Below are 576,716 nucleotides of genomic sequence, written 5' to 3'. Positions count from 1 at the left end.
GATTGCAAATTCGGGGTTCAGACCAGTGGGAAGAAGAATGTACACCACCAAAAAGAGAAGGAGGCAGAGAGGTTGACCAGTACAAAAGAACCAAATGTTACAGCTGAAGAAATGTAGCTGGAAAGGGGGGAATGGGAATGCAAAGCTTATTTACAACTTCTAGCATTTTCCTGTTGTAAATTTGTGTAAACAACAGGCTGCCTAAATGTAATCATTATGTTACATAGCCTTACTGGCTTTCAGAACTCCTTCCTGGAGGGTTACTGTGGTTGCAATGGGTAAATTAACCCCCAGCCTCCCCCCAAAATTCCTAATTTTAAGAGGAGAGAACATAGGGATTGAACTTGGAGGCTCACATCTAGTAAATGAAAATAAAACTCAGCAGCTCTCTGCGACAGTGGTTGACACTGTCCCTGGATTTGCTGCTTTTTAAAAAATCCGGTTCCTCTATTTTAGGCCTGTCTCTTTGGCTTGCAAAAATTAATGAAATTGCAGAAATATGATTTGCCTAATACCAGGGCTTATGACACACCTGGCCCTCTTAAGAGCTTTTCAGCTCAATCCATTAAATCGGCAATGACTATATACCTTAAACTAAGGAATTTAACGTAAGCTGCCTCAAACTTTTTGCTCTCTGAATCACAACGAGTCCGATATTATTTAAATCTGGATGTGAAGTTACCTGCCAAAACGGGATCTTTACTACCTCAGGCTACAGAGATGCTTGCTTGTATGCATGATCTGTTCTGTTGTGAATTCGGTTCAATTCACTATTTTTTCTCTACACGATGATGTGTATTTTTATCAGTGCTTTTTCAGAACATATCTTGATCATGGTGACTAGTGATTTAACCCGAACAACCCCCCTCGCCTTTTAATGGGTCCATAAACACGACTGTGCAATTACACCGAATCTAGCTATGCAATAAATGAATCAATTAATTTCTAATTCTGCACATACTCCTTACTTTCTGAATGGCTTTTGCTTTGTTTTAACCCGCGGAGCCCGTCATGAGCTAGGCAGACCAGTGTGAGGATGAAGCTAATTGATAGGATGCTGTCTTATATTTTGGTGCCTTTAGCGAATACCTTCCTCCTGTTTGGCAAAGCGGTGCTAATCCCCCGTGCCCCACAATTACCAGTTTATAAAGGTCTAATTCTCTCCTCCCCCCCATAAAAATAGATTGAATTTCTTCAATGAATGAGGAGTTTTCTTCCAAAACGGTGGAGATTTTAATAGGAACCCCCCCCCTGCCCCCAGTTTATTTCTGAGTTTAAATAGACCCACCCAGACAGGCGGGCTGGGGAAGGCAGGTTGGGAGGGGGTGTGTGATAAAGGGAGGTTGCAGGGGTTTGGGCAGCACCGCACCGGGGGTGTTTGTGGCGGCAGAAGGCCGGGGGCGGGGGGTGTTGATTCCCGTTGGCCCCCAGCTGTGCGAGCCCCCCCGGCGCACGGAAGGGGCCCGAGTTTCACAGTCCCCCCCCTCCCCGCCCCCTTCCTTGCAGAGGAGAAATCCTGCCCGGAGAGCGACCCGGAGCTGGAGAAGCTGCCCGAGGAGCGGCCGGCTCGCGGGGCCAGCCCCGGCCCGGAGGAGGCCAGCCCGCGGAGCAGCCCGCGGCTGCCGGAGGAGCGCGGCCGGGAGAGACCCAGCCCGGAGAAGCCCAAGGGGCCGGAGAAGGACAAGCCCGAGGGGCGGCGGAAAGAGCCGGACGCGCCCAAGAAGGAGGCGGAGGGCGGCGGGCTGAGCAGAGAGCCCTTCGCCCCGCTGATGGTGCAGACGGACAGCCCCCCGCACCTGAGCCCCGGCCACCTGCAGAGCCTGGCGCTCTCCGGCCTGCACGGGCAGCAGTTCTTCAACCCGCTGGGCGCCGGCCAGCCCCTCTTCATCCACCCGGGGCAGTTCGCCATGGCCCCCGGGGCCTTCTCCGCCGTGGGCATGGGACACTTGCTGGCCTCGGTGGCCGGCGGGGGCCTGGAGAACGGGGCCCTGGCTTCGACCCAGGGGGCAGCCGGGACCGCCACCCCCTTCCCCTTCCACCTCTCCCAGCACATGCTGGCCTCTCAGGTAAGCGGGGCTCCCTGGAAGGGGCTGGGACAAGCCGCGGTACCCCCCCTTCCTTACCCCCCACTACTCAACCCGGACCCCGATTTACTCCCCTCCCAAGAATGTATCTCACCCCCCCATTTCACCCCCCTTATCCCGCATGTGCCTCCGTGTTTAATTTCCCTCTTCATTGCACTAGTTAACCCCCGCTTCCTTCTCTCCCCCCCCCCCGCGATCTTTTGGGTCGCCTGCTTAGAAATGGGCGGGGGAAGGGGTCTGGAGCTTGGCAGCCCCTTCTGCCGGCACGGCTTCATTTGCAGAGCCCCAGCACCTCTGGGCTGGCCGCATCAGCTCGCAATGGAAAACCAGGCCTGGAGCCGGGGCAGCTCTTTCATTGCAAGGTCGGCGCTGTCCCCAGGCCATCCCCTCACCCTCCTGGCTCCCCGGGCAGCGGTGGCTTGTTACCCGTCAGTATCCCACCCCCCTTTGCTGATTGAATCGGAAACCAGGTTGCTTGCTTGCTCCCCTCCCCCTTCAAATACCTCCGGGCTGTTTCGCTGTCCGGAGAAATGCGGCCGGGGGTCCCATGGAAGTAGGGTAATATTTCGGATCCTGCTATCCGGAGAGCGATTCTGTGCGGTTCCTGGCCAGAATGGGACTTTTGAAAACAAAATATAAATCAATCCAGCCGGGAGACAGGGGAGACGGAGCGCCTGAGAGCGGCATTATCACTTGCTTTCTTCTGCAGGAGCAATGCTCGTCAGCGGTCCCCCCGAGGGTCCCTTGAGTTCTATCAGGGACATTTGTCTCCGGCCAATAATTGCTCCTATCATCCTCCCTTTGGTACTGGAACACTTTAATCCGTTTAGACGGAGCCAGATCTGAAGGGTAACAAATCAGCCAGCGGACAGGGACCCCATTTTGAAACCCCCCGTTACAGTGGAATTGAATTGACACAGAATTAAACGAGTCTAGCTCCAGTTTCTCCTCCAGTGTGAGCCTGTCAAAACCTCTAACGTGCAGGAGCCAGGACGGGGGGCTGAGCTTTCCTACCCGGTGTAGTTATTACTTTCCAGCTGCTTGCTTGTTGCTGATGCAAACAGGAGATAAAGGGGAATGGTGCACGTGCCCATCCACTTCTGTGCCTTTCCCAGGCTTTGAACAGGGGGGATCCTGAGTCAAACCCAGCAGGCTTGCACTGCTGAAGACTAAGGATCAGGGCTTGAGGGTGTATAGGTGGTAGCTGCCTTCAAGGCCCCCATTAGAGGGGGGCATAAGGAGCATGTCTGAAAAGTGGAAAGGGCCCGATTCTGCCCACTGACTTCAATGGGAGAAAGATCCAGCCTATTTCTATTGGCCAAAACTAGGGTTTCAAAATGGCTTCTTCTGTTGCATCCTGAGTTTGTGGGTGTGTGTTTTGCCCAACCCAAATACACCAAGGTGTGATTTAAACCATCTAATTTATTGATCCTACTTTACTATGTGGCTTAATGTGATTAAACTCGTGAGAGGATGCACAGACTGGGAGACAGGCGAACGCAGAGAGGGAACATGCTGCCGGTGGAGACCTGGTAAAGGCAGAAGCTTATTGTGGGGTCCAGCTCTAGCTTTTTAACAGGCCTTTCTCTGGTAGAGGGTTCAGGCTGCGGAGCAGATGGGCTGGTGAATTTTATTTCTATTTATCAGGTCTAATCCTCCTCCTCTCCCCATTTATTACAAGATCCTTTAAGAATTCAACAGGTTCTCCTCATCACTACCTGTTCCTTGAGCATGTCCCAGCCTAGTTAAGAGGGCATTGTTTCGGTGTCCAGGTCTGTTTCAGCAGGTTGGTTCCTTTCACTGCTCCCTGATGTTTAAATCTCTTTTGCCCCGTACGGGGTGTATTGTTGCAGTGGGAAATTCAGAATGAAGCAGTGCAGGATCTGATAGGTGGCATATATTTATTAGCAGAGAGGAGGCACACATTGGTGGCATCTTTCCTGCCCCAGAGGGATGGAAAGTGCTGAGCTGGTTGGGTGAGAGTGTTGGAGGAAAATATTCCATTTGTTAATGAGTTTGACTTGATTTCGCGCTGCTGGTGGAAGGTCATTTGTGCTCCCAGAGGACAGAGGGGAGACAATTGACAGACAAGCAAGCCTCTGTCTCCTGGGCTCTGCGTTTGAAGAGATGCACAGGAGCTTGGCGAGGTCGACTTCCTCCTGGGTCCCAAGGATGAAATGCCCTGGTCCCAGGCCTGCTGTCCTTTCTGTGGGGCACTGGTTGGTTCCCCATCCCTGCTCCCCCCCCTTCCTTCCAATGAACTGGATGCAGGTGCCAACCCCTTTCACCTGGAGTCTGCTCTCCTGGCCTCTTACCTTGGCAGTAGATTCTCTCCTAATCCCTTGATTTCAAAGGTCTCAGGGGGCTCACCTGGATTTTCTGGCTGCCTGGGATTCTGCCCCCTGCCCCCCAGCTTGCGATGTTTCCAGTTCCCACCGCCAGGCGCTCTTCAACCTCTCCTCCTTTGTCTCTCTCTTGCAGGGAATTCCGATGCCCACCTTTGGCGGACTCTTCCCTTATCCGTACACCTACATGGCTGCAGCTGCGGCCGCCGCCTCAGCCCTGCCAGCGACCAGTGCGGCTGCGGCCAGCTCCCTGTCCCGGAATCCCTTCCTGAGCAGCACCCGCCCTCGCCTGCGCTTCAGCCCATACCAGATCCCCGTCACCATCCCCCCCAGCACCAACCTCCTCACCACCGGTCTGCCCGCCAGCCTGAACCCAGGCTCGGAAGGCTCCAAACCCAGCAGCAGCAGGGAATCCAGCCCCCTCCCAGAGCTTCCTTTGCACAAATCCAGCAGCCAGAGGGGCTCCCTCTCTCCCAAAAGCTCCCTGAAAGATTCCATTAATGAACTGCAGAATATTCAGAGACTGGTCAGTTGCTTGGAGAGCCAAAGGGAGGTGTCACCCGGCAGAGAGTCCCCAAAGTGACTGGCTGAGCTGCCAACACGCCAGCCTGGAGGGCTGAGAAGCACTGGGATTTTGTACAGCACAGTATAAATATTTATTTAAATAATAATAATAAAAAAAAACCAAGGGAAAAAAAGGGGAGGGGGTCAGGCAGTTAAAGACAGGGATACAAGTCAGACACCCAGACAAAGCAGAGGCCAAGTGAACGATCCACAAGCAAAATATCCCATAGCCAGGAGAAATTATGGGAGACTATTCCTCCCCCCCCCTCCACTCAGACCCAGGAGAATATAATGGATAGGATCTCCCCTCCCTAAACCCAGTTCAGAAAATACAGAGAGTCTCCTTCTCCTTCCTCAGTCCCGCTGGTTTGGACTCAAAATACATCTGGAAAAGCAAAAGGACTCCAATCGGCCGTGTAACTTTCTTGATCAATGGATTACCCAGAACACACACGATTTCCGGGATGGTGAAAGAACGAACCAGTCATTCCTTTAAAGAGACTGTGGGAAAGGTGACTGGTGCTTTCTATAGGGACTGATTTCTGAAGGGTGGAAGATGCTTTCAACCCCACCCCCTCACCTAAAACAGACAATTTTAAGAGGAAAATAATAACTCTGGGCGAGCCAAGTGACTACGAACATGTGTGTAACCGGATTTGTCAGGGGGGAAATGGAAATAAACTGTTGTCAGCTCTATTGAATCCACCACTGATTTCAAAGGCCACCAACACTCAGAGCTGGTACAGGCAGTTTGACATGGCAGGTTTGGAATCTACCTGTGTACCAGAAAAAAATATTTATGAAATAAATGAAAATTTGTGTAAATAAGCTGTAAGGATCCCAGAATATGCAAATTGGTATTAATTTATTCAGTTGTACATTGGTGTGTACATAATATGTAGAGTTTAACTCATCGCATTTAATTTTTTTTCATTTTACATGAGCATATATATTGTAAATGAAAAAAATATTTAGCTCTTTGTGATTGAAGGAGATATTGGTTTCTTTATCTGTGTTTTAAAATGTTGTTTATCCCGCCTGTTCTTTAGGACAATCATGTGCCATCAGTGTATACTTTTCAGTCATTAAAACCAGAGTTCAATTCGTTAAGGAACTCTTTCAAGGAAAAAAAAATCCAAAATGGTAATGAAAATATCTTTGCAGTGCGGGGTATAGGAAATGCAGGAATAAACCTCAGGTTTTTATTTTTCACTCCAGAACAAAAAAAAAAAAAAAAAGAAATATAATAAATTTAAATATCACATGGACTGTGCGCTATATTTGTTTTAAAATAAAAATATACAGGATTTGAAATGTGCTGGTTATTCGGGTATCTATCTGTTCATTTTTTGATGAATTCTCTCACATCTTTCAATAAAAAATATTCTAAGAAGCTTTGCCAGTTTGGCGTTTTTCATCTCTCCTTGCATTTCAGAATGATTCGATGGGGGTTATTTACTTTATTCTAACTTCTGGGAGTAGGGAATTCCAACCCTCCAGCGAAACTTGAATAGCCCTACATGCATATCGATTTTTGAGGGGAGCTTCTGATCACCCTAAGAAATTAAAATCACTAACAATTTTTGGGGGGGTTTTATGTCAGGACTAAATATAACTGGGATGGCATCATTCTTACCAAGAGTAAGCGTGAGAGCCTTCAGTTAACTACAGTAGGGCAGGTCCCTGCACTGAGCTTGCAGGTAGGCACGAGCTTAACTTTAGCACGTGAACAGTGCTGACAAGTCACCTGCTAAACTCTAAGCACCTGCGTAACTGGTTGCAGGGCCAGGTGGCTTTATTTTGCTTTAATTAACCCAAAGGGTGGGGGAGGGGCGGGGGAGTTGATTCTATATCACCCTCATTCTCTGCACCTTTGACTTCAGATGCGTTTGTGTGCGTTTTTAAGTAAATGATTAGCTCAGGAGAAGGAATGAACTAATGGGGTAAACGTGTGTGTTTTGTGTAGTCCTCGATTCTCTGCAGGTCTACGATGAAGCACCAGTTGCATTTAAGTCCCGACATATGAAAATCCTGGCATGCCTATTAACTTACTGTACTTGTCCCAGATTCGTGGATCCAACAGCTCCTGGAGAAGACGTGAGAGAGTTCAATTACCGTCTGAAGACTTGGATTCTTAAACGTGGAGACTTTATTAGGTTCGGCGGATTTTTTTTATATGTTCGTTATTATTTTCAATTAGAGGATGCGTAGAAAGTCTGTTCTAAATCCTGCGAGCCTGTGTTTAATTTCGACCAGGAAAGATTAAAATGCTGCAATGCATATAAACATCCGTTTTGTATTATTGGGATATAAACGAAAAGAAACAGAGTTTGATTTAAAACGACAGCAGCCGATACAGTTTCCAGCGACAGGGTTGCAACATTTTGCTGCATGGTTTTTTGTTTTTGTTTTTTTAAGCTTAAAACACACACAATTTAAATTGGTTAGTCTCTAAGGTGCCACAAGTCCTCCTTTTCTTTTTGCGAATACAGACTAACACGGCTGCTACTCTGAAACACATAACATAAAATCGGATTCCCCCCTTATTGCCCATGTAAACGGTTGCTCTTTGAAAATCATCTTGGCTGAGAAAAGAAAGCCTTTTATTTTAACTTGGCTTTATGACGTTGGATTTTTCTGTCTTATCTGTCAGTGGCTTGTTGGAATTCCCCTGCCGCCCCCAGAATAAGTCCCAAGGGCCAGATCTTATTATCTAAACGTTCCTGCTGCGAAATCTGTGGCTACCACGTTTTGAGAACAAGGTAAAAAAGGGGGGTGGTTTTGTGCGAGTCTGCATCAAACCAAGGTTCCTAGGGGATAACCAAAGCCCCCTCTGCTACTCTTGCAGCCAGGACCCCCATAAAGCAGCAGGCTCTGCGCGCATTTAATCACACGAGTAGCGAAAGTCTGCTCACCTGAGCAAGGAAGGCCAGCGAACCTCCTCAGGTGCATCCAGTGAAGGATGGCAGAGTGGGGCCCCTGAAGCGTTCCGGACGTGACTTCTCACCCCCCCCCCCGTTCCAGAACCCTTCCAACAGCTGCGAACAAGCTCCGTTCTAGTAATCCTCCAGCCAATTCGCGTTTTTCGGTCAAAAGATGCCTCCTTAGAATTGTTTTAACGTGGGTTGCGACTTCTATTTTAGGCAGGAAGAGCGACGGGTAGCGCCCCCCGTCCCCTGCAGTAAATAGGACTCGTTCTTACACTTTGTCTTAATAGGCTAATTTTAGCTAGTTTGCTAACAGGTGTGAAGGACCAGGGGACTAGAGAGAGGCGGTTGGTGCAGCTTGGACGCCGCTAGTCGAGGTCTCCTTGTTTGGCAAGACGCTGGAAAAACCAGAGACGCTTCCAACTGCTACCAGGTAAAGAGGCCCACCAGCATTTTCTCTTTTCTGGTAATTTCTGAGGTTTTATGATCTAGGATCATTGGAGATCTCACGATTGGCTTTCAAATAATTCCCCTCTCTCTTTCGGTCAAGGATCTAGTCTCCCTCGGGCATTAGGCACACGCCCTCTCCCCCCCCCCCCAGCTTCATCCTCCAGAAGCGTGGTCTCCCCTATGCAATCTGTTTAAATCGACCCTGGTCCTTACATCTCCAAAGAGGTCGGGAGGTCCTAATGTCTCTCTGGCTTGAGGAGAACGTCCCGGCTTTATGGTAAAGCAATCAAGGATGACATAAACAACCCTTTTCTCCACCAATTACCCTTTTCTCATTCTTTGGAAGATTTATTAGCCAAATTGTTTGTGCTCGGGGAAACTTCGGAGTTTACGGGGTCACTCGCAGAGCGGCGTCGGGTGTCGGGGGCCCTCTGCTGGCGAAATGAGTTAACAAACACGCATGAGGTCAGTCTTGCACAAGGGTGAACTTTCTGCTTGGAAACGGGACGTGTTTCTAGGTAATTGTTAGTTAAATTTGTTTCATTTATATAATTGGTGCTTTTTCCTTAAAAGTAGCTATTTCCCCCTCCCCATTTATTTCAATTTAACTTGTGCATTATGGTTAAAATATTCTCTCATTAACTATCACAAACAGAACGTGCTGGCCATCGCTGGTGTATTGTCATGTTTAACTGTTTAAATTTGGGATAATCTTAAATTCTCATTTAAAACAAATATAAGTTGCTTAACTGATAAAATATTTAAAACGGTGAAGCTGGATGTTGTGACTATTTGGGGTCTAAGATAATAGCTTGGTGAAGTTACTGGTGCAATGGTGTTAACATAAATCTAATGTGGATAATATCTAAAACTGAGTAATGGATCCCCCAGTTTGGAAACTACTTTCATATGGGGAGGGAAACGAAATTACTGAAACAGGCTCTCAGAATTATTTCTGAATATCTTGAGTCTGTTTTTTAGGAAGTATAAGGAAAAACATTTCACAAATACCTAGCAAGAAAGCAATCTTTACATTGATGTTTCATTAGAGGAGGGCTGGCTTGAGGGAGAGAGGAGGAAGTTAGGTTTAAAATAAATATCTATAGGGAAATCTCTCCTATTCACAGCCCCAGATTCAAGAATAGAGCCATCAGACCTATTCTGAGGCTATGGCTGGTAAATGTTTAAATGTTTGCTTCCTTCTTGCAGTGAGTTGTTGTTGAGATGTTGGGGTATGAAGCTCCAGGGCTAGGCACAGACTATTTCTAGACTGCCTGTGTATATCAGGAAGTTCCTCTATATCCTTCAGCTAGGAAAGGACTAGGGTGTCTTTTACACTTTCCTTGTAAGAAACCATTCCACTGGAGCCAAGCTAAAGGAAACCGTGCTCTTTCACTGCCTGAGAGACATTACTGTTAAAGGCCTCAAGAAAAGCCCCACTGAAACCAATGGGCTCCGTATAGGCCCAGGTGTTTGTCTGCCCATGTCACTGCAGAATGGGGGCCAGATCTATGCTGGTGTAGGGTCTGGTGGTGTCAGCATCCAAACGCCTAGCGTCTTCCTCCTGCTGAAATCCGTGCCCGGGCTCTCAGTGACCACAACGAAAGGAGGATCTGTCCTTTCACGCTGGTGTCGCGGAAGGCAGACTCGGACACCAGGTGCGTAAGAGCTCAGTAGTTCCGCAGTACTCGGCCAAAACTCCCGTGGAAGCCGAGCATGCAGGGATTGAAAGCGGGACCTCCCAGAGCAGCCTGACGCTCCCTGCTTACCAAAGGGGGTGCGGGTTTTAGCAAGAACAATTCTGCCTCCCTCACAGCCAGACAGACATTGAAGCCATCGATAGAGCCTATAGTTAAGCAATTTAACTAACAACATAAGTAACCGTTGGCCACATGCTGCCTTTTTTGTTATAAATGGATACATTACATTACTCTGGCCTGACCCACCCTGTGGGTGTAATCTTGGGATGAAGTGACATTGGAGACGCATGTAATTCTGCACATCACAATGCCCATGGCAAAACTCTGCTTGTCTTAACTCTGCTGTTCCATTGCTCCTGGAAATGAAGCATTGTATGTTCCACTGATCATCCCCTCTTCCTCAAAAAACCAAACCAAACCGAGGAGTCCTTGTGGCACCTTAGAGACTAACCAATTTAGGTATTTGTAAGACACATTGGTGGTAGTTAATACTGTGTCTGATGCTTACTATACATCACGCTATACGGTCGAAAAATTCCAAAGTTACTTTGGATGTGTCAATTTTTTGGGGTGCTCAACCCTGAAAAATGTTAAAGGGGCTGATTTTTCTCCCCTTCCCCCACCCCCTCCAGAGGGTGACTGCTCACCACTTGCTGAAAATCAAGCTCATTTAATGTGTGTCAAATGAGGCACCTAAAATTACTGACCTCTCTTGAAAGTGGTGGACTCGACTGTGCACAGGACTCTACTAGAGAGATGTAACTAGAATCCTGCCCTGAAGGTCTCGCTGTCTAATCCTCCTGCATCCCTGTAGAGCCCCATCATCAGAGCACTTTGACACTGCAAATGCTTATGCACCGGTACATGCAACTCTGTCCTAGGCCTGTTGAACTCAATAGAGCTATTCATCATGGGACTAAAGTTACACATGCAGGTTGGTAGACTCAGGGCCTGTATTCTGGCAAAAACCTGGAGGAGGAGCTGCCAACCCAGGGATGGGCTGTGTGGGGGAGAGGACAATGTTATGTGACTGGGGTGGTTAGTAAATGCAATCTACTAGCATTATAACTTCAGTGACCTAATGTAAGACTGCACTTATATGTGGTATTAGAACAAAGGGTGCAGGCATACATAACCGAGACTGTAAACTGGTTTTAGACAGGCCATAATAGGTAGTGTTGCCAGAGGTCCCCTTCATAAAATAGTAGAATCAGAAGTTTTGTTGCAACTGAATAATATGTATATTTTTGCCGGGGGGGAGAGCTAGACTTTTCCGCTCAGGGCCTAGTCTAACAGAAAATGAACAATCCTCTCTCAATTTGAAAGATGGCACAGATCTGTCCATACCTGCTTGAAAACCTAATTTCATTTTTTTGAAGCTGTTTAGTTATTCACAAGAACTGGGTAAAAGCTGCAAAAATATTTTTGTGAATATTTATTCAAATGTTAGAACAAATCCAAGGCACTCGGTTTACACCCCTTTCTCTATTCCCTTTCCACAAACGCTTATGTAATCAAGTTTTATTACTGCACCTGCTTATGGAAAGTGAGTTTTAAAGGCTTTTCACCTGGAGTATTCATCCCAGAAATCTAACGGACACACTCATCCCAACAGACCCTAGAACATGACTTATAACCCATGGCAAGAAAGCAAAAAGCTCAAATGTTGAACACAAGCCCATGGAGTCAAGGAAATGCCCCCAGATACACTAAGTAATCTGGAATGATAAAGAATGAAAGGAAAATCATACCTGCTTTGTGATTGTGAACACAAGGGACAAACCCAGGAGAGTAAGTTACAAGTGATTAACCTGGTTCTAATAACCTCTCCGGTAAAGTTACCCACTTGAAAATTATAATCCTGCAGAAGGCAGCGGGGGTCTGGAAGAAGGAGCTTGGGGGGGCGTCAGGTGGTACTGAGTTCTAATTCTGCCTCTGTCACTGACTCACTGTAGGGCCTTGGCCAAGTTACTTTGCCTTTGTGGCCATGACTTGTGGGAGGTTTTCTGGCAAGCCTGCTGCTGCTACTTACCCATCTGCCTCCCAGGGGTGCTGGGTGGGTGAACTAGGCAGCGTCCTGCAGCGCCCTCCGCTCTGAATGCATGAGCGGGGCAGGTTATCGGGGCACAGTCGCCGGCATATTGTTAGCATTGCAGCGATTCTGTGGCTACCCTGGGCTCGGCTGTATTTTTAGCCCTGGAGAATAAACTTCCGTGTGAAGCCTATGGGAAGCTGGGGCGGGATAGGAAAGGGGGTTTGGCTGCCACGAAGGGCCGATCACAAACCTGTTGGGGGGGGGCAGTTGCTTCCCACACCCTCACCCCGCTCTGAAGGGGACCAAGCCCCTCACCGCTGGCTCTGGGCGGATCAAGAGGCGAGTGCGGGGGGGGGTGCCTGCCCCCCCCTGCAGAGGGTCCCAGCGGACTGAGTCTCCCCATTGTTCGCCGCCGGGGGCCGAAGGGGTTAAGGTTTGCTGGGAAGCCGGCCGGGTGGGAGCTGGCAGCAGACAGCTCTTTGTCCTGGGGCTGGCGCCTGACGCCTGCCTGCCGGGCACACCGCCTCCCCGGGCCCGGGACAAAGGCAGCGCGGGGCGATCCCTCCAGCGGCAGCCCCCAATTAGGAAGCCTCTCTTCCCCCGGGCCCTCCTCACACCGGTCTGCTGGAGTCGCCCGGCCATTGTCCCAGCCCCGGCTCTCTCCCAATTAGCGAGGCGGGCCGCCGGGGCTCGCACGCCGGGAGAGAAGAGCCCTTTGTCTGCCGCGATCAATCGCTGATCAATAGACAACCAGGGCTGGGCCGGGGAGACCGCGGATAAAAGGGCAAGTCAACTGACTTTAACCCTTCAGGGGCGGGTGGGAGCCCGGCCTGCTGGGCCAGGCAAAGCCCTGGTTACAGCCCAGTCGGACGGGGTTTCTTTGGGATGAGCGCCCCCCTAGATTATAGGGTACCTGGGCCATCAGCCCCCTAAACACAGCCCTATGTGACACACGGGGTGACGCTGTAGGGCTGATGACACAGTTAGATGTTACCTGTATAACTCCTTGCTTTGCAGAGGGGTAGACCCCCACCTCTAGACAGACAGACACCTCCCTGCGTATGCATGAAAATGGGATCCGTGGGATAGGGGCGGTATGGAGGTGTAATGCAAAGAGGTGTACAGAAGGCTGCGAGGCCAAGTCGGTGCATGTGAGAGGGCCCCCCAGGGTGTGTGTACACCAGGGGATGCAGGGCAAATTATGGCCTGAAAACTTCCGATTCACACACACGCGCGCTGGAGTGAATCAGAAGTTTTCTGCATCTAGGTGCAATCTCTAGTGCTCACGCAGTATGTATTGCACACGCGTGCCTCGCCAAGGTCAGGCTGCAGATGGACACACACAAAAAGGGTTTTGGATCCACTTCCTCCTGTCTGTGAAAATTTGCACTTCACACAGCATAGCGGCGTGCACATGCATTTGCTCACACGAGTCCCCATGACCCGGCCTATAAACATCACAGCTCATGGGGGATGGGAGGGGAGTCGAGTGAAGATCACCAATAACACACGCACTAAACAGTGCCCTGGCTTAGAGACCGCTCCGTTTTCTTTCCCTTCGCTCCGGCACCGCTTCAAGAGAGCGGCATGAACAGTAACTCGTGTGCGATCCGGAGTAAAGGGAAACAGAGAGAGATTGGGATTCTTTTTTTTTGTAAAGGCTGCTAGAATAAAAGGGAAGCCCAGAAGAGGCCGGTGTTTCGGTGGCTATTTCCGGTGCCACAAGTAAGCCTGTTCTTTCCTCCTGGAGCGAAACTGATCAATAATCACCTCTGCAGGCCAGCTAGTTATAAACTGCCTTAACTCCAATTCATGACAGGCACTCCAGGTACCCACCGGTCATAATTCTCCTTCCTCCTGCTGGCAAGTTCATGGCCTGCTGGTGTATCAGGGATCTCCCCTTTATTTTTATTTCCCTGGGGGGGGGGGGGGGTTCTGCGGGGACAGCAATCCTTTCAAACCCCTACAATAATAAACTGGATTGAAGGAGAGAATTCACTTGAAAGCTATTTACACCAGTGGGCACATTAGCCGGATTGAGACGCTTTGCCGGGCTGTTTCTTTTACTCATAAACCCGCTGTTCCAGGGATCCAGAGCGCCCCCAACCCCAGCACTTGTTTTCACCGTGGCCTCCCCTGGCTAAAGCAGAGTCTCCCTCCCCTTTTGTTCCCCAATTACTAATCCAGGGACAAGGTCAGTAGGTCGAGACGCTTTAAGGTTCCTTTGGTCTCCTTTTAAAAAACCATGGTCGTTAGCAGGACAACAATGGCCATTTTAATTGACTAGAGATGAATCTGCCGCGGAGCTGCTACCTCAGACGCCAGCCGAGAAAGGGGATTGCCAAAAGGTTACACAAATTTAGGGCAGTTAGAGAGCTGGCCGGGCCCAAGTCAGTAAAAGGGGCAGATATTGCTCCCCAGTGGCAGAGCAGAGCAAAAGGGGACAGGAGTTTTTTGCAAAACAGATTAAAACTGACGGGGGAGGGCAGGGGGGTACATTGAAATGGGATTAGTCAATTGCAATGAGCACAGATTCCCTCAGTTGCCTGTTGGTAAATGCCACAGTGATTCCCCCAGTCCTGCCCCTGTCGCCCACCTTTGCCACTGTGTGCCCACAGGAATAGTTATGCCCCCCCGAACGGGTTTGTACTGGTGGTGGCTGAAAACCCAGGTTAAATGGCTTTTGCCATGTTCAGAAACTGACTGGCCCAGGAGGTTGCTGTTGGGCCAGGGAGATTTTGTGCGGCCTGGTCCCTTTATTTCGATTTCTCTGTGGAAGGGCCTTGGGGAAACCTGCATAGGCTTGGAAGGTGTTTGGCTTTTTTTTTTTTTTTTTTTTTTTGCTGCCCAATTCGGTTTATTCCCTGCCCCTAGGGAAACTTTGTTGACTTCAGACCCCAGTCGCCTTCAGAACCCTGCTGGTAATCCCTACCTTGGCCGATTGTTGTGGGAGGTTTTAGGCCTCAACGGGCCAACGCATAACAAAGGTGATCCAGAGCACTGAAGTCTTGCACTGGTCAATATCGAGCCCTTTTATAAGGAAAACCTAAGGACACTGTCCAGCTTTGGCTGGCGAGCAGCAGTGAACTGAAATCTGCCTGAAGCACCGCGGAGACCATGCTTCGAACCGGACCTGTTCTTGCCTCCCTGGGCTCCAGGCGGGTGGGACGCTCACAGCCCCTAACCCCCGTTTGCTTTTCGCTGGCAAGAGCCCCTGTTTGGGGTCTCGAAGCACCTGGCTTTCCAACCAGCTCAGCACCCAAAGCTCCCGCTGTAGTCGATGGGAGCTTAATCCTCTGGACATAGGCTTTTAGCATGTAAACCACGGGGCAGGAAAACAACGGTAATCCTATGCAGGCTGGTAGCCCATTACCCGGTGTCCGGGTCTTTGAATAACACAGCGACGTCTGTTTGCAGATCGAAGAGGACTCGAGGCCCCAGTGTAAGTGGCTGAATCTACTGTGTGGCAAAACCTAAGTTTCCAGTCCCAGTTTGTAAGTAGGGTCTGGGCTACAGTAGAGGTAGCATGAATCTAAGCTTTGATCTTGTGCTAATGACTTGGGTGGGGGGGACGGGGGACACTGTTTACTTAAACGTAAAGCTTATTCTTAGCAAAAAGCAACATTTGCTCTAAGAACAGGATGTTTGAGGGGAAAGGGGAGTCTCTCAGTTTATTTAAATGATTTATAAATGCTGGTGGCAGTGAATGAGATCTGTATCTTTTTAGGTCTCAACTTATATATACTGTATATCTCCAAATTAAACAGGAATTCCTATGAACTTTCCCAGGGAGAGACGCTGCTGGGACATGTTATTTAGAAAACTAAGACTTCATGTTCCAACATGATGAGCGAATATGCCCCAAGAGGGGTTTTTTTCACACACACACCCACCCACCCCCCGACTGACGTCTGTCGGGATGAACCCTAAGCTTCTAACTGCAAAGGTCTTTAGTGCACCCCCCCCCCCAGACGTGAAACAAGAATCAGGGAACAGACCTTTTCAGCTCCAGACGGGACAGGCTGATTCCGATTCAGAAAAGGGGGCGATAATTTAGTCTTGACATTAAGATCTAGCCTTTAGATCCTAAAACCCGGGATCTACCCTTCTTTCACAAGAAAGACACTTGCAGAAACTAGATCCCTCTCTCCATTCTGCCTTGAACCATCTGCTTTTAAACCGGTACTGTTTAGACCCCACACCTAATCCACAACGAGTCGCTTTCTTCCTAGCAGTCCTCCCTGTGGAAACTGAACCCGCTCTGGGTTGACGGGGAAGAAACCGGTTTTGCAGCCCTCCCTGGTGTACGAAGCAGAATTTTACACATCCAATCTCGGTTTTGAGTATTTAGCCCCTTTACCCATATGGTCTTAACCACTGATAGTAACAACAGACATCATCCTGGCTTGACAGCAACAGGTACCACTGGAAGTCAAATCTGCGCAGGGAACCTCGTTGTCATTAAGCATTTTTAGCTTGGTGGGGGCGGGGGGGTTCGGCCCCTTGTACCGCTGCAGATGATCTATAGATAGCCCCAGAAGGAAATTTTCTGCAGAAAACAATTCCACATTTCCCCAGCAGATGTCACCCGACGTCAAAGTCCGAAATGGCAGGACTGTCTTTTGGAACACCTGCAATTTATTGTTCACTGGCTGCACAGAAACCTGTTTAGTTCACTGAAGGTACAACAGGATACTCTCTCTGTGTGTGTGCCCGCCTTTTTACAGCTGTTATCAATCAATAGTTTTAACACTTGACTGCCTTAGACTTGTTTAATTACATTTAAAGAGCCCTAGCCCTGAAACCCTAAGCCAGATTCTTCAGCATCTTGATACCAAACCAGTGAAGCCAGAGGGATTCTTGAGAACTGGTCTATTCTGTATCCCAATGAAGAGCCGGGTTATGTGAACACTTCCTAAAAAGAGACCTCATCAGGTAGGGAAGAGAGAAATGCAGCAAACACACTGGACTTCCTTCAAACAATAGTCACCCCCCTGTCTGTACACATACACCGTCACCCTCCAACACCAACACACACAATGAGATTAAAACAATAATCGGCAACTCCGTTCCTAAATCCTGATTTAGGCTCCTAAGTCAGCAGGCAAATTTTCCAAAGGTCTGTGCACTCTGCTGATGTAAGGGGAGCTGTTGGGAGAAAGGCATTTTTAAAAATCAGCCCACTTTTATTTAGGAGCTGATCTGAGGCTCTGTCTTTCAGAATCTTGGCCTAAACCCCCTCCTGTCTATACACCCTTATTTTCTCGATACGCGTGTTCTCAAGGCCGCACATGCTGGCTGACACGCAATCTGCTCGCTACACTCAGGAGCCAGACCTCTCCTACTTCTATTGTAATAATCTAATTACATGATTTAATCTCCGATTTACTCCACCCTGGACAAGTTAGCAGCAGAATCAAGTGCCTGCTATGCGGCATTATCCCGGTCTCTGACTCAGCCCAATGCTAATGGGTTTGGTTGTAGAATTTCACTATGATTAATGCACAGCTCACTCTGTCTTCGTGTTTTCTCCTGCTATAGTCAAGAACTGCACCTTCTAACAATGATCACATCAACCCAAAACTGAAATATTGTCTCAAGACCAAATATTTGCTAAGGATGCGTGAAGAAACAGAGCGATAACTAAATAGGCTTGCTACATGTTGGATTGTAGATAATTTTAGAACACGATTACGTTATTAAATGATCAAGACCTTGAGTTAAAAACATTAGCTTTCATTCCTGGTCTGACTGGCATGTTATATAATGTTTATTTTGTTTGAGAGTTACTCTCAGAGCTTTTTTTTATAAAAGCAAAAGGTATTCCTGTCATCCGAGTACTCGGCCTTTGTGAACTGAGTTTGTTGGGTCTCAGCCCAGTTCCACATATCAAAAGCCCACCTTCACAACTCGGCCCTCTGGTTGGCAGGCTCAGCAGAGAGTTCAACTGCATGTCTCAGGAAAACAGACCTTGGATATTGTCCCTCCAGTTCAGGGAGGGACATGGTGGCTAGGGGACAGCATTTGAGGGTTTTGAAATGCTGTTGTCCTTGCTGTATCTCTTCTATGGAAGAATAGGGAGCTTTAGTTTCCATCGCTATCAATCCAGCACCGTTCAGGAACAGGAGAGTCACTATGAAATGACTTCAGGAATAATGAGAGACAAATCGTGTCTGTAATGCAGTTCAGCCAAGGTAATAACCCTATGTATCCAAACCCAAGTGGTTTTATTCAGTGAATAAGATTAAAGTGAATAAATTGGTGGTGTAGGCATTTAATTATGATGCCGTGATGAGTTGGAATATCACACTTGCGACCCACTCTGTATAACCCTGAAAGCGCTATTGAGGTGCATGTGGAATTGGGTGGACCATTGAAAAGCTTCCACCTTTCGGGTGGAATGTGATGAGCTGCTTGATTATTATCAGTGCATGACGATAAAACTATGCAATGGCTTAAGATGGGAAATAAGTAATTGTTTCATAAATCAAAAGTACGAGCAGAGTTTAAAGCTAAGGCTGGAATCCCATTCTGAAAGACCCCCGCATTGTCCCTACTGTTTCTGCCCAGGATGCAGAGATAGGGTCTGTGGCTTTTTGACCATGGGTTTTTAACTATTCTAAACTCTGTTTAACTACACTTGTAACAGAACTTTCTGGAGATGTTTTCTCCGTCCTCCAGTTCCTCATCTGTCTCACGTCTTCCCAGGTGTGGGCTCCTCGACTCATTTACTTGCAAACAAAGAATGAGATCCATCAGGATCCATCCACCAGAGCAAAACCGATCATCCTTGTTTCGTGCTTACACTCCACACTCAGGAATGTTCACGATTCTAGAGTTCACCCACCACAATGGTGCGAAAGTAGCTCGGTAGTACGGGCTAACTGAGGGCCACACTGTATGCCATTGTAAAACTTTCAGAGATTGGGAACTAACTCTAGGATCCCCTTGCTTTCCAAAACTCTGTGACCATGTGACTGTCTAATGCCCATCTAATTTCCGTAAGTCTTCCTATATACCGGGTAGCGAAACCTAGCATTGCCACTGTTTTTCTATTTTTGCCTGTCTGGAAGGGCAATCAGGCCAAACCTGAGCAGTGCTGTGCACTGGGCTGTAATGGCCACAGTGAGGAGCTGGGCCCAGCCCTGTGATACAGGGAATTGCCACTGCATGATGAATGCAGGGACGGGCTCACTCTCTACCCCTGCGGCTCGGACTTCCCCTGTGCACCAGGTCTATGACCCGTCTACAACCTTCTTGCAACCCAGCATTTGGAAAACAATATTTTAAGCAAGGGTCCTCTACCCTATTGCAGTGTCCTGGCTGGGTTATCTGGTATTGACGCTTCTGAATTACCTGGCAGTCCATTTCTTTCTCTCTCTCTCTAGCTTGTCATACTTTAAACTAAAAATAAAGGGCAAAGAGAGAGATCCACTAGATTTTTTTTTTTTAAAGTACTGTTTAGTTAAATATGGATTCCCTCCGCTCAACCTTCCAGATGCCCTCCCCCCCTTTTTTTATATATATTTAACTTCTACAGACAGGAAGTGTTTCAGAGTCGCGTTCAGTGCCTTGAATTACAGCTGAGGAATTCCGTTGATTTCAACGAGGTTTCTCGGATGAGGCTTGCGGCAGGATTTGATCCCATGGAATAGAAGTACAATAAGCCGTCAAAAGCCTCTGTTAGATTGAGCAAATGCGACCACTAGATGGAGCATATGTAGGCACATTTCTTGCAAATTTGTGTTTTTCTCCATTATTTTCTGGTAGAGAAATATACCTCCCAGTTGGTAGCCAAATGTGCAAGCACACGGTGGCCTAAATATATCTGAAAAGAGAACCTTTCTGTTTGCACAGGATCCCAATGCAATGAAGCAGATAGTTAGTAACAGACCCACCTGAGTTTAGAAGGTGTGTTTGTATGAAAATAAGTTACTCTTTCCATTTGCCTGGGAAGGAGGATGAATTGTACAGAAATCCAACATGCATGAAAGATCACTGGAATAACCTCTTATTTTTTCCATGATTTACCACTTGAAAATAGTGCCAGATCACCTGACCTGCCCCTGGCCTTTTCTACAAGTCAGGTACCATACAGGGACACTTGCTGCGTTCCTGTCATGACCTGAACAGCCCATCTCTAAGCAGCAGAAGGTAGTTTAGTCTTTCTGGCCTACTCACCCCTCTTATTCCTTCTGAGCTACAGCAAGGGGATGACGATTGTCATGGTACTTTTGTATTATGGATGCATTTCTACGAGAAAAACAAGGAGTCGTCCTTGCGGCACCTTAGAGACTAACACATTTATTTGGGCATCAGCTTTTGTGGGCTAGAATCCACTTCATCAGATGCATGCAGTGGAAAATACAGTAGGCAGGTATAAATATACAGCCCATGAAAAGATGGGAGCTGCCTTGCCAAGTGGGGGGGTCAGTGCCAATGAGGCCAATTCAATCAGGGTGGATGTGGCCTATTCTCAACAGTTGACAGGAGGGTGTGAGTTTCAACAGAGGGGAAATTGTTGAATGTTTGGGACTGGCAATACTGCAAACTGCAGAGCTACCCGTCCCCTCCTGAGGATGTATTCACATAATAACTAAAGCGGAGCGTGAATTTGGGATGGCGGAGGAAATAGTGGTACCCTCCTGAGCTCCGCTTGCAAACGGCTGTCTGCCTATAGGAGAGAGATGCCAGCTGGGCCTGGCTCTTTCTCGGTGGGCCTCTGGCTGGCTGCCTGTGCGTTCGCTTCTCTCGTGCCGGTGGCGGCATTAGCACTGTTGGGGCTCCCCTCAGAGACAGAAGAAAATGGTTAGTGCTGTGTTGCTAAGCAACCAGCAATGACTGGCAGCAGCAAATGGACCCCCCCCCCCCGAAGGGGCTGCAAGCTGTGGCTGGTGGTGGGTCCTGTCAAAGGGAGGCAGTGCCCCCTGCCTTCTCCTCAGACACCCTTTTTGGGGTGACCTCAGCTGACAACATCAAATGGCCTGCCATGTGGCTCAAGAGCGAAATCAAAATGCCTGTAGCCTCCCCCCCCTCCAAAAAAAAAAAAAAAGTCCAGTTCAGCAAGACATTGAGAGTGGCCCAGTTCAAGCCCTGGTGTGAAACTGCAGAGATGTCTCGAAGGTGACAGGCCAGACCCCAGCTCTGCTGCTATGCAAGGGTTGGCTGGAATAAACTGAAGGTTACAGGTGCTGTTGCAGGGGGAATATAGCAAACTGCAGCTGGTATCATGTGCATTTTGGGGACCTTTCTATGTGGAAGGGGAGAGAATGGGAAGGAAATGGAGGGACTGCTCTCAGCGTGACTGAGAAATAGCCTAGAAGGCCCTGAGTGAGGCTATTAACTGCCTTCCATTTTCAGAGACATTGCTCTTCTCGATCAGGACGAAGGGAATGGGCGTTCCTTGTTCTGGCACATGGGAATCATTTTGATAATCCTAGCAAAGTAGATCTCCTATGCTTGTATTTTTAAATGACCCTCAGGAGGGACACGTCTGAAATCATCAATTTATTTGCACTTCTGCCTAAATACCAGTTTGCAGACCCCGTATCTCCAGTGCTCGCTGTCACTTTGTCTGATGGCCTGGGGGGAACCACACTTGCAAATGTTGCATTTAGTTCTGGAATCCATGTCCCCAGAACTATGGGAGAGCTTAGAGATGAGGAGAATGAAGAGTCCGGACTCTCTAGAAGAGAGTGAAAGAATAGAGAAGCTTGTACTTGGAGCTTGGCTAGGAGGTGATTGAGAGGGAAGGGACGTGGAGCATGATAAGCCAATGGGTATCTCCAGGATGCAAACACCAAGGAGGGAGAGGAATTATTTAATCTGGTACAAAAGGCTGTACAACTAGGAGCAATGGAATAAGACTGAGAGGCCAAATACCTGGAAAGCCTTCCTGACCATGAGATGCCTTAGTCTCTGAAATTGTCCCTAAGGGAAGTGGTGGGAGCATCACCACTTGGGATATTTTAAAACTAGACTGGACAAAACCTCCATAAACATGCATTAGGAACAATCTTGCCCTTGCTCCTGGGGGATGGACTCCAGGAACTAATAAAACCCTGGGAGTGAAAGATGGTTTAGAGACAGGTGCGTGTTTTGTAACCTTTAGGAATGCTTGAGCACAGGCTCTTACCTACCCAAATCCTCCTCCATCTGAATTTGGACTGTAGCCGGGAGGTCATGAGAGGCCGGTCTGTAAGTAAAGCATGCTCTACGTTCGGTGAAGTATTCTGCAAACCGCTGAAATGGAAACAACCTGCTTTGAATCCTTAAATCAAGGGAAATGTATTGAGAATGGATATCTGTGGTAGCGAATCACCAATAGTTCAACCCCCCAGTCAAAATCCATGTGTTTATGTTGCCCTGCGCCGTGTCAGGTTTGTACTGTCCTTGGAGACACTAGTTCTCAGTGTTGGGTTTTTGACTGTATTGGCATGGGATTCCCACCTTGCTGCCCCCTTGCTCTGAACGGACTGGGGTCAGTAGTGTGCCACTTTCATTCAGGCCCTGGCTCCATTGCAGAGAATACCGGCAATGGCTCAATGAGGATCCATGGGGATGGTGAACTTTGCGATGCGGATGCTTGTTGTTGCTGATGGCAGATCTGCACATCCGCTCGTTTCACATGGGTCACGGGACGCCTTCCCATGTAACGTACGCTGAATAGGGCAGATAACAATTGCTGAATAGAAATCAGCTCCTTGTAGTAATCGAAAGCTACTCCGGGTCACAAATAGCTTCACCTTCGCGCTTCGTCATCTGAAGCCTATTACATGAGCGAGGTCAGGGTTATGTCCTGTAGTACCCCCCAAGCTCCATCAACTTCACCAGGGGAGCAGGAGAGAGCAGAATCTGGCCTATTGATTGATAGGTCTGAAACATCTCTTGTGAGGAAGAATGTATCAAATGAAGCAGGGAGGTAGGGGACTCTGCTTGGGTCTCGAAGCAGCTCAGGCATCAGGTTTTCCAGGCATTGATCCTGTGCGCTTGCCACCGCACAAACTTCTTCAGTGGGCTTATCAGTGATCACTCCAAACAATCCAATGACTGTCAAGGAAATATCTAGACTGTGTCTAGAGGTCTGAGAGCAAAGACTGCATGTGATCTAATCCCAGTTCTGTCACTGATTTGTGATCTAGGGGGAGTCCCATTCCTCCTCTCCCTCAGTTTCCCCATCTGTGAAACGAGGATATTTACTCACATACCTTCCAGGGACGTTATGAGGATTGTAAAGCTCTTTGAAGATGAAAAGGACTGTTTGTAATTGCCAGCTAAGATCCTGATCCTGTCCCGACTGAAGTAGATGGAAAGCTTCCATCAGCTTCTATGGGAGCGAGATTGGGCCCTAAACCATAGTCCTAAAAGGTAGAAGAAATGCCACATTGTAAATTATTTACAGTGACTTTACACAGAGGTGGTGTGAGTTCTTCAGCGGGGCTGGGAAGGAGCTTTTCTCTTCCCTGCCCTACCGCTGCCCTCCCCACCCCCATCCCTCCAAGGAGCTCCTCTGGAGCCTAGGAGTGCGCTATCTGCAAACTGGTGCAGATTATCAGCAAGCACTTTCAAGATTAGAGACCCATATTTATGTCTGTTTCTCCTGGAGAGAGAGAGAGTTCTGAGTTGAATTTGATGCAGACTCCTTGGCACCAAGTGCTGATTACTTGGGTAACCTTTTCCCTTTCTGGTAGCTGGTTGAGGAGGTTTTGGAAGGCTTTCTGTGTGCTTTTAAAAAATACACACACACGCTTTTCCTCATCAAGGCTGCAGGGGGAAAATTGAGGCGCAACTCTGAACTCTAGGCCGACTGCTGCCACAATGAAAGAGTAACCGATTCTGCCCGACACACTGGGGGCCGTGCAGTAATAATAGGTCAATGTAGTATTTTGTCAATGTCTCTGTATTTCGGAGAGGAAAAAATGTAAATAGCAACCAATTCCTGAAGAACGTAATCTCCCAGTGTAATGAACTGCATATGTACACACACCACGTGTTGTCAGTGGGATTTGGATGTTGGGTCTTCAGCCGCCCTACCCCCCTGCTACTTGAACTGTGGAAGTCACTTTTTGGTGTTGTGGATCCTGTGTTCAAATCCCAGTGAGGACGATAGAAGCTGTAGGTTTGCAGCTATGGTTCATTACAAAATGCCCCCTCGTCCCCAGATGAGACATTGATCTTAGATTGATCGTGAACTGTAAATATTCAGGATGAGCTTACCTAATAGAGCATATAATTATTATATATAGTACCTCATGGCCCCAGTTAGTGATCAAGACCCCATTATGCTAGGGGCTGTAGACACATGTCATGCAAATACACTACCTAGCTTAGTGTGCGGGACTGTCTCCCTCTAATGCTACCCCAGGGGAGAAGAACAGATCACAGGGTTACTGTTTGGCTCACTGTTAGGAACTTGTGATTTGGGGGGAGGGGAGGGCTTGAGGGTCCCTATTTTTATCCTTGCTGTTGGCCAGGGTATCTGTCTGCATGGTTCATGACACTCGTTCATACAGCACATAGAATTAACATGTTCGTGCCATAGACAGCTCTCTTCATCTGTGGACCTCAAAGCACTTGTCGGTGTGGAGCGAAATGACCCCTGTATAAACCTGACAGGGACACAATTGTTAGTCGAGTGCGTTGAGCTCCTGGCATGGAAGATCTATCGAAGGACCATGTATTTTATCACCGTACATGGTTTTCTCCTGGATAAAATATGTGGCAGGCCTCCCCTGAGCATCTTTCAGAGCATCTCAGCTGGTCTGTACTTCTGCAGCTTCACCCTGCTCAGAGGCAGCAGATCGCACTGACAAGCTTTAGGGGCTTTACCAGGCTTAGTGCAGAGTGGTTCTTATAAGTGATAACGTGAATTAGTACAAATCTCATTAGGTGAGGGTTTCTTCTGGACTCTGCTTCTGATAAAGTAAGCACCTCCAAATAGGAGGTGGAGACATGATGAGGGGGACCCATACATTCTTCATCTTTGGTAAAGAAGTCTCTCCAAACATAATTTGTATTATTGGAGAACAAATATTGAACCTTTATCACCCGAGCCTTCTCCACAAACCCACTAATTCTGTCTGAGTTGCTCCTTTATGCTTACAGGAGGAAGGACAGAAATCCACTATAATTAAAAAATAGATCCACAGCAAGAGGTTCAACTCTCACACTGTGGAGGCCAGGTCCTGAGCTGGTATAAATGATCCTTGCTCTGTTGAAGTCAGTTGGGCTACACCCATTTACAGCAGCAAAGGAGTTGTCCCTTCACCGGCATTCTGTATAGGTTCTTATACTGCCCTCCTCACAATAGTATCTGAGGGTTTTCAAGGGTGTGTTAAGTGACCTGACTACTGTCTGCCACAGGCGGTTCATTCTTTCTCTTGTTGTTTTCCTGGGGAGGAAATTGGTTTGGGAAGATCAACGCACAAGGCTGAGTTGCGGGAAGGAAAGAAAGAAATGACGGTTGCCATCCTTGCTGAAGGTGATACTTCTCCTGCTTGAAAAAAGGCAGGATAGACCAGGCAATTTGTTTGCGGGCAGCAGTCAGGCCACTTAACCTGGTTCTGAGATTTCCATGTTGTGCAAACTGTATGCTGATTTAGGATGAACTGGGGAACATCAGCTGTAAACCTTGCAAGGTTGCTGAGATTAAGACCACAAGATGCTGCTGAGTCTAATCCTTGGCCCTGGATCTCAGCTTCTTCTATGTGAAGTTCCTATACTTCAGTTCTTTCCTCTTCTGTACCGTGCCGTGCATAGTGACAGCTGTCAGATAGTGTTGTTGTCCAGATGGACATTAATCTTTTACATTCAGAGCACTTCTCAATCCATAGTCCTTATAGGAATGGCTTCCCCCATCACTGAAATGCAGCCACTTCTGTGGTGGAACACTGCCCATGACTGTTTAGGAATATCCTGGAGAAGAACAGCCTATCCATTTCCAATGACAATGAGGATTTTAGGTAGGCAGACTGTAATTACTCAAGGTGGAATTTTGCCAGGCCACTTGGGTTATCATCCTCACATTTTGGGCATGGGAGGGAAACATCCTGGATCGTTAATGACAAAAAGTGCTCAGGTCCTTGGTTATACATCTCCACTGAAAGCTTGTCACAGCTTTTATCAAGAGCAGCAGAGGAATAGTGTATGAAGAAGAGATTGAGAAAGCTGGTCCCCTGGGAATCTGGCTCTGGTGAAGAAGCCCAGCATGAACACACATGAGACAAGCAGGCTTCGCCCTCAGTCACCTGTTCGATGTGTTTCCAGCTTCTTTTCATCCTGCTTGGGCTACAAAAGCCATTCCAGCTTCAAAGCAGGAACTTCCCCAAGCAGTTACCGAAGGGAGAGTCAGCAGGCAGGAGGAGTCGTCTTGTGTCTAAGCAGAACCAGGAAGTTCCCAGTGAAACTGAATCCGGTCCTAGACGCTCACCTCCCTGGCCAGTCTTTTTCCTCCAGAAATTATCCCAGGGTCCCACACATGCTCTCGGGAATAGCAAAGCTGATGGAGCGTTGGAGTGGAAGCCTCACTGGGGACAAAGTGTCGGAATGGGAGGTGGCATAGCTTAAAGGAGCTCTGAATAACCCAGCTCTCCTCTCGTGGAAGCAGCCTGTAGGGTGTGTGTGACTCTCATGGTATGTTGGGTGTTGTCTTTACTAGATGGGTATTTTTTTCCTAACTCTTTCTGTGGCTCTGGTGCCGATCTAACCTCTGACATTGACGGGAGTAGTCGTGAAATCCACCTTTTTTGCCCCCACCAGCCAGTGGATTTTAAGTATACAGTTATTTGGGTTTTGTCAGCTCCGTGGTAGAACTTCAGAACATTGCCAGGAGCAAATGTCTGTGGGCTGTCCAGGCTAGCACGTCTGAAGATGACAGTTAACTCCTGTTAGCTACCAATTGATTCAACCTAGATTAAAAACTCTAGACAGGTTCCAGAAGTATTAGGCAGGACCAGGCAGCAATGCCTGTGCATGATGGAAGTACAGATCACCAGGACCCATCATGCAAGGCTACTAATAATGAAAAATACCAGTAGTGCAATGACTTTGCAGCCACACAGAACAGCTGTTACAAACCCAGTAGCTCCTACTTCAGCAGTGGAGTCTAGAACCATTTCTATTGAGAAGGGGAATATTGTCCAAGATACTAGGGTTGTCCCGTAGTCTTTATGTAAAATGCCATGGGATCTTTTTCTTATAATGGGATATCCACGAGTGACTTCAGTCTAACATGCCTTCCAGAGGATAGCCCTTCTCCACGCATTGCTTTTGTAGTGTGAGCCCAAGGATTTGAGTCTTCTAGCCTGGAGGCAAGAGTGAGTTACATTGACAGTGGGTTTTGGATCAGGATGTTAATGATCTGGTCCAAGTGAGGAGTACCAGATGCCTAGGCCCACTTATGACCAAAGTGCCATCGTCTTCCTGCTGGGAAGAACTTCCCACTCCACGAGCCTGATCATAGTAGACAAATACCCTCCAAATCTTCAAATGCCCTTGAAATCTATGGGACCAAACCTGTTGGGATTTAAGCCCCAGAAGTCAATGGGGGTTGAGAGTCCTGGTCACCTCGTTGGATTGGTCCCCAGGTGAAGCATACAAAGCATTAGTATTGAAGATCAAAGACTTAGAAATTGGACATATATTTGTCCAGAGCCTGAAGTTTGGCACCTAGACTCTCTTCGTGATTTGGTTTTGTTTAATGGACAAATGTGACTGCTATTATTTCAAGAGCTATTGCTTCAGAAATTAATGGTAAGCGTGCTTATTAGTCAATGATAGAAAGCACCTGGAGATGGAAAAAGCTCTCTTCACGGTAAACATGATACTTCACTGGAAAAGGAACTTTGCGTAACATTTCTAATTTTAACGGTATGGCTTGGAATGTTTCCATAGATGTGGAAATCCGAGCTGAATCATCTGCCCTGCAGGTTTAACTACCTTCTTGCAATTTCAAATTAACTAGACAATATCATTCTGCCTTGGTGGATTTTGCCTAGATCGGGTACAGGGCATGCGCCTCTTCCCTTCTTTTCCCCCCTTCAGTGGGCCATAAACATCTTGATCATAGGAATTTTACAAACCCCAGCACGTAATACATGGGTTCTGAATTAATTAATGTACATTTCGTTTTTTGCATCTGTTAGTTCTCTTCATACACACGCTTCCAATTGATGCGATATCTATCTTTGCTCCCAAAGTAGGTCCATGCATCATTTGTAGAATCATTTCCTACTGTTAATTTAATCTGTTTTTACATTTGTCAGGTACGGGTGTGTTTTCTTCCCACTTCCTCCTGCATTTTCAGTATTTCCATCCAGGGCACTCTGATGTCAATCACATTAAAGCATCCCCAGCTGGAGACAAGTCTGTTGCTCAGCCTGTAGGGGGAGCACAAGGTGGTGGTGTGTTTTTGGTTTTCTTTTTGTTTTAAACAATACCTTTCCTTTGGGAACAGGGGGTGGGTAATGTGGCTACTGGATTTTATTATTTCCTCAGCAGCAGGGTGACGGATTACGCACATGAGACAGAGAGAGAGACGCTGGAGAGCATGTTCTAACCCTCTTAAAGATTAACTGTAAAGCTTTTACCTGCCATGACCTGGGTTTGGGGTTCTGTTTCTCTCCTGCGGGAGTCGATGCTGTCACTAACGCCCGCAGCAGAGCGGAGAGCTGCAGTCCTTAAACTGCTTGAGGTGTTGGTGATGACATCCACTGCAGCAGGGGAAACAGAACCCCCATTTCTCTCCTGTCAGGTAAGGGAAGGAGGAAATGACTTTAAAATACTGTGCTTTCGAACGAAGTGGGGCCAACTCTTTGTGGTGTGGCTCATTTATATACATAGAATCTCCCCACTATATTCTCCACTGCATGCATCCAATGAAGTGATCTGTAGCTCACAAAAGCTTATGCTCAAATAAATTTGTTAGTCTCTAAGGTGCCACAAGTCCTCCTTTTCTTTTTGTGGATACAGACTAACACGGCTGCTACTCTGTTACCTAGGTAAAACTTTGTCCCTTAAAGATTTGAGATCTTGGGCTTGATTCTCTTTCCGCTTACACCAGTAGGAATTGGGAGGAAATCCATGGATTTCAGGTGTTACACCAATCAGTGTAAAGGTGAGGAAAGTCACACCCCTGATTGGTTAAGCTCACTTCTCTCAGGTCAAACTTGGGGCATGTTAATGGGCAGAGCTCTTTTAACCTCTTTAAGGTGAGTGTGCAATGGGCCAGATCCTGCTGGAGTAACTCCCATTCCAGCCAGCGGTGAACTTGCATTGGGAGTAGCTTGAACAGTGGTAGAACGTGGCCCTGTGTGCCTGTGGCTTGATATCTATTTCCAGCATTTTATATCCAATGTCCCTTAAACATCTCTTGGTCCAGAACAATGGGATCCCATTATTATTTGTATTACAGTAGCACCCAGAGGCCCCACCAGAGATCAGAACCCCATTGTGCAAGGTGCTGGATGGACATATGTAAAAGAGTTTTTGCATCTAAATAGAAAAAATGGTGTGTGAGAAAGAAAGCATTATTATCCCAGCTGCAGATGAAGAACTGGGGCACAGAGAGATTAACTGACTTGCCCACGGTCACACAGGATGGCTGTGGCAAAGATGGAAACTGAATCTAGTCCCAGTCCAGAACCTTGATCATAAAAACCAACCTTCCTGTCTAATCCAGCAAAGCATCTAACAGAAAATGGTGTTTACTTTTTTTTTAAAGGGGTGGGTAGAGGAATATATATATATATATATAAAGTAGGCTGGCAGTATGATTTTGGTATGCATGGTCCATTGAGGTGCAAAGAAACCATGTGTGTGGAACAAGGCTCTCCCCTTAACAGATGTAACTGGGCTCTGCTGTCAAATAACGTATTTTAACAAACCTTTTTCTGGCAAATTAAACCAGTGCCACCATGTGTATAATTACTATAAACAATCTTCTCTCATATGAATGTGGCCAGCTTAGTTAGAAAGAAATTAAATATGTAAATGTCGTGCAAATTAAATGTTTAGCTGAGGAAGGACTCTGTTACATTGTTAAAGAAGAGCGTTTGTGTGACCGGGGAAAATACTCTGCCTTTGTAGTGTGCCTTCCAGCCGAGGATCGAAAAGCTCAGGACAAACATTCGTGAGTGTACTGTGGAAGGATTATCCCTGTTTCACAGGTGGGGCCTGCAGTGAGTAGAGTCACACAGGGAGTTGTGGCAGAATTGGAAATTGAACCTAGATCCCTGGGCTCCCAGTCCTGTGCTTTAACCTGCAAACTATTTTTCCTTCCCCCTTTGTATCGTTTCCATGAGTGAAGTGAAACCTGTATTGGAGGCATGCTGGGGACCCCTCTCTGCGGATGGACCAGAGCAGAACTGGTGCAATCCCCATGTGGATGGGGAGGAGAGGACTGGATTTCAGGAGCCTGTGCACAGGGGACTGTGTGTGTTCCTCTCCTCTGGGGGCGGGGGGTGGCTTCCTGCCTGTGCTGAAGCAGAGATTGGCAGGGGCAGGCTAGGTGGTTCCAGTACCTACATCCAGTGTATCCACAGCCCATCCCTGGATTCACTCGCAATTCCTCTTTCCCCTCCTTACCACAGCCACCCTCGGGTGGAGGGGGCCTATATCAGCCGTGCAGCCTGGAATGGGAGGTTTCTCTCCCCTCGCTCCATTCTCAGCGGTGTTCCCCAGCACCCAGCCCAATTGCCTGGCCTGGGGGAAGGCTTCTGAGTCCAACAGTGTATTTTATACCTGCCTCCCCAAGAAACTCCCTGGCTGCAGTTCGCCTCTTCTCTTCATCATCATTCCCAGGTGACCATGGCTTTGATGGGGTGTACCCCACCGCAATATGTGGTATGGGCTGGATCCTCCCAATCACAACCATGGAAAGCCTCCCCAGGGCCCAACGTAGACGCTCTTTCTGTTCCAGTCAGGAAGGATAATCCAGGAGAGCCCTTTTACATGAGTCACTTTCTCTTATGCCCTAGACGATTTCTCTCTCCCACCCGACTAACCAAGCCTGGGCCAGGACTGACCCAACCCCCTTCTGCGTATTCAATTTTCCAGCCTTCTTCCAACGTTGACCATCGTTGCTGGCTAGAGCAGCAGCAGTAGAAGCACTGTGCTGGGAAGGGAGCTGTCGGCATAACTCTTGCTGCTTTTGTTACCCTCCTTGCTGAGCAGGTTTAGGTTGTCCACTCGTCCGGGCAGGGACCGTCTCTTCCTTTCTTAGAGCACCCAGATGCTGCTTCATCCAAGGGGCCTGATTTAACCACTAGCACTCCAGGATTGGAGGACATTTTTCGGTGCTGCATGGTGTCGCATCATTGAATTAAGCAGGGGGATGACAACTCTGTGCTCCAGACACTAGATTATGCAAAGGGGGTGATTTCCTGACTCCGGGGAGGGCCGGGAGCTCTTTTTTTTTTCCTGGAGGAGAGGGTAAGCCGCAGGTCAGTCCCATGCTGGTGTTGCTTTGTGGATCTGCCAGCAGGGGGAGAGCTCAGAGCAGTGTCAACCCATCTCCAGTGACTCTGGCTTGGCTAGGAGAGAAGAGTTTTAAAAACCTACACAAGCTTTTTCTAAAGAACGTAAAAAAAAAAAAGAAAAAAGTGATTGTTTTTGTAGCTCCCAAATGCTATCAGTACCCCAAACACCCTGAAATCTGGGCTGCTGCTTGCGTGAGTGATGTAATGCGTTCACTCTACACTTTCTTTGTTTGTAGAAGTAACTGCTTGGAGGACTTTTTGCAAGAGGTTTTGAAAGGTTTGCTAGGTACAGCTCCCCAGTCTCAGTGAATAAACACATGCGATTTTTCCGCCCCCCTTCTCTTTTCCCCCCACCCCCAGATAGGAGGTTAGCATCTCAATGTCTTATATTCTTCTGTATCAAGTTTGCATGTTACTTTGAAGTTTGAGATTCTATTAGCTTTCAATGTCCTCTTTTTGGAATTAATAGTAATAGGCATTTCCCTCTGGGGATCGCTTCCTGGCCAGGAAGCAGAGGACTCTTTGCCAAATTCTGCTCTTAACTCTGGTTTCCAGAGAGTTGAGAACTGTTTGTGATTTAAAACTATATGGTATTTCAGGCTGCGCCGGCTTCTTTGCCAAGTAATTTGGATGCCTTCCTTTGATCACCCAGATTATTGAGTCCCACTGTAAAAGATGTACATGATTTTAATGAGGACAAACTGTCCAGCTCATAAAAGATAGCCATGGTGAGTGAAATATCTTCTGCCTGTGACAACTCTAAAGTCTGCACAAGAGGGAACATTAAGCCTGTGCCATTTGGATGCGGTGATGAAATTGTACCATTTGCCTCTCGAAGCCAGTAAGGTATGGACTCTTGGATAGAGAAACAAATCATGTTTCTCTTATGCAAAGCCCCCAGTCTAAACAATGCAGCCTTGTTCTAGCTCAGTGTATTAGTGAATTAATGCAATTATCCTGGCTCAAGTTTTTGTTGAGGACTGTTGAACCATAGACTTTTATGCAAACTAATAATCTTGAGTTGGGCCCTCTTTATACTGTGGGGCTCAAAAAGAATGTCATCTTTCTTCTTTGAAAGGAATTAATATTTTCTTTATATAGCACCTAAATGTGTGCTAGGTGCCTTAGAGAACAAGGACCAAGACACTGTCCCTGTCTTGAAGAATTTACTATCTAAGGCCCCAATCTTGCAGTTTTATCCAAGTAGACACGTTCCAGCACCTGTTGGGAGCCCCCCTGACTTCAGTAGGCGTGTGTATGCAGACCCTTATGTCTCACTGATGTCATGGCTGCATGATCAGGGCTTAAGTTTAGAGATGAGACAATGAGCAATTGAAGCAAACAATGGGAAGAGTGGGGACTGGGCTGGGGAAGGATAATGGCTACAGCATTGGGTCCTTGGTTGGTTACAGTAAACGCACATTTTGATGATGAATCCCTGCATATACCGTTGCATGAAATAGGCGACATGGAAGAAGTGTTTTTGTAAGCGGGATGACCAGCTCTTGCTTTCAACAGATGTTCAAGCAGGGAATGTGAACGTCATCTTCTGTCTCATTCTTGGGCTGCGTAAGGTAGGAAACACCTTGAAAACCAAAGGATCAGAGAAAATGTACTGCTATCTGGTAATAAGAGAGCTGCAGTTGAACACATGTATTACCAGAAATGCTGAATTGAATGGTGGTTCACAACCAAATGTACTCTTCTATGATCTTGTACTTTATAAGGCCCCATGAATAACATAATTAATTACCTCCGGCAAAACTCCCATTGAATCTGACAAGAGTTTTATCACAGTGAGTACTGCAGAATCAAGGCCTGAGTCTTACAATGAAATAAAATAATAAAATTTCACTTCACAGTTAAACATGTATATACAATAATATAGTGTGAAGAATTTCTCCACTATGTTGTAACAGTTATGTGCTGAGCAAGGCAGACATTAGACAATGGAAGAGATGCAAATGTCTATTCTAAATGTTACCTTGTGTATATAGAGAAACAACGCACATCGTATTTACGCTTTGGTCCAGATCCAAATTCCATTGAAGTCAATCACTAGGATCTAAACCACTAAATCTGGCCCTTTAACACTGTAATGAACTCCAGATAAGCAGAAACTCTTAAGCTTTTTGACTCTGTTATGGTGCTGCAGAAGATGGAACCCTTGTGTCTAGGTTAGAATTCCAATAGAAAGCAACATAATTGTGGACAAAATGAACTTGTCCTATCCAACAAAGGTTGGGGTAGTTGTGAGTGAATAGGCCACGACACTGGGACTGCCCACAGAGCCTAAGATTTTTGGTCACATATACATAACATTTTACAGAAAACCTTTGAGAGCCATTTTTGTTAAAATCCCAGTCTGGTCTATCTGGGTGACCAATCTGCAAAACTGTGTTTATTCCGAATATTAACAATAGCCACAAGGAAATGCATCACCGTGCTATGCTCAAAAGAGAAAATCCTATAATTCTGTGGCTAAACAAAACATGAGATATGGAACAGCTCAGAGCTCCGTGGCTTTTTACCAATGATCTGCCAAAGCCAGAGCTGTAATCCCACAACTCTCAATGGACACAATGCTGCATGTAGATTCAATACAATGTCTTTAAAGAACTTGCATTGAGAACTTTAAACAAGCCTTCTTGATAGAAGTGGGGCCATAAAATGACATAATACATTTGTACAGAACTATGTGGATCTCCCATTTACAAAATCTCTCTAAAATGTATATTAAAAAGGAAAATGATTTTATACTCCGCTCCAAAGTAAAAAGCCTGAAATTTCAATGTCTCAAAGGTGTGCATGGAAGCCATATATTCTTTTCACTTAGGAATTTCAGTGGTATTTTCAGCATTATTTTTAATGAGTTACTGTGTTCCCAAAGATTACTTTTGGTGGATAATACACTTACTATTTATGGAGAAATACACAGCCAAATCTGATGGTCATTGAAGTTGCTTATAGGGATCTTATAATCTATGCATGTGCTTATAAACACATGCATAGATACTGATCAAAACCGTGATCTGAAAATATATTGAAAGCATTTTTTTCAATTTATTGATCATATAAAACTTTGATATTTGTCTCATGAAGAAGGAAGATGTGGAAGCTAAAATCTACAGTATTGTTGATCCAAATTTCAGTGTCTGTTCAGAGATCAAGTAGCGTTCACTGTTCGATAGACTTTAAAACCACAGAAAGAGTCTGGTTATAATATGCTAAGAAGTTGATCCATGGTATATGGTGCTCAGACAGGACCTCATTCAAAGCCCACTGGAATCAGTGGGGGTATTTCAGTGGGGTCTGAACCACTGTTAACCTCCGTAATCTACGCTGAAGAGAGACTGTTCCATGAGAACCGTGTTTACTTTTGTCTTGCATAGATCTAGTTTTACTTTATTAATTTTGTAAATTATTGGCAAACAAGCTTCTGAAGAACATGAAATTGTGGAGAATGTGTGTGTCCCCCATAGAAATTGACTCCAGATCATATTGCATGTCTTATCTTGGTTCTATGTCTTCAAAGACGTGTCTAAACTTGAGAATGCTGCGGGAAATTCCTCCCTGTGCAGATGGATTTATGTGTGAACCCTCTTAAACCCTGCTTCAATCTTAAGTGATGCTTGGGTCTTGTACAGGTCCTCTGGATGCTGGATCTGCAAGTTGCACTGTAATTAGCTTTAGTCATTAGAATTAAGTGTGACAAAGGGTATCACTTAGGTTCAAAAGAAGCATCCTGGGTCCGTTTGGATGATTTACATGTACTCCCCTTGAAAAGTGAATACCCCTATCTTAACCACTAATGATTGCTTTCACTGAAATAATCTGAACAGAGGTTTTTATCTGTATAATTTAGGGTGACCAGACAGCAAGTGTGAAAAATCAGGACGGGGGTGGGGGAGTAATAGGAGACTATATAAGAAAAAGACCCCAAAATCGGGACTGTCCCTATAAAATTAGGACATCTGGTCACCCCAGTATAACTCCAGTTAAAGTCAATGATACTAACATCTTGTATGACACTAACCAAAAATTCTCTCCGCTTTGGCCTTGGTTTAATTTGGCGTGAGCTAGTCTCTTTATTCTCCTCAATCTCGATGGTATTGAAGAGACAGAATTAAGCTTTTTTTTAATCGTTTTTTTTTCTTGGAGCAATATCTGGAATCTTCTTGTTGTCCTTGTGTTCTCACCAGCAGTTTGTAAACCTGCCCAGTGTACTGGGAACTGCTAGGTCTAAGTGAACCTGTTTTTTTTAAAGATGTAAACAGGTTCCAATTTGCAGTTCTCCTTACTCCAATCCTTCTGAGGTTCCCCCATGACTAGTACCTAGCCTTCCTTAAGATTTAACTCACTGACAGCACCAGTGTTCATAGTTTAGTATGTTGCATCCTGCTTGAAAGCTTTGTGCTATACAGAGGGATGTTTCTAATGCCCCTTCTCAAAATCTGTTCTGCCATTGTCCATTCCTTTCGTGACACCACTGCTTTCCCTCTGTTTTCTTCCCAGCATTCCTTCTGCCCCACATCTTGGCTTGTCCAATTATTTGAATTGTCTTGAACTCAGTTCTTTTCTCCTCTTTTTAATCACCCTGCACGCTTTCATAAGACTAAGCCGAAATCAAAAGTATGATTTTCCTGGTGGTGGCAGAATCCAAAGATCCGAGTAGGGGAAGTCAGGAAGACTGACTCTCTGGCACTGACTGCAACACGTGATATTGGACAGGTTCCTTAACCACGCTTTAGCTCCGTTTTTTTCTCTCTCATCCAGCACAATAAAGTGCTCTGAGATCCTCTCAGAACAGGTGCTGCATACTGTACTTTATTCATATTCTTACTTTACCATGGCTGTAGGTCAATACTTTTTTTTAAAAAAAAAGCAGATAAGGGTTTCAACAAAACTGATTTATCCAGCAATTTAAAAGTAAAATTGGAACAGACTGTCAAGCCTTCCCCATATCTATCTTACTTGGGTACCTTATTCCCATCATATTTGAGTGCTTTGAAACACCTATATGGAATAGGACAGTATTATTATCCCCATTTTACAAATAGGAACCTGAGGTAAAGAGAGACAAGGTGACTTGTCTAAAGGATCCCAAAGTCTGTTGCAGGTCCAGTCTAGCAGCCTAATCAATGCACTATTCTTCCTTTTATATACTTGGTGTCTCACAAAGGAAAGCAAGGTCACCCTGGGTGAAAGTAGGAGTCACGCAGCAAGAACTCCTGAAAGATATCCAAATCTGGCAAGCATTCCCAGAGCTGATGGTTTTACAAGTGGTTTCAGAAAAAGACACTAACCTTCCTCTGCTGGCTCCATATGCTATGCCAACTTACTTCCCGAGCCCGGACTGCAGGATGTAACACTCTTCGAGGGTTAACCCAAGTAACTGTCAGATGAGTGTAAAAATAGTCATAAGGCTGCTGCAGTTTTTTCTAAAATTAGAATTTTTGTGGTAATCGCAGCTAATGTGTTGGATCACGGCAACATCCCTTTTCAGAATGAAAAAATAAATTGCACAGACTGTCATAAAGAGTGTACGTAACTGAGTCAATCATATTTATTGCATTTAATCAAAACTTGATTCAGTTAAATTTCTTCCATATGATAGCCATGCAGTTCCCATGATCAATTCCTAGTTCAAGCCAGTGGGGAGGCTCAGTAAATATTTGGCTTTTAAGCAGAGGGGAAGGTTCAAATTTTGTGGTGTTACACATTAACCAGATGAGTGGTGCTAATTTGCATATACTGTTATGAGCACAGTGTGTACGTCCTAGGGGATATTTACTGTTTAGGGATGATGTATGGTTAATACATAATCTAGACCATCCGCCACTCTGCATGGATTTTATTTGGTGTTTTGCATTGAAAGTGAAATTCTCTGTGCAGAAAAGCAGCACAGCACTCAGGCACCGGTTTCAGTCCCACGGGAAGTCCTGTTTTGAGGGCTTAAGTAGGATTTAAAGCGGGGCAGAGGCTTCTTGCTTGGCTGTCTGCACAGGGGAGAATTTCACCCTGAGCCCTTCACCCAGTAATCAGCTTCCCATGAACAGCCCAGATTGCCAGAAATCAACAGGTCCAGGGCTCTCGTTGAGTGGGTCCAGTTGTAAGACAGAGGTTTAAAATTGTAAATCCTTTTGGGGATCTGTTTACACAGTGCATACCTTTGCTCATAGTCCAGACTCTTGGCTTCATTGCAATATGGATTTTATGCTCGAACAATAGCAAGATCATATAAATTTCAGCCTGAACTTTCTCCCGCAAGCCTGATGGTTCCGACAGAATCCTTCTGACCCAGGCCTCAATTACCATTGCCCTCAGAAAGGCCTCTATGCAACTTGTGTGCTTGTCTGTGCTAATTGAATCTTGGGCTCAAGTGCCTCCCAGGAGTCCCTGCATCCCCTAGGCAAGCTCCTCGAGTCTCCCATGGTCTTACACCGGACTCGCAGCATTGCAGAGTCAGAGAAGAACAGAGTCTGATGTCCTGAGTGTATTCTAGCACCTTCTTGACATTGAGGTGGGCCTAAGACATACGTTTGGCTCTGGGTCCGAAGTTCAGAGGTGGGAAGAAGGGGAGAATATGTTCAGAACTGGGGTGCTTGGTTGGACCCACTGCACAGAAAGGAGCCAGTCTAGACCCAAAGTCTGGCGGTGGTTGGCTGCAGAGCTTTGATCCAGGTCTGTCTCAGGATGCATGTTCTGTGCCTTCCCCTGTTTCTTCTCTTGGTACATCCTGAAGTAATGTATTGCTAGGGTTACCATACGTCCGTATTTTCCCGGACATGTCCGGCTTTTTGGTTTTTAAATCGTCGTTGGGGAGGAATTTTTAAATATCTAAAAGCGTCCGGGATTTTGCCATTATCATTTTTCCCCAAAGAAGAGTTGATCATTCAAGAAAGAGAGTGAATGTTGATCATTTGAGAAAGAAAGTAAATGTTGATCACTCGAGAGAGTGCCCGCTTTCCCCCCTAGCGCTTGCGCTGTGAAACAGCTGTTTTGTGTGGCTGCGAGGGAGGGGGAGAAGGGGGAACGTGGGACACTCGGGGAGGAGGCGGGGCTGGGGTGGGGATTTGGGGAAGGAGTCCAATGGGGCAGGGATGGGGCAGAGTTGGGGTGGGGACTTTGGGGAATGGGGGCAGGGAAGGGGTGGAGTTGGGGCAGGGCTAGGGGGGCACAAGCAAATTCCCCCCCCCCGTCCCCCCATGGAGTGTCCTCTTTTTTTGAATGTTCAAATAGGGTAACCCTATGTACTGCATTCTCTCTCCTTATGCGCTCTTTGTTGGCTCTGTGATGAGAAGCTATTTCTTCCTATATAAAGAGGTGGCTTTTCCGTTGTTTCCTCGGTCTCATGACGAACGGAGTCGGGAATACACGGCTGTCGGAACCCACCTGTAATTCTTAGTTAATTAAGTCCTGTTAGGATACAGGGCAATAGCTAATTGTGTGAGATTCTTGTCCTGTTTTGCTGGAAGAAAGTCCTGACAAGTCGTGGGGCAGGGGCTGCCTGCCCCTTCCATGTCTTGGGCAGCACTGAGGATGCTGCTGGTGTTTAATAATAAAAGTTTAATAATAAAATAATTAAAGTTCTGCTCTGAAAAGAAGTTTCAAGCAACACAAACATTTCTCCTCCTCCTGCAGGTTAAGTGTTAGAATTCTTCCTCCCTGCATGTGTAATTCACTCCATTAATCTTCCCTTAAAACCTGCTCCCTCCATAAAGCCTCTCTGTATTGAGACAACAAAGACAATTCTATACGTGGGGGGGGGGGGGAAGAGCTGAAATGTTTTGAGGCTGGGCCTTCTGCTGGATTTATGGTGTGTCTGACTTATATTGTCTACTTTTTTTTTTTTTTTAAATTCTACGCCCCTATGACAGGGGTCATGTCTTCCTCTTCTATATACCGTACACTGCTGAGCGTGCAGATGGGGCTATATTAAATACTAAAAATGATTGATAGCAATGGATAAATAAGTACGCGTTGCCGTTTTGATTAGAGAGCTATAAAACAGGTACAACCATACATCCTTAGGGCTCGATCCTGCTTCTATTGAAACCAATGATGTAAGTAGGTGGGATCCCAATCAAAACACCGCATGCTCACACAGTCAAAAAGTCACCTTCTCTCCAGGCTAAGCTGCATTTAAGATTCCTTCCTTCAGGGCCTATCTGTCACAGGACTTAGCTTCCCTCTTTAGAAAGCTACTTTCACCCCCCTTAGATTGCGGGTGCAGTCTAATGAATCCCACCTACTCCAGCAAGCCTGTGGATCCTACCTCTCTGTTACAAATGGCAAAACTCCCATCAATTTCAGCGTAAGCTGCATTAGGCCCTTATTCCGTGTAACGCCCTTCAGACCCACCACATTCCAAAAGGCTTTGGAGTTACTGCTTCAAAAAAAAAAAATCAAATTGCAGAGTTCAATAATGAAACCCACTCCAGAGGGCTAGGAGGGAAAGAACTTTTCAGCTGGTGTCTGGAACACAGCTAGCTGGCAAATGGGTGTTGGATTCAATCTGGTTTTTCCCCACTGAAAAATTTTGATTGAAACAAACAAACAAAAAAAATTGTCTTGACAAAATTAACCCAAACTTTCTTTCAGTTCTTCAATCGGAAATCGGGAAAGAAAATTTTGCACAACCGACCCCCACTCTCCCTTTTCCACTGAAAACTGTCTTGAGGGCCATTTTTCAGCAAACCCTAGCTGGAAATGCAACAGGTTGCTGCAGGAGAGGGACACACACAGGAGTCTCTTTCAGATGATGGGTACCGCAACTGGGAAGGCTCTTGTGCCAAGGGGCAGTGAGCGCATGCGGAGGGACGGAGAGCGAGCCATTGCGAGCCAAGCAGAGGGAGTAAGGAGAGCCTAGGGAGAAAGTGGGTCAGTAAGTGAGGTTGGAAAGGTTTAAAAACCAGTCAGCTGTGGCCTGGATCCTGGGTGAGTGAATGAAAGACTTTTAAAGTGCAGCTTGATTGTACACTTTACTTGATTGCACAGGTATTTTATGGGAAACTGGCTCACGCTTTCTATTAAGGATCCATTTATAAAGGGTTAATAAGTGATGTTTTAATAAATGGTAAATCAATTAGAGTCCAATAACTCAATAGCGTGCTTATAGGCTCATAACCATCAATGGCACCACTACCCGTGGCTGTATCATGCTTCTAACGTGTTTCTAAAGGAAACCTCCGTATAAATGGGGGGTGGGAAATGTAAACATTTGATATTTCATATGAGGCAAAAAATGTCATCAGTGAACATTAGAACCGTGTTTGAGCCCAGTGATCTGACTTTGCTTCACTCCGAACAGAGTCCTTGCCTCCTGTCTGGTGACCCGAGGTTTTAATGTTCTGTGGTACAGTCTGCAAGGCCTGGGATCAGTTTCCAGATCCATTCTCACATTTGCCCCTCCCAGCAGACTGCAGCAACGTGTGTCCGACTGTGCTCCACGCAGCTAGCCTCTGGAGGGAGCTCCCTCCAGCCTGCCTTCGCTGAAGGAAGGCCGGTTCAAGACCTTGAAATGAGATGCAGGGTACAAGTCAAAAGGCTGTTTCTGCAAACTCTCATTGACTTCCCTGAAGAAGTCTTGAGGACCCAAGGATCAGGCCCCAAGGGAAGAAATTAGCAGCGGTAGTAGCAGTCCCCATAGTAGACCCCCTGTAAACAGCCGGGAAAGGAGGATCTGATGCTGATGAGATGTTCTGTGTCCAAAATATGAATTTGTACAGTAAAAAGCCAGGCCAGCTAAGCTAGGAGAGTTTGCAGAGCCCAACTGGAAGAAAAATGAGAAAATAATGAATTACCTGGATTGACTATTTCTAAACATGCCCTAGATTAATGTGCAAAGTCTTCTCCATAATGCAGAAGGCATGAAATAAATCCTGCCCTACTAGAATAATGAGGGAATCAATAGGATTATGAGGTTAGGGCTGGAGTAAACCTGAATGACAGCTGCAAAATAAATTTTATTTGGAGGACACGGCTGAGGTTAAATGAAACATCATAAATAATGTAAAGTATTTGGAGGGGGCAGGGAACAGTCCAGAGATGTAAGGCCTAACAGCAGCCTCCATGATCACTAAATCTGTCCAGTTTATACCAATTGCCTGCTTTTTTGAACAGCAGGATATATGTAGTACCCCAGACTTAGTTCTAGGCTTTTTTATGATTTGTTAGGCCTCTCCTCTGCCTGCCCAGCATCAGCTTGGAGTTGGAAGAGCTGGTACTAGGAGTGAGGATATCTGAACAGGGTAGTAGCCCCTCGCAAGCCTTCTAATAGTGCTTGTGGGCCGCAGAGTCTGCAGAGGGATTGTTTAAAGTCCAAAACAAAAGCCCACAACTCCACCTGTTTTTGCTCAACTTTTGGAAAATACACAAAGATTCTAGCATAGTCATTGTTTGTTTTGTGTTACTGGGTTACCGTGTAAAATTATCGCTCCTGCAATTGAAAACCTTAAATTTGGTTAGATTAGAAGAGAAGACAGTTCCATGACTCACTAATGGGGCACTAGATGGCACTTACTGGAAATGGGATATCTAGAGCCCTTGAGGGGGCCATTTAGGGATCAGGGGCAAAAATTGGGGATTGGTCCTGCTTTGAGCAGGGGGTTGGACTAGATGACCTCCTGAGGTCCCTTCCAACCCTGATATTTTAAATTCTGTGATATCTAACTTGTTGGCATGAATCTAGCCCAGGTCAGCAATGACCAAAATCTGATACCATCTGGTAGGTGTTTGGCCTCTGTGAAATGGGTTCAGCTGTTCACATTGCAGTTGGTGTGAACTGGCCTCCTGATTTGCAACCTCCACAGAGAGGCTAAAGACTGAATGGGCCGTGGTGAATGAAGCGATCTCTGATCCACTGAGCTCTTGCGTAGTCAGAATGAAGGCCTGTGTGAGGAAACCTGGCACTGCCTATGTGCTACTTGTTCTGTGGATTAATAGAAGGCCTCCCTGTGCAAGTTTGTCAATCCGGCAATTTTTCATAAGCCAATGACAGGCGCACACAACAGCTCATGGTGCTAAATATGACAGGCAAGTCAGAAACGTGAACCATGACACAATTAACATAGGCAGGTTCAAACTCCCTTCCCTTCCTTGGATCCTTTCTTGTCCCCCTTAAGTTAAATTGATTGCTGTCCTCTAGTAGCCACACAACAATATTTTATGCTGCATAATCCTGGTCTCCAATCTGCCTCTCTAGGCTGCCTCTCTATGACTGAGTGGTCTTCTGCGAGCCCTGGTAGTAGATGTTTGTGCGCGTCATAGGACCAGCACTCATTCTGGCACAATTCATCATGATTAGCAGCCTCCGCTGGGAGAGGCCCCTAATGGGAATAACAGGAGGTATTCCAGGTCAGACTGAGGTGCATTACCAGAGCTGTGTGGGGAAGCACCTGCATGGAGCAGCATCTGCCCCCAACCAGAGCTGGCTTTATCCAGTTGTATTAGTCCCTCACTTTCACGAGCACCAGATCCACATGGCATGGGAAACAAATACACAGCCTCCTTCTGTATTCCTGAACCAGCTCCCCAGCTTTGGCATCGTCTGCAACACACCAGCTGTTTGGAGAAAACCAAATAGATCTGACATAATGGAAAACAAATTAAAAGGGCCTAGGGGACTAACACAAACCCGGAGACTGCTGGGCAATAATGAGTTGAGCTGTGCGGTGAGTCCATGTTTTCCACCTCATGCAGCCACGTTGAGTATTCCAGACTTGGGATCTGCTCCAGCCTATATCTAGGCTAGCAGTGCATTGTTTAATTAAGATTCTTGGGGATTGATCTTTCACAAAAAAGGCATTTCCCAACATCTCACGTGAACATCCATGGGTATTTCCTTCCTCCCCTCCTCCTGTGTTGAATACCCTCTTTACCTTTGGGACGCTAAAGTGGTACATGGGAAGGGTCACCATTTTTTGGCCTGACTCCCAGAAGTGTGTAGCCAGTTCCAAGAAGAAGGGAAACTGCCCTGCTATGCTCTTAGGGGAGAGATTTCTTAGACAGCTTCAAGCTCTCCGTGCTCATCTGAGACTGATCCAGCTCCCATTGAAGTCAATGAGTTTTACCACTGACTTCAGTGGGGGTGGCTTTGGACACATGCTGCCCCTAAGATACAGAGCCCTTTCCTACTCTAATTGTGTTTATTTGTATGCTGCTTTTACTAGAAAAGATACTTTTCTTTGACTTACCAGTGTGTCCCAACATTAGCAGCCAGTTTCTTGGCATTTTGGCCTTTGTGTGGGACTTAGTGTTTGGGCTCTTTCACTCCATCTAATGTAAGTGACCAATTCTTGGTCAAATAGCAGAAGGGGCTGCACAGCTGTGAAGAGATTTCGGCAGGGTCAAAGATCCAATAGCTGCAATGCTGGTTATTTCTACTCTGAGAAAATGTCATCTTAGGGCCAAGCCTGATCCTACTGAATCGAATGAGTGTTTTTTGCCATTAAATGTGGTGGGATCAGGCCCTGGACTTTAGGGTTTGTCTTAGCACACCGTGTTGCCCTGGTTGAACTAAACTTTATTTGGTTAAGTTGGAGCAAACTCCTGGGTGAGTTGGACCAAAATATATGGAAGCCAGGTTTAAATTGAATTCAGAGTGTCCACACATGGCTTTGTCAAAGTGGTGTAACTCTGTGTGTAGACTGGCCCTTAGCGGAGGAAGCCTTGTTCCATTTCCTATTCTGAACACAGTGTAAGTGTTAGGCAATAGGAAAGAGATTTTTGCCAATGTACTTGATCCGTGTGCATCCATGTGCTCACTTAGTCTGGTTACTAGTGCTAGTTTTTAGTTTTAACGCTGGTTCCTTGTGGGGTTTTTTTTTTTTGTAGCCCTCCCTCACAAACATGTAAACTTGTACCTGTGTATACCAGGCAAACCTACACATGCTTGTATAGAACACGCAGCCATGCGCCTACATTCTCATGCCACCCACATGCACATGTTCCTATGTTACGAACACCCACAGACATGCAAGTTAATCCAAGCATGTGAACACTCACGTGAGAGTTTTGTAAGGGAAAACGTAGAAAATCCCTTGTTTTTTACTCTTGACGTAAACGGCTCCTGTAAAGCTGAGAGTTAGTCATATTTTATGTTAAAGCCTAAGAAATATGAAATATTTACAGGTGATAGGATACATTGCTTGACAAAATTCTTAGAAGAGTCCACATTGGTGAGCCACATCACAGTCTAGTTCCACTCCCAGGGCCTAATTCTGCATGCAGTCCCATTTGTGAGTAATTTAACTCTCAAATGACCAGTCTCACCGATTTACCTGGGACTATCTGCAGGATGTAAAGCCATCAGGGGCATGGGGTTTTTCAGGCTTGGGTCATCGGTGATTCCCATTATACACTGTGATATATTCAGTTCTGAACAAGTGTTTGCAGAAAACCACTAGTGCAATTAGTTAAAGTAATTTCCTCAGCTTTTTTTTTTTTTTTTTTGGTTCTTGAAAAAAATGCAATCTGATACAAAGAACAAGGAGTCTAATGGCAGATGGACAGTGCATGATGGTAGCTCCTTTCTGTGCCACTCCTGCTCTGGGAGCAAGACAGCAACTTCAGACAACATGGGATCTACTTCAGGCAGTAAAATGGGGGCTGCTAATATAGAGTTAGATTCTGCAGTCCTTAACGGAGCAAATCACCCATTGTTGTCCATGAACCGCCTTCCCCATTCTCTGCTCTAGGGAACTGCCAAGTAACTCTCAGGATTTGTGTGGGGGACTTCATTTGAGTAAGGACTCTGGGACCCAGATCTTGAAGTCTTTACTCAGTGGTTCCATGACCATCTTACCTGAGATCCTTGTTTAGTCTATCTGGGGCCATACGATTGCTCTTTGTAAGAGGAGAACTTGCATCAGAGCGTAAATGCAAGTGCTGCAGGCCGCACCTCCTCTGCTTGATAAACCTTGCCCGCTACTCTACGTGTTCTTGGAGACACTGCATGTTTTGCTGGGGTGGGTTGTTTACATCTCGCATGTAAACTCTCTCCCAAATCCCACCTCTGAGGTCAAGGGAGAACTGGTCAACACCTGCATTCTGAAATCAATTCTGCCTAGCGCACGAGACTTCGTGCTGTGTCACTAACTGAAAAGTTTGGGTTTGCTTTTTAGAGACTGTGCTTTTAAGAGTGAGCGAATAGTGGAGGCTTCATACAGTAGACAGATAATCTCGGCTATTCCGTTTTTTTATCTGGGTCTGTTTTCCACTGTGCAGAATATTAACTTATTTTGCAATGCCTCCTGTGGCGGCTTCGGGGTTAAAATGTAGACATCCTACATGAGGCTGGGCTAAATACTGGCAGGGAAACACATTTGGTGTTTTAATTGGAAAAACATACTCCTTGCTTTTATCACCCTGGGGCCTGGATTCCGTAGCACAACAATGTAGTGCATTCCAGGAAGTAAAGCGTGCTCGATGCTCTGGTTCGAACACCAGTAAGGGTTTGATGTAAACACACAAGTGAGTGGGTTCAGAGTTGAAGGGTGGAAGCCGTGCCATGCCCTCCGTTAGCATTTTCTGTGCTTACCCCTTGGAGTGAATCTGACGGAGCACCCAGGCCTATGTTCCATGGGGGGGGGGGGGGCTTTGTCGAGTAATATGTGCAGGGAGCCACTTGGCTCCCCGCTAGTGTCTGAGACTGGGGACATCGGCCTCTGCAGGCCCACAGCGCTCCCTTTAAGCAGCCACCTTCAAACCCTCCCTTCCCAAACAGAGGGGTAGCCATGTGAGAAAAGCTGGGGGAACCCAGGGGGACAATGCAGTTTTCTTGTGAGAAATGTCAACAACACAGCAAAAGGCAGCGGGGGAGAGATAATTTCCCCCTCACTCTTCTGGCGGCTGCAGCTCTGGTCCCTTGTCTGTTTTGGTCCAGCTGCCCTTCGCCCATGTCTGGAACAGAAATCCAGGATGGAGCCAAAGGGCAGCTTTCCGGAAGAGAACTAGGGAGGGACGGTCCTGAAGTCCGACGGGAAATGGGGATGGCACTCCGGCTGGGGAGGTCAAGTGTGTGTCTGTGGTGTGGGGTTCCTTGGGCATCAGGACCCTCTGCAGCTAAATAGATCGCACAGGCCTCGGAGTGCTCTGCCACTTGTGGCTTTGTCAGGCTCGCAGCTGCTGACGTGACCGGGCCTAGATCATGAACTTCCTAACTGTCACGGTCTTGCACATCCCCAGCCACAATGTGACCACAGGGGAAGAACTCGTATCTTCCTGTTCTAAAGTCCCAGGGTCCAAACAGCTGAGCAGGAGAATCCATTTTAGCAAGTAAGCGGAAAGGTCCTATGACACACAGCTGAACAGTTCTGCTCCCATGTAGTAGAGGATAGTGTGTGTCTACGTACAGGTGTGTGTGTGTAACACTAGCTGATTAATGGACGTATAATTTTTGTATACATATAAAATTCAGTTAAATAGGGTGGAAGAAGATTACTAATAACACCATCTGAAAGGTACTTATCTAGCTCTTGACCTCTTTAAAATGCTTTCTAAGGGGTAACCTCCCGAATCCAGGAAGGAGGAGGACATAGCTGGTAGTTCTCTTTTGCAGATGAAGAAACTGAGACCCAGACAGGTCAAACGACTTTCCCCAGGCCACAGAGGGAAGTCGGTGTCAGAGATGGGCTAGGAGCTCAGTGGTTCCCACTTTGCAGTCCTGTGGTCAGACCCATAGACCATACATTGCTCTCAGGCCAGTTGAGTAATGCACATGGCTAGAGCTGAGGTAGGAAGCCGTGCTGAGAAGGTACAGGCTGAGGTTTAGAAATCATGATGTGTGAAATGAAATGGGAAGCAATGGATCTAAAGAATCACCACAACTGCTACAAGGTGTTCCTGAAGCTGTCATCAAGCCATCTGCCTGCTTGCCATAGGTAAATAGCCGCGTAATAGGATGCAATGACTGACACTCGTTAGAAATACATAAAGGGGCCTTGGCTGAGGTGAGAGGAGCCCACACGGCCAAACGGGCCCCAAGCCACACTTGTCAAGGTGAGCTCTGGAGTACACGACGCAATGCCCTGTGACAACTGCAGACACAGCCGCCGAGGCTGGGCAACCACTAATGGACAAAAAGAGGAGAGAGAAGCAGCTGGACGGGGAAAGCTTTGCGCAGTGTTTGCGGGGGAGAGACAGCCTTCTTTCTTGTTGTTGCAGTTGAGTGAACCTCCCTATTCTAGTGCCGAGCTCCTCATAACTCATCCGCGGGACACTCCAAGTGAAGGGAAACGTGCAGTGAGCCGAGCGAGAGACGCTGCTGGTTCCCGCACACAATTTATGGCTCTTGGTCTCAAAGAGAGAGCATTTCAGAGCAGCGCCTGCCCAGGGCAGGCATGTTTCCCATTTTATCTCCCTGCAAAGCTCATTACCCAAGCAGTCGCTTTGCACCATAGTAACCCCATCAACAAGCAAGACCCATTCGCCGCTGCCTCCGAGGAGCAGGGCAAGCTGCCGTCCGCTCTTTCAATCCTTCGTTTTCTGGAAGGACCGTGCAGGGTTCACACCATGGGCAGTGTTTCAAGGGGGCGGGGGACAACCTACGGCGTTCTGGCCCTGACCCCTTGCATTCATTAAAGATCCCATGGCAATCTCTGAATGACTCAGGAAGTGAACTCCACCGTCCTAGGCAAGTTCCCACTTGGGTTGGGATTCCCTTCTGCCTGCCTGGGGTGGGCTCAAGTTCCCAGCCAATCCTCGTGTGTCACTGTGCCGTGTTAAATACGGGCTGAATCCCGTCCCAGAGGAGGCTGCACCACAGGGGTGGATGAAGCCATGGCTGGGTATGTAACTTATACTGTGATTTGGGAACTTGGAGGATGACTGGCTTTATGTGATTGTAAGATATCATGGGCCAGATCTTATCACCCCACCCTGCACCCTACCAGCTGCTTTGCGTTGCTCCTGGAGGCAAACCAGGGACTTGTGGTTTCTCTAGTGCGGGGGGAGTGTGACCAAGAGACAGGTGGCCCCTGGGGGACCATTGCTGTTGGGATGTAGTTCAGAGCCGCCCTGAGGGCCCAGCCAGCCTCTGGACAGCACCAAGATCAGGGAGAAGAATGGAAAGGTGTCACACACGCGCCCTTGCACTAGAGGATCAGGCCAGGACAAGAACACACTGCTCTTGTTCTGCACCAGAGCATCCTAGTGATGTTCCCGCCGCATGGTCTAAGGATGACCCGGGGGCTATGGCTGGGGGAAGCCCGTGTTTATGATGCACAAAATCCTATACACACAACACATTTTATGTAGATACTTCCATTGTGTTGTATAAGGCAACATGTTAAAGGCCAAAGACATTCCTGGTCTAACTCACTTAGCTTCATTGTTTGGATGGTTCCATTGATGCTGATCTGTTCTAATGCTCACAGCAGCCAGGCGTGTCCCCACTCAGGGTCAGAATTTCTTTCTTTCTGCAGCCTCCGCAGAGAAATGCGATCAGACGCTTCGTGAAATAGTCAGCAAAGATGAGGGCAGCAAACCCAAGAATTCCTCACAAGCCCTTGTCCTCGCTTCCCAGAGCTGACTGGGAGGAGAGACAGCTTTGCGCGGTTGCTGACTGTGGTAAAAGGCAATCGAATCGAGTAAATACATTTATTTGTTTGAGGTTTGGGTGCCTTGGCCTAGTCCTTAGTGAACGGAGAGGAAGCCTGATCTGGTGTTAGGGTGCTGTCCTGGGGCTTGAGTCCTAGCTTCCATTCCTGCTCTGTCTTGGCTTTCCTGCATGAGTTGGGCTAGTCACCCTGTTGGTTTGTACCCACACAAGTGTCGTCAGTGGCAGCTAGCAAGGCTGCTCGCCTAGCCGTTCCTTCTGCTTTTCTCATTGTGGAGTTTATTTGGTTTCCAGTCCCAGGCAGAAAAGCCATTGTGGCCGCTGATGCTTTATCTCAATGGAGGTTAGAGAACCGTTCCCTGCAGAGCTCCGGCCTAAGGAATAGTCAGCTTGTTTCTATTCTGAACTGAAATCTCCAGCCCCCTTTCCAGGTACCCCTCTTCCATTTATCTCATCCACCTTTTCTTCTCTTGTTAAAACCAAGTGCAGGTGTGAGAGAGGAAGAACCCTCTGTTCCAGCACTTACCTCACTCCCCTTCCTCTGTTTTTCCCATTCCTTCCCCTCCTGTTACTGACAGGGAGTTTTGGATCCCAACACAAAACAAAGTGCTCTATGGCTGGGAGAAAATTCCCAGCCTGTGGGTCTGATCCTACCATTTGATAAGCATCCCAGGCTTCCGCTGGCATAAAACAGGAATTTGGAGTGGCAACACCTGTGTCTTGCCTTTCCCAAGAGAGACAATCGTCGGAAACTTGGTCCCAAAAATTAGCATTCGCTCTCTAGTCTCTGATCTGCAGCAGCTATGACTGGGGAGGAAGACATTCAAGATGGAGAATAGCTCTTCTTTCCAAGATCCAGCCCTGCACCACTGAAATCAATAGGGATTTAAATTACTGTTGACTTCGCTGGGACAGGATGGGAGGCTGTGGGTGTTCCATAAATAAGGGGAAAGGGCTGGAACCTGTACAAATAAGGGTCCAGCTCCATGACAGCACCAGCCTTGGTTCAGCTCTGGAATAGCTCGAGATCCGGGCTCGTTTCCTTTTGGACTTGCGTTTCAGCCCTGGTGAAAACTGCTTATATCTGGCTGGATTTGCACCTCGCCTCTCTTTGTACTTGGCTTTGGGGGGGCGGAGAGGGGGACCTTCATCCTGAGAACCCGTGGATGTGGAACCAGAAAAGGCCTTGTTGATAGAGCATGCAATACAACTGGAAATGTCAACTCCTGCCCGTGAGCGTCCACATGGAGTCCCGAATTATACTGGGACTCGAGGCGCTAACAGAGCGAGGGAGAGAGATCCTAAAGGGGAAGTGAAGGAAGTGTGAAGTCCTCAGAAAGCCCACCCAAAACACAGTGACGCTTGCTTTCGTCCTGACATCTGGAAAATCAACACCATATCGAATGTGACTTGATTTGATCAAGCAACCCGGATGGGATTTTAGCTCAACCACCTTTAACTTCAGAAGAGATTACTGGCAGGGTGGCTTGGCAGAGTGAACTGCATTTCAGACCCCCTGAGGCAGGTATTGTCATCCATGCCCCTTATCGTCTCACATCTTACTTACTGCCCCATCCGTCTCTGTACGGCTCCTGTGTGTACCGAAAGCTGCTTCCTGCTTTGTCAGATGAACAAAGAAACATGATGGCATCGCCCCATCTTCAGACAACTCTCTTGGACTTCATTCATTTCAGGGTCCCTTCAAAATTGCCCTTGCTTCTAAACCTCTCCAGGGATTTCTGTTTCTCTGCCTGTTCCTCCCACCAATCAACCTCTGGCCTCTTCTCTATCCCTTCACTGAACTTGGCCACTGAGGGTGTGAGGACCAACTCCGCTGTAGCTCTTGGTATCTGGAAGAGGCTTTGTACCTCCCTCTCCATCTTCAAGAGCGGGAAGGCATGTCTGAGGTCAGCAACTGGAGCAGTTTTCATTACACAACTGCACCTGTTCCTCTCTCTCCCTCCTTCCTTTTAAAATCCAACTCATTTTAGATTATCCTTGAGTCCATAAGACCCATGCTATGAAAGTTTTTTGACATCAAATGTTTATTTTGTACTTGGAGATTTGTGAGCAATAACTGAAGGCCGGACAGGGCTTTCCTCTTTATGTTCCATATAACGATGTTACGTGTCCATTCTGGGCAGCATCTATTGTTTTAAATCCAGTGCACCTGGATGATGCTTCCTATTTGTTTACAGTCTTCCCCCTTCCCTCCTGTTTGCACCTCCAGAATGAAGTGAAGAATCTATCCTAATGCTGGCAAACAGGGGACGAGAATACATGCCAGGGTAACTGGTAGAAAGGACAATATTTTTGTCTGTCATGTGCTGCTCATCACTAAGTTGGAGTGAGACCCTCCAGCCTTTCTTTGGGATGAGACTGAGACCAGCTCTGTCAGCCTGCAGTGTGCAAGGAGATTGGTCCTGTCAAAAAGGATAAGTTGAGGTCTCTGTCTGGCTCACCAGTTGGGAGAAGGAGGCCATTTCTCTGTAGAGTGGTCAAAGCTGGAGAGCAAAGAATCTGGAAAGAGCCCACGAGCTGCAGATTAACAAACCCATGTCACTGGCAAGAGGCTACTTTTGGGAGATGTTTCTCTTTGAGTAGGTCTGAAGGCTGGGCACTTGTTCAAATGGCAAGAGCCTGAGCGAGGGTGGGATACCAGAGCACATGGTGGGACATCCAGAAGTGTCTGTCCTGAAGGCGTGGGAGCAAACAATAGCAAGAGCAGGGATTTTTTTAACTGTACTTTTGATTAACATAAAATAGTGACTCTAAAGCCTGTCTGGCTTTCACGTTTGGCCAGAGCATTACCTTTAGGCCATTGGCTGAAATTCAGGGCTGAATTCTGCGCTGGGTTACACAATGCAACTCTCCTGAGACTGGGGTGGAACTGAGACAATGTCGTCCAGTAAAATAAGACCCTGGACTGGGACTCTGACTCTGGGTCTATTCCTCCTTCTGCTACTGATCTGCTGTGTGACCTTGGGCGCGTCACTTCGTCTCACTGTGTCTGTGTTTCCCCTCCCACCCTATAGCCTGTCTTGTGTATTTAGATTGTAAATTCTTCAGGGCAGGGACGGTCTCTTACTCAGTTAGGGGCCTCTAGGTGCTATTGTAACACATCATAAAGTAATAAGTGAGGTTATAAACTGGCCCATAGTCAAAAAGACCAACTATTGTTGGTTGTTATCTTGCATTGTTGGCGCCTCATTGTTGTGCAAAAGTAGTAAGGTTACAATACTGTAAAATGTGCATTTTCTTCCAGGCAGCGAAGCTTAGAATAACCTCGGTTCTGTTTCTCCAAAGCTTGAAACAGATTTCTTGAGTGGGGTGAACAGCACAAAGTTTGGAAGCTTCTTGTTTTGTTTTGTTATAGAGGCTGGCGACACTCCTGTGTCTTGTCAGGCCAGTGGAGTTGCTGACCCGGAATGGCCCAGTTTGTGAGATATCTGCATTGTGGAAGTGGTGTTCCAAAGGACTGTTTCTGGAACCAATGCAAAAATTATGCGGTTTGAGGAGTGACTTGCAAGTTGTCACTCGTTGGGTGTACGCAATTCCTGTGTCTTCCCATTTCCCCCCACACCCAGGAGAAGCTTAACCTAAAGGTTTTCTGAGTCTTCCTCCTGTCATATGATGGCCTCTATAAGCCACTCCACTACCCTGGAGTTGAGTGATTTGCTATATCCACTCCCCTTTTCCTCCATGTGCAGCAATCAACCTTGTTGAGCGTCAAGCTTTTTCTTCTTAATGACTCCGGAAGTCCCTGCACTAGCTGTAGATCCCTTAAGGGCTGCTCCATTCAGGAACCGCTAACTCCACAATGCTTGAGCCTACAGCGTTCCTCAGCCTATGATTCCTCCCCTGCCCAGGGAAGAGGGAGCTGTAACATTGACCCATTGACCTGCCTTAAGCTGTAGCAGCATCAGAGGATGCTGACCGTGAGTTGCATCAATGTCAGGGTCTGGGTGTGATGTTTCTGGACAGCACCATCATTTTGATTTCGTTTCAGGAGTGTTGCGAATCTGTGGTCATTTAATGTTTGTGGATAAGTCACATGAAGATTATCAAGTGCCTAGAGGGTTTTTTAAGGCTACTAAAAGACATTCCCAGTGTTTGTCTATTTCCATCGGTCCAGTCTCGCATCCCAATAAACTGCAGTTTTCAGTTTATTTGCACTGTAAAAATGCAATTGTAAATATCTGGCAGATTACAAGATTTTTCTGGTGCATATTTTAGTGAATCAGGCCTATGGCTAATAATAATGATTACATATTTCTAATATTCACCAGTGTAGTGACTGCTTGGCTTTTCCTTCCTGAATAAATTGTTTCAAAATTCTCCCTGAGCTCTTTTATTTTGAAAATACCCAGTTTACTCACAATATTTAATGTAAATGTTTTCTCACCAGTGATTTAAAAATCATAATTCAGTGAGGACCAGAATATAACTCCAGAGTGGTCAGGGGGAAACTATTGTTCATTTCAAAAATTAAAATAAATTCTGATGTAAATCATTATTATTTGCCAAACCTTGGATTCATCTTTTAATATCTAGACCGGTTAATTTTCATGCATATTTTTATGAGAAATATTTGCTAAGCTACAAAAATTAACACCCTCAAATAAGGAGCTAAATAATTATACTTGAAGAAAGTGGTACATTTAATATGTATGGATCAGATTATAAAATATCCTCAAGATCATACAATAGCAATTAGAAACATCCTTGTTAATTTGATTATCCTTGTATAGTGCACACTGTTACAAGGCTGCAATTGTTGCATGGAATAACATGTCAGTATATAATCGGTCTAAGTCATTTATTTAAATATTCCCTTAGCTGTGTACAAAAAAGGCTCCGATCCTGCAAAGATTTGCTCCCATGTGAAACTTTTACACGTGTAAATAGTTCCATTGTGCACAAAGTTACTCATATAAGTGTTTGCAGGGTCACAGCCGTAGGGAGTATATTTTATATACACATGAATGCTCCCTAGAAATTAAAAAGAGCTGCTTATCGGATATGATTTATCTATGCTTCCGGTTGTTCTTTCTTTCTGATTTGTTTTTGTGTTTTTTTGTTTGTTTGTTTTTTTTCATTTCAGCCTGGAAATGTCTGGTACCTACTGCTGGCAAAACTAGCTGAGGAACAGACGAGTAAAGAAATATGCCCCAGCTGCAATGCACAGCGAGGTATGGAAGCCCTTGTAGGTATAAATAAGCATGTTACAAAGTTATTAGTAATTTGGCACTGTCCCTGATTGGAATCTCAAATTAAATCCCTTGTTATTCACGCTGAATAAATGAATAATCCTGCACCCCCACTCTGTTTTTGGCTCTCTGCTACCAACCAAAATCTGCAGCCTTTGTTCAATTCTTACCCATTCCAAACTCCCACTGGGCCAGAATCTCAGTGGTATAAATTGGTGAAGTTCCATTAAGGCCAATGATGCTAATTTACACCACTGGAGGCTCTGGTCCCTTTATTTCAGTTGGGATTATAGAGCCCCCAGTAAACCCTGATCCTCTTCTCACTGACAGGGGTGTAGATTGGAAGTCAATGGAGTTACACTCATGTAAAACTGGTGTGAGATGAGGGGAGACTGGAGAGTTTTGTCTGAGTAAAAATGGCAGGATTTTACCCAAATATTCCCGTTACTTTAGACAATGGACCAAATCCTGGTTTTTCTGATGACAAGGGTGACCCCAGGGTTGTGGTGGATTCTCCCTCACTGACAATTTTTCAACTAAGATTGGATGTTTTCTACAAGCTTTGCTCTAGTTCAAACCGGAATTATTTCGGGGGGTGGGGAAGAAGTGGATAAACTAACCTGTACTAAACTCCATATTTCCCCAAAGGATACGTGAGTAAACTCTGTTTACCTGTGTGCACCTTCAGTGATTTCAGGGTAGATTTGCCCCAGTGATTTCAGGGCAGTTCGCTGGCATGTGGTTTGGTTTGCAGAGGTCCGACTGAATGAGCAGTGGTCCCTTGTGGCTTTAGAGTCTGTGAACAATGGGAGTTTTGCCACTGAGTTTAGCCAGGGCAGGATTTGATCCAGCGTGGGCAGCAGCTATTGAGAGATACTGTCTCACTTTAGAAACCAGTGAGATCTTTAAGCAGGAATTTCTGTTGCATACAGTGCTTTGTAGCTCCATAATCTGGAGGGAATTTGTAGAGGATTGTAGGGGGAAAGACGCAAGCAAGGGGGGCTGTGTGTCACAGTTCTCAATGCAAATTCCAAATGCCACATCTTGAAAAATATTAAAACCCTCACAGCAGGTAACTGGCAGACTTGATCCTATTTATTTTTCCATTCCCGAAGACTAAGTCTAAATGTAGCTATTAAAGAAAGGGAATACTACGCTTTTTATTAATCGCCAGTTTTTAGGGCCAAAGATGAATAAGATCAGGAAGAGTGATGAGTGATTTTGAATGTCTGTCCCTGGAAGAATGACTTACCCTCCACCTTCTCTGCTCCTTTAACTCCGTGATGATGAGCAATGAAAGATCCACGCTAGCTTTGTGTATCTAACACTTTATCTAACGAGCGATGACAGTCCGGGTGTTTCAGAATCTCAGAATAAATTGCTGGACCCTTCTAAAACCTACCGAGGTTCTGTTAACACTTCAGACATGATAGGGGGTGTGTGTGTGTGTTTGAAAACAATTAAATCCTAATGTGTTTCACAATCCCTTGCGCTGTTTTAACCCGCGATTCAAAAGCATAATGAAGAGTAACTTTCCCTTGACTGAATAATTTGACAAAGATCAGATCATGTACACGGTGTAGCTGCGGGGTACGTTAGGTACTTGACTAGCTTTGTCATTTCAAAGAGCTAGTCTGTGTTTTCGGATCGATAGGCAGCAGCGAAATGGAGTTGTGTGTCTGGAATATAAAATGTCAACAAACCCCATCATGTGAAATTAGGGATTTGTTCCATTTCCCATCCCTCGTAATTATTACAAAAATGTCCTGGAAACTCTTTTAAAGAGGCCCCCACCCTCTAGGAATACCGAGTTTTCTATCTATAACTTAAGTATCACTTAATCAAATGTATTTTGAAGCCTAAATAAAATTCCCATAGGGAAGTTCATTAATACCCCGGCTATAACTGCAACCGTTTTTTTTTGTTTTTGTTTTTTTTAAAGAACCGACATCTCTTTTGGGTCATTTCTCTTTACCAATTAAAATAACTAGATGCCAGAGTTTAGTTACAATGGGAAGGTCTGCTTTCCTGCGGCTGAGAGCACGCAAAGGCACAAGTCAATTTCTTTCCAGATGCCGTATTGACCAGTCCAAAGATTTTCAGCCAAATCCTTGAACTCGTGTACGCTGCTGTGAACCCCATCTCCTTAACTGGAGTCACTCCGGATTGGGTGTAGCGAAGATCAAAACGGGACGCTAAAATTAAGGATCACGTTCTGATCTTTTCCCCCCCCTTCCACCAGTCTTTACAAGAGAGAGTCTGGGGGTGGAGGGAGAGAAATCACTGACCAACATGGTATCGATAACTCTGAGCCCCATATCGGCAATGGTTCTTTGGCAGGCCTCTCAAAGAATTATTTTCAGCTAATTTTCCAAATCCTTCCCTCGAAATCTGAAGCGGAAAGTTCAAAGGGGTGACGGCTGACAGTTTTTGTACGCGCTCACTTTCTGTGTTTACATAGCATGCATGGTTTCACTTTTTAAAAATACTTTTTTTTAAAAAAAAAGCCCTTAGGCTAGTATTTTAACTGCTTGAAGCCCGTCTGCTCCTGCCGGAGCCTAAAACAAAGGAGAAAGGAGGAATTCCAGTCCGATTAATCAATATGAAGATATTTTGTAGCCATGTATTACTATAAAAATAAAATCAAAATTTAAATATCCTGTTAAAAATAGAAGAGAAAATACAATAAATCAACCAGCATGAAATTAGAGACGAATGTGTCTCCCTTCTTTTAAATGATTTGATTTTATTAGGATCAGACGGAGAGGCAGTTAGCGGATCTAGAGGGAGATGTCGGGGCATCTTTGCTCGGGGGTCATTAGATTTTTCTAAATCAAGGGCGATTCGAAGGGTCGAAGTGTTTTCACCCTCCGTGTCAGTTGCAGGCGGGAAGGTTTCCCCCAGGTTGTGAGACCCTCTCACACGTGCTCCAAGGAGCGCGCTCAGATTTATTGTAAAGCCAAGATTTATACCGTACAAAATCACTGTACAGCAGAGTTCAGAGTCATGACAATGCCTTCCTAATGCTAAATGATGTTAATTGCTCCAAGATGATTGTATATCTTCCTGCTGCCTTAGAGGTGCCCTTAGCGGACCATCAAAGAAATCCAGAAGGAATTCTATTGCATTGCAAAATGTAAACGCGTGGATTGCAGAGTTTAGTCTCTTCTGATGTCTCCCGGCTCCAGAAGAGGCTTACGGCACCTCGATTTTTGTTCCCTCGGGTGTGCAGGGGGGATCCCTGATTTGAATGTTGGTGTTGCCCTAATTTGTAACTTTAGCAGCAGTCTTGCACTCGGTTTGCAGACTACAGGTGAAGATGCAATAGGAAAACGGGCTCTAACACCGAAAAGTAAAACGCCCCCTCGGTAAACCCCGGCTCGCTGCAGCCGTGGGAACCGGAGCGGGGCAGGAGCGGGTACCGTTCTTCTCTGGCCGAGGTCAGCTTTGCAAAGTGTTACTTAAATGCGCCCAGGGAACGAAGCCAACAGGCAGGAAACAGCCCCGTTCGTATTCAAGTAATTTCCCCCCCTCCATGAGCAATGGGGCTAATTATTGAAAGGGGGGTGTGCGAAGAGAAGACAAAACGTTGCTTCTTACCGACCCCCCCCCCCCTTGGGTACATTGACTAGCGGTGAGGACGGGGCCGCGAGCACCAGATCTGCTCTGAATTCTGCAAACTCTTTTGCCGTCAAATGTACGTTGACACACACATAAAAATCGCGTTAAGCGGACGGGGCTGGGTCCTTTGGGCTTTTCCTTCCCGCGGCCTGGAGCCGGAGTCCTTTGCTTTCCCTTTCCTAGAACCGGGTGCGGTGGGTCGGTTGGATGTTTGTTCCCCCCTTTCCCCCCCCCCCAGTGTCTCCCGTTTGATTCGGATCCTTTCCAAAATACAGTTAATGACCTGTCCGGAGAGCAGAGAAAATATGAGCTGCCCCATTGCGGTCTCTCTAGCGCTGGCAACAACCACAAACAAAAGGGGCCCCAAATTCGGTGAAGCCTTTTATTTAAAAAAAGAAAAGAAAAGCAATGGTCGAGTCACCTTGACGTTGAGTCCTGCGTCTCCAGCCCTCAGCCCTAGCCCCGTTCCGCCGGCGGGGTCTCGCCCTGGCCCGGCCCGGCCCGGCCCGGCCCGCGGGAGAAGCTGGTAACCTCAGCCTTGGAGGGTGTGAAGTCTGGAAAGGGGACAAAAATGCGCAAGTGGAAGTTGGGGGAATTCTTCCTTCGTGGTGAAAGCAGAGCAGAGCCGCAGAGGTGCTGGTGGGTTTTGCCCTCCTTGATCCCAGAACTTTCCAGACACAATCCACAGGTCTGGGCCAGGTTATTTCCCCGCCCCCCCCCCGCCCAATCGGCTTGAATAAGGGTTATAGAAACGGTTTGGGCCCATAAGGGACGTGCCGTGTCTCTCTCCGGCAGGTAAATCGAATCCTGCCCGTTCCTACAGTGTAAGGAGGCAAAATGCTAAAACGCAGCAGCCAGCCGCTGTCTCACCCACGGCGAGAAGCCAGGATACGTGTGCATTGTGTGTGTCAAAGCAATACACGTACACACACGTGTGTGCGCGCCCACAGCAGCCCGGAGTAAATAACCGGCCGCGAGTAAAAGCATGGAGCGTTAACAAAGCGAAGTCAGTTCTCCTTTCGGAGATCTCGGGCTTGGCCCCTTCGGAGAGGGGATTGTAACGGGGTCTGCGTTAGCCTAGCGGTTTCTGGTGTGAAGACCCCACTTTCAGCCACGGCATCAAGGCGCGCACAAATATAAACAGATAGCTCGGGGGCTGGGGGGGGGGAGTCCATCTCGGCCCATCCAAAATCCAACGTTATCGACACAAGTCTGATCGCTGGCCCAAAAAAAAAAAAAAAAATACCCAGGACAGCTCCCAAAAGCAAACATTAAACTCTAGACTGGCAGGGTTTTGCACACTATTCCTTTGTTCTTTAATCGCGAGGAGACCCCCAGCAACAAAACACGCAGGTTCCCCCTCTCTTCTAGCTAGACTTTAGAACCGAATATTTCCAAAATACTCATCTAAAAATCAAAATCCTTTATTCAACTAATAAAAACGGAGCAAAACGTTAATCGACACCCTTTGGGGGGGAGAAGGGGCACCTTAAACTGACATCTACAGTCTTCCTTCTTCCCAAAATATCTGCAACTTGCCCGATTGAGAGATCTAAGTGGTGGGGAACGATTGTGTTGCCGTAAAGTTCGTGTGTAAATTACAGAAAGCAGCCCACGTGTTCGCACGGCTTCAGGGAGCTGGGTCTCTGTGGTTTTTGCTTTTTTTTTTAAATTTTTGCGTCTCTGTGATACCAAATAGGCCACAACCCCTTCGCTTGAGCTGCAGAACGATCACCTGTTCGCGCCCAGATTCCTAGGTCAGCCTGATCCTCTCCTGCATTTCGCCCCCTCTCTCGGACATTAACAGGTAATAAAGCAGAGAAGGTCTCTCGAGCTTCCATTCCGGTTGGTTTTCTGCATTTGTCTCCCGGGGATTCTTACCAGACATGGGAAAGCTTCTTCTTATGCCTGGTTTACCATCACACTGGCCTGCCCTGGCCTTTTTTTTTTTTTTTTTTTAGGAGTGGGAAAATGGTTCATTAAGAGGTTGACTCCTGTTCCCAATTCCTGCACCACGTGACGGTGGGAGTGAGTTTGGGTTTAAATTCACTTTCAAGAAAACCCTGATAAAAATCTTGCCCCATAAAGAATCAGTAGTTTTATGACACTGTCTTTTTAAAACCCTGAGTACTCGGGCATAGAGTCCATTTTGCAAATTAAGATTTTTTGTGGGGGGGAGGAAGGAAAAAAAGGGAGAACTTGGAGTCCAGCTAGGACAAGCAAAGGCGGCTGGTAAGAGAGTTCTTATTCTTTATTCTGCAGTAATTGACTTTATTGATGAACGAACAGGCGCTGAGAAGATGAGGAGGGGTGTGTGTGTGTGTTTTACCAAATAATTCAATAACTGCATGAAATCTGCTCTCTTTACTTTTCAGAGCAGCAGCCCTGTTAGTCTGTATCCGCAAAAAGAAAAGGAGGACTTGTGGCACCTTAGAGACTAACCAATTTATTTGAGCATAAGCTTTGGTGAGCTACAGCTCACTTCGCATGATAAATGCATCGGTTTTGTGGCGAATTTAATACGAATTTACGCCGTCGTTGTGTGACTTCTCTATGTCCCTACAACTCTAGAATTTGATCTCAGTTGTGTATAATAGGGTCTGTGGTGGGGTTGTGTGTATGTTATATACAGACAGACACAAGGAGCTATCTAGACCTATTTATATAAATATATTACCTGTGCCCATAGAGTTATAATATACACATGGTTTTGTGTGTATATATCCTGTATATCGCGTGTGGGGGGAAATATGCATCTGTCTATTGCACTTTATATATATTCCGTTAACCGAACAATTTATAAATGGGGGTGGGGGTCGTTTTGTTTTACAAATTCAGAAGACGGATTTATTTTAATTAAACCGCAAACCCCAGCTATCTAAAAACCAAGCCAGGATCAAAGTGGCTATCTCTAACTACACAGCAGTTGATTCTCCTGAAGTCTCTCTTCTCCGCTGGATTTAATTTGTGATGGAAAATAAAGAGCAAACTGTGCCAGGGTGTTTTTTGGGAAGGAAAGGAAAAAACAAGCCAGGTGAGGTGTTAGTTGTCAGAAAATAAAAACAAACAATTAAGAAGCCCTTTGCCAGAGAAAATTCATAGTGATTTTTTTTTAACCACCCAGCAGCGCCGTGCAAGCCGGAGTCTGAGATTTGACGGTCCATGTGTCTTAATTCGAATACACAGCACGTCCCCGCTTAACCCGCAGCCTGGGCTCTCCGTCACAGACAAGGCGTTAGAAAACTCTTTAAACACAGTGGGTTTTATTATGATAAGCCAACTGCCGTTCGGATAAAGCCCCAACGCTTATTTTTCTCTTCCCCCCCCCCTTCTAAAATTGTAACATACTCCGCTGATTGCATGAAAGGGGGGGTGGTATATATTTTTTTTCTTTCAAAACAAATAACCGCTCCTCTAACTGCCACTAGATCTGTATTTGCCCCTTTTCTTAAGTCCCAGTGTCCAGCCTCCCCACCACACACGCACGCTTGCAAGGCAAGGGTTTGGGGCTTGGAGTCCGGCATTTTTACCTTTTAAATGATCTGTTCTCTTTTATAAACTCTGCTGGGAAGGGAGAGGAAGGGTCGAAAGGCAGATGGATGCGGGGTGGGTGTAAATGGTCTCTATAAGGACCCTTGTTGAATTTCCCCTTCGCTTGAGAGACATGCGGGATTTTTTTAGCTCATTATCCTGCTCATCTGATAAAACTAGAACAGGATTTTTTTGCACGAGAATGTATTAAACATGAATTTATTTTTCTCATCTAAGTGCTTCCCCTTCCTTTCTGGGATATCCGGGGCCCGATGCACAACTGTGGACCATGCCCTGTTAAAAGTAATCACTCAAATAAACAGACTGAATTATTATAACACAGTCTGGCGAGATTGAGGGAGTGAAGGAAATACGAATTTGGATGAAAAATCAAGGATTGTCCAGATTACCATGCTTTAAAATGTTTTAATCTCTCCTTTCACTCTATAGACGTCAGAAATTTGACTCAATGAGTTCAAATAAGCAAATTCTCATGCTCTATAGCGAATATGGGGGGGGGGGCTTACTGTGCCACCGATTTGTAGGCACAAACAGGATTTCTGCTTCAATATTGCTCCTAAGGTCTGATCGCTTGAGGGTCAATGAAGAGTTCAGGGCTCCGTGTTTTAATTTTTAGGCAGAGGGCAGCTCCCGGGAGCTGGGCTTGTCTGTACCTTGGGGTGGAAGCGGTTTGTAGCCGAGTTCTTGGGCGTACAATCTGAGCACTGAACTCTTTGGAAAGCCCAATCTAGGCTGCAAGGAAGGAACCTGGCGTGTAAATCTCGCTGCAACTATCTCCCCCCCCGGGTCGGGTTTAAAGGGAAAGACCCTTTTGTCCCTGCAGCAGTTAGAGCTAAACTCCGCGGGGTCACCAGAGCTGTCAGTCGCATGCCTGGGTCCCCAGGGGGGGAATCCACCGTTCCTGGCACCCTGGGTCCTTTGAAGTTGCCAATATTGGCCCCGGGGCAGAATCCATCCTCGGAGGGCATTCTGCCGTCTTTCCCCCATATGTATTTATTGCAGGCTCGATGCTGGGCCGTTTAATGACGTTTGGCACGAACTGAATAGTTTTCTTTGTGTCCTGATATATGGCCTCTTGGCACTCAAGAACCCCGCCATTGTTCAGACTTGAATCGCAAACCGTATTTCCAATATTTTTTTAATGTTGGCATTAACCCTCGTCCCCCCTCAATTTATAGATGGGGGGAATCGAAAATACCTCCTTGGGCCTGTTTGTCACTCTTGTTTCAAGGGTCGCCGCCGTTAAACGATTGTAAACTTGGAGTGCAGCCCACGAGGTCTGCTGTTGCTTCTTACAACCTGTCTAGGCCCATTTTGGATATTTAAATACTACGCATCAACCTGCAACCGTGTTTGTTAATAGCAGAAAACCGCCATTTTATTGCAAAGGCGGAGGGGGGGGGGGAGAGGAGATTAATTTTGTGAGCTTGCCAGCACGTGCAGTAAATCACAGGGTTCCCTTAACCACTGTAATTTTCAGATTGACCCTTTAATCCCAGATTGAATCGATTCCTAACCCTCTCAGTCGACCGTTATATTAAAATAAACCTAAACCCACACCGCTCGCTAACCACCCATATTTCACGTTTTTGCAAGGTGGGGAGGGCTCTCCTGCTCTTCACCAGAGCTGCGTCCCATTCCTGCGTGGGATTTTGAAAACCAGCGCTCAGTCAAGGGATCCCAGATCCCCCGCAAGCAAGCCCCAGTAACTAGGGGAACACAGACTGGGCTAAGGGGAAAGAAATCTCTGCACTAATGCTAGGGAGCGCATTGATCCAGGGAGCGGAGGCCGGCCTGACTTTGGTTTGGTTTTATTTTGAATTGTCTAGGAAATCAACCCAGTCCTCGAGAAACAGCTCGGAGACAGGGACGATCAGATTCAAAGGGTCGATTTTACTTTTTGCAGCCCGGCCTAGTTAAAAAGGGTACTTTAAAAACAATTAAAATCCCCCCTCTAGCCTTGTGTGTTATCCATCCCCACCATGCGCCAACGACCCATCCCCAGCCCTCTAGGCGCCCCCCTGGGTTTGGGCTCCCTGTCAGCCTGGCCTCTGCCCGGGGGCGGGCTGGGTGTCTTTAGAAAGTTGCCCACTGAGGCAGGCTCGGCGCTGCCTGGTTTCCTGACGCTTCCGCTGGCTCGGCGTTGAAAGGCCATGAAGCCAGAGTCCCTTTGCAGGGGAGCGCTCCGCCCTGGACAATGCGAGGAAGTGAGGGACCGGTGGAGAGCGGCATGAATCTCCCAGCCCCCCTCTCCCCCCCGGTCTGTACCTGGACAATGTGAGTGAAAAGTCCACAGAGCTCAGGATCAAGGCAATGGGGCCCTTTTGGGGTCAGACTGGAATGGGGGGGAGGGGGAAATTCATAAGAAAGAAAAGTGTAGCCTGTTCTAGGAGTGATCTGCAGCAGAGAGCTGGAAATACACTTGGATTTAAACCCCAGGGCCAACTCCTGTGAGGGATGGAGGAGGGAGGGGTTGTTGGGGAGCAGGTCGGGATGTTTCAGGGGTTGCTGGACTTGTGACTGGAAGGGGGCGAGAGGCTCAGCTCGCCCCCGTTTAAACTCGCCCTGTTCCTCCCGCCCCTGTGCGTGCGGGCCGAAGGCCCATCGGTCTGCTCAGCCGCCTGCAGCGTGTGCTGGTGGGGCCCCCCCCCCCCGCTCTTTGCATCGCGGCCCGGGGCTTTCCCAGAGGCGCTGATCTAAAACGGGAGGCGCCCCGAGAGCCGGGGAGCAGGCTGCGAGCCGGGGCGGCAGGGGCCCTGTCCCAGCTGGCTTCCGAGGGGCCCCGGACAGGGCGGGGGAGGCGAGGAAGGGGCTGGGTGGGGGGCAGCGGTTTGGGATTTTCCCCCCGCAGGAACTGGCTGGAGCTGATCTCTTCAGGGCTGATTGACAGCAGCAACGTCAGCACCGCAGGGGAAGGGGAAGCGGGGGGGGGGGAGGGAGGCGAAAGGCCCCAAACTGGATCTTGATGGAACATTTTTTTCCGAGAAGATCAAGGGCAAGTGAATCCGCGGAATGGGGACTGTCCCGCCGGCCCCGGCCAGCGAGCCCGAGCGCCCCTGAGCCGCCGAAGCGGAGCGGAGCCCGAACCGAGCCCCGGGGCCGGGGGGGGGCTGCAGGATGCGCACCCCCTTTGGATGCTTTTAAGGCAGCAGCAGCCAAATTCAGGCGAAGTGTGAAGATTTCCCCCCCTCCCGCCCCCAGCCGCAGCCTGAGCCGCAGCCTCCTGCCCCGCGGCGATCAGTGTAAGTGCCCCGGACTCTCCCTGCAGAGATCCCAGCTGGGCCGGGGCCAGGGAGCAGCGGGACACGCGGGAGGTGTTCAAATCCCCCGCCCCCAGCAGCTGCTCCAGGCCCTTCCGCGCCGCAGGGAGAGAGGCGGTCGCCTAAGCCCTGGGGCGGGGGTGGTAGAAAGGGCCTTAGGCGCAGGTTGCTTGTAAGCCACCCTAGGGCACCCCGGCCAGGGGGACCCTGCTCAAACCACGAACGGATCCGCACTGCGCGACACCGCCTTGGCCAGCCCGGGGGGAAGGGGGGGGCGTCTTTAGTCTTGTCCTCTTGGGTCTCCTTTAAACACCGAGCTCCCCTTTGCACCCCTTCGGGTCCGGCTGGATACGCCCCCCTCCCCCAGTCCACCGAGGGGCTCCCCTGAGCTGCGAGGCGAGGGCCCCTTGCAGCCAGGGCTGGGAGGCCGGTTTCTGCGCCGCTTTCCCTGCTGCGCGCTGGCCTGAGCGTGGCCCTTGTACCGATAGATCTTGGCCCTGGCTACAGAGGAGCAGAGCTCGCTGGACCCTTCCCAGGCGGCCCCTGGGTTGATTTTTCTCTGCGGAAGGGAACAAAAGTGGCTGGACAGGTTAATTGGGGCGCGGGGGGGGGGCTGTTTGTTTGGCCGGCGTGATAAAAGAGCGAGCGAGCAGGGTTTCTCTAGGGCCGCCTGGGGCCATGGGGTCTCCGTTGCTGCGGGGTTTGGGGCTAGAATTGCCCCCCCCCCCAACCCCTCTCCAGCTGTACGTGTCCATCGATGGCTGGCAAGAGCAAAGCCCCCAGCGGCGATCCAGCCCCGAGGATTGTTGTCGGCGCAGATGCTGGTCCTCAGGGAGGGCTGAGGGCTGGTGTTTCTTGGACCTGCCGTGAGGCGTGTGCGCTTTTCTAATGCGTAGTAATCGGGTGATTATTTACCTCTAATCATCTCCGCACAGAAAAAAATAATTACACCGAGAAGGAGAGTTGTGGTGGGGAATACAGTCCCGGCACCAGCAGGCGTCTGATGACCGCCGACTTCCCCCCGAGGCTTGCAACGCGCCCCTAACTCAACCCTACAGCTGCTCGTGAAGAGGCATTTTCATAGCGGTGGGGGCTTTTGCCTGGCCCCCTGGCCAGGGGACGGGGCTCGCTGGCACGGGTACAAAGCGCTGTATTTGCGTGTGTGCCCGCAGGATCCGCAATCTGGCGCAGTCGTTGGGCCAGCGTGGTGTAAACTCAGTCAGTGCGGGGGTGGGGTGCCCGAAACAGGTACAAGTCCCCCGCGGCAAGACAAGCGGGGCAGGCATGTGGCTGGCAGGACGCACAAGTAGGGTTTGTTGCCAGCCTGCGCTCCTGCTGAGTTGAGAGCTTTAAAGTATCCCCAGGTGATTTGCTGGAGGGAGATAGAGGGACTGGTACTTTTGCCCACCGGGCGGGGGTGGAGGGGGGTCAGACTGGAATTTGGGAAACTGCCCCAGCCCTATTGGAATAGAAAAACGAGCCTGTGTCATTTTAATACAAACGTTGCACAACTCGATGGAGACAAATCCCAGCATTTAGAATTAATAGCTGCTTAGAAGCTGGTTCTGGGGTGAGAAAATGTCCTTTCCCCCTCCCAATATACGTCCTTGGGGATCTTCTTATTGACAGACGCGCAAGAAGTAACTTGGTAGCCGGTAGTCTGGTAGGCGCGTTTGGCTCTGGAGTGCGCATTGATTTAACTTGGCCTGGGTGCCCCGCAATTGTCTCGACTCAACTCTTCTCCTTTAGCGGAATCCCCAGTTTCACGGAGCGCTGCTTCCATTCGTGTCTTGCTCTCCAAAAAGCTATAAACCGGTTGTCGACAACGCGCTAATTTTCGCCGTTAAAAATCGCAGGATTTCTTGCCTACGAAAATAGCCGCTGTTTCGCTGTAATTCGTACAAGTTCCACATTTAAAATGCTTCGGGGCACGAGGAATATAATCCCCACCCCACTCCTCTCCATCCCTAGGTTTTGTGTATAGGGGAGATATATTTACTTATGAAGCTACAAGGGTGCATTGATTCCTCTCCCCTCCCCCGATGTTTGAAGGGAGTTCATAACCCCCAACTCGCTGGATTCTCTAATTCGGAGAGTAGCACAAATGCCTACTAGGATCCCTCCTGCTTCTGAGTCCCTCGGCTGGGAATTTCTACTTTTTGATACAAGTTTGTGTCTCAGCAGCACTTGAAATCGATGGGACGGTGTTAAACGTTTGCAGATTGGTGAGGCGTAAAACGGAGCAGATGAGGACTAGCTTGATGCCGTGACTGGCAATAATAAAGGAATGGATCAGATTGATTTCCCACCGGGCAAAACCGAGACCCAAGACAGCAATGGGAAATAAAGCGTTCAGCTGGGGGAAAGTTTCAATGATCAATGCAAGGACTAGATTGGCTTATGGAATGGGTTTGCTTTGCTTGCTTTCTGAAGTCGAGACCAAACTATGTTTAAAATGCGAGCTCGCATCTTACGTATTTAATTACAGACATTAGGTTTAAAGAACTGGCTTGTTCCAAGTGTTGCCTGATCTATAAATTGTGTATTGGCTATTTTAATTAATCATATTAACCTGTACTTATAGGCTACACAAGATAAATTTTAAATACACCCTTTGGCTGGATCGACGGAAATCTTACCCACAAAAACTTCTGACGATCTGTTCTATGCCTGCTGGATCTGCATGGACCCCTGCTCTCCGTTCAATTGTAACTGCAAATCCTAACAGGATAAAACTCTACTGTTCAAAACACTCACTCACCAGGCCGCTGGAGTTATTGGGGTTTGAGAGTCCTACAACCGCTCGAAAGAGGCAAACAGCAGAAATCTTTAAAGCTTTCTACTGTGAGTAAATTCTCATCCCCTAGTAAAACATCTCATCCCAAAGAGCTAATGTTACTCCCCCGCAGGATTCATTTACAAATCAGGTACCGGCTCAGGCAACCATCGGTGCTTATGTCCCTGCGGCACCGTATGGACAAGACCGAGGTGTAAACACGCTCTTTGCTCGCTGTGCTTAGTGCAGTACTGTAAATGAAAAGGACATTTGCACAGTGAAAGTCCGGCTTGATGCGCCGCAGCCTCGGTGGAGCTGTCAGGTCTTATCTTTATTGGCTTTTCCCAGCCTCTGTCCGAGTTGAAAAGAGGTCTCCTTTTATCTTAGCGAGCTTGCACGGAGAATGTTTACACAGGGCAACTTTTTGTTTTAGCATTATTACCAAGGTTAAAAACCTGACTTGAGCCCGGAGATAAGTGGGTAATATTGCTCTCAGGACGGGACCCGGTGCAGCAGCTGCCCGGATCACGGAGCAAAATAAAACCAAAATAAAATAAAACCAACCCTCTTAGAGGTGTTCTCCAAACCAACTGAAAATGAAGGCGAATTCCCCGGCAGATATGGCGAATAATTTCCCTGTAACAGATCCCTGCATCCATCCGATAAGAATGAAGTGTAAAGCTTGAAAAATGTTTTTTGGAAGGTACATAAAACTAGAAGAGAACTGAAAGACAATAACGCAATACGTTCACTCTAGCTAAGTGAAAGCGTTTGTCAAGCTCTAATGGACTTGTTAAGAGAGAGAGAAAATATCTAGGCTCAAGTCCTGATCCCATGTACTCAGCTGGGACCAAGATTTAGCCTCGATACTTTCCTACAAAGTAAATGCAACTGACCAGTGACTTCTTGATGTGGTGGAGAAAAGCGAATGCAATTGTTTGGGGTGGTGGGTTTTTTTGTTGAAAGGACACGTGAGAACTAACTAAGTTCTTTGGTATGTAAAGCTTTGGATCAACAGCTAAAACATCGCTATTTGTACCGATCGGACGGGGAAACGTTTGCTTTTGGGATCCCTCAGTTTAGTAGCAAGCTGTTGCCCTGCTTAAAGTTAGAAATAAAAAGCGAAGGGAAAACGAGCGTTCTCCCTGGTAAACAACAACCCAGAACAAACAGACGGGAGCGCAGCTGCCATTGTAGGCCCTGGGCCGATTGTGCCGTCTTTACTCGGGCAAAACTCCGCCATATTTCAAAGGTGGGCGAGGGGCGGACTATAGAGCCCCTCGCTTTGCAACCGCTCAGCTGATTTTTGAATCCCAAGGACGGTTCGTTCGTGGCGAAGTGGAAGAGTCCGTCCGAGCGCTGCTGTTTTGTCACCCGCCCATGCGTAGACATATAATTCCTTCCAGATTTCTGCTGAGTTATGCTGTGTTACCAGACTGGGAAACCCCGGGCCCTGATCCCTTATAATCCAGATCAGGAAACGAATTAACAGAATGGGGCTCAAACCCAGGGACCCGTTCCAGTGGCAATGGAAATCACAGGGGAGTTCAGCGTTGCGGGCTGGGGGGTTGTTTCTTCAAGTCGTACCTGGGCTGAAGGGAACAGTAACGTTTTCCCGGGGTGGGAAACCAAAGGGCAGGTTTAGAAAATGCCCCCTCCGCAGTCACCGAGCAGAACCACAGCTGAGCCAGCGGTAGAAAGCAGCGACCGGCCGCTCTGGGCTCCCGCGGCTCGATGGGGTTGTTTGTGGGACTGGGCCAAAGCTCTGGCCTGGGCCAGCTGCGGATACTCGTGATTTCCCAGCTGCAAATTAGCGCTGCCCTTGACTCGGCCCCCGGCTTCTCAGGCGATTTCAATTTGGCACCTGGGCGCACCAGGGCCCAGCGTTTCGGGCAAGGAAGGGGGCTGGGGGGCGCAGGCGGGAGTCGTGCTAGGCAGGGCCGCTCAGGTTAAGCCGAAGCAAAGCCGCGCGTTCAGACAGCGAGGTTGGGGCCGGGGCCGGGGCCGGGGCCGGGGCCGATCGCTGGGTTGCGAGGAACCGAGCGCTCCAGCCGGGACAGGCTGCAGGGCCGGTAGGAAATCCGCTGCAGTCGCGCTTTGAGCCAGGGCATGTCGGGGGTAGGCCCGATTCCGTGCTCGGGCAACCCCCCCTTCCCCCCAGTTTAAATCAACGGGAGCTTGGTCCCGATACACGCTGGTGGGACCGGTCTGTGTGTCCACGTGCTTGAAGGGCCGGATCCCGCAGGCAGAGTGGACGGGAACACAGTCTTTGAGCAATGTAGGCATCGGTCATGCGGGCTGGTCCGCTGAGACCCAGCGCTGCCCGCCCCGTCTGTTTACACTGAGCCCGTTCGCTTTTCTCCCACGCAAGCCGGCTTGGCACTAACCATGTGTGTCCCTGTCGAAAAGGAAATGCTCCAGGAGAAAGGCCTGTCTGAAACGGAAGAAGGGTTTCCAGCAGCCCAGACAGCTGGTCATGCAGAATCCGCAGCGGGCTCCCCGGTTCTTGGCGTGGCAGGAGTCAGCAGCACGCCGCTGAGCAGCCCGCAGGGCCAGGATCCGGAGCAGGTACGCACCCCCGTTTACACAACAGCCGGTATCTTCCTGTCTGTCCGCGCTGTGAATTGCATCCCGCCCCTGCTTGCCGGGCTTCCTTCCCACTCCCTTAACATCTGCAGATAGCACCAGCATCCCGAGCAGCTCGTCATCCCCAAGGGAATAAATTCCCTGTTCGCCCGAAATCTTCTTGCACCCAGGGATTGAGGGTTTTTATGAAATTCTTTGCTCTAAACTTCTAGGGCTGTTACCCGAGTACTCTACACGCGCTTTATGTGAAAGAAGCCATAACAGACAGAATTTACGGTCTCTGCCACAGATGCCAGGGTTTAAAAATGTTTTTCTCCGTTTTTTTTTAAATATTATTATTTTCTCCCCTTTTAACTTGCAAGCTCTCCCCGCCTGCTCTGGTTTTCTTGGAAGGACGTGTTTAAAGACGGCCACTCTGAAGAGTCCGTCTTTGCACAATCTACCCAAGCCTGCAGTTGCTATTTGCAATCAAAAATCAAGGTCAAGAGCGAATCAGAACCACCCCGGTTATCCAGAGTTCTCAGCAACAGGGTTTCCTTTGGAAAGGCTTTAATTTTTGTCTAGCTTTAGCTCCTACCTTTTTGACCCGTGCCCCTTATCCATCTGCATTGCTACAGAACCATAATTACGACCACGCTGATTTCAAATGCCAGATTATTGGGTGCCCGGGTACCTTTTTGTAACGCCACTCCAAAACCGTTATGCGGCTTGAGATTTTTGTACAATAATTAAATACAATTAAGCTCCTCCTGCCAAAAAGGCCTGACTGTAAATTAGATGGCATTCAATCATGCCTTCTGATTGACTCGGGGTATTTAGTGTGCTTTTTATAAAGTGTTGACAACTTTCCCATATCAGAATTATAACCTGTCAAGGGGGCGAGGAGGAAGCAGAAATGTAAAACGATTTCGTTTTAGCTACATGTTTAAGCTAGTTAAAAAAAAAACAACCCACCCCTTTGCTATATAATCATAAATGCATCAAGTAATAGTAATTATGCCTCGGGGCTTTTTAGCTCAATTTACCTCTGGTTTTCCTTCCAATCTCTGATCTCCAGCCAGGTGTTCAAAAGGGAAAATAGGCCCGTGAAAAGAAAGGGAATGTTGGCAATTAGTGATAGGTTCGAGAATACTCTCATTTGTAACAGGAAAAATCTGAACCTCTCAAGATGCTCGGCGTCTCCTTCGCAACACGAGCCAAGCACAGACGTGGGTTTGCTAAGAGCTGAAAAAGTGAGCGTGTGTCAGATGCACCGTTGATTCCATCCTAGGTTCCTCGCCTTTAGGTTTCACCCACCAAGGATGAAGCTTAGCGGGGTTAGCAAATAACCAGGGGATTCCAAGGAAGAATATGAACATCTAGGGCTTGATCCTGCACCCGTCCAAATCAAGGGGTGAAAGCTCCCACTGACCTAATGTTGAGTTCCTGCTACTTCAACCGGCTATCAAAAGATTTCCATTAACTCTCTTAAACAGGGAACAAACACCCAGCCCTATCTTGTATATAGTCCACATATGTAGGTATACAGCTTTCCAAACTTCCTAAATAGGCAGCTGAATAAACACGAGACCGGAGTTTCCTGCTGAGAAATTATGTCCACTAAAAGTGCGTGTGTCTATATAATATAATAAAAATAAGGGTTTTCATCTACTGCCCCACCTGACATCAGTGGGGGTTTTGCTATTGATTGCATTAGGAGCAGGCTGGGTCCCCCTATTTGTAACCGAACAGCACAAAACGTTTTCCAGTCCAGGCGGTTTTACTTTCAATTTTTCTTGCTGTTTACAAGGCTTTGACTAACCTGAATAGCACATACCCTACCTTAATTTTTTCTCAAAAAGAAAAGGAGGACTTGTGGCACCTTAGAGACTAACCAATTTATTAGAGCATAAGCTTTCGTGAGCTACAGCTCACTCTCTAATAAATTGGTTAGTCTCTAAGGTGCCACAAGTCCTCCTTTTCTTTTTGCGAATACAGACTAACACGGCTGTTACTCTGAAACCTGTCATTAATTTTTTCTTGCATTCTGGGCCTGATCCTGCTTCCACTGAAGTCAATGGCAAAACAAAATAAAGTTATAATATTTGGTTTGCAGCTGGTTTGAAGTGCACGGTTTTTACTATATTGGGATAATTTTTTGAGTCAGTGTTTAGGAGAAAAACATTAACTTTTAAAAAATTGAAATAAAAATGAATATAAATATGATACTGGAAATATGTTTCAGCAACACAATTATTCTATTCTTACATTTTATATTATTCTTTTTCTGGTGGATGCATTTATCTTTAGTTGTATTAGAACCTCCTTTTACAGTTCATTACTCGGATAATTCATATTTGTAAAATACTTTTTTATCGGTCATTCTGTAATCTCTACTTTCAAGGAAATACTGAATGAAGCCATGTAGGAGTAATGTAAAATAACCTAACCCCTGATAAAACTGTATTATCCAAAGTGTTTTTACATGGGACTGATCATATGAGAGTTTGTCTACATGGGGAGTTATTCCAGAATCGCTAATTCCTGATTGTATTTGGGAAGAAGAGCGTCTACAGGTGGAGTTAGTCCCTTATTCCAAATTCTCAGTCCACTTTGGAAATGGATTCTGCACATGGAGTTAATCTGGAATAATTCATCTGTTTTCCGTTCACACTTTCCTTTGTTATGGATTAATTTTCATGTATAGACAAGCCCTGAGTATTGTTAATTGTGTAAGTATTTGCAGGATCAGGCTGAGGCCCATAGCATGCAATGAGAAAGCCAAGGACATTGCAGGAGGATAATATATTATGTATAGCCATCATGTCATTTATTATTGATCTTGTTATAAAAATCGTGATCTATTAAATAACTTGCCACTAGGCTAGTAGAGCAGTGGCGTAAAGGACAATCCATTTAACTGTTTCTACTAATTTTAAAACTGTCTATTCTGAATAACTCTGGGGAGGAGGAATTGATTCCTTTTGACCTGAAAGTTATGCGTTCTGCTCATCTAAAAGTGAGTTGCCACCCTGGCAATTGCTGGCTTTTTATCAGCTAATTTAAAATATGCACTTAACAGATTAACATTTTCCGACAGAATTCTACCCTTTGGTGCTGCTTCCACACACACCCACCACGTTGCCGAAACATCCTATAGCAAAGTATGGTTCTGCATTTCATTTTATTTTTTGAGGACAAATATCTTTCTCACCTTGAACCGAGCGGACCGATAAAAGGTTGGATTTTTTGTTTTGTTTTGACCTGTCCCTCATCTGAAAAGGTTGAGCTTTACCTACTGATATACAGTTCTATTTGATAATATCAACAACTCTTAGACCCGGTACTCAGAAGTCTTTGGTTTTTGTTTTTTTTAATCTACTTGGCTGCAGTATCCTCGCTGGATGTGAAGCATTCTGCAATTCAGTTTGTTCCTCTTACTTTTTGGAAATAGGCAGTGGAATCTTTAGGGCCTACTCCTGCGCCTTTGCCTTTCCTTTCCAAAGATCATCAGCTCGCAGCTTTGCTCTGAGGGGAGGAATCCTAGACTGAGAATACTTTTGATGATGGTGGTTTTGTTTTTGTTGTTTTGATTCTTTTTAGACAATAGAAAACATCAAAGTCTATCTCCACGAGAAGGAACTATGGAAGAAGTTTCATGAAGCTGGCACCGAAATGATAATAACCAAAGCAGGCAGGTTGGTGAAAATGCATTTCACACCCTTAAAGTCTCTCTTCTGTATTGAATGTCACAATTTGCCCACAGCAGAATCTTTCTAAGGGGGGAGACCTACTGCAAATGATTGAATTTTCAGAAAGTAGGCCTTGATTTAAGACTTCTGTAGAATTACTCACATACTCAAAGTTATGCACCCATGTTGGTACTTTGCTGAATACGGTCAGAAGTGAGCACGCAATTTAAGAAAAGCGAGTATATTGTCTTAGACTATATACTCTGGTCCTCTGATAAGTCTAGGTTAGTTTTAATTCTCTATGCTAATATTTCTTTTGATTATTCGTGTTTCTAAGACCTTCAGGACCATAGTGATGCCAGTTCTAGACGTGACAGTAATTCTTTCCTGAGCAAGAGATTACCTACTCTGTATAGAATAGTAGTAATGCTCTGTGGTACACTTGTGGAAGTAATAAAGCCTTTGCAAACTGAGACCTTGTTATAAACCACTGGTATCAAACCTTGGTTGAGTGGAGGGTTGAAGCTGCCATTTTGTGTGTATGGGCAGAGCCGTCCCTTGGGTAGGGCGAATTGGGGCCACTGCTCCTGGCCCCGTAGGCTGAAGCGATTGGCAAGCACGGTCAGTCCTGGAAGAGATGAATCTGTCACTTCCCTCCCTGGGCCCTGCACCCCCCTAGGGATGGCCCTGTGTGTGGGGATTGGCCAGGTGTGAGTAAGTATGGGTCTGCTTTAGATTGCCTGCCATTCCTTTGCATGAAATGCTATTCATGTGTCAGTAAGCTTGATTCCTGTTTTATTTTTGCTACCATCATCGTCATAATGGTGAGAGAGGGCTTAGTCCTGTGGAGTGCTTTCAACTCTCAGTGAAATCAGTGGGATTTGAGGAAGGTGGTTCCCATTGTGGTGTCATAATGGAATCTCACAGCCGTGAATGTGAGACTGGGGCCTTGCAGCCCATCAAACAAACTGTTCCACTAAAGTGAGATGCCCCGTGAAGTCAATGGAAAGGTTCTGGGGAATTGGATCAGGTTCTTGTGAAGGATTACCATCAAGATGTTTTTAAAACCCCTTTAATTTTCTTTAGTGCCACCCTTCTGTAGCAACTGGTGATTTCATATGACCGCACATTAGAGAATCATAAAGGTGTAAAGAAGAGCAACGGAAATAGTGTGAAATCACCAGGAAAAATGCCTTTCTAGTGGTAATGTTTCTTCTATGAAGCCTGATCTATAGCCCACTGAATTCAGTGGGAGGCTTTCTCTTGACTTCAGTGGATGCTAGATCAGGTCCATGGTTCACTCGGGCTAAATCTGGCTGTGAGATCCAGACTCCAGAGCTCTGCAGGGTACTAGTGTTCTGCTCTCAGCCCCTCCGGAAACGTGCACTGAATACGTCCTTATAGGCAGCCTTTCTGCCTTACTGCTCTCGAAGCACTTAAAGGGTTGCCCACTCTTCCTCATATCTCCCCCCCCCCCCCCAAAAAAAAAAAAAAGTGCTGCGCTCTCTCTATTGGCAGTGTTGCAAGATACACTAGACTCTATCCTTGGGGTAACAGAACCTATCCCACCAGGAAGACAAGGTGAAATTGGGTTTGTAAATCACTTCAAAGAAGCTGACTCATATAGAGTGGGTCAGCTCTATGACTCGGTCCTGCAGTTCTTATGTAGATAAGATTTCCCCCCCCCCCCCCGGGGATTGTAATTTGCTATATAAAGTCTTAGGGCTGGATCTTGAAGCCTTTATTCACATTCATACTTCTATTAATTTCAATGGGGTTGCTACTCGCATTAGAAACGGCTGAAGGATCAGGACTGCAAATACTGGGCCTGTAAATGGAGAGAGAAATTTTACCAAATTCTAGAAACTAAACATCCCAAATGTGTAGGTTATCTCTGTGTCAGTCTTAACTTAGATTGTTTAAACAAATCCATATGTCCAGGACCAAGTCTTGCATTCTTTGGGTGCTTAAAACTCCCAGTGAAATGATATTCATGCTTCACAGCTGCTCAGAGGGGACAGGGTGGCTCTGGTAATTGTCCCAGGGATGTGGAGCCTTTTCACTTATAGAAGACCAAGGCCAAATTCTCTGCTGGTGGAAAATCAGTGCAACTCCATCAAAGTCAATGGAACACTGCCAATTTATGCCAGCAGAGAATTTGGCCCTCAGCCTGAACCAGGACCTGTGTCAGTAGTGACTGATGATTCATTAACAAACCACATGAAATTCTGTTCTGAGTGGACAGTTACAATCAACTTCAGCCCAAATGGCAACTTTAATTCTCAGCAGTGAGGCCAAGGACTGAATAGGCCTTATTACTTGACTTCTGTCGAATACACCGAAGAATAATGCACCCATTGAGGCACTGACTTCAAAAGGTGATCCCTCCATGTCAAGGACGAGGCATGTTAGTTGGGAGATAGGGGTGAGTGTGTGTGTGTGTGGGGGGAGGGATTGCGTGTGTGTGTGAGCTTCCCCTACCAGCGCGTGTGACTCTTCTGCAGTAAGAGTGGCCATCAGTATCCTCTAGGCCTGTTACTCCGACAGCTCTCACCAGCGCTGAAAATAAAAATACCTGTAACGGTTCACAGAATAACTCGTCTTACAACAACTAAACATGCATGAAGTTAAGCCATGTGACGATCAGTCTGATTTAGTTGCACAGTTCACAACTGATCAGTGTCCAAAACCTTCTAGAAACAGAACCGCCCAGCAGCACAAGAGTAGACTTCAGTTCAATTCTTATTGAAAATCGTACTTCACCCAAACCATTTAAATACATAGTGATAATAAACCCACCCACTCTCCCCCAATGCCCCACTTTCAACATCAGAGTCTGTATCATCTTTTAAAAGAGGCCTTATACCAGGCTCTCTGTCTGTCTGCAAAAAATATAGGGCCAGTTGAGTGCAGACACAAATTATGGTCCTGATCCTGCAACAGACTGTGTGTGCGTGAAGGGAGGTGGGGTTCTACGCAGGCCCAGGGATGCACCCATGTGCACTCAACTGAAGGATCAGGTCTCTTAAATGTCTAACTATTTAATTTCAAAAGGAAAAAAAGGAGTCTGTTTTTTAAATTCTAAATTGCAAATGTAACTTTAATGACCAGTTATTTCAAAAGCGGGTAAAAAATAAGATCAAAGGGAGATCTTGTTCTAGGGTGATGGTGTAAAATAGGCATTCTCTAATTATAATCCAGACCCCGATAACTCAAGAGGAGTGTGTTTATTTCATTTGTTGTCAATCTGTATAACTCCACAGGCCAAGTCAACTATAAATTACCAGGAATTCAGGACTAAGAATTACTTTGGGGGATTATTACTCCCTCTTAGGACGTAGGAGACACTTGGAGGACACAGCGAGCTCAGTACTGAAATAGGAATGATGATGTTGCCAAGAAAGCTTGATTTATAAAGTGTAAACATCTTTAAAATGCACTCACTATCTTTTTAATGTTTGACTCTTTTATTGTGAGGGGGGGGAAGGAGATTCCTTTATATTAAAAGGATCATCAAAAGATAAAAAGTTTGTGAGCAAAGTTCCCTGAACTTTGTGCAAAACCATTCGCCTCCTTTGTACATAAAATAGCACAACTTTTCATGTTTCGTGTTTTGCGGGGTATGCAAATCAATACCTTTTGTCATGAAAGGTTTGTTCTTCTACGTAATTTGTATTGTCTTAAAGGAACACATTAAACATAACACAACAATTAAGAAGCCTGCCCTGCATTCCTTGCACACTTGCAATTCCCAGGCATTTTGGGTGTGTACAAATTCATGATTAGGCCTAAAGAAATGACAGAAATTTAAAGTAAAATTCATTGTCCTTTTTTTAATGTAAAAAATTCAAGATTTGCATTTTATTCAATGTAAAATTAGTATGTTTGACTGCACAGTGGGTCAAATGCTGCCCTTACATACACACAAGCCCACTGCCTTCAATGGCTTTCACCACAGTCCTGATCCTGCAAAGAGGAGCACTGAAGTGGAACACTGTACTTGCACGGAGACCCAGGGAACGCAAAGGGGATGTGGAGCAATCTGCCAAGGTGGTTCTTTTTGCAGCATTATGGCCTATTATTGTGCGTGAAATGATTTAAACCGGGTATTCAACTCTAAATGATAGCTTTAGATGTTCAGATGTATTGATACAATACAATTTTTCAGAAAGATAAAAGCACTTTTCCCAACAGAAAGATAATCCCAAACATTGTTGCCTTGAAAATAAGTGTGTGTGTGTTCCTCTTTCTTATATACACTTGGTCTACAGTATGTATCACCGTATGTACATTTTTAAAGGGTGCTGCAGATTAATACACTCATCTCTTAAGGCACTTACATTCTCTTTGTTTGTATTTAAGGCATGTAATAGTCACAAATTTAATATGAGGGAGCAATTTATACCCAAAGCAAATTGTACAACTTAATTATAAGTTGCTTTTCTTTTCTTTTCTGTCCCCAGGCTCTGTCCTGAATTAGGCTAGTCCTGTAGTTGTAGCTATCTTTGTGGCTCAAATCGGTTTCTGTCTCAATTCTCCAATGGGTTTGACCCTCCAAACCCTCATTCGTTCAAGTAGTCTTTATTCATGTGAGTAGTCCCATTGGTTTCAGGATTTCTTCTCCCCTTTCACCCTTTTCCAGATCTGTCTGTCCTCTAATTTTAGGGGTTTTTATCCCCCTGAGGCACTGATCTTTACAGTTCTTCCCGGTACCATTCCATGGCCCAAGTGAATGGGCACACCATCACTCCATAGGCAGTGTTAAGACAGGTTTATTACTAATCAGCAGGGAATGCCAATCCGCAGAGCATCTGACCCCCTTCCTGTGGAGACCTAACTCTAAATTAATATGTCAATTTCTCTACAGTGACGAACATCCAAATGATTATGATGGGTTTGTAACCATGGGGTGGGGTTCAGACCACAACACCTTGTATAAATGGATACAGAGCCAGCCTCAATCTTTACTGTAACATCTCTTAAAAACTGCATGTGGATTGAGGGACATTTGTTTTAAGGTCCTCTAAGAACCTTCTTACAACATACTGCACAGAACAACTTTCACCCCAGTGTACGTGGAAAACTTGCAAACCTCTGTGTGATTTTTTTTTTTTTTTTTAGATTTTGGTTTGAGTGGCTTATTTCAGTTTAGCTTAAACGTGTTCACAATCGATTTAAGGTAAACTGAAATACCCCTGGTTTAAGGTTTGCACCAGTTTAACTAAATTGGTTTAAATTCACACTTTAGATTAAGCTGGTGAATTTTTGTTAAGATTTTCAGCTAGGAGATATGGATGCCCAGTTCCCATTAAAATGAAAGGGAATTGTGTGTCCAGAATCACTTCAGGCACTTTTGAAAAGTTCAGCCCAAAGCTTTATGTTTAAAAAAGCAAACCAGATCAGGTATGGAACGGGAACCATCCATTTAGAACTTGGAAATAAATTAGTAATTCAAAGAATGTTTGACCTACCGAGCCGTAAATTCAGAGTTCTGCAAATACCCTTTGTAGGTAAGATCTTGCTCCCAGTGAAATCAGTGGGAACGAAAGCAGGATCCAATCGCTTTTGGCTCTGTTGCTAGAGATGTCAACAACTCCAACAGGGAACATAGAGTTTCTTGAACTTGGAACAAGTCAGGGAAGTGAGGGACTAATATATTTGAGTCTCCCTTCTATTTTCTCTTAATGATTTGGGATGTTAATAGTTAAATATGTTTCCAAAGCATTTTCCGTTCACTTTTAGATCATTCTCATGTTAATAATCCCTGGCAGGGCCGGTCTCTAGTACCTGGACTGCGTGGTTGCCTTTGCCTTGAATGGCACAGAAGCTACAGATCCTCTCATGCTGGACCCATTAGGATCCAATCCATGTTGAGGAACTAAATCAAATACTGTAAGCCATCAGAGTAGTCAACATTATGGACCAGATCCATTTTTCCTCCTCCTAATGGCTCCTACAGAGGGTGTAACGCTAATGGAGTTCTACCAAGGAGAAAGTTGGCTTTCTTTAGAAGAACAGTTAAAATCATTAGGAACCAGCACAGAGTTGTTAACTGCCCTCATTCTTGTGCAATTTCTTTGAGTTACCTTTGTACTTTGCTCTTTATGCTTCAGAAAACTTAATCTAATTTTAGCTCATCCATCCTCCATTATGGTTTGGACCTTTATAAAGGAATGCTGGAAGCGTTTAAGCTTTCATGGGGGAAAATCAAACTGGAGGTAAAGCATCTTCTTGCAAGAAGTTTGTCTCCGTTTTAATTTGCTATGGGGCAAGAAGAGGAAATGATACTAGATCATTAAAGCAACTGCATAGTTAACCAAGTTCTCAGGAGTGTGAGAAACAATGTTTTATTTAAAACTTAGATGAGTTAGCCAGAAAAATTTAAATATAACCTCCCTTTGCCAAACTAGAAAAATTCCCTAACTGTCTGACCCCCTCGTCGTTGGGTCATGGTCCTGCCACCAGATAAATCTCTCCTATCTGTCCATAGACTGTGAGTTCAATGTTGCTTGTGTTAGTGACAGTGAATTTGGGGCTGAAAAATGAACTACTGATGAGAACTCCTGTTGAACCTGTATTGTTTGTTATTCTGAGGCAAGGATCTGGCATGGGCTAATCCAGCACTTCAAAGCTAACTGCTCTTACTTTGTATACAGAGCGTCATTGCGGAGTGGCGTGGGTGATAAGAGAAATAAGGGACTGGAGGGTTAGGATTCACTGGGAAAATGGGACCCTGTTGAAAAACTCTTTGATCTCTTCAAAGTATTTTCTGAAAGCAAGAATCTATCAAAAAGGAAATGCCATATAAAAAAAAAACCTTAAAGAAATAGTTGACATGACCAAATTTGTATTAATTTACCCCTGGAAAACATTTTTAAAGATGCTTTATGTTGATATGGGAAATATTTGTCACAAAGGAGGGGAAAATAGAAGAATAAGGAAAGATTATTAAAAGATCTTCTTTTAAAGAAGAATTTGGTTCTTGAAGTATCTACCCACCATTAGTTTGTCTTCTGGACAATAAAGACTAAGTGTAAAATTTTCACAAGTGTCTAAGTCCTATTTTTTCAAAAGGCATGTGGGGCCAGATTTTCCCATCAATTGGAGTTAGGTGCTTTTCCCGCATGGGTGCTTTTGAAGACCCCACTAAGTACCCATCTGGCCTAAATACATTTGAAAATCCGGCACTTTAGACTCCTAAATCTTAGTGAGAATCCTTTTGAAAATGGCACTTAGGTGCTTTTGAACATTTTACCCAAATGCAAAGACTGATTTAAATGTTTAATGGCAACTGGGCTGTCTTGTGAACCAGCCTCTAATGGTGGTAGGGCCTAATCCTAACCCCACTGGAGTCAATGGTGTAAACTCCCATTAACGTCAGTGGGCTTTGGATCAGGCCTTTGGCAAACAAATTAGTTCCTTGCAAAACTGCAAAATAAAAATTGGTGCTACCAGAACATCACGCAGTCAGGGTTAGACTTCATCTGCAGGCTTCAGGTCTCTTGCTTCCATTCCATCTTCTCAGCGGGGGTGAGAGGTGACGGCACTCCCTAATTGTACTACAACTTCCTGTTCACCAGGTCCCTGCAGGAGGTTAGAAAAGGAGGACATCTTTGCTCAAGAGCAGGCGAGCAGCGTCACTGAGGTGACACTCTGCCCTGAAAAGGAAGGTTAGATCAAGCCTCTTAGTGAGTAAAAAGGTCATTAAGAAGGGAGGGTGGCATAGAAGCCACTTCATGAGCCGGTCCAGCCCAAACCATCATCTGAAGTCCCTGGCTGAGAGACACATGCAGCTTCTTGGTATGTCCAGCCTCGGGAGCGAGTGTGCAAAGGACAGCCAGGCCTCGCATCAGTGTTTCCAGACGACTAGTTCTTGTAGCAGGACTGCTGCTTTAGGCCTGTGTGACTGGCACGCGAGGTTCCTCTTTTCTACCTCACCAGTAAGATACTGGTCCGCTGCAACTGTGCCCCTCCCATTTTAACGTACATACGCTCCAGTCCCCAAAGCCCCATCTTCCAAACACGTATCCTTTTGGGATAGGGCCCGCACAGCTGAATAGATGCCGGGGTCACTGTTTGGTCCCACCGAACTTTTAAACTAGTACAGCTGCCTTAAAGGCTGGGACGTCCTGCCTTAGAGGAATGAGTTTGTCTCTGTCTCTCTCATCATTCTGCTGCATAACCAACCAACCAACCACACAATTAAACACCAATTAAAGTTTTGTATGAACTTCAGAAGTTTTGGCTTCACGTCAGTAACTGCTGCCTAGTAAAAGGGATTGGACTGTAAAAGAATAAATAAATAAACAAAGGACGCTTATTCTAACAGCTCATTTTAAAACAATTTGTGAGTATCATGTAGAGATAAAACGTGCATAGCACAAACTTAGCTAAGCAAAGGCTGCTTCGTTATCAGAGCACATAATTCACTAGCACGTCAGCTCTAAAGCTTGCGCGGGCTACAGAATTGTGCTGCTTGCTTATTTTTCTTGCTCTTACTGTTTTTGTTACATTTCATCTGTAGAGTGGCACAGGGAAGAATTTAGCTGGGGCCGTACTATTGCCCTGCCAACCTTTTCATGTGGGTTTTGCGCCCCCGCCAGCCCCCCACCCCATATTTAACTCCCCAAAGCAATGCACACTCTATTTTTGCTGTCTGCAGGCCTCTCCAAAGAACATCCATCTGCAGATTACTTGATGGCAATTAAGATAAAAAAAAGACAGTATTTTAACATAAGGTGCTGGACTCCCCCAGGGATAAGGCAGAAGATTATCTTTCTTCATCTTTCTTCATCTTTTCCGTGGAGGATGCCTATCTTATGTGAACATAAAAACAACTTTAATTCTTCATCACCAAGCTCTAATGACAGCGACAGTCCTTTCAAAGCAGGCACTTCTGCACATCTTGCCACTACTGCAAAATTTGTGGAGGGAAATAGGAATGTGCCTTTAAAATCCATTCCTAGAGCTGGGGAGAGTTTTGGAGGGATAGAGAGGAAGAACAATCACTACTGCACCAGGAAGACTAGACTGTCCCTTCTCAATGCGTATGGGGTAAGAATGCACCTGAGACACAAACAGGGTGTGAACATTCCCGAAGCCTGGAGCTGTTGGGATCTGGGACTTTATTCTGCCAATATAGAGAAGGAGGGCGGCAGTAGGGAGGTAGCTGAGATCCCAAAGTTCAGAGGTGTTGGCTCTGGGGTTTCGGTTCAGGGCCGTGGGTAGATCCCTTAGGCCCGAATGTGCTTTTGTGTTGGTTGTCATTCTGGCTGACACAGCAGGACTTGAACTGGGGACGTCTACAGCTAAACATGTGAGTCTTTACAGCTTGAACTAAAAAGCCATGTTTTGTAGCTCGGGGCTGTAACAGATCATGTCCTCTGGGGATCCTAAACAAAGGGAGATGCATAGTAAACACTGACCAGGGGGTTACACCCATTGCATGTTTTGCTTTCTTTAAAAAGTATAAAGGGGAACAAATCAGGTCAAGAAATCCAGGACTCCTATAACACACAGCCTTGGGGTAGGGGCTTGGCTTTCTCTACTGCTCTTCCTTCTCCTACCCAGCAGACAGGAGGGGATGCGGTGTGGGAAGGGAGCAGAGCTAAGAAAAAGTAACAGACCCATGAGAAAGCCGGAAGCCATCCCTAGGGAGCTAGATGCGTGGAAGGAGTCTCCTCCTTCGTCCCTGTAGCCCCACCACTGGCTTCCCAGACTACAGTTAGACTGTGACCCCTCCTAGGGCGGTCAGGGAGTCCACAGCTAGGGCAAAGCTGCTTAAAGCAGCACTAACTTTCTGCTATGTTTCTTGCCTGGGCTCTGTGGTTTCTACGGTGGTACATGCTATTTATCATGGCCAATCCCTGACACATTGCTGGCCCCACCTTGTTGCCTATGTGGATACTGTGCAGAGGACCATTTGGTGGCTGTGTGGAAAAGGGTCGGTAGATTTCTAAGTGACGGTGCGGTCCCAGCAGTCATCTCTGAGGGTAGTAAATGAGGTATTCTCACAGCAAGAGCAACCTCTTGAATCACGCAAGGTGAATGAGACTCTCAAGCCCTTGCAGTGTCCATTCCACTTTACCTGTTTTGCAACATACACGGTATTTGGTGTCTGCTTCCCTTCCTTACCCATCTCACTCCGAACTTTTCTGTATCTCTTTCTCTCCCTCGTATTTGGAGACAAGAGCAGTGGAAAGTTGGGGCTTTTTGAGGCCCAGGAGCATGGTGAAAGCCGGGGCAGCTGGAAAGCTTCGGATGTGACCATTCTCTCTATGCCAACTTTTCAAGGAGCTGCTTCGTAACAGCAGCAAACCGGCATGCGCTCTCTTCCTACGCCAGTGAAGAAGGGTCTTGGGCTCTGGAAGTCGCGGGGGGGGGGGCCCACGTGCGACACGGTGCAAGATGCCTGACGTTTGGGACGGGCTTGGGAGGTAGCCCTGCAGTTGCTTCTGTTTCTGGAGCAATGATATTGACAACTGCCCTGGCCCTGGTCATGCAATGCCCTGGGATCTCCCTTTTAACGGGGCGCCTGTTCGAGGAAGCACTAGCTTAAACCAAAGTAATTAGCCTTGTACTGAACAGGCAGCCTGCAACAATGGCTGGAAGCTGTTTGGTTAATAGCTTTTAAAAAGGACATGAAGGCTCACAGGCGGAAAGAGACATTTGAACTGCACTTCCTTCAATGCACTGGGGCTGAGGCTCCTGCCCAGATCTTTGTGAAGTGCAGCAGCTAGGCAGTTCTGCCCATCCGGCTTCCTTTGGTGATTCCCTCCACCGCTTCCCAGCTACAGACTGTCGTATGGAGCAAAAATCATCTGTGTTTAGGGCAGATAGGCGTGATTGAGTTGGTCTGTGCACAAGACGGTGAGGACAGGGACTACTAATCCCGAGTCTGATGCTGATTCATTCTGTGGCCTCAGGCGAATTATAAATAGCCAGTTTATACAGTGCTGTAAATTCACAAAGCATTTCACCTCTCTCTCTCAGGTCCCCCATCTGTACGCTGTGTGGGGCAGAAACCGACCTTTTGTTCTGTGTTTGCTCAGCACAGAGTACAATGCGTTCCTGGCCCACAGGGCTTCAGTAATATGCATAATAAGCAGGAATAGAACTACTTAATAAGTAACTACTTAATAACTACATAATGAGCAGGAATAGAACTCCCTTCTTCAAGGAAGGTGTTCCTGAGGATTAATTACTGCATCTCATCTGCAGACTGAGCTAGGAAGGAGTCCCAATGAAGACAAGGATCCTGTATATGCATTGCCCATTGGGCTCCTGTTTGTAAATGGTTTTCAAACTCTGAAGCACTTCCGAAGTGCGAAATACAGTATGATTGAGGGGTCCAGTATGGGTTAAAATAATAATCTGTCTGTATCTTCATCCAGATCTCAAACCAAATCCAGCCTGAGCCTTTTTCAGCAGTTGGGAAAAGTGTGATCAACGTTGTGTGTGTATCTGTGTGTGTGTGTGGCTGTCGAGCAGCTCCTGGTTTCAGATGGGACAGGAGCTGAAAGTAACGTACAGCGAGCGATTCCTCGCCCAGGCAAAATGGAAGAGTTCCAGAAAAGAATCTCTCGACAACGCCAGACTTGCTACACGTCAACGGAGCTACTCTCAGTCATAAGCTCAGTGTTCAGCCATAACTGTTTGCAGGATCAAGCCCTCAACCAAATCTCGCCGGGCAGAAATCTCGGCGATGCATGCAAACTTTTGGATGCTTACCAAGACTTGCTAGTGGACTACATAGCCTCACTGTGAGAGCGTGTGCTCTGCACACAGGCCTCTCGATGTGCTTCCCCTTCGTTTTCGCTCAAATTGACCATCCAGGTAAGAGCCTGGGCAACACTACACAACACGGACACACTCTCTCTTTAACTCCGGAACCAAAAGACGATTGCAGTTTCGGGCCCAGCTCCCCCATTTGTCGGGTATCCTCACCAGAAACACATGACCCATGCTTGTATCCTATTGCACAGAGACGTTTACTAGCTGGACTTTGCCAAGGGGTTGAGAGAGTTTTCATTAAGAAAATTAAAGTGACACGTCCCTGGACAGCATGTTAGTTGCATATTTTTTTAATGCCAAAATGCAGCAGCTAATAATGAGGATGAAATGCCCATGCAGGGCCAGAACTAAGCACTGAGCCTCAATGCTTTCCCTGGAAACAAACGCTGAGAGTTGGCAGATGCCACCGTGGCTCAATCTGTTGACTTGCCAAGTGTAATGCTACCACTGCTAGATACTGAACGGTTTGCAAGTTAAGCAACACCTTCAATCAGATGTGCGTTCCCATTTGTTATCCTTCAGGAATTTCAGCTGTGTATATTATAGTAGTACTTCGCCTCTTTGTATTTATTTTAGAGGGCTATACTAAAGAACATTATAAACTCCGGCATGTCTACGCTATATGAACTCCATATGCTGAAGCTTAATTTTAAATGCCATTAAAAAAGCACTTAACATTTACAGTAGATCAGTCTGGCTACTTTAGCAGCTTGGCTGTAGTACAGTATGTGAAATGATTGGGGAAGAAAGAACTTCAGAAGCTACAGGTTATTTAAAAAAAAACAACCACCCCGACTTCTACAGAATCCTTTACTGGTACATCTCAATAACTGTCCAAAATCCTATTTTCTAATTTTTCTTAATGTCCATTTTTTCTTTCATTTCCTTTTTAAATGCAATTTTAAGACCTAATTTAAAAAAAAAAATCTTGGCATTCGGCTTGGATTCCTTGTGTAATTTTTTTACGGTGTGAATTGGGCTGTGTTCACAACCTGAAACGTCCTACTGTATTTATACAGGTGCTTACCTGTGTGAGGACAAAGTTAAGAGGAGTGCAGAGTTTATGAATGAAAATCAAATATGGACATTGGTAAACCACCCCTGTTTAGTCCCAGCTAAATACATCATAAATATCTGGAATTTATGCAGGGTGTTAAAAGAGTCAATTCAAATGAATCCTAACAGGGTCCATTTTGTTGCCTTCTCCTGGAGCAGTTACAAAATGGTGGCAAAGACAGTAACTACCGCTCATCTGACAGGCCCAGATTGTTCAGCGGTCCCTAGCACTCGTCACTTTCCTTGGCCACACATACAGCGATCCCTTTTAGTGGCGGGAAGAAACGTGTTCATTAAAAAGAGAAAAGGGGGAGAAAAGAGTTTAAAATCTCGGGTCTATCCGAGTGTGGGGGAGGGCTCTTTCTGCCAGGCCAAGCTATTAATCCAGATTAAACTCTCATTTAAATTGCTAGACATTTTGACAGAGTAATGATGTCAGGATTTGCCCCGTTGTTGCTAACGATGGTTGTGACAATGCTGCCTCAGGATATAGATATTTTCATCTGCTTTGCCCGTTTTTTTCCTAGTACAAATGAGCCGTCCCGGCATGTTGATGTATTGGATTGTTCCGTCTTCTTGCTTAAAGACCGTGATGAGCCAGTTTGCGCAAGTAACTTGTTTTTATTGGCTGGGGAGAGGCTTGGTAATATGGAGCCAACAGAAAAGCTACTCATAAGATTGAAGATGCATGGTCCTGCAAACCCGTACTGCTTACTTGGTGTTTAGTCCCCTGGAAACCAGTGGAAGTACTCGCATGGATCAAAGCTACCCACACCAGCAAGGGTTGCAAGCGCTTACACTGTGACTGTATGAAGTAATTTCCCTGTCACATCTAGCTGTTGTTTGTTTTCACACTGTAAATACTGCTCAGTAATGTAACGTCTTCGGGAGAGAGTTTTCTGCTTGTGTAAACTGGCACAACTCCACTGGCTACAACGGTGCTGCGCCAACTGACCCTAGCAGAGAATTTGAGTCAGACGCTCCATTCTTGAACAGTATTTGCCGTATTCAGTTAATGCACAGTAAAGTCAATGGAGCTGCATCTGTTTACATCAGCATAGACTTTGACCCTTAATCTGCTCCTCTCCGTTGGAGAGAGGAAACCTGGGGTCTCTGAGGCAGGGCTCTATATTGGGTCAATATCGATTAGTAACACTTTTTTCCCCCCCTGCCATCTCAGGTAAGTTTTTCACCATAGTCGTCGTATTTATTATTTGTATTACCATCACACCTAGGAGCCCTGTCATGGAACATGACCCCATTGTATTAGGTGCTGCACAAACATACTCTCGCTGTCTAATGGCTGGATGTTCATAATTTCTGATCAAAGTTCAGAACTGGGTGTGTAGGAGTTTTCCCAAGAGAACTTGTCTCCTTTACGTTGTTAACCTGACCGTGGGAGGCAGAGATTCCTTCACTGGGGGAGTGTAGTGTGCAGTGTAAGATAGTTCCTTTACCTCTTTCAGACCCATAGTCACCAGCACTCATGCTTTGTGTTCCCTCTGGAAGGCACTAGGCCAACCAGAGTCATTCCCAGATGATCCTGAGTAGCTTTTAAAATCAAATCAGTGAATACCCCAGTTTTTTAGGATGAAAATCACCTTCAGGCAGAGGGTCTGTACAAGGCCCAATGCACCGATGAATAAAGGCCCACTCACTGCCCTGAGCATGCATGAGGGATTAAATTCTGAAAAATGGTCAATGCAAGGCCTGCACCCCATGTAAGTCCCCCTTTTGCTCTGTTATGAGGAAGGGGAACGTAAGTGGCGCACAGACCTCATGTTCGCTCTCCACAGGGATGAATGTCATTCAAATGCCTTAAGTGACACTTAAGTGGTACGTAGTCTTTAGGGTGAATTTCACTTTAGACTTTCACTGGAACCTCCTTTTGGGGCTCCTCTCTGCTGTTCCGTTATTTTGTACTATGTGTTAAGTTACGCACTAACGTATTAACCCTTTGCTTTTCATAAGGAGGATGTTTCCTAGCTACAAAATTAAGGTAACCGGGATGAACCCCAAGACCAAGTACATCCTGCTGATTGACATTGTCCCAGCTGATGATCACCGGTACAAATTTTGTGACAACAAATGGTAAGAGACTATTTGGTTTTTTTTCCTTGGGTTACCAAAAGAGAAGTATTCATATCTGTGTCAACTGTTTGCAATAAGCACTGAGGAGATGGTCGATAAGGACCTTCATGGGGACAAAATACCAGATACCAAAGTGCTATTTAACCTAGCCAGGAAAGGCAGAACAAGAATCAATGGCTGGAACTTAAAGCCAGACAAATTCAAATTAGAAACAAGGTACAAGTTTTTTAATAGCGAGGGCAATTAACCAGCGAACAAGCTACTAAGGGAAATGGTGGAGTCTCCATCACTTAATATTTTCATATTAAGCCTGGATGCTTTTCTAGAGGATATGCTTTAGTCGGACACAATGGGGCCAATCCAGGGGTAACGGCATGAAAGTCTACAGCCTGTCATATACAGTTTAGACTAGACGATGTAGTGGTCCTTCTGGCCTTAAAAAATTATGTATCTATGAGGCCTTAGATTTGCAGTGGGTTGAGTGTTGACCATTTCTTCTCTAATTATATTTCTTCTGTGGGAAAGAGCCACAAAGCCACCAGGTGAAGATCTGTGGGCAGACCAGATGAATCTCTCTCATTTATCCAAACTGGTGCGACTTTTCTTGACCTCACCTACTAGTCCCAATAGGTTGATGCTGGCGGTTGATGGTGGCCATCTTGGATTTATGTCTTTTGAGCAAAAATACTTCTTGTCACTCTCGAGATGTCATTGTCTGTTGGAAATATCATATGTGTTTTAAAATAAATAAATTGATAACAAACCCACCACCACCAGAGTGTTCTTGAAGTGCCCGCTCTCCTTTCCTGTTGCCATTTTTGAAACACAGGAGCAGTAGGGATCTTGCAGTTCTTGTGGTGGTAAGGTCCCGTGGGAATTGAGGCCTACCCCAGGTTGGAAGTCACAGCCCCTAGAGGTTGGATAGTTAAAATATGGGACGACTTTGTGGTCTCAGAAAGAGAGAGGACAAGCGGAATTGGTCATCCAGTGTAGCCCAGTTCTGGAGCTATTTTTATTCCCCCCTCCTCCCTCCTTTTTTGCTTTCTCTCTCTCCTCTCACCCTCTCTCAATGAGAGCAAGATTACTCAGCAGGAAAGGCAGGTTTAATATCGACTTTCCTGCCCATGGGAATCTCGTGCATCTTGTCACCTGAAAATCTCTCCTTGCTGAAAATATGCTGTGCCCTTCCCAGGACCCTCCTGCTTTCTCTGTGTGGAACTTCATCTGTTCCACTAAGTGTCAGCATTGCTTCTAAGTCAATGGCAAAACTCCCATTGACTTTGAAGGGAACGGAATTGACCTCTTCATAGTGATATCCCATACAAATGTAATCTACATGCACATTTTAGGGCATTGTTCTAGTTTTTTTAATTGTCTTTGAGCTAATGCTGGTTTCTGGAGTCCTTGTAGGATGGGAGCGGTATTCACCGGGAACCTTACGCAACCCAGGGCAAATTCTTTGCTTTAGCCATTAAGTCCTAGATGATGTTAACTCTCTTAATTTAACTTTGGCCGTCACTAGAACTGTTTTCCCTTTCCATTTGTTATTGCTGTTGGAAAGGCTCTGCTGTTTTTGGTAATACTCCTCTTACTGGTGTTTTATAGCATAAGAACAATACACAGCAAGGGGAGAGTTGCTGTGACATGCTGTATTAGAGCATTAAATCCATGAAAACTAATGGAACTTTTGATGTGTGAACAAAGGTGGCTGGCGGGGGGGGGATGGGAGGACAAATCTGCGTCCCAGCCGCAGCCTGAGAACTGGGCTTCCACAGGGGCTGGAGGGGAAGGAGTCACTTCCCAAGAGCTTCTACCAAGCTGGCATTCCAGCCTTAGGAGCTACAGTAGCCTCTGCACTTGTTGTAGCCCTGCTACCTGGATCCAGCCTTGGATTTGCCCCCTTCACTCTTTCCCCAAATGCCTTCCACCCCAGAGTGATGCTGGATCCTGCCTCTCTGCACAGTGGAGCCATGCGGAGACCTCTGAGTGGCAAAGACAGGACTTGCCCGTAGCCAGTTCTCATACGGCTGCCGTGTAGTATCACTCCTACAATACTATGTGTCCAGGTAAAACCCTGGCCAGGCAATGAGAACTGCAAAAATGAGAAAAGAGGTCTGTGTTCCTTGCCCCACTTTTTGCTTCATCCTTCCCAGACCCACGAAACAGCAACAGCATCCTAAATTTCTTGCGTTTCTCCAGCTGGCCACCCGGTCTGGTCCAAATCCATCTTAGAATACAAAGCTCAGGATTTGTAAGAGGGTTACCATGTTCAGTTAGGTAATGAATTGCTCTGAAGTGCTAATTGGCCAGGAAGACGTAACCCATGAGTGCCTTGTTCACAGGATGGTGGCCGGGAAAGCGGAGCCCGCAATGCCCGGGCGGTTATACGTTCATCCGGACTCGCCTGCCACGGGAGCTCACTGGATGCGGCAGCTGGTGTCATTTCAGAAGCTAAAGCTCACTAACAATCACCTCGATCCGTTCGGACACGTAAGTTCTGGAAATGTTATTGCCAGAGGTGGGCGCAAGCCCTAGTTTGCATGAGAGTCTGAACTTCCTCAGATTTCAAGCTGGCTTGGCTCTGGGGCTCCACTTAGGAGTGGCCTCTAATTCATTAATTTTTTTATAATTATTAGTAGCATTTCCTTTATTCTATTAGGTAACTGAGAATGAGGATGTTGTAATGATACCAGATCAAGCACTCCCCACTAACTGCTTTAGTGCCTTGCACTGGCCTCTTGAAGTGCCGTGTGTGACTTGTTCAGTTATTCATCTGCGTAGCGCTATTGGGCTTCTACTCTCCGCTATGGAATTTTCAAGTCAGTGGTTTCAGATGTTTCAGCCAAAGCCTTTGATGCGTACGGTATGCAGAGTACTCAGAAACAGGTTACATAAGATCGTCATTTTCCAAGCTGGCTTCGGCACTCCTATAAAAGATGGAGTGGTTTATTTGGAAACTCTTAATTCCTGTGTATTGCAGATGTCGGACTGGGAAGTATACTGTTATCGACCACAATACATTTAATAGCTTAGAACACTGGCCTTTCCAGACTGCCAGCCATGTGTGCGCCCGCGTAGGTAAATACAACATACTGACTAGTCTAGTTTTCACTTTGCAAGTTGAAGGACACGTACAAATAAACAACATTGACTCGAACTAGTAAGGTTAGATTTTTAGGATTTGTAGAATTCTTTTAATTTCAGTGGTCTCAGGCACTTAGCAATGCAGGTCCGAGCATTTGCTTTGCATAATAACACATGATTTTTACCTGCTGCTCCTTGAAATGCTGGTGGTGTTGGGAGGGGCAGTGTGGGGGATGCCGATAGGCTTGCAAAGTGAAGGGGAAGTGGACCTGTCTTGATCAAACTGAGCATTTAGCCATATGCTAAACGGCAGAGCTTCAGCTGGGGTAAACGGTCATAGCGTCACAATCATAAGCTATGCACAATGTTAATTGTATAAACTACATCACACAAGGATCTGCCCCGAAGGGTTAAATCCTGGCCCCAAGGCGTAACTCTGTTCCCATTTAAGTCAATAAGAGTTTTGCCATTAACTTCAATGGGTGCAGAGACTAATGCTAATGCTTTGCATTTCAGAGCATCCTATGGTGAGGAAAAAAACCAAACAGCCTGCCCCCACCCCAAAATCAAGTTCTCTTATTAATATAGTTGTCCTGAAATATACAAAAGTTACAACTCACTTGGAGAGAGAAATGACTTTTAAACATACTGATCTGGGGGTCTTTCCCAAAGCCCGTTGAAGTCAACAGCAGCCTTTCCAATGACTTCAGTGCATTTGGATCAGATCTATGGCATGCAAGATTTCAACAGAACCTAACGAAGCTCTTTGTGCAGTCAAATTTTGCACATTTCCCTGAGTGGCTGGAGCAGAAATAAGGGTTGCTGATGGGACACTCTGCATAGGGAGATTGTATAAGTCAAATAGTAACACAATAAAATTCTAAAACAAAACAAAACCCTGAATAAGCAAATCCACTTTGCATTAACATAGGGAAAGCAGAATGCTGTAAGTCCCCAAAATAGTGCAGATCCAGTAATTTTAGGGTCTGTCCAGAATTTTTGATGCCTTTTATGACTTTATGCAAATTCGAACTATCTTCCCATTTCTAAATTTCAATGCTGCAAAGATCCCAGCCATCACAATGTGATGCCTTGATAACCCAGCTTTACAGAAAACAGTCAAGCAAAGTTGGGAACTTGACCCCCTTCTCCAACCTATTGACCCCAATGAAATGTGTGTGAACTTCAAAGACTAATCAGGACCATTTAAATGCTTACATTATTAAGCGCAGGCTTTCTCCCCCCCCACTCTTTTTTTTTTTTTAGGGAAAAAAACACCATGGAAATTAAATGCAAGCAACTATGCTAAAGATTGCATGGCTAAAAATGTCATCTTTGGAAAATGCCAAAATTAAGATCTCAGTGGCAGCAGTAACTTGACAGCTTTGCACACATCACATTTTTTATCCCGCCCCCTGGTTAACTGTGTATTTTAATGTATTACTGTTTATGTTGTAAAATGCATACTGTCAAACTTACAGGACGTTCACTGTGGTCATAAAAAAAACCCCCAGGATATCTAGTGTTACTGTTGGAACGTTCAGCATCTGTTTTTCCTGACCTTTTTTTTTTTTTTTGGTCATTTTTAACTGTGCAATTTATTTAACAGACTGAGTTGGTGATTTTTTTTTAAATTTTTTCACCCATTTATTAAACGTTTTGTTTGTCACTCTGAGCACACGTTCATAATAGGAAGGGGACTCTGTTTAGATTCTCTGGGTCAGATCCTCAGCTAGTGTATGTTGTCGTAGTGCCATTGACTACAATCACGATCAACACCAGCTCAGGATTTGGCCCTCTCGCCTCATGTAATCTGTCCTCTAAGACTGCCCTTTTATCTATGATTTTAGTACAGTGTACGCTCAAGAAAAATGCCAGGAGTAAAATTTTCAAAGGTGCCTAGGTCCCATTTTCAAAAGCCTCTAAATCCCAGTGGGACTTAGGCACTTAAGAACTTTAAATCACTTTTGAAAATAGGATTTAGGTGCTTTAGAGATTTTTAATTGTTTTTTATATGCATATGAAGGAAGGCAGGACCATGTACTGGGCTAGTCAGACTTTTCCTAGCAATGCAGGATATTTCATTGCATTTGTTACACCATCACTGACACTTCACAGGGCTTGTCTACACCAGGAGCTATTCTGAAATAGTGATTCCTGATTAACTCCAGGTGCGCGCGCTCCTATTCCAGAATAAAAGTGCTGTATTCCAAATTAACGTACTCGGGTTAATCTGCTTTGAATTCACAGCCTATTTTATCCCAGCTTAATTGGTACCGTTACAGACCAACCTTTAGAGTATAAGCTCTTCAGGGCAGAGGCAGTGACTTTGTGTGTGTTTGTACAGTCCCTAGCACAACATAGGCACCAGTTTTGACTGGGGTCAAGGGATACTACTGCTATGTATAAATTAATAATAATCACTTTTAATTTCTAGGAGTTTGTCTCTAAGTATTCGCAAACTCTCTCTTTATGCTCCCTAAAAACAGGTCATAAAACCCACACTGCTTGTTTGCCTTCTATTCCTGCTCTATAAGGCTAGCTGCCATTTCCTTTTGATTTTCCGAAAACCTCAAAACCACTGCGGGCCTTTTTCCTCATGCTGCAGTTACTTTCCTTTTTGGTGCACAGAGAGTGACCCAGGAAGAGGCCTCAACAGCAGCCCACTTTGGCACTGTTAGTTCAAGGGAAACGGCTAGTGCCAACCAGGTGTGTAAACATAGGGTTTCTTACCGTCCCACCAAATCTCCGCACATGGAGAGTGAACTGTTAAGTGAGCAATCCTAAAGGCCCTGCACGGTTTGCTGCAGAATCTCTGTTACAGGGCTATTGTACCCCGCTCTAAACTGCAGCTTTTTTTTGTGTGTAAGTAATCCCTTTATAACATGCTTTGACATGCAGAACTTTTCTAGACTCCTTGCAGACAACGACGGCTGTCTGAGGGGGAGGCAGGAAGTTACTGCAAAATAGCTCTGCTTTTAACTACTCCATTTCTGCATTCACCTTTTTTTGGCAAACGCATCCTTTGGAAAAAATGTCTTTACAACTCCCCTGTCTATGCACGTCACAGCTAAGTTTTGGGGGGTGTTTTTTTTTTTTTCAGGCTTAGATCACGTATACCAGTGTATGGCTCTCACAAGCACATAGTGTTGCCAACCCTCCATGATTGTCCTGGAGTCTCCAGGAATTAAAGATTAACCTTTCATGAAAGATTATGTCATGTGATGAAACCTCCAGGATTACGTCCAACCAAAACTGGCAACCCTACAAGACTGTTCTAGGAGTGCTTATCACAGACACTTGTGAAGCACAAAAAATTGTTGAAAGAAAAGGAGGACTTGTGGCACCTTAGAGACTAACAGATTTGTTTGAGCATAAGCTTTCGTGAGCTACAGCTCACTTCATCGGATGCCTTCCAAAATAGTTGGGCTCCCTGCTCCCATCTGCAGCCTCCATCAGAGACTTCCATCATTGGGAGTTTGGCGTGCAGTGCATATCTGATCATTTACTTTGAGCACGGCTAGGCCTTGGCAGCCACACATCTGCTATCTTTATAAATAAATGAATGAGTAGGCAAATCCTTTACAGTCCCCTCAATGAATTCCTTAGGAAGTAAATCCAGGCCCTGATTCTCTGCACTCCAGTAACTGATTAAGACTTTGATCTTGCAAATAACTTATGCCAGGAGTAGTCCCACTGAGTTCATAAAGCGAAGAGTGTGCAGGCCTGAGGCCTAATTAGGTAAACTGATTAATTGTAATAAAAAGACTTGGAGCCTTTGCAGAATTGAGCTCGCTCACTGAACTCAGTGAAGTATGACTGAGGATTGCTTGCGGTAGTCAGGGTTTGTGGGATCAGGCCCTTAGAGTATGCTCTGAAAATGCTCAGATTCTGACCATGAGCTATTAACGGATTGAACAACTTATCACCTAAAACATTCACTGCTGTCACTAGGGGGGGAAGACTCATAATCAAGTCCCTAAATTTTTCACTGGTAAATTATCTGCTGTTGTCAAGTCTTTGGATTATGAACAGCGGCCGCAGTATACTGTCCAGGCATAACAAGGGGCAGTGCCTGTCTGAAAGAATTCACAGTCTAAGGGCTTGTCTGAATGAGAAAGTTGCGCTGATATAACTTAAACTGCTGAAAACCCCTGTGTGGGGAGACTTATTTAATTTTGAGTGGTTTACTTCAGTTTAGTTTAAACTGACTCCTAATCTAAACCAAAAATAAGCCTGGTTTGAGTCGAAATAGGTATCCGCACAGGAGTTTGCACCAGTTCGAAGCAATTTAAAATTGCACCTTTAGTTAAGTCAGCATGCCTCTCTCATGTGGATGAGCCCTGAGATATCTGTGGGGAAGGGGCGGGGGAGAGAGAGTGAGTTAATTAAATATGTTTTAACTATCCCCTTTAGCCTCCTACCTGTGTTTTGCCTCTCTGGACACTGAAATCTTTATTCAACGACCAGGGGAGGTCTCGGGTTGAGGTGCTTGTCAGAAGGCGCTGCCGAGACCCTTGTTCAGGAGCTTTGCAGATGGGTGAGGAAGGAGTGTGCTGCACTTGGGCATTTGCAAATGTTTATTTTGGATGGGAACCAGCGTGCAGATAAGCACGCCGCTCTGCAGCTCTTCACTGAGGTGACTGAGGATGTGCGAGTTCAGCCTTGCCAGTTTAGAGCAAACAATTAGGAAGATTCATACTTTTAGTTTATTTAGTCAAGAACCAGGGTAGGTAGGTAGGAAGGTCTTGTGGCTGAGGCATAGGGCTAGGAGTCTGGAGAGCTGGGTTCTGTCGCAAGCTCTGCCACGGATTTCTTGAGTGACCTTGGGTGAACTGCTTCCCTGCCCCGTGCTTCAGCGTAGACTTCAGTCAATTCACAAGTTGTGGATCTTGTCTGTATCGGGGACTTTTGTGGTGGTGCAGCTACACCAGTGTAAAGCCCCTTGTATTGATACACACTGCACAAGTATAAAAAGTGACTTGCACAGGATAAACTGCACCGGTGCAAGTGACCTTGTACATCAGTGCAGCAGGTCTACACTAGGTGTCTGCATTGGTACAGAAGTCCCCAGTGCAGGGAAGCCCTTAATGCTATGCTTTTTTCTCTCTGAGCAATTTTTAATCAGGAAATGCCTGTGTTTTACATCAGGCTTTTCAACTGAAAAATACTCTTGTTGAATATGGATTCAGAGGACTTCAGTAGCTTAGCCAGAGATTAGGGGTCTATTATGGGCGTGGGGGTGGGTCAGGTTCTGGGGCCTGCAACGTGCAGGAGGTCAGACTAGATGATCATGATGGTTCCTTCTGACCTTAAAGTCTGTGAGTCTATGAGAAGTGAGCAAGTGCCTGTGATATTCCCCTACAGAGTTGATCAGATCCTAAAGAAATCATTTTAAGCCACTTATGTTGAAAGGTAAAAGCCCTCCTCGTAGAGTGAGACCTTTAATTTATGTATTTCAAAACTTTACATGCAGAGATAATCAGCCCAACAGAACCTCTGATTTATGTGTCCTGAGGCTGGTGTGTGATATAACAAGCTCATTATTTTGACAGATTTGGGGCTTTCCTTCCTAATGCCATGTAAATGATTGGTAGCAACGTACACTTTCTTTGAAAGTGGAAAATATTTTCTAAACTTGAGAGTCAGAATGCTGACACAACAGTTATGTATCCACTAAAATTACTGATTTATTCAGGCTACAATACCCATCCAGCTACTGGTTCCAGATGAAAAATGAGAATTACTCCTTCAGAACACTAACCACAAGCTTTAGTGGATCTGTTAATTCGTTTAGTGACTATTATCTGTAGTCTCCTGGTAACTCTACAAAAATGTCTTTATTAAAAAGGATTACATATTAATATTTCTTGAAGAAGGTTAGTACAGAGCATTAAAGGAGACCTGACAAATATTTCTATTAGTTTAGATCCTTATGAATGGAACTCCATTGTCTTTTAAAGGTTTAAAGTATGTATATGAGTTCTCTGTGTCCAGGTCTGGGTGAGAGAGTGCTTACAGATTGTTACAAAGGAATTCTCCTACAGGTTCTCATTCTCATTGATTTCACTGGGTTTTGGATCAGGCCCACAGTGAATTATTTTTTCCCTGAGAGACCAGTTTATTTCTAAGCTGAGGATTCACTCCAACCAGAACTGAAATTTGCAGGGCACTGACTTTCATTCTACTTGGGTGTTTCCCCACGTCACAGTCCACAATGATATTTAGATTGCGAGGTCTTTGGGCCCGGGACCATCTGTCTGGTCTGTGTTTATACAGCACTTAGCCTAGTAGGGGTCCTGGTCCGTGACTGGGGATCCTAGCTGCTACCACATACATAATCATAATACCAGCTCACAAAGCCCAACCCCAGAAGACGGGCTGTGAAACTGAGTCTGGTCCCGAGTCCAAAGGCCGCTGAAATCCATGCAAGTCTCTTCATTTACTTTAATAGGCTTTGGATGAGGCCCTAGGGGGAAACAAATCCTCCCCCTAGGCTATCAAGCCACCATTTCCACCCATATCCTTTTATGGCAGGGTGATAATGTCTCCATAACTGCCCTGCACAGTTATGTTGGCAGAACTAGTCTGCAGTGCTCTCACCACGTGTGCAACCCACGTTTAGGCTCTGCAAATCATCCCCATGTCCAGGCAGTAGAACTGCTCTACTGCAGGCAGGTCCATTTCTGCCTGCTGAGGTGCGGCTTGGATCTACCCTCTGAAAGTGGCTTCTGTTGAAGCTATTAATCTATGGAGAGGGGCAATAACAAATAACAGAACTGGGAGCCTGGATCTCCTGAGTTCTAATCCTAGCTCCGGCTTCCTCTAAGACTTGGGAAAGTCACCTGACCTCAAGCTTCAGTTTACCCATCTGTAAAATGGGTGGATGGTAATGCCATAGTACTCCTCCAGGGTGTTGGCAGGACTAAGTGTTAACGTTTGGATAGCACTTTGCAGAGGCTTGCTAAGCATTTTTCTCAGGGTGAGGGTCAGTTTAAATACAAGACACTGAGAGTATTCATTCAACCACAATGTGCCTATTATTATTATTTTATTTTAATCTGTGCAATTAGCCTTTTGATACATGGGGGGTGGAGTGGGCAGAATCGCTTCCATACAGTAGGGATATTCACATTCTTAAAGGGACATCCTACTCTTTTAAACTACTTCTTTTCTTGGTGGTTTTTGACCTATCAAGGGTTCATTTTCCTTGATCTCAGTGGAATACTTATCTCCAGGAAAAGCCAGAGTGAACTCAGGTGATTATCCTGGTTTATTGTGGAGTGTTTTCTGCCCGTGCCTCTCAGCACACAGGAACTAGAGTGATGAGCCCTTTAAGAAGTGGTTGTGTTAATAAGAAGACTTCTACTGAAACCAGACCGTTCTGGGGGAACTGCCACATTAAACAGGCTTTGCTACAGAGACACACTGAGGTTAGCTTGGATGCAAAGGCACAGAATATCTCAGGCTTTCTCAGAGTTTTTCACCAACCTCAAACTGGTGCTGAACAAACAGCATCATGGCGGGCTCTCTTTCATAGGATGTAGTGACATCTGAAAACGGGAAGGGGGCAAATGCATCACAACAGAGTGGGCTGTTGTTTTTTAAATAAAAAGTGCCCCTGAAATTAAATAATTGGAGATGTATCTTAACCCCCTGGAAGCTCAGCGTTTTGGAGGTGCATTTATTCTTCACACTGTTTGGAATTTAGTTTCTTTACTGTATTTTTCTCTCCTGTCTCTTCTGACTGCAAGGATCTTTGTACATACCTCTGTTGTTCATTTCATTGCTGGTGGTTTATTGCTCTTCAATTCTCTTGACTTTGTCTTATTTTAAATGCATTTTATTTTGTGAGAAGAGGACTGCTGCAGCTTGATGTTATGGGACATTCTAGATGGGTTATCAGTTGCAGTGTTGCTTTTGGTTTTCTTGATCTGCATCTTCTTGGACCTCTTTAACTTGCTTTGCTGTTTGGTTCTGGTCAGGTCTGTCATTTCTCCCCACACTTATTTCTCACCACCTGTTTTTATTGGACTCTTTCATTGCTTTTTCTTACCTTTGGGGCGCTTCTCTCATTTTTCTATTAAATTGATTTTTGCATTTTCTGTCTCTTTGTTGTCCGGTGCACTCAGCACATTTAACCATGTCAACATCCTGTTAATTTCATAAAAGTCTGACTCTTATAAAGTTAGATAGTTAATTTTTGCAGTTCTATGTTGACTTGTGGGACAAGAAATGCTTCCTGTCTGGGACCTAGTATGGAAATTTAGGTGCGTGCTTTACCAACAACATTCATATGCCCCTTTATGGAGAAATTTTGCAGGTGCACCATTCAGCATTTATTTTGGGCTCAGTGATAAACCTGTGAAAACTTTGGGCCAAGTTCACTGCTTGCATAAAAGGGCAGAGCTCCATAGATTTGTTGTACCCACTTACACCAATGCTGAATGTGTCCTGACATCCTTAGCAATAGACTCGCTCGATGTCCTTGTTCTCTGGTAGTTTATTCTTCACTTAGATTCGCTTTTCCATGATCTGTTGTTTCTGATGTGAATATATTTCTGTCTAGCACTGTGTTTGGCTGCCCAGTTCAGTCTTTTGGGTTGCTTATTAGGTTGGTTCTGCCAGTAGAAATACCTATGTGATGGATTTTATTTTGAATCTCGTTTTTTTGTATTAAAACTGACCTGACCCCAGGGATGCATAGAGATTGAATTATAAAGGCCAAGTTGAACTTTTATATGGTCTTTTATAGGCTTTGTGCCTATGAAAAAGAACCAGGCCTTGTACTGCTAGATTGTCTGTCTGGGACCGATCGGGATGAGTAGATGATAACGTGACATTTATTTACATGGATTAGAAATGGCTGGTGTGATTCCTGGTTGAGTTTAAATTATATAGCCTGGGATGAGAATTTATATGTGATGTATTAGGTGTTTTTGTGGTCACACTGTTGGTTTAAATCAATCTAAGGAAGTTCAGATTTTTTTTCTTAACATAGAATCAAAGCCTGAAGCCTTCATTCACTCTTCAGTGGGAAGTTTGCCTAAATAAGCAATCAGTGAAAGATGTCAAGATTTGCATAGTACCTTTGTTCCTTTTGGTGACATAAGGCCAAATTCTAGTCATGTACTGTACTTTAATGGGAATTTTGCCTGCATATGGTCCGCAGCATTTGCTCTGTTTGTTACTGTTCCGAAAAAAAAGACTTGAGTTGTTGTAAAAGTTAAAGACCTGTCTCCTCCCACAGACGCCACCACCAAGGCCACGACTTGTGGTTTTCATTCAGTTTTTACTCATGCAAAATTCCCGGGGACTGCAATGGAAGTTAGATGGAATTAGGACTGAATGAGGATCTCTGGCTTTGGCCCTCCAGAAGGAACAATATGTTTGCTTTCCTGTTGAATCTTTTCTCAAGGTTCTCCACTTTCTGTTTCTCTCTCTGTAAATTGTCAGGTCACGTATATCATTTGCGGCTGACTCCTCCTTTTCTGCTTGCTTCAGTGGTAGTGTGCAAGGAAACAGCCCAGAAGGATTCAGGGCTTGGGCCATGTGGAATAGAGAGAATGCTCATGATTTAGCCCTTGCATTAGGGCTCTACTCTCTGAGCATATGGTGCCCATAAGACACTTGCTTTTTATTCTGGAGTTTATTTTATCCCAGCTCACCTTTCAGGGACATTTAAAAATAACTGTGAGGTCTACAGCAGGCCAGGGAAGCAAAGAGGCCTTTGAAAGAGCTGAACAAAAGAAAAAGAGTTGTTGGGGGCACACACATGTTTAAGAAGTAAAGCAGGCAATAGGTGATGGGTTTTTTTGTAGCACTTAAGTATGGACTATAAAAACCTTGAGTGGAAACGTGTAGTTTATGTGCAATGGCAACAACGCCCTGTGCTGTTATTTTGGGGCATGAGGGTTCAGATCAGGGTGAATTCACTGAAACTAGAACCTTCACAAAAATCATAGACTCATAGAAATGTAGAGCTGAAAGGGACCTCGAGAGGTCATTCAGTCCAGAGCCTTGTGCTGAAGGCAGGACCAAATAAACCTAGCTCATCAAACATAGCTCATCCCTAGAAACCAGCATTTGTCCAACGTGTTCTTAAAAACCTCCAATGACAGGGATTCCATAACCTCCCTTGGAAAACTATTTCAGAGCTTAACGACCCTTATACTTAGAAAGCTTTTCCTGATAATTAACCTAAATCTCCCTTGTTGCAAATTAAGCCCATTACTTCTTGTTCTACCTTCAGTGGACATGGAAAACAACTGATCACTGTCCTTTTTATAACAGCCTTTAACATGTTTGAAGACTGTTATCAAGTTCTTCCTCAGTCATCTTTTCCCAAGATTAAATGTGCTGATTTTTTTTAACCTTTCCTCAGAGGTCAGCTTTCCTACACCTTTTATTATTTTTTGTTGCTCTCCTCTGGACTCTCTCCAATTTGTCCACATCTCTCCTAAAGTGTGGTGCACGCAATTGGACCAGATATTTCAGCTGAGGGCTCATCAGTGCCAAGAAGAGTGGGACAATGATCTCCTGTGTCTTGTACAACACTCCTGCTAATACACCCCAGAATCATATTAGGCTTTTTTGCAACTGCATCACGTTGTTGACTCGTATTCAATTTGTGATCTGCTATAATCCCCAGATCCTTTTCAGTAGTACTACCCCCTAGCCAGTTATTCCCCATTTAGTATTTGTGCATTGATTTTTTTCCCTTTCTAAATGAAGTACTTTGCACTTATTTTTATTGAATTTCATCTTGTTGATTTCAGACCAATTCTCTATTTTCTCAAGGTCTTTTTGAATTCTAATCCTGTCCTCTTAAGTGTTTGCAACCCCTCTCAGTTTGGTGTCATCTGCACATTTCATAAGTGTATTCTCCACTCCAGTATCTGTCATTAATGAAAATATTGAATAGTACCAGACTCAGGACTGACCCCTATATGATCCCACTAGATACACCCTCCTATTTTGACTCATAGACAGTAAGGTCAGAAAGGACCATTATGATCATTTGTCTGACCTCCTGCACAATGCAGGCCACAGAATCTCACCCACCCACTCCTGCAAGAAACCTCTCACCTATGTCTGAGCCACTGAAGTCCTCAAATCATGGTTTAAAGACTTCAAGGTGCAGAGATCTATTTGAGTACGTTCTTTCAACCACTTGAGCATCCACCTATAAAGATATAAAGAAATGCTTCCACTCTATGCATTAGACGTGAAACTTTGTCAAAGAAGAAAATTTGGTATGGCATGAGTTCTTTTTGACAAATATATGCTGGCTATTCCTTATAGCACTATAATCCTCTAGGTGCTTACAAACTGATTGTTTAATAATTTGTTCCAGTATCTTTCCCGGTATCAAAATTAGGCTGAGTGGTGCATAATTCCTAGGGTCCTCTTTGTTCCCCCTTTTAAAGATGGATGCTACGTTTGCCCTTCTGCAGGCCTCTGGGACCACACCCATCCTTCATGAGTTCTCAAAGATAATTGCTAACACTTTCAAGATTGTTTCAGCTAGTTCCTTAGGTACCCCAGGATGAATTTCATCAGGCCCTACCGACTTAACTACATATAACATCTCTAAATATTCTTTAACCTGTTCTTCCCCTACTTTAGCGTGCATTCCTTCTCCATTGTGGTTAATATTAATTGTGCTGAGTATCCGTCTCCATTATCTTTTTTAGCGAAGACTGAAGCAAAATAAGCATTAAGTGCCTCAGCCTTATTGATGTAATCAATTATTAGCTCTCCTTCCTAGCTAAGTAGAGGACTTACACTTTCCTTCATCTTCTTCTTGCTCCTAATATGTTTAAAGAACCTCTTCTTTATTGCCTTTTATGTCCCTTGCTAGGTGTACCTCAGTTTGTGCCTTTGCCTTTCTGATTTTGTCCCTACATGCTTGTGCTATTTTTTTAAACTTAGCAATTTGTCCATGGTTTCCCCTTTGAAGAATTCGGTTTTGATTTTTCATGTAATTAAAAAGCTCCTTTAATGAGTAGAATTGAGAGCTGGTTTAGTTTGTTTTAGGGATGTTTTTATTGATTTATGTTAAAATCTGAACAGAGAGTTTTCTGTAAACACTTTGCTTCGGCATATTTCAGGTCTGCAGGCTCAAGATCAGTAGAGACTGCACCTATCCCAAGGTGAATGGTATTTAATTTCCAGTTGGTTATGTGGGGGGTTGAAGTAGATTGCTTTTACAGTAACTGCATCTGGCTCATATTCTGAGTGGCGTACCTGGGTATCTTGGGGGAACCAAGATTCGCAATGGGCTGGATGCTAGGAGGAGTGAGATGAGCCCATTAATAGCTAGCAAATCAGCATTTCTCAAGATGCTCTTGACACCCTGCGGAATCAGATGTTGTAAAAGCTGCACTAGTAGCTGAGAGGTAACATTAGGACTTGAGAAGGCAGCCCCAGGAGACACCAAGCACAGCTTGATATTTCGGTGATTAGTTTTCTTTGTTCGTTTTTTCAATAAATGCTGGTAAGCTCACTTAAATGAGCAGCTCCCCAAAGTGACCAACTTCACTTTCCTGCACCATAAATATTCATAAATGACTTGCATTGAGTGATTAAAAAAAGCAGGAAAGCCATTCTCAAGTGCGCCACGCTCTGTGCAGCAAAAGTAATTCAGCAGAGGATGACAAACACCCTGTTTGTCCAGCAAATATGTAGGCGAAAGATGGCCTAAGTTGAAGTTTATCACCTGGAGAGCTTCCCATAGACCAGCCCCGGTTACTTCCAAACCTGGGGGCCACCAACTTTTGATCACTCCTGGGAGGCACTCAGGTTAGGAAAAGAGAGAGAGGCATAAATACTGACTTTCTCTTGGGATATGCTAAGTTTGGTGCAGAGCTGTGGCCCGTTTTTTGTGGTCTGTGCTGGACCCTCTCTGATTTGTTTAGACACCGTTTTGCTTTATGCACAAACGAAAAGGGTCATTTTTATTACATACCTATTATAGGCCCAACTTAATTGGACAAACATTGAAGAACATGGTCCCTCCTTTGCTCTAATGCTCAAAGAGAATAGAAGGAAGAAAGAAACAAAAACTACATTAAAATGAAAGACGACATTAATTGCATGATCCCCAGGGACCAACCATAAAATTATGTGGTTTTTACGTAGCTATTTACTATTCAATATAAAAAGGGCAATTGCCATGACGACCCCTGCATCACATGATACCTGATACCTTGGAGAAACAGCAGGCTCTGTTAAATCAACTCCCAAAATGTCATGTGAAAGTTAAATACATTTTACAATGAGTTGAGGGAAAGTTTGCGTTACAGCGAGCAGGCCCCATGTATACCCAAGCTCTCACTCTACGGGCCCAACCCTACAAAGTGCCAAACGCCGTCAAGTCTTGGTGCTGATGCGACTTAGCATCTTGCAGGGTTAGGCCCCAAAGCGGTGTTTTTTCTAGACAAAATAAACTGAATGGAGCAAATGATGCCATTTGGTTTTTGCCATTTGTTGCTTTTGATTAGAGAATGCAAGAAAAAGATTATTTAATTAAGCCACATTAAAGTTTAAATTCCAGCTGCCAACCATGTGATCAGTGCATGGGAGAGGGGAAAAAAAAGACATTGGCTTAAGCTCCTATTGTTTTCAGAAATCGAAATAAGTCTTTGTCATGAAAGGCTCACTGAATGCCAGGCTGGGAGACTATAAAATTGATATGACTCTTGATACATGTGTGTGTAAAATGTCCACTTTAAGCACTGGAACAGAGGGAGTATGACTCAACAGCATTACTTATGTGTGTAAAAAGAAAAAAAAAAGACTGTCTTTGAAGAAAATGGCTGTAAAATATTGCCGAAATGATAGAAAGGTTATTGGGATTGTGACCAACTTTGCGCATGAGTCCACAATTCAGGAAAGTTTTTCTGTTGCCAATGGTAATATTTCTCATACTGAAGAACACAAGTCATTGTACACCATGTTCACCCCTCATGGCAGTGGACTTATACCAGGGAGGTAATTGTCCCTATATGCTTTATTAAAAGATATGAATGTGATTATATGTACCTGTAAAACTCTCTGAATAAGAGGGCCTGCCCCTGGTCTCACTAATACCCTAGCATGTGCATTCTGAGTCAGCCATTTTGTTTTCTGAAAGTCTGGTGTATCTGAGACTGTGCATCAATCTGCCTTTTCCTGATTTTCCAAGCAACCATGGATGTTTGTTGTAGTGATGGGGACCACACAAGTCCCTAAATAAATAGACAGTATATTATATTGGTACGATATATACAGTATTGTACAGTATATTATATTGTACAAATTGACAGCTTGATGTTTAGAATTTAAGTGGCTAAAGTTCAGCAACTGTAAGTAGGATTTTCAAGATCACCTATGTGACTCTTTCTTAATAGGTCAAAAAAAGCACCTATTCACTTAAATCTTTTTGAAAATCCCACCCAAAATTTTCTAGATTTAGGCACCCAAATAAAAATGACTTGATTTTTCACAGATGCTGAGCAAATGAGGCTCCCGTTAACCTCACTGTGGATACATAATCAAGCTAATATCAGATATCCAAATATGGCTTTAGTGATCTCACTTTAGCTAACCTGAGTTTGAATTTTTTTAAATAAGATAATAGTACAATAAATACAGCATAGCTCTGAACCTTCTAAGTGTGACTATGTACCATGTAAGCTGGATTGTGCTTCCTTGTGGACAAATGGGTGAGACAAGATCAACGGCACGTTTAATTCAAATTAATTGATAGCAACCAATCTAATCGATATAAGAGTAAAATCCAGTATTTGTATAGCAAGACATTTACAGTTAGTAGCATAGCATGTTGGAATGCTAGTTAAGAAGTGCTGTTTTTCAACTTGTTGGACTAATGGTTTATTCATATAGACTTATAAATATTTCTCTCTCACCAGTGTATTTTTAACAATTCCAGACAGTAATGTAAACACACTTTTTTTTTTTGGTTGGGAACTAACTAATATTTCAGTTAACGATATAATGTGTAATGATCTGCAAAGATAATTTTCAAAAATATACATTATAATGTTTTACATTTTGCAAACATTTAATCTCACAACCTACTTACAAAATAGTAAGAGATCATTTCAGTATTATCATCCCCTGTTGGGAAAACTAAGGCAAAAAGCTCTTAAGAGAATTGCCCAGGCTCATCCAGTGAGTTGGAATTCCGCCTGTAAAAGTCCTGACTCTGTCTAATGCTGAAAACTTAGACAATGCTTCCGATATGCATCCTCCATAATATGTTATCTGCTCTATCTTATCAATTCAATTATTCCTTATTCGTGATAGGACTCTTTAGATTAGTATTTCTACTGATATTGGGCATAGGAGTAGCATTTTCTTACATTTGTTTTGAGCATTTTTAGACAATGACACAAGACTGTATTTTCAACAGCAGCTGCTAATATCATGGTCTGAGTTTTCGGTACCTAAGGGACTGTCCATACAAACAGTTAGATTTACTCCCTAGTTTGTCATGAACTATCTCGCACTAGCCTGCTGTGCACCAACTGTCTGTGTGGACTCTGCTACGCTGCACTAAAAGTGCCTTAGTGTGCTTTGATCTGCCAAGCTTTGAAATGGGAACAGATCAAAGCACGTTACATCATTTTTAGTGCACAGTAGCGGAGTCCATACAGACAGTAGGCGCACAGCAGGCTAGTGCGAGGTAGGTTTATACCCAGCTTGCCACGTGCTAACTGCTTATAGAGGCAGGCCCTAAGTTCTCAGGTGTACAGTTTTTCATGCTTAAGTTTTTTCTGGGGGTGAGGCATATACAAGTAAGGAATATTTGTGTGTTTGCACATACGACCTGCATGCACAACTCCATGCTTTTGTACACGCAAAACTTTTTGATGAGGAAAAAAAATGATGCATACAAACCTCATGCATGCACAGCTTCAGAGAAGCGGGTGAGGCCCTGGAAATGTTGGCAGTGTCAGAAGTGTAATGATGATTTTCCTTTTTTTGGTCTCTAATTTGAACTGCTGACTATTCTACCTCGCTGTGTCATATCCGGTTTGTGGTTGTCTTCCTGTAACCACAAGAGGCATCAGTTGGTAATTTGGCATGTCGGAACAAAATCTCAGGCTTTAAAACATTTGACTGACAGGGATACCATGAGTGTTATAAGGGGCATAAAGCCAAATCAGACCTCTCAACTGGCTGAGCATTCAGCACCTTGTAAATTCTTGTTAGATTCTAGCATCATGTAGATACGGAGGAATGGTAAAGATGTAATAGGCTGGTTTAAAATATGTTTTCAAGGGGGAGGGTTCACTGAATTCACATTCTGGTGAGACAATCATTCACTTAAACTTCTGCTTCTCTACCAGTACCTTTATAATTCAATGTGAAGCACCTCTGTAATCACATATTATGCAGCAAGGTATCCTAACATATGAGATGGTATTTAATAAATGTGTTTACAGCTAGAGTTATGAGTGAATGTATTTTTTCAGTGGTGCCATAATCATAAAAAAAGAGAGTGTGAGCGGAAAAAAGAGAATGAAAAGGCATTTCTTTTTAGCCTCAGATTTTTGGCAAACACAAATGGCCATTTTTGTAGGTGTAATTTGTCCTTTGGCCATGAAAAACTGCTTTTAAAAAAAAAAATTTGTAAACTTTTTTTTTTTAATCAAGAAAATGGCAAATTTCCCTTCTGTGCTGTTGGATTTTGTGCTTTTGTGCTGTCTGCTGAAAGCTGCTCCTCATTCATGTCCTGGGAGACTGACTAAATCAAGTTAACCTCCACCCTCTGCATTTCTCATGTATATTCAGCACACTTTATGTTAAGGGATCACCATTCTGCTTTGAGCTGGCAAATCTAAAGCTGTTTCCTTTCCTGGTCTGCGCACTATAAGGTCTCTGCATTTTCCTGAGCAGTGGTAGATTTTCAGATTGGTGCAGCAAGGGACAAAAATGCAAAACCTCGTAAGTGAGATGGGGCAGTTTAAGCAATAATGGAGTTTGTGTTTGGAAGCGAACCTCTAGACAGGATTACGGATACAACAGTATCCTTCAGAGTCTCTCTAAAATATTTGAGACTCTGAATGCTTCAACAGAGTAATGCTGGCTTTAGACGTTGCCTTGGCTTTGTTCTAGTTGGGTTGAAGTATGGCATTGAAACATGCCTCATAAGGGAGATAGCGTGGATAAGGCACTGGAGTGGGAGTCAGGAGCTTTAGGCTTGGCTTTTCAAAGGAGCCCCAAATGTAATGTGAGTTGGGTCCCTAGTTTTTCCCCTTTGAAAAATCCCAGTTTCAAGTTCTATTCCTGGTTCTGCCACTGACGTACTGTGGGATATGGGCAAGTCACTTCGCCTCTCTGTGCCGTCAGAAACAGGAATTGTTTCACAGACGTTCTATGGCCTGTGTTAGCCAGGAGGTTGGACCAGATGATCATAATGGTCCCTTCAGGCCTTGGGCTCTATGGAGCTGTAAAATGAGGATAATGAAGCTTGAGCTGAACTGACCCTTTGAATTAGAACACTCTGGATTTGGGGAAAGTTCAGATTTAAACTGGATTTTGCAGCTTGGGCTCATCTCTGATGACTAATAATAAAAACCTTCTCTTCATAAAAGTCTCCGCTCTCTGCCCACGCTTCTCTATGAATTTGTGCTTCCAGTGGTTGATTCCTGAAGGGACAGCAAAGATGACAAACCAAGCAATAAACTGAGCTTCTCACTTCTAAGCCCTGCAACATAGCAGCAAAACGGTTAAGAGAAATGACGCAAAGCTGATAAAATGCCAAAAATTCCTCATTCTTCTGCGACGGGGGAGAGGGAAGGTTGTCTGGAAAATGTCAACAATAAAAATTACATTTAAATGGTATATGATGCAGCCAGCTACTGTGGGCAGAGTTATGTGCAACCAGATGAGGAGACTTTAAAGCCCCATGTGGTACCTGCTGCTTTGTCTGAAATTTGCTTCTGGTTTTTTTGCTGCTCGTGTCAGTACTGAAGGGCACAAAGTCTGAAAGTTTTGCGAACCAAACCAGCAGATCCCAAAGGGAGTGGAACCAGCATCTTTTGCTTCTCCATATAGAACAGGCCAGCTCCTTGCCATTCACAGGCAGCTTGGGGCAGCAGTGTTTGTGGCAAGGAATAAGGATTTTGAAAAGATGGGTGGGGGTAGGGACTCACTCTCCCATTAGAGATGAATGGGCCCCCTGGGACAATGATAGAGAATAAGCCTTGCACCAAGATGACAGGCGGGGGGTGGGGGTAATGTTTTGGCACTAAAGGCAGCACCCAATATAGGCACTTATTTGTAACATGAGTAAATATAGTGCTTGTGAAGGGCTGCTGGACTGAGACAAGCATAAAGGCGAGCTGCTGAGTTAGCTTCCCCAGACAGGTTTGTCAATACAGCTCAATCCCAATCTGCAGAAAATCTTGACACTCCAGGGATTCCCCATACAGCTCTGTAAATACACCTTGGTCCTGATCTGTAGCCCCCATGTTTCCCTGCTCCTTAGCTCCACAGGCAGATCCACTGATGCACCACAGTCCTGGGTGTTATTAAGTACAGTAATGTATTTCTAAAGCCTGTTTCTGGATTGCACACCAATCTGTTATATTTATTTCTCTCTGAAAGCAAAGCACACAGCTGGAGCTGTTTGTGTAATATTTTACTGCATTCACTTATTCCATTATTGATGCCAACTGAATGGTTATGACTATTTTAACAAACTTTTTTATTTGTTTTTCAGATTATTCTTAATTCGATGCATAAATACCAGCCGAGACTGCACATTGTGAAAGCAGATGAAAACAACGCCTTTGGGTCTAAGAACACAGCGTTCTGCACACATGTGTTTCCAGAGACATCCTTTATATCGGTTACCTCCTATCAGAATCACAAGGTACGGTGCTTTGCAGCAAAAGGTGCTTTAGCTTTGAGTAATTTTTGCAGACCTGCACTGAAGACTGAAACGAACTGATGGGAACAAGCACAGTGTTACCGTTATGGGCACTGAGGAACAGTGTTTAATGATGCAGTTGTGCAGCAGGAAATGGCCAAGCACAGCGATTGGTTAGCAAGACTGGTGAAGCACAGGATGCATGAAAAATGTATTGGGTAAAAATATCTTGGCAATCTCCACCAGTATCGTAACTAATGAATCTGAAAGCTCATAAATGCTCAAATGTCATTCACAACAGCAAGCAAATCTAAGAGTGACCAGTAAAGCTGGCTCATAAATCTCCAGTGAAAAGTAATTACAGTATATATATTTAGTGAGACATATAAGGAATGTGACCATAAAAATGCAGCTCAGAGCCTGACTTGTGGTTAGGACATGAGGGAAGGTGGGTTGGTGTGTGCATGTTTTGTTTTTCGGGGAATATAAAACTCGAAGGGCTCACTTCAGCTGCACGTAATGGATTATCATATAGTGGAGGGGTTGGAGCAGGAGAGGAGTGACTAAATTTGGTGTGGTCCCATCTGAAATGGGGAGAAGTGGAAGGTGCCCAACAACATATGAAGAGAAGAGGAGTGAGCTGATTGGAGAAGAGAGAGAGGAATGTGACCAATTACTTAATACACATTCTTTTACTCTATTCCCCCCCCCCCCCGCCGCCTTATTTAGCCCTTGGAGACCATGTCAGTGTAAGCTGAAGCTGTCCAGAGATGGAGCAGGGGGATCATATTCTTACACAAACGGCCCTGTCATTCCTAGCACATTCGTTCAAACAGGTTTTCCTGCAGCACCAGGAATGCACGTCCAGGGGGCCTTGTTGCGTTTGTAACCTGGGCAGAGGCAGTGCTAATGGGGAAAGAACGCTGGGGCAGACGCGTGATTGGTTATCTGAGGCGGTCTCCTCTCCCGACAAGGCCACCAAAACAAAGGGGGAGGAGGCAACAGATTTTGAGACTTTGTAATCACCAGGCCGGCTAGACAACGGCGCAGCCAGTCAGCTGCCACCTTCCCACGGCTCTCAGCAGTGCGTGCAGGAGCAAGAGCGGGGGCTGGGAATTCGGCCTCCTAGGTTCTATTCCGAGCTCTGCTAGCGATTTGCTGCTTTTATGCTATAATTTTCCTATCTGTAAAATAGAGATGAGGATACTTGTCTCCCTCCAGAGGGATGTATTAGGCTGAACTGAGTTTTGTTAAAGGCCTGCCTGTGTCAGTGAATGTAAAATCTGCACTGTACATCAAGATATAGACTCCTCCTACAGAAGGAGATTGCCCCAACCATGCCTCCTCCCCTTTGGTCTGTTTAAATCTTTTCCTCATAGGAGTAGGAGTCAGTTTTATTTTGCATTTGAAGGCCGGACTCCTATGCAGTTACTGAGCCAGGGCAAAGAATCACAATGGAAACATGGCTGTGTGTGTCAAAGTAAAACGGGCAAAAGAGAGCCTTAGCTGAACGCTAATATGGATCCTAGCTACCAACCTGTGACTGTAAATGTGAAATGACCAGTAGCCCAAACACGGTTAACCAGAAACACACTGAAGAGCTTGTTTAATAGCTACTCGTAATATTTTACATCAGTAGCGCCTTTCCTCCTGAAGGAGCCCTATGTGCTTCATAAATGTGATACTTACAATATAACTGACATGCAGCCACTTCTGAGGGGGAAGGCTGGTAGCTAACGGCTGTACAGCACACAACATAGTGATGTGGCTGGAGGTAAATTCACCAGGACCAACTGTTAGGAGCCAAGGGATCTTTGTGGCCAGATTTTCAAAAGAACTCAGCCTGTAGCAGTTATATGGAGAACTAGCACAGCTGCGGAGAGCTGAGCTCTTTTGAAAATCTGACCTTCTCCGCCCATGCCAGTGACCGTCATGACAGAGTAAAACAAATAGAACTCCATGTGCCTTCCAACAAGGATAAAGGGCTACCTGGCACTGCCTGGATTTTAACCTGACGACCCCCAGAGCCTAGGTAGTGCAGACCTGCTGCACAGCAGCATGAGAGGACTAGGAGCCAGCGACTTCTGGGATCTAATCTCTGCTCTGCCATGGACTCAGTGTGTGGCCTTGAGCAAAACCCCACCGTGCTAACTAAATAATACATTCTTCATTAGAAAAGCAACCTTTCTGGTATAGATCATGAAACCCCCGGAACCACAGGAATTGCACATCCTCTTTTTAAAAGTCTGTTTTCCAGATTTCAGCCAATTGCCAACCTCCTTGGCTTAAGAAATATTCAGCTAGCCTGAGGTGCACTTATTAATAACGGCAGCTTCTCTGAAAGAGAATCAAGAACTTGATTTCACAGTTGAATATGAAGTTGAAATGAGCATAACAACACTGAGTAAAATCCCCAGCTCCACGCCGCCCACACACAGGTCTAGGCAGTAGAGCTTTCTTGGTATATTTACCCCAAACTTCCCTTTTGAGGCAGCTGCAGGCAGGGGTGAAAGCCTGGTTCTGTTGAAGTCAGTGGCAATACTCCCGTCCACTTCAGTGGGGCCAGGATTTCACCCTACGTGCCAAAGGTTTTGCACTGAAGTGGGGGGAACTTTCAACCCCAAAGCATTAATATGTGAGCTCCCATGTGTCTCTACCTAACAGTAGTCTCAAATGACTTTGAAGAAAAAGAATAACAGGAACACAATGGAAAATATTATTTCTGCTGCCAAAAGGGGCTTGTTTAAAAATGTGTTGTGACGGAAGCAGAACCAAGTCAGGCTGCATGTTACAGCAGCAAAGAAATTAAATTAAGCCTTACGTGGCTTCATGTTGGTCTGTTGAGGGGGAAGGCAGGCAAGGCCCTAAGCGTCTTGTGGTTCCTCAGATGGCTGTTAGGCTACTAAAGAATCTACTAGTGAATCAAAGCAGGGAAAAAGAGAGCACTGACTCCATCCAAAATGGAGCCAATAATATCATGCTAGGCTCAGTTTACAGTCTGCATAGAGCAGATCCTGACAGCTATTGAAAGTGGCATCCGATGCTGGCTACTTTCATGGACTGACATATCCCTTCTTTGATTACAAATACCAGCCAATCCATTATGCTGGGGGAGAGAAGCTCTTTTATAATCTTCGTTCTGTTTGGTAAGGGATAATTTTTAAACCGTTATTGAAAGTACAGGTGCTAATTAGCGTAACGTTTTTGGCAATTATTTGAAAGAGCCAAATGCTGGATGGTCTTGCCAGAAAACCCTTAGCCAGCCAACAGCAGGGTGGGAGCTGGCTACCTGGATTCTGCCTCATGGCAGAGAGAGAGCGAGTACATGGTAGGACTGGCTGGAGTTCGGGGCTGCGGTATATGTGTACGCTCCCTTCACACCAGCAATAGCCTTTGCACATTGTCACTCCCTCCACCTGGAAATTATTCATATGTTCATTTCCAATCAAATGCATGGGGACAAGAGGTTGAGTGTTGGTCTTGTGTTACCATAACAGCAAATTAACTCAGGCCCATCTGTCTGTCTAGGGTATTTCTTAGAGTTGTATAAAGTTGGCATCAAAGAGGGGGTAATGTGTGTGCTGGGGGTGCCTGCACATACCCTTTGGGAAGAGATGCATTATGCCCACTTCCAGAGCCCCTGCGTCAGTATTCTGATAAATAATCTGGTGGTAGTTATTTTAAATATCAGTTTTCAGTGGGTGGGAAGAAGAGGACGAGAATACAGTTGTTACTATGTGTTTGGAGGAGCTGAGGGGAAGGGCCTGGAAGAGATGAGGCTAGGCAGGCTGCGTCAGAGAAAGCAACCCGTGAGAATAGTTATTTTCCAAAGGTTGGTGCCTTTCACCTGAGCATGTGGCAAAGATTCCACCACGGTGGCCCATTGTTGCCATAACATTTGAGATGTACATTGGGTTTGATAAAGACAATAGCAGTAAACAGGGTCTCTTCCCCAGGGAGCTGACAACGTTAACCAGCAGAAGGCAAAAACTGAAGGACCAGGCACAAGAACAGTGTGGCTTAAGGAGGGACTTGGAAGGCCACCCCTATGAGCTTCAGGGTGACTAGCAGGAAGAAACAAAGCGTGCACAAAAGCAAGAGAATTGAGAGAGCAGGGGCGGGGAGAGTAAATGAATGTAGAGATTTGTAGGGAAACTTGATGAGGAGACTGAACTTTATTACAAGAGGGAAAAGTTAGGAGACAGCCAGAGAATCCAAGAACATAGATGACGGGAGCAGAAAAATTAAAGGAGGGTGGGAAAAACCCTGATAAGATTCAAGTGTTCTGTGTGGGCGCAGGCAAGAGGAGGAAATATAGAAAGACCAACTAGCAGGTGTGAACTGCAAGCCCTAATGCGAGTGAGGACATCACTGACGAAAGCTTTATAGCCTTGTAATTCACAGTTGTTTAGCATTCAGTCTCTATTGCTTAAATATTTTTATTTCCTTGGTATCATGTTACATGTGATCCACAAGAGAGGAGCTCCTGAGGCCGGGGATGGTGCAGTAAACCTGGAGATGAGCTCTACCTTACTCCTGCTGAAGTCACTGGGAGTTGCGCCATTGACGCAGCAGCAGGCCCAGGCCCTTTACCATTGTTTTATAGGGATGGGTTTCAGTTTTTAAAACACACATTTCTTTGACATGTTTGCTGCCCCCACGTCTTCAGAGCCACTTAAAGTTGGTATTAACCAAAGTGGTTTGAGTGTCATTGCTCCAGGGGCTGCTTCAAATCAGTAGGAAAGTTATTAAAAGCTCTTTCCCATGCAAAGCATCCTTCTTCGCATGACCCGCTAGATGCGGGCGTGCGCACACAAGGCTGCTAGCTGTGTGTTGTATAAGGAGTTTTATTGTTCCTTGAGGAAACATTTAAGGTACTGGCATGAAAGTTACTGCCAGATGACTTTGGGGCAAACTCCTCTCTGCTCAGACTACGGGTAAAATTTTCAAACCCCCGCCCCCCTCCGTGGCAGGTCAACTGATTCACCCTTGCAACAGCAGTATAGGTGTTGGGGCTTGACCTAGAGCCAAGGCTCTGAGCCCTTCCCTGCTCACTGGGTCTCCGAAATCAGTCCAAACATCTACACTACTATTTTTAGCTCTGCACCATAAGGCTAAGGGGTTTTTTTTGTGTGTTCCCCACATTACAATGGTGTAAACCCAGGGAAGGCAATAGCATCATTCCGGGTTTAACAGCTCCAAGGCTGGCTGAGTTTTTTTCATCAAAGCCTTGTTTTCACGAATATCTTCGGCAAATCCAGGTTATGATCATTTTTAATTAAGTTGAAATACAGGGGGGCAGAAGCATGCCTTCATGAACTGAAAAGCCTCCATCTACTTGCGCATGGTTATAGCAACCGGAGCAAAAAACAGCTTGTGTAGAATTTGTAGTGCTCCTGCCTGAAAAAGCTGAACGATGTGGATTGTGGTGGTTTTCTAAAAGTCCATGCAATCACTGTAACTCATAGAGGCGCTGAGCCAAACAACTACCATCAGACACAAGACTGCACAGTGCAACTGCTTCGGTGTACAAGGTTGGCTGTATCACCCGGAGTTTATCATCATCAAGTGTGAGTTTAAGCCTGAATGGGGCCCTGAGGGGTCACCAAGGAAAACGCCAGGTGCTGTAAGAATTAGGTTTGGTGACGCCATAGCTACTGAAACACCATTAGAACAAATTACGTGGGAAGACAGAGCTGGTGGAAGTGCAATCCCTTGAAGTCTTTCACTCAGCTGTCTGGCTTAAAGATAGACTCTAGTGCAGCTACACTCTGCTTGATGCAGAAATTACCAAGTGAACGTTTAAGGCCTGTGTGACGGCAGCGGAGATGACCCTAATGGTCCCTTCTGACCTTCATCTGTGGATGTCTGTGTGCCTTTCCCCAGAGGTGGGCTTGGCCCGGCCCTGTGCTGGGGGAGATGCCCTCTTTCTTCAGCAGTAAAACTGAGTGCCTGATCATTTCTGAGCCTTAAAGATTCCATAGCACTGTTTGCAAAGATAGAGGGAAAGAGTGAGCACCTTTGGTAGCTCTAGTCTGTCTCCATAAACTCTTCCTGATGTAGCTCTTCGTCACTCAGCGGTTGGGTAGCGGTGCTGTGCACTTGTTAGATAGCAGGGTATGTTGCTGCGTATTTGCATAACATGTTGGGTGAAGTGATTTCTGTGTACATACCGTTTATAAAGGAGACACATTAAATAAAGTGATTACTAAGGGCTTAAGGGGATTTAATGGATTTGCTCTGAGTGTTAATGTGAAATTTCCCAGCGTCTGAAGCCCTTCCCGCCATCTCTTCATAAAAAACGTGTTAAAAGAGACTGTAGTTTAGAGACGACCCTGCAGCACAACACTCTTTCCTATGACTTTGCTTGGGTGCGGTTTTAATTTCATGTGTGTGTTTGCGGAGGGTGGGGGGGATGAGAGATGTGGCTTGTTTACTTGTGTTTTTATTGGAGTGGAATATTTTTAAATGAAATTTTACACCAGGCCCCATAACTTCCTCTAGTTTGTGTTTTTTATTTTTTGCAAAATTTTCATGAAGTTATAGAAATGGATCTCAGGCTGAGGGGTTTGGATCACTGTGGTGGACTTAGTCTCTGGAGAAGGCTAGCCTATTTCTGGATAACAGCCACTATAAAGCAGTAGTAATTCTTCTCAGCCATAAGGGAAGTGGCTAGAACAGAGGGGGGCAAACTACGACCTGCGGGCCACATCCAGCCCACAGGACCCTTCCCTCTGGCCCCCAAGCTCCTGCCAGGGAGCGGGGTCAGGACAGGCTTGCAGAGGAGCCAGCCCAACTCCCCGGCACCATGGTGGAGACTAGCCCCTCGCAGTCACAGTTCCCTGAGTACCTGGGCAGCGTGGCTGCAGCTCCGGCCGGGCAGCACGGTTATAGCGCGGCCAGACTGGGTGCCCAGGGCAGCAAGGTCAGGGGGAGGTCGGGGACGGTCAAGAGGCCTGGGCCCTGCTGCCGGGGACAGGGGCAGAGCAAGCCAGGGCCCCCGTCCACCTCCAGCATGCTTGGTCTCTGTCCCCAGCAGCCAAACCCAGACAGGGAGCGAGCCCTGCCCGACTGCCAGGGAGAGCAGCCAAACGAGCAGGGAAAGGACTGAGCCCTCCTTTCCCCCACCCCACAGGTAATGTGGGGTGGGGAGAGCAGGGAGGGTTGGATAGTCAGGGGGTGTGGAACAGGGGAGATTGGATAGGGGTGGGAGTCCTGGGGGTGGTCAGGGAGTGGGGAGCAGGGGGGATGGTCACTGAATAAAAACAGTCAGTCCTAACTGAGGTCAGGTGCTAACTGTGCCCTAATCTCAAGCCCAAACTATCTGCCTTCAACCCTGGGGAAGGGGGGTGGGGAGAAAGGCCTTTGGGGAAAGTTCAGCTCCAGAACCAAACTTTGCAGCTCAGGCCCCTCTAACTTTCAACTAATCCAGCCTCTTCTGCCATAGCATCTTTAGGTGACTGAAGCGGTGCAGGAAATAGCCACTGAACGCCACTGGATGCTGCTTTTTTACACGTATCTTTTCAGATCTACAAACCTAGTCCCACAACCATACATGTGGTTCTGATACACTATTAACTGACTCCTTTTTTGTTTCATTCTTTTAAAGATAACCCAGCTGAAAATTGAAAACAACCCATTTGCCAAGGGATTCCGGGGAAGTGATGACAGTGATTTGCGTGTGGCCCGGCTACAAAGGTGTGGATAAAAAGAGCAATGAGATGGCAGCTGTTTAGAATACAGTATATGGTTCTAACAGCTGCAGCCAGAGAGCTTTGATGCAATGTGTCTGTATGTATTCAATGCAGTATGTGTTTGCATTCAGTGGGATTTGTGTGTGTGTTCCAATCCAATAATATATGGTAACAGGACTTTGGGAGAGCAAATGTGGGCTTATGATTAGGAGCAAGGGGCTCCAGGGTTCTAAGCCTAACTCAGCCGCCCATTTGCACAATTCTCAACTTTTCTGTGGCTCAAGCTGTGATACAGTTGTTATAATACTCACCTACCACCACAGAGTGGTTGTGAAACTCAGTTAATTCTTTTTTTTAAGTAAAGTGCCTTGAAATCCTTGGCTGCAAGGTGCTATCGGAATGCTAAAGTAGTAGCGTTTTGTCCTGCAAGGGCTGACTGCTGTCTAACTAGTAAATAACTTTTCTCTCCTGCAGCAAAGAATATCCAGTGATTTCCAAAAGCATCATGAGGCAGAGGTTGGTTTCCACTCATGGCCAGCTTTCAACAAAAACAGATGTCAACCCACTCCATGGGAATCACCAGACCCTTCAGCATTATCAATATGAGAATGGTGCTCACATGCCGTTTGCTGCTTCGGATACTCAAGATCTACCACTCAACACCTTCACAGCACAGAGAGATTCAGGGCTCTTTTATCACTGCCTGAAAAGAAGAGGTAACAGACCTTTACAGATCTTCCTCCATATACTTGGCACCTTTTCCTGTCTCTCCAGGGCCAGGAGAGCTGTGCTGGTCTATTGCAAAGCACTTCTGATTGGATAGTATTTTGAGCACAATCCTTCAAGGTGCGCTGCACCTGCTGCCTTCATTGCAAGTTATGAATGCTCAGTGGTTTGCCAGAATATTCAGGCCCTGAAAACAATGTTAAGATGCTAAGGGAAGTGATATTTTGGAAGTCTACATTCATGATGCAATTTTTTAATGTAGGAAATTCAAGTACTAAATTATCGGAGCTCAAAATATAGCCTACAAGCAAATCCATTTATACTCTAAATCTGTGCCATTTGTCTATGCACTTTAAATGTGTTCAATGAAGTGCACCAATTTTATAAGAAAGGAGACTCTAGAAACAACTCTTATGACACACTAGAGGCTCAACTCTACCACCTTTACTCACACTGAGTAGTACGTGTGAATAGTCTCACTGAAACAAACCCAGTACTCCTCATGGAATAAAGTTCAGGTCATCAGAAAGGTGACAGGATTTTGCCATCAGTGATTTATTATGTATCATGTCTATAGTGCCACAGTGGTTATGGTGCTTTACAAACTCACATTTGCCACCTTGAAGAGCAGGTGAAGGGCCTGATCCAAAGCCCACTGGAATCAGTGCAAGTCTTTCTGCTGATTCCAGAGGGCTGGAGATTAGCTCTAAGTCCTGATCCTGCAAACGCTATTGAGAGTAGTGCTTATTACTCTACTTACTGTAGTCCAAAAAAAAAAAAAAAGACAGACTCAGGCCCTAAAATAGAGCAAGCAAGCAAAGCGGATCATCATGGCATGTGTCTAAAGGACTGAGAGTATGTTGGTAAATTAAACAACAGTTACATATGTCTATTTATATTCTTAATCAGAAAGTTTATTCAACTGAGGCCTGATCCTGAAATGGGCTGAGCTCCTCCAACTGCCATTGAGATTACTGGGAGTTAGTTGTAAGTGCTCGGCACTTTTCAGAATCAAGCCTTTAGTAAGTTTGTTAATGGTGGTCTATTTTTGATTACAGGAGCTAGCTGTAGACATTTTCTTTGCCTGCTGAGCCAGCTTTTAAATGTAACCAGCCTTTAAGTACACACTGCTCCCTTCAGACCAGTATCAGATGGGATCATGTCAGATTCTTTTGTTTTTAAGCTAAATGGAAGGGCTTTGCAGAGAAAAATCCTTATACTACCATGTCTCATTTGCTGCTAATTAATCTCAGCCTTGGTGAAAAGTTAAAGACACAGGTAATAAGAACTGCAATGCAAAACTTTAATATCTGCTGGGAGAGTTGCTGCTTCTCCTACAGTAAATAATAGTTCCTAATGATAGAATGCTGGTAAACCACATACGCAGCACTCAAAGTCCATTGAAAGGAGACAGCTTCTCCAGCACATAGCAGAAATCCTTACCAGAGCACTCTCCCTTGGTTTTATCTTGAAATATTTCTGCAGCCCTTGTCATGAATACCTGGTAAATGTATAGTAATTTTTGTGAGGACAGGAAGAAAGGTTGCGATAAGACATTTTAAAAGACTTCTTGAATTTGTCAGAAGAGTCGTGGTCCTCAGTTATCTGGATGAATGAAAAGTAATCTCTAGCTGTAAAAGTAGTAGCCCAGGTCATTTATTTAAGCTGATAAACGTAGCCAAAAAATGCTTTAAGGCTGATTGGATTAGACTAAATTAACAGTGTAATGCCTTTTTAATATTAAATATTGTTTTTCAAAATGAAGTAGCTTAACTGGATTAGCCTGAATAACAATGCAAGTAACCCAGTAAAATGATTGTAAGATTCACATACTTTTAAGGAGAATCCATAAGCTTTCCGAGGGCTTGACAATGTAATGTTAAATGCTGTTACACAGGCACCCTTTCCCTAAATGCTTATTTCTTTGTTCACAGAAAGTGCTCGGCATTTAGACCTGCCCTGCAAACGCTCCTATCTGGAAGCCTCCTCTTCTGTAGGAGAAGATCATTATTTTCGTTCGCCACCTCCATATGACCAGCAAATGTTAAGCCCTTCCTATTGCAGTGAGGTGACACCTAGGGAAGCTTGTATGTACTCAGGTTCTGGGGCTGAAATTGCAGGTGTCTCAACAGTCGATGACTTGCCACCTCCTCCCCCTCCCCCTTTGAGCTGCAATATGTGGACTTCTGTTGCACCTTACACCAGCTACAGTGTTCAGACAATGGAAACTGTGCCTTATCAGCCTTTCCCTGCTCATTTTACTACCACCACCATGATGCCAAGACTCCCCTCTATCACAAGTCAAAGCTCACAACCACCAGGTAATAGTCCCTTCAGTGTCTACAATCAACTGTCACAGTCTCAGGTTCGGGAGCGAGTTCCTCCCTCATCCTTCCCGAGGGAAAGAGTGCACCCATCTGTTTGCGAGAGGAAGCCCCCATCTCCGCACTTAAACACAGCAAACGAATTTCTGTACTCACAAAGCTTTTCACTCTCGAGGGAATCTTCATTACCATACCATTCAGGAATGGGGACTGTGGAAAACTGGACTGATGGATGATTCTAAGGAACAAAACAGCTAGTTTTACTGCTCCTGAACAATGTTACTTCAGTGTTAATTCCTGTGGGTAACTTGCACTTCAGTGAAACCTACACACATGTACATTTCCAAAGGGGGTGTGTGTGTGTGTGTGTGAGAGTGTGTGTGTATGAGGCATTTGTATCTTTACACACATACAATTCAATGGAAATAACAATTCTGTACAAAGTAACTCTCGGATCAATGGCCTGGATTCACCAATCTTTTCTAAATTAATTCAGTCCTACTGGCCCCTAAGAACCATCCGAATGACTAAAATGTGATGGCTGGTCCTTTTTCTTTGTTTAAAACAGCAGATTTTGGGGGAAATTATTACCCTTTAATTGTTATGGCTCTATGACTTCATGAGCCACAAAAACTAAGACAAAAGAGCATATAGTCCAACGTCTGTAAGTCAGAGCTCTTTTCATCTAGGATTGTTTCTTTTTCTATCCTCAGCAGTGGATAAGCATTATCAGCCAGTTTATAGCCAGGCAAGCAGAATCTCAGTGAAGTGACTTGCCCATGTCATCTGATGCCTGGTTCCGTTTCTCCCAGACACTGCACCATACTGATTCCTTGCAGTATAATGGCTTGAGATTTGTCCTGTCTAGTTTTAAATGGCTCTAGAAATGGGGGATACTATTTCACAGTGTAATAGGCCCTAAATACACATTTTCTTTGCACTGAACTGAAGGGAGTTGTTTCAAGGATGATGGAGACAGTGGACCAATTTTTTTTTCCCAACACTTAGTGTCTTTTTTAATTAAAGTTGTCAGATTTTGCAATGGACAAAAGTATCAGTGGAGGTGTGAAAAGCTGTGACCAATATATTTGTTGCTAATATTTTTACGGTGGAATTATTTCCAGATGACAAATAGAAGGATACCGCCTTCAATGATCAAAGGCCTGCAAGAATTCATCCATCCATTCATCTAAACGAACAAAAACCCAGCCATTATGAGAAATGGACACTTAGGGGGGAAATTCTGCATTCTTTATTAAACAAAACTCCCACTAATTGCAATTGAATAGTTTTGTTGGGAAGGAATTGCATCTTCCTCTATGTATATAGAAAGAAAAGGAGTACTTGTGGCACCTTAGAGACCAACTCTGAAACCTGTCATTATGCAAGGCACTGAATTTAGCCGTATGGAGTAGAAATCTATCAACTTCATGAAAAAACTCGTTAAATTTGTTCGTCTCTAAGGTGCCACAAGTACTCCTTTTCTTTTTGCGAATACGGATTAACACGGCTGCTACTCTGAAACCTATGTACATAGAGCACATTAATTCTCCAGTCCAATGCAGGACCACCAGCTGTTACTGTAGAACAAATAGAAGGATACATAGAAATAATAGTGGGAGTTTGGTTCAATTAAACAGTACAGAATTTGGCCTTTAGCCATTAATAATTTTGTCCTGTTTGCCAAGCAGTCAATGAATAGGTGGAGGGCAAAAAAATATATATATAAAAAATTGAAGTCATTTCTGCTCTTTGCTGAATCCATTCCAATGAGGAGAGATTGATGAAGATGATGTTTAAGCTAGACAAGCCCAAGGGCACTGAAGTGAAGGTTATTTTTAGCCAGGACATTCATATCCCATTCAAGAGACAGTATGTGTGGACTTTGTAATCAGATTTGGGAAATCACTACAATTTTTGCATGCTGAATAGCTATTTATATATATATATATATATATATTAAAAAAATATATATCACAAATGCAGGCCACCTGTCCAATTCAGCTTTGCTTTTTACAAATGAAATACTTAATAAAAATGAATGTTGCGAGGGGTTTTTTTTTTTTTTGAAAGACATCTATTTAAGATTTTTTTAATTACACACTTGCTGTAAAAACTAAGAATTCGTTAGACAAAAGACATATATAACACAGATGAAACCACATTAGATACAGGTGGTGTGGAATTTTTAAATGTTTTGTTACATAGCATGGACATTTAATTTTACATATCAGAACATAAAGCCATTTTATTACTATAAACTGTCTCTGGGTGCATTTCAATAATTGGTATAAAATGTGCTGTGGTAAGTCATTGGACATCTGATCTTTCCCTCTGTCGTAATATAAATCTTACTCTTTCCCAGGCTGCATACTTGACCTTTACCAGCTCTCAGCCTCTCAGTAATATTTTAAATGCCTATTTCAAGGTTTTTTGTCATTTTTTTTTAAATTGAGACACTCAAGCTCTAGAAACAAAGAGTTGACAGTGATAGACCATGCTGCAAAGCACTCATGTTGAGGAGGAGAAGAATCCTTACCCTACATGCAAAATGAAAGCACCAAAATGGTGTATCTTTACATGTCTGAAGGGCATTTATAATTAAAAGCAACATCCCAAGACTTAAGGGGGAAAACGGTAACGGAGGTGTCACTGGACAGAGGCTGAAGTGTACATTTTCATTTGTCATAGTGACACTGAGTCAACACTAGAAGAGACTGGTGCTGCAACCACTTCCTAAAATTTATGGGGCCCAGGAGCCTACAGTCCCGGTGACCAGCTACTCTGGATTCTTTTGCCTGTTTTACAAATATATTATATATATATAAATATATAAATAATCCCCTTTTCTTTTGGTAGGAATAGTACCCCTTCCCCTGAACAGTTGTCCTTTCCATTTTAAAACCAGTTACATTCAATGCACTGTGGCTTGTTTCAAGGGATTTGCATACATAGCCCTATCAGTGTGCTACTCTGCTGGGGAATGGGGTACAAGATTAACCTAAGGTTGAAAAGTCCTGCAATATTTGAAAGATGAGCACAATGTGGAAGTAATGCTTTCAGACTTCTTGTGTAGGGGCTTCCATTAAAGCAAACATTGAGAGGGGTTGGGAAAAAGCTGGATATGTCTGTTTTCCATTGAGACATTAAGAACCTATGCATAACTCCCATTACCATCAGTGGAAGTACATTTTTGTAAAGGTTGGGGTCCAAATGTGACACTGAAGCAAGTTGGGCTGAGCTCCGCTGCCTTGAATAGTACTTATGCCAACTCTGAATTTGGCCCTCACTCTAAATACATTAGTCTTACTTACTTAGTCTACAGATTAATACAAACACCAGAAATTAAACAAGCTAAAATTAATTCATGCCAAAAAAACCACTAGTCTGGGATCACTGGCAGCTCACATACTTGACAGAGGCCTGAAGCTGGAATAACTGGGTGTTTTTGGCATATACACACAATGTTTTTTTCCAGGCTCAAATGCCTCTCTACAGTTTGGAATATTTGGGCCTCTCTGTCTTAATTTATGATGTCATTAAATAATTCTTTTTGCAGCTTGTATAGGAAAAAATATTTCTTTTGAAGACGAAAACTCCCCTGGTGGGATGGTTAGAGTGGAACATTCCATTAGGAGAAAAAGTCATCTCTTCATTAGCCAGTCGAGATTCCCCACTGGTCTTTGAACAGCTTGAGATGACAATTTTAGAAAATAAGGGCCTGATCCAGGGAAGTGCTCAGTACCTCCTATAACATGCTGAATTAGTTTGAATGCCCAGTGGGAAGAAAGTACTCAGACTTTGCTGGATGGAGCTCTAAGAGTGCTTGAAGATTTCAGGGAAATCGCAACCTGGCCAACTTGCTGGTGAAGAAAGTAAGGATTTAAAATTTATCTCCCCTCAACAAGCTACAGTGTCACTTTATTAAAAAGGGGGAACATTGGGAACCCTAAGACAAAGGGTCCCATTCAATAAAGAATGTATATTAATCTTAGTAACAGGTTTCAGAGTAACAGCCATGTTAGTCTGTATTCGCAAAAAGAAAAGGAGTACTTGTGGCACCTTAGAGACTAACCAATTTATTAGTCTCTAAGGTGCCACAAGTACTCCTTTTCTTTAATCTTAGTAAGACACTCTCATGAATGAGTCAGGAGCCATTGTCTCTCTCTTAGAAAGAACAATTTTAGAATCAAGATGTGGAGTCAGATAAGAATTAAATGGGAGTCTAAAACCCACCTTTCTGACTGCTTTAGGGATCGCCTCTCATGCTTAGTGGTGGATTTTGCATCCTAGTTCTGCTTTTTGTTTTAAGATTGTAAGCAAATAGCCAGCTATAAGAGGAGTACTAGGTAAGTGGAAAGGGACTGAAGTGACTAAGAAGTGGGAACTATAAAGGGTCAGCATAATCTGGTTGCCATTTATCTTCAGCCTCAGGGATTGTATACCTAGAGAATTGCACTCATTTAACTTGAAGTGTGATTTTTAAACTGTTTTATTTAGTTAAATTAATGCAAAAGCCTGACACTATTATTGTGATTTAAACCAGGCTTATTTTGGTTTAGTTTAAGTCAATTAGGAAGCCGTTTAAGATAAACCAAATAACCCACTCAAATCAAAACAAGTATCCACTAGAGCTGATAGTGACAAAAGTTGACAACAATGAAATCTTTTTTCTAAAAATCGATCTACAAAAACAGCATTTTAAAAAACTGTTCAGCAATGACAATATTTCAATTTTTAGCTAAAAACTGATTTGGCAAAAAGCCTGAAACATTTAATCAAAAAATAGACATTTCCCCCAAAAATTTCCATTTTGAAAAAAAAAGTATTTTTTGTCAAAACATTTTGAATGAAAGAATTTGACCAGCTGTAGTGACCATATAGGAGTATGCACTGTCTTAACTAAACTGGTTTAATTAAACCAATCCAAGATTGTGTGTAGACAAAGCCTTAGACACTGCTCTTGTGGAGTTAAAGAAGCCTTGGACAAAACTCTTCATAGAGAACAACAGGCAAAGAACAACAAGTTTTTTGGTGTATATGATATTCCAAACAAAAATAAATTCTACTTACATTAATGGAGTCCATTGCCAGAAGGGACCACTGTGATCATCCTATCTGTCTTCCAGTTCAAGACTGGCCATAGTTCCTTTTGAACGAGAGCGTATCTGAAAGAAAAAAAAGTTTAAAAGTTCATTTAAAAGTTGCCATTGACACAGAATCTACCTTGTCCCTTAGTTAATTGTTCCAAGGTTTAGTCGCTTAAAAATGTACATCTTATTTCCAGTCTGAATGTGTCTAGCTTCAACTTGCAGCCAGAGAGTATCCCGCCTTTAAGCGCTTGGCAGATATAAAAGCCTTAGGGCCCAGTCTTTCTTCCATTGAAGTCAATGGGAAAGCTCCCATAGACTTCATTTTTATGTTCATGCCATACTGGAGAGCCTGATCAACAAGTCCAAGCCTATATCTTTCATGGAGGCAGTAGCCCTTGGATGCGCAGTAGGACATTGACATGCAAGGCACAGGGTATAAGGCCTTGGATGAACGGCAAAACCACACATTGTAATGTATAATTACAGGTAACTCATTTTCATTGCATCTGTCTTTTTGCTAATGGGGTTTACACACACAGCAAAACCCTGAACTTAACTCATTTTACTGCATATAAATAAAAATAATAGAAGTGCACAAGGCACAAAAAAGAGTAGTCTCAAGCCTTGATAAAAATATTACAACTCATGGAGAACACCTAGAATAAATCTGAGAACATCTCAAGCAACTTATTTCAGCCTGAAAATATAGAGCAGATCTCCACAAGACATAAGGAATCAATCAGGAGACATCCTGGAAAGGTGATGAACTTGCACTGTGTATCTAAAGTAATGTGAACCAGTCAGCATGGAATGGTAAAGGTGACAGCTACTAAGCAACTAGATACAGAGGAAAATGGAAGTGGGGATTGGTAATCAATTCAATTTAAACAGGAGACCAACGTACCACAGTGTCTGTCTTAGCTGATTAGACATCTTTGTCCAAGGCTTCCTCACCAGAGCTATCAAAGGTCAGGAAGTTAAAAAGTATCAGTGCCGCAGCCCAGAGATTCTGTTTTATATGCATCACCATTCTTCCTTCCTGTCCTTTTAAAAAGCAACCAGTTTGAAGAGTAGATAGATTCCCCCTCCCCACCTGCCCAACCATTTATCATTATGAAAGAAAGTAGACCAGTTAGAAGCAGGAAAAACGTCCACTGAGATTTCTGTACAGTATCACTAAAGAGGACCAGATTTACATTTTACAGTTAAAACAAAGCACATGATAGTTACAAAAAACCTTTGAGTGAGTTGTAGTTTTTCTACGTTTCTCCCTTTGTAATGTGAAGGGGGGGGGGATTAACCATAGACATTTCCTAAGCATTTTAAGAGTCAGAAGCAGTCAGTGAAAGCAGAGTACGCAATTGTATGTGTTTAAAAAAAAGGGGGGGGGGGACGGGGCAAACCCTAGTTATCCTGTATCTGTACCTATTATGCCAGAGTCTCTGTAAGGCAGTGGAACCAATGTGTTTCCACTGCTCAGGAAAGGGGAGAGAATTCCCAACCACTGCACAGAGGATCCACACACCATGGATCTGTGCTCTGGAGTATTTAGGGGAGGGGCAGGTGAGGATAACTGGCTGTTCTCCCCAGCTGTGGAGTGGAGACACAGAAGCAGCAGAGGCTGCTGCAATGTGGCCCTGGAGTGGCTCTGCAATCTGGGAAACAGAGGGAGCTTTTCCCCCCGCCTCCTTGCACCAGGGGAGCTATCCTAAGCATGGTCAGTTGTGTAGGTTGTAGAGTGGGGCTAGGATTTGACTTAAATCTGTTTAGAAAAAACAGAGATGTTTGGTGCACACAACAAATGGTAAGGAACGTTTAATGATCATGGAAGAGTGTACTGTACTGTCTCTTTAAGTGGGAAAAATTTGAATCTTCTGCAGCTCCATGTACTAGAGAGGAAGCTGGAAGTGTGAAATAAAGAACCTAGAGATGGCTGCCAGCATGAGTGCTATGCAGTACATGAATATCCTCGAGTCCAAAGATTCCCTGTGGGATGAGCATTCACTTAAGAGTGTAGTTATCCTACATATCGTATCCCATCCCTCTGTGGTCCTGTGTAGACTAGGATTTAAAGGTGTGATCTTGGCCCATGTTAACCAATACATCTAGTCCAGCAGAGACAAGACACACCGACTTTTTAACATGTACTAAACTGACTGAGTTAAAGCCTATGGGGAGCTCTCTTTAAATCATAGTTTAGACCAGGCCTGTAAGGAAACAAGTAATGTGTACCCGGCTGTTTGTGTGCATCTGACCTGTGGCTTCAGAGAGAGCGAGTGGGATGATCCAGCAGTCTAAGCAGAAGACTGGGATTCAGGAACTTCTGAGCACTGACCTAACAGGGATCCCTTCTGTGGCCTTCAGGAAGTCATTTAAGGTCTGCCGTATGTTCCTCATCTGTGAAACGGAAATCATACCGTCATGCCTGCTTCAGAGATGTGAGTGAGGATTGTTTGAAGACGAAAAGTGATATCAGGACCACTGGCAGGAGAGTCATCTGTTTAAAACAAAATCAAGGAAAATATAGGCAATGAATTAGGAGGAAAATGACAGGGAACAAGCTAGAATGGAAAAGAAAAAACTTGTCAAGCATCAAATGGAACTATACACAGTAAGTAAAGTGAAAAGCGTGTGCTTAAGTCTTTGCAGGATCAGGGACCTAGTTTGCTCTGTTGTGTTCACACATTGCAAGGGTCTTCAAGCACCAGGTGGTCTTATGAACCCCATTCTACATGAGACAATACCTACTGTGGGTCCAGCACTGACAGTTCCGGGCTGCCCTCCAAATTTCCTTCTTTTAACCCTTAGTGGTCTTTTAACATGTAATGAACTATGGATGACATATCTTACAAAGCACAGAAGTTAACTACAGGCCCAATCATTGCTACTGGATCATTTAAAAGCATAGGCCTCTGAAAATGTGAAGTAACTGTAATCCTAGTTGAAAACACAACTTTCCTCCTGGTCTCCTTTGTTACCCGATTAGCCAATTCTCAGTTGCTATTTTAAAGATAAACAGCCAAACCCTAGTCCCACTGAAGTTAATGAAAAACTCCAACTGGTTTCAAAGGGAACAGGACTTGGTCCACAATGTATTTTCCATGTCTCTTTCCTGCAAGACTAATATTATAATGGTTTCATTTTGCTATTACATGTTGGGCATATGTTCCATTTGGGGGTTATATCATCCCTACTGCTGCCTTTTACTGCAGTTTGAGATTCCTTTTGTTTTGAAATGTTGCCTTGTATTGTTTTTTTCCACAGTAAAACAGTTGGAGTTCGTGTCTTGTTCAGTTTCCTTACTGATAGATGCTGGAATTGCAGAACTCAAATTAACCAAGATTTTTACTAACAAACTCTAGCTGAATTGCATGTCAGCGGACAGAGTTCTATACATGAGACTTGGATAATCATTAGGATTATGGAAAAATGGTTTTTGTTGTCCTATGACTATCTCCATCTCTGACTGATCCTTTTCCTGTGTCTGGCCTAACTAACAGCTAATGCCAGCCAGTTGTACTATCATTGATACTCATGTATTATAGATATTTTCAATAAATGTTTAGAAGTGCAGGCAACTATGGTAAAATACTAAGAAAGATTTGGGGAGATGTTCCTTAATTTATTCTCTTGTTCAAATGCCTTGGTAATGTTTAATTGCTATAAAAAGTTGTAGCCCTCTTGCCTTTATACCAAAATATAACCTTGTTTTATTTGCTAGACCAGCCCTGACACTAGCAAGATGGTATCATGGCATATCATTTTACAGACAAAGATATTTCACTTCCATATCTTTCATTTAGTAGGCAGCATATTTAATTATATAAGAAAGGTGACAGCAAGGATGGGCCATTCTGACTGACTACAGTTGACCGACACCAGGGATGGATTGGGCTCAAGACATAAAAACGCAAGTTTAGCAATTAAAAAGAAATGGTTGGGTTTCTTTTTTATAGTATTCAATCATCTTGCCTTCAGAATACACATGCCTGGTCAGTAAAATCCCAAAATAAAGGTCTAAAGTGTTGAACGTTTCATATGCAGAATAACCAGTGGTGGTTAATTACAAGTGTAAGTGATGCCATGTATTTCTTACCTGGAGAAGGAACCCATTCTCTTTAGAGAAGCTGATTTATTCAAGACATGCTGAGTATTTGCCTGCTGGCTGTAACTTCTAATACCATTAATTGTGCTGCTTCTTGTGTAATCTAAACAGTTGAATATTGTTAATTTTTGTTTTAAACTCCTTGTTTCGGTCACAGCATTTGTTTGTTTTCCTTCCAGTAATGGTTTTGAATGTTATAAGCTCTTCATTCCTGATAGATTCCTTTTTTAATTTACTTGCTCTCTTCTTTTCTGAAACGAAGGTTTGCGGTTTCTTCTACGCACTATGGGCTTCTCACTCTCCCAACTTTTTGTGCTTCACCAGCATGCCAGATGCCAACTTTCAAACAGATATTTTGAAACCCAAACTTGGATTGGTGCATTTCTCTTTTTGTGAGTCTTTCTAGCTCCCCTGGAAAAGCTTCAGCCTTACTCAAGGCCCAAAGACAGCCAGATTCATGCTATCTGAATTTACTCAAAACATTCAAGTGAATACCCTGCCTGATTCCAAGATACAAGCCCCAGTAGATCTTGTTCACGCACACAGCTGCCAGCAGGATTTTGGAAAGAACAGCATAATCTAAAAATCTTCATTTTTTTTTAAATTAGCACAAAGTTCTGTCTAAGTGGTGCCTTTTTGGAGAAAATGAACCATCATTATTCATTAATCTCTATTGAGTTTAAACTCTCATTTATGTGGAGCTTTTGCTAATTTATAAAGGATGAGATTCAACCTTTCTGTAGGAAACATGCTTTTTAGAAATGTGTGGGGGCGGAAACCCTACACAATTTTGTGATGTTGAGACATGATTTAGAATCATCACCTTCCTTATCGTTCTCATCCTTATGCCTGAATCCTCAGTTTTGGATTAAGTCAATTTCCTGAGTGCACGTGAAAGCCTGTGGCTGTAGCCTGGAACAATCCTACCTCAGTGCTTCTCTTATGTTGTTGATCCTTTAATTTCCTCCAGCCGACTCCTGCAGGGGACTAGTTCTAAGTTTTATGCTAGTCTTTTGGACTAATCATTTACAACGGACTCAGAAAAAACTGCCCTATACATACTGCGACTGCTTTGGATATAAGGGTTACTAATTGGGATGTACTCCTAGCCAAATAGCAACACTTTAACAGCAAATTCATTGGACCCTAAAAATTCTGCCCAAATCTTTACAACCAGAGCAATTATTGATAAACTTAGAATCTTATCCAGAAATTAAGGTTTCCATCTATGAAATTCTTCCTTAGCGTAATTGTTCACACCTTTAAAAAAAAGTGTGCCAGAAGCATATCATACCATGTCATTTAATAAAAGACACTGTAACTTAAAAGACCAAGTTTCATCTTCTATTTTGACTGGTTACTAAATTACACATGGACTTCGATCACCTGACCCAATTCTATATGTTAAATATAAGAGAACCTGAATGTAATATGGCTTTTAGTTATTAAAAAAGTAGGAAGCACACTGAACCGGAAGTTTAAAACATTTATTTTGTTGCTGATTATTAAATACTGACAAACACAAAGTAAGAATTACAACATGAAAGTTATGTTAATTAATTTCTTCAAGAGTCTTAAAGTTAATAAGTCGGAAAATGGACACACGAACTGCAAGGTTACTACATAACAAAAACAATGTTTATGCAACACTACATTTGTGATAAAAGCTGATAAAACCTATGAAATTCAAAGTGAAAGCTGATAATCCAAGGCTCTTTCCTTAAAGCACTTTTGCATTACCTTCTTCCACAGCCTTAACATACTTAAATGTACTTTTTTGGGTTCAACTTTCTTATTACTATTATTTATAAAAATACTTATTTGGAGGCAATAAACAAAATACAGCTTTACAGAATATTCTTGCATCATAGTCATTATCTAAACATAAATATTGTGGTCATTTTTTATATATTGAAAAATTTAAATATTATGGATTCATTGTTTTCCAGATCTTTTTCTTTTTAAATAGCAGAGACTTTTTGAACTGTGCCAACTGGGGTTATATTTACAACAATAACTGTGGCACGAATGGGAAGTTATAGCCATACTTCCATATTTGCAAGCATTAATAGTTGCTGAAAATTGCTCCTAGAAAGCTTTGTTATACTGAATGGGTGGATTTGTACAAATGAATGATCTATTTTTCACAGCAGCTTGTTTGCAGACTATTGTTAAAACTTAAAATCAATGTTTGTACATGGCTTTGAGGGAAAGTAAAGTCACACTACGCTTGCTGGAACAGAAATAGGCTCTGCTCCTATTCCTGGCTGCGCCTGCTGGACTGACTGTTATCCTCACGCATTCACTGGAAGTAAAAGCTAGTGATTTAACTGTTTCACATAGTCATGATAAAAATCTGGGATTCAATTAACAATGTTTTTTGGGCATAATAAACCAAAAGTCTTTTAAAACACCATAACAAACAGGGAGAGGGAGATAGTCTAAAATGATCATTTACATGAACGGTCATGTACAGCGGAAACAGAACTAAAAATCTCAAGGAGCAGACGATTTACACACTAATTCCTTCCTTACACAATCAGACTTAGATTGGTCTGATTTCAGCAGGAAAATCTTTGCACACAGATCAATGCTAGTCTCAGGCATAAGATCCTAATTATTTGAAAGGCATTTATTTTCTTAGCTTTTTTTTTTAAATGTGTCCACGTCGATGGCATTTTAATGCCTTATTAAATGGTTGTTTTACAGCAGTCCATCTGTTCAGTCTCTGTACCCACGCCTGTACATTGTGGTGCAAGATTTTACTTTTCATGCTAGCCAAAAATATTTTCCAAATTCCCAATAAAAGTTTGATATTTCCTAAGACAAATAGCTTGGGTTTTTTTAAAAAAAACATACTCTAAAATGAAATTGATATGTGTCTGTCATTTCTACTATATCCATTTACGGTATGTTTGCAAAAAGGACTGGAGGTTTGCTTTCATTAAAGGGACATTCTCAGGTAGTTTGGGCCAAATATAGGATTTTTTTAAAAAACATCAAAGTTACTTAAACAGATGTTAATGTTTTCATAATTTTTGTTTTAAAAAAAAATTCAAACATTTTGCATTGTGGGGATTTAAATATTCCCTTAAAATCTTTGGAGTCCAAATACTGCAGTGCAGGGGCTGCAAATTCATGAAAACCAGAAAAAGTGAAGCCAACTTGACACTGACTAGAAAACTGAAATTGAGGAGGCTGCTTTATACTCAGCCAGAAAATGAAAATGAAATCAGATTTTTTTAAAAATTCTTTACCTGCTTTTCTAACACCTCCAGCTAATACCAGTTAAAGATTTCTTTTTAAATATGGGGTGGAATCCTGGCTCTGTTGATATCCAGGGTGTAACTTCCATTGATTTCAATAGGGCCAGGACTCACCCATGATTTTTAACCCGATAATTCTTTCCAATCATTGTACATGTGTACAAAGATAGTACTGCTTCTGCAACTGCACTGAAAAATAGCTCTGAGTTGACATAAAAGAATAAAACCCTTTACTTATCTGTCTTATTAGTCCTGGTAACTGTGTGGCATATGTCAGCAACATTTTTCAAGATAGCTTATTCTCCAAATAGCCTGTTTTCAGTTCTTGAGGGATCTGTAGCAGTAAGCAATAACGAACAGATGATGGAAGGAGCCAGACCTACAAAAGAAAGTATAGTAAAATTACTGCACTTAGGGGGGAAAAAAACTTGCCTTTGTACATAAATGGCTCTATTCATCAAAAGACGTTTTTACAAGTGTGGTAATTTCGAATAGTCAAAAAAGTGTGAAATACACTTAAAATGAGTAAAATGGGTGGGTTTTCCTGTGGGTTAAATGTGTCATGCAATAAAGCTCTCCATACGCCTCCTCCTAACTCTCAATCATAGACCTCATCCTGCAAGGTGCTGTGTACCCTCCACTCCTATTGAAGTAAATAGGAGTTCAGGGTGCTCAGCATTTTGGACCCATAGGCAGTAAGTCCTTAGTCCTGCAAAGATTAATACATTCCTAGATTTTAAGGGGTCCAGAAGAGATCAGCTAAGGTCTGGTCTACACTGGGAACTTACACTGGCATAGCTACATCTCTCTGAGGCATCCACACCTCTGAGAGATGTAGCTATCCCAACCTAACCCCGGGTGTAGACAGCACTAGGTCGATGGAAGAATTCCCCCGCTCAGAGAATTGGATTAACTACAACCCCGTCGCTGTAGTGAGAGTCTACAGTGCAGCCCTGCAGCTGTGCCGCTGCAGTGTTTTAAGTGTAGACATACCCTAAGTTTGGCTCTTCTGCATAATGTTGGCCGTAGAATTTTACCAATAATTCCCGTAAGGTATTTGGCAGACTCACATGCTCGCACAAGTCCTATTGAATTTAACACTTGAGAAGCCCAGTGTAGCCCTCCAGGAGTAGTTGCCCTACTGACTATCTGGGCAGGCACACTGAAGGTGAAAGAGAGGGTAGGGAATAATTGTGAGTTCATGCCTAGCAAAAAGAAAAGGAGGACTTGTGGCACCTTAGAGATGATGAAAGCTTATGCTCAAATAAATGGGTTAGTCTCTAAGGTGCCACAAGTCCTCCTTTTCTTTTTGCGAACACAGACGAACACGCCTGTGACTCTGATACCTATCAAAGGAACCCAAACCAATCAATAGGAGATACAGTTTCTTGTCCAAAGTCTCAGAATCCACAGGTACCGATTCTGTACCGCTCACCATTTTGAATTCTCTCTAGGTATCTGTATGGTTCCTATTGAGGACAATACTAATAATATCCTAAACACCTTCATGAGGGTAGGGAAGTATCTTCAGTTTACAGATGGAGAACTGATGCAGAATGAGATTCACTTGACCAAAGTCACAGGGCAAGTCTCTGCAAGTAATTGGGACTGAATCCAGATTTCCTGAGTCCCAGTCCAGTCTCTTAATGATATGACTGTCCTTCCTAGCTACCTTACATATTTTATTCTCCCATCTCATTGTCTTTTACTAATTTTCCCTTTTTCAGTTTAAAACAATGTTGAATCCATTAATTTACAGGCAAATGCACCTTGGGATGATGGCATTAAAGACACCAAATGTCAGGCACAATTACTTTTCACCGGAATCGATGAATTATCGGCAATGCACAAGCCTGTGGTGGAATGGTCTTTCAGGTTCAAAGGCAGTATTGCATCGTGGCAGTTGTTTTTAAAAGAACTGTTTCTTTGTTTACAGCACTGTTATGGTCAATACAATAATTACATCAACAGTTTATATCCTGCAAAACCTGTTTTATATTTTATGTATGAAATATTGAGTCTAAGCTGACACAAATAAATGCTGCTGGATACTTCAGATACTGGCTCTGGAAATAACAGTGCTTGTCACTACAACCCAGATAGTCCTTTCTCTGGTATCTATGATCTCATGGTTTTGCTGTAGATGTTAATGTGACATTGGAAATTTAGCATGATGATTCTACTGGCTGGTCAAGTAGGAAGATGCAAGAAACATTTTGGAAAACACGGATTTATGTTTTAAATTTGATATCTTTAAAAGCCGGCTCCTTGTCTGCAATAGGCATCAAGCAAAATCTGTGATTTTCACAGCATTTTCTCTAGCTATTGTAGTACAGTATCAAAATCAATTAAAAGAAATGTAAAATATCTGCTAAGCTTCAGTTGCTTGCGCTCTCCAGCAAGTGGTTAGTCAGCCAGGCCCTCAGCTCATGGGTGTAACGCCAAACGGCCTCTTTCCTCTACACATTTCAGCTTCTTGGTATTGAATTAATTCTTCACCAAGGCAACTACTACAATTGTGTGGGCCAAACATCCTGGTCAGTTTGCGCTACCGGAAGTTCTCGTATGCACACACGGGCTGTTTTTCTAAATGAAATAATGTGCACATCTGAAATATTCCACACCACACTTCACATGGATCCTTGGCCTCCAATAGACGAAGGGTCTTAAAAAAGCCTGTCTTTAAAGGAGGAGGAAAAAGCAGCAACATTTTTTAGACATTGCTGTTACAAAAGCACCAAGATGTTCTGAGTTAATATTGTGTTAGAAACAGCTAACAGGCTGTATGCCAAAATTCAGTCTGAGGTCTATTTTTATGGCTTCAGCTGTAACCCCATGAAATTAGTGGTTTATAATGGAAATTTTGACACTATTTTAAGCATCAGTACTACTCAGAGGCAAATGAGTTTTTGACAGTTGTGGCACTCACTTGTGTCAGCTGGATTACATGGACAAATGTCTTTTGATGGTGGGGTCCCCCTCTTATCCCACACTGCTCCAGCTCACTGGTCCTGCAGCAGTTTGATGTTTTAGCCATCCACTTGAGTTTCTTTTGGAGCTTGCTAATACTAACTCCTGGTTATCCAGCATCAATGGCTTGGAAGCGACACAAGGTACCAATCGGGGTTCACCATACGGTGTCTTTTGCAATACTCCCAACCCAGAGCACAGACTCATGTCATCCCAATGGGCAGCTCAGCCTATGGGACAATTTTTTCCCTTCACTCACAGGTCAGAAGATGGGGTGTTTCTTCAGCATTTCTTTCCTATTCCATCCTTGTAGTGCTCGCCCTTCTCATGTGGTGATCAGGCAGTGGGGCTGAGGAGAGCCAGAGGTTAAGAGCACTTTCTTCAGTAGCTGAGTGTGTCCAAAGTGCTCACAACCTTGAACTCAAACTTGGAAACCTTCCTTGAAATCATCTTGACACTAAACCTGTGGGCCAGCTCAGATACGGCTTTCTCAAAGAAACATATCAGAAACAAATGCATATAAGGAACCATTCTTGTTATCTACTAATATTAATTTAGAGGCATAGCATCACTGTCATTTCTTATATCCATATAGAAATCTTACTCAAGAATAAAAGAGCATAAATCTACAAAATCCCTTTAGAGGTTAAATGGTAAGTGGTAACTATTCATCTGCATAATTCACTGGATTTACAAGTAGATCCTTAAATAAGTTCATGATTAAGTGAATATCTCATTAATCTTAACCATATCAATCTGAGGACCCTTATAAAGCTGAACACAATAGGCTGCTATCACAGTGGACATGACATGTTTCAGGCAAGAACGCACTCACTACATAGAGAGACATTTTATTAATAATAAAAACAAGAACAACTTGCATTAATCTAAAAGGGTTTTACAACTTTGAAGTCTCTCTCACACACGGTTCATTTCACCCATCAATGAAATGGAACCATCTCTGGGGTGGAACACAGCAGCTATTTACCAGGGCATCACAACAGTTTAGCTTCAGAAGGGCAGAAGAACGCTGTATCAACTTGTACCTGTATATGGATCGTTGACAATGAGAATTACATGAATTAGCCAAGACAAAATAATTAATAAAATAAAATTAGGGATGTTAAGTGCCACGTGATCTCTAATGACCACAAGTAGGCAGGATGTCCATTTTCCATCTCACCCAAAACCTTTGGCAGCACATTGCCCCCTACAGCAATGGTAGACCATAGGTTCAATGACGACTCAGAGCGAAGAATGCCACCTATTGAACCAACAATACCATATCTCATATCAGAGTGTTGAAGATTTCCCCTCCAAAAAATTATCAAGCCAAACTTTATCAGCTTATGAAGTCTGATGGGATGTCAGCACAAAGTGGTTTAGTTCTACAGAAGATTTAAGAAAGATGCATTAGGAAGACCGTCTGGAAAAACAGAACAGCCTAGAAAAGAACATTTACCAGCAAAGGCACAAACGTTACCTGCCTGCCACTATTGTTTTTAATGCTGAAAAAATAAATGGTGGTGTACTTACCTTTGAAAGCAAATTAATTGTCCCTAGGCAAGTGGGTGAAAATAATTGAGCAAAGAATGGACATTTCTACAAACACATCCAGTATTGTGTACTTATAATTGTGCGAAGAGTCTGATGGGCAGATTTAACGTGCCATCACCAGAGAATCTGCCACATAGCTGTCCATGTCTGGAGTTAAAAAGGCAGAAGACAATTTTTTGTTAACATATCAAAGATATGGGAAAGAGGGAGGGTTTACAACAGTGACAGGCTAGCTAATCCATAGGGATCACTTCTATGCCTTATCTGTCTGCATTTGCACACATTAGGACTGGTGTCTCCAAAGGGGTAAATAGGAGAGTTAGGCACGCAACTCCCATTGACTTTCACTGATCTAACGGCCCCTGTGAAAGATAACAGCCTTGATTTGTAGTCAATGTTGTGGAAGAAAAGTAGTGGAGCAGGAAGGCAAATGGTCATTAGTAACACGAGTGAATAATATGGGTGTAGAGGATGACCACCAGGGTTTCAAGTATTATTTATATGGCACTGAAAAACATGCTAGGCACTTTGCAGACAAATGAAAGAACGTGGTTCTTGTCCCAAAGCGTTTAAAATCTGATCAGATGAGAAATAGATAAAAGATTGTTCTTTCCAAGTGGCATGTTAATCTACTCTGTTGCAAAATTAAGCTCTCTCTCTTCTTAATGTGCAGAAGAATTAGAGGCACAATTAGATTAGCTACAACAGCAGATTACAGTGCAGCAGGCTTATTTTATGCAAAATGTGCACTGAATAAAGACAGGAACAAAGGCAATAAAATTGTAGAAGACTTTAAACTATATGTCTGGAGAGGAAGTCAAATAACCATGTCTATTAATTAAGATCCATACCTTGACTTCCAAGACCTTCTTCCATTGACACCTCTCATTTAGCACGATTAAATTAGTGTTTGGAAGGCTGTGATGATGGAGAGAAGGCAGAGCCTGGAGCACACTAATTGGCTGCACTTTAAGAGCACCGAACATTTTAAAGATACATGTAATTTTACTTGTATCATGAGGATATTAATGATAAATTTACATACTTTGTATGATAATTGCTAAGGAACCCAGGGCTCATTTATAAGATGAGCCATTAGATGGTAAATTCCACATTTAAGATGCCTAAAAAATCATGATAATGTGTCACTTGCTAGGCCACCTGTGATTTCTCTGAACATTGAGAATACTGCAAACATACCCTTTGCTACTGTAACCCATCCTCAGTCTATCCCGTCTGCATTTGAAACCACCTGTTTCATATGGTCATAAACCTAGATTGTGAGCTCTCTGGGTTAGGGATTACCTTTGGTTTACTCTTGTATAACAGCTAGCACTGTGGGGTCCTGATCTCTGGATGGGGCATCTAGATGCTATTGTAACAGAAATAAATAAATAGTAATGGTAGCTTGATCATTGCTTCAACATATAATTTGCTGTTACTAATGTTCCTCCTTCTGGTTATTTTACTAATGTTTCCTCTACAGGTCTCCAAAGTCCTAGAGATGGTTCTTTGCCTTGTGCCCAGCTGTGATTTCAATCATGGCCCTAGTGAGGTAAATACATTTGTTTATTTCCCCCTCTTGGTTTGCATAAGAGGGGCAAATTGTAGGTGCTCAGCACATTTTCAGGATCAGACCCTTGGTACGTAAGAGTTTTACAAGCATTTCAGGTGCTCAAACTAGTACTGGGTTTACCCAAACTCTCTAGGACAAAAGGACCTTTAGAGCAATACCGTCAGATGAGGGAGGGAGTTTTTTGAGACTGTCAGAGAAACAAGAAATCTGTAAAATGGTGAACAGGATACTTCCAGTTCCCTGACATCATCCCATTCACGGAAAGCAGCTGTCAAGAAATCACTGAAAATACAGAATTTAAATAGAGAGGAGCAATGAAGTTGCCATTTGTTCCCTACTGAAGCCTCACGTGTCATTTCAGGAAATGAGGGAACAGCAAGAAATCTGCTGCAAAAAGTGGAATTTGGAGCCTGTGTGAAAAAACCAGCCTGTGAAAAACAAGTGAATGAAATGAGGTCAAGCTTGACTGTTAATGAAGAACTTTTATGTTACCAATCCTTGAGATAACAAGATAGTTCAGTATAGGGCAGTGCACAGCAAATGATGATGAATACTGGCAAAATTGCTCCAGAATGTGTTTACATGTGGCCTCAAGATATGCTATCATCAGTTCTCAATCAGTGCTGAGAGACTGACATCATACATGTTAATCATTATTTTCATATAGATTTTAAGGCCATATGGGACCGACAGATCATCTAGTCAGACCTCCTGTATCTCACAGGCCACCCACCCCATCCAGCACCCGCACACTAAACCCAACAAGCAAAACTGGACCAAAGTATTGTGACTCACAGGAGACTAGCCTATGATGTGCCACAGGCAAAGAATAACAGGGAGCAACGTGCACCAATGCCCAAAGTCCCTGCAATGTCTGTTGAAGAAAAGAGATGGGAGGTGGAGGATCCTGTGTTCTTAGTATTTTGGAATTTGCCCTTCCCCCTGTTAAAAAGAGACTGAGTTTAAGTAGCCCTTTGCCACCTAAATTATTCCAGATTTCAGAGATCCACAAGGCAAAAATTCTCCTCTCGCAACCTCACTGCGGACCCTTTATCCATAGTGTGGGTCCCTGCTATGTCGAGTCATTTCGATGGGAGTTCTGGGTGTTCAAGGGATGCATGATCAGGTCCATGCAAAAAGAGGTTCTGATGGGAAAGGTCAATGATGGGTTGGAGGGAAATACATCAGTGACTATGGGGGAGCACCTTATGCCGGGTGGCTATATCAGTGGAGAGCAGAAACGGAGGTCATTAGTTTTGCATGTTTCTTTTTGTTTACTAAGGGTAACTTTTTAAAACAGAAATTAACATTTCTATTTTAATGACCATTTGGATTATGGTTGGAACAGGCTCCCCAATCTGGGTAAGTCCCCAGCTTGCAAAGTAACTCAATCCAATTAATACACATTGCAAACCACTACAATAAGGAAGTATTAACATACTAATGATTTCCATATAAGGAAATCTGACTAAAAGTCAAGAGCAGAACTAAACATTGCACACCAATTTCCTCTAACAGTCAATGTAAAGTTAATGTAGCATATATTTAGAATTTGTGGGGACATATAGTTGTATCATCAAAACCTACAGCAGGAATATTACAACCTTTATGAGGAAAAGATATACTTGGAAGCCAGTCTGGGTTAGTGGGTTACAGCAAGAAGGAAGTCAGGAGAACTGACTTCTGTTCCCAAGTTTGCCACTGACCTACTGCATGTCTTAGGATAAGTCACAGTCTCTCTCAGTTTCCCCACCGGTAAAACATCAAACATTGTTACTTCTCTTTGGAGCGTACACCCTATGCTATATACGTATAAAGTATTGTTACACATAAACCCCAATTTGGCTCAATGTCTAGGCAACATGTCTTACACCTTTAAAGTTCTGAAAATACAGCCTTTCAAGTGTGTTTCTACCATGGAAAGCTGCTCTATAAAAATGCCATCATGTGGTTACATTTTTATTATGTCTAAATGATTTACAGACCAATTTACTAGTATAAACTGCCAGCACTACAAATCTCACCTGGGATCAGAGAGTCAAGCTGGGTTCCTTCTTAGTAGTACATCCTCCCATCTGAAAGATTCTGTGGCTCAAATTCTACTGTCAGCTACCCCTGTACAAGTCCATTGAGTTCTATGGGGCTGCACGGGTGTGGCAGAGGGCAGAATTTAGTTATGCAACTGGATCTTAGTTAACAGTTCTGTTGGTTAGGCACAAGCCAGAAAAATATTCTGCTCACTATGCTCACACTGCTAGCAGAAGTGAATAAAAAAAATCCTTAATTTTGTCACTGAGTCAGCTGATATGGCTGAATACATGCTAGGAGAAGAAATGTTAAGCGAGACGCTAACAATTTTACATAGTCTCTTTGCAGAGTAGAACTATACTTAAAAATGTAAGTCAGCAAAAGTAACATGAAGGCCAAATCTGCGATATTTGATGGCATCTCTCCCTCTCCCCTCCCACCGCTGTATAGCACTTGACATCAGATGGTAAACTCATTGATGCAGGGGCCTTATCTGGGATTTTCCCTCCCTTTATGCTGCAGCCTGGATCTAGCTGGGGGAGAATTCCTATGGTGCAAGAACTGAATAAAAGTCCCCTTTGCAAGGCCTGCTGTAGGGGGCATGCTGGGACCCTGGAGTGAGCAGAGACATACTAGATGGTTCTACAGAAATTTTGGATGATACAGGGCTTCCTAAGTTTAGCCAGGGGCCCTTTTGTCCTCTGCAGAATCAGAAGGATGCTAAGGTGGCTTAAAGTCACCTTCACTCCCAGGTCCCCCTTTGATGAGAGTTATGGGCTGCACCTCTTAGAAACAGCACAAAACCTCTCGCCTAGTCTTCTTGTGTGTTTGTATGGCACCCAGCACTCTTGATTGGCGTTTCCAAACACCACTGCAATATAAACATTCAATATTAGTATTTTTATTCTGAACAGGCAAGAGTGAAATTGCTTCTGCTGAAAGGGTAGCATTAGCAGTATCCCCTTAATCTAACTTTCACCTCTTCCCCTTTTACAGAATAACTCCTCTTCACCGAAGACAAGTATGGTGAAATAAGTATACAACCAGAAAAGACAGACATTTACAACACCTGCCGAATAAAAATCAGAATAAAGTTGGGTTTTGGTCAGTGTGATTTTACTCATATTTTAGGGTAATTTAGACTCATGGCTACCAATGAAAAGATCTGTATACACACACAAATGCACACGATGCAATTTCATATTACCATGCAGTCTATTTGGACGTGAAAAAATAAATACCTTCTACACTTTTGACAAACTCCTTTCTCTGAAAATGTTACCATGACTTGAGAGTTTCACTATTAGTCAAATATAACAAAATTTTGTCCTGTATCAATGCTAACACTGCATTATATCATTGTTTTCTAATAAAACTTATATGATCCTGAAACATGCTGGAGATTCACATCAGAGATCTGTGGTATGATTGTTAAGAAAAGGAACTATTGCATGTTTGCAGTAGTGATTCTTCAAATCCAAATCACAGACTTTTTAAAGCTCATTTTACCCAAAATATCAAAAGGTACCAGTCCATAAGATTGTCTACCTGCTTGCAAAATTACAATATATTAATTGTTTAAAACACTGCTAAAGAGAGTTCTATGAAACAAACAAAACCCCCAAATTTTCTGATCTGCTCTTCAAATGATATCTGCTTCCTAAAGGAAAAAAAAGATCTCTGAAATGCCTTAACTATTTATCGGATCATCATGGCATCTGAGCACTTCTGGGGACATCTCCTCCAGATTCTGATCAGGATATTTGAATAGCCAAGGAGATTGCCTCCAAGGCACTGAGTCGAGTATTTCCTGGCGCAGGGCTTAATAGATGCTGGGTGGACACTAATGAAGTGCAGATATAGGTTGAGATTTTCAAAGCCAACTGGGGGACTTAAATGCACAATTTTCATTAAAACTAACGGGGTCGAAATCCCTTAGTCAAGTTTGAAAATCTTAACCATGATCAATAAAGCTCACAATTAAATTCTTCACTATGAAGTCCCAAGGTGGGATTTTCAAAAGTATTTAAGTGACTAAGGAGCACAAGTCTCACTGGCACTTGTGCTTCTAAGTCTCTTAGGCAGTTCAGAAAACTCCACCCCAAATGCTTTGTTTTAAGGAAGCTTCAATCTGAACACAGCATGAGGGATAGCTCAGTGGTTTGATCATTGGCCTGCTAAACCCAGGGTTGTGAGTTCAATCCTTGAGGGGGCCATTTAGGGATCTGGGGCAAAAACTGGGGATTGGTCCTGCTTTGAGCAGGGGGTTGGATTAGATGACCTCCTGAGGTCCCTTCCAACCCTGATATTCTATGATTCTATGAGCCCAATTTCAAAAATTCATCTGAATAGACAGCTTGAATACTAAGTACACACGGGGTGTCCATTGATTCTTGCGGTTTACAGCAGTCAAGCTATAAATCCATGAAAACAAATGTTTATATGGACGGAAACCTTAACTGGAGCAGCCCATGGTGTGTTATTTAGAAATAATACAAATCGTGGGTTTGATTCTGCGAGCACTTACTCATGTGGTTAGTCTCATTGAAGACAATGAATAAGGACTACTGACATGGACTAAGGGGTTCAAGATTGGGCACACTGAATAACATTCAGTTGAATGCTAAAAGTGACTATAATACTTCTACAGCCTCAGTCTTATGATGTTGTCTTTGCCCATTCTATTTCACTTGCACCAAAAGTCAAGAGCATTGTTTTTGGAGTACACTTTTATGTACACATTCCACAAGAAAGTGTGTAGTCCCTAGGTAACAAAATGGGACGTTTTTCCTGATTCAACCAATCTTTTTTTGCAATAGCGTTTATCTTGCCTGATCCAATTTTCCCCTACAAATCAGAAATAAACATCGAAGCAATCTAATCCACAAAACACAGAATGAAGAAAAAAAGTCACTTACGTGCCATGAGAAGGAATTATTATGAACTGAAACACATATTTTTTCCCAACACACCAACAAAATAGAAAGACAATAGATGGCAAAGATAACAAAATTAATTAAATGCTTATAAAAACTAACATGCACTATCTCTATAACTTCCCAACAGACACCCCCATCTGGAATTTATTTTTTTAGGATGCTCACTGCTTCTCACAGTTTCAATGTTACCCATTTCACATCATTTAACTATTGAAAGCTCTTGAAATTCCGGATCATAGAAGCCAGAGCCAGTGTATTTCACAGTGATGCAGCTAATGTGTCAGACTTGTAAAATAGCTCTTAGTGGTAGACCTCCATTTAGAAAAAGACAGAAACTAGCTTTAAATACTTAAGGCTTTAATATCTAGTCCATTACGCTGCAACAAGGTCTTGTAAAGAGTCAATTATGGGATACTTCTGATTTGATCCACATGCAAGGGAAATCCGCTTCTTTGCCTTTAAATCCCTGTAGTAAGTGTCCTGTTTAAATAATTAGTGACACTTTTTCTTTGATCAAATTGATTCACATTGTTATTCTTTTATGTTAATTTAAAACCTAATCCACATAAAATGCAAGACAGCTCTTAATCCATCCTTCAGAGAGCTTTCTGCAAAAGGGACTGTCATGAGATTGTCCAGAAAACACTACAGGTTAAAACCATCAACTAATTAATTTGAAATGAAGTGTTACTTTGTGCCCTTTGTGAATCACAAATCAAAATGATATTGGTAGCATGGTTAGGTAGTGCAGCAGTTTAAAAAATGCTACTGAGTTGAAATGCAAAGTTAGCTACCATTATCATATGAACACAGCTCGGAGATTTAAAGAATGAAGCCAGAATTTGTGGGTTTCCTGTGCAATACAAATAAATCAGGGTTAATTTTGGAAAATTTTAATAAATTGCAGCTCTAATGAGTAATGTTATGGCTAACATTTTTGTTCTCTAGTCAAAGTCCAACTGTTTGAGTTATTTGGAAGTTTAAGCAATGGCAAGGCAATCTTGTTTCAAGCTTAGGGGCAAATCATATACACAAACACAATCATCCCTGTGGGTGCAGGGATGCTTAGGTCAGGGCAGACCAATTAAGGAGCAGGGGCCAGGCCGATGAATCCATGATTACTAGAAATCCACCCATCATTTCTCCACTTCTGGATAGGGGAGGGGGTGTGAAGGCTGTGGAAGCTCTTACAACTGCAGAAGTGGTCATGGATGAAGTAGGAAAATTCCTTCCGCCTTTGTTCCCATTAACCTCTCCAGTGCAGAGTCCAGTTACTTATGAAGCCCAGCACCCTTTCATATGACCTAGACTAGGAAAAAAAAAAATCTTTATCATGTGCATGTCTTTGTACTGGTTAACAAATTTCTGTGAATCTATGCATGAGCAGTTGGCAATATAGTTAGAAGAGTTACACTTAGATTATTGCATAGATATGAAATTCATGTACTGCTCCGTAAATTCAGACAAATCCATGAATTCAATAAATTATACCAGTTCTGTACTTGCTGTACACATTCAAGCAATGTGTACGTTAAAATAAAAGATCAGAGGTGACAAGGTAGACCAAGAATTACATGGAAATGCACAATAGAAGCAGAATTGAAAGCTATCAAAATAAATGACATGGGAAGAAGCTAAGACATCAGCAGGCGACCAGCAAAGATGGCAGACAGTGGTCTGCCTTATGTTCCTCAGGGAACAGAGAGGCCTTATGTTCCTCAGGGAACAGAGAGGCATAAGAGAGAAAGTAAAAGATTAGTTACACACTGAATAGAACACAAACTGATAGTTTCTAGATAGTTGAGTTAAATTTTGCCCTCATATGAGGCTGCACGGATGCAAGCGAGGGCAGAATTTTGTCCTAAGACAGCAGCATTTCTACCTAATATCAAGAGACAACAATGGAACATTGCTCTCCTAAAATGCTTATAATTTTTCTTCAAAAGGTTTCAAAGAATAGCTTTTAAATCCTATCGGATCTTCCATGGTTATGTCTTTTCTATAGCATTATTTCATCTGTTAAAAAAGAAAATAAAAATATGGTATGTTCTAACTATTGTGAAACATTTAAAGAAAAAATCAGATGATTTCGTGTTTAATTGCATGGCAAAATCTCTGAGCAATTGTTCTATAAAATGATGTATGTGAACATAACCACTCTAAAAAATTAAGTTTGAGACTAAAGACATGCTCAGCATCCTTGCTAAAAAGCTAGGGCTTGAGGACCTCTACTGTTCACACAATGTACTGTAGTGATGACATGTTTAGAACGTTCTCTTTTCCCAACAGATTTTTTCCAACAATACATTTATTTTACCAAATGATTTTAAACTTTCCAAACCCACAAATTGTTAGTTAATGAAAAGGCAAATAAAAATCACTGCATAGAAGCTGGTTAAATATTTAGCTGCCTGGTGTCAGTAATATCAGTTACTCTGTTCCCTTACTCTTTCATGGGGAATGGACTAAACCCAAAGGAAAACACTCCCATAACTTCTCAAATAAATGTGTCTTCTGAGCCTGATGTTATTCTATCATGCCAAATTCTTTTTCCTTCAAGCCCCTACGTCACTTTGTCCCTACCTACATATCTAACCTCTACCCCCTATACCCTCATCTCTGCCAGTGATGCCAGCTTTTTGTGTGTGTGTATATATATATATGGAGATTCTTAATTTATGAATCTGAAGTTTGCATGGCATTGTTTCCAGATTCATTGTTTCAAAAAAACCCTCTGCTAATAATTACAAATGAAATAACACTGAGTGAAATTCTGGCCCCTGTGAGAAAAGCAGCATAACCTGTGTGTGTGTGTGTGTGTGTGTGTGTAGAGGAGGAGGTGGTTATTTCATTTGTAATTATTAGCAGAGGTTTTTTTTTTGAAACAATGAATTTGGAAACAATGCCATGCAAACTTCAGAATCATAAATTAAGAATCTCCATTCGAAGGTCAATATTTCAATTCAACTTTAAAGTAGATCACATACTTATTTATTCCCTACAATTAAATTTTTGGCTTTGCATCTAATGCAACAAATTGTTTACTTTCTACCTGTTCAGGGAATGGGATAGGGAAAAGAAAGAAAAACAGATGAACATGCTAGGATGGGTCGAGGTGCCCAGTTTCTGAGAGATCAGATACGGCGTGCTCTGCAGTCTGATGCACTATATATTGGTAAACCCAAACAGAAAATAGATTAATTTATGAATTGACAAGATTCTCTCTCAAAACTCTAAAAGGTGTTTAGGAACAAATCAGACGTACATAAATGACACATCCTGAAGAGAAAGTCTGCTTGGTAAATTGGTACCTTCTTACTCACGTTTGTGGCAAACAAGTGAACCTGCTGTCATTAAAATCGAAGACTGGGCCGAAGAATTGGCTGATTTCTCTAACTGATGTAAATCCTGGCTGACACTTTCAGTTACTACTTAGTTCTTGCCTGGCTCACTCTCGCTATTTTTCTTCTCTGCTAACTCTGTGTGTAACCCAAAAGACCTAACTGGGGAATATCTAATTGAAAACATTGAGACCAACTCAAAACTGGGGCAGAAGACATTCCTAAACATTTCATGGTGCAAATCATCATTGGTTACATGTCTGCAGTATCTGAGTAGACTCAATAATCACATTTAATAATTTTGTTAAAAGTGTAAAAACACTAATCAAAAGTGTTCTCATCTTCAAAACGATTGTGTGTAGCTAATGCTGCTGGTAGAAACCCTCAAAGAAAGTTTGGGCGTATTCACTCTTGTAACAATTTAAGAAATTTGTTAACTCATGATTTAGCCAGACTGATCATTGCCCAGTAAATCAAAGTGTCTTGAAGACAAAGATTGGTTCATAGACTTTAAGGTCAGAAGGGACCATCATGATCATCTGGTCTGACCTCCTGCACATTGCAGGCCACAGAACCTCACCCACCCACTCCTATAATAGAGCCCTAACCTCTGGCTGAGTTACAGAAGTCCTCAAATCATGATTTAAAGGCTTCAAGTTACAGAGAATTCATCCACCAATTACACTAGTTTAAATCTGCAATTGACCTGTGCCCTATGCTGCAGAGGAAGGGCAAGGGCCTCTGCCAATCTGACCCAGAGGAAAATTCCTTCCTGACCCCAAATATGGTGATCAGTTAGACAAATCTTATCATTTTCTTTGGAGGCTGCCCCATTGAGTCCTTGGTACTGCAAATAATACTGAGAACCTCAAACCTTTTAACATGATCTTGAGCTACCAATTTATTGTGCACATTTTCTCTTTACAATGGAGTCATTTATATACATCTGATCTGCTTTTATGTACCATTTAGAGCTTTGAGAAAAAATGTTTAGTAATTCCATACTGATAGATATAAATACATTTTCTTCTTCTATTATGCAATTCTATATTTGCTGGTTTTATATTTCCAACCTTAATAGGTATGATTTTGCAGTAAAGACTAATTCCAAGATAGAAATGACCTTCCTGTCCCCCACCTCCAATGCATTAACAAAATGCCACCCAAAGCAGGCCCTTAGATGCTTTACAGGATTTCCATTTCCCTGGAATTAAAATGTATATGGAGCGCAATAGCTGACAGCCACATCCTTGAGCACTCCTTATTACAAAAGCTAAAATAATCATCTCTGAAGTAGACAGTCCATTGGTCATGAGCATCAGTTGCTAAAAGCATCTGCCTGCTGGAATAGCAATGCATTTACAAATGGACTGTCTCTGTCACAGTAAAGATGTCAAAATGTGAAGGCTAGTCATAGCCTGGAATTAATAATCTGTCTATCTAGGTACTTCTGGCCTCCAATACAATAATATTTGAGCATCACAAACATTCATGAAGTTATCCTCTCCACATCCTGTGAGGTTGGGAAACAGCGCCACAGTTCTCAGACAAAGTTATTTGCCAAAGGTCAGAGAGTACTCTTTGTGGCAGAGCTGAGAACTGAACTCAAACATCTAAGTCCAAGTCCAGAGCCTTAACCACCAGACTATTACTCCTGCAGGAAATCTAAATTAATCCAACACTATATGCAGACTAAGCATTAAGAAAAGCTTGGCTAACTACTTATGTAGTTTAATACAATGCAAAGGCTAAATGCTGCAAAGAAAAGAAAAAAGGCCGCTCTTAGAAAAGGCTGTCTTCAAGGCATAGAGCAGCAAATACAGGTTCTGTGCCCACTTTTGTGGAAAAAGGCATGTTTTAGCAGCACATACAACACCCCCAAGACAAGCAACACCTGCCTGGTGTGAAGCTTTCCAGAAAGTTACAAAAGTGCTAGTCAGCTCTCAGGGACTCAAACATGCATGTCCAGGAGAAAGAGTGGATACAGCAGAGAATACTTATCAGTATCCGTGCATAGTCTGGAACACTCACCTCCACGCATAGGTGGGAAACAATAAGGATGATACAAATCAAGACATAGTTACAGGGAATAAACGTGTAATGGTATAAAAGCAGGGAAGCAGTTGGGTGAAGCGTGAGTAGTATAAGCACTCTCTGTCTTAGGTTTTCTGAAAGTCCCCATCACTGTAATACCTGTGTACTGTATACAGAGGGTGCTTGTCTAACCCACTGGTGTGTGTGTTAAATATGTACAGCTGCTGCCAGGCGATATCATGATCTGCATTAGGCTAGTAATTGCTCTTCGCTCCCAAATGGTTCCGTTATTTTGCCAGGTGAGAGGTGAATGGTACAATTTTGCCATAGGAGTGTTACTTTCCTTTTGAGGTTTTTTTAATATCTGTTCAATCACAAATTAAATTCATTGTCCTAGCCACAGCCTAGATATCCTGCCCTTGACCAGTATGCTCCTTTTGGAGGTATTAAATCTTGGCAACATCCATTGCAGTTCCCACTTAAACTGAAGTAAGTACATCTGCAGAAGGGCTCTGTCAACATATCTGAGTGGAAAGATGTTTGGATTAGCTAAGAAAACCAATTCAAATCTCAGATAATAAAATGTCCTCCTAAATCCTAATTGCAACTTTCATCTTGCGTCTTAGACCTTGCCACCAGCTGATGTGCCGATATGGATCAAGTGTTTAATTTGATAAATGCGGCTTACTAGGCTCTTGGTATTGCTGACTGACAGAGTAGCTGAATAGGATCCAGGCTTCTAAAGGTGATTATCTGCCTAAAGAAGGAAGAAGATGAGCACAGGACAACCTTGTTTGTCATTTTGCTCACTTAATCAGACAAAGCTCATAATACTAAGAGCTTCTCTGTCCTATCAAAAATAAAACAAAAGCAGCTTTCAAACAAATTACACTACCATTTTACAGGGGGGAAAAAAAATCTATGAGCATGCATCCTTTGGTTGCTATTTTCCTGAAAAAGTAATTACAGTCTGAACACTAAATCAAACTCACAAAGGCTCATTTCCTTGGAGTGGTTGAATTTGGAGTTTATTACAGCTAGAGTTCACTGTATAATGCACATAAAGTGGCAGTCTTATTATAAACAATGTGTAGTCAGATAGAAAGTCAATAGATAGAAGGCCAGTCCTTTTAGTGCAAATTATTACATAGCATAGAAACAAATATAATGCCTCTTTGGGAAGATACAAGCCTGTCAAAGCCACATCACCAATGCCCCCGAACTACATTAAGATAATACCAAGGGTATATGTTAGTTACTTTCTCTTTGTCTCGGTACAGAGGGTGCATAATGTGATTCTAATGCAATATGATCAAGTTTATTTCCCACCTTATGAATTTAATTTATGAAGCATTATTTTTAAACAAAGTCTCTGAGCAATGTCCCATTCCATATTCCGTTCAGTTTTATTCATTGCGGAATACAAAAGAAGGTAAGAATTATTTATTTTCACAAAGTTATCTTTAGTTCCAAAAGAGGGAAGAGGGAAACAAGTTTAAATCAAGAAAACCTGTTTTTTTTCTTGGATCCTTCTTTGGAGTTTGTAACATGAAGGTAGATGATATACTATCTATTTTCTAAATATTCTGTGATGTTTAATTTGTGTTTCTTGAGATCAGAGTTTGTTAAACTGATTTAATCCCATCGTAAACATAAATTGAGCATCAATAGCTGACATAATAATGAAAATAAACATTTTCAGAGGGTCCTCTCTTTAAATCAAAAAAACAAACACCTTCTTTCCCTGGCATTTGAAAAACAACAGGCTGGGATTATAACTGAATCTTAAGATTCAAAAGCCATTCTAATACTTTGATGTAGTTGGGTGAATCCCCCTTGTACCACCACTGTAAAGAAACACTGAAAGACAGTAATAAAAGTACCCGAGTGATACTGCTCTAATAGTGGGGCTTCAAAAAGAATGAGAAAAAAAATTAGTTAAGCAAAATGCATCATATCCAGAGACATTTCAGAGTAACAGCCGTGTTAGTCTGTATTTGCAAAAAGAAAAGGAGTACTTGTGGCACCTTAGAGACTAACCAATTTATTTGAGCATAAGCTTTCGTGAGCTACAGCTCACTTCATCATATCCAGAGAAAATCTAGAGTCGGACCCTCTACTTTATACACATGCAAAACTCCCAAAAATTAGTTATTGCTGTTGAGTCTTAACTTGGCAAATGTGTTTTTCACAATGTGAAGTCCCAGTCTTCACTTGTACATTACACATGTCAAACCACTTAAGTAGACAGACAACATAACACAGGGATAAAACTAATGTTCAAAATATGGGCCCTTTCCTGCAAACCCTTAACCACGTGAGTAGACTTTACTCACACAAGCAGTCTCATGGACATGAGCAGCACTACTAACATGAGTAAGGTTTGCAAGATCTAATCCTAAGGCTGGAAAGCAGCACTTAATGGCCATGGACTGGAGTCACAACTCAAGTATTTCAATTCACAGAAAGTCCAAAACATTTGATCAGCAAAATCGCCAGAAGGAAGCATTGCAAAATGGGATCATATGGAATTCTAAATTGGTAACAGGATTTTCTATTAGAAAGGCTTAATCTATATCCTGACCGATACAAAGATTCCTGTTTTCTTAAATAAACTTGGTTTCTTTCAGAATAGGCATCAAGCACAAAGAAATCATTCTCATGCATTTCATAGCTAAAGCATTTTGTCAATTCTAAACTTCAAACCAAACAACCTCCCAGTGTTTTGTAATCACACCTAATTTTGCATTTAAATCATTAGAAGGATAAAGCTGTTATACTTGTAATGGTATTTGTCCTACTTTGAACATTACCAAACTGTTTTGTCTAATCCTTTAGGAAACACCATAATGAGGCTCATCTAGTGGCTTCAGCTAGTTAGGAAGGCAAACTAAAAGATTTAGCTCCTCAGTCTGTCTCTAAATCTTCTAAGTGAAAGATGATTTACAGTTAAGCTAAGAAAAATGTGACCACTCTTGAGTCTGGAAAGTCTCAATCTGATTTTAGCAATCTTAAATTACAACAAGAGATTGTGTCTCACTAACTATAGATTTGCTTACCGAAGGAATCAGCATCTGTTGCAAAACATTCATCTAGTTATAACGGTTCTTAGTTTTCTAGCGCTTCAAACATGGGAAGATTTTCAGTGTTAGCACTAGAAATAATTTTTAGAACGGGCAGGGACAAACTACATGTAGAAACATATTAGCCTGAACCTTGGAATAACATTGTCAGCTAGATAAGAATTATGTCTCATCCCCTCCTCCAATATGGTATAAATCAGCCAAACTATCTGTTATTTTCAGAAGGAGAAAAAATGGTGTGTTCAAATATTTTAATGGGTATATTAATAAAAGTAGAGACAGAATACGTACTAGTAAGATACAGCATGAAACATAATTGAGAATGGTCTGTCCCTTAAAGTATTTGGTGAAAAAAGAAAACTGTTGAAACATTACAATATAAACCCTGAATGCTGCAAGGCATTTCCAGGTAGTTAGAGTGCATTTTCCTTTAAAAAAAAAAAATGTTTAAACATGAGATTTTAGATGGGGTAAGATCCAAGTTACCCGGGAAAGAATTTTCTGTAGTATCTGGCTGATGAATCTTGCCCATATGCTCAGGGTTTAGCTGATCGCCATATTTGGGGTCAGGAAGGAATTTTCCTCCAGGGCAGATTGGAAGGCCCTGGAGGTTTTTCGCCTTCCTCTGTAGCATGGGGCACGGGTCACTTGCTGGAGGATTCTCTGCTCCTTGAGGTCTTCAAACTACAATTTGAGGACTTCAATAGCACAGATATAGGTGTGAGGTCTTTTTTAGGAGTGGTGGGTGAAATTCTGTGGCCTGCATTGTGCAGGAGGTCAGACTAGATGATCATAATGGTCCCTTCTGACCTAAATATCTATGAATCTATGAATCTATGATTTAAAAATAAAGCAAAACAAAACTTCAAACCAAATTTGGAGACAAGACAGGGAGTGGGATAATGTGAAGCATTCATTCACTTTGTACCTCAGACTCAGTTGCACTGAGCCTTGCGTCTGATGCTTCTCTTTCCCTCAGTGGGGGATCCTTGTTCTACCGTGGCCCAGCAGTTGCACCTTTCCCCAGTAAGTCCTGTGAATCAGCACTGAAGCCATTGATAGCTAGATCTGGTCACTTTTTAAAGTACCTAAATGGAAGTTGTTGGGTACAGATCCCTTGAAAATCCAGCTGCCAAGGTATAAAAGTAGGGGTCCTGGGGCTTGGAGGGGCAGTAGCTGGCAGTTCATAGAAGGGTAGCATCTACGTTTGGACAGTGAGGGATGAGGGGTGTTTCCTTGGGAGGTTTGGGTTAAGAACACGCAAATCTCCAGATGAAGATGCAGAGGTTGGCTTGCTGAAGTGAACTGCAGGGATCAGTTCATAACCAAACCCTGCACGGTTCACAAGACCTGAAAAAGACAGAAGTTGGAGCCACCACCTGTGGCAGCTTGTGCAGGTGGGCGTGGAGCCGTGTTCAACAAATTGTTAAGGTAAAAAAAATATTCTCAAGGTCTAGCTACCAAATAAATAATGGGCTTGATTCTCCTAATTGGTTTTGCACTGGTGTTAGCTTTGTCTTTTCTTCACTCCTCATCTACACTGGGGCAAGCGAGAGGACAATGAGGCTCAATATTTAAAAATGAACATCAATATACATAGTGCTGATTCTATGTTGACAGATACCTTTCAAAGCCATCTCTAGGAAGGGGCAAAAGTAATAACGACTCCTGATCCCACTATCATAAGCTTTTGGGGGCCCTGCAGTCAGCACATACCTGCTTCTGTATAGCAATTCCCCTCAGCCTCAGAGCTCCCCACTGTCTACAAGACATCCTGAAACCTTGAAACCCCAGGGACTCCTGATGGTGAGTAGCTTTGGATTACTACTGATGTAGAATTGGTGGAGATGGGCCCCAAGCCATCAGAACAGGCCACCATAGGAGGAAAAAGATTGGGATGTTATTTCACAAACAGCTCTGCAACAAGTAGAACATGGTGCCTTTGAAGTTCTGAAAATTAGTTAAAATGATCCTGCTACACTGACATTTGCAAATGGCTAGTGTGTGTGTATGTATAAAACATACGATGCAGTTTCACTGCATCATGTGTTTCACTGGGCATTGGTAAACCCCAATTTGAAGGGTTTAATACAGGGCTCTCCAAAAGCATGATCCTGCACTGTGCCTTCTGAGATGTGTTGAGCTCCCTCAACTCCCACTAGGAGCCCCCCTAATTTCAATGTTTTTTGCAGTACTCGGGCCTTTAATCATACCAGGCTCCAAACTGGTGAATGGGTTACCAATTCCAGTCTTCTCATCTCTCCTCCCCTCCCATGGTTTGAATCTGTTAAGTGCTGTGGATTTATAAAGCCACAAAAATGTAAATTTCTCAGGATTTCAGATGCTTCTCTCATCAGACTGCACAAGGTTTAGGGCCTAACTGTACTCCGAAGATCCAGAGGGGAGACTCTGTGAATGCATATTATCCTTTGCTCACAGAAGTGGTGAGAAAGCTTCATCCACCCTCAGCACTTCCCAACCCTCCCTGGAGAATCGTCTGTGTGGTTGAGAATTCACAGCTGAAGAAAGGGTTATGATGAGCCTGCAGGGGGGCAGTCGGATTGATTGATGGGACATGTCTCATCCCTTCAAAAGCCCAGAGGGGAATCTGTATAAAAGTCAATGCAGATTGTGGCAGCATCCACTTCCTGGTGGTTCCCCCTCTTCATTTTATTAAAATTATTTATATTATGGTAGCACCCAGAGGCCTCAGCTGACATCAGGATGAGACCCCGTTATGCCAGATGCTGTACTGTGTAGAGATAGACTGGAAGATCTTCAAGAGAGAAGCTAAATAGATAGGAAAGACAACTGGAGGGAAGGAAGGGCCTTACACAAGTAGAGTGAAAAACACAATTGTCTACAAGCGTTGTGTTAGTTCCACCTTGTTTGGTTGTTTGTTTTCATGTTTTGGATAGGGTTTTTTGGGAGGGGTTAGCTAAGCAGAAAGACAAAGGAAGGAGCATGGAGAGTAGGGGATGTGCAATTGAATTGAGCAGGTAGGGCAAGTTGACTGCAGGAAGGTTTTCCTCTAGACAGTGCCCCTGGTCATGGGCTCTGCCCTGGGAGATGTCAACAGCACCCTTTACTTTTTCAGTTTTAAATATTTTTCAGCTGAGCGAGCTGGTCCTTAACACTAAAGGAATTAAATATTCTTTCTAAGCAAGGCTTCCAAATTGCACTGGAACATTTCTCATTTGTTTTTCCTTCAGGAGCTCCCTGTCCCCCAAACTTATCACACCCCGAAAGGATCCCACCATTTCATTTTTTGCTCCCTTTCTTGACGCCCCCAAAATTGCAGCCACCTTCCTTGTAGACAGAAGGATATGGGTATAACCCCCTTTGGAAATTGACACCACCACCTCTAATTCAGCCTGGGGGAGCCAGTTGAGTGATACAAGGCACTCCCCTCAAGGGATGAGTAGGCTCCCACCATAACGTTCCCAGTCCCAACTTGCCCACAGCTTGAGAGAATAGGAACGGATATTAAATCAGGGACAGTATCTTTTTATGTAATATTATTGCATTGTTTTTACTGAAATTAATAGCATTAATGAGACTCTGCACAGTAAGACACAATATGCGGTAACACTGTGTGATATTGCGTAGAAAGAAATTGTGTTTCTCAAATGGCTGCTGGTGCATCTGAAGTGACAAGTACATTATCCTGCGAGCATTTGGGCAACAGACTGAATTTGTATCATTTACACAATGCAAAGTCCTGACACAAGCATAGTCGTAACAACACAGAGAAAACGTAGTGCATGGTATCAATAATGCAGATACCGGTGCACCGTATCAGATCACCACACAATCCTGCCAACACAAGTGTTTCCATAAGGACTGGTTGCACAGACTGCCTGGTCTCTTTATGCCTTTACAACTTCCTGCCTCCCATATAGGTCATGCTTCCTTTAAGCAAATGAATTTAAATAAGAAAAGCTGTTGAAAAATAAAATAGTTTTCTGTTCTGACTTCCAGCTACAAAACAAGGGAATTTGGAGTCAAGGTTACCACTTTGTTTTCTGAGTCTGGTATTTTCATTATACTGTGTGTGTGTTTATTCTGTTGTACAGTGCCCTAAGCACTTTGGCAGGGGTAGGGTGCTCTATACAAATACAGTTACTACCAATTCCTACTTAGCTGTTATAACCCGGTATTCATACTGTCATGAATCTCTCTCATGGGTCCTCTAGGAACACAATCAGAATTGCATACTAAGACTTGAACCCAAGAGGTGCCGAGCCTTCACAATGGCCAGCGATTTCAGGTCCTGGATCTGGTTTTCAAGGCACAATGTTATGAATAAACAATGGAAGAGCAACTGTCACTCTAAAATGCCCTAGTTCAATAGTTCAAACACTAACATTCCAACTATACACGTAACTCTTACTCATCTGGAGAAACCCTCTTTGGTTACAATAATATGGTATCTGCCTCCAGATAGGCAAGGTTAGTGGAAAGTTTTTTTGTTTTTGTTTTGTTGGCCACAAAGATAAAAATGTAAAAATCAAACTCACTAGAGAATATATAAACTGAGACTGAAAGTAATTAATTTTTTAGCCTTAAACCCCCCCCCCCATCTATATAGTCCCCCAAGGGGAACTATTTCCTTAAAAAATATGTTGTCTTAAGTAGTAAATTCTGTACATTTAGTGGATATTTTATTACTGGTGTCATGCCTAGACAATTATCTAGATACGTAAGCAAGTCTGGTATAACTGACAGCTTTCTGCAGAAAGCCTCCAAAACCCCCCAACACTATAACAGCACTTGCGAGGCTAGAAGGAAAAGCATGAGCTGAAGGAGGAATGGCTAAGACTGGATCATACAGGGGACAACATATACAATATGTTTCTCTGTAGAACAAACAAAAATATTTAGGAAAAATTGAATGTTTCATTCAACTGATGTGAATGAAAGGTAAATAAAAGTCTCTGAAGGTTACACTTTGCAGATTAGTAGAATGGGTTAATAATATTCCTGTCCCCCATACTCCTTCCACCCAAAAAATAGACTTCAACAGAAATCTGGAAAAGAAAACATTTCCATGAATTGTTCAAAGGGCTAAGCTTTGAGACATGCCGAGTGGTTTTCAGTTTGAATAGCAATATAAGCACACCTGCTGAAACATTATTCTACTTTTAATGTTTACTTGGAGCTTGAGGTTGGTTTTATTTTTTGGGCTATGACATTATAGAAAAATATAGCTTACAAAGCTTATTTCATTAGTACGTTTTGAATTATCTGCATTTGTCTGTTGATCTGTTCTTGGTTTTTATCTATTGTTCTGCTGTGCATACAAGTGGTCTCTATTATTAGACAGTTAGTATTGATATAACCTGTGAAAAGTTCAGTATAACTTTCCATTAAATGAAAGCATCTCTGAAAACATTACAACTTTTGTGTTACAGGGTGTAACCTAAATTATAGAGCTGGTGAATATTCTCTTATGTATTATGACTTCACCAGATTAATACCGTAAGTAAATACTAGATGGAACCTTTATCACACATGAAAAGCTCTTTAATGTTCAAGGTATTATAAAGCTGAAATAATTTTTCTGTTCAATAAATGATGACAATGACAAAACAATATAGCGCATGAGTAAGGCAGCTCAAAATGAACAGTTCAAGAGTCCTGTGAAAGCTGTGAATTGTTTGGGCTTTTTCTAAAGAACCTATTTCAATTTGCTTTGAACTTCCTTTTGCTGTGAACAATGATTGTTGGGAACATTAGGAAATCAAGGGATAGTAAATACAATTCATTTTCTAAACTGCAGAGAAACCTCATTCCTCCCTCTGCCCCCGACCTCCCTGTGCATCAGGAAGAACTGTATTTTTGAGGGCAGGTAAATCCAACCCAAAGACAGCCCTAAAAACACTTGATTCATGTGGTAATTGATTTCACATGCAGTTTGTTAATCTGCTCACTTTAATTAATCTTGTTGACATAAAGTTCCATTATGATTAACCTAAATAACATTTCAGCATTTATCTGTAACATCAGCAAACAGGTTACCTAGCTAGAGGATCAGTACAGCTGCAGCTCTCATACTTAAAAGAGTGCCCAAAGCTCTGAGGGCTTGAGGAGTTTGATATCCCACCCTTGAAGGGGGAACAATATAAATCCAATAGGATTAATCCTGTTATACACACACACACACAGCTCATTCATTTCAAAAATTTCAGACAATACATAAATTGCTAGTCAAGCTAAGCAGTAACGAATACCTACAAGTTATATGGGAATTACCTGTACAGGGTTTTTTATTCCGCTAATGCAGGGCAAAATTCTCAGGTACATACTCCAGATTAGCTTCAACTGGAGTTTGCCTGAGTAAGAAATGAATAAAAGCAGAGTAAGGACTTCATGATTTGGCCCATATACTATAGATAAGTTGTTATGCAAACTTCCCCCATCCCCACTTTTTTTGGTCTCTCTAGAGATAATTACAGTTAGGAGTGAGAAATGAAGGCAAAACTTGGGGGGGAGATTACAATAGGAATTTACCAGCTGGAAGACAGAAAAATGCAACAAGCAGTTGCCAGTTGCAAAATGGCCACTTTAGGACTGTGGCTGCTGGGTTCTGGTACACGTAAAGGGCCAGCCCCAGAAAAGCATGTTTTGAAAAAAAAGTTCTTGCAAGAGGACAGCTCTGGACAGAGAATAGTTTTTAGGGACCAGGAAGCTGCTCCTGAGAACGGGGTTGCTTTGATGTTGTGGTAGGTTAGCTTCTAAAGGCAGTTCATGCAAATTCTGGGAAAGCAGGCTTTCCAGACAGCCTTTGACAAAATCAAACCTGATATGCACATGAACTCTCAGAAAATAAAGACTAAACCTACCTACAGCAAGAACAAACAAGAAGTCCCGTGAACTAAACAAACAAAATAACTCTTTGCCCCTACCTGGGTTCACTTTTCCACTGACTCTTCACACCCCTTCCTGGACTCTGCAGATTTGTCCTTCCGTTCTTGTGCAGAGCAACGCCTCTCAGGTCTTTCTCCCTTGAGACATGGCTCTAAATTCAACCGGCCATTCCCCTCTTGTGTTTGAGTGTTCCTGCATCACCTTTCTTGGCAGCTGGTAGGGAAACTCAGGCCTTCTCTCTTTTCTGGATTCCAGGCCAGGGGCCTGTTGCTGCCTCCCTGGATTTCTTCCTACCTCACCCATCCTTCAGGCCCTTTCCCACAGCTCCTTCCTGGGCTCACTGTATATTTACCTCTCTCTAGGCCCTTCTTCCACTCTGTATCAACCAGAGACTGCAGAGTTCTTCCCTTCTCCCTGCAGCCCCCTTCCTGCTCACCACCCAGCTGGGTTTCATCTTCAATTGGGCCTGGCCCACCCTCCAGGTGCCATCAAGTGCCTTAACTGAATTCTCTAGCTCAAGTTAACCCTTTTAATGCCAGTGTGGGGTATATAACCCATGAGAGCCTGGAGGCTGAGATCCCCTCATCTCTAAATGAATAGAGGTCCCATGAGGGTAGGTCCCATGAGGTCAGGGTTATGTCAAGGTAGGAAAAATATGCTCCACTATTGCCCATTTCACATACTGACCATGCAGGAGCAGAGAGCCCAGCCCTGTTTAATGACCACCACAAGGTTCACTTCGAACTAGGACACATACTTGAAACAACAAGTTACTTTTTTTTAAAAGCACAAACAACATTCTAACAACTATTGGTTCCGATTTTATTTCTCATGAACAGTTATACAAGATCTGTGGGCTGGGATTTTCCCACCATTCGTTTTGCTATTCACTGACAAAATCACTTTGTTCTTTTAAAATCTCAGGGTCCCAACAACAGATAGCCTGATCGAACATGGAGGAGTGTGCACACAGAGAGAGAAGTATACACAGAAAAATACATATTTGTTTCTTCATCTATGCTCAGGTAAGACACTAGCTTTGTTTCGAGAAGGAGGTACTCTGTCTCTCTGAAGTGGCAGAGCATATTCTATTGCTAACCATAGCAATGCTTGCAGTGCTATTGTAAGCAAACACTTCTGTCCAATAACATTCAGCGGCCAACATGCAAATGTGTTCGGTGAGACTATCTGCATTCCCATTCCACCCCCCACGCACTCTTCTTTCTTCAGACATTCTTTTAAAGATGAGGTTAGTTTTGGAGAAAGGTGCCAGGCTGACAGCTCTGGAGAACTCGAATTTTCCACAAAACAGGCTCAGCATGTGTGACTGCAAGCTACCCTATACCTTCCTGCCCATGCAACTCCACCCTGACTAAGAGGGACCACCTCTAGGGGTGAAAGGCTAGCTCACTCACTTTCAGTGGCCCATTCACACCGGCTGAGACCAACTGTAGTGGCTGTTTTTGTGATATGGACACGTATTTATTAGGCACTTGACAAGGATCACCACCCTCATTTCATAAATGCCATCCAATAATCTTCAGACCATACTAGTTCAATACAGATATGCGCCTGTGACCCCAGAGGTGAAAGGCTCCACATTCCCTTATCAGTTATATACGATTTAGTCACGGAGGTCACAAATTCCGTGACTTTCCCAGACCTCTGTGACTTCTTTGGCTTCAGCTGCCAGTGGCTGCAGCCCAGGTTGTGTGCCCCCCCAATAGTGGGGCTGGGCTGTCAGTTCCCCCACAACAGGGCTCAGGCTGTCAGTCCCCACCCATGGGGCTCCAGCTGTCATTCCAGACCCCCCCCCCCGACCTCAGCCTCCCTCGATGGTTATTTTTCATAAAAATCACAGGCAGGTCAGAGAATCCCATGAATTTTTGTTTATTACCCACAACCTGTCCTTGACTTGTACTAAAAATAACCCTTAATTATCGGTCTCCTGAAAGCATCCAGTCTACCAAGAGATTTCCTTTTCACCAGAGGACCAGGAACCAAAGATCAACACGACCCATAGTTTAGTAATTCTTGGGACATTATGTATTTTGTGTGTGTGTGTGTACACATACTGTAGAAGGGTTCACTCGCCACTGCCTCACCCCCTTATGGCTAGGGCCCCCGCTGACACTCTGGTCCCACAGTTGTCTGCCTCTTTTTGCAACTTGGCTCCAGTCTGGTCATCTTTTAGTCCTACCCCTTCTGGGGTAACAAAATCAAATGAATAAAAGTTCAACAAATAATTCCTAGACATTTTATCAGTTCTCCAGACCCTGACTCTAGGCCCAGTGGTCCTTACACATTTCTCTCAGCATTTTAAATCATCCTTACCCATATATATTGGAGGAGGGGGGTTCACTCCACCTTCCTCATGGCTGGTAGGGGAATCAAGGCCCACCCTCTACACTGGGTTCCATTGCAGGGATGGGAGGATGAGCAGTCAATGTCTGCTCTGACACACATCGTGACTCTACCTCCTGACTCCTTTCTGGGCTCTTTCTAATGCACAACACCTCCCATGGATTTCTGTCTGGTTCCTATTCTGGTCAGGCACACCACAGAAGGTCGCTCCAATCCTGTGTCTGCAGGTATCTTCCCTCATTGGGCTTCATTGTTGCCCTGCAGGAGCCTTCCTGTTTTGCATAGGTCTCTCCACTCTCTAGTGCCAAGAGAATGGCTACAAGAGTGCTTACCTCCCTCCCCTCTAATTTCTCATTTCCTAAATATCATCTTGTTGGGATACTGTCATCTCCCCCCCCCCCCCAATATATCAAATCTGACATATATTTGTTGCAACCTTCTTTGTAAGAAATTTCCAGTCTGATAGATTCTTAATTTTCCATGAGTCCACAGAGCCTAGTTCAAGGCCAACTGTTCAAAATCCTGCATACGCTTAACTCCCATGGCTATTTTGACCTTAAATGAGACCTAAGGTTGTCCCATTTTATAGGGCTGGCCTTCCAAATGATAACTTTAACAGATTAAAATGCTGCACTAAGTGGACAGTATGCTCCATTTACTGGGTCTTAGATCCAACCCCCACCCTCCAATGTCATAAATTCACTTCATATTGCCTTGATTTGTGGAATACATCAACGCGTCTGGTTGTCAGATAAATGTGGACCTCTGATTGTATGAGAGAGGCATTATCAGGTCAGTTTTAAAAGTTAATAACTACCATCACTCCATGATACATAGTTTTGGCTTAATATGTTTTATAAATTAATGCATTTTCAGATTTCATTATATGCACTCAGAGTGATATGTGCAGAGGGCACAGTATCATGCTGCTTGGACATGTTTCAAGTAAACACCAGTCGCTAATAACATTATGTTCTGCTTTCCCATGACTAGACTGAACTTCAAGCTAGATGCCATTGCACTATAAACACTTATCCAAAAAGGTAAATGTTTTTAAGGTCAGCTTTTCAAAATCTTCAAAAACACATTTATTCAAACTGTTCTCTGATTAGCTAAACATTTCCAATCATCCCAAAGGACACAGGGTACGTCCCAACCCTCTTTCTCCCCCACAGCCCCCCAAAACCCTCCCTCAATCTACCACAGGGATGAAACAACAATTGAGCAATACCAGACAGCGATACTGTGGAATGATTTAGAACAGAAAATAAAGAATATCTTTTCTAGTTCAAAATACAAGGATAATTTTGTAGACAAAATATAACAATAGGTGTTGCAATTTGGCTAGGATAGTAGAGATGGTAACCCATCGCTTACAAGAAGTGCCACAAGATCTTTAATAACAAATGTCAAGTATTATTAGGATGACCAGATGTCCCTATTTTATAGGGCGGTCCCAATATTTGGAGCTTTTTGTTATATAGGCGCTTATTACCCCCCACCCCCGTCCCGATTTTTCACACTTGCTGTCTGGTCACCCTAGGTACTATAGCTGTGTTTTAGGTCACCATTCTGGGTGACTGGTTCACATGCTGAAGCAGAGGAAAGATACCACCTATTGAATCACCAACTCCAGTTCCTGCAGTACCTCACTGAACTTTAGAGTTCTCCCAGTCAAGTCTTTACTTGGTCTAACCCTGCTTAACTTATATAAGGTGATGGGATCAGAGCAAAATGGTAAGTTTGCAGTCCAAAATGCCATAGCAAATCTCATCAAACTTTGTTGCTTACCTCTTGATCTAAACCAAACTCCCAGTATTTTGGGTGAGCTTCTTATGAGCCCATTTTGTTTTAAAGCAGACTCCAAAACTGCACCTACAAACTGTGAATGCAGATTCATTTTGTGCACATGAAGCCCACATTTGTTCACTAAACCAGGCATCTTTGTTCAGTTTATCCATTTTGTGTTTATAAGCATGGATTTTTGGCATGTGCAAATAGATGAGTCTCTAGAGGTGGGCAGGGAATGGTTTTCCCATCCTGCCAAAAATTTCAAGATTTCGAATTGTTTTCCTGTTGACTTTTTGAAAAAAAAATATTTTTTTTGAGGGAAACACAAACCAACTGGCCAACACAACCCCAGCACAGCGTGTAGCCCACTGTTTAAGGCACTCATCTGGGTTGTAGCAGACTCAGATTCAAGTCCCTGCTCTGCCTGATTCATTGAGCTAAAGAGAGAGACTGATTCTATAGCCTGGTGTTTAAAGACACTCACCTGGGATGTCAGAGGCCCAGATACAAGTCCCTGTATCTCTGACTCCCACGCAAGTGCCCTAACCATTGGTGTAGATAGTCAATCTCTCCCAAAGAATATTTAATTATTTATACAAAGTGGAACAGGTCCAACAGAAGAGGTAGAGAGAGAATGCAGAATAGCAATAGCCAGCCGGTTAGGGCACTCAGCTTGGATATTGAAGACTCAGGTTCAAGTCCCTCTGAATCAAGCAGAAGAGGAACTTGAATCTCTTGACAAATCTCTCTTGAACTTGGGTCTCCCACACTCCAGGTAACGACTGGGGTCAGGGCTACTTTTGGGGGTGTGGCTCTCGCTCCTCTATCCATCATGGACTCAAGAAACTTTTCCATCAAAATCAGTATGTTCCCACAAAAATTTTGGTTTAAACCAGTTGGCATTTTCTGGCAAAAAATTTCAACAAAAAATTCCTGACCAGCTCTAGTTCAGCTCTATGTAGCTTGAAAGCTTGTCTCTTTCACCATCAGAAGTTGGTCCAATAAAAGATATTACCTCACCCACCTTGTGTCTCTCATATCCTGGGACAACAACACTGAAAATAACAATCTGAAGAGTACAGTCACATCAATGTTCTGTAGAAAAATACAGGCAGTGGTAATAACCATTTTCTCCATATTATGGAAAGTCATATGGTAAACATCTGGAATTCAGACAGGCATTTACTCAGCAACGCACTGTGCAAGTAGCCACTATTTGTTTGTATCAAAGCAGCGATAAGACACACACACACGCTCCTGAACTTAAAATTACCCTTATGCAATTTGTTCTTATTTAACTCTTGCTAATTTTTAAAAGGTAGCAGATAATTTAAGAGGTTAGTTTAAAACCTGGTAACACTTGGTACCATCGTGTCATTTATAAATACTCTTATTGTAAGATTTTATGGGGCTTTATAAATATGCCTGGCTACTTGCTTATACCTGGATTCAACAATAATTAAGGCCTCAATCCTGCAAATATCTACTTTTTGCTTCTTAGCTTTAAGCACATGAAGTCCCTTTGATTTTAAGCACTTGCATATATGTTGAAGGATTGGGGCCTAAAATCTTAGAACATGCTTTGCAACATCTCACTGTAACATTATCTGTTAAGCATTTGTGAATGAATTTCATGCCATATCTTACAATATGGCTGATTACTGAAGAGTAAATCCTGTTTGCTTTTTTCAGTTAATTCATTGCTCAGGAAAGATGGACATCACTGAAGAGTGACATCACCTGTTTATCCCCAAAAAAAGGTACAGTGTAGGCAGCGGATTCCACATACTGTGGTGCTTGTTTTGTGATGTCAGTACTAGAAAATTAACAGAGACTCATTTCAAATAGACCACTGAACAGCCACCCAAAGGTAATAATTGTCCGTCAATCACCACCTGCAGGAGATGGTCCTGGGGTATTTATAGTTCAAGTCAATGGAACAATGAAACATTTCCTCAACTAACAAGCATTAAAACTAGTACCACAGGATCATGATAATCTCTGAACCCCAAAATGTATGTAGTTGTGCAACTAGATGCAAATACCCAAATTGGTGTGCAAATCAGATATTTGTGGGAACAGCAGTGCCAAATTGGCCACATGCACATGCAAAATACCTAATCTGTTGGTGCACAAGTATTTACAAGTTAGCTGCATACATGTGCACATTTAATTGTACACACCCAACTTCGGAAGTCTGGCCCACTGTGATTAACAATGATGAGTCAATCATACTGGGCAGACTTTTACAGGTATTTCAGCATGTTATTGTCAGTGGGAGGTAGGAACTAGCTGCCTATTTGCATCTTTAGGCACCTAAATACCTTTAGAAATCTGTCCCATAGTCAATAAGATTGCTCCTGTATTTAAAGCTACACATGTGTTTCAATACTTTTCTGAATCAAGGCCAATCTGAGTACATTTGTGTCACTTTCCAAACTGATGGCCTGATTCTCCTGTGGTGTAAATTTCTACTGGTGTAAATCAAGAGTAATTCACCAAAAAGTCAATGCAGCTGTACTGGTGCAGAACGCATAAAAAAGGACAATCAGACCCTGAATGTTTTATGCATTGCAATTCCTACGGGATTGTAAAGAAATAAGGAACATGAAATCTTATTTGCAAGACCAATTATGGTAACATATGGTAGATTTTATGCGTAACAGCTTTCAACAGACTATCAGCAATATTGTAATATTCTTGTAGTGTTTAATTTAGAAATAGTTTGGGGCTAGGTAAAAATAAGACTAATGTTATGCTGCCATCTACAGTTAAACATGGACATGTTCCTTAATAAAAATTTTAAATCCACTACACATTCTTCAAGTTTATAAAATCATTTCAAATAGTAGTGGGTTTAAAGGATGACTCTCTGGTGACAATCTGCATAGGTTTCATTGGCTCCAGGATACTGAAGTTAAAAACAATGAGAAATCACTGAAGTTGGTCCTGCCACTTGAAGAATCCAGTACAGAATGAGAAGAGGAGAAACAACTGAGATCCTTCAGGAATTATAGTATCAAACGTTTTTATATGAAAATGATACGAGTGAGCTGCTAAATATTTTCAGAAAGAATTTTTCAAATTGGTCCTAAAGTAAAATTTGAAAGGGGATCTGCAATATTTGACAGTTTCCAAAGACAACTACAACCACTGTTAGCAGCAGACGGGCTCCTTCATTAGCTTTTTAGCCAGCTCTGCTACAGGTACGCAGTAATTGTATTCGCAAAAAGGAGTACTTGTGGCACCTTAGAGACTAACCAATTTATTTGAGCATAAGCTTTTGTGAGCTAGAGCTCACAGTAATTGTACTGAGTTTCAATTTGTTGGGCCATTGATCAAACATAATTAGGGCCCTTCTAAATTCACAGCCATGAAAAATGCATCATGGACCGTGAAATCTGGTCTCCCCCCATGAAATCTGGTCTTTTGTGTGCTTTTACTCTATACTCTACCGATTTCATGGGAGAGACCAGCATTTCTCACATTACGGGTCCTGACCCAAAAGGGAGTTGTTGGGGGGCGGGGGGGTGTCACAAGGTTATTTTAGGGGGGTTGCAGTATTGCCACCCTTACTTCTGTGCTGCTGCCTTCAGAGCTGGGCAGCTGGAGAGTGGCCCAGCTCTGCAGGGAGAAGCACTGAAGTAAGGGTGGCAATACCATACCATGCCGTCCTTACTTCTGCGCTGCTGCTGGCTGCGGCTCTGCCTTCAGAGCTGGGCTACTGGCCAACAGCCGCTGCTCTCCGGCCACCCAGCTCTGAAGGCAGCACCGCCGCCAGCAGCAGTGCAGAAGTAAGGGTAGCAAAACTGCAACCCCCCCCCCCGCACACCTATAACCTTGTGACTCCTTCCACAACTCCTTTTTGGATCAAGACCCCTACAGAGGTTAAATTCTGCAGTCTTAAAGCTAAACTCCCACTGAAATCCAGGGGAGTTTCCAGTAAAGACTCCAGTGGAACTAGCTTATTATTATTTGTGTCCTAAATTTAATGTTTATTTCCATCCATCTTTATTTTGAAAAATGAAGTCATAGTAAGATCAGTATTGCACAGAAAGCATATTTAGTAATTAATTTCAGAGTTACATCAGGGATAAATTTGGTCCTGTATGGTTTCTTTGAAAACTATGCACTGCATCATTCACTAGATCTATAAGGTTGGGATTTTGTAGGGGGATGGGAGTTGGGTGTGAGAGAGGTTTGCATATTATCAGTCTTTTGAGATTGAATATATAGGTTACATTAGAAAAATCCACATTTATTGGTGTTCTATATTAGCAATGGCATACAGTATACTGTAGATAACTTGTAATAGCTTAATCTGAAGAACACAGAATCTGTCAGGAAAAGTTGAGTAAATATAGAAATAGACATGAGTAAATACATTGTGTTTAATAACTACTAATGTTAAAAAAATAATCGTGTTATCTACTTGTTACTTAGAGCCTTGCAGTCTCTTTATCTTTTAAGTTATGAATCATCTGAAATGTTTCTAATAACATCATGAATGTACTTGTCACAATTGCTAATGGTGTACTTGTCACCACAAACTATACAAACTGTTTCTTGAGACTACAGATCATTTTTCCTAGTCTTTGTAAAGATATATTACAGCATCATACCACCGCCTGTTACTTTTCTGTAGGCATGTTGTTTCTAACCATCTATTAGTATGCCCAAGTCAACAGAGGTATGTATTTGAAATAATCTATAAGATTTTAAACAAATATTAATAAGGATTATCTGAATTCTTTACACCCCCTCATTCATCCTTCATCATTGCGTAAAATTCTCTTAATTTGTCAGTGCTCTTTAAAATAAACAAAAAAATTGCCAAGATTGCAAATTAAACTGAAATCCATTTCCATAACACACCAACAACTTTGAATAGCTTAAACTCTGATAACCAAACAGGATCATATATATAGGATGATACTGAGTGAACATAGTTTATGTAAGCATTTCATAGTTTTTTAAAAACCCTTATTATTGAAATCATTCTTTTCTACTGGGGTAGTTATGTGTATTGTAGAGCAGCGCTGGGTAAAAACTGCACAAAACCATTTCTAAAAATAGCTTGAATAACTACTGAATTCATTTCAATAATATTTGCAACCATTTTTTTCAGCAAACATTCCTGTAAGTCTGTTTTTGAAAGTGTGAATGTTTGCAGAAAGCAAAAGGGTCACAAGTATTCAAGTGAATGTGTTTGCATGGTAATTTTGAAATCTCTGATTTCCCACTTCCTGCTTATAAAAGTTCAGTCATCCAATCAGGGAGAAAAACAATATCACCCGATTTAGCTGACCAATTACATACTACAAACAAACAGCAAAGTATCAAAGATATAAGAGAAGCAAACACAATTGATTCACAAAGCCTAAGATATATTTGTCTGAAGTGCTCCTTAACTAATTTTGAACAACCAGCATTTGCCAATTACTATTTGCCAATAATTCTCAAATAGAAAAGAGGGCAACATTTGTCACCTATGGTACTCATAGGTTGGCTAGCTCTTCTCTAGATTTTTACTTCAATTTACTCCAAAAACTACTGGATATTTAGTGTAGATTAGATATAGAGATAGAGATCACTAAAAGTTTGCACAATATGCTTTAACATACAGTTGATGGACTCTTTCATACAAATAAGGATGTGAAATGGAGACATCATAAGAACAGAACTAGTAGAAGAAAATTACATTCCCCCCGCCCCCGCCACTCTTTTATTCCTATCCCAGTTTTGCTGTGATATGGAGAAAATAAGGACATTTGAAAAACCAAACCAAAAAAAAAGAAATCCCTCAAAACCAATCACCATGCAACTGAAATGTATCTCTTGGACCCAGAAGGCACCACTGAGCGACAGGCTGCATTCTCAGTGACTGCAATGTCCACATCCTCCCTTCCAACTTAACTGTCACGTGTCTTGTATTACCACATCACGTTCAATTGATATGTAACACATAATTTTTCAGTCTACCACAGGGTACTACTCTCTTCCCCAATAGATTATAAATACCTCATTTCTACACCTGCTAAATAAAGCAGCACAGTTTACTTAAAATATAGTAAGTGCTTTCTATGGTTTATACATGTGGACTATCTTCCTCTTTGTCAATTCAATCCAATTTTTTCTTCTCTTTGGAACAGGGAACAACCAAACTGGAATTAATAGACCATAGCCACGGTTACCCATTAAAATGTTGCTTTGAGAAAGATATAAAAAAGGCAAAGGAGATAAATATTGATGGCTGTGTTAACACAAAGGCATGAATATGAGCCTTAAATTAAAACATGTGTCCTATTGAAAAATATGGTGTGATAGTAGCACATATGTTTGAAATTTAGAATATAGAATGTGCCCAGATATCAAAATGTGACAGGTGGCATTAATGCATAAAGATAAATACCCATTTGATCCTCAGAAAATCATCAGGGACTGCTTAATACTTTCTAGTCTGAATACCCTGTCTGACATGCTAGAGTAGTGACCCTAACCACCAGTTGCAACTGCCAACTCTGTTCCCCCATAATATTCTCTCCTTCCAACATTGGAGCCATAAGCTACACTGAGATTTCCTAACTCTTCTGTCAATGTTATTCATCTGCCATCTTGTGAAATGAAGTGAATCCCCTCATGATCATTGTCGTTTAATCATATCAAAAAGGAGAGTGTACAGTCATACTGACAGCCAGTGATTGACATGGCCTGGATTTCTGCTGTCAAAGATTTGCATGTCAATCAATAGGAATCCATATGGCATCTGTTTACAATGATCATAAGTCACTTGCCATCAGTGTCATCATAAATCTTTGACAGAAACAAACTGGGATCCATCTCCTGTATTCCTGAATGTATGAATTACAATGTTTTCATTTAGAATACATATATGAGTCAAGGGAGCTGGAGTGTGATAGCATACAGTGCTAGTGACAAAAAGCACATAGGGTGACTCTTAGTAATGAAAGACAATGAAGAGACTCTTCCGCTGGCACTTGGCTTGACAGCCATTTGTATTGATTGTGCACCTTTTCATTTTCTGAAATAATGCATCTCTTCTGAATGTGTGTGAAAATCATCACCTCTGGTAACATCATCAAGCACTGTTGAACTATTATTGAGCCACATCTAGACTTCTTTCACAGTTTCTTTTGGCACTTCATGTGTTTACTTCCACTTTCTTCCTAAAATATTGCAAGATCATTAGCTACATTTTGAATACTATTGGAGAACAATCATGTTGACAGAAGGATCTCAATATTAAGATTCCAGAGAGAAAAATAAGTTATCAGGCAGATATCATTATTGCTTCAAAGATTTGGCATGGTATTCAGTGGGAAACCATTTTGGATCAATGCCACTAAAACGCACATAAAATCATGCTGTTTTTTATTTCAGATCCTTGATAGTATAAAAATGTGTGTCTTGTAGCAATCACAGTTGGGCATGATACCTTCCTGTAATGCAATTCTAGGCACCCAAAGAGTGATAAAAAGAGTCTTGACTCTTGATATTCATGAATAAGAAGCCTGAAAAATTCACCCATGTGTACTGTGAGAGCACTAAAGCTTTTCCCCACACAAGCAAATTTAATGTACTTTAATCCTGCCCACATACTGACAGGTCATATCTGAACATTCTTTCACACCGACAGTCCAATAACAAGTGTACTAAGAAGATTGCAGAATGTCTGTACAATTCTTTTTTTTTTACTTAACTTTGGGTAGCATTCTCATTTCTTCACATATAACCTCTTCTAAGGAGCAGTCAGCTATGTCTACTAATGCCATTTCTTGCAGTCAAGAGGCATAACAGTTGCCCATTAAATTTAATTTCAATGTTGTATTGGGAACATAGCACTGGAAGAGACCTCCTGGGTCATCAAGTCTAGTCCCGTCTTATCGAGCAACTCCCTCATATAATCCCATTCCTAAATTTACCAAGCTCCGTTTTAAAACTAGTTACGTTGTTCTCCCCCTTGTCCTAATGGGAGGCTCTTCCAAAAACTTCTTCCTCTAATGGCTAGAAACCTTCTTCTAATTTCCAGCCTAAATTTATTCATGGCCAATTTATAGCCCAAAGTTATGTTATATGCAGCACTATAGGGTCAGTTCGTTAGAAGATGAATGGCTGTCAGCACATCAGTTCCTTACCACAGAATGTTTACCTATAAGATCATAATGAGTAATCCAATGTAATTTACAACAGTATAATAATAAGCATTTAGAACTTTTATCGAGAGATTTCAAAAATCAGTAAGGGTTATAACTCCCATTTTACAGATTGGCAAATGGAAGCAAAAAATATCAAGTGACTTGCTCAAGGCTGCATCAAACATCATTGTCAGAGGAAGGAAGAGAACCCAAGTCTCCTGAGTGCCAGTTCTCTACTCTAGCCTCCAGTCCATGTTGCCTCCCTGAACAAGTCATTTAATAAAATAATTAGCTCATCACTTCTCAGTTCAAACACTATGTGCCTGGACACGTTTTGCTTTTCAATATATAATGCTTTCTTCCTTTTACTGGCTTAAGTACAACTTAGTGGTGACTCAATTTATGTGAAAGAGAGATGTATTTTTAGTTTGGTTAAGAATTAACTGACTATTGAGTAGCAGCAAGTTTTTCTATATACACAAAATGCTTTTTCACTTTAATACACCATTCATTCTGACCCTAGTCAAAGAGACTGATGAAAGTAAACACCTATGCTAATCTGTAGTTTGGGAGGCATTTGATCACAAGCTTTGCTCTGCATTTGAACTAGGATAGTCTTTTACAGGATAACTGGCCACTCCCAGGATGGTATGTGGATATCCAATTCCTGTTGTCAGCATAGACACACTTAAACCTCCTATTGTGTGTCCTATCAATAATTATATTTGTTTTTTTTATTATGTACTATCTCCTGGTCTGTGAGCTCATACCTACTCTAATCCTCTTGAAATGAATGACACCAGTTCTAATACCTGTGGATCTTAATACCAACAAGTACCAATTTTTCCCTATTTTTACTGCACTTAAGGATACAAAGAAGATTTTAAGAAGATCTTTAAAAAAAATTAGAAATCAATAACATTTCAGAGTCACTCATATTGTACGCAGATGGATTAAATGTATTCAGCCAGGATCCTTTCCAACAAGACTTGAAGTACTAAAGCTATGAAATGCAATTGTCACCCTAAGTGAAATATACAGCAAAGGAAAATAAATGATGACATTTCTTTAAAGAACGTATTGAATCATGTGTGCAGAAAAAACTTTGGAGCTAGAAGTGGGGAGGAAGTACTTTGTTCTTAATCTTATACAATAATTACTAATTTATTTGCACTTCTATTAGGTTCATGGATTGTAATTGCTAATGCCATACCAAAGCAAAGACCCTTCCCAAACTCCATAATAAAAAGATTTACAAAAACTTTTCCAAAGCACTTAAGTCCCACGGATTTTCAATGGGATTTTGAAAGTGGGATTTAGGCACTTTTGAAAAGTGTACCCATAGTCCAAAACGACTTTATTCTGGCTGTCCGTTAAACGCTGAAAACTCACTACAGGCCAGATGTTGACATTCTCGCTGTTTACTTGGGCAAACTCTACGGAACTACCTAGGAAAAGATATTCCCTCCCTCTCTATCACAGTTACCCCTGCAGGAACAGAATCTGCAGGAGGAAATCTACACAAGGATTGCCCCCTTGCAGAGCTCCTCCTCTACAATTTCATTGGGAGGTTGGTGTTCTCCCTTCTTGGAATAGCTCCCTTGACCTGCCCTGAAACCTGACAGATCCATACAGATCCCAGGGTATCTGCAGGAGACATGTGCCCCATGTTGGTTCTAGCTCCTGGTGGTCCTACTATCTCCTTTGCAGTACAGTTTCAATGTAGCCTTGCTATAGAGACTCCTCCCCTCCCCTTTGGCCTGGCTACCCTCAGCAGCTCCAAGTGGGAGGTAGCTTTGTAGAAACCATAATACTTGTGGGGCTTTTGTTTGTCCCAAAGCTTCAAAGAGCTGGAGGAGAAATGATGCACATCCCCCTCAGCCTTGTCCACTGCCCAATCTTTCCAGTCTCTGCCCACTCGCCAATCTGAGCCATCAGAACCACAGAACACCTTCCAGTGTCCAACAAAGGGTGCAAGGAGTTGGTGCTGCAGGGGCACGGGAAAACTGTGTGCAGAGGATCTTTATTTGGAGTGGATGCTTACTTGACGTATACATTTGAAATGTTTGAAGTCTGTAATTTCAGAGGCCCATTTACAGATCCAAATGGATGTACACAGAAATTGGTGAGAGCACAAAACAGAAACCATCTAGAAAGGTGCCTGTTGAAGCAACGTTCGCACAACACTCAGGCCATTCCTCTCACTCTGACCTACAGAACCAAACATTTCTGAATTCCCCTGCTTTATGTACTATTGGAGTCTCCCTATTTATTGATGATCACAAAGAGGTTCAAACTGCAGGGACTTGCACAGTTCCCTTATGTGGTAACAACAAAGACACATTGAACGAGGCAAATCAATAGCACTAAATTTGGAATTTGCACTCAAAGCCATGATGGACCACACCTCACCCAAATACTTTTACCTGGTTTTGCATGTATGAAAGTTTTTTTCCCAGCACAATACGCTATTAGCACACATCGCCTTGCCACACAAGACATGCACACTACAAAAAGTACAGGAAAAGCACATAAGCAGATGAATAAAAACACAGCCCCCCTGACTGCTAATTTTTCAAAGTAGCACACACAGGTTTGGCTGCCCAGCTCCTATTAATGCCACTGAGAGTTGTACAGATAAGCACTACATAACAGTCTGAAAATTTAAGGTGCATCATTTTGACTGTACTAGGCATTCCCATGGGACATTTTGCAACCGTGTACGTATTAACCTCAGAATCCTGGCCAAACTTAAACGTCGACCATTACATGTTGTCTACCCAAAAATCACCATAGAATTTCAACTGGAAAAAGTATTCTTTACTTCCTGACAAATTACTGTGAAGTGTTGCTCTGTTTCATCCTAGAAGTGAAGCGAGATCAATTGTAAAATACTCTAGAAGAAAGGCACAACATAAATCTAATGCATCATACAACATAACTAACCATAGGAATGTATTGGATATACAGGAAGCTGATAAGTTAACTGCAAAGTTATCTAAAAAACAGAAATACTCTGCAGTAAATGCCACTGTTTCCAAACAAAGAAACAATATTCTTCTTATGAAATAAGACATGATTGAGGTCAACATTTTATTGGTTGTCTCAATGGTATTCATTGCATCAGACAGCAGAATGCCAGTCTATATATATTTTCCAGCTAACACAAATATTACATTTTATTGATCATTATTCTAGCTAATTGCACACCTCTCATGGAAATTTACTGCAATTCAATCCAAGCGATCCAAATAGAATGTGTGTGTGTGTGTGTACACTGTAAGTGGAAATATACAGCTTCTTAAAAGAAGAAATGTGGTTACAATGCCTAGGATGGCTGAAGAGGAAAAAATAGTGTTCGAAGGTCAAATGTGATTAAGTTTGTCTTGTCTGATTTGATTAAGTTACTGAAAGTGAAGGGGGGGGGACCAAATTAATGGTGATGAGACAGAATTCAGGACAAGGCAGAGTACTTACAAAACAAAGACAAGGTGACTATCTTGTTCAGATCAGTTTTTTGTATCGTTTACTGGTTGTATTAAAGGCCAAATCAAGTTATTGAAGTTAACAGCAAATTCCCCCTGATATCACTGGGTCCTAATCAACAATCAGAAAGCTACGTCTCAAATCACAATTTTTTTAAAGGTACATTTGATATTTTTAAATTAACATCTAAGTGTGCCTCTGCCATAGTAAAATTCATTCTAGAGATGAATACTTTATAGAGAAACTTTACCATACAGTCAGCATATTAACTACTTTCTCTTCCCAAGCACAAGAGACAAATTAATATCCCTTCCATGTTTGACTACACACACAAAATGTAGTTAATGGGAATATTTGGTAGAATAAAAATAAAAACAAACATACAAAATTGGTATGCTAATACAATTTTATAATCCATAGTATATTTATTATTTTACTGCACTGCTCTGATGGTTTTATTTTCTCCCTTCATTATTGATCTTTTCCATCCAAGATTGATTGTAGAGGGACCATGTAAGAAACAAATTGTCCAGAAAATCCTTTTTCAATACTGTTCACATAGGATCAAATTCTGAAAGCCATATGCAATTAAGCACATGCTAGAAAATCAGTGGGCAGAATTGTACAAAATACCATACAAAGCAGTTTGTAAAGTACTTTGGGAGCCATCAGGAGGAAAGGAAATATACAGCTTTGAGAACATAGGAATTGCCACAGAGGATTAAACAATTGGTCAATTTAGTCCAGTATGCTGTCCAAGAGTGGCCAATACCAGATGATATGGAAGCAGGTGGCAGAATCCATGCAATGGAGAGATGTAGAATGTTTTCACTCCCCTTATAGGGGAGTTTTTCCATACACCTAAATATTTTTTTCTCGCCTATCTTTGGACTCTTTCTGCCCCCCATTCCATATTTACAAACATTTATGTAAAAAGAAAAGGAGTACCTTAGAGACTAAGGTGCCACAAGTACTCCTTTTCTTTTTGTGGATACAAACTAACGCGGCTGCTACTCTGAAACCAAACATTCATGTATGTCTCATTTCATTGGTGCATTGATTCCTTTAGCAATTCTGGATCCTGAGCACTATGCAAACAAATAGTAATTAAAAACAAACAAACCATTTTTATCCCAGCATCATTTTCCCATTCTCTCCACCTTTCAATACTTGCTTGTTTGGCTATAAAATTTGAAACACCATAACATTTGTGTTTATTGTCAGTGGGTAGTACTGCACAGCGTAGTATAATGTCACATAAATTCTAAACACGTGCCTAAGAAAGTTTTATGCACTTGCTATAGTAAGTCAACTGGGTTTGTTTGTTTTTTAGAATTCAAACCCTTATTCTTCCTTCACAAATGGTCAGCCCTGAATTCTGCTCCTTAGAGATTCACTACTCACTGGGGCTGAAATGATCCAGGATACTAGAAATAACATATCTTTTTAAATATAGTTACTGAAACAGGATCCAATTCATCTGTTCATTTATTAAAACTGAAGTTTGTTTCATATGACATCAGCCTAAAACTTGGCACATGGGTTGTTTGATCAGATGCAATGTATTTTAAAAAAATTAACTTTACTATATTTTTGTTTATTTAGACATCTGCAAAATGTACAAGTCATTAAAATTCTGCTGTAATGCAAAAGGGTCTTAGATTTGGAAAATATGTTCAGCTAGGAGTAATTGCTTTGTGGTGGGATTTTCAAAGGGACTTCGGAGCCCTTTTGAAAATGCCACCTTTAAACTTTTTTTAAAAAATGACTATTTTCAGACCCCCAAAATCATGCAATATGTAGGCACAATGGGGTGGTAAAGTGGTAAAATGAACTATGAATGCCCTGTTCATTTCAATGACATATTCAGTATTGTTTTAACGTATTTTTTGTACTGAATTATAATGAAGTACAAATAAATAGCAGAATATATACAATCCCCCAGTGGGGGGAAAAAAAACTTTCAAACACTTTCTGCATACACAGTGATATTGCCTAATAACCCTAAACACACAAACAAAAGGATTCAAAGTTTTTAACTAGGGATTTAGTGAAATTTCATCAGCATCATATTTACATGGGTCAAGCAGAACAAGTGAAAGTTTTACTGTCAGCTTACTTTGCATGTTAGGTTATTAATCCACATGAAGTCTGTTGAGGTAGCCCCTAAGGTACAATCAGTTTTCAAATGTTGTGAAGAGGGTGTTTAAAATTGAGGTTAAGTTTATTTGCCAAGGTATGGATTTTGTCCTATAACAAGTATGAGGAAAATAGCGGGGGGCAGGGGGGAATCTTTACCAGATATCTGCTTTAAACATGACAGACAGTTAGTGTAGGATATTATAATTATATATGTATATATCACATATATGTATTGTGTATGTGTATATATGTGTGTATTTTGCATACATATAGGCACATACATGATATCTGTTTATGTTATTTTATATTGTATTATTATTATTTGTAATACAGCAGCACAGAGGCCCCAGTTGAGGTCAGAGCACTATTGTGCTAGGCACTGTACATACAGGTAGCAAGAAACAGTCCCTACCTTTAAGAGTTTACAATCTAAATAGACAAGCACTGTTCCCTCTAAGCTGTGCACGCGCACACAGATCCTAAACCCCGTGCACACGGCGAAACACCGCGTGCACAAAAATTTGCACAGAAGCACAATTTGCACAGAAGAAATTTTTTGTGCACATGGCCTGTCAAAAATTAGAGGGAACATTGTAGACAAGACAGACATGGAAAGGCTGATTATCCCCATTAGTGCATATTTATACATATAAACACACATTATCAATATTAGATATATATATCTATAATATAAACAATGAAGGCATTTATAGTTCTGGGTAGCATTGCAAGTGTGTGTATTTGCATACTGATATACAAACATACACATAATGTATTTACACATTGTAACAATACTTGCTATTTTCTTCTCACGAAATATTACAAATAATCAGAAGGGTGACAACACAGGACTTTCCAGTGGGAAAAAAAGTAGGTGAATATGAGCTAAACTTAAAATAAACCACATAAAACTGAACTTTTTAGAGCCATAAACTTCCCAGTCTATTAGAAATAAAGCATGTTTGTATTTAAGAAGCTTTTCCAAGTGCAAGTGTGATTTACATTGTTCAGACACTTACAGCTATTATTCATTTCCGAGAAGCAATACCCAAGAGCATGGTTTTGCATGATTCATATTAGACTTGTGCCAGTTCTGTACTTTCTGTTTACACCTGTGTAGATGGCAGAGATTTTTGAAAAACCATATTTTCCTTCTGGACAACCTAAATAAACACTATGATGCATCTTTTACAAATATCTAGCTGCCATTTATGTTGAAAATTTGATATATTCCAAGGGTGGGTTCTACAGAAATTCTATATAGCAGTCAAGAACCATCAAGGTCATTTCCTCTACATGAGTTATGTTTTGACTGGATTTTTCAATTTTTACTATGGCAACATATGGCCAATCAGAATAAGAGAGTCCCATCTGTTTGCAATTGGTTTCAGTTATTATGTTTTAGTTCACTGGTAATATTTTGCATACTAAACTAAGCATGCGTTCAGTGAGATTTTATTTTTTTTTAAAGGTAATACTGTTCTGTAAGAAGGAAAAGATCACTTAATTCTAATTCACCACTGAGAATTAATGGAACAGTTTCACAATTTTAATTTTTTGTCCTATCCTCAGCATCCATACAAAGTTCAATTCTGAAATAATTTTACAGATCTTTACTAAAAGTAAAGATCTAAAAGTGGAGGAAGTTGCAATCCCATCCAGAACCATAAATGTCTTGATTGTTTATATTAAGGTCTTATATAGTGTTCATTGTGTTGAGAGATCACCAATAATTGTCTCAAACTGTGATTTCAAACATTTACAGGCAATGGTTTATAACAAAACAAGACTGCTTTTGGCATGGAAACTACATATTGGGGGCTTGTCCAACTAGCTTTGGGTGAAATTCATCTCTCATCACTTCCCAAGATGACTTCCCACTAAACAAACACCTGGGTTGAGAGAATGACTGGATGAACCAGGACTGCAAGACTGGGCTACATTCATATTTATTGGATTAGTTTTAATCTATGCCATTGTTTCTTTTTGAAAAGTATTCTATTTAAATATTTTAAAAGCCTTTTAACACAAGATATTGCCACATTTTAACACAGTTAAAATGCTTCAGATAATGCTACCATAAGATGATCAACCATTATAATGAATTAGAAAAAACAGGAGGTGACATTTATTATATTTGAATTTATGTCACAGAGCAATATATTATATGCAATTATAATATATATATATAATATATGTTACAGATAGACGTTACTAGCAAAGAGGAATTCCAGATGCCCTGAAAATGTGACTTACCAGATGATTATATTTATTCAACATTAACTAAAACAAATTATATATTTATAGGACAGGGAAGTTTTTAAGATTAGTGTCTGATAAGGAAATAAATAAACCATATACCAAACACAAATAGTAATCAGAGCACTTAAGTTATTAAACCTACTGTGCAACAAATCATCTCACCAGTGTATATGATGAAACTCTAAAATAAACACCTGATAAATCATCCATACAGAGACACAGTTGAATATAAACATACACAATATACACAATCAAATGACAATTTCAGGACAGATTTATTAGCTTGTGGATGTTTCTAATTATTTGAAAACTGTAGTCTTACTCCCAATAGCAAAAGCAAACAGTAACAAGACTCTAAATCTCAGATAAATGAGGTCGCTTACTGAAGAAATGAAGAATCAGAGAGAGTGAGAAAGAGAATTAAACCCACCTTGCAATGTAAAGCAAACATATGGTGGGTAAGGGCAGTGTTCCACTATAGTATCACTTGCATCAGCTCTGTAATCGTGTCATTACCAACAAGGTTTGCTATAAGTACTAACACAAGAGATACAATGCAGAAGGCATACAAGTGGGGAAGCAGGGGGAAAAAGATTTACTACATTCAATTATTTTTGTTAAGAAGTTTCCTCTAAGGGACAAGCACATAATATATTGTACTTTCCATTACCTGGTGCAAACATAAAACACATCTGAAAAATACATTTCTCCCTTAAAACATATTAAAACAACAAATAAGATGTCATGGCATTGGTTTGATAGATTAACTGTCATTTAGTAATGTTGTATTATTTCAGTTAACAACAAATTAATATCATCATACACATTTTACCCCCTTTACATTAAAAAATATGAATTTCTGATTTTGAATTCTAGGATAGCTGTTTGAGACTAATGTAAGACAAGATGGATAACAAACATACAACAATTTGAAAATATAACACATTTAGAATTAAAAAAACACTTTGCTATCTCAGCCAGCTCTTGAGATTAAAACAATTATTATAAGCTCTACCCTAAAAACCCAAGATTTTTTTCACTGTGATATTGATTTGACTTCACACACACAAACACACACACACACACTTACATGTATTTTATGAAATAGCTCATAAAGACCATTTCATCATATTATACCAAGTTTAATCTAACTGTCCCTACTATAATTTGGGGCCAGGCTCTTTCACCAACATCCAGTTAAATAAAATTTCACTAGCACAATAGATTCATGGTTATTTATGGTAAAAAGAGCAGAAGATTAGTATGTTTTGCTATAAATTTTATTTCAATATTCTTATTTTCTATGTGCCCTGATCACCAGGAATGGACACTCATCTCATTTCCTGGTAATTTTTTTTTTTTAGCTTCCACCTCCACATTGTTCTTCAAAGCATACAAATAAATATTAAGCAACTTGGTATAAAATTCAGACAAAAAGAATTAAAGTCTGAAATACTACCATGTCATATATGTGGTTAACTCTGTTCTTGCATGTTTAGTGTTTCATATATACCACTCTGTGCATATTTCAATAAAAATAAAGCCTATCACACTGATACATAGCTAAGTGCCACTCCTGGCTCCATACTAAAAATAAAACTCCAGACATATTAAATAGATTAAAGACCTCTGCCTGCACCTTGAATTTATGTATCAACTCAAACTACAAACCAAAATAAGGTTAAATGATGAACAGCAACAAGCCAAGTATTGTGATCTACCAATCCAGGGGTGAGTCTTGAAGGCCCCAGGCAATGCCACAGTATTGCTAACGCTTTTCAAAAATATGAGTCAGGTCTAAAAACCATGAGATTAAAAAAAATAAACCACACACTTTGGGTACTTTTAATTTGCTCTTTAGTTCGAGTCTTCAGGGTGCATTTGGGTTATGTATTCCGCACAATCCTAAGGATAAAAATTTTTATTTTTTAAATGAAAACAAATTCCCGCCTATTCAACACTTCCAGGAATTGAAGCTTTAGAAAAAACACACTATACCACAAGAGCAGCTACTCTGCTTCTATGTCCTTACCATGCAGAAAGGATGCAGTTTCGCTAAAGCCACAGATCCCACCTAACCCTTTTGAAAGGCATCAGGCCCTTTCAAAGAGCATGCCACATTTCACCTGTGAACATTATTGAGGTTGCTGTCTGCCACTATCACCAACTGTGGCCCGTTTTAATTCTGCACTCTGAGCCTGGATACAAGTCCATCCTTTCATCCCAATCAATTTGCAATTCCTCTCACCCATCTTTGTTGCTGCTACCTGCTAATCTCCAAACCAACCCACATTTTTTCTGAAAGATCAAATTCCTTTCAACTAAATTAACTCCAAAACAGATTATCATTATTGCAACAAAGAGGGGACTACAGGTCAACATGCTGATGGAAAATTTCTCCCTGACTCCAAATATAGTGATTGATGTAACCTAGTGCATGTTGTGGAGACCCCGGACCCTGAACCAAAAGGTTAACTGCTAGCCCTTCTTAATAACCACACCCTAGCTGACACTGCCAAAGCACTGAGCTGAAAAATGCGTGCAAGGGGCAAGGGAAAACCTCCTGATTGGCCATATGTACAGCTCACCACGTTTCCTGTCCCAGCCTATTAAAACCTATTAAACTTATATACTCTTCCCCAACCATGGGCCCTCCAAGCAACCATGAGGTATGCCCACCCCAAGTTGGCCAGTCACGTAGCAGATCCCTTGAAGCAAAGCCATGGCCCTCTCACCTCCAGGGCCATATGGAATTTGTAACTCATGAGCAGATGGAGATGCTCTGATTCCTTTTTCATGGTCTGCATGAGGGAGTAGGGAGAGGTAGAACCTCCCAAAGCATTGTCTGCTAAGCCAAGTGACTCAGTAGCTCAGAAGTCCCTGTGGTGGGAGGAAACTGGAGGAGAGAGAGTAGTAAATACAGTTCCCTTTTAACGGGGTACGGTCATTGTTCAATAACATATGCTCATAATTGGAATTACTGATTTAAGAAAATGTTATTTGTACATCATATTAGCCACTTGCATATTGTGTTGTTGATAATGATAAATCAGAGTAATATGTTGATATAAGATTCACAATTTAACTTTTAGATTTAATCTCATAGTAAAATGATTTTTCTATGTTCTGAAGCATAAGCCAGAAAAATTGTACTTATAAAGTACTAGATTTTAAACCCCTTTACATTGTCTCAATTTGGAAAATTATCTCTTCCAAAAGTTTCAGACTACATGAGCACACTAGCACTAACTGAAATGCCATTTTTTGTTAAATCTGACCATTTTAAGGGAAAATAATGTTTTTGGTGCTACGTATTTCCATTAAATTGGCCACAAAATGTTATTTTTAATATACACATAAAAACTCCAGAAAAATATACAAACCACAAAGTAGACAAAACGTGAATATTCTTAGCAATATCTTGAATATAAATATATCTGCAGTGCTTAAGATTAAAATATTCATATTTCATTAATTTAATTCCACAGTTTTACACAAGCCAGAGATCATCCCAGAAGATGCTAGTGTGGAAGACTATTATATAATTTACAAGGTTGATATAAAATAAACCACCACATCAAATTCATGACAGACACAATGAAAATATGAAACATATGTGAACTTTATTTTGCTTTATGAGTTTCTTTTTCAAATATATGAGTCTAACTATAAACTGTCATTTCTGTTTTTCATATAATTTAACTATTACATTCTAAATGTAAACTTTTTAAAACCAATAAAAGATGAACATCTATAAAAAAAAACTATTGCCGATTAAGACACTACTTTAACACATGGGCTATATTTTTCATTAACTTGCATTACCTCTAAAAAAAGATTATTGCTGTTAATTTTTTGAAGGAAATGATGAAAACAAATGGCAGTCCTCATGGAATTTTCCATAAAGTCAGCCATTTTAATGAATTCATCTGGCCAGTCTCTCTCAGTTTTCTGGTAGTTTTCATTTTCTATCAGTTTTGACAAAATTTTGCAAAATTCCAAATAATTTTAGATATATTTTATCTACCTACTGTTTATCGGAGTTCCCCAAGAACTCAGCTTGACTCCAGTCTTGTCTCTCAGGTTCCTTTATTTGGCATACAGCAAATATGTCTCTGGAGAAGAACAGAACAGTCTGTATATGAGATAAATATTTACCAGTTCACCTACCACTGAAATTCAGCTACCTCTGGAGTGGAATAGAACAGGCTGAGTTGATCAGATTCAAGCATAAGGGGTGGGTATAGGGCAATAGTTTTCAAACTGAAGTACATAAACTCTTGTCAGGGGGTACACAAGAAAAATCCTGTAACAGCAGACAATGATTTTATTTAGTAAGACTTGGCAATCTCACCACATAGGTATATTATAATCCTATCTCATATGGGGTACACGGTAGACTACATTATTTGGAAAGAGGTACACAGTCTAAAAAGTTTGAAAACCTCTGGTATAGAGCATACCACATACCCAAAGTTACATAGCAAACCTCTTCCTTTATATACATTGACACATTACATTGCATTGCATTACACAATTTGGGATTGGCTTGGTTACTTTGTAAGAACCAATCCCTATACAGCATGCTCTGTCCACGCATTGTCCATGTATGACTTACTCTTTACCTCATATTTACATTCCTGATTTAGCTTAGCCATTGTTAACTTGTCCATTGTAAATGGTTCTCTGGGTATTCCCCCTTATTTTCGCTAGTATAGACATTCTTTTTCTAGCCTCCTGATCCATTTACCTCCCTAATCCTATCTCCCAAGAAATGAGGTGTCACCTATGTCCAATTACTCATGCTAAACCAGGACTACATTGTTTCCTAGACCATCCCTGACCAGTGATTATCTAACCTGCTTTTAAAAATCTCCAATGATTGAGATTCCACAACCTCCCTGGACAATTTATTCCAGAGCTTAACCACTCTGACAGTTAGGAAGTTTTTCCTAATGTCCAACCTAAACTGCCCTTGCTGCAATTTAAACCCATTGCTTCCTGTCCTATCCTCAGAGGTTAAGAAGAACAATTTTTCTCCCTCTTCCTTATAACAACCTTTTATGTACTTGAAAACTATTATGTCCCCCTCAGTCTTCTCCTCTCCAGGCTAAACAAACCCAATTTTTTCAAACTTCCCTCATAGGACATGTTTTCTAGACCTTTAATCATTTTTGTTGCTCTTCTCTGGACTTTCTCCAATTTGTCCACATTTTTCCTGAAATGTGGCACCCAGAACTGGACACAATACTTCAGCTGAGGCCTAATCAGAGCGGAGTAGAGAGGAAGAACTACTTCTCATGTCTTGCTTACAATACTCCTGGTAATACATCCCGGAATGATGTTTGCTTTTTTTGCAACCGTGTTACACTGTTGACTCATATTTAGCTTGTGATCCACTGTCACCCCCCAGATCCCTTTCTGCAGTACTCCTTCCCAGACAATCATTTCCCATTTTGTATGTGTGCAACTGATTGTTCCTTCCTAAGTGGAGTACTTTGCATTTGTCCTTATTGAATTTCACCCTATTTACTTCAGACCATTTCTCCAGTTTGTCCAGATCATTTTGAATTTTAATCCTATCCTCCAAAGCACTTGCAACCCCTCCCAGCTTGGTGTCATCCACAAACTTTGTAAGTGTACTCTCTATGCCATTATTTAAATCATTGATGAAGATATTGAACAAAACAAGACCCAGAACTGATTCTTGTGGGACCCCACTCAATATGTCCTTCCAGCTTGACTGTGAATCACTGATAACTACACTCTGGAAAAAATTTTTTAACCAGTTATGCACCCACCTTATAGTAGTCCATCTAGGTTGTATTTCCTCAGTTTGTTTATGAGAAGGTCATGCAAGACAGTATCAAAATCCTTACTAAAGTCAAGACATACCACATCTACCGCTTCCCCGCCCCCATCACAAGGCTTGTTACCCTGTCAGGGAAAGCTATTAGGTTGGTTTGACATGATTTGTTCTTGACAAATCCATGCTGATTATTACTTAACACCTTATTATCTTCTAGGTGTTACAAATTGATTATTTAATTATTTGCTCCATTACCTTTCCAGGTACTGAAGTTGATTCTCCACTGTCTTGTGCCAATAAAATTTTAATATTGTAGTGGAGAAAGAGTCCGTCAATTTTGTTTGGTGAGGACAACAGAAGTACACAAACTAATACCCCTAACTATTGCAAAAAGTTCCATGGGAACTTTAATTACCATGATTGGTTGGAGTCACCTCTGAAAATTAAAAAAAAAGCCAACAAGCTGCCAATAATGAGAAACAGGATAACTGTATGTTGCGATACAAAAAAGGGAACTAAGTCCACAACTCTTACTCTAGTGAGTAGTCCCAGTATCGCCACTGGACACCTGGCATAAGTGGAATCCGTTTCTGAAACCAAAGGTTTGCAGGAGCAGGCCCCAGATTACCACAGCAAGATGCAAGATATTAGCATTATGATAATTAACATAGGAAAACAGGAAAATACACTGTTGCTAAATTAACTTGTCCTGTAAATCAAAACTCAGAAATAACTCAACACTCATGCTCTATTTATATCTTCCAGTTCTGGGATAAGGGCAGGAAGGATTGAATATGTGGGTTCAGGGGACTAAAAAAATGACACTTTCACCTATACATGCCCATATATACCAGACTGCAGTTGCCTCAGTCCAATGGCACCTGCACAACGTTTTGACCCTGCCAAGCCACTCCTTTATTAGCATCTCCTAGCTCCCACCAGAGGAGTGTGGAGAATTTTTTACTTTGTGAGATATGGATTAATTGTACCCAGAATACTTCTACTGATGTTTCCCAAGGAAAATTTATTTGTTGAAAAATATTAGAAAATATTGATTTCTTTAAAAACTGCTGTACAGGAAAATTAAAAATTGCTTTGATTATGGCTTTCATGTTGACACTGTAACATGCTAAACAGAAGTTATGAAAAGTATGAAATAACACTTTTCCATCCATTTTGAAAGGAACAGAACAAACAACAGAATTCCATGAACATCTCTTGTTTATTAAGATTCTGCTAAATAGAAAGGAAGTGAAGTTCTCTTCAGGAATCCTAACCGAGCCAGTCTCCAGAAACCCGTGAAATGTGTAACCTAGTGAAAAATATATCATAAACTGACGATAACACAGCAGTAATTCAAAAGCAAACAAATCCTGCTAGAATGAAAAAAAATCAATGAGCTTGCAGAACTTTTGACAATGAAAGGTCTCTCTTCCTGTGGGATCAAGTGGAGAAGCCCCATTAACAGAGCAGCCATCTGCTTTTTCTTCATCGTTATGTATTGTTTCACCATTTGCATAACTTTCTCCCTCCTCTATATAGGGGCATAAGGGACCGGACAAATAAGCCCAACATCTGCAGAAAAAAAACACGTGGGTGAAAGAGAAGAGATCCATAGAAAAGCCATTTAAAAGAAAAAGAAGAGTACTTGGAAGTGAAGTAAACCAGCTCTTAGTGCACACAATATTTCTAAGGACGGAGATGCCAATAAACCAATTAGGCCCCGATCCTGACACATGCGCTAAACTTTACTCATCTTGAGTAATCCTATTGAAGTCAGTGGGACTATTCATGTGACTAAAGTTAAACATTTGTGTAAATCTTTTGTAAGTCCTTTCTAGGCCTCTGACACAGCACTGGGCAGAGGAGTCAAAAATCAAGGTTGGATCCTCATGATTCCTTTAGATGCATCCTCACAAAACACTGACTCTGTCTCCAAGGGCAACATTGGCACCACAATACAATGCATGAATTACAGGTTTTGTGTGTGTTTCACCAGTTGGCATAGCAGCTATAAGAAAGGAAATGATGTACCACCATATGCCATCATTATCTTGTTTCTTCACAAGGATCAGACAAAAATTGAGGAAGCAGATGGGAAAAAACTAGAGAGCTGAGTATACAAGACTGCAAACACAATCACAAAACAGACATCAGCATTTAGCACTTTGACACATGTCATCAAGGACAATTCAAAGAAAACTGTGGTCTTAATCCCAGTCAGTGGTGTGGACTGCTTAGTGTAAAGGAATGTAGAAAAAACATGGAGCACATCATTGCTACAGCTCCACCTCTATTAAGTGTATAAGAAATCAATTGGTTTGCAAAATAATTAAAACACATATACATCCTTTTCCAACTCCTCCTCTCTACCTACATCCTTTTTACAATACTGTAGTGAACAGCCAAAGTTTTCCTCAATCTATTGGACTCCCTGAAATTTACCATTGGTGTAAAAGGATGACAGTCTATTGACTTTAATGTACACCAGCATCAAACTTGGCCCTTTTCTTTCTAGTGAAATGTCTACAAGTAGAAAAGGAGTACTTGTGGCACCTTAGAGACTAACCAATTTATTTGAGCATAAGCTTTCGTGAGCTACAGCTCACTTCATAAAGCTTATGCTCAAATAAATTGGTTAGTCTCTAAGGTGCCACAAGTACTCCTTTTCTTTTTGCGAATACAGACTAACACGGCTGTTACTCTGAAACCTGTCTACAAGTAGTTCTTTACCACTAAAATTCTGCTGCTTGTTTCTTTCTTACCATATCCATCAATACAACTTAACTCTCCATTGAAAGGTTACTGGGAACAATCTGATTTTACATTATAATTATCACACTCAAACAAGTTTATGAAATATGAGAGAAATATTTTCACTGTTGTTATACGTTCTAATATCATTTCAAATGAATAAAATGATATAAATTTATTTTATTTTAAACCTCTTCAGATTAATGTGGACTGTATACTTCAATTTCACTTTCCTTCATTTTATAAGCAAATTCTCCACACTTACTCAGCATAACTAATATATATTAATCAGAAAAGAAAACCCAGGGTTAGCATTCATCACCTTTGTCAATTTTTATCTAAAACTTGGTTAGTCATAACTTGTGTGTTCTAAGATTACCACAGAGTGCTGAAAAATTTGCCATCAAATACAGATATGTATTAATGAAAATAGTATTTCACAAGGCTAAAATGGATAACTAAGCAACAGCTTTTGGGATAAAAATGCCTAGTAGTTAGTGTTCTTGTAGGCTGAAGATGTTTTAAACAAAGTGAAAATTAGCTTTAAAAATATCCCTCTGCATCCTACATATTTCTTATACTGAGAAATAAAGCCCAGGACTATTGTAGTCTATTACAATTTTTCAGATGATTTCCAAATGTTTCATTACTACATAGTAAGAGGATACTATTTCTGATCCAGATGCTTAAAAGAGAAAGTCTAACAAAGAAATTTAATCTGAGCTAGACTTGGCAAAGTTTTAAAAAAACCTGTAGTATGATGCTTTGGAAGCTGCTCAAACAAAAGCCAAAAGAGAAATATGCTTCTGTCAACCATACATTTGGCTGCTGTTAAAAATAAAAGACACATTTCCCATAAGCATGAACTGCTGCTGAGGTTTATAAAGTATAAAATGTAGATATCAAAACTGCACAAATTTTGTGCTTCTTTTTTATCATCTAAACTTAATACAACTTAGAAATGGTTACTGTAACACAAAAGATATAATAAGATATATGAACAGTTTTATACTTACCTTTTCACCAATTATTTATAATGGATATCTTCATTACAGAATTTTAAATTTCTGAAATCTTTGAAAACTATGTAGAAATCACATATCAATATGGTGGCAGCTTTTGCTTGACTCCCATTAACAACAACAATACGGAATTCTACAGAACCTTCCAACGAAGGATCTCAAAGCTCTTTACAGATAAGAATAAGATATGAACTTTCCTGTGAGGTAGGTTTTATCTCAATTTTACAGATGGGGAAACTGAGTTACAGAGAGATCAACTGACTTGCCAAGGTCACACCAGAAATATATAGCAAAGCCAGGAACAGAATCCAGATTTCTTAAACCATTGCTTTACCTGGTGGCCTTTCTTCTTTCCCGTAAGAAAGTTACATAGCTGAATTTCTGCACAGCACTCACTATGTATCCACACACCATGCAAAATCTCAGCCAAATCCTTTAGTTCAAGCCCTTCAGAAAGGGCAACATACATCAGTGGTTCCACTGACTTCAGCTGAAGAATTTGACGAAATGTTTCTGTGTATTATGAAGAGGAAGAAATGTACAGACATGAAGAACAATGATGATAAATACCACAGAAGAATTACCTGTTTGTGGAGGTGATGATGGTTTTCTCCACAGCCTTATAAATGTGTGTAGCATGGAAGTTATTTAAGGGACAGGATAGTCCCAAGTAAACAGAGATTCAACAGTGACTTTAATTATATAAATGCTTGGTACTGTATCTATGTTATACAAATGAACTGTATTCTAATGTCCTCAAAAGGGTAAACGGCTTACAGAACCCAAAGGTATTTGAAATAGGAAACATCTCAACAACAATAACTTGCTCTTTCATTCCTCTACCACCATTTGGCTCCTCAGGTGGGAAAAATGGCTATTACTTACTAAACTCAATATAAAAGTACTTGAAAGAAAACTCAATTTATGGATTAAAAATCTCAGAATGACAAATGACCTTATTTTCACTGTAGCAGAACAGAACAGAAACTTATGAGTTCAAAATATTTTAAAAAATTATTAGAAGTCACAGATATTTCTATGGAAAAAAATGTTCCATGGGATTCAGATATCCTGAGCTACATTTTTATTTACAATTCAATTATTAAAAAACATATGCAAAAGTGATAATTTTAAGGCTTTCCAAAGCTCAGTGATTCATTTATGTGTCTCCCATAAATGGTCCTTTTCATTTTTTTCTGTTGATGAATGTTACTCAGTTTTGAATTCACACCCACAAGAGCAGATATTTCCCATGCTGGTAACAAAGAGGGTTTTTGTTAGTGCTGATTGAGGGGTCAGTGGCAGCTGAGCTATGGGTGCAACATAATCAGTATAAAATACTGGCTTGTAACAATGACTGCTCGTTAGAATATCAAACAATTAGAATGTTGCATTTGTAATCTCAGCAGCTGTTCCAGTACGCTTTAAATGCAACTTGTTATGCACTGGTTGCTCTTACTTTCTGCTTCTTTCAATTCAAAATCGCAAGGAAAGATTAGTTTAAATGGTGGCCGGTACAACTAATTTGGACTGCACTCTTGGCAATGTGAATTTTGCTTTTCAGACCACAACAGTCCAACTGTAAAACAAATAAGTTTTTTTCTCTAAATGACTGTCATGCTTCATATACCAAGCTATATATATCAAAGATTTAACTAGGAATTACTAAGAAACAGAACTTTAGCAACCTAACTACTGCCAGAGATACCGATATTGAAACAATATTTTTACAAAGTCTTATGGTAAAAATACGAAGACTGCTTGTGCATCATGAACATCAGATAATATATAAAATATTAGGGAAATAAACTAAGTGATTATAATTTAAGGCCTGAAATATTTGCAGAAAGGGAATTTGGAATGGTATGTTGAGTTACTGAATTTGCAATTTGCACTGGGTTGATTAGAAAAAAATATCATGTAATCAACACAGCACAGATTTTTAATGTTATATTCAATTTCAGTAATTTGCAGACTGCTGCATCTTCATAGAGCTCATTGTAGGGCCAGGGTGTAAATTTGAGGATTTTAAAATCGGCTTGCAGATTATTTGTTAAATTATTTCCAAAATAAGGGCCTAAAGTCAGGTCCACTGAAATCAACAGAAAGGCTCCCACTGACTTTGGCGGGCTTTGGACAAGGCCTGAGGTGGTTTGATTATCAGCGATAAACAGCCAACAATTGCCACTGAGGCCATTGGGAGCTGTTTCTTGCTCAGCATTTTTGAAAATCAGACTAGAGATTTACCTGTGGTTTTAGGAGTCTTTGGTTCCTATATTTTAAAATCTTCGCCACTGAGCATAACTCTGTTTAAAACCTAATTTACTTGAGCATAAGCTTTCGTGAGAGCTGCAGCTCACAAAAGCTTATGCTCAAATAAATTGGTTAGTCTCTAAGGTGCCACAAGTACTCCTTTTCTTTTTGCGAATACAGACTAACATGGCTGCTACTCTGAAATCTGTTTAAAATGTAAATGAAAGTTTAGAGGAATTGATTTCTGAGGAAAGGTTAATTAATTGGATACTATAAAATAAAAAATGTGTCCACTGCCATAAATTCCCAAAACAAAATTAGATCACCTGCAGAACACCAAACTCCTCTCTTCCCCACACATCTGATTTCTCTCACAGGTGCACTTCTGCAGCAGCCTGTATAAATAGATGTGTTTTGTAGCATGCTTTGCATGTCAACAGGCTTGGGCTATTTCAGTCAGGGAGCAGGTAAACCTGTTGCAGATTACTGCATTGCAATAATCCAGTATTGAGGTGACAAAGGCATGAATCACTGCAGTGTGCGCCACATCTGACATAAACAGTCATAATCTCCTGGACACTACTGCTATATGATACTCCAACAGCAGCAGGCGAGCAAGTCCAATGCCAGAATTCCAACACAGATAATACACGGGAGGAAAACATCCTCAAAGGGGGAGATAGCCTTTCCAGAACATCTGGTAGCCTTCCCCAACCTACCGTTATCACCCCACTTTTATCTGCAATGAGCCTCAGCCAGCTAGTTTTCATTCATGGCCCAAACCTTCCTATATGATCAACAGCACTGTCTGTATCAGAAGAGACAGAGATATAAATTTGAGAGTTAACAACACATTGAAAACACTGCAGCCTATATCTTCTCACTAACCATCTTAACAGCCTCATACATACATATACACTTTACCATATTATAGATACATGTATGAGGCTGTTATATATATATAGATATATCACTTAAGATTACTATCAAGAAATATTTCCTGTCAATGAGATCTAAGAGATTATGGAAAGAATGGAAAATCTATCACGTAGAACATTTAAAATCAGATTGGACAAAGCACTAGAAAATGCAAGGTGGGCATGCATTGACTGGAGATAGACTAGCTTGACCCTTAGGTCATTTCCCCTCACTAGAATTTATAGGCCATATTGTAAGCCCTTTATTTACCCTGCTTAGCAGTTACTTACAGTTGTTCCGTTGACTTCGATGGTCATGTTAGTGCTCACGAATCAGGCTTTCACAATCTAGCCCTATGACTCTAGGAAAGTAACAACAACAAAAGAGCAGCCCAAAAGTTTTGAAAACTACTTTGGGTATCCCTAAACCTCCAACTGCCAGAAGCTGTTACCCTGTTCTGTTCATTCCCTGAGATGCAGGCCTAGATGGACCATTGGTCTGACCTAATGTGGCTCCTGTGTTCTTAAGTTAATAAAATATTTACAAAAACAATTGATTTTCTGCTGCTACTTGTTTTTATAAGTATGCAAAGTTTCAGATCTGCATAAAACACCAGAAACCAACATAACCTAAATTATACTCATATATTGTTTGATTACTAAGAACTGAAAAAACTAATGTGTTTCTATCAAAAAGCTCCTATTTTTGGTGCTTCCCACAAAGAGAAGACTGAAATAGGATTTGTATCTTTCTGCAAAATGGCTCAAAAATAAGAGATATATTGAGAGTTATATACATAGGAGGTACAGGGAAACGTTAAGGTGTGGAGTGAAAGAAGCAGTATCTCTTTAGTACTGAGTTACTGATTCTGAGCAGTCACAAAGCATCTGCTCTCAGGCTTCTCCCCAGTAACCCAATGGAGCCAGTGCAAATGGACTCCTGAAGAGGAGGAAGCATGTTATTTTGCCTCCGCATTCCAGAGAGGAAGTTATGATGCCCCCATGTCCTTCTTGACTCAGATTTGCTCCCTTCAGTGCCTTGCAGTAAAGGAGAGCATGAAGCTCTGTTGACCAAGAGAGAAGGGGCACGGGGGAGGACAGCTCTAGATCATCCCCAGCCCCTCCTTCCTAGAAGTTCACACACAGAGCTTCTAAAAATGTCCAGGGCATGACCATCCAAAACTCAAACCAAGCTCATGTGAGTCCTCCTATTCTATGGCCTGCTAGGCCAAGATCCTAAGTGTGCTACTTCCCAGGAACTATCACTAAGCCTCAGAAAAGTGCTCAGGAATCACTTGTAAGGGTGTGGCCTATGTCCTCTTGAAGCCCAGCTCAACGAATATACCCTGCCATGCGTTTGAATTACTAAATTGCAAAAGAATGAAGGGCAGAATGAAATGGTTTACAAAGTTGAACATGAAAATAAAATAAAAATAAAACAACAGAAAGCTCTGTGCATGCAGATTTTGCTATTGCTAACTGTTTTCTCTCTTCTGGAAGATGCAGTGTAATCAACAGAAGAAAGATGAGTGATTGTGTCTCTGAGTTCGGGCTAAACTCAGCGCTGGTATGAGCAGCACAACTACACTGACTTCAATTGTGTTACATCTGCTAATGCCAGGGATGGTCTTGTTCCTCTGTTGTTTGATTGTTTTATGAGTGGGAGAGGGGGATATATAATCCCGAGGTTGAATTATGCTGTTTCTATATGAAATATAATTATATCTTGGGATAAAAAGGAGTGGATTAAGGCAGAAGGGACAACTGGGAGGGCAAAGCAAGCAGAGGCAAGTGCAGAGCACAGCTCTTTGCTGCTGAATGGCTAACCTGCCTCATAGGAGAAGAAAAGCAAGGGTACTGGCGTGGGAGGAAAATCGACTGGGGTAAAGTATCAACATTATTGGAGTGTGCCTGAAAGTTTAGTGGATCTAGGTCCTATTTAGCCTTACTCCACAACTGATTACAGCACTTACAGTATTGCTCACCAATGCACATTTGTTTGAGTGATTTGTTACTATGTGTGTTGTTTGTATTGTTCCAGTGTGTACGCATATTCACTTGCATATTTTATATGTATAAAGCCTCTATAGTTAGGTACTAAAATTCATACTACATACTTATGTCTCATACTGCATTTAATATTGTAGATCTGATTTAAAACAACTAAATGTACACTCACTTTTGCAGCACAATTCTTAAACAATTTTTAAATTAAACAAGAGAGTGCTATAGAGTGTTCTTGTTGAAAATTTCCAAGGCGTTTATCAAAACCCTATTAACAGTAAGGCATTTTAATACAAAGAATCATTAATTTTGCAACAGCATTTCCATTCAAATAAATGCATATGTATTATATCAATCAGATAATTAATTATGTAGATATCATCAATATGTCTGAGATGCTGGTATAATAAAGAGATGTTTGCTCACTATAGCTCAGAATAAATCTGTCTATTAGCATAGCCAAAAATCATCCTGTTAATAAAAATACAAAAGTACACTTTGATGAATAAACATGTTTCCAATTAGCTTGCCATACACTGTTTATTTAGGTTTCAGAGTAGCAGCCGTGTTAGTCTGTATTCGCAAAAAGAACAGGAGTACTTGTGGCACCTTAGAGACTAACCAATTTATTTGAGCATGAGCTTTCGTGAGCGACAGCTCACTTCATTGGATGCATTCATCGGATGAAGTGAGCTGTAACTCACGAAAGCTTATGCTCAAATAAATTGGTTAGTCTCTAAGGTGCCACTCGTCCTCCTTTTCTTTTTACTGTTTATTTAAACTTTTATCAGTAAATAAGGGTCAGACTTCCAATATTTAAATTACTAACACTGACTTACTTTGAAACACTAATCAGTAAAACCAATAACCAAACATGCTTTAAGGTAGGTACCACAAAAGTAGAATTGCCATTCAAATAATTCTGTTCTGTACATCTGCTTCTCACAGTAATGAATGTTAAACATGATAAAGTGGCCAACAACCAACAGCAAAACTACTTTTCCCTATTTCAGAAATACAGGAATGATATTACATCGGTTATGCTGTCAACCAGCGCTTACGATGAAACTTTAAGCTGATCTACTGATTTTCATTGCATCTTTTTGATAACAATGTTAGTCTCCTTCTAGATCTGTCTACTCACAATTTCTAAACCAGATTATAAAGCTAAATCCATGCAAACCTTTAATGGATCAGGATTTCATTTCTAGTGCTGCAAAAACTTCAGTTGTGGTCAAGTCTTATCAGCTACAGTGGCAGACAGATTACAGAAGATGCGCTATGGATAAGTATGAAGCACAACCAGCTTAAACCAATTATACACTTAGGACAAAGTTGTCAAACCATAGATGAATGCCAAATCCTAACATTTAATTTCCTCTGTACTTACATATTTTAAGAAGAATTATACTATAAATAGAGATTATAGGAAATACAAAAGACAGGTGGGTAAATACAACACAAAAGGAAATATTTAAAACTGTTATTGAAATATGATGGTGTGTAAATAATGAAGCCATTTTAATTCAATAAATACAATTTAAGAATCAAAAATGTCTGCCAGATACAAGATTTTATTTCTTCCATAAGTGAACATTTTAATGCTACCTGTGTTTACTTGTTGATGAATATTTTTATTAATTTTTGACAATTCATTCTCACTGGCTTTTAAAATAAGAAGCTACAGTTGAATTAGTCAAAACAATCCATAGTTGTCCTAATTGTTCTTCATACAACTGCAGGCAGGAAAAGGGGCAATAAAATATGTGTGAAAATAATTCAGTTTCTACGACTTACTTGCTTCAGTACTGTTACCCTGTGGCTACTTCATGGTGTTCTACAATGTTCTCAAAACATTAAAAAAAATCGTAATTAAGAAAGGCACTGTACAATTTAATGCACATAATTAGCAATTATTTTACGCACACTTCACAATAAAAATCTGTTGCAAACTAAGGGAAAGAAACATTAATGAGCTACTTCTGGTGCTGCTCTGTGTACTGTGTTTGCATAATAATGAGGTCCAATCTGCCAGAAAACACATAAAGGACAAATTAATAAGGTCATCATTTTTGTCTAATGATGCTTAATACAGTTTTAGCAATCTGCTCAAGACAAAAGGCAGTCACTCAGATGTAGCCGATTATGCATTCGCGTGGCAGATGAAATCTTTATTAAACAGAATGATGAATCTGATTAACATGCGATAACAAATATACAGTCTGAGAAAATGACCGCGCCACCTCCTGCAAGCATCCCTCACGTCGACTATTAAGGCTTTACTCAGATTGAGGTCAGACTGGTATTCCCGAAAGGCGCATTAAGATAAAAGTTTGCCAAATGTGGTAACATGATGAACAAAACAATATCCTGTTATATAAAAGCTACTGTCTCAACAGCTGACTGTCTAATCAGTTACAGTAACAACTGCTTAATAAGTTAAAAAATCTTTATCATCAAAAGAGCTTGGTTTAACTTTTAATGGGCAAGGGAAGATTTATTACATTAGCTGGGCTGGATCTTGAACTTTCAGGAATAAAAATGGTTACTGTGATCATTCACATGGTGTTGATATCACATAAACCATCCTGTAGCCTGTACAAACCAAAGGAGGTTTCTAGATCAACAGCAAGCACAACAATCGCGAAAAAAATTGGAGCTGAATTAGCATACTGCACATTGAATATAAATGGATGCTTTCTTAAAGTCTAGTTTAAACAATAAAGTTAAAAAAATGAATTACATTAGAGTAACCATTCAATTAAGACTTAAATTCAAGCTAACTTCATGAAAAAAATATGGTAGTCCCTCGTTGGAAGGCTATTTATTATACTCCAGATCCTAATTCAATTGAAAACATTTTAAACTTGTTTTGCCATAGCAATGCACTTTTTATTAAATGAAAAATCCTTTGGTTCCCAATTTATAAAGAGAGGAGGACATTTAATTTAAGATGACATCTGATATCTCAAATTGACAACAGACATGAAAATCATGGAACAGTCTGCAGTGTTAAACTTCGATGTTGATTTTCATCTCTTCCATCACATTGCCCAACAACAGCAAGAATTTCATATTCAAGAACATGCAAATGCATAAAAGCTGAAAATAACCGAGTCCCAGCTTCTTCACACTAAATCATTTTTGCTTGCACTGATTTTCCGTTTAGTAGCATACAATAAACATTTCAAAATCTTTTGAATCTTTCTATAACTACAATAAATAAATATATGAATTCCCAATTAAAAAAAAAAGATATTTGGTTAAAGTAAAATGACGCTAAAATTAAAACTACATTTACCTTTACTATCATTTGTCCTAAGCCTATTTTTGTTCCTGAACAACTAATGTTATAAAGAAACAAATAGCATCTCCGTCCCTGACACCCAACATCATCATCATGCAGGTCAACTGCTTACACTTCTAGAAAGATAGGTACTGTCATACAACATTAAAATACTCATATGAGGTGCAAAACCCAAAGAAATGATACTGGAGTTATAACAGTTGTTTCGCAAGTCTATCAAACATGATCAGGTTCATTCCTGAATCGCTCTCTGAAACAAACATAGGCATTAAGAGATTAGATGCCTCTTTGTTGAATGCCCATAGCTTTCAAAATGCTTCATTGAAAACCAGATGTGGGCATTTTTTGGGAGTCTGTGTTGCTCTTTTATAGCCTATTATACTATTCCTTACCACATTTACCAATGCCAAAGATAGATATTACATCTAAAAACTATTGCCTTGCAGCTATTTCAGAATTATGAGTGATTATAAAGAGAAATTGTACTGGCTTGATTTTCTGAAATATATTCTAGCTGCAAATAAAACCTACCCTATGTAGAGTTCTTAAAAATACATTGGCCCTTATCTGTATCATACTGTGCACCATGTTCCTGAGACCGGAGAATTCTAGCAAGTAGTGTCGGTTGGCCTGCGTCTGCACCCTCGCTCTCCTCTTGCTCCATGCTGAGGATATAAGGGGTGATATGGACCAACACCTCTCTAGTTCCTCCTCTTACCACAAATCAGAGAGAAACTGAAGCAGAAGGGAGGATGGCTAGTGGAATAGACATAGGGACCACACATCTCAAAAAACTCCAGCTATGAAGGATAAATAACTTTCCTTTCTTCTTTAAGTGCTGGTCCCTACATGTATTCCACTATGGGTGCAGTACTCAAAGAGGAAAAGCCTGTGAGGATGCAGGTGATATGGCTGCTTGTGGAACCACCATCGCAAAGGATGCGCCAGTGGAGGAGACTTGGACCAAGGTATATCATCCTGTGAATGTGTGGATGGAACTCTATGTTGCTGCCTTGCAAATGTCAAGTAGAGTTATGTCTTGAATGATGCTACTGATGCAGTCTGTGCTCTCATACAGTGAGCCCTTGTCTCATGTGCGGGAGGGAGGTGTTCAAGTTTATAAATTAGGATTCAGCCAGAGATCCACTTGGAGATCCTCATCTCATTTTGAGGAAATGAAGTCTCTTCTCTAAGCTAGACGTCTGGGGCTTTGGGAATATGACCATTAAGTGGATAAGCTCATTTATGTGAAATTCCAAAACTACTTTAGGGGTGAATGTCAATGTAGACCTTGTCTTTATGAAATGTAGCATAAGGAGGGTCTGCTGTTAGGGACCCCAGTTCACCTACTTGTCTGACTGAGGTGACAGCAACAAGGAGACCAACCTGCACAGACAGGTGAAGCATTCAGTAGGTAGCTGGAGGGGTGGGATTTGAAAGGTGGCTTGATATTGGTGAAAGTTAAGGTCCCTTTGAGGAGCTGGTCTTATTACTAGTGGGAAAGTTCTAACTAAGCCCTTTAAGAAACTGGAGGTGATTGGGTGAGTAAAGACAGAGTAGCCATCTGATGGACAGTGACATGCACTGATTGCTGCCAGGTGAACTCATATTGAGCTAAGGGAAAGAAATATCATCTTGAGGATAAGGAAGTAATCCAAAATATCAGGAATACCCATTGTCTCAGGAGGCAAACAGAGCTGCTGGGTCCAGACAGAAAAATGCTTCCACTTGGCTAGGTAACATTTTCTCATGGAATCTTTTCTGCTTGTGATGTGGTGATAACTGCACACTCACCCTACAGGGTTTAATGCAGACCAGATGGGCCAATTAACCCATTAGGCAGCCCAGGAGCTGAAAGCAGAAGGGGCTGCTAGGAAAAGGCAGACACTCCCAGGAGAACGGAAGGAGTGAGTGGAGACTGCAGGCTGCAGTCACTCCCTGGGAAGAGGGAAGGAGGCTTTGGGAATTGGCGCCCAGGAAGAAAAGGGGAACCAGTGGTAGGATAGAGCAACCAGGGATAGAGCAATGCCCAGACTGCTGAGCTGAGGGTCCCTGGGCCAGAACCCAGAGAAGAGGGTGGGCCTAGGTTCCCCTACTAGTCACGGGCAAGTGGCACAGAGGCAGTGAGCGGGAAGACCTGCTAGGACTATTGAGGAGCTAAACCTCTCCTGGAAGGTGGGAAAAATGGACAGTGATGTGGCCAGAGGGCCGAGCCACGACAAGGATGCTGCAGTTCCTGAGGCTGTGGGAGGAGCTGCAGGCCAACAGGGTGACGGTGTGAAAACCACTGGGGGTGTGGGGGGCAGGGCACGGTTGCATCAGCCTCAAGCTAATCCCAAGAGTACCAGAAGGAGGCACCAGTCCTCTGGTGAGTGGTGTGCTCCTACAACACTCCTATTAGTAAGAACGGCTTGCACAGTTTCAGAACAGGAACTTTCTAGCTCCAGTGCCCGTCTAAATACCAGGAGGTGAAGAGCTTCTGGACTGGGATGTATGACCTTAACATTCCCTTGAGTCAAAAGATCCAGGAAAGGATGAATGCTTATGGGCAGCCAGACTGACATATGCTGGAGACCCGGAAGCCAGAATTGCCTGGGCCATTTGGGTGTAACATAAATGACTTATGCTCGATCCTGTCGAATCTTCCATAGTTCTCAAGGAAGCAGTGGGATAAGAAGATAGGCATAGTTCAGGTAGAGGATGGGTCTCAACCTTCCTGTCATTTTGGGGACTAGAAAATGTTTGTAATAAAACTCTTTTCCCTGATGTTGAAGAGGTACCCACTCTATGGCTCCAGGTTGGAGGAGAATTTTACCTGCTGAAGGAGAATCTGATCATGACAGTGGTCCCTGAAGAGGGATAGAGAAAGGATGCTGCAAGGAGGTGGGGAGAGAAACTCCATGGTATAGCTTATGGTTCTTTCTCTTTGGGGCTTGTGTATACATACCTAGGGAGCAGACGGTTGTCCTGGAGTTTTTTGGTGAATGCAAAGATTTGTCTGTCATCTGGGGGAAAAGACTGATTTCATTAAAGGGAAAGTGCTCCACTGGGAGCCCCTAAGAGTGTAGCCAACCTTATAGCAGTTGCATAGATTTCAAAACAGTATCAGCTGCATTGACTGCAGCTTGTAAAGAGGTTCTTGCCACTAATTTACCCTCATCAATAAGGACTTGAAATTGAGCCATATACTCCTGGGGTAACTTGTCATTACAGTCCAGGAACTTAGAATAATTTTTAAAAAATCATATTTTGCCAGGAGGCTTTGGTAGCTGGAAAGTCTAAAGTAGTCTAAAGTTGATAGAAGGAAACACTTTTCTCCTCATAAGGTCTAAACACTTGGCCTCCCTATCTGCAGGGGTGGCCCTTGGGTGGTGTCGTCTGGACCTTTCCAGGGCTGCCTGGATGACGAGGGAATTTGGGGTAGGGTGGGAGAACAAGAACTCTGCTCAGTTAGCCATGACAAAGAACAGCTTTTCTGCCATCTTAGAGTTAGGGACACAGGCAGCTGGCAAGTGCCAAAGAGTTCTTGCTAGTTCCAATATGACCTTGTTGACTGGTGTAATAGAAGGAGAGAGCCCGGAGCCCGGGGCCTGGTGAAAGACCTGAACCACAGTCAGCGGTGAACTGAAGTCAGGCGAGTATTAAAACAGATGCTTACAAGTTCACCATCCAGTACATGAACTTGGCAAAGGTACTGCTAATGTTGCTAAAACACAGGCACTCTTTGGTAGTACCAGGCACTAGGTAAGTATGTGAATACGTTCCGAAAGATTGGCCCAGGTACACCCTAACCTAACCCAAGATAAGATGGTTTGACAGAAGTGAGGAACAGGAATGTTTTGCCCAAGACATCTGGAGCAAAGTTACAAGGAGAGGTAACAAGCAGATGTCATGAAACACGTAAGGTGGTACATATGTTGTTTGTCTCAGTCTATAAATGTTGGGGTACCTCATCTTTGTGTGGTCGGGGACAGTAGAAATTCCCGCTGCTGACTGAGCCACTCCATGCCACAGGGCATTCGTGTTAGTGTACAGTACTTGTAGCTCCTATGGGATGCTAGGACTGTGCCTTAAGTGCAATAAACCAAGCTGCTTGCCTTTGTCACCAAACCGTGCCTGTGGTCTTTTTCTAAGAGTAACATCAAGGTCTGTTGAATTAGCAAACTGCATTCTGCTAGTGCTGATAACACCAGAGCTCCAAGAACAGAAGCACTGAGCAGCTGTAATAGCTCAGCAGCGTGGACAGTATTACCAAGGCAATGTCATTCCAGCCTTCTACACTTAAAACTGGGAGTGTCATTCAGCTAGAGCCTGTAGGATGTCCAGGAGCTTGTGTGGTGAGACCTGGACCTCCTCTAAGGGGATCTACAGCTCTTCTGCTACTCTCCAAAGCAGGTTTTGGAATGGTCTGTGGTCATCTGGAGGAGATAGCAAGGTTAGAGAAACCGCCTCATTAGGAGAGGAAGATTAAATATTTGTTGGTACTGATAGCATGAATGGATCTGGTTCATCCTCCTCCTTCTCCATAAGTTCAGGAAGCTTTGGTTGGCCTCTTGGAGCTGATGAGAGGGGTGGTAAGACTCCTACTGGATCGCATGGACTGGGGATGCCGGGTCCCATGGCCTCCCCAAAAGGCCAATATGAGGAGTGAAAAAACAGGTTATAGTTGTCCCCAAGGCATTGGATACCATCAGTCCCGAGGAAGGGGTCCCTAGTTGAGATTGGATTGAGATTGGTAGTAGAAGATTCTTGATCCCCTCTGGGCTGAATGCCCTCAGGAGAGGGGAAGAAAGTTTTACCAGTATGTCCAACTCTTGGCATGGAGCATGAAGAGAACAAAGGAACAGGTGTGGACCAACGGAAACTATTTGCTAGAATTCTCCAGTCTCAGGCATATGGGGGAGTGTGATAGGGGAACACATAGGGTCCACCACTCGAAGAAGAATTAACAGACCTGTCTCTCATTTGCAGTCCAGTTGCTGAGGCAATATCCAACTATTTTGTTACCAGATTTTGTAATGCCCTTTTGCTATAACCAACTACGTGCACTCTGATATTTTCTAATTACTAGACCACCTTTTTCTGTTGTCCACTTCCTATTCTTCTGCTCCACAGACAGTCACCCTTTGATTTCATAAAATGTTACCTCTGCCATTATACAAGCCTAATCAAGCTTTTTTCTTTCAGGAAAATAAGGATCTACCACTTCGCACAATCTTTGTATATTGGGTGCTCTATTGTACTCTATCAGCATATTGATGCACAGAATAAAGTAATACTTAAAGTGGTCTCATTCAATTACAATCTGCAGAGGATGATTACATGTTAATTATCACCTTCTTGAACCGTATGGAAAATTAAAAAAAGGAAAAGCAGTACTTTTTGTCAAGAACTTTGTTACTGTACTTTCTAAATCATTTGAGATATATTAGGAAACATTGTTTGGAAAGAAATAGGTCCACGTTGAGTAAAAATACTAAAACATCAATTAATGGGTATCAGAGTAGCAGCCGTGTTAGTCTGTATTCTCAACAAGAAAAGGAGTACTCATGGCACCTTAGAGACTAACAAATTTATTTGAGCATAAGTTTTCGTGAGCTACAGCTCACTTCATCGGATGCACTGAAGTGAGCTGTAGCTCACGAAAGCTTATGCTCAAATAAATTTGTTCGTCTCTAAGGTGCCACAAGTACTCCTTTTTTAAATTAATGGGTATGTTTCCAGTTAAGGGAGAGGTTAAGACCTGGAAGTAGATTAAGACTGTAATGCTAGCTTATTCTGCATACTAATAAAAATATGTAATACATAAATCTAATGACAACTGATTCCACAGCTATACATAATGCATGTGGCATAGGAAAAGAATCAATCTTGAGCAGTTGTCAATTGTACTATATAGATGGTTGACATTGGCTGAACAAACTACATTCTTACACAAAACAACAGCAGGATGAAACACTTGCTTTCATTTGTACACACAATCCTTCACATTTCCTAGCATAAGTTACAAAACCATCACTTTAAAAAATACACTAAAAGATTACTGTTAAAAAAATCTAAACATGATAAAACATGAACTAATTTTATTATAACTTACAGTGAACAGCTATTTTATATTGTTGGGTAAAGTAACATACAAAACAGTTTTATTATGCACAGCATCTTTTATACAGTGTACCCCCAAATGATTTGAAAAATTAAATAATACAGTTAGCTACCAATATTTATGGAATACAATGCTGCAAAATCTCTATATTACATATTTCATTCTCACTATACTATATGACATAATAGAGTATATTATGTATTGTTTAAACTGATGGCAATGATGCATATGAGCCAGATCCTAAGGTCACTAGTCAGTTTTCGCTTAGCTTTTGTTCTTAAAAAAAAAGCCCATTGAAGTCAATGAGAGTTCTGCCCAAGTAAGGATTAAGTAAAGGCTCAGGAAAGATATCAGCGTCCTAAGGGTACCTTTTAGAGAGGTCAAGCTGCACAGTTCATCCAGGATAGAACCACTCCTTTGACTTTACTCTAAACTAGGAACTAGAGTTAAGGGCACTATATAAAAATGTGCATGGCTTTATTTTCTGGTTTTCAAGGAGATCCTCTGACAATGTAGTTTGCTAGTACAGTTGGAAATATGACACTATTAAATTCCTTGCTGTTGACTCTTTTAAGCCATCTCTGTCCTCACACATATACAACAGGGTCTGATTAGGGTCATTATTAGTGCCAAAAGTTAACCAATTTTATTTTTATAAATTTAAATAAAAGATTGTGGACATCTGCCTAAATATAATTTTGCAGAGTAAGATTAAATTTCATGTTTGAAATCTAAAAACTGGCATATCACAGAATCAGAACTAGAAGGGACCTTGAGAGGTCATTTAGTCCAGTCCCCTGCAATCACGGCAGGACTAAGTATTATCTAGACCATTCCTCACAGGTGATCGTCTAAACTGTTCTTAAAAACCTCCAATGACGGAGATTCCACAGCCTCCATAGGCAATTTATTCTAGTGCTTAACCACCCTGACAGTTAGGAAGTTTTTCCTAATGTCCAATCTAAACCTCCCTTGCTGCAATTTAAGCCCATTGCTTTTTGTCCTATCCTCAGAGGTTAAGAACAACAATTTTTCTCCCTCCTCTTGTAACAACGTTTTATGACCTTTTGCTCTTCTGTTTTGTTACCAGATCAGTCAGCGCTCCCTTTATATGAAATATTGTTAAATGCTGGATATTTTGATAATAAAATTAAAACTATAGACAGTCTATCAAATTAGCTACAGACACTGCAAAATTTCTTTATTTAAGTTGACCTAATCTCAGTTAAATAATTTCAAACCTATCTGGTAGAAGCATGACTTAAGTAACCTATATTTTCCCTATTTAAAAGCATATTTTCACTCTCTTTAAAACTGGCATTCAGATATGTTTGATAGATACATACAACTCATTTACTACCTCTGATACACAATATAAACCAATTTAACTTACCCATGACTGTGCATTGTTACTGAGATCAATAATTTCAGCTCCTATCAAAGGACATGGAGAAATAGACCGGACGACACAGTTTCTGCATTGCAAATAGCTGGTCAGAGAACATTCCTTCACATTCCAGATAGCATTTAAAGATAAACCTGTGTCCAAGTCTTCCAAAAAGAAAGAAAAAAATCCTTTCATATATACATCCAGAGACATCTTAAAAGAAAGTAATATTACAAGTTTGATTTGTGAAATGTTTCACATGTGAAAAATCCAAATGGAAATTCAGTTTTTAGTATGTCAGTAAATGAGAGAGGCAAAAGTAATGAAGAGGAAAGCTTTGTAATTTAGTAATTTTAATAAAAGAATAATTCATTCAATTAGAATCATCTGACAAAATCATATCTAATAGACTATCCAATCTAGTAACAAAGTAGTCTACATATTAACAAAACCTTTTTTTTTTGCTTTTGGTATGTATCAGCTAAATGTGCAGTAAAAGGAAGGCTAGTTACCTGTAACTAGATGTCACCAAGTGTATTACCTCTGCACATCCCCACTCTTGATGCCTGGGGCCATACATATGGCCAACTCACAGCAAGGGAATAAGAGATTGTGGCTCTAACTGCCTTCAGTTCCTTTCCACCAATTTAGAATACATGAAGAATCGAGGATGAGAAGATGGGTTGGTGTGGATCAGAAGGCAACAGGTCAAATTCACTGCTGGTATAAACAGATGCATCTCAACAGAAGTCAATGGAGTTATGCTTGCTTACACCAAACAATGAATTAAGTGTGGAACTCCATCTACAAGTGAGTAACCTTCCTTTTACCACACATAATTGCTTCTGCAGATTCCCGAGTCCTGGGAGTTTGCCTAGCATTAACAGTCACTACACTCGAGAAGAGGTGTGAGGACACCTTTCTTAAATAACTGCTTTCCTGTAAAGAATATTAGTCTTAACTGCCTAGTCAAAAGAGTAGAACTGGTGTGGCAGCTATACAGATTTCAAAAGAGGACACATTTCTCAAGAACATCATGGAAGCTGGCTTGGTTGGATGCAGCAGAAGTGGCCTGCAGGACTGGGATACCTGCTTGGTCAACACAGTTGAATAGAGTTTAACCTATTAAGATTATATTAAAGCAAAGATTGATTCCTCATCGGACTTGTCCCCAAATGCCAAAATAACTTTATACATTTGCTAAAAGATTTTTTTTATTATCCAGGTAATAATGCTGCAATACTACCTGACATCTAATTTATGTAGTCTTGCTTTCCCTGGTAAATTGCAATGCCTGGTGAAGAAGAATGAGGGGCTGATGGACTGGTTGAGATGGAATTCAGATGCCATTACAAGGAGAAAATTGGATGGATCTTATCCTTTTGGAGCACTATGAAAGGTGTATCAGCAATAAGTACTTGTATTTCAACCACTCCTGGCTCAATGCAATGGCTACTAGGCATACAGCCTGGGAGAAACAAATGTTAAAGGATCCACATGCCAACAAACTCAAAGGAAGAGCCCATGAATCTCATCAGCACTTAATTCAAAATCCATGAATGTGGAGGGGGTAGAGGAGGGGTGTCTCACATGATAAGTCTGACATGAAGTGAGCTCTTAATGAACAAGGATTTGGCAACCACTATGGAGTATTAATTAGCCATCAGAGAGATTCACCTTCACACTTCATTTGAGTCTGATAAACCTTCAAAGTTTCTTTAAGATAACTAAGACTTGCATCATCTGTGATGATCAAGACCACATTATCATCTTCTGAAATGGCACCTAATTCACACATGCAACTGCTAAGAGATTCTGTAGCTCTTAAATTTGCATTTCTGAAGAGTTTCTGGACTATTTGCAGTTCTGCATTACTACAGAAAGCTTTTTTCAAAGTTCCTAAAATTAAAAAAGTAGAGGTTAAGGTATTCTTTTTATATACACAGTTTCAAATACAATACAGTTCGAATGCATTGCAAACTTTCCACATTTACAAGATGGTAATTTAGGCCATGATCTAACATCTTGAAGTCAATGAAAAGACCTCCATTGATTTAAATGGGTTTTGGAGAGAGGCCTTATTTTATTTTTCTAATGTATCCCAAATCTACTTGTCAATGAGTGGGTTTTTTTCTTGTATAAATATTAACCTGAGTTTGAATCTATTTTCCATAAATTTCATTTATGTTAAATTTTCATCAAAATAGGACAGATTTTACACATCCATCAATCAACTGACACCAGGAGTCTAATCTAAACAGTATAAAACCTATTGCTTCCAATAGACACCTTGGTGCCCACCAATGCTAAAGTACCACAGAGCTTCAGAATGGTTTCATTTCCTGTACCACGCTTCCACTTCACTATATATCAATTGCCAAAGGCACAAGAACAGATGATTTAATGTTTAAGAAACAGATGAAAGGTCAGGAATTTATTCATGACATTAGGCTATGTAGCCCACTAAGTGTTCCACTTGCCGCCATAGCACGCCTGGTGTAAGAATAGGCATCTCCAGCGCCCGTTAGCCATTTGTTTGGCCCTGTGATGGCCTCTCTCTGGCTATGTCTTCCATGGCTCAGCTCCCTTTTCCAGTTCTGTTCCCTTCCAGGGTAACAAAAGTCCAACTAAAGAATCCACACCAACATCCAAACAAAAGATCCTTCTACCCCTCTCAGGCTGTGATGAAGTTCCCCATGCTTGACCACTATTCCTGGAGACTGCAGAGTTCCTTCTTTGCTGCTTTGTCTGAACACTGCTTCCCAAGGCTTTTTCCCTGGACGTCATCCTTCTTAGCAGGTTTCTTCACTGCTTCTCCTGCCTGGGGATGGTGACAGCTTCTCCTGGGGACCTTCCTGCTTCTCACAGGCGCTATGTCAGCACCTCCCACAGGAACCTAACCTGCTCCCTGTGGGTCCCTCCAGCCTGCCTTCACCAGCCTCTTCCTAGGGAGAAAGAACTCTCCTTGCTCCTCACTCCTGGGTTTTCTTCCACCCCTCTCTCTAAGCAGTCCTCCCTGATCCTTTCACAGCTGGAGTCACTATGCTAAGATACCAAATCAAGATTGCATCAAGGATAATTGCTACATCACAGGCAAGGCTGAGCCTGATTCCCCTGAAAGGGCCAGCCAGCCTGTGACAAGCCCCAAAAGCAGGTGGTTCTGAAAGTGGAGGATCCTTTATTACTTTTGGCCTGCTTTTCTGTATTCATAGAATAATGCTCATCTTGCAAGCCAGATTTAACTTTGATGGACACCCCGCACTTCCCCTAGCCCTGGGTTAAGGAAGGCACCTGGAGATCACCAAGTAGGAGCAGCTGGGGAAGTGCTCTATGTACTCTTCTTAGTTCCCCCTTCCCATCCCTGAAGAATAAGTGTATGGGAGAGGGTGCTGCTCCTTTCTCATTCCTCCACAGCCCCTTCCATGACGGGAGGAAGAAAGCTATCCCATTTGGTGGCCAGGAAATGGATTCTGATCTGCCTACTGCAACTGGTATTGGATAGGGGAGCTAGGAGGGGCCATGTGCCTAGCCCTCACTTGCTGTGGAGGATGGCCTCTCCTTACTTTTATTGCTGGGAGTAGCCATTCTGAGCTCTTTTGCTTTCTGCTGCCAAGCTGCCAGACTGGTTCCATTCAAGCCCTACTCTGAGGCTACGTCTCCACTAGGAGGGAGAGGTGTGATTCCCTGCTTGTGTACTCAGTAGCTCTCCTTGAGCAATCCTGAGTATAAATAGCACTGTAGCAGGGGAAGTGGCAAGGAAGGCACGGCTTAGCCATGTTGAGTACAAACCTGCCTGAAACTGGTGAGTAGGTACTTGGCACAGTCTTGCCATTGCCCGTGCTACAGTGGCTACACTACACTCACTGAAAACTAGCGTGAATATGTGTATGTGAGCAGGGAATCACAGCCCTAGCTCAGAGTATAGGCATAGCCATATTCTCCCTATCTAATGGGTGAGATCTCCTTAGATACCAGGGTAGAGGCTCATTGCCAGACTTCATGTGGAGATCTGGAAGGAATTTTTCCCTTATTGCAAAACTGGCAAACTGCTGTGTGGGTTCTTCACCTCCATCCAGTATCTCTGAGGTCCATTTGGGGGATTAAATTACATTTTGCAACTTCCGTGGGTTCCAGTATGGCTGGTGAGTTAGAAAGGGTCAGATGGGAAGACCCTGTAACCCAAGGGGCTTACTGGGCGTGGGCCCAGAGTATAACATGTGCACAATGCAGGGGCATGTTTCCACATCTCGTGCTGCATGTGGCTCCCCTCATCTCATTTCTCCTATCTCCTGTTTGTAGGTGGGGAGTGGATTAGGAGTCTGACTGACAACCAGGCTCCCTGAGCAGTCCTGAGTGTGTTAAGGGGGCATGGCCTTCATAGCTCCCCTCAGGTTTGTAGAACCTGGGGCCACTGGTGCCAAGTTGAAATTTGCACTGGAACAGCCCAAACATGTAGCTGGGAGGAATGGTCCCTGTTGGTTAAGAATTTTAATAAAGTTGTAGCCTCTGCATTTAACCATACTATGGTGTACTATGGCCATGTCTTCATCAATGAATGTTGATGCTAACATCCCCAGCTATGCCACTAGTGTATGTGGTCTAGTAGCATGACTCTAAAATGTCAGCAAGCAAGACCATTATCATCACCATAAAGGTTTGGGAGTCCAAAAGAGGGTTAGATGTCTCACAAGAACAAATTAAGTCACAGTCAAATAAAGACTTTATAATCCAGGTTTGACATGACACAACAAGTCAGGGTTAAAAAATATATAAAATTAAGCAGTGGGACAGGAAGGAAGAGGAATGACAATAAGATCATGTTATGCAGGAAGCCATGTATGAACTTTGTTATTTTGATCAAAAATATATTTTTGGTCTTTTTCAAATTACTCTGCCAAAATACCATCACATCTCATGTAGCCCTGGTCATCCCACATAGTGACAACACCTAACGGAGGGAAAGGACATATCTCCCAAGTATGGCAGGGTTGGGTGGTAAAACACACCCTTCCCCTTGCTCTCTCTAATCTGGGGATGCTGCCAGAACCAACTGTCACAGACTGCGCTATCCAGTTAGCTGGCATACTCCACTTAAATAGATGCCAGCTGTGCTGCAAGCCAGGTTAGTATGTCGAGGTTTAAAACACTATCATAAACAGGCAGAGCAACAGTAAGACTGCTTCCATTAGCCACCACTTTTATGGTAATTCACCAGCCTGTCTCTAAATTTAGGGAAAGGCCAGTGAGACCAATAATAAAAAATGCTATTTGTCAGTCAGAGAGCACAGTTCCACGCATTCTAAGAGGGTCTGTCGTCTGGAATGAGACTTCAGGTGAAAACAAAGCAGCTGCTTTACTGTAATAACTTCAGTGAAAAGAAATGCAGAAAATCTAAAATCTGTCTTAAAGAAATAATTAATTTACTAATTACCTTATCCTTCTTGTTAACTAATGATGATTCTAAAACGTACTTTCAATATTCAGAGGTGCAAGGTAAAAAAAAATGTACAACCCCTCCAGCCCTAAAAGCAAAGTGAAAATGAGCTAGAACGGGTCTTACCCTCTGCTTTTGGTAATATTTCAGCTCCACAGACAATACAATACAGTCCTGACCTGCAAGGTTGGCTGTGTGTTTCCTTCCACAATATAAGAAGGCAATACATAAATTAATGTATTAAACATTTAATGTCTAAATATGTAGGTCATAATTATTTAAAAATAAAAACCTATCAAGTAATATACTAATGAAAATTATTGCTTCAAATCTAAATAAATAATATTAGAAGCACAAATACATTTGAATCAATATTTAATTGCTTTTAAATTTACATTAATTGGTAAAATATGTATCATACGAAATAATAAAATGACTAGCCTAATTTACATATATTATATATGAGATATTTTATAATACTGTAGTCTCCAAAAAAAGAGGTTGAGCAGCAGACCAAATAAGACAAAACAATAGACTTGGCATCATAGTCTCCAAACACAACTTTGAGTGCCAGATTATAAAGTGTATTATTCAAAGAAATGTACAAAATTTGTTATCTAGATGTTTTTCTCTAAATTATAGTGAAATGTAAAGCATCAATGTAGTTTTCTCGTATATTGGAGTTTTATTTTATATTTTAACCTGAATAGCTCCATGTATTTGAATAGATTAATATTTCATGAAATTAGAGCACACCATAAAGTATGGTTTTGTAAAGCATTTAGGGCCCAATCCTGCACCCCTTACTTATATAGGTAGCGCCATAGACTTGATCACCTATATTCCTGTGATAAGGGCTGCAGCCTGCAGCCCTGGAATTTAAAAAAAAATAGTAATGGAGAACAGTAGAATGACAGCACAAGTTAATTTTATGGCTCAAAATTACAATCAACGCTCTCACTAGTACTTTAAAAGATTAATTTACCAGTCGTGGGTAAACCGTTCATTTTAACAAACAGCAGACTACAATTTATGAAGAAAATATAACAAACAATACATTTTTACAGGTAAGACTGCATGTTGTACTAGACCAGACCCAAAAGTTACTCCACATCATGTTGCTCCTTTATTGGCTTCTGGAATCGGAAATGCAGTGTCTGTGTTTTATAATCTATGGCAGTAACAAAACTGCTAGTTGATAATATATTTAAAGAACATCATTTGTTCCAGAAGACCACAGAATTACTTTACAGATTACTGATATTTAGAGTTTACATGAGTTCCGTCATCCGAGGAGCTGCCAGGCTAGGACATTTGGACTAATACCCTCTCTCTCAAGAAAATGGCCAGAGATATTTAATGACCACAAGCATTTAGTGACTTAGTTTTAAGTCTCAGACAAAAAAAGGACTTCACAGTATCAAAATGTTCCCTTGCACCATGCTGGTGGGGTACTAGTTTAATACTATAAAAAGGAAGAGAATTGTCTGCTTAATCAGCAATACAACGTCTTGTAACAGACAGGGTTTCCTTGGGGGTTTTCCACCCAAGTACTGACCATTCTCAACTTACAAACTCACATAAGATCACAGAGGCAATCTGGCTACATGCTACAAAATTTTTCAAAGGATCCTAAGGCAGTTAGGTGCTGAACTCCCAATAAGCTTCAAAGGAATTAGGATTTTAGGCTTTTTTGAAAACCCTGCCTTAAAAATTACACACTAATCAAAAATAGTGAAGAGTGCTTATGTGAAAGGAGACATCTGTTACAAACTATGGGCTTGATTCTGCAAAGTGCTGAATATCCTCTAGTCCCACTGATGCGAATAGGGCCCTCAGCACTCATTACTACAAATGCAGATCTCTTGGGCAATTTTTCAATCCAGAAATAAGTGTCTCTATATTACTTATTGAAATTTTAAATTACAATAATTAATCAACTAATAAACCATACAGAACCATGCACATTGTACATTATTTCACCTCACAGGAAAAACGGAGTATATATATTTTTCTTACACGTTATCAACAGTTGCCACTACCTCATTCAATAACTTCATTCAATCTAGTCTTTATATGGTACCTTTCTTTCACAGATGAAGCCATTTCCCCTACTAGCAGCTTTCTTGGTTCTTCGTTTGCATGCCCTTTGCACATTCAGTCCTTTAATAAATTTGGGATTCGATTATTATTTTACGCACAAAATAAATTAATATTAATTATTGTTTCAAAATAATAGGATACTTTCTATAATTTAGATTTCACTGACTTGAGAAGTCCAAACACAGTTTTAGGTTAGTTTTAACTTATGACAAAAAAAATTTACGTGACAAAAAATTTAAGTAGACAGCTAAGTAACCAATTTACTTTTGCTGTTTTGAGTCAACACAAATCTCTGATAAAATTTAAAAATAAAATGCTTTTCAACCATTGATGTTTATATACACGAGAACAAGAAGCTTGTGTGTGCGCGCGCATGCATGTAGGAGTGAATTTACAGTTTTTGCATTTAAAAAAAGTCAGCAAGACTATCTAGTTCTATGATCCCATCAGTTCTTCAAAGCAAGTGTGTAACAGTCAGGATTTAGGATGGGTCTCATGAATATTTGGATGGGAAACTCCAAGGAAAACTCAGTAGCTAATGGGAATGGTGATGTTACTTCAATAGGTGGCACTTGTCCTAAGTCAATGTTATTATATATTGTGATATTATATATTGATATAGTAACTGTAAATTAACACAATGCTTGAACATAGATAAGACCAGTTTCATGCGTCAAATAGTTTATAATCAAAACAAAACAAGACAAGACAAAAATTCAGGAGAGGAAGGGTCCGAGGCTAATGCAAAAGAGATTTAATATTCTATCCACCTTTTACCATACTTGCAAATATAAGAGCTCATCTTTTTAAAGCAATATTTAATATAGAAAGAAAAGAAGCTGTTTAATTCACAATACTTGATGCAAGAAAATGTACATTATTGAGTCTGATTTTTAAAGAAAACATCACATGTGCAATTCCAACTGAACTCGCGTGACTAATACATAAATGTCCACAAAAATACTTTACATTGTCCCAGGATTTTTTTCCCCAAAATGTACTTCATTAATATAAAAAGAGGAACAAAAACTAGTTTTCTCAACATATGTGTCACAATGTTTCATAGCAGCAAAATCCTTCCTTCTGCATTAATCTTCAGTGTCAAATTGTTAATTCACCATGTTAACCTGGGATACACGTGAAGCCCTGGAAATAATTATTCCAAATTTTGTGTTCTTTAAATGTTTAATAGAAGTTATTGCTTTATTTTGTAACATTAACTCTCTTTGCTCTGGTTTTCACTATGTAATAATGGCCCAAACTCTGGTCCCACTGAAGTCAGTAGGACCAAAATTTAGCCCAATGTAATCAACAAAAATGTTTGAAATAAAAAGATCATCAAAGCAGTAAATTTTGAAGAGATGTCAGTGATATTAGCTTACTTCAACTTTCTATTTACACATGAAACAAAGGAAGTATATGTAATGATGTTATTACTACCATCAACTTTCAAGCTGTCTTCTCAATACTACTCATCTGCAGATATGTTCTTTTTGTGAGGAAAGACTTGAAGGAATGGAAAATGGCTCCGCTAATTTGGGAATCTCTTGTAAATTACCTGGTGCTCAAGGAATGTGCCTATTCTGTATATTAATTTTTTTAAATCTAACATAAATGCACAGAATTGTATCTGCCTCAAGTTTTATTTTTATTGGGGGCTAAACAGCAATTGCTTGCTAGTGCTCAACACCAGATGAATTCAAATCGACAACTGATCAACCTTGTCCTCACCCTATAGTTTCAGGTACAGTACTATTGAGTCTACAATTTATGATTCCCTGGGTCTTGTTTGGCTCTTCAGCCATACATTGTGAAGAAGAATCTTAATGAAGTCTGAAGAAAACAGCAGAGCAGTATTATTTGCATATGCAAAATAAAAAAAAATCAAATCTGATAACAGAGATAAAATGAAAGTACAATTCCACCATTTCTCTACTAGGGAGGTTACGTAGTCCATAAAAAAGCCTACCAGAAATATAAGTGATTCATAATTAAGTTAATTTCCAAATTTCCTGTAAAACATGGTAGCTATGGACTAGTATTGCTCAATGAGAAGGAAGACACACCTTTGTTCCGTGATCTGGAAAGTTTACTTTTCTTTTTTCTGGTGTCCATTTCCTGATATATTTTCTGTTCCACTTCTCCTACTCTGGTAATACTTTCAGCATCACTAACTGTATTACCCTTAATCTTGTCATTTTGCACTATTATAGCTAACTCTGTGTTCATGTTATCATTACTTTTTATTTCTTTAGTTGAGCTTACTGCTTTTGAAGTACTGATTTCAAAAAGATCTTCAGCTACAATGCAAGCTCCATGTTCATTCTGATTCACAGTATTATTACAAGTCTGAATTAATGGTTCAATTTGCTGTTCCTCTGATTCTGTATCATCATAAAGTTCAGGTGTAAAATAGATACTGTCATCCTCAGCTTCTGCTTCTATGGCTACATTTAATGTTGAAAGTTCAATTTTTCCTCTTACTGGAGATAACTCAATGCACTGATCTATGACTCCACTAGTGCAGAGTTGCTGTTCAGCAGGATGTTCTTCAGTAGCTGCAGCCTCATCCTTTTTTATTGAGGAACTAGTTGTTTCCAGTTGTAATGCCGGTCCACTCGGTGTATGTTCCGTTAGCAATGACGACTGGCACTGGCATCCATTAACAACAGGCTGACTAGATTCAATAGTACTCCTTTTTTGTTTGCACATGGCTTTGGAGATGGATTTCTTTTCATTCACAGGCAGAGGTGTTGAAGTCACTGGCTTATTGCTGAAGTATTGTTTCATAAGATCAGCGTTAGTCCAACTATTCCTTTTCTGTCTTTCTTTTTTGATGGCAGGACTTTTTGGTTTGGAATCCATCTGTTTTTCTCTCCACACTGTTTGGTGAGAATGATTTTCTACACCAAAATTCTGACCATCTGTGAAAATCACAAAAGTATACAATAGTAATTGATTTAGTTTTTGTCCTTATTTTACAATACACTTAGCACATTTTATTAAGTTTACAGAATTGTTGTTATTGTGTGAAATGAAATCCTGTATAAATGGTCAGACCATCAAATAATTATGCATTGACTTAAGTGGGACAACTCACATGCATAAAGTTAAAGTGTGTGATTGAGCTTGTAGGATAAGGGTCACAGTCAGTATTTTTCACTTTAAGTTATTGTGTTCTCTATGTGCAAATTCTCTTATCTGTCATAAATGGTTAGGACTAGAGATGAGCTTGAGCCACTAAATTCAGATTTAGATTCACACTTCTCAGAATGTTGATGATATTTGCATGCATAGTATTGATTTAGCCAAACTATTAGAGGTAGGGAGTACATGTGAAGTATAATTCTCTAAATTTTGGAAACAATCTGGAGCCACGGTTGTAGCTCAGACTCAACTCCAAGTAAGATGCGAGTAAGTAAAATTTAAAAAATGACACAATATGTGTGAATTCAACTATTTTTTTGTACAATGCCAGTATTAGTAGATGTAAACGTACTGTAAATTATCTTCAGATTATCTTCATATTTTTCATTACAGAACCAAAATAATGTCAGAGTTAAAGATTTTTGAAATTGCACTATAAACTTATCAAAGTTGCTAGTTGTAAGACAACCAGATGGGATGACAACTAATCGTGTAATCTCCTGAACAAAGCTTATATACATTTGTGAGAGGTGGCCATTTTACAGCACAACACTTCATAATTTTTTTTTTTAAAACGTCTGTCTCTTTCAAAAAAAGATGCACGATTTTACAGGCTACGCAAAAATATCAGTTAGGAGAACGGTTAATGAAGTTTTAACATGGGAAATAAGCATACTTTTCTTTGTTGCCATGCTGTTACTTGATTGACTGGATGCTGTAGAATTAACTGTGTTGATTGCTGTGGGTGAATGAGCTTCCAGGACCAAATTCTGCACCTTACTTTCAACAGGAACATCTGGTGATAGATGAATAGATGCCTCATATGACGAAGTTGGTGACAGATCTTTTGAACTTGAATGTATGAGCAGAGATTCACTATTACACTGGGTGGAAGAACTGGCGCCCACTTGATTTTTTTTAGCAAATGCATCCAACGAATCGAGTGCAGTACTAAAGTTCTCATGGTGCTGGATTTGTTGACGAATCCATTTGGATAATCCTAATGAAAAAAAATTGGTACACTACAACCAAACTTACTTTATCTAGATTATATACAGTAGCTATTTCAAGTTACTAAATTGGAACCTGGTCCTGCAAATATTTACACCTTTAGCTTCGCTCATGGAAATAGACAGCTTTAGCTTTGCTCATGGAAATAGTTCAGTGGAACTACTCCTGTGAGTAAAGTTAAGCATGAGATTGTTTACAGGATTGAAGGCATGATTTGTTTATAGCTTTCTATGAATATTTTTCAAAAACTAGAGTACAGATGGTGTTATCATTTGGTTTAAAAAATTCTTTACCCCATCTTCTCATTTTTCACCTAAATTAAATTTAAACTGGTATCTACTGTTAAGGACAGCAGCAATGCTGCAGCCTTCCAAAATGTTACTACTGTTGTCCTTTGAAATCTGTGTAATGTTTCTCTTGCTTTCCTTCCTGTGCTATTAATTTAAAGATCATGAATGATTACAAGAGGAATTTATGTATAGACTGTATGTTTATTACAGTTGTTTCACTGCATGACAAAATCTAGCAGTATTTAAATAGTTTGCATGTTTTGCAGATTAGAAAACAATGTGTGTCAGATTTTTTCTGAAAGAATCACAATCACTTAATACTTCCAAAAATATCATACGCACATGAACCAATATTAATTTTTATAATTATTGTATATCAGAAATCTTAGACAGACAAATGTTTTGATGAATCTGGAAAACTGAAGATTGAGAAAATTAATTTTCATAAACATTAAAAATACATCTTTTAATCCCTTAAAAATACTCTATATTAGAAAAGGTATAGTAGCTTTTATTCTTTCAAAAAAATACTCTTACCATATTCACAAACTCTTTTAGTGAGAGTGTGTAAATTACAATACTCTGCTTTCTCCCTTTTGTTTCCTCTCTTCAGTTATCTAAGCATTTGCCTAATACCAAACAACATGTCAGAAAACTGCTTATATGGCAGAATGTGAGCTCCACCTGTTGACTGGACATGAGCATTATCTCCTTTACATTATCCTTTTACTGTGCTTGTTTATAAATGGAGAAGGGGCAACAAAGCTATGCGATCTATTCCTAAGAAATTTCGCCTTGACTAGTGTCATGTAAGCCTTATTTTTGTTTTAGCTGCATTAATTTTACTAAACATGAAGAAACTGTACTGATCATGACAGCACAAACAAATGTCCAATGATGCTATGAAAGGAATGGTGGTGCCTCTAGCTATTCATGTCTACAAACCACCTGGTTAAACCTCTAACTGCTAACATTAGCCCCTGCAGTTCACTATGGGTGCAAAACTACTCATACAAATGAATGAAAGTGAATGAAAGTCAGTACCTTTATTTTTATATTTACCATACAATGGCTAATAGTTCTTATATATGTTATAAATTTTATTTTAAAAATGTCAGTTAAATTCTGTAAATTGAAGTTTCTTCAACAAATCTTACTACTAGCATGTTCTGAATGGGAATTAAATTAAAATAACAGAATGGCTACTTTGTGTGTTTCAGTGCATTTTAAGCCTGTTGACACCCAGGAGCAGGGTTTTAGAGTTGCTCAGAATTCTAGCTGCACAACAACAGAACCAACGAGTATAATGGATATATTTTGTTATAGCCTCCCCCACATAACAGAGTTCTTTGGGAAATCACCTCTTGAAGCCTAGATTTCCCAACACAATATCCTAATACTAGGATCTTTCCCAGGAGAATCTGAGTATCTTACCAGTTATGTATTTATTAGGGTTACTCCTGAAGCGGTCATCAACTAACATAAGAGCACCCCAATCCTTTTTGTGACGAATACACCTACAGGAGAACAATGAAAGAGAATTATAATTAAATAAAATTGCATCTAAAACTGAAAACTATTTCTCTTTTGCATACTGTTGGAAGCACAAAAGATGCAAAGATGTGTCAGATGTGCTTTCTTGAGCTCCAGCAAAACAGATATCTGCGAGAGAAGGAATGTAAAAACTATATCAGAAGACAGTTAAGCACTGAAACTGCTTTTTCACACAATTCACAGAATTACAAGAGTGACCATTTGATGACACAAACTAGGAGGTCACACGTTATTTCATAAACTGAGCGCTGGATGTCTAATAATTACAACAGACATGTTATTTGTTTGGCAATCTACTGTTGTGAGAAAGATAGGATAAATACTGAAAGGAGAGTAGAGAAGAGTGTAGGAGCAAGATCTGGGAATGCACTGAGTGTGGTTGTACAAAGATTTATAAAACGATGCAACTGTTTTAGTATTTTCTGGCTAGGCTTTAATAAAGTAAGGTTCTATACAAAGAAAAAATCAAGATTCAAGGTAATGATGGTGTTGACTTTGTAATTAAAAGTTTGTTAAAGAGTGGCTTTCTGTAACAATCCTGAAGGGCCACTTTATATGAATCAATTATTTTTATAATACATTGACCTTCTACAGTGTCTTTCAGACAAGGGTTTTCATAGAACTATACAAAAATAAATGAACTGGAGCACACAATCCCATGAGAGATACCTAAGCATTATTATCCTCATTTTACAAATTAAGGAAAACTAAGGCAAAAAGAAGTCTGATTGGATACACAACATCACTGTGTCTAGAGATGAGATTAGAATCCAGATCTTCTAATTCCCAGCAACATAACTAGCTCAGCAAAGAAATTTTTCTTGAACATCTTTAAAGCCTCCCATGAAAGAAAAAACTAACAAAACAATTCAAGGCAAAAGATTCTTTCCAAGCTTTTCATTTTTTACTGCTTTAATAAGTGCTGTTTTAACTTGCCATTTAAATGAATTATACCCACTAGAAACATATCCCACACTTTTAGTAAAGCAGCACTGCAAGAAGTTCATCGCACAGTTGTCACCTGGTCATGCACACCATCTGGTATATTCCCAAAGGTTGTTATTACATTTCATGGACTTATGTTACTTCATACGGTAACAGCACTAAATTAACAGAAAAGTGCCAGATTCAAAACTAACATCCTTCTGCTCACTTCAATCCCTACAGGACGCTTTTACAGAAAGAAGCTTGCCTATCTGCAGCAACCACTTTCTAGGACTGTCAGCATATACTATATTTTGATTTATATTCTCTTTTTATAAATGCACGGAAATATACTGGCTTTTCTTTTCCAAGGCTCAATATAATAAAATCTGGGTCAAATTAGAATATAAACCAGAATTATTCTCCCTTGCATGCAACTGAGCCTTTTCCAAATACACCAGTAGGGGAGTCTGTCTTTCCCTTTCAGCTCAGGTTAAAAGTGCATCCACTTAAATGACAGGTTTCAGAGTAGCAGCAGTGCTAGTCTGTATCCGCAAAAAGAAAAGGAGTACTTGTGGCACCTTAGAGACTAACCAAATTAGTTGAGCATTAGCTTTCGTGAGCTACAGCTCACTTCATCGGCCTATGCTCAAATAAATTTGTTAGTCTCTAAGGTGCCACAAGTACTCCTTTTCTTTTTCCATTTAAATGGTCAGTCATACAATGAAGACCTTTCATTAGCAACATATTTTAAATGAAAAATTTCTAGACAGACAACATGTCCTGTATACTACACAACCAAACTCTCTTCCTCAAACTCACTTCCTTCAGGAAGTCTTCCATTTCTGATCACCATTCTTGCACCCTCCTGTAACTAACATTTTTTATTTTTAAATTACTCACTCCCCAAAAGGAAATTAACAAGATACATACTCATTGTTAGATATATATCATGATCTTTTACTATTCTCCATCATATTCCCCCAATCCCTTTCCCACCCATTATACATATCCCTCACGTGCTGTATTAAGTCAAATTTAGGGTACTTCTGCACTGCACACTTCTCTCAGTGGCGTAGAGAGTACATACCTGCAGAGCCCCACAGCATGAGTATAAACATCAGCATAGCCCGTGAGGCATAGCCCAGGCAAGAAGAGTAAAGACATGTCTGAAGGGTGGGGGTATGTATGGGAGTACAATACTATACAGGCTCTCTATTCACCCAAGCTGTGGCTCCGCATCTACACTGCTAATTTTGGCAGTGTCGTGTCCTGCTGCTGGAGCCGTTCCCCTCTGCAGGAAAGACTCCCCCCAGTGGGGAAAGGCTCTGCCAGCTTCCACTGTTGGAGCCTTTCCCTGCTGCCTCCCCACTCCCCCTCCTCCCACCACCATAGCCTTTCCCAGCTGCTGAAGTCTTTCACTGCAGTCCCAGAAAGGTTCTGGCAGCAGGACACTCTACTGCTAAAAACAGCAGTGCGGATGTGGTGCTTGGGCACGTAGAAGGCCAATATACCCTAGCAGGTCTCCACTCGCTGAAGCAGTGCCTCACTGTCTACACTGCTATTTCTACCCATTCTAGCTGGGGGTTTAGTGTCTGTATTCTACATGCCACTGCAAGTGCAGACCTCCCCTCAAATTTGACCTCATTTACTTGCAACAAACACTACCCTTTCAGAAAGTCTCAGTGACAGCAATCTCTTTAAAACAGTACTGAAGACAACAGCTTGGTTATGTTTTCACTCCCCAACCCTTGTTCAGCACAAACATCAGCTTGCCAAATATCTTGCCACCTGATTTGCAAGATGTCAGTCCAGTTTTACCCGTGTTAGTTGTTACAAGACATTTGGTCCATAGATTACTGAGGGCAGAAATATTTACAAGGCAGGAATTATGGGTCACAGAGTTATTTACTTTGAAATGAAAGATACCCACTGACTTAAGCATCAGTCGGAAATCTTTGCATTTGATACTTCCATGGCCCTAATTGCTCTATAAAATATGAAAGAGTTCCTGGGTTTAAAAGGGCAACACAGTTTCCTAATTAGTATTTGCTTGAAGTGTTTATGGCAACCCCTTACAGTTAGATTTTACTGATGCCTATCTGAAGAAAGCAGAAATCTGAATATCTGTATTTTAAACAATTCCAAGGATAACATGAAGATGGCATGCAAAAATACCTCCAGTCCTAAGAATGAGGGATTGATCATACTCGAGAAAGGAGTTTAAAAATGAAAATATTTAAATAATATTCAGTTCCTCTCACCTGCCCAGTGCCTGGTTGAGAGCTCTATAAGCTTGAATTTCATACCATTGGCTACCTGGTAAAAGGCCTCTTGTCTTTGAGTGCTGGTCATTGTATTTCCTCTTTAACTCAACCTAAAAATAAAGTCAAAATATTATTTTAAAATATTTCTTTTTGCAAAATTATATAATAAAATGAAAAACAGAACAAATTGGTTAATCAATCAATTGGGTATGAAAGAGTGAGGGAGGAGGCTGTTAGGTAGAACACCATGTTAAAAAAAATCTCTTCTTTTCCAGAGGAAACTTCATCCAAGCCCTGCTTAAACCACAAGTGAAAATGAGTTTGGTGGTCCCGTCTCAGACCCCATTTGTTCACATCACACCACTACTAAGCAATTAAGGATAATGAACATTCTTTGCTTAAGATTAGACTAGCGCTGTCTCAGACTAAAGGCAGAGCTGTGTGCCTGGTAATAGCTAACATTAGTGTCATTTGCATAAGAATCACCATTCACTAAATATAATCAAAATAATATTGTAATGCTAAGCTTCTAGCTCTCATTTTGCAAAAATATCATAAAATCCATAATTGAAAGTTTTATCACAATTTTTTGGAATGTGCAAAGTGGAGATAATTTTGGACATGTGTTTTACTATATAGACTCATCAGTGTTTATATATTTCAGTTGTGCAGTAAGTGTTGATGCTGTAATTTCTAAAAAATACAGTTTGAGTTTAGGACCCTATTTTCCAGTCTTTGAGAAATTACAGATTAGTTTATCAACAGTTCTAATAAAAGGCAGTAAGAATTTGTATATAGTCTACATAAAGTTTACAATACTGAACATTGTTTCAGTTGAACTTTGCAAAGGATTTGTGTAATCACTCTGAGCTTTTATGTCCACAAATAGAAATTGTATCTACTTAACTATGAATGATCTAAAACACTACAATATCCAAAACTTACTTGACTGATTGTTCTCTAATAAAATTCTAAATAATGTTTCTGTTTTTCAGATATAATTCATGTTCTTCACTCTGCTCATTTTATTCATACGTAATATGTGGTTCACTCAGTAATAGCTTATCACTCACAGTACAGTGATCATATGTTTATCCAGACCTCAGTGGCCTGTTGGCAAAGGATGCATAATCACTAAATTTGGTCATTTCCATCATTTTCAAGTAGTAGTCTAAGACTGAAAGGCACTATGACTCCGACCATGCTATACAACACCATCTGCATTTCATTCCTTACAGCAGGCAGCAGAGTACTCCAGCTGCTAAAACCACATACCATCCAAACTTACCAGGCTACTGGAACACACCTACTTGTATCAAACACAGCTAGTTTCTGTCAAGGAGTATAGAACTGACAGACATGTGCAATGGTTTAATATTGGGAGTAATTCCCTCAACACCTGGCAGAACTGCAGAAAAGAAACGGCATGTAGTGTAGTTGTAACGGTGTCAGTCTCAGGGTATTAAAGGGACAAGGTGGGTGAGGCAATATCTTTTACTGGACCAACTTCTGTTGGAGAGAGAGACAAGCTTTTGAGAGAACTGACTTGAAGAAGAACTCTACCTAAGCTCGAATGCTTGTCTCTCTCACCAACAGAAGTTGGTCCAATAAAAGATACTACCTCAGTCCCTTGTCTCTCTAATATTCTGGGACCAATAAGTCTAAAACACCACAGCATAAATGGAAAGCAAATGTAATATTTGGGGTGTGGGCAAAGGAGGGAACACTTCTGAAGCACTAAGATGTTTTTTTAAAAAAGAAAAGGAGAAAGTAAATGAAATAAATAATAAATTTCTGCTCTATAACCTGAATTCAAAGGCATTTTTTTACATAAACCCTGGACTGCTGGAGCAGCTGTTTAGTATGTTGCCAGCTAGAGAAGAGGGCTAGGGTCTCCAGGGCCAGGGTCAGTAAGGACTGGTATGCCTCCTGGAGGAAGAAGCCAGCTTCTCCAGGTAAATGGAACCTATCCTCGCTAGTCAAGGAGCAGTGCTGATATCAGTTGCAAGAGAAACCCCTTGCCGTCCCATTTCAAACAAGGGGATAGTGCTTGTTAAAGGTCCATTCTGAGAATGTGAAGAATGATCTCTTATTTGGAAAATATATCCAGCTCCAATATATATTTTCAAAATGTATTGGTTTAAAAAAAGACAAAACTACACAAGAAAGGTTCTTTTCACTGCTCTTTTGCACAGTATTAACCTTTTTAAACTGACATCTGAAAGGACACGCTTCAGGAGAGAAAACAGCAGACTTCTAACCACATCTGACAGGTAACTTTCAACTTGAATTTGGGTAAGAAATTTTATTTTGTGTACTTATGCCCTTTGAAACAGCCTGTCAAATTTACAAATTCAATCTTTACAGCCAGAAAGTAAATTCAGTTTGATTTCACAGATTTAATATTTGTTCCAGTCACTCAGAATTTATTGACTGGTGCATAAGGTTTCCTTTTGTTATTTTTGAAGCACACAGAAATCTTTTCCCCCTAAATAGTTTGTAAACATTAATATAATTCTTCACAAAAAACTTTAAACTGTAATTACACATATCTCTGTATTACCATACATGTAACTGCAGTTAGAATAACCAAAGACAGTACTTTTAAAGGATTTGAGGTGAAGAATAAAATTTAGGAAAATCTAAGAAGGGGGTAAAGCTAACAATATTTTAAAATATGAAGTAGTCACAAAGTTCTTCTGAAAGTATTTCATAGTTCTCTGCATCTCATGATAAATTTCTCAATAGGATTTCTTCACAAAGCCTTTTGTCAACATTAACACATTTAACATTTCTATAGTTTCTTGCTACTTTGAAAGTCTTAGTAAAGCAATATTAGAATAACTTGTCATTCTGTTTTACACCAATTACGATTATTGCAGGCAGTGTCACAACTACACACAGAGGTATATTCATATAAATAGAGTTAGCAAAAACATTGTCACATCAGATAACAAATACTGAGGTCTATATATTAATGGAAGAGATATTAACCTCTCCATTATATGAATAATGGATGACAAAAAAAAAGGACTCTGTTTCTCTCACTCTAAAGATCAGGTTTCAGCATGAAGTGACTATTTAGATTGCTGAGGGTTAAGGATTCATAATAAGTCTAGTAAAGGTAAAAGGCCAGTGCATGTCATTTTAATCCAATCAGAATCTATTTCATTGTATAACTCTGCATTATCAGGCATCAAATCAACACCCAATTCAAAATGACATGATGCATATGTGAAAAAGCCAGTCTCTCCTGCTAGCAAATATCCTAAATGTTCAGTAAACCACAGGCTAGAAGGGATTAGTTAAAATGTCAAAAGACAGCCTTTTACTTTTACCTGTTCATCCTTAAAAATATACTCTTAGCTATCAGGCATGCTTTACAGACAAATAGTTTCAGCAAGCAGCAGCAGAAGGCCTATGGCAAGCTCTGCCATCTTGCAGCTGTCACAAAGATTAGTCTTTGATCTATCTGGGAGGTCATGGTCACAGTCACATTAGCTGAAGTCTAACAATATTATACCTGTTAACTACTCTTTCTTTTAATGCTTAATTAGACAGACTTTCTCCCCATTATGGAAAGTTTAACTGGGAAATACCCTGAGTTTCAACAAAAACTAAATTACATAAACAAACTTTGCTTACTGTGATTTGGAGAGATTTTGAGGCAGTTTATATTATAATTCAAATGTATTTTACAAGGCTTTCCTAAAGCAGAAGGCTAATCATATAGAAAGTTAAAAAGCATTTTATTAGACAAGCTCTTTTGGGGATGGTGTTGAAGGGTGATGGGGAATGGTTTAGGTGAAATGACAATGCTTCACCAGTGAAGACCTGGATTCATCTTTGATTCAGGTGATACAAGAAATAATAGCCTGGATAGCCCATGGTGAAAAAAGCATTAAACTACTACATTATTGGCCATGTGCTGAGGTGATGCTTAGGAGAGTAGCTAGGGGGTGGCAGGTCAGAGTGGAGGTTTATTTACAGAGTTACATGCAGAAATCTGTATAGTGCCTTAACTTGCACTGTGTCAGAGAGCAGCACATTTATTTAATTTAACAAACCCCAAAACATTTTAATATATAACATTAGGGCATGCAAATAGCAGCTTATTATGAATTAATAGCTTCTGGAGAAAAACAACAGTGAGATGATCTAGCCACAGCAACATTTTATCCTTTAAATTATGTACTTTCAGTTTAATGTTCAGTAAATAAAAAAAGGTTCCCTTTACGGCAGTTTCATATAAAACTGGGGTGAATATAAGTGCATATGACACTAGAAGTTTAAGATACCGTCACATAAACAATATATATGAGAAATATTACGCTGTCTTATTCACTCATGATAAGCTTTTTAGGACAGAGTTCAACCCATAAATAATAAGAAGAACTAATCTGTTAAAACTACTGATTAAAACTATTAAGAAAACTTTTCTTCAGTAAAAATAAACACATTGTCCACCAGACACTCATGCAAAATGGTTTTATCTTCAGCCAAGGATAGGGCCTTAGACCTAAACAGTTTATAGCAAAACCAAACTGGAAGAGAGAGAATGTGCATTAGGAGTGTTTACTGTTCAATATCAGCATACCATAAACACATGTATCAGTATAAATATCACAATATAAATTTCAATGGCTAAACTAAAGTACAAGGTCTTGTATGTTGAGTAACTTCAATAGACAAAATCAGTATGATTGTATTTTATTTTATCTGGCATATTTTCAAGATTTGTAGAGGCAGTATTTTATTTAACCAACTGCAGTGCTATATTTTGCTAAAATGGAAAAAAATCAGAACTGGGTCTCTGCCAAAAGTTAAAAAGTCAGGCTCACTCTTAGCTATAACAGCACTTCAGAAACTATTTTTTCCAACTGTTCTCTATCTTCCCTTTTAAATTACAAACTGATACACAACAGAAGGAACACTGAAGACAAGACAACAGCTCAGCATTGTAATGACACAAATGTAAACACGGAAGGCAGCACTGATGAAAACCTTGACCAGAAACCTACCGCCTTCTTTATACTACCACTTGGTGGTGCTGTGAGAATCACAGCTAAAGAGGCTAGAGATAGGATGATTCCAGTTTGGATAAGGCTAAACAAATATTGATACTCTACCAATATATTTGTGCGTTTATATGGGTACACACATACATACTCCCACCCCTACATCCATCCACCGCAGATTTAAAAAACAAAAAGAATATTTAAAAAAAATATGGTCTTAAATCTATCTTCTTAAAATCTCATATGTCCAGTTAGTCTTTCTTCATACTTGTTCAGAACATGCTTGCCGTCTAGTCACCCTCTTGATGAGTGCCAAGTAACCATAAAAATTTGAAAATGTAGGAAAGTGAAAGACATCATATCCCTTTTTTTCTTTTTTGTTTGAAAATTTTTTAAATAGAAGTAGCATTAAACAGTGTAGCATTTAACATTTTTTTCCTTCAAAAGAAGTAACAACATCTGTGAGATTTAAGACTAAATAGTGAACATGTAAAGACCAGGGTACTTCACAGAACACGTTTCACTCCTCAGTAGGCTCACTAAAAGCTGTATCTAAACACACAATCTCAATGTATTAACCCATAAGACTGAGATAATAACAGTAGGACACTACTTTCAAACTGGTGCAGTCATTTCATGGGCAAACAAAGGTTTCAAATATGCAAATGCCTATCACCAGTAACCTGTCAAACCAGTTTCTGTGTATGCTGTAGAAAAGCTTATTTTATAATCATACCAATGAACACCTTGCAGAGTTCTACAGATAAAATCCAGATTACTTAATATAGATCATTCTACTTCACTTTCACACACAGTTGCCACATTTTTCTGTTTAAAAAATATCTTCATATGCATATAGCGTTAAAAGATATGCTAAGGATCAATATTATCTTTCGATACGATCAGGTCTTTGTATTGCTTGGTTATCTATAGAATGCTGTGCTGTGTCTCTCTCTGTCGCCACCCACAATATTCTGTAGCATTGCTTTGGGCTGGATAAATCAGACTGGCTCAACTGTGTGCAATCATATCGCTTCTAGTGGCTGAAGCTTACTGAGGCTATAAACTAATCTTACTACAAGAGCATAAATATTTCACAAGTTGACACTAGCAGTTTTTAAATCTAATTTATTTTTAAAGGTTTAAAAGGCCCACAAAAATTACCCACCTTAATGTATGGGCATGAATGTGAAATAAAAGACAGCACAAATAGTGCAAAGCTATCTGAACTCCAAAATATTTGAAGTAAGCAACTCCCTTTTTTTGACTGCCACTCAGAACGTCAGGGACCTCCCAGTCCCCACCATGCAAATCTCAACCTCTCCAACACACACATTTTAAGTTTTCTTTCTGTAACAGTAATCAAGAAGAAAGGGACAGTTCTCATCTCTGTGGTTATATCTGCAGCTCCAGAACACAGCACCACGTCATTCAAATCTCTTGCATTTTGAAGACTGCTTCTTCCACACAGTACAACTCAAAAATGACTGGGCTCTGGAGTTCATGGGATTTGAACAGAGTAGTACTTGGGGGCCAATGTCTCCTGTAATGGAGATGGAATCAAAGCTAGTCAAAAATCAAGGAAATTGGCAGAATGGAAATAGAATGAGATAGTCACAACAGGGAAGAGAGGCTGCAGAGAAAATAACCACTGAGGCAATTTGATAGATTAACCCCATAATTCAAAACTCGAAATATGAGGGAGCACCTGTAGACAACTGTTATCATCCTGCATCTTATCATTTCTCTATGCATCTTTCTGTGCCAGAGCAGTATTAACTACATGTGAAGACACATATTTCTCTTATTTTTTGATCCACAAAGTACCTTTTCACTTGAAGCACTTCATTAATTCCCAAGTATTCTCACTCTTAATCCCAGTGACAAAGACTGGAGGAAAGGGTTATATAATGTTATAGCCACTGAACACTTTTAGTATTGTCAACTACAGCATGTGGCATCTCAGAGATCTTGAAGTTTTACGGTTTGACAAATCATCTAGCACATTCACCCCAGGCCCATCTACTCATCTCAGTCTTGTAGGCTTGGAGGGACTGTGAACAAGTGACTTGATTAAAATCTAATACAACCAAAACTCTCCTCTGAAGAGAAAATTCAATCCATTTCCAGTGAAGCAGAAGTGAAAAAAATCAAACAGGTTCCCTTGAGGTACAACGCTGCTGCATACGCTCAGTGCCACTGCGTCTAAGGTGAAGTGGTAAGTGTCAGTCATCCTTACAAATCCCCAAGGTGATAGCTTCACTTTTAAATCCTTCAACATTCTTTGACAGTAAAGTAAAAACGTAAAGGTCAACACTACTTGCTAAGGACAAGATAAACACAAGAATATCACTTTGGAATTTTTCATGGATCAGAAAAGTAAACATTTAAAGGTAAAAGGAAAGTTTTGATTTGCTCTATTATTTATCCAAAGGCTTAACTAAGGAATATATTTAGGAATGACTTTCTTAATCTGTGCCAACATATTGACATTACTGTTGCACCAACAGAAGAGAAATGCCATTCACTAGCCTTGTCTGATAATCTGAATTCAAATGTTATCTTTCTAAACCAGAGGAATTCTGTATTTTACAAAATTTTGCAGATAGTTACCAAAAATCCAGACTCTACTATAATTTTTTAATTTACATAAAAACGTTTTGCAGCACATTTAGCACTGGGAATAATGGTGGGAGAGGAGTTATTTTTCAGTATTTACAAAAAAAATTCTTTAAGGAAAATGGTGTATAGTCTCTCTTTAAAATTTCTTTCTGCTTCAGGGTAATATGCAAAATTGTCAGCAAGCACAGCTTACACTTGTTGAATGGCTTTTAAAATTTTAGAGACAAAACCAAAAAGTACTCTGAATTTAGTTTCAACTCTCCTTTTTGGCTACATTCTCCACAAAAAGTGGCTCACATGCCAAAGCTAAAATTTTGTATACATCTGGTATTCTACATCTGGTGGGCTAAACCTTAACTTCTTTTCCTCCAAAGAGAAAAAAATTGAAAACAAGGGAAATATCCTCCCAACCACCTTAACAAGATGAGATTTTTGCATACCACAGTCCTCAGTAACCACTGCCATCGTTACTATACTTTACAATAACAAGCTGAAATAATTTATGGTACCTGGTTGCAAGACAATCACAATGCCAATCACCTTGAAAACGTAACGCACACATCATTAGTAACTTAATACTCATAATTTGAACACATCCCTCTTAAAATTTCAAAATATGTCCCCCGATCACTGTTACTGTAAATTTGGGGGCTTACTGATATAATGTTGTACATTGCAATCCTCTACAAACAATCAAATCTATTCATCACAATCTTTACTATTTTAAGAAAGTATTTTATTCAATTTATTACTAAATATTCTCTTATGGTGATGGAAATGAGGGGGGCATATAAGTTTCTAGATGGATAGCACTCATATCCTTATTCACTGCCCTTTCTTTAGATCAGATGACTTAATATTTTTTTTAAAACCAGCTTCTGTAAGAGCACCCTTTGAATAGTATCTCATGTTTGTTTTCCCTTTAAAATTTTTATCAGAGTTTTTTATGATCCCGTTAGTGGTAGCCCCTTTTCAGCAAGGGAGAAACTGACTGTACAGATGAAACAATGAAACTGACCACACTTTTGCATTTGATAGCACTTAGTGTAAGCAAAAAAAGTAATTTTTGCAGGGTTTTTTTCAGTTATACTGAACATAAGGTGTTTATTGTAATTATAGTAGATATACTATTTTAAGTCAGTAACATAATTTTCAAGTTGATAATTTCCCTTTTAAAGCAAAATTGTTCAGAAACATTCAAACTGCTTCGAACTATCAAAACTGTAGAGCAATAATAAAATGTTCAGTTTCTTTTTAAAGAGAAGCTTTAAATTTCATTGTATAGTATTCAAATAATGCCAAAAATCTTTGCAACAAAATTTCCCCCCAAATTTTAACTATGTATCAATTCGCCTGTATTTTAAAATGACTATTTACTTTTCCCAAAACATGATGGATTAAAAATGAAAATTTCCTAATTCTAGGACTTAGCTATTTAACATTAGTATTTGCCTGACTCACAGTATCTGCTTTTTATTAACTGATTTTTTTAATTGACTCATGTGTGAAACTCATAGGTAAATGAGGACCATAACTGCTTCCATTAAGTGGTAAATAGTCTACACTAGTGCAAGAAAAATGAACCAATAGTGTCATGTAGAACAGAAGCTTCATTTTCATTCAGAATAAAGATGTATTTCAGTCACCATTTAACTAGTGTAGATTTCTCTTTCCCTGTACAAGGAACAATAGGGAAAAAACTATAAGCTAAAAATGTGGAGACACGGATGGAAATAAGTTTAAATATTAAGAAAAGTTGTTGTTTGTTAACTGGAAATTTCAGTCACCAGTTTTGATTTGTTGATTCTTCATCATAGAAGTGAAGAAACCCCAGTTGTACAACTGATTTTTTTTACACCATTAAAATACTGAATACATAGCAATGAAAAATGCAATTCAAATGATGTGTTCCATCATAGCTCACAGATTACACTCCTGGAAACAATAAGAAGGGGATTTCCCTTCATAGTTTATATTCAAATCATAGCAGCTGACTAAAGGAAATATGTAAAAGATTCTCATTAAAAGGCAAACCCTCTTCCAGTTTTTGAATAATATCAATGCACAGAAAATGTAGTCTTATCAAGTTTATTTTCTTTTTACATCTATTCACATAAAAGGGTTTGAATGTTTTTCCTACATATTTTGGCTGAGTAAAGGTCTCACTTAACTGTTATACAATTATAAAGTATGCTCTACTGTAGAACGTTTAAAAAAGCATCTGGGAAGTGGAAGTCGAGAAATCCTCTCTGGGAAAGTTAGGTTAATGCTTCCACTATCAGAGTTGCCCATTATCAACATTTTGTAGCAAGTTTCTTTATTTTCAGGTCCCCAAAGAAAGAACAGTAAATTATGACTTGAACTAAACAAGTCACACTTGGCTCCAAAATCAAATTTTCCTACCTCTATTTTCAGGTCCCTGAGGTAGGCAGAGGAAATCCTGGTCACAGCCAAATAAGTCATTTTTGGCTCTGAAACATATTTTCCTGCTTCTTTAGAGCCAAACTCTACCACTGAAAGTACCATAGCTTTATGTAGTACTTTAACATTTCTCTTTTTATTTTTGCTGTAGCAACCTGATTCTTAAACAGTATGAAGGCATTTTCAATCCTACAGAATTGGTCCTGTGGTCTCCTTTTTCTAAACATCTTATTTTTCTTTTATTGCAGTCCAGTATACTTCCAAGTCTTAATTATCTTTATTCCCATAACATGAAGGTAGGTAGGTTTAGACTGTTAAACTAATGCATTTAAGGCAATATGTGCCTAGAACTCTGGATTGGGCCAAATGGGAAAAAAAAAAGTCAAAATAAATAAATAAATATCCTAAACGGGATCTTGTTTTTGAATAAACAGATTAAGTACATAATATGAACTACAATTTAAAACTTCTTCCATTATTTAAGTGGACTGAAAATATTATTTGAAAACCTTTTTCCTCTCATCCTTAACTACCTGAAGTAGCACCTTATATTTTCTCCAATGATATGGAGAAAATTACATTTAGCATTATACCACATACTTTACAATGGGACTTTTACCTGAGTAAAGACTGTAGGATTGGATCCATAAGATTACAATTCCAAACATATTACAAAAAGGTAATGAAAATTATTTAAGCATCAAACAACATGTATTTGGGATGACACAGCCTTCTCAGTCACATTATTTATATTCTTTAATAATACAGTTCACTAGCATTAGCTAATCAAATTACAAATCATAAAACATGTTTAGAAAGCAGGTTGATCAGAGACAAGTTATATTAGCAGTGGAGATGAGCCAGCATCAAACTGCCAGTTTAAAACATTGGTCTCTAAGGACCCAATCCTACAACCCTTACGCTTGCACACAGCATTAGTGAAACTAATGGGATCACTCAGGAAAGTAGGATCTATGTGCAAGCGTAAGGGTTTGTAGAATTGAACCTGAAGAGGCCTTTTATTAACCACCTAATAACCTGACTTGCAACTGTATTTCCATAAAGCACCAGTGACATTTTTTGGTGACAGTGAAAATCATTGGGTGATATGCTTTAGGGATTTGCTTAACAAATGTCCAGCACTTGCATTTCCTTTTTTAAAAAGGAAGTCAGAATTAATTTTAGTATCTTCTGTCTTCAGCATATTTCTAATTGTCTAAAGTCTCTGTTCTATCACCAGATAGTTAAATAACAATATACTTTTGTGACCTATATCTTTATTATTTTATTATATTTATTATGATTATCTGCTAAAATTACCTCCTAAAATCTGAAACACACTTAGAAAGTTTTATAATTTCCAATACTTTTTAGCTCATCAGTTTTCCAATTTATACACTCTACCACAAAATATACAGAAAAGCTACCCAACTATATCATAGGACCACATTCCTAAACTCCACTTGTGAACCTTGAGCTTCCCTCAATACCTTCAAGCAAGGAAGCATTCCCTGCATGTAAAAAAAAAATCTGGGCTCTGCTGGACTAAGAAGAGAAATGAATTCCATAGTAGAGGATCTGTCCAGGAGAATAACCTGCCAGGAGCATCCTCTCATTTACTATAGAGAGTTCCAGTTTGAGGGCTTCCCCAAAGTCAAATGACAGGGGGTGGAAAAGGTGACCTCTCAGGTAACCAACGCCCAAACAAGTTAGGGCATTAAAGGTTAAAACCAGTACCTTTAATTTCACCCAGAAACGTATTGGTAGCCAAAACAACTCTGAGTAGGGTTATTGCATAATAAAGTACTACTCAATACAGAGAAGGGTGGCAAAGTCTGGCTCTACATGAGAATATGTAGGCTGTCTATCTGAGCAATCAGAGATTTTCTATATACTTACACACATATCTGCCATATTAATTTATAATATAAAGCATCATATTCTAGCTCCTAACTGCTTTAAAACATGCTCTCATTTTAGCTCTGAGTTTTTAAATGACACACAAAATATTTAAATAACACATAAGAATAACCATGTGAGAGTGGAATGTATTATCAATCTCTTTCAGAGGATAGAATAATTCCCACACCCCTCCTATATCCCTCCAACAACCGGACTAAATATCAGAGACTGATCTGCATGAAACTCAAGTTTTCATGATTCAGTACATCATGTAAATCAGCTATTCGAGAAAGTAAATTAGCTTCTGACTCAAGCAGTAATGCATTTACCTGCCTAAAAAAAAAAAAATCTAATTCTTAAATTAGCAGTATCCAAAGAAAACAGTGCCTTAATCCAATTCTGATGCAAACTGATCGCAAAGATTTATGTAAACTGGCCTAAAGGAAAGCCATCGCAATGTATTACTTATGGCAAACACTAAGAAGAGGAGAGAATCCAGGATTTTTATCTCTGGGATCAGTACAAACTATATTTTTCCTGATTGTCTTTGTCATACACCGTTTAGGAACAATTGAATGAGTGGTCTCAAATGCCATAGTAGGACACCCGCTGCCCCAGTCAATAAAGGAAAAAAAGGACTTAAGCCTGATTAAATGATTACAACCATAAAATGAATCTGCATCATAAGCAGGATGGCAATTTCTCTGCAGACCAAGTATTATTTAACCTCTTGGTAATAGGACTTGTGATTTTTGGATGCTAACTGCTAATGTAAAATGCAGTAACATAGCCAGCAAAGCTCAAACATTTATGGCAATGGGTTAAGGCTTAATTTGGCCCAACTGTCTATGCACTTACTTAAGAACCTCTATCGTACACAATACTGCTTAAAGTCATGAATGTATTATAGAGATCAGCATTGCTTGGCACTCCAATTTTCATATACATTTTGTAGGTAATACATACATGTTTTATGAACCTGTAGGTACTAGCGATGACAGTGTTTTGATCATTTAAAATTAACTCAGCAGAATTTAAAAGCATTAAAAGAAAAGTATGAAAATACGCTAAAAACATCCTTTCTAGTTTTGGGGTTATGTATATTGATCCACGAAGACTGTGGTAGCAAACCACAGTTTGCATCTGTTAATCCAAATCCATAGCAGTCAGAATTTTTGTAAGCAAACTAACTTCTCTTTTATATTACTATATGGTGTGTGTGTATTCTTCTGTATAAATTCAACAGGTCTGGAAGAGGGGGTATATGCATCTAAATATCTGTTTTATGTTAAATTTATTTAATCTCAGTCAGTAATACTAAGTGTTTAATCTTTCCAAAATACGAATTGCAGTTCCAAGTGAGAATTGTGATTTTGGCACCTGCCCTTCATTATCATCAGACAAGTTCATTATAACAACTGGAGTGCCTAATTTCTTTCCTGCACGATAGTACACTTGAGAATTATTTTGCAGCCATGCATGCTCTCCCATAAGGCCACAAACAAATCTTCTTCAGGGAGAAGAACTGCCACCATAAAGGTGACAATCTGAGCTCTACTGGCAAAAGGAGTAACATAAGTGAGGCAGATCCAGAACTTTCTGAAATATCTGACAAACTTAAAGCTAGGGACAAAGTAAAGAATTCCTCAATTAAATTTACACAGAAGTAGAGCTAACTAGATATCACTTTGTACCTAAGTTGCCTTCTGCTCAACATGTCTACAATAACTAGCTTTCCCAGTATTATCTTAGGAGCATTGCCATGCATCAGCCAACTCTTCAGATCTGATGCTAAGAGACTGGTGCATGCCCTTCTCTCATCTAGAATTGATCACTGTGGTGCTTTGTGCAGAGGCACATCTAAATATATATACTCAGAGGTTCAACCTACTTGCAATGGGCAGCTAGTGTTTTTATCCTTGCTTAAAAATTTAGTTTTCTTAAATCTAACTTTTAAAACTAGAAAATATCTCAACATAATATTGATGTTTGGTATTTAGTGAACAGTAATGATTTGTATTGTCCGGCTCTAGATTTTATTTCAAATCTGGCTGATGTATTAAATTATATATATATATATATACGCACACATAATTTATCCTTGACTCACCACTTTGAGTTTACTGTTTCACACAATACCATTTAGAATATAAAAATCACCCACTTTTGGAGATCACCTACTGCAGGGTCAATGTGGGAGGGTTCCAACCACATTACAGAATAAGTGTTGCAAAATTTTATTTTAATATATAAAGGTCTCTAAAATAAAACATTTATTACCTCTAATTTATTACCTCTAATTACCCCTTTAACTTTAAAATGAGGAACAAGACTTTTTAGTATATGTACATTTTGAGTTTAAAACACTGTGTGCCAATCTTTTAACCAGGAGGAAAATATTATGGATGAGTAATAAGTGATTTAAAAAAAAAAAAAAGATTAAGCTAGAAACACTGAAAGAACATTGCACTAGCAGGTACCTTAAACTAATATAATCTTACTAGTACTTATAGGATGCATGGGGTTTTTTTTTACCCAGGCAGTACCTACACATGCATTTTGGACAACAAAGAAATCTTTGATTATGCACTTAAAATGCAGAATGCATCCCAAAAACTAAAGAAGCTAAGTCAGTTTGGGTTATCAAGTCCAAACTTATTACTTGTTTGTTTGATTTGGCTTACTTATAACCAGTGTCTGGCAGCTCTACTATTTGTTTATTATGTGATATTTCATTTTGGTTGTTAGCTCTGTACAGCATTATGAGTTTATTTTATACAGCACCTTTCAAAGTTATGTAGTAGTAATGGTGGTAATCGCTGTTATCACTGGGAAAGAAAAGGAACCAACAGTTGGATGACTGTTTAGTTGGCACACAGAGAACACTAATAAACAGTGTTACAAATAAATTTGAATAATACGGGTTCTTATGTTTATTTGGTACTGCAACCTCTATATTCCTGACTAGATCAACCAGCCTCCCTTTATCATAAGGGTGGAAACTCTGGAATTCTATACTTAGTAGAGATAGTTACCTCTAATTAGTAACTCAAAGAATTCAAGTCAGTTATGTATAAAACATTTAATGCAAACATGGATATATTTTAACATTAATACTCTTTGTATACTCAGATCCCGAAAGGGGGAAAATCCCTATTTATTTTGGATTATACTGATAAGGATGACCCTCTGGCTTTATATATTGTAGGGACCACAATGTTTTATTTTTTACAAAGACTTTCTTCTTAGCTCATTACTTAGTATCCATATGTGCCCAGAGATTAACCAGACACATAAATGCTAATCTTTTCCACTGTATTGTTGTATCTCTTAGTCTTGATTTTATGGAAGAGGATGCTCATTGAAAAATGTACTTGGAGGATGACATTGATTTTGTATTTAAACAATTGCCTCATTTTAGAGGATTTGCATCCACTTCCAAACAGTGTTAACTTATTATGGTGCCATATTTACAAAATAAAAACGGACACTTTGGTGGCAATATTTTTTAGGGTTGTGAAACAGTCATATTGAAGACAAAAGTACACTTTTAAATATGGCCAGCTGTTGCTACTGCCATCTTCGAAATCAACAACAAAACATGCATATTTTTTGGAACTGGTGGATATTTTCTAGTAAGTTACTGTGCTAAAGGAGTTTATCATGAAACAGTGAACCTGTGTCATTGACATTCACTTTGAGCACAAGAACAGCTTTGCTGTTGCCTACACTCTTGACTTCTCTCTTCACTTCAAACACTTTTCATCACACTGAACACTTCTTTCATTGGTCTGTCTGTTACTAGTAAACCAAGAGCAAATTCTACTCTGTGTAGCAATACATCTTTGGGTGTAAATCATAAACCATAATCATATCATAATCATATGGGTGTAAACCCATAAAGCAATTACAGCAGTAAAAGAAAAATACTTCCAATGTTGTGAGTTGAAAAGTGGTAAATACCCCTAAATAATTAAAACTAACAAATGTCAGCAGCAAGATATCATATTGCATGTAAGGAAAACACACCGATTTCTTCTGTTACAAAAGGGTCAGATGAAAAAAGAAACAGCAGTTACATATTCTGTTCACTGAAATATTGTGCTTATATTTTCAATATTAAGATTGGCAGCACTTGCTTAACTGAACGGTGAAATAAATGGCTTCAGACACTTTGGGGAACTTTTACTTATGGGAACTCTGATCTGTATTTTCTTTATTCCTCAATTAGATTATACGAATCTATTCGTATCATTTAGTAAAGCAATTTTCTGATTTATCTTGCTCATGAGGCAACCCATGACATTTTTTACTGGACGATGTGTCAGAGTTTTATGACAAGTTTCAGAGTAGAAGCCGTGTTAGTCTGTATTCGCAAAAAGAAAAGGAGTACTTGTGGCACCTTAGAGACTGGATAAAGCAAGTTGACAAGAGGTATAGTTGAAGGGAAAGGGAATTAAAATTATGAAGACTAAACTTAAGCTGATGTATTCTGAAGTCTAACTAATCAATTACTATAATTTTCTGTGCTTCTGTAACACCTAGGAGCCTCAATTATGGACCAGGTCCCCATTCTGCTGGATGCTGTACAAAGAAAGAATAACTCTATAGAACAGATATGAGATAATCTGTAGAATTTTATGTCAAAGATATGGCACTCTCCGCAGCATGCCCTTGTTTTTGGAATTCTTTCCCACTAGAAATATGTCTGAAGCATGTCAACTTTTACCACATGCTGTAAGATGTGTTTATTCAGGTTTTCAATTAGTCTATTAATTGAGTTTCCTCATTTCTGCTTCTTTCAGGGGAGTGGCTGAGAGTCATGAAATATGCCACCAGTTAGCAGAGGGAAACGACTTACCAAGCACTCACGGCTGGTCTATACTTAAGCTGTAAATTTACTTTTAAGGTACACTACTTCAAGTTACGTAACTGAAGTTGATGTAACTTAGGTTGACTTACAGTGGTGTCTACACTGTGCTATGTTGACGGGAGATGCTCTCCCGCTGACTTATCTTCTGCCTCTCAGGGAGGTGGAGTACAGACCTCGATGGGAGAGTGCGCTGCTATCGACTTAGCTTGTCTTCACCAGACCCACTAAATCGACACCACTGCATCGATGGCAGCAGTGCCAATTTAGCCAGAAGTATAGACAAGCCCTCAGAACCAAATCTCTCACTGAATTTGATTAACAGAGGACCAAAACTATACCAACACAAGCATTGCGAATGAGGACTAAGACAATTATGTGGCAAAGCTTCCACAACTCCTGTCTGTATACCAGAGTTTCCCCAGTATGTCAGGTTCCTCTTCTTCATGAATACGTAATCTTCCCACTGACTACCCCCCAATCCAGGAAGGACTGAAATAACAATCAGGGTTGCAAAGGACCAAAAAAAAAAGTCTGTATTAGTTATACATCTAATGGGTACTCTTTTTATTTGGGTACATACATTGCAAGTCAGTCTCTCTCAGATTACTCATTACACCTTTCTTTCATACTCTATTATTTTTAATCCCTTTACAAAACATAATGGACCTAAACATGAACCCTTTACTCCCACTGATGAGCAGTTACTGACAAAAGCAGTCCCACCAAAATCAGTGAGTATACTCACATGAATAACTTCTCAGCAATGTAAGAGGTTGACACTTTGGTCAATTCAAAGATACAAACTGACCCAGAAGTTTAGTTAATTTAGGCCTACGACTACATTCAGAAGCCACTTTAAGATCTATGCCTCAAATCAGCTGAAGCTGAATCATCAAAAAAAAGCAGTGTTCTCAATTTCCAGGAGAGATCATTTCATGTAATAATTTCACACCTTAAAGAAGCAAGCTAAGTATCAACATTAGCTTTGGTAAAAAAATTTACTATTCTACTCCCAGGCTAAATGAAGAGTGCTACACACACATAGCGATGTTGAAGGAGGAAATGGGGATTGAAGAGGAGACATGCAGCGACCAACAATGAAAGAACGTATGAAAATCTTTCATCTCTAGGTTATATTTATATATTTACCTCTCAACCTATTTTACCCATCTTAACATTCTTACTTTAATTTGTATCTGTTATTTATTTTCTTAGGAAACAACCTCAAATAGATTAAAAAATAATCTTTTCCCCATCAATTATACTGGATCTTAGCTACCACATATCCTGCTATATCAGATAAATCAAGGAGGAGTCTTTATCCATGCAACAGGCATAGCCTTTGAACTAATGGGGAAAACTGTACCGTAGCTGGTAAAAATGGAGCTAGTGGGCACTTTGAATGTAAAAACACCATTACTAGCTTTGTTTAAACAATGGCTTAAAATAAATTTATTGTAGTATGTAGTATTAACAAGTGTTAAAATCTAAAAATAGAAGCCACATAGTCTCTCAATTTTACCATGTAGAAAGCATGCTGAAGAATTCAAAATGAGGTCAGGTGAGAGTCCTGAACAAAATTTGGTAATACAGTATTCCGTACATGATGAAGTATTTTAGACATAACAAATTTAAGTTACAAATCTTTTAGTTAAGTGTTGATATCCTACCTGAAGGTCTTTCACATTTGGAAATGGAATACCAATAGTTATAACAGCACGGGCATTGTCATCAGAGAAATCCAAGCCTTCACTAACTTTACCTCTGCATACTGCTATCAGAAGTGCTCCATCTTGAACAAAGCAAAGAAGAATTAGCAATCATTCTGGGAATAAATCATCAATTATCAGAAGGCAGTTTTACGGTATTCTTTGACAAGACTCAAGTTAAAACAGCATAATGCAGTGTGTATCAGTTTGAAAAAAGTGAGCTGAAATAAAAATACATGATTTTTTACAGAAGCATTATGGTAGCTAATATAATTTAGACAAATAATATTGATGAGCTGAATTTGCCATTTTCATATTATGTTTGCAAGAGGCACTATATAATATAGAAGTGAAAAACTGTACCTACCTAAAGCAATAGTGCTTTAAATTTATCATTTCAATAATGGTATTCTCTTGTTCTCTTTCTTACTATTATGCTGTATTGACTGAACTGATATTTAGGGTATTTTTTAATAAAACGTGTCAGGTTAAGTTTGTAAGACAATGCACTGTAAATATGTTTCTGTGCTTTGCAAAATGATGGCTTTGCTCAGAAATTAACAGGGTAAATATTACATTTGCTGTACACATCTGGAGTCTATACTGGACAGAAAGTCTACTGTAAAAATACTTAAGGATCCAGCTATCTGAGAGACCACTGTTGCAGTTAAATTAGGAGACTCTTGCTGTCAGGTCAGGGGTTGAACTCTTCAGGAATGACAGCAGAATCTTCTCAGTGGGGAAGAGGAAGTTACTTGAATGCAGAGGGGACAGGACCCAGACCTGAAAGGAGGAGGTGGCAGTGGAGAGAGTGGATTGGGACAGGGAGCCTGGAAGCAGGAGTGGAAAGGGGAAATTGGAGACAGAGTGGATGAGGAGCCAGTGGGGATGCTTAGGATTGGGAAAGAGCCTAGGGGAGATAGGACAAGGAGTTTGGGGTGGATATCAGGATGAAGATCCCAGGAAGAGGAAAACTGAGATTAAATTAGGAGCCTTAGAGGTAGACTGAGACTAGAAGCCTGGTGGTTGAGGCTAGGATACGCCATGGCAGCCCACAGGGAGAGACTGGGACTGGCTAGGCAAGGGGTCAGCAGGTAGAAGGGGAGGTGGAAATGGTTACGTACCAGTATATTAAAGTGTTGTTCTTCGAGATGTGCTGTGTGCATATACATAGTAGGTGTACGTGCACTCAATGTACTAGAGTCAGACTTTTGCCAGAAGTACCAGCAGCCGAGGCATACATCCCTGCTATCCTCATGCACACAGCGAAAGGTATAAAGGGGTGTGGGTGCTGCCTCCTTCTCCTTTCCTTCTAATGAATATCCAAAGTAGTGGGGAAAGTGGGGGGTTGTGGAACACACATGTGCACAACACATCTTGAAAAACAAGTTACTGTACAGGTAATCTTTTTTATTTTCTTTTGAACGATTGTGCACATATACATTCCGTAGCGGGTGACTTACCAGCAGTTTCCTTGCAGGTGGTGGGACTCTAGTTTACTTGAAAAGAAGACTGCAGCACCAACCTGCTGAAGTTTGCATCAGCTTGAGAAACTGTGTCTGGTTTGACAACCATATTGCAGCTTTATAAATGCATACTATAGGTATGTTACTTCAAAAGGCTGATGAAGCGGAATGAGCCCTAGTAGAATGGAGGAGGAGGAGGAGGAGGAGACCTTTACTCAATCATAGCAGAACTTGATACAGTCAGAAATCCAATGTGATATGTGTTGGGCTGTAACAGGTTGCCCTTTCATCATAGGCAACAAAAAGGCCTGGAGATGATCTGATTGTGCAGTCCAGGTAGAAGGACAGAGCCCTTCAAACACCTAGAATATGGAGCTTTTCCTCAGCCTTGTTAGAGTGGGGCTTTGAAAAGAATATTGGGAGATGTATAATCTGGTTTAGGTGGAATGCCGAGACAACCTTAGGCACAAACTTAGGGAGTGACCTAGAAGAGACCTTGTCCTTCTGAAATATCATGTAAGGAGGGTCAGCTAAAAGAGTTTGAGCTCTGATGCCCTCCTTGCAGAAGTAATTGCTACCAAAAATACAACTTTCATTGACAGCAATGGTAAGGAAGCGGTTTCCAATAGTTCAAAAGAAAAACCCATTAGGAGTGACAATACCGAATTCATGTCCCATGGAGGTACTGGTTCAGAGACAATAGAGTAAACATGAATAAGTCATTTAAAAAACTTGGTTACCAAAGGTTGTGAAAAGATGGAAAATCCTTCCATTGGTGGGTATAATGTAGAAATGACTGCTAAATGGAATCTCACTGAACTGAGAGGCAGAAGATTTCAGATGCAGCAGGTAGTCCGATACATGTCTGATCTCTGTGCAAATTGGTAACAGCTGATGAGATTTGGTGCAGACTGAAAATCTCTTCCATTTTGTTGCATAAGGGGCTCAAGTGGATTCCTTTCTGCTGTTTATCAAAATGGAACGGACATCCTGAGAGCAGACTTTCTCTACATTGCTGTACCAGAAATCATCCAAGCCATAAAGTAGAGAGATTGTAGGCTGGGGTGCAGTGTTTTCCCTGGTTCTGCAAGAAGGGATCCTCAACTATAGGCAGAGCTATGGGCAGTTGAATTGAGAGCTGATGTAGGTCCGTGTACCTGTACTGCCTTGGCCAACCAGGTGCTACGAGGTCTCTTCCTCATTTCCTGATTAGCCTTGGAATTGGAGGATCTGGAGGGAATGGATACAGCAGATGACGAGAGAAGAAGAAAAGCATGTGTCATGGAACCCCGGCTGTGGCCTGCCCTGGAGCAGAATTTCCTGCATTTGTGGTTCAGATAGGTTGCAAAGAGATCTATTACTTGGTATCCCTACTGAGAGAAAAATCTCTTGCAAAATCTCCTTCTTTACTGACCACTCACGATGGTCTCTGAAGTGTCTGCTGAGAGAATTTGCAATGGAATTCTCATCCCTGAGAGGTGAAATGCCTTTAGCAAAAATTAGACAGGGTGGTTGAGGTAATATCTTTTATTGGACCAACTTCTGTTGGTAAGAAAGTGCTCTTTCAGAAGTTCCACAAATGGATCACCTTTTGGAAAAGCTAAATCAACCCTGCACCTTCCTTCTTGTTGAGAGAAAACATAGAAGTGGTGTTGTTGGTAAGAACTTGAACCACCTGATTACTTATGGTGGTAATAAAACTTTCACAGCCCCAATGAATAGTTCATGGCTCCAATACATTCATGTGGAGAGAAGTCTCCTGTGACGTGCCAAGTGCCTTAGCCTGAAGTTGCCCCAGACTGGCATCCTAGCCCCTGGAGGACACATCTGTTACAAGAGTACTTGTTAACTCTGGTGGTAAGAAAGGAACACCTTTGCAGACATTCTGGGGATCTATCCATCAACTCATGGACTGAAGCACTCTTGCAGGTATGCAAATCAGCATGTCCAGAGAGCATCTGCTTGGATGGTATAATGAGCAAAGCCAGGCCTGCAGATACCTGAGGTGAAGGCTGGCAAAAGTCTCTGACTTGAGTGCACTGGGTGCACGCACATCTACGGTAGAACGTACATGTGCACAATCACTCAAAGAGCAGGGCTCCTGTGAACAGGAGTATGTGATAATGTAATTAAAGATTGTATCATATTGTATGCACAAGGCAGCATAAAGGTTAATACTGGCATTTCCTAACTTCATAGTGCTTGACTTTGCATCCTTAATGTTATTTGAACAAAGTTTTTTGTGTGGAATATATGAATACATTACGTACAAACGATCAGGCACAACTCCTCTCAAATCCAAAAATATCATATCATAGTAAAATAAATTGTACGACACCATCTTAGTCTGACTTTTAAAATATCAGCCACACTTTCTACCTGAAAAGTCTACATTAATTACTTAACGTGAGTTAAAAATTCATTCAGACATCCTCAGCCATCCAATTACCTTTTCCTCCTTTATGTTTTATTGCATCATAGTATAATTGGAGCAGTGCATCAAAGTCAGCCTTGTCTCCTCCTTTAGGCTCTGCAATGACTGTCTTAACCAGCTCCAAGTTCCTCCATAAACCAGTGTGCATCCAGCGATCTTTTAATTTATCCAGCAACTAAACAAACAAACATACAAAAAAGAAATCTAAGAGTGCCATAGTGAATATTCAGTCACCTAATTTTTCAAAAGGCTCTAAAACATACTAAACATGTCCCCAATAAAATGCACAATAAAAATACCAATCACAACTTTATAAAATGCATACTATTCAGTATTTGTCAATATTAGTCATAACTTGACACTCTGGAAATTTGTGCAATTTGAATGTAAGCAACTGCATTTCAAAATCCAAACATTTATGCTCTCCACTGCTGCAACTTGATATACTTATGCCTTGCAATTCTCAAAAAAGAAATGAATTATCTTGTGACAGGTGTTGTACTGATGGATTCTTAAAGTAATAAACACAGTGGATGCAATTCAGTATGAGTAAATTTTATTTAGTGAAGGCATATGAAATGCACAAAAAAGCTCACAATCACATTTTTTCATATAGTTCTAAAAAAATCAATCACGATTAATTGCACTGTTAAACAAAAATAGAATACCATTTATTTAAATATTTTTGGATGTTTTCTACATTTTCAAGTATATTGATTTCAATTACAATACAAAGTGTACAGTGCTCACTTTATATTTATTTTTGATTACAAGTATTTGTACTATAAAAAAATAAAAATAGTATTTTTCAATTCACCTAATACAGTACTGCAATGCAATCTCTTTATCATGAAAGTTGAACTTACAAATGTAGAATTATGTACAAAAAAACCTGCATTCAAAAATAAAACGATGAAAATTTTAGAGCCTGCAAGTTCACTCAGTCCTACTTCTTGTTCAGCCAATCACGAAAACAAACAAGTTTGTTTCTACATTTGCAGGAGATAATGCTGCCCGCTTCTTTTTTATGTCACATGAAAGTGAGAACAGGCGTTCTCATGGCAACATTGTAGCCAGCATCGCAAGATAGTTACATGCCAGATGCACTTAAAGATTCATATGTCCCTTCATGCTTCAACCATCATTCCAGAGGACATGCGACCGTGCTGATGATGGCTTCTGCTTGATAACAATCCAAAGCAGTGCAGACCAACGCATGTTCATTTTCATTATCTGAGTCAGTTGCCACCAGCAGAAGGTTGATTTTCTTTGTGGTGGTTTGGGTTCTATAGCTTCCGCATCAGAATGTTGCTCTTTTAAGACTTCTGAAAGCATGCTCCATACCTTGTCCCTCTCAGATTTTGGAAGGCACTTCAGATTCTTAAATCATAGAATATCAGGGTTGGAAGGGACCTCAAGAGGACCTCTGTAATCTATGGATGCGGGTAAAACAGAGCAGGGGATATACAATTCTCCCCCCAAAGAGTTCAGTCACAAATTTAATTAAAAAAATAATGCATTAACGAGAATCATCAGCACAGAAGTACATCCTTTGGAATGGTGGCCACAGCACAAAGGACGCTGTGAATATTTAGCATATATGGGAGGGATAGCTCAGTGGTTTGAGCTTTGGCCTGCTAAACCCAGGGCTGTGAATTCAATCCTTGAGGGGGCCATTTAGCGATATGAGGCAAAAATTGGGGATTGGTCCTGCTTTGAGCAGGGGGTTGGACTAGATGACCTCCTGAGGTCCCTTCCAACCCTGATATTCTATGATTCTATGGCATGTAAATATCTTGCAACTCTGGCTACAAAAGAGCCATGCAAATGCCTGTTCTCACTTTCTGGTGACATTGTAAATAAAAAGAGGGCAACATTATCTCCTGTAAATGTAAACAAACCTGTTTGGCTTCAAAAGTAGGACTGAGTGGACTTGTAGGCTCTGATGTTTTACATTGTTTTGTTTTTGAGTGCAGTTATGTAATGAAAAAAATTTACATTTGTAAGTTGCACTTTCACGACAAAGAGATTGCACTACATTACTTGTATGAAGTGAATTGAAAAATACTGTTTATTTTGTTTATTTTTACCGAGCAAATATTTGTAACAAAAATAATATACACTTTGATTTCAATTACCACACAGAATACAATATATATGAAAATATGACTATATATATATAATATATATGAAAATGTAAAAAAAATCCAAAATATTTAATAAATTTCAATTGGTATTATATTGTTTTAACAGTGTGATTAAAACTATGATTAATTGTGTTTATTTTTTTAATCACAGTTAATTTTTTTGAGTTCATCGAGTGAGTTAACTGCGATTAATTGACAGCCCTAATTTCCACAGCTCCCTCCCCCACATCTTTGACAGGTCCCTGATGACTCTTCATGCCTTCATTTCCTCACTTTACATTGTATCCCAACCCGTAAAGCCATTAAGCCACACCATGATATGATGCTATGTAAGGCATGATGGCTACCAGTTTTGTAGCTGAAAATGGTGCTGGACTTTGGGAATCTGTGACTTCAAGAGAAGAAATGAACAGGAAGAGACAAAGAGCAGGGGAGGGAACCCTGTTTATGGGTAAAGAACAAACGACTTATCTAATATACTGAGGGGTACAGAAAGATGCCGTGGTATCCTTCACCTGGGGAGACAAGCTGCCAATGGGCTTGGTCTCATAAAAGGAGGGTCTCAGTCATCCTGGCTGGAAAATGCTGTGAGGACTTTGAATAAAAGTACTTTATTAGACAAGAGGGCATCTTGTCAGTTATGTTTAGGCTCCAGAATGTATGTTATGATTTTATTTTACATGTAACCTTTTGCTTCCATTAATCCACTTGCTATCATTTTAATCTCTGGTCTTGGTTAAACGTATACTTGATTTCTCCACAAATAAATCTAAGTGCTGTTTGCCAGGTAGAGCTGTGTCCTAAGATGAAACTGATAAGCTGGTGTGCACAATTCTTTTGGGAGTAACAGATCAGTGAACGCTGCGAGTGTCCAGTGGAACAGGGGCTGGACACTCAGACGACTAAGGGGTTGGAGTGTGCCTATCGCTAACCTGCATGAGGGACAGCGGTGCCTGTGTAGGCTGAGAGGGGAGTACTTCTGCTGCCTGTGGCTGGAGTTGCCAGAGAGCTGACCCCTGGCAGGCATAGACAAGGCTCCCTCACATTAAGGGCAAGTGGTAGTGAGGTGCTTTACAACCCTGGGTACCCCAGGAAAGCATCAGAGTCCATCAAAGCAACACACCTTAAATGTCAGAGTGGCCACTACTGAGCACCATGTGGTACTCCCTCAAAGCAAGGGGCTGTTGAAAGAAAAGAAAGAGTAGGAAATTACTTGCTTCTCAGATTGCCAGCTAGAAAGATCAAAGACAGGAGAGACCCACTGCTGGGGTTGAAACCAAAGATGCTGTTTTCATCTGACATCTTCTGGATCCTAAAAGCTCTAGTTTTCAATACTTTTAAATTAGCTCAAATAAACTTGACAAAAAGTTAGAAATAAAAAGTATGGACATACCATTTAACAACAGTTGTACCTAACAGATTGTAGTCTCTGCATCTGTTATCCCAAATTAACACAGGTTAGCCCCTTTGTAATCAAATAGTTTGCTTGCTTTACATGCTCTCTATGCTTAATGAAAATGTGTATTAAATCTAAAACCAAAAAAAGTATGGAATGAACACAGGCTCTTGTTGATTGATTGGCTGGGGGCAATTATGCCATTAGTTATCATCACTTCCCCTTCTTTCACCAATCCCCAGTCTGAATTTTATCAACCTAGGGAGCAAGACACCCAGAGATCCATTCCTTCACCTGATCGTTTTGCCTGATGATGCATAACACACCTTTCAAGACACCAGAATGGCAACACACATTTGATATGAACAGAGATTAAGTAGATCTGGTTTGATGGACAGAAATAACTATTTTAAGTTAGGTTTCAGAGTAGCAGCCGTGTTAGTCTGTATCTGCAAAAAGAAAAGGAGTACTTGTGGCAACTTAGAGACTAACAAATTTATTTGAGCATAAGCTTTCATGAGCTACAGCTCACTTCATCGGAATACATCACAAAAGCTTATGCTCAAATAAATTTGTTAGTCTCTAAGGGGCCACAAGTCCTCCTTTTCTTTTTATTTTAAGTTAATTTCTCTTACTGCTGAATGATCGCTAGTATTTTTCTTAACAATTCTGCAGTACAACCACCTGATTCCATATATTTAAAGATTTTTAAGTTCACAGTTCAACTCTGTAATAAGGATTATGCTTTTCATAGTCAAACCCTGACTTTTTGTCAGTCCTCTGCCGCCCCCTTCAACTCCACTCACTGTACACTGTCTCAGTCCTTTGCCTCAGGTTGTGCAAACTGCTCCCTCTGGAACCTGGACCAATCCCTAACTCCCCCCAGGAAGGAGAGACCTACACATGAATTCATCCCATCAGGTTTGAGCTCCAGAGTGGAGGGCATAAAAAACTCTGACAAGGAGAAACTGAATCTCTTTTATGCTATCTGGATTCTGAGGGTCAAAGATTCCTAAACATAAACAAAGAGATCCCCATGCTGCTTGGAATGGGTTAACCTTCAAAGACACTTTGAACTGAAAGATTATTACAACTATGTCACCTTTTGGATCACAGACAAACTCATTTGTGTATATATGCCTGCTTGCCTTAACCTGTAATAACTCATTTCTTTTTCCCAGTTAAAAACTGTTAAATAGTTTATTACAGGATTGGCTACAGGCTTTGTCTTTGATACGAGATGTAAGATACAACCTGACCTGGGTAAGTGACTGGCCTCTTGGAACTGGGAGCAACTTGAATATTTTGTGAATTATGGTGTAAATGACCATTTTTCACATAATTCAGCTTGCCAGGGCAGCAAGGTAGACTGGAGTGTCTAAGGGTACTGCCTGTGACTCCATTATAAGACTATTTTAGTACTTTGGGCACTCACATTTGTTACTGGGTTGTTGAACTCTAATTACAGAACATACAAGTTTGGGGTATCTGCCCTGCTTTTAGACAGTCTGCCCTGAGGCTGGTACTCTCACTCATGAGCCATTTCAGACAGCATGACAGTATACATGTCTAGAGAACAAAATGGGTACATTTTATCCATTATCCTGTAATGAGCAGTAGGTTTTGCTTTTATAATATGTAAAACACTGATCCCAGTTCACAAATTAACAACTAGAAACTCTGGATCAGAAAGTTTACAAACAGAATGATTCAACTTCTTGTTAATGCAAAAACCACATGATAATAAGGAGAATTAATATGCAGCAGGGTAATCAACCTCTCACTGGGTTGCTTCAAAATTTCACACTATCAACAATAAATAGGTCCCACTTTCAAAGATTTTATCTATATAAACTGTAGACACTGTATAAATCTCCATAGATTTTTTAAAAATCTGAAATTCACCCAGTCAATCCTACTGTATTCTTCTCATTTTAAAAAGAAATAGCTTCCACTCACTATCGGCAAAGAGTGTATTAGAACATCTTTCATCCAGATCCATCAGAAACCATCTGCAAAGCCAAAGTTCTTTCCACTTTTATGGATTACACAGTAATGTAAACAGCATTGTCTACCTCTCCCCTTTGAGGAATACAGTCAAAGCCCCTACTGGCCCTTGATGACTTCAGGTTTGTCTTTTAACTGACACCAGCAAGTCTACCTTCTGTATGTAAAAATGCAAATTATGAATATAATTAATATTTGGCAAGGATAAAACAATTTCATATAAAATGTACTTATTCCATTTTAATGGTGTTTGCCATATACAGGATCTTTCTTGTATACAGAAAAGGTATGCAAATGCTTTTATAAACATGATACGCACTCACACTATACACACAGACACAATAATGAGTGCTATAGAGATACCTATAAATAAAAATAAATAAAATATCACACACATCCATGCTTCATAGGAACTGTGAACTCAAGTGCAGGGTTATAATGAAAAACAATAGCACTTTGGGTTGGAAAAACACAAATAAGAGTGGGGTATAATGCCAGAAACCACAGGAGGAGGCCATTAATGCCCACAGTCAGTCACTTTCTCTACCCAGGGGAATAATAGTTTTTGCAGGGCAAGGCAGTCTATATATGTTTTATTAAACCCTTTAAATATGGACTCTCTAATGGTTCTATAAATGAAATGAGGTTTTCCTCCAAGAAAGCAGAAAATCTTGTTAGGCAAGTAGAATCTGCCATCTTCCCAGAAGCTGATGGATGTTTATTTGATTTTTTTTCCCCTTGTAATTTTAAAACAGTTGCAAGTTCTTCCCCAGGAGCTGTGTTCTTAGTATCTAGGCTTGTCTCCCAATTCTGCTGTTTCTTGTTTTTTAGATGGCCGCTGAAGCTTTCCAATATCTTGTGAAATATGAGAGAAGAGGTTTCCTCTGCATCTTTTACCATTTCTCTCCGCTGCCTCCAGCTGTGGTCCTCATATCCTACTTCATAGATATGTTCCCTTCCCAGATTCCTTTTTTCGCTTTTCCAATCTCAGGGGCAGGCAAGGTGGTTCCTATTCCATGCAACAAAGCCAAAGATTTGCTAACGCTACATGAGTATAATTTCCAAAATCTTAAGCAAAGGGAAGCTGACAAGTTAAACTGCAGCAATCATACTGCTGCAGAAGACTATGGGAAAACAGTCACTTTCTTTGCACTATCCCCTGGTTGATTGATTTATGAGGAATAGGTCCTTGGGAATGAGGTGGGAAGTCTAAAGGAGAACACAAAACTATCAGTTAATTGTTCTCCTTTATATGCCCCACTCCGAGGGCCTGTTACTCAGAAATCCCTTACATTGAATATGCACTTAATATTTTCATGCTGGTTTTAAATGGGCATCAAGCAGCATTTAGAGAGGGAACATTTGTGGAATTTAATAACATAGAGAATATGCAAAGAGAAAGGAAGATGGAGCCTTGTTCATTCCCAAGAGACATCTGATGGTGCAGGAAGGATTCAGATAATAGCTTTGGAACTAATCAGCAGTTAAATAACTATTGGCTTTTATTACACTGCAAACTACAGCAATGAAGTAGTGCATCCTTCTCATTTGTAATGGGCTTGTCATCATGGTATTTAGATACTATATCATAATCTTCTGAAACAGGTGGATCTTGAGGTGCTTTCTTTAATTACCCAATGACTGCCCATGAACCTATTCTCCCACTGCCTATGTAACCACTAATCTTAGACAAATATCCTGTACCCCATTGAAAGCTTGCAATTATACATAAAAGACCTACCCCTTTGGAACTTCCACATTTTCTTCACCTTATTTGTACAGGGAGGGTTTTGAAAAGCTACAAAGTCCATTTTATCAAACTTACCAGTCTAGCATCTCTGAATCAATTTAATTGTTACTTGGAAATAAGGTGTGGAGAAACAGCCATTAGGCTTTCCTTAATAAAATCACAGTATTGCCACCATTGTTAGCGCAAAAAGTCAGAGATCCTCAAGGGACGAACATTGATCTAAAAGCCTTTTCCCATGCAGAGCTCTTCATGTGTTTGCTACCAGAATTTTCTTTTTGAATAAGCATTGCTTCAAAATCAAACTGTGTCTCCAGTGGGCTGGAAACGTGTTTGAAGGGTCAAACAGAAGTTCTACACAGAGTCAGCATAAAACTTCAGAAATGGAAAATACAGATGCACCCAACCCAGTGGCTTGGCAGCCAAGCTTCAAAAAACCCCACTTTTGGTGAAACTCAAATGGATACAGTGCATTTGGGACAGCAAGAACAACCACTTGTTCAAAAAGGGGCTCATACCAGCCCATCCGTCAACATATAAGAGATAGACACAAAAATGCACAACATTCTTATAATATTGTATTCTATAACTTCTTCAGAATCAGTTCATCAATATAATTTCATTTACAGGTTATATAAAAGGGAGGGGGTTGGGAGGAGTTTTGGAGTAACTTTTCAAAACAGCTAAAGTTCCATATTTTGAAATATTTCCCTTTAATTACAGGACCTTAAATGTATATTTAACATGTAATTATAGATTTTAAATATATATGAAAAATCTTTTAGTTAAAAAATAGTGGCCAAGTGGTAATACTCTACACTGCCATGCTGCAGTTCTGGGTTCTATTGTTAGTTTAGGACAGCAAGGGCAGGGGTTTCCAGAGAAGTGTGGGACAAAGATTAATTCATGTCACTCCCTATAACTGATTACACTGATTGTTTCCAAAAGGAGTCCTAACATCCAGTCTGCATTCAGCTGTGACAAAAGGACCTGGAGATCAGGGGTATCAAACAAAGGGAAAAAAAGAATGCCTCAAGGCTCTGACACATGAAGAGGATCACAGTGAATTTTTAACTTACTGAAAGTTTAAGTATATAATTTTGGTTCCACACTTGTGAAGTTACAAACTGTCTCAAGACTACTATAAACTTATTTCTCCCACTCCCCGCTGCCCTCCAATTTTGGAAGAGTCTTTTAACCTCACAGTACCAGAAACATTTTAAAGAACTGCAGATGTACAGAAACTGTGCCCAGCTGCATCTCTCTGTACAAGTATACGGTGCACAAAAGTATTTCATCAATGATTATGAAATTCATGGAGACACAAGAGAGGCTGTCAACTTGAATTTGTGCTCTTCAAGCCCTTTGATAATTTATAAATTGTGAAGATGGCCATAAATTCTACAGGTTCATGAAATAAACCACAAGCAACAGACCAAGGAAAACGCATGCAAGGGCAATTCCAGCTGCCTGGAAATCTTACTGGCGAGGAGGGAACAAAACCAGACCACAGTCCACTTTAAAAAAAAAAAAGAAAAGTTTAATTCCACACTGTTGTTTTTCACCTTTCAAGTTAGTACTCTATTCACATTTGGCTGAGTTGCACATAAAACTCTTCCAGATAACCACATAAAAATAAAAATATTTGGGGATACTAATTTCAAGCATAAATCTAATAAATCATTCCAACATTTCAATTACAAGAACTCTTTATAAACATCATAAAAAATCATAAGGGACAAGATGACGGCTACTGATATAGGTTTTCTGAAGTAATTTGGGAACAGAAATCTAATTATTTTTATGATATAGTAAAAAAACCCACCAAAATTATTAAAACTTAACTTTGTGATAATTTTGTTGCTTTTTACTAACATTCAGAACATTAAAAGTTGCTTGATTTTGCCTAGATAAGCACTTTAATGCTTTTTAAAACACATTAGTTATTTAACAAAAACAACAAAAATCAGACCGTACCAGAGGTGGAATATTTTTAATAGCTTTGCTTTAAATTTCGTACTAGGTTATATTTAACTACATTTTGTACATTGCCTTTTTCTGTCAGATGGGAAATTACACATTCACATTTCTGTGTTTGTTTGACAGCTCTTCTTTTTTATTGATCTCTTTGTTGTGTTTTTATCAGTCCAGATCCCAAAACATTAGCCATAAACCTCGATTCCACTTTAAATTCTATAATACCAGTTCACGAAGAGACTGATATATCCACTTACCTAGGCCACGGAATGAGGCAATCACCATTGGAGAGGTCAATTTAAAAGTTCATTTTAACTAAAGTGGTGCCTATCCAGCACTCCTTACTGACTCCAGCAAAGCTGCAATTAAAATCAATGGTAGTTTTAGTTTTGCCGAGTAAGGAGGTATGTGTTTGCCATGAGCTCAGCAAGTGAAGCAGACTTACCTTGGTGAACATTATATAATGTTTTTTCATATATAAATTTAATATTTGTGAAAGATGCCTAGTTAGCCCTAGAAACTGATGTCTTTTCATTCACTGAAGTGGCACAGCATGGGCTACAGCAGTGAAAGTTTTCCCAAAGTGCTCATCCCTAATCTGAGAAACCATAACTTTGGGCGAGAAGGTAGTTTGGTCTCCATTGTGATTCAATTTTTGGCCCCCCTAATAAAACTACCAATAAGGGTGCCAACTGTGGTGGTGAGTTTTGTAGAATAGGGTCCTGTTCTCAAAGAACGGGATAGACCAACATGTAATAAAAAGATTTGAACTGCTGACGTACGAGTTCTACATTCCACTAACCAACTACTACCCCATTGGAAGTCCTCCACATCAGTCGTTATAACTACTAATTGTATGTAAAATACTGTGGCCAGCTCTTGCATATTTGGTATAATCTGGTATAATTATAAAAACATTACACTTTCTACAAATGCAAAGCCTTTTAACAATAATTTTAACCAATTTTTTTAAAATACAAATTTATATTTTTTCTTCACAGGGATAACCATAACGTATGTTTTATTTCTCACAAATGCAGTTTTCTTTTCTTACTACAGGATGTCTCTCACCATTTGGACCGTCTGCAGGAACTAGTCCAGGTTGCTCATATGTCATAGCATGATCATAACTGCAGCTACATCAGCTGCCTTTTCCCTTCCTCTCAGAAGAGAGCTATACGCAGCCTAAGCAGACAGGATCTTAAAATAGTGAAGATCATATTTTCCATGAAAGTAATCCTCTGATGATCTCAGAATACCGACATTTTTATACTGTGTCTAGTTCCATTGGTATTACATCTCCTTTAATAAACTTCCATGATGATGAAGTTTGCTGAATCACCTATTTATCTGCAGCTGTATCTTTTTGTCCAGACCACTCTCCTACTAGCCTCAGGCCCTAATCAGTCCTCCGCAGTGGTTAATTGCATGGCTATATGTTCTAGCTTTGAATTAAGAATGAACGTAGCATCCACATTGTCATTTTTTGCAATGATTATTTTTAGTATTTCTCTTAGGGAACTCCTTGAAGGAAGTTACAGAAGGAATGAGACACTGGTAAAGCAAAACAGCATTAGGAGGAAGACCTGTTTCTCTGTTCTTTCTTTTAGGTATTTTTACTCAGGTGTGTGTTTCGGATACAATCCCAACATGGAGGCGGTCACTGATAGATATACTGGGCCTACTCCTTAAACATTAATGGTATTAAATACAAATGTCTTCAAGGAGCTATTGAAGAATATGTCTGATCAGGGTCTACCTACTTTTTATATAAAACTCTCAACACTAATACTATAGACTGATACTAAATATGATTTCTTCAAAAAGCCATGGCAGAACACTGCGCTAGTAATACTCATGCTAAAAGCTTCCAAAAATACTAATTTGCCAAGCTTGTCTATTAAAAGATTTAGAACCCAATGTATATAACACACCAAAATCACTAGAAATCTATACCATGAAAAATCCAATTGTTGTTAGTTATTAATATTGATGTAGCTCCCAAAGGGCCAATTAAGGTCAGCACACCATTTGTGATAGGTGCAGTAGAAACACATCATCCCATAGAGGTTACAATTTTAAAAAGACAAAAAAGGACAGAAGGAGAGTACAACAATGCAGAAACAAAATCTTCAGGTGATGAAGGACCCATCTCTTAGTACCACTTTTTTTTTTTTTAATTTGGGGGGAGGATTGGGATCAGGAGGGAATTGCAAGAAGTAATTAGTAACAAGAGCAATAAAAATGGAACAAAGGTAAGAATGGAAGGAGGACACTGAATGGGAGCATACAGAAGAACACCGAGAACTGCGACAATGAGGCCGATAGAAGTGGGACTGTGTAGGAGAGGAGTGGAAGGCATTTGGACCAATTTATGTCTTATGATTTCCTATGTGGGGTGAAGAGGTCCTCCTGCCACCTGGGAAGTTGAGCCCATTAGCAGCCAGTGCAGAAGGAAGTGGGAAAGGCCATTAAATTTGCACTGGGAGTGGTCATGCTGCTGCAGTCCCCCTTCCTTTCAATATCTTTGAAGATAAATACTATGGAAGACACTATACAATATTTAATAAAGTAGGTGTATTTCAGTTTTTATTCCCCTTCCAAACACATATCTGTTAAAAATATCTGCAGAAAATATTCTTTAAAACTAAAAGCAGCAACCAATTTATGTCACCTATACCACAAATATTGTATGTGTAATATTTCAAAGGGTGGGCACTTGTGCATCTTTTACATGTGAGTTTCATCTTGAATTTTTATAACATTGTTTATCTTGTTTTGCATTTCTACTTTTTAATTATTTCCTAAATAAAAGTTTATTCTCGTTGTTAGATATGACAATAAAAATGTGAGAGACAAGGTGGGCAAGGTAATATCTTTTACTGGACCAATTTCGGTTGATGAGAAAGACAAACTTTCAAGCTTACAGAGGACCTGAAAAAGAGCTTAGATTAGATGCTCTGGCCTGTGCCAAACTGCCTCCCCTGACTACTTACTGGTACTTTAAATTTGGAGAATTAAAATGAATTGAAAGATCCCCTAAATTAATGAACAGTAAGAAAATAACTCATGCCTATAAAGTGAAGGTCTATACATTTAAAGTGAAAATAGTTAAAAATAAAAGGATTTTAAGATCGCTCAGGCTGGTACTGACAGACAAGATTTTAAAAAATAAGTGGATATCAAACGCTTAATAGTTTTTTCTTTCCTAAAAAGGAAGTTAGTTTGTGAGATGTCATCAGTTTATAGATGGGATTCAAGAAGCTGAACATAGACCTTTATCCAAATCTCACATTCCTTCTTACATTTTAAATTTCTTCCAGTGTTATGAAGAAAGATCACACAAGCTTTTAATATTCTTAACAGGTGGGCCTCTACTGCGGAATCTTCTGTCCTCTTGTCCTGCTTTCTTTAAGCACATCTCAAGAAAAAGCTACTCTCAACAGGAAATCCATACTATTAAGTGCTATCCCAAGAGACTGATGCATTTAGACCTTTCGTACCCTATTGCAAAAACAGAGAATCAGCTTAAAGACAAACCTCCTCACAGCAGACAGAGATCTGTAAACTTCAAGAACTCATTTGAAAAAGAAAATCTTTTTCAGTTTTGAAATACTGTACCTATATTTCTCAGGAAACAATTTTCTGCAAGAAAACACTACCAGATATTCTCCCCATACAACATTATGACCAAGACCTACATGAGAGACACCTGCATACTCTAGGAAACTCGGAGTAAAATCTGGGCTGGCCCACACAGGCTTGGCACATATAGTGTGTTCAAAAAAAATGCAACCCAACTACATAATTAAACTAAAGGCTGTATATGGTGAAAAGCTCTGTGCTATGAACAAGGTTAGGATCACTATGTACACACACTAGCACAATAAAAAGGTGAATAATTCATCATCATTTCTGAAGAAAGAGTACGCATCGCTCAACTTGGGGGGAACACAAGGGATTTCACTGGTATGATTTTTCTTTAGGGACAATGACAAAGTGCCGCTCACCAGCAGGAAACTGAAGCACTGAACTGTGTTCCACGTGCCATAAATCAACACTGCAACCTACAGGATGTCTCTCTGGTACCAACAAACCATCAATTTTTCAATAAGCCCCTTAAATAATGGAAAATATGAATGGCGACAACAGTAATGAAAAATGAAATGTTTTGCACGCTGAAGACTCCAGAACAACACTGTTAATATGTTGTTTCCACTGTTAAAAGTAGCCATTTATGCAAAATCTGTACTTTTCCCCAAAACAATTTACATATTTTTCTCAAAACAAATTGGCAAACCTTTGAAACACTGAATCATTTAAAGCTATCACAGTTATTTCTAAGCAATCTGGTTCTTTTGTGGTTCTAAAGTCGACTAAGACAACAGCTTTCTGTGCTACAGTAGTACTTGTGTGTATAAACATTTACCTTGGGCTAACTATATTGTTTTGCTTGCTAATGAGACAACGATCTCTTTTACAAAGAATGCTGTCAGTGAAAGTATTTTTAAAAGGACTATTTAGAAGTTGTTTCCAAATCAAATGTGACTTTTAAAATATATATTCTGTAACAAGGTTAGCATTCCACACTGCTGTCCTCTTCCTCACCCGTTGTCAAAAAAACAATTTCAATCATCCCTTGACCTCCTTTTTCCAGAGCAAACAAAACAAAAAAAAAATGAGAGAGACAGACAAGATTGGCTTAGTGGCATATTAGCAGTGAAGCACAGTGCCATGTGGGAAAACTGATTCAAAACAGGCTTGTAGTCCTAGGCCTTGGGCCAACCAAGCCTGAGAATGCTGTGCAGCTGACACGGTAAATTGAAGTAGCTGGATGTGTGTCATGGGGAACTGATTCCAATAGTAGAAGAGTAATAGCAGGATCTGTCTTTTAGTCTCCTTATCTTGTTAATAGAAAAAATAATGTAACTAAGTATTTATATAGCACTTTTGATCTGTAGATCTCAAAGCACTTTATAAAGGTGGTTATGATTACCCCCATTTACAGAATGGGAAATTGAAGAAGAAAAAACAAGGTTAAGCAATTTGCCTAACATCATATAGCAAGTCAGAGACAGAACTCAATGTAAAAAACTCCCATTTTCAATCCCTGAACACCAAGAGTTTTGTGTAGTGGTCAACTCTAACTGGGTAACGTGAAGGAAAGTTAATAAATTTTAAAAGGAAAATATCAGACTAACCTCTCAAAGCTGGTTAAAAGCTTCTGGTGTGTGGGGGTGGGGTTAATCAGCCAACATTATTTAGGATAGTTCTGGGCCCAAGTTACAGAATGAAACCAATGTTAAACTACTGAAATGCAAAGCGAGAAAGACTTTCTACAAGTAAGCCAATGCAAATGATGATCCTTCACCAATGATATCAATATTAGTAGCATGCACTTCAGTCAATAGCAATCAATAAAGTAGAAGACACTAAGGAACTAGTCTTACTAGCTTAAAACAATCTACCAAAGTTAACAAACACTATGTCTACATCCCTGCAGGGCATTGTAGACAAGACCAATGTATCTACCAATACTATTTTAAAAAGTGAGATCAGATAGGATCTCTTAGAGATTAAAGCATGAATTACAACAGGGACAACAACAAAAAAAGTGTTACCCACCTCACAATGTACAATAACCTAGTTAAGGAGAGAAAACTGAAGGCCAGACTCTCGGATGATGCACACTGGTGCAAGTCCATGAATTTCAATGGAACTGTGCTGATTTTTACCACTTAAGAATCTGGCCTAAAGCCTTTAAAGAGTTAAATAAGGGCCCAAAACATACACATGTAGCAGGAAAGGAATTACCAGTCCTTATCTATTTTGTATGATTTTTTTCAGCAGTCATATTTAACATACACTAGGATCCTACACTGTTTATGTCAAGAGATACTACTACATTCCTGCAAGGTAGGAAATCTGAAGAGGAATAGCAGTGATTTGAGAATATCTGATTCTGAAAAATTATTTCTCTGACCAGACTTGAACCTCGTGATCACACCTACAAGGAAGGAAGTAGATGAAATTATAAGGAGTTTCAAATTCAAGACACTGAAATTTTACACTGGTCCAGCAAAAATCATCATTTAGTCATCCTAAATCATTGCTTTGAAGACATTAAATAAGATTTTTGCTTCCATAGACGCTGTGAGCAAAGATATCTGTGTGAAGTTGGATAGATGAACTGTTTTGTTGGACAATATACTTAAGAGAAGCCTAGTAAACTCTGAATCTACAAAAGAGAAAGTAAAGGAGGACTTGTGGCACCTTAAAGACTAACAAATTTATTTGAGCATAAGCTTTCGTGAACTACAACTCACTTCATCGGAGAAAGTGCCACTTACCAATTGTACAGAATCAGAATCCAATTGGGGTCTTCCTTTGTTTGGAATGTGGAATGATGATATTTTGGTTGCTTTCAACAATCATATAAAGAACTGATAATGTATGGAAAATGGTGATGTTTTTTCTTTATACTGAAATTATCTGCAAATATTGATATTAATAACCCCCCCACTCCCTATCTTGGTGTAAGATCCATCTCCTATAGTAAACAGATATAGTAAAATACTTTGTACTGTTCCTCATGACTTTCAATGCAAGAATTTTGAAGCAATTCACAAACATTAAGCCTCACAACAAACTTCTTTTACAAACAGGTAAAGCTGAAGCATGAGAGATTGAGAGTTGGTCAAGGTCACTCAGTAAGCCAGCAGCAGAGCCAGGAATGGAACCTAGGAATCCTGACTCCAAGTCCTGATCTAACCACTAGCCAATATTCTTTCTCTGAACACAGTAAGAAAAAGAAGACCATGTTTTCTCCCTTTTGTCTACCAAGCAAAAAGAACTATAATACAAAGAACAAGGCAACATTATTCTGGACAGTCATTCATTAACTGTCGATTTATTTAACTCCTTTGAGTTTACCCACTGTATTAATATGATCAAAATTATACAAGTGCTGAGTATGAAAAATCTGTTTTCTTGCAACTCTTTATATTTATATAAAAATTTAAACAATTTAAAAAAGATGATTTTGTGAATTTGCCATCTGCATTAGAATGCACTGAATATACTATACCACTGACTAAATTTTAATGTAAATATAAACTACTTCCCACCTGATTTGGAGCTTAGTTTTAGGAATGGATTTCAAAGGCCTATTATCTTCACATTAAAGTAGAACAAAAAAAATGTACCAAGACACCCCAATATATGATTTTCAATATGTACCGCAATCCCAATTTGTTATGTGCTGTTATATGTGCTCATGCACAATATGCTGCTTAAATAGGTCTTCTCAGCACTGTTTTCTCTTTTGTGTGGGAGTTACATCCATCAAAGTGACAACAGATGCCCTTAGACTCTTCATTAAGGTTGTTAGTGTTTACTACACGGACACACACAAATTAGGATTTTATATATGAATTTACAGATCGTGTAAAGTAAAACTGAAGGGTTCCCCTCCCCCTCCTTCCCACAGAACAGCATAGTATGGGCTGAAACAGTGCAAACCTTTTCATTCCGTCTCAAACATGACCTGGATAGAATACTAAGGGGGGAAAAATCAGTCTAATCTATATGCTAATGCCTCTGTCCCAGGCTCTCAGATAGTGATTTGTATAGTTATAAGAAACTAGGGACAGTCTATAGGATGAAAATTAATATTAATTGCATTTGGGGTGTGTGACACATGTCCATTGGGCTGTATGAATGTTGACACAATGCAACCTATGTACATTTACAAGGTCATGGAAAGCTATCAATACTGCAGTAAATTGTTTAACATTGCAAATTTATCTGCTTTAGCTGACATCTTACCTTTGTTCATTAATGCATTAATAATAAACCTCAAAGACAGGAGTTTGAATATAAACATCGTAAGATTGTGATCAGTCTACTGGTACATTGATTTTTCACATCTCAAATCACATCAGGCAGTGAACCTTTAAGAAATGCCAAAGGGAGCGGGCACTCTGTAGGCTGCAGTGGTACAGAACAATGGTAAGGTCAAAGCAACCGAGGCAAGACATATACAGCACTTTTATTTAACAAAGAAATGTTTCTAGGTTGCACTCTTATTTATTGCTAATTCTTGTTTTTATTCCTGCTTTCTTTTCAGTAGAAAGCACTTGAGGAGAAAAATGTAATGATTGCAAAATATTATTATTTACTACTTAGACTCGTTCAAAAAATGAGCGTGGCACATGTCTTGACTGTGACAAACCTCATTTCCCATGCAATTCCTGCTTAAATAGTAAGAACAACGTGCAAGTAAAATGTGCTAATCAGACCACGTGTTAAGCAAGATGCTCCAATTCAGCTTGCTGCAATTTAACAAGCCAGAACCAAGAAGTGAGACCCAATAATGGATTTTTACTTTATATTTCTGATGCTGTATGTTTCAAGACATTTAAACTAACAGTGTAATAAAATATTAAACTACATTGCTATGCAGGGTGTGAAATTCAGGTGAAAAAAACTCATCTACCAGTATAGCATGTAATTTTTTAGACATTATGTCTAATAATCTGCCACTGACTGTCGCTGTAGATTCTCCTTTATGTGCCATGCAGATGTTGTTAGAAAGTATCTGCCCCATGTAAAAAGCAAGTGCCAGAGGCACTTTAGAAATTGTAAGCTCCTGCTGATCATTGTAACTGTTCAATAAGCTGTAAAAGGTACCCACCCCCCTTTCCAATGTATGGCATAAGGATAGGATAGCACGCAAACCACACCTCAAAGTCTCCCGAGAGCCAACAGCACCATATTAGCATTATGCAAATTAAACACACGTTTTAACTGCTGTCAGTGGCTGCCCCAGGGAATTCTAGCAGCTGGCCCACATATCAACTGCCCAAGTGCAGTACATATTCATTATGTCAGGACTACCGTGGCTCCTCCACACCCATGGCTTAGATCTCGTTTTCACATTCTTGGGAACAGCTGCACACTCCAGTTTTATAATAGATGACTGTGGTGCGGCGTTTGCCACACACTGGCAGAAGAGGGGTTAAAGCAGCCAATTAGAAAAGGGCTTGGACAGACTGCCAATCAGGAGAAGGTTTAGAGAGTCAGCCATCAGGGCCAGGTTGGGCCATATAAGAAGGGCTGCTGAACAGAGCAGCTTCAGTCATTCCCTGGAGGTTGAGGAGGGAGGACTGGCTGCCCTGAAGGAGGGAGAAGAGACAGCACCATGGTCCAATCAGTGCTGGGTGGGGTCAGGGGAGCACAAGTGACCACTGCCAGACTGAGGTCCTGATACAAGGGCGGAGAAGGTGCTAGGACTGCGGGGAAGTGGCCCAAGGAAACAGACGGCAGGGGTTGGAGGTGATGCAGTGCATGACTGCTGGTCCCCAGCCCTGCTTGGGCCCCAGTTGCCACTGACACAGGTGACTAGACCTTAGACTGCAGCCTGCCACTGAGGCAAGTGGCTGGACAGAGGACTGCTGGCGACCCACAGAAGGTGCGGGGGGAGAGAACCAAGTGGGGCACAGCAGGAGGGCTGTGTCCAGAAGAGGACCCTGAGGTCCTGAGAGTGACAATCGCTCATGGCAGAAGTGACGGTTGTAAGATGCCATTAGATGAAGGCACACCGGCGAACCAGAGCTAATTCCCAGGGCGGCCAGCAGGAGGTGCCGCAGTGGTGATTTGAGCCCTGTTACAATGACAATATACTGTAAAAATATTTTTTCACAGAAAATACGGTGACAGTGATTAAACTCATATCCTGACTCAAACACTAAATATAAAGGATAAAATCTTCTTTATAGACAGCTAGTAAATCACATATCAATTATATATAATCTAAATACACTTACTTCTCACTGTAGCACCACCCCAGAATGGAAAGCATTTAGGGTATTACAAAAATGTGTTCTTGAATGTTCAGAATGGAATATTACTGGGTTCCCAACTACAGTAAAGTAGATATATATGACAAGGACTGTTGCAATAGACAGCTGTATAAGGAGACTGCTGCTTACATGCAGATATCCTACACTGTTACAACTCTACAAAAAAATGGGGAAGATGAGTTAAAAGTGAACTTAAAATCCTTTTAAAAATAGTTTACAAACCCAAATCTTTAACAGAATATGATGAAATTTAAGCTACAAATGAACACATTTTAGAGATATGAACTATAGAGATAGGGAAAAGTAGAGACCTCCTTTATGCAGGTTTCAGAGGAACAGCCGTGTTAGTCTGTATTCGCAAAAAGAAAAGGAGTACTTGTGGCACCTTAGAGACTAACCAATTTATTTGAGCATGAGCTTTCGTGAGCTACAGCTCACTTCATCAGATGTTTACCGTGGAAACTGCAGCAGACTTTATATACACACAGAAATCATGAAACAATACCTCCTCCCACCCCACTGTCCTGCTGGTAATAGCTTATCTAAAGTGATCAACAGGTGGGCCATTTCCAGCACAAATCCAGGTTTTCTCACCCTCCACCCCCCCACACAAATTCACTCTCCTGCTGGTGCTAGCCCATCCAAAGTGACAACTCTTTACATAATCAAGTCGGGCTATTTCCTGCATAGATCAAGGTTTTCTCACATCCCCCCCACCCCCATACACACACAAACTCACTCTCCTGCTGGTAATAGCTCATCTAAACTGACCATTCTCCAGGTTTAAATCCATGTAATAGTTATCACAGAGTCACCACAATTATTCCTGTGGTGTTGCAGATGCTCTTCTCATTACATAGCAACTGTGGTCTAATACGGACTTTTTATCTCTTTAGACCAAACTTTGGGATCCTTTATTATTTATATTACTGTAGCACTTGCAGCCCTAGTGGCAGACCAAAAGCCCAGTGTGCTAGGTGCTGTGCAAACAGAACAAAAAAGTCCCTGCCCTGGAGAACTTACCATCTAAACATAAAATAAGACAACAGATGGATAGAGACAAATTGATAGGGGAGTTCAAGGAAACAATGAGACAATATTGGTCGACATGTTAGGCGGTGGTCTCGGTACACCAGTGACAATCCTTGTCAAGTTTTTCTTATGCATCATGGCAAAGGAGAGTTTTAAGGAAGAATTTGAAGGCGGTTAATGAGGCATCTTTACAGTTGTTTATGAGGAGCTCCCCCCAAGCATGAGGAACAGCATGGGATTAAAAAAAAAAGTGTTTGCTTGAAAATGTAACAAGTGGACAATGGAGGTGGACATCACGGGCCAATCAGAAACAGGAGTCGACCTCTCAATACTGAATGCGAGATGATAGCTAGTCATCCCTGGACCTGCATCACTTTGACCTCAAAGTCTGAAACCTTTTTACTACTGACACTCAGATCTTCTAGGCTTCTGTCCCACCCCTCAACAAGTCTGATACTGCTGCACTTGGTCCTGACAGAGGGAAGAAAAGTTTGTGAATATGTTATAATTTTATAATTCACATACCCAGCCACAAATAAAAAAATTACGTCTCTCAAAAGAATGCTGTTCTCTTTGCTGATTCTCTTGCCCAGCAAACTTCTGCCTGTTCTGAAGCTGCGCAAAGGAGTATTCCCAGGAAAAGAAACAGTGAGTTAATTTTAACTTCGAACTCTACCAAAGATTTATTTTTGGGCAAGGAAGGTAGGCACAGGAGGCTGAGTAGTGTACAGGTCCTGGGAAACAGAACAGCATTGGTGATTATGTTAAACTCTTTTCAGGCTGCTGCGACCTTACAAGATGTCCCGCTTCTGCAGGTACCAGAAGGAAAAAGGACCAGTTATTCCAGGCCTCAGGGAGGAGACCTTCAAGCTATGCAAAGGAAATCTTTCTGCACCTTGTGACAGATGAACTAATACATGACTGTAGATGGCTTGCCAGTTACAGAGGTAAAAGGAGGCTTGCCTTACCAATCTCAAAGACCACCTTGGAATTTTTACTGAGCAAATACAAAAAAAATTAATGACTTGGCTATGGCCATAAAGCTTTTTATTTTTGTATTAATATTTTCTTATTAAAAATGCTACTGCATTCAGCCACTGTCAGCTGCCAGTTTCCACATTTTTTCCTCTGTTCATCTGTCATTTTAAGTAGCATAGGTGGGAGAAGGGAAGGATTCTGGCTAAGTGCAATATCGTTGCATCTGCCCACAACTGAAGTAGCAGCTAGGCCCACAAGTTAAAACTCAAGTGTTCTGTAATAATCTTCATAATGATAATAAAGATGGTTATTCACATTTTACCCAGCTCAGATGTTGTGCCCATCCTGGTTCTGTGTGGGGCCTCTCCATCCTGCTGTGCTCTGCCTGGCCTAGATCAAGTAAGAGATCTTGAAATTTGGGGCCAAAGATCCTTTCCAGGATGAGGTCCTCTTCCTTTTTGGACTGGCTATCTTCTTAGTGGGTTTTTTGGGGGGGGAGAGGTAAGGGAGCACGAGAGCTCGAGTCCCTATATCTTCTCCCTGCACTGCTGTCCTGACCGCATGATCTGCTAGCAGCTGCTGAGACATGCCACTGAACTGTACAATGACATTCTTTGAAGAATTAAAGTCATGATTTTTGCTCGCTTTGGCTCAAAAATGCACCAAGGTTCTGGTATCATCCTTCAGTAAGGTGGCTGCACACTGATATACAGAGTTCTTATTGGGTATTCTTCTGCTGTATCAAACACAGGAGATGAATGAGGCTGAAGAAACTGCAAACAGGTAAGCAGTTGGCTGGGACCAAGGATGCTGAGCCGTGGCATATGTTGGTAAACCACTTCTGGTCAGGGGTCAGAGCACAGAGAGATGGCAAGACAGTATTCAGACATGAATGTCTGAGGGCTTGTGGGAAGGAATTGGAGGATCATCATGTATTGGTTGTTGTGACAGGCCGTGGCTGCATGTTTTTACTGTAGTTACTTGGGTTAGCAACAGGGAGGATAAGCTCATTCAGAGTCTGCCCTATGCCTTAGGGCGCGGTGTCTGCCTTGCTGTGTGTCACAAATAGAGGCAGGTAGATGTGTGAACCCAGAACGTGTTATCAGAAACAGCATTTGAGCCCAGACTGCAATGAAGACAAAAACATTTTGTCCAATAATACTTTTTCAGATCACTTAAAAGCTTGCAATGTTTAAGTCTAAATGTGCTCAAGAAAAAGCTCTCCTATGAATTAATGATTAAACTTTACTACCATTATTACAGTAGCTGGGGGAATGACGCAGTACAGAACTTCACTCTATTTTTAAAAGAAAGTTACCTTCAAGGATTCAGAGTTATAAGGTAAGTGACCCATCTGAATGTTGCTTTATATGGTCAACACTACACTGATTACTACTAAAAGCTTGTTCGACTATTGCACTCCAGATCCATTTCAAGCTCCTGGTAATTATCTCTAAAGAGCCAGGTAAGCCTTAATAGGAAATTCAAAGACCATCTCTTCTTCCATATTCAACTGCAGTGGCTGAGTTAATGGAGGATGTTTCAACTAACAGCCCTCAGAGTTCAGAACCTTGGCTATAGAATACTCCACCACTGAAGAACAGGATGAGTTCATCTCTTGGTATTTATAAGGTTCAGTGCAAGACTCATGTTTTCAAGATGATCTTCCCCAGATAAAGTGACATGGTGACAACATTTCTCATTAAAAGATGCACCAAACTCATTTATGAAGGTGGCTTTAGGTAGGGAGGAGAGAAATGAGTATCTTCAGATATATAGAATTTTTTTATATAATGCTTCGATACCATGTTGATGAGTGCATTAAAAATAAAACAGTTTGCATAAAGAACCAAAAAAGGGTAAACTGACAAATGTTATAGACTGTTTTACTTTCATTGCAGTCACAAATAAAGAATAAAACTGAAATTACATGGAACCTGAGAGATAACATCAAGGTAATTAAAAAGAGAGAGCAAGAGAGACATAGAAGTGGTCACAGCAAGACAAAGAATACTTCCTACAAAAAGGTAGCTCGTGTAATCTTAATAAGGACAAAAGTTCTTGAGAAGTGTTGGCTTTTTTATCCAGTGACTAGTGTTGTCGCAAGCGATGAAAAATTGTGTGCGTTCTGATACTGTGAACAAATGAGTGTCTTACCCTCTCTTCTCACAAAAGGAAGAAGCTATATTGAGAAGCTTCTTACCTAATATGGCTTCTGTTGCTATACTCCAGTGGGAGAAATGGAAAGTTTGCTACCTGATTATTTCCTTTCTGTGACCGATCTCTGCCCCAGTCCAAGACATTTGAGGTACATCTCATCTCCCATAAACAACTAAAATGTCTTGGACTGGGGAAGAAGTCAGGATCCACAAAACACCCAGGTTTTGGAAGGAAAGAGGATCTACAAGCAGAGCATACAAGCTCCTGATGGGCGACTGATCCTCCAACCCAAACTGTATTGCCTTTTCTAAACTAGCCCAGGCATCTGCACCACTCCTCCACATAAGCAGGTTTGCATGCCATCAGAGCTTCAGATTTCTGTTTCTGCTACAGGATTCCCAAAAAGGAAAGAGGTAGTTAACCCCGTTCTCCTTGAACATTTTTAGTTTACCATTCCCTCAAAAGATTTTCATATCCTTTGGAATCCTCAGAAGCTTTTTGGAATTCTCTCATTATTTCTGCCAGTAAAGAAAGGGATTAGATCAAGGCCTACTTATTACAGCCAGGCCATAACAAATACAAATATTCTGCTGAAACTCAGTCACTTTTCAAGAGATGTTTTTGCTAGGGATTGACAGGAAAAGGGTTAAATAAAATACCTGATATCAACCAATGGATTAGGATCACTTTTTTGCAACTGCTTTCTCAGTATGAAACCTGGATGGCCAATACCTGTGCTAGCCATTAGTAGTAACCAACCAAGCAAAGAAACCAACTTGACAGATTAAAAAATGATCTGAGGCAAGTGAAGAAATAATAACTATTCTATACAACAAACCAGATATCAGCTTTAAAAAATTTAAGTTATTTTTACGGTTGTGTACTTAACAGCATTTCAGTTATTCATCTGAAGTGCTATTCTGAACTTGTTTTGCCTTTCTGAGCCAAATGAAATATGGTTGCTGTGGGCCTCCTGGATGGTACAGAAATTGATTTTACAAGGATGTGAACTGTCATTTCCTTCCTAAATTGAAGATTGGTGGAATGACTTGAATGAGCAGATGGCATTAAAGTAGAGGGCTTACAACAGACTATGTGAGGACAGAGATTGTATTTCTAGTTACAGAAGACTCGTTTAATGCAGCTGTGTGTGTGCAAGTAACATACATGTTCACTAATTCCTGTCTCCAGTCCACCATACTGGATTTAATATCATTCAGGCTTGCTCTTCCCTTTTTCCCCCTCACCTCAGGTGCAGTTGTGAAAAGATGGTTGAAGGTATAGCTCCTATCACACACAGTGATTTTAGACACTGCAGATGGCTAACTGAAATCATTTTTCACCATACTCTTCAACTACGTCCAAGTGAAAGAGAAAAGGTGAAACTCCAGCTTTCTTTAAGTTTCAGGAATCACAAATGTGTAAAGGCTACCCTGTCTTGCAGGAGTTAAAGTCAGCGAGTGTTGCAGAGTAACTCTGAAAATTGTTCTGTGAAATGGGTGCAATGTCCTGAAGCAAGGTAGTTATATTGCAGCGCCTGAAACTGTTAAATGAGAAAAAATTGAAGGTAAAAACAGTGAAAGTAAAGATGTTATATACAATTTATGGACATGAAACCATGCATGGAACAAGCAGAAGCTGAGATAAAGGTCAGAGAAATCCACCAATGCGTAGTCTTGAAAAACAATGGACAACTAGTAACAAATTCCATCTCTACATTAAAAAAAAAAAAATCTACATTTGTGCCTAAAGTCACTAAAAGTCTGGCTTCTTTGGTCCCCTTTTTTGTCCTCAAAACAACATCTCTTGTGCCAGGCATAAAGTATCAAATTAAAATAACTTTACTAGTTTTATTATGTTCTAAATAGAATAAGGCAAAAGATACAGCTTTTGAAACTGGAAAAAGACCATCCTTTTCAACCAGCGTTGGCCAGAAAGGGGTCATCTTGGTATCATAGGACCTAACCAAGCACTCTGAAGTCACTGGAAAGAATCCAGTGACTTCAGCTGACGTTGGATCAGGTCCTCAGGGCTGGTCAAGAGACACATGGCACTTTCTACTTTTAGTTTAGTTACTCTTCCATCATTTTTCTCGGCTTTTGTATAGATATTTATACGGAATTTTGGTTATCAAATATGACAGCATGATGTTCCCACACCTTTTTTCTTTTTCTTTTTTAAGGTTTCTTTTGTACTTAATGTAATTGCAGATGTTTGGCTCAAACAAATTAAGGCTCTACTTCCAAAGGAAGAGAATCCTACCTTCAAGAATATTGAGTAAACGCTATGTAGAAAGTGAGCACCAGTATTTATTTACAAACATATCTCTAGTTTACCAGCCTATTTAGAAGCCTAGCTAGCTCACACTCCACTTGATAATTTTCTGTCCCATTGCCTGATGTTCTTCAATTTTGGATATTAGCCATAATTATGACATTTAAAACAATCACATTTCATTGGCTAGGTCATTAGAGATAGTAACAGACTATACAGATAAATGAAAATTATACATAAAACTATGTAACCTTGACTTTTCCCAGCATTTTAATACATCACCTAAAAGGGAAAAATATTCTGTAATAAAACATGCAAGTTGCAAACAAAGGTATCCCAACCTGCAAACACTTAAACATGTGAATAAAGTGACTCATGCAAATACTCCCATTTAAGTCAATGGCAATAATAATATGAGTGGAGTCACTTGCATGCTTTAGAGTTTGCATGATTGTCCCCAAAAGTGTTTAATGAGTAAACATCAGCAAACAAATAGATGTTTACACAGGAACAGGAAAAAAAAATTTTTTTCTTTTAAAATGCAAAATGAAAAAGCCATCCAGCATGTAATCCAACCTACATTACCCATAATTTCAGTAAGTAATTATTAGGTCCCAAAACAAAACCTGAAAGTTCTAGTGTGACAGCAAGTACTATGACCTGAGGTGTAAATTAATCTAATTTTCATATTTAATTTCCAAAATTCACCTTCTGAGTCCACAAACTTAAGGGTTTCTCATTTATTTCCTTACATCTCACAAAGAGACACTGTGGAATGTTTACCTCTTATCTGGATATTGTCATTTTACTGTCTCAAACTTCTTAAAACAAGCATCTCACTAGGGAGGAAATCAGTCAGCATCAGACCTAGTTGGGAAACACTGCACTTGCTCAATGTCTATGGCTCTTACACAGTTCCAGATGTTCAGCACATTAATAATGTACTAACTCAAAACCTCTTTTTGAAACTTTAGAATGTGAAAATTGCATTAAAACCTCTTTGCCCTCATTAATGGTATTGTTACAATCCCAGTATTCTGGAAAATGTTTTTTGGCATTTGTTTAACTTTGTAATATTGCCATTTACTCATTTTAACAGCTAGTGCTCAAATCTTAATGCTTTTAATAGGCCTAGCGAAACAGACTACCATCTTTTGTAAATTTATAGACCTAATTCATTAAATAAGTAAAAGTTGTCAGAAGGTTTTTAATCTTCTTTATTTTTGTCACAGTCAGGAAGAAAACAAAGCCTGTTAGATTTCTTAAATTTATTTACAAGGACTATGTGTACAACAGTTGTTTGTGAGAGTGCCTCTGATGGAAATCTAGTCATCACCTTTCATTTTTAGTAATAGATAAATTTCAGAAGAAATAGAAAAATGTACCATCCACCATGCAACTGCTGCCTCTCTCTCAAAAAAATTATTTTTACTAAAAGCTCTCACAAATCCCAGTAAAATAAAAGGTCCCTCTTAAACCAGGAAGAGCCAGACATTCAGAATTAATACCAAAACTGTATTCTTAACTCACCTGCAGTACCCTGAGATGGCCCAATTGGTAGCACATTTCCCTCTGGACCAGCAGACAGCACACTGAAGGACTTGCGCTCATATCAAATGCAGATACTGCAGTGAAATACCAGAGGAGTGCAACACTGTCCAAGGTTAAATTGAGGTAACTTCTACTTCTCCCTGGTGACAGCTTAGATTGAATTTAAAGGTTCTCCTGGTCTTTTGGAAGTAGCAAGGGATAGCCCCATTCTTTTGGCCACCATTCCCTCACTTAATAAAACTAATTAACATCTCCAAGGCTGTTTGTCAAGGGGTGTATACTACTGCCAAGAATTTAATGACTGACATATACCTAAACAGCAAAGAGTCCTGTGGCACCTTATAGACTAACAGACGTATTGGAGCATAAGCTTTCGAGGGTGAATACCCACTTCATCAGAAATGGGTATTCACTCACAAAAGGTTATGCTCCAGTATGTCTGTTAGTCTATAAGATGCCACAGGACTCTTTGCTGCTTTTACAGATCCAGACTAACACAGCTACCCTTCTGATACCATAAACCTAAACAGTCACTACACAGCTGCTTGATCCTTCACAAATGAAAGGAACTAAAATAATATCTAAGCACACATCATCATCACCCACTCTTCTCAGTTCTCATGAAACAGGACTATGAGAGCTATGACACATACATACTAGGATAAGTTCTAAAGGACTTAAACTCAAAATATGAATTAAGAGCTTCTGAGAATCTATCACGTAAAGGTGTACCTGAAAATTTAAATTCAGTATTTGTTTTAAAGCAAAATAAGTACCTGTAGAAGTGCCAGATAAAATATACCGGAAGTCCATTATGCACACAGCAAGTACAGTACAGAGATTAGCAATGCATGCTTCTCCCCAACTATCCTATTAATGTGACTAAACCCTAACCTCTGTTAGTAAAGGATAAACCAGTCTATGCCCACACAATCTTGAATGCCTCTCCCAAGACTGCTTACTGGAGTGCAGAGTAGTTCCAATTCAAGATGTGGAGATCGGTTGTCTAGTGACTGGATTGAAACTATCTAATTTATTTCACATTGGACAGCTCTTCAGCACCCAATGGTTAACTTATTTTGGTCACTACAAAACTTGTACTGGAGTTGAGCTAGTGATCAAGAGGTGAAAGGTTCCAGGTTCAGTTAACAATCCCCTTAGACCATTTATTCCATACACTAAATGAAAGTTACACACAGCCAGAAGTTAAAGAAAATGAGCAATAGCAAGTTTTAAATAAGTCATGGTTACAATAGACAGTGCTGCTGAACTAAAGCAATGTTTTTCACTTTGATTAATCAATATTTCTGGCAAGATACGAAAATCACCATTTCCATGAATGCTGCTTATCCAGTGTTTGCAGGATCAGGCCATAGAAAATTTTAAAAACTCCAAAAGTTTGTAACACATACAGTACTTACAGAAAAAGAAGCAAAAGGGAGAAAAAATTTAAGTTATTCAACAAAGAAAATAAAAGAGCAAGCTAAGAGGTCCTCCGCTTTGTACCAGAGATTTATGATCCTGTTATAGAAATTTAAACATAGAACTACTTCTGAAGTCCGTTCCAAGTAAACCTCAATGAGATACCACCCCAGAACCTGCTTACAATGGATATACAAAACCTAATATGGTTTTGTAAAGTTTAGTGGACATTTTGAAACGATCCAATTCTGTGACCTCATGTTACCATGACAACATTATGGTCTAAAATACAAACCACCATCATCCTCCATAAGTTTGGGGGTCTCTAATAAAGTGAGCATTATATACAGTCAGAATGAGATACTTATCCTAATAATTCCAAATTCCCGATGTACTGGTTTTACATGCAACATCACCCCCAGAATGTAATGACTAAAGACAGCAGAGAAAATAGTTTAGATTGTGCTCATTATTTTGAAATCAGCAGTGGATGCAAAATGTACCTTAAGGGAAATGGTTTATGCATCAGACTCATAAAGGTGTAAAAGGTAATGAAGCCAAGTCTGCACTGGACATAAAAAATGATCCAAGTCTGGACTCTGGCACCAGACAGAGAGACATCTTTCCAAAACCATTTAGTGGAAACCTTGATAGCCACAAGAAAAACTATGAAAACTTTCTTCTATATATTCAAATGTTTTCTTACTAGGTTCTAAAACAGGGGTGGGCAAACTGATTGGCCTGAGGGCCACATCTGGGTATGGAAATTGTATGGCGGGCCATGAATGCTCACGAAATTGGGGGATGGAGGGCAGGAGGGCTCCAGCTGGGGGTGCGGGCTTGGGGGTGGGGCTGGGGATAAAGGGTTGGGGTTACGGGGGGGGGGTGTGCTGGGCTGGGACCGAGGGGTTTGGTCGGCAGGAGGGGGATCAGGGCTGGGGCGCAGGAGGGGTTCAGGGGGGCAGGCTCTGGGCAGTGCTTACTTCAACCAGCTCCCAGAAACAGCAGCATGTCCCCACTCCGGCTCCTATGGGAGGTTCAGTCAGGGGTCTCTATGCAATGCCCTGTCTGCTGGCGCCGCCCCTGCAGCTCCCACTGGCTGCGGTTCCTGGCCAATAGGAGCTGCAGGGGCAGCACTTGGCGCAGGGGCAGCATGGGGAGCCCCCTGGCTGCCCCGCCTCATAGGAGCTGGAGGGGGGACATGCCCCTGCTTCCAGGAGCCATGCGGAGTGGGTCAAGACCCAGACCCCAACCCCGCTCCCCAGCTGGAGTGCAAGAGTGGGGCAAGCCCCAGACCCCACTTCCTGGCGGGAGCTCAAGGGCCAGATTAAAACATCTGGAGGGCCAGATGTGGCCCCCGGGGCCATAGTTTGCACACCACTGTTTGAAAACATTAGATGCAACTACTGACGTCAGCAGCAGAAATCAAATTTTTCTTAACAAGAACACAGTATTTAAAGTTGTACAACCTTTGCCTCTCCACAACATTTAAGTGCAAAAACTTACACTTAAACGACTTACAGAACAAGATTGCACGGATGTCTAACGGCAAAGTACTGAAACAATTTCACACTCCCAGCTGCACAAGAGAGAGAACTTTTAAAGTTTCATTTTTGAACTGAATGTGTCCCAGAAGAGAAAGATTTAGTTCATAATGTTCAACTTCTGTAGAAGTATTCATTAGTGAATAGTTGGCCTGCCTTGCAAAATCAATTAAGATTTTTAAAAACTTTTCTTGCAAAACTCTACTCTTTGATTATTCCCAACAGAAAACTGTTGGATATCTGTTCTCATGCAAGTGCATACAATTACCACTTTGTAAGCCAATACATTTTCCTAAATTCTTTCATACTTTGCTTTCTCTTCCTATTTTAAGCTATTTTCCCTAAATGAACACTGCCCACAACCAAGCTATGAGATCTATATCAGCTGTCTATAACTGAGGACACTGAAAGTCCATTCCTCTCTCTCTAGATTCAGTACACGTTTCTACTGAATTATAACAATTCAAAGAAAGCCTATGATACACCTATCATGACAGACTTTTGTTTTGATCAAAAACTAAAATCTCCACTTCTTCACAAAGGGAGTTTCATGTTAAAATGCACTGCATCAGCAAGAAATCTCAGATTTAAATCAAGATTCAAGGCCAATGTGTGAAGTAAAGATATTGCTGCAGCTTGATTCTGCTTTTAAGATCATTTGGTTTTGCAATAAGCCACGAAAAGAAAAAGGATAGAATTCAGGACAGGTATTAACAAAAAAACCCTCTTTTAAATAATCTGTCAGACAATTAGCCAAGATTCAGGAAATTGACTATTTCAAAACCTTGTTGCAGACTAGTATTGACTCCTTTTTAAAAGTTTTAATCAACAAATTAATAAGTCAAATTTCCAGAATACTGGTGAGTTGTACATTTGTAAACCTTGTTCAATGAACTACCTATAAGGGAATGAATGCATTCTCAGAGTTACTGTATCTCTTACCCTTCCCTGTGTACAAGTTCCAGGTCCTGTACCTGGAAATTGCATTTGGAGCCTGAGGTGGTGTGAACTTTCAGAAAGAGCCACACCACCTGTGAATTGCATGTAACGATATTTTTATCTTTATAGCTTGATCTCAAGTTCAATTCCACCTGTGATGGTGACCTAAAAGTTTATTAAATTCATCTGGTTAAGGACATTACTATTTCAAGAGCTGGGCTCAGAATTCGGTAACCTTCTAGGCTTCTCCCTGGTGGAACCAGAGTTCATTAGTACCTATATCCTAGAAGTAGCATTAGTCGGTTTCTTTTTTCCTCCCTTTACTTTACCTATTGTAAATATTGACAATCATTATTTCAATGTATTTTCCTTTTTTTTTCCAATTGTAATGCCTGGTGAAGGGCTAGGTGAACTCCAGCAGGGAAAGGTCTGCTCCTTTAAGACTAAGATATGATGAGAACCTTCTTTAGGATATAATGTCAAGCCTTAGCAGAAAGATCTCAGTCTAGTGGAGGCTGTGGGAGAGAAAGGTACTCCAGGAACTGAAGGGATGTAGGGCCCAGTTTATGCCAGATATTTTATTTTTGTCTTTATATTGTAGTTGTTAGTGTTGCAAAAGTAAAATTATTTTTCAAATTATTAACCTGAGTCAGTACATTATATATTAGGAGGTCTGGATCTCCAGACAACTCCATGTCACACTGTCTAGCAGTTGACAAACATATAATCATAGAACTGTAAGGGACCTTGAGAGGCAGGTCTAATTATCTAGACCATTCCTGACAGGTGTTTGTTAACCTATTAAAAATCTCCAATGATGGAGATTTCACAACCTCCCTAGGCAATTTATTCCATGCTTAACTACCCTGATACATTTTTCCTAATGTCCAATCTTGCTGCAATTTTAGCCCATTGCTTCTTGTCCTAGTCTCAGAGTTTAAGAAAAACAAATTTTTCTTCCTCCTCCTTGTAATGACCTTTTACATACTTGAAAGCTGTTATCATGTCCCGCCTCAGTCTTCTCTGTTCCAGACTAAACAAACCCAATTTTTTCATCCTTTCCTCATAGGTCACGTTTTCTAGACCTTTAATCATTTTTGTTGCTCTTCTCTGGACTCTCTCCAATTTGTCCCCCTCCTTCCTGAAATGTGGTGCCCAGAACTGGACACAATACTCCAGTTGAGGCCTAATCAGAGCGGAGTAGAGTGGATGATATTTTAAAACTGTTTTGAAAAACATGAACAAGTCGCAAGCCTTCTACATTCTTTTCCATTTTAAAAATACACCCCACAACAAAAAATGGATCAACTGCTGGAAATTATATATGGCTAAAAGGTCTCATGTGAATGCAATATAACAAAGGATTGGTGGCTTTTCAGATATTATCTATTCTACTTGTGTCATGTCATTACTGCTTTTGCTATTGATCTGTCAAAGCAAAATGATTTGATATGGCACCATAGTTACAGAATGAACTTCAAAGAATTATCAATTTTGTATTGCAATACACAATAATACAACTGCTGTGAAAATTACAGTTTAAAAGCAGCAATTATGGATGTAAATGCATAATAGGTTTTAGATAAAATAGTTTTAAAGCCTGAATCAAGTTCAACAATTTCTAAGAGACTCACAAGAAAAAAACACCCTAAACTATTTTATATCATTTTAGATTAGAACCCATGACATCGCTGAAATCTTGTCTACACACTATATACAGCTATTTGGTACAGCATACTGTATAGTACACACCATCACCCTACAACTGTCAAGCAGAACTTTGCCAGACCAACTGAAAAGTTAAAACATATTGAAAAAGGTCCTGAATATCACATGGAGAGGAAATATGATTAAAGTCTGAATCAATGAAAGACATTTGCCTTTTGAAAGGTAAAGGAGGAAATGAAGAAAGAGGAAAACAAAGAAAACTATGTATCATACTCAACTGATTAATCATTTTCTTTATATTGGTGAAGCTTGTAAACTGAGAAACTCAAAACACTTTGAACAATTGTCTTATTTTTAAATTTTATTTAAAAAGTTATGAATCAACATTCAAAGGAAATCAACAGGGGCTCATAGAAAGGACTAAAATATTACAATTTATTGTAAATAGATCCCAAAGAAAGGTCAGTTAACTCATCATGATGGATCATCACTAAAATTTATAAGCATTAGCATTCTTCTCCTTGCCGGGTACTTTGACTTTGATATGACACATATTGAATGAATCATCTCAGATGCTGGCACTAGGCAAGATATATCTTAATGCAGACAGGTCGGCGACATGAACCCTAATGGCCCTTATCTTAATCTTGTTTAAAAGCATCTTAGATTTCTGAGTAATCTTTTCACTTTCTGATATTCTCTTTTATAGAGTGTTTTTGCTAGAGTTGCTACTGATTTTAACATAAATGCATTTTTGTTCCATAATATCATCAGTTTGTTTTCCAGTAATGTATTAACCTTCAAAAATTGTGTCTTGACTTGCATTTTAATAACTGTAAAATTTATCCTAATTTACTTTCAAAGTAAAAGTGACAGAATTTTGATTGTCTGTACATTACTGCAGGTTCAATATAAGAGCAGGATGTGAAGCTATGAGATATTTGTGTGTGTGAGATGCATTGTTTCCATCTCATATGTATATTTTACTATACTGGGTTATTAATCTCAGATATCTGGCATATGTAATATGCAGCGATTTTTTTTAAATAGTGGTTTTACTAAGAAAAGGCTTGTTTTTATTTATTGAAATACTATTTGAATAGGGTAAAAAAAATCAAACCTCCCTACAATTACCTTTTCTCTGTTCATATTATATTTAGTTAACTTATACCATGTAGAAATAGCAGGGTTGTAGCAACTTTCAAGAAGTCATCTGCACAGAAATGATGGACAAGACCTAATTTAGCAGCTGCTTCGATAAAATTTTAGGAAGTGCCACTGCAAAAATTCAAAGCAAAGTTCTGAAGATTTTAAAATTCAGAGATTAGAAATAGCAGCAATTCTCTGAAGAGAGAGCTGGCAAAATGTCATTGAAGTAAGTGCAGGTGGTACGTCCCAAAAGTCAACTCAGCTCTGTCTCTCTCAAGAAGCAAATGTATCAGCTTAAGTCTCCTAAAGAGCTCTAAGGGTTCTACACAGCAATGAAAGCCCGGGCTTGAGCCCAGGCTCAAGCTTAATCCCCCTTGCGTCCACACTCCTACTGTGCTAGCCTAGGGCTCTGACCTAGGGTCTGAATCAGTGTTAAGCTGGGACGTACAATCCAAGCCCTATTGCTTTCTTGTGTGCACATGGCCCTGGCTTGACTCAGGCCCAGAAGTCCTCCAGATGGATCCCCAGCTTCCCAACGGCACATAAGCAGCATGGCAGGCAGGCAGCGCAGCGGCATTAGTGCCTGGTGAAGGGCACCGCCTGTTCCTGCTCCTCTCATGGAGGCAGCAGCTCCTGCTCTGTCTCTTCTTTGCTGCTGTGCGGAGCTTGCCCAGAGCAGGGAGCAAAGCTGACAGGCGGGAGGTGATTCCTAGCTGCCAGGATGTTGGGGGTCATCCCTCCACTGGACGTGCTGAGCCAAGAGGTCCACTGCTCCCCTTCCCTGCAAGGCAGCTGCTGGGTGCCCCTCCACCCTGTGGACCTTGCTTCCAGGCTTTCCCTGCCTTCCTGGGCTGCGTTTGCAGGGGCACCCAGGAATGCAGCACCAAAACCTCCCCACAGCAAGAAGGAGCCGGAGCCACCGCTACAGAAGGCTGGAGGGAGGTTTTGGGGCTGGCTCCCACTCGCCACACCATCAGTGCATGCAGCCCCAGCAATCCTTCATACACAGCCCCATGGTGGGCAGCGGGGGCCCATAAGCAAGGGCCAGAGAGTGGAGCAGGGACTAAGTGGCTGCCCTGCAGGGAGGAAGAGCAGCAGAGCTCCCAGCTCCGCATGGCCAGGGGAGGGATGACCCCCAACATGCTGGTCACTCCCCCTCCCTGCAGGGCAGCCGCCTGGTCCCCATTCTGCTTTCTGCCCTCCTGCCCTCGGAAATATAAATATATAAGCTGCAGGGGCGCCTGAACAGTGTGCACTGTCAGGGTGGCATGTGGGAGCCAGCCCCAAAACTTCCTCATCGTCTTCCATGGCAGCAGCTCCAGATCCTCCTCGCTGCTGTGCAGAGCTTACCCAGAGCAGGGAGCAAAGCTGACAGGCAGGAGGCGGCTCCCAGCTGCCAGGATTTGGGAGTCATCCCTCCCATAGCCATGCTGAGCCAGGAGCTTTGTTGTTCATCTTCCCAGCAGGCAGTTGCTTGGTCCCCACTCCACCATCTCTTGCTTGACCTTCATGGGCCTGCGTGTGCAGAAGTGCCCAGGCAGCATGCACTGTCAGGGCGGTGAGTGGGGACCAGCCCCAAAACTCCCCCCAAAGCCTCCCAGGTATCCCTGCATCACAGGGTGCAGCAGGGGCAGGAATAAGAGAACTTGGGGGGCTGGAGAACAGCTTAGTGTCAAGTTGACATTCTCAATGCAATTATGTTCGAAATTATGTTTCTGAATGTATGTGTGTCTAAAGGCTGAGAAGGGTACATTTTTTTAATACAAAAGGATGTCACTCCTTTAGATGAACAGGAGGACATTTCCACTGAATGAGGTCATTGTACTTCTGCAATAGATGTTGCTATATCTTGCACATAATTGCTTCATTGGGACTTCATTCAAAAAGAGCTCTTCCAGCTTGGAGTATGAACATCCAGAATTTATGAAATCATAGTTAGTAGAAAAAGGCACAGTTGACAAATATATTTCAATTTAATTTTTCATTGTAAATATATAAGCTGCATACTGAACAATGACTACCCATCATGAAATCCCTACTTCTCATTGTTCACAACTGACCAAACACTAAAATCTCACATATGTTTGAAATATTTCAATTGTGTGAAAATATATACCGATTTATATATTCTCAATGTTTTGTTAGACCAACAGCAGACCTTCTGTGCAAGCATAGTGTTCTATCATCATATCACAGTGGTACCTTTAGGAATGAAAAAGTGTTTGTTCCTTTAATATATTTATATTTACCTTCTCTATGCAAAAATCTATCGTAAGGAGGAATAATCTGGAATAACAAATTATATATATAGAATTTTCAAAGTATTACTGGTGATTGACAACAGTAATTTACAGAAATTATTCATATAAGATGTATAAGGAGAAAGCATTTTTAGTGGGATACTATAAGCTCCTTTTACAAGGATGATATGATACAATACAATACAACAAAAGTTAAAGAATGAATCAAGCTTGGCAAACTGAATAATAAAATGTGTAACTACTATATCTGTTCTTTTATTAGTCCACTTAATATGACAAAGTATATGGAAAGGGAGAGAGAAAATACAGCTGATGTTGGGAAAATATCTTGTCAAAAACTTTTTTTTAAATGGGTTACTATAAAGTAGTTTGGGGTCAAAATTTTATATACATTAAAATCCTTATAGTATGGTGGGGTAATGTCCTACAGATCAGTGTTTCTCTACCTTTTTGATATCAGTGACCCGCTTACTGCCTTCCTAAACTGTCAGGGAGATCGGCAGGGACTGGCACCAGTCGACAGACTGGTCACTGAGAAACTCTGATATAGATTCTAAACATCTATTTTTAAGGGCCAGTCTTCAGTGGAATGTGGGCAAATCACCATTCCAATCCAATGGAAGTAGGAGAAACATGCAAGAGACTCTGATTTCTCCCAAAGGAAAATCTACCTAAATTGAAACTTGCAACTGACAGAAAAATTGAGGCCTTTAATGGATGCTTTTTGCACCTGTTAGCACTGGAAGCAGTAAATAACCACAATGCTAGTTTCTATAGCAAATGAGCATTGGTCACATAAATTTCACCTGAGATGTTTCATCAGCAGCAGTCAGCTTCCTCTCAATATGGTTAGTTTAATGCAGTCTTTGACTGGCATCTCCTTATTAGCACATCAACGTTTTCAAACTTGCTGCTACTTGTTCTTAAGGTCAGGGAACAAGAAGTCTGGGGTGTTTCTTTTCTGCTAGACTTTTTATGTGATCTGGAGTATGTCATTGTATTTCTTGGCACCTCAATTTCCACAGCAGTACAATGGGGATAACGCTTTTCTATTTTCACATGGTTTTGGAAGGACACATTCATTAATGTTTGTAAAGTAATTTGAAATCTTCAGAGAGAAATGTACTTTAGAAGGCTAAGTATTACTTACATTATAGCTGATTCCTAATTATTTCTTTCCAGACTGGGGAATTCAGGTGGTTTCATTTGCTCCACTTTTGCCACATATGGTTTTTATTTCTGACACCATGTAACAAAGGTGCAACACACAGGTACTGATAATAGATTACTCCTTATTTCCTGGCTCTAGTCACTTGACATTGTTCACGGATACAAACTGCATCAAGTAGCATGGTTCCTTCGTCTCCCAAATCCAATAACTACTATTACAACATCCATTCTTTACTCTTATGCCTGAGTGTTAAATCATAGATCAGAGCTCTCCCCAAAATAGGCAATACACAGATATTTTATAAACTCTAATATTCAGAGGCTAGTTTCAACCTGGCAACTTCTCTTTATATAAATAAGGAAGAAAACATTTAAAGTGCTAGAAATGCTACACTGATCTGTAGCACTTCATGTCACTTTAAATGAAATACATAATGTGCTTTTATGGGAAATTAATTTAATTCCATTTATGAAGTAGCAACTCCTGATGCTTCTCCCTTTGAGAACTAACAAGCAGGTTATCAGGTTTCATAAACGAGAGACATGCACATGTATTTAGCAAATCACCACAATGCCTTAAACTTCAGAGGTATTCCAAACATGAGGTTAAGAGTGTGCTTGTTTGAATCTGGTCACTAGTTTATCCACTGGGGAAAAAATGAGGTGATGTTTGTGACAAATAGGGGAATTTTGGTAATATTTGTATTATTCCACAGTGTACCTCAGTTTCCCCTCTGTACTTTGTACTACTGTGCACAGAGTATGAAGGGAAAGGACAAGATGTTGGACTCACATAGCTGCCTGGCTGGAGACCACAGTCACTAATGAACTGAATAGGGTCTCCACACGTGAATGGAAGATCCAGAAGAGACCGTGGAAACACCAACGGCTGGGACAGTCACACCTAGCTACCAATGGCCAAGAGGAGATTTTTCCTCACCTCTCAATAGGGAAAGAGAGCAATGGCCTTGCACTGGAGAACAAAGGGATACAGTGACAGGTGTTCATGCCACAAACTGGACTCACAGAGAGACAGCACCTCTCACCTGGGCCTGACAAAGGGAGGGACAGAGAAAGGAAAACCAAGATGGTTCCTACAGCAGCATGGCTCAAGAGATCCCTGGTGTTGGGGACTGTCTTAACCTTTGCTTTCCTATGTTAACCTGAGGACTTCCTGATGCAGTATTCTGTTGACTAATAGGGATATTTTAAAATTACATTTCCCATATTTCTCTACTGCTGCCCCTTTTTATGTCATTTCTTTCCTTCTGCATTGGGCTGTCTTGTAGGACTGGGAAATTAATATGGTCAAAAAATGGGAAAAACATCTTAGATTTTGTAAACTTATCACAGGAGTAAGAAGAAATTTCTCTCCATCATCATGTACAGCATTGCGTAATTGCCAATTTGCATTCAGAGGTTCTCTATCAGGATTTTCAGAGGCAAGATTCTATGTTTCATGGACTGTATCTGGTATAGTAAATCTTATGTTCTGAAAACTTTGATTGCATCATTTACATTTAGGTAGGATTCATATTATCTGAATAAATTCTAAGGTAATGTTTTCTTGCTAAATCATTGTTGTGGGATCTCACATTCCCTGTTGGAATAGGTTAGTTTTTCTGAGGGCTAACACAATTCTTATTTCAGTCCCAGGTTATACTCTGGAGTGAGAGGGGAACATTTTTCTCTCTTACTGGTTTGATGGGCTTGAGTTTTAGAATCCAAGTGTACTGTAATACGGATTTATTTATTTAGAATTTTAGCTTGATGAAGTTAGACCAGGAGGGGAGAGTCTCTGAGTGATGTGATAAGATGTTCAGTTCTAATTTTAGTTTTGTTGGTGAATTTTTAGTTTGTCTAGACTTATCATTTTTAGAGCCACTGAGCCTCCACAGCTCACACAGAAGCTCTGCTATTGGCTGGGTGGAATGTTCTAGCTCAGTGGTTCCTTCGTGACTTCAATTTATAAAAATCAGGCTACTTTTATGTCAGTGCCTCACTTTAAGCCCCTCAGTTGGAAAAATTTGGTCCGTGAGCCTGGAGATATTGGTAGGCACTTCTTAATAAATCAAAACATATATAAATAGATACGAGTGTGTATCTGGAGCTCCACACTCCATGGATGATGATGATACTAAATGTGCAAAAGTTAGAAAAATCACTTGTTCCATAGTAACCGTAAGGCCTTTATTGCATATTTTTGTTTATAAAGTCCTAAAAGTTGAACCCACATATAGTTTAACAAAATACTAGATACATTTAAGTGGTTGAATTCAAGTTGCCGTGGGAAACAATTACATTTCCTGACTTTTCCATTTAAAATCTGGCCCATATGATTATATTAACATCGTATTTATATTTAATACTTTTGTAGGTGTCTGTCTGTATTTTGGAGTTTTAAGTAATTCTGAAATTTATATTTATCAATACCTTCGCTAAGTCCATGGAAGTGCCTCCACAAAGAAAAAACACGTAGGGTATGTATACACCGCAAACAAAACACCCATGTCTGGCCTGGGTCATCTGACTTGGGCTCACAGGGCTTGGACTGTGAGGCTCTAAAACTGCAGTGTAGACATTTGTGCTCAGGCAGAAGCCCAGGTTCTGAGATCCCAAGGGTCCTAGGGATTAGGCTTCAGCCTGAGCCCAAATATCTACACTGCAATTTTATAGCCCTGCAGCCTGAGCCCAAGTCAGCTGACCTGGATCAGCCACAGGTGTTTTATTGCAGTGTAGACATGCAGTTAATGTTTTTTTGTCAGTAGTCCTTTCAGTGAAGCGTAAGGTCAATTGAGATTTTTGAAGGGGGAGGGGACAACCTGAGCTGATCAGCAGTTTCTTTCATTCTTTACTAAATATGCCAAGTCTTACTCTGATCTCAAGGTCTCTAAGCATTTTCAATTGAGATAAGTTTTACTCTCAAAAAATAAATCTTTTAGCAAATATCTTTTGTTCATACACACAAAAAACAACTTCCACACAACATATACATCACCACTGTCACAACTATTGCTCTACGTAAATACATCACAAACTGAAATAATGCCTGGGATTCAATTTTAGATATAAAATTAGAAGACAATTTAAGATTTATTTTCAGCTTGCTAGTCTTGCACATTTATACATGTGGTTTTGTGAATTAGAATGATGGATTATAGTTTGTAGTCTGCCTTTTTCTACCAATTCTACATTGTATGGTCTAATGTGGTCACCTAATGGTTATTTCTAGTAACTGCACTGATGACACAAAAGGACATTGTCTTTTTATCCATTCCTTCAGGTTTTAAATTACTCTTCCTCGTGGGACATCTGACATCAGCAAAATGGTCAGAAATCTGGAACTGAATCAGCAACTCCAAATGGTGCAGTTTTTCCAGTGATACCAGGTTTGATTTTTAAAAGGTTTACATTAAACCACTGTTGATTTTACTAAATTGTTTACCGCAATCCAACCACAGTTACAGTTGGATGAAACAAACAGACCTGTACTCCTAATTACATTGCACATTTATACTGTTCCTCAAATTTGAGTTCTGTATAACAATAAAAACTATGGGAAAAGAATACAAACTTTCATTTTTTATCACTGAGGTATAGTCTTAGCCATATGATACACCCTCCTATCAACAATAAAATTTAGTAATACATGCTTTGAAATAAAGAAAATTGATCCCTTGGGACAGTGGGCTTTGTCCAATTTCCACTTGATTCAATAAAACACTGCTAAAATCCATAGCAAAGTAAAATGAAACAATAATCAAAAGAAGGAGAAATGAAATGGCTGTATATTATATACAAACAGCATATAAAGATAATGCAAAAAGCATCCTAATTGCTGAGTCAATGTACATGACAAAGTTGCCTTTGATGATAGGCAATTGAATGGTAAGAGTTTTTTTAAAACTGGTTTTAAAAACCTAGACAGTTCAAGGAAAAACACTGAAAATCATATCTTTCTGCAACATCTTTCCTCCAATACCCTGAACAAACCTCACTGAATTAAGTTAAATCTTACTATATTAAGTGTATGTACCACTATGGGCCAGGGGTTGTATGTATTTCCATGAGTGAGGGGGAACACAGCCGCCAGGCAGAATTGGGCAAATTCACTCAGGTTGTAACATGTCCCAAGAGGCACCATCACCTTGAAAGGACTGGTATACACTATCGTACTGGGGAATTCACAGTACAGGCAGGAGATTGTGCAGCCTGGAAATACCTTGGTCTGGAAGAAGAAAGAGGTGTGTCTGCCAAAGAAAGGAGACAGCTGGGGAGCTGGAAGCCTAAGAGTAGGTGCCCTTGCTAGACCAAGGAGGGGGAATATGGGCGAAGTTGCCCTGAACTGTGACACTTTCTATCCAAGATTTATTTTCATACTGAGATCCCTTTCTACCACATGCCAAATGCACATAAGCACACTTGCTCTGAGGACCAAACCAGTCTTTTCTGGATGACTGTGATCAAAACAACAATATTCCTAGTATTCCTTTCAGAGTAGCAGCCGTGTCAGTCTGTATTCGCAAAAAGAAAAGGAGGACTTGTGGCACCAGTCTCTAAGGTGCCACTAGTACTCCTTTTCCTATTATTCCTATAATGAAACAAAACATACCTTGCACAAAAAACAAACTTGTAACCAAACAACTACAGGATCCGAGCAATTCCAACATGGACACGGCTGTTGTCTCTATGTTTATGTATAGGGATAAAAAGTTAGAGAGCGAATCTTTAAGTAGGGTTTTTAAAAGAGAGAAGAATATGAATTAAAATTTCCTTACTTTATAAGATGGCAAAAAGCATAAGACCCCTTGGTCAACAGTTTGACACACTGAAAGCAGAAGTGCTCCCACTTCATCCTGGAATTCAAAGGTCTCTGTATGCTGGAATGTGGCATGCAGCTTCCGACCCTTGGGGCCTGCCCCAATGGTGCCAACCCAAACCTGTTGTATTAATATTTCAATGTTATATACATATTTATACCAAATTAATAGGGAAATGTAAAAACTAAAGTAAATAAAATACTGAGATTATTTCTGAACAGATTAATGCTAAGGAACAAGAATATAAAATCGAGAGACAGAGAAAGGAGTGTAGCAAGTCACCAAAGTGAGAGGTGCTGTTACCAGTAGTGTTTACTTTTTAGCTGTACTGGTGAAATAATATTTACTTACTATTACTACTTTTATTTAAGATTATTATGTATCAACCATAGTTTCATTTAAACACTTAGTTGACAACTTTCTCAATGCAAGTAAATGTCTATTTTACTCTTTCCATTTTGAGTTATAGAAATAGAACGAGTTTATATGGTCTTCATTTTAACTTGCCATTTATTGCTTATTTTATAATGAATATTAAAGTTTCAGGAGTGAAAGCAATGCTGCAAACATTTACCTGAGAGTTATGAATAACATGATTTGCCTCAAGCTGGATAGTAAACTTCACACCAAGTTCTGAAGAAAATGAGTCCATTGGAGAGAGCGTACCAGACGTGAGAACAATTGTCCTGACATTACCACTTAAATCTGAAAAGGCCTAAGGAAAATTAAAAAAACAAATTAGTAAAATCAGTACAAACTATTATATTTGTATTTGTGATCAAATGAGGGTCAGTAAGGAGTTTCTGGCTCACTTTGTACTTAGCTTACCACAGCTGGATTCAAGCACCAAAAGTTAAGCGTATGGACTGCTATTTTCTGCTGTGAACTCCTCTGATGTTTTGGTTGTGCAAAGAAAGCATTTTTATCTGGAATATCAAGTTGCTTTTCATTTGTCCAAACATATGTTTGTTGCAAAGCAACTCTGTAGTCATCTGCAAATCTATACAGAAGTAAATTAATATAACTGGTAAATAGACGTAACCTGCACTAGTGTTTGTTAAATGTATATTTCATAAATCTGTCATGTGGGTTCAGCATTAAACTCTGAAAAACCAAAACCAGTGTTGACACAATGTGGTTCCACCTTAAGCATCCAGCCTAATGCTGTACCAAACTCTGCCTATAATAAAATGAGCTGGCAACTGTGCATTCAATATATGGAAGAACGTACTCTACACTAGAAACAGAGAATATGATTTAAGATATAAGGTTCAAAAGTTATATGACTTTCCATTTAAGAAACATAAAGAGCCTCTATAATTGCTAAGCCATGTATTACAGAATTAGTTCTAAAACAAAATATTTAATAGCTACAGTTGGCTTTAAGAGTGAAGGTATCAAAAGAGTAGTTTAATTATTTTAAATTAACATTAAAGTGATCTAAAGTGCAGACTGGAGTTAGGCAACATGCCAAGAAAATATTCTAGTCTGACCTTTAGAGAAACCACTCTCAACATTTTAGTTATATAAAAAAGAAAATTAATTTGGTGATATCAACCTACTACTTATTGGATGTTTACCCACAAGAGAAATTTTTTTGGCACAATCCTGTTTAATCGGTAGGTTTTGCTCAGGAGAAACCTGACACTGAAATAAATAACAGAGGTGCTGAATAGTTGAGAAAGAGACAACTTGGCAAAGAAGCAGGAACATGTTTGTACTATGCATGCCTCCACTCTGCTTGGCTCTTACAAGTGCTCATTTTTTATCATGTATACCAAAACTACCCAAATGTCTTGGGGAAAATATTATTTTTGCCATCTTTCCATCTTCATATAAACAATCAGATGTTTACAAAAATACACTCACTTGCAATTTAAATATATCTGGTAAAAAGGAGAAAGAAAAAAAGTCCACAATTCAGGCTATATATTTCCACCAACCTGTTGTTATCTTTAAAAAGATATAGTAGAACCATGAATAGCCCTTTTAGCATAATCTGAGTGGCAGGGCTCACAATAGGAACCTCAATAAGCTCATCTCCTCCATGAAGATTCGATACTTTTTCTTCTTTTTCAAGGACAGCAGCAAAATGTTTCTGCAACAGGCAAACTCCTCATTAATATAATCCTAAAAATATTCCCAAAACAAATGCATACAAATCAAGTATTCACCACAGTATTTTAAAACAACTTCTCTCAATACAGCTAGAGAAGTTAGACTGAAGATAAAAATCTTAATACTTAACTCAGTGCTTTCAATGTGATTGGTACTGTACAGAAAGAAAGAACTGGCTGAAGCATGCAGTAAATATGATTTGTTAGTCAATCTGAATGCAGATGGTCAGTAAAGATAGAACTAAGAGTCATTCCATTGTCACAATTTTTGAATAATAATCTGATCACTGTTATTCTTTGGTAGAACAGAAATAAAGTAATTATAAGACCATTGTAATAAGCTCAGTGTCTGCTACTTTGAAAATAAATTAGTAGATTTAAAACTTGATTCACCACTCACACTTCTTTTACACAGGTGTGACTGTACTAGTTTCTGTGGATTTACATTTGATTTTCATCATACACACTTTTGTACAACAGCTTTGAGAAACTGGACTGGATTTAAAAGAGCACAAGTAGTGTAAGGGTATTTTAAAACATGAAACCAAATAATATTATGCATTTTTATAATAATGTCTGTAACATAAAACTCTACCTGCAGGATAGGAAATGTAGCATTTGTTATTCCCATATTGTGCAAAATGGTGAGCATTTCCTTTCCACTCCAAACTTTACAGGAGGTTTCATATCCCCTTTCTTTAAGTTGACCAGAGCTTTCCTGTAGCCAACTACAAATGAAGAGAGTAATAAAAATTTTAAATAATTCCTGCATTAATTTCAATGATCCTGTATGACAATTTTCAGGAAGCTAAATTGAATGAACTTCACAAATTGTACCATACTCCTGTGATATTATTAATAATTATTTTAATTTAATATCTTTAATCAAAAGGTTGAGGGCTCTGCATTTTGGGTCTGATTCTGTTCTCCCTTCTGCTAGTTTTACACCATTGAACTGCACTGACTTTAATGAGAGATACTTCTGATGTATGCTGGTGGATGTCGAGAAAAATCTGTCCCTTAGTGTTGACATTTCCCCCCCGCTCCATATATTATTTTTTAACTTTATTTAAAAAGGGCATAAAAATATAACTTGTTTCTTTAATTGGTCAGGAATACATAGGAAACATTTGTGTAGCCTTGCACCAAACCTTATTTTAAGCTATTATGCTTTACAGACCATTCATTACCTCTGTAATTGGTATGATTAAGGAAAGAGTGACAACCTGCACCATACATGCTAAGTATTTCCAAGATGAGTTAAATCAGCCTAATTAAACCACATCCCTTCATTCCAGCCACGGAGGAAGAAAGACTGGATGCAAGAACCCTTTTGCTAGTATAAGCTGTGTTTCCACTAGGGGAACTGGCAAACCCATTCAAGTGTAGGAAAGGGCACTAAAACATGTGCTTAAGTACTTTCTAGAATCAAACATCGGAGACTTCTTTTAAACGGACGTAGAATTTTGCTGGTTACTCACTTAACGGGCCCAGACCTGCCAGTTTGTGCAAAAAGATAATACTAATTATTGGTCATTTACACCCAGTCTCTTGCTTTCCACCCGCTGCTTTCCCTACGGTTGGCAGACTTGACAAGAGAATCAACCTGAGTTTTTCTGATAAGGTTAAAAGGCCGGAGGCGGTCAAATCTCCAGCCTTGTTGCTCTCCTCTGCTGCTAAGAAGTTTAACATTTGAAAGACCCAACAAAGGAGAATTAGTAGCCACAGGGAAATTATTCTGTCTCAGTGGCACACAAATGTTAACCCTTGGCACCAAATGGAGAAGAAAAGAGGGTGAAGTTGAAGGTGTACCTAATCTCTAATATAAACAAGGACTTCCTAAATGAGCAACACTTCCTAGACCAATATTATAACAAAATGCTTGTCCCAAATGTAATTAAGATAAGCTCAATTAATATAAACAAAGCCACTTTTGTTATTTCTTATTGTTATTCCACTATTCAGATAGCTTTCTGATGAAGGAGGCAATCACTTAATTGGAATATTTGGACATGCACAGTTGGGTACCAGTTAGCAGCTACTATATACAGCACTGTACAGTCAAAATACAAAGGAGAATGAAATGGTGGCGGGTGGTGGAGGTTTATAAAAAGGGAGTAAAGGAAGTATTATTTACATCTTCAGCAGGGGTCATCCAATTACATTAATCGGCAACAGGTTTAAAACAAACATAAGGAAGTACTTCTTCACACAATGCACAATAAACCTGTGGAACTCACTTCCAGGGGATGTTGCGAAGGCCAAAAATATAACTGGCTTCAAAAAAGAATTTGATGTGTTCATGAAAGAAAGAAACATCAACGGCTATTAGCCAAGATTGTTAGGGATGCAGCCCATACCCTGGGTGTCCCTATCCCTCTGATTGCCAGAAGCTGGGACAGGACGACTGGCATAAATCACTTGATAAAATGCCCTGTTCTGTTCATTCACTCTGAAGCATCTGGCATTGGCTACTGTCGGAAGAGACGATATTGGGCTAGATAGACTATTGCTCTGCCCCAGTATGGCCGTTCTTACGTTCTAGATTGCATAAACTGCCCAGCTCTCAGGCAGGTAGACTGCTGGGAGTCTGGGCTGCTGGCAGCCTTGTTCTCAGGCTCCTCAAAAAGCCCAAATTATCCAGGCAAATCTGGGAGCCTTGGAAACACTTAGAAAGGTCAAAAAGAAATATTATTTCTATATTTTTCAAAACAAAACTTTGGAATTTTTCAATTTCAAGAAATTTCAATTGTTTGTTCCATTTCAGAATGAGTTTTATTCTTAACATTTCAGAATTTCCCATAGAATGTGAATTCCAGTTTCCAATCAGCTCTGTGGTGGCATTAAACTGCCTTAACACAAAATTATGCTTTCTCTTCCTGCAGTTCCCTGCTTCATTCACCATAAACCTTCCAAATTCTGCAACAAATGAGGCAGAGGTCCTACAGGCATGAGCTTCATTCACTACACAACCATGATTCAGTCCCATCCATACATCCTGTGCACTAACGGACAGCCCCTGTAGGGAAAAAAAACAACCCAGTATTGGATAGGCAACCTGAATTCTGGCATTTCCTAACTCAAGTGCTCGACTCTGAAACCTTCGCATTCTTTTAATGTAGGAAATTTTAACCAAAAATACCTACGTTTTTAAAAAAACTTAAACATTGAAAAAACACAACTGCATCGTGTAGAACCACATGCAGGGGTGAAAGGAAGCCGGTAAGGGCCGGTATGGCAGACCTGTAAAAAGTGGCTGCAGGCACCGGCCCGTACACGCTTGACTTTAAAGCGCTGCTGTGGCTTTTTTAACATCGCTGTCTCCCCTCCTGCTGGCAGCTATGGGGGGGGGATATGAGGGGGGAGCAAAAGGAGCTGCTGCCCTGGGGCTGGCAATTTAAAAGAGTCCGGGGCTCCGACCGCTGCTATTGTTACTGTGGCAGTGGCCAGAGCCCCGGACCATTTAAATCACCACTGGAGCCCCAGGCAGTGCAGGCCACTGCTGGCTGCAGGACCTGACTGACCTCAGTCCCGCCCCTTCTGCCCGAGGCCCGGCCCCTGGACCGGTAAGTCTTTGACGTTACTTTCACCCCTGACCACAACAAGCATGTGCATCCTCCACAACATCAGCAGGGTTGGGATCTTTAGATCCACAACACTATCCACTACCACTTAAGCTAATGGAGTAACTGGTAACAGAAGAAGGCTATTACTTCTCTGAGGACCTGGTACAAGAAGGAGATGGAAACAGAGAGACACATTTTACCAGAGGGTTTCACAGCTATCTGCTAGACAGCAAAGGAATGTTAAGACTCAGCAATAATAATTATAATAAATAATTATTATAAATAATAATGGGTTCAGTTCCAAGTTCTAGTGGTTATAGACCCCTCTGCCACTGTTCTCGCAACCTCTCCCTGCCCTCTTCTGCTTCTATACCCACCCTGTTCAGCTCCTACCCTGGTCCCCCTCCCACTCAGCTTGTGCCCTTGTCCGCCTGCTCTGTCTCCTTGTCTTGCCCCCAACTCTTGTCCATGTTCTTCTTCACCCATTCTGATCTTCTCCACGCCATGGCCCCTGACATTCGCCCTGCCCCCCTCCCCCCTCGGCTTCTTATTTCTTATTTCTTGCTCATCACCCCACCCCCACCTCTGGCTCCTATTCCTTATGCCTTGCCCCTCTTCCTCACCCCTGTACATTCAAGTCAGGTTGCTGCCTCCTCCCCCTCCACAACACATGGGCACCATCAGGGAGAGCACTGAGAAAACAGGATTCTCCCTGCTATCAGTTCCTGTGCATGGCTTCACAGTGGCTACTGGAAAGAACAACTGCAGGGAAAGTCCTACGTAGCTCCTGCAGCCAAGGGAGAGAACATGCCTAGTTGGTCTGTAGGGCCAAAACAAGCAGAGTCTCGCCATAAAAGAAGCTGAGAGAGGATCGCACATGCTCAGTGCAGACAGAATCTTTGGAGAATTTAGCTGCCAAACACTAACATGTCTCTACTGAGCATGTGCACACTGCAATTTTTCAGAGCCTTATAACTTGGCCAGATTTGGGCAAATTTTCACAGGGATGCTTGACACCAAGGTGACCCCACTTGCCAAATTTCAAGTTCTTGTTCTAAAGCATGGAGGCACTTCTCAGCAAAACAGTTGTGAGATTTTTTTTTTTAAACCATGGAAAAAGAACATTTCTCCCTGACCTGGTTCTCAGAAATGGCTGTTATATTAGGTGAAACTTAAAAAAAAAAAAAAATCAGCCTTAGGCAGACATCCTGTATGGGCAATTTTATCAGCCCAAACTGTTTGTGCTTGGCAAAATTACAGGCAAATGAAAAGTGTTGGGTAGCCCTAACTATCGGCGTTGCTACCTGCGCTGCCTTTAGTTAAAGCAAACCCCAATTGTCTTTTACTAAACCAACAGAGAATGTCTACTCTCAACACTTGAAAAACTGTTTGCATAGAATTTTTCTCTACCTTCAGCGTGGAAGATTTCCTCTGGGAACATAAGTTTCTCTAATGCTGACTTAACACTACTTTGTACTGATATAACATCTTCCATAGAAGGCTCACAAAGCATTTTACAAACATTAATTCTCACAAAATCCCTGTGATTGGCCTGATGGGGAAATGCACAGAAAATTTAGATGGATTTGCCCAAAGTCTTGGAGTAAAATTTTCAAAAGCACCTGAATAACCTAGGAACCTAAATCCCATTTTGAAAAAAAGTGAGTTAGGTGCTTAGGAGCTTAAGTTACTTCTGGAAATGGGACTTTTGAAAATATTCCCGTGATCCATTAGACAATTAATTTTCATAAATGCCGCAAATCCTTTTTGGGTGCCCAAAATCAGAAAAACAAGAGGTCTGGCTTGTGGACTATAGTGTTTGAGGTATATCTGTAAGTCTTCTTGTCAATTATGCAGTGTATCTTCTAGTACATGATATGAAAAAAAGACTATAAACAGTAGGTTTTGTTTTTTGTTTTTTTAAATAGCCTTACTTCATCAGACTGTAGCACACAGCCCGCAGGGGATCATGGTCCTTCCGTCTGATGTTGTTGACGACCATGGTATCAAGTTCTTCTCGAGCAAATCTCAGCTGTGTTTCTGTAACACTATAACTGGCTGACTCCCGTGCACAATCTTCAATATTATGAGCTTCATCTAAAATGACTACTTGATCTTTTAGGTTAATCTCCATCTGCAAAAGACAACAATTGTCCAGTAAAATGAGTAAACAACAGCCAGTAGGTTCATGTTTAAAAAAAGAATCTGTCCAAATTGTGTCACTTGTGCAAGCAATGAAAAGTGATTTTTTCAGAGCTTGACAGAATTTCTGCAGTATAGGAACTAGCTAGGTTTTTCACAAAACTGAAACCTGGTGCCAGCATAAATGACAGAATTTGGTCCTTACTTGTAAATACTATGGGAGCAGAGTTTGTAAAATGTACTTTTATGGTACTATATAATTAATAGCAAAAAGTACAGACATATTGAAATGTGATATATTTATTTATTTATTTTTAAATTAAATAAAAGTATTTTCACTTTTTACACCTTCCCTAAACCCCCATGCCCACTTCTTGTAGTTATGCCATCCTAGAAGTTTCTCTTCTGTTGTTGTGTGAAAAATCCACACAACTGATTAGCTACAATGGAAAAAACAGTGAAACTGACTATTACCAGAGGTACTGTCATATGTACAAAATAAGGAAATTGCAAAAGAAAAGAAAAATATTCTTTAATCTCTTTAATTTAGATGTTACTTGTAAACTAGCAAGCATTCAGACAGGAATGCAGTTTTAAGTTGACCATGTGCCTTTATCACTTTCTTTATTCATCTCACTTTAACTTCAGTCCGTGCAACAAACAAAATCTAGGGCTTGTCTCCTCTTACAACGCTGCAGCGGCACCACTATAATACGTAGTAAAGACACTACTTAGGCCGGCGGGTGAGTTTCTCCCATCAGCATAGATATCCACTTTTCCAACAGGCGGTAGCAAGGTCGATGGGAGAAACCCTTCTGTCAGCATAGCACTGTCTATGCCGAGGGTTAGGTTGGCATAACTATGTCGCACAGGGGTGCGGATTTTCCTGAGCGACGTAATTATACCGACATAAGTTCCTACTTTAGATCAAGCCCTACTTACAAATATACTTACACTCTCTCTTATTTGTGGATCCAGCAGGTAGTTGTAAGGACAAAATACAATATCTGCCCCCACCATGAGTTCTCGAGCTGCAAAATAGGCACATGCACGTAGCTTCTTTCCCAGGCTTACTAGATCTTCTATGTCCCAAGCCTGACACTTCTTACGCGCAAACTGTAGAGCATGATGTTCACTAATTTTATGCACACCATGGTAGTAAACACAGGACCCGCCCTAAAAGGAAATACGTGAGAGTTTGAAAACAAAATATTGTACTAGGAACAATGATGTACGTGAACTTACATTTTTTGTAAAACAAAAAACAAAACAAAAAAAACCCCTTATTTTGTAATCTTTTACTTCACCTCGATCACTGAGGTATTTTTAAAAGTGCTTGTTATCTTTTGGACTATAACAACAACAAATATAATGGCAGAAACAAAGCAGGCAAATATGACAGAATCTATAACCTATCATACATAAATCTGTAAGGTACATTTCAGAGTTTTTCCCCAGTGAACCCAAAGAAATTTTTCATCTATTTTACCAATAGCAACCTGGCAGTGGAAGAGGGTGGGATGGATTCTAAATCATGAGCAATTAATAAATCCAAATACATATGGTTAATTCAACTGGGAAGGATAGAAAATAAAATAATATGGCACATTCACATCCACCCAGCAGTATATCAACTTTCTTACATCATCAAATTACCAACCAGAAATGTCTAGTGAATTTAAATCTCATTAGAATCCACCTGAGCTTGTTCATTTGTATGTCTTCTCTGTGCTAACAGCTCAGGAGAGTGTTGTGTTCAACAATAAAAGCAAACAATAGTTGTTCTGCTCATGACTTTGACAGCAGTCCTTCCACTGGTGCTCAGGTGTGTTAAAGCACATCGTTCCAAGGTTGGTTTGGGTTTATTTGTATTGTTTTTCCTGGAAGGGTAGGGGAGAGATTGGACAGGCAAATCTTAAATTTATGGGTTGGAGCTGATACACTGGAATTACAGGGAGGAGTGGAGAATTTTGAAATTTTAATACTGGTTAACGCTAGTGTCCCTGAGGTATAACTAAACAACTATTATTTCTCTGTTCTAGTCAGTCGGAGTACAGGGGGTATTTTTGTTTGTTTTTTTTACTGTAAAATTAGTTACTGTGAATCCTATCTTTTCTTTGATGAACTTTTAAGCAAACAAAACCACCAAGAAGAGAATAAATCCCTGGAAATATATACTTTAGACTAGAGGCAATTAAGGCTGCCTAGTCATATGAAGATTGATAACATGAACAGGAAAGCCCATACCATTTTTAACAGTGTAACACAACCCTAAGGGGCAGATTGTCAGTTGAAATGTTATCACACTTGGTGCCTTTTCGCTCACAAATTGTCAGGTATCTGTTTATCAGCTCACTTCTGTAATATAGTCTTGGTTAACATAGACACCTAAAGTGACAGTGTAATTGGCTCTCATTACCACTACAACTTACCCTTAGCGCTTGGGAGCATAAAAAGCAAATGCTCACTTATACTTGATGAATACAAAATAAACTTGAAGCCCCAACAAGAGGACAAAACAGAAACTAGGTACAGTACGACCATACAATTTGCCAGTGGAGACAACAAAAGCAGTTCCTATCAGCCTCAATAGTTTTCTAAAGTCTGAGTTGTACAGTGGAAACCAGCAAAAACCTTTTACTGGATGAATATACTCACAATTATTAAAACCTTTAAGTTTTTAGACACACAATATTTTTGGCATATAATGACTCCCAACTAATCTTCCTACGTTTATGATCAATGTATGTGTGGTGCTGATATATTTTAAAAGTGACCAACAAAGAAAAGAAAAAAGTGTATGTGCCCTTTTTAGCTTCCTTACAGAGAATAGAGGCAGCTGGAAAAAAATGTTCTATTTGCCTTACAACTATCAGTATCAACATTTTGTTGCAGGACTTCTTGAAGGACTAGAAAACTGGAATAAGAGTTTTTCAGCTCACAACTGAAGGAACAGGAACTAAGGGAAGGATCGAAACCTGCACAAATAGCTTTTCTCTTAAGTATTTGTCAGCAGCTTGAATTAAAATAAGTGTTACAAAACAAAACGGTGTTAAACAGTGATATAAAAATCCCATCCCCCTCAATTTCTTAAAATTTAGTCTTGTTCAATCCGACGTACAGCCAAGCCAACTATTTGTTGTCCTCCAGCATAAACAAGGAATTTTAAATGTGAAAACAAGCAGATACACACTGCTTTTTGGAACATTCATTTCAGGCTTATACACTATGAAGAAGCAAAAGATGGGTAATTTTGTTAGCCTTTGCAGATTACCTGTAAATAAATAAATTCTGCTGTGCTTTTGCAGTTTAGTTTTATTTATTTATTTTAAGTGCAGGCTGCAAAAGTGGAAAGGAAACAAGACAGTCTTAAAACAACTCTGAAATGGTGAGCACAAATCCTAAATTTGGTTACCCAAGATGATGATGAACAAATTATGTTATCAAGAACACTTATATCATAGTGTGAGCAAGCACAATGTATCTCTGCTACTATCATTAGCAGATTATTTGTTCCAGATTTGTGGTGGGTTATTCACACGAGAAAGGCTCTAAATTACTACTTACTTAACACAGGTAATTAAGTCCCTATCCTCTTAATTTTGAATCAGTAAACAGTTTGTTCCAACTAGAGAATTACTACAATAATTTTACCCCCATGCATTCTAATCATCTTCAATGCCCAGATACACTCAATAAAATAAAATAAAACACTAAGCAGAGAGAAATCAGGCCTGAGTGGATTATTTAATCATCATCAGCATATTTCACATTTTAAAAAAGAAATAAGTTTTGAGAAAGCAAAAGTTATTGCAATTATAATTAAGCTCCCAAACAAACGCTATAATCATATATTGTCATAATCTATTATGCCTTTTAAGTTTTGATGTTGTGAACCAAGATTTACTGAAGATTAATGGTCTAATACAAAATGAATTAGAAGTTACAAAAGGGCTTCCAACCAGCATGCCATTATGAAGTTAGAATGTTACTCAATCCAGCTGCTCAGGCAGCTAAATCTTTCATTAATATTTTTTAATGAATGCTCATTTTCTGAAACAAAACTACTCACATTTTTTCCTTCCAACAAGTCTGCACATTTTTCATTCCTGTTACTACTTCTCGATACCACTGGATGAACACAGGTATGATCCCGGCTAGAAAGAATTGTCATACGGACACTGGAGTATACTGTCCTCTGCAGCTCTCTAGTAATCTGAGCTATTTGCTTGTGTGTTCGAGTTCCAAAAAATATTTTTGGGATGTGTGGCTTTCCTCCATTTTCCTTCCTCTTTGCATAACTAACATTTTTACCATTTTCTTTTGCAGAAGAACAGGAACACTGTGTGCAGAGGCCAGGAGACTGTAACCAAAACAAGGAAAGTTTATGAGGACATTACCACTGCAAACTGCATATACCAAATCTCCATATTGACCACTGAGAGTTTTCCTCTAGGGTAGTTCAAAACTTCCCATTAATTAATCTATCAAACTTTGAATAGTGGACTCAAGTTAAAAGTATACCCAAAACATTACAAAATCTCAAAATAATTTCTAAAAAAGTTATCATAGAAAAGAGAGTATCTCTCGAATAAAAAACCTAAGTGATTACCAAATTCTCCATTTGCTCTTTTCTTTATATATTCTTTGCCAGTCAGTATAATATGTCCAGGTTAATATGCCATTGCTTTGATGGAAATTAAAAGGGTACCATTGAAATAAACATATGAAATTTAGTACCAAAGTTGATACATATCCTTGGTTATACCATCTATTAATTTTACATATAGAAAGGTTTACTGGTACGGTTCACTGTCTCTCCAGGATTTATACAAACCAGACTGTGGTTAAACTCAAGTGCTATGCCAGTAAAATAACGTTAGTGTGTACATGACACTTTAATTTGTTTATTCCTTTGTGCCAGAAAAGAAAAAGAATTTTTAACTAATTTTTACAATGCACGAGGAAAGTTTTTCCACTTTAGGTTTATTTTCTGTCATCAAGCATGGCCAATTACCTCTAATTTACCTGTGACAAATTATTACAATGAAAAAAGCCAGAACAGTTTAGTAGCAAGTTATGCAGGACACCTAGCGTTAGGAGTTCCCAGGCCTTAAGGACTGAGTAAAAGCATGTTATACAAGAGACACATGCTGTCTTCAAACCAGATGGCAGCCTTTGTTTCATAGCAGACAAATGAAGAAAAAGTGAGGAACATTGATGTGGGGGAAAAGGATTGTTTATTATGTTTCTTAATTTGAACAAGTACTTATATACTGACTGCCAGCTAAAGGAAATTACTTTTCCATTGAGGGCTTGATCCTATAAGGTGCTGAGCACTCTGGCCTCAATCCAGTAAAGCACTTAAGCATGTGAATAGTGCAACTGAAGTCAGAGAGACTTCTCACATACATAAATTTAAGCATGTGCTTAAGAGCTTTGCTGGATCAGGACACGCGTCTGCAGCACCTTAGGATCAAGACCTGACTGGGCAACCACATTAAAACTAATACTGAAAACTTTGTTTTAACGTTGTTTCATCTGCAAATCAAATTTCACTAAATTGGCTTCAAAGCATATACTCCATTAGTAATACACTCATCATGGTGTTATGCCATTAGTCAATTCTAGTGAATACTCTCATTTCGCCTTAACAGTTTCATAATTCTTAACTAGCAGAACTGAATCCAGGAAAAATATTTGGAATAGCAGGACAACTGGGTTTTTTCCCCCACTCTAATTACTTTGTAACAGAGAAATTCATCCTCAATCTCTTCCACAACATGAACTATTGGGAAGATAATAATTAGGATGTAGGTAGAGGATACAAAGAAAATGTTAAGATATCTCTAAGAAGAGTATCTTGTCTGTACAAGCACATGCAATAGTGAAAAACTGATCAGCATGTCTTAAGAGCGTAAAATAGTTTGCACTTGGTTTTTAGTTTGATGGCGCAGGTAGCAACAAACTGTACTTGACAGCTGAAAGTTTTTTCCCCTGCTTTTAATTGATTATCCTTCATAAACAAATGCTAAGTCATGGCATGTGTTACACCACAATACTGGGGATCAAGCTGTCTCTTAGCCTCCACTCTGTGGAAAAGCAAGTTCGAATTACCCTGAGTCCCCCTCAGCGTTGTCCGCCATTAAATATTACAATACATGATAGAATGGATGTAAATGTGACCCTTCTGGAGCTGTCACTCACTGGGATAAAAGGTTCACTGATGTGCTAAATAAACAGGCCGTCAAAGCAGATAAAGTTACAGCCATGCTGGAATTGTTACATTCCCCTCTCAGGTTGCCAGTAACAGCAGATTTCATTACGGTGTGCTGCCACATTAAATAGCCAGTTCCAAATATCCTGCCTTCTATATTGAATAATTACTTATTCACTGAAAGGATAAAAAGAAGAGAGTTATGAATGGGGCTCTTGTCAGCACTGAAGCAGGAAACAGCTGACATGTGGTGTATGTTACATATGCGGCAATATCCGACAGTTTATACTCTCAGAAAATTGGAATGCAAATTATATCATGATATTTTGATCTATATTCTATTTTGATCTTTGAAATAATGATATTTATTAACATACTAAGAGAATTAATGTAAATAAGCTGTAGAATCAGTTTACTTTTGCTGACTGTGCAGGCCTTTTTGCCCATATCTATCCCCTTTCATTTGAATTCATATTTTTCCCTCAGAGATGATGCAATACCATTAATCCTTTATGGGAGGATAATGTGAGGCCTAAACGTTTACTTTACTAAATGTAAATTTTAGAGAAATCTAGACCAGTACAACAACAATTTCCCAAAGCACAGTAATATTTGCTGTCCTACACTGTACTTATACAGTCAAGATGATTGGAAAATGCAATTCAAATTTTTATGTACAACACCAACAGTGATAATTCTTTCTACTGTATCTTTGTGGAAAAAATAAATTTCAAAGAAACTTTTTATTAAAAAGCTAAAATCAAAACCATTGCCTGCATATGTGTGGGGGTATATATAAATTACAATATTTTACAGGTGACCTCCAAGTTTTTCTTAAAAAGATTGAAATTGGCATAATACTGGCTTTCAGAAGCACTCCACTCACTACTGCAACTTTAAAATGTTACCTTTTACTAACAAAACAAAACAAACAAAAAAATCAGGAAAGCTGTAAACTCAGGCTGATTTTATAGTAACCAGTAAAAGTATATAACTGCTTTGCAGCAGTCATAACATTTCTGAAAGCCACAGACGCCCTCAGCAAAGAAAAAAAAACCCCACTTTAAAAAGGTGCCTGTATAACAACTAACCAACAACAAAAAAACCCACACATTAAGAAGGCTCTTATTTGAGAAGGTGAGCCCTTTATTTGCATTAAACCGGAGTTTCACACTCTCAAATGCTCTTTCTCCATTAGAATTTTTTTGGGAAAGATCTTTCAAATATATTAAAACTGAAAGTTAATTGAAAGTGCCTTTAGGTTAGGCATTGACACATGAGGAAGCACTTCATAAAACAATTGAGCTTCGGGTTTCTATGACAAGTGGGTTAAAGTAAACAGCATACAGATCAATCAGTAAAGAGGATTGTCTGTTTTAGGCAAGCTATTCCCCAACCTTGCTTGAGTACAATTAATTTATGACCCAGGTGCATATAGCCACATAATTCCATGGTTTAATGTGGGTTATTTTTACTTTTATTTTCTAAAAACATTTTTTAGTAAAAAAAAATTCCGCCCCTCTAAGCTTAACAATTGAAAAAGGATACTACTGTTCAACTTGTTCAGGCCCTCAAAACTAGCTTTCGTTAAGGAAGGTAAGGTTTGGGCAAAATTCCTGGAGGATGCATTGCCTGTGTGCATGCAAGCGCACACACACATTTTATATTTAAAAATAAATTATTTTGGGATCCTCAGCAATAAATATTTATACTTCTGTTGCAGAGGACCCAAACAAGCCGTTAAAAAGAAAGAGAATCTAAATGTCATCATAGGATTTACCTTCCTTAAAAAAGTTCTGGTTTGGGACTTCAGCAGACTAGATTTCTGGTAGACCATAATGTAAAGAAATGCCATTTTATGATTAAAACATAGTAAAATCAACCCAAACTGACAAATATCTCTGGAAATCAAACAACACAAAGAAGGAATAATTAAGGCAACAGGATGGTTAAAGCAGCAACTTCTCCTTCATGCTACCCTACATCTCGCAATACTCAGTCACGGAAATTTCTGCAGAGATTTTCTTAAAAAAAAAAAAAAAAAAGTTGGAAATAGCTGAGATTTTTAACATTTTCATAAGTGACACTTTGGGTTCTGCATTTCTGTACCATAAGCTATTTATATCATTGTAGTTGTGACTTAGCATAATTTATTACATTGTAGTCTCCCATTACTGTAGAAAGAGGAAAAAGAGCCCTAGTTACTTTTCACTGTAAAAGGTAATTACGGTATAGTTGGGGAGTACTGCAGTAAAAATTATAAATTTGCATTTCAGGAAGGAGAGGAGCTTGCTAAGCTACAACAAAAGTATCTGTCATATTCCTTTCAGGGCAACTGAGAAATAGTGAGGAAAGAAAGTTAACTTGAATACTAAAACTTATTTTACTAATACCCAAATTTGTTAACCTTCAGGACCCAAGTTTGTTAACCACAAGGCCCATGTTTTTCTCTGTTTTGGCAGGAAGTTGAAGAAAGGGTTCAAATGGGACTTCTGTGGTTGAGTTTTTGTTATATTTATATTGCTGCTACAACAATGCTCTTGAGTTTGTTATAAATTGTATGGTCTATTATTTTATTTTGCTTGTAAACTCCCTGGGACAGAGAGCACATCTCTTGCATCTGAACAGTCTGGTACACCACACGTGCTCAATAAATATCTTTCTCCTGCATTTCCCAAATTATATAGTACCTTTTTTGGGTTTTAAATCTTTTTTATTGAAAGAATTCCTAGATACACAAAAAGATAGTAACTGGTAAAAACAAGTTAAATAGTTAGAACAACTTTATCTACATTATCATTTTATAACTCTCATTAGACTATTTAGAATTAGAGGAATATTACATTTTTTTAAGGAAAGATTAAGGGCAATATCTAATTTATCCATAAGGCCCTGTTCCACACTACGAAAACACCCAAGTTTACCCAGAGATGTTAAATATGATTGTACTCCATCTGTGTTACTGTTGGTCCAGAGAGCCAAATTGTGATAACTGGTTTAAAAATACCAAGTGATTTAATCCTGGTAGAAAATACTTGTTTAAGGAAGGAAGTTTTAAAATAACTGGTTATAACACAGTTTGGCTCCATCCACACTTAGCTAAAAAAAATAGTTGAGCTAACAACTGTTTTACACCATCTAAGGTTAAATTTTATCGTTTTCACTGTAGAATTTAGCAAGATTCTCAGGGACTGGACATTTATATGGATAACAAAAATTTCCAAAATTATAGTAGTTAATGCTTAAAAAATGTTTTGCAGGAGATATAAAATCCTCAGGCTTCAGGACTTAAATCAATTTCGAACTATTAGGAGGTAGGATGACACTTTCAGGGGATGGGAGGGAATTATCCAACATCTACCTCTTGCAGGTTTCTTGCACCTTTCTTAGAAGCATCTGGTGCTAACCACTGTTAGACACATGATACTGGACAGGATGACTATGAGTCTGATCTAGTTTGGCAATTCCTTTGTTCCTAGGTAGAGGGACTCAAAATAAACCACCTTTCCACATCCATACTTAGATGATAAATAATGCAAATGTCAGATACATATACACATACACTGAGAAAGTCCAAAACAATATCCAGCTTCCTCTCAGGGTTTCAATTATAAAGGTCTGCACAGTCTTGCCTGAGGCTTTTAGGATTTCATTTAATTGTACCCATTTGCATTCTTCTTCCACCCATGTTATTAGGTGAGTAATATCCCCCTCCACCCTCCCAGACACACCGTGTCCTTTCACTACCTTCTCTTCTCCACAGGTTTGCTCCTCCATTGCTAGAACTGAGTGACTCGTACTCAGGAGGTTGATCTCATGGTCTCCTGCTCTCTTTTTGCTGCTCTTGGGAGCTGTTCTCTTCCTCCATCTGCCTTAGCTTAGTGCTGAGGCTCAGCTTCTGGCACTTCTCCTCCTGCAACCACTCCTGAGAATCCTGAGGCTGTGACTCAGCCTGTCACTGACTTGAGTGACGTGCTTTCTGATCAGCTCAGAAGGCCTGTGACCTTGCACTGATGTCTGGTAACTTTCCTAGCCAGCTCCATCCACACTCTCTTACAGTCAACTTATTTTACTTGCAGATCTTGGTGCTGGACTTCTACTTTCTTGGACTTGAACTCAGAGTCCTCTTTGACCTGCTGAAGTACCTTCACCTCACTGAACAGCTCTCTGCCTGCTAACTCTCCAGAGCCTGCTTTGCCTTCTCAGAGTTTGCTGTCACTCACTTGGTGTGTTCCAGCTGTTCTGTCAGCTCCTTCATAGCTCGTAACTGCTTCTCTCTCATCGCCTGGGTTGTGCCTCATGGGTCTTTGCCTCATCATTCAGGGTCTTCTTCACGAAAGCCATTTTCTGTTCCCACTTTAATGTGAGTTCCCACTATGCAGCAGTGGAGTCTACTGTGTCTTCTAGCTCCATTCCCAGTACCTTCAGCTTTTTCCTCAGCTCCTGCTTCTGAGTTTTTGCTTTGTTCCTATGTACTCGCTCAAGGTGTCCTTGATGTTCACTAATCTGAGATTCCAGTTTACAGATATTTTTTCTGGGCCATGTTCTTCTAGCTTTCTTCCTCTTCCATCTTAGTCACGGCTGCTTGCACTTCCTCCTCCTTCTGGGCCAGCTGTCTTTTAAGTTCTCCAACATGAGTTTGTAGCTCAGCTCTCTGGTCATATGGATGGGTGGAATCTTCCCCAAGCTTCCTGCAAGTTATCCCCAACTCTAGCCACTGTTGTTCTTTGTGATACAGGTGCTCTTCCACATCGGTGATCATGATTTTGTGAATGTTCTTGCATATAATGTGGTTCTTAGATGTCTCCTTATTATCTGGGGCCACCTTCTCCAAATGCAGCTTCCACGTTGCCTTTTCCTTTGTATTTGTGCCACAAAGTATCCTGGCCCAATTATGCCCACTAGCAGTGATGTGGACCAGCTCCTGGTGGCCTTATGCCTGAAGCAGGATTTTTAAATCCAAAACACGGATGCCTTTGGCTTATAGAAGCCTCCTCATCTTTCCAAGGATGATCTCTACTTGCTTGCTTCATTCTTGCTGCTCAGCCAGTCACTCTGGGCTGCATGTATCCTATCATCCAGTTTCTGCCTGAGTGGTTTCATCTGGTTGTGTAGTTTGTCAAGGTGTTTGGTGCTCACATCAGGGGTTTGGTTATCAGTATGTCCTGAGCTTCCAGAACACATGAAACAAGTTCTACCCTTTCTCTGTCACCCACACTCAAGGAATCCCTCTGTTATTCAGAGCATCTCATTGGGCTTTTCTCCCTTGTGTCTGGTTTGTTTCCTGTAAAAAAAAAAACAGTACATTCCCCAAGTTCTCTTTGCACAGGCTGAGACAACAATCTGGGTCTCTCCCTCAGGAAAAGTGAAATTTGAAACCCGACTGACCTCCCATCTCTCTTGGTGTCCAGAAAGCAGTTTCCTGGGCTAGTCCAAGTTTCCCTAGCACTGCGAAGCCTGGCTTTCCCAGAGTTACAGCCCCACTTCTGAGAGTTTAAGATTTTTTTGTGGAGCAATGCCTTTTTATGTGCCCCATTTTCCTACAACAAAAAAAATTATTTCTGGGGCTTGCTTTTCCTTTATCCAAAGAAATGAAGGGGTCCTGTACGGGTCAGTGCTGGATCCAGTACTAGTCAATTTTTTCATTAATGACTTAGATAATAGAGTGGAGAGAGTGTTTATAAAATTTGAAGATGACACCAAGCTGAAAGGGGTTGCAAACACTTTAGAGGACTGGATTAGAATTCAAAATGACTGTGACAAACTGGAGAATTGGTCTGAATTCAACAAGATGAAATTCAATAAAGATAAGTGCAAAGTACTACACTTAAGCAGAAATCAAATACACAACTACAAAATGGGGAATAACTGGCTAGGTGGTAGTACTTCTATAAAGGATCTGGGGGTTATGGTGGACCACAAACCAAATATGAGTCAAGAGATGCAAAAAAAAAAAAAAAAAAAAAAAAAAGGCAAGGGTAATATTCTGCAGTGTATTAACAGGAGTGTCGTATGCAAGACCTGAGAGGTAACTGTCTCACTCTACTCAGCACTGGTGAAACCTCAGCTTGGAGTATTGTGTTCAATTCTGGGTGCCACACATTAGGAAAAATGTGGACAAACTGGAGAGAGACCAGAGGAGAGCAACAAATATCAAAACCTGACCTAGGAGGAAAAGTTAAAAACACTGGGAACATTTAGTCTTGAGAAAAAAAGACTGATGATAGTCTTAAAATATGTTAAGGGTTGTTATAAAGAGGACGGGGATCAACTGTTCTCCATGCTCACTGAAGACAGGACAGGAAATAATGGGCTTAATCTGCAGGAAGGAAGATTTAGGTTAGATATTAGGAAGCGCTCTCTTACTATTAAGGGTAGTTAATTTCTGAAAGAGGCTTCCAAGGGAGGTTGTGGAATCCGCATCAATGGAGGTTTTTAAGAACATGGTGGCTAAACACCTGCCAGGGATAGTCTAGGTTTATTTGGTCCTGCCTCAGTGCAGGGGGCTGGACTTGTTGACCTCTTAAAGTCCCTTTCAGCCCTGCATTTCTGAGATTCTATGAATAATAAAAGAAGAGTCAAATACACTGAGAGAGTTAAGTGTAAAATAAGGTTAAACAAACACTGAGGCTATGATCTTTGAAGCACAGAGATAAGGGGACTTCTTGATATCTTCTTCTATATTTCATTGGGTACAAAGCCATCTGAACGATACAGTGGTGAATACCTTTTGTGTGAAATCTCACACAATCACACCCTAGTAAGATATCAGAAGTGACATTACTAGAGCTTTTCAGCTATTCTTTTTTAAAACTCTTTTAAAAGGAGTAGTATTCTGCTGCTACAGTCTCTTGATTAAACTGCACAAAGCAGCTGTTTATCCACTCACAGTAACCAGCAGGTGAACCCGATTCAATATTTATCACAGGCTTTCACAGATCACTGCTAACCAAGCAAACGTTTTAATTAAGCTGGAACTTGCTTCAAAGAGCTCATTCAAGATGTCAATCAGCGGGTGAGGGATCAGATACGGTGTCAGGTGAGAGTGTGTAATACAAATCCACAACTTTCTTCATCCCATTGCTGTAAATTAGCCTGCTTTAGAGTCTGGACTCTGATTGTAACAGACTGCCAGTCTTCTGGAATGTGTAACTGAAGTCACTCAAACTCTATTGTGAAGGTTGTAAGCAATATGTTAAACTGCAGTGGGCTAGCACATTAAGACAGATTCTTTTCACAGTTGTTTTTTGATACCGCAAGTGTTTGTTACACTACTCTCCATTTACTGTTTACTTTTTTACCTAGTGTAAATGGGGATTCCTTAACACAGCTGCCCCAGTTTCTCAAAGTCAATGCTTCTGCATAATTAACCAAGAGAGTACAACAAGGGTATAATTTCTCATCTAGATTTATACTAGAACTGCACTGTTTTGCAAGAATCCCCAATTCAAGAACAAACACGGGTTCCCAGGCTCATAGGCTAAAGACAGTCAATTGCTTTGGACAGGAAGGGCCCGGCCTTCATTATGTCTACAGACATTCCCTTCATATAGCACTGGAAGGTGCTTCTCACTAGTTCTCTCATAGGCAATAAATGGAGCTCAAAAGCTAAACACAGTAAATGGTATAAAACTGAATGGTTTAATTAATCATGACTATGAGGGTAGCACCACAGTATACTGTTTGTATCTATTTTCCTGAAATAAACGAAAATAAAGATCAACACATCAGAGTTATTGACAAATAAAATGTCAGTCTTAAAAAAGATGTATATATGTGTAGATACTATACTTTGTGTATACTGTACTATGTGTATATACACTATACTTCTTTAATACTATATATATAAAGAATTTGAAATATAAATGAGAGAAACAAGAATATAAAGTGTAATATATTTTCCTCAAATGTGACTTAACTATTGTAATCTAAAAAAAAAAAAGAGGAGTACTTGCGGCACCTTAGAGACTAACAAATTTATTTGGGCATAAGCTTTTGTGGGCTAAAACCCATTTCATCGGATGCATGCAGTGGAAAATACAGTAGGAAGATATATATATATATATATACATACACACACACACACACAGAACATGAAAAAATGGGTGTTGCCATACCAACTGTAACGAGACCAACTAATTAAGGTGGGCTATTATCAGCAGGAGGAAAAAAAAAACCTTTTGTAGTGATAATCAGGATGGCCCATTTCAGAGAGTTGACAAGAAGGTGTGAGTAACAGTAGGGGAAAAAAATTAGCATGGGGAAATAGTTTTTACTTTGTGTAATGACCCATCCACTCCCAGTCTTTATTCAAGCCTAATTTAATGGTGTCTAGTTTGCAAATTAATTCCAATTCTGCCATTTCTCAATGGAGTCTGTTTTTGAAGTTTTTTAGTTGGAGAATTGCAACTTTTAGGTCTGAAATTGAGTGACCAGAGAGATTGAAGTGTTCTCCAACTGGTTTTTGAAAGTTATAATTCTTGATGTCTGATTTGTGTCCATTTATTCTTTTGCATAGAGATTGTCCGGTTTGGCCAATGTACATGGCAGAGGGGCATTGCTGGCACATATCACATTGGTAGATGTGCAGGTGAACGAGCCTCTTATGGTGTGGCTGATGTGATTACGTCCTATGATGGTGTCCCTTGAATAGATATGTGGACAGAGTTCATTTAATCAAAACACTACTAGTATCACAAGAGGATGTGTTTACCTTGTGTTAATGTCCAACAAGGCTTATAAAAATTAGGGCTGTCAAGCCATTAAAAAAAAATTAATCGCAATTAAAAAAATTAATCACGATTAATCGCACTGTTAAACAATAATAGAATACCATTTATTTAAACATTTTTGGATGTTTTCTGCATTTTCAAATATATTAATTTCAATTACAACACAGAATACAAAGTTTACAGTGCTCACTTTATATTTATTTTTATTACAAATATTTGCACTGTAAAAAACAAAAAATAATATATTTCAATTCACCTAATGCAAGTACTGTAATCTTTTTATAATGAACGTTTAACTTACAAATGTAGAATTATGTACAAAAAATAACTGCATTCAAAATAAAACAATGTAAAACTTTAGAACCTACAAGTCCACTCAGTCCTACTTCAGCCAATCACTCAGACAAACAAGTTCAGTTACAATTTTCAGGAGATAATGCTGCCTACTTCTTGTTTACAATGTCATCTGAAAGTGAGAACAGGCATTCGCATGGCACTGTTATAGCAGGCATCGCAAGATATTTACGTGCCTAATGCGCTAAAGATTTCAGGACTCGTCATCAGCATGGAAGCATGTCCTCTGGAATGGTGGCCGAATCATGAAGGGACATATGAATGTTTAGCATAACTGGCACGTAAATACCTTGCAACTTTGGCTAAAAAGTGTCATGCGAACACCTGTTCTCACTTTCAGGTGACACTGTAAATAAGAAGCAGTATCTCCTGTAAATGTAAACAAACTTCTTTGTCTTAGCAATTGACTGAACAAAAAGTAGGACTGAGTGGACTTGTAGGCTCTGAAGTTTTACATGTTTTGTTTTTGAGTGCAGTTATGTAACAAAAAAAATCTACATTTGTAAGTTACACTTTCACGATAAAGAGATTGCACTACAGTACTTCTACGCAGTGAACTGAAAAATACTAATTCTTTTGTTTATCATTTTTTGAGTGGAAATATTTGTAGTCAAAAATAGTAATATAAAGTGAGCACTGTACACTGTGTATTCTCTGTTGTAATAGAAATCAATATATTTGAAAATGTAGAAAAAAATCCAAAAAATTTTAATAAATTTCAATTGGTATTCTATTATTTAACTGTGCGATTAGCTGAGATTAATTTTTTAAACAACAGTTAATATTGTTTAGTTAATCGTTGGAGTTAACTGTGATTAATCAACAGCTCTAATAAAAATGTACAGGCCCATTTTAGTCTGGATAGCTGTAGACTGAGAGGAGGGCAGTTCAGATTCTGTACTGATAGTTTTCCCTCCTGTGTTTTGCTCTCCTCTTGTCCTTTGTGTCATCACATAATGCAAAAAACTACAAGTTATCATTAATTTTGTTTTCTTTTAGGAAAAGAAAGATTGTCACAAGCTGCTTAATACATATGATTTTATATACTTTTAACAGTAGTTATTATTAAGAGCATATCAAGTCTTGCTATCCAAAGCAAAAGCATTTCTGGCTTGCATTTAGAGTTGACAGCTGCCTTTTTCTCCTCACAGTATGTTTCAGTTGGCCAGCACCACCACAGCAGTGAGTATTAAGCAATTTGATATATCATGTTATGTTTTGTTTTCTTGTAATGAAAAAGAAAGTGACTAGCCAGCCAAGCCTTTTAAACCCACAGCTGTGACAAAGTTACTGAGAAGTGTATGGGCAAAACTCTATTTTCTGCCCAAAAGTGGCCTTGCACATTAAAGCAGAGGTGCACTGATGCTGATCTGGAATTGCCAGCACCCTTGCTACAGTCACTCTGTCAATAAACACCATCTCCAGTGACTAGCATTACAACTCACTAATTGTTATAAAGATTAAAAAAGAACAGAAAAATCATGCATTACTATTGGAACTAAGAATACCTTCCCCCTTATGGACAGTGGAAAGGTCTTCCTTAAAGCAATTTTCCCAAAGGCATGCAGCAAAAGCTGAGAATAAAACTCAAGTTTCCTGATTCCCATGTTTGTGTCTTATCTATTGAACCAAGCTGTCTTCCAACAGAATGTTTTCCATTATTCCACCTCCTTTTTGTTAATTCTTCCACCTCCCCACTTACACACATTGTTACATTATATTATGCCCATAACTAACTCCAGTTGTTTCTTAAACACGAGTTTTTCCATGAATTAATTCCTAAATTTAAAAGGATTTTGCATGAGGAAATATTGTCTGTGTTTTCATTACAGTTAAATTAAAAAGATGGTACTCCATATTTCTGGGTCACATATATAAAACCCCACTGACTCCTCTATACAACTTGGGTTTTGGCTAGTCTTGTAATCAGGGCACCTCTGACCACCACACAGTTTAATCACTAAGGCTATGTCTACACTCCTACTTATGTTGGTATAACTTGTATTGCTCGGAGGTTTGAATAAGCCCCCCCGCGTGAGCAACATAAGTTACACCGACCTAAGCCCCAATGTGGACAATGCTACAGGTTGAACCGCTCTAGTCCGACACTCTCTGGTCCAAAACATCCATGGTCTGGCATGATTTTAGTTAGCCGAACGTCTGCTTATCGTGGGTGGGACCAAGTTTCGCATGGTCAGGCAAAGTTTGTTTACAGCTGCCAGTCCTGGCTCTCAGTGTTCTGTCCTGTTATTTAGCTCTAATTTACCCCTAAATACGTCTTCTAAGAGACCAGCAAACAGTGGAAGTGTTGGTAATGCTGCTAAGCGTAAGCATGTGTCAATATTGATACAGCAAAAGGTGGAATTGTTGGAGAAATTGGAAAAGGGCACATCGGTATGTTGTTCTGTTTATTCACCTCAGCGAAATAAAAATAATAAGAGACATGCTCAGTACAATACTGTATTGACCTTCCATGGTTCGGCAAATTCTCTGGTTCAGCACCGCTGAGGTTCGGAGGGTGCCAGACTAAAGAGGTTCAACCTGTATGTCAGCGGAAGATATATTTAATCTACTCCTAATGAGCAATGGTAGCTAAATCCATAGGAGAGCTCTCTCTTCAGCTACACTAGCGAGCTTGCCTGGGTGCGGCTGTGCCACGGGAAGCGCTTTAGTGTAGCTATAGCCTCAGCCACAGTCAGGGAGAAAGAGGAGATTACCAAAAGTTGTAATAACTTACAGAAGTCTAAAAAGAATGTTACAAAACTGCAGACAAGCACTCTGCAGCTAACACCACATTCTTCCATTTTAAGAGGGTTCATTATTATGTATAACATAGGCTAGGCTGCCCTGGAACATTTCACTTACCCTGGTTACGACTGTAAATTCAACTCCCACCTTTGCTCCTATCTCTGCACTCTAATTCATAACATGCTGTGCCTCTCCTGTTGCTGTCAGACTACCTCTAGTTTCAAATCATCATGCAGACACAGGAGCAACACCACCACAAGTGAAAATTACCAGAATTTCAGCTTTCATTTGCATGGATTTTGTGGGTTTTGTGGATCGTTTGTTTCATTTTTATGTATTTATGTTTAAAGAGATGTTAGGTTGCTTGGAAACCAGATATGTAATTATATACAGAATTTTGTGAGGTGCCACTAATTAAAGGAATAGGAAATCTCCCTTTTCCCTACCTTACTCCATCTTGCAAAAGAAAAATGCTGAGAATGTTCCATGAAAAAAGGAAATTAAAGAGCAGTGTGATAGAGTACCGCCCCAGAGGAAAGATCCCTAAAACAAAGATACAAAATATTGCATGGCTGCATAGCCACAATTCCAACAGAATCCAACAGAAACACTACAAATTTAGGCCCTATCTATATTACCACTTATGTTGGCAAAACTTATGTCGCTCAGGGGCATGAAAAATGTTTTGCCAGCATGAGTGGTAGCGTGCACAGTGCCATGTCTGCGGGAGAGCTTCTCCCGCCGACACAGCTACTGCTGCTTATTGAGGTGGTTTTATTATGTTGACATAGAGCTCTCTGCTGTTAGCATAGAGCGGCTACATGAGCGATCTTCCAGTGGTGCAGCTGCATCAGTACAACTGTGCGATGACTAGTGTAGACATGGCCTTAGTTTAGGCCTTCTTTAAGTCTCAGCCTTGGAGACTTTTATTGGCATACAATAATCAGGATCAGTCACAGAAGACAGAACACACCCTAATACTTTGGGCTTGTCTACACTTACAGTGGATCGACGCTGCAGTGATCTATCCACCGGGGGTCGATTTAGCGCATCTAGTGAAGACCCGCTAAATCGACTGCCGATCACTCTCCCATCGACTCCGGTACTCCACTGGAATGAGAAGCATAAGGTAAGTTGACGGGAGAAACACTTCTGTTGACCCAACGCGGTGCAGACACGGCAAAAGGTCAACCTAAGCTACATCAACTCCAGCTATGTTATTCACGTAGCTGGAGTTGAGTAATTTAGGTCAACTTAACCCTGTAGCGTAGACCTGCCCATAGAGATTATTTAACTATCAAAACAACACCTTTCACTACTCTGCTCCACCCTACTTCTCTACAGTTGTCTCTTTTTGCAACTCCCCAGCCTGGCCTCCCACATTTTGCCAACAATGCCAGTATCACCCACATGTTTATCAACTTCTCTTACAAAGATCCCCATGCCTCTCTTCCAAAATGCCACTTATGCATGGAATGCCCTCCCTAGAGTGATCTGTAAGACCATTACACCCTCTCCTTCTTCAAATCCCTTCTCAAGAACCTCCTCTAAATATAAAGCTTATATGAAATTAGCTAATTAATTATAGTTAAATTTAGGGACAGATGGGGATAGATGGATATTTATAAAAAAAATTAAAGGAAATGTGTATATAAATGGTATGTTTTATTGCCATATCTCTATACCCTTTGTATGTCATTTGCCTTAGACTGAACTCTTCAGGACAGAGACTCCCTTCATGTGTGTTCGACTGTGCCTACAATAGTTGGGCTATGATCCTGGCTATATAAATATCACATAATCTGCTTAAAAAAAAATCAAGAACATTATCATTGGGATATTTATAAAATTACCTCAGCAACAAGCAATGGCAGATAGGCACCGATACTTCTCTCAATATACAAAAATAATATCTCTTTTTCAAACAATGGGGAAGGCAGCACCTTAACCAGGTATGAATTTCAAAGCAATTACACAGTGCATAAGATGATCTAATGCACTACACCACAGTCTGTGCCATGCCTTAAATCAGCTGTCACACACTTCTTCCTCAAATGTAATTGAAAACAATTTGGCCACTTGTATTGACAGGGCCAAATTGTTTTCAATGCCTGACATAAAAAGCATTAGAATGAAGGCTCAACAGGTTTCAGAGTAGCAGCCGTGTTAGTCTGTATTTGCAAAAAGAAAAGGAGTACTAAGGTGCCACAAGTACTCCTTTTCTTTTTATTAGAATAGGTTTTAAAACTGGTGGCCCCAAGTAAATCAGTGGGCCAGAGTTTTCAGTACCATGTTGAGGGGCTTTTTGGAGATCGGAGTATGATGTTGCAATATTATGGTAATTATTAAAAGGAAAAAAGAAAGGAGTTGAATTTAGGACATCTGCTCTTATTAGATAGAGTTTTGTTTGTACAATACCAAAACAACCGAGAGCAATTTTAAAAGGAAGAGAGTTCTCAATAAAATGTGTAGATTATATTGATTGTACCTATAACCATACTACGCTGTACATTATAAAACCCCAGTCCTGCAAATACGCAGGCAAGTAGCCTCATTAGCCACACTGGGACAGCTCATGTGAGTAAAATTAAGCACATGAGTAAGGTTTGCAGGAGTAGGACTATGTTATAAACTGGATCAAGTCTTAAAATGAATGTAACAACTGAGATAATGTAACAAAAATTATTCTGAGATGTACACTAAGTCCAACATTTTTAAGACTATGTTATAGGCACTAAAAATCTATTTTCAGGCACTTTTTAAAAAAAATTTAGCACGTTTCTCAGAGCTCCCACAGCTCCAGTAGGCGTCAGTGAGAGCTCGTGTTCAGCAACTCTGAAAAGCTACTTTTAATTAGGTGCTTAGAATTAGACATCTAAATTTGAAAATTTTGGACTTATCCCACAAGTATCAGCTATAAAATGAAACTATTATAACAGCAGTTAAGCCTTGTCAGACTTGTAACATTCTCCCATCTTAACAAAACACTGCATCAACAAACAAGACCAGAAGAAAGCATATCTTGCTTTCAAACAACGCTTAGAATGGAAACACAAGTACCTACTTAAAAAATTCTAAGGAACAGACAATCTATTCCCTCTCTGTTAGGCCACAAAAAGGGATTATTTGGCAAGAAAATTACAGCTCATTAAGTTAAAAAATTTCCTTGCATGCCGTTTATGATCAAATAGGATAAAACACTGAGATTAAACGTAGAAAGTTTCATTATCCCACTGGTTAAGAAAAATTACTCTGTGAGAACCACTTATTCTAAAAAGACACTATCCAAATTTTAAAACATATATAAAAATAAATAATTTTTAAAACTTTCCATGGTTTTTACTAAGCTATTAAATAACGTAAGAAAACTTCTTTGTCATTTGGAAACATTAGGTGTTTATCCTCCAATCAAGGCACACACGTAGTCAACATTAAGGAAAACTACTTGCATGAATAAACTCCTTATTTTTGAGCATTGACAAAAAGGTGTTCAAATTAACATAGCTCTTTATATTAACTTTATTTTACACTAATATCATCTACATCAGCAATGCATACGTAAGTGGACCAAGAGAGGAGAAAGACAAGATTTCAAAGAAATCCTGGAACTAATAGGATGTTTGCCAACCATCATCCTGATCACTCTGCTTGTCTGTTGAATCCTACACCTTTTTCTTGTATATTTAGTTTTTAAGGCCTTCAATGGCTTGAATATTTAGATTGTAAGGCTTCTCTTACCATGTGTCTTTACAGTTCCTATTACAATAGAGTCTCAATCCTTGTTGGGATCTTTAAGTGCAACAACAAAAATAAATAATAAATATCAGTTCTTTTCATCTATACATTTCTTCATGTAATACATGACATTTTAAGATTCTAAATTAATGGCACAGTTGCTTAAGTTTATAAATGTTTTAGAGTTGTATTAAATTTCTTTATTAATAAAGAGAGAACTCCCCCCATCACCAAAAATTAAAATATGACTGAAATTCTTATGTTAAACTTAAGTCTTGCTCCTGCCACTAGCTCCATCCTGGGAGACCCATGCACCTATGCAGTGACAGTTACAGGAACAGGGTCTAAAATTGTACTACATTCACCCAGAAGTGAAATTAAAATCTTAGGCCTTGTCTACATTTAACAAGTTTTACAGGCATGACTATATCAATAGTTTTTGTGTTGCTTTGTTTTTTTTTACCAACAGTTATCCAGTAAAAGCCCTAATGCAGATGCTACTAGTATAAGAAGCTCTATGCTGATCTAGCTTATTCCACTTTGGTAAAATGAAATAAACTATACCAGCATAAGCACTTTTATACTGATTTGTGTGCACATTGGGGGGATTTTGTCTATTTAACTACACTGGCAAAGTTAAAGCAGAAAACTTTTAAATGTAGATGAGGCCTTACTATTCCAGAACTGCCTATTGCTATCAAACATAAATTCCCCCTTAAAATATTCCCCTGCATTTAAAAAAAATAAATAAAAGGCCGTAGTTGGTAAATAACTTCATGCCCTTCCACTTTTAAAAATAAACCAAAATCCTTTAAAAAAAAAAAATCATTCTGCTCCCTCTTCAGCTGTAGTTCAAAAAAGTAAAAGAAAAGCAGATTAGTTTCTTTACTAAATATACATTTAAAAAAAACTGTTCTAATGTTGCTTTGAGAGATCACACCATTCCACAAATATGCAAAAGTATTATAAAGTGCTACATGGCATGGTTCTATTCTAGGACACATTTTCATCAGAATACAAAGTAAAGCGCATAACGTATCATGTTTAATGATGCGATTTCAATAAAACCCATAATGTAGATAAAAAACAGCAAGTACATGAAATTCTCTCTCTGCAGAGGAGTTTCAAGACATGCTTGAAAGCCGATGAGAATGAAGAATCTATCTAGACCATTAGAGCACCTCTCACTTTTGGGTCTATTTCTGGCCAGCAAAGCATGTTTTAGATTCACTGCCGACTGAAGTGTACTTCAACAAAAAAGGCAGAAAAAGGTGAGAATGTAACTGGAGGATACTCTAGTGATTTTTCTCAAGACCTTTTCAGTGGGATCAAGGGAAACTATTATATTTAGGAAATTACCTTAATTTTCCCTTTAATAATAGAGAAAGAATATATCTTACAACTCCTCTGCTAGATTGAATGGTGTGGGGGAACCAGAGCTATTCAAATGGAAACTCTTCAGAGTAACTACGTCCTCCAGGAGCGAAAATGTTTTTTTCCAAAGACTGTGATCAAAGCCATGTTATTGAACTCCTGGGAATCCCTTACCATTTCAACGTTGAAAAATCACATTAAAAAGGGAAATTATTTATTTAGGTAAACTGGCCAATTTATAGTGCTCTGCACTCCCCTTTAGGAGAATCAAGACCAATTCCAATTTCTGCAGGATAGATTCTTGTGCCAGCAGATGCTAAAAGTCTTTCTGAGACTATGCATTCAATTCCTAAGAACGGTGAGTATCTTGTATTGATCAATAGTCACTTTGTTGGACTGTGATACTGAGAGGCTTCTAAGTGTCAGCCATAGCTAGAATAATAGTGACCTGAGATAGGGCCATTGGGAGACTGCACAGCTATTTATTAAAGCAAGGTACTAGGAATAAGGAAGACTGAGTTCTATTGCTGATTGCCACATGCGTCCTTGTCCTTTGATAAATCGTGTACTCTACCCTTTACCTCAGTTTATTCATCTGAAAACGGGAATAAAATTCACCCACCATCATAAGAAGTGTCTTTCTATCCCAGAGCTACAGAAAAACACTAATACGTATCATTATTATGGTCAAATAGAGCTGGCCTAAAAATTTGCAGCAAGAATAAGCTCTCAAATTCTCAACGGGGTAGACACAGAGAAACACAGGACAGTGAAATCCCCCTCTAGTTTCTCTGATGGAAGAAGGAACTGGGCAGTGAGTTGATTTCCCCTCTGGCCTTGTTACCAGAAAGCGTAAGAGGTGGAGGAAATTGGGCTGCACATCGCTGAGATTTTGCATGGAACTCCGACAACAGTTGTTTGTGCTTAAGGCCAGCCCACCAGTCAATGAGTATAAAACAGAGAGGAAATAAATAGGGATGCTCAGAGAGAGAACTGCCTCATCTCCCCACCCTGCTATTCTCAGAATGAGAAAAGAAAGGAAACATATTAGACTCAAAGAGCTTTAAAAGTTACCATGGTATTTTTTGTTTATGAAACAATGCCAGGAAAATGTTGTCTAGTAGCCTAATATAATGAAAAGCCTGATACAGCCAAGTGACATTTAGAGTATGTTTACACTGCAAATAAAAACCCACAGCTGGCCTGTGTCTGCTAACTCAGGTTCATGGGGCTCGGGCTAAAGGGCTGTAGACATTTGGGCTCAAGCTGCAGGTCTGGACCTGAACCTCTACACTGCAATTAAACAGCCTGTTAGCTCAGCAAGCCTGAGTTAGCTGACCCAGGCCAGCCGTGGGTGTTTAACTGCAGTGTAGACATACCCTTACTTACTGTTCACCAAACATATTGGTCACCTGTACTTAAAAATCCTAGATATGCTAACTGACCACTATGCCTGAGCTGAGGCTGAAAGGAAATCTGGCCTCCCATGTTAATTCCCTTGTAAATGCCAAGTGGCAGAGAGGAGAAAGGGTGATCTAACTATTCAGTCTGTTTAGTCTACTACATTTCTAAATTCTTCTGGCTCTGCTCAGTTACCTGGAGGACTGTGTAACAAGAATATACATAAATAACCATTTTTCAGCCACAGGTCAGATATTCTAGTCTACTAAAATACCCAGGATTCTGAATTGTGTGTGATTAGCAGCCTGCCAGATGCAGGTTAATTAAAAATATATTTTATGTAGTGAAAATAAGCCACATGGTCTTGTTAGCCAACCAGATTTGAGATTTAGATTCTCATTAGGCAAATCATCTTTCAAACAAAACACACACACACACACCTTTCCTAGCCTGTTTTGAAACATTTTCAACATTTCATTAACCACCCAATCAATTACATTAAGCAGTTTTCACAGAATTCTGTACTGCAAAACATCTGTGATTCAAGGAGCATCTTAACTAGCTGTTCAAAAAAGGAGTTAATTAAATTTCTGCAGACTTCACATTAATTAATCCACATGTATAACTTGAAAGATCATAAGGGCAAAAGGGGTTTACTGCTTGATAATCTCACTCTTACATGATCAGAGGTTCTCAACTGTGTTTTTAGCCTTACAGTGCCCTGGGGGTTTGAATGGTATCCCTTATTGCCTGAATGTAAGGAAATAAAAGGGTAAGTGTACGTGTGTTGCTACTGGGTGGAACAATCGTCAGCATCTTCCCAAGCAATTGTGATCTGTATACACCGATAGTTATGGAAGAAATGTTCTCAGTTTCCATGTGCTTTTATTATAATATTTGATGCAGATGTTTCTTTACCAACATCTGTAGCTATTTCAGAAGATGCTATAATGACCATTTGTCAATTTGTTTGCTATGTACTTTACTTGCATATGCCTTTATATTTTTAGCTCTTTGGAGCAGAGATATCATCATTTGTGTGGCACATTCTACCTATTGTAAGGCACCGTGTAATATTATTTATTCTCTAAATAAATAATACTGTTTATCAAGGAATAGTTTACACTTCCTTTTCTTGCCATTGTAAAACATTCTATTATTTTTATGTCAATATTTTTGAAGAGACCACCCTCTTCCTATTCATTATAGTATCTATCGCTACGGTTACCATTAACGCAAATATCTCTCTAAAAATAGATTGCAACTTCTCATTCACAGCTGATAGCTACTACTTATACCATTAATTATTTTTAGCACAATTATATAAATGAGGAAGAGAAATTGTTCCACATACCCTCGATCCTGCAAATTTCCACAACTACAGCCCTTCCCACAAAAGCAACAAGGAAATTAGATATCTGTTAAGTTGAAAGATAAAACTATACTGGAAGTCTAGTCAGATATAGTAGCAAATTCAAATATCATCTGTTTTAAACAACCATAAAGGACTCTATTTCTGAAGTAGTACAGAGCTGCACCCTAGATTTCAAAATATACATATAGTCTCAAACTTTGAGCCCACATGCAGACTTCTAAGCAGCTTCAGAATTTGTTTTTTTCGCTTTTGATTTCTAGAAGAACCGTAAGAAATGTGGACGAAAAGTTGATACATTTATCCAGAAATATGATGTGCTACAACACAATTACATAATTCTCAAATTTTTGGAATCCTTCCACTAGAGAGCATTTCACCCTTTTGTGTCCTCTAAAAAACCCATCACCTGATATGGATGCCTCATTTTCCATATTAATTTTATTTTTTAAAGCTTGGCATTTTAATAATTAATTAGTTAATAATGCTGCTATTGTGCACCCATTCATTATCTAACTTAGTTCACCATTTTTTTCTTGCCTTCCATAGTCCTGAACTAAATTTATCAAACTCTTTATTCAAGGTGACAATTGTGAACTAGATTATAATTATTTTAAAACCAACAATTACTTAGACAGAAGTTAAACAGAGACTTTAAAATCTGAGACCCCTGTGTCTTGCAAACTTAAGAATTTCAAAAGACTTAATGAGACCAACTTCATAGGGTTCTTTGTTCTTTCAGGAATAGAACACAAAAATTACAGTATTTGCTCCCAGTGCCAATGACATTTCCAGAAAAGTACAATGAGAGAAAGTTTTTCACATTTACTATGCCAAAATACATTTACTGAAGTCTTTATGGTTTCTTTTTATATTACATAAGATGTGTCCAAATAGGTCTTCAAGCTTTGCGCCCATGAATTTTCCCCCTTCACTGTTAATCCCAAACACGTCCTCTGTCTTGTTTTAGATGATCTTACTTTTCCTGACTTTAGGAGGTGCCAAATTTGTAATCCAATACTAGCTTTTGCACCACCCCAAAAGACTATAGGCATAATGTATCAGACCTCATCGACTCCCAAGAGTAAGACTACGCAAATTGTTACCAAATCTGGAAACCATAGCCACAAACATGGGCCCAAAGTTTCTCGGCTTCATTATTATTGCTTGAGTAGCCTTCCATACATCAACAAAGTTATTCAGGTAGTAAGCATTATTTCTGTAAGCATTTGCAAGACGAGGCCTATAGATGGCATATTATAATGCACTGCTCAAATGTTAACCCAAAAGTCATATAGATGTCCTTCTGATGTGAAAGATAATAGATAATTCTCTTATTCAGTGTGTTTTTTTTAAAATTATTTTAAAATAAGTAGTAAATTACCTTAAAAACGAGTTGCAAAATGCTTCTCAAACACTACAAATTCTTAGTTACTGTCACTACTTATAAAAAAATCCAGAACCCTAACCCTAACCCATCTTTCAATTTTTTTATGCAAATCCACAACACTGTCTCCTTCAAATGTGAAGGTCAATAAAGCAAGAAAAGATTTTTATTTGAAAACCAACAGCACACTCTGCTGGCCTTCAGATTTCACAATGCCAACTGAATTTCAGTGGCATGAGGCATTTAAAAGTGCCACTTGAAAACCTCTGAAGCTTTCCAAAACCATAATATTACTGCCCATTAAAAATGAACAAGAGTACTGGTTCTCTTTTGTAAAAAAAGAAAATAATTAACTACCAGTATTTTAAATTAGTATTACAACTTTTGGGTTGTTTTGTAGTTCAAAAAGGCAGATGCAAACTGGACCCAGAAGTGTACAGTTAAAATAAAAAAAAATATTTAAGTCAGTGTTCAGAAAGATGTATACAAAGGGTCAGAGTGTGTATCAGACAGAAAACTGGAGCTGGTCATCAGCTCAGGGGTGTTTCCAAAGACGGACTGATTCTTTTATCGGATTTTAATACACTATGCAATGCAAAATGACTATATTTTATTCTAGTGCTGGAGATGCATATTACTTGGGAATTACTTAAAAGTCCACAAAACAAATGAGAAAGAGAGTGTCCTTGGGAGGTTTTAAAAAGGCCATTAAGTTGCCTCGTATATCATTGACGTGATCCAACTTTCCTGCATCAGCCCTGTAGGACTGTCTTTAGGAATATGTCTCATATTCCTTTTATTTTGGTTTAGCTTGAACAACATTGTTGTTACTTCCCTGCCCTGCACCACCTCCCTCCGAATAAAGTGAAGAAAACTCAAACACCAAAAACTGCAACAAATTTCCAGTGGGGAATTTTGCAAATACCACTGCATATTTCTGAGTCTGCTTCCTTTAAGAAACTTGCATTTTCTTGCAAGTTCTGCTAGGAAAAGTGACAATTTGTAACAATGTTAGAAAATAGTAATCCGTTTTAGCTTTTTAGGTACCTGTGCCCCTTTACAAAACAAGTTTTATCAGACACACAACAATTATCAGACAAACAGATGAACATGATTTGTTGGGGGAAGAGCCTACACAGCTCTGTAAAGGGAAATCATGCCACACCAATCCATCAGAATTCTTTCAGGCTGTCAAACACGGATAAGGGTGATACAGTGTAACTGAACTTTCAGAAAGCTTTCGACAAGGTCCCTCAACAAAGGCTCTTAAACAAAGCAAGGAGTGAAGGAAGAAGAGTGAAGCTTCTCTCATGGATCAGTAATTGGTTCAGAGATAGGAAACAAAGCGTAGGAATAAACAGCCAGTTTTCATAGTGCCCCAAGGATCTGTGCTGGGACCAGTGCTGTTCAACATATTCATAAATGATCTGTAAAAAGGGGTAACCAGCACGTTGGCAAAGTTTGCAGATGATACAAAATTACTCAGGATAGTTAAGTCCAAAGCAGACCACAAATAGCTACAAAGGAATCTCACAAAACTGGGCGACTGGGCAACAAAATGGAAGATGAAAGTCAGTGTTGATAAATGCAAAGCAATAGACTTTGGAAAACATAATCCCAACTATACAAACAAAATTATGTGATCTAAATTTGGTGTTACCACTTAAAGAAAAGAGATCTTGGAGACATCATTGATATTTCTTTGAAAACGTCTGTTCAATGTGCAGCAACAATCAAAAAAGCTAACAATGTTAGGAACCATTAGGAAAGGGATAGATAATAAGACAGAAAATTTCATAATGCCATGAGACAGAGAATTGGAAAAGGTATGGAAAAGAGCAACAAAAATGATTAGGGGTATGGAGCAACTTCCATATGAGGAGAGATTAAAGAGAGACTGGGACTGTTCATCTTGGAAAAGAGATGACTGAGGGGGTATATGATAGAGGTCTATAAAGTAATGAATGATGTGGAGAAAGTGAACAAGGAAGTGTTATTTACACCTTTACTCAACACATGCACCATGGGACATCCAATCAAATTAATAGGCAGCAGGTTTAAAACAAACATAAAGAAGTACTTCTTCACACAATGCAGTCAACCTATGGAACCCATTGCCAGGGGATATTGTTAACGCCAAAAGTATAACAGGGTTCAAAAAAAGAATTAGATAAGTTAATGGAACATAGGTCCATCAATGGCTATAGCTAAGGTGGTCAGGGGCGCAACCCCATTTTATGGATGTCCTTAAACCTTTGATTGCTAGAGGCTGGGACTGAACGACAGGGGATAGATCGCTCAATAAATTGAGCTGTTCTGTTCACTCCTTCTGAAGCATCTGGCACCAGCTACTGTTGGAAGACAGGATACTGGGCAAGATGGACCATTGGTCTGACGCAACATGGCAATTTCTTATGTTTTTAAGTGTGGTACTTTTTCAGATAAAAGCAAGACAAGACAGAAACATCCTACCTCTAGCACACAAACAAAAAGTGAGACAAAAAAGTCTTCAGTCTTGCCCAAAAGGATTCCACAGAAGTACTCAGACTAAAAGTGAGAGGAAAGGGCATTCCAGAATTGCAGACTTTTACCAGAAGACTGTCCCTCCAGTCCTTTCTAGACTGTTTCATGGGATGAGTCAGCAAAGTAACTTCAAGATACCAGATCCTGATGCAGCAGGATGCTTTCTGAAAATCATCTTCTAAACTGGCCTTTCATGCACAATTTCTTTATAGCAACAAAATTTGTCTTTGTTTCTTGAACTAATAAATGTCCTACAAGACTCATGCTACTTACTGTTTTTGGAGAGAAAGCAGCAATTTTTTCTGAGTGAACAGTCAGTTCCCCATTTCTTCGCTGTTGATAAACTTCCAAAGCATCGACAAACTGCACTCCTTTTGCAAAACAATGACGTTTTCTTACCTGTTAGGAAAACATGCAACACTCAAATGGACAACAGGCAAAGGTGTGGCATTAAATCAGAGCTAAACTAATGGTCAAATGTTACTGTAATAATTTTAAATTTTTTCTTCATTCTGTGCCTGTTTCAGAAACTCAGTGCATTGTTAATACACATCAGTTTAACCACATCTAACGTAAGCTTACCAAAATTAATAATTTAAGAAAAGTTACTATAACATTTATACATCTTGGTTATCAAGACAAATATACAGCTTAATAGCACCTTTTTTTAAAAAAAATCATTTTGTTTTGTTAAATAAAAGCAATAAATGAATATGAACAATTTCTGTCATTTTGGAGTGATATTTTATTGAGCCTTCCTTGGACAAAACAGTTAGTGAAATAAAACTATGCCACCATCACCACCTTTCCCGCTACAGACTCCTCAGTCACACAACGACTTTGGTAAGCAAAATTTACATCTAGTTTCAAAGATGAAAATGTATGTTTATGTTAATGTACTTGTTAATCATAGAAACCGGACACATTTCTTGCAGAATTAGGATCTACACCTCTTTGTAAGATTGCGGCCTAAGTCCTACTGATTTAAACAGGTATCTGGGCATAGGTACCTGTACTAGCAGATTCCAATGCAGGATGGGGGCCAAGAAGAGGAGGTGGTGTTACAAATGAAAGTTACTGAAAATTATTATATAAATTATTACAAGTTTCTATGATACATTACGCCAGACCAGAAAGACATCCATGGCAAAGGAAGAAATGACTACAGAAGAGAATGGTGGGGGAAAAGGTGAGTTTCAAATATCCTAAATTGCCAAAAAAATTTGCAACCAATAGGCAAAAAGATATTGTATAATTTATAAATGCAGCAGCTGGTTCTATTGCTGAAATTTCCAGCAGAAAAATGAATAGCATATGAAATAAATAGAATCCTCCACCGCTACTTAGTTTTTCTTTAGTAATTAATAACATAGATATCAGTGATTAGGTCTCATCTACTGAATATCTTCTTGTATTATTTCCCATTGTTATATGTTTTGATAAAACTAGTATAATTACTGTACAGACACACAACAGAAACATCCATAATATGAATGGCAAGGAAAAAATCCACAAGGAGGTAATTACTCTTCAAAAAAGTTAAAAGCAGTTCTCTGATACAATATAAAAACACAATACAATGATGACTAGAGTGCACCTCAGTAATATAAAAAAAATTAAGGCACTTGTAATACCAATATTGACAATGAAACAAAAACTTTAGAGAAATTTCATCCCATGTAAAAAGCTAGTGATAAGAATTTGGCAGAATATCAAGAAGCATTATAATGTATATTAGATTTTTAGCACATATGTGGAAGGGCATTTTCATGTCTAAGCATTCTTTTCTTTGACTTAACGTTTAAGAGCAACTGTTGGTGAGTAGGTTTCAGAGAAACAGAGTGTTTAAATTCTCCATGTACTAGCATGCACCAAGTAATTTATCTGCATGACAAGTTATTGTGAAAATCGAATATAACAATGGATTCCTTTGTAACAAGTAATAGTAAAAATGAAGAAAAAAAGTAATAATCTAATTTATGGCTGTGACATGACCAAGTAATCTCTAATTCTAGCACTGAAATATTGATATTTGACAACCTTGTTCAGCTATGCCTGGATTATTTTATTGCCAATAAACTTTACTCACCTGCTGCTCAGTTTCTAATAAACGTAGCCTTTTCCTGTCTACTTGAAAGTCATCATTTTCATCTGCATGTAAAGATGCCCATTTCTTTGCAGATAATTTTGAAGACAGTGTGACTTTTGCATTATGTTCTGTAGCAGGAGTATTCATTACTAAAAGTATATTAAATAAATGTAAATAACATTTCCACTCATAAAACTTAATCAGAAAAAATAGTTTAGACTCAAGGTGGACTATAATACTGGTAGACATTTCTAGACCCCATCTTCCCTTATTACAATGCAGTCAAATTTATATAGGAAGAATCATTAATTTAGTATTTTACTATTGCGTGACATGGAAAAAATGGTTGGGCTAAGGGAGGCCTCCTAACAGAAGAAACATAACAAGCACTGCACTAGCTATTAGTTTCCCTTCTAAAATTGATTTTGGCTATATTGGTAAGGAATAAATATATTTTAAATTAAATTGTTGGCAAAATGCTTTGAAGATGTAAATTATTAAACAAGTAATAAAAATTACTGACTTTTAAAAAATTATATAAATGTTGGGGACACTGGGGCATGGCCACTAGGTAACTCAAGGGGATGGAAGACCACGAGTGTCGATGAAGCCCCCTCGCACTAGGCCCAGGTGTCCTTGGCGCCCCCCCCCCCCGCCTGGAGGCACTCGCAGCAGCTCTGCGTACTAGGCCCAAGTGTCCTTAGCCCCCTCTGCCCCCCCGCCTGGAGGCACACACAGCAGTTATGCTGAGGATCTGCAACAATATGCTGCAGAGTCAGATTGCTTGAAACTAAGCAAGGCCAAACAGGGCAGATATGGAAGAACAATGCTGAATAAAGCAGATTTATGAATAGTTTAACAAATGATACAGAGAATCAGGGAACTAGCTGGGAACTGGATTGGCTGGCTATATGGATACTTGGGGCAGCTTGCTATTGGATAAGTATGCTGGGGAAAAGGATGTATAAAAGCCTGTGTAACTTCCTGCTCTGTGTGCAGGATTTAAGATTTTATTCTCCCTGTACCTTTTTGCAGCTGCAAATAAACTTTTCTGCTTCTCCACCCCGTTGTGATTATTGGGCGTAGCACACCAGGTAACGAACCAACTCAAGCTGTTGTTCAGCCTCTCGGCACTGGGTGCCAGCAACAGCTTTTGGCGTCCCTGGGTGGGCTCGAGGCTGCAATTTAGCCTTGCCCAGACCCCTCCTGGAGGTCAAGGATTGCGGCGAGAACCGACGCCCAGTGCACACCGGTGAGTTCACCGGGGCCTCGGAGGAGATGCAATTTGATCGACCCCGGAGGGCACAACGGTGCAACGCACTCATATAGTGGAGAAGCAGTTGTGGTGGGCAACGGTGAAGAACTGGTCCCTTGGATAAGGTAGGAACTTTTTGAAATCCGGATTATATGCTCTGTTGGAACCTGGGGACGCCCAGAGTTACCCTGTAGGTATGGGACAGGGACAGAGCTCAGGGGTTAGGGCACGGTGTATGCCCCTAGAGTGCATTCTAGCAAACTGGAAGGTATTTGGTGCGGATCCGATGACTAAGAGCCAATTAAAACGATTCTGTACAGTTGACTGGCCTCAATATCAACTAGAGGACCAGGAGTGGTGGCCACCAGGAGGGTCAATTAATTACAACATGATCCTTCAGTTACTCCTGTTCTGTCAGAGAACAAGGAAATGGAATGAACATATGTATGCGCATTTGTTTCTGACTTTTTGTACTCGACCAGATATTTTACAGCACTGTAATCTGACTCCGACTAGTTCGGTAGCAGCTAATGTTAGTCCCCAGTAATGGCAGAGCCGGTGTCCCCTTCGGCCCCTAAATCCACACCTTGTAAGTCCCCCGAGCAGACCCCAGGTGGGATCCAAATGATCAAAGGGATATGACCCACCTTACCTCCTATAAGGAGTTGCTTTTGCATGGACTCTGTCACTCGGCTGTCTGACATAATAATTGGGCAAAGCCATATGAAGTAATGCAGGATTTAAAAGAAAGCCCAGGGGCCTTTCTACAGCGTATTCGGGACACCATTCTACAGAACATTAATGCAGACCCCGATGATCAGGCAACTGAGTCAATTATTAAGGGAATTTTTACGAGCAGAGCAGCCCCTGATATGAAGAGAATGTTACAAAAAAAGGAGGATTTAATGGGCATGACCATGGCACAAATCTTAGAGACTGCAAACCGAGCTTATAGTCTGAGAGAGACAGAGAAGGAGAGAAAGCAAGTGAGATTGATGGTAAGAGCGGTACAGGCCGGCACTAAGAGAAGTGGCCGGGAAGGAAGGGGCCATGGACGTGACCGTCCGGGCCCGCAGGATAGACGACTGGGTCGCAACCAGAGTGCCCTGTGTCAACAGGAGGGACACTGGAAAAATGAGTGCCCAAAGAGGAAAGAAAAGGGGGGTGCCCCTGCGATGGCGGAGCAGGAATAGGGGTGTCAGGGGAGACGGACCACCCTACCCCCGGAACCCTGAGTAAAGATGCGGGTGGGAAGCTCAGAAATAGATTTTTAGTGGACTCTGGAGTGGTCCAAACGGCCATAAATCAGCCTCTTCAGTTGCCAGTAGCAGATTCCCTTACTGTGGTGGGAGCCACAGGCAGGGACACCAAGTGCCCAGTGTATGCCCCAGCGGAATGCGCTTTGGGAAACAGGACTATATCCCACAAGCTGGTATACCTCCCTGAGTGTCCAACACCTCTGCTGGGACAGGATCTGCTTTGTCGCCTCGGTGCCACCCTGCATTTTACTGAGGACGAAATAACCCTTACCTTACCCCCTGAGAATGCATGGATCATGACCCTTGCAGTTGAGCCCTCAGCCATGCAAGCCCCAGAATGGAGCCCGTGGGAAGACCAGGTGTACCTCCTCGTGTGGGCATCAGGGATTCCAGGAAAGGCCACCCACCAGACCCCCATTACTGTTCAGCTCATACCAGGGAAAGGCCCAGTGCAAGTAAAACAGTATCTAATCAAGAGGGAAGCCAGAGAAGGTTTACAGGAAACTATAGATCAATTCCTAATGTATGGTATTCTCTGGGAACGTCAGTCAGCCTGGAACACTCCCATTCTACCCGTACAGAAGCCTGATGGCACGTATCGGCTGGTACAGGACCTAAGGGCAGTCAATGCCCGGGTTAAGACTCTGCACCCTCTTGTCCCTAATCCGTATACCTTATTGGCTTCTATAGGGGGACAGTATACCCATTTTTCAGTCCTTGATCTGAAAGATGCTTTCTTTACCATCCCAGTTGCCACCCCGTCACAGGAGATCTTCTCCTTCGAGTGGGAGGACCGAAAAAGGGTTAAAAAGCAACTCTGCTGGACAGTGTTGGCCAAGGGATTTAAAAATTCCCCCACCCTCTTTGGCCAGGCTCTGGCCAGGGACCTAGAGGAGTGGGATAATGAGGAGGCCCTCCTTCTGCAGTATGTAGATGATTTGTTAATTGCCACTGTGGGCCAAACCCCCTGCCTTAAAGCCACCATGAGCCTCCTGAATTTTATTGGACTCCGGGGATATCGGGTAGCACGGAGTAAGGCTCAAATTGCCCTCCCAGAGATACGGTACCTCGGGTTTCACATATGGCAAGGGGAGCGTCAGCTTTCAAGCGAAAGAAAGGAAGCTATCTGTCAAGTTCCTACCCCAAGTAACTGTAAGCGGCTCAGGGCATTTCTGGGTATGGCAGGCTTTTGCAGGATATGGATCCCAGAGTTTGGACTGTGGGCTAAACCCCTGTACGACTGTGTAAAAGGAGCAGATCATGACCCCTTCTATTGGACCCCAGAGGCTGACAGGGCATTTAAAATCCTGAAAAGAAAATTGATGGAAGCCCTGGCTCTGGGCCTGCCGGATCTCTCTAAGCCATTTCAGTTGTATGTACATGAACGAAGGGGGGTGGCCCTAGGAGTGCTCACACAGCTGTTAGGAGCATGGAGACGTCTTGTGGCTTATTTGTCTAAGCAATTGGATCAGGTTGCAAAGGGTTGGCCGGCATGTTTACAGGCGGTCGCAGCTACTGCCCTAGTGCTTGAAGAAGCCGAGAAGCTAACATTGGGAGGGGTTATGCAAATCTATACTCCCCATATGGTCCGAGCCTTATTGGATGCAAAGGGAGGGCTTTGGCTCACCCAGGCTCGGTACCAGGCTAAGCTGTTAGAGAACTCTGAAGTCACCTTACAGCCTTGCCCCTCCCTTAACTCAGCCTCTCTCTTGCCAGAAACAGAGGAACAGAAACATGACTGTTTAGAGATCATAGATGTCCAGTACTCCAGCCATCCAGATTTAAAGGATGTACCCCTCCCAAATGCAGATTATGAGTGGTGCACTGATGGTAGCAGTACTGTAATAGATGAGCAAAGGAGGGCGGGTTATGCTGTTATGACCCTCCATGACACCGTGGAAGCTGAAGGTTTGCCTGCTGGGACCTCTGCCCAGCTTGCCGAATTAGTAGCCCTGACCCGTGCATTTGAACTGTCAAAAGGAAAGCGGGTCAACATTTTTACTGATTCAAAATATGCTTTTGGTGTGCTGCATGCTCATGCTGGCCTATGGAAGCAAAGGGGAATGCTGACAGCCCAAGGCTTCCCAGTCAAGTACGGGCCCCAAATCCTCCGGCTCCTAGAAGCCGTACAACTTCCCTCGGAAGTGGCAGTGGTACACTGTAAAGCCCATCAAAGGGAGGATCAAGATGTGGCCAGAGGTAACGCCCGGGCAGATAGAGAGGCTAAGCATGCTGCCACCCTGCCATCCCCTCAGACTGAGAATGCCCATATGCATGCCCTTATCCCATCAGTAGGGGAGCTTCCAACCCCTCAGTACTCTGGGGAGGAGAGACAGCTAACTGACAAACTCGGTCTCCAGGAAAAGGAGGGATGGCTCCATTCCCCAGAAGGGAAGGTCCTCTTACCAAAAGGGCCTAATCCGGCCAATGCTGCAGAAACTACATCAAACCACTCATGCTGGCAGGGAAGCACTTATCCAGCTAATGGGAAAATACTTTATCACTTCCGGACTCCGACCCCGGGCTGCCCAGGTACAAGCGGACTGCTTAGTCTGCCAAAAGAATAACCCCCGACCGGGACATCCTGTGCCACCAGCTGCCCTAGAACCCACTCCAGGCCCTGGACAAGTGTGGCAAATAGACTTTACTGAGTTTCCCCGGACCCAAGGGTTCAAATATCTCCTTGTCATAGTGGATCGGTTCAGCAGATGGCCAGAAGCCTTCCCATGCCGTAACTGCACTGCCAGAACAGTGGCCCTCAAGTTTGTTAAGGAGATCATTCCTCGCTTTGGACTCCCCCCGTGGATGGAATCTGACCACTGGACACACTTCATGTCAAAAATCATTCAAAGCATCTCACATGCCTTACAGGTCCTCTGGAAACTCCATACGCCCTGGAGACCGCAAGCCAGTGGGTTAGTGGAGCGTACCAATCAGACCCTTAAACAGCATTTCTCAAAAGTGTGCCAAGAAGCCTCACTGCAATGGCCTGATGCTTTGCCCCTCGTCCTACTCCGTATCCGCGTTCTCCCAAAGGGTAGATTAGGGCTCAGTCCCTTTGAAATTATGTTTGGAAGGGCATGGCCTATGAATGGCACCCCGGTTCTGTCAGGGGAATGGGAGTTGGGTAATGGTTTGTTGTCACAGTATATGTGTTCCCTGTCTGCTGTTCTCTTGTCTCTTCACAGGTATACCAAGGATTCCCAGCCTCTCCCCTTGGACACTCCCGTCCACTCCTTACAGCCCGGTGACTCTGTGCTTGTTCGCACCTGGAAAAACAAGCCTCTCCAGGAAAAGTGGAAAGGACCCTATACCATCCTGCTGATCTCCCATACAGCGGCAAAGATCGAGGGACACAGAAACTCAAGGTTGTTGAGTGTTCTCAAAGGGGGGAGTTGTTGGGGACACTGGGGCACGGCCACTAGGTAACTCGAGGGGATGGAAGACCACGAGTGTTGATGAAGCCCCCTCGCACTAGGCCCAGGTGTCCCTGCGCCCCCACGCATGGAGGCACACACAGCAGTTATGCTGAGGATCTGCAACAATATGCTGCAGAGTCTGATTGCTTGAAACTAAGCAAGGCCAAACAGGGCAGATATGGAAGAACAATGCTGAATAAAGCAGCTTTATGTATAGTTTAACAAATGATACAGAGAATCAGGGAACTAGCTGGGAACTGGATTGGCTGGCTATATGGATACTTGGGGCAGCTTGCTATTGGATAAGTATGCTGGGAAAAAGGATGTATAAAAGCCTGTGTAACTTCCTGCTCTGTGTGCAGGATTTGAGATTTTATTCTCCCTGTACCTTTTTGCAGCTGCAAATAAACTTTTCTGCTTCTCCACCCCGTTGTGATTATTGGGTGTAGCACACCAGGTAACGAACCAACTCAAGCTGTTGTTCAGCCTCTCGGCACTGGGTGCCAGCAACATAAGTTTATAATAACATACATATATAGGGGGAGTTCTGTAGATTAAAATAACCCACACCATTTTAAAATGGCAATCATATTAACCTCACATTTAAAAAGAATGTGTCTGGTTTATTTTTTTGCTGAGGGAACATACCTACCAGGGTACTGATCTTCTGTGCCAACTATAAACCTTAACCAGAAAAAGATAAATTTTATCTATCAATGTCAGGAATTAGTCAACTGTGAGGTATGTTCTCTCAACAAATGATATTAAATATAGAGCTGTGATGATAAAACAAAGGGTTTTTGTTTAATTTGGTAGCGAATCTTGTTAGAAGAACAAACAGTAAGGGTTCTAAACTGGCAGGTTGCTGAACTGAATGGGAATTGGGGGCACTCAGCACTTCACAAGACCAGCTATTTAATCCTTACAATATTTTTAAAGGGTCTGTCACAGCAGATGAAGCTTTAAAGTTTCTTATATGTAAACGTATCTCTTAACTTTCCATTGATCTTTTGTCATTGTCCCTGCTATTGTGGCTAACCAGAAGAAATTTTTACTTTCAAACAGCAGTGATTATATCCTGTTCATAGGTCACATCCTTCTACTAAAAATCATAGGCACTGACTTTCTTCTTTCCAGATTGATGCTCCACCCTCCTCTGCTGCGAGGCTCCACACCCGCTCCACCGTTTCCTCCAAGGACCCGCCCGCCTCTTTCCACCCCTACTCTGTCCTCCCCACAGCGCATCCTGCCTGCCTGCCTGCCTCCAAACAGCTGATCAGCGGATGGCTGGTGGGTGCTAAGCACCCACTATTTTTTTTCGTGGCGTTGCACCTATGACTAAAATCATAATGCTGAACTGTAACAGCAAAATTATTGAAACGGCAACATGTTGCCATCAGTAACAGAGGAATGTGGCTTCATTGTAGAATTGGGCATGAAGAAAGATTAGACTGCAGTAGAAAAAAACCTTCAATCAAGGAAATATCAAATTACAGAAAAATTACACTGATCCTTTATTTAATTTATGTACAAGTCTGTTTCCTCCAAACTTGTTTCCCAGTATTCCCTATACAACCTGATTTACAATGATATAGTCTCACAAACTACCAAATGTAGATAGAATCACAGAACCAGTGTTAGAAGGGACCGCACGGGTCATCTAGTCTAACCCCCTGCCAAGATGCAGGATTTGTTGTGTCTAAACCATCCAAGACAGAAGGCTGTCCAGCCTCCTTTTGAAAACCTCCAACGAAGGAGCTTCCACAATCTCCTTAGGCAGTCTGTTCAATTGTCCTACTGTTCTTACACTTCGGAAGTTTTTCCTGAGATTTTATCTAAGAGTTTGTTAGTCCATATTGTACTTGGCACAGAAATTATATGAGAAACCAGGGATGGTAACCTTATTCCAATAAATCTCTCATCTGTGTCAGTCAGGTTTGTTTATTATTATTATTTAAAGGGATACCACCAACTTGAAATCTAGGTTTTTTTTGTTTTTTTTTTTAAAAGGAAAAGTATTTTAAGGTACTACACCTATTCTAGTCCCCTGCCAATTTTTTATGGTTTTACAAATCAGATCTTCATATTTTCTCAATGCTCTTCTACTCCCTGTTGCTGTGAAAGTCCCACAGTAATAACAGAGAAAAATGCTGCCAACTGACCACGTAAGAGTGCTGTCAAATGCATAAAGAAAACAAAATGAGAAAAATAATCAGAAAAATTCCCCCTTCCTGGCCACTCTTTCACTGAAAGCAATCTTAAGTGTATCCTTTTACAACAATGGGCAAAACACTTTCAGGGAGAAGTGCAATTTAAAGCTGACTTTTACACCAAAGGCCAGGACCAAAAGAAAAAAAAATATAGCATGTATTTATACAATGACCCTGGTACTTGCTGCTGAGAAAAACTGGCGAGATCACATGGATGTAGTGGGTAACACTCAATAGCAAGAGCCATGGGTAAAATACTTCATTGCAAAAGCACAATAGTACTCCTCCACTGAAATTTCCAGAACTAGTGGTCCTGTGAATCACATAGGGAAAAGAAGAGGAGGATTCAAATGAGGGTGTTCCCAGAACACAAACTACCAATTATCTACTTCCCCTGCATTCCAAATTCCAGAACTTAATATTTAACAGGTAGTAAAAACTATAAAGGTACTCGTTTCTGCATCAAGGTTTCTTTTGGCAGACTGGACTATAGTGCAGTGCTAGCGACCTGATGGGGAGCTGACTATAGGCTCCTGAACTTCAAACTAGTAAGAAGCAATGCAGGAGAACACTTGCAACCACTACTGAGCATAAGAGACCATAAACACGCTCACCTGTAGGGCTATCCTATGACATATTTTTGATTTGGAAACTTGGAAGAAAGGGGGAACTTTAAAGCCAGGAGCCATTAATGACCCAGAAAAAAGGTGGAGGGTGAAAGCATGATGAAGCACTCTTGATAAGTTATTGACTCGTGTGGCATTAGCAATCATAGGAGACATGAGAACCCAAAACTTGAATATCCATATGAGATGTCCACCCCCCCAAAAAATAGAAAGTTACCTTTGTTTGTTGATGGTGTTTCACTTTTTACGGAGGTTGCTGCTTTACAAGTAGTGAAAGAACAAGAAGCACCTTGGTTCACATCTGCAGTAGTGTCATTAGTCACAGCCTGCGAATGGCATCTACAGTGACATGGCAATGAAGTCTCTGGTTTTTTGCACTCCTTTTCACATGAGAACTCATCCAGTGACTTCTCTAAAAACAGGACAGGAGACGGTCATTAATCTTCTGTTATAAAAGCATAACAACAGAGCCATATTGCAGAAATAGGCTCTCTCCATACTGTAGAAATAATCAGATAACAGTAGATTTTGTCGGAGCTATAGCTTGTAGTCACTGGGCCCACGACAGTTGCACAACTTTACAAAACAGATATATGGAAGTCATTTACAGAAACCCTACCCATTCAGCTACAAAAAAAGTACAGTAGACTCTTTGAGTTAATACTAACCACAATCTTAATCAATAGAGTAAGCATTATACAGGAAGGAAAAAGATGCACATATATAGATAAGATCCATCACTGTTCCTCTGAATGGGTATACAAGCCATACTGACCCATAGTATACAAGGTTGTACGCGAGTATAAGAAAAACTGAAAAATTCTCTAATTTAGCAGGTTTTGAGTCCTAGCCAGAAATAAGGACATTATCTCCACTACATAAAGAAAACACATGTAAACTCAGTTTTCCCCAATGAAGGCAGCACAAAGTCTTTCAAACAGTAAACAGAGGGAGACTTATTAATATTACTATGTACTAATTTGGGCTTGCACTTTGATCTGGTCCATTAGTAAATTATGGGTGTAGTCTGTATTGTGTATTTTACTTAGATTATAAGCCTTTTGGTTAGGGACTCCATCTTCCTCTATGTATTGTATAGACTAAGCATACTATGAAAACTCAATAAAGAATAATAGTTAAAAACAATTACAATAATTTACAGAGCTGGAAAACACACATTTTCCAGTTCACAATGTCATAAATTTCAGATAACCAAAAACATTTTCTAACTATCCTGATACTTATATTGCCACCTTAATATAACATTCAAAGCCATATCCATTTTAATATGAAAATAACGGTGATTAGGTCTACTATCTTGATTGTCCATAAAGCTGGCATCAACCATTGGCATAAGGACTGACAAGGAGATTTGGGTCCATTCCTGAAACTAGATTTCTGAGGTTATCCACAGACCTAATTTATTTATTAATGCAGACAATCCTTGCTAATTGAAACTGGGCATATAGGCATTGTGAGATAACTTACCATGCAGAGACTGCTGCCATGATAATACAGAACAAAGTAACGCCAAACTTTTACCACTTCCTGTGGGGCTCTCCAACAAACAATGTTGCCTGGAATTTAACCCTCTAACAATCTGTAAAGAAAAAATAAAAAGTTAATAGCTCAGAAGAATTAACAAGTAAACTTTCACGTTGTCTCTTTGGGAGGGGAAGGAGTGTAAATATATATTTATCACACTCCCATCAGCGACGTGCAGTAATCTTCTGTGTCAGCAACAAGACAGTAACTAAGAAAGAAAATGAAGAACATCTCCAGATGACACCACAGGGATTTTTTTTTTAAAGGCAAGCTGAAAGTAATTTCCTAAATGGAATTTGACGAGGTCCTCAAAAGTTCATACTTTTGAAAAAAAAAAAAAAATCTCACAGGACCACAAGTGGTCATTAGGTCTTGGTTTTCTCTCAAGTACAGACATTTGCAACACCTCTCACTATTCTGGAACATAGGTTCAGTAGTGACTCAGATCGGATTGTCGACTACCTCCCCATATAGCAGCAACACCTGATCAAGGGCTTGTCTACATTTGAAACGCTGCAGCTATACTGCTGTAGTGCTTCACTGTAGACACAACCTCTGCCAATGAGAGGGATTCTCCCACTGGCATAAGTAATCCACCTCCCTGAGAGGCGGTAGCTACGTAAATGAAGAATTCTTCTGTCAACCTAGCACTATCTACACTGAGGTTAGGTCATCTTAACTATGTCGCTAAGGGATGTAGAGTTTTCACACTGCTGAGCGATGTAGCTGGGTCAACCTAACCTTTTAGTGTAGATCAGGCTCAAGTCGGAATCTGTTTATCCTTAATGTCATAGGAGCAAAGAATGATGGCAGGCCATTAAATACTTCCTTGTCATAATTTAAATTTTAAATGTAATATGTGGAAGATAAAACATCTATTCCATCAATAAAATGAAAACTTACTGGGTTTGTACTGTATCTTTTGATCAAAAGATAGCAGGCATTTTGCTGAAGCCTTCCCCTTCTGCACTTGCAATATCAAATAATTATTTTAATACATAATCTCTATTTAAATAGGCATGCGCACACCTATTTAACAAGATATTTAGTATAAACATTTAGGAGTGTGTATTCACCCTAATACTCCAAAAATATAACTGAGCTCTCCCTCACATATATGCAAATACAGGATGTTGTTGCTTGTATTGTAATGGAAACACTGGAGATATTGGAGGTTCTGAATTCATATCTAAAATTCCCTTTTAAACTTTTAATTTACTACAGGTTCAAAATTATAACACTACATAAACTATTAAACCAATAGATTTTAATGACAAGTCTACTTACTGCATTCATCATAGCAAGCTGTGAAGGGTAAGCCTTGCAAGGAAAGACAATCTTCACCCCACCAATGGTATATTCTGACACTACCAAAGACATTGTCAGGGTTCTTTTCCCTTATTTATTTCAAATTTATGTCTGCAATAAAAATGAAAAATGTTGACAAATCAATTCTACCTCAGCAGCTATCAGAAATCTGCAAACAATATAAGGCACCAGATAAAACTGAGTATAAACTGTTAAGGTGATTTGGGGACTAGGTGGTTCAGGATATTGGCTATGGTGGGAATATAGTGCTTTACACCTATAGGTCACCAGTTCAAATTTAGCCCATCTTAGTAATGACAGCAAGTTATTACCATCTGATGACTTTTCAGTAATTTAAGTGATATAATAATAATTACTAACATACTATATGTATTACCTTTTGGAATAAAATCACTCAAACTGGACTTTGGCCAGGATATTGGATTAGCACACAAACTCCTGTGAATAACACTTTGGGATCTTTAATAATCACAAGCAATCAGTTCCTCAGTTTTACTAGTTAGCTAGATGCATCCTGTGGTGATATGGCTGAGAAGAATGGTTTCCAGATAAGATTTTCCATCCTTATAGCAATTTATAAACATTAAAAGGGACGCTATACGTTTAAAAATCAAATGTTTTAAATAAACATTTCTTATCTAGGTTATTAATAATGTAATTATTAAAAGAGAAAATATAATTTAACTGTCACTATTTACAGTGATAACTTTTTGCACATCTCTCACTTTGGACAATGAAAAGTAAGAGTTGAAAATGGTATATAGTCAGTTTCATGTTCAAAAGCTGCAATGTTTGGATTTCAAACACTGAGGGGAAATATAGGGTAGCTTGTTGAAAAATAACTCTTCACTATATTTTTTTAAGGTTGAGAAAACAATTCCCACAGGTCATAGGTTCTACAAAAAACTTCTTTTTACAAAGTTAAAATTTGGGACCAAATTTAGCAACATCCCTTTCACTGATGAATTACCTAACTGAAAGGTCACAGTCTCAGTGGACCACCATCAAAAGGCCATCATAACGATTGGTATACACAGCACCATCATAAACAATCTCGCAGGAAGGACTCTACCTACCAAAAAAAGAGAGGATTGTTACCCTCAAATTACAACCTAACCTACCCTGGCGCCCCAAAAAGGGACAATCACCTGTCCCAGGTTTAGAAAAATTTCCCTCAAATATACTCAGAAAGGCGTTGGGTCCTTCTGAAGCAAAAACGATTATTTGTATTGTGCCCAAAGTTTGCTAAACTTGCTTTATGTGAGAAAACAAGGTCCCTATCAGAAAAGTTTTCGCTCTAAATAGACAAATCCAGGGAGAAGGACGCAGGAAGTGGAACGAACCTAGCAGGACGCTGGTCCCCAGCTTATTTAGCCCCAGTCTCTGCTGATATTTTTGTTTTTGCTATTTACAAACAGTAAGAAGTTTTGTATCGATATTGACGCGCCAGTGAAAAGTTTTGTGTCTGTGACATAGGAACTGAGCCCTGCTGCAGCTGGGGGGGGGGGGGGGAGAAGAGGAGGAATAACACGTCTGTTGGGGTTTTTTTTATTATTATTATTTTTTTTTGGTATTCTTTATTTTCTTCGCACACTTTCCCCCACTTAAAAAAGGACAAATAGGGGTGGAGGGGTGAAGAGAGACCCTCCTACACACTCCTCAACCCAGCAACAGGAAGATGACAGGGGTCTCCCCCAGATCCCGGACCAGAGGGGAGATGTACCCAGGGGTCTCCCCCATACGACACCCCCCCACCCGGGGAGCCACATACATCCCCCCAACTCGCACAAGGGGCCGATCGCCGTGAGCTCTCCCCAGGCCGGGGGAAGGGGGGATTCCCAGAGCTCCCCCCCGGGGAAGGAAGTCGGTCTCCCACAGCCCCCTCACAGCGAACGCCCGTCCCGCCTCCATTTTGAATGCAGCCCCCCTCCCCGCCGGCAGCTGGCCACGCCTCCCGGCCCGTGTCCACGGTGTGGCGGGAGGCCACCCCAACTGCCCGGGCCGGTTACCTCAGAGAGCCGGGGTCAACTCCACCCGCGCGTCACTTTCTTCGAACCTTCCCGCCTCCAGCTCAGCCGAGGCCCCCCGACAGCTTCTACACACCAATCACAGCCAACAGGAAGGCGCTCCGCCGCAGCCAATCAGCAGCCTCGTCGGCCAACGAGCTCCCGCCTCCGCCCCTCACTGCTGGAGCCAATCACGGAGGGCCAAACTGGTGCCCAGCAGGTTTCTTTAGTTGCCTAGGTAACCAAGCGCAGGGGCTGGGGCTGATCCCTGCCCCGCCCACTCTCCTTTTCTGGCGGGGGCGGGGCTCCTCCCCTGAGGCTGAGACCATAATGGCCAAGGTGTGCTAGCATCAGGGCCACATCGACACACTGGCCCTGCCCCCACTTGGCCAGGGAGTCTTCACAGCACTGGGCCCTGCTGGGGCACAGCAGGCTAATGCCGGGACCTGCCTTCACCACCCTCTAGCAGGCCCAGGGCCTGCAAGGTCAGGGCGAGGTGGCACAGGCTGGGGCCGGGCCCCCACAAGAATTGTACAGCGCAAGGCAGTGCTGGGCCCTCACTGAGTGCAGGGGGTGACACTCAGCCATCGCGAGCCTCCTGGCCTCACAGCCTTGCAGAGCTGGAGTTGATTTGTAATTGCTGCCACTTGCGCCAGGTCCTCCCAGTCAGTCATTTGCCATATTAGGTTGCAGTGACATCTTGTGGGACACTGGTCCGAAATGCTTAAGTGTTCCATGCTAGGGCAGACAGGCTATGATTTGCTTCTGTAAGTTAAGGGGTTTGGGTTGATGGCTTCCCCCCCTTAAATATTCATTATTTCCTCTGCACAACTGAGGTCCACGTGCATAGACAGGCCCACTGTCTTGTTCAAGTTTACTTGGTTTTGCATTGTACTAAGTATAAAGACAACTAGCTATTCCAGCTGTTTGATTCAGTTACTTATAGAGCATCGTGCTTTACAGGCAAATAAAAGACATTTCTGTCCTAACCTTAACTGTAAGTAGGGAGAGAGAGAGCTCGGAACACACCCTGGCAGAAACAAACAAGAGGGCAAAGTCAGTGCTAGTGCTGAGGAAGGATACGTCCTATCAGTCCATCCATTTGTTGACTAGGTCTGTACAAATATCTTGATATTACTATTTGAATAGCAGTAAGTATACTAACAACTATGATATATGCAGATAGCTATTTGATTAACCAGACTTTGGGACACATCTGTCTTGCACCTGTTCATGCTCTAACCATACCAGGTCTTCCCTATCCACTTTGGCCAGTATTGTTTGTAGTGGCTCAGGCTCCCAACCCATGGAAGTTATTAGCCTCTATGATGAAAGATCAAACAAAATACAGACTATAATACAAAACAGTTACAAAATTCATATACTAGTAATATTGTAGTTCACTTTTTCATTTTAAATAGCTCGTAACTATGTAGGGGTTGGTCGGCTCAGGGACTGGCAAAAGGATACATCAATGATATTAGTTTAAATCAAGCCCACATCACTAGTAACCAAAAGTCTTGGTGATTTGAAGACTAGTTTGTACCCTATGTAAAGTGAGATATTGTTCCACACTGGTTCTTAAAAGTGACAACACATCAAAACTGACATGCTTGGAATAGAGTTGCCATGTCAGCTTATTGCAGTGCAGAGTTGCGTCTGAAGTAGGTGTGGCATTTTAAACACATGAAATTTCAGGCACACAAGATAATGCATCTTCTGCAAGCTTAAAGGTGGTAGTGGATCTTTGGACTGACTGATAAAATGATGAAAGCCCTCTACTTTAAAATAGGAGGGGTATGGCAGCAGGGAGCATTTGGCAAAGCATCTGGTTCTGGAATTATCTTCCACTTAGTTAATTTAGAGTCCTAAATAAAGATAGGAAATGCTGCAAGACACACAAATTCTTCCCTAGGGAAGTGCCTTTCGTTTAGAAAATCTTTTCCTGAACAGGTTTATTGGGGGGGGGCGCGGAATAGGGGTTCACATTTCAAACTTTACCTTTTAAATGTTTGTAAACAGAGCACAGGATAAATAACTGACTTTGTAAGAAACTCAGTGATTTTTAAAGCCATTTAGGTTGTGCGCTTGAGGCCTGAAGAAAGTGCTCTTTCACTTAAACTGACATCCAATTTGGAAAGGATTTTAAATTTGAAATGAGTAATCAATCCATGCAAGTCCGTTTGAAACAGTTTATGAATCCATCCAAAAAATATATGTACATTAGGTTTCCGTTAAAATGTCACTACAGAATATAAAATATTACAATCTTGAGAAAAACAAATAAAATTTAACTTATTTACATACTTTACATCAATACATATGGCAAAAAGCATACCGTCTTTCTACTAAAAGTGTATTAATACATGGTTATTGCAGGCTTTGACCAATCAATACGGAGGTAATACTGGAATGCGTATTGTACATTTAGTTTTGCAATTTCAGTATTAGCTTTTCTGCACGCTGTCTGATACCTTTGAAGGACAAGCTACACAAAAGTGAAGGCCACAGTTTTTAAGAGAATCGAGTCATTTCTTCATGGGATTAAAAACAGATTTAATCAAAACAATATTTTACTTTTTTTCTTTTTGAAAGACCATGGATGCTGTCATTTTAACACAGTGGAAGATCCTCTTAGAATGGCAACTTTAATAGCAAAATGCCTGCTAGAAGTACTACACTCACCTCACACAACAAAGCCATTTACTTTCATATATTTATGGCTTTAGTAGAGACTGTCATCCTGCTACACCAAAAGAGCTTGTGCCTGGCTGCAGAAGATTGCTGAAGGGTGTACCAGGCACAATGCAGGAGAGAACAAAGGCCTCATCCTGCAGTTTTCTTGCATGCACTAACTACTCACTACTTTCAGAAGTTCTGGGTTCGTGAAGTACCGAAGGATTGATCCTTTTAATTCACCACACTGCACACCGCTCATGACATACTACTTTTCTTAGAACCACTTTGCTATGGCTAAAATCTGCCATTCATCACAAAACAATTTAGCATTAATCACTTTGGCCTCAAGAACACTGATTCTTAAATCCTTTCCAGATGATAAATCAAAAGGTCTTTTGCAGTTAGTGCTTTAGGCTCCTCTCATGTTTGTTACACTAAGCAATATTTTAAAAACATACTAAAGATAATTGAGCAGCATTATAAAAATAAAGTTCGTTAAAAAGAATGTGCTTTTGCAGTATTAACATTTGTTGAAACTTTTTAACCAATTTCAAGACTTTTTTAAAGTCATCCCAAACTTGTTTGTCCAATTTTTTAAAAGTCAACTCATTTGCAAATGAATGCCTTAATATTTTAAGTTGCTGATCTCATCAACTCAAACCTTGTGCAGTGGTATGAAAAGTGAGTAGAATGATTTTTAGTCTTTGTCTAAGACTTTGTGAAACTGCAGAAGCAATTTACAGTGGTTTTTCCAGTCTTCTCCATGCTGTTCTTTAAAGGAGTGTATTGCATCTTGCTTTGCAAGACACTGTTGCAATTGTGTGTTTGGATTAATGCTTTTCAATCCCAATTTTCCCTGCATGTTCTTCTCTTACCCAACATGTCTCTGCAAGATGGGAAGGCTCAACATGCTAAGACAAACATTAGGCTTACTTCACAGGCTGCTTTTTAAAAGTGTGTTATGTGAAAACATTGCAGGTATTCACAACCTAACTCTACTAGAAGGGTCTTCATTTAGGAACATCACTCGAGGCAGAAAGGCTTTCAAAGGAAAGTAATGCAGATCTCCTTAAGAATTCTCCTCTTTTGTGGACTGATCCTGTCCACTTTGTGTAGAATCCAACAAGTGAACGATACTACTGGTTCCAATCCAATTCCTAATTCCACTTTGGCAGTTATTACCAAAATTAGAAACTGTACATCGTACTTGCTGTAGTACAACTTCATTTCTGTTTTTCCTAAACTCCACTAACACTCATGTTAATTATTTCAATGATGGTCCTTTCAATACACTGGCATAACTGAACATCAGGGTCCATGCTTCCTATATTCTTTAGTCCATTCTTATAAAATGAATCTTTACAAAGTCCTGGTTGTTCATTTGGTTTCTCCTTTAGTTGCTGGAGACCTATGCAAAATTAGATAGAAAAAAACATAGTTCAACAAAAACTGCTTCTTCTCCTATGTACACAGACAAGTGTGCACGTTTTCAGATGGTAAACTGGAAACATTGTCCCTGGGGTGGTAGCAGATTAGAGCCCAGGTATGCACTGGTTTAATCCCATCAACCTTTCTGAAGATACTGAGGGAACATTTCTGTTTGGTTTCACTTAGGTCCACCTGTTTTTATTTTTGGTTGGTTCTTTTCTGACAGAAAGACAATGGTTTTAATAATTCCTAGGGTAAGGGGCACAAAGCCTCACAGCACCCTGTGAAATGGGTATTCCGTTTGCTTTAGAAAGGGGAGGAAGCGCAAATCTTGAGTGACTTGCCCAAGACGACATAAGTCAGCAGTACAACTGGGAATAGAACCTAGCTCTCCTGTGCCAGCCATTAGACACTTCTTCTCCCCTTATAGATGCAGCAGACATCACCCACCAATGACATTCCATTACAGGCATATTTTTTTTTTTTTTGTTGCCATTTTAGAATGTGAAGTACAGGAACTTTACACACCTTTTCACTATGAGTTACAAGCTAGTCACTACACAGAACCAGAATATCCCTTCTACAGTGTCCATCATTCCCCTTCCCCAGGCTATTGTAAATGTTATTCCATGTATCCAATAGGACACTCAGTTACAACCCTAACCAGCAACTCCTCTCCTGCACAGCATGATATTCTCACTTAATTTCCAGAAAGATATTCATATTTGCTAGAGATATATAGTAAAACTACTATATATGTAAAAAGAAAAGGAGTACTTGTTAGTCTCTAAGGTGCCACAAGTACTCCTTTTCTTTTTGCGAATACAGACTAATAGGGCTGCTACTCTGAAACCTACTATATATGCGTACCTAATGTGTGGGTCAGCTTGATTTCAACTCATTTCCACTCTAACACCCTGCCCCAGGAAACACTGTTGCGATGGAAAATGTCAGAGAGTATATTAGAGCTACAACTATATTAAGAAAACAAAGCAATCTAAAGTGTCCATGGGAGATCTTTAAAAGCTTCAAGGCCAATCATTAACAACCACAAAATGCATGGAGTGAACTTTTGCCGTCGCTCGGGTGCATGTAGGAGAAAAAAGAAGCCAGGACTTTCCAGACCCTGAAATTCATGACAATTTAAGTAATAAATCTGCATCAGTCATGGATTCTGTCAGTGAACATCAAGAGCAAAGGGGAACAAATTCCAGCCAGGAATATGAAGATTCTTATTCTAAGCCCAATGAACTTCTATAAATACAACAAAATGCACCTGGATAGAGCGAGACTCTCAACAACAAAAAGTAAATTACAGATGCAATGGTAAAAGGAAACAAGGAGGTAATTGGTCTTTCAGGTGAAATCGAGTTTTCTTCAGGGGTGCATTAATATAAGAATGCCCATACCTACTAGAGAAAACAGCTTGAGACACAAAATTCTATCAAGTGAAACAAAGTTTATAAAATCTAATAATTTAAGGGCAAGAAGGAAAGGGCCCAGTTTGCAAGAAGGGCTCTCTTGATGTCAGTTTCCTGTTGTCTCTAAGGTGCCACAAGTACTCCTTTTCTTTTTGCGAATACAGACTAACACGGCTGTTACTCTGAAACCTGTTTTCTTCTGCAAGATATACTTATTAGCTGAAAGGTCCCTTCTTTCTGGGATAATAATCATCTCCTTCCTGTTTCTAAACAGCCCACTGGAAAACTGAATAAGAATAACCTTTATGAGGCACATTTTCAAATCACTGCATAAGGGTTTAACTGCACCTCATTAAATTAAAGGGAGCTGCATAACAAACCTTACACAACTTTGGAATTTTACTGCGTAGAACAGGGATAACACTGTGGACTTTATTTCTTAGCCATGTTTCAAAGTGAGATACTCTACCCTGTTACAGCTCATTTGTACCCTAGAAGCAAAACGTCCAATTTCATTCATTCTTAAGGAAATAATCAGTGCAAGAGGTCCATAAAATATATTAGAAGCCAAAAGCCTCTGCTTATCCCTTTCATTCCAAGTCTGCTATTGCAAATACCATATATCACATCCTCTTATGGCCCCATCTGCATTTATAAAAACCGGGGGGGGGGGGGGGGGGGAGAGAAGAGGAGGGTCACTTTCACAGTGACCTCAAAAACCCACTGTAACCTTTCAAGATGTTAAGAGATACAGTTGTTGAATTATACCATTGAATTATATGTCTTGAATTATACCATTAGTTTTGGAATGTGCAGAGTCATTACTTACGTGTAATAATTGGATCAAAGTCTCTTGTCTGTGTAGCAACATCAGATGCACAAACTTGTCCTATCTGTATCAGCAGAGACATAATATCATCATACAGCGGAGGAAAGGCTTGGCAGAAGGAGACCAAACAAGGCAGAGTCGGCATGAAGAAAGCATAGCGCTTTGTCTGGGTTAAAACTGGTAAGGAAGGGGAAATGTTTAAAAGAATCAAGAGCTGTCATTACATTTATGATTGTAACCCATGTCCTAAAATGCCATTTCATGTTATGATTAAACATGTTATGTGCATTTCTTATAAAGCCAAAAAAACCTTAGCAAACATGCAACATTATTCCATGCTACTTCCTCGTGCATTTAAAAGGCATAAAATACCAATTACTAGGATTCTTCTGTGACATCAGCAAGATAAATAAGATAAAATTAGACGATAAGTTTCTTTCCTGCTTTCTAATTAGGATGGAATCCAAATTTCCTACATGCTAGTCTCTTAAACGTTACTTAATTCTAACAACTCATTAGGAACTCATAAGGGATGAGAGAACAGTTTAACTGTTGGTTTGCAAGTTTCTTCACTGTGCCCAGCACAACTGTCTAAAACGTATACTAATATAGAGATGAAAAATTTGTATGAATATACAGAACTTTTTTAATCTTGTTTTTTTCATTAAAAGACAGATTGGGATATCGAAAGAGTGTAGCGGAATGTATATTTCCTCTTAGAGCAGCAGTTCTCAAACTAAGTCGGGACCCCAAAGTGGGTTGCGATCCCATTTTAATGGGGTTGCCAGGGCTGCCTAAGACTTGCTGGAGCCAAAGCCCAAGCGTGAGGGCTTCAGCCCTGGGTGGCAGGGTTCAGGTTACAAGCCCCCTGCATGGGGTCCTGTAGTAATTTTTGTTGTCAGAAGCGGGTCGGGGTGCAATGAAGTTTGAGAACCCCTGCCTTAGAGTAAAATTACAACCACTTCTCCGCAAAAGTATTCTAGTGTTTTGATGTTATCTGGCTGTTTACCTGTTAACAGTGTTCCCATGACATTGATAGCTAAGCGAGCCACACTGAGCGATTTAGGTAATGCATACTGGATACACAGATATGAAAGCAGCTGGATGGCAAATATCTGTGGGGGGTAAAGAGGGAGAGAAACAGGTAAAAAAAAGTTTTTTACTATAGATTTGCTTTGCACTTCTATCACACTTCCAATCCAAAGATCTTTATAAAACAATTAATTTGGCCTCTACCTTCTGCACGGTAATTTGTCCCCATTTTACAAATGGGGAAACTGAGGCACAGACAAATGCAGTTACAACGTTTGTAAAAATGTTTTACCAAGCTAATATTAAGGAAAACCATGTTCGTGAATTTAACATCAACGGGAAATGTTTTTCAGCATTCCCTTGCAGTACTTTGCAGCCCAGAGAAAGGTTTCTCCAAGGTTAAATACTTCCAATGCCTCTCAAGCTATATGGCCATACAGTACCTGTTTTTCAAGTTCAGGTTGAGCAATGAGCTCTGGTATGAAATCCAGACAGATATGCATGGAAGGAATACCTGCCACTGTCAGTGATAAAAGTTCACATGGATAACCCTATTTGAACAAGAAGAAAAAAAAAACTTTATTCAATTTCATAAAGTCATACTAGAAACTTAACTGCATTAAGTTTTTTTTTTAAGCCCTTTGTTTACATTGTTTTAAACATTTTACTCATAACATTTACTCAGCGCCTTAACACAGACCAAGATAAAGTGTCATCCAAGTCGTGTTTGCATCAAGACAATTAATTTGCTTGGCTTTCCAGATTTTTACAAGTACTACCAGCAACTTCTGCAGAGGCAATCCTTCTCCTTCTGTTCCCACACTCACAGCCAAATTCATGCTTTTAGCACAGACATATTAACAGGCTTAAAAAGCAGCATTAATGTGAGCCAATATACAGAACGTGGCCCTGAGTGCAAATAGTTCTTGCTAAGGAAAAAGTAATTGGCACAAATTGTGGAACAAGTGGGTTGGTTACAGGCTGAGCACATAATATGGATTAGCCCCATTCCCCACCCCAAAATGCCCACTCCAATACTATCTGTAGTGGTACAGGGATACATATGAACACATGAGTGGTGGGGAGAAAAAGTTGTACCTAGCTGTTTCCCTCTTGACCACTGCTTTTTGAGTGCCTGCATGCATGCGGCCAGATACCTAAATAAGCACTGGAAGCTGGGTGTAAAACAACTACTATACTAAGAAAAGCTCCGCCCTTGTTCTCTTTCCAACATTACATGAGTGCACAGGTTTTAGATTCATTCTGCGTTGCCCTAGCCAACTATCACTTCCTGAAGAGCCATTACAAAAATGTGAAAAGAAGATGTAGCCCACAAAAAACTGACCTGGAAGTGAACTAGTTTAACGATGTTGGGATCTGCAATGTACATTTGATGCAGTAGGCAGCAGATGAGACATTGCACTTCTCGAAGATTACACAAAAGGCTATCTTCTTCCTCTTCTAGGCCCTTACTCTGGGGTCCAATGGCAGCAGTACTATGAATATTCTTTAGCAGGCTGTGAGAGTTGCTGCCCTGAGCTTTCTCCTCTTCTGTAGGTAAGCAAATCTCTAAAAGGATCTGCACAGCAGCACTGTCCTGGAAAGGAGTCAAGCAGCACAAAAGTTAGTAAAACAAAACAAAGCACGAATATATACGTGTACTCATGGAGCAACTTATATACAAACACACTGCGTCCGTGGAAAAAGCGGATTCAGGAATGAAACATTTGCTTGTTACATGCTCTGCCCATTCATCAGATATAGTCAAACAACATAACCACAGCAGGCTATTATCCACCAAATGCATGTGTTTTAGATAAATTATGTATTCCAGTTCTCTCTCTCATTGCTATAATGTTCAGCTTTTGTTCACTGAAACTGGCAGACACTATGCAGCTACCAGGGACTATTTTACTGTTACCTAAAATCCTAATGTCAGTATAGGACGTACTCAATGTAACTTTACATAACTATATGCTGTGTGACTGTGTCAGTTACTGGCAACTTAAGAAACTAAGGCATGAAAAATAGCCACAGTTGATCCCGTACAGAAGCTGTGGATTTGCTTGTTTAAGGCTGGAATAAAGGGTAATGAGTTATTAAAAACATTATTTTAAATTGAGACTAAAAACTTAAGCAACAAGAGCCAAAAACTTTAAAAAAAAAATCACTAAAGCTTCAATGGACTAAAAATAATTCTCTAGAAATCAAATATTGTTCTATAATCCACACATAAAGACTAAGGAGTTTTAATATTAAAAGTTGTACACAGACTATACATGCAAATACATGTGCCCTGTATGCAAAGTATACAAATATCCTGATCTAAACTATCCTAGCTAGTGTAAAATATTAATCCAAGAGATCTATACTTACAGCATCACTCTATAGAGAGGGAAACCAATCCTGCCCTAAGCTGGTTCTAGATCAGAGAAGGCTACACAAATGGCCATGCAGTACACTGCATCCAGAGGACAATAAGCTAACCACCCAAGTATGAAAACCTCTTCCTGGCTGATCCAAACTATAGTGGCTGCAAAACTGACTGCTCGATCACTCTCCCAGCTGGAGGCAAGTTACAAGTGGTTAATTACACTTTGTTGAGAGAGAAAGAAAGAGAGAAGCTTGTGTGTAAAATAAGAAGTACTCGCAACAAGAGCTCTGAGACATTAAGGTAACCAAATCAACCATTCCCTAGCCTTGCACTTCGTAAAGTTACTTAACAGAAGCAGCTAACATCATTGAAAAGACCTTCAGGGGGCTGTCACATTTGCTCATGCTCTATAATTCCAATGTTGTGAGGGTATAAAAATACTCCTCTGGACAATGGGAGGGAGAAAACAAAAAGGGGAACAAAAGCAGAACTCTTTTGTATTCTACTGACAGAGAAAGATGGTGTTGTAATGGTCAGCCATCAGCATGATGCTCTGGGCTAGAAAAATAGATGAGAGAAAAGAGTTCAGGCTATTAGATACAATCTGGAAGTTGAACAGAGTGTCAGTTTTCTACTTATGATAGGAGAGGTCAGTATAAACAGTCTCTCTGCTTTCCCTACTGTTTATATTTGTCTATAGTGCTTACGTATTTTGGAGCTATCATCATTAGCTTTGTATCTTCATTACTATCCATTTCATCACTATTACCTGGGCAGCAAGCAATGCATTTTTCAGTTCCTCTCTGGTAACTTCTGGGGCCTCTGGGCCCATCATATTTTGGGATGGCCTAATGTCCTGCTCAGCCGTTTCCTTTAGATGGGAACTAAGGTAGGCTTTTGAAGCTAGGAGATATCCATTCAGCATGTGCAGAGTAATATCCATCAGAGGCGGACACCTAACAGATGACAAACAAAAGGCAGTTACTGGCTAGAACAGGTAGAGCGTGCACACATGCTGGATAAAACTGAGTAAGGAAAGTGTGAAAACTCCTCTGATTGACAAGACCCATATAGGCTTTAACTCAAGCTACTACCCAAGTTAAACGTCAAGTTGCCATGTCTTCATGGCTACTGTAACCCAAGTTAGCTAACCCGAGGTAAGAACACTTCTTTTTTTCCCTTTGCACAGTGAAGATGTACCCTTGGTTGCAGACTGGTAATACTACAGCTCTTCCACATGATAAAGAGCAGCATGTTGTCAGCCGAAATTCACCTCTAAAGGGCCTCCATTCGACTCTGCCTTCCAAGCACACAAACTACAATATGCGTAAATTGCAAAAGAAACTGACCTATTGCAGCCTAGGAATGAAAGGGAGCTGAAAAACACCATTCATGTATGTTGCAGCCCAAAGTTTGATGGTGGTAATGCCTTATCTGTATAGGCAAACGTAGCTGACATCCAGCTCTTAATTCTTCTCCAAGTGCTTGGGCGTTAAATCCAAATTTGACTGTAAATTAACATAGGCCACTATTCTCCCTTCCATTTTTAGAAATGTGGGATCTTTAAATCGCACATGGATAGCCAGGTAGACAGAGGACGGGATTTTAATATCTCACTCAATGGAGGAGATTAAAAAATGATGTCAACACAAGCTTCAATGCCTGCAGAGGGATATTGAAAAGAGCCTGGAGTCAACTGGAAACTACTTACTCCAGGGGAATAATGGATCAATTACTAGGGGAAGAACTAAAGCTGAAGGGGGGGGGGGAAGAACCCATAGAAACTAGAGAACATGAAGACGAAACAAAGGTAAGTAAATGATAGTTATAAATAAGTGAAATGGGAGGATGGGGGTGACAAAGAAAAAAGAAAGGTAAAGAACAAATTCAAGCTTGAGAGGATTTTGAATATTAGAACATTTTACAGAAGTCATCCATGAAATACCATTACATGGTAATACTTTAAGTAAACTCAAAGAATAATAATTATTTGTATTACCATAGTGCCCAGTGACCCAGTCATGCACCAGGACCCTGTTGTGCTAGATGCTATACAAAGGATCAAAGTCCCTGCCCCAAAGTGCTTACAGTCTCTAAGTATAAGGTAAGAGACAACAGGCAGATGCTGACAGATAGGAGAGTACAAGGAAACAATGAGTCTATTGGTCAGCATGATAGGTGGTGGTCTCAGAACACCTGAGTATTATGAAAAGTTAGCTGGAGTTCACTTACCTGTGAACTCTCTGATCACATCTTAGTACAATGAGAGGGTCAATCATCAGATCATTCTGAGTGTACTTTTGCTGTCGGACTATCTTTACAGAAGGCTGCAACGCGTTAACAGTCATCACCCACAACCTACAAGGACATTTTTTTTTAAATCTAAAAGCTACTGCTTAAATAAAACAGGATCATACAGATTGACAGACAACAGCTGAAATAAATGAGTGCCAGCTAATTACACGTTCTCAGCCTACAGTTAAAATCCTCAGTTTACTACACTGATTATTAAATATTACTTCAAGGATTAAACAAGACATTTTCTTACAATATGCATTTTTCTGGAAAGTCATCCACCCAAGGTGTATTTTCAGTGCAATACAGAGAATCTACCTGTTCTAAAAAGCAAGCTGTCAAATACATTTGTAAGCACCTGGGTCCTAAATTTTATGTTCAGCCAACCACCATAAATGGATGCATGCCATAATCCCATTCTTAAAGTGTATGTGAAGACAGTTGTATGTTCCTTTTTTTTTTATGTGACTTTTGTTCCTTTTTACTTATCTATGAAGTCTTTTATAATGGTAAGAGGTACTTTTTCTTTGGAGAACAGGTACAAGTTTAGCTCCAGCAATGTCATTATACAAAGGACCTGACCTCATGAGGTGCCAACCTAATTTCTGGGATCAAGTCCATAGCCTACCACCATTCAGAGCAGTAGCGTGTCAAAGTTGAGGAAATAGGAGATGGCATTCTACCACTTTATCTATGTTAAACTGAACAGTAAGCTGAATCTACCTTCTAGGCATCACAGTGTTAAGGACCATCCAAAGCTTATTGACTGTCTGAAGAATTCTCCGTGGGACTCCAGTATTCAGCAGCTGGTTCATATTTGAAGTCAATACCTCTGCATAGGGGATCAGCTCACCAGAAGATAGTAGTGTTAAGTGTTCTAGAATCTGCATCACCTGGGTGTGATTTCCTGGGAGCATGGAAAATGCTACAGGAAAAAAAAGCAGTGGGAAATCTGATCATCAAACTAGCCTTCTGCCATTTTACGAATCCTTGTTTAAAATGAACCATTTATAAACCTCAGTGCTAACAAGCTTGCTGCTGTACAGTTCCCAACACCACCACCAAAGTGCAACCTGATGGAGTGGTCAGAAAGAGCAAATAGCTTCCAACCAGTTGGCTGGTGCAAATCACAAATGCAGTTTGTGTAATGAATAGAATTAGAACCCATCCTAAAGAAGTGCCATGGCTTTTCTTTGAGAAGAGGCAAAAAAGAGTGAAAGTTTCACTGCAACATAAGGAGCTAGTGTTTCTAGAGTTCAGCAAACTCTATGAAGACCAACTGATATGATCTAGGCTGTGATTTCAAATAATTTTTATATCATAGGTAGCGATTCCAAATAACTTTTATGCTGCACATAATAGATCTGAACTGTACAGCATAAAACTATATTGGGGAAGCCATCTTCACTATGTCCATTGTAAGTTACACTGCAGAGAAGCAAAACAAATATTTTCCAGTCTAGTAACAGTATTTGTAGTGGTACATTTGAGAATCTGATCTAGTGCGTGTTTTTCCTACCTAGCTATTATAATCCTCAATTATGCACCTACAAACACAAAACGAAGGGAGGGAAGGAGGAAAGGCTACATTGCTTATCACATGCATGTTATTTTCAACGTTTATGTAGGCCAGACAACTCAACTATTAGGAAAGAAAACAGGAACTGCCTAGTTCACAGTTGAAGTTATTATTTACCTTCTCGGAGTTGTTTGGAAGAATGGTTTTTGGCGGTGTTGGTAAGAAGCATACGTCGCAGCAAGGCATCTGTACCCGTAATTTGCTCCTCACAGATCCAATCGTCCACAATACACAAGTGTGGGTAGTTAGTAGCAAGGAGGCGCAGCAACGCAGAATGCAAGCCTTCAAGAGTTCAAAAGAGCTCAGTCTCTCCAGTCTAAATCCCAATATATTTTTGGCTGAATAAATTGTGTCCCTATCACCTCAATAGCAAAGTTTCATTGAATGAGTTCTGGGAATGTACTGAAGTGCATGTAGTTCACCTCATCAGTATTAAATAAGCTTGTGTATTTACAGCCTCAGATTAGAGCTCAAATATCTACAATACAAAGGAAATCATGATGATATCTTCTACCTTTCCAAAATGTCACACTCTGCTTCAGGTAGACTAAGGGAGACAGTAAACTGAAAACTCTCAGTCACTTTTACAGAACGTTTGACATATGTCAGGATCCACCGTAAGAAATGGAAGTTTGTTCCACAAGTTTCAGACAGGTGTACATTACAGTTATTGTTATATGGTAGCTTTCTCTAAAGATGGATCTAAGCTCACTCTAAGCTGTTGACAGATTTTAAGACAGGTAAAAGCAGAAAGACCGCATAAATTTGAGGACCCAAAAGGTAGGAGAACTGCAAGTTATAAAAATATCAATAAAAAGACAACACCACAAACCAGGAGAAAGCTACTTTCTTATCGTTCCGCTCAACAAATACAGGACATCAGAAAACAGATCATGCTCAGTTTCCGTTCTCGTATGTTAAGACTGCTCAGATATACCTCCCAGTTCCTGCTGCAGTCCTTGTGCCTGCCGGATAAGGTACTTGATTGGAATCTGATCCATCAGTGCTGAAGAGTAAGACTTGGGCTTTTTTTGCATGGCAGCTATAAGGAAAGACATTTACATACTAATTAAGAATTCCTACCACTATTAAAATCTTATGCGTTAGACTAGAAGGTACAAGCGAATTGAGAGCTCGGGCTGCCAATCTACTTGCTCATACTGCATATCATAAGGACAACAGAATCACCCTCTGATGAAGTCAGAACGGACATTTGATCCAACTATATTTTCCTGCTCTTGAACATGAAATCAGGGCCCTACACCAAGCTCTCTTTTTTTAAAAAAAAGGTAGTAATAAACTCACCAGTTCCTTGCATTTTCATAGCACTTCTCCCCCAGCCCCACATCCTGAATGACCCCAAAGTGCTGTACAATTTGTACATATAGAGATCATCTGACCCACCAATTAAACACAATCACTTTTGAGACAGCCATTTTGTGCCAGGAATATTACACAACAATTACTGCTAGTAAACTATAAGTTTTGTCAACTGAGGTTGCAATGAGAATTTCAAAAACCAGACTAGAATTATTCAGGATTAATTTTGACCAGGACACTTAAGGTAACACTCCTAGACTTGTGAAAAGTATCAGGTGATCCTTAATGACCAAAGGACCTCGGCTCTGCAAAGAGTTTCACCTAACACCTCTCCCTTCAGTTCATGGATCATCACTGGATTTCTGCCTCACTAGTTTTAACCCGGTCCAGCCTTATCTTATGAGACCACACCCCAAGTCTGAATGTTCTTTATTCAAAGAACAACATGGTGAGACGGTACAGTACTATGAAGAATGTATTCTGCCGGCACACACCATATTCTACAGCAGCATGCAAGCTATCAGCATGGGAAGAAGCTTGATGAATTTTAATATGACATTTTACTCTCACATAATACTAAGTAGCATAGCACACATTCAGTTGACATGCATATTGATGAATGCTGGAAGATCTGCAAGGTAAAACGGTGGCTGGAAATGCACACCATGCTTACCAGCAGGTTTCCACCCAAATCAAATGTGAGTTCATGAATCGTAGAACACTCGTTAAGTGCCGGTTTAAAGTATTTCATAGAAAGAGTTACTCAGCCATGTCCACATTTTTAAAAAAAATACCCACAAAGCCAGAAAATAAAGTGCCAATAATATAATTCATTGCCATGTGAAAAGAGCATCCAACACTACCAAAAACGTTTTGGTATTTTCATCACTTCGAAAGCAGTTTATTATAGAAAAATTTGAGGTAACTTTTCTGCCAAGTTTCACCCTGGCGTGATCTGAAATGGCTGACGTAGAACACAGACAACAGAACCACAGGTTCATAACAGAAGATATGCTGGCTCCTACTCCTGACCTCGAGTCTTCTGATCAGCTACATAATATTGCGATAGATACAAGAGTCAGTGCTAGCTCTCACAGAGTGAATAAGAACATTAGAAGGTTCTTACTGCTGTGCTCATTACTACAGCAACTGAAATTGATGTCATTTGTTTTAGGAAGTGTCAGTTCTTGTTGTTGTCAGATTCTGACATTTGTAGTTTCCATTTGACTTTCAATCACAATGATGTGCACAACACACACCCACGTACCTAATGTCTTTGTGTTAGCCAGGAGGGCCTCTTCATAAGACAGGACATAATAAAGGACAAGCAGCTGGGCTGTGATACTGTAACGCTGATTAACACGAGCATTTTCTCCCTGCATAGAAAACCATACAGAGGTCATGTTGCTATACAGCTCTTATTCTTAAAAGGAAAAGTTTGGACTCAGCAGAGAACATTGTGGGGGAAAGCAAGGCCACCAAGCTGAAGTCAAAGTGACATTGTCAAGCTAAATTTGGCCCAAGTTTAGAGTTTGGGGTATTTTTGTTTTTAAAGAAGTAATTTAGAAAACTTCAGACCATTAAAAGTGTTTTGATATCTTGGGCATTTCTACAGTTAGAAGCAAGTGCTGATTTGCCTTAGGAAGCCTGGAACAAGCCCCTTATGAAAGTTTCAGCCTCCCATTCTCACTCCACATGTAAACAACTGCTTCCCAGAAATGTAATATAGGGCCTTCGAATTAAAATATGATCTTTAATCTGGGAGCATACAAGACAATGCAAGAATTGTTACTGTGAAAGCCAGCCTCATTTGCCACTTCAATTTGCTGCTGGAAAGAAGTCATCATTTGAAACCCACATATTTAGCAAAGGCAAGGGTTGGTGGTGCTGCAAAGGCAGCAAGTTCAGCATTTTCCAGGGAGCAGGGCAAAGAGTGGCAATGATAGGATGTGAAGGGAACCTCATCTGACCATCTTTGGCCAGAAAGGGGCAGTTTAGGACATGCAGAGTAAAAGCAGGGAAACATAACAAGGCAGTGGTCAGATTTTCTAGCAAGTTTCCGTATGGCATATTGAAGACATTTCTGAATTGACACTTCTGAGGACAGACATGTGAGAAGTAAAAAAAAAATAAAAATAAAAATATTTACCCCAGTGAGTCCTTGAAAAACATTCAAGATCTCCTGTTCTGTGACTGGCTGATTTGTGGCCTCTGGGTTGGATTTAGATGCGGGAGTAAGAATAGAGTTAATGTAGACATCAATAAGAGGAAGTAACTGAGGATGGAGTGGTGTGGTGGTTTCACACAGCTGTCTATAAATCCAATCCTGGAACAAACACGTTACACTTAATAGCAGCAGCAGGTGACACTGAAAACACTGTTCCTACTTTTAGGTGCAAGTACAACTCTATTTTAATCAAATGAATGAATTTAGATCCACCAGACAGTTAAATTCACACACTTTCAAAATTAACACTTTGGAAAATAAAGGAAAAGCATCAGCTCTGGACTGAGCCAGATGTCATATCTCAAGCACTGGGAGAGTTTCCTCATGCTGCACAGCTCTAGTAATACCTCTTGGTCCTACTCAGGAACATTCTTACTCTTCCTTCTTCCCGATTAGGATTTTAACAAGTGTACAGATGGAACCTGGGATAAACCATGTGTGACTTAATTAGGTTGTGCACACTGGTTTACAGAGCTTAAAGCCTTGCACGCTAACCCAATGTACTCTACCCCAGTACTAGTCCCCAGTTACCAGATAGCGGTCACTCACCAGCTCAACAAAGATTTCATTTATACTGTAAATTTTCATTAATCGATATTACTTAAAAACAGTAGAAATCTGTATCCCTGTAGATTCTGGTTAGCTGCAGGAACTATTAATGGAACCTAAGCCTGATCATCATGCAGTGTTCTGGAATGTGAATGGAACAATTCTCATACCTTTATGGACACTTTGTGTTTGGTGAATGACCGACTCCTTAGAAGCTGGTAGATACAGTGAATGGGCAAAAACCCAGTGATGTTGGCACTCAGATTTCCTGTTACAGGCACACGAACTGCATGGGCTGTGACAACCTATGAGAAAAATTATAGTATTCAAGAAAAATATTTTCATTCCTTTTCCATTATCAAATTATTTTCTACAGTACTTGCATAAAACCAGTTTATATAAACATTACATACAAAGAACTCTGTTAAAAGATTACAAAATCAAGAGCTCAACAGTCAGGAAATGCCAGAATTAAAATTACCCGTGAAACTCTAATTTGGCCACTTTGTGCGTACGCAATATGATCATGCAATTAATGGCAGTATCATAATGCATATGCTCAAGGGACCCAAATTAAAGTTTCACAGACCATTTTAATTCTGACATTTCTTAAAACTTGAAGGCTTGATTTTGCAGCCTTAATGTTCTTTAAATGCCCTGTGTGTATGTATAATTTCCTAGGTTTTTAAAAAGAGCAAACTATTAAAAAAACAAACACAAAATTCCATCACTTGGAGTAATACTGGCACCCACATGATTCATCAGCAAGGCTGGAACCTACCGCACAGACCTCTGCCACTTGAGCTAATGGAGTAATTGATAGCAATAGTAGATTGTCATCCTCTTTATGGATCAGCACTAGCAGTGGATCGAGACTTGGCCAGTGGGTTTCAAAGATGTGTTTATGGGGGAGGAATGGTGAGATTCAGGCATCTTAGGTTCCATTCCAGGCACTGAAGGGAGTGTGCTCAAGTGGGCATATACTCGAGCCATTTTCTCCCTCTGACCCCAAGCTCCAAAGCATGAAATGCTCTAGCACCTCCAAATGTCTTAACTCTTTTGGCTTAAAGTTTAAAAAAAGCCACCTGAGGCAGAAAGCCAGGATATAAAATTTTAGTCCAAAGTTTGGCAAAGTTATAATCATCTGAACACAAGGTCTTAAAATGAGAAAAGTTGGACCACATTATTAATGGTGCCATCAGCTCTGCCTACGATGTTTCAACCAGGGGCCTCCTTTAAAAATGGTTTGCTCTTTGAAGAAAGATATGCTTACAGTCCTTTTTACCACCTGTTGTGCTTTTATGCTGACATGGATGACCATAGATTTTAGGTTTTTTGATTTTCTTTTTTTAAATCACCATCTCCACAAAAATAAGCAAAAAATGAAAGATCCAGTTCTGCCAGTCCCACTCATGGGGAGCAGGGCCACACTGAAATCAGTGGGACTAATGACAAGATACTATTCAACATGGGTAAGGACGGCAGAAAAAAGTCCTAAAAGATCTTCCTTCTCCATTAGATCTGCTACAATAACTCTGCAAAAAGAACAGGAGTACTTGTGGCACCTTAGAGACTAACAAAATTTGAGCATAAGATTTCATGGGTTACAGCCCACTTCATTGGATGCACAGAATGGAACATATAGTAAGATATATATACATACACACATACATATAGAGAACATGAAAAGGTGGAGCAAGAGGCTAATTACGAGGAGCTCAAATAAACCCCAAAGATTACCTGTTCAGTGAAAATCTCCTGCGTAAAGATGGTCTTCATTCTGCTCAGTGAACTGGGCTTAATAACAATCTGAAACAAATAATGAGGTGTTTGCTCTTAGGCTTGAAGATCTGGCTTGTTCAAACGAGTAAAACGTTATAAATAGCTTTTAGGTGTTTAACCTATTTAAGCCTGGATAGGAATCTGCACTGCCTTTGTTAAGGCCATATTTCACACATTAAAATTATACATTTGCAATTCAGTCTATTTTACATTCCAGTGTCACGAGCAAGATTCTGTATCTCTTTCCCACTCTGAGAACTCACTGCTGTTTTTAAATGTAGTGAAGTCAGAAGCTCCCACAGGGGAAAAAACTGAATCCAAGACTCAGCTGATAAGTAAAACAGGCCAATTTTCAGATACTGCTTAAGAAGTTTACATGATATGTGAATTTTCTATGTTTTTTTAAATGAAAGATTTACAGTTCTTTTTACAAAGGACTTTGCATTACAACTTGCAAAAAATGGAGTCTGTTAGAAGAACACTGTGTACATTGAGAACACAAAGTTCATTTCAATAGGGCAATTCCTTTTGAAAATACTTAGTTTGATATCTTACACACCTTTTAGCATACAGAAGGCTATTATGTTAACAGGCATTCATGTTTCAATTCTACTTCTCGATATACATTTTGCTTTTATGCTAAGGAAATCTATTTATGCTAAGATTCTTTATTTAAAGATACAATTGTATAGAACAAAGTAGAAACACAGATTTTCAGTTGTCTTTAGGTATAAAAGTCAGATAACACTGGAATAAAACTCACTTATTGATGGTGTATTTATAAGAGAAAAAATTCATTCGGAGGAATGCATTTAGAAGTTACCTTCATTCCCAAAGTAGAACAAACCAAATCAATGATTGCACTAAGCTGATTGCTGTGGAAATACATGGCAACCAGTAAGAGCATCTCTCCAAAGGAAGCAGACACCCCAGAAATGCTGTTGGAACAGAGATGAACGAGTGAGTTTCCAAAGGGGACACATAAAAACCTTGGCTTATTAGGTTATTTTGAAAATTAAGCTCTCACCTTTCAAAGTAGGCTTCTTCTTTTATCATCCAGCTCAGCCACATTACCATCAGCTGCTCCTGTTCTGGGGTACTAAACAAAGAAGTTCCACAACAGCGGTTTCATTTTTGGAGCCACACATAATTTTACTAATAATCAGCAGACCCAAGGAGTTAATAGTCAAGAACATACAATCAGAGCACAAGTGCCCTTACACTGAGAGAGACTTTTCCTCACTTGTTCATCAGAGTCAAACAGGCTAATCAACATGAGCACTTTTAAATCTGATAGCACCTACAACAAAATCTGTATAAAAGTTCACCCTTATTAGGTAATTTCCTGTTTTGAGAGCATACCAAGGGACCCCCAAATAAAAGAATTCTTGCTCCACCTTTATTAGGAGGCCACTTCCATTAAATAAGTATTTTTGTCAACCCTTTGAGTGGTGGCGTAAGATACTCACCAAACGCAGTCAGTGAAAAAGGAATACAGAAGGCCTAGTCCAGGAGCTTAACTATAGCACCCTGCAATACCACAAGGCAAAGCAGCCTAATGCCTGTACTCCACTTCCCAAAGCACTTTGCACTAGTCAGAGGTGGAGCATCATCAATTTATTAACCCCACCAGTGATATAACCTCTTTCTGAAGAGGCTCCATGTCCATAGAGAATTAAAAGAGGAAGTACACGTGGAGAGCCCACATGCTTCTGTCTGGGTTACCGCTGCCCTGGCCATGTTCCACTAATATCTATAGAAGGCTCTGTCTCTATTGTTCTAAGTACCTGACAAGAGTGGAGAAAGCCAGGAGCATGCAGAACGAGAGCGATACAAAGCGAACACCAGCTGGAGTCGCAGGAGGACGACTCGTCATTAGCTGAAGTAACTGTTCAGCTTCCTCATCAGTTGGTCTAAACAAAAGAAGTGAAGGACGTTTTCCCCCACAAAAAAAAGTCAATTTATCTTACGGCTGAACGTATTTCCAACCTGCCTACACTGGTTATAGACTATTTACCTTAGAATTACAAGTAAGTATATCAATATATGGTTATAGAAATTACTTGGAAGTTCTCTTTGGATTTAAGAATTCCAAAATCACTGTTTTAAAGATTTCATTATAAAAATATCTGCTTTAGAAGTCCTGAATAACCAGATAGATATCTTATGTACTCTCAATTATCATCATGTATACTCATACAACTAGAAGCCACAATGTAACAAGATACCGTGTTATCATTAGTCAAGCAATAGAAACAAACCAATATAAAAAATTAATTTAAAGTAAAAAAAGCAGTGTATTGTGACATGATCCAATATAACCAGGATTTTCAGCAGTTTTCTGCCTTACATACTGCTCCAAAGACAGATCTCTATATTTTAAAAATGATTCTATAGGAACAAATATTACAGAAAAGGAACCAAGAGATTTCTCATATGAAACTCACTTTAGACAATGAGACTTCTCACAAATGCATTCACCCCACCAGTCGAGGACAGAAAGCTTTCTTGCCAAGAATGTAGCAGGAAAGGGAATTACACAGCTGTTTCTGTGGATTTTAAACTATATATTTGTTCTGTCCGAAACAAAGATAAGGAACCTTTCAACAAGCTGGGAATTTCAACTCCAAAATAGGTGAGGAGACAGAGCAAGCAGAGTGTACTCTCAGTCCTAAGGAAAGCAAGTCCCACTAGGTATGGACCAAGGACATTATGGCAGAGAAGAAAAGCCCAGATTGGAACTGGCTGAGATTCCCAATAGTTGAAAGGTCTTATTTATTTTCAGATGGACAAACAGCTAGTAAGAATACCAATAGCAAGAAAATATTGATTACTTCAGACCAGCGATCCCCATCAAAGCACAATAGAGACGTAACAACGCGCTGGCTTTCACAACATGCTCTTCTTTCAATCCAGAATACACAGATACATTTGGTTCCATGTCGGCATCTGCTTCTTCTACAATGTGTGTGCTGCGAACAGTGGGAAGGATCCCCATTAATTCCAGAAGCAGCTGCCTTCTCATTTGCCAGAGCACAGAACTGACATTCTCCTTTTTTCGCTGTGGGAAAAGGTGAAAGAAGCAAGCAACAGTTAATTCTAGGAAAAACATATCAATCTGGCCATTTTACTACAAGGTACATTCCTAGTAGTTGACAATTTTAGTGAAAGTTCATGCAGCCACGTTAACAACAATCATTTAATTGAGTGGGCTGCGGCCACAGCAAAACTGCATTATGATGCTCTATTTCAGTGAGGTACAGGCATTAAATAATTGCAACAAGCCAATGCAGGACTTTCTACTGCTGGGTATGAAATAAACTGTAGCGAGACTGACAATAATGGAACTATGCTCTAAAATCATCTACGATCTAAAACCTTATTAGATCTATGGTCCCTCAGTCCACATGTCTATGAGACTACTGTAAAATCACTGAGACATCAGAGAGTGACCACCAGATGGCGTTCTTCAGTGACCCTATTCTAGAATTGGCAGACCCGAGGAGTGGCGTGCAGTTATTTTCAGAGGAAGGTTTCCCATAAATCTGGCCTTGCAGTGAGGTGTAAAAGCAGGATCACTGGGAACAAAACACACACAAAACCCAAACCGTTGAACTTTATTTTTACCAGTTCTCCAGGAATTCTCAGATTCTTACCTGTTGTCCATTTCGAATAAAAGTCCCAAACCATGTCCGAACTTTCGCATTCGTTCCAAGTAGTAATCCACTCACAAAACATACCAGGTCACTCACTCCATCATCCGAAGATTCATTCTTTGTGTGATCCAGTGTCAAAGCCACCCCAAGGCCTGGTAGGTGGCACTCTTCCACCTAGCACACAGCCAAAGAAAGCCAGTCTCCATTTTACAAGTGATCCTTAATGGAACATTAGAAAATTAGGACTTATGTGCCATTTCATTGCAGGCTTACCACCATGCCTCGGATCCTCAGGGCCTGGGAAGGGTTCATTTTACACAGGTGACGAAGCGCCTCTGTCCTTCGACGGCCTCCAAGGCTTTCCTCATCTTGACGTTCACCATTCTTAATCAAACCTCTACAAACTAAACATTACGGGGAGTTCTGAAAAGCCATATTTTGCACTGGACAGTCACTCAGACAGAACTCTGAGGAGCTATTTTGCTCATCATTATTTACTATATGTATTATAGTAGCACCTAGCATCCCAAATCATGGGCCAAGACCCCAGTGTGCAGGGTACCATACAAACAAAGAACAGAAAGACAGACAGTCCTTGCCCCAAAGAGCCTACCGTATCGCCCCAAAGAGCTTACCGTATCACCACAAATTTAGGCATGATCCAACTGACCTCAGCAAATCATACCTGTATCTTCCCCTCTCAAACTGAAGTCAAGTGATGTGCAGCAGAACCCTGTTTATCTGGTTTAATCGGGACTGGGGCCAGATCAGATCATCAAACTCCGAATAAACCGGAGAATGGGAAAAAGTGATGCTGCAGCACCATCTAGCAGCCACAGGAGAGATGGCCCACTTCTGGTCCTGGAGTCCTGGTTGTTCAGTAAATGCAGAGAGCCAGAGATAAATGGGGTTCTACTGTATCTGGCAGTCCTGGAGTCTCCAACAATGCAAGTGATACAGCATGGACAACAGCAGTGTAAGTTTCTCCCCTACTCCCACCTCAGTATGCCTCAGGCTGACCTGGAAGGAAAACTCGCAGAGGCAAAAGGGAAGCTCATCACCAATGACCATGCGTTTCTTAGCCTCTTTAATCAGCATGAACTGTGATGAGGGCTTTGTAATGGGGATGCTCATATACTAGGAACTGGACTGATGTAGTCTACTACCCAACAGTGGTGTTATTTTGTGGTCACTATTGACTTGGGTCAGATTCAAACTGGTGACCTAAAGATAAGATGCTGCATTTTAGGAATACTTTGACAGGCAGAGCAGTGAGTCCCAATTAGGCCTCCTTGGAGAAAAGCAGTGGCCATATCACAGGAGAGCGTGAGCATTAAGTGAGGGAACGCAGCAGGACAGGAATGCCCCTAAGACAGACACAGATGTATCCAAATTAAATTTCTCCACACAAGTGTCTCCGGGCTACCAGAATGAATACTACTTGGAATGAATTTTTAATGCTTAAGTTGTTATAAACTCCCAGAAAAAAAAAAGGTGAACACCATAAATTACAGCCTACCTTCATTAAAGCTATCAGGAACATTGGCCACTAAGAGACACAGGAACCAGGCTCCATTTTTAACATGTAGCAGAGCTTCAGCCACATCCACTATGGGTAACAGCGAAGGCAATTCTGAATGGAAACAGGGTTTTAGAAGCCATTGCACTCACTCACAGGGTTCTAAGGGTCAATCTCCAGTTAGCATTGGGCTTTTAGGATTAACGAATGGGCCACTTCTCCTTCAGAAGAGCTGGCCATTAGTTTTACATCAGTTAAGATGACTCCAGAAATAAGGGTGGACTTTTAAGTCTAAAACCATCTATGAAATTAGAACCAGTTTAGTGTTAGAGTGAAACATTGACAAATTTTAAAATATCATTACTCAAAGCTTCAGAAATACAGAATAGCGCACCTGCTTGTAAAATACAGAGAACATCTGCTGCTTCCTCCAAATAGACAGGACTCTCAAAGAGTTCAGATGACTTGAAGAAAAACTCACCATTTGACTCCAAAACCTACAGAAAGAAGTTGTTCATCATGGTACAAGCTTAATAAGGTGACTAAATAGCATAGCCATTGGTTTCCATCAAATTCACATGGATTTGAACTCAATAGATTGCATATGTTAAGAATGGTCAATAATAAACTGACTATTTTGCCAGTAATCAGTTCTGCTTTAACAAAATTTCTCAAGAACCACAGAGTTGCTCATAATATTTGAGCATGCAACTGCAATTATGGTAAACAAAAGCAGCCTCTGAATTTCACATAACAAAAGGAACCAACCCTCTTAGGTGGTTCATCTTTTGGGAGCAGCTCTTTCGTCTAAAAACCATGGCTGTGATTAAAAACAACAGCTCATCATTAAATCAAAATGACACATAGGATATTAAAGAACCTCAAATGCCTGAAACTCTGTGTAAGGATACAAAATATTTATCCCAAAAAGAGTTTTGGTTTTCTATTAACTCACTATGCTTTCGATTAAGTGTTCTTAATACATATACTGTAGGTATACATACAACTTCAAGTATAAAATATTTCAATGTGGTCTGGTACCATAAAAGGCTACAAGGTAATTAATCTGCTTATAACTTCATCAATAAGGCTATGATTTTGTCAGGGATATTTTTAGTAGAAGGCAGGGACTGGTCACGGGCAATAAACAAAAAATCACAGAAGCCATGACCAGTCCCTGACTTTTACTAAAAACATACATGACAAAATGGGAATGGAGGAGGGTCCAGCATCCTTCCCCACACCCTGCAGCAGCTGGAAGCTGCAGGGACTCCCATTGCCCAGGTGCTCGGAGGGGTCCCATGGCCACTGAGCAGCTCCAGGGTCCCTCTGTCACCGGCAACAGTGGCTGGGAGCTGCAGGGGGCCCTGGCTCCTCGCAGTGTCTGAGCAGCTCAGAGGTCACCACCAGTGGCGATGGCCTGTCAGTTGCGGGGGTTCCCGTCACCCGCCATTGCTGGGCAATGGCTGGAGGGTCCCCAGGCTGCTCCCGGAGGTTGGGCTGCTGCGGGGCCCCAAATGTCAGGGAGGTTGCTGGAAGTCACGGATTCCGTAACTGCCGCAACCTGCGTGACATAATCTTAGCCTTAATCATCAGTTACAGCACAACCATCTGTGGAATTTTGGATCAATCATGCTGTAACACTGTAACAAATGTGTGCACTTTTATAGGGAGAAGGAAGAATTTATAGGAGAATAATTACTGTACTAGTTGAAGTAGAGTTATAGAAATAGCAATAATGCCTGCTATATATTAAAATTGAAAGTACTTTTTCAAACTTAATAGCACTGTCCACTGATAGTTGTATAAATCTGATAAATTCCCAGGTGGAAAAGTAAAATAAAGTCCAATACGGAGGGTGGGAGTGGTCAGGCAACATTTGCACAATAGGCTGGGAGTAAAATTTTCAGGAGTGCCTACAGCATTTACAAGCCTAATTCCCATTTTCAAATGTGACTTAGGCACTTAACAGCAAAAGCCCAAAGGCTTTTAAGTGTCTAAGTCACTTATAAAAATGGGATTTAGGTACTTTAGAAAAATCTTATCCCTGGCCTTTCAGTTCTAGAAAGCTGGATTCACATGGGGTTTAAATTACCAACAGAGCTAGTCTAGACAATTTAGCATCATTGACAATTTCTGCTTGATAGTGACCTGGGATTGGGGTAGCTAAGGGATTGGAGGTCAGTATTCAGATGCACTGGCAAGGCCAAATGCAACATGCACAACATTAGACTGATTTTTGCCAGGTTCTCAACACTGCCATCTATCAGATTCTTCATCTGCACCAATACCAAATTTACAATCACTAAGGAATTTAAAAAAAAAAAAAAAGACATTCACCTTATTCATAATTGCCAATAATTCACTAAGCACAAGACGAAGCCGACGAGGGGAATCACTGTGCTCAAACTCCAAGGTCAGACCATGCTGAAGTTGTGACACCAAGATGCTTTCTCCACCGCCTCCTCCAAGTTTGTGTCTAACAAATAATTAAAAGGCAAAAACAGCTGTTTAAAAAAAATAAGGCATAGAAACCAATAGCGTTTTTGGTTATTCTGTTCTATATAGGTTCTTATATCATGCTCATCACCATACTTTCGAGCACTTTAAATATTAAAGCAAGAAATAAAACAACAATCTACGCTTGTTTTGCTGATTCTATGAAACTGCCTTGATAGTCTTCTCAGGACAATAGAAGAGTTATGAGTTTATGACATTTTCAAATCTCATTCGATAGGGAAATAATGCACATGACAAATGCTCAAACACACTGTCAAAACACAGGTGCCTCTATCCCCGCTCAATACACAGACCACAGCCAAAGCTAACAAGTGCATCTTTATGGTTCCAAGGGGTGCCATCCAGCTTCAGGATGCCCCTATTTCCCACACACCCTCAGAAGCCCTGAATTCCAAAACTTAGTCCTTCTGGTTAAAGGCGATTGGATAGGACTTCCTTTGGAGGGCATCAGTGTCCCCTTGTCCAGCTTCGGAGGTGGGGAGAGAACATTAAGTTACTGAGAAAAGCAATAAATCCCACCACCTCCGCTGCGTGCTGATCTATTAAGCCCAAGGTATAAGAAACTCGCATGGGATGTGAAATAGCGTTTTAGCACAGTGCCACTTGAGCATCAAGACAAGCTAACATGAATAGCTATAGCTATTATATTCTGGAAGATAATAGCAACATTCAGATTAAATATTCACACATACACGATTCTAAACAATCATTATTTAAAAATATATACTTTTAGCTACCTAAGCTGCTGCTCTTTGTTCGCATCCTGCTCCAAGGCATGAAAATCCACAGACAACAAGGCAACAATTGAGTTGACAGCTTCCACTCCCGAAAGGAGTCGAAGGATAAGTTTTTTATCCTGAGCCCAGCTTTGGCTCTGATCAGCTGGGGCACAAAGAGCCATTCGCACCAGGCAAGGCAACAAAAGCCTTAGCTCTGGGTCACTTAGTGCTGCCAAGCGCACAACATCCACCTTCTGCATTGCTTCAAATGCATAGGGGCTGACAAACTGAAGGCCAGAACACTCTGCCATTTTTACCACCAGTCCTAAAGACAAAACAAAGATACAATTATCAGAAAAAAATAAAATAAAATAAAATAAAATAAAATAAAATAAATGCTTCATTTGTATAGGGTGCATCACAGCTTTTGATAGCTCTGGGCAGGTAAATGTGGTCTAACAATTAAAGCAAACGACTAGGAATCAGGATTACTGGGTTCTGTTCATGTCTCTGAGGGTGGGTCTAGGGGTTGGAAGACGGAGGCTGCGACAGGACGTCTGCCTTCTATCTGCAGCTCTGGGAGGCGAGGGAAGTCTATTAATCAGGGCTCCCAGGTGCTATTTTCAAGTGTCACTAAGAGCTCACATGAAGTTAAGTTCGTGAGCCTCTCCAAGATGCTCTGAGATCCTGGGGCACCAGGTCTCCAAAATGGGACACGCCTCCAACATAGCAAAGAAACCCCGAAGAGCCAAAGCAAGGATTTATTATAACTGCATTCATCTCTGCCACTTCTATTACAGCACCCACAGTGGGCTGCTCAGCAGCCTCACCTCAGACTCCAGGGCAAGGGGCAGCAGTGCTAGCGACCTGGGAGTGGGAAGTAACACGACTTGCCCAAGGCTGCAAAGCGGGACAACAACAGGGCCGGGAACCCTCCTGCAGGGACTACGGGGCCCCGCTCCTAGCCCTCCACTGAAAGCAGACCCCAGGCGTCCAGACCCCAGCTCTGAACCGCCCTCCTTCCAGAGTGGAAACAGGACCCCGGCGTCCGGGCCCTCGGGGGGACTGAAGAACCTTACCCCTCACGACCAGGGCCCCGGCGTCGGGGCCCTCGGGGGGACTGAAGAACCTTCCCCCTCACGACCAGGGCCCCGGCGTCGGGGCCCTCGGGGGGACTGAAGAACCTTCCCCCTCACGACCAGGGCCCCGGCGTCGGGGCCCTCGGGGGGACTGAAGAACCTTCCCCCTCACGACCAGGGCCCCGGCGTCGGGGCCCTCGGGGGGACTGAAGAACCTTCCCCCTCACGACCAGGGCCCCGGCGTCGGGGCCCTCGGGGGGACTGAAGAACCTTCCCCCTCACGACCAGGGCCCCGGCGTCGGGGCCCTCGGGGGGACTGAAGAACCTTCCCCCTCACGACCAGGGCCCCGGCGTCGGGGCCCTCGGGGGGACTGAAGAACCTTCCCCCTCACGACCAGGGCCCCGGCGTCGGGGCCCTCGGGGGGACTGAAGAACCTTCCCCCTCACGACCAGGGCCCCGGCGTCGGGGCCCTCGGGGGGACTGAAGAACCTTCCCCCTCACGACCAGGGCCCCGGCGTCCGGGCCCTCGGGGGGACTGAAGAACCTTCCCCCTCACGACCAGGGCCCCGGCGTCCGGGCCCTCGGGGGGACTGAAGAACCTTCCCCCTCACGACCAGGGCCCCGGCGTCCGGGCCCTCGGGGGGACTGAAGAACCTTCCCCCTCACGACCAGGGCCCCGGCGTCCGGGCCCTCGGGGGGACTGAAGAACCTTCCCCCTCACGACCAGGACCCCGGCGTCCGGGCCCTCGGGGGGACTGAAGAACCTTCCCCCTCACGACCAGGACCCCGGCGTCCGGGCCCTCGGGGGGACTGAAGAACCTTCCCCCTCACGACCAGGACCCCGGCGTCCGGGCCCTCGGGGGGACTGAAGAACCTTCCCCCTCACGACCAGGACCCCGGCGTCCGGGCCCTCGGGGGGACTGAAGAACCTTCCCCCTCACGACCAGGACCCCGGCGTCCGGGCCCTCGGGGGGACTGAAGAACCTTCCCCCTCACGACCAGGGCCCCGGCGTCGGGGCCCTCGGGGGGACTGAAGAACCTTCCCCCTCACGACCAGGGCCCCGGCGTCGGGGCCCTCGGGGGGACTGAAGAACCTTCCCCCTCACGACCAGGGCCCCGGCGTCGGGGCCCTCGGGGGGACTGAAGAACCTTCCCCCTCACGACCAGGGCCCCGGCGTCGGGGCCCTCGGGGGGACTGAAGAACCTTCCCCCTCACGACCAGGGCCCCGGCGTCGGGGCCCTCGGGGGGACTGAAGAACCTTCCCCCTCACGACCAGGGCCCCGGCGTCGGGGCCCTCGGGGGGACTGAAGAACCTTCCCCCTCACGACCAGGGCCCCGGCGTCCGGGCCCTCGGGGAGACTGAAGAACCTTCCCCCTCACGACCAGGACCCCGGCGTCCGGGCCCTCGGGGGGACTGAAGAACCTTCCCCCTCACGACCAGGACCCCGGCGTCCGGGCCCTCGGGGGGACTGAAGAACCTTCCCCCTCACGACCAGGGCCCCGGCGTCCGGGCCCTCGGAGGGACTGAAGAACCTTCCCCCTCACGACCAGGGCCCCGGCGTCCGGGCCCTCGGGGAGACTGAAGAACCTTCCCCCTCACGACCAGGGCCCCGGCGTCGGGGCCCTCGGGGGGACTGAAGAACCTTCCCCCTCACGACCAGGGCCCCGGCGTCGGGGCCCTCGGGGGGACTGAAGAACCTTCCCCCTCACGACCAGGGCCCCGGCGTCCGGGCCCTCGGGGAGACTGAAGAACCTTCCCCCTCACGACCAGGGCCCCGGCGTCCGGGCCCTCGGGGAGACTGAAGAACCTTCCCCCTCACGACCAGGGCCCCGGCGTCGGGGCCCTCGGGGGGACTGAAGAACCTTCCCCCTCACGACCAGGGCCCCGGCGTCGGGGCCCTCGGGGGGACTGAAGAACCTTCCCCCTCACGACCAGGGCCCCGGCGTCCGGGCCCTCGGGGAGACTGAAGAACCTTCCCCCTCACGACCAGGGCCCCGGCGTCCGGGCCCTCGGGGAGACTGAAGAACCTTCCCCCTCACGACCAGGACCCCGGCGTCCGGGCCCTCGGCGCGTGTGGGCGGGGGAGCTCTAACAGCCTCACCCCACAACGAGGACCCAGGCGTCCGGGACCTTCCCCGTCGAGCGGGGAAGAAAATCCCCGACTCCAGCTAACCTAGGACTCGTTCCCCTCTCGCCCCGAAACCGCCACCGGCTCGGCTCAGCCCCGCCCACGCGCCGCTACCTTCCGGCGGGGGATTCAGAAGCTTGTCCCCTGTTAATGACATCACAGACACCAGCTCCAATTACGTTGTACGTGTGACAGTCGCTCCTAGCGAACGTCAGGACGGAGGAGGAGGAGCTATGGGCGGGAAAATATTGAAACCAGCGGCGGGGCGGAAAAGCAGCGAATGGGCGGGACAACTGGCAGGCGCTCGGGAAGTGACGTCAGGCGGCCGCGGGCTTGAGCGTGGAAAGTCGTTAGTGGTTACGTCAGCAGCGGGCGTGAGGGTGGTCACAGAAAGGGCACGAGCCCAGCTGGCGGATTTCCGGGGTCAGTCAGAAGACGTGTCTCCCCCACAGCGCGTGAAGCCCGCGCGCAGCCCGCGGCCACCGCCCCAGCCAGGCGAAATAGCGTCTGACGGAGTGGCGTCAAGGCCCCGGCCGCGTGGGGACGTTACAACAGGACTCAGGTTTCGGGCCCAGGCGGGCTGCGAGGCGGAGGGGGGCGAAGCTCCCTCAGCCTGGGGGCAGCCCAGGCAGGATCGGGGCACCAGTGCACCAAAGGGTTCAGAGTAGCAGCCCTGCTAGTCTGTATTCGCAGAAAAGAACAGGAGGGCGTGTGGCACCTTAGAGACTGACAAATGTATTTGCGCATCAGCTTTCCTGAGCGAGACAGCTCACTCCAGCGGATGCCAATTCCTCCAAGTGACCCTTACCGCCCACCTACAGTTTCACTTCCTTGGGGACAGGGCCCACGCACGTGCTGAATGTTAAAAACGAATTGAACCCCTTCACACTTTCAGCACCAAAGCAATAAAGGGACCAGCAGCTGTGTCATCTTGGCCTAGGTGCTGACGGTTGTAGACACCCTTTTAACCTCCATACTAACTCTCCCCCCCCCCCCAAAAAAAAAAAAAAAAAGCTAAAGAAAAAACGTTTTGAGAGTGCAGTGTGGTGGCAGAACTGCAGAGTTACAAGCAGTTTGGCCATGGATGTTTCAAATAGGGGCGTTCTTTCAAACCTTTACAACTAAACCCTGACTTAATACAGCTCTGAAATGTCACGAGGCAGAAGAAAAATGCTGCTTTTAACCATCTTAATTTAAATGAAACTAGCCTAGAAACAGTTTCCTTACCTTGGCAAATTTTTTAATTTTTGCCTTTATTTTTCTAGTAGTTTACATTTAACACAGTACTACACGCAGGTGGTTCTGGTTTTTTTGGCCTCTGCTGCTGCCACACTGCATACTTCTAGTTCCAAATGAGGGGAGTGGTTGACCCGATCAGTTTGTAATGCTGATCTTCATAACTCTGTGGTTCTACTGTATAATCTGTCTATGCTACATCTTAAAAGGACCATTATTTTGGTCATCTTCAACCCAAATCATAATAAGCCACAGCTCTTTTCTGTTGTATAGAGAGTTGAGGGTTGGAAATAAAGAGACGCCACAATCAAGGCTTCATGAATAATTTATTCCATTTGAATTTTTTTTTTTTAAAAGTATAAACTTTTTCATTTCCTCAATCACAATTTGTACAACTCAGTGTTTATGGCATTCGGCAGCAATAGTGTTTGTTCCTTATTTGATTTTATGTCATATTAAATAAGAAGACTTGGACCATTAAATGTGTCTGCTGAGTGAGACCTTAAAAACTCCCTTAAAGTGACCCAGCTGTTTTGAGAAGATTTATGAAACTGACATGTCCAGTAATGATGCCACAATTTGCAATTTAAACCCAATAGCTTTTCAAGGTCCTCAAATCCAGTTTATTTGGAAAACCTAAAGCTATATTAAAACTTCCTGAAAAAGTGACCCTGAGGATTATTGTAGGTCCCAAATCCAGTTTTACTGTAAATGAAGTTTCACTCCATTGAAAATAAAGAGTACACCCACAAATAAGATTTTCTAAATATAAGACATAGTTCTGATTCCTTCAATTAAGATGAAAAAAATTAATTTTTCCACCTCAGAATTTGTGTCAAGATAGTTTGTCATACAATTTCACGTAAACTGAGAAACTGAGTTCTCAGAGGAAACCCAGACCAAAACATTGTTTCATGTAACATTACATGGATAATATTAACAGACTGATATGCTATGCCATAGACTGTTGCGCAGCAAATTATACGGTGCAATAGCATTTAAAAAAATCTTTTCATCTATTAAATTTGAATGTTTTTAAATAATGCAACATAATATTTTGACAGTACAGTAACAACAAATAGTGCTTGATTAAAGACATCTGCAAATCTTTGTAGCAACACATGAAGTTAAAAGTCACCATAGAAAGTAAATATGAAGATGAAAAGAATATAGTAATAGAGTCATCTGTGCCATACTGACAGCTGAGCAAGAATATAGCTGAGGATTTTAGTGATAACTTTAATTTTAGCCATTTCAGAAAATGTTAGAAAGTTTTAAAAATTACAACTACTTAAAAAATTTAAGGATTGTATGTAAGTACACTTGGTGGCCCACTGGCCAAATAATAATGTGTACAAGAATCTAATTCATACAGCATTAAGTCCAGATGAGTGAATGGCTTGCATAAAGAGAGTATGGCTAGATTTTTTTGACTGGCTGGAAGGACACCATATGTGGCTATCATTTGAAATCCAAAATACAAAGGAATAGGTGAACTTATACAAAATACTACTAAACAGAGAGCTTCACAGACCAACACTAGGAACAAGCATTTTGAGAAGTTGCTGCTCGAACTGTCAATGATCTGTATAAACTCTGCTATAAAGCTTGCACCTTCTGATCAACTCTACTGTTAACTGGCTGTGACAATATTGTTGTTGTCAGTAATTAATCATGTCCACTTTAAGAGAGGAAGGGTTAATCATTACAAAGAAATTTGATTCATAAAAGGTGAAAGTAACTTATTTAGAAGTAAGCCAAATATGATAGTTACCTCCTTGGTGCCGGCAGTTTTGATATGTACATTGCTGGCAATGGATGCCACTGGGAAGTTAAAGTCTCCCAGTACAAATGGTTTCTAAAAACACTTCAAAAAGGGGGCTTCTGATATTTTCCTAGTGGTTAATTTATCAGTTTATATTTCTGACTGCATATGAAAAAAAACTTTTACCAGCAGTTCTTCCCTACAGTTGGGGAATTTCAGAGTACATTCATTTAACTATATAGTATGAACTGGACCTCAGCATTCAGGCAGCTGGCTCATTTATGAATACAAGTCACTGTCAGATTTTAAACAGCCCACTTCCAACAAGTTCCAAGCTAAAGAGGTGTGTTAACATTAAGATAGGTTTTGGAATCAGCCATCTGGCAACACTGAGCTAAAAATATTGGATGTAAGCTTTGAAAATTCCAGGCTTAGGAGCATCTTTTCCCTCAAAAAAATCTCAGCCACACTGAAAAGAAAAAGCTACTACTGAACAAATATGCTAGTCAATATGTGGTGTGTTTTAGCATAATCAAGAAAAATTAATGCAGAGACCCAAATTTTTTTTAACTTTAATATCAAAATAGGCTGACTTCTGATTGCAGTACTGTTATTTTGAAGAAATGATTGAAAAAAATCTGTCACCAATTGTACATTTTCTTTATACAAAATAAGACTGCTAATATTGTATATATAGAATATTAGCAAAGAGGTTATGTTTGTTCACATGAAGTGATATTTCAGGCAAATATTTTGTAGTTACAAAACATGATTTTCAGTAAGATACCAAATTTAGTTTTGTAAATACAAGTGATTTTTTGTCCTTGTAGAGGATTAACAGTGGGTGCACAAAGGGATTTTAAAACTGGCTCCTTAAAGACTTTATGGGCAGGATGGATAGTTCAAGTTGTCCAGTGAGACCCAGGTGCTAGGCTAACATGGGTTCTCACATCAGACTGACAGGCATCGCAAGAGTAAGTTTTCTGTCCGGCAGTCAGGGGGTGAGGAACAAAGGAAGAAATTGCTCACGAGCACCCGTAGGGGCCATTTTAGAGCATTACAGATTTGGCGTGTGCAAGTCAAGGAAGGAAGTGTTAGGTGAGGGGAAAATGGTGATTGTAGAGGAAGAGGCATATGAAAGTCCCATGACTCCCGAGTCTCTTCCTTAGGGAGGCCTGAGCCTCGTTGGCACATGCCTTGGCTGGAATCTGGAGGGGAAGTCCATACACTGGAGCCTGGGACCCTCACCACAGTGCCAAAAATAGATCAAAAAGGAAAAGGAAAATGCTTCTTTCACTAGTGGAATAAAATCTGAAAACCAGAATTCACTGAAAATCTATATACACCACATTTTAGTCAAACACACACCAATCTTAAAGTCAAGATTGACTGTTTTTGCATTTGTAAAATGGCTAGAGCTGGGCGCAATTTCAGCCTACAGGAGTCTTTGGGGCAATTTCATCTTATGTTTTTCTTTACCTACATGTTCCATCTGATTTGTGACTAACACAAATCTTACAGAACATGATGCAATTCCCACTATGCCAAAAATTCCTGGTTACCTACACTGGGTAGCAGAGATTCTTGTAGTAATAAATCTTTCCACAGTAAATGGAAAAGGTCTGAAAAATTGGCCACAGCCCTGAGCCATAACACAAAATTAAATTGAAGAGTTTATTCATTTTATTCTCACTACAAGTTAAACCACCTACAATATCACTTATATATTGCCATTATGTTACTCTGTAAAGGTGTGATATAAAATGTTGTAAGACCCGGTACCTTTTCAATTTATATAAACACAGTGAACTTCATTACTGTACATGTACTCTGCAACTACAGCTTAGCTGTAAATCCCCCACACACAATGGTATGGACATTAACCCCTCTATCCCCATTAAACTGTACATCAAGACAATACAAATTTACTGTCCCCACCCACCCCCTTACAAAAAAATAATACTCTAAAAGCAACCTACTGCAACTTTTAATTAAGACGATTACATATATTTTAGACCAATTGCTTTAAAGCAAGAAGGCGGTATAAACCTTCTAGGAAAATTTTTATAAAAGAGGTTAAGAAATATAAGACAATTTATACATTTAAAAACTTACAATAAATAAGAGATGCAGGCATTTTCTGAATACTAGGTACTATAATCCGATACAAGAACATCTTGATGTTCTGAAGCCATAGGTTGAAACCTATTGTTCCTCACGTCTCTTCTCGTCTCCATGCTTTTAATATTCATTAAACATGACTGGGTACTATGGCTCATTACTTTTCACAAATACTGTGACTGGGAAAAAAGGGTTAATTTTGCCACTAAAATGTTATAATACATTTTGACTGATCAATCATCATTCTGAAAAGAGTCCTGTAGAGTCAATGAAACAAAAGACAGCAGGATTATGTGCCCCTCAGAAGTCAAAACAATATTTGTTGGAAGTAACAAGAATTATACCCCATCACAAATAACTTGAACTGAGAAGAATTATAACTTAGTCCTGCAGTGAAATATCCCTTTTCCTTGTTCTCTTCTTGCAAAGTTCAGATGAAGATCACAGCATATTCATGATAAAGTTATACAACTGATTCAGCACCACAAAATGAACTGGGAGACATGACCGTCTGTCCTGGGTTGCGGGATCACAGGTTAGCCAGGAGAGTGCATTGTACTGTTCCAAAACAAACCTGTAAAGCAAAGAGACTTCCATCAAGCTATACACTTTCCATTACCATAATTTTCAGACAGTGTTCTACACACAATCTCACAACAAACCAACTTCTCCAACCGCTAAACATTTATGCTGTTAGAGTTAAACTAGCCAGGCTTATGAAACAGCTAGCCTTCAGAGTCACTCTTCTCGAAACAGGTCAACAAGGCTAGGCAAAACATTTTTTGTCCGCGTGGCAAAACAATCAATCAATCATGCTACCCAGATGTTCATGTCATTAGATTTTAAAAAAATCCAACAAAACTAGTTTATCTTCTATCGATGTCTTACATCTAATATGATTACATGCCTGCTCATCTCTGCTTTGAGCTCTTCCTATTCCCACAGTACCTCCAAGCCTCTTGCCTAACTGCTTCCTTGGTATCTCTCTTCCATTCATCAATGGATATTGATGGAGATACCATGGAATAGAGGGGGACGATCAATGGATATTGATCGTCCCCCTCTATTCGACATTGGTGAGGCCTCATCTGGAGTACTGTGTCCAGTTTTGGGCCCCACACTGCAAGAAGGATGTGGATAAATTGGAGAGAGTCCAGCGAAGGGCAACAAAAATGATTAGGGGTCTGGAACACATGACTTATGAGGAGACGCTGACGCAACTGGGATTGTTCAGTCTGCAGAAGAGAAGAATGAGGGGGGATTTGATAACTGCTTTCAACTACCTGAGAGGTGGTTCCAGAGAGGATGGTTCTAGACTATTCTCAGTGGTAGAAGAGGAGAGGACAAGGAGTAATGGTCTCAAGTTGCGTGGGGGAGGTTTAGGTTGGATATTAGGAAAAACTTTTTCACTAGGAGGGTGGTGAAACACTGGAATGCGCTACCTAGGGAGGTGGTAGAATCTCCTTCCTTAGAAGTTTTTAAGGTCAGGCTTGACAAAGCCCTGGCTGGGATGGTTTAGTTGGGGATTGGTCCTGCTTTGAGCAGGGGGTTGGACTAGATGAGCTCCTGAGGTCCCTTCCAACCCAGATATTCTATGATTCTATATTCTTCCCCTGGGACCCTTACACCTGGAATTCCCTTCCTCTTTTGTTGCATCCAACATTCAGCCTCTTTCCATTAAGATCTCACTACTTCTAATCAGCCTACCTACAATATGCTAAAGTGATGCTATTTTAAAAAAAATAGCACTACTTCATGACTAAATGCATCTTTTAGCCACTCAGAGCAGTGTCTGATTTGTGTTGTCCTTCATGAAGCACTAAGCATACTCAGCATTCAATTAATAATGAATAAACCTTACAGCAAAAGAGCCAAGTTGATATGCTGCAATAAAATGTGGTTATGCAGTTATATTATTAAAAATATTCTGTTTCATTTTTAAGTAATAAACCATCAATACCTGAGAACATCAGAAGTTTGATTAGAGTCAAGTGGGTGGGAGTGTTTACTGTGGAGTAGCTCATCTGATTGCACTGAAGGCACATGGAGGTGCAAAGAGGCCTAAAAAGAGAACAGGCACGTTATCAGACACCCTTGCATTAGTTTCAATTTAGACATCCCTGTTCCTTTACAATATATACACCTTCTTTGGAATTACTTCTTAACATCTGACACAAAGCGAAACAGTGCTTTAATTTTATGCATTCAGCTAGAACAGGAATCAGAAGAACCTACATATATTCTAATATCATGTTTTATTTTTTGATTAATGCATTATGCTAAAGTTATATAAGTATCTTAAGATAGGATGTAAAGAATCTCTTCACCTACCCCATTTCATTGGGTTGGGAGATACGGCCAAGATCCCCATTTAAAAACAAACAAAAAACAAAAATAAAACAAAAAAAAAAAGGGACTGAAGTGGATGCAACTCCACTAAGTTTATCCACTTACCCCAGGGAAGTATTTGGCCCAGGATTTCTAAATGACATCTTACCAAGATTTTGCATTACTATTGCTACCCGTAAAATACTGATACCTCTGTAAATCCTAGCAAACTGAAAGAATTAGCGCAATTTACAATAGAAAACAACTACACAAATGAGGAGGTGTAAAAAAAGCCACAAAATATTGTAACCTTCAGAGTTCTCATTAGATCATATTTTGGTACAAGTACAAAAGTTTTGCATATTAGAGTCTTAAACCAAAAGTCATACTAGCGTATTAGTAGCCTTCCTAAGCCAACTGTTTTTTATTAGCATACCACACAATGTCTGAAAAAGAAAACAGCAGCATCAGCATCCATATAATGGAACTTTTGCTTAACACGTGGCATGGGGGAGAGCTACTTTTATTCATCTTTGTTTCAGGTTAGACATATAATTTTGTTATATGACACAGATATGTATAATCCTAGATTTGAGCAACTCAAAGTTTGAAGGTACAGCAGAACTGACTTGATTGTGCCAGACAAGAAAATGGAAGTGACAACATACACATGATGTGAGAACCTTTTCTGGATAGATGAGCCAATGTCTACCTAGGACTATTCGCCACTTAAACTCTTACTTGAGGAAGACCAAAACAGAATATAGGTGTTATGCTTTATCCATGTCTCTGTACTAGACTACATTTTCCAAGTTTAACCAGGTAGTTATACTAGATCTTTCCTTTTTGCATTAAGGGGCAGAGGCAAATTTGAGCCAGGAATCTGAAGAAGTCTAGCCAAACGCTTAGTGTAACAACTCCTCACAAGATACAGCGGCATACACCTATTAAGAGAAAGAGTAAGCAAAGCTGCAGTTGCAAGAGGAAGGGGAACATCACTCTTGTGAAACAAATATGTGAAGAGGCTATTCAGAAGAGAACAACACTTCTGAACTTTTCTTGCTCCGGTTAAAAATGTCTCATTTTTGTAGAAAGAACAAAAACATGCAAACTGGACTGGTTTCTAAGGAAAACAAAAATTGTGCATCTCTCTTGGAACAAAGCTAAAATTACTGTATTCATTTGCTTTAAAAAAAGAGTTCAGAAGTCTAAAATGTTGCTATTCAGATCCTACATTACACATTTATCTCTAAATGCCCACTGAATGCTCAGGAAAAGCACTGTACAAATTGCTGAAGTACAGTACCTTAAGAAACAGGGGACACTGATTTTGTGCTTGAGGACATGCTGACCAAAACCACTCAGGCAATGGACCCGCTTTGGCAGTTGATACAAAGTAACCAAGGGCCAATGGTTGTTGCAGGATATTTGTTACTTCATCATGGGATTCTGTTGAAAGCAATCTATCTGTACCTTGACCCTAAAAGTTGACAAATATCAGGAAGAAGCAGAGTTAGTGACAAACTGGAACATTTAGTTATGCTATTAAATCTGCAGCTTTCCAAATTCTTGGATCAAATTGGATTGAACAGCTGAAGGGCAAGAGGTCATAAGAACCTGGTATTCTACAAATGTCATCCTAATTTGAGAAATCTAAATCGGTAAACTCTGGTATTTACTTCGTAATAGTTACCTTGCCCATTTCACCTCCATGGGGGTAATGGGATCCTGGTGAATGTACAGGGGATCCAGTAGGGGATGCAGGAAGGATATTAATAATATCAGGATCAAGGTCATCTCCAGTGTCTAACAAATCAAAGATACCCATTCCATCTGCTCCATCTTGAAAAAATGAAGGACAGTCAATTTCTATACCTTCATAAACACACAATATGAATAGATCTTGTTTTGAAGTCAACGAGTCAGTAGATTTGCGTTTAGTAACCTTACTCCCAACATACACTTTTCCCCCCCATAATAAACAAACACACACACACACACACACACACACACACAAAATCACTAACCGTTGTTTGTATTGAAGGCCAAGTCCAAATTTTCAGTGGTATACGTCGACGATGCTACTTGCACAGAGGCAGACGTAGGGAACACAAGTATATGAGTGCATGATGTGTCCTGTGGGGTATTCAGCTGAGATGTCTGCATATTTAAAGTAGTGCTGCGTCCAAATACAGACCCTGTTGACACGGAATCTTTAAAGATGGAAAAGAAAAAAATATATATATTTTCCTTGAATTTCATATTGTCAAGAGAAACAAGTCCCCATAACCAAAAGAAAGGAGCAGTTTTACAAATACCTGGCATAATAACAAAAGACCCTTGTGGTTCCATTGCCACCAAGCAAGCACTGAGAATGCTGGGAGAATCTGCAGCAGATATACCACACATCCTACACATATCTTTCAGTCTCTTGCTGAGGGACTGGAGGTTTCGGCGACTCAGCAAACAGCTCCAATCTAGGGATATTAAGTGATATTGATTTATCTACCCAGAAAATAGTTTGTTTTGAACTTTGTTTCATAGAGTAGAAAACACAAGGTGTTCAAAATAATTCATTTGTATAATGACTTTTCGTTTATACTAATCGTCAAAACCATTCAGCTGCAAATTTACAAAGGAATTGTCAAAACATGTAGTTATGTTTGTTTGAAAGGGTGGAAAAGCCAAATTATCAGACTATTTATCTTTGTGAGTTAAACAAAAGTCAAAGCTTTTAAACCAAGTTTCTACACTCAACAGCTCTATTACCTTTTAACTCTCCATGACCTATCCTTCCTAAACGGCCTATTACAACTCTCCATGGCAATGAACTCATCTGCACAAGTCCCAAGCACCATTCCCAGAGTTTTTGGAGACCAAGTCTGCGGGCAGAACCTTTTTTCCTACGAGCTCTAGGATTGTGGGAGGGGAGGGAGAGAGAAAGGAGGAAAAAAAACAGTAAATGAAAGATTTCTACTCACACTTAGAGCTAAAAGTTTATATATCTAAACGACTACTACTTATTTAGTGTTAACCTGATTATCAGCAGCAGACACAGGAACGGTGGTGTTCAGCCGCAAGTTGTTTTTTTTTGTATATCCTAAAACATTAGGCAAAGTTTACCTACTGAATTATGTAAATATTAAACATCAGTATAGTAGACAGTTTCTTTCTTTGATCAGTCTTATAATACTGAAATCAAAGTGAAAGAAAGCTTGCTCTTGCTTTCCTGTATGATCAGCCTTCAATTTATATGCCAGTTAAACAAACAAAAACACACCACACCACAGAAAAACTGCATTCAATTCTACAGAAATGTAGTTCCACAACAGTACCCAGATAATACTGCTTATATTCAGCTGCTTGAGTTAGTTTTTCCTATATAGAGGTTCCAAAAAATTAATCAGAAGTCTCTATACAGAACCACTATCCTAGAAGAATTTTGATCCAGGAGAAAGGTGCGAAGTTCTGGAAATATTCAAGATACAGGTGCTGAGTGAACAGAAAAGTTTTGCTTCTTACCTGTTAGGTACATCGATATTAATTATGCACGTTTCTAGCAGTTCTCCATAGAGATCTGTGCATGACGCAAGAAGCCATCTTTGATCATGAGATAAACAATAGCCCACAAAAAGCACATTATATTTCTGTCCAGCCTCCCCAAAAGTTTCTCCTAACTCTGTTTGCTTGTCCTTTACAGGAGCCAGTATAAAAGGAGGTGTATAGAGTCGAATACACTCTGGTCTCTGTAAGAAATGCAATAGAAAATTTAAGCACCAAAGGACAGCTAATCATTAAGAACTATGATTCTTTAATCATTAAAAACAAAGACCATTTACCTAAAAAAAGATAAACAAGTCATGGAAATGTACATGCAATTCTGCCATTATTCCCTAAATGTTTACCAAAAGATCAAGTTAATCTTTAGCACTTTTTGTAACCTCAAGATACTCACATCGGGGCTCTTAAGCGCAGTTTCCATTGCTAAACCTGGGCCAAAACCAGTCAATGTTTTCACATTGGTTGAAGTTGGAAGTGGTCTCCGACACTGTGTAAATGCTGAAAATGCCAGAGATTTTAAATGTTGGGTGTAGATTTGCCTATCTTCATGTTTCACAGGTTGTAACAGGTACTGACACGGAACAATCTAAAAAAAGGATTGAAAAACAACATTACAACCAGTGTGTAATTTACACTGAAAAATTATTACCCTCTTCTCTTCAGATTTTAAGTGCTCTTTAAAAAAGTTCTTTGCTAATGTTTTTAAAATTACCCTCCATAATCCGGCCTCTCCAGTTCCATACAACTTTCTGGCTTTCCTCTCTCCATTCTGTTATAGGATGTGAGGCCCTTTCAAGCAGTCATCTCACTGGATGAGTCAGACCAGAAGTGTAAGCACCCTCACAATAAACGCCTGTCTCCACCTACAAGACTTCCAGTTGCCTAAGGTCTTTTATCACAACAAACGTCTGATGTCTGGAAGTCAGGAGTGCTGGATAAAGCTTCTTATAACTGTCAGTCTGGGAAGTAGGAATTACTAATGATGGGACATCCCAAGGCTACTTTTCTCCCCATTACCATTAGCAGAATGGGTCACAAGCTTCACTGTCTAATGCCAGACTGAAGTTTAAGGAGACTGTTACAGGATTAACTTTTGATAAGTGCTGCTGTGAGATACTAAAATGCTCTTGAAAATTTTACTGATACTTCTTCCCACAATTTAAGATATTGAATCCAAAGGATTCAATTCACCATGAGGAAAATACTATCTTCTCCAAAACCAGCTGAAATGAACAGTAATTTTTACCTTAAAATTTTTTACTAAATGTTAACTACTTACCTGCACAGAAACTGTACTCCTGATGTTAGGAGGAAGAATCTGAACCATCTCGAGAAAGCAACGAAGAAGCCCAAGGGTCCACACATTGGATGAGTTGCTATGCTCATCTTTCTTTTCATACGTAAAAGGATCAACTATATAAACTACAATTGCAGGTGGATAGGAGACAGCATGTGAATCTCCATCTGTAGGCACTCCAACTTTATCACGATCCATAGTGCTGGAAGTTAATTTGAAACCAATTGCTATAAAAATTCTCTGTTTTATATAAAAGTATATCAGATTACACAGTATGTATTACATTAAAGAAATTTGATGGCACCCTCTGACTAAGTGAAAAGAGCTTCTTTGCCTTGAGTAAGATGTGAGGAATGATTCTATCACATCTTTACTGACTTCAGTTTAGTGCACAAACTCAGCGGTGTTGGTACCATTAACTTTTATTTTATTATTTAGCTCTGCAGTTCACCCCTCTCCATCACATGAGTTCATCAGCAATTTTCCCCATTGCTTCAACTGGTAGAAGAAGCAAGGTATCAACCAGTTCCCAATAAAAGCAGTCTATAAGTACAGCTTTAACACCAAACCCAGAATGTATTCAACAATGCAAGTTTTATTCTCTACTTTCTTCTCTCTTGAATATATAAAAAAACCCTGCTTATTAATTTGGTTGGAAGTAAACATTGTGAACATAGTTGCAGGGTGGAGGGGTTGCTATTTTTTGCACCCCAGCAGTTATTCAAATCTCTTACAAAAAAGTGATTTTTAGAGTTGGGACCCAACCTGAAAAACTGGGTTCCAAACCTTCAGAGTCTTAGGGCTGTAGTTCAAGCCAACCTTTATATAATAGTTCAGGCCAATCTTTATATGATACCTGGCATCTGAAAAACAGTAGCTTACATCTAACTCTTGTCATCTTCAATTTTTGAAGTGAAGATGTGAAAAAGATTAAAATAAAAACAAAGCATTGTGGTCAGTTGTGTGGGCTGTTTCTGGTTTTCTTTAGATGAGTATTGCACATTAAGAAAAAATACAACATGTTACCTTTCAGAGACTTCTGGGTGTGGCTGTGGAGGGGCAGATGAAGTTTCCCCAGATATCCCAGCTGCTTGAAGAGCTGGTTGTTGCTGCTGTCCCCCTGTCTGTCCATTAGGGGCTGTTGTCGCCTGTGTAGGCAGGGAGGCAGAAGTAGCACTGTTCATGCCGCTGAAAGGCGGAAACGAAGAAGGTTTGTTTGTTGATATCCCACTGCCTAGGTTGGTGGCAGAAGATGAGGGGGCGGTAGTGGTCAAAGTTGAATTAGTTGTAGTAGCTGCAGAAGACACGGCACTGTTTGAAGTCACTGTCATGGTGCTACTGGTAGCAGCTGCAGAACTGGATGATGGAGTGTTGGAATTTCCAGTGCTTCCTGCGACCAGCGGCTGAGTGGATGCAGACTGACTTGTGGGGGGAACTAGATTTGGCTGAGAAAGTAGAGAATTGTCTAATGGCTGAGAAGCAAGATAAGGACCTAAAACAGAAGAAGTAGAAGTTCATTAAAAAGTTGGAATTTAATTCTTTCAACCTGATATAAAAGACCAATAAGAAAAAATCTAGTAATTTTAGCATTGATTTTTCTTTGTATCTTACCCAAAACAAATGAGAACACCAACACTTAGTTTTCCGATTCAATTTCTAGAACAGGTTCACTCCACTCATCCCCTTTTCATAGATAATTCACTAACAGATTTTGGGGACTAATCAGAACTCTGGTTGCAGTTACATTAGAATTGATCTGATACCTGGGCAGCAAGCCTAAACTAGTTACCATACAAATGGTCACCAGGATTTATTGTGAAGTAATTGTTTCATATTCTCTGTGTGTATATAAAGTCTGCTGCAGTTTCCACGGTATGCATCCGATGAAGTGAGCTGTAGCTCACGAAAGCTCATGCTCAAATAAATTGGTTAGTCTCTAAGGTGCCACAAGTACTCCTTTTCTTTTTGTGAAGTAGTCTGACAGACTTGCCCTGAAGACTTTACCTGTGGCTAAGAAGTCATTTTGAGAGTGTGTCTGTATGCAATTTTGTCTAGGATTTTTGCAGACAATATTTGGACAGTGTGCTACATATATGCTTTCTCGTCTTTCACCTCTAGAATATTCCTATAAACAACAGAATCAGATGAAATAAGGAGAAACAAAAATATTCAGTACCCAGGTCATATCTGCAAACTTGAGCATAGAGCTTGAGTTTGGAAAATGCTTCACTGTTGGCATTAGCTGCCTGAGAGAACCAGTCTGTGACCGACTTTTCAGAAAGTTTCTTTGAAGCAGTGGATCCAACTCTCATGATCCCATCAGAGAGCAGTTTACAGATTGGTCTATGCTGACCAAGTCTGCAAGCCTGAAAAAAAAAAAGTTAAAGATAAAGGTAAAATAAATAGAAATAAGACAGTAATGAGTTCACAGACTTTCAAAGTTGCAAGGTATGACACATGGAACTCACCACAAAGAGATAGCTTTATGTTTGTTTTGGGTTATTTTGCATGTTCAAAAACACACCCTACAATTTGGTTATCACATACATTGAAAGGATGCTTTATAATTCTAGAAAGCTAAATGGTTCTGCAATATGCATACGCTGATGTTTTAAGGTTATCAACAGGTTTACCTAAGTGTAGGAAAATAATCTTCTTAACCATAGCTCAAGGAACACAAGTGTTTAACCTCAATGAATTAATATTTGGTAGCACTTATTTAAAATGGTAGTACACAGTTTTACCACTTGATGGCATTGATAAAATAAGAAAATAGCCTCTTGAAAAAAGCTACGTCCAAATAAGATATTGATGGAGCACCAGGATGTGCCTTTATCTTCCAAATGTCTATTTCTAACATCCATTTTAGAGGCCTCATTGAGATGGTACTCCGTGCAAGAGTTTCAACATAATTTGGGATCCAAGCTTGACAAAATGACTGACTATACACTAATAATATGCTTGAGACTGTCCAATTACATTGCTGTCCCTCACACATATTGTACCTCATATACTGCAGTCAGATCTCTAAAGAAGCTTTTTGCTCCATTCAGCAGGGCCTCATTCTCGGGACACACCACAACATAAGCAATGTCTCTTTGAGATCCATAAGGTTCCAACATCAGCCTCTCCCAGTATGGCAAGGCAAATGGAGACAGCACCAGAAAATCATAATCGTATCCCAGCAAAAATGTTGGAATTGGCAGTGGTTCTGGGGACTCATCAGTTCCTAGATAAAGAAAGAAACATTTTCCAATATATTAAAAGGAAAACAGGAATCTAGCAGAATCAATATATTGCTTTTGGCAAACAGGAGTGAATAGAAATACTCATTTTCATCACTATCAAGAGGGAAGCCGGTATTGATAATAAATCAAGTTCTCTTTGCCTTAATAAGCATGTGTAAGGCATGCATGATCTAGCCCTATATATGAGTCAACAATTTTTTACTGCTAGCTCCCAAGTCCACAAGAATAGATTTTGTATTATTATGTAATATTTGTATTGCCAGGGTGGATAAAAATCAATGATTTTTTTAAAGAAATTGAAAATGGATTTTTGGATAATTTAAATACATTTCTTCTTTTAAAAAATAAGCCTATACAAAATTAAATTTAAATTTATGACAACCTATGTTAAGACGCCAATTTACTATAATCTATTAAAATAATTTAAATTAAATAAAAATAATATTAAGCAGTACATGTTTGCAGCACATGTTTGCAGCCAAAGTCAAAGCCACTGAACCGATGGCTACTGACAAAGCATCTGAAGTAGGCTGAAGTGCTAATCCAGCTTTTGACACCAGCAGCTTCTCCTGCAGGTGCAAAGGGAATATTTTCGTCATTTCACTTTATTTAACTAGTTCAGTTCAACGACTACTTCATTCAAAAGTTAAGAAACTAACTGACTGGGAGTTGGGGGCGGGGCATGGGGGGGGGAACCACGACAGGAAAGCTTGTTTTCCTCTTCCAATCTATGAAATCTATATGTGAGTGGAAGAGATCTACTAATTCTAAAATCTTTAAGGACATGATGACCACAAACAAATCAGTTCAGTTCACTAACTACAGACAGCACTTCCTTTGTTTAATAAATCAGTTAGTTCTAAATGCAAAAACATGTTTTGACAAATTTTCTTATTAAGTATCCAGCACACTTACAGTAGTTTTAACTAATAAAGTTACAATGCTGCTTTTGCACATTTTTAATTTAAATTCGATTTCTCCCCAAATACAGCTTGACACATGAAAAGTTTTTTTTTAAAATCTAGTAAATATGAATCCACCTATTTGCTAACATAATAACCGTTATAAGTGGTCCTCACCTCAAACAGTTTATAAACTAATTAAGACATGATGCAACAATGGCATGTGTGTCAAAGAGAATGGGGGAAGAGGACAGGGAATGCAAAGCACATTAGATATGTGCATGGTTAGATACCATTTATTATAAATATAAGAAATCTGGTAATAAAAGGCCATCCCTCTTCCTTGTAATGAATCCAGTACTGTCTGAATGATTTATCGTGGTAATATGCTAATATCCAATAGACATTAATAAAGCCACCAGAATTAAGATACTGGGTTGAACACATAACATAAATAGTATCTCTGTACATATGATTTCAAAGCAACGCTGTTCTGAGAGTTTGTAATTGATACAACTGGTCTATTTCTTACCTTCAGTCCATGACTCTACTGCCATTGATAAGATTCAGTGTTTTTTGTTGTTGTTGTTGTTTTTTGTTTTTTAAAAAAACCACCACAGAATTACTTTAAATATTCTGGTTTCTTAATGTCAACTGTTCATTCCAGCTCCAATTCCATCACACTTTAAATAATAAACTTCATGTAATCCTTCATTCATAGACATTACAATTAAGTGAATTCACATATAGTGCTATTTTAAAACAATTCCTTGTATATTAGAAAGGTAAATATTTTGTGTGTGTTGTAAAGGAAATAATACCTCTAATCAACTATTCTCACCATTTTAAATGTCTTTTGGTTGAATCACATCTAAACATTCAGGTTTGGTAACCTATACCAAGGACAAATTAACGAATGGGAATCTATACAAGTAGTTTACCATAAGAGCCTCGGCCAGCCATTTTGTGAAACTGCTGCCATGTGAGGGGGCCCTGCACACCCCAAGATCGGACTATTCGCTTTTTCTGAATAGCATCCTGAAGAACTGGCTGGAGTGACAGGAGCATGCGAAGGATATCCTGTGAACACTGCATGCTCACATCCACAACTGAAAGAGAACAAAAGAAACGTCATCACAGCTTAAATAAAGTTATCTAAGAAAAGAATTGCAAAGAGTTTAAAAGGTCCTAAGTTGAGGTGAATTTGGGGGTTTTAAACAAAAAGTCACTTTCTTGAAACATATTCTGTTCATGTAGGCCATACCATATTATCGTCAGGTCTTTCACATAGTTGAGGGATAACTATTAAAATCAGAATAGCAGTTCTGCTATGCTTTGATTTTCCAGTCTGTACAACAGTCTCTTCCTTGAAAACTTCAGCTCTCCATCTTTTATCTTTGTCTAAACTAAAAAACTAAATTACACCTATAACTCAATTGTTAAAGTATTCAAAATATCTTGCATAATGACAGGTTTCAGAGGAACAGCCGTGTTAGTCTGTATTCGCAAAAAGAAAAGGAGTACTTGTGGCACCTTAGAGACTAACCAATTTATTTGAGCATGAGCTTTCGTGAGCTACAGCTCACTTCATCAGATGTTTACCGTGGAAACTGCAGCAGACTTTATATACACAAAGTCTGCTGCAGTTTCCACGGTAAACATCTGATGAAGTGAGCTGTAGCTCACGAAAGCTCATGCTCAAATAAATTGGTTAGTCTCTAAGGTGCCACAAGTACTCCTTTTCTTTTTTCAAAATATCTGTACTTCTCCCTCCACACAGATGTTTCGAGGGAATGCCAACCATTACTGCTTTCACAAAGTCTTGGGGAAAATCTTGTAAACAGTATTCATTATTTAGCCAAATTTGTCAAACGTATTAGCTGTCTGTGACATTCTAATAAGCATAAATTTGAGAGTTAAAAAAAACCCCTAAAGCTTTTAAGATGAGGGTTAGAATTTTGTAGCCTCCTTCTAGTGAAGCATTTCACCCCCTCCCCCTTTATAAATATTTCCCAAGAGAACATAAGCCTCAGTATTACTATGTGCCTCAAAAATATTTTGATTTGTCTACATGAAAGCTTCCCAAACTTGAACCACCAGTGATCCCACAGCACTTGCTGGTGGTTTGTAGAAAGTTGGCTGTCCTCCTCCTTGCTAGCTACTTTAAACTGAATTTAATATTGCCAGAATACCACTTTTCTATGTGAAAAATGGCTGTAGTCACCACAAAGACGTTATAAGATCATTAATGGAAAGAGAGGTGGGTCTGAGATTATGAATGTGAGGAGAGGTGAGACAGTGGATGAACATGATATCTACTCTTGGAAAAAGCTTCATGATCTATTATATAAAAGCTGCATTATGTTTTAAGAAAATGTGTATTTCACAACAGACACTAAGTTTGTTACTGAATTTTCAAAATTATTAGTGTTAAGTAAAGTAGGCAGCAGAAATGATAGCAGCACCACATATCAACAGTTTTGCTACTGATCAATGGCAGCATGCAGATTAAGATGTGTGAATGGGTTGAAACAAAACCAAGCTTCCATTAAGAATAATTTCTGTAGGAAGGGTCATGAGTAGAAAGCAATGTATCTTGATCTCTAGCATACGCAAGTTATTCAAAATTCAGGCTGCACAAAAAGCAAAACAAAAATATCTGTGCATAGGGAAACAGAGTATAGGACTTAAGTGTTCAAAATAGGCAGAAATGTGATAGTGACCTCTAAGTATAAGCAGATCTCAAATTTCTTTGATTATCAATCATGCCACTAGGCATGAATGAAAAAAGATGCAAAATAAAAAAAGGTTAGATTTTTTACCACTGCAGATAGAAGTGAACATTCTTTTTAGAGAGCAAACGTTTGATTCTTTACAGATGCCAATTAATTTTTGCAAATCCAAATTCTCCTACAATACTTTAACTTCAGAAGCTTCTCACCTCCCTCTTCTCCACCTTCAAAAGTGAAATTAAGATACATATTCCCTTGTTATTTCTATTTATGTAGCCTTTCATTCAATTTCTACAGAAATTAATAGAATGCACAGAATCTGTAAAGTATCCATCGTATGTATCCCACATGTACCCAAAAAAAAAAAAAGACTTCAAATTCCAGTGAATCACAGTCCCTGCTTGGAATGTGAAGTAATACTATAAACAACTGCTCAGTATCACCTAGGTTTCCTAAGATTCTGCTCAGTGCTTCATAGGTAAGTTCCCAGAATACCAAATAAAAGACTACACTATATAAAATGCCTATACTATGGACATCCAGACTATGGGCTTGCGCAACATTTCAAATCCATACGGCAGGTATATGGCTCTTTAAAGCTGGGCAAAGAAAACCTAGTTAATATACTGATTTAGTACCTAAAAGGCCAGAGGCTAGGAACAGAGCAGCAATGGAAATTCACTCAAGTGTATACGTAATGGGAATAAGTCAATTGGCAATCTTAACTCCCCCTACTCTTCGTGCTATCAGATGCTTAGAAGCAAGACAAGAAACAGATTTGCAGAGAAAAAGCAAGTATATTTACCATTTCTTTTTGACCAATGATGCAAGCAAGTACTTTTCACAAGTGCTTCATCAACTTTTCCTCCTGACATATTGTCCATGAACTGGCGCCCATGTTCTAACGCTAGGTAGCAGTCATTGCAACAATCCATTTCTTCTACACGTACCAGATTGTTAACTGCACCAAATTTGGGTATAGGATCTTGATCTGCTGCTCCAAATGGTGAAAACAAGTTGGTGCACTGATCTTGCAGCAACAGTATTAACTCATCAGGGAATTTCTCTGGTTCTTTCAGGCCTCGCTCAACAGAAGTAGCTCTAAGAGCTTCAAAACGTTTCTCTGCTTCTTTGCCACACTCTGTATTTCGCCCAAGGATATCCAATTCATCTTCAAGAAACAATCCAGAGTTGTTGCCAAACTTTCTATTCATGACAGCACTGAAGCCACAGGTACACCTATATTGAGCCTCTTGTGTTGGATCTGGAATGTAAACTCCAACATCAGCACCTTTGATGTTCATGTTGCAGACACAGATGCAGCAGCTATCAAAGTTACAGTCTTTGAACAGATTCATTACGGACTCTGAAAGGATGAGATTCACATAGAGACTGTGCGCCTCAGGGATGGATGGTACAGTTGCAGGTTCAACTGAATTTAGTGGTCTACATGTTGATGGTGTGGACGCTGGTGAATACAAATCAGAATTTTCATATTTGACTGAACCTTGAGCACTGGCAGGTCCACCAGCTCCACGAGGGGTACGAGGTGTCCTTGGTGTTCTAGGAGTTGGGAACCGAGGAGTGGAAGGAGATGGGAGAATTCCTGCTCCACTATTGCTGGGAGGTGCACTACTGGGCGGCATCCCAAATGGAGTATGAGTTTGTGGCGTGTAGGCAGGGCCATACTCTTGATCCATAGTGCTTCCATCACTAAGAAAAGCAATAAGGAAAATATTTTTAAATGGAGTATGTTTTTGAAACACAAGAATATCAAATTTTAAGTAAGCACTTTTCAGATTCACATTTCAAAAAAAAAAAAAAGGTAGTAAATATTAGCGCAAAAATTGCGATCAAAATAAAAAAGTTTGGGCCAATTTGTTCTAAATGACTATGCAGAACTGTTCTATATATTGACAGGAGTGCTAAAAACCCAAATAATAAAAAAAGCATCTGGAAAAGAATTCCGATTATAGCCAATATTTTTATATACATACGCAGTGTGAAGTGCACCTTTTCCTTTTCACACTTTGTTAATATTAAAAAATATGGTGACATGTATCCATAAGAAAATACACTGGCTTTACCAGCAGCAAACTCTGCTGGATCAGTGAGGGAAGTATCACCTGGAAATCTTTCAAATTTTCTTTCCCAGTCAGCGAAATGTCTCCAAAGACTTATCAGGCTAATGAGACCTGAAAACATTGCTTCTACACAGATCTGACCCAAATAGAAGGAGCCCGTTGCACTCATGCTGTGGTTTAAATTATAGTTTGTGAACCAACAACCACCTTTTAAACAGCCCATGTTTCCTAATCCACCTGCAGAAGGTGCACATGCAGAGGAGCAGGGCAGAATAAATATTCCTCAAGGAGGAGAGAAATAAAACATGGTTTTCTGAACGACCAGTCAGTACTGAACGCACTTTATAGGGATGCTCATTTCAATACAACTACTGCTAGTAAGGGTATGGCTACCCTACAATTAGACACTCATGGCTCACCATGCCAGCTGATTGGGCTCACTGAGCTCGGACTAAGGGGCTGTTTAATTGCGGTGTAGATGTTCAGACTTGGGCTGCAACCTGAGCCCGGGGACACTCCCAATGTGCAGGGTCCCAGAGCTTGGGCTGTAGCCTGAATGTCTATGCCGCAAAAATCAGCCCTTAGCCTGAGCCCAGGTCAGCTAGCACGGGCCAACTGAGAGTTTTTAATTGCAGTGTAGACATACCCTCCATCACAAGATGTCACATCAGGCACTGGTTTCTAATTGTAAAGGACAAGGAAATGAACATGGGAAGGGAAAGTTTTAAAATACACAAATGTCCTGCTCAACACTAGAAAAGCTTATACTGATTAAGAATTGAATTCTTGTAAACAGCAAGAAAAGCACCTGCTAAACCCTTGTAGTAACTATACCACCACCAAAAGAACATGGAGTCCCAGGCTGGTATTTAAGTCAATTGTTGCAATTAGATGAATACCATCAGGTTTCCCTAAGAAACTCTTAAATGAGACATGAATAAAATTTACATAGTTAAGTAAAGTAGCTATTTTAAAAGAGGAAATTTCTCTATTTAGATAAACTAAAGAAACTTGTGATTAAAAACTGTATCAGTAATTTAAAGACTCTTTAAATGTTTTTCACTATACTTTCGAAATGGAAAAGCTATTCATTACATTAAAAGATATTCTAGAATGTGGATAATTTTCAGTTATACAACTGTAAAAAAAAAAAAAAAAACACAATGAAAACCTATTTATCGTTCACTGGCACAAAAGCATACCCCTCTTTGATGAACGGCATGGTGGGTCCCGGAGGAAGTAACTCCAGTTTTCCAACAGTCCAACTCTGACGGTAAATGCAGTCCTCTGGCAGCTTGATAGGAGGGAGACACTGGCTGGGGAGAGTCTTTAGTGGGGCAAACATGGAACACCCCACAAAAGCCTGACTATTCTCAGGCTTATAGACATAGGAATAATCCTAGAAATTAAATTAAAAAAAAAACAAAAACACTAACCAGTAAATATAGTAGATTATATAAATCCGGCAACAAAAATGCTACTAAGACTAAAGAAATCAATTAAAAACTTGTTACTAATTTGATTAATATTCTTCTGCACTTAGTCCATGCAATTTACATTTCTACACTTAAAAGTAAGCACAACATTGGTATTACAACTGATTACATGCTGAGATATACACAAAGACCAGGGCCTGTAATTTTAATATATTTCTTTAGTTTACTTGTGACTAACCAAAAGAACAGCTCAGTGTAATTCAGTATATTTCAGAAGCGAAATAATGGGTTTCACTTAACAAGACACTTCATCCACTTCTTGTCATGTAATAAATAATTAGTAATACAGGAAATATGGTGAGCTTACTTCCTATTAAAAATTCTAGAAATATTCAATTTATTTCTTGAATTTGGAAAAGGTATTTATCAAAGTTATGAACATTGCTTACCTTGATTTCAGAAGGTTTTGGACTGCAGAATCCCTCATCTACTTCAATTCTGAACTGAATGCCTACACTAGAGCTATTCCCTTCAAGTATAGTTCCTCCAAGTGTAGCATCCATATTGCCATATTCCTTATTGTTCATATTCATTGGTGAAAACCCCATAATATGTTGTTCCAATGATGGTGGTGTTGGATACATTTTATGAAGATCTGCAGTACCTGTTTCAGATTAAAAATATACTTCAGAGGTTACTCCAGGAACACATTTGTTTATTATATATTTCTTTCCTTTTCATTTGTCTTACACAAATTTCAAAATTAAAATTTGCAACTGTACACAAAAGATAATTTAAAGGTGACATTTCTGATATTAGTAAATTAATTAAGGGAGAAAACAGAAAGGGGAAAAAACAAAACAAAAACAAAACCTTACTTATGCATGACAATGGGTCCAAATTTCCTGCTTTTGACTCTTTGCAGTTGGATTTGTCATCTGAGCCATTCACTGTCCTTTTAGATCCAGGCTATAGGAGAAAAAAAAAAGTTTAAATTCCCATTTGAAATGTTTATTCACAGCATTATAATACCTCAACCTTGAAAAATAAAAAGTATAAATTTCCCCCCTTATTAAATGCCTACTGTTTAAACTTAAATCTTACTTAAGGAATCATAGTCTAGTATTTCATTTGTTAAAAGAACATGAGCACTGACCCAATAGTAAGAGGCAAGCACTTACAAGAATATGCACTATATTTCCTTATCTTTGCCAAGAAAATAAATGAAAAAAGTGCCAGTTAAATATAAAACAAAATAAACCTCACAGGACTATACTGAAAACCTTGTTTGAGAAGGGATAAATTTAACCAGCTGCTTACATCTTTATGCTCCTTATACTATAAGTAATAGCCAATTGCACTTTTCATTATGAACCTTTATTTTCAAGAGATTATCTCAAACTTATCCATGTTCTCAGACAAGCAACATTTTTCCCCTCCCCACAAAAATGTTAAAAAGCACTCTCCAGTTTAAGATAAAGCTTGTACTAGTTTCAGTTGCTTTTAAGAGGTTACTGAGATCTAGTCTACACAAAGACTTTGTACTAGTACATGTCAAATAGGCGTGTGATTTTATATAAAATTTAAGTTCCACCTGAGACTGCAATAAAATTATTCCAAGATATTAACAGCTACGCTGAAATGATTTGATAGAAGAAAGCCCACTTCAAAATTTCCCAAATTTTTCACGGTTTTAAATATTAAAAAAGGTATATTAGTGGGTATGTTGGCTAAACAAGTAGTCTAGGCTGTAATAAGAATACAGCAGTGGTAATAATTATAATGTCATAGGTTTAGCTCTATGTCAAAGGCAAGTACATTCTCTTTGCCCAGTAAGGATGCAAAAGTGAAAAGGTCAGTCAAAAGTCTTATTATGTATTATACTTTTATATTATATAATAGATTTATTAGATTATCAGAAGTTATACATTATATACCAGTCAGTCACCAGGGGAAAATGTATTTTAAAAGCACATAAAATATATATTTTTCTTCCGGCACAAAACGTACACGTTTGAACAATTTTTATCTAGCAGCTGCTTTTACTTTTGCAAACCAAACCACTTACTGTTAGTTCATCTTCGTCAGAGTTGAAGAGATTGTCAAGGTCAGTATAAGAGACTACCAAGTCTGTTTCATGAAACAGGCTAGTTGATGCAGTGCGAGCGTGAGCAGCAATACGTTGTGCATCTATAAAGAATATGAACATTTTAGGCTCACCTTAGCATTGTAGATACGATATATTTATTTAAACTGGGATTTCTTTCTTTTTAAAACTATTCAACTGGAGAAATCCAGATGCTATCAGTTCTTACTGAACTAGCATATGCATAAAGTGCGACCCCTTCACTTTTCACTAACTTACTTTAAAACTTTATATCCAACGTATTTTTGCAAGGTTCAGTAGTGAAAGTTACCTTACTAAGTAGCTTCTGAATTCTGAAAAGATATAACTACACTTTGAAAGTTGCATGAGATGTTACTAAAAACTTCTCTGCATTCTGTTATCCATTCCGTAAGTCATTAATATATTGCATTTTGAAACAAACATCTTTACCTTGCTTGACAGAAGGACTAAACAGTGACATAGCATCTTCTCCTTCATGGGATAAAACCGTAACATTAGCGGTCCCATCTTCAGCCTGAAAAAAGCAGCACAGGTGATATATGGAAGAAGACTATCTATATTATTGTATGTTTCTTGAAACAAAAGCTCACTGTAAGGATTATTGTTTTGGTTTTGATATTTACACGGCAAGGATCTGTAAACATGTTAAAACTTCCTAAATAGTTCTTTTTAAACCTAATGCACATGAAGTACTGAAAATATTATAAAAGTACCAATACTACATAATATAGTTCTATCTTCTTGCATAATTAAAATAACAAACAAACACCCAAAAGACATAGGACAGACACCAATCCAGTTAATAAACTATTATAGTATTATAATGTGTTCAGGTAAGTAAGCAGTCCAAAAAACTTACAATTCAGGGTTTTTTCTGTACTGTATACTTTTACTGATCATTTCTGCTTGAATGCAAGCATTTTTAATGACGATTTGCTAGAGAAAAATTCTTTACGTAGTACCACCTATGCTGAGCATAGTTTCAGTACCATTTCGTTATTAAAATTAAGGCAATTTGTTTCCATCCAATTATTGATTTATGCCATCATTCCTTTACTCACCTTGTGTTTTCTCCCAGCTTCTCTTTCACTGTTTTGCCTATCCTTTTTGTTATCAGGAAAAAGGAATTCCACATCACCATCAACAAATGCATAAGGATCAATTTCAGGTTCTTGGTCAGCTTCAGACACTACTGCTACTAGGTATTGGTTTTTACTCTGATATTGCTGCACCAGTTCATCTGAAACCTTTAAAGGCTTCCTACACTGCACCATTAATCTGCAAAGAAGAAAAAAATACAATTACAAAGCGGCATCAACCATCTATTGCCTAGGTTAAAGTATGAAATATCATCTGCTATTACACAATTCCAAAGAACTTTTTAGCTAACACGGATTCTCTTAAAAGTTTTCTGGGAGAAGGGTTAAGCGATCACTTGCACAACTTAAAGTCTTTTTATGTGCAGGTCATTCATAGTACCACAGAAGCGTAATGTATTCATAGTCCTTTCCAGAAACCTTAACCCAGACAAAAATGAGAGATGGTTCAAAAAGTCTCACAGCAGATTAAATGTTTGCCATTTCTTGAACAAGTACAAAATTACCAAACCAACGACAGCAGTATGTGCTGAACTGCAGTGTACTAACAATGACCAAGTTGAAATCATCAGAGTAATTGACTAAATTGGTTTAGCAAAATTCTATGTTTTTACTAGAGTCTAAGTTCCTGTGCATTTCACTCAAATCACACAGAGAATTGGGAATTTAAACTTTCTTCAGGACATGGGTGGATCTAAAGAGTAACACATGCAATTACAGTATGCAAACAGTCACAGATGGCTAGTCTTTGCTTGTTTTATGAAGACATTTCAGTATTCAAAAAAGTGAAGACTCTTACAGCATGCATGCGCCTCTGGGTTAATAATCTAAATAATAATGGAGCTTACAAAGCATGTAGATAACGCATCTAAGTTTGTGATAGGAGTAGCTCAGTAAACATTCAAATGTTCAACATTCTATTGCGTTTAAACACAGTAGTGACATTATCAGCAATTTTTTTGCTGGCACAACAAACAGTTACACCTATGAAACTGATATTCCTGAAGACAGAGAGTAAATAAGCCTAACCTTAGAAATTGAAATTCATGAGCACAGAAAATGTCCATCTTGAACTTAAGAAAAAAGTAGGAAACAAACAAATCTATGGTATGGTTATATACACACATCCCCCTCTTTGCACCATCTACCCCAAAATAGGTGACAAACTTAATCTGGCAGCCATTGACCAAAGACGGGAGAGGATGTAAGCAAAATACAACCTTCAAACAGCAAGAAAGTACCAACAACATCAGTACCGTAGCTGTATGATGTCTGCACCAAACTCAGATACCTGTACCTTCTCTGCTTGAAAGCTGTTTCTTCTCCAAAACCCGATATAACAGCCAGTGAGAAAAGTGGGTGCATCTTCAACAATAGGTTTGTATAAACCTCTATTGTGTCCCAGATGCACCAAGATCACGGAGATATGCCTTGTTGCTGAATTCATTCACTCCATAAGCTCAAATGGTACATGAGCTGACAAGGATACTTATGGTACATAAGTTTCAGAGCAAAATCACAGCCCTGTCTATATATAAAAAAAAAAAAAAAAAAAAATCTTCAGCGGACTTCTATTCTTCCCATTTTTCAGTCAATGCTATCCCATAAGAGAAGCCAAAGAGACCCCACAACTACCACTGCTTGTTTTGATAGACTAGGTTAAGAGTAATTGGAATGTGGAATAGGATACATTTGTGAGACACCACAAAGAGGCCTACAGAAATGAGTAAAGGATAGCAAAAGCCATTTCAGAAATTACATTTATTTAAGGGAGGAACTACCTCAACCTCCACACCTGATGACACACTGATGCTTTCAGGCTTCCCTCAGAACCTTAAACATCTTCTCAGCATAAGACAAACAGTAGATTGGATGCAAAAGCATAATTTAACAATTTTGTTTCAATCAAGACCACTTTGAAATGGAGCGCACTCCAAGAAAATAACCTGACTCTCAATCCCATAACCCTGGCATTATTTAGAATAGTTTCTGTGCAGTATCTTACAGCTAACAGGGACTTCAACCCATCCTTCTCAGGCAATGACGACATGCTTGATCAGATCTTGTATCTCCAGGATTATCCCCAGGCAGGCAATGAACTTGCTGTGACTGTATGTCAGAGACAGCTGGCATTTACATTTGGAGCAACACTTGATACAGCTGGAGTGCTTTTCCCTTTTCTAACATCCTATATAAACTAACACAACAAAAAGACTTGGAAAACTAACTTGTTAGAAACAAGCAATTTGAGTAACAAGACAAACAGCGAGAAGAAAGTATTTGCTTTCTTTTTTAATTATCCAAAGGAAAAAAATATATATAGTAGCAAGCTATTCTGGAATAATTATAGTAAATAAATTGTTAAACTAAACTAGAGGCTATAAAAAAGGAAAGATGAAACTTCTCACTCCGACAAGAGTAAACCTTGAATTAGAATACATATTCCTTTCCTGTCTGGAAGGGTGGAAGAAACTGACAATGTAATGCTGCACCCCAACCCCACCACACCTTGAAATAATTACCAGACACCTGCTAGCTGGAAAACTAAAACTGTTACCCAAAGGCCAATATAAAAGATAGAGAGAAGAAATGCTCCAGTACCTCTGCTGCTGCTCTCAGCATTCCAAAACAGCAAGAGAGGGAAATAGTTATGATAGTGGTCAGTTTGACTATTACACAAAGGGTTCTGAATGGCCAGTGAAACTGACAGTCTTATTAGTTTCACTCTGTTGATGCTAGAAAGCTAAAAGCAGCAGAGTTAAACTGACTATTTACAATCTCCACAAAGAACACTGCAATTGTTTGCATACAGTTCACAGTTGGAAGGTTTTCTTTTCAACTATATGGGCTACAATTTGAAAATATATATATACACACCTAAATAAAAGCTTAAATCTTGCTGACATGGATGGATCAGGCACCTTCTTTCACCAGGAGAAGCTCCCTACAAAGTGGTGAGTAAGTTTTCAAGCCCTGCATATATATATATATTTTACTTGTGGTTTACAGCTGCTGCCTTGACAGAGAAGAATATGGTTCATACTGGAAAAATACACAATCAACAGGACTGTTCCTCAAACACATTTCTCTACTGTGAAAGTCATCAATACTTTTTAGAGTCAGTTTCTGCTGCTACATGAACTTGTAGCTAGAGTTTACAGGAAGGAAACATTTCTCTTTCTGCAGCATTCTTATACCAATCTAGGAGTGTTTCTGAAAGATGCAGGTCCATAAAAGAAAAACTGGCATAAGAGTAGGTAAATATATCCAAAGGACTAGTTTAATATATAAAAAGGAGAGATGCTATTACTTTGACTCAATCAAATTAACTTTAAAACTAAAAGCTATTGCCTCTAACTCATTCCATAATTTATCAAAACTACAGAGGTCTTAAAAAAAAAAAAAGCAGGAGAAAGGTTTCTCTTTTGGCTGATTAAGTGAGCTGCAGAGTGAGACTCAAATTAACATTTTGGGCAAAATGATATAAATCTCACTACAGCTAAGCGTCTAAACCAATTTCTATTTATAAAATCTGAAAGAATCTGAACCCTTTTATCTATGTGGAATGGAACACAGTGTTTCTTAAAAAATCCACATAGCTCAAGCTTTCTTATGATGCTAAAATACTACAAGGAGGTAACTCATGGTGGCTTGAGGATCATTTCTACTGAGGGCTGAAAAACCAGTTTCCAAAAGAAACCTAGATTGAGTCTTATCCAAATAAGTTTGTCTGCCCTGAAGAAAGATTTAAAAGTAAGCATTTCCATGAGATTTGAGGGCTATCTATTAGCACCAACAACAGACACCTCAATAGTTGGTTTTCTTTGACTGATAACCTCAATCTCTTTATTAAGGCACTTCTGCAAGACACAAAAGAAGTGTCACATTGACTATAAAGCACTGATTGGAGCACTGCAACAGTGATAACTACAGTCCCTTGACCTCAACAACCATGCCAACAAGCAGATTCCAGATATTTTACAGTCGTTGTAACCCCTCTTAAAAACTGATGTCTTCCAGGCAGCATGACTGACTCCTCCACTGCTCCCAGTAATAATACCTACTATGTACTTCCTAAAGGTCACTCAGATCAATTGCTTTTTCTCACCACAGCTTCTGAAGCACTTGAAACAAAGGTAAAACAGACTATACAAAGCTTCTAAAGTTTAACAGAATGAATCCAATCACAATTATCTTGTATGAACCTACAGATGTCTTCTTTATTTTATACATAAAGATGACTCAATATGGGGGGGAGGGAGGGGGAAATCAGTCTCTGGCTCATGCTTTTTCTTTGAAAATGGAATCAAATGTCCTCAGAAAAAAAATTCCCAGTTTCTAAAGACTATACATACTAAGCAAGTCCAATCAGAAACAGAGCTGATCTGCCAAGTTGAACTGTTGTTAAAATCTTCCAGATATTTCCCTGTCCAGTACAAGAGTTTCCATTGCTGGCTTCTTGCTCTATATCCCTTCAACATGTAATACGTGCTAATACAGCTATGTTGCTACCTGAGACCAATATTTTTAGCCCCCAAAAATCGTCCAGCATTTTAGATAAAACACTAGTTTAATTTTAAGGTAACAGCATGGAGCAAAAGCATTCTTCAGCATGCTCCTCAGACCTAGTCTTTCTAATTATACAAACAGTGGTACCAGCCTGGATCTCCACCTAGAAAGGACTATCAAAGCAGCCCTACTTGCAAGATAACTGACTGTAGAATTCTAGCTTACAGACAGATCTAACTATCAAGGACATGTTTTCCTCTTCTGTGCCAGGTTCTTCTGATCACAGGGGAAGAAGCAGAAGAACACAGAAGGGTAGAAAGTCTCTACTTGGAGCCCATTATGAAAAAAGAAGCAACGCTGGAACACAGGCTGGAGTTGCTCTGAAAATATTCCTGCACACATTTATATGGAAAATTATTTGAGCTTTTTGAAGAGTCAAACAAGATGGAGAATTAAATAGGTATTCAAAGGAACATACATTACAGCATACAAAAGCTAGTCAGATATATGGACAAACATATACTGTTTCTATTTATTCATCTATTAAAACTGGAACTACAAGCACCTTCCCACACCTACAAGATTCTCTGGGTCTGAGACCTTCTACAATGCATATGGGGTGGGGGGAAGGGGGGTGAATGGGACTTAGAGTGGACCTCAACCAGAGACCTGAAGAAACCATGACCAAGGGACAGAACTCTTCTCCTGTGTTCACTTAGAAGCAGCAGATGCCTTTTTGTTTAACAGGCTAACTTTTACTAATGTGCCTTCAAGTGGCCTGGATCACACAAAGCGAAACTCAACAATGTCAAAAAGTCAGAACTATAAAAACAATCAAACCAGTTTTTAAGGAGAATTTGACCAAACAGGAAAGTCAAGTTGCAGTTCAGCCTAGCCTCTTAAATCATGAAATATTAAATTAAGATTTGAAAGTTGTTAAACTCGAGTCTGACAGAAAGATACCAATCCTTCTACTGGACAACTAGAGATCTGTTGTGTGTGTCCACTGAGTGGGAAGGGGTAAATACACTTTACGGTCCCAAACAGGCACAAGTCAGCTGCAAAAGAGAGATGAATGATGGAAACATGAACAGTACCTTGACTGTGCTCTTCAATTCCTCCTCATTTAAGCTGTGAGTTAGCAAGGTCCTTACCCATGTGCCTAACCTTAGGCAAGCAAGTAGTTGTATTAAAGTCAATGGGACTACCCACACTCATATGTTTAAAGTTAGCTGTGACTTTAAGGCCACTATATCTTGGGCCCCATGTCAGCAGACAAACTTACAGTACCAATTCTGTTTCATGACATATTTCCACATGGTAAAAAGTTCTTGACTTTTGATAACAAATAAATACCTATGATTCAATGAACAAAGCCAACCTTTCTTTTTGGAGATTCAGCTCTGTGATTAAGAATCTCACAAAATTATAACAATGCACTTTTAATGCTTTTTCTCTAAGGACTCCAACATTTTCCAAACTCACACAAATGAATGCTGAGTCTATTGTATGAATGGAGTTCCTAAAGGGTTACTGTGGAACTCAAATGTCCTTTCATAAAAATCATTGACATTTTGAATGAGATTGCAGTTCAAATACCACATACTGTATTAAAGTAATGACATACTAGTCTGCTAAAAAAAAAAAAAAAAGAGAGAGTCTCAGTTCGGCTATTTTATAGTGAGTTACATTATTGAGTGCTTTAAAAAAGTACCTACTCTGTAACTGACGTTATGTTGTCCTGTCCAGTTGGTCCTACCGGATCATCTCTGAATTTATCACTTGGAAGTTGTGGTGGTAAGAATTCCACATCCTTTTTCTTTGGAACTTTGTAAAACTTCCAAGTGGTGTTAGCATCATCTTCCTCCAAATTCATTGCAGTACCAACATATATTGTAGGTTCTATAACTTCTGGGAATTGAGGTGGGAAAGGCTGAGACAAGGGGTCTATCCTGTCTTCCATTGTTTTTGTGGGAACCAAGGGATCTGGTGTTGGCATCTGATAGAAATGCTGGCTCTGAGGAGTAGAAGGAGTTTTAGTTACCCCTTCATCTACTACATCACATGGGTGAGGACTAAGTGGTGGTGGTTGAGGTGAATTTGCCATTTCAGTGCCATGCATCTGAGGAGTCTTTGCTACATCATTAGTTCTGATATTTGAAAATCTCACTTGACTGTCTGGTGCTGTGATCACAAGCCTCTGACTTGCTGAATCTGCCTCCATGGCAACATCGTCACTAATAGATGCACGATGGTGAAAAGGCGTCAAAGGGCGTTTTTGTGGCTTATCCCCCTTCTCTTGCTTCTCATTTGTCTTGTGCTTCGGAGCTGCTTGTTGTTGTTGGCCTACAGGTGGTGCCTGCCCCTGCTGACCCGAACTTCTCGGTTTAAGATTTTTGTGCCTGGGAAACAAATTGAGAATAACATTTCAATGAATCCCTGAAGTATATCTACACTTGTACTTCATTTTATATGAATCAGATTTTTCTTTAAAAATAAACATGTTAATTAGAATTTTTCAAAATATTCTAGAAGGTATTAAATAGTGAAGCAGAAAAAATATGGTTGCCTAGTTTTAAGTGCGACACACAAGTTGGGTGAGGTAATATCTTTTATTGGACCAACTTCTGTGGGTGAAAGAGACAAGCTTTTGAACTACACAGAGCTCTTCAGGTCTGGGAAATACAATTATGAAAATCCACGTAATCCACTTTTAAATTCACACTTTTAGTTAATTCAGATTAACTTTCCTTTGTGCCTGTGCAGAAAAGCTCTTAAATTCCATCATTAAATCACAGCCACATAACATTTGATATTCTATGTGGTGTAACAAAAAACAAAACAAAAAAGTCTAAAAGCCCAAAAGCCCCAACCTAGGCTACCATTGGGATTAATGGTACTTCAATTAAATTTGAAACACAACTGTTAGTGTGTTCTCGGAAACCTTCTTCCCCACCCCTCCTTTTCAAAGCAAAAACTATAATAGAAATCTGGAAATTAGAACACAAGGTTTCTCCAGTGGTCTCTAGTTATTGTGGGAAGTTGACTGGAGGTAAGTGCTGCTTAATGCTGTTAATTGGCCATAACAGGGGTTTCAAATCCACCCACCCCTCTGGAGAATGCAGAAACTGTGCCACCAAAGGGAAAAGTATCTCCTTCCCAAATCCTCAAGGCCCCACACCAGCTCTTTTTCTGGCTTTTTCTTCCTATGCCTGCCAACACCACATTGCACTAGCTAAAGAATACTAAAGACTAGGAGGGAGCATATTGCCTCTGTAGTCCTAGGCCTTACGTGCCCTCAGGATTCCACACCTGAATCCAGAAATCTACATTTAGCTGCCATTAGATCACTGTGCTAATCCATGCAAAGAAAGAAAAATCCACTTGTTAGTCTAATTGTAGGTGTGAGCCCTTCACCAAGAGTCTATAATGGAGTTCAGGACTCAGGATACACAACTTAAATCATCATGTAGGTCCCCCACAGTACAGACAGTTATGGTTTAGTATTCCCAAATCCGTCTTTAAAACCCTTCCTGCATACTTCACTTTGTCTACGTTATTGGACAAGTCTACTGGGTACTGTACCTTGAGCAATTGCAATTTGTCCTCTGTGTGGCTTCAACAAAATCCCAGGATGCTACTTTGTCAGCTGCCTCTTCAACACATAAGCCATTTGATGTAGCAGAATACTTTCTCCTATGATTCAATATTGGGGAGTTACTGTTAACTAGAATGTATGTTACCTCTTAACATTTAGCAGAGGGTAAAAACTAATAGATACAAGAGTCAGGAAAGATGATAAACATTATACTGAAGAAATAAGCAATGTGAACTAGCATTCGCAGTAAGTTACTTTTTTAAAGTGTTTCAAAGGTAAAACACGCTTTGCTGATGAACAGCAGGTTTTAGCAGCCTTGCTTCAAACCATTTTGTGCAGCAAGAAGCTGGACAGTATTTATATATCAATAAATTTATATATAAAGGCATAATATTTAATATACAGCTTTAATTTCAGTTTCAGAAAGGAGTACATACTTGTTCTGTGCTCTGTTCATATTGCATTCTTGCCAAACTCGATCCACCACCTGATTGGCTAGTTTTCTAGGGATTTTGCCACCATGGTGGCTAGTACTGTCAGAGCTAAATCCATCAGAAACCGAACAAAATTTCACCCACTTCTGGGCTGACTGAGCATCAACTGAAAAGAGAAAAGCAGCATAAAAATTAAAAAAAAAAAAAAAAAAGAAAGAAAGAAAAAAAGATTTTAGCCAACCAGACAACATGACTATAGAGGTCCATACAACTCAAAAACTGTTCCAGCCAATAGGCAAAACAAAATATCATCCTTTGAGGGATGTATTTTGTTACATATTTTAAAATTAGGAATAAAAAACGTAGAAAAAACTGTAGGTATACATGGTATACAGTGAGATAGTGTCCTATCACACGGAAGAACAGTATACAAATTTAAATTGAAGTGAGTTCCTATGCCACCTCAATTTCTTTAGAAGCTACATTGAGTGTTTAATAGAATCTTACTCCTGCAATAGGAACATATTGAGCCTATCCAAGAACAAATGTATTTTGCATTTTGTGATCATATTAAATAATCCCTGCTGTTTTCCCTCTTTCATGCATTACCACAAGTTGAATGACCTTCTCTCTCCCCACCCCCTCACCCCGAACGAGGTGTATTACTCTGCAGCCTCTGGTCAATATTTTTCTTCATGAGCCAAATTTGAAAAGAAAAAAAGAAGAAAAAGGACTCCCTCCCCCAACAGAAAATATATCCCTATGAATACTGCACCTCTTTTCTCAAGGAACAAGTTTAAATACACATTTCAAACTAAAAGCAGCACCAACAGGAATTCTTAAGTATATATTTGTGCGTAATTTGTGTGTGCGCGCGCTTTATATAGATATAAAAAACACCCACAAACATGTAAACTGTATAAAATAATTCTTAATCCTTCAACCACATACAGTTTGATCGTGAAAAGCTGATTTACAGTTTGATCCAAAGGCCACTGAAGTCAACAGGAATCTTTACGGTAACTTCAGTTGGTTTAAGATCCGTCCCTTAACATGGTCTTCTGCAATTCCTACTATATTTTGATATTCCCCAATTATCTAACATGTTATTCATTGGGGGTACACAGATGCATAATTAAATGCAACCATTTTGAGGGATATAAATTCCAAAGGAAGAAGACTTATGTAGAATGGCACAAAGGGCATATCAGAGGTTTTTTAAAAAATTAATGAAAATTTAACATATACACTATATGACAGACATGAAACACCCCCTTGGTTGAGATATTTAAAACTAGATAGACAAGGCAGCAAGAGAGTATTATACATATAGACAATCCTAATTGGCAGGAAATTGATGATCAATCCAAAATTATTTAAAATCGCCCATTTGAGTCAGCAAGTAGGAAAATTTTATTACAATAATTAACTAAGAAATACAAATCTGAAATAAGGTTAAAATTATTTTCCTAAATAATGGTTCATTCTCTTTGGTTGGTATAACCACTACAAAATGTTAATTTCCAAAAAGAAAAAAAAATAAATATACTTTACATTAAAATTTAGTACTTTTCGCTAACCAGGAGGATATACTATTATACACATTTATTTAAGCAATGTTTAAGAACTTCACATTTAATTTTTAATGTTAGAAAATAATACCTTCTGTATTTACTAAATGATATTTTTACTTGTGATTTGTCTCGTGCTGCATTTGGATGAAAATTGGAATTAGATTAAAAATGCACAAACACACCAATATTTTATTAATTAAATACCTTAGATGTGCTGGATATGAAAGTATCAAAAACTTTACTCATGTTTTGTATTTCAAACTGATTTATTGAAACAAGAATCATTAGCTAGAGTTAGTAAATTGACAGATTATAAATCTGGCCCATGACAATCCAAAACAAAGGTACTTAGGTACCCAAAGATGCAGTCAACTACCTGGTAGGATTTTTGAAAGTGCCTAAATCCCCACCAGAATCAATGGGAAACAGACCCAAACTTGTTTAAGGTCTTTTGAAAAAAATCTTACGAGACACCTATCTGTATATTTAGGCACTTAAATATTTTTGATAATCTGTGCCTATGTGCTTCAAGTTTTTCAAACTAACAGACCTCGTCCCCTGGTTTTTATTCACAGATTGGAAGAGGAAAAACAAGCTCTCCAGCTTTCTCGATTCCCCATTGGTTTCTCAATTCTGAATGAATTAGTCCAAAAGAAAATATTCTCTCTGCGCCTGCTAGCTAGATTGAAACCAAAAGTAATGAATGCAGAAGCTTTTCTGCACAACAACTCTTAGTGCTTACATTTGGAAAAATGTAAATATCAGCATTTCCTCAACTGTAAAAACTAAAAATACAGATGCTTAATGCAGTACATGATAGTAACACTTATAAAACTAGAGCTGACCTCAAAAACTAAACATTTTCCTCTAATTCTGTGTATAATTAAAAAAGCAACACTAACTCATTAAAAGATGAAGAGGTTTCATTGGCACAGCATATTTTTTTATTTGTTGTTTCAATTATGTTCATAGTAAATTTAGGCCTTAATATAGGCTAACATTAAGTCTGAAATTCTGATAAACAGCTTTATTTTTAAAAAGAAAAATGCAGAATTTAAATTTTTAAAAAATATCGTTTTTAAAATCATTGATTTTTATCCACCCTGGCTCCGGAGGTATTCAAAAGTCTCAAGGCAGTGACTAGACCTTCTTTAGAAGAGCTCCAGTGCTAACACTCAGACTTTCCCCAACCCCTGAATTCCGAGATTTTTATCCTGATGCAGATCGACAACTCAGAACTACACCTGTGATTGCTCACGGATGAGAAAGCAAGCGGCCTTCTTCAACATTATAAAAATGCTCTACAATGCTTAAAAGGCTGATTCCAAAGAGGCTGGGAATGTCACCTTTTCACTCCGAAACCAAGAGTCTCTCCATAAACAGTAGCAAGTACTGTCCAGCCAAATCAATGTTCAGGTTTTAAATTACAACCATTTTGCAAATACCATTTTTATACTATTTTATAAAAAAAAGTCAAAAAAGTGTTAATGATAAAAACATCTAGTACATTATTACAATTTAAACCGTTTTAGGATTACAGTGACAATTAAAGGACAACATGCTGGAGGTTACAAATCAATTGCTCTGAATACTATCTAAACATTCTGACAGCCTATTTTAAGCAGAAACCCCAAGACAGTTTTTCTTTTTGGAAAAGGGAATATTGACTATACCTGTCTGAACTTCCTCTGGGGACGTAGGTGGAGTCAAAGTTACAGAAGACATGACAGGATCTCTTGTGGAAGCAGGCACTTGGTGGACACCCAAGCAAGTAGCTGAACAGTGAGAAACCCCCACAGTGCTAGGAGCAGGAACGTCTGTCTGAGGAACTAGAACAAAGCATGCTGGGTAGACCATTCGCACACCAGCTGAAAAAAAGGGTATAGTCATTATATACTCAACTCAATCATGAATACCAGCTATATAAGCAAATATGAGATTTTCCTCTCTAATCGTTAGGGTTTTGTTCTGTTTTTAAATCACATTGCAACATTATCTATTTCCTTATAAATGATATGAGAGAACTAAAACAAGCCAGAAAACTAGATAACTTGAGGCCAATTATGCAGCTCCTTTCACTGTTTCATAAATAATGACTGAATAGCAGTCATTCTGAGAGGTTTAGTTTAATTATGTTAATGTATTATAAGTGCTGCAGTACCAGTGACCAGTACTTGTTCAGAGGTATTCTGATAAAGTCTAAAACCATTTTTTCTATACAAGGGGTTCCAACATATAAATGGTGATTATGCCACCAGTTACTGTGATAAGCTTCAATACCATTACAAGCTCCCCTTTCTTGTAATTATCCTCCTGTCCACTGCTATTCTGAATGTGTTACTTGTCAGTCATTCAATATAGTTTACCCTACTTTTCCAGTTTCTCCAATAAAGCAACTTCCTTCAATAGCAGAATTCCTTGTCAATTAATTCATACTTGTTATTGTGGCAACTCCACTCTGGTGGAAGTTTCTTCATTTTAATCCCTCCCACCCCCAAGTATTTGCTTCTTTGCAACTATTAAAGAACAGTTAGCTACAGTAGTAAAATTAAGGCATTTCCAATCATTTAGCCTTGCAAATAGAAGTCACATATTTGTGCTGGCTTAATAGTCAAGTCAGGTTTTCTTTTTTCACATTTCTTTCCATTATTCTTTTTAAAAAAGTGTGGGAAATAAAGATTACCTTGTATGTCTTACTTATAGATTAAAAATTAAGCTGTTAATTATAGAAATAAATTGTATAATTAAGATTGTAATTCAGAGGACATACAGTACAATCTCTTTTCTGTAAAAATTCAGTCTCCTCTGAAACTTTTGGGTACAGGATCTCAGCTCAGGAGAAGATACATTTTAGGGAGAGAGTGCAGATATAGGATTTATATAAGTTACTTGGCTGAAAGAGGGGGAGGTGAAACTGGCAAATAAAGTCAACAATTACCAATATTTTAAAACTTTCTAAAAAGCTGAAAATATATGCTGGGTTTCCTTAAATAGAAATTTCACAGGCTACCAAACATGACAGACAAAAAGCATCTGGGTATTCAATCAAAGCAATTTAGAGATTCCAATTAATTTTACTTCAGTAAGAACTCTGTCTTGCCTAATAGGACCTCCTATTTGATCCCCAGTTTTTTACTCCAGTTCAACAGGGGCTGTGAGTACAGTGGGCACAATCACTGGGAATGTCTTAGATCATTCAATGATGAATTCTCTGGTCAGTTGAAGAGCACTGTTGACTGGCTCTTATGGAAAGAAGTTATCCTTGGCTTCGTGTATCAAATCCAGAGGCTCAATACTAAGGTTTATGAAAGCACTCTTTACAATGCTGACCAGTGCAGCTCATTGCTCGTTTGTTGTATCTACCTGTTGTCTAAAGACTTAGACTGTAAACTCTTGAGGGCAGGCACCATCTCTATTATATTTATACAACTCCTAGCACAAAGGAGGCCCTGGCCTCTAAATGCTACCTCAATTATACATACATACATAATGGAAAACTTGGAAAGGAGAAAACATGCAGGGTTCTAAGAGACACATGAAAAGAAACCTTTCCCAAAATCCATCTCCAAAAAACTAATTTAGAAGATTTAGAAAAGGGTGATCATGCATGTAAGTTAGTTTTTCCCACACCTTTAATTACAATTATATTACATACAAAACAGTAAAAGAACATTTAGATTACAAAGTCAAGCACTCAAATATTAGGAAATGCCAGATTTACAGCTGCCTATGCAACCATAATTCAGCCCCCTTGTGTGTCCCGCCTGTGTGCAAATGGAGGCCGCAGCCCTGTGGAAAAAGACAGTATGCCATCATGTGATTAAAGATCATGATGCACAAACCGACAAATTAAGCTTGCATGGCTCACCATGAATTTGGCATTTCTTAACTCTTATAGATTAAACAAAAACAAAAAACCAACTGAAGGCAAAAAATATTCTAATCTGTACAACAAACAACATTCCCATCATGCATCAGCATCAGGGTTTAAACTCCAAGCCTTCACATTGCAGCACCTGAGGTACAGAAATAACTGCATTAGCTGGCAACATTCCAAAAGCTCTTGGCCCACAGGGCTCTGATGGGTCAAAAGGTTTCCGGTCAGAGTTTAGCTTTGGGGGGGTGGGGAAGACACAGTGGACAAGCCTCAATTGTTCTCTAGTGCCTTGGCCTTAATTTTAAAGCTTCTAGCAGCCATAGATGTGAAGAAAGCCATGAAGATGTGACTCAAGTACTATAAACCAATGCAACCAGGTCTGTCCAAGTTTGCAGAGAACCTGAAGCAGTAACTCTCAGGAGTGAAACGCCCCTTTCACATTCATCTCACTGGGTTTAAACTCAGATGCCAACATTGTTACTTTAAATGTCAACATTGTTAACTATTCCAGTACCCAACTGGAATAAGAAGAAAAAGTATATTATGAAGATCAACACAATCTACTGTGAACGACCACTCATTTTGCGTAGGCCTTGAACATCACATAGTGAGACTGAAGGGGAGATGAAACTGATTTCATTTTTCTGAAGGAGCCTTAGCTTTCAAAAGTTTGGGAAGAAATACTATTCTATCACTCCTAGAGCAGATTTCAGGACAGAAATTGTCAATGGCCATTTATGTTCTAGCTGTAAAAATGTTCTATAGGACCCAAAATAAGCTTCCCTTCTTACCTGCATCAGGTAATTGACAAGGATTTGTCACTTATAGAATCATTTTGGCTGGTATAGCAAAACAAAGGCAGCTAAACTATTCTTCAAAACACTGTGTAACATACAGCAAAGAATAAAAGTCGGATTCAGGAATCTCTTTCATTCAAAAGTTTACAAGATCACGGTTCACCTTTAAAATAAGCCAGCTCCTACTTGGCCAGAGAATTTCAGTAAAGAAGCAACATGCATTAAGATTACATACCTACAAGGACTTCCACAGCAGCCAGAGAGTCATCTTCCCAATCCATCTCTTCTTGTTTTTCCTCAGAACCCTCCTTCAGGTTAGATGTGATAGGATAGAATTGCTTCCATTCACCAATCAGCTTTTTTGTAGATGAATCTGAGAGCTTGAATGACTGTCCTGTGAGTGTGCCATTTAATCCAAATGGACTTAGGATAACTGTATATACAAACAAACAATTTTTGGATACACCTAGAGAATGATCTGCACCTCCTCCATGACTAGGATTTCAGCCAATATCTACCACCAAATAATCCATTTTAAATGACAGGTTAGACTGCACCTCACTACAGTACAGGATAATAAGAAGACCCCTACACTCATATCTTAGAACAATAATTTATTATACCTCATTAAAATGTATATGTATTGAAAGAAGATGAGTTATGTAAGAATTAATGTACCATAACAGTTAGAAGTTAATCCACCTGAACATCTGTGACAGAAAATTTCATCATGGATAGAAAGGAGTATGCAGCTGTCTGTGCACACGAACAGGTGAAGATGTGCAGGTAAAATGAATTTGTGGCATCCAAGAGTCTGGTTTAGCTTTCTTTGTGACAGTGTTAACTTGCTGCCCAATGGTCTACATGTGGTCATCTCCCCCTTCTGTTTGTTACAATTAAATGATGATAGAAATAGGTCAGACTGACTACATACAAGGAAATACGATAGTCTTGCCTACATTAGGAAAGTTACCTGTTACCAATAGGCATCAGCAGTAGTGCAGTTAAACTGTTTCCGAACACAATTTAACTGCACAGAATAGGACAACCCACAGTCAGCACTATTTCTGGAACAGTATTAATAGACAAGGCTAATGTGTTCCCATATAGGATAACTAATCATAGTAGCCAGTAGGGAAGCTCATCCTCTAGAACAGGGGTGTCAAACATACAGCACACTGATCAGATCCAGCCCCCAAGCTCTCTTCCCATCTTCAAAAGGATCCAGCCTGCGCTACAGCTCAAGCTGGAACTGGAGAGGGAACTCATGGGCAAAGCCGCACAGGCACCAGAGATTCTCCTCCTTCCTGTTCACTTTCTGATCCTATTGCCATGCAACAGCTTTCTGAGATGTCACTACACAAGTTTTATGCGGTCCCATATGTGGTATTTTATGCAATTATTAATTAGCTAATTTACATATGACCATAAACTTAATGATATACCTAATGCATGACATTTAGGCTGAGCTGTAGGAATGCAGACAGGGCTCCCAAACGTAGGAGTGTCACAGGAAATGTGCAACATAAGGTAGCCCTGTCACTGCTGCCAGAAGGCACCAGACGGACCAAGAAAGGGCTTTTTCTTGACACACTTGCCTTGCTAACACTGCTGAGTCTGCAGAACTGGGCTCCTGCTCTGCCATCCCCCAGCCCCAACACTTGCTGCTGCCACTGATGTTGATCCTCATGGCACCAAGCTTAGAGAACAGCTGTTTCTTTACATGCCCACCCCTCTAAAATGCCAAAAGTGAAGGAGTTCCCCAAGGGGAAGACAAATGTTTGTTTCGGGGGTGGGGAGGAGATGGGCATTCCTGCTCCACCTAACTAAGAATGGGAATCCCTGAAGTGTTGGCAGATTACAAATAGATGGGAGTGATGGATGTACATAGAGTAAGTTAATGGACAGGAAAGATTTATAGATTTATAGATTTATTTACTTTTCAACAAGGTCTTTAAATGCAGTATCTAAACATCATGAGGTAAGGATTCTGCAGTTGGACTAGACCGGAAAGCTAGTTGTCTCACCACACCACAGAATGAGTTTCCCGCCCCCCCTTCTTTAGGCCAATCGATACACAGGAAGATCGCCTTCCTTAACCTTTAGGAAAAAGGATGATGATTTAGCTGCTTCTCATCAGCTTTATCACAGTGTTTAAGTTATGACAGAACCAGTGGCCAAAAATGAATGGAGCAGCATAGAGTCATACAAATCTATAAACCTACTTTTCATTGCTGCTCCCTCTCCCCCCATTTTGGCATCAACATTCCTTTAGATTAGCTAATGAAGGATTGCTCAAGAACAAAAGTATTAAAATAAGTCACAGAAACCTACCTTGAAAAGGGCTGTTAGACTGCTGGGCAAGGGTAAGGTGTTCTTCACTAAGAAGGTATACAGGTTGGTGCTGGTTGATTTCCACACTGGTACAAACATTGCTGTCCCCATGCAAGAAAAAGGTGAAAGAGCAGGACAAGTGCTCACTGGGAAAAGAGAAAGAGGGTAAAACAAATACATAGTATTAAGGAGAATTGCTAAAGATTTTAATTTGATTGTTTTGTTAACACCTATTTATCTTCACTGACTGATAAATATTTTTTGGGGAAAAGAGCTCTTTGTTAAGGATTCAACACTCTTTCCGTCAACAAAGTTGCAAGAGAGTTCACACTAAACATGTTCTTAAACATCCAGAAGGTCATCAGACAAAGGGAAGATCATGTTCTTGATTTCTCTCTACAGGTAAAAGAAGGGGGAGAGGGGGTTACCAAAAAAAAAAAAAAAAAACCCCAAAAGCCACGTGTTGTCATCTTTGGGTGTCAAAGTAGTTAAAAAAAAAAAAAAAGAAAGAAAAAAAAAGTACAAGCTCAATCTTAAATGCAAATCCTTTGAAGATCATCTTTTAAAAAGTTGTAAAAACTTTGAATATAAAGTTCTAACGCTGAAATGGAAAATAGGAAACGTTTCCAGTCACTTGATTGAGAGCTAAACTAGGAAAAAATGATCATGGTTTTGGAATACTGAATTCAAAATACCTACAAATTCTCTTGCAGCTATTACTGGACAATGCTCTTAATATTTACATATAAGCCCTAAATTTTCTCAACTGAATAACACTTTAGAAGTTTCTACACTTTCAACATTTTCAATTTGACTGTGCCTTATGTGGCATGCACCAAAGTCCTTTCAGGAAATTTATTTTTCAGTTTCCTGAACTCTCACTCTACTGATTTACATTTAATTTGTATATTATAAACAAAAAAAGGAAGGTCCTACCAATGAAAAGTATAAATCACAATAAAATTCCTAGTGATAAAAGAAAATGAATTCGAAACAGGTCTCCCAGTTTCTGATGCATCATGGGTCTACCCTGCTCCTTCAAAGCAAGTTGGCAGTGTTAACATGAATGGTCTTTATAGATTAATTTAAGCCACTTAATTCTGTAAAGCTGAGATAAAACATTTAAATGCCTCCTCAATACAACTCAAATAAATTAAGACAATTTATTTAGTGTTAATACAGTGAATTAAAGAGAAAAAAAATCCATTATAGATCGTCAGCAATGAAACAGAAGTTTTTCTTCAGCCACACAGATCAGACCTCAGAAGCATTTCTCAATTTTTACAGTTTAGTTTTTTTATAACCACACAATGAAATTTTGAAACTAAAACTTATTTCCTTGGATCATTTTTCATCTACATGCAACTACTTGGTCACTATTTAGTAAGATTGATAATAAAAGTGCTGAACTGCGGACACTGTTTTTTGTTTGTTTTGCTTTTAATTATGAAATACACTAATACCTAGCATGTAATTACTCTAGTTCAAAAATGCCTACCTTCTTACAATCATATGAGAGTTAGGTGGGATAAAGCACTCCTTTGAGGTGGGGTGTATGAGATATGCTTACCTGATCACTAGGAAACAGACAACTCAAGATCCCTGCCAACATGCCACAGGGAGAACATTTTTCCCTGCTCTGGGAAATTAAAGAATCTCTGATATGGTAGATTTAAAAACAAAAAACAAAAAAAATTCAGGCAGTCCAACTTGTGAGCAACGGCAGCACCAACTTAACTCAAATGCCTGCAAAAAGTGAAAGCAACCAGGACAGTCACTGCTGATGCCAAAAGTGAAAGACAGAACAATCGTATGTTCTGAGAGAGAAATTTTCTCCTGTGCAAATTTAGGGTATCTAAGTCCCATTAAGCTGTTCAAGTCCACATGGAGAAAGGAAGTTAAGGAGACACTTAAGAATCCACCTTAGAAGCAACTGAATGAGGGTGTAAAGCCTGTCCAAAAGGAAGGTCATACCAAGCATCTCCTAAGCAAGAAAAAGTAATTCAAACTGGTGCTTTATTGAAAATCCAAATGGAAAACTATTTTCACTTCATTATACATGAATTACAATATTCTAAAGATGGCCTGATGAACCTCATTTAACAACTCCAAGGGTTCTGCAGCTCAAACCTTGCTAAGAGAAAGAAAGCTGAGTAACTCCTGCAACTCTCTCCAAGAGAGAAATTACATGTCACTAAGTCAGTGTGGCAATGCCTGCACAAGAGCCAGGTGATCAGAATACCTGAACTGGCAAGCCCAAGGAGGAGGTCTGGGCACAGTGTGCATCCTCTCCTCACCTCATGAGGTACTTTCACCTGTTAGCCTGGAGAGAGGGAATAAAAAGGAAGTTATGTCTTCTAGTTGAGAAGGCAAGCATTGAAGCACAGACACTTGGAATCTCGCCATGGGAAAGAGGAAGATGTCTGGGCAGCCCTACTTGAACAGTGTTTCCACTATGCATTGTTGCAGAAAACACTCTTCTTCACCTCTTCCTTTATTAATTGTCATTTTCCAAAGTTTCTCCCTTGGAAGGTAGATAGTAGAACAGGAGACCCAGGCAAGATTCTTTCAGAAACTGAAAGACTCCTGAATCCCATCCCAGAGAGATTCAAATAGCTCCTACACTGGCTAGCTTTTGATGACCAGAAAGAAGGCTGCTAGTGTTGAACATATGGTTTGGAGTACCAACATATTTACATACAACCTCACCTCCTTGAGAGGCCATAGATTGTAGATTCATAAGCCTCTCAAGTGGGCTCCAAAACACAAGACAGATGCATTCCACTTGTGCCATCCTGGTGGGCATGGACTGAAGAAAAGGAACTTGCCACAAAACACTGAGGAGAGTCCACCACAACAAAAACCTCCCAAAAAGAGAAGTTAGAGTGGTATCAACATTTCAGACTTTGGATTTAAGAAAATACTGAGCAGTCAGCGGACTTTGAATGGGACATATTCAGAATCTGAGAAGTGCAAACAGTCAAAGACCAAAACCCAGAAGCACATTTGAACTAACACCATCAACCACTAAGTGACTAATTAGCACAACTACTTAAAGCAATAAAGCTCTGACCAATGTGCTCCTACAGAAGAAATACAATGCTATTCTGGAATCAGTTATCACACGCATCCCAGTAAAGACAAGATTTGAGTTGATAAAAAAGAGCTAGATATCTTCATGATGAACTGCAGCCCTGTGAAGCAAGGAGTCATGTGATTAGCAGACACCACTAACTCAGGATACTGGAATCTGATCAACTAAATTCTCAGGTACAGGTTACATTTAAAAGAAAAGTCAGATGCCATAATGAAAGACACTTAGGGTCTCTTCACTTGGATAAAAAGGTGTATTTTTAAAATGTATTGGCTAACACACTTTAAAATCCTAGTGTAGACAGTGCAAGTTGTATTTTAACCCATGATAGCAGGTCATTGTGAATCCCCCCAGCCTGGAGAAAGTGGGGGCGGGGGCTGTTAAAGTGTGTTAGCTAATATGTTTTAACAATACACACCTTTTATCCAAGTGTGGAGAGGCATGTCATAAACCAGAAGAAAGGAAAGGGGGGCCAAACAAGAAAGATTGCATTTATGCTCGGATATGTCATTTCACAACAGCTCTTCAAGCAGGAAGAGAAGGAAAAAAAGGGGAGAAGCCCTGGGTGACATCCCTTACATAGACTTACTGCTGAGAGCAGCAGGCATATTATCTAAGGAAAGGAGAAAGTTTGAAGTTGTTGCTACAAGTAACTGCACATGGCACAACTGAAGACTAGACTGGACAAGCCTTGTTTTTACGTCACCCATACCGGAAGGGTGAGGAAAAAGTGGAAAATTTCCAGTAGGATGCCCAACATTACTACAGTGTTACTGCAACAATGCAAGACTGAAAGGGGGAGGGGAGGAAAGAGAGGGGAGCTAGTTTAAACAGCTACCGAGCACCTTCAATGTGTCACACTCTTGAAAGGAGAACACCACAAAGTAACGCACTTCTGCAACTGAATATTGCACAAAACTTTGTCACGTTTCATTTAATGGAATACTGTATCATGTATTTAGTGGGGGGAAAGGGGACACAATTTTGTAAATGCAGTTGTCCTGCAATTCTGAAGCATTACTAAGGGACCTGAATGCCAGGCTGAGAAGTACACATCTTTTAGAGACAAAGATTAGCTTATTTAAAAATGCACTTTTATCTTTAATTGCAAAACTAAGAATTTTATAAAGCTAAATATACTAGAAAGCTTCTCACCATCTGATTAGCCAGTCTATCATGTTGAAGTCTTCAGAGTCACAACCAGAGAACAATTGCTTACCCTTAGGCTGGGCAGCCTGAAGGGCCCAATGATTAGTCAAAGGCCTCAGGGGCTGAAGCAGGCGTTTTGGCTTCCTCCATCCATGAGATGCTGTTTGAGGCCCAACCAGGTTATAATAAATAAATAAATAATAATAGGCTGGAGGGAAAGACAATTACTGTTTACAATTTATCAAGAAATTTGATGACTTTTCTAAGATGAAGCTAAGGTTTGTATTTTCTCTTCTAATGTTCCAAAAAGAATAATTTTAAAGTAAAAACAAATGAAAGTGCAAGCTACAATAATAATTTTCTTCACATATTTATGATTTTAGAAAGATATATGAATCTCTGCATGTTTTGAGCAAAAATTCTAGTGCATGCAGTTACATAGAGGCTAGAGTTACAGAATTTTAGCCGATTTGAATGAAGTGGGTTAAGTTTATATTTCTTTTTTACAGAAAAATAAGCCTTTACTTTTGCTCATATCAAAATGTGAACCATTTCTTATGTCAATTATTGGGTTAATTCTACTGAAGTTCTCATCACCAAGCTTGGATAGTATTAGGGTCAGTCCTGAACTCCGTAGACAAATATGACGGACTAATCTGAGCTTCATTTGAGTAGGAGAAGGCATTGCATTGATCACGGACTAAGATAGCAGCTTAATGTTCAACCTTACCCAAGGCCCACGATTAACTAAAAATAGCACATAATAAATTTGGTAATTCATTAAAAGAGTAGGTGATCAACACTGAAGTCAACTGAGTGTTTTAAAGTTCTCTATAAAGTATATTTAGAAATATTCTGTTTAAATTTTTTTCTGTATTTCTCCTTCCCCGCTACTAATAAGAATTTGTACAAAACTGGATCTTCGTTTCCCCAAGAATTTTTATGTTCCTAGTGCTTTCCCCTCATCACCTGAAGTCATAATCCTATAAAACAGTGGCATCAACTAGTTACTGTGGAAGTGATTTAGTGTCATAAATAAATGATTATGATTTCACTGGGGTGAAGGAGGACAGGAAAAGATGTTTTCATAATATATAAAGGTCCTGTTTTTATAGAAATCTTAGTAAAGACTAAAGGGGGAGGGGGGGGGGAAATCTAGAATTTTCATATACGTGATGTTTCTGCATCTCCAATACACCAATTTTGAAGTACCCTCCTTGATAGAAAGGTAATTTGTTCAGCTATTTCTTTACATTTATTAGTTCTTATCCAGTGCTTTATAACTTCAAAGTGCTTCATAAAAAGCAGATGCACTGGAACCTTTAATCCACTCTTCACTAAACTGCCCACTTCAAATCTGCACCACGGGATTGGAGTCTCTCCCAGCACTAATTTAATATCAAGTGCTATAATGAGGTCTTTATGTATCACACACACACCCTGGTATAGCACATTTACCAGTAATCCATGAATATAAAAAAAATACAAGTAAATCACAGCTGACAAAATAAACCAACTACATTTTATCATATATCCTTGCTTTTTTTTATTTGAATTGTTTACTCACAAAATTGAGTAATTTGCAACGGGTCTCCCTGTTTAATATGAGGATTAAAGAGGTGAAATTAAGTTTACCAGTAATCTTGTATGGTATGTAATCATCATCCCCATTTTACAGATGCAGGAAGCAAACACGGAAAGATTAAGTCATTTTCTGAGGCTAGCTTCAGAAGTCAAGAGGTTCCTGTCTTCCAAGCCCAAGCAAATCCCTAGAACATTCTGCCTATTTAGGGGTAGACTCTAGCGGATATGTTAAGGCTCTCCCATTAACATGCCTCTGTTTCTGAATGCAATGGAATTTCCAGAGTAATTTGGGAGATACTGGCCAAGACCTAGAGTCCTCAGCACCAAAAGCTTTGGGGCACTTTGTCTGACAAGCAAAGTCATCATTCGCTGACAACAGCAAGTGACCAACAGTTCCAGAATGGTGTACCATACACTGGCACAAGTGTCTCCAAATAGCTACTATTAAAATGGTCTACAAGTCAGCTGCTTTTTAAATACACCAAGGAAGTTCTTTAAATAAAATAAAAAGATCAAATAGGCTTGGATGAGATTCTATTTAAATAGCCATCTCCATGGGGGATGGAGAGAACATCCAAACACTCCTACAATAGGAGAGATTAGGATGGGGGGGGAGGGGAAGAGAATGAGGAAAAACATACTCATTACATTTTTTCCTAATACAAACAACCCAAAACATACAGAAAGTACATTATCAGGGTTTCTAATTGACAGGAAGAGATTACATTAATCTGTAACATAAGCATCAGAGAATAAATCTATAGGAATTATACACCTGGCCACACGCTCAACATCATATTATCCCCTCAATTTTCTTCTTGTCAGCAAAACCACAGAAGGTTTGTTGAGCTAACAGAAGAGGAGCAGCTTCCTCAAGACCACCTGCTTACCTATTCCTCCCTAGAGGAGCATTTGCGGAAAAGGTCATATGGCTACAAACCTGACCCAAGAGGAGCCATGAATAGGTGCTTTCATACCCTGCTGGACTGATGAGGATTAGTAGCAGGGCAACGACCCCTTTGAACAGCAGCTTTCTCTGTGGCCACCCACATCTGTACGGCCCTGGGCGCACATTTTAACATCTAACTTGGCAGCTCCACTCCATTTCTACTCCATAACAGCCTGGCAGCAAGAAATTCCATGGCCTTAATTTGGGGTGGGAAGATGCAGGAATTTACCATTTTTTAATTTTCATAAGAGCAGTTATTATATGACTATGACGTTGGGTTGTATGTATCAGAAGCTTACTGGATTTGTACTGTTTTTTCTTTTGCCAATTAAAATTGTCAGCAATCATTTAGATTTGTTTGAGGTTTTTTTAAGTCTGGGTTAGCAATCCTGAAATATGGTTCAATTTTTTATTTATTTTAAAAGCTAATGCACCATCTAGTTCTCTAGGAAGAAAACACCAAGTATGAATAACCTACAATACTTCAGTACCACTTACCATGCTAATTCAAACTATTATCAATCAATTCACAATCATGCCTTTTCTTGCCCTCTGCTAGGAGTTTCAAGCTTATTCATAGAATATCAGGGTTGGAAGGGACCTCAGGAGGTCATCTAGTCCAACCCCCTGCTCAAAGCAGGACCAATCCCCAACTAAATCATCCCAGCCAGAGCTTTGTCAAGCCTGACCTTAAAAACTTCTAAGGAAGGAGATTCTACCACCTCCCTAGGTAACGCATTCAAGTGTTTCACCACCCTCCTAGTGAAAAAGTTTTTCCTAATATCCAACCTAAACCTCCCCCACTGCAACTTGAGACCATTACTCCTTGTCCTGTCCTCTTCTACCACTGAGAATAGTCTAGAACCATCCTCTCTGGAACCACCTCTCAGGTAGTTGAAAGCAGCTATCAAATCCCCCCTCATTCTTCTCTTCTGCAGACTAAACAATCCCAGTTCCCTCAGCCTCTCCTCATAAGTCATGTGTTCCAGACCCCTAATCATTTTTGTTGCCCTTCGCTGGACTCTCTTCAATTTATCCACATCCTTCTTGTAGTGTGGGGCCCAAAACTGGACACAGTACTCCAGATGAGGCCTCACCAATGTCGAATAGAGGGGAACGATCACGTCCCTCGATCTGCTCGCTATGCCCCTACTTATACATCCCAAAATGCCATTGGCCTTCTTGGCAACAAGGGCACACTGCTGACTCATATCCAGCTTCTCGTCCACTGTCACCCCTAGGTCCTTTTCCGCAGAACTGCTGCCTAGCCATTTGGTCCCTAATCTGTAGCTGTGCATTGGGTTCTTCCGTCCTAAGTGCAGGACCCTGCACTTATCCTTATTGAACCTCATCAGATTTCTTTTGGCCCAATCCTCCAATTTGTCTAGGTCCCTCTGTATCCTATCCCTGCCCTCCAGTGGATCTACCACTCCTCCCAGTTTAGTATCATCCGCAAATCCGCTTCATATGATTTCTACCGCAAGGCCTGCTGTCCAGAAGGACGCAGTGACTATTAATAATCAGTAAGCTTTTAAAACGGCTATTCTTTAATAAAATAACTAACTTGTGAATATGCGTGTTTTGTGTTTCACATTCATGTGCAAACAGACTGGGAAATATAGTTGCTACTCTGTGTACTGACAGGGCTCCCTATTTCTATGGCGGTAAATGTAGAACAGTAGAGAGCTGATTTTGATATAAAAGCAAACAGTTAATAGCAAAGTAAAAGCAACTTCTTGTATGGTTCAAGTACATTATCATCATGTAGGATTGATAAAAGCTCCCTAAACAATTTCCACCAAAGTAAGGGGATGGGGGGTGGTGCTGTTTTGTTTTTCTGGGGGAACAGGGGGAGATAGAATAAGCCTTAAAATATGAGAAATGGCTATTGAGGTGCATGTGATTTAATAACCCCAGAAGACACAGGTAATTTGTTAAAACGATCAGGGATTTAGAACAAGTTTCTGAACCTACTTTTTCAACTTAATTCCTGTTTTGAGACTTTAGTTAAATCCACCTGAAGATACTGTATTTTTGTTGTGTCCAAATGACTTTTTAAAATGTGGTATGCCTTCTCATAAGTAAATACTATATTTTTAAATGTGAGATGCAAATATACCCAAATACGTGTGATTATAACCAATACTTAAAAACAGTAGTTTCATGGTCATGTATCTCAAAACCCAAAAAACAATTTGAGCCTTCTTTAATTATTCAGAATATAAATCTCAATTATCTCTTGATGTTCTAAATTACAGCTTTCAAATGAGGAATTTACTTTTGCTATACAAAATAAAATAGCCTGGATAGGAACACAGTTTTGGAAGACATAATCAAACACTGTTCTATCTGAGGATAAACATACCAACCTTCATTAAGTGCTCTGGCCTATTCTGGAACAAGTAAATACATTTAGTAAGGCAAGAACTATGTTCAAATAAGAAAATTCAGTATATCCACCTTTTGACACACTGGAAGTTAAGGTAATTAATATCCATTATATGTTTATTGTATAATATTGTTTGGACATAAAACAGAAAGACTAAAACATGAACTCGTTGAAGAAAACTAAAATCCAGAGTCATCTCATTTTTAGATTTTCCAAGTGAAGTCACAACTATTTTAACTTCTGTTAACTCAGACAAGGAAAAACTGCTTTCTTATGTCAAGTGCTAAATTTGTCTGCTAGCGGTCTCTGTAGCAACCCAATATTCCAAAGAGACATTCATGTGATCAATGCCCTCAGCTCCTGCTGTTTATCCTGCACTGTCCTACTTACAGCAGTTCTTAACTCCAGCTGTCTACAGTAAAAGGAAAAACATCACCTGCTCTCCTGTCAGTACACAATGCCAGTACAGCCTCAGAGTTGCTGTAAAATTTGTTGACATTGTTTGATTAGAAGATAAACATTGTGAGAGGATTTGCATAGTAAGAAAAGAGAAATTATTTTTGATACAGGGCATATTCTAAGAGTATAGAAATAAGTGAGTAATTTGGTTTCAAAACTCCAAATATTGAAGCACTAAAGAGATAGCTAAATCCAATCCTCTGGGTATGTGCGTGTAGTCCTAACTCCCTCCGTTAGGATGTGGAAGGGAAGAAGAGTTAGTCCTTGGATCCCCTTGGCACTGAGATGAACTCATCCACCTATAGCCCCAACAGTATCATTCAGAGGGACCTTTCTGAAGAGGGCTGCTATCTTGGAGCTATTCCATATCTGCCAGAAATGGTGGTGGTAGACAGAAACAAGGTATGCAGCCAGGAATGTGTGTTCAAGACCCAAACAAAGACACTCCCTCCTTACTTTAAGAAAGGTAGTCAAGACGAACCATTTCATTGCAAAAACCATTTCCCTCTAGGGTAACTGCTATTACACTGCAAATGTAACTTCTCAGCTAGGCAGCCAGCCAAAACACAACATACCATAATGGGGCTCACCATGGCTGTAGGTGTGCGAACATACCCACAAACAATGATATCCCTTAGGTTGGTACATCTGCCCTCTTCTTTTGAGCAAGAACAGGGTGATGAAGTAAGCTGTTAGTTTCAGAAACCTATGACATGAACACCTTCAAATCAAGATGTAGCCTAATTTTAAGCCTATAAGACTTCATAATGTTTACATCTAGAATACTTTTTTCAAAGACTACTTATGGTTGTACAATTATGAACTTCTCTATTCTTTAGCTTACATGATGTCAAACAATATTTTTGTAAAACGTGTACTTTATTAATATCCAGTTTCCTGCATTCAGACAGTAAGATTTAAACAGAATTACCTGTTGACCTTGTGCAGCTAATTTATGTCCTACTGTTAATTTACACACACACACACACACAGTTTTTTTAAGCTTGCAGTCTGTTTTCATTTTCCTATGCCTTACAACTGAGCTGCATGTAGGTAGTCTCATTTTAATCAGAACTGCTCAGTCAAAAAAAAAAAATGCAACATTTAATGATGTTGCAGTTTGTGCTGTAAAATTCAGCAAATTGTACTTATTCCTAATATTTAACAAGACCCATATCATTATACATCAGTACTTGTTTTTAACTTTTATTTAATAAGCCAAGTTAGTCCTCAATGAAGAATCATCCCTGGGGTAACATTTAACTAACAATTACTCCAATCTGATTTATTCTATGATTATGTTAAGTACCATACAATAATTATTAACAAAGACAGACCCAATAAAATGACAAGTTTCAGAGCATTCCAACCAGAGGGAAGTAGCAGTTGTGGATTTGGAATATTTAACTCTCTTTTTCCTTCAAGTCTTTCATAAGGACACAGGAACTTTTACATTTATAAAATATACATATGGCTACTTGGTTTTCTGGTGGAGAAAAATAGGGAGGCAATGTACCCTAATAGCACAGAGATTCGCACTTGTACCTTTGACAAGACTAAAGTGATTAAACTACACACATGTGACACCCAGAGGAAAGTTGGCTCACCTCAGTGTGTGTTTGGGGGTTTTCTTGGGAGAATGTAAAGCCTATTGCCTTAAGGCTATGTCAACAGGAGATTTGAAGGACACAAAAGTAAAGGTAAGGATATTTAAAAGGCTAATCATTTTATGTGCTTTCAGTGGCAAGACTTTTAATGAATTATTAACTTACGTAATAAAAACTATTCAATGATAGCCTTTCAAAAGGCTTATTCATTTTAGATGTCAGGTCATAAACACTTAATTTGACAGAGAGAGTATAAGCCATGCAACTGTTATTTCCTTTACCACCTACTCATTTACAACCATAGCATCATCAGCATAGGACCTTAAGGGATATATTATGAAAAGATCAATCCTTATTTGGTGTTAGTTTAAACTGATTTTGCTACAGTTACACTCTGGGAACATGTACATCAGGACGCAAGCATGAAAAAGAGGAGTGTAACAGTGTACAAAACTTAAGAATTTGCTGAGTCAACACAAGAACCACCCCATCTATTTAAAGGGTGTGCAGCAGATCTTCGGGGGGGGGGGGGGAGGAATCAGTGAAAAGATGAGCTTGGTTCCTTGTCAGTCAGTCTACTATGACAGCCAGACCTACATGAGAATACAGTTACAGAGTCTAGAGGTCTTCACTGAATACCGCTGACATTTAAATCTAAAAACTGTCAGCAAAAGCAACCAAGCTATTCCTAAACTGCCATTACAGTACACAGAAAAATCTGTCACCTAAACTAGGCCCCAAAACACATAGGGCTTTACAGATCATATGCAACAACCTGAATTGAATTTGGAAACTACTGGTAGTAAATGTATTCTATGGAGTAGTCAGAAATATAAAGGGAAGGGTAAACACCTTTAAAATCCCTCCTGGCCAGAGAAAAACCCTTTCACCTGTAAAGGGTTAAGAAGCTAGGATAACCTCGCTGGCACCTGACCAAAATGACCAATGGGGAGACAAGATACTTTCAAAGCTGGGGGGGAACAAAGGTTTTTTCTCTGTCTGTGTGATGTTCTCTCTGTCTGTGTGTTGCTTTTGCTGGGAACAGAAAAGGAATGGAGTCTTAGAACTTAGTAAGTAATCTAGCTAGATATGCGTTAGATTCTGTTTTGTTTAAGTGACTGATAAAATAAGCTGTGCTGAATGGAATGTATATTCCTGTTTTTGTATCTTTTTGTAAACTTAAGGTTTTGCCTAGAGGGATTCTCTATGTTTTGAATCTGATGACCCTGTAAGGTATTTACCATCCTGATTTTACAGAGGTGATTCTTTTATTTTTTCTTCAATTACAATTCTTCTTTCAAGAACCTGATTGCTTTTTCATTGTTCTTAAGATCCAAGGGTTTTGGGTTTGTGTTCACTTATGCAAACTGGTGAGGATTTTTATCAAGCCTTCCCCAAGAAAGGGGGTATAGGGTTTCGGGAGGATTTTTTGGGGGGAAAGACGTTTCCAAGCAGGCTCTTTTCCTGTTATATATTTGTTAGACGCTTGGTGGTGGCAGCAATGAAGTCCAAGGGCAAAAGGTAAAATATAGTTTGTACCTTGGGGAAGTTTTAACCTAAGCTGGTAAAAATAAGCTTAGGGGGTTTCATGCAGGTCCCCACATCTGTACCCTAGAGTTCAGAGTGGGGAAGGAACCTTGACAGGAGCATAGACGTTCAATTCAAGAAGCACCACAGACCACCAATTCAAGAAGTTAGGCAGGCAGCTAAATCCCAAACTGAGGTTTCTGAATGATCTTCAAAAAGGTTTCCCCATGTAAATCATGGAGCAGTAGGCCCATCGGGAGGTCAACAGTACGGTAACTGGCAAGGTCCGGATCAGAGGCACCGTCACAAACTGCCTAGCCAGGTACACGGGGGGTGGTGGAGGCGGTAATATCTAGCAACCAGTCATGAAAAGGTACAGAGAAGTACTGCTACACCCATCAGTAGAAGTGCTTTAAATCACAATAGTTCTGTGAATGTGGCATGCACCACATATAAATCATCCCTGTGCACGAGTAGCACTACTCCGTCATAAGTGGTCAGTCTGAATCTAGAGATCAGATAAGGAAAAAAAAAAAAAAAGATACTGGAAGAAGCTGGACACAAATTTTCCTGAAAACTATTCCATTCTTCTCACATCAAAAAGTTACTGTGCCAGGTAGCTTTCAGATTATCAGGTAGACTACCTACATTTGCCTATTGTTATCAAGGCTGCATAACAATTGCTTCTTCTCCTCACACCTCTCAAAGAAATAGTACTTGATCCAGCAGAAAAAACAGTAATGACTCCTATGATTTTAGAGCTTAGTCTGCGGGTTTCCACCCACACAGCTTTTTTAAAAGAAGATTCTAGACCTTAAAATACACTTCTCCTTATTAATCTAACCAAGACTTTTTAAAACTAGCCACATGTTATAACAGTGAAGTTGTATACTACATCCCATTTCACAGTAGTAAGGCATTTACTAGATATCAACATTATCAAGCAAAGAAGTTTAACAGAAATTGGTTAGTCAAAACTTTAGCCATTTCACTGCTGTTATACAGGTGCTTCCATTAGTTTTTCCAACTGATACATAAAGTTAGTGATCATTACATCACTTTGACAACTTTTACTGGATTATGGTCAGAGGTGCAATAGCATAACTGAAGACAGATTCAAATGGCCCTTGGAATTACCATTCCTCATACCATAACTGGCCGTGCCCATAGCTCAACAAGACAACACTGACCTAACTGCTTAAAAATACACTCTTTACCAATGTTCTACAGATCCTATTGCCAGCAAACAGGAGAAAGGAAGAGGGCACGGATGCCTCAGAGCGAGCAGAAGTTTAGGCTGAATAGTACGGAACAGAAGAGGAAAGGATGCCTACAGCTGACGGACAAATTCAAAAATTTTGAGTAGAGCACAACAGCACAGAGGAAGTAACAAACAGGCATCAGAAAAGCCTAAAATTATGAATGAAGAAAGAAGCCTACTTTCTAACCTTGTTTTGCTATTGACTGCTAGGTAACATTGACAGGGTGAAGACATTGTTTGAACCATGCTGAAAAACTGCTCCAGCCAAGATCAAAATTAGGCTGTCTTTTTTCTGTCCTCATCCATGAAATTCTGTGCATCCTTCTAGTAGAACACCTTCCCACACACACTGCTCTCTCTGGCAAAGGAGTGCTGGAAGTGGCGTCCCCTCCAAATGTCTCAGGCTAGAGAGCTATGCGTGGCTTATCCTTTTCCCAGGTACGGTCTTTAAAATGCTCCCCAGACCCAGAAGCTACTTGCCCAGAGAAAAAGGTATCAGTGTTGTCCTTAACTCTGAAACAAGCCAGTTACATTATCTGTGTACCTCACCACCCCTTTTTTCTATTCCTTTCTGGAAGTCTCTGCTTCACCTTTATCTACTCTCGTCCTGATTGCCCAGAAATCCATTCATGGTGGGGGAAAGAAAAGCAGTACAGGAGAGATCTGCTGCTGCTTTTGAGAGGGCAGGCAAACATCAAGACATTGTCTTCTCTTTTGAGAATCAAACCTGATACCCAGTATGCAAGAACAGCAACCCAGGCAGATTCTCGTATCAGGAAATTTCAACAAATGTGCAGAAGTGGGGCCCAGGAAGACACAGGACCCATGGTCCCACGCCAACTTATACCACAGAGCATGCACAGAAAGTATGAGACCATGCCAATGAACCATTTCCTTCTCAGTATGCAGTTAAAAGTCACTACCCTAAGCAGTAAATTAAGCAGTGAAACAAAATTGAGACACAAGATAGCCTACCTTTTATTTATAGGTTTTTCATCTTTCTCATAAGGCTTCACAAACCACTTCCCAATGCGCACAAAATTCCGGTTCATTAGACACCTCTCCAGCAGGTTGTGAACTGCTTTGAAAAGCAGAGTCCGACATTCGTAAGACAGTCCATTCTCCCATATGCCATCTTCCTCTTCTACAATGCAAAGGAAAACCTTTATGGTGATGTTTAATTTTTATGTCTATTAACCTTTTATTCTTGAAATATATCAACGCCAGGGTTCATTTAAGTTCATTTACAGCATAAATGATATCATTCGTTCCACTATGAATTTCTCGAATGTCACAGAATGCAGTTTAAAGGGGGAGGGGGGGAGACGACACACCAACCACTTACAGTTAATCCAAGAAGCATGAGGCCTAAAAGTAGTTGACAACTGATCTATTAAGTAACATTCACTGTATATTTTATTAGCATAGCCAATATAAATTATCTAGAGAAACAATATTAATCTTGTTGTTTTTTCCAGAGTAAACAAATTTAAAAGATATTCAGATACATAAGAGAAATACTTAACACGGCTACAGCACAAATTGTAACACTGGCTTGCACGTTGGCTCAAACTTTGGCTAGCATGCGCTGCTTACCTCAACAACGAACAGGCAGTTGAAAATTATGCTTATAATAAAATAAATGATAAAATAATAAATAGCCTTAATGTTTATCACCATGTTGTCTAATAATCACACTATAAAATTAAGAGCTGCAAAGAAAAACATACTTTGGAAAACACAGCCTATCACTATTACCTGCCTTCTCCTTCTTTAACAGCAAACCTTCAAGTCTAGTCTCATAGCACAGCAAAGAAAAGAAAAGTATTTACCATCAGACAGTCAATCTTCCTATCCACAAAAAAGCAAGATATTTAGTGGACAAATTCTGCTGTCAGACAAGTGCTTGGAAGCTATAAGCGTCCAAACAATATCTAGTTACAGAGTAGCAGCTGCGTTAATCTGTAACCGTAAAAAGAAAAGGGGTACTTGTGGCACCTTAGAGACTAACCAATTTATTTGAGCATAAGCTCTCGTAAGCTACAGCTCACTTCATCGAATGCATCCGATGAAGTGAGCTGTAGCTCACGAGAGCTTATGCTCAAATAAATTGGTTAGTCTCTAAGGTGCCACAAGTACTTCTTTTCAAATATCTGATAATATAACTGTTCAATGTTCAACTCTTCAAAATCTTATGTAACCCCCTGCCTATCTTAATAATTTGGTGTCCAATAAATTCATATTTGTTCTTCAAAAACAGAAAGAAAAAAAACCCCACCTTTCTTTACAGACAAATCAAAAGGCAAGGATCACTACCAAAAGACTCATTTAAAATTCTAGTCTGGTCATTGTCCATTCTGGTCCAGAATCAGTGCACGAAAATACTAACTGACCCTAGAAGCTTTTGCATTGGGCTGAAGTTTCTAAAACCAGCTGGCCACAGGATACAGAGCCATAATCATCACAATACATATATTACAAGCATTTTCAGGTGGCCCTTACTGTCTCGGCACATGGATGAGATCAAGAGAAAAAAAAAATATTTCCCAGGTAAAGGTAGCAAAAATACATCATAACCTGCAGCAGCATGATAATAATAGAGAAGAGACAGGGCATCTAGATTTCTTTTTTTCCCTCCCCCGTTCACAACCTTTAGAGAGTCCAGACAAGAGGACTAGCATAGGCAAGGACAAGGAAATAAATTTGTCTGTGCTTTCACAACATAGCTAGGCTTGGGTTTAGATTAGGTAATTCCCAATTAGAAGGTTAACAAGCGAGAACAGTCTGTCCAGCCATCCCTTTTGCTTGCCACCCTTCAGTTAGCTTACCAATGAAAATGTACCTTGCATGATGGTCAACAGAGGTCTGCCATGCAGCTGGGCCCCTCGGTGTTTTGTTTTTGTTTTAAAGACAGGAATCAGCTCCTTCAGTTTCATCTTGGAGCCTATTAACAACCACTTCTGAGTACATAGAAAAATGCACTCAGAAAGGCAGGAGTATTCGCTGAAATCTGAGTCCCCTTCACAAAATTAGTCCCAGAGACAGCATGTGGAGAAGCTACAGAGGTGGCAAAACAACAGGTGTCTATGGCCAACATCTGTGTTTGAGTGTAAGGGCACAACGTTTGAGCCCCAGAGGAAAGGAAAGGAATTTCTGGACACGGTTTCTATCAGAGTCCTGAAACAATTACAAATCCAATCAGATCTACATATGGCAAGTAAATGAAGGCATCTTGCCATCTCAAAATGCTTACCACTTTTTCTTTATCTGGTATGAGTTTAAGGTAACTACATTTAATCCAGATCCTGTTCTCTGCCAAAATACTGGAAGAGTAAAGAACTCTCTCCCCTACAGCCCCCATAACTGATAAAGATGAGCATCATAAACATACTGATGACACTGAAGCAAGTTCTCACACACCAATTAGGAAAAGAAGTGACAAGGGGGACAGAGAGCCCTCTGAGAAGATAAAGTTACCTATCACCCTGTTCTGAGATCCCTCCAACTGAAATAAGTAGAGCTACTTTAAAATATTTCCTCAGTCATACCATGATAAAAGCATCTCAGGGTCAACAGTACCAAAGGCTCCTGAAAGATCTAGTAATATTCCCTACCAACGAACTTTGTTAGATCAGTGTTAAGGTTACCTAATCTTGCCATGTGCCATTACAGAATTGGAGGGAGGCTAAGCATAAACCTCTGAAACCCAGGAAAGAGAATTAAGGTAATGTTGCCTTAACTCAGTCCTGTTTGAGCAACAAGTCCCTGTGAGAGCTCTCAGGACTGTACCCTCCCCAAGCACGCAGAAGACAGCACAGAGGGTGAAGAGTTGTGAGGGGAAAACCACGTGGACCTTGTCGTGAATAGAATAAAGTCCAAATTTAGGTCAGGCTTAGTGAACACAAGCTAGCTAAGGCTAAACTATGCTCAATCACTTGATCTACTGAGAACAAACCCATGACTTGCCACATAAACATCTACTAGTCTCTATCCTTCGGATTTCCTCTGCCTTCAGTTAGCTCTGAAACACTTGTGGCACACGGTGATGTATGTGGCAGCAAACAGTTAGCACTCCCACAGCAACAGGGAAGACCATGTGGCAGAGAGGGTGCACAGCAACCAGTGAATGAGCACAGATGTGAAGTTCTGGTGTGCACCGAGAATATGCAAGAGCGTGAACAGGATGAGGCAATTTTCTGTTCCCTTATCTTCTTGACATACCTGGTCTGCGTTTGTACACCTACCACAGTGGAGTCCTGGTCCATCACTAGTGCTCCTAGATGCTATGGTAATAAATAAATAAATCAATCAGTCTCTGGAGATGATAGTGGTAGCCATGAAAGTACAGAGGTTTAAAACAAACACACACCCACACCTTTCAGACATTCTTAGATTTTTAGAACCAATAGGGCCATTGTGATCATCTATGCAAACCTCCTGCACAACAATTCGGGGTGGGGGAGAAGAATCCCCAATTCCAGCTGCACTTAAACGTCTCCTCAGATGGCAACATGAGCTCTGGCAACTTGCCGCAATGACTTTCTGGATCAATGCAGCTCGACCTAACACAGTTAGGTTCAGTGAACATATAAGAAGAGGAATGACTATAGCATTGTGTTGGACACTACACAGCACACCACTAGAAGTAGTGGATTTTGTTAGGGATAGATCAGGTTTGTTTCGTTTCTTCCCCCACTCTCCCACAAATGTCTGTTGAGAGCTCCAGGGAGCCGTTATATTTATGGTTGTGGGAGACTGAGAGACATTACTTTAACTCTGTATTTCCTAGTCTTCAGAGGTTTAAGTTTATTAGTAGCTGCTATTTAAAGAATTTCAAAAACACAGATGTTTGCTTTAAAAGCCAACTATAAAATACTGTAATCCACTAAAGAAACCAGGGTGGATAAAAATCAATGATTTAAAAAAATTTTTTTTAATTTAAATCGGATTTTTTTGATAAAATGCATCCAGCAACCATCCCTCCATAATGCCAACTATAAACAAACTTCAGCGCTTAGGGTGAACCATTCAAGAAATATATGTTTGCTGATGATGTTTTAGAGAAAGTCAAACCAGTGAACTGGTGGAAGTCGCTTAAACACTTGGATTCAGAGACAGTTGAAGTGATAATTTCACTTTTAACAGCAATAGCTTCTTCTGCCGGTACAGAAAGAATATTTTCTTCCTTTGGACTAATTAATTCCAAATTGAGAAATTATTTGGGACCTGAAAAAGCAGGAAAGCTTGTTCTTCTTTTCCAGATTATGAACAAACAGGAAAATGAAGGTGAAGACGACGACTGAGTTAGCTGCAGAAGTCAATATTTTAAGTTTCTCATGTTGACCTAGCTGACACAGTCGATTTAATTTGTTTTTTTAAATATTTCCTTAAAATTGTTTAACTAAAATAGTTAAACAAAAAAAAACCTGATTTTAAAAAAGATTGAATGTTTAACTAAATTCAAAAATTCATACGCTTGTTTGGTTAAAATATTATATGTTTGATGATGAAGAAAAAAATCCAGAATACATAACATTGTTGTTTCAGTTAAATAAAACAATTTACATATCTGTCTGGTGATGTTCTCCTCCTAACACAGCATGGCAAGAAAATCCTCCAAATATTAATGATTAACCTGTTGAACTGGAGATATTTATGAAGTCATTGGGCAGTGAACTATCTGCTTCAATTACCTTTGGTTAATGAAATAACCAAACAATCATTCATTAATATAGCTGTAAAACTAATCTTAAAGTGATTTATTTTGAAAACTTTTCAGATTGTATATAGTGTGTACCTTCTAAAAATGAAACCTACATCTATCTCTGAGTTGTGAAGAATATGTATTAAGGTTATACCAACCAACAAGAATGCACTTGTATGTAGAAATCCATGATTAAATCAAATCTTCCTGACTACTGATTTAAATCAAATTGATTTAAATCAAATCCACCCCGAAAGAAACAATTTACAAGTATTGGTCTGGAATAAGGGTACTGCAGTTGTTGCTCTTTACAAGTTTAACAACCACCATGTGTTATGAAAATGTTTGAGCTAAGGAGATACTTGTTTTTCTGTGTTCAGAAATATCCAAATACATTCAGGAACGAGCATCTTACCATACATGCAGCTTTGCAGTTCACCACAGTCTGATCAAACCATGGCAAACACGGGAAACGTAACAGAACAAACATTAACCACAAAACTTAATGGTATTGGACTTTAACTGCACAATAAACTCTGCACCATTTCAAAGGTTAAATGGCTGATTTCTATATAGCTCTTTAAGTGATCTCAAATTTACAATAAAATCTCGTGCATCAATTACTTTTTTTAAATGGTGCTTCTAAGAACAGGTATTTCCAGTCTTTATGCCCAGCTTTGTTTTGGGGTAGTAGTCTACAGACAGGGGAAGGAAAGATACAGAAATGAATCTTTGCACCTATTGCAATAATTCAGGGTCTGCATTTCAAATGGTCAAAAGCATGCTCTTGAGGAAGGGAGTTTTTTCCCCCCCAACCACTTCATTTTCCTACAAATGACCACTGTCTCTTATTTTCCTCCAAAACCACTAGAAAATGTTAGTCTATCAACCATTGTTATGGGCTTAAAACTACAAATGTATCCATAAGAGTGTATCAATATCACAATTTAGCATGCATCAATATCAGAATTTAGCATGCTATCAGGATTATACAAGTATTCATAACTAATCTAGTCTGCACCAACTCATTCTCGATGAAACCTTTGTTCCTTAAGGGTTGTGCCTAAAGAACAGATATCCACTAAGATCCAGTCTCAAATCAATTCTGGTATATACTAAAATCATAAAAAGAATACAGTTATGAACGTTTATAGCAAGTTTATTTGTAACAACACTAGTCAAATTCTAACATACAATCATTTCAATAGCAAATTTAGACAGCTTACGTGTGACCAGACAGCCATACTCTGCTGGGAGAGCATCTAGTTTCACCTACCACATTAAAAAATGAAGATTAAAGACCTTCATTACAACAGACTGCATGTTACAGGCACTCTGAATCAGACCCGGATCTATTTTAAGTATTCTTTCCCTTTATCTCAAATCTTTGGCTCCAGAGAACCATTCTGCATAAAGTGGTTACTTTATTACTACTGAATAGCATGTGCAATCTTAAACAATGTTAATTATTTGTGTTATGAAAAGGTAACCCGCACCCCCAGCTCAGTCTGATATTGATTGTTGTTCAATTAATGAAAATAAGTCTCCTTGGCAGGAACAGGCCTAAAAGATAGATGTGTGTGAATTATCCCTATGTTTGAATATGGTGTATGTTAGTAACCTAGATTTTGAATTTCAGAACGGAATGCCTGTAGGATATGTACAAGCATTGATTATGACATGCAAGAAGGAATACACTTTTAGGCCAATTCAAAATACCAATATCCAAAAGTTTCTATTCTTAAATAAGTGGATTCTAAATTGTTCCACAAGTGTTCAATTTCCCAGATATCCAAATGCAAGTCATCTTTAAAAGGCCTGGGATAAGTTTAATATAAAATCTTTCTAAATAAAAGGCATTGTACAAAATTTGGAGGGGGGTGGGGGGGAGTACTTCGTCAGCCATATGTAAAATCTCTGTCTCTTTTTTTTTTTTTTAAATGTAAAAGCACCACAGCCACAAAACAACCACACACACACCCAAAAAACCCACCAGAGATACTTCTGGCTGAACTTAATGTCCAGAACAATTTAGAGTAAAGGAGAAGAAGGTGGATGATATTTAGTTACCTGGAGAATATTGGATAAAACTTGATGCTTTCTGTGGGGGTCTGTTCTGCCCCCGATGGGCATGCAACTCTCATTAACATTAATGGGAGTTTATGCACAGAGGGAGAATAGACTCCTCAGTTAGGGAAATCCTGAGACAGTCTCCCAAGTCTAACTACGTAGTAATAATCAAATGCAAGTGGTATGTATCTTGCAAAATAAAGGCAAATTTACATCATCTTGAAGGCATAGGGAGGACTTAATGAGTTTAAATTCAGAACAGCCTTCAAAAGTCCCTTACATACTCAGTTTAATACACCATTATATTTGTACAAATGAATGAGAAGTTTGACAGAGATTTTGGAATTAACATTCATAATTTTCATTCTAGCTTCAACAGTGCCAGGCTTCTCTTTAAACAGTTCTTAAGACAAGGCTAAAAACACAGATCTGAACTCTTTACTGCATAGCCTCCACTGTTGCTGTCTTTTGTGGAGCAATACAGGTCCCAGTTTTCCTAGTTTAGGCACATTCTAGAAGAGCACTTTGTGGAAACAGATTAAACAAGTTGCTAACTTTTGCCCAGACAACAGCAGGTTGCAGTTTTAGAAATGCTCCAACAGATATCACCTTCTCCATGCCAAGAGAAGAACAAAAACCACACACACAGTCCCATGTGTTTTCATTAAGTTTTGAGTAATTGGGGCATTTACTATGTGATTGTACAGTGCCTAGAACGATGGGGGCCAAACCTAGTTAAAACCTCTAGAAGCTACCACAAGACAAACAGCAGGAACTGGAAGTCAAGCTAACACAGACACCAGAAAAATCTTAACCCCAAGTATATAGAGCACTCAAGTCAAACTCCAATGTTGTTCTCTGTATAGAGGAACTGCTCAGTTGGTTTAAGTTTCTAGAATTTATGTTTTATGAGGATACAAAGTTCTGTTTGCCATGAAAATTAAGTTTCTTCAATTAAAAATAGTCATAATCGCTATAAATTGCTGAAATATTTCTCTTTTGAAACTTTAACCTAGTTGTTTGGACTGGCTGCCTTCCTTCTTCATCAGGCGATCAACTGGTGAAGAAATATTTCCTCTTTTCAATTCTACCAAAATACTAACTCTGACATTCTCAGATGAAAATAGTTCAAGGCATTAACGACCTTGAGAAATGTTCCATAGATCCTAATAAAAAAAAGTTATTTAATCTTTGCACCTGCAATCGTCTTTGGAAACGAACAAAAGAGTGGTTCTATGAAAGAAGTTATCCCTCATTGATGGAATAAGCACAGAAAAAAGCAAAGCACGGAGCAGCAGTCTCTGCCAGGACAATAGCAAAATTTGGCAAGACTTTGTTTGAAGGAAACCTGCAACAAATCCTTTACCAAAAATCACCAAATCTCAAAAGTCACGAATCAGGCCCCCAAACTTCATGAGAGTGTCTTAAAAAAAAAAAAAAAACCTTCTGGTTTTTGAGCCTTTGAGGTGCACTCATCAAAATTTCAAGCTTTTCTCTGCAACCACGAGGGCAAGAAACAACCCCTTTTTCTCCTTCTTAAATGAATGCCGAGATCACCACATCACCTGTCACCAGGAACTGTGGCTTTAAGTAATAAAATATCATGAGGGCTGGCAACACTGCTGGAGGTTTTTTAAACCAATCTTACCCTTCTGCTCTCAGAAGCACAGCATGAAGAAAAAGAACCTCAAGCCCAAGGACATGAAAACTGCCATCCAGCAGACTACAGCCAGAAAGGATGCTGGTTTCCAGGATGATGGACGCAAAGCAAAATTTTAAGTATAGTATTTTCAAGCTTTAAAGTGAGCGGGCTTGAGATAAAACTCTCTCTCTAGGCAGTAAATATCTAGAAAAAGTCTGTTTACTTCGTCTGAATGAACTGTATATCCCTACAAAAAAGGAGGGCTAAACAGGATAAAGGTTTTTACTTTTTTTTAATTTATTTATTAAATAAGCATAAGCGTACATATATATATGATCAGGTTAAGAAGCGCAAGGAAAAACTAATTCACATTTACAAATGTGCTTGAAGTCCATGTGAAAAAACAAACAATGAACTCCACTTTCCAAAAAAAAAAAAAAAAAAATGTTTTAAGCACACCACCTGCCCAAGTCTCCCTGCCAATTGTTTTACATTGGTTTAAGTTTCTCTTCCAGGTTGCTCTGTGTCTCACAGCAACAGGGGAGGCCAAGGAACAAGGAAACAGTGAAACTGACTGTACACAGTCACATCAAATGCACAAAGTAAGCCGGGGGCGGAGAGGAATAGTTTCTGTCCTCTAATCTATTTCAGTTAGTATAATCTTAGAAGTTACTAGTTACTTAAAATTTAAAAAAAAGAGAGAGAGAGAGGAGGGGGTGTTTTTAAAAGAAGCCTTGATGTCCCTTTAATCCTACTGACAACACTCATCTGAAATGCTCTGTGTGTACACAATCAAGTACAGCATCAAGAACTATACCAGGGGTGGCCAAACTTAATGGCCCTCCAAGCGGCATATGAAAATCTTCAGAAGTTTGAGAGCTGGGGCATGCCTGCCGGGGCTCAGGGCTTCAGCCCTGCTCCTGCTGAAGTGCCAAGCCCTGGCAGGTGAACCCCATAGTGATGAAGCCCTGAGACCCCACCTCCCCACTGGGCAAAAGCCCTTATTGCACCACCGCACTGCAAGGCAGAGGTTCTGAGCCCCCCCCGAGTCCTGTAGGTGGAGAATGGGGGAAGGGGCCTGGGGGAGCTCCCTGAGCCACCCTTTAATGGTAAAAGAGCCACATGTGCCTTGTGAACCACAGTTTGGCCACCCCTGAACTATACGGTTGCAATACAGGCACTCAGTGGGCTATAAAAGTAGATAAACAGTACAAGCAGTGGCAGTGTAATGTTCCCACACAGTTCTGTAGCATACATAATGCGTAGGGCCCTACCAAATTCACATCCATTTTGGTCAATTTCAGAGTCGTAGGATTTTAAAAATTGAAAATTTCATTTCAGCTATTTAAATCTGAAATTTCAGGGTCTTATAATTGTAGGAGTCCTGACCCAAAAAGGGGTTGGGGGGGGGGGGGAGGATAGTAGGGGGTGGAGTTTGTAGTACTGCTACCCTTACTTCTGCGCTGCTGCAGGCGGCGGCCCTGCCTTCAGAGCTGGGCAGCTGGAGAGTGGCGGCTGCTGGCCGGGAGCCCAGCTCTGAAGGCAGAGTCACTGCCAGCAGCAGTGTAGAAGTAAGGACGGCATGGTATGCTACCACCTCCCTTACTTCTGTGCTGCTGCCTGCAGAGCTGGGCCCTCCGTCAGCAGCTGCCACTCTCCAGCCACCCAGCTCTGAAGGCAGCAGTGCAGAAGTAAGGGAGGCATGGTATGGCATTGCCATCCTTACTTCTGCACTGCAGCTGGCAGGGTGCTGCCTTCAGACCTGGGCACCCAGCCAACAGCTGCTGCTCTCTGGCCGCTCAGCTCTGAAGGCAGCACAGAAGTAAGGGTGGCAGCACAGCGATCCCCCCCCCAGAATAAGCTTGTGATACCCACAAGTCCCTTTTCAATCAGGACCCCCAATTTGAGACACACTGGTCTCCCCCATAAAATCAGTATAGGGTAAAAGCACACAAAAGACCAGATTTCACGGTCTGTGATGCGTTTTTCATGGCTGTGAATTTGGTAGGGCCCTAATAATGTAGTGGTGAGGATAACATAGGCACCTATCTACTGGGACCTGGACTGAGACCATCACATCACATAAGCCATTTAAAAGTCTTCAGATGGTAAGCTTTCAAATAGCTACTGACCTAACTGGAGTTTTTTCTGGCAACCCTGAGGTTAAAAAAAAAAACACATACCTTATCACTTTTACCAGTCCTCTAGCCATCAAGTTCTCCTTTCTCCTCCCTCTCCCAACAATGGTGTATGCCATAATCCACGAAACAAGATTAATGTTCATTTTGCTTCTCCCTGTCCCTGCATGAATAATACTTCATTCCCAAGAGTATTGCATCTGCAGTATTGCATTGCATTCGGAACATATTCATTTTAAATTTAAAAAAAATCTTTAAGTCAAGTGAAATTAAAATGTACAAAATGGAGGGAAGTGTTACTGAAAGCAATGGCCAGGACAAAATAGTTCATATTTAAGTAAACTACTTACTCAAGTTGCCACCTCTAGAAACTGAACTGAAGCAGTTTTAAAAGTCTCGTTTGCTTTCATCAGATTTGCTATTTACTCTTTTTCCTCAGTCTAGATCCCACCCAATGAAAAAAAAGTCAGTTTCATTTTTGTTTACAGTTCATTTTACTTTTAGGTACTCTAGAGTCACCTGCAAAGTGTGAAAGTATGGTTTGATTAATGCAAAAAACTTATAGTAAGTTTTGAAGAAAGCTGTCATGATGTGTTTCTGACTCAGATTTTGTAAAACACTACTTGCTACCAAAAAAAAAAATCTAGATTTGTGGCCAAACTGTTACTTGTCAGCATCCCTTTACTGTAAACCATCCTTTGCTTAATGTATACTTAGAGTAATACAAAACAGGTTTGAAACTTTCAAAACTAGTAACATGAGACTCAAATAAATATTCAACATGTTAAAGTGTACATTTCCAAGAACCCATCAAAATCCAAGAGCTTTATTTCCTCCAGTATGTCAGGACTTGTCTACACTTATTACAGTGCTGTAGCACTTAGTGAAGATGCTACCTATGCCAACTGGAGAGCTTCTCTTGTTGGCATAGATACTCTACCATACCAAGAAGCCCTCCCATTGACATAGAGCTGTCTACACTAGAAGTTTGGTCAATATAAGTGAGTCACTCGGGGTGTAGAAAATCCATAGTTATACCGACATATGTTTATAGTGCAAACCAGAGCTCAGAAACAGCACCAATAGCCATAGTTGTTGTGACCCAAGCTACGAAGAGGATAAACAAATCAGGAAGATTTTTTAAATTATATTCAACATTCAGTAAACTTCTAACATGTATTGAGAGAGAACTCAAAGTGTTTTAAGCAACAGCAAACTACGCTTATCACAAATGAATTCACCCCGCACTTTGAATGACCATTTTCACATCACTTTAATTATATGAAGAAAAAAATCACTTCTCTGAGTGTGTGTAAATTTTCTTGCATTTACTTTCTTGTATCAGGATTTACGCATAGGCTTTAAAAAGCTTACTGCTCACCTTCCTTGTCCCCACTCCCCCCCACCCCTGCAAAAAGAATTTCCTTTAAGACAGCGGTGGGCAATCTGCAGCCCGTCAGGGTAATCTATTGGCAGGCCACAAGACAGTGTTTACATTGACCATCCGCAAAACTGCGGCCACTGGGAGCTGCGGGCAGCCGAGCCTGCGGACGGTCAATATAAACATTGTCTTGTGGCCCGCCAGCGGATTACCCTGACAGGCCGCAGGTTGCCCACCACTGCTTTAACAGCTCTCATTTAATAGCCCGGTCATAAATACAGACTGTATAAATCAAAGTTTTGCATTAAGCAAGTCACACATCGTACTGAAAACTCAACTTAAGTGAGGGGGGGGCCCCCCCCGCAGGAGGGCTGTCAGCTGATGCAGTATGAAATAGTGGTAAGCTTATCAAATACAATAAAGCCTTAAGCCAAGTGCTACAGTAAAAAAAAAAAAAACAAAAAACAAAAAACAAACACACCACACCATATTCCAAAATTAAATCAAAGCTTAATTTACATTAAAGGATTAAATTTTGGAAGATACTGACCAATACTGGAGTTAAAAAAAGTCACTCAAGTCAACTGGATAATTCTTACAAGGAGTTCAAGATTCTACTACTGTTAGAAAAAGTTGCAATAACCTCCTCGTCTGCCATACTTCCTTCTGTCCTCTTCTCTTTTTCCCCCTCCTCTAAAGTTTCCTTCTTTATCTCTCTGTACATGAAATAAGGCAGAATAAGATTTGAAACTAACTAGATTTTTATAAACATTTGTTAACTGTGTAATACAAATGTTCATATTACATATAATCAAATGTTTCAACTATAGTTAAGGTAGCAAATGGTTAACACAAGACTATTATGTATTATACATAGTTTATGTTTGTGGGGGGGGGGTTGTGTTTGTATATTTTTTGAAAGTAAAACATTAATAGGGAAGGAAAAAATTACAATACATCATTCATTTCTTATGAAAATGGTAATTACTAGGTATTACACAGAGTAGATGTTTCACATGTAAGAACAAGTTCTAACTATGCCCAAATGCAGCAGACCAATTAAAAATGCATTGAACAACACTTTTTTTTCCTAGAAATAGGATTAAAGTGTATGTGTGTTCCACAGAACAGCCTCTGGGCATCCACACTGTTTGGACAGTTTCCTTGACTGAGAACCAGTTCAGATATGAACTACAGTCCAAGATCACATTCTACTAAACTATATTATACCATACTTATTGTCACTATATTTGCAACAAAACACAAACTAGCCTTTTCTTTGGAAGTATTAAGTCTTTGCAAAAAAGTCTGAATGTAATGTGTATATTACCTATAATGTATTCATCAATGTTTTACTTTCCTTACCCATCCTCCCAGAGAAAAATAAAAGCAGAATATTTACTCTTCTAGAATAACATATTGTGCTTGCTTATAGGGATTTTAAGGTTGCTTCAGTCCTTTAACTTTTTCATGAAGATCAAGTTTAGCTTGCCAAGCCAGACATGGCAACATTGTGTTTTGACACTGTGCAGAACACACATATGCCACAACGAAGAGAAAACTGCAAGCAAGTGTAAAATATAAACTGGGACATTTAGCCACATTAAAACTTAAAAAAAAAAATTTATTTTTTTGTTAAGTTTGGTGAGTAATTATGTATACAGATGGATTTCACTTAACTGGAGGAGTTTTGACAAACACCATCCTCAGTGATCAAGGAATTTTTCCCTGAATTTCTAAAGGCACTTTCTGCATATGATATTCAGTCTGGAACAAGTAGATCACCACCTGAGCCAAAAGTGCACATTTACAATGCAGTAGCAATTTTCACCTTACTCCACAGATTTAAAACATAGACATTATTGCCAGCATTACAAAGAGCTGGAAAGATTTAAATCAACAGCACCTTCAAGCTATTATGCATATCAAGTAGCAAGATACAAAACACAAATAAAGATGTTCTGTAAAGAGAATGTACAAACAGCACTGAGCAACGCTTATTAGCAGAGTTTTGCTGGAATGGACATACCTCCACATGGAGGACACCAAGATGCTTAAGACTATGTTGTACAGTGAACTTTAATGGCCAAAAGCTCTAGAAGCAGGCAGAGGATGAGAAAGATTTATTATTAACCACTGTAACATACAGACACTTAGGCTCACTATATTGACATCTGGTACAAAGTTTTGTAGTGTGACATTTATCAAACAGAAGCGTATATGTCAAAAGCAAGCATTGCCAATGAAGTGAGTAAACCATTAGTGAAGTGGCTCTCAACCTGTTTAGTGGACCACTTGCTAGGAGCCTGTAGAACAGTGGGTGGTCACATGATGTTGGCTCTTACACTGGTTTCTGTATTAGAAGCTAAAGATACCTTAGTACTTAACTGGTCCACATGATTTGGAAGTGGAGAGAAGAGGATCCATGAGACATACTGTTACAACATTGTCCCGATTACGAAAGTTGGAGAATCTCTGCACTATGCACTTCCCTGCCCAAGATACAGAAATATCTGCTGCCATTTAGAATCCACAATAGCTCAAGACTGCTTGTCATTTTTAACATGAAGGACAAACAAATATGCATGCCTGCACAGATTTCTGAAAAAACTTTTAGATATCAACCATTACTTTTTCTTCTTATAGCTTGCACCTTTCCGTAAGTCTAATGCAGAGCCAAGACTAACATTAACGTATAAATTATTCCCCCACCAAAGCATGCTGGGAGCTGTACAAACAAACAAGGGGTCTAGTACAAAAAGGAAAGGATGAAGTTAGTAAATAAAGGGCCAAAAGTAGTGAAGCACATGCAAATTAAAAGGATATTTTTAAAAGTTAAGAAAGATGAACTGAGAGAGAGGGAAGAGAGAGTTCCACATTATACAGCTCACCATAATAAAAGGTGTAACTTGCCAGCCAAAGGCACAATGGTGGACTCCTTAAAATGTGGGTGAACGTCAAAGTACAACTATTGCCTCAGAATTAGGTCTTGTGCACAACCTGGACCAGGGGTGGGAAAACTACGGCCCGCATTCGGCCTGTCAGGGCTTTGGGCTCCGTGCCTTGCCCTTGCCTCCAGGCACCGCCCCACACAGCTCCCATTGGCTGGAAACGGGGAACCGCAGCCAATGGGAGCTTCGGGGGAGATACCTGGAGGCATGGCAAGGGCAGCGCGTGGAACCCTGTGCCCACCCACCCAGGGGCCACGCAGGGATGTGGTGCCGGCTGCTTCCTAGAGCAGCATAGCGTCGGGCCAGGGCAGGCAGGCAGGGAACCTGCCCTGGCCCACACTGCTGCCACCCCGGAGCCGCTTTAAGTAAGTGGCACTGGGCCGGAGCCCGAACCCTTCCTGCACCCCGCCCCACAACTCCCTGCCCTGAGCCCCCTGCCTGCACCTTGCACCCCTCCTGCACTGAGCCCCCTGCCACACCCCTCCTTCACTCCTGCCCTGAGCCCCTCCTGCCCCCCAACCCCCGTCAGACACCCCACACCACTCCTCTGACCCAATCCCTTGCCCTGAGCCCGTTCCTGCACACTGCACTCCCTCCTGCCCCCCAACTCCCTGCCCTGCATACAATTTCCCTACCCAGATGTGGCCCTCTGCCCAAAACGTTTGCCCACCCCGATCTGGACCAATACAACATTTAAAACTCAACATTACCAACTTCAACCCCCACATTTATATAGTCAGACACTTTGAAGAGCACAGAGAACGTGTAATACAACTATGGTTGCTCAAGCCAGTGAGATACTGTGCTGCGGCATTCTGAACAAGCTTATGTAGTGGAGACGTCCTACTTTAAGCCTTGCAGGGAGGGATTTACTATGATCATGCCTCACTGTTGCTATAAGACAATACCATTGCAAAGTTGCCACAGGTACAGCAGATTAAATAGTTTTCCTAGAACATTTGATAAATGGCACTCTTAGAAAAGGTGTAACTGAAAGACATGAAAATTTTTAACCAGAGAGTCACTACCTCTGAATCAATCCCCTCATAAATTGGGGAAACAAGGAGTAGAGCCCCTCACATCAACCACCTCTTCCAGCAACAAGACTTATACCCAAGGCTCAGTGTAGAGAGTTCAGTTACAACCAGACGGCAAAATTATTCAAACGTTCTGCCAGCACAGAGAATGAACTTCAACAGAGCAAGACATATACAGTTGCATAGGATATAAAAAATATTGACACTTTAGTATGTTTAGATATTATCCTGCCAGGAGATCCTGTAGGTGATAAGAAAGATCCTTGAAGGATTCCATATGTCATATCCCTCAGCAAGTTGTTCATCACCAAGAGCACTTCCAAAACATAAGCAATGTCAAGCTACAACTCATGGCAAATCAATAGCTGCCAAGAAGTTTCACATGCCCAATGATTTATGGCCCCATAACAAGCAGTTTCAACTCCAAAGGAAGGCCAGAACCTAGACCATTACTGCTATCCAAGCAGGACTGGAACTGAATAACTGCTACCTTCTCAAATCACTTTCCCTAAACGAGGACTGTTACTTAGCAATCAGCAGCATACTCTCTAGCATCAGGAGGAGGTTTCTTAAACATAATGAGTTCCCCATCTCACCTTAAGTACGGTCAACACCATCAGTTTGCTAAACAATAGCAACGATAATGCCTGGTAATTCATTATAGCCACACTGTTTTCACCAAATAATATGAGCAAGGATCAGAACAACAGATAGCGGGCCTCCGCCTGGAAGCAATTTATCTTTTCCATGAACAGTGTAACAAGGATGGAGCAGAACGGATTAATAAAAAAAAAAAAAAAAAAAAAACTGTCCACTAACCAATAATTCATTGCTATGTCTATGGATGAGGCCAAGTAATATTGTTTGGGCTCAGTTATAACTCACATACACACACAAAGTTTTTGCATAGAAAAAGAACAGGGTTCAGGCAACATCCCAGCTACCAATCTAGCTCTTCATTTCCTATAGATCACTTATGTAACTGCTTCTGGTTATAAGGATCCAAGCTGACTAGAACCTTGTAACAGCTGATAATGGCTTTTGGAGGCTCTCTCCCCCACCCCAGAAAAACTTCCTTGTTGGAATGAGAGGTCAGGCATGTTTAACCACCAGGAAGATCAAAGAGTCATGAGCTGTTAGCCTCAGAATCTGTGTGGAAACCAAACATCTCTTGTGCCAAAACTGGTATGGAATAGAACCTGTACTGAAATGCAGACATCAATGGTCAAACATCCCCAACCCAAACAAATTAAATATCCAAAACAGACCCAAAGATAAAAGATTGAGCAAACAACCAATTCTGTACAAGCGCCTCACTAATTCTAGGTAAGACAACTCATGAGTGCACTTCCAGGAAGACATATGCCAGCCCATCTACTCTGAAGTCCCACAGACAATCTGTGAGCATCACAGACATTAGCTCAGGGAATTCAGCTGCAAGGTATCCCCCCCAGAGGCTGGTGGTATCTTTTACCAGGTTCCTCCTGATTACTACTTTAAGTTACCCACTAGTGATTAAAAAAAAAAATGCTAGATATTGACCATATAAAATGTATCACGCTAAACACAGCAGACAAGTTTAGAAACTTGGGCTCAGTCCTATGTGGACCTGTGGTTTAACTTCATGATCATGATCTATTAAAAAAAAAAATCTAATATTCTGATCTCACCCTATGCCATAGCGGACAACAGCATACCAAAACTTACAGAGAAACTTCTACACAAGTGTTGGTCTTTACTCAGGTGTAGCCCAGGACAAAAACAGCATGGAATCTAAGTTACTTCTCACCATACAAAAGATGGTCCCTGCAGGTCGGGACAGAGGACATTCATAGAGCAAAACTTACAGAAGCTGTAGCTGACTACTGTATAAGAGGAGTTTCCATTTCCAGGGTTGTTAGTAGTAGTAGCAGCAGCAGCACTACAATTCCTGCTAACTCAAATACAATATCAGAAACATCTGTAATTTTAGTACTTGAGTCTTTTCCAGTACATGAAGCTCCTTCTTATAAAGTTGCTGTACATATGGAAATTCTACAGATTACAAGACTGTTTCAAATCAGATTGCTCAGCGACACTTCAACTTCATATTTGTTTTTTGGAATGTCCACAATTACACAGAGTGTATTAATGTATTCCGGTTCTCTCAAGTACCATTTATTCATCCGACAGAAAAAGTTTCCCTGAAAAGAACAAGTACTCACAGACTTCCATGTTTATCAAAAGCATTACATACCAAAACTAGACTTCATTTTACAATTCTGCAATATGAATGCTTTTCATTATTCTGAAGTCTACGTACAACAATATGACTTCTTAATATTATTGTATAAAAAATATGTATCTGTAAGCCTACTGGGGAGACTGTATACAAAGGTAGTGGTTTAAAAATTAGCTCTCCAAGCAAAACACAAAACAGGAAGCATTCATCTGTCAACAAGATTATATTAAAAAAAGTTGTGTGTTAGAAAATAAAATCAAACCAAAATTTTCAAAAATAAGATACTTAAAGTTAGGCACCAAAATCTAAATTTAGACATCCAAGTAAGAATGGTCTGACTTTCACCATTAAAGGTGATGATGGCTTACACTTCTGACAGTAACCTACTTTAAAAGGCACTCAGCACTTCTGAAAGAAAACAAAAGAGAGAGTCTTAATACACAAGATTCTCAGGATTTCACGCTCCCCGAGATGCCTTATTTAGGCACCTTTATTTTGAAAATTTCCAGAGACAACTCCATCTGGTTCCCTAATTTTTTTCCCCATACCTTAAAAATAGCATGGAGATTTAAGATAAAGTCTGACCACCTACAAATGAGGTTATACGAAACATTTTAAAAATATTAACTCATCCCACACCTAAGCCACTGCCACAGGGTCTTGCATTTCTTTGTTTTAGAGAGAAAATTCTATCCAACTTTGAGAGACTCATTTTAGTTTTCAAAAAGCATAGGATAAAAAAAAATTGAAAAGGGCAAAAAGTTGCTCCTTGAATATCTAGCACCATCTCTCTCAGTAGAAACAGCCACCCTAAACACAGAGAGAGACTCAACTGTATCAGGACACAACTCAAGATAGAAGTTCAGCTTTGATAAGATTCCACGATCATAGCAATTCGGTTTCCTGGGAGGCCCCCACCCACTACCATAAAAAACTCAAGGTGATGGAAGTTGTAAGTATGACATATCACTATAGAAAATAAACTGTATGTCATTATCCACTGTAGTGTTTATAAAGTGGGAACTTTTTAGGTATGGAAGAAAGCATCCCTTTGTTGACTGATTGATTAGATTTTGTTCAGTCCATTCTCTTTTACCTGAGAGGTCATGATGAATAAGATCAGTAAAATTGGGGTCATCGCCCCACCAAAATATCCACAGCTCTCTGCGTCCAGGTCTCTGATCGCGCCGCCAAACACTCAGTACATCGGCTTTCAGACAGCGACTGAAACTGCTCAAAATGGGATCCTCCTCTGTTACCGGAAAGAGAATTGGGGCAGATGTTGGACCCTGCCATACGTATCGTTTCCATTTAATCCCAGTTAAATCAGCCTGCGGAAGAGGAACAGAAAAAAAAATTAGGTGAAACACATTTGGGGGAAACAAGGTTTACTAAATCCTGAAGTTACTTCTAGTTCCTTCATTAGAAGGAAGTTGCAAATAGGACTCTTAGCAAAAAGCTACCAGACATAAACCCTAGTTCTGTGATTTTAAAAAGGGAAAAAAAAGAAAAAATAATCCACGATCCTATGCTTTTAACCAAAACTTACCAAAAACATTTCTAAAATGTATTGTACTCTGGTGAATGTGAGGATGAGGAAGACAGCTTATATCCTAAACTATGACCTGCACCTTGCTTTACCTCTATCTTTAAATAATTGTTGTAAGTATTAATACCAGAAGGAAAGTTGCAATAAAACTGACCAAGTTCTTAAATGTTTGCGCTGTTGTTGTAGCTGTTTTGGTCTACGCAGAGGAGACCTGAAGAAGAGCTCTGTGTAGCTCGAAAGCTTGTCTCTTTCGCCAGTATAAGTTGGTCCAGTAAAAGATACTACCTCACCCACCTTGTCTCCCCAACTTGTTAAAGTTAGCAAAACTTGATAAAACAAAAAAAAGAGGTGAACAGCAACCATTAATGAAATTGTTTTCCAACTATTTTAACTGTACAGTTATAGACTAATCATGTATCTTGGCAAACACTTTTTTCCTTAGCCTTGATCCTACGCATGTATGCTCCCTCTGTCTATTTTAAAATTACACAAAGCTTTCAGGAAAACTGTATATAATAGATCTACCTTCAGTGAACACCCTTAACTACCAGTGTTTTGAAAGATCTACCGGTAATAACAGAATTCCTTATTTTACAGAAAGGGAATACATCAAGTTGCAACTTTTCAAGTGCACCCACTATACCCAAATGCCATCATATTCTCCCCTTCTCCTACTCCCAAAATTAAATCATAAGTTATTTTTCTGTAAAAAACTGCATTTAACTTAAGTCTGAAATTGAAGTTATTATCCTATTAGCCACAACAATTTGTTTTGCTCTATATCTTCCTATTAGCACAGGTAATCTCTATTCTTGAACTATTGTTTACAAAGCAACACTGTACCAAAGAGATCAAGGTTTAAACCCTGACCACTTCTTAAATGGAACAGTGACTCAAGATGTATGGCAGGAGGTGCCAAATGGATTCAGCCTCATAAATGAGCATATACAAGGGGTTCCTTGCACTAGCTAGCACCATCCCCCCTTCTCCCACATGATTCTAATCTCTCCTCTTCCCCCAGATATGACACAATTTAGATTATTGCACAGTGTATCTAATAGGGTAGCCTCCACCACTGCAGTAGGAAGATGAGGCTTCGGACTCAGTGTTGCTAAGGAATTTGCAACAGTTGGTACTTCTGAAAGACTTAACAAGATGTTGCTCATACTGAGCTGCAGACCTGATGCAGCCTTCATACTGGTATCCTGCAGACATACTCAAACTGCCCAGATTCCCCTCCCCCAAAATATACACCAGCAAGAACAGCCAGACACAGGTTTTACTTAAAACAGCCTCCATAATAATAAATACCAATCAACCTGATTAATTTGTATTTAAAGGAAAATGAAACAGGTCAGCAAGCCCCATAGCCACAAAAAAGTGCACCATATTCCAATCCAAATCAAATTGGCTTTAGGAGCTGTCAAAAGTGAAGATTAACAGTTTAACGGTTACAAAAAAAAAGAAGAATATGAAATGGTGCACAACACAAGTATAGGATAGCACATGTGCCTTTGTACAAAAAACATCACCAAAACCAGCTTAAGAGAAAAATGATAGACAAAAGAAAGGAAGGAAAACGGGAGGATTTAGTTGAGATTTTTCTGGGGCGTCACTACAGCGGGCGGGGAAGCAGAGAAAGTTTGCCTGAGGAAAGGGGAGTAGTGCAGCTACATACCACCTCCTGCCAGGACTAAAATAAAGATGTGAGAAGGTATAGCTAAAAAGATTAATAGAAAGCAGAAAAAGTTAGGGAAAAGGAAACAGAAGGGGAAAGCAAAGTGTTGGGGTAATATTGGCCAGAAAAGACAAGAGAAGGAGGGAGGGACAATATTACACAGGCAACGATGTGGGGTGGGGGGAACAGAGGGACACGGAAAAGCTGGCTGGTTCCAGGCAAGGCCTACTCTGAGGACTCATCCAGAAGAAGCTATGCTAAAAATGGCTGCTTTGCTTCCACTACCCCTACCACCCCCACCACCAAAAAAAAAAAAAAAAAAAAAAAAAACAAACACAACCACCACACCTCTTTCTCTCTGTGAACAGCATGTCTGCAGCTGGTGGACACTTACCAGACAGAATAGGTTGGAATGGCAATCCTCCAGGCTGGCCCCGTTCGGCACGAAGCAGGAACTCATCCTCACAGCCACAACCCACACGCCATTATCCCACAGCCTCCGACAAGAAAGAAAGAGACAGACAGAGAGAGAGAGAGAGACACAGCGAGCCGGGGAGGGAGAGACACAGAAGGAAAGGGGGGAGGGAGGTTACACACGCACAAATAATACAGTTAAATAAGGGATTTTGCACAAACAGAGGGAGAGCGGGGGGGAGGGGAGGGAGCCGTGAAAAGTGCGCAAAAGAGTCAGAACCTTCCCTCCTCTTCTGCCAAAACAGGAGGGCAAAGACAACAAGAAGGAAGGGGAGAAAAGGAGGAAAGGGCCAATAATCCAACGATGGGAGATTAAGATACACAATCCTCCTTGCTTCTCTTGTCCACTCAATCGAAGACCAAGGGGAGAGAAGAGGATAGCTGATCCAGCAAGGGGACAGAAGTGGGGTAATTAATCCAATGGGGCAGGAGGTAAAATGGTTTCACGACCCCTCACTCTTCTCTCAGTCGCCAAACGAGGGAGTTGAGGAATAAATAATCCAACAGGGGCAATTAATCCAGCAACCTCCCTGCTCTTCCTCTTGTTTCTTATTCGCCAGATGAGAGGGGCAAAGAGTGGAATGACTAGGGCTGAGTGGTTGTGGGTCGATAAGAGTCCGAGGGGAAGAGAGTAAAGCGGGGTGTCAGATTCTTCTCCCCCTCAAAATATATTCCAAATAAATTAAAAATTAGATCAGACAAAAACTTCAGGCGTCAGAAACCAAATAAGTTTTAAGAATTCCCAAGGGTGGGGTAAAATTCTCCCAGGGTGTCCCCCAAAATCCGCCAGGGGGGTTCTTCAGTGAGAAGGGGACCCCGCACGCCCCCTCAGCAGCAGCCCAGGGAGGTATGTTTTCTTGTGAGCATACCCCCCCAAAAAATCCTCTTATCTGAAGGGTGAAACCCAAATAGTCTCCGTTGTGCGTGAAGATTCTTCGCTGGGGGGGCGGAAGAGAGAAACTGTGGGCGACCCTCACCGTCTCCTCGGCGGGGGGGGGATCTTCTTCAGGGGGTGAGCCCCAGTTTTTTCAGAGAGGCGGATGGATCCCACGAAGTCTCTCGTCAGCAGGGGCCTACCCCAAAGTTGAGCCGAATCCCACCAAATCCCCACCGATGGGTGGATCTCCGACCCCCACCAAGTTGCCGCGGCCGGGGGGTTCCCTCCGCCAGTGCGAACCCCGCAAATCGTCAGATGGAGAGGTCTCTTGTGAGGGGGGCTGAACCCCACGATCTCCCTAGCCGGGGAGGGAGGGACCGCGGGGTCTCTTCGGGGGAGGGCCCTCCCAAAGGGGAGGGCTGAACCCCGAATCCTCTCAACTGGGGAACCTCCGGGGACGGGGGCGAACCCCCAAATCTCCCCAGGTAGGGGCCGAACCCCACTCGCTCCGGCCCCGCCGCCAAGCGCGGAGACAGAGGGACGCGGCGGCCGCGGTCGGTGCCCCGAAGCCCCCGCTGGCGGGCCTCCTCTTTCAGCGGTGCCTCTGTCGGCGGCTGCCCGGCCGCGGCATCCTGAGCGCCCAGCTCCCGTCAGCGGGTCGCCCCCATGTCGCGTCCCGGCCGGGGGGGGGAGAGCGGGGGATTCTTCTCCCGTCTAATTCCGAGCCCCTTTTTCTTTAATGGCGGCCACAGGGACGAGAGTCCGGGCCCCCTTCCGCGTCCTGATTGGTCGCCGCCGCGTCACGTGGTCTTGAGCAACGATGGCCGCCGTCGAGGTTCAGGGGAAAGGGCTGCAGTGGCGCAGCCCGACCATTAGGGTCTCCGGCAGCGCTAGAGAGCGGTGAAAGCGGGGCTTGCTGCTCGTTGAAAGAGCGCCATCTAGTGGGCCTTTGAGGGCCGGCGCAGTGGGGTGAGCTGCACGTTTGAAATTAACTTAAACATCAAATTGCTGGTTCGAATCCCACTTTACCACAAGGCCTCACATTTGTCACAGGAATGAATTTTCAGAGTAGTAGCCCTGTTAGTCTGTATTCGCAAACAGAAAAGGAGTACTTGTGGCACCTTAGAGCCTAACCAATTTATTTGAGCATAAGCGTTCATGAGCTACAGCTCACTTCATCGGATGCATAAAGTGGAAAATGCCGTGAGGATGTTTTATACACAGAGACCATGAAAAAATGGGTGTTTATCACTTCAAAAGGTTTTCTCTCCCCCCACCCCACTGTCCTGCTGGTAATAGCTTATCTCAAGTGATCACTCTCCTTACAATGTGTATGATAATCAAGGTGGGCCATTTCTAGCACAAATCCAGGGTTTAACAAGAACGTCTGAGGAACATTGGGGCGATGGGGGTAGGAAAAAACAAGGGGAAATAGGCTTGAATAGAGACTGGGAGTGGCTAAGCCATTATGCAAGGTAACCTAAGTAAATTGTATCCAATTTGCAAATGAATTCCAATTCAGCAATCTATCGCTGGAGTCTGGTTTTGAAGTTTTTCTGTTGTAATATCGCAACTTTCATGTCTGTAATCATGTGACCAGAGAGATTAAAGTGTTCTCCGACTGGTTTTTGAATGGTTTCAGAGTAACAGCCATGTTAGTCTGTATTCGCAAAAAGAAAAGGAGTACTTGTGGCACCTTAGAGACTAACCAATTTATTTGAGCATGAGCTTTCGTGAGCTACAGCTCACTTCATCGGATGCATGCCGTGGAAACTGTAGCAGACTTTATATATACACAGAGAATATGAAAAAATACCTCCTCCCACCCCACTGTCCAGCTGGTAATAGCTTATCTAAAGTGATCACCAGGTGGGCCATTTCCAGCACAAATCCAGGTTTTCTCACCCTCCACCCCCCCACACACAGATTCACTCTCCTGCTGGTGATAGCCCATCCAAAGTGACAACTCTTTACACAATGTGCATGATAATAAAGTTGGGCCATTTCCTGCACATTCTTGACATCTGATTTGTGTCCATTTATTCTATCATGTAGAGACTGTCCAGTTTGACCAATGTACATGGCAGAGGGACATTGCTTGCACATGATGGCATATACCAGATTGGCAGATGTGCAGGTCAACGAGCCTCTGATAGTGTGGCTGATGTTATTAGGTCCTGTGATGGTGTCCCCTGAATAGATATGTGGGCACAGTTGGCAACGGGCTTTGTTGCAAGGATAGGTTCCTGGGTTAGTGGTTCTGTTGTGTGGTATGTGGTTGCTGGTGAGTATTTGCTTCAGGTTGGGGGGCTGTCTGTACGCAAGGACTGGCCTGTCTCCCAAGATTTGTGAGAGTGATGGGTCGTCCTTCAGGATAGGTTGTAGATCCTTGATGATGCGTTGGAGAGGTTTTAGTGGGGGGCTGAAGGTGACGGCTAGTGGCGTTCTGTTATTTTCTTTGTTAGGCCTGTCCTGTAGTAGGTGACTTCTGGGTACGCTTCTGGCTCTGTCAATCTGTTTCTTCACTTCAGCAGGTGGGTATTGTAGTTGTAAGGATGTTTGATAGAGATCTTGTAGGTGTTTGTCTCTGTCTGAGGGGTTGGAGCAAATGCGGTTGTATTGTAGAGCTTGGCTGTAGACAATGGACCGTGTGGTGTGGTCTGGGTGAAATTGAATTGTGTCTCCCCCAGCTCCTACCATGCTGGGGTTTGAATCCCCACTCAAAGCACTAGTTCGACTCTCCAACAGGAGCAATCCAATTTTGCATCCTAGCAGCATTTCAACAGAGGCCAAATGGGTTCAAATTCTAGCCCCAGGTCCATCACTCAGCCAACATACCCCCCTGTAGCATGGGTTGCCAGTTTTGGTTGGCTCTATTCCTGGAGATTTCATCACATGACATAATCTCTAATTAAAGATTAATCTTTAATTCCTGGAGACTCCAGGCCAATCCTAGAGGGTTGGCAACATTACCTGTAGCATTAAATATTCATGGCCTGTGATGGGATGTTAGATGAGGTAGGATCTGAGTTACTACAGAGAATTCTTTCCTGGGTATCTGGCTCATGAATCTTGCCCATATGCTCAGGGTTCAGCTGATCGCCATATTTGGGGTCGGGAAGGAATTTTCCTCCAGGGCAAATTGGAAGAGGCCCTGGAGGTTTCTCGCCTTCCTCTGTAGCATGGGGCATGGGTCACTTGCTGGAGGATTCTCTGCTCCTTGAAGTCTTTAAACCATGATTTGAGGACTTCAATAGTTCAGACATAGGTGAGAGGTTTATCACAGGAGTGGGTGGGTGAGATTCTGTGGCCTGCATTGTGCAGGAGGTCAGACTAGATGATCATAATGGTCCCTTCTGACCTTAATATCTATGAATCTGCCATTAACCCAGGAATGGGGCCCAAAATCCAAGCCCTATCAACTCCTCCTGAACACTGGCAAGAAGGACTCAAGTCTTTTCCAAGTCTTGACACAGGCTGATAGTGGTCAATGCACAAAAGCAAATCGGCACTTTGCACTTATAGAGTAGGTTTTGCATCTTAAAGTTCTTTAGAAAAGAGAGATAGGTATTATGAACAGCACTCTATGTATTCTGTGATTCTACAGCCATCAAATCTACTCTGCTTCAGAGCTGTGCTCCATTTTGAGAAAAATACTATGCAGCGTGCATGATAGAATAGGCTTGTTCCTCGGGTAGTGGATGTACAGTATGTAGTTGCAGAAGCAGTATGAATTCAGAGTTCAGAAGTGGAGGTACTATAGGAACATTAAAAGTTAGTTACTTTTGAAATAAATCTGAAGGGTTGTTTGTTTTTTTTTAAAAGAGTCAACGTTTTATTAGTCCTGTCATGGTGGGTCTATTGTATCACATTCAATAGGTTGTGCGTATAGAATCATAGAATATCAGGGTTGGAAGAGACCTCAGTCCAACCCCGTGCTCAAAGCAGGACCAATCCCCAACTAAATCATCCCAACCAGGGTTTTGTCAAGCCTGACCTTAAAAAGCTCATAGGAAGGAGATTCCACCACCTCCCTAGGTAACACATTCCAGTGCTTCACTACCCTCCTAGTGAAAAATTTTTTCCTAATATCCAACCTAAATCTCCCCCACTGCAACTTGAGACCATTACTCCTTGTTCAGTCATCTGCTACCACTGAGAGCAGTCTAGATCCATCCTCTTTGAAACCCCCTTTCAGGTCGTTGAAAGCAGCTATCAAATCCCCCCTCATTCTTCTCTTCTGCAGACTAAACAATCCCCGTTCCCTCAGCCTCTTCTCATAAGTCATGTGTTCCAGTCCCCTAATCATTTCTGTTGCCCTCCATTGGACGCTTTCCAATTTTTCCACATCCTTCTTGTAGTGTGGGGCCCAAAACTGGACACAATACTCCAGATGAGGCCTCCCCAATGTCTAATAGAGGGGAATGATCATATCCCTCGATCTGCTGGCAATGCCCCTACTTATACAGCCCAAAATGCCATTAGCCTTCTTGGCAACAAGGGCACACTGTTGACTCATATCCAGCTTCTTGTCCACTGTAACCCCTAGTCCTTTTCTGCAGAACAGCTGCTTAGCCATTCGGTCCCTAGTCTGTAGCAGTGCATGGGATTCTTCCATCCTAAGTGCAGGACTCTGCACTTGTCCTTGTTGAATCTCATCAGATTTCTTCTGGCCCAATCCTCTAATATGTCTAGGTCCCCCTGTATCCTATCCCTATCCTCCAGCGTATCTACCACTCCTCCCAGTTTAGTGTCATCTGCAAACTTGCTGAGGGTACAATCCACGCCATCCTCCAGATCATTAATGAAGATATTGAACAAAACCAGCCCCGAGACTGACCCTTGGGGCACTCCACTTGATATCAGCTGCCAACTAGACACGGAGCCATTGATCACTACCCGTTGAGCCCAATGATCTAGCCAGCTTTCTCTCCACCTTATAGTCCATTCATCCAGCCCATACTTCTTTAACTTGCTGGCAAGAATACTGTGGGAGACCGTCTCGAAAGCTTTGCTAAAGTCAAGGAATAACATGTCCATTGCTTTCCCCTCATCCACAGAGCCAGTTATTTCATCATAGAAGGCAATTAGATTAGTCAGGCATGACTTGCCCTTGGTGAATCCATGCTGACTCTTCCTGATCAGTTTCCTCTCCTCTAAGTGCTTCAGAATTGATTCCTTGAGGACCTGCTCCATAATTTTTCCAGGGACTGAGGTGAGGCTGACTGGCCTGTAGTTCCCCAGATCCTCCTCCTTCCCTTTTTAAAAGATGGGCACTACATTAGCCTTTTTCCAGTCATCTGGGACCTCCCCCGATCGCCATGAGTTTTCAAAGATAATGGCCAATGGCTCTGCAATCACCCCTGCCAACTCCTTTAGCACTCTCGGATGCAGCACATCCGGCCCCATGGACTTGTGCTCGTCCAGCTTTTCTAAATAGTCTTGAACCACTTCTTTCTCCATGGAGGGCTCGTCACCTTCTCCCCATGCTGTGTTGCCCAGTGCAGTAGTCTGGGAGCTGACTTTGTTCGTGAAGACAGAGGCAAAAAAAGCATTGAGTACATTAGCTTTTTCCACATCCCCTGCCACTAAGTTGCCTCCCTCATTCAGTAAGGGGCTCACACTTTCCTTGACTTTCTTCTTGTTGCTAACATACCTGAAGAACCCCTTCTTGTTACTCTTAACATCTCTTGCTAGCTGCAACTCCAAGTCTGATTTGGGCTTCCTGATTTCACTCCTGCATGCCTGAGCAATATTTTTATGCTCCTTCCTGGTCATTTGTCCAATCTTCCACTTCTTGTAAGCTTCTTTTTTGTGTTTAAGATCAGCAAGGATTTCACTGTTAAGCCAAGCTGGTCTCCTGCCATATTTACTATTCTTTCTAGACATCGGGATGCTTGTTCCTGTAACCTCAATAAAGATTCTTTAAAATATAGCCAGCTCTCCTGGACTCCTTTCTCCCTCATGTTATTCTCCCAGGGGATCCTGCCCATCAGTTCTCTGAGGGAGTCAAAGTCTGCTTTTCTGAGGTCCAGGGTCTGTATTCCGCGGCTCTCCTTTCTTCCTTGTGTCAGGATCCTGAACTCGACCATCTCATGGTCACTGCCTCCCAGGTTCCCATCCACTTTTGCTTCCTCTACTAATTCTTCCAGGTTTGTGAGCAGCAGGTCAAGAAGAGCTCTGCCCCTAGTTGGTTCCTCCAGCACTTGCACTAGGAAATTGTCCCCTACACTTTCCAAAAACTTCTTGGATTGTCTGTGTACCGCTGTATTGCTCTCCCAGCAGATATCAGGGTGATTGAAGTCACCCATGAGAACCAGGGCCTGCGATCTAGTAACTTCCATTAGTTGCTGGAAGAAAGCCTCGTCCACCTCATCAAAGAATACAAACTTTAAAGCTTTATTATTTTATGTGTCTCTCTATATATTGTTGTTATTGATTATACTTTAAATTTGCAAAAGTAGTTCAGGCAAAGGAAAGATACTTTCAAATATTTTGGCTAGCATAACATTTACATTAAAATATGATATTTTCACGGGACCCCAGCACATTAGATCAAAGCTATGCAACATGATGACATTTCACAGGCCCTGAAAATTATTTCAGGACCCATGAATGTGCTGAGTGTCTACCTTCTGCACATCTTGAGTAGGAGTGGGAGGAAAGGACACTCTATAAATAAGTTTATAATATAAAAAAGACAATGAGCAGGTGTAGATTTATTTGTTTCTGAGAAAGATAAACTTTGTAGATTTACTTCTCATACAAAGACTATTTTTGTATGTCAGTGTATGCAAGCAGGATTTTTATTTATTTATTTTAATTAGAACTAAACTGGAATGTTTTTAATCCAAGTGATTAATTCCCTTACTGCTCTTGTAAACACAGCAGCTAGGGACAGGGATGGGCTGTGGGGGGAAGGCACTTTGGAACCCAAGACCCTTTCCAAACCAAAGCAGAAGCAGATGGTTTTCTCCATAGTGACTGAAGATGAGGACAGCAGTAGCAACATCTGCGCTGCTGCAGTACCCAGAACTGACACCTCTGGGCTGCTTTGGGTACTTAGATGCACACAAAAGACCTCCAAAGTGTCAATGTAGCACTTTGGTTGTTAAAGTAATTATCTGCCTGCACAGAGATAAAGAGTTGTTTGTAATGTTATTAAGTCACACATCCCCAAAGAGAAATTCAACACTTTAAAGCAGCTAAAAGAAAGAAGAGTTCAGGATTAACACAGAAGTACTGTTGTGGTTTCTCTCAAACAGCATCTTTAAGAAAAGATAGGATTTGATTGAGGGAATGGAAACATGGGAATACTACATACTGTAGGCCAGATTTTCAACTGGTGTAAATAAACCTCTCTACTGATTTCACTAGCATTACATCAGCTGAGAATCTGGACCTGTCTCCTTAAACAGCATATTCTAGTAGAGCAAATCTAGAGTATAATACTGACCCCTTGCCACTGATTCACTATATAGTCTTGGGCAACTCACTTAACTTCCATACCTCAATTTACTTATCTGTAAAATTAAACTAATAATTGTATTTAACTATCTCATGTCATGTTAGTTAATATTTGTAAATACTTTGCTATCCTTGTCTAAAAGGCACGTTATAGATGCAAAATATCTGTCCAATAATATTGATATAAAAATGCCACCTTCATAAGAGGAGGGAGAAGGAAAATGTATTTAAAAATCTTTACCTAAAGTACTAGTTGATATATTTCTTCTTTTTTTCTTTTCTTTTTTTTATTTGCCATCTTCCTCCTATATTTTATCTGAATTAAATTATAAAATCATCAAGCCACTAACTGACTTATTTGTTCTATGAAGAGTCATGCACACAAATGGGACTGCATAAACAATGTTAAAATATGCTGGATAATAGTCCATGTTTTCCTAATCATGTATGGTCAATTTTGTATCTTATTAGGTAGCTTTGCATTGGATTTAGTAAATACAATTTGGAAACAAAGCCTCTTGAAACATGCAAGAAACAAAACAAAAAAAGCCCAACCATTTTGTGAAATACTGGTGCTGGAGATACACTCTTTTTAAACAGCCCTCATCACTGTAGTATCTGAGCAACTTCCAGAAATGTATTAAGGAACATGATTAGCATCTATCACATGTGCTCTTTCTTTCTCTTCCTCTCCCAAGAGGGGAATTGTATGAGATTTTTTATTTTTAATGTAATATCTTATATGTACACAGTACACTGTGCTATGTGCTGTGTTTATGCTAGCAAAGGCAAGGTCAGAGAAACACACCTAGCATTTAGAGCAGAAGGGAGTGAGGTTTGTGGTGGTTCTAAGGCTCAACTTTGTGTAATATAAACTTCAAGAGTTAAGAAAATGTTGATGGTCCAATTTAAAAATTAACCAGTCTTCAGAAAGGAGACAGTGGGGAAAATATTCAGCATTGCACAAGATTGAAGCCAATGAAACTGACAGGAGTTGGGCAGTTGAAACCCAGTGCAGTACCATAACATTTTACTCATTTATCCCTACATATTATACTCCCGCTCCCACTTTTCACTTGGCGCCAAATCACCATCTAAATATCTAGCTAAGAAAGGTGAGGAATAGCTTGTTTTCCCTGTAGACAGAGGTGTTTGTTTCAATAATAAAATAATAAACTAATAATAATAATAATAATGATTTGCGGAGAAGGAACAAAAAGCAAATTCTCCTTTCCGCAACACTGTTTGCATTTCTGAACTGTTTCAGTTTATGCTCCCCTTTCCTTTACAAGATAAAACATTCCCCTGTTGAATAAGAAAAGTCAACAGATTACATACAGGCTGTCCTGGGGAATCTCTCTGTTGAATGATTTTGAAGAAAATGAAGAATAAGTTAAAGTGCCAACCTTCCATCTTAATTTACACCTTCTTCGGGCTGCTCAGTATGCAAAGTGACACTAATTTAGACACTGACCTAACTACCTGTAATTTACACTAATTTGCCCACCTCTAAATTTCATCCATTTACTTTTGTTTCATCACCTTTCTGAATGAAAATCCTTTAGATACTTTTGGGGCACACGCAAATGACTATCTAGATAACACAATGTATTCTGCTAATTGAGGTACACGGGTCACAGGCCACGTAGCCAAAGTTACAGCAGTACAAGTGATTATTGTAATAGTCCATCTGAAGCATATGTCAGGTCACACGAACTTATGACAGATTTATGCCAACAGTTCCCCTGCCTCCTTGATAAAGGGAATGCTATTATTGCTGCAGAATAATTAAGACGACATCGAGAGGTCACAACGCCCTGACAAAGCCCTGGCTGGGATGATTTAGTTGGGGATTGGTCCTGCTTTGAGCAGGGGGTTGGACTAGATGACCTCTTGAGGTCCCTTCCAACCCTGATGAACACTAGAAACAATGAAAAGGACTAGTAATAATACAGATTAAAATATTTTAAGATTAAAGTTCTCTTCAACAACTATTCAATATACCCAGTGGAGGGCCGAGACACAAGTCAACATCCCAACACAGGTAACTGTGCACACAAGAACCTTGATGCAGATTTTGTTCCTAGTGGAATGATGACATGGCAGGTGGCTATTGGGCAGCCCCAGTCATCAAGGGAAGATAAATTGTTATTAAAAGTTACTGGAATCCCTCCTCACTAACTTCTTTTTTTACTAAATGATTTAAAACATTTTCTCTGTAAAACACCTTTTGCAGAGTAATAAAAATGATGTATTTTTGAAAGAGTTAAGATTCTGATACGAAAAGTAAAAGACAACTGAAAAGTAACAATGGCTTAATGAAAAGTATACCACTCCTTTTTATACAGATTTTTTTCTAATTTATTTTCACAGTCTTAAAAATATATATTGAAATATAAGACAGAAATTCTACCAATCTATAGACATTTATAAAGTGCTCCCCACTGTACTTTTTCAAGCACTGATCCTGCAATTGGACCCCCAGGCAAAAGGGTCTGCCCATGCTGAACTGATTGCAGGATTTGGGCCTAACTTTATAACTTTCTAGTAATCTACCGTTTGCATCATGAACACCATTACCATTGGCTAGCATTTAATTTCAGTTCAAGCTCTCTTCTAATTTTTCTAAGTATTTCATTTTGCATTCATTTTATTTGAAAAACTGAGAGTTTGTAGGATTGGACATATTGCCAGCTAGTTGGGGCATGAGGTGCAGACTGAGCACTAAAGCCCCAGCCACAGAGCTGGTAATTATTGTAATTGGTCCGTTTGAAGCACAATATATCAAGTGGTACAGAGAGTTCAAATTCATGCCAGTCAGTCTCCAGTTGGCACGGCAGTACTCTTGGGAGTATACAGAGATCTCAACAGGATTTATTATTGGCATCTGCTCAACAGTTCTCTTTTCCAAATGGTTTCAAAGGGGGTGGGGTGGGGGGGAAGCTGATTTTTAACAATTTAAGGTACCTAAAATGGATGGATGCCCACAGCCACATAGTCTGCAATGGTAATTACTATCAAGCAATTTAAGCAAGAGGGATTACAAATGTTATTGCTGTAAAGAAATGTCTATCAGGCTTTAACAAATATGCCCTGACCACTGCAAAGTTACCAAAACATTTACTATGAACAATACTACTATAGGTATGTGCAGCGCTCCAGAGGACAAGGTACAGTAGACTATTTACATAATGTGTGTTCTTCTGTAAACAATTCAATCAAGTTACTGGAATCCTGGCATACTTACTGTATGTACAGTACCAAACGTGCCTAGCAAATAGGTTGTGGGAATGAGAGAACAATAACTTACTTTATAATAAAAAAAATAAACTCACAGGAAGTAGGATTGGGGGAACTGTTTAGGTCCAACTAAATATCTATTCTAAGGCATTTCTAGGGTACCGTCACTGTCAGGTAAGGCACTATATACAGTAATTAAGATTTTCATTGAGCGTTTTTCACAATGGATTCTGCTCTTCACCTCACCTACCTTAAGCTGCTTTTTCATTAATACCTCCTCAGGTTTCGGTATTACAGGACTACTTTCACAAGATGGTGAATTTTGTATTGTGGTCTGATTTCCATTGGTGGGTCAGGTTTTAGTAGAGGACCCTATTAAACTATGTGGGTAGTTCAATATAGTGCAGTGAAAAGGAAGGAAATCTGAGAATTCCTGCACTGTTAGGCCCTGATCCTGCAAAGACTTAAACATGCATGTAGGCCTTTTGAAGTCCTTGAGACTACATACGTGTGCAAAGTTACACATGTGCTTCAGGGTCTTAATTAGTTCCATATTGTTTAATGGAAAAAATAATGGAAGACCACTACCTATTTAGGCTCAAGTCTTAAGAGTCTCTTAGGTAAGGAATCTCACAATAGGACATTTCTGTGTTTCTCAAAAAAGTACTTGTATTCTCATAGGTCAAAGTATTAGGGGGAAAGAAATGAACCATCTCAGATGAATGAGGGGGTGAGGATGTTCTTTGAATCTACAGCAGGGAAGGGGGAGTAATGGGTTTGCAAATAAGCATAAAATTTACCATTATAGGCCTGCTCCTGCAGCCTTTACTCACATTAAGGTCCCAGTGACTTCATATGCTGCAGGATTGGGTCCTATATCCTTGTGTTGTAAAGGCCTACATGCTCATCAGAAGAACCCTTCTGGTAACCACGAAACAGCGTAATTTGAAATATCTTTATTTGCTGCAACATGACACAGCAAGATTTGTTAGGTTACGTGTTTCAGTTACAAATAATCTAATTAAAGGAACAGTAAATCAAGTTAAAATAAGGCCATGTTAGTTCAAAATTGCCTTTATGGTTTACCAAAAGAAAAAGCTTATGATGTAACAATGACTGAGTGAAGAGAAAAATCATTCAGGATTTTTTTAGTATTTACATATGTTATCAAGTAAAGTAAAATCACATCAGTCGGTCTGATATCAGAAATTTGCTATGATGAGTCATGAGAAAATGTTTTTTGTATGGCAACAGTGGACAGAAGATCCTGTTTGCATGGTCACAAACTACCTTCTAGGAGGCCACATTCACAAGTTACTGCATGTCAGACAAAGAAATTGATTTGTTTGGTGCAATAAATGAATACCTTTAGATATTTGAGGCGTAACAGATGGTTCTCTAGGAAGAGCACACAGACTGGCAGACAGTACACTTCATTAGAATGGCTTGGAATGTCTTCAGGAATTACACACTGAATACTTTAGGAAAAAAAGAACGGTCATCTCTATGATTCTCTCAGTGCAAACAACGTTCCTTTCCCTGTTCTGATTCTAAAGAATGATATCTTCTCATATCACACAAGCTACTGACAAAGTGAGTCAGCAAGCTGGAAGGGGGAGTTAAGGGACACCTTCAGCCCTTTAATGGTTATAGGAAGCAAGGCTCCAGGCTGATTCTCTCCAAAGATATTGTTATCTGTGGAAGGAGGAGCAAAAAGGAAAACATCTTAACATTCAGAGAAAACAAGTTTTGGCATATAACTGTAAGAGTACTTTATCTATAGCTATCTATACTACGGAAATGTAACTTTTGGAGGAGAGAGAAGTTTAAAAACAAGCCCCTTCAACCTCTTAGGAGCTGGGAGTGCTGCTGAGGCAGTGTGCTAAGCCCTTAGGGTAAGCAGTGGAGGGGAAAGGGAGTACATTACTCAGCATAACCCCCCTCTGGTAGATTAAGGGGCATCACTGCTGGGCTCTGAAGAGTCCTATTAATCTGGAAGATTATGGCAACAAGCCTTGAGGGCAGGGTATGGAAAAAAGGAGTTCTTCAGTGGTATGGCCGGGATTCTCCCTCCCCGGCTTGTGACATGACTGGCTATTGTATCCATTAACAGTTCACAACCACAGATAAAATAAGAAATAAAACAGTAATAGAAATGCTGATGTTGGTATTATAAGTAAGGTTTAACAAACATCTCTTCTTTCTCCAAAATAGTCATTTCTGGGGTCAGACCTCAAACAAATTTCACCCTGGATAGAATTTTATATAGCAGTGTAAATACTAACCAAAATGTGTCCTTTTAACCAATTGTAACTTAAACATTGAGGAATCATAACTGCATTACTCCCCCTCCAATTAGCAGCAGCTTTCTTTATGTATGCTTATGAAGCGTAAACTGTTCACTTGTCATTACAAAGACCTTCTGTAGAGGACTTAAAAAAACAGCAACAGCAATTAAGATGACAGCAGAGGTGGATTAGGCACATTATGTCAGAAAATACCCAGCTGTTTCCTTTTCAGCAAAGGACACACCAGACATCTGAAACGCTGTGGCCAAATGTTGCCAGTCCACATAGCACTGGTAGGGACTTCCAAGATGGGGGCACAGATAAGAGAAACTAAAAAGAATATTGTAGAATGAATGATTTTCTTTTAAAATCATCAACAATCCCTTCTGTGATACAAAACTCTTTTTTTACCAAGAGTACAGATATTCTATTTTATAAAATGTGTTCTTTGCATGTGAAATTGACTAAAAGCAAAGTGAAATTGACTAATCTATTTTCATTGCCAAACTGAGAAATCCAAAATGTACTGACAGCATAAAGAGTGGAACAGTAAATCAGATAAAGCAGTTCTTTCACTTGGTTGTGCTGGAAGGCATTTAAAGAGTTAATTAAGAGTATAAGATTCAGTACACCTAGGTTATTACTAACAACACTAATGTCTGTTACAATCACATGTGCCCCTCTGTGCTGCTTGCTCCTGCCTGTACATCATCATGACATTAATAATCTAAGGAATAATTTGTAACACAAGAAAGGAATTTGTAATTGAATTTTTAAGCTGATATTGTCCATTAAAAAAAAGATATCTGAAATATAAATGCTTCAGTTTGGATGCTTTCAGCTGGATTGAAGGGATTAAGAACATCTGAGGAAATAAGATAAATTTGATTATTGGTACATTATGAAGGACAATGGCAAACACCACAAACACATTGAAGCAGACACTTGGGTGAAGAAACTGTCTCTCTTTACAGTCCTCCTAAAGATACATCATTGGAGGAACTGTATGACAAGATCATCAAGAAGATTCCCTTCACCTATAAGTTATTGTTTCTGATAAAAGGGCAAATGTGGCAAGTGTCTTTATAGATGGAAATTGTCTATTTGCCATTTTTTGCCTATCACAATAACTTGATTATCCACAATCTCTTATGCAAACACAGGAAAGCAGAAAAAATGCCAGCTGTTAAATGCATTGTGTGGACACTTAACTCTGCTTTACATTTAGAAAGAGCTGCAGATGCAAAAGCTCAAACATTAGATACTTACCAAATTAATTTTTATTTTTGAGTGCAGGAACATCTGTGGCATATAGCCCTTAGCAGTCCCATAACCTTAGGTTTCCTTTAATCTAAGTGTGTCTGGTTTGGAGGAGTGAAGCACATTCCTGATGTAGCCACATACAGCTTGCACAGCTATGCAACTCCTCCCCTATCCCAGGGAGAAGTCAGACTTCAGCAAGTTCTTCTGTCATAAACTGAACTCAGGATTTTGGGGCAGATTTCAGGTGAGGCTCTGAACAAGAACAGCACCATCACCACCTCAACATCCTCACATCCCTGTCAATTCTAGCTGGCAGCCAGCTGCGGGAACTTGAAAAGAGTTGTGCATCATAATAGATACGCAAGCAGGGCTGAGAATTTGCCCCTATATGGATGAATAATTAAGTATCATTAAGCCATTAAGGGGTTTGCAATGTGGCAAAGGAGTGAAGAGGTGGCCATTCTGTATTTGACACCTACAGAGTTGCAAATGACAGAAAACCAATGCATCATCCTGCAACTATTTCAGAAGGCACATGGAAGCTGAGCTGCAACAATGCTGTCCTGGGTAACTTAATTTTACTCAGATTTCCTAATGGATAAAACAATAAGGTACAAAGAGACTTTTTAATCAGCTGTTGTTGCTGATAGTGTAATAGCTGTTGAAAATGAACTTTCACATTTATAATCAGGAAAACAACAAAAGTACATTTTGAATCAGCACTAAATGGAACAACTTTAATATAAAGATACATACAATTTATGCCCTATACATGCAGGAAGAAATGCTTTTTGTACAAAAGATTCTTAATTCTATTATTTATGTTTTTTAAAAAAAATCAGTAAGTTATAAAATGGAGGCAAAATACACATCATGTATACTTAGTTTTAGGTAGAGCTTGAAAATATGTTTGATCCAGTTTAAGAATTTGATCATTTTGATACCTAATATTCTTCACCTTTGAGGGGAAAGCTCAAGAAGATAGTTCATAGATGACCATAACCTGCATTCAAGAGGACTGTTTCCTGTAATGAAATAAAACATTGGTTGACCTAGATGGACAGACTTGAATATGTTGTAGATAAGAGGTTTGAGACATTTCCTTTTAATTTTTTTCCCTTAAAAGTATTCTATATAAAAATATTGGATGAAAGAAACATTACTTGAGGACACCACTCCTTCCTAATATTACTTAGGGATATACAGAAATGGAGGTTGATTGGCTACAGCAAAGAGAGTGTTCAGCTACTTTAATCACTTCAGTTCCATGCCCTCATGCCCACTTTGTTTAAGACTGACCCCTTATGGCAATTAAGTTGACAAAGAAAATAAGGGCATGTGAACACACTAGATTCTTGAAGACTTAAATTAATGCAAATAAACCTGAGTAACTCACTTACTCCATGGCAGCCTAACTATAGACTGTTGGTAACTGAATATTGTTCTACATTTACAAAATTATAAGGAGCTTTCTAGGCATTCTTACCAAATCTTTTTCATATTTGATTTGAAGATGGGAGAAAACATGGCACAATACGAACATGAAATTAAGAATTTCTATGCCAGAATAGACCTATAGACCATATAGTCTGATATTTCATCTCAAAATTGGCTACTGACAGACGCTTCAGAAAATTGCAAAATAATATGCTCCTAATTGTAAAATATCAAAGATTTATTAGAATTAATCTTCCTGCTTAGGCATCACATACAGAAGAAACTCTACTGAGAAAAGTAAAGCAATCTTTTCCTTATAACACTTGGTTCAATCAGAGTTTGAACCTGATTAATTGTATCAGCATATGCTTTTACAAAGAACAAAATATGTATGTGGAGAGAGAGAAATAGCGGGGTCCTCACAAGACCTGTACTGCAACCAATGCTGTTCAACATACTCATAAATTTTCTGGGAAAAGGGGTAAACAGTGAGGTGGCAAAATTTGCAGACGGTACAAAATTGCTTAGGATAGGATAGTTAAGTCCAAAGCAGATCTCACAAAACTGGGTGACTAGGCAACAAAATGGCTGATGAAATTCAATGCAGATAAATGCAAAGTAATGCACACTGGAAAACATAATCCCAATTATACATACAAAACTATGAGGTTTAAATTAGCTGTTATCACTCAAGAAAGAGATCTTGCAGTCATTGTGGATAGTGCTCTGAAAACATCTGCTCAATGTGCAGCAGCAGTCAAAAAAGCTAAGAGAATCCTAGGTACCATTAGGAAAGAGACAGATAAGACAAAAAATATCATAACACCACTATATAAATCAATGGTACGTCCACACCTTGAATACTGCGGGCAGTCCCGGTTGCCCAATCTCAAAAAAAGATACATTAGAATTTGAAAAAGTCAGAGAAGGGCAACAAAAATGGTAAGGGGTATGGAACAGCTTCAATATGAGGAGAGATTAAAGAGAGACTGGGAGTATCCATTTTAGAAAATAGATGACTAAAGGGGGATATGATAGAATCATAAATGGATTATTTATATAATATATACAATCATGAATGGTATGGAGCAAGTGAATAATGAAGTGTTATTTACGCCTTCATATAACACACAAACTGGGGCCATCCAATGAAATTAATACGCAGCAGGTTTAAAACAAACATACGGAAGTACTTCTTCACACAATGCACAGTCAACCTGTGGAACTGGTTGCCAGGGGATGTCGTAAAGGCCAAAAGTATAACTGGGTTCAAAAAAGAATTAGATAAGTTCATGGAGGATAGGTCCATCAATGGCTATTAGCCAGGAGGGACAGGGACATAACCCCATGCACTGGGTGTCCCTAAATCTCTGAAGGCTAGAAGCTGGCACTGGACAACAGGGGATGGATCACTTGATAAATTGCCTTGTGCTGTTCACTCCCTCCCAAGCATCTGGCACCAGCCACTGTCAGAAGACAGGATACTGGGTCAGTTGGACCATTGGTCAGACCCAATATGGCCATTCTTATGGATATTCTTAATGTAGAAAGTTTGTATTTGCAGGCACTGAATCAGTCAAAAGTATATTTCATCAGCTTTGTGAGATTTCATGGATATCCACGTTGTTATGGGCTAATATTTTTAAAATATTTATATGCAGACTATTTCTGATATATCTACTAACAAAAGAATAGGCATCATTATTTATTTTTTGTTATTGTCATGCTTAGAGACCCCAATCAGGATAATAGCTCCATTGTGTTAAGTGCTGTACAAATACAGCCCCACAGCTGAACAAATTTAAACAATCCATTTGTAAGCACAACAAAGATAACAGGATTATAAGGAATAGCCATCATGGATTTGTCAAGAACGAATCATGCCAAACCAACCTCATTTCCTTCTTTGACAAGGTTATTGGCCTAGTGGACTGGGAGAAAAGTAGACATGAAATACCTGGATTGTAGTAAGGCTTTTGACTCGTAAGCAAATTAGGGAAATGCAGTCTAGATGAATTTACTCTAAGGGAATACACAATTAGTTGAAAGACCGTAGTCAAAGAGTAGTTATCAACAGTTCCCTGTCAAACTGATAGGATGTATCTACTGGGGTCATTTCCGGGTCTCACACTACTCAATGTCTTCATTAAAGACTTGGATAAGGAGTGGAAATGATGCTTATCAAATCTGCAGATGACACCAAGATGGGAGGGGTTGCAAGCACTTTGGAGGATTGAAGTAGAATTCAAAATGACCTTGACAAATTGGAGAATTGCTCTGAAAAAAGCAAGATGAAATTCAGTAAAGATAAGTGAAAAGTACTTCATTTAGGAAGTAAAAAAAAAATTCAAACGCACCAATATACAATGGGGAATAACTGGCTATGTGGAAGTACTGCTGAAAAGGATCAGGGGTTATAATGGATCACAAATTGAATACAAGTCAAGAATTTGATACAACGGTGAAAAATGCTAATATCATTCTGTGGTGTATTAACAGGAGTGTCATATGTATGACAAGGGAGGTAACTGTCCCACTCTATTCTGCGCTGGTGAGACCTCAGCTGGAGTACTGTGTCCAATTCTGAGAGCCACACTTTAGGAAAGATGTGGACAAATTGGAGAGACTCCAGAATGGAGCAACACACATGATAAAAGGTTTAGAAAACCTTCTCTTTAAGGAAAGGTTTAAAAAACTGGGTATGTTTACTGTGGAGAAAAGAAGACTGAAGGGAGACCTGATAACTGTCTTCAAATATGTTAAGGGCTGTTATAAAGAGAAATGTGGTCAATTGTTCTCCATGTTCACTGAAAATAGTAGAAAAAGTAATGGGCTTAAACTGCAGCAAGGGAGGTTTAAGATAGCTATAAGGAAAAGCTTTCTTACTATAAGGGTACTTAAGCCTTGGAATAGGCTTCCAAAGGAGGTTGTGGAATCCCCATCGTAGGAGAATTTTAAGACCAGACTGGACAAACACGTGTCAGGGATGGTCTAGGTTTACTTGGTCCTGGCTCAGTGCAGGGGGCTGGACTCGATAACTTCTTGAGGGCCCTTCCAATATTACATTTCTATGATTCTATGAAGCATTTATATACCTGATGTTATTTTCTACAAGTCACGAAAAACAGAAATTGCAGTCAATTAACACTGCAAGGGAACTGCTTTAGAGACTAAAAAGTAATCAAGCTGAAGCCAAACAAAAACTTGAACTGGGTCTTTTCTGCCTCGCTGCAACAGTAGAGTGTTTATGACTCTCTGAAACCTAAGTGCCAAATGATTGAATTTAAAGGTCGGTTTATATGCAAAACATGTATTTATAAGCAACCTTACTGACCCAAGGACACCTCCAAAAATGCTGAGGGACAAAAGACTGGATGATCTATTTGAGACACTTTAAATGAGTAGCTTTCCTTTACCTTCATAACATCTTTTTCTCATTCTACTCAGTTATGTAAGTCCTAGATCTGAAAGTCAAAATCTGTAACTCTGTTAGCTTGCACTGATTCATGATACTGCAGATCTTCCTGCCACATTACAAGAATCAAAAGATCACCTTTAACTAATGCTTAGACATCTCTATGCCTTTTGGAACTTCCTAAATACCCCCTGCTTTTTGTATGTGTGTGGTAATAGTGAGCATTGTTTCAAAAGAGGAAATTTTATTTAGCCACCATGAGGACCTGGTAGCTGGTCACAATGCATTTAACATTACCAACTGGTAAAGCTATCAGTACTAGCAAAGCCAAACACAGACTGTGAGAGATGGAAACAAATCCAGTACAAATAGACCGTGTGCCAGGTTGAAAGCATACAGACCCATTTAGGGTGTACATTTTGGAAGAATAGTCTTAGTACACAAATATGAGTTTAAAATCAGATGGGAACCGCATTCCCTCAAAGTGTCTTTGTGGGCACAGGGATTTCACCTGGTCTCATGACTAGTGAAAACGTTGGAGGTCTGCTTGGAGACACCCAATTTGTGCCTAGTTTCCAGAGTGCTAGAATTTAGGAAGGAGGATTTTTTCTGAATGTTACAGAATAAGGTAGTACTAGGTACCTATGACATGGACTGACCAGGATGGGTTAATACTTCCTCTTTCAAAGAAGGAAAGAGCACTGATGCTTGCTCCAAGTGCAGGCATGAGAACATAAGAACGGCAATACTAGGTAAGACCAAAGGTCTATCTAGCCCAGTATCCTGTCTTCCAACAGTGGCCAATGCCAGGTGCCCCAGAGGGAATGAACAGAACAGGTCATCATCAAGTGATCCAAGTTATACCGATATAAGTTTGTAGTGCAAACCAGGGATCAGAAACAGCACCAGTAGCCATAGCTGTGACCCAACCTACTAAGAGGATAAATAAATCAGGAAGCTATTTTTAAATTATATTCAACATTCAGTAAATTTGTAACACTTATTGAGAGAGAACTCAAAGTGTTTTAAACAACAGCAAACTATGCGTATCACAAACAAATTCTTGTTACTACAGCAGGGCTGGACCAGCTGTGGTGAGTTAAATAATTCCCCCAGCACACTAAAAGAGAGCTATGCTTTGGGAAGTTGGGGCTAGCTAATATTAACAGTCAGGCATTCCCTGTAATGAAAATATAACAACACAGAAAAAGGCTTGTTTTATCTACACATTTTGGTAAAAAGCCATCTCTTTTTAGTTAGATTTTATTTGGAACCAGCCTGAGGAAAGCCTTCTTAATTATTAAGTTTAAAACACAGGTTGTGGGAAGTTTTTGTTTGACTTGACAGGGTTCTGAAAAGTCCAAATACATCAATCACCTTTCATACTTGTCTGTGGCTTATTTGACAAAGAGCCACAACAATTTTGTCTGACACGGTTTAAAAACAACGAAAATATTCCCTGTAGACATGATTTTTTTCAAAAGTTTAAGGGAAACAAACTGATTTATTTAAGTATGCACCAGAGGTGCTTAGAGTGGTTCGGGAGATTTTATAAATTTTATAAATAGAAATAAATAACTAGAGGTTACATGTTATTTTATAGCAAAAACTTAATATAATGTTAAATATATTATACTTTTTTAGAATGTTCACGCTTACCACAAGACTGTAAAAAGTGCTTCCCATTGCTCCTTTGTAAAAATACTCTTGTTGATAATATTCAGAGCTATGTCGTCCCAATTTTCTTATTTTTTTATCCATACAGTGCAGAACTAGCTGTGAAAGCTCTTGGCCTCTCTTGTTTGCTTGAGTGTCCACAAATTTCTTTGTGTTGGCAACAGTTAGAAGGTTGTTTAGAACCTTAATTTTGAAGAGGTACAATTTTAAATATTTGATATAAAGCATGAGATCAAAGCTATTAAAACATGAACTAGATTAATACTTTCAGAACTAATTATCTTTTCCCCCCTGAAAAATTATTTGGGACAAAGGGACACTGACAATGTTTTTTGTTTGTTTGCCGAGGGGGGGGGCAAGGTGTCAATTTTAAAGAAAAATCAGTATCTTACAAAGAATGCTTTAACTAGTATGAACTTGAAAATATTAAATTCCTTTTTTGCACTTCTATTAATGTTTTTACAAGAATTATTTCAGTGGGGAAGAAACTCATTGTTTCTTCTACACAGTCAGTAAAGCTGTTAATGCACAAAATAATCAAACTAAACAGTTTCAATATTCAGTTAGACTAGAGATTACTTGTAATATAGAAAATACATAATTTTCAGATAAAGTAATTTTCAAATTGATTGTATCGCTTTAATTTTATAAATGTAACATCAAAAAAGTGTCTGTTTTACCATAACTTTATCAGAAGGATTAAGCAAGCATCACTGTGTTTATGTCTAAAATGTAAATTTGCATTTCTGAAATAGAATGCCTCAATCCCAGCTTGACTTTCACATACTAAGTACCTGCAATTTAGGCATTGTACTTGCATGACACACGTATACCCTGGGCAAGCACACAACTTGGAGAGGTTTCTGGTGGAGATGGAAAAACTTCTCTATATAAGAAAGTGGCACTAGTTTAAGTAAAGATGTGATTATTACGCTGATTTAGTAAAACCACTATAAAAATCTGTTTGAATATTCTTATTTTGGTTTAAACCAGGTCTTATTTTGGTTTAGGTTACGCTGATTTAAGAACAAACAAAACAGGATACACTTAAACCAAAAGAAGTTTCAGTGCATAGGCTTGCACCAGTTAAAAAGCATTTTAAATTAAACTGGTGCAACTTTCTTACATAGCTAAGACCATACACCACAGCAGATGTGTAATATTGCTTCTTCCAATCCCCATGTTCAACGACTGAAAATGGTTCACAACAAAAAGGTGAGAAAATTAAAAAACAGTTAACAACAAACAAATAGCTGAGGTACGTAATATACATTCTCTGATGCATCTTATTGTTAAACCTGCTTGACAATCTTGTCTTTGCTATGTATTACTATTATTACTATATATTACTGTATAAGCATATACAGTAATACTTAGTGTATTTATGTCTTACTATTGTCTATTGTTTGCTACAGAGTGCTAACCTCCTGCGCAGAACATAAAGGAAGACAGTCTTAAATGTTGGTTGACATAGTTTTTCTCTGGTGAATTAGCACTGATAAACTCCAGGGGAAAAGTGAGTTTTAAGGAGGGTTTTAAATCAGAATGGGAGGTAGGCTTGTTGGTTGGTGTACAAGGTTAAGGAGTGAGTTACAGATGTAAGGGACAGAATGAAAGAAATCATGTAGAGTGAGAGGAAGAGTAGGAAGAAAGACATTTCCTTTATGTTTCATGTAAAAGATTAAAGAAAGGCAATTAGGCAATTCAAAGACGGGATGGACATGGTGAGAGAAAGATGATTTTGGCAATACCATTTTGGATAGATTACAGAGGAATGAGACGAGACCTGAGAGGAGGTAACAGTAGTCAAGGTGAAAATTGGTCAAAGTGTGGACTACGGTTTCAGCAGTAGGAAAGGGGGGCAAGGATGAAATTTAGAAAATGTTGCAGATGAAGAACCAAAAAAGCTGGCAATAGCTCAGATGTAAAGAATCAAAGGTAACACTGAAGCAGTGATCCTGGGTGAAAGGGAGGCTAGTGACTCAACCATTATTCTGCTGGGGAAAAGGGGATTTCGGTTTTTGCCATAATTAACTTTAGTGTGTGGCAGGATAACTAGAATGAGATGCCAAAAAAGTATGGACATATAAGACTGAATAGAGAGGGAGTGGATGAGGATAGAAAGGTAGATTTGGTGTCATCAAGTGGAGAGATAATGAACAAAGACAAAAGAGAGAGGATGTGGTACCCAAGTGATGAACTGTGAAGGGAAAAAAGGAAGTGACTGAAGTGGACCATAAAGAGGTCTACGGAGAACAGAAGGAAGGAAATTAAGAGAAGCTTCCAAAAAAGATGTTGAAGGAGTACTTAGAGAGGTAGGAGAACCAGTATAATGTATGAGTGATTGAATTAATTTCCATCATATAAACTTTAACTTACAGGTAGCTCATAATGCTCCTCTTCAAAGTAATGACCATCCCAAAACTCAAGAGTAACACTGCCAAAAGTTGGCAAAAGTTTTAATGTTTTTTAATTTATACCTTCAGCCATAACATCCTTCATTGGCTGAGAGATTACAGACTGGAGAAATTCCTGCAAAATTCACAGAAAAAGTCAGATTCCTCCAAGAAAAAAAGATTAAACATGAACTGCCTATTTTTCACTCCCATAAACTGTCCATCATTTATCTTCACACTTCAAGCTTCTGTACTTGAAGTTAGATGTAAGATTTTGCAAAGCATAATGTCATCCTCTGCCTATTTTATCTATTAGCATTCTTGGATAATGAGCATATTTTCTCTTTAGTAATCTCTTTGAATTGTTTTCGGACTATATTTATTTGTTTACGCAACACCAAAATACCCAGTACCTACCATGTTTCTTAATTTTATAGCTTACAAAAAGGACCCTAATGCCACAACATTTTGATGCTATAGCATATACAGGAACCTAAACTAACTTCTTCTGCAATTCTGTGGGTATAGCGATTTACACGTTTGCATCAATAGTAGCGAGAAAGAAAACACTGCATCAAATTTTGAAATCAGCAGATTTTATTTAACACCACAGATATAAATCCAGGGCAATAAAAAAGTGTACTAGAGCAGTATCTCATAAATATAATGATGCTTTGCAGATGTTTGCTATTTAATCCAGTGGAATGAATGTATAGTTCCATCTGGACAAATTATATCAGACCCCATCATACCAGAGGCAGTGAGAGAGGGTTCAATCTCAAAAGGCAAATTTCTTGATACTGGACTGATAACATCTTTCAAAATTTTGAAGATTAATTTGTTTCATACAATAAAAATGTGTTGTACCACAATTTATCTAACCTTTTTATAAAAGTTTGGAACCCAGGCATGCAATATTTACTCACAGAAATAATCCTTGCTCGTGTGAATGGTCCTTCAGTTAAATCAATGGGATTACTTAAAGAATCAAACTAATAATATCTTTAGAAAATACTGGAAACCCAGAACAAGGATCATCGCCATGTCTTGTTCTGCAAACCACCACCAGGGAGGTGACAAGATTGAGGTCTAGAATAAGCAGTAGACAAATAGTAACTGCTGCTTTTTAGTGCCTCCTGCTGGCCAGTTCACTAATATTTGTCGTCTCAAAGGAGGCTGATCATCCACCATTATGGCAGAATAAAAAATACTGTCATGACTGTTTAATTCAGAGGGAGTTGTTCCCAGCAAGTCCTCAGTCTTCCCATGATGGAAATGGAGGTTAGCCCAACACCAGATATACAGGAAGTTCCATAGCCACAATAATAGCTTGCTGTAGATACACCCAAGAGGTCATATAAAAGACAAGAGAGCAAGGCATTCCATTGACATTTGGCCCTGCAAATGCCAGTTGCTGGATTACATCATACGGAAGGGCAAAATAAAATCAATTCTGCCAGCTATGGCAGGACCCAGTGCCCACAGGGGTCACGTGCACATGCAATCACTATACAGGGGTGTGTCACTTTGATGGATAAAGGCAGTGTCTAGAAAATAAACACAGAGTATGTGCATTTAGGTGAACTTCTGTAAATAAATTGGTACTTTTCTCTGTGGTATCTCCAGGAACCATTAAGGGGAATGTATTAGGGAAACTTTAGTTAACTGAACCACCATCATTTTCAGTTAGCTCAGATAGTTGCCATTACATTGGAATCCTACTTTGCATGAAAGGAAGTTTGAGTAGTAAGAACTTTAAAGAGAGCATCTAAACAATCCTTACTCTTGTATTTTTCTCAAAGTTAACTCATAAGAGCTAGGCAAATTATGTGAATAAAGATTTACATGAACAGTTCCCTGTCCATCATTAGTATATCAGTCTTTCTCTTTCAAGAGTATTAAAATTCACTACGTTTCCCCTCTCTTTCCAGTTTGTCAGAAGGAAAAAAATCTCATCTTCATCCAGAATACTTACTGCACTTGGAGAACCCTGAAACAACGGAGCACTGTGCACACCACTCCTCACATAGTCACTGCAAAGGAAGCAAGGACAAAGAATGGACAAAACAGGCCATATCTGTTTCTCCCTCACAATTTTAATATTAATAGAGTCTCTATTACTGCATATGAAGAACTGAAGTGTAATTAGATGATAACTGAAGAGTTTTTGTGTTTCTGAGACAATCTATCTATAATAAACTCGAAGGCAGAAGGCTGAAGTGTTTATTAATCTAGGATATTAAAGGCTATAAAGTTAGCAGGAGGTACCTTCAAGTTATTACTATTATGCCAAGATGTCTATTGATTTAATATTTTTGAGACATACTGGCAAGTGGGGTTTCCCTTCTGTCAACTAGATGAAATGAGAAATTGAGGCACCCATGATTATTGCGATTGAGTGGTGAGATCTAAAATTAGTTTTCAAAGTTAGTGAAAACTACCACACAGTTGGGAGTGAGAAACTGTACATTTCTCTGCTCTTGGCTGGGAGCATTCAATTTCAGATGATGTTATTAAGAAGTTTAAGTACTGGGATCAGTAAGTCTGTAGTTCTAATCCTGGCTCCAAGACTGCAACTGTCTCTGGCCTTGGGTAAGTTATCCTACATCTTTTTTTCCCTCATCTGTTAAATGGAGACAATATTTCACATGGGTGCTATGTGGGCTAATTAGAAAAAGTTTGTAAAGGGCTTTGAACATGGACTGTGACATATAATATTAAGAAAATAAGTAATATTGCTATTCCATACAATTCTTGATTCTTGCCTTTGAATATTGCAATTAAGAAAGTCAGGAAGGATATGTTTTTGAGTAACCTAGTCAAAATTTCAAGTGGCTTCTATTCTGAGGATTATTCAGTTCTGGATTTCAGGGACTTCCCTCTGAAGATTTTATAGAATTCTTGTATGCAACATATGACTCATCTGTGTTACTTAAAGAGTAACAAAATAAATAAAATAAGATGTGCTTGTAACTGGAGCGGAGCACAAAATAGATTTTTCAGTTCGGGGTAGAACTGAACAATCTCCCCTCCCCCCCAAAATACTGTTTGATGCAAACTGAAACTAATTGTTTCAAAATGTTTTGTCAAACCAAAAAAAAATTCATTTCTAATCAACTGAAACATTTCTGGTTGACTTAAAATTATTTTTTTATTTTAATTCCACCATTTTCAAGTGGGTAGATTCTTCAATTATAGACAACTAGTCTCAACCCTGAATGTTCAATTCTCTCTCTAGGTTTCCCTGCTTCTGGACCCACCCGCAATATTTAATATCATTGTGATGAGCTAAAGAGCCAACTTCAATATATACCCTAATACATTTTTCTTTCCTTAACTACTCTAAAGACTTTTTGCCTAGTACAGCACATTAAGGATTTCGAATTCACCACTGTTAGGATTTATATACCAAACAGCTGTGCCAAGAATTCACAGGAATCAAACTGCAGTACCGTGAGCAGCATAATCTGTTAACTTGTCCTCGGGTATTTACAATTACACAGCTTTACAAACTGCAATACAGTCGACTCCATTTAAGCTGCATTTCTCTGTTATTTTAAAAGTATCACTTTCCCAAACATGTGAGAATGGGAAACAAATTCAGCTCTGGCGTAAGTGAGCACAACTGAAGTTAGTGACCAAGAGACCATTTATGTCAAGGCTAAATTTGGTCCCGAGAGATCTGCAAAGAAAGGGGGTGAGAGGGAAAAAAAGGAGGAGTACTTTGTATCAATCAGCAGTATCCCGTCCAGGTAATTAAGGAGCAGTGATAGACTGCAAAAGGGAATCCCATATACTCTTCACCCAGAAAGATGATGGATAGTGTGACATTAACTAACAACAATGGGAGGATACATGGTGCTTCAAAAGGGTTGTGGAAAACACATGCTGGGGGGGGGGCGCAGTGTTACATGATAGATCTCTGGGAAAGACAAAGCCCTGCATCTCCACACCAGTCTGTGTTACAGTATGGCAGTAAAAGAAACAGTTAGTTTTATAAATTTGAAATATATAAAATATGATGTTTGTAAATTAATGTAGGTGATCCACTTATGGCTGTGGGTTTAGAGGGTTCCTAATCAGGCTTTGTAAGCTAAGAGCAAAGACCTTAGCACTTAGTCTTGTAAAAGCTTTCTACATAATTAATAGAAGCAGTGGCAAAGCTAATAGGAGGGCAGGGGGTGACTGGCCCCCTGGTCACCTTTAGGTGTACATATTGCGCCTTTTCAAGCCAATAGGTATAACTGACCCATCACCCCTTCCCCAGCTCCACTCCTGCTCAAAACCTGGCTTTGCTACTGAATGGAAAACAATCATAGAATCATATAAATGTAGGAGTGTAAGGGACCTCGAGATGTCATCAAGTCCAATCCCCAGCACTGAGGCAGGACTAAGTGTTATCTAGACCGTCCCTGACAGGTGTTTGTCCAACCTGTTCTTAAAAACCTCCAATGATGGGGATTCCACAACCTCTTTTGGAAGCCCATTGCAAGGCTTAAGTACCCTTATAGTGAGAAAGTTTTTCCTAATGTCTAACCTAAATCACCCTTGCTGCAATTTAAGCCCATTGCTTCTTGTCCTGTCCTCACTGGCTAATGAGAACTATTTATTATCCTCCTCTTTAGAACAACCTTTTACATACTTGAAGACTGTTATCATGTCACCCCTAAGTCTTCTCTTCTCCAGAGTAAACAAACACAATGTTTTCAATCTTTCCTCACAGGTCATGTTTTCTAGACCTTTAATCATTTTTGTTGCTTTCCTCTTGCCTTTCTCCAATTTGTTCACATCTTTCCCAAGACGTGGTACCCAGAACTGGACTCAACACTCCATGTGAGGCCTTATCAGTGCTAAGTGGAGTGAAAGAATTACTTCTCATGTCTCGCTTATAACAGTCCTGCTAATATATCCCAGAATGATGTCTGCTTTATCAATATTACATTGACGACTCATATACAGTTTGTTATCCACTACAACCCTCAGATCCTTTTCTGCAGTATTCCTTCTTAGGCAGTCATTGCCAATTTTGTATTTGTGCTATTGATTATTCCTTCCTAAGGGTAGTACTTTGCATTTGTCCTCACTGAATTTCATCCTATTTATTTTAGATCATTTCTCCAGTTTGTCAAGATCATTTTGAATTCTAATCCACCCCTTGAAAGTGCATGCAACCTCTTTGAGATCAGTATCATCTGCAGACTTTATAAGTGTACTCTCCATGCCATTATTCAAATAATTTATGAAGATATTGAATAGAAGTGGACCCAGAACAGATCTCCACAGGACCCCACTTGATATGCCCTTCCAGCTGTACTGTGAGGCATTGATGACCACTCTCTGAGTATGGTTTTCCAACCAGTTGTGCACTCATCTTATTTAAGATTCCTCTAGGCTATATTTTCCTAATTTGTTTATGAGAAGGTCACGTGAGACAGTATAAAAAACGTTACTTAAATTCAAGATATATCACATCTACTGTTTCTCCCCTATCCACAAGACTTTTCACCCTCTCCAAGAAGTCTGTTAGGTTGGTCTGACATGATTTTTTCTTGACGAATCCATGTTAACTCTTATTTATCACCTTATTATCTTCTAGGTGCTTACAAATTGATTGCTTGATTATTTGCTCCATTATCTTTCTGGGTATTGAGGTGACACTGACTGTTCTATAAGTCCCTGGATGGTCCTTATTCCCCTTTTTATAGATAGGTACTATATTTGCACTTTTCCAGTCCTCTGGGATCTTTCCCATCTTCCACAAATTCTCAAAGATAATTGCTAATGGCTCAAAGATCTCTTCAGCCATTTCTTTAAGTATTCTAGGATGTATTTTATTAGGCCCTGATGACTTGAAGACATCTAACTTGTCTAAAGTAATTCTTAACTTGTTCTTTCCCTATTTTAGCCTCAGATCCTATTTCATTTACACTGATGTTAACTACATTAGTTGTCCATTGCTGAATGATGACAGCCATTTCCAAAGCTCCTGCTTTTTAATTCCTAGGCTTATACATTCTCTCCAAATGAAACAACCAACTGATTTAACTTTCTAATATTAAATCGCCAGCCAGCATGCTATTCATACAGTTTATGCAGATGTCTTTACCCTCTGGAAAATCAAAGTTTAAGAAAAATTTCTTTTATCTTTGGGGAACATTTTAAGTCTCAAGCTAACTACATTGAGAAATCTAACTCTATTACTTTGTATTTGACATTTTGTTACTAGATTGGTAATAGGAAATTACCAAATAAAATTGGTATTTTACTTGGTAATTTTCTTCTGTGGTTCTCAGCTAATATGAAAGACGTGATCATCAAATTTATTCAGGTTTTCCTGTCAACAACATCATTAACCAAATCCCTCAATTTCAAAGTAAATAAAAGCATCTGGGTTTCTAGCACAGCAAGACTGACTTGCATATTTAAGCCTCATATATAGATGTATTTCCACTGGACCAGATTTGCATATTAATGAAGGACTAATTGCTCTTTGCAGTCAATTTTATGCAAATAATTTACTACTCTTTGTACGTGTTTCATAATGTTTGGAAAGATAAAAAAAAACCCAAAACTTACAAAAAAAGCACAAATATTTGACAACCAAAAGAAAGAAATAAAATCACAACTACAGCAGACAGCTTTATATTAAAGTTTTATATAATTAATCTTTTATGTTATTGGTTTATTTTAACTTCATCCCACAAAGAGAAACACAATCATAGGATAACTTCAGCCTTCCTCCTTGCCTTTCTTTTCAGCCCCTCAAAATGTAACAGCTTGTGACTACCCATTAAAACATCTTGCTTCCAGCTGGAAGGATGATGAACCAACTCCAATGCAGAGTTAAAAAAAAAAAATTGGTTTGGAGGTGGTTGTTGTTTTAACCTGCTAAACAGAAATTTCTTTCCTCTCTACCTTCTTCTTGCCACAGGCCTGTTACAAGAATCCAATCTGTGACCTTGAAGAATCCAACAGCATATTTTAGATGCAGATTTCTCTTCAAGAAAAATGGGAATAAATACTGAACAAACATAAAAGGAATAAAGCTAGGTACTGAAGTATTATGCATTATCAATAGCTTCATATCCTCATTCAGTTTCTCACTCTTCAAGCCGAAATGCAATATGTCGGGGGTGGAAGGGAGCCACGTAGGGAAATAGAAAAGAACTGTTGAGTAGGGAAAGCTAAAAATGTGAAAGAGATAGAGGAATAATATGAGGCAAAGGGAAAGAAGGATATAAAGACTGGAGTAGAAGAGGAATGGAAATGGAGACTTGAGTTTGAAGGAAGGGAACATTCAGTGTGTGCATGCAGAGATAGGTTGAAACAGGAAAGTGAAGAGCTAGAAGCACAGATCAAGGTGAGAAAAAGAAATAAAAAGACAAAAAATACAGAACCCCCCAAAAAAACTACACGAACAAAAAAAAAAGCAAGAAATAAAGTGAGAATTGGAAACAGGGTAGAAGACACTGTAAAAAGACAGTGATACGACAATAAAGACTGTACGTATCTTGTTTTTAATTCTGAAAATGGGGGGAGCAGAAGGAAGGGAACAGGGGGGAGAAGACCATGTACTTGTATTCATACACATCCTGCCTCCAGTGATGATGTCCCTATCTTAGTTGTAAAGACTAATCACCTTAACATTTGTACATATCATAAAATCGCCTAAAGTGTTTAGTTTTAATATGCAGAGGACTAGGATCAGAACTAAAACTTTGCTTGACTACAGTCTTTCATTTGCACAAACCCCACAATTCACATACACACACAGATTTTGTTCAGGATGTACACAGAAGTAAATAATTTTTATATGAAAAATGCAAAACCTTATGGCATCAGTTCAAGAGAACTAACTTGAGCCATTACAAGAAATGGGTAAATTTTCAAAAGGAGTAGTTTAGGGGATCCCGTAACCTTGTTTGCCTCAGGCAAACACTATGGTTGCAATTGTGTTTTGTACTATACTCTCTCAAATTTTTTGCAAAAAGAAAAGGAGTACTTGTGGCACCTTAGAGACTAACAAATTTATTTGAGCATAAGCTTTCGTGAGCTACAGCTCACTTCATCAGATGCATCCGATGAAGTGAGCTGTAGCTCACGAAAGCTTATGCTCAAATAAATTTGTCAGTCTCTAAGGTGCCACAAGTACTCCTTTTCTTTTTGTGAATACAGACTAACACGGCTGCTACTCTGAAATCTCTCCAATTTTTGTGTTTCATCTGGGAAGTAATTCTTTCACCAGATGACCTTTAGGAATAGACATTGGATATAAAGCAGTGGCATTTTGAGCTCCAACAGTAGCAGCCAGATCAATAAAGTACCTCTTTTGCTCTCTCAATAACTTGCTTATTGCTCAAAAGTGGATGTTTTGATCATCTGTACAGATACCCAGTAGTTTTCCTACCAAAAATAGAGTAGGGGTTCATGCTTTCCTGAAATTTATAAGCTCCTCTGCAACTTACCAAAGATATTTTCACTTCTGTAACAAAGGTAGTCTGAATATACAGAATGGTTGGTTATGCATATCAAACCATAAAAAAAATTCAATGATGAGGAACTATTTTAAGAGAGCCTTCTACAAAGGAAGCCTTTGGGTCTATACAAATGTCATTCACTGCAAAGTTACAGAATACACTTTCATACTTTAGAATCTCATTATTCAGTATTGGTTTAAGTGTTCCAAAGAGGATATGGACATGCTATGCTCTACACAACTCTCACTCTGAAATACTATTCAAATGGATCTCAAGGTTAGGGTCTCCTGCAGCTAGCTCGTATATTACCATCTTAATTTAGAAAGGGGTAGATTCACTAGAGAATGTGACTTTGGAATTAATCAATGTAATCTCAGTTTTAAAATCTACATCTAGTTATTAATGTTTTCTTGTCACAGAAGCCCAACATTCTGCAATTTTAATATTTTAAAAAATCCATTAATTTTGATATTTAGGATTTTTTTCCCTATCAGTGGATAGAAGTGCTGATAAACAGTATAACCCATCTCACTGAAAATCTGAAGAGTTTAAGTTAAAACCTAAGCTTCAAGACAGGCTAATGGAGAGCAGGAATTCTACAATGCCATTGCAGAAACACAAAGGACCAGATCAATGATTTCTCTGTGGGAACTTTAATTCCTCCAGAGGTTGTGAAATTTCTTCCTTCTTCAACAACAACATAAATCAAGAAAGCTAAGTGGGCTTGGGTTTACAAAGGTCAATGCTGGTATGGCAACTCAGAACACCTGGTGAGATAATATTATTCTCATTTTGTAGATAGAGAACTCAGGCATAAAGAGTATACGACTTGCTCAAGGCCCCACAGGCAGACTGTGGCAGAGCTGGGCATTGAACCCAAATCTCCAGAGTCCTGTTCTAGTGCCTCAACCACAAGATCATCTTTCTTCCCTGTCATTTTCCCTCACAAAACACCTGTGTGAAGTTCTCAAGCATGAAAAAACAACCCATCTGCAATTCTTGTCAATTTTTGAAGAGGTTTGCAGGTCCAACAAAAACACGTTAAACTTTAGACTATTGGCATATATTTCATAATGATAAATAGCAGTATATATTTTTCACTTTACCTGTCAAAGACTGGAACAACAGTCCAGCCTAACTGTGATTGTGTATTAAGCTCCAGGATCTGACCAGGGTGGGATATTACTTTTCCTGCTCTCTGTCCACTTGGATCCGGAACATAAATAGCATTCAGGCAAAATATTTGAATTAAAAGCACACTATTATCATCAAGATAAGGGTGTAACACCTAGAACAAAATACAGAAATTTTAAGAGAGAGGCCTAACTTAACAAAAACAAAAAAAAAACTGAATCAAAGAAAACTAAAGGTAGAATAAAGCAATATGAAAAGAAGTGTCTCAAGATGTTCCACCCAAAAATATTACACTTCATTGAACTCTTCTTTAGAGGGCTGGGTGTCTGCTTCTAACTACTGAGTAAAGTTAACATGACCAGATTTAATTAGCTCTTTGACAGTACAATTTAGTGATGGATTTCACAGGAGGAAAACTGAATTCAAAAAGAAAAAGAATAATATAATTTTTACCAACCAAACGCACAAATGGAAAAACCATGGGGAGCTGACAGTACATGAATATTCTTCTGTGAAGATGCATAAACATCAGTACAGAATGTATATGAGAAATGTTATTAAGTATCTACTGAAAACTTTCTTTCTACATTGTTAATAAAACAAATTTACTGAACAACAACAACAAAAAAGCACCCTCCAAAACTTACAGGCCACAAATGTGACTATTTCTCAACACTGTGCTTTGAATTACTGGATGAAATCATCCAGGTTATTTGTCACTTTAAACTTGCAATTGGACAGTGAGATATTACTAATTCTTGACAATCAAAAGAGCTAAAAAATGCCTCCTCACCACTTCATGAAATCACCAATGCTTAGCTAACTCCTGTGAGGCAACTGATTGAGATTTTGCCCCTTAACTTGAAAGACAATTCTCAGCAGTTAAGTGTATGTTAATAGGTATTTCTCTGCAGAACAGATGTTTTTAAGTTTCATGGGTATCATAAACATTAAGATCTGTGCAGTGTATTTTAGAAAAGAGTTCTCCTTAATTGTTAACACTCAGTGTAACACTGAATGAGGGGAGTTTGATCCTATAGGGAGGTTTAAAATATATAAAGAAGTTGGAGAGCGGTTTTTCATATTTTGGTTTATCTAACTTTTTGTAGTGAAACACAGTATTGTTCTAATTCTGAAATATGCTGCTAGTCATGATGTGAAAGGTTATTACTATAGCCATAAAATTCATTCCTGAAAGCCAGTTTTATTTTTCCCCCCCAGTAAAGTAAAAGTTCAAATGCCCTTTAAAATAAGCAATTCCGTACAAACCAATGCATCCACTACTGATTTATTTTATTCATAAAGTAATAATTTACTGGTAAAATTCAGTCAATTTCATTAGAAGTTTAATGAACTTAAATAAATCAAAAGGACAATGAAAGCAAATATAGCACGATTAAACAACAATAATTTATGAGAAAAAGGCACACAACTTTCAATTCCATTATACTCTAAATCGTATATTAAACAAAAACAGGCTTTTGAATTGTTTAAAAGAAAGCGTTATCCATTTTGCTCTTTGCAATGTCTGGGAGTCCATAAGGGAAGGTGAATTTATCATTTAACTAAACTGTATTTGAAAGTAACATTTCTGATTCATATCTGCATTTTTGAGCCTTCTCCTGACAGTGCCAGCAGTCTCAGAACGCAATGCCAGAGACTGTAACTCAGTTTTATTCTAGTTTAAAATTGGTTTAACAATAAAAGAAAAACTTTGCTGTTTAATATTTAAACTGTATAATTATTCCTTTAACACAATGCCCAGGGACAATGAAAACAGTGAGTTTCAGCTGTACTGGCTGGTCTAGATTGTAGAGAACTTGCACAGAAGCACATCACAACTGCTGTGTACGGTGGAAGCAATTATCACAGCAGATCTCTAAAGGGAGGAAATGTACGTCTCTCTTGCAAACATGGGTGAGGCCAGTGGGTACATGCACATAGTGGATCCATGGAACTCAAATCCCATTAAATGTGGGAGCCACAAACTATATCCATTACACCTGCTGGGTACCTAACAGCAGCTGGCCTTGGTATGGCTATGTGCTGATGCCTTGTTCCTGAAACACAGACATAAGGAAAGGAGTACGTGTGGCACCTTAGAGACTAACAAATTTATCTGAGCATAAGCTTTCGTGAGCTACAGCTCACTTCATCGGAAGCATTCTTTTTACAGACATAAGAATTAGTTTCCTTATTCCTGTTGTGTTGCAGTGCAGATTCAAGCAAAGAAAGCCTTTCCAACCAGCACTTTGCTCACTTGGCAACTAGACATTAGAGAGATGGGTGCACAATAACTGCTTAGACAGATTGCCAAGGACCGGGCCTGTAATTTTGAAACAAATTTGTGAAAAATCAATATTTAGCTCCAGGTGTTTTTTTGGGGGTTGGGAGGGAGGGGGCAGATTCTATTAAAAACTGGATCTCAGGAATCTAGTGTAAATTGTAGTTGCTACTGTTAATTGTGCCAGTCATGTTAGGAGACTTTAGAAATATGAAGATATCTCCTTATTACTAGAGTAGATATACTAGAAACTAGACTGCTACATGTAAGAAGGGAGAATTCCAAACTGTAGTAGAGAAAATCCTCATATATTTGAGGAAATGGGGAGCCAAATTATGACATTTTTCTCCACTTAGAATGCAAACCTTTTGTTGTGGATACAGTGTCCACAAATGACGTATGATGCCAAAGTAACGAGAATGTAAAATGGGCTAAATTATGTCTCTGAAACCCAATGGAGCATTGGAGTGGTGTGAACAACAGTGGTTGCGGAGAATGGCATTACGCTTATGTAAGCCATAATGCAAAGGCATTACGTTTATGTAAGCCGTAATGCCTCCAGGCACAATGGAGGAAACATATTTAGCAATACACTTGCTACATACACTTCTTTAAAAGGTACAGCATGTGCTTACTCCCTTTCTGGTGCACGAGCTGGCACACAAGGGGCAAGACCTTGTTGATCCGGAGTTTGTAATGATGTCAGTAGTACTAGCTGGACCCCAAAGCTTTTGCTCATGCAGCACAAACAGCTGCATTATGGGTATGTAGCATTTGGTTGCTCTTGGAAGGGAGAAAGGGTTTTTGTGCACCTCCTCCCTTCCCCTACAAGTGAACCACACAGGAGCAGTAATAATTTCACTCTCTATTTTCTAATGGGTTAACTTTTGGGTTACAGAAATTAAATGATATCAAGCATATTGATTTACTGCATTTAATTATTTTCTTATATTGTAAATATATATTACATACAAAAAATTACATGAAAAGAACATTAAGATTGCAAGCCAAAAACTCAAAAGTTAGGAACTGCCTGTATAAACTTAATTTGATCACCTTGTGTATATTAATTATGAGACAGCCTTTAATTACATGCTCACATACTATTTTTTCCCACAGGACTTCCTCCCCATTCAGTGTACAGGATGCGCCTGCTCTGACAATGAATCAGGTTTGAGTAGTGAAGGAGACTGTTGTGTGTAGGACCCTTGCCTCATTTGTTGCAGAAGTTGACAGGTGTGAGAAAATGAGTCAGGGGATTACAGGAAGAGATAGTATAGTCACATGGTTAACGCACTTGAGTACTGTCCTGGATAAATGGATTCTATCCATTCCTCTACCACAGAATTCCTAGGTGATAATAGGCAGGTCACTTAAATCAAACTTATCAACAATTGGCCACCAATTGTGTGTTCCTCATTTTCTGGGTGCCCAACCTGAGACCGGGACTGGAATGAAGAGAAAGTCCCTCTTTGCCCCTGTAGGCCAGGGATGGCACATGCATAGTCCAGTCATATGTGAGGAGATAGAGTATGCACAAGCTGGTCAGAAATAGGAGATATGAAGGGCTGGAGCATGCTCAGTGAGGATGGAATCTTCTGAGATTTTAGCTGCTAAACTGTCAGTCTCTATCAAGTAGGTGCTGACACTGAGAAATCAGGGTCTTACAATGGGAAGTGTCTGGCAACCTTAACAATAGGCTGTGCTATCAGCCCCATCTATACTGCTGTTAAAAACTCCCCCAGTTGAACCAATTAAGGGACTCTAAAGGGTTTAGAGGGAGCTCAGTGAAGAAAAGGCTAGAAGAGGAACTGTGGAGAGAAGCTGCAGGGAGAGAAGGTCTTCTGCAATGGTCCCTTAATTGGTTCAACTGGGGGCACACCTGCTCTGGCACAGGGGAGCTGGACCTATTTTTAAGCACAGGGGCCAGTCATCGTGTGACATTCCTTATAAAATTATATACTGATTGCTCAATCAAATTTTAAATGCCAGACAACAGCTGGCATAGAAGCTGAACCATACCTACACAGCTTGGGTTTATCAGCTCAGCTATTACCCTTAGACCTCACAGAAGTTTGTTTTTTCATTATTTAAAAAATGAAAAATATCTGTAAATATCCTTCTCTCTCTTGATATAGATAATTCATGGGGAGCAAATGCAAAGAGGCAGTTATTACATACCACAGATGGATCAGTCCACCGTGGTCATCTCTGTAGACTTGTGAAATCAAGTTGGCTTGTCAGAAATTTTTCTTCTCCTGCCCATTGTTGAGGTAACTCAGGCAAATGTATGCTTGCAGCTCCCCGAAGGACTCTGGTGAACACATTTACATAATATCCACCAGCTGCATAAAAAAATAGGCAGCACAGAAGATTAATTTGTACATATTTATGACTAGGCATCTAAAATGCCAAGAAGTGCAACTATTTTGCTACTTATAACTTCTACATTAAGTCAGATAGATTGTCAATGAGACAACCTGGTCTTTTAGGGGCAAATCCTGTCCACTTATCAAAGTCCAAATAACAAGGTGATATGTTGAAGAATACAGTGGAGGTTGAGGGGCAGGAATGGTGCTTCCTCAGGCAGTTGGGGGAAAATGGCCAATGGATCAATAAAATTGCAGATTCATTGGTCCCATCAAAAGAGAAAAACCCTGCCTGAGGGGAATCTGGGAGCCCCTGTGGAGCACAACTCTGTCGCATGCTGATGGTGCAGGTTCTCTGCGCTGGCTTCCAGAGTACACCCAATGGAGAAGAACCACCTGATTCCCTTGGACTACTGTGGGCTGGTAGGATTTGCCCCTTAATGCTCAGGTGCATGGATTTTATGTTCCTCATCTGTGAAAATCATTGTTGATGGGAATAAGAACTCCCAAAATCCTAACTATTTTTTCAGTACACGTGACATTTCTCTCTCTCTCTCTCTCCAATCATACTGTTAATTAGAAATACTGTTTTATTTTACTTTAGTATTCTACTTTATTTTATTACTACACATTGTTCAGAGGTAGTTTCAATACAGACATTTCACAAACTATCTGAGCAAACTTATAGATCCTGCAAAAAAATCACAAGTACATTTCATAGAATCATAGAATATCAGGGTTGGAAGGGACCTCAGGAGGTCATCTAGTCCAACCCCCTGCTCAAAGCAGGACCAATCTCCAACTAAATCATCCCTGCCAGGGCTTTGTCAAGCCTTATTTACCATCACGGGGAATTTTGGTCATAGTGAAAAGTTTTGTTTTGTTTTAAATAGTATTGCTTATTAAAAGAAATAAAATACAAATAATAATCTTTGAGTATTTGTAATCACCTTTGAGTCCAAAGGCTTGTTTGACCTTTATGCGGATGCCTGCTTCTTGCCGATAGAGGACTGCATGATGTATATTGATATATTTTGGAAAGTGTTCTGATTGTGAATGTCTTTTTTCATCCAACCTTTCCACATACCAGGCTTTCAAATGATCAAGTGTAACTGCAGAAACAAACATTGACATCTTATATATAAATTGGCAATTGATGAAATGGCTTTTTTGATAATATCTTTTGAACAAAAATTGACCAATTCTGCATTTTGATGCTTAAATCAGCACTTACACATCCAGAATAACCACTTAAACATTTAAGTTCCACACCATGTATCCAAATATAAAACAAAAGATACGTCTAGACTGTGGGCTTTACATGGGTCATCCAATGCATTTTTGCCCGTACTTCCCTATTATCCACACTCACATCATCTAATTCAGTGATGCTCAGACTAAGGCTCGGGAGCTGCTCTTTAATTTGTCTCTTGCAACTCTCTGCAGCGCACGACATTAAAACACTGTGTGATTTAATTATTAATCAGTCTAAGTTATCAACCAATCAGGATGCTTTTACTATGTTATTAACCAATTATAGAATACTAGGTCAGTCATTTTGCTGTGAGAATAATAGAAGAATAAGTGCACCAGTGATGATGGGGCACTTTCTTGTGTCTGTACCAAAATAATGTTATGAGGAGGAAATAAGGTCACTTCTTCTCTAAGAAGGTAAACGCCAGATGATCTCAGCAATCTGGCACCATGCACCTTGACATACAGTCAATACTTCCTATGCTGGCGTTTCTGAATCCGCCTCTGTGGTTGATCAAGGCCTGTGGAAACTGGGAGTAGTACCTTTTCGGCTGACATACTCACTGCTGGTGGGCAATGGGGTTTGGAGACCCTACTCTCTGCAACAGAGCCGTTATTTCAGGCACATTTCTTATGTCTGTCACCTGTGGGTAAACCACAGTGTTGAGGACCTCACAAACCTCCACTGCCACTGTTGGTCATCCCAGGTCTGCACGACATGGTGGTCCCACTAGCTGTGCTAGCTGTTCTGCACCAGTCTATACATGAAAAATATCCAACAATTTCAGTATTCATCAGTCTGTCGAGTCTGCCATGAATGAACCCCACACTGAGTCCCGCCACCTTCTGCATCTCGGACAGTGCTCCTGAAATGCCATCCAGTGTCTCAACACTGGGTCTGGAGCAGGTCTCTGCAGACTGCACTCTGGGAGGTGCTTGTGCTTGGCCAAGTTCACATGCATTCAAACTAGGACACAGGTACATGCTGCAGTGTATACACAGCCCGGGAGACTTAAATTAGGAACTCTTAGGCAATGTCTAAACTATGGATCTTACAGTGGCATAGCTGTGCTGCTGTAAGGTCCTGTGTAGCCACTCTATGCCAGCAGGAGAGAGCTCTCCTATTGGCATAATTAAACCATCCCTCATGAGCAGTGGTAGCTACATTGGCAGGAGAGCGTCTCCCGCCGACATATCACTGTCCGCACTAGCACCTTTGTCGGAGAAACTCATGTCGGTAGGGGAGTGTTTTCTTCACACCCATGACCAACAAAAATTTTGCCAACAGAAGTGCCAGTGTAGACAAAGCCTTACTGTTTTAACGGCTTGATGTTAAATTAAGACTAAATGTAAATGTGACATTAATCAAAGCAGGATTATTTTAAATTCTACCTTGCCCATGCATCCTTTAGGTAGTGCCCAGGAATAATAATACTTCCACATGAAACTACTATTGTTGAGTGCTTCCTAATCAATTAGGAACAATAAGTTGATTAGCTACAAATACACAGATTACTCAGTAAAAACAGTATGCCAAATCTGCTCTCAGATACCCATGTGCACCTCCCTTTAGTACTGGATTCATGGGAGCTGCATGTGAGGGTCTGAGGACAGATTTGGTTCAGTGTTAATAAATGATAAACAGAGCTTAGATATATAAGTAATCATATTGTATTATGGTTTGTAAAACAAATAATAGCAGGAAGAGCATTTGTGAATTAGGTACCAATAATTAGTTTTCGTACCTTTGCTTTGTTCTTTGTCAATTAAATGTATTGCCATGTCTTGTCCAAATTTTGGGAAGCTGTTGTCCTTTTGAAAGCTGGATATAACCTCTAGCTCTGAATTACTGGGCTTAGAATCATTTGAGAAGTGATATCCCATCAAGTAGCTTGGTGCAAGCACTGAAAACTATAAAAACACTATCAAACTGCAGGGTTCTGGTGTAAGCTATTGGGATGACTCAGGAGAAATTAAACAGCTGCAATCAGCAATGATATCTCAACAGTAGCGAATCTTTGTCCGCATAAATAAAAATAAATTTACTATAAGCAAAACCATACACAGAAAAGATTCTCGATTTTGGAATTCACCCAGCTCTTAGCACTTGGATGTAGAGCCCTGCCTTCCAGAATCTCCTTTTTCTGTCTCCCAAAAACCCCTCTAACAGCCCCTCCCTTGAGCATCTGTGAAAACTGAGGGGAAGGTGAAGATGGAGTTAGTCCTTTGTGTATTTGGTCCTTGTTAGTGCACTTACACTCTGCCACATCTAGGGACAGTACACTTCAGTCCCAAAGCCTGTGATTTCAAGCAGTTATGCAACTCCCTTGCCTACACTAGGCTGTAAAGGCACGATTTTAGCATGTGGTAATAAAAATATTTTAAAACTCTATTGTACACAAGGCCTAGTGCTTCTAACACATGCTTCTTTGGTCAAGTTAACGACGAGGGCACCTCTAAGGCTCCTCCTTCGGATTTAACTCAACTAATTTAGCAAATGTTAAAAAGGGTGTGCTTTGCCTACATTAGACTTTTAAAATGTATTTATTAGCACACATTAGCCAACAGGAGTTAACATCACACCTTTAAATTCTGATCTATATAAAGCATATAGCACTGATTTCCACAGGGCAGCATGCATTTCAAGCAGATAGAGTAACTATTATGGCTGAAACTCTCTATACTTGCCTGAGTGTGTGGTAACAATCGAAGTAGTATAGTGCAGCAGGGAATCACTGGATACTGATTTAATGCAGATGGTGTAAGAGCTGCTGGTTCCTTGGTTGGCATCCCTCCTCTCAGTCTTAATTGAAATCCTCCTACATTTAGCTTCCCATCATCATTAAACACACGTATCATAGAGTTTCCTATAAATATAAAGCAGAGGAAAAACTACAGAGAACTAGGGATTACTAAAGATTTTACAGTGCATTTGTTTGTTTTGAGTATGTGATTTTCTCTTAAACGTTTCCAATATTTCCCTTAACAACTGAATGGATGAAGAAGATTAGGTCCATGGAGAAACTACACAAGTGCCGTATTTAGAAATACCCTGATTATCCAAAAGTGGGGTTGACTTTTCATAGGATGTTGTAAAAGATGGCTCCGACAAGGCCAGGTCTCAGGATCTCTATTACTTCTTTCATGTATAAAAGCTGCTGTGACTCCTCTTCCTCCATTTTCAGCATATCCCTCAATTCTCTCCCTTTACAGAAGCAAATCTAGGTGTCCCAAACTAATATTTATCATCAGTTAACAGGTCTTTCCTGGTAAGTTACTCTGTATATAACTTACTTATTGCGAGGAACAGTTCTGCCTGACTTCTCAGTTTGGAACAGAACAAACTCTGATTTTCTGAAACACTTTTCGTATCCAAGTTATCCCAAAATGCTCTGCACAGTAATGAGTTAGATCATGGCAATAGAAGGAGTGTGTAACGCAAACCTGGCAGCCATTGTGTGTTCCGAATAACTGACATACAGTCATGAACATTAGAATCAGCTTTAATGAGAGATATAATTGTTGATCAAGATATCGGGGTTATTTCCTATGCCTGAAAATTAAAAATTCATGAGATCTTTAACTTCCATCTGAACAGCCACCATAAACAGGCACTAAGAATCTTAGTTTAATATCCTGTTAAATTTCTACTTTCAACATCTTTACATTGCTACTTAACATTTAAAAGTCTCAAAATGTCCATCAGCTCTGGTGATCCCGATCCTAACTTTCCATATTTCTAACAAGTCACTTCAATGACTCCTCTTTTTATTGATCAAAACGAGCCCAACTCCCTTTACCTTTCCATCTAATTGCAAGACGTGGTAACATATTTCTTACCCTTTGCTGCATCCTTTCCAAATTAACAACACTGGTTCTGTGCCTTATCTTACACAGGTTTTCCAGATGGAAATATAAGAAGTGCCAGCAGCAATAGTGTCTTTTGTTTTGTATTCTGTCCATCTGCTAATACAGATATCTCTTTTCTAGGTCCCCTCAAGGCAATGGAACTACTCATGTGATTAAGGTAAGCTGGATTTATCCAATAACCTAGCATCTTTTTTGCCTCTTTTTACTGCAGTTGTGCACTACTCCAATAGTTTTGATTATTTTTCTCACAACGCATTCCGAATCCTTCTCCTGATCAGTAAACTGGAAGGCTATTCCCTTTAACATAATTCCCTGGTCTAGTTCCTTGTTTATTTGTCTAAATTAAACTATAGTTGCCATATGCTGGCCAATCACCTAAAGATCCATTTTTTTGAATCCAGTTGCAAAGTATAGACTAGAAGTATTTTTATAAACAGTGGTTTAATTGCATTTCAGTTTAAAATATTTGTCTGTACTAATTTTCTATGCTCTATAAAAAAAGGTTTTGTTACTTTATTCTCAGGCTTCTGCTAGTAGTGATCCTCACAGTCCCTAGGAGGTGCATTTCAACAGTTTGCATTGTGCTATGAAATAAAGCTCTGTGCTCTATACTTGAGAAGACACAAACATCGGAAGGTATAGTGAGGACCAAAGAGAAATGACAGAGGAAAGAAAGAGGGCTAGGTAATAATACTTGCTTAATATACCTATTAAAACAAGGTCTCCAGAATCTACATCCACTGTATAAACTTGAAGAAGAACACATGTATTGATATCCATTACTTTTGGATCATCTCCATTTAAGACTATTGGGTACTGGAATTCTGGATTTCGAGATGAACTATTAGGAAGTGGAAATGCCATAATATCAGGCAAGCTATTCAGCCATAAATTCTTGATTTGCCCTGTTACCTAGGAGGAAAAAGTCAATATGTTTTATTAATTATTATTATTACTTAATTTTGTTTTATGTACTTTTGGACACAGAAAATTAATTTGGAAATATTGTAGCATACTAAAATAATACCTAAAGAAACTTCTAAACAACCTTTTTGGAAACCTACATTGTAGGTCTTTGGCCCTAATTTTTAAATCACAAAAGCCAAATTCTTCCTTATTAGGGCTGTCAAGCGTTTAAAAAAATTAATCGCATTGCTAAACAATAATAGAATACCATTTATTTAAATATTTGTGGATGTTTTCTACATTTTTAAATATATTGACTTCAATTACAACACAGAATACAAATTGTACAGTACTCAGTTTATATTTATTTTTATTACAAATATTTTCACAGTAAAAAACAAAAGAAATACTATTTTTCAATTCCCTTATTACAAGTAGTGCAAACTGTAGTGCAATCTGTTCATCATGAAAGTTGAATTTACAAATGTAGAATTATGTAAAAAAACCCTGCAGTCAAAAATAAAACAACGTAAAACTTTAGAGCTGACAAGTCCACCCAGTTCTACTTCAGCCAATTGCTCAGACAAACAAGTCTGGTTACATTTGCAGGAGATAACGCTGCCCGCTTCTTGTTTACAATATCACCTGAAAGTGAGATCAGAGGTTCACATGGCACTGTTGTAGCTGGCGTTACGAGATATTTACGTGTCAAATGCCCTAAAGATTCATATGTCCTGTCACACTTCAATCATCACTGCAGAGGACATGCGTCCATGCTGATGACGGGCTCTGCTTGATAATGATCCAAAGCAGCACTGACCGACGCATGTTCATTTTCATCATCTGAGTCAGATACCACCAGCAGAAGGTTGATTTTATTTTTTGGTGGTTTGGGTTCTGTAGTTTCCGCATAAGCGTGTTGCTCTTCTAAGACTTCTAAAAGCATGCTCCACACCTTGTCCCTCTCAGATTCTGGAAGGCACTTCAGATTTTTAAACCTTGGGTCAAGTGCTGTAGCTATCTTTAGAACTCTCACATTGGTACCTTCTTTGCGTTTTGTCAAATCTGCAGTGAAAGTGTTCTTAAAATGAACAATATGTGCTGGGTCACCATCCGAGACTGCTATTACATGCAATATATGGCAGAACGCAGGTAAAACTGCAGGAGACATACAATTCTCCCCCAGGGAGTTCAGTCAGAAATGTAATTAACGCATTATTTTTTAACAAGCATCATCAGCATGGAAGCACATCCTCTGTAATGGTGGCTGAAGCATGAAGAGGCACATGAATCTGTAGCACATCTGGCACGTAAATATCTTGCAACACCAGCTACAACAGTGCCATGCAAACATGTGTTCTCGCTTTCAGGTGACATTGTAATTAAGAAGAGGGTAGCATTATCTCCCATAAATGTAAACAAACTTGTTTCTCTTAGCGATTGCCTGAAGAAGAAATAGGACTGAGTGGACTTGTAGACTCTAAAGTTTTATATTGTTTTATTTTTGAGTGCAGTTATGTAACAACAAAAATCTACATTTGTAAGTTTCAGTTTCATGATAAAGAGCTCACACTACAGTACTTGTGTGAGGTGAACTGAAAAATACTATTTCTTTTATCATGTTTACAGTGCAAATATTTGTAATAAAATTATATAAAGTGAGCAGTGTACACTTTGTATTCTGCACTGTAATTGAAATTGATATATTTGAAAATGTAGAAAAAATCCAAAAATATTTCATAAATTTCAATTGGTATTCTGTTATTTAACAGTGTGATTAAAACTGCGATTAATGGCGACTGAATTTTTTTGAGTTAATCACATGAGTTAACTGTGATTAATGGACAGTCCTATTCCTTATATATGTTTGCAACTTCCATTTACTTGAACAGGCATTTTGCATGAAAATCTGAGGGCAGATTTTGACTTTGAAACCTTTATTTCAGAAAAACCCTATTCACTGCAATTCTCCAGAGTAATTAACATAATACTGTACAATACATGAGCCTGAAGAGTGTGACATGTTGAAGATATGCTCAAGACCAAAAAAGGGCAGAGAATAAAGTAAAAGGGACCGATCTGATGTAAGTGAGTGAGTCACATCATTTCAAGAGCCCAGAACCTAATAAAGTTTAAAACAAGAGAAGTTCAAGGATTATGCAAGCATTACTATAAAACAGACAATGCAACCTCTTCCTGGCCTTGGCATTTTTTTTCTAGGATATGTCCTTGAAAGATTTCTTCACTGTATTATGCACAAAGTCTTTCCATCAACATCAGCTGTGTGTTTCTTTGTGTTCTGCTTACTTTTTAAAATAGCTCAGACATATTTATTAGGGCCATGCTTCGTATTTGTGTTAGAACACAAATAGGGATGAATAAACAGAGGGGTCAATTTTTATTCAGTCCTGAAAATTACTTGGATCCAAACAGAATACTTTCTGCCTGGGGGAAAACTATGTGATGACTGATTTGGTAGCCCTGATAAGCCTGGTGCAGTAAGTCTTTGAGGTCTGGAATCAAATTCTTTTTAACCCCACCAGTAATAATAATAATAAAAAAAAAATTTAGAGGACTTAAGAATCACCTCTGCCTAGATTTCCTAGTTAGATCCCATCGTGTCCACCTAACTAGACTGGTGACTGCCTGAAAGGAGTTTACAACTCAGACAAGGCATTAACTGAAACCTAATGCAAACACTTGTTGTATAGGCAACTAAAAGGTAATGAATAGAGATAATTTATTGAGCCAAGATATTACTGAAGTTTTTAACTAATTAACATAACTACCTCAACTGTAAGGCAAGATATTGTTCTTTCTTGAGGGACAGTATGTACTACACAGATTATCTGATTTTTCACCAATTTTATTACAAATTTCCAAATTTGGGGCCCAATCCTGTGAAACTATTCTCACATGAACAGCCCTTATTTCAGGAGTGCTTCTAGTGAAGACAATGTAACAAAGCATGAGTAACAACAGCCAGTAGCAGCAGCAATGGGACAAGGAGAGGCCCAGACTCCATTGTCCAGGGGCCCTATGTTCTATGTAATCCAATGTAAGAAAAGTCAGACTCACCCCATTGTATAAATTGTTTATAAAAATAAGGAAAGTTGGAGACAGAAATACTGGTACAAACCGAATTGTTTAAAGAAAAGGAGTACCTGTGGCACGTTAGAGACTAACAAATTTATTAGAGCATAAGCTTTCGTGAGCTACAGCTCACGGATACAGACTAACAAGGCTGCTACTCTGAAACCTGAATTGTTTAAGTTACAAGTACTGTGATAAGAAGTCTTTAAGACTCCTGGTAAAGTCAGTGGTTCACATAAAAAGCTGAAAGGTTCTAGAGAATGGTAGGAAATGTTTATAGTTTAAATCACCAAAATGTGTTTTGATTGGTTAATTGTAATGGGATGAGGTTACCATCTCTTGTTGGATATTGTTTATTCAGGGGTCACTGGAAGAGACAGTGGGAAAGCCAAAAAGGTGGACTGGAAGCAGCAAATGTCATTAACATAGATGTTGCTGCTCCACGGTCTCCTGGGGCTGTATTAAATATCGTGAATATCTATACATCAATACCTTACCAAAACTTACCTTTGTTATTGTTGCATTATCAGGGATATAACAAAGTGCATCTATATATAGATCAAATGGACAGTTTAATGATGTAGGACTTGGTAATATGGTAGAGGAATTATATGGGATCCAAGGTACATACAGAAAGTCAGACTCTTGAAGCCTGAGAAATATGAACAAACAGAGGACTTTATACTAGACCATTATTAACAATAAAGTGTTATATATTCTTAAGGTAAATTATCTACTAAAAGGTATTCTATTTCTATTACTTTTTTGTTAGGTAGTTACAAACATCTGTAAAATCAAGAATTTAAAGAATAACTAAAATATTATTAGCAAGCAGTTAATGATATCAGCTTCAAACATTGTCGACAACTGTACATTAAAGACATATGGGGATATGTTCAAAAGTATTCCAGGTACTTAGGAGCACAAGTCCCACTGACTTCCACTTTTGAAAATCTTCCCCATTAGAGCAAAACATTTCCAAGTCTGTAAAACATACATTTGTGGATGAACAACTTTTTCCACACATTACCCTGTAATGTTCTTCACCAACTTATAAGAACGTTTGGACTTTTTCAAAAATGTGTGTTTATCAGAAATAGGTTCTAGTTGGCTGAGGATAGGGTTAGACGACAAATGGAATCTAGCATATCCTGAAAGTTAAATGTGTGCTTAAATTCTGTGCTGAATTGGTGACTGATTAACTTTAATTTTCTTAAAAGTAAATGGGAGTTGAAGGTGTTCAACACCTTGCAGGATCAAGCTCTTCAGGGGCTGATTTCACATCATAAGGGGTAAAAGCACATAGTTAAATCAACTAATGAACATTAGGAAAGCTCCAAAGTGATTTCTGTCATGATCCATTTTGGTCCTGATGTAAAGCTCACAGAATTCAATGATAGTCTTTCCAATAACGTCAATAGGGTTTATATCAACAGTCCTGGGTCTCGCTTCTGGTTTATGTCTTATGATCCTAAAAGCCTATGATTCAGGGTTTCAGCTGGCCACAGGGGCCAGGAAGGGATTCCCCACAAATGTATTCTGGGTTGGTTTTTTCCTGTCTTCTTCCTCTGAAGCATCAGAGGTTGCCATGGCTGGGGATGGGATTTTGGACGGGGAGGGCCAGGGCTCTGAGGTGGTACTAAGCATTCTCTCTCTCAGGTGCCTGGCTGGCTAGTTGTTGCTCACAATCTAACTGATTGCCTTATGTCGGGACAGGAAGGAATTTCCCCCTAGCTCAGACCGGCACAGACTAACATTTTTTCCCCTCCCTCTGCAGTGTGGGGGTATGGGTCACTTGCTAGGATTATCTGAGTATATCTCAATCAATCATTTCCCTGGCCTTGCAAGGGCCTCAAGCATTGGTCTTCTCAATCCCTCCATTCTTTGCCTGTGGCACATAATAGCTTATTCTGCTGTGGTCTCTAATATTTTGGTGTAATTTCAGTTGTTGGTTTAGCATGTGGTGCTGTTATCCCGTGATATACGGGAGGTCAGACTAGATGACTTGTAGTTCCTTCTGGCCTTAAACTCTACGACTCTGAGATCTGGCATTTAAACTAGACAAAAAATCCCACCCCCCCATGTAACATAACACATAAAATCATCTTCAGGAAATTCTTGATACATTCTGAAGCCTCTGCTCCCTTCCCCACAAACTACTGAAAACTGGGGGGGCAGCTCCAATACTGTTTTGTGTTAACTGAATTATGATAACAGAATGTCAAGAAAATGATTCAGATTCTTGGGTGGTTTTCTTCACTATTTTATTGAAATGGTCTATTTTTCAGTGTATTATTTTTATGTTACTAATTTTATAATTTATAGAACCTTTTTCCAGTATAATTTTTTTCCTGTAACTATCTAAAAGCACATCTACAACACAGCCAACTCTCTGGTGACTAATTTTTTTTTTATCAGTTATCTCTTTCATTTGGCCGGTTTATTTGCAGATTTATGATCCGTTTACTTTCACAGTTTGAAAATTAATACTAAATCAATACTTTGTATAAATTTATTATGGTTTTACTGTAAATTATTTTGCAATACATTGTTTGGCAGAGGTTGTGCAAAACTTTATTGTATATAAATGAAAACATTAACCAAACTGAAGGCATAAAATCAGTTAAATACCCTAATACTGCAGCTTTAGAGTGAGAAAGTGTGTAGCATTTTTATGTAGCATATGGGAAAACTGCAGCATGGGAGTGTGAACATTAATTCTACAGCTGTACTAAATCTACTGTGTCAGCCTCTGTCTACAAGCAAACCAGATTTACAGAAGTAAATTTTTACTGCAGCACTGAATGCTGAAAATGGATAACTTGGTAAAGTTCAAAAAAGAGAGACTTATTTTAAAAGAAATAGACAAGGTTTAGATGTATCTGTAGAATAATCACAGGCAAATAATTCCATATGTAGAAAATTATTTGAACTAATTAATGTTCTTCCCAAATGTTTAACTTTAAGCAATTGTTGCAATCATATTTCAGCACAATGTCAATTATGCAACAATAAATATATCAGGATCCAAACAATGAATGACATAAAACTTTCTGTTGATCATAATTTCAGTGTTTACCTTTTTCTTCTCATTTGGCTGTTTCTCTGTGTACATCTTTCCTTGGATGTATCATAAACAGATAACCTGATATTTGAATGACCCTGGACCAAGTCTGTAGATATAAGTGATTTGTCTATTGTTTTTATATTTTCCAGTACATTTAAAAAACAGCACACTGTATACCCATACAGAAATAAATATACTCAGAAGGTCAAATGCTGTTAAACTGTTATATCACTTAGGAAATTTAGTATAATAGCATATTGAAAAATCAATTAAGAAAATTAAACAAAAAACCCCCACTCTACAGTGTTGAACTGGCTCCCCTCGTACTGGCCCCCTTGAAGACTGCACAGAAATCACTCTGCAGTCCCTCTGTGTCAAGAGCCACAAAGAGGCGTTATTAGGTATGACCTGGGGTTCATGGTCTGGACAATAAGTATATTATCATCTAGTCCCTGACCTGGCAACGGCCTTTAAGTCAGCTCCAGTGCAGATTATCCCTGATCTTAGTTCAGGCTATATGATTGGGGCTAGCCTTGGCCAAAATACAGAAAATGCCAATGCTGCTTTGGCACTGTATGTATATATATCTGGCTGTTTTGGAGGTCCATTATAGTTGTTTCAATACACCAGCCAGAATATGGCCCATTAATTTTTAAATTCCATACAAAATAAAAATGAAAATAATTATTTTGGTGCTTTGCCTATATCTTTCCCCATTTCTTCTTCTTTTTGCAGAGTAGCAGTCGTGTTTATTTGAGCATAAGCTTTCGTGAGCTACAGCTCACTTCATCGGAGGCATCTCTTGTTGTGTTGCTCTTTCCTTCTCTCTATTGGTTTCTCCTTTCAGTCTACATTTGTTGCAGCTATTTTGTTCCCTGACATCTATTGTACAACTTCCTGGTTCCAGAATCTTCTTTTGTTCTGCCTGTCCCCAAATCCCAGTGTCACCTGTGGTCTGTCTGCAAACCTAGTTGCCACACTTGACACCTCCATTTGCTCTCTCTTCACCTCCAGCAACCCACCATCAAAGCTGCAACTATAATTAATTTTTAATTTAATATTTTACAAGCTGTGGTATGGTTTACTCAGTACAGAAGCCAAAGGCAGGAATTACAAAACAGTAGTTGTTACTTATGTCTTATACAGTGTCCAGAAGTGCCTCTGTTTTTAATCCAGGCTTTGCTACTTCCTTGATGTGCGGTCTTGACTGAGCTTCTTAGGTCAAAATTTAAAAATTTTAGTGCCTATATCCATATTTACACCTGATTTTCCAGAGGTGTTCAGGTGTCAGGTGTCCCAAATTAAGTTAACAGGTGATAAGAGGCACTCATCATTGCTCAAAGGCAGACCTCTTATTTAGCTACCTGTATGTGGGTTTAGTTCAGGCAACCAAGACTTACAATTTTTACTTTAATATCTATGTCTCATATGCCACATCTGTAAAATGAGAATATTAATATTGTTATGCTGGAGGCATAAAGCTGAGAAAGTAGCAAGCAGAACAAGGAGACAGAAAGAGAGGCCCTTGTAGTGTGGTCCGGAGGAAAAGCCAAGAGAAAGAGCTTTTTGGGAAGACATTGGTGGAAAGGCAGGCTTGAAACTGTGAGCTAGGAAACTGTCCCCTCTTGTTTGATACTACTGCAAATGACCTTTTGAGACATGTACAGAGAAAAAGGACTTTGTATAATTCTTTGTAAATAAACAGGATCAAATATCTTCTGAGAGATAACAACAACATTTACCTACCTATCTCATACAGGGTTGTGCAAATTAAATATTTAATATATATTTAGTACTTTGAAGAATGTAAGTTCTATTATTAATACTATTAAAAGATTTAGCAGCTGTGCATAGACTGTATTTTACGTTGGAGCTGCTCTGCCTTTCAAATTCCAATATTACAAATAATTAAACTAGGAGGTTCTAAGGGTCCAACCCTTTGACGTACCAAGAACCCTGAACTTCCACTCAAATCAACAGTAGCAAAGGATGCTTAGCACCATACACAATTCAAGACCCTAAAAAGGAACGCTATTTGAAGGTTACATTGACTATTGAGTCAAAAACCTGGATAATAAAAAGCATCATACTCATAATTTAAAAAAGAACTGAGAAAACATTTGCCACTCTTCTTGTTTTGCTACAGAATGTGGTCAAGGTCAGTGAAGACCTTAACTTAAATTCATGGTTATAGCAAAATAAGAATTCCACATGTTGCCTCAAAAAAACGCCCAGGGTCTGACTCTCTGTCCACTGCCTACCATCTGTGTAATCATTTACATCTGTGCAAAGCGAGTGCAGGATAACTAGTGAGTATAAAGACAGGTTTCAGAGTAGCAGCCGTGTTAGTCTGTATCTGCAAAAAGAATAGGAGTACTTGTGGCACCTTAGAGACTAACAAATTTATTAGAGCATAAGCTTTCGTGAGCTACAGCTCACTAAATCGGATGCACAGAATGGAACATATAGTAAGATAAATAGATATATATAGGTTTCAGAGTAACAGCCGTGTTAGTCTGTATTCGCAAAAAGAAAAGGAGTACTTGTGGCACCTTAGAGACTAACCAATTTATTTGAGCATGAGCTTTCGTGAGCTACAGCTCACTTCATCGGATGCATACTGTGGAAACTGCAGAAGACATTATATACACAGAGATCATGAAACAATACCTCCTCCCACCCTACTCTCCTGCTGGTAATAGCTTATCTAAAGTGATCATCAAGTTGGGCCATTTCCAGCACAAATCCAGGTTTTCTCATCCTCCGCGCCCCCCCACCCCCAAACTCACTCTCCTGCTGGTAATAGCCCATCCAAAGTGACCACTCTCTTTAAAATGTGTATGATAATCAAGGTGGGCCATTTCCAGCACAAATCCAGGTTCTTTCACCCCCCCCACCCCCCTCCAAAAACCACACACACAAACTCACTCTCCTGCTGGTAATAGCTTATCCAAAGTGACCACTCTCCTCACAATGTGTATGAAAATCAAGGTGGGCCATTTCCAGCACAAATACAGGTTTTCTCACCCCCCACCCCCTTTTTTCAAAAAAACACACACACAAAAACTCACTCTCCTGCTGGTAATAGCTTATCCAAAGTGACCACTCTCCCTACAATGTATATATATAGATATACATTGTATATCTATATATATATACATATAGACATATATATATAGATATACATTGATATACAGATAGATAGATAGATAGATAGATAGATATAGATATACACACACACATACAGATAAGTTGGAAGTTACCCTACAAACTGTGAGAGGCTAATTAGTTAAGATGAGCAATTATCAGCAGGAGAAAAAAAACTTTTGTAGTGATAATCAAGATGGCCCATTTAGACAGTTGACAAGAAGGTGTGAGGATACTTAGCTTAAGGAAATAGATTCAATATCCTCAGACAGAGACAAACACCTACAAGATCTCTATCAAGCATTCTTAAAACTACAGTACCCACCTGCTGAAATGAAAAAACAGATTGACAGAGCCAGAAGAGTACCCAAATGTTACCTTCTACAGGACAGGCCCAACAAAGAAAACAGAACGCCACTAGCCATCACCTGCAGCCCCCAACTAAAACCTCTCCAGTGCATCATCAAAGATTTACAACCTATCCTGAAAAATGATCCCTCACTCTCACAGATCTTGGGAGACAGATCAGTCCTCGCTTACAGACAGCCCGCCAACCTGAAGAAAATACTCACCAGCAACCACACACCACACAACAAAAACACTAACCAGGGTACCTATCCTTGCAACAAAGCCCGATGCCAACTCTGTCCACATAAAGAAAAGGAGTACTTGTGGCACCTTAGAGACTAACCAATTTATTAGAGCATAAGCTTTCGTGAGCTACAGCTCACTTCCTCAGATGCATATCGTGGAAACTGCAGCAGGCTTTATATATACACAGAGAATATGAAACAATACCTCCTCCCACCCCTGGGAGGAGGTATTGTTTCATATTCTCTGTGTATATATAAAGCCTGCTGCAGTTTCCACGATATGCATCTGAGGAAGTGAGCTGTAGCTCACGAAAGCTTATGCTCTAATAAATTGGTTAGTCTCTAAGGTGCCACAAGTACTCCTTTTTTTTTTGCGAATACAGACTAACACGGCTGTTACTCTGAAATCTGTCCACATATTTATTCAAGTGACACCATCATAGGACCTAATCACATTAGCCACGCCATCAGGGGCTTGTTCACCTGCACTTCTACCAATGTGATATATGCCATCATGTGCCAGCAATGCCCATCTGCCATGTACATTGGCCAAACCGGACAGTCTCTGCGCAAAAGAATAAATGGACACAAATCTGACATCAGGAATCATAACATTCAAAGACCAGTAGGTGAACACTTGAACCTCTGTGGCCACTCAGTAAAAGATTTAAGGGTGGCAATTCTGCAACAGAAAAAGTTTCAAAAACAGACTCCAAGGAGACACTGCTGAGCTTGAATTAATATGCAAACTAAATACCATTAACTTGGGTTTGAATAGAGACTGGGAGTTGCTGGGTCACTACACATATTGAATCTATTTCCTTAAGCTAAGTATCCTCACAACTTCTTGTCAATTGTCTAAATGGGCCATCTTGATTATCACTACAAAAGATTTTTTTTCTCCTGCTGATAATAGCTCATCTTAACTAATTAGCCTCTCACAGTTTGTATGGTAACTTCCAACTTATCTGTATGTATATATCTTACTGTATGTTCCATTCTATGCATCTGATGAAGTGAGCTGTAGCTCACAAAAGATTATGCTCTAATAAATTTGTTAGTCTCTAAGATGCCACAAGTACTCCTGTTCTTTTAGTGAGTATAAAATGCTTCTAAGTCAGAAAGGTCCACTCAGACTGGTGGTAGCATTTTATACTTACTTTGCATAGGTGTGAATGACTACACAAGATGCAAGACAGTTAAGTATCAGACCCATCATCTTCTCAGTGTTCCATTCCTTAATAATCACTAAAAAAATAACTGAAGGAACTCTTATTGAGAAGTTGACAAGATTTTAGACTGCTGATAACATTTGATACATTATTCAAGAGTGTATTTTTCTCATCTATAATACCGTGACCACTTTAATTTTTCAAATTACCTTTTGAGCCATGCTTCAAAGTATAATCCATAACGTTATAAGGAAGTTTCCCAGGATGTAGTGGAACAAGTGTAGAAAACTCTTTAGGTATCCATATAGCTCCAATATTTGTAGTTTCTTGCTGAAATACATCCACCATTTGCCATCCAAGAGTCAGTGAGTCTACAAAATATAACATACACAAACAAACACACATAAAAGAGCTTATTACTCATAACTATTCAAATCTTGTACAGTGCATTGGTCAGATATATTAAAATTGCTTCGAAGTTCCAACTTTACAGCATCTTTTTAAGAAGTGTTACATGTAGAAGCCAAGATGAATTCTAATACACTACTCAGTGTAAGGGTTTGACTTCACAAGTAGTCCTATTGACTTCAGTTGCACTACATGTGGAGACATATATTAGTTGATGTAAGGGCGGCAGAATCTGGCCCTACATTAACAGACACCTAGATCAGTGGTTCTCAAATATTTTTTTTCGCAGACCACTTGAAAATTGCTGAGGTTCTCGGCAGACCACTTAATGATCTTTCCAAATGTTGTTTGTAGCGTTAGCTAAATATTGTAAAGTGCTTTGGGTAAAAGCACTATATAAAAAACACCTTAATAATAATAAATGTGTTTTTTGTTCTGCAAATAAAAGCACACTACTCATATTTTAATATCAGTAGTCTTACCTTTCTAATGTGATGGAGGTGCCCTCTTTCCCCGGCTGCGGCAGCCCTCAAGCTGGGGCTGGGAAGGAGGGGGGGTTCTCTCCCCCACCACAGAGCTGAGGCTGGGAAGGAGCGCCATCTCCCCCCGGCAGCCACAGCCCTGGAGCTGGGGAAAGTTGCCTCTTTCTCTGGCCACCACAGCCCTGCATGTCCCAAATTTCCCCACTCCCTCTTCTCACCCCACTGCCCTCTCCCATCTACCCCCTATTCCCCCCAAGGCCACCACCTCACCTCACATGTGAATCTTCTCCAAGGTCCAGGCACCTTATTAGTGGAGGGGCCGTGCAGGGCTGGTGCAAGGATGTTTCACGCCCAAGGTGAAACTTCCATCTTGTACCCGCCTCCACCCCCGAGCCCTGCGGCAACTCCCCACCCCTCCGCCCTGAGGTGCCCCCCTGCGGCAGCTCCCTGCCACCCCCCCATTCCTCTCCATCGGCCCAGGGAGCCGTACAGCAGCTCCCCACCACCCACTTGGCCCAGGGAGCTGTGTGGCAGCTCCCCCCTGCCGCCGCCGCTCCCTCCTCTCGGGCCAGGGAGCTGTGCTGCAGCTCCCCGCCCCAGCTCACCTCTGCTCCGCCTCCTCCCCAAGCACGTCACCGCCACTCCACTTCTCCCGCCTCCCAGGCTTGAGGCGCCAAACAGCAGTTTGGCGCCGCAAGCCTAAGAGGGAGAGAAGCAGAGCGGGGAGGTGGCGCTCAGGGGAGGAGGCGAAGCAGAGGTGAGCTGGAGCGGGTAGCAGTTCCCCTGCATGGCACTGCCCCCCCATTACTTGCTGCAGGTGGCCCTCCTCGCGCCCCCCTAGCCCAGCTCACCTCTGCTCCACCGCCTCCCTAGAGCGTGCTTTTGGCCGCCCCCAACCACTTGGCACCCTAGGCGACCGCCTAGTTCACCTAGTGGTTGCACCGGCCCTGGGTCCATGGACCACAGTTTGAGAACCACTGACCTAGATATTAAGATAATAGGCACCTTCGATAGATGTTCTAGTGAGATGACAATCTGGTGTGGGCAGCAAGGTGATATGATTTAGTACACTAGCCTTTAACCTCTGGAGACTTGAGTTCAACTCCTGACTCCAGGTCACAAGCTGAAATTAATTCAGTGGCCTTATCCTGGTTTCCATTTATTTGTACACATCAATTGTACACTACACAATTTGATATAATTCAATATAAAGAAATATGCTGAATAACTGTCTACATGTGCCTGTCTCATCAAAATGCTATTAGTGTTCAATCCTGCAAGGTTCTGAGCCCTTTCGGCAAGCTGCTGAAGACCTAAAACTCTCACTGATGTAATTGGGAATGGAGGATGATCAGAAACATGGTAACTAGTGCTCTGCACCTTGCAGAATGGAACCCTAATCCTTTACTTTCCACAATCAATTTCTTATAAGATCTTTGGGGAACTTTCTAACATATCTTTAGCAGCAGTATAATACTTCCTGCTATTTTAGAAAATTTTAGAAAACACAGACTTGCTGCTGTTCCCATTAAAGTCAGTGGCAGTTTTGCCACTGACTTCAATGGGAGCAGGAATCAGCATATTATAGATGCAAGTTATACATTGCATATATTTTAGTAGAGATCTGGAATGTACCAGCAGGATCCCAGGCACAATACAAAACATTTGATATTGCCCCTCCATCTAGGGCTTCTCCATTTATAAAACTGAAAAGTAGAGAGTTAAACGAGGAAAATAAATAAAGGGCTTTCCTTAACTAAGCCAATATCCTTGTTTTTACACAAGTTAGGCAAGAAAAAAGCTTTGATCCTGTACACTTACACATGAGTAAAGTTATACATAAGCAAACCCATTGCCTCCAATAGGACCACTCACTGAGTAAAATTATGCAGATACATTAGTCATTAGTGTTTGCAGGAATAACATTAGAAATGGGCTGCACTGCTGAACATGCAGTAAATTCTTCGGGGAACTTGTTGCTCAATACATTTTACATGCATCACTTATTATTTCTGTCTTTAATATACAATTTTGATAAAATATGAAGGAAAAATTACATACCTTTGCCTTTAGACTTGTAAACTACTTTTAATACAATATAGGGCTTAGCTTCTGCCATATTTATAAACTCAGATGGATCCAGAGAATCAAAGGCAAATGTTTCTTAACATAAACAAAGTTAAACATTATTAAACAAATTTGTTAATTATTTCACTGATCATTATACTAAAGTAGTCAAGAAAATTCAAACTTGATCTTCCCACTAATAACACTGAAACCCTTTCTGACAATCTTTGTCTAATCCCTTCACTCTGTTTCCACATAAGCCACTTTCTAGATGTATTATTTACTTTCAAGACCTATCTTCCATTATTATTTTCAGGACTCATGCTAAGAACCCTATTCCGCATTCCTTACTGAAACAAAACTCCCTCTGGCATTAGTGGGAGCTTGACTTAACTGAGAGTAGGACTGGGCCTTTACCATCCTACTAAATATTCTTTACTCACTCCTTTCTGCTGTCAATGGAAGCTTTTCCACTTATTTCAATGGGAGCACCATCCTGCCCTGTGTGTGCTGGTATGTTTCCTCTAACCCTGCTCTCTTCAGTTATTTATAATAGGCACACCCATTAATGGAAATCGTAAGCAGCAGAACACTTCAGTTCCTCACAAGGAAAAAGGATATTTTAATGTTGTGTCTTGCTGTATAACAGCAGTAATCTCTATTGATTTATAGTATACTTGCAATAAATAGCTTATGAGTTTCATTTAAACCACTCCATTTTATTTAGGTTTCAGAGTAACAGCCGTGTTAGTCTGTATTCGCAAAAAGAAAAGGAGTACTTGTGGCACCTTAGAGACTAACCAATTTATTTGAGCATAAGCTTTCGTGAGCTACAGCTCACTTCATCGGATGCATACTGTGGAAAGTGTAGAAGCTTATTCTCAAATAAATTGGTTAGTCTCTAAGGTGCCACAAGTACTCCTTTTCATTTTATTTAGGGCATTAGTCAATCTCAGCAGCCATTGACTGGCTTGTACAGTGTATTACAAAACAAAAAGAGATTGTTGGATGGGAGGCAAATGTGGCAGCTCAGGAGTGGGGATGATACACAGTGGGAGAGAGAATAACTAGTTTTGCTTAAAATAAAATGTTGAGGCTGCAGTTTTTAATGTTTCTATTTGTCTTTTGAATGTGTTTGATGGGAAACGAATGGGTGTGTTTGAGGTTCCATATACACCAGCACTATAAGGCACACTTTGACTTAATCCACTTTGACCCTAGTATCAGGCAGGTGAGTGGTAACTCTGGTGAGAAGAGTCTATTTGACCAGGGGGCAGCTGGGCTCATTGCAGGGAGCAGGGAACGGGGGGAAGTGAGGGAGAGGCAGCCGGGCTCCTGGCAGGGTGCTGTGCACAGAGCTGAGAGCCTGGGCTCTCAGCCCTTCACACTGCCCCTCCTCTTAAGTCAGTGGAAGCGCTCCTGGCGAGAATGCGCATCACCGTCAGAAGGAGGGTAGTGTAGATACGAACCACTGCAGTAATTACTGCAGTGGCTGTAACTTGACCGTCACCTAACATAGATTGATTTAAGTTTGTAGTGTAGACATGCTCACAGATAATGCAAAGGGTTTTGGAGGACCCCAAGTTAACCCTGGATGAGACACTTTAAACGAGACTTCTTAAGTTTATGTTGAAAATGCTGAAGGGAAGTAAGGAACAAAATGATAACATCATACAAAGGGAACCTATTATCGCTCACCATGAATCAACTGAAAGTTTATCTTTTTTAAAAAAAAATCTACTAAATATATTTGAACTTAAAATATTTATTCTAGGATCAAAAAGAGTTGCAAAATATTAAAAAAATTTTTAAAGTGCAACAACAAAATAGAATGCATACCAACAGATGATAGACTAAAAGATTCATACCATTGAACTGAACAGTAAATTCAGTGGTTTCACTTTTTTTTGCTGTTTTTCCTTTGGTTGTCTGTACAAGAGAAGGTTTAAAAGAGCTAGCCTTGGAATGCAGTTTTCAAGGCCATAAAATACTGAAACTGTTGACTCCACAGCAAGAGGGTCAAACTCTTTCAACCAAGTTTCCTTAAAAAAAAAATGGAATATTAAATGAATGAAACAAAAAAATTTACTTTGCATCACCATCAGCATGAGAATCCACTGCAGGGCCCAAAACTCCATTCTGGGATTTACCTACAGGTTGAACCTCTCTAGTCCGGCACTCTCTGGTCTGGCAACATCCGTGGTCCAGCATGATTTTAGTTAGCCAGATGTCCACTTATCGTGAGTGGGGCCAAGTTTCCCATAGTCCAGCAAAGTTTGTTTACAGCCACCAGTCCTGGCTCTCAGTGTTCTGGGCTATTATTTAGCTCTAATTTACCCCTAAATATGTCTTCTAAGAGACCAGCAAGCAGTGGAAGTGTTGGTAATGCTGCTAAGCTTAAGCATGTGTCAATGTCGATACAGCAAAAGGTAAAATTGTTGCAGAAATTGGAAAAGGGCACATCGGTACATGTGTTGTGTGCTTTTTACAATGTAGGGTCATATACAGTGTATGATCTGAAGAAGCAAAAGAATCAGATCCTTCAGTTATTTGCCAAAAGTGACAGTAAAAAAACTATGAGTATTCGTAAGGTGTTGACAGAGGGGAAAGCAGCGATTTACATAGTGCACCTTCACATTGGTTCAAGCTTCGTAGGAACGAAGATGTTAGCATTTCTGGCGAGATGATGATGGCACAAGCAAAAATATGCCACAAAGAACTTAACCAGTAGCATGAGTGTGACTATTTGCAAGGATGGCTTCAGAAATTTAAAAACAGGCATGGCATTAGTCTACATTGCGTGTGCAATGAAAAAAGAAGTGCAGATACGGAAGCTGCCACTAAGTATGTTGACGAATTTGCATAGTTAGCTGCAAATGAGAAGTTATCCCCAGAGCAGGTATATAATGCCTGTGAAACTGCTCTCTACTGGCATTATATGCCTAAAATAAATGTTGGCTACTGATGCAGAGGAGCCACCATCTGGTACGAAGGAGTTGAAGGACAAGGTAACTATCCCTGGTTGTAGCAACCCAGCCGGTATGCACAAATGCAAGCTCATGGTTATTGGGAAGAGTGTGAACCCAATGGCATTCAAAGGGGTGAAAATATTTCCAGTGATATACAGTGGCAACATTATGGGTAACGACTAATCTATATCTCGAGTGGTTTGAGAAATATTTTGTACCAGAGGCAAGAGCCCATTGCACCTCGGTAGGTCTGGATCTGAAGTGCAAAATTGTGCTGATTCTCGACAGTTGCTCTGCCCACCCTAAAGCAGAGCTGCTTGCCAAAAATAATGTGGTGGGGACTGTATTTACTCGCAAACTGTACCTCACTGATTCAGCCTTGTGATCAGGGTATCTTACAGTCCCTGAAGTGTATGTACAGGTCCGAGTTTATGCACCATTTGCTAGTATCGCTTAATGATGGGAAGAGTTTGACAACATTTAGGAACAAATTTAACCTCAAGGATATGATTTGGACACTAGCTAGAGCCTGGGAAAGAGTAACTCCATGTAATCTGAAGAATGGATGGCACAAATTGTGGCCAATCCTAATGTTTGAGGAGAGTCCTGACGTCAATGACGAGTCTGATTTCAAGTGTCTGAAAACCAAAAAATTGTTAGTGAGTTAATGGAGTATGCTAGTGGTATGTCCCACCCTGTAGTGCTTCAGCAGGCCAAGGATTTGGGAGAGGAAAATTTACAAGACTGGATGGAAATCGACAAAGATGCACCAATTGCTAATCAAATGACGGATGAAGACATTGTGCAAATGGTACAGCAAGGAAAAACCAAAGATAACGAAGAAGCCAGTGAAGATGACTTTGAGGATGCCGCAGAAAAAATTTCTATCAATAAAATGCATTCAGTTGGCAACAAATTTAATAGAGGACTGGAGAAAAGACATTTCATTTCTGAGCAAGAGATCATGTCTCTCTACATGATACAAGAAAAACTCATTGAAGAAAAACCAAAATACTTGAGACAAGCCAAGCTGGAAGACTGGTTAAAGGTAGCGAAGAGGAGAGGTAAGCAGCACTCTACAACTGAAAATCCTGTTGTCTCCACTTCACCTACCCTGGATATACCTACAGCAGAGACCTAAGATGTAACTCAAATGTAATTTGACTTAGCAGTTATTGTCACACCACTTTGGAAGCGGAATTCAGACATCATTTTAGGTGAGTAAATTATAGATTTACCTGTATTATTATGTATTTCTTTTTCATTTTATTTTGTGTTTTTTATGCTTGATCTACTTATTTGCTTGTGCCAATCCAGTAAAATTGTGTAACAAGACTAACACTTTGTTATGAAGAGAGCCAGTAAGCCTTGGCTAGGCAGCATTGCAAGCGTTTATTCACCTCAGTGGGATAAAAATAAAAAGAGACCCACTCGCTACAATATTAACCTCCCGTGGTTTGGCAAATGCTCTGGTTTGGCACCAGTCAGGTCCCAAGGGTGCTAGACTAGAGAGGTTCAACCTGTATAATTATTTTCAGGAAAATGACTCATTTTTCTAATTCATATGCAACCCACACTCGCGCTGATTTTGTGGGAACTTGGGATGTGCACAGAATTAAGTGTTTATTAAAGAAGGGAAGCATTTTCTCAGGATGTATGAAGGATTTGTCCAATGGTAACTCCCATTAATATTGTTAGGGGCCAAAGTCTGCTTACAGTTAAACTTCTGCAGTCCTCCTTCAGTCTGATAATTCAAATCAGTAAATATATAAAGTTAGATCACTAGCTGGTATGAACTTGCACATTTTTCTTGACTTTGAAGGAGAATTAACAGCCTGAGGATCTGGCCATAAATATTTGTTATGGGGTTTGGCATTTCAGACCCATGGAAATCAGAGAAGATGCTCTCTTAAAATGCAAAGAAGGTATAAACACCCACTCTATGGGGTTATGCAATCATTGCTTAATTCAGTACTATATTTACTCAATTCACCCATTTTTCTAATTTATTCTTTTTTGTGCTTGTAAATAGTTATGCTCATAATCCTGTTAAGTTTATTATATGCTGGACAAATTCCTCCAGTTGTGGGAAAGGCTTCGTAAAAAAGTAACAGACCTCTGCTAAACCAAACTCTTTTCCTTAAGAAATGAAAGACTCCAAACTGCTAGAAACACAGAATTTAGTACATTGTCACAGAACTAAAAAATAATAAGTAAATATTGACTTTTGTAAGGTGAAAAACAAACTTTATTGACCAGAGAGGTAAATATTGACTTGGAGTGAAGCAAATATACAATATGTACTGAAGTTAATGGATCAAATCCTTTTCAGTTTGGCAAAAGAAGATTTGGCTCAATATATGTTTTATTACTTATTTTCTGAGAGTCTTCATCAGAAACATCTGGAAAATCTCTCCATAATGTTAATGCATTTCAGTGAGGTAACAGTTTTTCCTTAGAAGCTAAAAGACAGATACACACAGAGGATCAGAAAAAATTAATTATCCTCCTGCAAAGTGAAATAATAGCTTTCAATTAATTTTCTTCAGCCAGTCACAGTGTATTTATTTGCACAAGTGGTCTGACTGGATACCTGGAAAAGACCTCAATTTTATTAACTTCTGAAGAGGTAAACAATAGAAACTTACTGAGTCTTCACAGGACAATTTTTAATCAATCACAATCTAAGCTTTTTCTTATGTGGGTAACAATAATTAATGACAGAGTTCTCTTTATCTGTTGATTTGTTTAGGTCTCTGTTCAGTCAAAAAACATTCTTGATGACAAATAGTCTCAATAAAAAGAGCAGTAAACCTTTTTTTTTTGTAAAGTAAAGATTATCACAATGCCTGTCAGAACATACAAGGTATAATTAAATTACCACTTACAGTGTGTGATATCTCAACCTGTGGTACTGGTAAAACTAGCTTCAGTAAAACATCCTCAACTCCAACTGGCAAGATGTCCTGGAAGCCAAGAGAAACCTTTCCAGCTATCAAAACAAATTACACCAAAGGTAATTAGCCAATGTAATGTTTAAATAGTTTGATCCTTGATTATAAATTAGGTTAGTCAGAGCCTTTGGTGGCTTCTGAGCCCAAACAAAAGTATATTTACACTTTTACCTATTAAATTAAAGAACAAAAATTGTTTTCTTCTTGCTATAAGGAAAGTCACAAAGGTTAAATTACAAAGAATCAAATATAGTAGATCAAATATAATACTTTAAGTAACATTTCTAAGTCTCAGATACTGAAAGATATAATATCATTTTACAACCACAGAATGGGTTCTAGCTGCAGGGTGAAATGTTTAGATTTTGGATAATGTCTATTTTACACAGAACAACTTATATGAATTCCATAAGCAGGGCAGTACAGTCTTTTCCTACAGACGTTTTGGTCAGGATTAAGGCCAGATCCGTGTGTGTGTATTAGTTCTTTCCCTGTTTAATGGTTCTGTCTTGTAAAATGTAAGGGTTTAAAGAATCAGGCTCTTAGACAGACTGGAAGAATTTTTGTTACTGAAAAACTTGAAGGAAAAATTATACTGTAGATTCACCAAACTTTTTTAAAAACATGCCCACTAGAGAACTCTAATGTCTTACATAGTGTACTGTCAGTATGATACATCATCTGACCGATATACCTTTGTATGCATCTCCCATAGCAGCAACTAACCCACCACTCCCAAATGTCTCCTTGCCAGCTTCACATATTAGAAATAACTATTTTAACAGCTACTATCAGTGTTATTCTGCAGCTATAAGAAAAGACCAGTTCAGACTACTACTATATTCTAGGAACCACCTACAGACCACAGACGTCCCTCTTTCCTGTTGAGGGACACAGAGGAGGAGCACCCTCCTGTGCAGCAAGCAAAAATTACAACTATTTTCATCTGCTCAGGGAGCCAAAGACTCAAGGGTCTGATTTTCCTCTCACACCAGTTTTACACTGATGTAATCCCACTGATTTTAATAGAATTACTTCTCATTTATAATGTTTTAAGTACAAGGATGATAAGATGGAAGATTTTCATACTGTAGCATATAGTGAACTGGAAAGATTACTTAACATTTCACCAAACTGGATAATGTTTTTGCATTTAAAAAAAAATGCAAACATCTGGCTTGACTTCAACAAGAGCTTTGCCTGATATGACCCACAGGATCAAGCTCTAGAGATGAAATCCTGGCCCCACTACTGTCAATGGGAATTTTGCCTTTGATGTGAATGGGGCCAGAATTTCACCCTATACATTTATCAGTCTTAAACACAAAATATAGCCAGAATTTTCAAAAGTGGCCACTGGGTTCAGGTCCCTCAATTATGGGAGCCTTGGACCAGTTTTCAGATGTGCTGAATCCCCACACCGCAAATTGAAATCAACAGAAGCTGTGGGTGCTCAGCAACTTTAAAAATCAGGACTCAGTTGTGAGAAGACCTGAATACAGAAATTGAAGCATCCAAAATTAGAGGCCATTGTAGAAAATCTGGGCTTCTTGGCAAAATTTTAAAATCCTCAAAAACAAATTTACACTGAAAATTTTGAATTTTGCAGAAATCTTCTAATTACATGGAACATTATTTTCTTAGGAATACAACAGAAGAGAAATCTGATGAATATTCAGGACCATTCTACTCTTCTGCAAACTTTTACATGGAAGCAAGTTTAAACCACAATAACTGACTGTCTTTTCCATATATTTTAAAACATTTCCTTCAAATTTCACCAAAAGGCATGCAACTTTTCCAGTTTAAAGAAGAATAATGCCTTCTACGCATTCCTTGAAAAATTCGTATATTGCAAAATTCCAGCATTTATTGGTAGGAATACTATAACAAAGATTAAGGACTTAATCCTGTAATCTGATTGGCACAGGCAAACCCCTCTGTGGAGCACCATCAGAATATAGGATTGGGGCCTAAAACACTTTCTTCTAATATTTTTGGCGAGAACAGAAGGTTTAAATGAACTTTTAGAAGTAAGCTGTACTTTTCATTATATCTGAAATCTTACCTATGATACAAAAATTATTAGGTACCAAAGGCATGCTCTTAAATAACAGCATAAACACAAACAGCTAAATACCTTCCATTGAGCTGAGCCTTGGAGAAAGATCAGCAAGTGGCCTGAACATATAAACATTCATAATTTAATTCCCTATTTTCAGTGCATAGAGCAATAAGCCACAATCTGAATTAAATTCTCATTTGAAACACTTTTGCTCATTAAAGTATTTTGTTGACTGCTACAAAAAGAAACAAAGCAACCCAACTATCTATTTATATTAAAAATGTTTCCACATCCCATATAGAAGGCATTTCCAGATATGAAATATTCATTATAAATGAAAGGTTTAGTACTGCCCTCCCTAATTTATCAGTCAAATGAGATACTGTTTCATACAGTCCTCCAACGTCCAAATGTTATGAGGAAGATCTCATGACTGAAGAAATGTAGGAAGAAGTAACACAGTAGGCGGTAGGTCAACATTATAACATGCACCATTCCTCTGCACTATGTGAGTATGCCCACATGAATCTGACAGTGCTCTTAGGCCATGTCTACACTACCACTCATGTGGGGGTGAAAAAAAAAACACACCCCTGAGCAACATAAGTTTCACTGGCTTAAGTGGTAGTGTGCACAGTGCTACGTCAGTGGGAGAGCTTCTCCCACTGACATAGCTACCGCCTCTCATTGGAGATGGTTTAATTATGTCAACAGGAGAGCTCTCTCCCATTGGCATAGAGCGGCTACACAAGAAATCTTACAGTGGCACAGCTGCATCGGAACAGTTATGCTGCCTGCTATAAGGTTTCATGTGTAGATATAGCCTTAGGACAGCACCTGAAAGCAACACTGGCAAGAATAAAAACACAGCATCAAGACTATGACTGCCTGATATTGTGATAACAAGGTAGGAATGACATGCGAACCTGCAAGTCTCACTATTTCAGAGGGCCTGAGCATTTTTTGAGCGCTTGAGAGCGTATCTGTGATAGTTATCTCTAGGTTTATGTTTTGTTTTCTTTCCAGTAGGTCAGACATGTCCCAGATGGAATGCAGAGGATACTCATTCCTTTAATCTTTCCTCCCCCATTAAGGCATGCATTGTAGCTGCAAATCTCCAGTCAAGAGTCTGGATGAGGTTCCTTTTGAAGGCTATCAATAATGTCCATAAAATTAGATAAGAGAAGTCACTGCAGAACCCTCCTTCTCACCCATCCCCAACACAAACAGAGGTTTGCTTTACCTTTACACAGTGCATACAGCTTCCTTTGATCTGTGGTGTAAGAAAACAGCTTTCTTGTTTGCAAAAAGAAAAGGAGTACTTGTGGCACCTTAGAGACTAACCAATTTATTTGAGCATAAGCTTTCGTGAGCTACAGCTCACTTCATCGGATGCATCTGATGAAGTGAGCTGTAGCTCACGAAAGCTTATGCTCAAATAAATTGGTTAGTCTCTAAGGTGCCACAAGTACTCCTTTTCTTTTTGCGAATACAGACTAACACGGCTGCTACTCTGAAACCTTTCTTGTTTGGTGGTTCAGAGTGCTAATGCTAGGCCATTTTATCTACCTAGGCACTTAGATACTCACAGCAGTATGTGCCTTCAGCTACATTTAACTTTTATCTGTAACATGAATATTACCAAGTCTAATGAATATATATGGCAGGTTAACAAACTAGGCCCCAGTTCAGCAATGTACTTAAGCACTTACCTAACTTTAAGCACATGATTAGTTCAACTAGTACAAAAAGACAACTCGTTTGCTTGAAGTAAAGCATGTACTTTAAGTACATTGCTGAATTGGAGCCCTACCACACAGTCTAAAAAGTGTTCAATATAGTTTTATGAAGGTGGGTTTTTTTTGTTTTTTTTAAAGGCAGCCCTTTAATTTCAGCAGCATGTTTCCAATCAGTACATCCTTGTATCCGTAAAGCAAGGGACGTTCTCTACCTTTGATTCTGCCTGCTAAGCCCAGGGATGTCAGCTGGTAAACCACCTTGCTGAAGATGAATCCAGGCCCTTTGAATATCAGCTGTAAGAAGATGACAACCATGGAACAAAAACACCTGAAAAGGAAAAAAAAAAAAATATAATTTTCACTACTGTACATGAAACAGATCTGTTAATATTTTATGGATTCTGAGAATATTTCCTGGCTGGAAGTAAAGTTGTTATTTTTTGTTAAAAATATGTTTTAAGAACGCACTATAATCACAGAAAACTGCCTTGACTTTACTTCCTATGCTCGTTATTTTGCTTACAGCCTAAACTGCACTCATTCAAAAAGGCTTTATTTTTGTTTTCCAATAAAAACTCAACAATTCCCATTTACTCTAGTAATTTCTTCATTTTTAGTAGGAATTTCAAGATTTTTACCTTTTAAAGGGGTGCTTAATTAGCTTTTGACCTAAAAATTTAGATTTTATTTTTTAAAAAGCCAAACAAATTAAAATAGGGGCCCAAATCTCAGTGGAGCCTTTTACACTGGTCTGGCAATCCCTTAGAGTTGGTGTAAATGTAATTTGACTTCAGTAGGACTGAAACATAAGCTTAAGTGCTTTGCTCATTAGGGATGGATTTAAGTATGTGTTTAAAGCTGAACATGTGCTTAAGTGCTTTGAATTAGGGCCTTAATGAGAAACATTTTGGTGCAACCTACAATGCAATTGCTGATGCTAACAAATATTGCAGGGTGTATTCTCCATATTCTGTAGATGCAGTACTCTCATTAACATTAAATGGAAATTTAGCAAGTAATTCAAGGGAAGTATTGACACCCCCAGGCCTGGACTAATACACTTCAGACAAAATTTGGTTCTCAGTTATGGCTATGCATCCCAACTGAAGTCAGTAAGGTTGCATATGTGAAACAAACCACAATTTTGCCCATAATTTACTTGCAAATCTCAAAAAATTATATACATAAAAATGTGCATCACAATAAGAAAACTCCAATGGAATTTTCTGCTTTGAAGGAACCAAATGTTCTTGAAAAACTATTTTAAAAAAATCTTTAAATAAAAACATGTCTTTGGTGATTATTTTTATCAACAGAATAGATAATTAGTTGAAAGGTAAAGTTGTATGTACCTCTCTTATAGCTGGATAATCATTGGCAGCCATTAGTGAATCCTTTAATAGCATAAGGATTGAGAGACAGAAATTCTCCATCACCTTTTGATTCCAATCTTGTATGTACATTTGATCCCAAATCAACAACACTGCAGGAAAATCCAGTATACTCACAAAGCCCTAAACAAAATTATGAAATTTATTGTATTAAAAATATATTAGACAATTTCTAATTTGTAAAACACCACCAAATCTTGCTCTTCCTACTCACACAGGTACCTGTATGGTTTAACACTTTGTTAATAATACCCAGAAACAAGCTTCAGATTGTTAGGGTAGGTGGGCAGTGTTTGACAGAAAAAAACAGTGTTTGTCCAGCATGTAGCACCATGGGGTCCTGGTCCACAACTTGGGCTCTTAGATGCTATCGTAACATATATAAAACAATAATAATAATAATAACAACAACTACTCCAGATGCAATCAGTGTTACTTCTGATTTACAACAGTGTGAGTGAGACAAGAATCAATCTCTGCATTTGTTTTTTGTTTTTTTAATTCATTCACATAAATTAGGATTTCTTACTTCACCCATCCATTTTCTGAGGAAAATGACTGGGCTTGCCAGCAATTCCTTGGTTAGATGTTTGTTTTGCTCAGATCTGTCTGTGGCTGTGTACAGTTCTTGAGCTTTCTCTCTTTCTTGAACTATCAACTACACCAGGAAATCCTGCAAAGAAAAAAAAAGAATATATTAGATGGGATATGTTATAATATAGAAAAATCAGAAACATTATCCCCAGAGATAAAAAACTATCTATGTATATTTCAAGATCATTTAATAATTTTACTAAATTATATTTAAAAGTACAACTTTATTCCATATGCTGACTTTTACTACAGCAAACATTTTATTTTAAACTTCTGCAAGTAGCATAAATATAAAAGACTCTATAGTTAAAAAAAAATCAATAGATTATACTTTTGGTTCAACTGCAAAATTCTTTCTGAAATACTGTTGAAGATGAGTGAAGAATTCAGTGTCCTCTCTCTCCAGAAGGCTCATCATCCACTCAGCCATTGCAAAGATCTCTGTCCATGATGGGAATAAGTTTTGATGTAGGAAATGTAGGTACATAGCCAATTCATAGGGATGTTCAGCTAAAAATTAAAATATTTATTAGTTTATAGAATAGTGAAAATATCTTTGTCAAAGCCCTGAGGATTCTTTATCATCTCCTAAGAAAAGTGATATAAGTCTAAAGCAATTTTCTGTGATTTAATTTACTTACCTGTAGGCATTATTTGCTTAAATGCCGTTTGCAAAAGAAAAAGCCAATAGATTAGGTAGGGTTCATACGTGCCACTGAAAACATACAGGACATTTAAGGTTTTGCTGGTCTCTGAAATCATTTGTTTATTTGTGGCAAAAGAATGCATACAGGGTGTCTTTTCATATTTCTGTTGGGTAGAAGGAAAGAAACGTTAAATATTTTAAATGAAAACAATGTTTCTAAGGAATAATATAAATTAAGTAAATGCAATTTCATTTTGATATTTATTTCAGTCAGAATGTACAAGCTCTAACCATTATAGAACTGGATTCAGCTGTATTGATATTCACTTTGTGTGATGTAAACCTAGGGTTTAAATACTAAAAAAGTCACAGCTTTACAGCCCTCTTAACAGTTCTAGAAGAAGGAAGTTGTTCTTTGGAGAAAGCAATGGCTGAATACCAGATTGGAAGAAATCTTGACCATCACAAGAATATGGTAGATTAATTACAGAGGCTTTAGACATGGTCTAATTCAGTGGTTTTCAACATTTTGTCATTTGCAGACCCCTAAAAAATTTCAAATGGAGGTGCAGACCCCTTTGGAAATCTTAGACATAGTCTGCAGACCCGCAGAGATCTGCGGACCACAGGTTGAAAACCACTGGTCTCATTAAGTGCATGCACAGTGTCATCTGTTTGGGCTGTGCCTGAGCTGTCACCTAGTGAGGTGGTAGTTTAACTTTTTGTTCATTGAATCGCGGAGTATTTCTTTTCACAATAAACCTTTCAAATAGTCATTCATATTTTCTCTTCTTTCTTTATCCTCTTGTGCTCTCAGGTGCACAATAGGACATCAACCAGTTTCCTCCATTTATTTCAGTCATGTGCTAGTCTGTTCGGGCTTCTCAGTGTCATGCTGATGGATTTGGTTTCTTTTGATACTGTTAGGCATAAATGTTTCTCTAGGTTTCCCTCTTTTTCTCTTCCATATTATCACTTGTTGTGGAAATTGTGTTGGTGGCCTCTTTAAAGCATGTCCTAAATAAATCCATCCTCATTAAATTTCCAGATTTGCTCTGCTTGGAATTCTGATGTTGCAAAATACTCTTTTCAATGCAGTGATACGTGTATATAGATATATGTATATGAATATGTGTATATCTATCTATCTATCGATCTATCCATATATCTTTGGAATGCCTTGATCTTATCAATGAATCTTGTTGTAGATTTCAATGACTCTGGTTCATAAAGGCAGACAGACATAATGGAAGTGTTAAAAATACATAGTTTTATGTCAGTGCCAATCATGCTACTATTCCAAATCTTTTCAAGTTTAATTGAGGTTGTTTGCTGCTTTTGATATTCGTTGCTTGACATCTAGCATAGCGTCATCATCGTTGCACATTTAACTCCATAGATTAGTAAAATTACTCTTTTTCTAGTGTTTCTTTGTTCACACTAATGGTAACTTCTGAGACACTGATAGCCATATTTCTCTTCCCCTTGTTGATGAACAAACCAACTTGTTTTGCTGTATTTGCCAAAAGCTAGGTCTTTTCTTCCATTAAGTGAATTGTTGAACTAAGTAGGACAATGTAAATCAGCAAAAAAGAGGTAATACAATTGTGTTTTATCGTTTGTCCATAAAATTCCTTGGTTGCCTTCTGTGGTTACTTTCCTCATGACATAGTCAATGACCAGTGCAAACAATAGTGGGGACATAATACACCCTCACCTTACTCCAGTTGTCACTGCATTGGCTGATATTGTCACCATCTCTGACTGCACATTCAGCATTATCATATAGATCCTTGATTAGTCTAATTATTTTTGTTGGTATTCTGTAGTGTGCCAAAATTTGCCAGACTGTCTCTCTGTGTATGCTGTCAAAAGCCTTCTGCAAAGCTATAAAATTTATCACAAGAGGTGCTTGCCACTCCACTCTTGTTCCATAATATGTCTAAGAACAACAATATGGCCTGCACGTGATCTCAGTGGTCTAACACCTGCTTGTTCCTCTCTAAGTTGAAAGTCTATTTGTTTCTTGATACGTTACCAGATGTTACTGCAAATTGCTCTCCCAGGCACCAAGAGGAATGTGATTTTTCTCCAGTTACAGCAGGTGATACCATCATCCTAAGGCCTCTCTTCCACTGGGTTGGGTTATTTTCTTTATTCCGTATTCTATCCAAAAACACAAGGAAAGTCTGGAGGGCTGTTTCATCACTTGCTTTGGGAATCTCTCCAGTAACATTATCCTCTCCAGCTGCTTTCTCATTTTTTAGTATACTGATGGCTTTTCTAACTTCTTCATTTGTAAGATCTCCTAAATCAATATCAAGCTCTAGTGGTAGGTCATCATCAAACATTTCTAGTAGTTTGTTTGAGCATGGTCTACTTAAAACAGCCTGAAAATGTTCTGCCCATCTTTTCTGTTGTTATTCTGTACTAAGAGTCTTTCTGTTTGCATCTTTAGTAGGGTCTCCGGTACTTCTAAAGGTTCCTGTTAGCTATTTGATTGCCTTATACAAGGTTATAAGGTCACCTCTTTTGCTACCTCTTCAGCCTCTTGACATTTTCTATCAATATATGCCCTTTTATCTCTTCTAGAATTCCCTTTAACCTCTCTGTCTAGAGCACTGTATTCTTCTTGCCACTTGCTTGTCTCTTCACATGACTTAGCATTCATGAGTTTTTGCTTTACATTTCTTCTCTTTTCCATAGCTGCCCAAGTAGTATCGCTAATCCATTCTTTCCTTTTAGATTTCATTGTTATTAGACCTGTCTTTGAACTTTGTAGATAGCACTCTCTGATGTTTTCCCATAGAGTAGCAATGTTTTGGGTTTCTTCACTTAAATCCATTAGAATATTGAACCTGTTCTTCAGTTCAAGCTGAAAAGCTTTTTTTGTATTTGGGTCTTTTAATTGTGCATTGCTGATGCACAGTTGTCTTTTAACCTTCCTCATCCTCTTTAATTTGATCTTCAATTTAGCAACACAAAGGTTATGGTCACTGTGCCCTCATCTGCTCCTCTGCACACATGCACATCTGCCAAAGAACTGCAAAACATTCTTAAAATGTAGAAGTGATTTATCTGGCTCTTTGCAGGAGCATCTGGGGAGTTCTATGTCACTTAATGGGATTCTTTATGAGGAAATATGGTTCCACCTATCACTAGTTTGTTCACGCTGCAAATTACTTTTAGAATAAAACTGATGTTCGGTTTTATTGTGAGTTATAGATCACTGAATTATTTAATGGCACTATAAACAGTATGCTTCTCTCTACTGTAAGAATCACTTTCAAGTGTGCAAGAAGACAAAGTTTACTCCATCTTGTGGACTGGTTGAAATCATACGATGGTGTTTGCAATGATATTCCAGAATTCAGTAACCAACCAAAGGAGCCAGCTAGGAGAACATTAGCAAAATGATTACCAATTAAGGATAGGAGAAGAAAACCCCAGAAGTCACCTGATATTTGGAAATATGCAACAGAATGGTAGTATTGCTATGACCAAATGAATATGGTTTTAATCACCATTACATAGTGCAAATATTCATTATGAAGTGCTCAGGACAAGGAGTAAGAAAATATAGAATAAAAAATAGTTAGCATGCCAGGTTTTACATTTTCTGACTAACCTCCACAACTGCATTTTCAATAAGGCCTGAAATTGGTGATCGGGTGGCACTTCTAATTTTCAGTTCAGCAATTCGGTGCTCCACTGTTTGTCCAAACTTCACTCTAGCTTCTCTCTCGAGAATTCTGAGAAGGTGAAGCACTGATTAATTTCCCTGATTACATATAGTTTTCAAAAGCTTGTTATGAACTGAGATGAATTGACATAAAAATACTTGGTACCTAAAAGTATCCAAAATACTCACTCTATACATCAGCATTCAGACACAATGCAGACTATTATACTGTGATGCAATAGTTCCAGAAATGCCCATTCATCATGTCAATGAGCTATTCTAGAATATGCCCCTTTCACAGCGAATTCAAACTTTCTGGAAATGATGGAGGGTGGGGTGGAAACAATAATACACAAAGGGCCAGATCCTCAATTGGCATAAACAGACATATCAAATTACAAGAGCTGAGGATCTGGCCCACAGCATGTATCTGCTCAGGGCTCTGCTGGATGCACATAAGTCCCATTCAAGTCAATGAGAGCTGCATGTGCATAACCAGGGACACAATTCAGCCCTACATTTGGAAATCATTCAAGCATAAAATTACTAGACTTTTCCATGGGCCTCCAAAAAGCCACATCTTCAAAGATATCAGTACTTTATCAAACCAGAATCCAGTTTTCTGCATTGATTCTTCATTGAATACAGCGTCAAGTTCAAGGTCTATGAAATGACAGTCAAAGCCCTCCGTGAGATTGGCCCTACCTTCCTGAGATAGCACCACTCCATCCATGATTATGACCTCCCACAACATCTGTGTTCTGCAGAACAATTAAACTGACAATCAACTGGGAGTGGCTCATGTACTCAGGAGAGAGAACTTTGATAGGAGTTGGACCTATGATTTTTTTTCTGTCAAGGACAACAAGGACCACTGATCTCACAGCTTTTAGAACAGAATCAAAATATTCAACTGTTTTCCCCTCGGTAATTTACGCGCATGCACACACATACACACAGACAAAACCCACAAACAAACAAAAACATTTATAAAGTAATCAAATTATTTCCCCAGAAGGGAGGAAGAAACAGAGAAAAAGACTTATTTTTCTTTTAAAATATTTGGGAGGCATGAAAGTAGACCTGGATAGAAATTTTCCAACAGAAAATGCCAATTAAATGAAATTGAAATGTTTTGCAGGAATGTGATGATTTTGACAAAATTCTGATGGAAATCAGGCAGGTTTTGACACTTACCTGGTTTCCTGCCAGCTCACCTGCCCAGCTCTTCAGCAGCCCTCTGTGCAGTCAGTTTTGGGAGCAAGGCACAGAGGGGGTTGAAGAGATGGGTGGGGTAAGCAGGTCTACCACCAAGCCAGTTACCAGCTGTTGCCAGAAGGGGTACTTCTACATGCAGAGCCAGAGGCAGGTGCCAAGGCTGCTTCAGAGCTAAGCAAGCAGCTACAGATTGACTCCATGGCCTGATTTCCTCCTCATGCCCCAGTGTCTGTAGGTCTCCAATGCTTCACCTTCAGCCACTTGAACTCAGAGCAAAGAAAAGCATTTACCCCACAGGCAAAGGTTCTCATTCATTTCAGGGGGAGATCTGACTGAGCAAGGTCTGATTTGGCCCACAGTTTGTTACCTAGAAGTTGCTGTGGGTTGTTCCATTTACACCTGCTCTTGTTTCATATTAGAACATCAAGTGACTACAACATGGGAGGAGTTGAATTATAAAAATTCATTTGAATGAAAAGTAACATTGTGATTACAGAGATCTAGGCAGGCAGAAACTGAAAGTGTCCTGGAGCCAGTCAATTAGTAGTCAAATGTCACTAAACTGCTTCTGCGTTTTTTGGATATTCCAAGAGGTGGGAGTTAATACAAACTTCAGAGAGGAACCGCTCTCCTACTTGTATTTCAAGATGATGTTAAGGTGGTATTATTCTCAACAGTTTGAAGAACATTTGGGCTAATTTCATGTCAGAGAATCAGGGATTACTTTGAATATATTAATAATCCAAGAATTAGATGGCTGCAGTTACTAACAACACCACAATATTTTTCAACAGAGGAAAACAATAAATACTTACGTTATTCTTTCAAACTTGTCACCTTTTGTATCTGCTTTTAGAAGTTTATCAGTCCAGATAAACTGTTGAAGTGTCTTTGGAAGTAATTTTCCACTTAGTCTTTCACACACAGTTAACATACTATTATAATCTAATGAGATTATGGCACAGATTGAGTCTCCCAGTATATCACTTGCTGAGCAATTTAGAATAGGTGAGGGTATGTCAGGACCAATATGCATCTTGTCTGTAACAAATATAAATAGTAAATGACTAATGAATTATAGCTACCTTTTCCACTCTTTCAAAAAGTTACCAATGGCAGTATCACCAAAAAATAAAATGGAAAGGAATATCTAAAATAGAACTGTTTGTTTAAGAAATCAAATATTTGAACTTCATTTGCTTCAAAGCAGAGAGTACTGGAGAACTATAGATATAAAATTCACAATAAGAACAGTTACTTACCTGTACAATAACTAAAAGGAGTACTTGTGGCACCTTAGAGACTAACAAATTTATTTGAGCATAAGCTTTCGTGAGCTACAGCTCACTTCATCGGATGCACTGAGTGGAAAATACAGTGGGGAGATTTATATACATAGAGAACATGAAACAATGGGTGTTATCATACATACTGTAATGAGAGTGATCACTTAAGATGAGCTATTACCAGCAGGAGAGCGGGGGGCGGGGGCGGGGACTTTTGTAGTGATAATCAAGGTGGGCCATTTCCAGCAGTTGACAAGCACGTCTGAGGAACAGTTGGGGGTGGTGTTTATGTGACCATCGCTTATTAGCACCATAGTGTCCAGGAAGTGGATCTCTTGTGTGGACTTGTCCAGGCTGAGGTTGATAGTGGGATGGAAATTGTTGAAATCATGGTGGAATTCCTCAAGGGCTTCTTTTCCATGGGTCCAGATGATGAAGATGTCATTCACTTCCTGGACACTATGGTGCTAATAAGCGATGGTCACATAAACACCACCCTATACCAGAAACCTACTGACCGCTATTCCTACCTACATGCCTCCAGCTTTCACCCTGACCACACCACACAATCCATTGTCTACAGCCAAGCTCTACGATACAACTGCATTTGCTCCAACCCCTCACACAGAGACAAACACCTACAAGATCTCTATCAAGCATTCTTACAACTACAATACCCACCTGCTGAAGTGAAGAAACAGATTGACAGAGCCAGAAGAGTACCCAGAAGTCACCTACTACAGGACAGGCCCAACAAAGAAAATAACAGAACGCCACTGACCATCACCTTCAGACCCCAACTAAAACCTCTCCAACGCATCATCAAGGATCTACAACCTATCCTGAAGGACGACTCATCACTCTCACAGATCTTGGGAGACAGGCCAGTCCTTGCTTACAGACAGCCCCCCAACCTGAAGCAAATACTCACCAGCAACCACACACCACACAACAGAACCACTAACCCAGGAACCTATCCTTGCAACAAAGTCTGTTGCCAACTGTGTTCACTATCTATTCAGGGGACACCATCAGAGGGCCTAATCACATCAGCCACACTATCAGAGGCTCGTTCACCTGCACATCTACCAATGTGATATATGCCATCATGTGCCAGCAATGCCCTTCTGCCATGTACATTGGTCAAATTGGACAGTCCCTACATAAAAGAATACATGGACACAAATCAGACGTCAAGAATTATAACATTCAAAAACCAGTTGGAGAACACTTCAGTCTCTTTGGTCACTCGATTACAGACCTAAAAGTGGCAATTCTTCAACAAAAAAACTTCAAAAACAGACTCCAACGAGAGACTGCTGAATTGGAATTAATTTGCAAACTGGATACAATTAACTTAGGCTTGAATAGAGACTGGGAGTGGATGGGTCATTACACAAAGTAAAACTATTTCCCCATGTTTATTCCCCCCCGCCCCACTGTTCCTCAGATGTTCTTGTCAACTGCTGGAAATGGCCCACCATGATTATCACTACAAAAGTTCCTCCCCTTCCCCCACCACTCTCCTGCTGGTAATAGCTCACCTTAAGTGATCACTCTCATTACAGTGTGTATGGTAACACCCGTTGTTTCATGTTCTCTATGTATATAAATCTCCCCACTGTATTTTCCCCTGAATGCATCCGATGAAGTGAGCTGTAGCTCACGAAAGCTTATGCTCAAATAAATTTGTTAGTCTCTAAGGTGCCACAAGTCCTCCTTTTCTTTTTGCGAATACAGACTAACATGGCTACTACTCTGAAACCTGTACAACAACTGTTGTCCTTCGAGATGCATTGGCCACACATGCATTCCACTTCACGTGTGTGTGCCCAGCGCACTTGTGCCAAATCCTTCTGGTCAGCAATACCCCATTGGGATGGCACATGCACTCTGAGGGTCCTCGTACCTCCAACTGAGGGAGGAAAGTCCTCTCAGTTCCTGTGCACCAGAATCTTTGCGACATTAGACTCCGAAGTAGTGGGGAAAGAGGATGACTCATGGAATATATATGTGCACAATAAATCTTGAAGAACCACAGTTACTGTACAGGGAAGGAATGGGTTCTTCTTTTTGGAGTACCTGTGCACATATATTTATTCCATTTCAGGTGATTACCCAGAAGAATTCCTTAGGTGATGGGAATTTGGACTGTTCTCGCAGATCACCTCAGCAGGAAATCCCAGGAAAATCACAAGTGGTCACTGAAAACAGCATAGTGAGTCTAATAGTCCAGAAATGGGGATATTCCAGTGTCACCCTCTTCACAACCAGACAAAACTGAAAATGTCACTGTTTTTGTTTCAGGGCCAGTCAGAGTCCAGGTTCTGTCACAGATACATTGTGGTCAGTACTAAAAATAAACTCACATTATGAGATGCACAGTACATAATGACCACCCAGAGAGAGAAGCATCTACTAGTCCCTGCTTGAACAGAACCTGCATATCTGCAGAGAACATTCTGCACCCCAGGAAGGTAACAGGCTTTGAGGGTATTGCACCCTCAAATGCAGAAGTGCCAAACTTGTACCATCTCCAGGCATGGAGGACTGGACCTTGCTCCACCCTGTTTGTTGAGGTACAACATTGTAGCTGTGTTGTCCATCATCACCAAGATCAGAAGAGTTCCGTGTAGCTCAAAAGTTTGTCTCTTCTACCAACAGAAGTTGGTCCAATAAAAAGTATTGCCTCACCCCCTTGTCTCCATCACTAGTATCATCAGGCACTTGATGGAGGTGAGAAAAGCTTTGCATGCTCAGTGTATGCCCCTTAAATCCAAGAAGTTTATATGGAGGGATGATTCTTTGATGAACCATATAGCTGGAAGAAGAGGAGTGTAAAGTACTCTCCAGCAAACATTCTGCAGACTCATCTACCAGTACATGAACTTGAGACCTAGAACTTGAGCAAGTAAATGAATCAGGATGTCCAGAGGGTACTTGTTTGGTCAATCCACACATCTCCATCAGCTCTGCATACATTGTAAGTGAAGTCTAGCATGCTGAGTCACGTACGTTCAGGATGCCACATGCCCTAACTGTCTCAGACAAGATTTCTATTGTCCTTGCATGAACTTGCAGACTGGTACACAAGTTTAGCATGGACTAGAACCCTTCCTAATGCAGGTAGGCTGTGGCAGTTGTAGAATCAATGACATCCCCAATTAACTTGACCATCGTGCTTGGGTCTAAATCTCTTCCAGACATGCACCCATTGACGTTGGCGGAACTGCGGTTATCACCAAGAGAATAGTCTGTTGCAGCAAGACTCCGGTACCAATACGTAGAGTAGCTTCCTGGCTGCCTTATATTCCTGGGGAGTCAACTATACTGACAGCATCAATGCCACAGTTACTGGTATACCTCATGCAATGAAATCAATGGCACTGGTGTCACGGCCACCAGCATTGGAGTCACTGACCATACATTAGGTACCCATACCAATGGTACCAATGTGGTTGGCACCAGAGTTAACAGTACCAGAGTTACATACATCAGCTATATGGTACCAGGGGCACTCTGGAGCTCTCAATTTTAGCTCAGTACCAGACAGCTTATATGAATTTTAGCAGCTGAAGTGTGGCAACTGGAGTCCCTGTGTATGCTCAAGGAGCCCTTCTTGGTTCTCAATGTAGTCTTAATCTCCAGAGAGCTGGCAATTTGGGCCAGATGTCCCCTGGTGTGGAAAATTATGTCTCTTTTCTCTGGAGGTTTTCAGGGGTTTTCTTCCTCTGTGAGTAGATGGAGCAGCCAGAGCACTTCTGGTAGAGGAGTACTAAGCTTGCTCAGTTCCAGAATGGCCTGGACTGGAGACAGGACAAATGAATTTTTCCATGAGGTATGTCCTTGGACATGCCTCCTGAGGTTTTGCATCCCCTTAGTAAAGGACTGGCAGATACATTTGCCCCTTATATGTCTTGCACCTAGACAAATGAGACATCTAGTATGCTCTTTGTTAATGGCCACAACTGCCTCACAAGAAGGGCAATTTTTAAAACATGGGGACTTTTATGCATAGCTGTTCCAGTACTGGGGTACCTCCACAGGAGTAAAAACAGATACAAGTAGTCCTATCAGGGAGAAAACAAAACAAAAAACCACACACACATATACACACACACACACACACACACACACTCTCTCTCTCTTTCACTCCAAAGGAAACACTAATAAGCTAATCTATCCACAGTAAGGGTATGTCTACACTACGGAATTAGGTCGAATTTATAGAAGTCAGTTTTTTAGAAATCGGTTTTATATATTCGAGTGTGTGTGTCCCCACAGAAAATGCTCTAAGTGCATTAACTCGGCGGAGTGCTTCCACAGTACCGAGGCAAGCGTCGACTTCTGGAGCGTTGCACTGTGGGTAGCTATCCCACAGTTCCCGCAATCTCCACTGCCCATTGGAATTCTGGGTTGAGATCCCAATGCCTGATGGGGCTAAAACATTGTCGCGGGTGGTTCTGGGTACATATCGTCAGGCCCCCGTTTCCTCCCTTCCTCCGTGAAAGCAAGGGCAGACAATCATTTCGCGCCTTTTTTCCTGAGTTACCTGTGCAGACGCCATACCACGGCAAGCATGGAGCCCGCTCAGGTAACCGTCACCATATGTCTCCTGGGTGCTGGCAGACGTGGTACTGCATTGCTACACAGCAGCATCAACCCCTTGCCTTGTGGCAGCAGACGGTACAGTACGACTGGTAGCCGTCATCGTCATGTCCGAGATGCTCCTGGCCACGTCGGCCAGGAGCGCCTGGGCAGACATGGGCGCAGGGACTAAATTTGGAGTGACTTGACCAGGTCATTCTCTTTAGTCCTGCAGTCAGTCCTACTGAACCGTCTTACGGTGAGCAGGCAGGCGATACGGATTGCTAGCAGTCCTATTGCATCATCTTCTGCCGGGCAGTCATGAGATGTGGATGGCATGCAGTCCTTCTGCACCGTCTGCTGCCAGCCAAAGATGTAAAAGATAGATGGAGTGGATCAAAACAAGAAATAGACCAGATTTGTTTTGTACTCATTTGCTTCCCGCACCCCATCTAGGGGACTCATTCCTCTAGGTCACACTGCAGTCACTCATAGAGAAGGTGCAGCGAGGTAAATCTAGCCATGTATCAATCAAAGGCCAGACTAACCTCCTTGTTCCAGTAAGAACAATAACTTAGGTGCACCATTTCTTATTGGAACCCTCCGTGAAGTCCTGCCTGAAATACTCCTTGATGTAAAGACACCCCCTTTGTTGATTTTAGCTCCCTGAAGCCAACCCTGTAAGCCATGTCGTCAGTCGCCCCTCCCTCCGTCAGAGCAATGGCAGACAATCGTTCCATGCCTTTTTTCTGTGCGGACGCCATACCAAGGCAAGCATGGAGGCTGCTCAGCTCACTTTGGCAATTAGGAGCACATTAAACACCACACGCATTATCCAGCAGTATATGCAGCACCAGAACCTGGCAGAGCGATACCGGGCGAGGAGGCGACGTCAGCGCGGTCACGTGAGTGATCAGGACATGGACACAGATTTCTCTGAAAGCATGGGCCCTGCCAATGCATGCATCATGGTGCTAATGGGGCAGGTTCATGCTGTGGAACACCTATTCTGGGCTCGGGAAACAAGCACAGACTGGTGGGACCGCATAGTGTTGCGGGTCTGGGACGATTCCCAGTGTCTGCGAAACTTTCACATGCATAAGGGCACTTTCATGGAACTTTGTGATTTGCTTTCCCCTTCCCTGAAGCGCATGAATACCAAGAGGAGAGCAGCCCTCACAGCTGAGAAGCGAGTGGCGATAGCCCTGTGGAAGCTTGCAACGCCAGATAGCTACCGGTCAGTTGGGAATCAATTTGGAGTGGGCAAATCTACTGTTGGGGCTGCTGTGATGCAAGTAGCCCACGCAATCAAAGATCTGCTGATATCAAGGGTAGTGACCCTGGGAAATGTGCAGGTCATAGTGGATGGCTTTGCTGCAATGGGATTCCCTAACTGTGGTGGGGCCATAGACGGAACACATATCCCTATCTTGGCACCGGAGCACCAAGCCGGCGAGTACATAAACCGCAAGGGGTACTTTTCAATAGTGCTGCAAGCTCTGGTGGATCACAAGGGACGTTTCACCAACATCAACGTGGGATGGCCGGGAAAGGTACATGACGCTCGCATCTTCAGGAACTCTGGTCTGTTTCAAAAGCTGCAGGAAGGGACTTTATTCCCAGACCAGAAAATAACTGTTGGGGACGTTGAAATGCCTATATGTATCCTTGGGGACCCAGCCTACCCCTTAATGCCATGGCTCATGAAGCCATACACAGGCAGCCTGGACAGTAGTCAGGACTGAGCAAGTGCAGAATGGTGGTAGAATGTGCATTTGGATGTTTAAAGGCGCGCTGGCGCAGTTTACTGACTCGCTTAGACCTCAGCAAAACCAATATTCCCACTGTTATTACTGCTTGCTGTGTGCTCCACAATATCTGTGAGAGTAAGGGGGAGACGTTTATGGCGGGGTGGGAGGTTGAGGCAAATCGCCTGGCTGCCAGTTACGCGCAGCCAGACACCAGGGCGGTTAGAAGAGTACAGGAGGGTGTGGTACACCTCAGAGAAGCTTTGAAAACCAGTTTCATGACTGGCCAGGCTACGGTGTGAAAATTCTCTTTGTTTCTCCTTGATGAAACCCCCCGCCCCTTGGTTCACTCTACTTCCCTGTAAGCTAACCACCCTCCCCTCCTCCCTTTAATCATTGCTTGCAGAGGCAATAAAGTCATTGTTGCTTCACATTCATGCATTCTTTATTCATTCATCACACAAATAGGGGGACGACTACCAAGGTAGCCCAGGAGGGGTGGTGGAGGAGGGAAGGAAAATGCCACACAGCACTTTAAAAGTTTACAACTTTAAAATTTATTGAATGCCAGCCTCCTTTTTTTTGGGCAATCCTCTGTGGTGGAGTGGCTGGTTGGCCGGTGCCCCCCCCCGCTACCGCGTTCTTGGGCGTCTGGGTGTGGAGGCTATGGAACTTGGGGAGGACGGTGGTTGGTTACACAGGGGCTGTAGTGGCAGTCTGTGCTCCAGCTGCCTTTGCTGCAGCTCAATCATACACTGGAGCATACTGGTTTGGTCCGCCAGCAGCCTCAGCATTGAATCCTAACTCCTCTCATCACAATGCCGCCACATTTGAGCTTCAGCCCTGTCTTCAGCCCGCCACTTACTCTCTTCAGCTCGCCACCTCTCCTCCCGGTCATTTTGTGCTTTCCTGCACTCTGACATTATTTGCCTCCATGCATTCGTCTGTGCTCTGTCAGTGTGGGAGGACAGCATGAGCTCAGAGAACATTTCATCACGAGCGCGTTTTTTTTTCTTTCTAATCTCCACTAGCCTCTGGGAAGGAGAAGATCCTGTGATCATTGAAACACATGCAGCTGGTGGAGAAAAAAAAAAAAGGGACAGCAGTATTTAAAAAGACACATTTTATAAAACAGTCTTTACAGTCTTTCAGGGTAAACCTTGCTGTTAACATTACATACATAGCACATGTGCTTTCATTACAAGGTCGCATTTTGCCTCCCCCCACCGCGTGGCTACCCCTCAACCCTCCCGCCTCCCCGTGTCTAACAGCGGGGAACATTTCTGTTCAGCCGCAGGCAAACAGCTCAGCAGGAACGGGCTCCTCTGAATGTCCCCTTGAGAAAAGCACCCTATTTCAACCAGGAGACCATGAATGATATCTCACTCTCCTGAGGATAACACAGAGAGATAAAGAACGGATGTTGTTTGAACGCCAGCAAACATACACTGCAATGCTTTGTTGTACAATGATTCCTGAGTACGTGTTACTGGCCTGGAGTGGTAAAGTGTCCTACCATGAAGGACGCAATAAGGCTGCCCTCCCCAGAAACCTTTTGCAAAGGCTTTGGGAGTACATCCAGGAGAGCCACGAATGCCAGGGCAAATTAATCATTAAACATGCTTGCTTTTAAACCATGTATAGTATTTTAAAAGGTACACTCACCAGAGGTCCCTTCTCCGCCTGCCGGGTCCAGGAGGCAGCCTTGGGTGGGTTTGGGAGGTACTGGCTCCAGGTCCAGGGTGAGAAACAGTTCCTGGCTGTCGGGAAAACCAGTTTCTCCGCTTGCTTGCTGTGAGCTATCTACAATCTCATCATCATCATCATCATCATCTTCTTCGTCCCCCAAACCTGCTTCCATGTTGCCTCCATCTCCATTGAAGGAGTCAAACAACATGGCTGGGGTAATGGTGGCTGAACCCCCTAAAATGGCATGCAGCTCATCATAGAAGCGGCATGTTTGGGGCGCTGACCCGGAGCTGCCGTTCGCCCCTCTGGTTTTCTGGTAGGCTTGCCTCAGCTCCTTAAGTTTCACGTGACACTGCTTCGGATCCCTGTTATGGCCTCTGTCCTTCATGCCCTGGGAGATTTTGACAAAGGTTTTGGCATTTCGAAAACTGGAACGGAGTTCTGATAGCACGGATTCCTCTCCCCATACAGCGATCAGATCCCGTACCTCCCGTTCAGTCCATGCTGGAGCTCTTTTGCGATTCTGGGACTCCATCATGGTCACCTGCAGCTTGCCACGCTGGCCAAACAGGAAATGAGATTCAAAAGTTCGCAGTTCTTTTCCTGTCTACCTGGCCAGTGCATCTGAGTTGAGAGTGCTGTCCAGAGCGGTCACAATGGAGCACTCTGGGATAGCTCCCGGAGGCCAATATCGTCGAATTGTGTCCACAGTACCCCAAATTTGACCCGGCAAGGCCGATTTAAGCGCTAATGTCAAGTATGGAAATCGATTTTAAGAGCCCTTTAAGTCGAAATAAAGGGCTTCATCGCATGGACAGGTGCAAGTTTACATTGATTTAACGCTGCTAAATTCAACCTAAAGTCCTAGTGTAGACCAGGGCTAAGACTAAGCTAACAACTCTAGGACTATTTAAAAGAAAAGGGTGCTCACCAGCACTAGAAAGACAGTGAGCGTGAGGCATCACTGAGAGCCACAGGCAGTGAGAAAGAGAAGTCAGGCAGCTCCGTCCCTTATGACCTTGGTTAGAGGTATGAGGACTCTCAGAGCACATGTGCCGCCCTAATGGGAACTCCTATCTACAAGTCTCCGGCTCTAGTGGGAAAGCACATACCTGAGCTATATATATATATATGCACTAGCACTTGGAGAAAAAACACTGCTATGAGTTAGGTGAAAAGTATTCTTTTGCAAAATGCCACACATTCTGCAGTAAATTGATCTATTTTAAAACTCACGTGGGTAGTTACACTAGCTGATCTTTTGCCCAATTATTTTAAACCTGAATGAATAAATAATGACACTCTACATGAGCTTGAAAACCTCTATTAGCTCTCATGTCTGTGTGAAGGAGCACTTTTGTGTATCTGAAGTGGAGGTCCTTTAATGTTTTAATAAAGGAGAAAAATCACACTCTTCAAAAATGGTTTGGCACTCTTGACTGTCAGGGAAAGCACAAGCAAAGCAGTTACTCTTTGTTAACAAATTATCTCTGAATTACTGGCACTGGTACTTTCAGAAGTTCTTAACCTATAATATGCAGGTTTGTTTTTCAACATGGTTATAGTAGTTGTAGCATTTAAATAATGTTAACACTTTCTGTAAACTCTGGTATTTAAAAAAAAAAAAAGAGAGAGAGAGGCTTGAACCTAAACCCTGGATCAGAATTCGGAAGGCTTCAGAATTGAAACTTGGATTCAGGTGTGGATATCACACATACTCCTATCTTTATAATATGCTGAACCACAAAGTGGATCCAAACATCTTGATAGTTTGGAAGCTCCAGATATGAATACTTTCTTTTCTACTTGGACCAATCTCTAAGTGTGATGTTATCTGATTAGAATATGACCTTGCAAATCATTGTTGCTACCACTGTTCTATAGTTGCAATGAATCTTATACAAAGTGTGTCAAGTATGGTGCCAATAGAAAGGGTTAAGTGGCTCGCAGGCTAAATGACCCAGAGTCAACCTTTAGAGACATGTTAGAAAAATATGTGAATGGTAATTAGGGTCATTCCATGTTAGATAGGCTAGAACTTTGAAATGCAAACCTGTATTGTTAGAGGACTGGACATAATACTAACTGTATGTGTTTACTTATATTTTGTTAGATGTCAGCCATGAAAATAGACAGCTCCTGTCTATCACTATAGCAATTGATTCAGAGATCAACAGGGAATATTAACATTTAGATGAATGTTGGATGAAATAGTGTCATTGTCTATATGTCTCTTTAAAGTTTGTAATAAACTGCTTAATGGATAAATTACCTTATGTTAATCCCTGTAGCTAGTTACTAGTGATGCTTAGGAAATATGTCTACTTCAAAGTCTCCCTGATTGCCTATTGTACGCCTAAGGACTCTGAGCTGCCAAAAGAATGCCTGGAACTGTATAAAAACCCTTGGGTCCTGATCCTTTTTTATCTCAGATCTGCTTGATGCTTCAGGCAGGGGAAGCTTAAATCATAAGGCTGAGATCTCCAGTCCCACCTGGATTACCCTGAATATGGACATTGGACTATAACCTATGGACTAATTCTGAAAGAACTCTTTGCAACTACAAAGTTTACCATCTCTACTATGAAGCTGATCTTGAAACTATACTCCTGTCTGTATGTATATTGAGCTTTTAACCACTACTCTCTCTCTTTTCTAATAAATTTTAGTTTAGTTAATAAGAATTGGCTATAAGAATGTATTTGGGTAAGATCTGAAATATTCCTTAATCTGGGAGGTAACGTGTCCAATCCTTTGGGATTGGTAGAACTTTTGTATTTGACTTGGGTGTCTGGGTGAAGGCCTGAAGCTGGGTTCCTTAAAAGGAAACTGTGTTGTAGGCTTCTGGGTAACTACTAAGGTATTACAGAAGCTGTTTTGTGCTTGCTTGGTAAGCCTAAGTATTGGAATATCCACCAGCTTTGGGTTTGTTTGCCCCATTCTTTGCAGTTGATCCTAAGTGAGTGACTACAGCATGGCTCCCTGGGACCCTAATCACACTAAGTAAAATGCATCAAATTAAATAAATTTGCTTTTCCACTCATGTAATGATGATGTGGATTTATTGTGGAAGATAGGGACCTGGGAATTGAGAGGGCTGAGTCAGAACTCCTTAAATCAGGCTTTGTGGGTATTGCTGGGGCCTGTTTTGCTCCCCAACCACAGTACAGTTATGGTAGCCTTAACTCTAATTTAATTATGTTTTTTTCTATGTGGATATTTCTGATTTATTTTTTAAATGTCAGGTACACTTAAGAGAGCATTATTAAGGGTTGAATCAATGTATTCCTTTACCTTTTTCATTTAATTGGAAAACAGATCCTCTGTGTATGGCTAGATTGAGGTCTTTGCTTTCAACAGAATTTGTCCTTTTTTTAGCTACTGATGTCGAATTAGAATTCCACTCTGATGGAAGTAGATCCTTATATGAATCTTCTGCCTATAAATGCAAAATTTAAAATAAATGGTGTTCTAGTCACAAACAATTTACAATTTTGGATATCTACCACCAGATCTTTAATTTAGATGTTAAAGTTGATTCAAAATAACCTATGAGAGGGTATATAAATTACCTGGATTTTTATTTGCTGAATAATATTTAAAAAAACAAGTTAAAGATTTTTTCTTAGCAAAAAACTGTAACTGGAGAAAGAATAAGCTACCTTTTTCCATGCTTCATGTGTAGCCAATAACAATTCCATCTCTGTTGCTACTGTGTTGTAGGTATCATTAAGAAAATGCACCATTTCGGGAGCCAGTCTGTCAGTTATTATCTAGTGTACAGAAAACAAAATGTAATTTATTTTAAAAGTAATTTACAAATGCAAGGCTTGAGTCCTCCATATCTTGCACACCCAAAACACACAATTAAACAAATACAGGGTCGGACTCAAAGGACCTGATTCTCCACTGCCTTGCGCCCTGTGTGCAATCTTACACCTATGCAAAGCAAATGCAGGTTGGGTACAAAATACTACCATTGGTGTAAGTGAGTGGAGAATTCTGGTTGGTTATGTCATAATCCCACTTTACACTCTTTTCACATTGCAGATGAATACACACAGTTTGGGGGCAAAAAATCAGGTCCAAAAGACTTAAAAGCAAAATTAAAACTGCATTTTCCAACCTTAAGGTATCTAAGAATGACTCCTAAGATGGAGTCAGAGACTGGAATTCCAATTAAGTGCAATTAATATTTATTAAGCACTTTTAAAAGTGAATATTTTCAAGAGACCGAAGTCAAGTCATTATTTATTATTATTATTGAAGGGAATCAATTTTTAATTTTAACTTCACAAAAAATTCTTGTTTAATTCAGCCACTTACATGAACACTAGTCATTTTTACATGCAAACCAATTTATTGAAGAGCATACATCGAATAAGGAATCCTGTGGCGGTTTCATTTCTAGCTTCAGGTAGGAGATACAGCAGTACTAAAACAGGACATTTTTCAGATTTCCTACGATAAAAAGTTAATTTGAAAACAGCAGAACATTCCTGCGGTAAACCCTAATTACTGCTAAGCTGCAGTTGGTATGATATTGCTATATATACTTCTCTTTCATTTATTTGCATATTTAATTTTCTTCCGAGATATATTTTAGCTGAATTTTTTTGATAAAAAACACAAAATAAACAAAAAAGGACAATAAGCAGCATGGATTCAGTCCTCCAATGAGATCTGCATAGGCTGACCCCTGCATCTGCACAGAATCCTACTGACTTCAGTGGGTCTCCAGACAGGTACAGAGGTCTGCCTGCAGAGAACTCATTGTAGGATCAGAGCCTATGGCAGGAAATAATGGCATACAGTGACTTCTTCAATTTCATACTGAAAGGTGAAAACATATGAATGAAATTGAGGACATTACTGTGGCAGGCATGGAGCTGCTAGGTAATAATCTGAGCATACTGATATATAATAATTGTGTGAATATTATCTGTGGCCTGGTCAGTGAGGTGAAGTTACTGTATAGCTATAATAGCTTATTTAACTTTCCTTATGGATGTACTGGTCTTTCTTAATAGCGGACTGTTGGAAAGACAAGCAGGAAAGGACAACATAGTGGCTCTGTGTAAGCAACCTCCCATCAACTGGGCAACAATTACAAGACAATGGCCTACTTCCAGGCTCCAGCCTAAAGTTATGCATCTGTTCTGCGAAGACTGGGAGTCTAGAGATCAAAAGGGACACGAAATGGTTAAAGGTGACAATTCCTGTGAATGTGTGTTTAAAGCACTGCGTAGCTTTTAAAGACAGAAAACTCCCTGCAGTAGACATAGAGAATTGATTTGTGATTTAATGGAAGGAACTGTCACTCAGAGCCTAGCAGCCTTAGATTCATAGATTCATAGATATTAAGGTCAGAAGGGACCATTATGATCATCTAGTCCGACCTCCTGCACAAAGCAGGCCACAGAATCTCACCCACCCACTCCTGCGAAAAACCTCTCACCTATGTCTGAGCTACTGAAGTCCTCAAATCATGTTTAAAGACTTCAAGGAGCAGAGAATCCTCCAGCAAGTGACCCGTGCCCCATGCTACAGAGGAAGGCGAAAAACCTCCAGGGCCTCTTCTAATCTGCTCTGGAGGAAAATTCCTTGCCGACCCCAAATATAGTGATCAGCTAAACCCTGAGCATATGGACAAGATTCACCAGCTAGATACCTAGAGAAGAATTTTCTGTAGTAACTCAGATCCCGCCCCATCACATACTGGTTCTGACCAGGTTCAAGAGGCACCGTAGGGAAAGAATGGGGTTTTGGTAACAAGGGGCAGCCTGAACTGACTCAGGGTCCCTCATTTGATCCTTGAACTCAGATGAGACTATAACCAGGAGGTCAAAACACTGTTGGAAGAGTCTGAAGGACTGGAAACCTACCAGTGTCTCCACGTGGTAGGCTTAGCATGAGTGTAGAATATACTGGTTTGTATGTTTTTTCATGTAATGCTTTTGTCCTAAATAAATGTACTATACTCTTAAAGCTGGGTGGTCACTCTCATAGCCCCTGGGAGATAGCAGAATGGCAGGAGCCTTGTGGTGCCTATAGGAAGCTTAGGTCTACCAGAATCCCCATCTGGAAGATGGACAGACACATGAGTTACCTAGACGTGAATATTGTCTGTTTTATTGTTTTACGGTCTTTTTCTTTGAAATGCTTTTTTAAAAAAAATAAAAACTTTCCTTTAAGAAGGCTGTCTGGTCACTGAGTACCACTGTCATAGCTCCTAGCAGAAAAATAACTGCAGGAACTGAAACTAAGTCAGACCTGGTCTGAGAGTGGGAGAATTAGGTGATTCCTTCCCAAGGTACATGATGAGATGTGAGAGGGGATGAACTCAGAAATCAGGAGGGAGTCAGAAGCACAGTTAGCCTGGTAACTGTGATAGTTATGTGAGAGACATTTGTAGTAACAAATTAAACCACAGGCCAAATTCATCCATGGTATTAACTCCCCCAACTTCAGTGGAATGACATCAGGGATAAATTTGACCCATTCAGCCCACATCCTTCCATTTGGCAAATCTGTGTTTGGTGCAAGATTGAAGGAGGGGTAAAGACAGCTTGCTTTCAGGTGGCATTTTATCTGAAAAGATGGAGATAATGATACGTACTGCCTTTGTCAAATGCTTTGAGATCGATTGAAAAAAAGCACAATGAAAAGTATGGTATCAGATATAGGTATTATTCATCATTAGAATCCCTAGATCCTGGGCCAGCCAAGGACTGGGCCATTCCTCAGCATAAATTAGAGCTGACAAAAGACCGCTCTCGTTCACATCCAGCAACCTACTGTCCCAAAAAGCCATGCTGGCACCCAGGAATCAATGGAGTAGAGGGACACACTGGCGATGCCCCTTTCCTATAGAATGAATCATTCATTGAAAGACAGCAAGATGTGTAAGCATAAGAGATGCTACAGTCCTCCAAGGATTTTCAAGTGTAGGAGAATCCTTAGGAGGCCAGATCTGCTTGCTTTACAGCTGCTTTGCTCAACCAAAATGACGCAAAAGCAGCTAGAGAAGGAACCAGAACCTGACCCATTATTTCTGTGGTGCAATCACATTCTTGTTTATTCATAAATAGAGTAGGTGGCTGGATTTGAGTCTCTAAAATCTTTTGTTTAATACTTTTGTAGACAAAGATTTAGCTGTAACAGTAAGATTTGCAGATAGTGGCAGTTGTTTTTATTGCCCAAGCTTGTTTCCACATATATATGGCATAGACAGTATATCTTAACTCACCAAGTCTGAACTGACAGCTAATGCGTTCCGCAGCTTTTAAGCACTGTTGCTTCACCCAAATCCTTGTATCTTCTTCCAACTTCTTCTGATCTCTCTCACTCATGTTTGTGGAAGACTAGGTACAGAACGTTTGGGTTATCACAAGAACATAACATCTTGTATAAACAGTTCTTGCCATTTTTTGCTGCCAGGGCCACGACTGTTGATTATCACGTTAGGGAAGGAAGTTTTAGTAGAGAAAATTTGCCCATGAGCAGTGCCTTATGTCAGCCACTGAGAGGAAGGACTGGTGCCACTGAATATAGAGGCAAGCCTTCTTTCCCAAGAATGTCTTAGTCCTCAGTAAAATTATTTTGAGTCAAACTTACTTCTAAATATCTTTATCCTGGAGAAAAGTTTACTTGAAGGAATCTCTTATTTTTCAGAAAGAATACCCAGAGTCATACTTACTACTTCTTCATGTACCAGTCTTACTCGGCCTTACTCTCAAATGTTAAACTCCAAGGTTGGATATATCCACCAACAGAAAAAGATGCAGGAGGTGAAGAGCAATACAAGAAACTCTTAATTCATGGAGTTCCTGAAGCATTATTCCAGCTTGTGGTTTGTAGAGCCATGGAGGGGAGAACCCTTGAACGAGATGGATGTTCTGAGATCTGTCAAAAAGTTTCATGGATCCCAGGGCAATCACACAGAGATCTGACCCTTCCATTACTCCCTACATCCTCTCTTCCTTTGGTAGCATGGCACATGAAGAAGTCATACTGCCATCACCTCCTTGCCTATCTTTGTCCTCTAACCCCCAGTTAAAGAAGGGTAAATGGCAAGTTGCTGCTGACAGAAGCAATGGATCTGAAATACCTCTATAAAATATTTCTTGCAAAAACAAATGCAGTGGACTTCAAAATAGTAATGAACTTCTTCCTTAGAGATAACAAATGCCTAATTTGAAAAACAAGTGATGAAGTACTTAACTTTGAAAACTAATACATTGTTTTGTGATTTTTTTAAAGGGATGTTCAAAAGTGTAGTGAGGTCTTCTATTTTGGTTCTTATTTAAAAAAAAAAAACACCTTGGTAAGTAAGGCACAAAGCAGTTAAAAGTTCTGCCTTCCTACTTTGTGTGTTCGATTATTTAAGTTAGATATTTAAGACAGGGAGAGTAACTTTTCCCTAAAGAAAATCTGTAGTAACTTTCTCACAAAGACAATGATATTGGGAGTGCTCCTGTCCCAAGATATTCTTACTGGGGAACAATAAATTCCCACAGTAGCAAGTCCTGTTAGCAGGTTACTCTTATTAAGAGAAATAACCATTTCCTAGGGTAAAGATACCACAGACTAAGCTTGGTTCAGGCTACTCTTAATGTGGAGCAAGAAATTCCCAGGTTTAAAAACACTCTACTGCTTTGGCAACAAAAGATTCTAGTAGCCAGACAATCAATGCTTAAGAAGATTTTAAAGATATGGAACAAAATCCTGAGCTCCTTGCTCAGTTCATAGGCAAAATTTCCATTGAAGTTAATGACATTTTTGCCTAAGTAAGATCCTCAGGATTTTGTCCAGAACTGTATACTCAACAGGACAGCAGCCCCACTACCATCCTCCCTACATTCAGTCATCACCTTCCATAATGAAGAACTGGATACTCCCATCCTCCTTGTCACGCACAAATGCTTCCAAACCTGTCAAGTCTGCTACCACATGAATTCCGTTCTAAGAAGAGTCTGCTCAAAGGGCTAGATCCTACAATCCTAACTCAGACAAAATTCCCATAATGTCAATGAAAGTTTTGCTAAGTTAGGACTACAGAATCTATCCTTATAGGAGTTTGATATCTCACTGAATCTGGATTTGAACCATAGCTCCAATGGAGAAAACCCTCATATATACACTCATTATCTTGTTTTCTTTTCAAGTTTCCTGAGAGGAGAAAAAAATACTGAAAGCCTGTTAGATACAAGGTAAAAGATATATAACATTTTAATCTTATTTCAGATCGATTAACTACACTGAAAAATTTAGAAGTACAATTTTATAACTGAGAACAAAATAATCCACTTTACTTTTATGACAACAAGAGATTTGTACATGTTCACGTTATGTTGCTGTAGGCTCAAAGCTCCCATAACTCACTTACTAGTAGACTAGGTTGATTAGGACACTCACTAAAATATTTTTTTAACAAAATGCTGGCCAAGGAGACAGAAAATCATTTGTCATGGTTTAGGATTTCTTAGTTGGTGTTCATGTCATCAGCAAGAGCAGCTCCAAGTTTGTCTAAAACCTAAAGGAGAAATAAATTAGTAATAAAATACTAAGTTTGCAGTGTTGTTGTAGCTGTGTTGGTCCCCAGATATTAAAGAGACTAGGTGCGTAACGTTTTTTATTGGATCAACTTTTGTAGGTCAATAGCTTGCCTCTTTAACCAACAAAAGTTGGTCCAATAAAAAAATGTTACTCACCTACCTTGACTCAGTAAGTATTTTAAACATACTGTAGTTCCAGAAATTCTTCAAACTTTAATTCAGGCTAACTATTGACTTTTAATGCACCCTGCACTGTAGTATCTGGACATCATCTGAAGTTCTTTAAGGAGCAATCTTTCATCTTAATGTGGCTGATCCAGAGGTTGCATCTTATTTCAACATGCTGCCATGCAGAACTATCCCACTCTCCTTACAATGTGTATGATAATCACCCATTTTTTCATGGTCTGTGTGTATATAAATCTCCTCACTGTATTTTCCACTTTATGCATCCGATGAAGTGAGCTGTAGCTCACGAAAGCTTATGCTCAAATAAATTGGTTAGTCTCTAAGGTGCCACAAGTACTCCTTTTCTTTTTGCGAATACAGACTAACACGGCTGCTACTCTGAAACCTATCCCAGTCTTGGTTCCCAAGCTCATCTTTCTGCTGTTGGGCTAGAACGATCTGGGACAGCAGCATGCTCATTCCCTGAGGCAATGCAAGCAACTTACATTGTTCCTTAGCAGAATCCTCTGTGTGACACATGGAGCAGTACAGACAATCACCAAAGGCAGATGATTCCAGCCCTCCTTAGTGGCATGGAAAGTCATTGCAATAAGAGAACTTTGAAAGAGAGACGGGAAAGGAAAATAAATGCGGGACTCACTTATTGAGTAAGGTATTGCAACATTGTGCCCTATGCTGTAAATAAAATTGATAGTACTCAGATTATTTGACTTCCCTATTTGTGGATTCAAAACTAAACAATGTATCAATGCATTTTGCTTGTAGGTGTATTTTCTTTTACATATCAGGTTAAATTGGTGGGCAGGAATCTATATTGATTCTGCTTTATAACTCAAAGCAAATAAAGATTTCAAGATGGTTACTGCCAACGATTCTTAGAGACTATGAAAAAAAGGGGGAAGGGGAAGAATATAAGAACTGAACAAAACTTTGAACCAGATAAACACTATGAAGGGAAGGAATGCTTTAGGGTTTACCTACAAGTAAGGAAATTTTATTAAGCAAAGAAAAGTTAAAGCTAAATATCAGAAAACCCATAAGAAAGCAAAATATTCTGACAATTTTTTATTAAATTATATTTCAGAATTAGATACTAAGTATAATGGGGCAAACTCAGACCTGGTGAAGGTATGAATTTGGTCTGATGTTTATTGCTAGCATTCTGTTCAAATATGTCCATCTGGCCAGTATTTATAACATGCTTTGTCCATGAGATGAGTGAAATTAAAGTTACAGAACGCAAACAGTCTGGAAGATTGTAATCTTCCCCTTGCCTCATATGTGTTGAGAGTTTCTTTAGCTGTTTTTGTGCAAACACACTGCCTTTAGAGAATTTGTTGTGGTAAATCTAATGTGAACAGTTGAGTAACATTCTGATGCATGACTTTTGTCCTAACTTTCAAGGAGAATAATAAAATTCTTGACAAGCTAACTGAAATAGTCATTAGAATATTTGCCTACTTCCATATTTAAAAACAACAGTTGTTGTTTTAATACCCCCCACACTAAGGAAAAAAATGTCCATATAAGCAAGCAATAGGAACAAGGACAGATCAAAAATTGCAAAGATGACATCCACATGCATTTAAATCATTATTAATAGATGCATATTTTGCAAACAAACATTTTACCTTATGCCATGGTTTTCCTGGTAATAATGTCTCTTGTAGGCTAGAATTTAACCAAGATACATCCAAAGTTTGATGGTTTCCACATAATCTTATCCTCGCATGTCCAGATGTTCCTCCAACTTTATCCATTTTATGGGATACTTTCATCAGACACAGATTTCCTTATGTGCTCTTGTCAGCTTTATGTAGAACTTCTTAATTATATGATGCTGAAAAACCTCAGTCAGGGAAAATCATTAATGTATATGTTACAATCTAGCTAGAAGTATTATTTAAGAAAGTTATTCCTTCTCCGTGATGACATTTTTTCAATCCATCATTCCAGCAGCCATTTAAAACTTTTTGTTCTGAACTAAATTAAATATTTAAATTGTAACAGAAATTACAGAGCAGCTGAGTGCACAGTGCTCAATCCATATGGAATTCCCACTAGAAGTCCTGTGTATGGAGCACCTACAAGATCAGACCAATAAAGACACAAGAGTTCCTGTAGTATCACCAACTTACATTAGCACCTATGTACAATTTTATAAATCATTTACTCTTTTGTCCAAGTTCATGTTGAAGCAAATCCCCATTAAACTTCAACAGGAGCTGGCCCATAGCTTCTAGAAGACTTCTCAGGATTTTGGATAATTTTTCCCCCCCACAATCCATACCACACAAGACCCTATACAAAGTCCACACTGAAGGACATGATTTTCACAAGTATTGACCAGCCAAAACTCAATGGGATCTGTGGGTGCTCAGCACCATTTAAAATCAAGCCCTAGGTGCTTAAATGGGGCATAGTATACTAAAAGACACTTTCATTCAGGTAAGAATGTTGTATAGATCATATCACCAAGTAATTAGATTAATGACAGATGAATCCGTTAATATTGGTGTATACTTGGAGGTTGTAAAGTGTTTATATACATAAAAGTATCATTAGTACAGTGAGTGCAATTTAAAATTCAGCATTTACTGTTCTGCAGTACCATATATATTATTTTCAATTACCACAAGAAGATGTAAATGCTGAAGTTTTTAAAACAGCACCCACTCTATTATTTTTATGACTCAGGCCCTGATCCTACAAAGATTAATACATGTGCTTAACTTTACACGCTGTTTATCTCATTGAAGTCAATAGGACAATTCACTGTTTAAAGTTATGTATGAGTCAGAATGACTGGGGCCTTAATTAAGAGAAATGAGAGAGGAGCTACTGAATTAGGGTTCTGTCTTTAATTTGTACTGAAATAATTAATTTAAGAGTTTTTATAACTTTTGTATAAAAAAGTTCCCTTGGGTTGAAAACTGAGAGAAATATTCTCAGATCCAAAAGCATTTTCTCTGTAATAGATTTGCATATAAAACCAATATATTACTTTTCTATTATGTTGCACTTTTACAACTGAGAAACGTTTATTTTTAAAATAGGGACTTGGAATTCAGGATTGATGTGTATTGATCACTGTAGGCCCCAATCCTTCAGGGATGCACCACATGGACAAAGTGGTGTGCCCACACAGGTAACTTTGCAAGATGCAAGCCTTAATTTCTACTTTTATTGTCAAAGTGAGAAACAGTATTGCGCCCAGCTTACCAAGCGATCCAGATCGCTCAGCATCAGGGTGATCTGTCCTCTTTATTATTTACCATTCCCCCAATTTTTGTGTCATCTGCATTCTTTATCAGTGATAATTTTATGCTTTCTTCCAGGTCATTAATAAAAATGTTAAATAACATAGGGCCAAAAACCAGTCCCTAAGGGACCCCACTAGAAACACAGCCATACTATCATGATTCCCCATTTACAAATATATGTTGAGACCTATCAGTTAGCCAACTTTTAATCCATTTAATGCGTGACATGTTAATTTTATATCTTTCTATTTTTTAATCAAATTATCACTAGGTACCAACTCAAATGCCTTTATCTCTCTCTTTCAGATACTTCTGTGGCCTCCACTACCATAGTATCTAAGCATCTTACAATCTTTAATGTTTTTATCCTCACAACACCCCTGTGAGACAGGGAAGTACTTTTATCACTCATTTTACAGATGGGGAACTGAGGCACAGAAAGAGAGACTAAGAGTTAGTCTTTACACATGAAAATAAATCTGTAATAAGATAGGATGTGAATTTAAAGCCGATTTCTGATTAACTCCACGTGCAGATGTTTTTATTTTGAAATAAGAACATCCACACATGGAGTTAATCAGGAAGAGCAATTCCAGAATAACTCCCTGTGTACACAAGCACTAAGTGACCTGCCCAAGACCATATAGGGAGTCTGTGGCAGAGCTGGCAATTGAACCTAAATCTGCTGAGTCCCAGGCTAGCACCCTAACCACTGGACCATCCTTCAAAGATCCAAATCACAAAAATCTGAACCCCATCACCACAGTAAAAATCCCAATAAATATTTAAACCTTTACAGAGCTTCAAATGAGAGTTTAACCTTATTAATAATAATAAAAAATCATAATACTTTGCACATATAGTGCTCTGACTCAAAGCACCGGACAAACATTAATTTACCCCTGTCTGTGGGTATTGCCACATTTTACAGAGAAAACTGAAGCATGTCGGGGTTAAGTGACTTGCCCCAATTCAGGTCAGTGGCAGAGCCTGGATGAGAAATCATGACTCCTGCTTCTCAGCTGTGCTCTTAGCCCACACCTCACTCCCGCTCCCCAGGTAATTTTAGTCATAACTCCCCATCTTCACTCCTACCATCCACCCCCTCACCGGCGGCCTGCCACTGCCACGTTCGCCCTCATATGGCACCTACCAGCGCCATCAGAAGCCATTCCCCAGCACCTTCAACTCACTAGCACCTGCAGACAGCACCCTCCAAATCCCTGCTCCTCCCTCTCTGCCCTCAGGCCGCTGGCGGCCCAATCCCTGACCCCCACCCACTCTTCCTCACGCCTCTCCTCTTCCTCCCACCCTGACTGCCGCCGCTCCAACCACTCACGCCCCAGCTCCTCTCCTTCCTCCCCCCGACCCTTCCCACCCCGGCCTCCGCCCCACAACTCCCCCTTACCCCGTCCTCACCATCTGCCTCCCCCTCCCCCGCGGGCTCGGCGGCTCGCCGGACGCAGGGCCCCAGCCTAGTTGCTATGGCGACAAACAGCGCCGGGCCTTCCTCCTCCTCTTCCCCCAGCCGGTAGTTGCTGCTGCTTCTGCCCCCGCCCCCAATCTAGCCCAGGCGTCAGTGATGGAGGCCCTGGGAGGCCGCGGCCCGGGCAGCAGGGCTGGGCACGGAGCCCCGGCCGCGTCATGAGAGGTAAGGTTGCGGGGCCGGGGTGATTTGCCCCTCTGGCTCCGCCCCTTACCTGTGCTGCGGAGGATCTGCCCCCGGCTCTGACCTCGGGCTGTTTAAACGGGGATTGAGCCCTCGCTGTCTCGTGCCAGGGTGGAAACGGAAAGGGGAGGAGGGCTACCTCTCACAGTTTATCCCCACCCCCGCCGCCTTATCTGGGGTTCAGATGGAAGGGGAGGGGGGATTTGTCCCCCATCGTCTGTGCAAATGGAAGGGGGGCATTCGCCCCTCATTGTCTGCCCTCTCTCCCCCTGCCCCCTTGTTAGGGGAGGAAGGTGGAAGGGGAATTAGCCCCTTACTGTCTGCCCCACTCCCACCCCGGGGTGGAGATGAAAGGGGGCATTTACCTCTCACCCACTGGTGCTGCCCACCCACGCTCCCCTAGTTGGCACAGGAGGGTGTGTATGTCACCCCCACTGTGTCCCTGCTGGGAAGGGAAAGCGGGGATTGGCACTCCTCTGGGTGCTCTTTTGTTCATAACGATATTTACCTGGGATAGGTGTCTTTGCCTTGGGAGGAACTCAGCAGTGCAACAGGGTGACATTCTGATGTGATGATGTCAGGCCAGGAGCCGTGTTGGCTCATCCCTCCACACTGTGACAGATAGATGTTTTGCAGGCTAGACGGGTGGCTTCAGAACCTCTGTTTGCAGGACACCATTTCTGATACACCTGGGAGCATCCCATAAACTCAGGCCTGGGTAGGAGGATCTGACATGCTGAAAAAGTAAAATTAAAGAGAATTTTTAAAAAAATATGTTTTGGTCAGTGTTCAGAGAGTAGATTTGAGATCCATTAATTAAAATACAAAATGTTTGTTAATATATATTTAATATTAGGGTGCCTATTAAATACTTAAATTAGGAAGTGAAAAGAATTCTCATAGTGACATTAACTCAGCCATATTGTGCATTCTATGTGTTTTATAGTATGATTTAATAATAAATGCAGTTATTTTTAAAGTTCTCTAAACAAGTAAACTGCCATGGGCTGATTCTGCAAAGCCATACTACTAAGCATAGCGCTCTATTAAAACAATGGAATTACTTACAGTATAGGAACTACTTTGTCCTGGTAGTTTTTGCAGGAGCAGGTCATAAACCACCAAATCAAGAGTGCTAATTAATCAATTTTTGCAACATAAATGTTAAGGGCCTGATCCTCCAAACCCGTGCATGAGAAACTTTATTCATACACTAAAGTGGTCCTGTTGACTTCAGCTTATCGGATTGCTCACACACATTAAGTACAGTACATGAGTTTTTGCAAGACTGAGGCCTACAATATGAACGTAGGACAACAGATAATGTATCCGTAATAGCTCTGAATGTTAGTGAGAAGTTTTACTGTGCATGCAGTTTTTCTTAAATGCTAATAACTCATTTTTTTTTTTTTACAAATTAGCAGAATCTAGTTTTGTTTCAAATGTTAAGTCTTTGCTAATGTAGATATGTGCACAAATAGCATATTGAGATTTTCTTGCAATTCAGATTGTATGTTTTTCATGCTTGCATAACTGAAAAACAGGTCAATAGATTTTACTCAAACTTTCCTATGTGTCCAACAAAAAAAATCATTTTTGAGAAAATGGTGAGCAACTGAAAAAAGTTTATAATGAAAATCCCAACTAAACCACAACTGTAGTGTTTGCTACAGATAAATATTGTAAAAATACTTTGTCCTTCTGTGCTATCCAGTAATCTCAAAACACATTCCAAAGGATATCTAATGAAACATTATACCATTCTTGGAAAGTATATAAGAACTATTATACCCATTTGACAGATGGGGAGACTGAGGCACAGAAATGAAATGAATTGCCAAGGGACACAGTAAGTAAATTACAGTACTTGGAATAAAACCCAGATCTCTTGCTCTAACCATTAGACCACTCTTTACTGTCTGCAATTGCCTTTGGACCTAGATTCTCTATCAACCCTAACCCAGTCCCACACATTTGCTCTTTATTTCCTGCTTTTTTCTCCCTCCCAAGAGTACATTGCCTATGCAAAGCCCCCATATGGTCCAGGCTCTTCCCAGTGTCTTTTAAAAAGTGGATTAACCTGGTTCCACTCACTTCCCCAACAGGATAATCTCTTCTGGTAATCCCATAATGGCACTCTGTTTTCAGTACTCACTGGATTTTGATTAGACTCGTCTGTGTCTAAATACATGCCATTTTATGGATGCTTAAATGTGCAGGTCCCATCCCCCACCTTTATTATTTCCTTCTTAATCTCATAATGGTTCCCAACCTTTTTCTATAAACATATATATCATGTTAAAACTTCTGCTATACAAGCTAGTGCCTGTCTCCTCCTATTCGGCTGGGTGCTTTCTAATTTTCAGTGTAGCTTTGGCTTTTCCAGACTGTATGTGTGGCAGCCCATTGAAGGTTACAGTATACATCATTGAAAGAGAGTAAGTCAGTGGATGCTGTGAGCAATTCACACAGAGGCTTCTCATTAAGGTAAGGGGTGGGAGCCTAAAATACAAACCTCCAGAGCTAAAGAAACCAGTATTTGTATATCTATCACTGTACCAGTGGTCTGTGTATCTAGATCATCAGGATGGCCAAAAGGCTGTGTATTTCAGAGACACAATTCTCTTTTCCTAACTGAATGGAACACTGCTCCTTTAAACATGGCTTTTCCCCCACCCTTTAGGAGACATAGCAGTGAGACAAAAGAATCTGGACCAGAGAAAGATCAATTCAACGCCATGCAATCAAATTACACTCATCTCCACAATGCCCCAGGAAGTGATGATGTTCCCTCGTCTTCTCAGAGTGCCCATACAGCAGGGCTGCCAGGAGAAGGCTCTTGCCACCGTACTGGAGATGTTCACATCCAGCTAAGTTCTGCCTTGGGAGAATCTGGGGAAAACCCCAGTTTCAGGCACATACGATCAGGTTCCCAGGGCCGTTCACATGGCCACTCCCACAATGAAGCGAGGGGGTCTGAAGATTCCACCTTAGATTCAGAAGAACACAGTGGCAGCTCCATCTCTGAACTCCGATATCTCCTCCAGTGGCTGCACAAAAGTCTTCCATACATCTTGATTCTGTGTATCAAACTGACCATGCAACATATAATCGGTAGAGTATAACAGAGTATGGTATGGGGGAACTAGCCCTTTTTTCCTGCCTTCAATCCTGCTTATGAGCATGCCTAAAGTATAATTTGATTTACTTTTAGCTTTATTTTAATTTCATTTCTTCACTGGAAGGAGAAATTTCCTATAAGAGATTTCAATCACTTAATCTGTTTTTCTTTTGTTAGCGTATACAATGTAGCTTAATTATTTTAGCTTGATTGCCTGAACTGTTAAAATTGTATTCTGTTATCGCAAGTACTTGTGAGAAGTGCACTTATTTTGCTCTTATTTTATTTTAATCCAGTTTCTTATTTTCCTCCATATAACTGACCCATTTTTCCTAATAGGCATTTCTCTTGGAATTGGGCTGCTAACAACTTTTATGTATGCAAACAAAAGCATTGTAAATCAGGTTTTTCTAAGAGTAAGTATTGCCCGTTGCAATGAAGTTTAAGTGTTTTTATGTTAACTATTACCCAAGACTTTCATGCATCAGTTTTTGAGAGAAATGTGAAATTATCTTATATTAATTTAGTAAAAAAAACAGATAAATATCATAGGATTTTTGAGATGTAAATGTTTTAGCTATCAATAAAATTTACACACTTCTAAACCTGACTTAGCATTTGTCAGATTTGCAAATTTAAAATAAAATATTGGTACAATCTCTTTTTCTGACTTTGCATATCAAAATGCCTGACAATGCTTCTGCCGTAATAAGACAGAAATGCTTAACTGTATTTTAAGAATGGTTAAAACTACTGTTTCATATGCAGAGTATCTGTTATGAGGGCACAGGAGTTATTGAGAATTTTACTTAGAAAAGCAATTGAGGAGATATATATATCGTTTTCTAAGTAACAAAATGAAATGAACGCCTAAGCAGTAACACTTCTGCTTGGGCGTTCACCCCATTAAAGGTTTCAGAGTAGCAGCCGTGTTAGTCTGTATCCACAAAAAGAAAAGGAGGACTTGTGGCACCTTAGAGACTAACCAATTTATTTGAGCATAAGCTTTCGTGAGCTACAGCTGACTTCATCAGATGCATTCAGTGGAAAGTAGATCACGAAAGCTGATGCTTAAATAAATTTGTTAGTCTCTAAGGTGCCACAAGTCCTTTTCTTTTCATCCCATTAAAGTGCATGGAGATCTGTGTGAGCACAATGATCTGCCCTTGAACTACTTCTTCATGGTGTAAAGTAACATAGCAGCATCTTGTACTAGTGACTGTGTTCAAATACTGCCGTCCTAGTTTTATTGAGTGTGAAAGAAATTAACTTGAGACTTAAAAAAAAATCAAAGTAACAGAAAACTATTACATTTTTAATGTGTATCTTACAGGAAAGGTGCTCCAAGTTGCAATGTGCTTGGGTACTGATATTCCTAACCGGGTCATCTCTCCTCTTGTATTATACCTTTCACTCTCAGTCACTTTATTACAGGTAATTAGCAGAACATCTATGTTATATTAGTCACTTTAAATGAACTGTCATTTCTTGTGAAAATCTCATCTTTGCTCCTGGCATTTTTTTTTTTAAGAGAATCAAGAAGTTGGCTTCACTTAACGCAGATAAATAAATAAATGATGGGCCCAGTCCTGCAAAGCCTTACTACAGAACACTCATGTGAAGAAGGGTTTGCAAGATTAGGCCCTATGTCTGGGGTTCACTGGCACAACTTGGGTTTGATTCTCAGCCCCGTCACACCTTGGTGTGGGAGTACTGGGGATACAGTGCCATAAGTCTCTAGCAGGGCATGTGTCTAAGTTTCTTCTGTCACTAGTTTACAACAACCCTGCTAACTGATTAAGGGGCAACATTGGCAGAATGGGAAAGGGAGCAAGTACTTGTATGGCAAGATGACGGTTACAATGCAGATGTAAAGTGGATTCGAAATGGGGAGCTCTTCATGGATGACGAAAGCTCTCTCTTTCCCACTCCTTCTAGAGGAAAACATTACACTATCTAAACATGCTTTTTTTTTAAAAAAAAAAACCCTTTTAAATGAAACCGTACGCTAATATCCATTCACGGTGTGTACCTCTGGAGCGCGTACCCTTGTAATTTTAGATATTTCTTTTTGTAGCTTAATCTTTTTAAAACCTACTGTGGATTTTATGAACTTCTGGGAGGTACTTTGGATCGTGGGAATCACAGACTTTATTCTGAAATTCCTCTTCATGGGCTTCAAATGCTTTATTCTCTTGGTGCCTTCTTTTATGATGTCTTTTAAATCCAAGGTAAGAAAATAATCTATACTTAGCTTTAGCATGAACATCCTTTTACAGTACAATCAGCCAGTCATGAATTCCACCTAGAGGAACATTTTTCTTAATTAAAGTTCTGCACATTATCTGTCGATGCAGGGGAAGGAGAAAACCATTCTCAACTATTTTTTGAGTATGGTCTTTCAGACAGTTGTGCACCCATTTTATAGTAATTTAATCTAGACCACATTTCTCTAGTTTGGTTATGAGAATGTCATGTGAGATTGTGTCAAAAGCCTTACTAAAATCAAGATATGTTACTGCTACTGCTTTCCCCATCCACCAGGCCCAGTAACTCTTTTAAAGAAAGAAATTAGGTTGGTTTGGCATGATTTGTTCTTGACAAATCCATGATGGTTATTCCTTATTGTATTGTCCTCTAGGTGCTTATAAACCGATTGCAAAACTGTTTTAAAAGGGAGGGCATAGAGCTTTTAAAGAACACAAAGTAACTTGTGGGGGAGGTAAATGGAGTTTTGATTTACATGTGGTTGTAAAAGAAAAGGCCTTTTCTTAACCCCCGTTTTTCTCAGCGTTATACATGCAGACAATTTTTAACAGAAAATTGATCTAAAATTAATTTTTCTGTTTGCATTTTTCTTGTAACTTTTCCCCTTTTTTAATGCTTATGAAAGCAAGACTGATAACAGTGGTAAGTAGGTAGGCACTCTGCAAAGGCACCCCTATTCTGATCTTTTGTACCTTGGTTTTTCTGGTCTTCTCTTGAGCAGAGCCTGCCAATTGTGCGGCTGCTTTATGATAGCTGACAAATGTCAACTCAGGACTTGCCAAAGATCATCAGTTTTGTTTTGTTTGTCTTGACACCTGACTCTAATTGCTGAAGTGTTAGTGAATTTACCCATGATAAAACTTCTTTTTAACTCCTTTTTAAAAATCATGATCTTGGCCCCATTTTTTAGGAGTTTAATGTAATACCATGCAGTTTTGTAACTCTTACATATATGGGATTTTAATGACTCACGTTTCCAAACAATATTTCAGATCTGTCGAATCACTAGTTAAGATATAATGAGGGATAAATATTAAAAAGAGAGTAAATATATAGAAAAGATGCATTAACTTTAAATTATCTGTATTTTAAATGTATTTTTAAATATTCCTCTTGTTGTTCATAGGGCTACTGGTATATGCTGTTAGAAGAATTCTGCCAGTATTACCGTACATTTGTCCCCGTACCAATTTGGTTTCGTTATCTTATTGGCTATAGGGAGCTGGACAATGTACTGGGGTGGAGTCTTGGAGTATTGCTAGGTCTGATCTACTTCATCCTAAAAGTATGTAAATGTTCTCCTTCCTCTGTATTTTAATGTATAAAATGATACTGCAGTAATTACCATAGAAGAGATGGAGACATACAAATGAATGTATTCTGAAATATTCCCCAGAGTTTGAGCTGACTTGCTGGTTTAATACAGCCTTCCAAAATCAATATAAAGTTTTGCTAGGTCAGGCACTAGATCTATTCATCCTCTCTTTGAAGGATGATTAGAAAACTAATGATGTTTTACACAGTCCAAAAATTGCTTGCCACACCTGAGTGTGAAAGTAGGAATTCTGTCTGAACTAGTTGTTAATGCCAGGATGGCTAATATGTTTTGTGTCCTTCAAGCTAAGATCCACTGGGTTGCTCTCACTGTTGGAGAGTTCAAGTTCTGAATTTCACTTTCACACAGCAAGCACGAGGGCATTCTGAGGGTGGAGGGCCTGAGCCTCTGGTACCTGCTGTGTCTGGGAGGTCTGCCGGAGCCTGAGTTTGGCAAACTTCATGGCACTATTGTGCTTTTGAGTGGCCTTTGTAATAACAGGGAATCAGGTTGGTGTGGGGTTTTTTGTTCTTGGTTTTTGTTAATTAGAGACTTCTGTTATTCTGTTTGTTTGTTGTAATTTTGCTGTAGAGTGCCCATGTGCCTTGGTACCGTCAATATAAATTTCTAAAGAGAAATTTTACATCAAATTGAGGTAGCTTTTGTCAAACTCATAAATGGCTTCCAAAGTAAAACCAAACTTGAACTAGGGTGGAAAAAAATATTAAGAACTTGTGGACAGAATGTGGAGTAATGCACCAAATAATAGTCTTAACTGTTACGTGTAGACTTCTTGCAGGCAGTATGTAAACAAATTGCCATGAGACATGGGCAGAATTCCAGTCAACAAAACCATTTCCTTTTGGAAAATCTTGCATTATGTAAAATTGTTGCTTTAGGTTTCCATTCCACTATTTTAACTTGTCAGCTTAATCTGTTTTTCCTTAACATGGCTTAAAACCTCCCCCGTCACAAAGGGAAGTTGGGTATCAACTCCCATTGACTTTCAGTGTAGTCGGGAACCCAACTCCCTTTAGTCCCTTTGACACTATCCCACTCTGTGCTTATACTAGGCATATCCAAAACTATCTTGGTTTGGTACAGTTTATATATAACACAGCAGCTGTATTCTATTGTTTACTATACACATGCAAAATTAAAAGATCATTATGTTAAAAGAACATTATTAAGATTGCAAAATCAAGTACTTACAAGGTAGGCAATGCTAGATATAAAGTTGCCTGTGCCACCTTAATTTGGCCCCCTTGTGTATATTCACTGTGGTACAGTCTTTAATTACATGGTCTCTTACTATTTTTTTCCAGTGAGGACAGACTCTCTGGAGATATTAGCTGCTGAAATCTAAGAAGTCTCTGCACTTCTCTGAAGCATACATGAACTATAATTTTTAAAGGCATATAATTTGGCCAAATATGAATAAATTTTCATGGGGATGGCAGAAGGCACATCCCTGACACAAAGACATTTCGCGGCCAAATTGCAAGTTCCTCCTCCAAAACATGGGGGTGCGAGAGAATCTCAAAGAAAAGGTTACCAGAATTTTTGTAACATGGGCAAAACAATATATTTTACCCTAGTCTCATTTTTGGAACAGCTGAACCATTTTTGGTTGAAATTTTGCACGAGAGGCAGACACCCAGCATGGAAAATTTCAGACTTAACAGTTAAAATTTGGCAAAGTTTATAAGCAATCGAAAGCATGGCTTTAAAAAGGGGAAGTGTTGGGCAACTCAGTAATAAGTAGAGCTACCAGTCCCACCTATAATTGTTTCATTACCAGACTAAAAGCAAAACATTGAAGGCCAAATGTGCAAAGCGTTGCATGGAATTTTAGCACTGAGGCTCTTCACTTCAAAACCTGCACAAAGTTTGAAAATCTAGCTCTTGGAAATAAATATTAAGCATAATTTTGTTTTTCTTTTCTCAATTTCAGCTTTTGAGCCTTTTTGGACATCTGAGAAACTTTAGAAAGGTTTTGCGTATATTTTGTACACGACCAGTGAGTATTGGATTCTCTGTAACAACAAAGTGACAAATGTGGCTTCCACAAAAATAATTCTTCTTGAAGATAGCTTTTTCCTGTGTACTAGCTGATCACATTATGTTCTTTTAGTTACATGGAGTTCAACTTTCAAAGTAATCGCACTGTTTGTTCCCTTCTTACAGTTACTTGCACTGTAAAATTTAATTTCTCAGCTTCACAATGGGCCCACCTGAAGTCACTTTAAAAGTGATCAGTTTTTTTATTGTAAGCAGCATCTTGAGGTAAACTATTTGAATACCATGTAAATAAAGTATGATGTAAAGAATATATTTTAAAACTAGGCAAAATATTTGTTTGACTCACATCTGCAAGAGCAAAGTAGCAAACCTTTACCCATTAGCAACTAACTGAAATATACAAGAGTAAGACCCAGATCTTGGCAAAATAACTGAAGAGTAACTAGATATTCCATTCAGAATAAAAAAATATTCTTTTTCTAGAATAGTGGGTGGTTGGTAAAATGTACTGTAATTTAATCTAGAGCCTGCTGTGCATGTACCAGAATATATAGGAGGATTTTTGACATTTAATTAGATTAATGCTAAAATACCTTACACAGTCTGTGTAAGCAATACTCTCTTAACAGGAAGTGATGTGTTTTCATTCTGGTCAATGTGTATCAGCTCATAACAGAACTTTGCTGCAGGAAGGCCACCACTGTAGCAAATTACTTTCAAAGTCCCCACATAGCATCCTCAATAGATTATACCCAAATACCACCTTCCCCTGGAGCATGTATGTGTCAATATAGCATCCTAAGGATTGAAACACCTAACATCCTGTTGCCCCAGGGATTTTCTAGTTTCCTCTCTAACCACATCCTTTCAGTCTTCCTTATCCTTTTCTGGATCTTAACATCTGCTGCAAAAATCTCTTTTTTTTAACAGCACTATGGGGTGACAGCTAGCAAGAGACAGTGTTCTGAAGCAGATGATATTTGTTCAATATGCCAAGCTGAATTTCAAAAGCCTATTCTTCTAATCTGCCAGGTAATTCTAAAGAGATTTTGAATTCGAGAATCACAATGTGGGGAGGAGGCTTCTGTTCTGAAACTTTGTGAATCAAACTGATGTTGACAGTGTCAGTTGGAAAGTAGCAACAGGTTTATGGAAAAAACTTGTAGATGCTTGTGAATGGGAAACTCCCTTTTGATGGAAGAGTATTGTAAGTCTCGCTAGCTTGTGTATATTTGCCTGCAACTTTTTTTTTAAATGTTTGAAATTTTATATTATGTGCTAAAGACAGCAGCTTTCAGTACTATATTGTATGGGAACAGTTTAATACTAGCAAGTATTTAACAAGGGATTGGACACTTATATGGATAAAAGAATATACAGTGTTGATGTGAACAAATTTTGGAAGAGTTTAAATTTCATGTCTCAAAGACTAAAGAAATACCTAACTACTATGGATTAGGAGGGTTTTTTTTCCACCTTTCCCTAAAGCATATAGTGCTGACTGTAGTCAGAAACAACATACTGGACTAGCTGGACCATGAGTCTGATTTAATATGGCAATTCCTATGTTTCTGAGGAGATTTGAAGACGCTATACACTTGGGGTAGAAAAAGCATATCAACTTGTTTTCACTTGATTGCACTGTCTATGCAGTACTTCACTCCTGTCCATTTACTTCTAGAATCCTTGCAAGTCTTCATACTGCTGACGCTTGGCAAAGTTTTTATTTATTTATTTAAAAGTAATTGCTGTTGCTAGAGGTAGGGTTGGTATCACAGTCTATTGTTAAGATTGCCCAACATTTCCCATTATACGACCCTGTTTTCAGTTGCTTTTAACTTGCAAAACTTTAACCATTTGGGATGAAATTTTCCATGTTAGGTGTCTGCTTCAGGCTGATTTTTGTTTGTTCGTTTGTTTTTGAAAATTTCAGCCAAAACAGTCTAGCCCCTTCTGAGAATGAGGCTAGGGAAAAATACATTTGCTAAAAAAAATTCTGGTGAACTTTTCTTTTAGCGGCTGTCTAGCTCCCTTGTGCTTTGGAGCAGAAACTCTAAATTTATCAGGGGGTTGCCTTTGTGACAGGGATGTATGTACCTGTTGCTCTCCCTATGAAAATCTGCCCAGGGCTCAGGACTTTTTCCTGCAATTGCAACTCGGGGCTGCTGCAGCCAGGGCTGTGTCTGGGTCTGGGCACCTGAACTGAGTGCAGGGAGCCTGTCTTTCCTGTACTCTCAGTGACCCCCCTTCTGGGTCCAGGCAAGAGGAAGGATGAAACCACCTAATTTGAAAGCAGGGGGGTGGGATAAGAGCTTGACCTGCAAGAGGCATAGATTGGCACAAGGAGCATAGGGGTGGGGAATAGAGGAGAATGGAGTTAGAGTGGGAGGATAGATTGGGACTGGAGGTTGGCAGGGGGAGAGCGAAACTGGGACTGGGAGCTGGGGTAGGGGGAGACTGGAACTGAACCAATGGGGCCAGGAAAAGGAGGAGAGTAGGAGACAAATCTGAGGATCCAGAGTGTGGGAGTCAGAACTGGGACAGTTTGAGCCAAAGAGTGGAGGGACACTAAGATTGGGACTGGAAGGTAGTGCAGATGAGCAATGTGTATGCAGGGAGACACAGATTAGATTAGGAACTAGGGTAAGGAGGAGCTGGGAATGGCTGGACAAGGAGAGTGGGCCTAGGGTGAAAAGCCTGAGAAAAGGAGTCTAGGGCTAGGTAGCCAGACCAGAACTGGGTGAGGAGCCAGTATTGAGGAGTAGACAGGCACTGGGACCAAGAGGAGCAGATAGGTCAGAAGGGGCCACACTTGGTGGGAGAATGGGCAGAAGTTTGTGCCCACTAGGCACTCCTCCAAAGCCAGGAATGGAACCCAGGAGTCACCATTCCTCTTGTGTCAGGGTGTGTTTGATTGCCTCCAGTGCTGGTTCATCTCGAGGAAGACAAGCTAGTATTGCTATCATTTACTCCTTTAACTCTAATTTGCAGAGGTCTGTGAGGTGGACCCTAAAGGTTTTAGAACTGCTGATGAACCATGGAGGTGTCATTATGATGCTACATGAGGAAATTTGGTTTTTTTTCAGATTGCTTTAAGTAACACACCAGAAAAATACTACATTAAAGCACACTATTAATGTTGCAAAGTCAAAGGTTCACTGCTCAGAAATGCCATCTGTGCAACCGTGATGTGGCCCCCCCCCCCCCCCCGCCCACTGTGTGTAAGCATTGTGGTACTGTTTAATTATGCAATCACATACTATTTTTTTCCACAGGATCTCTGCCTCATTCGGCGCACAGGATGCACCTGCTCTGGGGATGAATTAGGGTGTATTTAAAAAAACAAAACAAAACTTGTCTGTAGATTCTGCGTCACTTGTTGCAGAAGTTAGAAGATGTGTAGTGACTGAGGCAGGGGATTGCAGGAATAAAAACAATGGGCTCATGGGTAAAACAGTTAAATTCTGTACCACAGAGCTTTGCTTTGAATATACAAAGTGCTGTATCATGCGAAGGACTCTTAAAGATCAGGCCCTGCGTGTCTCAAATTGGGCACCCTAGATTAGTGGATACCTCATACTTTAATCCCTCTGTGATGTAGAAAAGCCCATGAGAATGTTAATAATTCTGTTTTCAGAGCCCGGTTCAAATAGTGTGCAGGAAATAAGGCATAGGGCCACACATCAAACAAGAAAACAAAATACTGAATGGCTGCTTATGAAGTGCACACCATCTGTTCCGTGCACTGAATGAGGCAAGGGTGCTCTGCAAAAAATAGTATGTGATCAAGTAATTAAATACTATCATAATACTTACGCATAAAGGGGCTGATCAGCGTTGCACAGGTAACCTTACTTCTGGCATTTCCTAAGATCTGAATGCTTGAGTTTGCAATTTTAATTTTTTTAGCTTGGTTTTATATGCAATTATGTAAGTAGAATAGTTTAGCAGACCCATTAATTAGAAGAGTAACTAGATTTTTAATATTCTAAATTGATTTGAAAAACAGGTTGTAATAAATATTAGATCTTTTGTGCTCTTGCAGTTAAAAAAAATCAAGTACTTGTCATTCTTTTCATTACAGCACATATTTTGTGAAGAATGCATCTCTTTATGGTTCAATAGAGAGAAAACATGTCCACTCTGCAGAACTGTTATTTCAGACCACGTTAACAAATGGAAGGATGGAGCCACTTCTATGCATCTACAGATTTATTAAAACATGTCATACTTTTACTTTTTTTTTTTTTTTTTTTTACAGCGTACATTCATTTGAATAAATGTTTTGCAGTTTAATGTGGATACTACTGTGGTTGGTAAAGAGTGTGTGTTTAAGATTAGCAAAGGACTATCTAAGATCCTCAAGTACTTCTATCAAATGTTCTAAAATTTGAGTTTATTAAAACATAGCATAAATTGAAAACTGCCTTTTCATAGATTAAAAAAATCTTAAATTTTAGAATTAATGTTCAAAATCTAACACTATATTGATATTTCATAATATTTCAGAGAAATGGTCAAATATTTGAAAATGCTGCACTGTTACTTAGAGCAACTACTTCACTCATTGTTTTACATGAACATCTACAATAGTTTGCAGTGTTCCAAATTGCATTTATTCTTGTATGACTTTACCAAACACAGCAGCTAGAGATGTGGGCTATGATCTTGGGATGCCAAGCACCAACAACTCCTATGGATTTGAGTGGGAGTTGCAGAGCTACTCATCACACTCAAAGAGTAGGCCTTTTAATGCTGAACCTGATAGTTCAGAGAAATGAGCCCTCTTTTTTTCCATGTTAGACCTATGTCATTAACTGTTTTTCATTACATTTTGAGGAATATCATAAAAGAATTTCCCCACTTAGGTCCATTGCAGATCTATAGGAATTGTTCTCCAACTTATGCTTACCATATAAATTACCCAACCACCGCTGGAAGTTTTTTACTTAATATTTTATAAAGTTTGTATTTTCAAAGCAAATCTTAATACTATATTTTTTGTCAAATATCAGGTAACCAAATTTTCTTAAAGGGGAGAATCTATTTTATATTATATATACGATTTGTAGTGTGCATAGAATATAGAGAATAAATGCAGTTTAAATTCTTTTGGCTGGTTCATGTTCTGTAAGCATACAGGATTTGTTACTGTTCCACTGATAACAGCAACTTTTAAATATGTGCAACGCATGGAAGATTACCATTTGCCCCATAAAACTAGATAACTTTTTCAAAGTCAAATGTACTGGTGATTAATCTCTACGCTATCTGTGCAACCAAATCATTCTCTTCCCTCTGCTTACTAGTCTCTCCTCACCTCTTCCATTCAGACAAAATAGGCAAAAACTATCTTGTCAGTGAATTACTGCAGGGCTGAATTTAGCCTGAACTTAGTTTTTGGCTGTTTTGGAACTTACTCAATTGAACACTTAAAGAAACTGCCACTTTGAGTAGTGCTTGGTTTCTTGGTTTGCAAGAGAATGTGCTCCTATCTTAGGGTATGACTACACTACAAAATTAGGTCAATTTTAATTAAATCGACATTGAGGCTCTGATTTAAGCAACTTGATTTTGCATGTCCCCACTATGTATAGCCTCACTAGCAGGGCTTGCATCGACACTCACAGCGGTGCACTCTGGGTACCTATCCCACAGTGTATGGAGCCAAAGGGAGCGTTGGGTTAGGCTTGCAATGCCTCATGGGACCAAAACATTTGCACAGGTGGTTATGGAAACATGGCATTTGCCTCTCCTAATGCACTTCCCTCCCTCCCTGAAATCAACGGCAAAGAAACCAAGCCTTTTTCGTGCTTTTTTTCCTAAGCTTGGCTTACCCATCCAGATGCCAGCACGGCAAGCAGGGACCCCGCTCAGCTGCACACTGTTGTTGTGAGCATTGCAAACTCCTCACGCCTTATTCTGCAGTATTTGCTCAGCCAAAGCAGGAGCCGCCACATAGAAAATATGGTTACTCACCTTCTCGTAACTGTTGTTCTTCGAGATGTGTTGTTCATGTCCATTTCAATCAGGTGTGTGCGCGTGCACAGTAGCCAGAAGGTTTTTCCCCCTAGCAGCAACCATAGGGTCAGCCAGGGCACCCCCTGGAGTGACACCTTCATGGCTTCCAATGCAGAGCCCTGCCGACCCTATACCCCCTCAGTTCCTTCTTGCCAGCTACTCCGACAGAGGGGTAGGAGGGTGGGTCTTGGACACGAACAACACGTCAAAGAACAGTTATGAGAAGTTTCAGAGTAGCAGCCGTGTTAGTCTGTATTCACAAAAAGAAAAGGAGTACTAGTGGCACCTTAGAGACTAACCAATTTATTTGAGCATAAGCTTTCATGAGCTACAGCTCACTCCATCGGATGCATTCAGTGGAAAATACAGTGGGAAGATTTATATACATAGAGAACATGAAACAATGGGTGTTACCATACACATTGTAACAAGAGAGTGATCACTTACGGTGAACTATTACCAGCAGGAGAGTGGGAAAAAAAACCTTTTGTAGTGATAATCAAGGTGGGCCATTTCCAGCAGTTGACAAGAATGTCTGAGGAACAGTGGGGGGTGGAGGGCGGGAATAAACATGAGGAAATGGTTTTACTTCGTGTAATGACCCATCCACTCCCAGTCTCTAGTCAAGCCTAAGTTAATTGTATCCAGTTTGCAAATTAATTCCAATTCAGCAGTCTCTTGTTGGAGTCTGTTTTTGAAGTTTTCTTGTTGAAGAATTGCAACTTTTAGGTCTGTAATCGAGTGACCAAAGAGATTGAAGTGTTCTCCAACTGGTTTTTGAATGTTATAATTCTTGACGTCTGATTTGTGTCCATTTATTCTTTTACGTAGAGACTGTCCAGTTTGACCAATGTACATGGCAGAGGGGCATTGCTGGCACACGATGGCATATATCACATTGGTAGATGTGCAGGTGAACGAGCCTTTGATAGTGTGGCTGATGTGATTAGGCCCTCTGATGGTGTCCCCTCAATAGATATGTGGATACAGTTGGCAACGGGCTTTGTTGCAAGGATAGGTTCCTGGGTTAGTGGTTCTGTTGTGTGGTGTGTGGTTGCTGGTGAGTATTTGCTTCAGGTTGGGGGGCTGTCTGTAAGCAAGGACTGGCCTGTCTCCCAAGATCTGTGAGAGTGATGCGTCGTCCTTCAGGATTGGTTGTAGATCCTTGATGATGCATTGGAGAGGTTTTAGTTGGGGGCTGAAGGTGATGGCTAGTGGCGTTCTGTTATTTTCTTTGTTGGGCCTGTCCTGTAGTAGGTGACTTCTGGGTACTCTTCTGGCTCTGTCAATCTGTTTCTTCACTTCAGCAGGTGGGTATTTTAGTTGTAAGAATGCTTGATAGAGCTCTTGTAGGTGTTTGTGTGAGGGGTTGGAGCAAATGCGGTTGTATCGTAGAGCTTGGCTGTAGACAATGGATCGTGTGGTGTGGTCAGGGTGAAAGCTGGAGGCATGTAGATAGGAATAGCGGTCAGTAGGTTTCCGGTATAGGGTGGTATTTATGTGACCATCGCTTATTAGCATCATAGTGTCCAGGAAGTGGCTCTCTTGTGTGAACTGGTCCAGGCTGAGGTTGATGGTGGGATGGAAATTGTTGAAATCATGGTGGAATTCCTCAAGGGCTTCTTTTCCATGGGTCAAGATGATGAAGATGTCATCAATATGCGGGGGGGTGGGGGGGAGGGAAAGCTCAGTGGTTTGAGCATTGGCCTGCTAAACCCAGGATTGTGAGTTCAATCCTTGAGGGGGCCATTTAGGGATCTGGGGCAAAAATTGGGGATTGGTCCTGCTTTGAGCAGGGGGTTGGACTAGATGACCTCCTGAGGTCCCTTCCAACCCTGATATTCTATGATTCTATGATTAATGTAGCGCAAGTAGAGTAGGGGCATTAGGGGACGATAGCTAAGGAAGCATTGTTCTAAGTTGGCCATAAAAATGTTGGCATACTGTGGGGCCATGCGGGTACCCATAGCAGTGCCACTGATTTGAAGGTATACATTGTCCCCAAATGTGAAATAGTTACGGGTGAGGACAAAGTCACCAAGTTCAGCCACCAGATTTGCCGTGACATTATTGGGGATACTGTTCCTGACGGCTTGTCGTCCACCTTTGTGTGGAATGTTGGTGTAGAGGGCTTCTACATCCATAGTGGCCAGGATGGTGTTTTCAGGAAGATCACCGATGGATTGTAATTTCCTCAGGAAGTCAGTGGTGTCTCGAAGATAGTTGGGAGTGCTGGTAGCGTAGGGCCTGAGGAGGGAGTCTACCTAGCCAGACAGTCCTGCTGTCAGGGTGCCAATGCCTGAGATGATGAGGCGTTCAGGATTTCCAGGTTTATGGATCTTGGGTAGCAGATAGAATACCCCAGGTCGGGGTTCCAGGGATGTGTCTGTGCGGATTTGTTCTTGTGCTTTTTCAGGGAGTTTCTTGAGCAAATGGTGTAGTTTCTTTTGGTAACCCTCAGTGGGATCAGAGGGTAATGGCTTGTAGAAAGTGGTGTTGGAGAGCTGCCTAGCAGCCTCTTGTTCACATTCCGATCTATTCATGATGATGACAGCACCTCCTTTGTCAGCCTTTTTGATTATGTTGTCAGAGTTGTTTCTGAGGCTGTGGATGGCATTGTGTTCTGCACGACTGTGGTTATGGGGCAAGCGATGCTGCTTTTCCACAATTTCAGCCCATGCACGTCGGCGGAAGCACTCTATGTAGAAGTCCAGTCTGTTGTTTCGACCTTCAGGAGGAGTCCACCCAGAATCCTTCTTTTTGTAGTCTTGGTAGGAAGATCTCTGTGGGTTAGTAGATTGTTCAGAGGTGTGTTGGAAATATTCCCTGAGTCGGACGTTGAAAATAGGATTCTCGGTCACCACAGAACTGTATCATGTTTGTGCGGGTGGAGAGGCAGAAGGAGAGGCCCCAAGATAGGACAGATTCTTCTTCTGGGCTAAGAGTATAGTTGGATAGATTAACAATATTGCTGGGTGGGTTAACGGAACCACTGTTGTGGCCCCTTGTGGCATGTAGTAGTTTAGCGAGTTTAGTGTTCTTTTTCTTTTGTAGAGAAGTAAAGTGTGTGTTGTAAATGCCTTGTCTAGTTTTTGTAAAGTCCAGCCACAAGGAAGTTTGTGTGGAAGGTTGTTTTTTTTTATGAGAGTATCCAGTTTTGAGAGCTCATTCTTAATCTTTCCCTGTTTACTGTAGAGGATGTTAATCAGGTGTTCCACAGTTTCTTTGAGAGCGTGTGGCACAAGCTGTCAGCATTGTCTGTGTGGTATGTAGATTGTAATGGATTTTTTTACCTTCAGTCCTTTTGGTATGATGTCCATCTGTTTGCATTTGGAAAGGAAGATGATGTCTGTCTGTATTTGTATGCGTTTTTTCATGAAGTTGATAGATTTCCACTCCATACGGCTAAATTCAGTGCCTTGCATAATGACAGATTTCAGAGTAGCAGCCGTGTTAGTCTATTCGCAAAAAGAATCTCCCCTCTGTATTTTCCACTGAATGCATCCGATGAAGTGAGCTGTAGCTCACGAAAGCTTATGCTCAAATAAATTTGTTAGTCTCTAAGGTGCCACAAGTACTCCTTTTCTAGTTTTGAGAAGGTGAGTAATCGTTTTTTCTTCTTCGAGGGCTTGTTCACGTCAATTCCAATTAGGAGACTCACAAGCCCAAGTTCAGGAGGTGGGGGTGGAGTCGTCCACTGATTGGAGCACTGTTCATCTGAAGGCCGAATTGTCTCTGGCCTGTTGCGTAATCGCATAACGCGTGGTAAAACCATGAATGGAGGACCACGTCGCCGCCCTGTAGATTTCCTGAGTAGGGATCTGAGCCAGGAGTGCTGTTGATCAGTGATCAGGCGTGCAGGAACCCCCACCAGGCTGTAGCACTCACGTATGCAAGACATGATCCATGATGAGATGTGTTGTGAGGACTACAGGTAGGCCCTTCATTCTGTCTGCCACCCCCACGAACAGCTGGACTGATTTTCTCAACGGCTTTGTTCTTTGGATGTAGAAAGCTAGTGCCCTGCAAACATCTAGTGGGTGGAGTCTCTGCTCCCTGCTGCTAGAATGCAGTTTAGGGTAGAATATGGGGAGAAAGATGTCCTAGTTGATGTGGAACTGCGACACGACCTTCGTGAGGAAAGCAGGATGGGGCCTGAGCTGAACCTTTTCCTTATAGAACATGGTATAACGGGGCTCCGATGTTAGAGCCCTGAGCTCAAACACCCTGCTGGCTGAGGTTATTGCTACCAGGAACGCCACCTTGTAAGAGAGGTAGAGCAGGGAGCAAGTCACTAACGGTTCAAATGGGGGTCCCATGAACCTAGAGAGGACCAGGCTGAGGTCCCAGGCAGGGACAAGCTGATGGACATTAGGGTATAGCCTGTCGAGCCCTTTTAAGAACTGGCTTACCATCGGGTTAACAAACACAGAGCAGCCCTCCTTGCCTGGGTGGAAGGCCAAGATGGCAGCTAAGTACACCCTTAGACAACAACAAAAGCTCCTGCTGCTTCAGATGTAGGAGGTAGTCCTGAATAAGTGGCAATGAGTTAGCATCGTGGGTGAATGGTGCTGAGCTGACCAGACTGAAAATCTCTTCCACTTGGCAAGGTATGTGGCTTTCGTAGAAGGTTATCTGCTGCCAAGGAGGACTTGTCTAACCTGACCTGAACAGAAAAGCTCCATCGGGTTCAACTATGGAGCTTCCACACTGTGAGGTGAAGCAACTTAAGGTTCGGATGTTGAAGACGGCAGTGATCTTGTGACAGAAGGTCCAGGCAGAGTGGCAGGGTGATCAGGGCTTCTACAGATGTGTCTAGGAGAGATGTGTACCAGTGATGTTGGAGCTATGCTGGAGCTATCAATATAACCTGAGCTCATTCCCTCCGGATCTCAAGAAGCGCCTTGTGAACCAGCGGTATGGGCGGAAAGGCGGAACCTCCCCATTGGAGAAGGAACGCGTCCACACTGAAGCCTGGGTTGTGATTTTGGAAGGAGCAGAATTGCTGACACTTCCGGTTGCATTGCGTGGCGAATAGGTCTATCTGGAGAGAGCCCCACATCTGGAAGATCGAAATCACAACATCCGGGCGAAGGGACCACTCATGGCAGTGAAATGACCTGCTGCGGTGGTCCGCCAGCTCATTCTGTACCCCAGGGAGGTACAACGCATGCACATGTATTGAATGTTCTACACAGAAGTCTCACAGCATGAGGGCTTCCTGGCACAGGGGAGGGGAGTGTGCATCCCCGTTTCTTGATATAGAACACTGCTGGGTGTTGTCAGTTGTGACTAACACATTGTCCCGTTAAGTGTGCTCGGAAGGTCTAGCATGCCAGGTGCACCGCTCTCAGCTCTATGATGTTAATGTGGAGAGCTAGATCTGCCTGAGACCAGATGTCTTGAGTCCTGAAGTCTCCCAGATGTGCTCCCCAGCCCAAGTCTGATGCATCTGTCACTAGCATCAGAGATGGATGTGGACTGGAGAAGAGGATGCCTGAACATACCTCCTCAGGGTTGAGCCACCACAGGAGGGAGTCAAGGATTAGGTGAGGCAGGGTCAATATCCTGTCCATGCTGTCCCTGGCCGGGTGGTACACTGACGCAAGCCATGACTGAAGAGGTCAAAGGCTGTGGTAGTGGGAAACTGTCTGAGGCCTCGAATGATATCGGTCAGGGCCTGAAACTTCACTTGCGGTAGGTATGCCCTGGCCTGGGTCGAGACCAATATTGCCCCTATAAATTCTATCCTCTGGACTGGGGACAGAGTGGATTTTGATTAGTTTAGAAGACAACCCAGGCTGTCAAAGGTGGTTCTAATGAGTCTGACCTGAGTTTCCACTTGGGTCATGGAGTGGCCCTAGATCAGCCAGTTGTTGAGGTAAGGATACACCTGTACCCGGTGCCTGCGCAGAACGCAGCGACGACTGCCATGCACTTGGTGAAGACAGGAGGTGCTGCTGACAGACTGAACAGGACTGTAAATTGGTAGTGGATATTGTTCACCACAACCTTGAGGTGCTTCGTGTGGGGTTGGGCGATCGCAATATGAAAGTACGCGTCCTTCAAGTAGAGGGTGGCATACCAGTCTGCTGGATCCAATGAGGGAATGACGGAGATCATGTGGACCTTGAGTTTCTTTACAAACTTTTTTCGTTCTCACAGGTCCAGGATGTGTCTGAGGCTGCCTTTGGCTTTCACTATTAGGAAATACCAGGAATAGAAGCCCTCGCCCATGTGCTCCTGAGGAACCTCCTCCACTGCCCCTAAAGATAGGAGCAACTGCACCTCCTGGATAAGAAGCTGCTTGTCAGAAGGGTCCCTGAAGAGGGACGGGGAAAGGGGGTGGAAGTGTGGGAGGGAGGGCGGGCACAGAATTGGATGGATTATCCCCCTCTCTACCATGCGGAGCGCCCATCGGTCCAAGGTGATATTGGACCATGCCTGGTAGAAAGAGGATAGTCAGGATGAGAAGGTAAGGCAGGGTGGATCCATTGTGGTACACAGTCCTCCACTGTACCTTCAAAAGGCCGGCTTGGGCCCTGAGGATGGCTTGGGTCGTCCTGAGCCCTGTCCAGAAGATTGAAGCAGCCTCCTCCTGCTGTTACAATTCCTCCTTCTGGATCCGTCTTGGCGGTTTTGCTGACCGAACTGCTGCTGGGGCTGTGGGCGGAAACGTCTCTGCTGCGTTGAGGGAATACAGAGGCCCACGCACCTAAGAGTGGCTCTGGAATCTTTAAGGCTGTTCAGCCTTTTGTCCGTCTTTTTTTTTTTTTTCCTCCTCCTCAGAAGAGTCTCACCCTCAAACAGCAGGTCTTGAATCATTTGCTGTACTTCATAGGGGAGGCCAGAAACCTGGAGCCATGAGCCCCTTCTCATGGCCACACCTGTAGCCATGACCCTGGTTGCCATATCTGCCCCATCCAGTGCTGCCTGAAGGGAGGCTCTGGAGATCAGTCTCCCTTCCTCAACCAAAGCCGAAAATTCAGCACAGGACTCCAAGGGGAGCAACTCCACAAATTTGGCCATCGCCAAGCAGGTATTATAGGAGTATCTGCTGATGATAGCCTGTTGATTGGATATACAGAGTTGCAGTCCCCCTGTGGAGTAAACCTTTCACCTGAAAAGGTCTAATTTTTTGGCATCCCTATTCTTGGGCAAAGGGCCTTGAAATCCTTGTCTCTCCTGCTGGTTAGCGGCGTCCATCACCAGGGAATCAGGCTGGGGATGAGAATAGGGGCAAACCTTGACCTAACTGCTGTAAAGACACACCCTGAAGCAATGAGATGAGTTTTCAGTCTTGTATGCTGACTGTAACATATAATAATTTCATTTCCCCCCGTTACGATTGGGATGGATTAATTATTTTAAAAGTGGTCCAGTTTTCTTTCTACTGAAAGTCATATCTTGAAAAGAGCGGTATGCAATCATGTAAAAGATGTTTAATTTGGGCTAACTATAGTGGAGAGTCAATCTATCAACAAGCAAGAGCCCAGCAGCAAAGCTTTATTTTACGATTAAGTGAAATACATGTGGATAAGGCATACATCATGAAGCAACTGAAGGGCAAATTAATTACTTGTTTGAGTTGCAATGGCCAGCTAAAAATAATTACTGTACTTTTTCTAGAACATTGGATGGGAACATGCAACTTACTCTAGGGTTATTTATCTTTCTCAAAGAACTGATGCTAAGTGACAAATTCATTTTGAACTGAATTCATGGCACACACGCTCCCCCCCCAGTCCACAGAAAAATATGAAGTTAATTAAGGACTGTAATGTTTCTCCTGTAGTTTGAGAGTCATGTTTTGGTCATTGGGGTAGAGTAGCTGACTATGTCTCCTAAAGTTCCAGCATCAATATTTATTTGAAACAGTGTCCTGACAAACTCTACAATCCAACACAATGCCTGAGAAATCAGACACTGTGCAATAAAAAGCTGGAGCTGCTAAGAGAGACTCTATGACAACACCACAGATGAAATATCTAGGCACACTTCTGGACTGTTATTCTGACTGGAGTGTGGGTTTTAGGTAAGGATGTTTGGTAATACAGATGGAACAGCAGTTGAGTTACAAGTTAGCTATGCCTGCAATATCAGAGTGAAGGGCCACTACATACAAACATTTGTTTGGGAATTCCTTACATGATAATTAAGTGGAACACTTTTTTTTTTTTTAAAAAGGTAGCTTTCAGCAGAAAGTAATTTTACTGAGAAATGCATGTAAAATTGTACTTAGTACCTCAATTCCCTGTATTTTTGTTTGCCTTCTTTGACAAATGTTTTACTTCTGTTAGCTGTACTTAGTAACTAATCTAAGGGAGAGAGTTTTAATTTTTTTTTTTTTTTTTGGTGCTTCAGAATTAAGTTGGTTAATTTTATTTGTGCAAACTTATTTAAAAAGATAGGGTTGCAAAAGTGGCAATGGGTCTAATTTAGCCTATGCAATCTTTTATTGAAGGAAAGACTACTGAAGGGTGTAAGTGTAGCAGTTAATCAAAACTGAGTACAGTTGATACAGCAAGCACACACAAATATTGTCAGAGTAGAACCAGAGCAAGCAGTTGCTTGCTGATGAAAAAAATAATTGTTTAGTCAAGGTTTGGTGGGAGATATCACTTGAACTGTAAGTTGCTTATTAGAACAAATGCTAAGTGGTAAGTTGTTGAACCACAGGAAAACTTTTACAATGAGTGTTCACTTCCTCTATTAGTACCCAGCCACCCCACCAACTCAAGTTCTGGCACAGAGGCAAGGAGCTGCATAACAATGATGTTTCTCTATCCACCTCCTATTATGTTCTAGTGAACCACAGTACACACTACTTGCAGTTTAGACTAGGTATTCTGATAGCAGCACAAAGTGCCTACTGGTAGACACTTAAAATGAGCTATTCACACTCCTGTATGAAGGTACCATTAAAAATTAAACTTAGATACTTAATGAGGACAGAGGAAAAAGTGGAGTTTTAGAGACAATGCCAAAATATTTTTTAAACACTATTCTTCATTCAGTTCACCTTGTTTCTTGCTGGCTTCCCTCAGTCCCATTGTGTTAATGCTGCAGAGGCATATTTTAATTGATATGGTTTGAAACGATTTTAACCAAACCTTCATTTTTTGGGTGTGAACTACTTTCTCACCTGTTCATGGAGAACACAATGGGAGAATAATTTGGAAGCTAGCATTTCTAATTAGAATCTTGTATTCTGAACAGTCGCAGATGCATAAGATAAAAAGAACAGGTTCTCCAAAGCAACTGGTTTCACAATAGCAGAGCCCCATGAAGACTATATGAAAACAGGTGCATTTAGTGTCTGTGGGACCACAAACCTGCAACTTCTATTTGTTGATGCTGTAGAATATGAATTATGGTGAACTAGCCCCGTTAGTCATTCAGACAGGCAGGGTACAGATTGCTTACATTGTCCCTCAGCAGTCCGTTCACATCCACACAAAGGGTATCAGCCAACATGGAAGAATTTAAATCTTTTGGGGGAGACCACCTATCAAATAGCATTTTAAAGAAATTGTAATCAATAAGATTCAATGAGTGTGTGCAGATCTAAACAATCACGCCGCTTTGAGATTTACCCACAGGGAGGTTGGGAGCGATGACACTAAGAACAGACTTCTTGCTAATCAAATAAAGCACAAAAATGTGTCTTTGGAAAGTTTAGTAAGGAAAAGTTAAGTAATGAAGGCAACAGCGTTTAAAAAAGGTTTTCAACAAGATAAACGCTTCAAGATTAATAAAATTCAGTGAAGAGGAGTTTGTTACATCACAGCATATATAACCCAGCAACACGTTAGTGCATGAGAACCAGAAAGTTAAACCTTCCTGCTTAGTTTATTTGCAAATAATAAAAGTAGACAAATTGTATTTTAAAATATTTAAGGTATTAGACATTTGGTTAAGAAAATCCAGCAAGTTTACCTGATAATGTCCTCTGACCCACAGAGATTACTTAAGAATTTTCCTGTGAGACAACCAGTAGACTATGCTCAACTTGAATTGGAAAAAAAATAATAGCATGCCTAACTTGGCTGCCAACTCATCTCTAGCTTGGTCCTTTGGTGTTTACGCAACACAGGGAGAGGACACATCAGACAGTAGGTTCCAGAAACTCTATACCACCTCACCACCTCTCCCTGGGGTTCTCTTATTTGGGGAGAACTGATTGAAGTTATCCAAACCCAGTAATCTTAATAAAAATAAGTTGATTACAAAATAAGGAACTAAAACAAAAGCTTGACACTTCTCAGAAGTGAGAATGCATTTCAGCTTAGATGAAGAAAAAAAGTGAGTAACTTACATAACTTGAATGCCATCCTCCCTCTCATCTGCCTGTCAACATCATGCTGCTGTCTAGGGAGAGAAGCTTCCCTATCAACCCCCAAATCTCTGCCTTCAACTAGATATACACAGAGAGATCCATGTCTCACCCTGCAGGAGGCAGACCACTGATGACTGGATAACTAACTGCAATTCACAGTCA

The 576,716-nt window shown here is 40.5% G+C and overlaps 8 protein-coding genes across 23 annotated transcripts in view; 3 read left to right on the top strand and 5 right to left on the bottom strand.

Annotated features, from left to right (window-relative positions):
* TBX2 (T-box transcription factor 2) overlaps positions 1–6,352 on the top strand; it is a 15,322-nt gene extending 8,970 nt beyond the window's left edge. Inside the window, exons 6-7 of the mRNA XM_073315232.1 lie at positions 1,507–2,066; positions 4,566–6,352. Of these exons, the coding sequence (XP_073171333.1) occupies positions 1,507–2,066; positions 4,566–5,012 (1,007 nt within the window). The 3' untranslated portion in view covers positions 5,013–6,352. The remainder of the gene's footprint in view (positions 1–1,506; positions 2,067–4,565) is intronic.
* Positions 6,353–69,971: 63,619 nt separating this feature from the next.
* Positions 69,972–121,706, top strand: TBX4 (T-box transcription factor 4). Its single transcript, XM_073315563.1, has 8 exons — positions 69,972–70,127; positions 73,728–73,822; positions 88,637–88,756; positions 91,099–91,246; positions 110,577–110,729; positions 118,336–118,424; positions 118,895–119,136; positions 121,081–121,706. The coding sequence occupies exons 1-8, from the start codon at positions 69,972–69,974 to the stop codon at positions 121,704–121,706; spliced, it is 1,629 nt and encodes a 542-aa protein (XP_073171664.1).
* Positions 121,707–206,043: 84,337 nt separating this feature from the next.
* BRIP1 (BRCA1 interacting DNA helicase 1) lies at positions 206,044–340,880 on the bottom strand. The gene is made up of 23 exons (XM_073315419.1): positions 340,782–340,880; positions 339,743–339,844; positions 338,731–338,862; positions 337,387–337,498; positions 336,116–336,310; positions 327,130–327,278; positions 325,314–325,439; positions 299,270–299,560; positions 296,152–296,373; positions 294,990–295,189; positions 290,085–290,217; positions 289,316–289,470; positions 288,201–288,372; positions 287,947–288,087; positions 287,331–287,492; positions 245,283–245,442; positions 241,329–241,450; positions 222,820–222,932; positions 219,512–219,594; positions 217,453–217,776; positions 215,696–216,553; positions 213,610–213,689; positions 206,044–206,256 (listed from the first exon to the last, which is right to left on the bottom strand). The coding sequence occupies exons 3-23, from the start codon at positions 338,821–338,823 to the stop codon at positions 206,233–206,235; spliced, it is 3,915 nt and encodes a 1,304-aa protein (XP_073171520.1). The 5' UTR covers positions 338,824–338,862; positions 339,743–339,844; positions 340,782–340,880; the 3' UTR covers positions 206,044–206,232.
* A 2,059-nt stretch (positions 340,881–342,939) lies between these two features.
* INTS2 (integrator complex subunit 2) lies at positions 342,940–372,117 on the bottom strand. 4 transcript variants are annotated; one of them, XM_073315137.1, is made up of 25 exons: positions 372,032–372,117; positions 368,726–369,032; positions 367,809–367,947; positions 365,863–365,965; positions 365,469–365,582; positions 364,223–364,353; positions 363,950–364,123; positions 363,128–363,354; positions 362,081–362,206; positions 361,321–361,392; positions 361,117–361,231; positions 360,252–360,320; positions 358,682–358,816; positions 357,885–358,061; positions 357,003–357,111; positions 355,353–355,457; positions 354,533–354,697; positions 353,560–353,761; positions 352,774–352,899; positions 351,311–351,497; positions 349,513–349,764; positions 348,611–348,718; positions 348,145–348,250; positions 347,136–347,312; positions 342,940–344,865 (listed from the first exon to the last, which is right to left on the bottom strand). In XM_073315137.1, the coding sequence occupies exons 1-25, from the start codon at positions 372,072–372,074 to the stop codon at positions 344,696–344,698; spliced, it is 3,639 nt and encodes a 1,212-aa protein (XP_073171238.1). In that variant the 5' UTR covers positions 372,075–372,117; the 3' UTR covers positions 342,940–344,695. The 4 variants fall into 4 exon arrangements, with proteins under 4 accessions (XP_073171238.1, XP_073171237.1, XP_073171239.1 ...); XM_073315136.1 differs by having other exon boundaries at positions 371,963–372,114; XM_073315138.1 differs by lacking the exon at positions 372,032–372,117 and adding an exon at positions 371,891–371,958.
* Positions 372,118–373,460: 1,343 nt separating this feature from the next.
* MED13 (mediator complex subunit 13) lies at positions 373,461–453,507 on the bottom strand. Of its 6 annotated transcripts, none has more exons than XM_073315788.1 (30): positions 451,760–453,507; positions 449,235–449,469; positions 429,970–430,138; positions 414,976–415,121; positions 412,877–413,074; positions 409,641–409,835; positions 406,397–406,559; positions 405,947–406,057; positions 404,080–404,763; positions 397,817–398,033; positions 397,185–397,269; positions 396,696–396,817; positions 395,506–395,596; positions 395,077–395,291; positions 394,394–394,590; positions 391,913–392,820; positions 389,317–389,484; positions 387,231–387,454; positions 386,402–386,591; positions 385,252–385,717; positions 384,208–384,427; positions 383,323–383,514; positions 382,890–383,113; positions 382,137–382,279; positions 381,686–381,844; positions 381,395–381,580; positions 381,061–381,209; positions 380,674–380,847; positions 379,000–379,100; positions 373,461–377,613 (listed from the first exon to the last, which is right to left on the bottom strand). In XM_073315788.1, the coding sequence occupies exons 1-30, from the start codon at positions 451,823–451,825 to the stop codon at positions 377,481–377,483; spliced, it is 6,531 nt and encodes a 2,176-aa protein (XP_073171889.1). In that variant the 5' UTR covers positions 451,826–453,507; the 3' UTR covers positions 373,461–377,480. The 6 variants fall into 6 exon arrangements, with proteins under 6 accessions (XP_073171889.1, XP_073171892.1, XP_073171890.1 ...); XM_073315791.1 differs by lacking the exon at positions 451,760–453,507 and adding an exon at positions 442,573–442,645 and having other exon boundaries at positions 449,235–449,313; XM_073315789.1 differs by lacking the exon at positions 405,947–406,057.
* A 14,236-nt stretch (positions 453,508–467,743) lies between these two features.
* LOC140899533 (uncharacterized) lies at positions 467,744–521,994 on the bottom strand. Of its 5 annotated transcripts, XM_073315198.1 has the most exons (19): positions 521,870–521,994; positions 521,302–521,463; positions 520,162–520,277; positions 516,080–516,183; positions 512,091–512,264; positions 510,217–510,318; positions 507,475–507,636; positions 502,366–502,459; positions 499,794–499,938; positions 495,995–496,199; positions 494,106–494,284; positions 493,163–493,328; positions 491,114–491,275; positions 489,976–490,139; positions 485,483–485,664; positions 477,875–477,932; positions 475,883–476,035; positions 473,486–473,686; positions 467,744–467,999 (listed from the first exon to the last, which is right to left on the bottom strand). In XM_073315198.1, exons 6-14 carry the CDS (start codon positions 510,272–510,274, stop codon positions 490,000–490,002), a joined length of 1,311 nt encoding a protein of 436 aa, XP_073171299.1. In that variant the 5' UTR covers positions 510,275–510,318; positions 512,091–512,264; positions 516,080–516,183; positions 520,162–520,277; positions 521,302–521,463; positions 521,870–521,994; the 3' UTR covers positions 467,744–467,999; positions 473,486–473,686; positions 475,883–476,035; positions 477,875–477,932; positions 485,483–485,664; positions 489,976–489,999. The 5 variants fall into 5 exon arrangements, with proteins under 5 accessions (XP_073171299.1, XP_073171300.1, XP_073171302.1 ...); XM_073315199.1 differs by lacking the exon at positions 512,091–512,264; XM_073315201.1 differs by lacking the exons at positions 473,486–473,686; positions 475,883–476,035.
* A 13,640-nt stretch (positions 521,995–535,634) lies between these two features.
* LOC140899538 (uncharacterized) lies at positions 535,635–540,174 on the bottom strand. 3 transcript variants are annotated; one of them, XM_073315224.1, is made up of 4 exons: positions 540,085–540,174; positions 537,278–537,349; positions 536,767–537,181; positions 535,635–536,176 (listed from the first exon to the last, which is right to left on the bottom strand). In XM_073315224.1, the coding sequence occupies exons 1-4, from the start codon at positions 540,091–540,093 to the stop codon at positions 535,902–535,904; spliced, it is 771 nt and encodes a 256-aa protein (XP_073171325.1). In that variant the 5' UTR covers positions 540,094–540,174; the 3' UTR covers positions 535,635–535,901. The 3 variants fall into 3 exon arrangements, with proteins under 3 accessions (XP_073171325.1, XP_073171324.1, XP_073171326.1); XM_073315223.1 differs by having other exon boundaries at positions 536,767–537,349; XM_073315225.1 differs by lacking the exon at positions 537,278–537,349 and having other exon boundaries at positions 540,085–540,172.
* An 11,008-nt stretch (positions 540,175–551,182) lies between these two features.
* RNFT1 (ring finger protein, transmembrane 1) lies at positions 551,183–565,404 on the top strand. Of its 2 annotated transcripts, XM_073315203.1 has the most exons (10): positions 551,183–551,450; positions 553,271–553,317; positions 554,152–554,582; positions 554,929–555,005; positions 555,923–556,023; positions 556,667–556,820; positions 557,984–558,142; positions 560,127–560,192; positions 561,125–561,226; positions 564,279–565,404. In XM_073315203.1, exons 2-10 carry the CDS (start codon positions 553,271–553,273, stop codon positions 564,411–564,413), a joined length of 1,272 nt encoding a protein of 423 aa, XP_073171304.1. In that variant the 5' UTR covers positions 551,183–551,450; the 3' UTR covers positions 564,414–565,404. The 2 variants fall into 2 exon arrangements, with proteins under 2 accessions (XP_073171304.1, XP_073171305.1); XM_073315204.1 differs by lacking the exon at positions 553,271–553,317 and having other exon boundaries at positions 551,184–551,450.
* The last annotated feature ends 11,312 nt before the right edge of the window (positions 565,405–576,716 follow it).

This window comes from Lepidochelys kempii, chromosome 17, assembly GCF_965140265.1.
Source record: "Lepidochelys kempii isolate rLepKem1 chromosome 17, rLepKem1.hap2, whole genome shotgun sequence".
NCBI lineage: Eukaryota > Metazoa > Chordata > Testudines > Cheloniidae > Lepidochelys > Lepidochelys kempii.
This window is presented reverse-complemented; position numbering and strand designations above follow the sequence as displayed.

Excerpts from the sequence above, each read along its gene's own strand:
- TBX4 (XM_073315563.1), top strand. The coding sequence starts at position 69,972 with ATGCTCCAGGAGAAAGGCCTGTCTGAAACGGAAGAAGGGTTTCCAGCA. Across the intron at positions 70,128-73,727 it reads AGGGCCAGGATCCGGAGCAG|ACAATAGAAAACATCAAAGT; the intron begins GTACGCACCCCC and ends GATTCTTTTTAG. Across the intron at positions 88,757-91,098 it reads AAATTTTGTGACAACAAATG|GATGGTGGCCGGGAAAGCGG; the intron begins GTAAGAGACTAT and ends CCTTGTTCACAG.
- BRIP1 (XM_073315419.1), bottom strand. The coding sequence starts at position 338,823 with ATGTCTTTGGTAGTGTCAGAATATACCATTGGTGGGGTGAAGATTGTC. Across the intron at positions 222,933-241,328 it reads CAAATGTGAAAGACCTTCAG|GTTGAGTTAAAGAGGAAATA; the intron begins GTAGGATATCAA and ends CTTTATTTTTAG. Across the intron at positions 217,777-219,511 it reads CCCTAATAAATACATAACTG|GATTATCCAAATGGATTCGT; the intron begins GTAAGATACTCA and ends TTTTTTCATTAG.
- INTS2 (XM_073315136.1), bottom strand. The coding sequence starts at position 372,074 with ATGTCATTAACAGGGGACAAGCTTCTGAATCCCCCGCCGGAAGGTAGC. Across the intron at positions 362,207-363,127 it reads ATGGGGATCGCTGGTCTGAA|ACCAACTGATGAGGAAGCTG; the intron begins GTAATCAATATT and ends TCTTTTGTTTAG. Across the intron at positions 344,866-347,135 it reads CTTTGATCCAATTATTACAC|GTCTCCAGCAACTAAAGGAG; the intron begins GTAAGTAATGAC and ends AATTTTGCATAG.
- MED13 (XM_073315788.1), bottom strand. The coding sequence starts at position 451,825 with ATGAGTTCCTGCTTCGTGCCGAACGGGGCCAGCCTGGAGGATTGCCAT. Across the intron at positions 385,718-386,401 it reads AGTTTGCAGATATGACCTGG|GTCCTTATCTTGCTTCTCAG; the intron begins GTACTGAATATT and ends CTTCTGTTTTAG. Across the intron at positions 379,101-380,673 it reads AGTGTCCCCTGTTTCTTAAG|GCCTCTTTGCACCTCCATGT; the intron begins GTACTGTACTTC and ends TTCTCTTTTTAG.
- LOC140899533 (XM_073315198.1), bottom strand. The coding sequence starts at position 510,274 with ATGGCAGAAGCTAAGCCCTATATTGTATTAAAAGTAGTTTACAAGTCT. Across the intron at positions 496,200-499,793 it reads ATAATGCAACAATAACAAAG|GTAACAGGGCAAATCAAGAA; the intron begins GTAAGTTTTGGT and ends TTTTCCTCCTAG. Across the intron at positions 490,140-491,113 it reads ACAAGCCTTTGGACTCAAAG|CTGGTGGATATTATGTAAAT; the intron begins GTGATTACAAAT and ends TTTTTTATGCAG.
- LOC140899538 (XM_073315223.1), bottom strand. Across the intron at positions 536,177-536,766 it reads AGGCGGAGAAGGGACCTCTG|CTGCATGTGTTTCAATGATC; the intron begins GTGAGTGTACCT and ends TTTCTCCACCAG.
- RNFT1 (XM_073315203.1), top strand. The coding sequence starts at position 553,271 with ATGGGGAGACTGAGGCACAGAAATGAAATGAATTGCCAAGGGACACA. Across the intron at positions 560,193-561,124 it reads GTATATTTTGTACACGACCA|CACTATGGGGTGACAGCTAG; the intron begins GTGAGTATTGGA and ends TTTTTTTAACAG. Across the intron at positions 561,227-564,278 it reads CTATTCTTCTAATCTGCCAG|CACATATTTTGTGAAGAATG; the intron begins GTAATTCTAAAG and ends TTTTCATTACAG.